This window comes from Chelonia mydas, chromosome 4 (assembly GCF_015237465.2).
Source record: "Chelonia mydas isolate rCheMyd1 chromosome 4, rCheMyd1.pri.v2, whole genome shotgun sequence".
Taxonomy (NCBI): Eukaryota; Metazoa; Chordata; order Testudines; family Cheloniidae; genus Chelonia; species Chelonia mydas.
Genome location: NC_057852.1, coordinates 21,037,389 through 21,518,509, shown reverse-complemented (window position 1 = coordinate 21,518,509; position 481,121 = coordinate 21,037,389). Strand labels below are relative to the sequence as shown.

At 41.9% G+C, this 481,121-nt stretch overlaps 10 protein-coding genes and 3 long non-coding RNA genes across 60 annotated transcripts; 5 read left to right on the top strand and 8 right to left on the bottom strand.

The window, feature by feature from the left end:
• The first annotated feature begins 37,393 nt into the window (after positions 1-37,393).
• Positions 37,394-102,803, top strand: LOC122465440. The gene is made up of 5 exons (XR_006290304.1): positions 37,394-37,474; positions 59,074-59,332; positions 69,811-69,845; positions 98,203-98,252; positions 102,727-102,803. It is a non-coding gene; the product is annotated as an uncharacterized LOC122465440 (long non-coding RNA).
• On the bottom strand, positions 41,895-46,792 carry LOC122465441. Its single transcript, XR_006290305.1, has 3 exons — positions 46,769-46,792; positions 43,631-43,684; positions 41,895-41,980 (listed from the first exon to the last, which is right to left on the bottom strand). It is a non-coding gene; the product is annotated as an uncharacterized LOC122465441 (long non-coding RNA).
• On the bottom strand, positions 53,679-68,122 carry LOC102934578 (integrin binding sialoprotein). Its single transcript, XM_037896425.2, has 7 exons — positions 68,042-68,122; positions 65,238-65,302; positions 65,055-65,105; positions 64,870-64,941; positions 60,948-61,010; positions 55,683-55,811; positions 53,679-54,616 (listed from the first exon to the last, which is right to left on the bottom strand). The coding sequence occupies exons 2-7, from the start codon at positions 65,289-65,291 to the stop codon at positions 54,035-54,037; spliced, it is 951 nt and encodes a 316-aa protein (XP_037752353.1). The 5' UTR covers positions 65,292-65,302; positions 68,042-68,122; the 3' UTR covers positions 53,679-54,034.
• Positions 77,252-89,370, bottom strand: LOC119566077. The gene is made up of 3 exons (XM_037896845.2): positions 89,218-89,370; positions 85,304-85,372; positions 77,252-83,933 (listed from the first exon to the last, which is right to left on the bottom strand). Exons 1-3 carry the CDS (start codon positions 89,332-89,334, stop codon positions 83,043-83,045), a joined length of 1,077 nt encoding a protein of 358 aa, XP_037752773.1. The 5' UTR covers positions 89,335-89,370; the 3' UTR covers positions 77,252-83,042.
• Positions 102,804-108,248: 5,445 nt separating the features above from the next.
• Positions 108,249-113,696, bottom strand: DMP1 (dentin matrix acidic phosphoprotein 1). The gene is made up of 4 exons (XM_007066650.3): positions 113,557-113,696; positions 113,398-113,445; positions 111,807-112,157; positions 108,249-110,416 (listed from the first exon to the last, which is right to left on the bottom strand). Exons 1-4 carry the CDS (start codon positions 113,608-113,610, stop codon positions 108,914-108,916), a joined length of 1,956 nt encoding a protein of 651 aa, XP_007066712.2. The 5' UTR covers positions 113,611-113,696; the 3' UTR covers positions 108,249-108,913.
• Positions 113,697-120,597: 6,901 nt separating this feature from the next.
• Positions 120,598-129,501, bottom strand: LOC114021066 (clumping factor A-like). Of its 3 annotated transcripts, none has more exons than XR_006290302.1 (3): positions 124,318-129,501; positions 123,156-124,173; positions 120,598-122,089 (listed from the first exon to the last, which is right to left on the bottom strand). XR_006290302.1 is itself a non-coding variant. In XM_027828941.3 (2 exons), the coding sequence occupies exon 2, from the start codon at positions 121,932-121,934 to the stop codon at positions 121,248-121,250; it is 687 nt and encodes a 228-aa protein (XP_027684742.2). In that variant the 5' UTR covers positions 121,935-122,089; positions 123,156-129,483; the 3' UTR covers positions 120,598-121,247. The 3 variants fall into 3 exon arrangements, 1 of the variants encoding a protein (XP_027684742.2); XR_006290303.1 differs by having other exon boundaries at positions 123,156-124,999; positions 125,115-129,501; XM_027828941.3 differs by having other exon boundaries at positions 123,156-129,483.
• A 26,805-nt stretch (positions 129,502-156,306) lies between these two features.
• On the top strand, positions 156,307-169,846 carry SPARCL1 (SPARC like 1). Its single transcript, XM_007066649.3, is given in 9 exon segments — positions 156,307-156,360; positions 156,495-156,548; positions 157,507-157,689; positions 163,986-164,675; positions 164,677-165,055; positions 165,058-165,260; positions 166,814-166,972; positions 168,851-168,999; positions 169,612-169,846. Coding segments are annotated over 9 exon segments (2,004 nt in total). The 3' UTR covers positions 169,745-169,846.
• A 23,255-nt stretch (positions 169,847-193,101) lies between these two features.
• On the bottom strand, positions 193,102-215,677 carry NUDT9 (nudix hydrolase 9). 27 transcript variants are annotated; one of them, XM_043545112.1, is made up of 10 exons: positions 215,504-215,610; positions 210,083-210,288; positions 208,660-208,899; positions 207,283-207,378; positions 203,961-204,047; positions 202,055-202,166; positions 201,458-201,604; positions 199,587-199,671; positions 198,249-198,455; positions 193,102-193,669 (listed from the first exon to the last, which is right to left on the bottom strand). In XM_043545112.1, the coding sequence occupies exons 1-9, from the start codon at positions 215,600-215,602 to the stop codon at positions 198,280-198,282; spliced, it is 1,248 nt and encodes a 415-aa protein (XP_043401047.1). In that variant the 5' UTR covers positions 215,603-215,610; the 3' UTR covers positions 193,102-193,669; positions 198,249-198,279. The 27 variants fall into 27 exon arrangements, with proteins under 27 accessions (XP_043401047.1, XP_043401046.1, XP_043401044.1 ...); XM_043545111.1 differs by having other exon boundaries at positions 193,102-197,137; positions 198,263-198,455; XM_043545109.1 differs by having other exon boundaries at positions 198,263-198,455.
• Positions 215,678-217,773: 2,096 nt separating this feature from the next.
• LOC102934134 (estradiol 17-beta-dehydrogenase 11) lies at positions 217,774-228,991 on the top strand. 2 transcript variants are annotated; one of them, XR_005225071.2, is made up of 8 exons: positions 217,774-219,409; positions 221,214-221,321; positions 222,721-222,852; positions 223,496-223,602; positions 224,321-224,458; positions 224,751-224,867; positions 224,952-225,081; positions 227,279-228,975. XR_005225071.2 is itself a non-coding variant. In XM_007066636.4 (7 exons), exons 1-7 carry the CDS (start codon positions 219,200-219,202, stop codon positions 227,373-227,375), a joined length of 909 nt encoding a protein of 302 aa, XP_007066698.2. In that variant the 5' UTR covers positions 217,774-219,199; the 3' UTR covers positions 227,376-228,991. The 2 variants fall into 2 exon arrangements, 1 of the variants encoding a protein (XP_007066698.2); XM_007066636.4 differs by lacking the exon at positions 224,952-225,081 and having other exon boundaries at positions 227,279-228,991.
• LOC119566076 lies at positions 219,963-268,347 on the bottom strand. Of its 2 annotated transcripts, none has more exons than XR_005225069.2 (5): positions 268,140-268,347; positions 267,336-267,403; positions 259,573-259,692; positions 226,900-226,993; positions 219,963-221,741 (listed from the first exon to the last, which is right to left on the bottom strand). It is a non-coding gene; the product is annotated as an uncharacterized LOC119566076 (long non-coding RNA). The 2 variants fall into 2 exon arrangements; XR_006290301.1 differs by having other exon boundaries at positions 219,963-221,744; positions 268,140-268,344.
• LOC102933901 (uncharacterized protein At2g34460, chloroplastic) lies at positions 248,968-262,545 on the top strand. The gene is made up of 5 exons (XM_007066635.4): positions 248,968-249,410; positions 251,897-252,038; positions 253,135-253,336; positions 254,752-254,919; positions 260,437-262,545. Exons 2-5 carry the CDS (start codon positions 251,904-251,906, stop codon positions 260,592-260,594), a joined length of 663 nt encoding a protein of 220 aa, XP_007066697.1. The 5' UTR covers positions 248,968-249,410; positions 251,897-251,903; the 3' UTR covers positions 260,595-262,545.
• KLHL8 (kelch like family member 8) lies at positions 267,924-303,762 on the top strand. 8 transcript variants are annotated; one of them, XM_043545108.1, is made up of 10 exons: positions 267,924-268,049; positions 278,168-278,494; positions 289,951-290,349; positions 292,718-292,904; positions 293,649-293,792; positions 294,680-294,791; positions 297,515-297,683; positions 299,058-299,217; positions 301,628-301,829; positions 303,228-303,762. In XM_043545108.1, exons 2-10 carry the CDS (start codon positions 278,288-278,290, stop codon positions 303,349-303,351), a joined length of 1,704 nt encoding a protein of 567 aa, XP_043401043.1. In that variant the 5' UTR covers positions 267,924-268,049; positions 278,168-278,287; the 3' UTR covers positions 303,352-303,762. The 8 variants fall into 8 exon arrangements, with proteins under 8 accessions (XP_043401043.1, XP_043401040.1, XP_043401041.1 ...); XM_043545105.1 differs by having other exon boundaries at positions 289,951-290,499; XM_043545106.1 differs by lacking the exon at positions 267,924-268,049 and adding an exon at positions 268,302-268,352 and having other exon boundaries at positions 289,951-290,499.
• An 11,690-nt stretch (positions 303,763-315,452) lies between these two features.
• On the bottom strand, positions 315,453-480,070 carry AFF1 (AF4/FMR2 family member 1). 11 transcript variants are annotated; one of them, XM_007066648.4, is made up of 22 exons: positions 479,783-480,070; positions 468,552-468,614; positions 406,895-407,015; positions 405,415-406,314; positions 368,258-368,302; positions 364,199-364,285; positions 362,818-362,854; positions 362,387-362,438; positions 353,214-353,268; positions 353,047-353,084; positions 350,222-350,378; positions 346,643-347,560; positions 342,904-342,998; positions 338,816-339,080; positions 337,093-337,184; positions 335,771-335,834; positions 330,635-330,771; positions 328,985-329,056; positions 328,300-328,393; positions 328,138-328,181; positions 326,297-326,526; positions 315,453-323,117 (listed from the first exon to the last, which is right to left on the bottom strand). In XM_007066648.4, the coding sequence occupies exons 2-22, from the start codon at positions 468,584-468,586 to the stop codon at positions 322,996-322,998; spliced, it is 3,660 nt and encodes a 1,219-aa protein (XP_007066710.2). In that variant the 5' UTR covers positions 468,587-468,614; positions 479,783-480,070; the 3' UTR covers positions 315,453-322,995. The 11 variants fall into 11 exon arrangements, with proteins under 11 accessions (XP_007066710.2, XP_043401037.1, XP_043401036.1 ...); XM_043545102.1 differs by having other exon boundaries at positions 326,297-326,523; XM_043545101.1 differs by lacking the exon at positions 479,783-480,070 and adding an exon at positions 479,208-479,347.
• Between the last annotated feature and the right edge of the window lie 1,051 nt (positions 480,071-481,121).

The window sequence follows — 481,121 nt, the reverse complement described above, 5'->3', positions numbered from 1 at the left end:
GCCATGAGACCCTCAAGGTGTCAGGGAACTAGCAGGTGTCTCTCCATGCTACCTCATTCCCCAGAGACCAGTCTGCTTAGGGAAATCCAGCAACCCAGGACATTGAGGAACTGGCTTCTCAAGGAGCTGCCTCCCCCACATGCAGCCCAGCTCTCCAGGGAGCAGGGAGCCCAGGGATATATGTTTGGGGAGCCAGAGGTGCCTGGGCTGACTGGAAACTTGGTAAAGTTTTGATAGAATCAACACATTCCCAAGGGCTATTTCAATTCCATCAAGTAAGTATTTTCTGATGGCCAATCAGCTCTACTGAGATGTTGCAGGAAACATCTGGATTCAGAAGCACAATGCCTCTAGCATTCCCTCTAGTGTGGTGCAGCTGTGCTCTGCCCCTTCTTACATGCTATCAGCACACTTGAGCCATAGATCTTTAGCAATATTTGGCTTATTGCTGCTGCCGCCAATGGCTTTCTAGGAAATGTGTTTCTCCTCCATCCCCCACTGCCCTGGCTGAATTCTGAGATCCACGAAGAACTTTTTTCTTTGCCTCTCTTTTAAAAAACCAGAATAAAAATTAGAGCTGGAAAAGACCTGTTAAATCATCAAGTCTGTATCTGTGCTGATGCAACAGGATTATACACTAGAAATTTGAATGCAGTGTTATTCTCTTCAGATTTTTCTTTCTTTCCATGAATCGAGAGGATAAATGTCCAGAATCCCTCTAGTAAAAAAAAAGAATTAGAATTAAAAGAAAAGACCCTCTATGTGTTGGTCAGCCATGAATGTAATTCACATAGCACCATATATACACACAAATTAAGAGTCCAGTTGCAAAAGTAACTCCACATGGGTGGACCCCTATCATCATGCAGAGCCCTACTGAAGTCAATGGGGCTTTGCACAATTCTAGGAGTCTGCTTTCAGGATAATAAAGAATAAATGGACACAAATCAGATGTCAAGAATTATAACATTCATAAACCAGTCGGAGAACACTTCAATCTCTCTGGTCACGCGATTACAGACATGAAAGTTGCAATTCTTCAACAAAAAAAACTTCAAATCCAGACTCCAGCGAGAAACTGTTGAATTGGAATTCATTTGCAAATTGGATACAATTAACTTAGGCTTGAATAGAGACTGGGAGTGGCTAAGTCATTATGCAAGGTAACCTATTTCCCCTTAAAAAGAAAAGGAGTACTTGTGGCACCTTAGAGACTAACCAATTTATTTGAGCGTAAGCTTTCGTGAGCTACAGCTCACTTCATCGGATGCATCCGATGAAGTGAGCTGTAGCTCACGAAAGCTTACGCTCAAATAAATGAGCTGTAGCTCACGAAAGCTTACGCTCAAATAAATTGGTTAGTCTCTAAGGTGCGACAAGTACTCCTTTTCTTTTTGCGAATACAGACTAACACAGCTGTTACTCTGAAACCTGCTTTCAGGGAGTAACTCACAGGATTGGTATCTGAGGCATCAGTCCTGGAAACACTTTATACCTGGGCCTAACGTTGCTCATGTGAGTAACTGTATACAGGGGTGGTACCTGACACCCCAAACCTTTGAGCCTTTACTCATGCATTTAGATTGCTACTAAATATTGGGTCTACCCAAGCGTGTAAGGACTCTTCATTGGAGTACAAATGGCAAGATTGGGCTCCCCGATGAAAATGGATATCCTATGATCTTTTAAACAGCGGTAGGAATCTTTATTTTTTTTCCTTTACACAATGTTTAGGAAAGCACAATAAGACGTGTGTTTCTTTAGTAAAATGTAATTAACAGTTTTCTTCCTGTTATGAGGTATAATTGTGAAAGTAAATTGAAGCATAAGAATGAAGTTATTTTGGGTTATGGTTTATGCATTTCAACATAAGTTGTAAAGTTAGATTTGTTAAGAAAAAGAGTAAACGTCTCTTTTACTTCCTGTTTAAGTCAACAGTCTGGGAAGGGCTGCCATAACCTATAATGACAGTTTGCTCACTGGAAGAAACTTGTTTCCCCTCTGTCTATAAACGTAGTTTCAGGAAGATTAAACAGACACCACCACAGGCACATATTGTGCTGTGATCCTTGAGTCGACATGAACTGGGTAACCCAAACTTTGATCTTGAGTAATTGCAAAAAGTTGTACAAAAACATTACCCACTGAGAAATATGAGGTTTCTTATGCAGAGATAGACAAATCCCCAAAGTATTAGTGTTGGGCAAACATAGAAATGAATCAGATTTTAGGAAAAATCATCACAGTAAGAGTTTGCAAAAACTAAAAGGTAGGTGGCCAAGATATTTGCAATGAAATTTGGAGGACTCAAAATGGGAACATTTTCCCATTCCCTTACATATTTGAAATTGATCCTGTTTTCCCAAGAAGTTTTCACACTTAGCCCCAACACGAACAAAGCATGTAAGCAGATGCATAACTTAAGCCACTGCATTTTCCCATTAAAGCCAATGGGCTATTCACATGTAAGTAAATGTGTGTTTGCAAGACTAGGACCTAAGAATCTGATCCTGAAAAAAACAAAAACCAAAAACAAATTACTGCACAAGTCATTTTAGTGAGAGGTGTAGTTCCATTATAGTCTTGCATATAACGGAGCCAGAGCTAATCAAGGCAGATATTAAAATAACCAGATAAGCCATTTTCTATCTGAATTATTTCTCAGCGTTCTTCAAATATGCCAATAATGGGACAAGAATGATACTATAGGGCAGATACTCAGCTAGAGTTAATATTCATGGCTCCATTGACTTCAGTATGCCAACGAATCATATGTCCAGTCTCATTTTGGTTACAAATCTTTCTAAGCAGCTGCAGTTTTAAGGAAGGACACTACTGATATTGTTTATTTCTTTAGGTCAGGATAGCTGGCTTTCATTTCACTTCTGGCTTTCATTCAGCAGAGACGGCAGTATGTCCCTAACATCACATACACCGGGTGGCTGCATAAGTAGCCCTGTCATAAAGCTGAGAGGAATTTGCTTATGGGAGTCCCCATGTTTGGTTTTGTTCTACTCAATCTATACATGTTGGTGTGAAGAAGTGGGATTGTTCTTAATGTTTCCTCTGAATACTGTAGGGGTGCCTCAGTTTCCCCTATGCATTTCTTAGGACTCTAGGTGGTGGGATAAGGGGGTGTAATTGTTGCAGAGCAAAGGGCCTGTGTACATAAGTGGCCAACACGGTCTCCTGGCAACTGATGGCCTGGGCCCTTCCCCCCCTGCAAGGGGGTAGCTAAAGGTGTTGGAGAACAAAGGAATCAGGTGACCTCCTGGCCCAGGAAAGGGACAAAGCCCAGAGGAGGGGCTGGAGGGTAAGCCAGTTGGGAGCTGGCTGGGGATGTGGAGTGAAGTGCAGATGTGGTCGTCTGGCTCACTGCCCCCCAAAAGGGACCCGGCTGAGGGTGCATGTTCTCTGTACCTACAAGCTCTGTTTTAGACCGTGTTCCTGTCATCTAATAAACCCCTGTTTTACTGGCTGGTTAAGAGTCACATCTGACTGCGAAGTTGGAGTGCAGGACCCTCTGGCTCCCCAGGACCACCCCTGGGCGGACTCGCTGTGGGAAGCGCACGGAGGGGCAGAGGATGCTGAACGCTCCAAGGTCAGTTCCAGGAAGCTGTGTGAGCTTCTTGTCCTGAAGACAGTCTCCTCTCTGTGAGCAGACTTCGCCAGAGTCCTGACTGGCTTCATAGGGAGCAGTTCCAGAGCATCACCTGGGGACTCCGTGACAGTTGGATTCACAGAGAGTCCCTTTGAGACACTCCTCAGCTGGGAGCCTAGTTTTCCCAGGGAATTTGTAGCACCATGGGAAGACATTTTCTGTTGTTGTTATGCTCTCTCTCCTCTCACCATGGAAGCCTGCCCAACTCTTCCTGTGTTTGTCATATGTTTTTATGTCAGACCCAAGTGTGGCTGGGCAACCTTTCAAACTTGAGCAGGAAGTGTGTTGAATGCAGGCCAGTAGCAGCAGGAAGATAGCAAGACATCTTTTAAACCTGTGTAGGCTCCAGTAGGGACAGGAGATGTACATGACTTCCTGTCAGCCAACCTCTCCCTGCCCTTCTACCTACAAAGCATTCTTTAAGTAACAGCAAGAAGATATATAATCACTCTTTTCAATTGTGCTAGACTGTGGGTGAGTGAAACAGTCTGGAACAGGCCCGAACCTCAGACTCGTCCTCAAACTGAGCTCCACTTTTTCCCCCTCAAGTGTTGTTTGGCTAAGCATCCTTTTCTTGGTTTCTCCCCCAGAGTCCTCCTTTCTCTACACCTTCTGCCCACCTCAAGAGCTCCCCACAAATGTTTGAATATCCCTTCCTTCTCCATGAAGGAAGTCTTCCCCTCTATTTAAAAAAAAAAAAAAAATCCCCTCCCAGGGTCTTGCAAATTTCTATCATCTGTGTTGTGTTCTGGGGCTGGCTTATCCTTTCAGATCTTTCTTGCTCATTAGCTCTCTTCTCAGAGGTGTGTAGAACACACTAGCTGGTCTCTGACACGGAAACCCCAGAAAACATGAACACTGAATAGAACTCCTCTTATCATAATGCATCAACAGCAGGGTGTGTGTATGCAGGATAAGCTCTTTGGAGCAGGGACTGTCTTTTTCTATATTTGTACAGTGCCTGACACAATGGGGGCACAACCTATGACAGAGTTCCTAGGTGCTACAGCAATACAAATAGTAATAAATAGTAAGAATAGTAGTAATAAATGCAGAGGGCAGGGAGGCAGATTCATGAGACTGTGGAGAGAAAGGATAAGAGACAGCAAGAGGTCACAGGCATGTTAGAGGTTGCAGGGAGAGGGTTGTCAGGCCTGGAGTTCATCAAGGGGTTGTCCCCCCCCCGAAGTGGTGAAGAAGAGTCTGTTAGGTAAAAAGAAGCCTTTTCAAAGCAAGTTAGCTAGAATGGTTTCACATAACACTTGGCCCCTTGTGCGGGATATAGTTTAACACCTTTAAAATCACGTAAGCTGGGCTCCCACAGTGACTGGCGATATGTAAATACCCCAGAGAGAGTGAAGGTTAGCCCCCCCAAGATCAGACCATATCTAGGAATTCACTTTCCAGGGACAGGCATAGTTGAAATTCATACATTTTGTTTATATTGTGGTAGCACCTAGAAGCTTTGTTGTGCTAGGCACTGTACACACAAACAGACAGACCGTTTCTGCTCCAAAGAGCTTACAGTCTATGTGATGATATTGGCTTAACAGGAGGATGTCCCCTCTTTTATGAGGGCATGAAACAATGCTAGAATGTTTCACCTTTCATGAGAACTCAAGTGAAACGCACCGAAACAAGGAAGAAAAAGGAATATGGCAATAATAACTTCCCACTGGGCTACCCAGAATACTGGGGGCACCTGTCAGCCAATTCTGTTTGAGGGTTATGCAAAGAGATCTGTGCGGTCACTGGGAAATGGAAAGCTTTTACCATTCAGAGCCATGTATATAGATCTTAGACCTCTGATCTTCAGAGATACCATTTCCAGAGATTCACATTTCTTTTTATGTATTAGCTTCTTCAAGATGGAATGCAAGGCTGTAAACCTCTTTCCCCCTTTTTAAGCCAACAGTCTCACCTTTGGATGCCCATTTTTTCAATCCCTCAAACCAGCACTTGGTGCCTTCTTTCATGCATGTTTCAATCTCCCTGAACTCATCTGAAAGGGTCCTACCCTCTCGATCTTTTAAGCCCCTCTTAAAACCTACTTCTGTAGTGCTACCTATCAAGATTCTTGAGTTCCATTAAAAAAAAATTCCTTTGAGTTTTCTCTTCCATGACCTCTGTGTACTAACCTGCCTCTGTCCATCCCTGGACAGACACCAATACCCTTGATGCATTGGCCACCCTTACCTGAAGGTCTGGAAAGTGCCTCATGCATCATGAGTGCTACCATTAGCAAATAACTTCTTTCAGCAATACAATGCACATTATAGCATGTGAGGAAATGTGATGGGGGAATTCACTCACCACCAGTCTAGCACCTCCTCCTGGCCACTCCAGAATAAATTAACTCATCAGGTCAACACCCATTTCTGCAGTTGCATGCCATCACTCCATCTCTCTCTCTGATCTGCAGCCCCTCTCTCACTCCAGAAACCACAGCAGCCTCTTCATGACTCAGCTCTCCAGGTCACTCAGTGATCCTTCCCCCTTTTCCTTCAACAGTCCTAGGCAGTCTTTCCACTCACTGCCTCAGGTGCCACTCCCACAGTGGCTAGCAGGGGAAGCCAGGCCCACGCTCTACTCCGGTTGCCAGCTCAGGGACTCTCTACACAGTAGTCAAGGTCTATTTCCTAAGCCACTTCCATACCTCCTGGCCTTCCCCACTCCTCTGGGTTTTCCAGTCTCTTCACTCCCTCCTCCCAAAAGAGGAAACTTTTGGCAGCTTGTCTCTGCAGCCCCTCAGACACATCTCCCTTCTCCTAGGAAGTATCTGCATACTTCTCCCTACTACTCCTTCTGTTCCCAGCCTCCTGGCTTTTGTAGAAGCCCTGCCTGTCCCTCACAGGTGAGCTTCTCTGTAATTAACTACCTCCAGCCTAAAGCTCCCAGTTTGTAGCCTAATTAGCTGATTAGGCCCTAATTCAGCAGGCTTAATTCAGCTCTTCCAGGGCTAGTGTGGTGAGCTCATACCATCACAGAAAAACCTCTGTCCAGATGAAAACAATGAAAAGGACAATACCCCACTAGTAAGCATAATGATACTATACACTCTAGTAATGTTAAAATAAAAACCCAGTAATCATCTTTCCCCTTTTTTGTGGAGAAAAGACTTACTCAGATAGCTCATCAGTGGCCTTCATCAAATAGCAAATCCACAGGTACCTACAAAATACAAAAGCAAGATTATTGCAGAAAAGAGAAAAGAACAAAGATGAACAAGAATACTTTGGCTTATAATGCATTATGCAAGTTGGACTGGCTTAAGGGGGAGATTTTCAAAAGTCTGAGGGATTTAGGAGCACAAGTTCCATTGAAAGTCAAACACTGAAAGTCAATATGCTCCTGAATCTCATAATCATTTCTAAAAATCTTTCTCCTCCCCATGACTTTTAAGTGTTTGTCCCCTAATTAGGTGATCCTCATTATATTAGTGAACTGATATCAGGATGAATACAGTGCTTTTACAAGGTGCAGCTTGATAAGATATGTGTTTTCATGGAGATCTGATCATTATGTGTAAAATTTAGGGCAGTATTAGTCTCTGTAACACAGTTTGAAGGAACTAGAATATGTGTCTAGTCTTCTTCTGCCATGATGGGTAGTAAGGGATAAGACTGCTCCTTTTATGAACAGATATACACTTGCATTTCTGAACACAGTCACTGTGTGAGCACTAAATGCCCTCAGAACTGGCCTTCTGCCTGTGAAAAACTTGATCATCCCACTGTAAAACAAATCCTAGGCAGTGCTGGGCTGAGCCTGGTGTGGCAGGCCTGCTGTCTTCCTAACAGGAAACATAGAAGGAAAATCAAATCACAAGCACATAAGTCACTTCCTTCCTAAAACCATGGACCTTAGAGGCTGAGTTCTAGACAGCATCCTGGAGGGCTTGCTCTGTTTGTCATTGACTGAGGCAGATCAGGGCAAGGTTGCCGTGGTAACATGAGGGCTAGAATTGCCCCATTTAGGCATAGCCCCCAGTAAGGGCTGGGGCAGAGCCACATTGCCCTACGGGGAGGCAAAATAGCTACTGGAGCTCCTAGGCACACAGAAGGTGTATATTTACTACTGCACACCGTTCAGAGATTCAGCATATTCCCTGTTGCACAGATGGCCAGTTCAATTGGCTGGTGTGAAGTGCCAGAGTGGCAATTCTGCCTGGTCCCTACATAAGCCGCTCAAGGGAGAGGGATCTTCTTGCACTTTTCCTCATTGCACGCCCACTAAAAGGCCAAACAGAATATGGCCCAGAATAAGGTCCTTGGGATCTGGTATGTTATTGCTCCTATCCTGAGAGGGGAGAATTGGGCCCTGGGAACTTTCTTTTCTCTGTCATTAGCAGTTTTATAGAGTCTAGCCCCATCAGGATATATTGTTGAGTTGTCCTGTTGTCAGATGTAATTGCTGTTGAGTCATATTAATGGTGCATCTTGCTGACGTAAAATTTAAGAGAACTTTGTGTGTGTTTGTGAGTGCACGTATACACACACACACAATTTTGTTTTATGAATGTAACCAGAGTCTAGGACTGGCCTAGGGTGGTGGCTGTTTATAAGTGGCTATTGGTTGCCTGAATTTTATTAAATTACTTGCTGCCAGAACGGTACCTGATGCTGTCTGTGTTTTTAAACCGTCCACTGTAAATGTATAATGACTTCTGAAAGCAGGCCAGAAGTCTACGTTAGAGAGAGAAAACTGTTTATGAATGGTGCTGTGGGCTATTAAACCATGCTAGTCCTTGAGACTGAGTGAGGTAGCTGGACAGGAGGAAATGGGAAAGCAGCCAGCAGGGTAACAGAAGCCCTGAATTGGTCAGATCCCTGGGTGGCCTGCTAGAGTATCTCCAGTCCTGCAAGGTCCAGACTAACCACATATAAATAGCGATAAAATAGTCTGTATATTACTGCTGTGTGTGTGTCACCATAAAATATTGCTCACCGGTGTTTGCATCTTGCACTTCTGCATACTTTGTAAATAAACTGCCTTAAGTTTAAAGACCTCAAAGACTGAATTTGGGAGCCTCATTCTCTTTCAGCCTGTCGCAATACCACACTCTGCACACTGCAGTTCTTTGTTTGTTTGAGAGCGTTACAGATATTACCCTCCAGCTATTGCAGCTGGTACCACATTCTCCAGCTAGATGTCTACAGGGTGTGATTAATCCCTAATTCTACCTGAAACAAGTTTTATCAACTTCTAGTAAACAATTAGGGAGCTATGAAGGCCTAGGAAGTCACTGTATGATTTGGCTCTATTGGATTTGTGAGATCATTTTATTCTTTGTTCATTATCTCTCTTCACATACTAGTTAGATGGCTTTTGCTTGTTCTAAGAACTATAGCCCAGATTCCCAGCAGCGTTGCCACTGAGTTTCTGCTGGGCAGAGTGTAAGTTGGGCTGGGGGGAGCTGTCAGAATGCTGTTTGCAGCTCCACGATTTTCAGGGTACATCTGCACTGGCCCCAACGTAAGTCAGAGCAGCTTCCAGACTGCTGTAACCTACTTCTGCTGGCAATAGTGCCCAAGGGGGTGTACATCAGCTGGAGCATGGCACGGTCCAGCCGTGTCCCTAGCACCAACTTCCTTGGCACTCCCCATACCTAGGGTGGTGATGGAGGTGGCCAGAGCAGGGGATGTCAGTGCCACACCTCCAGGTCAGGCAAGTTCTTAGCTGGACAGATTTGGCAGCCTTCTGTCCCTCTTGCGCTGCTAGACAATGCACAAGTGGCATCCCCTATGTACAGAAACTCAGCATGGACAAGAACCAATATCTCACACCTGAATGCTTAGAATTCCAGTTTAGGGGGGCCTTTTTTTTGGATTTGAATCCCTGGATCTGACACTGGGTTTGGTTCTAGGTCAGATGTAAAGATGAACTGGGGCTTTTTCCCAGTTCCTGTACAAATGTGGCCAAAATCTTGCAAAAACAGCTGCTCTTGCCAGACTTTCAGTTTAGGGATGCTTAAATGAGGTTGCCTTTGCTGCAGTTAGGCTTGGATGGATTCTGTTTTTATTGATTAAATGAAAGTAAACGTTGATTTCACTGTCCAAACACAAACAGAAAAAAATCTTTCCAATTGATAACCGTAGAAATTTACAGGTAGGCAAAGTAAGAAAAATGCTGCTTGAGAACTTATGAGAGTTTGATTTAAGGATATTTGCTTTGTATATTTTACATGTGATGTTGACAATTTGTGTTTTAACAAAAGCGTTAACTTTTTGAATCTCTGGGCTACTGATATTAATTATTGTGTGACACCTCCCATAATTTCCTGCAACGGTGAAAATTTAAATAGATAAAAATCTAAAACAATGATTACAAATAAACATTGGTAGAATCCATCAAAATTATAAAAAATGAAAACCATATTCTGTGAAGCCTTAGTACGATGGCGAGCTGAGTCCCTTCTTTGGCAACGGACACAGCAGAGCAACTTCGTGAGATTTCAGCACCTTCAGGTACAGTGAACCTTGAATCCCAGCGCCAGACTTAATTCAAAGTGAAAGCCTGGAATCAGTCTAAATCTAATCTAAATATGGATCACCTCTCCAGCTCACCTCTCCATACACTCCATGTATATACCAAATGGTCCATCATCCTTAGTACACTTCAGTGAAGGCTTCAGGCATAGCCATATTCCTCCTTTCCCCAAAACGTTCATGTTAAGACCTTTCATATGTCAATAGTCGTGGCCCATCGTATCATTTCCTAGGGATGGGTCTGAACAAAAATTCCATATTGGAACATTCCCAACTGTTCTGGGTGAAAGTTCAGATCCAGTTTGGATTCTGAATTTCACAAATGGCCTGTATTTCTGTAATGGACCAAAGTTAAACTCTGAATCAAACTGCTCTCAAATTCCAGATCCAGGTCTGACTTTTGTAGGTTGGGCCCATCTCGTGAGTGGGTGGGAGCTGAGTTTGCCACCCATATCCCTGGAGAAGGTGATCGAGTGGCTGAAGGGAATACATTTCTCTGCTCCTTAGCTGTGGAATTTCATTCTTTGTATACTGAAAGAACAGAGTCATTGCTCAGATCTTTTTGTTAGGTTGATCTTTTAAAAATATTTTGCTGCAATTGTTTACAGTTTAACTCTGGCCAGTCCCCTGGGAAACTCACTCTGGGGCACTTTGACCTTGCTCCTTGTCTGGTGTAGATTATATTCTACCATTGATTTTAGTGGAACTATGCTGATTAACAGGATTTGCCCTTTGAATTAAAAATACTGTAGGGTGATGTATGGCTAATTAAAAGTGATAGCACAAAGTCTCTTACTTAGTGCACTAAGTGGTAACAGTTAGCTCTTTATTGCAGTAAGAGGAAGTGAAAAATTAACTGCCTCCTTCCCTACACCCTCAATAGAATTCTACAAAATCTACTTTGCAGACAGATCAAAGAGAGTAAAGTGCTTTGTTTGTGGACACGTGATGATGCCAGTCTGACTACACAGGAAATACAGCTGAGTGAAGCAATCGGCTCTAAATAGTGGCGTCTCTGTTTACAGGCAGGCTTGGCACAGTGTGTGCCTTGTAAACAGCTGTGTCTATCTGGGATTTTGTACAGTGCTCTGGGAAACAGAAAGTGACAAGGACCTCATCCTGCGGGCTGCTGAGTGCCATCGGCTCCTGTTGATATCACTGAAAGTTGAGAGCAGTCACCGGCTTTCAGGCTCAGGCTCAAAGTGCAGTTAGTCTGAGAAGATAGAGGGGACCGAAGTACTAATGAATATTCAGCATTGCTCTGCTTTTTTCATTTACGATGCAATAGGGTGGTCCCTTATGAATGACCTGAGAGTGCTCCTGTTGTGGGAGCAGGATGCAGCCTAAGCATCTCTAAAATGCTAGAGAGTCTTTATAGGAGAAAATCTCCATGAAGATACTCTATCTAGCCAAAGAAAGCTATCGCATGAGAAACATTTTCTATAGGAAACACATTACAGAAACAGAATATATATACCTGAGATAGAAACTACTTTTTTCCCCTTGAAGGATATGCTTTTATTGCTGTGTTTGGTATATTCCTCTCTGATAAATATGGATAGGGTCCAATGAAGGGCTGCCATTGATATCAAAGAGCATTGGATCTGTCCCTAAGTGACAAATCTTGCAGTTCTTGTGTTGCATCTGCCAGTTTGGCCAAAATGATGGATTGAACTGGGGTCTTTCTAAAAGCATGAGACACTATAGTTGGGCTAAAGAGCCAAGCTGCCAAGCAGAAAGCTGTAATGGAATTTCATCCTCTGTGGATAGACACAGAACGGGATATGCAATACACACTGACGAGTTCCACTTTCTTAGGCAAAACTCCTGCTATGAGCAATGGAAGTCTTATATGAGTAAGGAAAGCAGGATTTGACTTTGATTACTATAGGCCATATTTTGAAAACCCTCCATGTGCAGAACTCCATTGACTTGGAAGAGCTTTCTGTATACAGAAGACAGTCAGGATCAGGGTCTGAAGCAGGACAGTGACTTGACACTTTATTGCTCTTTTCATCTTCCAAATGCTTTACAAACATTAACTCGTTAACTGTTCAGAAAAATGACGTGGGAGCTATGGAAATTCCTTGAAATTCTCAATAGGGAGACTGGATGCTGGACTATTGATGTTCCTGTGACCCGATAAGCCTGGAATAATTTAAATCAAAAGGTTAGACATTGTTATCCATAGAATATTTGTTGGGATATTATGTAAAATACAAGTATCCCTATCATACAAAGGATATTTTTGGCCTAGTGAATGTGCAGCTTTTAGTGTGGCTAAGACAGTGCCACAAGAATCCATGATTTTAAGAAAGGTTAAGGAAGTTTCTCCCCGGAACACACTTTGAGAGCTTACAACTGTCTTCAAAATAGTGAAGAGGGTTATCAAGTTGGATCTGGAGATGACACTTGCATTTCTACACAACTGTTCAGTTACACTCTGTAGCAACAGAATGTCTATGGAGAGAATTGCCTGCACCCTGAACAGAAGAATGTTCCTCTTTTTGATGTAGTGTAGTTGTAATTGTGTCAGTCCCAGGATACTAGAGAGACAATGTGGGTGGGGTAATATCTGTTTCTTGGACCAACTTCTGCTGATGAGGAAGACAAAGCAAGCTTCCCTCAGACCAGGACACACCAACTCAAAGCTGCACCGGACTCTGCCAGAACATCAGATGCAAAACCTGCAGACGTATCTCCACTGATGAAATGATCAACACCCCCCACAACACACATTTCAAGATCCAGGGGTCTTACACATGCCTATCACAACACGTTGTGTACCTCACCCAGTGCACTAAATCCCCAGTAACGACAACGTGGGTGCAACCAAGCAATCACTGGGCTCTCGAATGAACTCACACATGAAAATCATACAAAACAAAAACACCGTATCACCTGTGGGTGAACACTTTTCACCGAGTGATCACTCTATATCTGACCTATCAGTCCTCATCCTCAAAGGAAACCCACACAACACTTTCAAAAGATGAGCCTGGGAGCTTAAATTCATAACTTAGCTAGACACTAAAAATCATGGTCTTAATAAAGGCACTGGATTTATGGCTTATTACAACAATCTGTAACCCCCTAAGCCCTCCCGTTTCCTTTTGTTGTATGACAACAGGGGTGTTAACGGGCCATTTCACCTTGAATTCTCCCTTAGAATACGTGCTAACTACTTACACTAAACAATCTGTTCCAGCTTGTGTTTAGCTGTGACACTCTGATTACCTTTCCCAGACCTGAAGAAGAGCTCTGTGTAGCTCAGAAGCTTGTCTCTCTCACCAACAGAAGTTGGTCCAATAAAAGATGTCACCTCACTCACCTTGACCTTTTTTCTGTGGCATTTCTATAGATGACTTTTATAGCTGTTCCCTCACTGGAAATATCGTGGGACACTTTTATATGAAACCCTTTTATTAAGGCCTGTATGGGCACCAGAGAGAAATTGTTAACCAGCTTTGTTGTTGAGGGTTCACTCTACGCAGTGCCTACTCCGCACCGGCTGTGGAGAAAGTGTTAATGAACACCAGTGTGTTGCACACTAAATGGCACACGTGGACCCTGCTGGCATGTACTAAAAGTTTCCTAATGAGTGTTAATGCAGTCCTGTTTGAAACAGGACTATATTAATGCACACTAGGGAACTTTTAGTGCATCCCAGCAGGGTCTGCATGGACTAGTTAGTGTGCAACACGCTGGTGCTTAATAGAATTTACTCAGCAGCCAATGAGGACTAAGGTGCCACGTAGACAAGACCTGCATCTCTTTTTCGCATGGGGAGGTGAGGGGCATAAATGCATACTTGAAAGCTTTCACTTACATTCCCCAAATGCACTGGCGTTTATGATAAGTTGACAAGTGAGGCTGTGGCGTTTGATACCAAATCTGTTGCAATCTAACCTTATCTAGTGATAGATTTTGCTACAATGTCATGGGTGAACTTGCTGTTTGTGAAAGCAGGTGAAAGTCTGTATATGAGTGTGAGGCAGCACAGGAAGATACTCTGCAACCTTCCATACTGATCTCTGTTGAGACCTCTGGGGAATGGATCTACAATTTATGTACCCTTCCCAGTCCCGAGACCACCAATGAGGATAAGGAAACTGACAATGAACAGCTGACTTCTACTTTCCAGTTGTGCTGTCTCCTGCCTCCTTTGAATGAGTACAGTATGTGTTTCAGAACGGTGGAGTTAGGCAGGTGAGTGTGGGAAGATGTCTAATGGAGATAGCTGTCAGCCACTGAAAAGGAAAGAGCAGGGCAAATAAATGTATTTCTCCAAACCATAGTTGTGCATAGCATCTTACAGATAAAGGCACAACCTTGAGGAGCTTCTAGTCTGAATCAATCATAAGAGGAGGATGGGATGGATCAGAAATATTGTGTGATGTGGTTTGTTTAGCGGGCATCTTATTAGCTCCAAATGTGTGTTGTATTTTTGTATTTATAATTTTCATTGTTAATGTGAGTTAAAATTTAGGAGTATGGGGGCTAAATAAGAGGCCAAATCCTGCAGAACATACTCCATTCTTACTTGGACCAAACTTTCATTGACTTCAGTTCTGCTTGGGTACGGACAGGGGACTTGCCATGAGAGCAGGAGTAGGTGGTATGGGTGGAAGTCTAGCTGAAAGAAGGGAATTATGAAGACAGAGTGAGTTTTCTTGGCACAATGGAGCTGGGGGAACTTTACAGATGTAGGAGGAAGCATGGGAAAGTCACAGTCAAGAGTAAGAGAAGGCAGAGCTGTAATAAGGAAAGTTGCCAGAGCTTAGATGTAGGGATATCAGTGAGGATAGTGTTTCTTTACTTCTGTAGTAGGAATCCAGACAAGAGGGAGCTGAGAAAGGTTTAAGGCAGGAGTTCTACAGTGTATCAAAGGAAAAGGATAGTTTATGGGCACAGTATTGTCAACTCTCAATATCTGGTGTTTTACTTGATACCCCTGCTCCTGGAGCCATCTGACTGAGAATCTCAGTTTTCATTTTTTTCTAAAAGTAAGTCTCTACCCTCCCTTTTGGTTATAAAAAGAAGTGCACAAATATGACCACAATGTGTCCTATAGGCTCAAAAACCAAATGGCAAATAAAAATGAACTCAAATATATTATTATTAATTATTATTTTTAATCTCACAGATAATACTGTTTTCCTTACTCTATTAAAGTTCCTAGCTCACTTTTAGAAGAAAGTGACCTTTTCTGTGATTCTTCACTGTTGTCACATGATAGTGATTACCAGATATAAACTATTACAATGAAAATACGACACACGCGTAAGGTGGGCAGATACACCATTCAGTGCTCATGAGGTACTGAATTTCTATCCACATGGAGGAGTCAGTACTGAAGATTTGTAACCATTTATTTGCTAAAATATGAAAGTAAAGACTATCTCATCCTTTCAGTTTGGTAGATCCCCATTACAATATGTGTGAGAATTAATTAAACTTCAGATCAGAAAATATTAGCTTTGGCACACTGGCCTGTGGGATTTGTCACACTGGATCCGTCCACCACAGTAATTCATTGTTATTAATCATTTCCAGCCAAATAGCAATACCATTACTCACCCTGAATAATGGCTTTCACCATAAGTAATTACTCGCTTTTGGACAAAATCACTACTGAATGTGAGTAAGGGTATACAGTCCGGCATATACGTTACCAAAGGCTCCAATCTGGATTGGGGCCCTGTTATGCTAGGCACTACACAAACACCAAAGAAGAAATGCTGGAGAGCTTGCAGTCCTAAAGCAATCATGATGGCTGCTCTTGTGTTATGTCCTTATGCTTCCTTCACACCTCCTCCCCCCACACTCCAGCCTCTGTATCCAGTAGACAGACTTGTTGGCAAATCAAAGTGGGCGTGTTTGCTGGGATAGGTGAATTAGCTTAAAACCCTCTGCCTGGATTCAAGTAAACAGATCAGATTCCATTGAGGTGGGGCTTCTGTGTATGTGGTAAACTAGTGACTGCCTTGGCTTTCCTTTCACATGTTTTTCTAATGACCCAAAGAGTTGGGGGAGGAAAAAAAGTTGTCTGGTTTCAAAACCAAAGAAGTCTGAAAATGCTACAGCAGTGAGCGGTGACATGTGCACCCTTCAGAATGTTCCCCTGTATAGGAAACATCAGAACATGTCAAACTGTAGTTACACAAGTATCTCCATTTAGCACCAGGGTGGCTGTTCTCAAATGATGACGTTTTAGTTTCCTGCCCCATATGTATCAGTCATTATGTAACTACAGACGGGGACTCACTGAGTCCAGCTGGAGGTCCCCAATTCACCGCTGTGTTCTCTCCGCCCATTTTCTATAAATGGAGCCCAACCCCAAGCAAGAATGAATGGTTGTTCCTCTTTTAGTGTCTCAGGCTGCTCCCCACCTCCTAAGCAGTCTGTGGCTGACATTATGGAACTATCAAATCTACTGTCTCTTAACAGGAGAAAAGTTTAAAAATGAGCCACTCCCATGGAATTAGTGTAGGACTGGCTGGCAGGCACCATTAGAGAAGTCACGGCACCCATTCCCATCTTGCCTTCTACATCCATCAAGTGCACTGGTCCCACCACGCAGCTGATCTCTGCTAGCTCAGACAGGGGTCAGAATGGAGTTGTATAGTTTGTAATAAAGGGCTGATACATAGGAGTGCTGGCAAGAAACTTTGTTTCCTGGTCACAATCCCATGACCAGGGTTACAGTTCCAAAGTTTAATAGTCTTGCAACAATATTCAGTAACTCCAGTGTTTAATAGTATATGGTTGAGCCTGTTGCCCAGTTTTTCAGGTCTGAGGTTTTCAGTATTCAGGCTAATGTGTGATATTTTCAGCCTCACTTAGAGATGCTCCTTTGGAATGCCTTTGGGTTTTCCTACACTCCACCTGATGTGCAATACTAGAAGAATCCAAATGCTGGTTGTAAGCACTTTACTTAAAACCCAGACACTACCTCAGTGCACAGACTTGTCCATCATGATCTCTCCATTGCCATTTTCTTTCAAAGGCTCCATTCTCTTTCTACACACCCGGTAGGAAGCACCAGAGCACCCCTTGTTCACGGATTAAACTTATGAGAAGAGCAGTCCTGAAGGTTATAGAAGCCTGCACTGAAGTGGGTGCTGCTAACATGAAGTAGTTAGACACACAAGGTTTATCACACTGTCATTGGTTACTGAAACCCTCATCGGCACCAGGAATAGCTGGCAAAGCTCAGGTGTCTCTTTATCCTCCAGGAAGCTTTGCCTGTTATCATGCTTTTCCTGTACGATTTAATCATTTCCAGAAAGAGCAGAGGGGAGAGAATTCGCTTAGGTTGTTGCACGGAGATTTTGACTTATCTTTCCGTTTCTCTTTCTTATCCGAAATTTGCCCACTTTCAATTTTGACATTCTTTGCTGATAGATTTAAACCTACGTTATCTCAGACTGGTCTATGATCAGTTGATCCAGTGAGTCTAAAGAAAGAGATGACTACATAATCAGCAGCTCATGTGATAGCTGGAGAATGTCTCTTCCATTGCAATGGTTTCCCTTCATGTGGGGGTGATTAATCGTTTCAGCTTCTTTCCTTTAGTTTGTTTTTTAGCAGATCTGTTAATGTTTTTCATTCCTAACTATTTGAACTTGATGCCCCTGGCCAAATGTATCCCTGATATAACTGCACTGAATTCATTAGTTATACCAGGGATAAATTACATCAAGACAGCTGCTCAGGCAGCTCCTAACATATAGCAAATATTGTACAGGGCATTTTTAAAAGATGTTGATTTAGTGCTATGTCCAGTACTGTGTGTGGTATTGGAGTGTAGTGGGCCAGTTCTAAGTACCTCTTGTAATAAAATGGACCAAATCTCAAGGTATTCACTGAATTCTTATTCAGGCAAGCTTCTATTAAGGACAATAGAAAGAGTTTAGCTAAATAAGCCCCTCAGAATTCAGACCAGTACTAATGCCGTACTCTTACAGTGCCTGTCTGCCTGGAACATTTAGCAAAGTGTGTATGGATTGGAATCATACAACCACCTCTTGGGAGGAAAGTGCACCCGGATGGAACACTAGTGCACAGAACCTTCTATAACCGTGTGGGGAAGGAACTCCCTGGACATTAGAGCCAACACCATGTCTGACAAAAATTAGTAAGGTCTCATTAAAGTTAATAGAAAAAAGAATAGACCCTTGGTTTTTAAAACCTAATTTGAAAGACTGTAGGGTAAGAAAGATAGATCTTGACTTATCTACTGTGGAAATGAGACTGGTTAGGTGGATCCTGCTGGGATTAAAACTGTGGGTTCTATAAAGCCTACATTCACCTGATGCTTAGACATCCAAGCTGTTCCCTACCAGTGTAGTATTTGAACAAACGTTACATGGAGATGTAGGACCCTGAAATGCTAATTCAGAATTCAGCTGAGAAATAGCCACTCCAGTTGTTTATGTTTGGAGGCTGAAACAGCAAGCAAATTTTTCTTTCTTTTCCTCTTGGGACTGACCTGCATCCTGCAGCTTTTAACTCACGTGTAAGGAAGTTATAGCTTTTTCTTGAAGTTATAACTAACAAGAATGTAATTTACTTAGCAATCAATTTTAGGTGCAAGTGAAGAGGACTGTGATTCAATATTGTCTTATAGTCACTGCCTGGAGAGGAGCAGCACCGAAAAAGGGACACTTAGTTCATGAAATTTTGGATTGCTTAAATACTGTAAATAGAAAATGCAAATATAATCCAGATGAGACTGATCCCTTAAAATGCCTTTGTTCCTGCAGTATGAATGAGTCCTCCTAGTTAGGAGAACTCTGAGAGCAATGAACTGCCAGCCCAGTAAGCTCTCTGACGTGTTTCTGCTCTCACTCTTTATTTTGTCATTATTTGTTATTTGTATTGCAGTATCACCTAGATGCCCCATCTGAGGAGAGCCCTATTTTGCTAGATCAGGGGTCGGCAACCTTTCAGAAGTGATGTGCCGAGTCTTCATTTAGTCACTCTAATTTAAGGTTTCACGTGCCACTTTTTAACATTTTTAGAAGGTCTCTTTCTATAAGTCTATAATATATAACTAAACTATTGTTGTATGTAAAGTAAATCAGCTTTTTAACATGTTTAAGAAGCTTCATTTAAAATTAAATTAAAATGCAGAGCCCCCCGGACCGGTGGCCAGGACCCGGGCAGTGTGAGTGCCCCTGAAAATCAGCTTGCATGCCATAGGTTGCCTATCGCTGTGCTAGATGTTGTACGTCTGCTGAGCAGGAGATGGGCCCTGCCCTGGAGATCTTACAGTCTAAATAGACAAGACAGACAAAAGGTGGGAGAAAAGTTCTATCACCCCATTTTATAGTTGGAAATGAGGCAAATAGAGATTAAATAGCTTGCTCAAAATCACAGTCTGTGGCAGAGCCAGGTATTGAACCCCCGTCTCCTGAGTCCCAGTCCAGGGTCGGAGTCACAAAATCATCCTTCCTCTCTTTTGGTTTGTTTCTGTTTTAAAAAGCGGATCCCCAATCCCATAAATGTAGGGAGAGCCTGATATAAATAAATATAGAAAGAAGAGAAGATTGCTGCTTACTAGTGACAACTGATGTTTATTAAACATCTTTCATTAAATGATCCCCAAGCTTTCAACAAACTCTAAGTAATAATCTGCTGTTCTTTTCTGTAATATATTAGCAAAACATTAGCCCCCATTTATCTGAGTGAAGGTGGGTGGGGCAGAAAGAGACCATGGGGGAGATGGCCAGTGGGAGGGGAAAGGGGAGGAAAGGACTAATAGGGTGCATGGATGTGAACAGGATCGTAACTAGGACAGGGCGAGCGGGGCAGCCACACAGGATGCAAAGCCACAGAGCCAGAAAAATGGGGCAGAGAAATGAAGGAGAAAAATGGAAGGGAGTACAAATATGCAGTTGGGGAAACAGGAGTGAAGAGCACCATCATGGATGAAATGGACAGCAGAGAGGACCAAGGGTGAGGAGAAAGGAGCAGGGAGAGGGAGTACTGCAGAAAGGGGGGCGAGGGAAAACTTAGAATGAGGGTTGGTAGGAAGGTGGGAGGGAGAGAAAAAAATGAAGGTAAAAGTAAGTAGGGAAGAAGCTGAATCAGAGAAGGGGAGAGAAAGAGAGAGAGAAAACCTTTTAAAAGGGGATTAAAAATCAGTGATAATTAGCCAGAGGGAAAACTCAGACAACATAAAAGAATGAAGAAGAGACTCATCAAGATCTTGGATGGGGAAAGGAGTAACCACAGGGAGACTTTAAATGACTGCTGTTTCCCTGTACAGAATGCTTACTTTAGTCTGTGTTTTGAATCTGATTTCATTGTGGTTTTGCTGTTTCCAGGAAAACAAAATCGAAAACTTTTCCCAGCTTGTGGCTATGGAGGGGTGACACTCCTTTACTGGATCCAGTTCCCTTTGAACGCTATCTATCAACCTCATTTTCCTTCTGCTGTTCCCCTCACTCCAGTTCTCCAGCTCGCAATACCCAGGCCCTTTGCTAAACATTAGCCTCCTGCCCAATAGACTTTTATCCTTAAATCCAGTCCTGAAAAGCCTTTCAAAAGATCTGTGCAGTCCAGACATCCCGACTGCTGCTTGCTGACGCATCACTGACTAGTGACTGTTACTGCCTCATTGATTCTTTTCTGGCAGGTTCCCCTGATCTTCTGGTTGCGTTGCTCATAATTAAGCCTTTCTTTTCCCCCCATCCTCTCTCTCGTGGGTTTGATTTAATGATTAAGCACAACACAAGAATAGCCGCAGGCTGTTCACTTTTAATTTTTGTACAGGTTTGTGAGGAAAGGATGTAGGTGGGAGTGAAACTATGAGCAGTTAAATCATCTGAACAATGGCAGCAGCTAAACACAAACCAGGATAAAAGTTCAGCCTTTGTCACTGGGAAGCCTGGAAACAATCAGAGAGGGGAAGGTCACAGCTAGAGAGTCACAGAATTCAGTGGTTTCAGTTGGCAGGGGTCTGGACAAACCTGTTTTATGGCTTTGATTTACGTAGGTTGGCACTAAGGTTGTGCAAATCCTTTGCATCAAACCCAGAATCCACGTGCAATTGGGATGAGTTTCAGGTTCCCTAATATGCCTGGACACCAGCCCAAGTTCAGAAATGTTGTCAAACATCTGCTGATACTGTTCGTAGCACCTGACTCAATCTTCCTCCTCCTCCTCAGCACCCCTTGACCCACAGATCTCCCACTTACCATGTATTTCAGTGTCTTAAGCCCAATGGCCTGCCATCTGTTTCTGCCCTGGGTTCCATCTATCACCTCCCTCAAATCTCCAGAAAGACACCATGTGGCTACCTCCTCCACCTGGAAAGAGCTTCAGGAGGAACACCTGAGATGGTCCACAGAAGACCCCTCTCTGAGACCAAAAAAAAGAGAGAGTGCAGGAAAATTAATTCCATTACTGATTTTAGTTACTTCTCTAGTGAACTGCTGGGCAGATATGCCTTGTAACATGTAGACCTCTAAACCCATATTCTCTAGATTGAGATTAGATGGAGGGGACCACCAGCTGGGGCATACAGGGGGACTGGGAAAGGCAGTTTGAAATCCATGTTAACAACATTCTAGATATAGATTTTCTAGATACAATAAAACATTTCAAGTCCTTAAAGTTTTCTGTATGGATAAAAGCGCCCCCCCCCTTCTTTTCCTCCCCCACATCTTTCCCATGTATAATTTTCTTCACCACAGATACTTTCTATGAACTTCCTAAAGTCTGCAGAAGAGAAGCCTTGACTTGGTGGACATAAGAAGATATGTGGGAGCAGGGATCCTCTCCTGCAAACCTTATATATCAACCTGACAAACATTTTGCATTCTGTCAAAAAACATGGAAATTACTAAACAAAAAACTCAGTTAATAATAAGGCTGAGAGTGTGTTCAGCTGAGTCCCTCTGATCCCACCCCCCAAAAATATTACAACATCCACCCAACCTTAAGTTAACCCTCTAAAACTTGCAAGAATATGTGCAAAAGTCAAAATTACAAATTGTTAGGAGATTATGAAATCTCATTTCCTATTCAAGGGATCCATTCCCAACTGACTCTTAGTAATTTGTTGTTTTGATCTTTTGAACAAACTTCTGCAAATTTTAGGGGGCAAACTTAAATGTGGGTGGATGATGTAAATCAGGAGGGGGGAGAATGACATTATTATTATGAAGCTTCCAAATATTCTAAACTTGGGTGGTTTTTTGTTTTGGTTTTTAAAGGTATAGCTTGTGGGTTCGGGTGTTAGCTGGACTCCACTTAAACATAGTTGCAACTGCACCTTTTTGCAACACTGTTTTGTTTAGGAATTTTACAGAAGTTCACTGCCACTGGTACTGAGAGCCTCCATCGTTGTCATAGTGCTGTGAGGATTTGAGCTTAGTCAGTTGGAGTGTCCCACGCATGTTGGATCAAGTCCCAACTGGGCACTTCCAAACCTGGAATCAGCCATTCAGTCCATTTGAGGAAATACTGCCTTTGGAAGGGTCAACACAATAGCGATGGATATGTGGACTAGTGGTAGTGTGCCTCACTTTAGCCAGGCGAGTAGTTGCATTCATTTCAAGTTTGTAGGACAGAGGCCCAAGTTAGGAAAGAGAGAGTAGACTGCAGTAAAGTCCTTCTCGGAGGATATCACAAAATTGGACAGAAAGCAGTGGTTACTAGATAGTAACATTAAATACTGGGTGACTGGCATGTACTGTATGGTTAAATCTTTCTCAAGTTTGCTCATTCTTTAACTAATATTTTTTCCCCTGGTTTGACATAGACTGGAGTTCTGGGGGCACTACAAATAACATAGCAACTTTCAGCCAGAAGGATAATAAGGGATACTTTGCCATCACACCTTACTGACTGACTGACTTACAAAGTCTATATGCATAGGAATTCATTTTACCTAGTGCTCTAACCCCTGGCTGGGGGAAAGGGTGGCGACTGTTTAACAATACAGAGCAACCATTTACAGAAAAACTTTTCAGTTGAAAGTGAAGATGGAGTTGAATGTTTAAGTGGGCAGAATGCAGTTACCAATACCCTGATGGAATTTGGCCAGACAGTGGCATAACACCTCCACTCTCCTGAAAAGTGCAAAGGGGTTTTTAACCACTAGATACGGTCATGACCTTGTTTTGCATCGCCTTCAGTGACACGTTGCCTTCCCAACACCACGCTGGATCATTGTTTCTGTAGACTCAGAGAGCCACCTAATGAATCCCCAGTACCACTTCCTGTGGATACTTTGTATTTGCTTTCCAGGTCACCTCACCTCAGAGTACTGACCTGGCACAACCCTGTTTAGTTGATGACTGGGGATGAGATGACAGCCTGAATTAGTAGGGCTGCAACAGCCCATTTAGGGAATATTTCCATGCGACAAAAAAGATTTCCCCATACATTTCACTCAGTGTGCTGGTGTTAAAGTGGAAAGAGGCAGTGTTGGTTTCCACTAGTTTCCACCCCCACACCCTTAATGCATTTGTTCAGTTGTCCTGCTGAAAAAAGAAATAAGCTTAAAATTCCAACCAAGGATCTTAAAAGGCATAATTTTATTTTAAAATAAATCGTGGAGAATCAAATTTCTTTGGCCCTTCCTGTGGAAACTGTGTGAGCGCAGCTCCACTGTCTGACTGCAACAAACCAACCAAATGGGCTCTTCTCCTTGAGCAATTCTTAAGCATCCTGAAAACAGGTACAGAGACCCATAACTGGCTGGAAAGATGCTGTTTTTATTGCCTTACTATTAAAAGGCATGCATTGTATCTTTGCTTGAGCTTGAAAAAATCAAAGCTAAGTCAGCTCCATCTCTCCTTTTAATACATTTTTACTTTTAAGTGACTGTTAGCCAGTATTCATGGAAAGAGGGCTTTGAACTCAAAATAGGAGAATTTGCACCATAAATTTGATTGTAAGAGTTATGCTTGTCCAATCAGGGAACAGAAACAACACTGTGTGACTGTGTCTATTGAAAACTGACTAACATCTCTCAAATATAGAATATTTGCAGCAAACTGCTCACAAACATTCAATGGGCATTTTTGTGGCACTCATATTTAAGAAATTATTTGAAATTATCAATAGTTTGACAAAATTGCAAGCTGCTGGACAACAACGTGAAATCAGAAAGGAAAAAGACAAAATTAATCAATTAAGATGTTGGCTTTGAATCGTTGTTACTTCACATTCATCTATGATTTGGTAGTTCTGCCAGGGATCTTTGCACAGTCTGTTCTCAGAGCCCAAAAGGTCACTCTGGGAGTTATTTTTGACTGAATGGGGGGAAGCATTAGCTGGTAATGCTACCTAGTGGTTTGAGTATGAACTTTTGTGTCGGGACAACTGGGTCCCCTTCCTGACTCAACCACTGGATTGCTATGTGAATTTAGAGAAGTCACTTAATCTTTCTGTGCTTCAGTTTGCCCGGGTGAAAAATGGTGTAATACTTACCTCATCAGAATGTTGTGAGAATTAATGTTCATAAAGAGTTTCAAAGACTCATAGAAAAAACAGTGTAGAGATTAAGTTGTATTTATATTGTAATAACCTATTCCAAATGAATTCGGAGAAAGAACATAGAACTGAAGGTGTCATATTCCACTGCATTGTGACTGGGCTGGTAGAAAAAGTTTGGGATGATCTTGTGGCAAATGCACCAGACTGAAATTCAGGAGATTAGTTCCAATTCCTGGCTTTGCCACAGACTTCCTGTGTGACCTTGGGCAAGATGCTTTCTCCACCTGTAAGGAACGAGGAAAACAGCATTCCTTTGCCTCACTTGTCGGCTTACATTGTAAACTCTTTGGGCAGGGGCCTGTCTCTTATTATATGTTTGTGCAGTGCCCAGCACAGTGGAGTCCTGATCTTGGCTGGGGCCACTAGGTGCCACTGTAATACAAATAAATAATATGATTAAGTTGAAAAATCTATGCAAAAATATTTGAACAGGAAAAATATATACAAGCAACATGGAAAGTTTACTTTCCCTCCAGAAGTTGGGGGGAAGAGGGATGAGGCAGACAATGGGAATAGAAAGAGAAAGCCCCAACAAGGATGTGGTATAATGATCTGACGAAAACAAACTGTGTCCAACATGTGACGGATATGACAGATTCCACATTGGCAAAGGCAAATGGATGCCACTGTGGACAGTGACAAAGAATCATTACATGTTTTTGTTAGGGATCTATATATGCTCCTTTCTGTAAGTTTAAAGAGGACCTTCTCTTCCAGTAAATTACAGTTTACTTTTGGTTTTTTGAGCACGTCGGCAACCCATGTTTTCATACAGTCTGGCATTCTTGTTCTCAGCTCTGATTAAACATGAACATACAGAAGATTAAACAGCATAGTGGTTGAATTGCTAGTATAAAAACAAACCTACAGATTTCTGATTCAAAATACCCACAAGCAACAACATATCAGATGCAATGTGGAGGTGTTGAAAATAACCCAGCTGAAACAAAATATCACTGACATAATATTTCATCTCCTTTTGTTGATTTAACATAAACACATGTTCAGAGGTGAGATAGGAGTCCCTTAAAACTTAAATAAAAATCTTCACTGGATTTGTTTAGAAGAAAAGAAGAGAGAAAACCAATTATGAATGTCACAATTTGTATGATATCAACTAATAAAAACAACACAAAGACCCATTGAAATCAATGGAAAACACTCCAATGTCTTGAATGGGCATTGGATCAGACCCCCCTCCCAAAGGGGGGGGGAAAGCATACACTATTGAAATGCTCATCAAAGGAATAATCATTTCACCCATATTTTCTAATGCAGCTTTAACTTTTCTATCTGAACAATAATAGTGATTGTCAGACACCTATTTAGCATCTCTGGGTTGAGCCTTATTTTTCCAGTGTCAGTACAATTTCCCTAGCTGTTACTTTGGTAGTGAAAAGCCACCTCCTATCTGAAACCAAAATAAATGTAACATATATGACATACAAGTCAGTATATGTTGTTTGTAATGAGCTTATATGACCTATGTAAGGAAGGGGATAGTCTCATATATTATAGTTCACATATAATAAACATATATATATATATATATATAAAAACGTGACAGACCTACTACCACACATGTCCTTTTTCACAAGGGTTGGTTTAGCAAGAAAAAGCAAACCATCCTGTATGGTATCCAGTGTACCAAGATTAGTAGAAAGTGTAAATTCTACAGCTGCATGAACTACATATATCACGGGTGGTCCAAGGAGTCCTAAAATGCAGATAAATGCAGCTGAGGCTCATTTGTAGGATTTTATTGCGGGGAACTCAAATGGCAAGCAGTTTCTGATCATCTTTCATGGAAGACTCGAGTGCAAGCAAATACTTGGCTTGACTCACTGCTCCATTTAATTGATGTCAGTGGAATTACCCTGGCAGAATACCACTGTGACAAAATGGCAATTAGGTCAACTATTTGTGTGCATTGCTTTCTCATGAAATCATTATATCTGAAAATTTAGGGTGGCCCTTGGGCTCCTGGCAAGTTGCCCTCCTGTCACAAACCCTGGACAATCTTGTTGGCCAATATTGTGCTTTTATGACCAAGCAGGACCAAAAAATGTACCAGAGAGGGACCAGTTCTGTGAGGTATTGAACATCCGTAACTCTCCTTAATTTCAAGTGAAGTTAGAGATGCTCACCGCCTGACAGGAGGCACTCAGCAATGACAGAATCAGAAACTTAGTTGGCAACACTTTCTTGGCTGTACCTTCATCATCCTGGGGGAATTCTTAAAGCCAGTTTTGAATGTCTTATAGGTGGCTGGTTTGGGGTGGAGTTGGGCAGAATAAAGAATTGAGAAAATCTGGTTGTAAATTTTTGAATATTAAAAATGTTCACCCTTTTTTTAATCTGACATAGTTTATTTTATAAGGCATGGAAAGAGAGAGAGAAGGAACTAATGTGAATTCTAACCCATGTGAGGGACTTGCTAGACTATTTACTACATTCTGGTTAGGATAGAAAAGGTGTATCAGATAATGTACAATTTGTAAAGCACCCTGCAATCCCTAGAGATAGAGACGGGTTTAGAAATGTAAGAGATTAATAATATCTCTTATTCAAAATAATACAGTTTGCCCATTCTGGTATTCATTGAAAGAGTCATTCATATATATAAATAAATAAAACTAGTGAATCAGAATAATAGTTCTCCAAGCAGCACTGTCACTATTGTTCACAGCAGCAGTCACGGATGTCATTAGACTAACCATGGCAGGATATGAATGAAACTATTTTACTGGCAGTGAAGGTGAAGAGAAATAATTGCTGCATTGTAATTAAAGATGGTATTTGGATAGTGAACGGGTCACTGCACAAGTCTCAAGGTGCCCAGTGACAGAACGGTGCCAGTTAAGGTTTGGCTAACCGGTCTGGGAAAATTGCATATGACCACAGTTGCACAAGTTCCTGCTCCATTTTAATAATTGACAGGGTACTCTACTGGTTTAGAAGACAAAATAAGCCCTAGAGAAGCCCCAAGGGTTTTAAAGTGGCTGAGAAATGATTACAAAGGTTATTTATATTGAAAACATGGAGTTCTCCATCAGAAAAGAGCAGTCCAGCACACCACTCTAGCAGCTGCTCAGCACTGAAGTGTATACACAGAGGTGTCCTGATCAAGCTAGACCACACACAGTCAGGGCTTGTGCAATGTGAGACATTAGCCAGAACCCCTCTCTTAATGCTCGGAACAGTCCAAGGATAGCTTTGGTGCTGAGCAGGTGTGTTGGGTGGAGGAATCTCTGTACGCTCTCTTCTTACCCTCCCAGTATCACCCTAGCACATCCCTATGGCACAGGACAGGATTTTGATCTGTGTTTGTAAGAACATTAGATATTGTTTAATAGTCAGTAACTGTGAAGAGATCTCAGGGCATGCTGGCAGTATCCAGAAACAGTTTGGAAATATTTGCACAGCAGGACAGAAATAAAAATGCTGTGGTAAACAGGTTTTCTACAAATGTGATGTGTACGTGTGATGCCATCTTGACCTTGTCAGCAGAAGGCTATTTCCAGTGCTACTGGAAAACCTCTCTGGTCATGCAAGCTTCAAGGAAATGTAATTTTCACAGCTGTGACCCACGCCTTAACCAGTTTGCCTGCTTTTTTCTTAGGTAACTTCCACTTTTTGGATCATCATGGAAAACATAGGTCACATTGCCCAAGTCTGATTCACATGACAAGTCATTATCAAACTTAATTTTCCTGTTTCCCTAGGACTTTAATGTCTGCTTTTTGCATTACAACTTTAGTGTGTGTTAGAAATGAGCCCAAATTAAAACCCTGGATCCAAACATGCCCAAACTTTGGATCCTGCTGCTGTGAGCAGCTCTTTCAAAACAGGGGAGGTCCTCAACTCCCATTGCTTTTGATAGGCACTGAGGACATTCAGCTTTTAGAAGGCACTCAGCTTTCCACAGGATAGAGCACTTAGTGAGGGATCACTGATTTCTAGTATCTAACAAAGATATTTCACTTTTCGGGCAAATTCCTTGCTTAATGAGTAACCAAGTGTCTTTGTTTAACTGCATCCTTTTAATTGTTTAAAACTTAGGAATGTCCTGGAAAAAAAGTTTAAAATCACTGGTAATGCACGTTGGGATTTGGGGTCTGTGAGCTATCAATCTGAACTGTTATAAGTTATTACAATCTGCGTATCATTCAGTTGCCTTGGTTTCCCCATTTGTAAAATGGAGCTCGAAAGGCTTTTGCAGTTTTGTAAGGTACGTAGAATTTGGTAGATGAAGAGCGGAAAGAAGGCTGGCAGAACAGTAGGGTATCCTGTTCAGAGGGTGTGATGAGAGTTCCCGGTTTGTTACTTTCAGTAGCACTGCCACTGATGTCAGTTTAATGAAATAATTGTATAGTCAGCAAAAGGAAATGAGTGCTGCATGCTAATTTAAAAATTTCGTTTGGTTGGGTACAAATGCCAAGGTCCTCAGTGAAAGAACAGGGCCAGGTAATTTGGGGTTACTGGGCTAATTGTTGTACCCCCACTAGCTTTTTCTCTCTTACTGCAGATCGTTGCTATGGCAGTGGGCTGGAGTTGTGCAGTACGGAGCAAGGGACGTGCCCTAGACTGTTCAATTGTTGGCCTCTCTCCTGAGGCTGCCAAGAAGAGTCCACCCAGGGTATGTCTAAATTGCAACTGGGAAGCATGACTGCATGGGGAGACACTTCTGAGTTAGTGTTATAGACCAGGATATAGACCTGGTCTAGTAGTCCGAGCAGGAGTCAGGTCTAGTGGGCGGAGCAGGGTGTCCCAGGATGGGGAACGAAGCCAAGAATCAGCCCCAGTTACCAGAGCCAGGCATCCAGCCAGAGCCAGAACCAAGGATCGAAGCTGAGGGTCAGAGCCGAGGTCAGATACCAAGTGCCAGAGCTAAGGGTCAAGCCAGAGCCAGGGTCAGAAGTCAGAGGCTGGGATCAGAGCCAGGACTGGTAACTGATGATTGGAGGCAAGATGTAAGGGCAGGAACTGGAGGAGAGGCAAGGATTTAGCCTGGAGCAGGAGCGAAGGCAGGGATGAAGCAGAAGCAGAGCAGGAAGCAGGAATAGGGTTGAGTGCAGGAGGTAGGCACAACAGGAAACCACTTTGTTGCTCAGACAAACTTCCTGTGCCACCTTCTGGCTTAAATAGTGTGGTTGGACCAATCAGTGGAGCCGGGTGATTCTCCAGTCAGGGCTCCCAATGGGTGGTGCCTTGGCTGAGGCTATAGTCCTACTGGCTTCTCAGCCCTCCAGGTTTCAGAAGACATTGGGTGAAGGCCAGGAGGCGGCAGCTGTCTGGGGACTCCCAGGCCTGGGTTCAAGGCCCGAGATGTCACAGTAAGCTTTGGTCTAGCTTTTGATTTGGATCAAAGCTAGCTTGAATAACAATAGTAGTGAAGCTGCTGCATCATGGGTGGTGGCATGGGCAAGCCCCACTCACCTGGGACCCTAGGTATGCTCTCAAGCGGGGATTGGCTGGAAGGGACAGGCATGGGGCCACACACCAAACAATGAGGCTAAAACAAAAAAATGAATAGCTGCTCAATCAGTCAGCACTGTCCATCCTGTGCACTGAATGAGGAAGAAGATCCTGTGGAAAATGTATTGTGATCTTGTAGTTAAAGACTGTATCTTAATGCACATGATCAAAGGGTGCAAATGAAGGTTGCACAGGCAACCTTAATGCTGACATTTACTAACTTTTGAGTGCTTGAATTTGCAACTTTAATGTCCTTTTAGCACAGTATGGAGGATGTAATATGAATACAGCTTCTAGGTCACCAAAAGGTGAGATCTGAGCACGACTGAAATACTGGACAGTTCATTATGGTTCAAAGGGGAGTAGAGCTCTTCTGAAAATCATGTGTTTATGCTCTTTTGATGATACTGTGCCACATTCCACAAAGCTCCCAGGTCTCATAGAGACTACTGGAGTTTTCAGAAAAACAGAATTCCTCCTACACATGAGGGTGTTGGAGGGGCAAATTATTCTGGGAGTGTCCAAAGGCTCCAATGAGGATTGGGGCTGCATTGTATGGCCGTTGTACAAAGACAGATAAGGATGGGATGAGGAGCTTTCAGGAGTGAAATATATACCATAGGTGATGACAAAACACAACATGCAGGGAATATAAATGTACAAAAGCCAACATTGGAATGGCTGTCCTGTATATTAAGACTTAGACATGGCAGCTGCTAGTGGCAAAGGAAATGAAATAAGAAAAACAGAGTGAAAAATGTAAGAAAAGTACATGAAGAAGTGGGTGGAGCTGTTGTGAGAATAAGCCAGATTTGTTTTGGTGGAGCTCTGACTCATGGCATGTTTGTTGAGACATACTTGTCATATTAGTGTTGTTGTTTTGATTTGAACTTGGTGTAGCGGATTATAGTCTGATCTGCTTGACCTGCCAATCGTTAGCTAGCAAGTACAGCAGCAGACCCACAAGATGCTCTACACTGTGTAAGTCAGAAACAGGCAGAAGGTCTTGAACCAGTTCATTCCCTCTCTATAATAAACCAAAAGGAAACACAAAACGGAAATCCTTGTTTGGTTTTGACGTGTGTATATATAGTTTTACAGCTCCAGGAATAAAACTTGCCAAGGAACACAGAGTATTGGTCAGTATTTACCAATGGGTGAACCTCAAAAAACTTAGAGTTTGTGTTTGGGCCTGATAAACATCAACACTTTAAATGGTCATCAGAAACTCTTGGATCTTTAAACCTGGACTCTCTTGAGGAAAGGCTTCCCTATGAGATTGCAGACCCAGACACATCCCCAGAGTGCGGAGATGACTACAAACATAAAATAATGGGAAGTAGTTAACTGAACTGTTTTTTAATCACATAAAAGGCTCACTTCAAGCTTTGTCTGAAAGTTCCTCGGTAGGGCTTATTTTATCCATAAGCCCTTTATTTCAAAAAGCCTACAGAATTCTATAATAATGGTCAAAAACACTAGCGTGCTAGTATTGTATTCTAGTCTGTTAAGGGTCTCCTGCTGCTGCAAGCTGTCGATGGCAGCAAGACTGTGCTTGGCCCTTATGTGGGTGCGTAAGGGGTTGAGAGCATGCCACCACCTCCCTACTTTTCCCATGCAGAAGCCAGGTACAGCGGCCTTCCTTCTGCTCAGTAACTGCATGAGTACAGTGCTATCTGCAGGACTAGCCTCCCAAAAGGAGATGGCGAGGAGGCCCCACCCTTTATGCATCGGTGAGCAGAGAAAGGACGTGGGCACAGCCCCCTTTGAGAGGGGTCTGGAGCAGCTGTGTGTTTCCTACACGCCCCTACGGGCTCCTGCCTTGTGTAGTCAGTTGCGCCCATACAAAGAGGATGTGAAGTGCAACCAGAGCAGAACTCTTCATTTTCTCAGGTGAGTGGCAGGGTTTTTACCCCCCTTTGCTCAGGTGCAAATGCAGTGAAGAATCAGGTTGGTTGTGCCTTTGTGAGGCACAGTGCTCAGCAGGGCTTCTGGGGAAGTGGTATGTCTTGACCTCCAATGCAGGGTTGTGCCTTAGAAGTGCCAGTAAGCCCCAAATCCAGAGGCCTAAACCCTGAGCTACGCACCATTCCCTCTGTACTGCGCCTATAATGGAAAGGGACCAAAAAGCAGATGCGTCTCCTTAGGTGGGGACTTCTCTGCCACCCCCTAGTAGCCCTTGCATATGTCTTAGGGAAGGGAAGGGCCGGCAGGATCCATGATCAGAGTTCACTGCACTGTGGCCGTCCCTGACTGGTGGAGTACTCCTCGGGGGAGCCATCACCAGCCGTGCATAGATTAGAGGCTGCTATAATATAGGTTGGGGCCAATACTGTTGTGGAATGAGTCTCAGGAACAAGGCATTACAATCAGGTGCCCTCCACCCCTTCAGCTGTGACCACAGTCTCCTGGGCATGACAGGAAATCCGCGCTTTAATATTTAACAAGAATATTTTTAATTTAGTTATTCCTATTAATAGTATACAAGATGTATACATAGGTCTAAAAATACAGTACAGAATTTCCCTACTGGAAATTCGAGCTACAATTAATCATCTGTCTTCGAGGTGTTCCATATGGCAACTAGATTTTGGAAGAGAGCAAAAGGATTTTTTGAACTTTTGGTTTCTCCAGAGACAAGCAGAAGTATTGTAATGGACCCTATTGGAATTTCCACTAAGAAACGTACTGAGTGTGCCGCATTAGAGATGGGCTGAACTGGTTCAGAAAACTGAAATGCTGCTGAACCTGGCAGTGCTAGAGGCCAGTGGGTATTAGATGTCATTTTAGGGCTTTAAATCTCTCTGCCATGCGAAAGCATGCAGATATAATCACTATGGACCAGAACTTCAAGGTGCTGCCAGTGGGAGCTGCAGGACCTTGGTAATAGATACAGTTAAGTAGCACCGAACGAAAGGTAGATTCAAGTTTTCAAAAATACCCTAGAAACTAATGAGAGAACATTATTTTTCATTTTCTTTTTAAGGAAAATATCCTTTAACTTTCCTTCCAAGATAGACTGTTGTGCCTCGAGAATCTGTGATAAAAGCTTATATAAAATGAAAGTAAATTGTCAGACCTTGATTCGAGCACGAAAAATCCAAATTTGACAGGAGTTTCAAATGCAGTTTGAATGTAGGTGTACTATATTAGGAACTGCTTACTATTCCCCCCCTGTGTGTTGCGGGAGCATAGACAGCCTTTCGTAGAACATTACAGAAAGAGGTCTTTTATGTGAATAGAGATTTAAATAAAACCCTTTGCTTTGAATATTTCATAGTTTCCCCACGAGATGGCGCCATGGTATTTCATATAATTGTCAACTAGCAGACTTTAGTTTTGATAGATCTGTATAATAATCTTGATTTGACAGGATTAGATTCACAGTGGCAATTGGGTACACAGAAAGGTCACATTTCTTTCTTTATAATACTCCATTTATTTTACAACATGCCTGTCAAGCTTTTACTGACAAGACATGATGGGAAATAAGTGAGATATATAAACTGTATCGAAAGAAAGGGGGGGGGACCAGGAAGGAGCTAGGATGGTCTGATAGTCTCTCCTGGAAGGTGTGAACACATAACCTTGTTCTCTTTATCTTTCATTGTTGTAACCTTTGTCTTACAGCTATTTGTGCAAGGGCATCCCCCATGACTATATATAACAGTCAGTGAAGCTGAATGCATCCTTTGCTTCCTTTGGAGCAGGTTGGGAAAGTTAAAAAAAAACACACACATAGAGGAATTTTGTGTACAAATTCCAAATATGTCTTTTTGTTGTATGGCCTATCTGAGGTACTTCTACAGCTCCCATCACCCTAAGAATTGAAGCTGGGTCTCCCAAACTAACACCTGACCACTGAATCACTTAATTTCATAAGAACTAGGGGCCACCAAATGAAATTAATGGGCAGCAGGTTTAAAACAAATAAAAGGAAGTTCTTCTTCACTCAGCGCACAGTCAACCTGTGGAATTCCTTGCGTGAGGAGCTTGTGAAGGCTAGGACTATAACAGGGTTTAAAAGAGAACGGGATAAATTCATGGAGGTTAAGTCCATTAATGGCTATTAGCCAGGATGGGTAAGGAATGCTGTCCCTAGCTTCTGTTTGTCAGAGGGTGAAGATGGATGGCAGGAGAGAGATCACTGGATCATTGCCTGTTAGGTTCACTTCCTCTGGGGCACCTGGCATTGGCCACTGTCGGTAGACAGGATACTGGGCTGGATGGACCTTTGGTCTGACCCAGTATGGCCACTCTTATGTTCTTATGTTCTTAACCATTCTTCCTGTCTTCCATGGCTAAACTCCATTTCCAAATTATCAGTCTGAGACGGGCATTTCTGGCACTTGGCCTTTTTGAAAAACACCTTCCCTGACTGCCTCAAACCAATGAGCACGAAAAGAATCCTCTGCTCCCTCACTGCCTCCCTGCTCCACATGTGCCCCAGCATTACTGGCAACCACACAGGTCTGGATTGCAGACTCTGCCCCAGGGAAATTAGTGTTGCCAACTCTTGTGAGTGACGGGATTTTGGCCCCTATTGGAACCAGTTCCGGAATGATGTGAGACGCTCCAGCCCTCATGGGAATTTCAGCCCTGGCAGGAGGGAATAACCCCATCTGATTGGCTGCCTTGCCCACTTGCCCACCTCCTGGGGAAGAGCAGCTAATCAGGGCTGCTGGAGGAAACAGGCAGAACTCTTCCCCTTCCCCTTAGGAGCCCAGAGGACTTTTGTGGGGGAAGGGAAGGGAAAAGGGAGCAGCAAGATTCCAGTGGCTCCGCTCCCTCTTCCTCCTTCCTTCCAGTGAACAATGGCTCAGTCTGACCCTCCCCATCCATGCAACACCAGGGCTGGGATAGGGAATGTGTGTGTGGCGGGTGTAGAATGCTGGGAGCTGGGAAGGGGAGAAGGGCACCCCTCTGCAGCTCACCCCCCAGACCTGGGTGTGGATGGTCAAGAACCTGAGGAGCTGCAGCAGAAGAGGAGGTGCACTGAGGGGCAAGGGCAGCTGCCAAGTGGCGGGAGGGGGTACAAAATTCATTAGAAGTTTAGGGAGACACTGGAAGATCTGCACCATCAGGCAGCCAGCAAGGTCTCGGGGCCAGCATCACCTCACTGTACACATCCGGGACAGTGGGTGACACTGTAGCTGTCACACACACACACTGGGGGTAGGGGGTTCAAAAATCAAAAGACGGACCAAAAAACAAGACAACTTTTTAAAAAAAGATCAGGGGTTTGGGGTTGGCAGTACTGGGAAAGAGACAGGCGTAGGCAGGTTAAGTTACCAGTTATTTCCCCTACGGAATAGGGATGGCTGCAGAGCTAAGGAGGCTGACAGAACCATTAGCAGTTTTGAGGCATCTTGGGAAACCATTTTGTTTGCTGCTCCCCACCCCACAATGTAACCGACTCGTGGTCATTTATCACACTGGGTGTGTGCAGAGCCAGCCTGCAGATTTTGGGGAGCGCTAGTGAAATGATTCGGTGAGGTACACACTCCAAATTCAACTGCCTTACTTTACACACAAAGTTTGTGTACGTTGGGGGCCGGGGCGAATTCTTGGATACTCTTCTCCTCCCCCCACCCTCCACGCCCGCTCCCCCAACATTCTGTTGCAGAACTGGACCCAGCTGTATGTGTGACAGGTGTGGCAATTGCCTGCACTGTCCTGGACAAACCTTACTGAATTATATGTAAGTATCTTAAGAGCTCGTCGTATTAGAAGTGCAAGTGTTTGTGTTGTTTTGCGTAAGGAGACGTGACTAATGTAAGCCTTGGGAAGTGTCACGAGCATCAAGGGACTCTTTTCAACGATAGGCTGAGACAAGAATGAGCTGTTAGTTGAGCAGGTTTCCTAGGAAATACTTGGGAGGAGGGAACTGTAAATGCCTATCTCCAGACCTGATGTTTTGAAGGTCCATTCTGGGGAGGGGACCTTTGTCTAGGAATTAGCTGGTCCCAAAATCAAAGGGCCCAAAGGGCATAGAGGAGGGACGCTCAAGTCCTGGGTGTGCTTGTTCTGAGCTAACAGCTGTTATGAACCTGTGATTACTGAAAAACCCCTTGGTGGGGTGTGAAGGACTGTTTGCCAGCCGGAGCCCTGTGGAGTTAGAGTGATCTCTGGTAAGCTTATTGGCATGCGTGTAGGTTCTTTTTATTGTTTTTATATGTTTTCTCTGTAATGCTTTTACCATAAGAATACATGGGCTGATTTGGAAAGAGCTGTGTGATAACTTCACCGTGGCAATTACACCGTTATACGTCTTTGAGGAGAAAAGGAGAGCAGGCTGGCTTACTTTCCCCTTTGTTGGGGAATTCACAGTGTAGACAGGGAGCTGTGCATCCTGGAAATACCCTGGTCAGGAGGGAGAGAGACGTGTGTCTCCACCCAGGCAAGGTGACCACTGGGGAGCCAGAAGCCTCAGTGTGTCTGGTGTCTGCCCTTGCTGGACCATGAAGGGGAAAGACAGATGCAGTTGCCCTGAACTGTGACAGTATGTTCCGTACAACCCCAGGAATGGTTTTACATTTTCAAATCTATTTTTGCAAGGAAAAGACACTTACTTACTTTTCAATGAAAGCTGAGTTTTTTCTTTACCTTTCTGGTTTTCTCCAAATCAGAAGGGCACATGCCCATGAACAGCCCAGGGCCTGAAGTCTGGCTATGAACGTGGCCCATGGATGGTAATAAACAGCTGCAGAGCTGTCTTTGGGCTATATTACAGTGATAACTCAGGCTAAAAAATACAAAAAACTCACAGATTTTCTGTGGACAGGGAAGGCCAGAGCCAGCTCTGAAAATGGCCTTAACCAGACTTTCCTGGATAGACCTCCAAAGTGAAGAGCAGACTCCACAATGTTTTGCATGTGCTGAGTTAGTGCTTCCTGTGCTACTGAAAAGGACTGAAAATGCATTCCCAGGTTGAAGCATAGAGGAATCTATCCATGGTCAAAGTTGTGCTTTAACTTGCAATGTATTTGGATCCCTCTCAGCAGCACAAGGGTATACACCGTCCCCTTATGCTCACCTGAAGCATTAACTGAGACATTTCTAAATGTTCTGGAGTCAACGGTACTGCTCCAGGTTCTAAGCACTGCGTGTCAGGAATCAAGGCCTGCAGTAAAGCCAGTCTCCAGGCAACCTAACAAGTGCAGCTAGCCTGGAGTAGGCTACCTGACTGGCTACACTTCCTGATTGGCTGGAAGAGTCAGCAGACTGGCTCTTAAACCCAGCAGCAGCAGTTCGGTGGATGCTCAGAACATTTGCCCATGGCTCTGATAGAGCCTGTTCCTGCCTGGGACCCAGCCTTGCCTTACTTCAGGTAACCTGGTTCTGACCCTTGGTTCTGATTCCTAACTTTGGCTCTGACATCTGGCCTCTGATTCTGGCTTGGACCCTTGTCTCCAATCCCTAACTATTGACTCCTGCTCTAACCACTAAACCTGACTCCTGCTCTAACCACTGGTTACTGACACTGTGGAGCTGATCCTGGGCCCTGCTGTAGGCCTCATTCTGGTGTCTGAAAAGGAGTCGCAAAGGAGCAGGGGGAGAACCCCGACACGTGGGCAGCATGGGGCCAATGCAAGCAGCCTTAGTTACACTCTCGGGTAGATGCCTAGTGGGTAGAACACTAGGTGGGATGCAGGAGATGTGAGTTCTATTAATGGCTGTGCCCCTGACCTGCTGGGTAACCTTGGGGAAGTCATTGCAACTTGAAGCCTCAGTTTCCCCATCTATAAAATGGGGATAATGGTATTTTCCTCTCTTGTGAAAGGCTTTGAGATCTACTGATGAAAGCACTGCTATACAAAAGCTAGGTATTATTTTTATATTATTATTAAATAACTTAGTCTCACAGACTCTGGTGTCCAGGGTGTGCCAGGGTAAGATCTATTGGCCACCACAGCAGGCCAGAATCCAGATGACACAAATGTAGCATAAAGCCATCAATGCCCTCTCCTATTCCTGGGGCTGCATTCTCTGTGTTTTTTCTCTCAGAAGACACAGCACAGGATCTACCACTATGTTTCGTAGTAAATGTTTGCAGGATTAGGGTTCTTATATTATTCATCTTTTCAATCAATGGTGTTGTCTGGAATGGCTTCAGAGGTTTCACTCGCTATTAGCTCCTAAACTAATGAGGCGATTCTTCTGTAAATTTTCAGAAAACTCCTTCTGTGCCCAAAGAGTGACATACATGGTATTATTCAGGCATAAGAAGCAAAATTAATTTACATTTCAAATGCAAATGTCAGTTCAGCCTAAGCTAATTGTTTCTCCATAATATGTGCACATAATGTTTTCATTTTAAAAGAAATAAGTCAGATAGGAGACTTTCTTATTGCTTATTTAATTGCAACATCTTATGCCAAAATATGGTGTATTTTAAGATTTTGCTCGATTACTTCATAACATATTTGAGCTACAGCAAATTTATAAACTGCTTTCAAAATATGAAGTGTAATCAACCCTCAACCTATATATTCTATTTTGGCCATACTATTATAGTTTATGGTAGTGGCTCCCAGACTTTAAAACTTACCCTGCCTAAAAACTCACAAGTAGTTGGTGTGCCATGTTTAATATTAATCAGTGTGGTTATAATGGCTTCTTATTCCAATACTATAGTCTAAAGCTACTCTCATGTCAGGTGATCGCAGCCCATGTCCTACTAGTACTATGTATCCCACTTTGACATTCCAGTATCACTTTCAGTGTGAGACCTGCTGACTATGGAACTTGGTTCTCAGAAATGATACTTCAGTAAATGAAACTGTTCCTGTTGGCTAGTGCTCGTGAGAATAATCAGTCTCTTCCTCTGCCATCTAGCTATGGTTGTCACTCTGATTATTCTCAGCTGAGAGACCATATTCCTCATCCTGAATACCCTGAGCTGATTGGTAACTGCCAGGCTGATCATTCTGGTAAACCTCAGAGGACTGGTGACTATCACTCCTGCTTGAATTTTGACTGTCAGACGATTGGCTTCTGTCGTCATTGTTGCCACGGAAGCTCTTAGCTGACTGGTCCTTTTTATCATGACAAATGCCCTTTCTCCTTAGGACTCTGTCACTCCCTTGATGTGTCTTGGCTGAGTATTGTCGATCAGTTCCAGCATTGTTCTTCTTGCTCTTGTCATTTGTTTTTATAACATTTCCATCATTACCAAGGACATAAAAAGTATGAATTTCATCAGTTTTCTTAATTTTATTAATATGCTTGCTGTGGTCTTGAGATGCATGGAGTCGAGTATCATCTTTGCCCCTAATATACTTGTGACTAATGTTTTCTGTCCTTGTGGTGGGAACTCTAGTGCTGGTCTTAACATTGGCACCATTTCCAAGGGCTTTACTGTAACTGGTACCTCTTTCTGTCAAACCATTTTGGCCATCTCTAAATCTAATTCCAGTAATGGTTCTCCCCTTTTCTGGAGCTTCTGTGTAACTAATTCCCAATTTACCATCATGGGCATTTCCATTACTCTTGTTAACATCACCTCTGTCTTTGTTGTGTGTCTCGGTGAAACCAGGTTGCTCCACATGACTACTACCACTCACATTCATACTGCTCCCTTCACCTTTATCTTTCTTAAGTGATTTGTTGACATCGAGTTCCTGTATGTGACTGCTAACCTTCCTGCTTGGGATATTACTTTCACCTTTATCTTTTTTATGTTTCTTGGTGGAACCAAGTCTCTCTCTCTGGCTACTAGCTCTCCCATTAATGTTACCTTTCCCTTCCTCTTTCTTATGTGAGTCAGTGACAGCTGGTTCTTCTCCACAACTACTAGCCCTCACGCTAAGGATATTAACTTCACCTTTTTTATGTTCTTTGGTGAAACCAGGCCCTTCCACATGACTGCCAGACTTCCCCTTAATTGTCTTAACTTCATCTATGGCTGGAAGATATGTGTAATCCTCTGTGCCTTCTGCATCAACTCTAGTATCTTCCATTTTTTCTGGAATATCTGTAGAGCTATTGCCTCTTATATCATGGTGGGCATTCCCATTGCTGGTGGCAACATCCTCTTCCTCTTTGTCTAGAAAGCCTGTGTAACCACTTCCCTCATTGCCAGGCTCTCTATCTTTGGTGCCATCTTGGTCTGAATAGCCAGTGCTTTCTGGGTCCTGACTCATGTCTTTGTCTTTCTTAGAGATATCTCTAGCACTATCACTGTCCTTGGCTTCATCTTTTTCTCCAGTGACATTAGAATCAGTACTCTCTGGTTCATTAGTACTGGTTATTCCAGCTCCATCTTTGTGACCAGTGCCCCTTGTATCCTTATGGCCACTACCTCTGGCATGGTGGGCGTTACCAGAAATGTGGTCTAGAAAATCTAGGTCACCACTGCCCTCTATATCAGCAATAATATTCCCAGTAGTAATATCAGTGTCATCTTTGTGTATAATGACCTCTAAGTGATGATGGGTGTCCCAGCTGCTGGTGTTTCCATTAGCTCCAATAAATTTCTGTCTGCTATCAGAAATGCTTCTGTTCTCAGATGTTCTGTCAATTCCATTTTCACCAATGTATTTCTGGTCTTTACCTCTCTCTCGGAACCTGGAGTCTTCTTCTGTCAGCTTTGTTAATTCATCTCCCTTGTTAAACCGGTGAGTAGAAACATTGCTTTTATTATTTTCCTCTTCTTTCTAAATTGTGGTATAAAAGTGAGGTGGTTGATTTGAGAATATTCTTATGCAATATTAGATATATATATACACACATTATATGTATATGTTTTGTATCTATTGTTTATCTGTATATACGAACCCACACACAAATTTGTGTTGTGAATTTATTATCTGGGTAGTACTGGAAACTGAAATACTGTATTTATTCCCAGAACACATTCAGCACTGACAGTGGCAGTAGACTCTTCTCCATTGTGCCCTATTACCCTTCTCCAGTGTGCCCTCCATTGTGCATCCAGTCTGATCTGGAGGCAAGGAAGGTAGTTCAATCTCCATGCCCATTCACTCCTTCACCATAAAGGGGGTGACAAAGGGTGGATGGCATAGTCCTTTAAGAAAGTTGGTTCTAGCCCCCAGCTGTGACTAACCTTCAAATGATTTGAGCAATATACTGCGAGAATAGTAGGTTTGCTATATTAATGGGTGAGCTTCAGTACAAATTAACCTCATAGTTAGTCATGACTAGTCAGTCATTATATCAATGAGGCATCTATCTATGTGCAATGACTTCAGTACAATTACTCATGTGCTTAAAGTACAACATGGGGACTTAGTTTTTTGTAGTCTAACGTTGACTTCTGCATTTTTAACTTTATAATATGTTTTGCACAGGATTATTTTATATAAAATAAATAATAATGCCATATGCTAGTCCTTGCATCCTGGCATTAATCAGTCAATTTTAAAATAAACAGGCACAGTACACTTCCATTCTTTGTGACCAATCTTACTTTCCACAAGAAGCAGGTGTGATGTCACAAATCGAGGATTCCCTAATTCTTCAGAGGGCTATGGGCACTTTAAGGACAAAAATGGCAATAATAAATCATGAACAATCAAAATATAACAAGAGAAATCAGAAAATATATCAGAATCTATTTAGAAAGAATTTTACTTAGATAGTTGCCCATGAAGTGTTGGCTACTCTTCAACCACTGGACTCCTAAGGACAAAGTGAAAAAATTGTGGTTTCTTCAGTTGCAATTCTCCTATTCTGTTGCCTACACACACACTAAAGAAATATCAATTTAGAGTCCTCTTACCTTTATCTGGGTCTGATTTTTTCGGATTGAAGGTGCATACACATACTTAAATATATAATACCCATGCTTGAGATTGTGGCCTCTCACCAGTATCTAGGACAACAGAATATGACTTTAAAAACTTAAATATTATTGAGGAAGTTTTCTGCTTTAATTACACTTCACTGCCTTCTATTTATTTCAATCAAGTCTGTTCCTGTCACTTTGAATGATGTAAGTGGCTCATGATGATGACAGCCATATGACCACCAGGGGGCATATTTTGTCTTCTGCAGAACATCAATGCAGGGTGGATAATTGCCATGTTCATCTGAATAGGGAATTATTTAGTTTGTCTTCTTCTTTTTTTTTTTAAAATGGATCTGTTTTCAGCGCTCATCTTTTGCTTTCATTTAGAATGTGGACTTTCTCTGTTAGGCAAAATAACAGTTCAGTCACTGGTGGTAAACAAATGAGTTAAATTTGTCTAAGATCCAAATTGATTGAAATAACAGGAGGAAATTACATTATTTTTAATATAAATAATTTAGTTCCTGTGAGGGTAATAGGTTTTTTTCTTCCATTAATATTTATTTGTTTCTGGTAGTGCTCACAATGAGTTGTGACAAACACAAACCCTGTACAAACACAAAAGAAGACACATGAGCCTATTACAGAAGTGAGTGGGTGAGGTTCTGTGGCCTGCAATGTGCAGGAAGTCAGACTAGATGATCATGATGGTACCTTTTGACCTTAAAGTTTATGAGTCTGAGTCCTTGCCTAGACAATTTCACTCTTTCAAAACAAACAATTCAAGCCATATATTCAGCTGAATGCAATTAATAATGCAGCCTCTACCATCCTAAGTACATCTCCTTATCAACAACTGGGCCTGAAACCTCTAAAACCTTTGTCAATCTACTCATCTATGGTTCAAGAAACTAGTGCCTATCGAAACAAGGTTCAGGGTGAACACTCCCTGCAAAACATTTAAACATGTGCTTAAGTCCATCTCTGTTCAACAAAAAGCTTAAGCATTAGTGCTTTGCTGAATAGTGATGGACTGCTGAATTGGGGCCTGTATTTTTAGTGAAAATGGAGCAGGTCCACTCCTTTTGCTTAGGGACAAAATACAATAGAATTCAGTGTAGCGAAAATTTAAAGATTTCAGATTTGTCCTGTCCAGGGAGGTGATAGAGACACTGGTGTCAGAACCAGGAGAGCCAGGGAGCCATGTCCCAAGAAACATAAGCGCAGAATTCATGTCCTCTGCAGATTCCCCCTCTTCCACCCCCTCCTCCCCCTGCAGAATAATAGATTCTGCCAGGGAGGCACTGCAACTACACCTTTCACCCACCAGGGGGCTGTTGCGGCACCAGAAGAGAGGGCAGCTGGCTCACTGCCAGAGCAGCCAGCCACAGAGAGGGAGGGGGCACTTTGGTCTTGGCCCCCCCACTTCTACAAAGGTTCCAGCGCCCTTTGATAGAGACAGTTCTTGACTCTCTCTTGTCTGGATTCACCATAACTTTTTCCCTTCCACCATAGATCTTTCTGAACTGATCCTCCAATGTTCCTGTACAACACAACAGTCTAAGAACCTTGTGAAATTTCAGTCTCCTTTCCCAGTGCTCTCTTGGCTAACTTGAAAAACAATATGTTTTTTCTAGGTACGCTTCCCCACCTTACTCCCTGCCCCATATCCACACACGTATTAACAACACTTTAGGGAAATTAGATTTCTGTTAGGATAATAACTGAGTTTACCTTGTGGCGTTCACCGCAGTTCTCTTTAGCTTTCCCAGAGTGTGACTGAAACACCTGAGAGGAACAAAAGAGCAAAGCTATCAAGTGATGGGTTCTGTACTACAACTGAAGGATTCTCTACAGATGTTCTGAAAATAGTAATTCGCTGTAGTTAGACTTTCATAATACTATCATGCCCACGCCATAACTTACAGCCATGATTTTGTTCCTGGCTTGAGGGTTGGTCCCATTAATCAGTTACAAGTAACAACATTTGGTTTGTATCCACACAACAACTTTTGTGCCATAATTGTGTGCTTGCATTCACAATAAACAACCTGCCTCACCATGTTTTTGAATGCACTCTGGGTGGCGAATCACACAGTACCTTGGGAACAGTTACATATGCTAAGGAAAACGGGCAATTTATGAGTATGTGGACCAAGCACAAGAAACATACGCATGCAAATGACTGCTCTTCTGGATAAGAGACTTGCCATAGCATTGTGGAGACTGGCCAGTAGCACTGATGGCTGCTCCCTCTCTGAGAGTTTGGGAGAGATTATACTGGAAGTGAGAGTTTCAGTAAAGAGAGCCCTATTGACTACTACTAGTAGTTCTGTATTTATTTTTGTGTTCCCATAGTGCTTAGGAGCCGAGTCATGGACCAGGACCCCATTGAGGAAGGTGCTGTACTAGGTAGGCAAGACTTAGATGAGATGCTCTGTGCCAGGTTACTCAGAATGTTAATTGGGCAAGGGAGGAAAAAGAGGAGTGAATTCTTGGGAGCAAGGATATGTGCTTATGTCAGATACCTTTTGTTAGTTTGCCTGTTCTCCTTGACTAATCTGATGTCAGACAATAATTTCTTTGGGTGTAATGATAAATTAATTCTTATTTAACAGCATTCCTTGGTCTGTATTAGGCATCTGACAGGATTTGATACAAGAAACTCAGACCAGTGTTAGGGGTGATCATATACTTTACTGGAGTGTGACAGGTGCTAACTTGTTTTTCTAACACTGCAGGCTGCTGCAAAAAGATGCTTGTAAAGTGCCGTGGTGATGCTTCTTTTTTCTAATAACTGAGGGATAGCTGGTGAAAGTTCTACATCTCTTGAAAGTCTGAGGTGACTCAGCTGGTGTAAACTGGTGTAGCACCATTCACGTCAGTGAAGCAATGCTGATTTACATTAGCTGAGGCTCTGGCCCATGGTTTCCATGTGGGAGGGAAGGTAGTGGAAACCATTTTCATTATATATCGAATTTCACAATAGGTGTCAGCAACTGGTGAAACTCCCTGGTGCTGAAAACTGTGTAAGTGTAGCTAGGACCCTCCCATGTTTAGGACCATCACAGAAACATGACTGAGCTTTGTACAACCGGCTTATGATAGATTATGCATCAGGGATAGTGTTCCTATAGGGCAGGCAAAGAGTAGTGGCCTCATCACATGGGAAATGGCACCCTGAGGTGTCTAGCCACACAGAATTATGGGAGGAGGGAGGACTAGTCTAACCAGCTACAGAGGTATAGTGAGGTGTGCCTATCCCCCACAGCAAAATAGCCATGTGCCTAAATTGGCTACAGTAAATTTTACAGTAAATTTCATATTGGGTGGAATTTTCAAAAGCACTCAGTGTCAACCTAACTGTGCTCCCATCAGAATCTATGGTAAAATTCCCCTTAACTTCAGTGAGAGCAGGGTTAGACCATTGCCCGAAGCGTTTGAAAATCTTTCCCATGCCGTTTAAGTACTTTAGTGACTACCGTGTGCCATTTAAACTAGAAAACAAGGAACCTCCTTGAGCATCAACACTGCGATTTTAACAAGAGGTAGAAAACAAACTTACCAGAATAGTATGAAAGCTGGTGTGAAAGTACTGTAAAAAGGCAGTGGGTAAAACAATTGTCTAACTACTTTCCTTTGTGTCATTGTAGCCCTCTACATGGCAATTTCAAATTAAATACCCTCAAAATAGGCCCATTTTTGAGTAAGTGAAAGTTACCTAGAAAAATGTTCCAAAAAATTTAATATTTTGAATTATTCAATTACTAGTGAATATATACAAATGGAAAAATGCCATAGATGTTTGAAAAATATAATGGAATGCATTAAATAAATTATTTCACAAATATTATTTAACCAGCTCTATTTGGTAATGGTAACCACTGTAACTACATTGTCAAAATTCTGCTGTGACTTACATCCATCCCTCCATGCAATCCTATTGAAGATGATTGGCTTGTACAGGGTGTAAATCAGACAGTAATTTATACATATTATGGGCCTTAATTCTAGCCTAATGGATTAGTTCCTATCCTGCTCAACCCCATTAGGAATTGCAACCGTGTATTTGAGGGCAGAATTTGACCATGTATTTAAGATGTTGCCATTATATTCCAAATATATTGTTGTTGAGAATAGTTCCTGGCAAAAAATTACAAAACATTTTAAACATAGAAGATTAATAAACACTTTTATCTTAGTTCATCTTTTGTTTTAGCAATATTTCATGTTCATAACATGAAAAGGACATAGGAATTCACTGTAAAGATATTTGTTCCATCCATCCCATTGTGATTAATATCTTGGGCGTACTTCCTGAGCAGCTTGCCTTTTTATTACTCCTCCCAGTGCCTATATAAAAAGCAAATGAGCCTGATCCAAAACCCATGGAAGTTCATGGAGAGATTCCTACTGATTTCAGTGGGCTTTGGATGAAGACCTGCAAAAAATCTTGATCTGCAAAAAATGATATTAAAAGGATCTATTAGACAACAATATTATGAAGTACATTGTATTGCTTGGTTCACTTTAGTTACTGTGCCTATAAAAAGCTGTGGCACTTATCAGAGGTAGAGACTTGTCATAAGAAAACTGGAAAAAAATCATTTCCACCAGTGGCATTGAAACGATCCTAATATCTGACAGGATATGGTCAATGTAGGGTGTTCGCTTTGCTTCACAAAATGACCGAACGAGCATTTGGAATGTAAAAGACACCTTCAGGTTCTTTGCTGTTTTTTAATTTAGGAGCCCTAAGAATGCAGAAATGGTGATGTTGGCAATTCTGATCTCTTCTGACTGTGCTGTGACAGGTTACTGTCTCATGCCATGCTAAATATACATCCAGAAGCCAGAAAAAGAAATACTCACTGGTTCAGCACAGGCTACACTAACGAGGCACAGGCACAAAAGGGAAACTTTCATCTTCAGAGATTCCTAAGGACACAGAGCAATAAATTATTTGACACGTGGTTTTACCTCAAATATAAATTGTAGTATTCCATGACAATTAAAGTGTTCCATACTGGAGGGAAGAACTTGCTGAAACCTCAAAATGCAGCCTGTTTGAATTTCTTCTTGAGTAATTAAAGTTTTCTTCCAACTGGCTTCACCTAGTTTCATTTTTCTAGAGATGTGCAGTGACTCATCAAAAGCACTATAAGAAGTGTCTGCAGGTGACTTACAGTAACTTCCTCAGAAGTAAAACACTTGCTCTGAAGAGACTGGATGTCTGAGAGGGACCAGAACATGGAGTCATTCTCCTCTGAATCTCTGGTTCTCATACACTCCAGAGCAGTAGTGACCAAAGGCAGTTCCATGGTGATTAACTTACCTAGGTGTCCCTTGTGTGCTCTGACCTTTGGTACCTGACCCTGTAGTGGCTCTGTCTCTCTCAGAGAAGCCTATAATGGCAGGGATTGTTGTTGTTTAAGAACAAAGTAATATGATGTGTGGGTGTGTGTCTTACAATGTGTAGTACATGTATATGTCAGCTCAGTGTTATAGTGATATAGTTTTGTGTCTGACAAAGTTATTTTAAGTATTGTTATACACTCCTTGTTAAAGATCAGTTTTTATGAAAGAGGTTCTGGGGAATGTTGTAAACAAATGAGTACATTAACATGCGTAAGGAAAGAAATACAATCATAACTGAAGTAATTAATTTAGCATGTGCTTCATTATCATTCTAAATTAATCTATTGTAAAAAGCTTTCACTAATATAATCTCTTCTGAGTTCTGCTAGTTGCTGGACCAAAACTAATAAAAGCAAGGTGCCATGTGTCTGTGATATATGTAAATAAACTCAAATAATTTGTTTATTAATGCTTGTTAGCATATTCCCTTTGTCCTGCTTGGTCATTGGTGGATTACACAGGTGTAGTCCATGAATTATTCTTGTTACGTTAATGCTTATATAAAAAACACCTGCAGAAAAACCATACTTTATCACTTGTATACAGACATTTCTATATATTCTATTCTATTTGGCATGCATTAAGCAAATTATGCACTGCCTAGACTAAATTCAGCTACAGTTTATCAGCTTCATTTCACTAATCAATAGATTTGTGCTTGCAGAGAAAGATGGAGCAAATCTACTAGGGGAAAAATTAAATGTTAAAAGGCAATAGGGCAAGAGAAATTACCTTTTTATCTTCAGACTGCAAGATTTCTTCAGCCGACTTTGTAGGCTTTGTGCACTTTGCTGAAATGTAAAGTTTGTTATAATTTCCAGTAGCCAATCAGCTCTTGCTACCTTAGCACCAGCAAACAATTTGTCAGAACTAGAAGTGCCCACAGATAACTATGGGGGGTAATTTTACTCTAAAAATGTTTTTGTGGTAAAAGGCAGCTATCAAATGTTCCGTCTAGCTGAATAAACAGAAAGCACAGTATATAAATATCTATTTTGAAGTTTAAACTGTTCAATAATTAGAATAGATTTTAGGACTTGTGCTTCCACTTATGTGATTAATAAGAGGCTGGTGGCAACTTTCAGCATGTTTACCACAGAAGATACATGGAAGGGAATTAAGTTAAAGACAAGGGAGTGTTGTCAAGTGGCCAGAGCAGAAGACTGTGGGTCAGGCCTCCATTCTAATCTATTTACAGCGCTGCTATGAGCATGCAATGTTTGATATTGGTGATATCACTTTACATACGAGGCCTCACTTTCCCCATCTGTAAAATGTATCTAATATCCACCTACTTTAGAGGGGTGTTTTAATCACCTCTTCAGCCCTTTTAGCTCCTCAGACAAAAACACTATATATAAGATAGATGAAGTTGTGCAAAAGTTAACATTTTGTTTTCATCTGAAAAATGCTCTCCATGCCCAGTGATTTCACCTCTCCTCCAATTTTGCTTTATCTGCTATTTGGGCAAAATGGCTATTTTCACAATGAAAGTATGTTAAAAGCATATATTTATATATCTTTTTGATGCAGCTGCTCTGTTTATTTGATAAGCAGGCTCATTTTTGCCCCTTTTAGCTTGGAAAAAGACCTATGTTTGCTTGAAAATTGGGTCATTATCAGTGAAAAATGGCCATGTTTTGCTTGTAAACAAAAATGTTCAAACCTTTGCACAATGTTTCACAAAACTTCTCATTGTCAAATTTGTAACAAAAAGCAAGAATTTTGTGTCATTTAGTTTTTTTATTACATATAGTTCATCCATACAACTTAACCTTTTTTGTATATTGTTTTCATGTTTTGTTTTCTTGATTCCTCCTCTAGTTGTTGAGCCTCTTCTTTCCAAAATTTATGCTTGTCCCAATATTGGTGATTTCTTCACTACTTTGCAGGATGCTTTTACTTCTTCCACTTTTCCAGAGGTCTTGGCTTGTTTGCACTGTTCCTGTAACGTTCTTGTTTTGTTGCTTTTCCAACTTTTCCCTGTTTGCTTATGCCTTCCAGTATCACTGTGTTTTGTATCACTGCTTTGAATATTCCCCGTCTGATCTGTAATGAGACTTCTTCATTAGCACAAATGAATGGCCTGAAATACTTTCCAAGCATCACCTTGTATGCCGCTTTCACAGACCTAATCTTTAATTTATCACGAGCAAATCTAGTTCCATTTGCACCCATCTTTTTATTCATCTTTAAGTTAATCTTTCCATTTGTAGTTCATGATCACTACCACACTCGGCACTTGTATAAATTCTGACATCCAACAATGACCGTCTGTACATCTTACTGATAATGTGCTCTGTTTTGGTTTTTGGTTTGGCCACCTAATGAGTTCCAGGTAACCTTCTGCATGTCTTTCTGAGGAAACCAAGCATTGCCAATAACCAGATTGTGCATCTCACAGCACAAGGTAGACTCAACAAGGCACACATTAAAAGCATTAAAACCTGCTGATAGGTCTCAAAATGTGAAGTCAAGGTATGGGATTGGTTACAATCAAAAAGTTTACAGTGGTGTGAGCGCCGCAGAAGACAGGTGATAGAATGCCAAAGAAAATAATGCAAATGCAACCAAGGTCAGTCAGACCTAGAGACAACCACTGACTAGATGGCAGGACATCGTATGTGGGTACATGACTTGACTTTAGTAATCTTATATCTTGACTTTAGTAAAGCTTCAGATACTGTCTCGCATGATCTTCTCATAAACAAACTAGGGAAATGCAACCTAGATGGAGCTACTTATAAGGTGGGTGCAAAACTGGTTGGAAAACCATTCCCACAGAGTAGTTATCAGTGGTTCCAATCATGCTGGAAGGGCATAATAAGTGGGGTCCGACAGGGATCAGTTCTGGGTCCGGTTCTGTTCAATATCGTCATCAGTGATTTAGTTAATGGCATAAAGAGGACACGTATAAAGTTTGAGAATGATACTAAGATGGGAGGGGTTGCAAGTGCTTTGGAGGATAGGATTAAAATTCAAAATGATCTGGACAAACTGGAGAAATGGTCTGAAGTAAATAGGATGAAATTCAATTAGGACAAATGCAAAATACTCCATTTAGGAAGGAACAATCAGTTGCACACATGCAAAATGGGAAATGACTGCCTAGGAAGGAGTACTGCAGAAAGGGATCTGGGGGATCATAGTGGATCACAAGCTAAATATGAGTCAACAGTGTAAAACTGTTGCAAAAAAAAGCGAACATCACTGTGGGATGTATTAGCAGGAGTGTTATAAGCAAGATACAAGAAGTAATTCTTCTGTTCTGCTCCATGCTGGTTAGGCCTCAACTGATGTATTGTGTCCAGTTCTGGGAGCCACATTTTAGGAAAGATGTGGACAAATTGGAGAAAGTCCAGAGAAGAGCAACAAAAATGATTAAAGGTCTAGAAAACATGACCTATGAGGGAAGATTGAGAAAATTGGGTTTGTTTAGTCTGGAAAAGAGAAGATTTGAGAGGGGACATAACAGTTTTCAGGTGCATAAAAGGTTGTTACAAGGAGGAGGGAGAAACATTGTTCTTCTTAACCCTTGAGGATAGGACAAGAAGCAATGGATTTAAATTGCATCAAGGGTGTTTTAGGCTGGACATTAGGAAAAACTTCCTAACTGTCAGAGTGGTTAAGCACTGGAGTGAATTGCCTAGGCAGATTGTGAAATCTCCATCATTGGGGATTTTTAAGAGCAGGTTAGACAAACGCCTGTCAGGGATAGTCTAGATAATTCTTAATCCTGCCATGAGCGCAGGGGACTGGACTAGATGACCTCTCTCTCGAGGTCCCTTCCAGTCCTATGATTCTATGACCAAGTTGGGCTCAGTGGAGGAACAAGCCATGGACAACACTGAATGGCAACATTGTAACTGCTCCGTGTCTTCAAAGATGGTCTGGGATGAAAGAGAGAGTTCATCCATATCTAATGTAAACTCAAAATAATGATCTCTGACCTTCCTTACAGACTCTCTTTAATATCGCTCCTAACTTCCTTTTTCTTCTCTCCATTCACAGCTATGCATCTCACTTCCTTTCTCTGCCTTTTGGTTGGTTGGTTGTTGGATTTTATTGTAATAATACCTAGGACCCTGAGTCATGGATCAGGGCACCAATATGCTAGACACTGTGCAAACACAGAATCAAAAGATGGTCTCTGCCTGAAGAGGTTACAGTGCAAATATAACAAATAGTGACTGGGGAGCCCAAAGTAACGATGACACAATATTGGTCAGCAAGAAAAGCAGTGGTCATGGCACAGAAGCTGCCTGATCACTGTCAACCACTGGGTTGCTTATGTTTGCCTCTCCCCTTCACTCAGCCCTTTGGAGTAACCCCAACCCTACCAGGCTTATTCACATCCTCCTGGGCTTTCCTGGTTTTTCAAAATTGCAAAGTTAAACAAAGAACTAGCCACTTCTAGTTCTTGGGGGGAGGGATAGCTCAGTGGGGGGGAGGGATAGCTCAGTGGTTTGAGTGTTGGCCTGCTAAACCCAGGGTTGTGAGCTCAATCCTTGAGGAGGCCATTTAAGGATCTGGGGCAAAAATTGGGGATTGGTCCTGCTTTGAGCAGGGGGTTGGACTAGATGACCTCCTGAGGTCCCTTCCAACCCTGATATTCTATGATTCACTTGGGTGTGAACGATGTATCTGTGTGCAAAACTGCAGAAGTTGAGCGTGCCGTTGGGACACATGGTTTTTGAAAATCAGAACTGTGTCACAAAGGCTCATTGGTAGTTCACTACTGTGTCAGCAACTCTTGTCAGGCCTGACATACTCATTACACCTCACATGCTGATCATTAATGTCACTGTGAAATGTTTGTAACAACTCAGTCGGTGAAATTATGGACACTCTCTGGGAATATGTCCTGGAGACTGTACACAAGGGTGACAAAACAGGTTTCTTCTATTAAAAGGGGAAATAAAGTGTGATGGCAGATGCTCCGTCCAGGAAAGAGGGCTCTGACCTGCTGCCTCTAAGTCAGCCAGTGGCTAACTCTCCTAAAACTTTGTAAGGGAGGGGAGTGACCCTGGACACTCCTGTATTCACAGCCTATTCACTATTGTGGTAATCTTTGTACAAAATATGCCTTGAAAGGTATCATCTGAAAACTAATAACTCACTGATTTATGCCCAGATAAATTTGTTAGTCTCTACGGTGCCACAAGGACTCCTCGTTGTTTTTGCTGATACAGACTAACACGGCTACCACTCTGAAACCTGTCACTGATCACTAACGTTCTGGTGTGGGGTATGTACCACGTGTACATTAAGAGTGATGGATATATGCTGGAATTATGACTTAAGTGTGTTTAAAGCAGGCATGTCAGGAGGTGTTGGTAACAGGTTTGCCCTAGACAAAGGACTATGTATTCGATTCTCTGACCAGCCTCGTGTTCGGAGAAAGACAATGAAAGTCCATTTTCACATATTAGGCAAACAAAACTATCAGGCTAACAGGATGGGGTACAGAGTGGGGCTGTAGACAGGCTGCTAGGGTCAGAGCTGCTGAACCAGGGCTGTCCAGCACAAAGGCACTTCAGGCTTGTAGGTTGGTTGTGAGCGTCCCTGGCTGGCAGCTACGGCAGCGAAGTGTTGTAGAGCGCCCATATTGCAGGGGCAAGTGGTGACGCAAACCTTTACTGGTCTGGATTGCACCCTGAACCTCGTAAGAAGGTCCTATGTGCCTTAGCCAAAAGTCCTTTCTTTGCCTTAACCACAGTACCATCCTTATCACACAGAGACTGTCAGGATGCAGTTATGATTTTACGGTCAAACTCTTTTCTTTACTACACCGGTATGTAAATCTGGAGTAACTATTAAAGACAAGAGGGTTATTCTGGATTTGCATCAGCATAACATAAAGAAGAATTTAGCCCACTGGTTGCTTATTGATATGATATGGCCTTGATGTATGGTCATTTAAAGTAGCAATGAAAGATAATGTAAGATTTTCACTGACTCCAAATTTTACAGGTTCATCTCAGTTGCACCAGGTCAGTGCCATATCTTATTATAATGCCAGCAGGAAAACTGTGAATCTGTTGATAAAGTATTCCCTAAAAGAGGGCCCTTCATTTATTCTGAGGTTAGACTAGAGAAGTTTTTCTATTTTTAATCAATCATTTCCTCTTGCCAGGGTGTCTTGTGTGCATTTTGGCATGGGGTCAGATAGGAATAAGTCAGTCTCAAAACACAGCGAGGCAGATCCTCAGCTGGTAAAAACCTATGTAGCTCCTTTGCCTCCAGTGCAGCTATGCAGATTTACACCAGCTGAGCATTTGCTCCCATTCGTGGAAAACTAGCAAGTGACGTGGTATTCTGGGCAGATAATTAAAAAGTTGTTTCTTCTTCATTACAACATGTTGGTCATTTTGGTTGCTTTAAAATTCATTTTGACTTTAATATAAACAATGGATAGACACACTGCAAATATATAGGATACAACAAAACTCACTGGATAATTCCACCTGACATACAATATTCCTCAGCACCAGGATTAAAAATCTACAAACCTCAGGAGCATATATAATGTCCAAAAGCATGTCTTTAACAAAGAGCACATTTTAGTAGTTAGCAGTAATGCCACTCATTAAAGGTGGATCCCCCCCTTCCCCTTTTTTACCGGCATCGAGTTACATTTTGCTGCACCTTCCTGAGAACATTGAAAACAATTGCCATGCAGAGTATGAGCATTAACAATATCAATCACGGTCTTGCTGTTCATTGATTGTAATAGTAATCATGGCCGTATACATCATACCCATGCCCCTTGTAGTAGCCATATTCATCCTCGTATGTTCTGTAGCTGTCCCCTCGGGGATACCCATTCTCCCGGCCGTCGTTATAATCTGTTTGGCTTTCGTAGCCATTTTCATAGACCGGGGTGGTGGTTTCTCCATTTTCATAACCCCACAGATCCCCAGGGGTGGTGGTGTCATAAACACCCTCATCCTCAGTTGGCGTGGTGTCACCTCGCCCCGGATCTGTCGGGGTGGTGATGACGATGGTTGTGGCTTCGGTTTCATTCTCTTCCTCCTCCTCCTCTTCAGCCTCTCCATTGCCACCATTCCCATTCTCTGTATCTGTACCATTGGTGCTCGTGCCGTTACCGCCGGTGCCGTTCTCGTCCACTTTTTCAGTTTCTTCCTCCTCTTCTTCATTTTCCTCCTCCTCATTTTCATCGCTGTCCTCTTCGCCTTCAGAGCCTTCGCTCTTCCCGCCTTTTCCGGGAGCTTTGCATCCCCCCCCCTTCTTAGAGCTTTCACCCGTTTCAGCATTCTCAGGACTTTGGCTGTCTTGCTCCTGTGTCACATATGGCAAAAGGGTTTGGATTTACAAAGGGATAAATAGACAAGAGAAAGACGCAGTCATTCGAAAACTTTTAACATGGGGCCAGATCCTGAGCTCTGAGAACTTCAGGCGAAGTGTGTCTTGCCCTAATGGACCACAGATGGGTAGAAGGAAGGAAAGATTCCCTCCCGGCTTCTTGCATGGCCCATATAAGGGATGGTTAGTTGCAACTCAGTCCCTTGGGGGCGGGGGTGGTGCAGGGACTGCATTCCAAAAGCTTCCCACACTCTAGGGGGAAATGGCAGGGAAGTAAGCAGCGGTATGGCTCTCTACCCACACCCACCCACAGTGGCTGGCCCACTGGGCAGCAATATGACAGAGCTTTCAAAATGGTGCAATAAATTACTCCCAGTGCAATTGGGAACATGCAAAAAGCATTGTGCCCGTCTGAAAGGCACATGGTGACTCAACTGACTTACACAAGCTGAGGAGCTGGTAATACATGGCTGCAGACAGAGACTCCTTTCAGCATGTTTACCTCCCAGCAGATATAGCGAGAAATATCATCCACTGGCTCCTAAGCCCATGCCAAAAAGCGGAACGTGCTCCAGACTAAGAAGCATTGAAAACATACTGTATTTTATAGCACTGGTATTTCCCCCTGGTTTGAGGGAACAGAAAGACATTAAGGCACTGTAAAGCCTGCCTTCAAATTGTAAGCTGTCACTATATATGTGTTTTGTATGGTGCCTACCATAGTGAGGGCCCTTACCTGGTCTAGACCTGTAGGAACTCTTGGAAACATAAATACTACTATTAATGGTTATGACACAAATTGAGGTTTAACAATGGGAACCATGTAATAAAGGAGCTGAACTGTATTTAGTGTGCCTGTTCTCCAGAGTAAATCAGGAGTCCATTGAGTTACACCGGTGTAAAATGGGTGAGCAGAGAATCAAGCTCAATGTATTTTGGGATTCCTTGAGCCAGTCTATTGGGCCAGGAGGTGGGGCGGGTGGCAGCCTTTTGTACTGGCTTCATTGTATTTATAAACTTACTGGAGGGCTGCAAATATTACCTTCTTAGGGATTTTGGTTATTCCGTTACCAAGGCCTTTCTTGCCTACAGCCTTCTTTCCAGTGGGAGTCTCAGTAGTAGTTTCTTCACCTTCATTCTCTCCATTGTTTCCTTCATTTGACTGCTCCTGCTGAGATATTACATGACACTGGTCACAGAGGCTGTTTTAGTTTCGACAGAGATGTAAAAATAATCTCATCATGTGAGCAGTAAACATTTCAATAGAGGGAATTGTCTTTCCCTTCTGTCCTTGCTCTGTCTGCCTTAAATACTGAAGGAAAGCATTCTTTCTTAGGAGCTTGCGATGCCAATCCTTGCAGGGAGAACAAAGAATCCTGAATTTGTGTCTTGGCTGTGGAGTTCGAGAACAAATAATTTTAGACTTCTGTTTTCAAAAGCAACCTCAAAATTGAGTGTGCACAGTCATCTGCAAATCTAAACAAACAGGCTGCATGAATATCCCATTATCTGCAAGACGAAATGATTGTGTGAACAAAATTACAAGCACACACTTAGTAATGAGGTAGAGGATGTGTTGATAATTTCACCTTAAGGGGCACATTTTTTCTAGAAGCCTGAGTTGGTGTGTTCAGCTACCATGATTATTGATATACATTAGTATTATGCACATATAATACACAACTGGCCATTTAGTAGTCACAGTTGCATGTAAAATTTTGTATCTCTATGCATAGGTGCTGGAACTAGGGGTGCTGGGGGTGCTGACACGCCCCCTGACTTGAAATGGTTTCCATTATATACAGGGTTTACAGTTTGGTTAAATGGCTCTCAGCACCCCCACTATAAAAATTGATCCAGCCCCACTGTCTCTATGGTAAAATGTAAGCTCTATGGCTAAACTGTTAAATCTGCATATATGCAGGTAGTTGCTCGAGCAAAAAAGCACATGCATTTGCAACCCTAATGTTCAAGCAGTTACAGCTATAGCGCATGTAGTAATTGTAATTACATAATGAGCAGTTCAAGTAAGACTCTGGGTTTGTGTGTATTTAAATATGCTACTTTAACATTGGACAACTGGGACCACTTTTGGTTTTGTGTTTCTAGAGCTGAGGTTTGTCCAACTTTTTTCCCAGTGCAGACCATATCTTAATATAGCTATCCTCGAACTGACCACTAAAGTCCCATTCACAATCACACAACATCCCAAAGACCTGTTCAGAAAACTGGGACTACTTTGGGTTTTGTATTTTCCCAGGAATTTTTGCTTTGAGACTTCAATGAAAACCAAAACGGGTCCATCCTTCCTTTGTAATTACACATCAGGGACTGAAGCTGAATGGTTTTGTTTTGGTCTCTGTTTAACAAAGTATATCATTTGAAAGAACCAAATTAAGCTTTGAAGTAGGGATGGATGAACTCGTTTTGCTTCAAATGCACCCAGACATAGTGGGTTTGAAAGTTTTGATTTGAACTCAGATATCAATGGGTTTGCTTTCTGCTTTGGAGTATCTCTGGAAAAGGAAGCAGATGAAAAAACACCACTGAAGAAATAGAGTGCAAAGTGGATCAGATTGTTGGGGAGGCTGGAAAAAATATAGAGACACAATTGCAAAGCAGCAGAGAGGGAAGAGTGAAAAATTGTAATCAACAAATAAAAATGATATAGGAGGCCCACTTCTGCCAGACTGACTTTTAAGGTTTGTTTTCTATCTCTAACACATCACAATAAAACAGCCGTGTATTGATCTATTCTGGATACCAAGAGGGCTGGGGAGGAAAAAAAATATGAAAGGTCTGGTGATGGATCCTATCCTTGGGGTGGAAGTGAAGTCCCTGGCTTCCCTGGGAAGTGGACTGAAGAGCTGAGTATATAGTTTTAGTGCTCAATTGAATGGGAGGGACATTTGACTTCTGAGGCTACTGATGGCTAGCTTCACCTGTTCTCAAGGCTCAGATTGGGGAAGAGAGAAACCTATTTCTCAAATTGTAGATAGATACCTGTACATGGTGCTTGTGCTGGTTCTTTTAGTAATTCCTCTTGTTCCTCTGGCAAGCCTGGCTCAATTTTTCTTTCTTATTTTTGCACACAGCCAATTGCTAGTGTTAGAATTTGTAAAAATTCCATAGACTTTCCCCCTGTCTTCTGAGGACTGCCTTGTTTACATGACCAGTAGTAAGATACTAAAGAGAGGAACAGTCTAATGTGATCACCTTCAACACAAACTGCTCAGTATCTAAAGAGGAATCAAGGAAGGTAAACCGAAAATCTTGGGTTAATTTAGTGCCAGTTAAAACGTAAGTTATTTTCTACTCTCTTGAAAGAGCCACCAAATTGCATGGTGTGGTTGTCTGTGCGGATAGGTATCAGAACTTGTCATGTGCCCAATAAAATAATTATCATAGTTATGCTGTTTATATAGCCATTGCTGAGGTTCTGCCTCTTCATTATAAATTATCTTTCTTTCCACTGCCTTTAAGGCTAAAGCCTGCCACAGAATTGTCTTAGCCTGAAAACCACTTTTTAAAAAAACAAAAACAATAGAGAATAAAGTCAATGTTTCTTCAAGCCACTTTGGTTCACTTCACAAATTTACTATCTGAAACCTCAAGTCATGTAAACGAAATTCATATGGAGATTTAAGAGTTACAAGTAGAAGCACTTTCAAGGAGAAGTTAAAGGGTTATTTTTTTTTGTTTTTTTTTAATCCAGCCCGGACCTGGTTTTATGCTTTCAGGGGTCAGGGTTTTTCCTGCGAGAGTTGTTTATATCACCAACACCTAAACAGTTTCAGGATGCAGATTCTGGCTCTTCTCCAGGTTGGCTGCATGTCATCAACACTTCGCAAAGGAAAGGCAGAAACCTGACCCTAGTCTTGGCAGGTAGATAATAGAGGGATTGTTTTTAGATGACAGTATTCTGCCTACAGATGAATACAGACACAATATACATGGTAATGCTCTGCCTTTTAAAATGTGGCCTCTGTTTTTTTTGGATACCATTTTTATCCTTGTGAATAACTGTAAACTCAAAGTTAGAGATTAAATGCTCACCTACCTGATGGCAACTGCAATGCACACATAATTAATACTGTGCCCACCAGAACAGAGACGATGTTGAAGCCCTTTCCAGGTAAGACCCATCTTTAAATATAGGCGTACATATTCCATACACACTAATGGTCCTGGATGTCTCAGTTTGTGAGTACTCAAATTGAGAGACTTTCAAGGGGTGGGTGCTCAGCATGTTCTGAAAATCAGGTCCCTTTAAAATCACTCATATTGGGCACCCAAAAAAATCACTCCTCACTTTGGAAAATCTTAGCTGTGCTGGTCTATAAATGTTTAAGCTATTTGCACGTTACACAGGGGCATGTTCTTTGCAGGGGGTATTTTGAAATATATTTTCCTCTTTTCTCTCAAACTGATAGGGCAATTTATTCGCCATCAGATCGAGTTTCTTCTTCTCTGCCAACAAAAATACCAATTGGGAAATAAATTTCAAATGAGTTACTCTGTTTAAAATCCTGGTTTCCTGACTATGTATGAAAGGCCAAATTCATGGAAACAGAGCAAAGAAGATACACCTTGCTCCACATGAAAGCCCCACAGGATTGAGGAGTGGACTCAGTCTCAACTACTCAGGATATCTGGTTAGCTGGGCCACAGCTACTAATACATGCCAAGGAGGTGAGTCGGGGGGTAAGGTCCACTGTTTGTTCTCCTGCTTGTGGTGTTTCAATCCTGTAGATTTATGCTTTGTATGGAAACACTGGTGCCCTGTCTTGCTTATACTTCCCCCATTGCCCCTGTACTGAGTTGCAGAGATCTCCACAGTACATAGGTTGCAGAATCTCTATGCACCAGGCTCTCAGATAATTATTGCCTCCCGTGAACCTGACATATTGATTTTTCAACTGCCGTTGGGCATTATGCATCCATGTAGCATGCCCCAGGATTTAACCCTAAGTATTTGCAAATGAAATTGCACGATTATTTTCAGTATGTAGATTTAGGAGTGTAATATATTCCTTTCCCTGGGTACCTGTATAATTAACACCAATGGTTGATGTATAAGTGTGTGGAAAGCCAGGTAAGCACAATATATATATAATGGCATCTTTGTAACCCATAACAGTCATTCAAGCCAAAAATTCGGTGTTATAAATACAGTAGTGTCTAAGCACACATTGACTCAAGAGACCATAATGGTAGCAAAGAAGCTATTACTGCTTATCCAGGTCAAACTATACATTTCCAAAAATAGCATTACACCAAAATACATATTTACACAAAAGATTATATCAGTTTTGAAGGAGACAACACAATTTAGAAGGTAAATAGTAATAGGAGAGGATGCTTAACTCCCAGTACTGCAAATACACCCCATGGTTATATGATGGAAGTACTCTCTGTAGTTAGTGTTCCCTTTTCTGTGTTGATGGGCTTGTTTTATGAGTTAACACTGGGGCCACTCTTGTTTCTGGGTCACTTTATTCCCCTAAGGATTATGTTGCAGAATTCTGTGGTATGCCAACAGGGAGAACAACTTCTGTGTCGGTAAAATAAGGACTGGTGAATCACCAAACTCAAGAACAGTGCAGAAGATTGCATGCTGCTCTACATAACGTCCCACACAAACACATACAGCTGAAAGAACTGGACATAGGGCCAGATCCTCAGTTAGTGTGAATCAGCAAAGTTACATTACTGTCAATGGAGCTTTTCAGATTTATATCAGCTGAGGATCTGGCCCACAGACTCTCTAAGGAAAGAAGAGTTTAGTTCCATAATTCTCCACAGTCAATTTGCTTTGCTATTATCCTGATCTAAATTTAGTAAACCTAGTTCTATGGTCTAATAGTTAAGCAGGGCTTTCCACTGTTAGTGCCTCAGTTTACCCATCTGTAAAAAAGCTAGTAACAATACTTACCTGTCTCACAATGTTGTTTTTAAAGAGGTTCTTAGATGAAGGGCACTATTGAAGTGCTGAACATTATTAACACTTCATCTTCTTAGGCCTGAAGCTGGTCTGTTTCTGCAATTTTATCAAGCCCTGCCCATTTCTAAACTGTTGGAACCAGAAAGGCTGGACTGTATCTCAAAGACTACTCCCCCATTTTTAAAAAAAAATGACTCAGGGCTTAAAAAACATAGCAGCAGTCCAGAATGGAAACCTGTGGGTAGTTAGCAATCCTGACAATGACCATTCACAGAGTTCAGACTATTAAAAAATCCCCATTTTTTGTTTGATTTTTTTTGTGCTACTTGGTTTGTTTTGACAATGGCCACTCAAGTTACTTACCCCTTCTTCTTCTTCCTCCTCCTCCGAGCTGTCGCCATCCCCCTCTTCTTCTGAGTCACTGCTCTAAACAGAGGGAAAATTGTGAGTATTTCCTTTCCTGTGCTTCCAGTTAATGGGGGAGGGAGAGAGAGAGAGAGAGTGTTTCTGAGAATTGCATATAAAGCACAGAAAAGATTCTACATGGATAATTGATCTACAAGGTTAGCCAGACAGTTAAAGGATTCTGGTGACCTTATGATGGCGAACATGAAACTTGTGATGCAGAGAGTGGTGGAGAGTCAGGTGCAGAAGGGTTTGTAATGTCAATGGACCCTTGAGACGTGTGTATACCACAGTTATACTGATGTTTCCACCAGCTTCTCAGGGGAGCATGTTGTACAAAAAATGGCTGATGTGGACAATGCCTTTCATCCCAATTATATTATGCCTTTCAGCACTGATTGTATACTTGCACCTTACTGAATGAGATTGACCTGCTGGGGGGAGCACAGCCACCAGCCAGCACACCAGAGCTGCACAATGATTCTGTGCACTGATAAACCCTGAGCCTTTCAAAAGGCCTCATAGGTCCTTCAAAGTTCACACACAGTAGACAAAAAGAAAAGGAGTACTTGTGGCACCTTAGAGACTAACCAATTTATTTGAGCCTAAGCTTTCGTGAGCGACAGCTCACTTCATCGGATGCAGCTCACGAAAGCTTATGCTCAGATAAATTGGTTAGTCTCTAAGATGCCACAAGTCTTCCTTTTCTTTTTGCGAATACAGACTAACACGGCTGCTGCTCTGACACAGTAGACAGATTTTTATGGTCTTGTCTGAAAACTTTGTGGGACTCGGAGTATGTACATTGAGGATGGAGGGCAGGATCAACCTGGCCTAGAGCTGATTGAATCTGTCCTCCTGGGAGACTAAACACTTCAGCTGTGGGGTGTAGCCCACTAAGCCATCCCACTCGCTGGACTGAAAGGCTCCCTTGCTGGTATGTGTGCGCTTTCCCTCTCCTTTTCACAGTAAATCTGCTTCCCTGTCTACAGAACATCTTCTGCCAAATATCTTGCCTCTCCAACAACTTATCCACCATCAGACTTTCCCAGGAACCACAGAGCTTTATGGAAAAGAATAGCGGCCTCGGACAATAAGCTATAGGGGGACAGAAGCTTTCCCTTTCCCCTGCCACCATTCAGTGCTACGCTGTGGTTTTCCGCCCTGGTTCACCCAGTTACTTACGCAGCACTTAACACTTTCAAAGTGCTGCTCAGCCATTAAATTGATTTATGCCATTTGTTACTAAGCAGGCAGAAAGGGTACCAGAATCTGGCCTTAACTAATTTAGACTTCAGAGTAGCAGCCGTGTTAGTCTGTATTCGCAAAAAGAAAAGGAGTACTTGTGGCACCTTAGAGACTAACCAATTTATTTGAGCATAAGCTTTCGTGAGCCACAGCTCACTGTCTCTAAGGTGCCACAAGTACTCCTTTTAATTTAAACTTGCAGCTCACCATGAGATACGTATGTAAACATCGATTTCTGGAGAGAATGGATGTGCTTTGAAATAGATGTAGTTCTCATCATTCAATTTTTCACCGAAGGTATAAGTAATGTTTTGCCTGGATATGTTAATAATTCCTATAAAGGCAGTAAACATTTCTACTCACATTATCTGGGAACCAAATCATTAGCTTTCCATACAGGGCTTTATTATGACTATTATTTCTGGAGGTGGGGAGAGGAAAGGTGTAGGGAAACCCAGGAATTCCACAAGCCTTTTTGGCCTTGGAGCTTGTATCTTCTGTACGTTGACATTTGCGTTCAGCATAATTAGGGACTAGATAAGAGATGGGTTCACAGGATTCTTTTCTGACATTGTGAGTGATAGCTAAAGATGGGCCCGCACAAAAATATATTTGTACCCGAGGGACACACCAAACCACTGTGCTGCTGGGGCATCATTCCCAGACACAGGACTGTTTTTAGCTTCAGAGGAGATCTATGACCGTGCCTCTGCATCTAACTGCATGCCAGTCAAAAGATACAGATATTGAGTCCATGAAAAATAATTCCAAACTGCTGTCTTTTTTTTTAAAGCATACAGTAAATTCTGCCATTTCTCCTATTTTTTTCAGTTGTAAGCAAAATTACTTCTTCCAGTGGAGTCTCCTTTGCATAATTTGTAATTATGCAATTACACATCCTGCTTTCCTGTAACTCTGAGCCATGCCAGTCTGTGCCATTTCCAGAGGCCATACTGAGGTAAATGATGTCATATTCTTGGCAGTACCGTCAGGCAGGATGCAATCCATACGGCTATACTGGCCACAGTTCTGGACAGGTCTGGGAATTAAGTGGCCTTTGTTTACTGCTTTAAAATGAGTGTAATTATTTTATCTTATGTAACAGTGAGTCTCTTTTAAATGACATGTTTTGTGTCAGTGCCCCTGTGAGTCACACCAAATGTCTTTGGAACATGAACCTCGTGGGCTAGATGTTCAAAAGATCCCACCTTATTGAGGTGCTGAGCTCTTCTTTGTAAATCTGGTCATAAGTGTTACAACGGGGGCAGCTGGGTGCCAGGCCCTTTTCAAAACCTGGCCCTTTTTATGACTGTCCTCCAGCTCCTTTCCACTGGCTCTGACAGCATAAAAGGCTGTAAAGATACTGTGGGGAATTCCTGGGGAATTCACTGGCTCTCCTCTGTTACCTGCAGCAGCCCCCAGTTCAGGGGTCACACTGGGGGATGTTCCCAGGGAGAAAGAGGTGTGCCTGGGGCATTCCCACATCAGACTATTTCTGAATGTCAGCCAACCCCACAGTCAACTGCACATAAGCAGGGCCAGCCCTATGGGTGGGCAGCCAGGGTGGGGGCTCTGGATGGCAACTTTCAGGGGCACCACATTCCTCATCTCTTTTTTTGTTGCTGTTGCTTGAATGGTTGATGCAGCCATTTGGGATTTTTGGGGGGGGGGAGGGGTTTGTTTTAAACTCGGCCATTTGGGTGGTGCCAAAAATATTTTTTGCTCTGGCAGCAAAACACCAAAGGCCAGACCTGGGCGTAAGTTAGGGTGGCTGAAAAAATGGATATAATGAGCCTGATTCTCCTTTCACTTACCCCAGACTTACTATAGTATAAATTTGCTGACTTCAGTGGAGTTAATCCTAATTTACACCACTACAGATGGATCAGAATCAGGCCCAGTGCATGTACACCAGCCAGAAGGCCAGATCATCATCCGTTGTGAATTTCTGTAGCTCCACTGAGCTACAATATTTAAATTAGCTGAGAATCTGCCCACCCCCAACTCCCCGACACACACCATAGGACCCACACTTGTGCCAGTTCAGCTTTTGGAGGTTTCTTTCTCTAAAGCATAGCTGGTATTGTTTCGTTTTGGCTAGAGAAACATTTGGGGTGAAATCTTGACCCCGTTGAAGTCCAGGGGATTTTTGCATGAGGTAAGGATTGAGTTGCATGAGGTAAGGATTTCACCCACAGGCTTTTGTTTGTAAAAACTGAATCGGTTATATATATAAATCAATATGAATGGTTCATTTTGCTCCATTTTAAACTATATAGAGAAAATTTCACAGACCCAAAAAAGAATTTAGAGATTTGCAGGATCTTGAAGCAGATTAGGTTCACCCATCTGAATAAGAATAAATTAACATCCCTAACTGTCTTTGGAACATCCCAGGCCAAATTCAGTCCTGGTGCAAATGAGTTTAACTCCTCTACTTTCAGGTGATGCTGATGGAATTATTCCTCCTTATGCCAAAGCTGAGTTCAAATATATGTGAATTGTTCCAAATAACTTTAAGTTATCTAAAATTGGCAATTATTTTTGTTCAAGAGGTATCTAATTATGTTAAGTGTGTGGATCATAATGCAACAGGCAATGTTTATAACTCCTTTTAAAAAGCTGCATTTACCTGAATTCTTCTGTGTGGTGGATACGCATAGGCATATCTGTAAAAATAATATCGATGTCTGTTCTTGAAAACCTAGCAAAAAAGTAAAAAAACTAAATCAATTTTGGTTTCTGGTATTGGAGCTTAAGAAACAAGAGAATGTAATTCTAATACACAAAAATAATCCAACAATGCTAATATCATACCGCGTTTTCTTCCGAGTCATCTGATTTTGCTCTTCTATAGAAGCTTTTTGCCTGTTGGAAAAGGTTATGTTAATGAATGGTTCTCCTACTTAAAAACACCAGCAAGGCAAAGTCACTGGCAAGTGGTATTCTAGCGCCTCATAAATGATCTAGAAGAGTTAGTCAGTTGTTGAAGCCACTTACTGAGAAAGCACAGGCTATTCCCAAAAGGCACATAAAGATAAGTGCAGTCCTCATTGTTGTATTTTCTGGAAGTAACAAGAAGGGTAATGTCAGTATATTTACTTCATATTTATGAAACATCAGCAGAGCAAGGGAGCTCCTGGGATAATGACTTATGCAGTATTTTCATGCAGAAATACCCCAGTGACATTTAGACAGACAGACAGAAGTGTGTGCACACGCACACCCACACCCACACCCAAATATATATGTATGGAGATAGACAAACATAGGGGAATCACTTCTCCCATCAATGGAATACTGCCATTTCTGGGGTTGAATGTCACTTAGGGTATGTCTACACTGCAGCTGGAGGCGTGCCTCCCAGCCTAGGTAGACAGATTTGCACTAATACTGCTTGAACTTGTGTGCCAGAAAGAGCAGCATGGATCTAGAGCTCAGGCAATGGAATGGGCTAGCCATCCAAGCTTGAGTTGGGAGGGCATAGACTCAGGCCGCTAGCCCAAGCTGCTGTCCAAGCTACAATATCCATGCTGCTATTTTTAGCATGCTAGCTAGAGCAGAGCTAGTACAAATCTGTCTACCCAGGCTGGGAGGCACGTTTCCCGCTGCCGAGTAAATATGCCCCTAGAGCGTGTCAACTTCATTGCAGTTAAATTATCTGATTAATTTAGCCTTCTTTCTCTGTTGATGGATCATTCATTAACAAATCCTGATCTGTGAATGTAGTTGTCCTTTGCAAGTACTCACCAAATAGTTTGTGAACAATGTTGAGTCGGTGTTTTTCTTTGCAAACTAATCCTTCATTTGCATTGCATGACTGGGTTTCTAAGTCACATGGCAATGTTTCTGCTCCCTGATTGGACAACTTGGTTTTTAAAACAGGAGACTAGTGAGTGATGAATAGTGAGCAATTACAATGAATAATGTACATCTAGTTTGAGTTCTTGGCCAAATAATCCTTCATATAAGAATTCACAAAACCTCTGGGAATTGCACTCATTTTCACAAATAAACTGGCCGTTGTCTGAATCCTCATGAATAATTCATAGGGTGACATTATGCAGCACAAGCTTGTCACATTAATTCATGAAAATATTAATGAGTCACTTTCTGTATTATTCAACAATACACAGTAACGTGTTAGTGCAGGAAGTCAAGAATGTTGAAATTTCAGGAGGAAACATTTAGATTGGTAGCATGTAATTACCCACCCTGGAGTTTGGCCAGTTCCTTCGGGTTAATTCCTCCATCCTTCTGAAAGGAAACTTTAATGATCTCGAGTAGATTTTTATGTTTGAAGGCACTTCCTGTATCACCATTTTCCTAACTTCAAGCTGAGGTTTTGCTATAGTAAGAATGCTAATGTCACCATGATCAGGGCTGCCAAACATGGGTTTTCCTCATAGGTGTCCCTTCCAAGTAATCAACTGCTCTAACCCTGGTAATCAGCTGATTAGCAATGAGAGTATAGGTCACAATGTGGGCTTACATAATATTTATGTTTAGAACACCTGATATTTGTATGATATTTATACCCCTGAATCACCTGATCTGAATAATGGTCTATTGCACCTTTCCTCAAACTTGCTTGAGACCTCAGGACTTTGACAGGCTCTGGACATCACTCTCTTAACTTTTAGTTGTCTCCAGGGGGAAATAGTGGCCTGCTGTAGGGTTTCTGAGGAACAGCTGACTCCATTATTTACTGTCTTTGAGATAAGTGGCTAGCAGGTCTACTACCTCCTCAGCCCTGCCAGATCCACCCAATTATGTCTTGAAGTGAAGAAGTGTCTTCTTCCTTGTTCTATAGAACAGGACCAGGAAACACATCTCTAGTTCTCATTCAATTTTCTCTCTAAGTCCTCTAAAGCTGGGTGGGCTCTGAGACCTGGTGGGAAATTACCTTTTAGTGCTAAGGTGATTAGGAATCTTACCAGACTCCTACTCCTACCCACCCGCCTCCCCAGTAAAAGTAAATCAGAGAGATCTAAACACTAGGAACCAAATTCAGACATGTGCAAGTGGGTGCAACTGCACTGTAGTTCGTGACGTTTCAGAACTTGCAGTGGTCTGACTTTGGTTCTAATGTGGTTGTCGTGGTTCCTCACTGAACTACAGATTTCTCTGTGGAAGAAGTAATAAACACAGATCCTGAAAGCAAAAATATCCATAACTCGCACAACTGTTTATTTCATTAAGACACTGAGCCATAAGGAGTCAGAGTTTGAGCTGATGTACATCAGTGTAGCTCTGTAGACTTCAGTGGAGTTATGTTGATTTATACCAACTGAGGATCTGGTCCCAAACTTGGAAATTACACCTGTCTGTAATATAATACCTAAAAACTCTGCTTTTGGGATCATTTCTATATTTAAGTTTGTAACAAGGTTAGTTGTATTAATTTTTTTAAGCTGTGGGAAAATCTGTTTCTTCCATCCTGCAAATTTTCCCCATGCTGTATTAAACACAGGTTAGAAAAGAGTCAGGAAAAATTGTTTTCTTAGGTTGTTCAGTAGGGATTTTGATTATATTTCACTCATGAAATTTTTTTGTTCACATTTTCTGTCTCATATTGGAGTGGTTGACAAGTTATAATTAGGTATGGCACGACTTAGTTACCTTTTTCATTCAACTTTATCACAACGATCATGCTGTAAATTCATACCTTTTTTTACAAAGTATACAAAGCATAATTTTGCAATCCAGTTAGAAATAGAGAATCAACAGATTAGAAAAACAGGTGGAAAAAGTTGATCTCAATTTATACAACATATAAAGAAACTAAACATAAGAAATCTTACCAGTTTGCAGTCCTGAAGTGTACAGCCTAGTTAAAAGAAGTCAGTGGACACAGATTTAATAGTTTTGCTTGCTCACTGTCATCCTACTGGAATATAAACTCTCTTTTTACCCTCCAGTAGCCAATCATCACCTTGCCTGTGTGATGTCAGCAAGTGGACTCTCACCATAAAACCCCCCAGTTTCAACATTTTTCTAGACACAGATTTAGTTTATAAACATAAAACTCTGTTCTAGTGCCAAGAGGGTTGTATCGTTTCATTTAATTAAAGGTCTCGTGTAAGATGAAGGGTTTGGATGCTGAGATGTATAATAATGTTCTGAATATAAATTAAAACAAATATTGGGAATTCTGTTTTAAGGGCTTTTTCTCTTTCTTTTTTGGAAAATGTTATATACAAAAGAAGTGGAAACACAACAGTCCTGATTCTCTTCTCACTTAACACCAGCATCAATCTGGTTTAAGGCTAGTGTGAGAGGACTATTCGGTCACAAATAGTGTCATTTGTGCTGATATAGCTCATGAATATGAATTAAACACAGCATATATATTATACGAAGCCAGATGCTCACCATAGTTCTGCTACTTTACACCTTTGGAGAACCTGGCCCATTTTACTGTTTTATAGAAAGAAAGGAAGAAAACCGTTACTATTAACCATTGGATACCATACAATGTACATAGAAAGAAAAAGGAGTACTTGTGGCACCTTAGAGACTAACAAATTTATTTATCAACTCAAAGAATCCCAAAGCACTTTACAGACTATACACAGAGATCACTTGACCCACTGCTGAAAAGCAGTCACTTCTCAGGTGAAACGTGGCAATTGTTTGATGGCGTACTGCAAAGCTAAACAACTGTTTAGAACCTAAAGTGAAGAACAGTTTGTGCAACGGAAAGTACAGGGGGAAGCTAAATAGGCAGAATGTAGTTATTCAAGTTAGAATTTGGTCAGGACACCAGAGTTAGCAACCCTACTCTTGAAGAAATGTATTCAGATCTATGACCACAAGTGGTCAGGACCTTAGTTTTATGGCTCATGTGAAAGATGCCACCTACTGCAGCGGTGTCCATTAACACCATGCTAGGGTACTGGTTCATTACTGACTCAGAGGGTAAATGACCACCTACTGAATTACTAGCACCACTTCCAACAGCCGCTAAGTGTTCGTTGGTGGTCTTCCATCAAAGCACTGTCCAGGCTGGATTTTACACTCATGAAGCACTTCAGTGTGTAGGCATGAGTGTTGGCTTGTCTCTGACCAAAGGCTAACCTTACAATAAACAGTGAGGAGAACTTAAGAGCTGACTGCCCTAACAGATGCTGATATCCCAATGTGGTGGTCACACGGTATGGGCTGAGGTATCTGGAAAAGGGGTTACATTCATCTGTTTTAGTGCTAAGACTTCAGTAGCAAAATATGGAGGGCTGGATTCTACAATTGGCTCTGAGGAGCCAAACCTGGTGGTTATTATTGATACCAGGAAGGACAAAGAGGCAAAGAATGAGAGTGTAACTATATGTACAGGATAGCATTCAGTTATTTATTAGTGATGCAGTGCAGTCCAATTGGGTGACTTTTAGGGGAATTAGAGGGGTCAGGTATCTGCAGTCAGGAGGGTATTGCACACCACCAAAGAGAGAGGAAATCCTTGAACAATGGACTGGACTCAGACTGGAATCAAGTGGCAGAAAGGTCTAGCTGACATTGCTTGAAGGAGGGGGTTTTACTAACTGAATAATTAAGACAGATCTTTTTCTCTCAGGAAGTCAAGATGCTGACAAGGAGAGGCAATTACAGGTATGTTTGTTATCCCTAATTCTCCAGGGCATAGCTGATTTTATACTTTTTTGGATGTTGGGGCTTGCAATGTGCCCATTACCCTACCCAAAGTAGACTAGCAATATTTGAAATGGACATCTGATATCGAATGAATTGTCCGGCCCAACCCTGGGTGTGTCTGATACCAGTTATCTAATACAATGGCAATGTATATTATATGTGCACAAAGTGTGGGTGTGTATGTGCTTTTGTTTGCTCTTTAGGGCCTTATTCCGGCAAAAGTCACATTCATTTAAATAATCATAAATACCAATTTTAAAAATTAAACTCTATATTTCTTGGTGGGTTATGGGGGGGGTTGAGTAAGGCAAGGGGGCTGGTGGTTTTCCTTCACCCCTTGGGCTAAATCCAGGACTGGTGTAAATTAGCACCTCTCCATTGTCTTCAATGGAACTCCACTAATTCTTATCAGCTGAGGATCTGGCTTCTTTTTCTTTCTTTCTTTCTTTTTCTTTCTCTACCCTTCCCTTTTTCTAAATCTTTTTCAACACCAGTTTCTCTTCAAACTGATTCTTTAATACGTCTTTGAATCTTCAAAGTTTTTACCTTCTAAATCCATTCTCTTTTTTTATCTCCGCAAAATATATTTATTTATTTTGGGTCTTTTATTCTCTGACTTATTTTTCCTGTTGGCATTTTCTCTTTTACAGTGTGTCCACCCTGGGGCTGGGAGGAGTGATGCCCAGAGTGGGCAGACAGACTTGTGCTAGCTCTGTTCGAGCTAGTGTCTTAAAAATAGCCACGTGGCTGTGGCAGCTCAGGCTAGTGCAATGTTCACACTGCAATTTTGTCTGCCTACCCTCGCTGGGAGTCATACCACCCAGCTGCAGTGTAGACATACCCTTGGGGTGAAATCCTGAGAGGTGCTGAGCACCTGCAATGCCTATCAATTTGAGAATCAAGGCTCTCAGATTTGAGGTTTAATAGGACTTGCCATTCTGGATCAGATCCCAAGTCCATGTAGTATACATTTGTTTCTAATCACCTCTCTCTTCCCTCATGTTAACCACTCCTGTCTCTGTTAGATGTCCTTTCACTCCTCCTTTCTGGATAAATTATGTGCAATTGTATAATGGGGTTGCTTGTGATGGTAGGGTGCTCAACAGCTGGCAGGGAGGCTCACTTCTGGTTTTTCTTATGTTCCTAAGCTCATGCTTCAGGTTTCAGCTGGCCACCTGCAGGGGTCAGGAAGGGATTCCCCTCCACACCATGTATTCTTGGTGTGTTTTTAATCTCCTTTTTCTGAAGCATCCTGGGGGCCACAACTAGACACTGGACATTAGCTGGGAAGAGTCTGGGCTCTGAGGTAGCATCAAGTATCCTCTCTCTCAGGTGCTTGGTTGCTTGGTTCTTGCTGCCATGCTCAGGGTCTAACTGATCACCACATGTAGGGTCAGGAAGGAATTTTTCCCAGGTCACATTGGCACTGACCTTGGAGGTTGTTCGCCTTCCTCTGCAGCATGTGGCAGAATTAACTGGGTATATGTCACTTAATCATTTCCGTGCCATTGTGGGGGTCTGGTGCACCTGGGTCACTCCTGTTCTCTGTCTATGGCACATAATGGTCTAGTTGCTGTAAGCTGGAATACTTTGGTTTAATTTCAATTTCAGTTGTTCCATGTAGTGTGCTGGTGCTGATGGTGGCCTGTGATATGCAGATCAGACTAGATGATCTGTGGGTACCTTCTGGACTTCAACTCTGACTCTCTGGGTATGTTGGTAGTGTAGATGCTCAAGTCCTAGGTTAGCAAACCCAGCATCTGCTAACATGAGTAGTGCTATCGCAGGGCTTATGCTGCAATATAGTTACAACTCCCTTCTTTATCTGGGCCTGATCCAAAGCTTACTGAAGTCAGTGGAAGCCATTGATTGCAGGGCTTTGAATCAGGCTTCTTCTCCTCTGTTGCTCTCTCTCTCCCCCTTTCTACTTTCTCACACTCTCTTTCCCCATCCTTCTCTTCCATTCCCTGCCTCCCTCATTTTTCCCCTTTCTTTCCTTTCCTCACTCTCGTGATTGGGCCAAAGGTGCTCCAAGACCCAGTCTAGCCAAAGAATGAATCCTTGTTCCAAGCTGATTTGGGGCAGACAGGCCCCTCATCTCTTGCTGACATAGAAGTTCAATTCCGTCATGCAGTCTCCTTTGTGCTTCACATTTGCTTCCAGACAGTGTTCGGTGCCCAGTTGAGAGCAGGGGCCATGAGTAGGAAAGAGTTGCATGATCTGCCGCTGAAAACATTTATAAGCATCAGTGAAGTGTAGCAATTTGGGTAACTAGGCCATTTCTCATATGGCCACAGACATCTTCCCCCACCCCACCCGCAGAACATTGATAAGGGAGCTAGACATTTGAGGAACTACTTGGCAGAGCTGGCCACATTCAGAGGGGTAAACCAATTCATCTACAGTAAGGATCAATTTGAACAGCTGCCTCTCTCTCAAACTTGAACCCAAACTGTGCTCAGATCTGGGGGTTTAGATCAGGACCAAAGTTTCCAACTTTTGCCCTGACATACTTTGAAAACGTAATGCACTAGCTACTGACTGTAACTATTATTTATTTTTATTTCAGCTGTGATAGCTGTAAGGTGGCTAGCACTGAATATGAACCTCTGGCTGACTAGGCACAGAGTGGGAGCACTAGTATAGAAGCCACGGTGATGACACTGTGATGGATACTCTCCAAACCAGCAAAGCAAACACCAGTGTGACTGCCACCTAATGAAAAAGAGCCAAAGAAAAGAATCAAATGTTCTGAATTCATGGCAAACTGGAAAGCTCCTTCTGGCAGGAAAACCTAGATTATGTCACTTAAAATTCCTAAGGACTGGCTGTTTCCCCTGGGCTACGTTGTAAACACCTGGGTCGGACATTAGGAAGCTAAAGTTTAGTTTTTAAATTGGTTTTGTTTATTTTGAGTAGGAACATTCCTGTGAGGAGTTTGCTGGTGCTGGTGTTATTGTACTGAGTCTGTTAGGTGAGTTAAGGTACCACAGAAACCCTATGGGAGTAGGGATTGTGACTTTGTAGGTGCCTTTTGAAAGAAGCAATTATACTACCCTGTTAATCTATCATTCCTTAAGAGTAATTGTCTTGCTAAACTTTTCCCTATATATTTTTACTATCTCTTGAAGTGCCAGTGTGACTATTGTTGTAGCTCTTACATTACTTTAACTTTCTATGGAATATTTTACCTGCTTTTCCAGATTTTTGTACGTATACAGTTAAGGGGTTCTTGTATAAACCAGATCTCATTAGCATGCTCTGTACCAGCCTGAAGCAAGAAGGTGAAAGGGACTTTGGATCACAGACTAAAGACTAAGCTTTTCAGTTCCTTTCCAAGGACAGCTTATGAAATCCTAGAACATCAAGAAAACATCTCAGTAGTTTTAATTTTAACTCCTTATTTTCTGGAAGCAGGATATTCAAAGTATGGCTACATTTTAAACAAAACCTTTATAATCGATGAATGCAGGAGTCCCAGGCAAATTATCGGACAAGGACTGGAAGGCTTGTAAATATTTGATATTAGTGAATTGCAGGGATATTAGTTAAATTGTGATTTGTTTTCCCTATTTCTGTTTTTTGACAAAATAGTGGAAAACTAAGCAGAGGTGGCCTGGCCAGTACGAGCACAGACTATTGCCACGTTGTTGTAGTTTAATCATCAAGCAAAATTGGATGGGTTTTAAAGTAAATGTCTGTAAATCTCCTAAGTATGTACACTCATTACAGGTCCCCTGGATATTGTTAAAGGAGCATCTGGTGAGGCTGAGGGGAAAATTTTCTTCAAATGATCTGATCATTAGTGAAGATTGGAATGGTTAGGTGGTATTAAAGAATCAGGAGGGGCCACATTACAAAATGAAATTTGGGATATTCCAATATTCTCCTGGATAAGGGACTGAACTTTATCTAATATTTAAACCCATTTCAAGGAAACAGGGATTAACTGAGGGAAGAAACCCCAGTGATATTCTAGGTTGTCTTTCCTCAGAAAGGGTCAACACGACTGATTTCATTATAGAACTGAACTTCTAGCCATGACTAAAGTACTTTTGCATAATTGGTAGAGCAAAAGATGGGTCAGTTTCCATTTGGTACTTAAAGTGTTAATTCATTCCTTAAAAACTGACAGATTCTACTGCAGAGCAACTCCACTAAAGGCAAGAAATCTTTGATGCATTAATAAGAAGAAAATTAAATGGAATGTAGACGATGAGGAAAAAATTGGAGCTGCCAAAGTTTGAATTAACAGAGTAAGAGAAAAGCTCTTTAAGGTTTTAAATGAGGCAACTTCATTTTAATCAGTTGATTTGCAAATTCCCTGAGAAACAGGCTAATCTTCCATTTATTTTTAGTAGGAATTTTGCTACAGTAATTATAGGACTATAGTATACAGCAACCCCAAGCATTTACAAAACATGAATCGGGCCCCCAGAAGATCATGAGATCGGCTTAAAAATCACAGTTGTTTTTTTTTATAATAAATTTTAGGTTCTTTTAATTTGCCTTCTTGGTTTTGAGTTTCTAAGTATTTGGATCAAGTTTTCAAGCTTTTCTCTGGAACCATGAAGACTAGAAGGTTTTTTAAATGAAAGCTGAGATTGTCACCTAATCACATGCCTCTAGGAGCTGGAGCTTTAAGAAACACAGCAAATATCACAAAACTGGTGCTAAAATTGTGCATTTTGGCAACACTGGGACTAAAGAATCAGTTCTTTGGTGATGATTACTAATGTATAGAAGGAGTGTAAGTTACCAAGTTATGAAAACTGGTATGAGTTATTTCTGATATAAAAACAGGCCTTAGTGCAGGATAGTTAGGGCCTGCATCTCAGAGGCCAACTCCATTTGAAGTCAATGGGAACTGTGGTTACTTGGTAGCTCTGAAAGTCAAGGTCAGGGTGTGTCAAACTGGGCACCTAAAACCAGAGACCCAGTTTGATAATATGGCTTCAAAACATAATACTAGTATCCAGGAGAAGAAGAAATTTTATTTATTCTTCACCATCACTAAACTCTTGAGAATTTACACCAGGATTTTCAGAGGAGCCTAAACTAATAAGTTCGGCACCTAACTTGAAATTTCATGGGAGTTGGACACCTAACTTTGAAAATGTCAGCTTTTGGGTCTTTCTCTGGGTTACAACCTTTCCTCCAGATCTAAATGTTCATTATTATTCAAAAATGAACTTTCTTAGTCATTCTGGTGTCCAAGATTGTTTCACCATGTAAACCAGTGCATTTATACATATTCTGCTCCCAAGTGGACTGTCAATGTAAACTTTAGCCATTCATCTTAATGAAGTATGAATTTCAAAGCCTAGCGGAGACCCAGTGTGCTACTGTAATGAACTTTAATTACAAAGCAGAGCTAGAGCTGGTTTGGGTTTTGATGGAAGCCTCAGACCAGAAAAACCCACAAAATCAAAAGCAGACCCTGTTATCTGATGCCAGCTCAGCAGACTTAAGTAGGGAAAAAGCCAGGCATGGCAGCTGTTTTTCACCTTTTATGAAACACTCGTTCAAGAGATGTGCCATTTAGCCTCTGAGTGCCAATCAATGTGTCGTTGCTGTGGTTTCCAGATGGTAGAACTGTATGAACATCTGAACATTCCCCACCCTTTGTTAAAAATGGAAAATTCTCAGAGACAAATTTTTATTTTCCACATAATTGGTCTCAGCACATAGTGTAGCAAGACCATTCGTTTCTCATTCAGTACCACGAGGTTGGCTTAATGGAACTGGTCCTCCACAGTCTACTCTAACAGTATCTTCTAGGAGTAGATAGGCAGAAATCTTCCCATTTCAGTTCAGCAGCTTCTCCACTGCGGGCTTGCCTACACAGTGCCTACAATGCACGCTAGAGGGGTGTGAATTCTAAAGCTCACCAACATGTTGCGTGCAAACTGGCCCATGTGGACCCTGCTGGCACAGATAGTAGTGCACTCCATTATCATGCACTATTAGTGTGCATCATCAGGGTCTACATAGACCAGTTAGTGCACAGTGCATTGGTGTGCTTTAGCAATCACACCCTTCTAGTGCGCACTGCTGCATCGTGTAGACAAGTCCATAGTCCCACTTTTTGGCCTCTAGTCTTCTTATTTATAGTATAAAATGCTGCATTAGATTGATAAAAGCCATATAAATATGTTGCCTCTTTATTTCTCTACCAAGAATTGATTAGCAGAATAACCCTCTCTAAGGTCTTGATTCAGCAAAGCACTTAGGAACATGCTTAACATTTGAGCACAGGTTTTGGGGTTTTGCTGAATTGCGGACTAAACTGCATATTCCTAATTCTTTTAAAAAATTATATCTTAGCTCATTAATTTACATGTAAAAGCAAACAACTTCCTGCAAAAATATTTGGCAGATAATGGAGATCAAGCTAATAATAAGATTTCAGTCTACATTATGTGGCTTTCTAATAGTTTGGGAGCATTGTGTCAAATGACATTTGTATTGGGTTTCCCAGTTTTAACTTAAAAACAAAACGAACAAAAAAACCCACATAGAAGCAAAAATTTGAGACTGGATTTGTATGAAATCTGCTCCCCAAATACCAAAATGTACAATACTAGCAATGTTAAAAAGTAGTTTTTGGTGGTGGGGATTGGTTGGCCCTGAAGGCATCTCACCGACCCAGGTAGCTCATCTCATGGGTACCTATTCAGCAAAGCATTTTAGCACATGGTTAAATTGAATTGGAGCCAGGGAATGTTGGGATAATGGAGGGAAACAATTTTTGTATATAAATAAAGGAGCCTATTAAAAAAAGACTAAGAAAAGATTTCTGGTGTCAAAAGATGAATCAGAATTTTTCTACAAGTAAACATCTACTTTTCGGCCATGATCCAGCAAAGCACGTAAATAGTCAGCATGCTGGATTAGCATCTATGTTCATGTTTTCGTCAAGAGGGCAGGAGAAGATGAGTGCCCGTAGAAGGGTATCCAATAAAAACAAGGTTTTTTACTGTAATAGATAGTGTACAGAATGGCCTAGCTATGATGGATTTAGCAGCCATAACGGAGAGTTTCAGAACCAAAGTGTAAATAATTACAGACATGAAAGAAGCTGTTTGAACTGGCGGCACCTGGGCTTTAGTACTAGCAGTACCTGAAATAATAGCAAAAAAAGAAATCTACTAAACAGGAGCACTGTGCTGAAAAATAAATATAATTTACCATCATTGTACATATTTTAATGGTATAGGAAATATACATAGCCCAGTTCCAAGTAATACTTTGAACATACACATTAAATACTCAATTTATAGATGTCTATAGGTTGGGGGAGAACATCATTAATCAACAAAATCATTCATTTTAATACAATGATTTATTCGGAAAGAGAATTTTTCTTTGGAAGTGGGGAAGTAAAGATGACCCATTAAAACAGAAAAATGTATGGCCTTTGTGTTTATACGTACTCTATATTGACAGATTCAGTTAGCAGTGTAAGAAAATAGGTTAGAGAAACTCATAATGTCATAGAAGAATGTTTTTCATGTGAGAGCTAGAGATGAGCCAGCACAAAAATATCCATGTACCCAAGGGACGCGCCAAACCACTGTGCTGCTGGGGCATCATTCCCAGAACCAAGACCATTTTTAACTTGTGAGGAGCCCTCCTTTAAGCCTACAGCTAGTGCTCCTGCAACACACAGCATTGCAGTTAAAAGATGCATGACCCTGGGTAGAGCTGGTTGAATAGAGAAAAAATAATCTGTGAATATTTTTGGAAATGAATGGCAATATTGTACCATCTTAAGCAGATCTCCTTACTGATTTCAGTGCAAGTTCTGAATGAAAATCAGTGACACAGTATGGTTCCAAAACACCAGGTTCTGCGTACTGTGACTAGTGGCCTCATGTTTAACGTTGCTCTAACTATTTGTCATGAAGCATATTTGTTACAAACCTGGTCTTTTTATTTTGGTTACTCAATTGTTTGTGCACTCATCCTAATTTTCCTTTAAATGTATTAATTGTTCATACCTATTTGCTAAATAGTTTGGAAGAAAATGTATTACTTTTGGGATGTTGGTAAGATTATTTGCTGTTCAATAGTCATTAGTTGGGGTTGGTCACTTAAGTTGCATAGGATTGTTTCTGCTCCCTACGTAGGTGGCTGAAACCTTGAAACAGGGAAATAACGAATAAAGCACTTGCAGTACAAATAAGCAGTTCTAATTCTGTATCTGTCCCCCTCAATTTAATACTAAGCACCTCACAACCATTAATGACTTTATCCTTACAGTACCCATCAGCACTTTTAGTTTGTGAAAATATTCTTCAGTGGGTTTTGGGGTGCTGTTTTCCCCCCCCCACTATCACACCAGCTCTGGCCATAAATGTTATTTGCGTGGATTCAGCTAGCCACTGGGTGTTTGGGAAAATTTTCATGAATCGTGAAAGTTTCAAAAATTTTAGCACAATTGATTATTTGATCCAAACTTGGATGGGTTTGGAATCTGAATCTGGATGTTTGAGTTGACAGTCCCATTGCTATGCAAAATCTTATATATGAGCAATGCAGAATGAAATATAAAATCTTATACATGAGCAACACAGAATGGAAACGTAGAAGAGCATAAACTTCTTTCTGAGACTGTGTATAGCTGATATGAAGAGTTTCTTCTTAGTCCTCCCAGATATGATTTTGTATCTCCTCCTTGCACTGTAGCATTTGAACGTCTCCCCTTAAATCCTCCAGGTCAGAAATAATGCCCTGTTGCTCAGTTATTTCCTTATCATCGGAGGCATTCTCCTTTAAGCATGGCTAAGACACTGATGAAGCGATCATTAGAAAGAGCAGACTTCCCACAGTATGCAATGATCCATGGCCACAAACATGCATGCACCATAGACAGCTGCCAGCTGTATATTGGTGGCATCAGCAGCATTCAAAATTAGTATCCTCAGCTCCATCACTACAAGTTTCTATGGGTTATGCGTTAGTGTATCAGTTATAGACCAGCAGAGAGCGCTGATATATGTAAAATAAAAACTAATAGCTTAAATACCCTCTTCCATTTTAGATACAGTTTATCTGGGCTCAGAGCAAATTGTATGGAGATTCTAAACTCACACTAACAACTGAGTAATTGTCTTTAATAATTCACGCCAGGGGTAAATGCCAACCAAGCGCCTATTGTACATTCCACATCACTAAGAGGCAGCGGGAGTCACACTTAACACCTTTGGCTCCATAAGTGTGTCTCTTTGGCTAGGAAATGAAAGAGGAACCACCCCTAGTAAAGTTAGTATAGTGAAGTGTAATGCATCATTCTACTTCTCCAGTTTTCCCTGCAGGTTTCATTTTTAGAACTGACCAAATACTGCAAAACAGGTTTCACAAATACTTTGAATTCTGCACTGTTGTTAGTGTCCCTTGTTGTTCACAATTTGCAAACCTTTATATGATGTGGTATTTTTCTTCACACCCATGTTTGGGGATTGGCTGCCCTTATTATGAATAGTATTATTATATTTGCATGCAGACAAGAGTATTCATATGTGAACAAGAATAGTATTTGTTCTCCTGTTTAAAATGTTTGTCAATCAGTCAGGGAGCAGAAACAATACTATGTCATTTAGGTGATCTATCATGAATAACAAATAGTTAAATTGAATAGTTTGTGGAAAAACTTTTAAGTGAACAATTGTTTATCTAAACTATCTGGGTGAATATTTATAAATAACATATCAGCGGAATATCAGAATCGGTTTGTAAAGAATTTATAAACAGTAAAGAGGTCTAAATTTGTTAGTGCATGTTATTAACAATGATTAACTTCATCAGATCTAACAGTAATTTACTGATGAAATATTAGGTATACTGCAGAAGCCTGGGTAGTATAAAAGATCATCAGTAACAATGGGATAATTCATGTGAAGTATTATAGATCAGAAGGGGATCCCTAATAAAAATTGGTACCATATCCTTGCCCATCATTAGTCAACAGACATCGTAAAAACACAGAATGGGATTTTTGAGTGCTCGGTGATGGCCTAACTTTGTTCCCATTGAAGTAAAAAAACAATACCTTACATTGACTTTAATGGGAGCAGAGTTAGACCAGTGTTGAGTGGTTCTAAAAATCCAAACCCTGCTCCCTCCTTTGTGTGTGCAGTACATAGGTACCACAAGATTCAAATTAGAAGTGATTCTCCCCTATTAATAGTGAGAGTTCATTTTCTCTTCTCCAAACACTTGCCCACCTTTGAAACCCCATTTGGTGATTTACTAAGGTGAATGATCCTAGCAATAGGAAATATAAATGTAAAACTAGAAAAACGTTTACGGGAGTAAGAAAGTATAAAGGTATATTTTAAAATAATATCCGGGCATGTTCATGCTACAGTATATATGAATTTAAACGGTATTTTTCCTTTTCTGTTTTCTTATCTATAAATACATTGTCTTTTTGCTGATGAAACATTTTAGTGAGAAAATTAGGGAGGGAAGTGGGAAAAAAAATACCCAAGAACATGAAGCTTGCTGGATTACTGCTATATGAAACCAAACCATAGTCAATCATTGCTTTCCAAAACCAACCCTGTTAGTTTTCTGGGGAGAGCGGAGGGGTCACGCCTCTCAGAGGTTGCTGCTACTCTGAAACTGGAGTCAGCAACACCCAAAGGGCACCAGGCTTTATTTAGTGGCAGCTGATCTCTCCAGTAATCTCAATGTTTGGTGCCTGAACAGTGGCTGAAAATTATTGCCAGCGCTATAAATGGGCTGGTTAGTGTCTGGAATTGATAAACTTGGCAGAGAAGTGGCCTGCTATTTTTTTAATTGCCAAAGCTTTCGAAAGCTAGATCTAGGGTATCCCACTGGGGACACAGTTTGTATGTAGAGTTTTAATTATTATTTTTTGTAGCATGGTGAAAGAAGAATGAATTTTTGTTCTCTCTGTCTCATGGCAGGTGAAGGCAGTGATTGTCATTTTGACAGCCTTAATCCACTGGCTCTGTTATATGGTTGTGTTTCCACACCCGAGAGCTATTCTGAAAGGAAACCGCAATTCCAAAAATAAGAAAAGAAAACAAAAACAAACAAGCATTCATGAAAGTGAGAGAGGGTGGTTTGTTTATTATAATCATTTTTTTTTAATATATGCTACGGGTCTTTCACCTTTTTCATGATGGGCTGTACAAATATAGGGGCAGATTGTGAACCCCTTACTCAAATTCATAAGGGGCTGATCCTGAGCTGTTATATATTGTCACAGCCTCATGCATTTTAAGGTTGTGATTATCTAAGTCTGACATCCTACATAGCATAGGCCATAGAATTAAATCCAGTTCAATAATGTAACAAGTAGTTACTCATATGAGTAGTTTCACTGAAGTCCCATGAAAAACTGCTCACCTGTGTGAATAAGACAATCACAATCTCCCCCATCATTTATAGAAATGACTACAGGAAATGAGTTAATTTACCATAATCAAATTAACTTTAATGGACCTGCCAAGGAGTACATGTACAATAGCTGAGTAACCATGTGATCCTGTTCCTTTCACTCTTTTCTTTCCCTCCTGCCTTTTACCTCTGTTGTTTGTTACTGTCACAAATTGTCTGTCAGTCACTGTCTGCCTGATGTCTAATTAGATTGTAAGACTTTTGGGGCAGGAACCACTGGCCTGATTTCCAGAGGTGCTGAGCATCCTCAATTCGCACTGATGTCAGTGGTAGCTGTTTGTAAAGATGCCAGATTGATAGCCTTGGATGTGAGGTTTTCCTGACCTTGTAATGATTTCCGTTTCTTTGTGGGGGTATATCCTGAAGACTGCATCTGTGCACTAAGTAACTGTCTAGTCAGCAAGAGTCCATTGGAGGAAACCAATTTTACTGGTAATACTCACAACTTCTAAAAAAGAATGGCAAGACAATGTAAGAACACACCTTTCTCCAAGATCTAACTGCCTATACATTTAGTTAAACATCATTTGTAAGACTATCTGTAATAGGACTATGCAGAACGATTATGTTGGAGACCAAACTTCCTCAGCCACCTCAGCAGTACAGTCCCGCCAACGTTGCTCTGCTAATATGACTCAATTATGACCTATAGGGGCCAACTACAGCAGAGAAAGTTGTGGTCTTTATGCCAACAAGGGTATCACTTAGTGCCACATGTGCTTTCTGTGATGTGATGGACTCAGTAGAGACTGGACTGGTGCTACCAGCTAAATTCACATATTCCGCCAAACCACCCCTTTCTTTCTAATGCACATCACCCCGGGAAGTTACAGTATTGCAGTAAATAGATGAGGCTGAAAATAGCTGGAGAGAATGAACAGATTACAGATAACAGTGATACAAGGCAGCAGTAGGAAATGTCTTTGACACAGCATGGTAAACAACAATCTTTCTTGTAGCTCTGATTAAGAAATTACAAATGTGTAAAGAAAATTTGAAATATTAAATTACGCTAAGATTCTGCAGTGCTAGGCTACAAGGCACAGTTACACAATGTCATTGAAACATTCTGGAACGATCTGAATGTGAAACAAATTCATCTCCGAGTGACACCCAAGTCACTGGGATTGCACAGGTGTCAGTGAAAAGAGAATTTGAACTACAAGCTGCAAATGGGGAAGGCAAATATGCTTGTTCATGCAACATAATATTCTCTTTTATTATGAAAAGCTTTAACACGAATGAAATTATGCAACCACCAAAGCAAATTAAGTAGAGTCCTTTAGAGATCTACAGTACTTATTTGACAGGTTTCAGAGTAGCAGCCGTGTTAGTCTGTATTCGCAAAAAGAACAGGAGTACTTGTGGCACCTTAGCGACTAACCAATTTATTTGAGCATAAGCTTTCGTGAGCTACAGCTCACTTCATCGGATGCATTCCTATGAACGTAGCTCACAAAAGCTTATGCTCAAATAAATTGGTTAGTCTCTAAGGTGCCCCTAGTCCTCCTTTTCTTTTGGCGAGTACTTATTTGGGGATACTATTGGAGGGGTGTCTTTTCAGTTGTGGTTGTTTACCATTTACCAATTTAGTTTTAGTTACTTGAATCATCGGAATTATTTTCACTGATACCTGTTTGTAGGCTGTTTGTTGCCTTTTTCTCTGTTTTGCGGCGACTGGTATCTGATGCCTTTGGAATGTCACTATTGACTTCTTGAACTCTACTTTCTTGTTTCATTGGATTCACTGGAGCTGCTGGACTCACTGGAATGACTGGAGTCACTTGAGGCACTGGGGTCGCTGAAGGCACTACTGGCACTATGGCTGACGGAATCATTGGAGGCACTAGTATTCTCGTGACCAGATTTACTCGAACTCTTCGATTCACTGGGAATACTCTCGCAGTGTTTTGGAGTGGGTTGCTCAGAGTCACTGTTGCTTTCTTCCTGCTGACTAGAGTTAGAGTCACCACTATCGCCAGCATTACCTGGATCAACCCTTTGCATGCCTTCATCGTTAAAAGAACAGCTGTCAGAATGATGGTGGCTACTATCCATATCCTCATCCTTTCCCCCTACGTTAAAGCCACTGTCAGTGTGGGCTTCTATGACATCTTGTTTGTCAGTGGAGAGCTCTGCATCCTCGGGTGCAAAACCCTCTTCTGCCCATGCTGAACCATAAACGCTGTTTTTCCCTGGCAAATGTTCAGATGGATTCTGTTCACTGGTGTGGTTTGTGTTCACATGTAGGTCTAAATGAGGATGGTTAATTCCTTTCCCTGTGAGAAGCTCAGCATTTTGATCAATGTTTTGTGTTCCCTGGGTATTATCAGGGTCCTCAGGGGCTGGCTGATTATTGGATTTGTCCTTATAAGCTCCCTGGGGATTGTTAATATCAATTGCAGACACCTCTCCAGTTTGATTGGGTCCTCTTGTATAATTACTGAATTTTGCTCCTTCTGGGTGCCCATTGTTTTCATTCTCGTCATTCTGTTGGTTCCTCCCAGCATTCCCAGAGCCATTGCTTAAGATTTCTTTGTTTGCATTAATGGCATTGACATTGGCAACATTTTCCGCATAGCCACTTCCAAGCAAATTTACACTTCTTTTGATCTGTCAAGAGGACACAATCCAAACTATATTATGTTTCTAAAGCACAATGAAGGAATAGGATATCTTACCTAATGTACTGAAGTACTAAAGAAAAAATCCACTTAAAAATACAAATTAATTACCATTTCCTCTGTTGGAAATGTAACAGTCACCTGCCAAATTACCAGTGTTTGGTGACAATCTATATCTTCTCTTTAGCCCTGATTCAGCAAGTCCATCCCTGTTCAACAAAATACTGAAACGTCTTTAAATCCAACTGACTTTAATGGGACTTAAGCACACATTTGAGTGTTTTGTAGCATCTTGCTGAACTGGAGCCTGTGTGACTTCAATTTACTTGCAGTAGCCAGCATTAAGCTATGGGCAAACTGGACTTCTCTTACAGCTGAGCAAAACATCTAATCCTGTTGACAACAACTGAAATAATTTGCAATTTCACTAATACATTAGGCACACTGAAAGCACCAACTATTTATTTTTGCTTCAAATCAAAGTGAAAATAGATTTACAGCGGTGTAGCGGAGATCAGCATCTGGCCTCATAAGCCTGACCCTGTTGTCCTTTTCCAGCTTTCCCTGGGTAAGGACTGCAGGATTGAGTCTCATTTTCTGAAGGCTGAGGAAATGCAGTGCAATTTGCACAATACCTAAGACTCTCAAAAGAAATAGTTTAACTAAAAGGTTATGACACCTGCCCCTTTTAAAAGACAGGTAGAACACTCGGATATTGTAACAAGGCCAGGTAAGCCTTTGACCAGATTTGTAACACAGTCTCTTCCCTCCAGCAGACTCTACTATTGCTTCCAGGGGAACAGCTTGATTACGGGCTTATGTTTCAAAATTGGAAAGTTAAATTGATGTAGAGTTAGAGATGGGGAAAAGCATCAATTGATTTGCTATGCACATATTTTTGCAAAGAGACGATGTTAGTAAAACAAAGCATCAAAAGACATTATGAATGCAAATTTTAAATGTGCGCCAGTCAGATAAAAATGAAAAATTCAGATCATTTTAAACTGTCTCTTTGATGCAGTAGGATCAGATCAAGAAAAAAAGTTGCTCCGTTTATATTTTGCAAGCTGCACCAGATTTGTTACGGTATTTAAGAGTATTAGGCAGAATCATAAATAATAATTTTGCTACAGTGTACAAAAGGGAAGCATAATCCGGTCAATTAAGTAATGAATGTATGACCATTTGTCACTAGATCATGAAGTCCTTGTAATCGCTGACTCTCATTGATTTCAGTGGCAGCTAGGTTAATATAAGGGCCAATGGAGCACCTGTCATACACAAAGATGCAAATCACTGGATGATACTGGTAACTCTGATAGTGTTTGTTGCTTGCAGGGGCGGGGGGGTCATACTTACTGGAGAAGCAAAGGATATACCTAGAACACTCATAAACAGAAGCAGAGTATTCATGCTTGGAACTACTTCCTGCAAGAAATGGAAAGTATGTTATTTCTTACCAATGCCCATGAATATTTCACAATATAATAGAGCAATAATATTTGATCAGCACAGATGGGCACTTTGTCAACCATGTGTTTTAATAGAGCTGGCTGAATTATTCATTGCTGTAACAGAGTGGCAGAGCTCTCCTTTTCACTCCCCCTATAAGCACATGTTGGGACCTTACAGGGAGAGGCTGACCGAGTCCCGCTGGCTTATTGGACCAGCTGTGGCTTGTTGACGTCGGCCTCTATTTAGTGGAAGTGGTTCTCTTGGTGGAAGATAATGGGACCTAGGACTGAGAGACTGAAGCTAGGCTGAGATTTATGTTTGTTATTATCAGAATGTTTGGACTAAGTAAAGTGCATTTAGATTCTGATTGGAACAAGGAGGAAGCTCCACATATCTACCCCACTGCCAGTTTGAACTGTCTTCCAATGTGCAGCTTAGGTCTCAGTTATAATGGCTGTGTCTAATTTCAGTTGATGCAGAACAGTGTTTTCTTCATCATGCAGGCTAGTGGCGTCTGAAAGTGAGTATTATTATTTTCTGTGGGTTAGGTTCTTTTCCCACTGTTGCTTTCTTCTTTTTGTCTTACTACACCAGGTTTGCACAGGGATGCTGACAAAAGTGGCAAACAATGCCCAGCTGGCCTGCCTTCTTTTTTATGAGTTTGGTCTCAGTTTTGAGATCAGGACCAGTCTGTACTGGTAAAAAGAAGAAGCGAAGCAGAAGTTTCACTTGTCATCCTGCAGCAATGTTGTCACAGTTGCAGGGCTAGCTGCACTTCTGACCCCCTTTCTTTGGTCTCTCTGTCTCAGGTCTCATTCCTTCACCTCTCTCAAGGTGGAATTCGACAGTTCTCCCACTCTTGAATCAGACCAAAAGGTTCCTTATTCTGTGTATTTACTGTGCTTACTCGGCAGGTCTGACTGGGGTCAGTCCTGAAAATCTTCCCTTTCACAGCTTGTGACCAGCAGTGAATCCAGTAACCCAAAACAGGCTTCTTAAAACAAAGATTCATCTTAACAGTAAGAACAAAGCGTAACATTAAAGAAATGGATTTTTAAAACAACAAAATGTCTGTTTATGCATGTCAGTTTTACCTGGAGTCCTAGCCAGATCAGTTTTATCCCAGACCCTTAATCTCTGGGGATCTGGCCTATCTGTTCCCTAAAAATAACTACACCAGAAAGAGAAAGAGTCGCTTTTTTTTAATCCATCCAAGTTTCAGTTCTCTCTTCCTAGGCTTCGATTTACAAACCAGTTTGGTGAGCTCCGCAGGTGTTCAAGCCAGGGCATCAAAGTGAATAGCTCTTGTCTTTTCTCTAGTGTTTGTAGAGAAGTGTATATCAGGACCCAGCACCCCACCTCAGCCCATGTGCATTTCCCGACAATCCTGCCATTGGATTAACTCAAACTAGACTGACAGTCTAGGTAAGGTTACACATTACCGTAACCCAGTCAAGATATAGTATTCATAAATTATTACAGGCAGCTCCAAATCTGTCACATATGTAACTTGTGGTTTTCCATGTTTTCCCACAGACCAGTTATATACTTTCAGTCTCAATTATTTTGTTTTCCTTAATCTAAAATAACAATAAAGAGGAACAAAAGTAATGTCTGTGTGGGAGAGAACTGTGTGTGTGTGTGAGAGAGAGAGAGAGAGAGTGTGATGTCTGAAGAGGCTGCAGCAACTCTGAGATCTAAATGGCTGTTGTCGCTACACACAAAGTTCCTAGAAATTTAAAGGTGCAGTGCACACAAAACAAGGCATCACAGTTACATAGACACATCCACCACATAATTCATAGGTGGAGCTGAAGTATAGTTAAAAATGGACTCTGCATGTGAGGACTGCTATTCTGTTATGTCTTTTTTTTTTTGTGAGGCATTAGTGGGATTAGTGTGAGAGCTCTGTTTGGCAAGTAGCAGGCTGTTTACAAGAAGTCTCATGCAAATCCTCTTTGTTTCTCATGTGCTAGTCTCACTAAGCCTTTTGAGAAGAAAATGCATTTAAAAAAAATATCTTTGGGAAGCACCAGCCTCCTTATGATATGTATAATTCTCCTCTTTAACTACAATGTCTGGGGTCTGTGTGACCTCTCTTACCTTTAACGTTGACAGGATGTTAATCTCACATGAGTTTTACAATCTCAGAAGGACAGCCAGTCTGCCGAATTAACGTATATTGTCAACAGGCTTTATTTGCAGTGGGAGCATCTGGCATCTACTACTGTAATACTATAGTCAACTGATTTTGTTCTCTGTGGATACAGCACTAAGTATACAAATGTAGGCTTCAATTATCAAGACAAGGTCTTAGGCCTTATGTGCCACCTGAGAACAAAAAAGCCGCATCAGTTTGCCGATCTTCGTTTTGTGGCTGGCCAAGCGATTCAGCACTGAAATGGGCCAGACCATAGTCTATATTTTCTCATTAACACAGGGTCCAAGTTGTGGAAAACCACAGGGAGATAGAAAACTCATAATAATGGAGACTCCTCCCCTCACAGGTATTACTGCCCAATTCAGGAGAGAGAGAAACTTTCCTTATGTGGCTGAAAAAAGTACTCCTTGCTCTAACAAAAGAGCTAAACCAACAACGTATACATCACATGGTCTTGGCCTGGCTGTCTACGAGATTACCAGGGTTGAGTGAATGTCCTCCTCCACTTGGTAAAGGCCATTATGGCTCTGTGGGTTGCCACTGAGTGAAGCATGATAATGTTAATATCCTACTGTAGGTGCCAATCAAGCCAGCCCTCTCTTATCAGTATTGTTGAGGAATTTATGAAAGGGGTGCTGGGAGCATCTAGAGGAGATCTGAACTGGCCCAGAGGGAGCTGGTTCCAATCACCTTCTGCAAGAAACCAAGATCAGAATATTTGAGTTGGAAATGTAATTACCTCTGGATCAGATTCTCACTTCAAGTGTCAAAGGACCTGTATCAGTGGTTTGTATGGAGCAGGGGTGTAATTTAGGAAAATCAAGCACCTCCGAATTTTTTTGCACCCAGGGTCATCCAGCTCAAATCATTTCTAAAATGTGTGTCCCTTGTAATGGATCTCCAAGTGCTGAAGGGAGAGCCACAGAATCAGATGATGTGGCTAAAGCCTAAAGTAATACAAGCCCACAGAACCCAGCGTTTTCCTGCTCGAACTCTGTGTGGGTGCTGAGGTGAGGGGAAAAATGGAAGAGTCCACAGCCAGCAACTGCTGATCCTGCAGGCTGAGCCGTCAGTGTTTTTAACTCTTGCAGAAGTTAGTGAAAAGAGCATCCCTAAAAATACTCGCCATTGTGGACCAGACTGTGATCAGCCCTTATGCCAGTGCACAGAGGGAACCATGCAAGGGGTCAATCACCTGCTTCTTCTGGGAAGCAAATTAAACAGGGAGGGCTAGGTCATGGCTGCCTTCTCCCCATGCACTGAGCCATTATTGTGGGTAATTCAGACTGCTCAGCCACTATGAAGTCTAAGCAGTCCCAGGAAAGACTGTGCAATCTGAGGTACAATTTGTCAGTGCTCCTCCCACTGTGGTGTGGCTTCACCCTGCCTCCTACACAGGGCACTGTGCAGATTGCATAGCTTAACCCTATATGTCTGATGAATGAGCAAAGGGATTGTATCACCAAAAAGAGCTGCTTTCTCCAGTGGCAATATCATTTTAGGTGTGACCATCATACACATATACAAATAACACACTATAAGCTTAAACGAGATTTAAACAAAACATCCTAGATACATTTCTTGGCATTTATATTTCATGAAATGAAAACTCAACTTGAATTTTACCAGAAAACCTGTTTTAAAGCTACCCACATACCTTGTTGGAGCACTGCAGTAAAGGATCTAGCAGAAAGTAACACTTTTTAGGGATATTTTCTAAAGAACTTCTGAAAAAGAATCTGCCAATATTACAGCATTTATGTTCTTTGTGCATCAGCCCCTAGGCATATGAGCCTAACCTGATACCTCGAAGTAATTTAAACTCTGTTCAAGCTTCCAAACAACCAATTGTAACACAGTAACTTAAGTATGTCTTCACAAAGTCTTAAACTAAACCCCACTAATCTCCCACAATAGAATCTGAGATGTATTTACTTGCCCTTTTGTTCTTGAAATTTTTAGGCTACTTTCCAGTTAATTAAAATTTCCATTATAGAAAGACCTATGTGAAATACAAGTTAAGTGTATTTTTTCTTGAAGATATATACACACACGCGCGCACACACACAAACACACACACACACATTATTTCCTGGCATTATGATTATGTGACACTTTTTTATCTATATTTTTCTGTGAACTATCCAGGCTTGTAAATGAAAGATAAAATTTTTCTGACACTCTTAATCCTGCTGAGTTATCTTTTAATCTTCCCCTTAATAGCCACTTTCTGAGTGCTAGTGATGTGATCCTTCCTGCATCTCTGCCTCCTTCATTGTCTCTTTTATTTTCAAAAATCCTCTGAAAACACACCTCCTTTTCCTTATTTATACCTTCTGCTGCTATGTCTAACTTTCTACGTAATTTTGGAATAAAGTTTGTATGAAAGATGCTATGCAAAAAATAGTTTCACTATATGACTTTATTTTAGTGCAAGCAACCAGCAAGCTGTAACAATTTGGGAAATTTACTGATACATATGTGCCATTTCTTCATATTATAGTGGCACTTTGGGGCCCCAGTCAAGGGTTAGGACCTCACTGCACTAGGCATTGTACAGAAAGAAATTCCTTGTCCCAAACAACTCATAATCTATATAACCGGATCCAACTGGTGCAAGAAACAAAGAAGGCGGCATGAGTTGGAAGGAGGAAGTAACAATAAGGAGGTACGTGTGTACATGATGATCTATATGATCAAGAGCACATGACGAGATCTCTTGAAGCCAAGAGGATGCATACAGGTTACAGGGATCTCCTGTATGTACATTATAGTTCACCAAAAAGTGCCATGGGGGGCCTCAGATAAAAGCCAATGTCATTGTAGCAAAACGTATGGACGGAGGTGATGCAAGGAGTTATGTATCTATACTGAACATTATGTTCTTTAGGTCTGCAACGAGAGACTGGTCACCAGCAAAAGTGAAAAACTGGTTTTCTGTCAGACAAGAACTGTTTAGCTATCTGGCTGTTTGCAAGTAAGTTAAGTACTGCATGGTGCAAATGGGTCTCCTCTCACCAGTCTAAACCGGATGCTACTGAAGGATTGTAAATACGTCAGAGAGAGAGAAAGGTAACTGGAAGAAGCAACCTGCATGGGGGGACCCTAACTTAAGGTGCACATCAAGGGTTTGCTCTGTTATATTTGGGGGGGACAAAGCAGGCATCCTGCCATCCTTCACCTAGGAAGTAAACAGAGTGTGTTTGCTTCATGAAAGAAGGGGTCTCAACCAGGCTTGGCTGGAGAGAACTTTGGGTGAGACAACCTCCTGTCTAAAGAAGCTTAACTTGTTAGTTAAGTTTAGTCTCTAGAAAGCGTGGTATGATTTTGTTCAATATTCTTACTCACTATCTCTTGATTCTCTGTTCTTTGACAATAAACTTATCCTTGTTTCACTATAAGTATAGCTCAGTGCTGTGGCGTTAAGCTAAGTGCTGGTCCTGAGCTGAATCTTACAAGCTGGTGTTTGCTGTTCCTTTGGGAACAGTGGGCCTGGTAATTCTGTGAACGTCTAGTGGATAAGGGGCTGGACACCGAGGACTCGGGGGGTTGGTGTGTGCCTGAGAGCAAGCCCTGTGGAGGCCTAGAGGGACTGCTTGTGCTGCCAGAGGCTGTTGGTGTCAGGGAGTTGATCCACAGTGGGCACAGACAAGACTGCCTCATGCTAAGGGCAACCCTGGGACCTCTCAACGTTGGGTCCTCCTGGGGACTGTCACGCTGTGGTTACACTGCATACCTGGTTGCCTCTGCACGCATTGTGAGTGCTTTCAATCTCCCCAGTAACAGGGGTGTCTGGTATAACTGCTCTTACAGGATTTGTGCCATTGACATCCGTATGGGCAGGATCAGGCCCTTGAAGGGCACAGAATGGATTTTTATCCACATTGGTAAAGGAGGCCTACAAAATTGCCCAGATTTTTTTAAATGCTTTTGAGGCAAATATAGTTCACATCCGTGCATTGATTTCAATGTGGGTAGCGTTAGCGTAAAGGAGAGCAGAATATGGGGCAGAATGCTGGCCTCATCGATAAAACTGCCATTGATGTCCATAGGGTGAGAATTTCAGCCTTGGTGTTTTGTTCTGTATTAGGACAGGATTCATTTTAAAATAGAATATTAGGGGCTTTTTAAGGGTTTTATTGACCTGAGTGTAGCTGAAAGATCAAGCTTCCACAGAGGCATTGTCTCCGTATTCCTTACGGGAGTGAAAAACATGTTTGACAATTATTGTAAGAAGCTACGCCTTGGGGATACACAAGGAGAACATGTGTTGAGTAAGAATTATTATTTATATTACAGTAATGCCTTCAGGCCTCCAGCTGCTAAGTGTAGTACAGATAGTAAGAGAGAGTCCCTGAGTCTACAATCTAAATAGACAAGACAGACAATGGGTCAGAGAAAGGAAATATTATCCCCATTTTACTGATGGAGAACAAAGCTCATTAAAGCCAATGGAAAGACACCCATTGACTTCAATGGACTGTGGATCAGGCTCAGAGAGATTAAGCAACCTGTCCAAGGTCACAAGAAAATCTGTGGCAGAGCCAGAAATGGAACCCAGCTGTTTTGATTCCGAGCCCAGTGCTGTAGGCATAAAACTCTCCTTTTTCTGTACTTCCAATGTACTGTTTTAATAGTGTCACATTTCTGACTAAACTGCATTTTGATTTACACAACCCAGATTTTCTGAACAGACAAGGAGACTGGCTTATGCCATTTTCCTGGTAAATTTATCCCTGGTGCCTAGTTCAGACATAAAATTGCTAAGCTGACATTAACCTTGGAAAAAATAGTTTTGCACATTATGCATATACATGTACACATATAATGAGCACCCTAAAATTAAAGTAGTGATTATGCTATTGAAAAATGAAGGTTTGGAAAGAATTCAGGCCATAATAAAATTAACGAGTGCTTTCCAGACAGAGGCAGAGCAGGGTTTCAAATGGGAGAGGATTGTTGTCACCATTCAGTTATAAACTTTGCTTGTTTGTAGAGATTTAATCACTTATGCTAAAAAAAACCTGTGGTTCTCTTCTACCTTGTATTTTAGGGTGTCACAGTATAATAATATGGATGGCCAACCACTTAGTAACTCTGCTGTTGTGGAAAGCAGGAAATTTACCGTACATTCTCTGCAAGTTTATGTTTTAAAACTGCAAAGAACAAAATTCACTCACAGATTAAACCCGCTGCCGGTTTGCATCAGGCATAAATTTGGCCCAGCAATCGTCATTATACTTAGTGTTGGGGAAATTCATTCTTGTACAAAGAATAATCACAAGGTCTATGCATCACTGAGTGGAATGTAGGCCTGGTGTTGGATTAAAGCACGTAAGCCAAAATTTTCAAAAATAAGGAGCCTAAAGATAGACTCCTAAATCCATATTTGGATATCTAAGTGTGGGATTTTTCCAAAGCACCCAACTGACTTAAGAAAAAAGGATTTTTAATTTGTTTTTTGAAATGTTGATTTTTTTTTGTTTGTTTTTCATAAAATGTTTGTCTTTAAGGGGTTTTTTTTCTTCTCAATTTGTTTGTTTGTTTTTGTTTTAGAGAAGGGAGAAAGCCAAGAACTCCCCCCCCACACACACACAAAACAACCCCAAACACTTATTGAAACATTTTTAAAATAAATAGTCTGGGTTTTGAAAATAATTTTGTTATTGTCAAACAAACAAAAAATCTCGGAAGGAAACTAAAATTTTCTATAAGAATTTTCATTTCTTTCAGAAAGGTCTTTTTGGTCAAAAAGAAAGGTTTTTATGAGGCAGCCCAAGGCAAACCTACATTTCTGAGTGCACAGCTGTCAATTGCTTGCGTTAAGTACCACTTTTAATGTGCAGTTCTTCATTTGTACAAGCAAATTCAGGATTTGCTAGTGCAACTGATGCACGTACAAAGTTTACAGGGGAATGTTAGATGCCACCCTTTGAATATTTGACTGTATCTTGCAGGCTACATGACGGGGTCTTTGGAAATACGGGAAATAATAAGTCTGTTGTTTTTCAAATAATCAGTTCTGTTGACTTTTTATTTGGGACATAGTGCAACTGTTTCTCTACTATGAGGAAAACAGAGATGTATTTAAAGTTAAGTAAGAACCAGACCTCTCTGATGAAAAGCAGGCCTCTTTTACCTGAAGTCAGAAAAGGTCCAGCTAGGTGTAAAATGCTTACTGCAATGGGACTCTTTGACTATGTCACTGTCTATGACTATACTCAAGTGACTTTTGTTCAGCGGTTCGTTGATTATATTCTATTATAGTCAATGCCTATGTTAAGAACTCATAACTTATCTGCTTCAGCAAAGAAAATGCATTTAGTCTACGTAGTATTTTGCAGAGCAAGGCAAAAAAAAAAGTCCCTCCTATTCTTAACATCTCTTCTCAACCCCTCCCCCCCTCCGGCCCCCGCAAGCACTTAGCAGAAACAAATACTAGACCACACACGTGTCTGGGGGTGCACAGTTTTAGAAAGCAGGAAGACAGCATCGGCAGTGTGATAAAAGATGACAGGGCTCAGTACTGTGTTTCCTGGGCTCTTACAGGATACTTACACACACACACACAACTTGGTAGGGGGATTACACTGTGTTACGCAAATAAACATAAATCAATGAAATGCACAGGATAAGCTCTTCGGGTTTGCAACCTCTCATTATTTTTTAGCTTAAAGGCACACTCACAAGTTAAAAATCCTGGAGCCTGATTCTCCTTGCGCTGACTCCATTTTTACACCAGTAGGATTTTGTTGATTTCCGTGGAATCACTCCTGATTTATACCAGTGTAAATGTGCAAAGAATCAGTGGTGATGAGCTCAATAGAGATGCCTAAAATAAATCAGTGGTTGCATGCAGTGTTGTCGTAGCTGTGTTGGTCCCAGGATATGAGAGAGACAAGGTAGGTGAGGTTATCTTTTTTTAGTGGACCAACTTCTGTAAGTGAAAGCTTGTCCCTTCCACCAACAGAAGATGGTCCAATGCAAGATATTACCTCAGCTACCTTGTCTCGCTAAAATAAATCAATATTTTTTAAAAAACAAATGTATTTACCTTTGTTATTAATAAAGCAGATAGTAAATTAAAATGGCACCTTTCATGCTATTGGGTCTCTCCCCTCAGCTTAGGCAGTGAAAATAAACTAGTCAGTTTCACCTCTATTTCTGGTCAGGTTTCACTTTCTGGCTGTCATAGGTTTGCACAGTGCTGTAATGATTGAGTTGCAAACATGTCAAAGGAGTGGTTATTTGTTTAAAGTAGCTTTCCCCATTAGAACTGACAAAAAAGTAATGGAAATATTTCTCTTGGTTTAAGCTTTTGTAAACTCTTGTTTTTTTAAAACCAACCTCGACCAGCGTCCCTTTAAATTCCCAGATACTATTTCTGGCTAAATCACTGTATTCAGTTATATTTACCAAAATAAAAATCCACATGAAAAGTCAGAAAAATATTGAAAAATATATATGCATCCTGCATTCTGGCCTCAAGCATCAGGTACTATGTTTGATAGATAAATTAATAACAAAATTAGTCCTGAAACTTAACGGACAAACACAAACTTTTAACAAAAATAGAGCTGTCTGCAAATATTTCAAGCTGTTTTTCCCATATGTCAAATACTGTGGGAACAGATGTCCCACCAATATTCGCTCAAGGGTGCGGATGTGGTGGCTTAGAGGAAATAACACCACGAAAACAAATTGATGGCCTCCCTCTAAAATTATTTATGAACATTGAAGTGGTTTGTGATGAAGAACTTGATGCTATTGTTGCCTATTTAACACCTTTAAATCTGTTAACATTACATCCTCGTGACATAAGGGAATGGTAAAGAACTGAGTCCTTACTAATATGAGGGTAATTGCTGATGATAGGGTAGGGAAGTTGTCTTTACACCTGCACTTTTACATACCTAACAGCGTAGAATACTGTTTAGGAAAGCATTCCTAAAAGCAATGCCACTACACTGAGGTTAAAGGGACAGAAATCCACATTCACCAGTGGACAACCAGTGACCACTCTCCTGTCGTGATGATCTGTGACTCATTAAGCAAAATCTCCAGTAATCGTTAGCCCCAGAAGCCAGACCTTGCAGAGTCCATTCGCAGCAGTTGGCAGTAAATCAGTCCCTGCAGATTCCCAGCCACCACACACTAGGGATTATGGGGCAGGTTTTCAGGAGTTCAGCACATTGTGACACTTACGGCCAGATTTACAGAAGAACTCAGTCTCCCAATGTGCTGAGCTCATTTGGAAAATCTGCCCACTTGCTCCACTTCCTAAGTGGGTGCTGAGCTTTTTTGAAAAATCTAGCCCTGATTGTGAGTGCCAACCCGATGGGGCTTCATTTCCCCAGGACGTGGTGCTGCAATCTGCAGTCAGCTCATCTTCCTTTGTCTGTCTCAGAAACTGGACTGAGCTTTAAGGCGTGGGTGGGAATAGAGCAGAGCTGGATCAGAGCTGACCCCCAAGTTTCATACTTTGCAGCTTCTCATCTGACCCCTGTTGAATCAAAAGTTGCAAAGGCACAATCTGCCACTTCCGAACAGGAAAGACAGCCACTGTTTCAACCCCCCCATTTAATTAAAAATATGCTGCTATCAAAAACAGCAGGCAGAAAAAAACCAACCCACTTAGGCAGTGCAAAGGCACAGAGGGTATGTCTGCGCTGTGATAGAACACCTGCAGCTGGCCTGGGTCAGCTGCCTTGGGCTCGTGAGGCTCAGGCTGAGAGGCTATAAAATTGCAGTGTCGGCATTTGGGCTCAGGCTCCGTTTCCCAGAGCCCAGGCTCCAGCCCAAGCTTAAATGTTTACTCTGCAATTTTCTAGCTTTGCAGCCCGAGCCCCGCAAGCCCAAGTCAGCTAACCCAGGCCAGCCGCGGGTATCTCATTGCAGGGTAGACATACCCTGAGTGGCCACAGCATGACAGAGCTGCACTACACTCATACAATTGTGTCTTCATTTAGGGCCATTTTCTGCCATTGATTATTCCTTTTTCGCTTAATGCAGAACTCCCACTGACATCAGTGGAAGTTGTTGTCTGCCTGGCCTGATCAGAGAGACAGTCCTGAGAATGAAATAGAAAATACATATTGCGAAGGAAATGCCTGAAATGTGTTATGAATATTATACACTCCATCTGACTGATTGTTATTGTGGTGTTGGCTATAGGGCTCGAAAGGCTTAATTCCAACAGCAGCTGCTTGTAGGCAGGAAAGCAGATGGTCACTTCAGATCATTCCATTTACCGATACTTAAAAAAGACAATGCAGGTGTCATTCCCTTTGAAGTTTGCCTCTGACCACACTGAGTTCAGCACCTGAACTTGGGGAGGGGGAAGCTCTGGAAACTAAAACTTTAGGGTGGACAAAACTGAGCCCCAAAAAGCACTGTGGGGGAGAGAGAGAAGCAAAAACTGCTGCAAAGCAGGCCAAATTCCACTTCCCAGAGGTGGGGGTATCCAACGCCTACCTAAACTTTAGTTAAAACAAATATGCATGTAGACTCTTTATTGTGTTAAAAGCCTTTTTTGTTGTTATACTGGGATTCTGCTATTAAGATTAAACAATACTTTGTTTTGAACAGGCTGGTTTGAGTTGCTTTATTCACCACTGGTCAAAGCTCCCAAAGAGAAGACTTGCAGATGCCAAAGCCAGTCAGGCCTGCTGAGTAATCACGATTGGTACAGAGGTAGCCCAGGACCCAGTCTAAGAGTGGGAAAATTCCACCTTGAGGGAAGATGCAGGGCCTGTCGCTCTGAAGACCAGAGAGAGAGGTCAAAAGTGCAGCTAGCCATATCACTGCAATTATTAGAGAGCTTTATTAGCACTTATTTGTGATTTGTGCTTAAAGGGCCTGATTCAGTAAAGCACTGAAGTCCATGCGTAATGTAACGACAAGTGAGCAGGTGGCCTTCAGCAGCAGTTTTTCTGAGGGGAAGAACAGGGGGCTGCCTATTTTGGGCTTGATCCTGCAATCTTTACTTGGGTGAATAGTCCTACTGGAGACAATGGGGCTTTTTCTGTGGGCAAAGCTTACTCACGTGTTGTGTTGCCAACTCTCTCAACTTTATCATGAGTCTTGCAATGCTTGGTGTTTTTCTTGAAGCCCCAACTGCTTGAATCAGGAGATTACATCAATATGAGACTCTCAGCTTTCATTTAAAATGAAAAAAGTATGGTAGTAGTAGTTTCTACTCCCTCATAACTGAGGCGAAAAGCTTGAAAACATGAAGTGAGTTCACCTTAAAAGCTCAGTAACAAGAAAGCAAAGTGAAAGAACCTCAGATTTTCTTTCAAAAAATCATGATTTTTAAGCCATTCTTATTTTTGAACTTTTTGGGTTGCCTAAAGTGTGTGCAAGTCATGGATAGAGAATGAGGCTCTTGGTGAATATCTGGCAAGGGTTAGAGAGATTAGCAGAGCAACGAAGGAGGAAGATCTCTTTGTGTTTCATTTACAGCCTGGTCAGAAGTCTGCTCTTTTAGCAATATTAAAATAGATTTTAATAACACTAAAATAAATACCAACTTTGGAAGAGCTTATTACACCTTCTTATAGTGGAGAGAAAAGAAGGTAGAGGGTGAAATAGTCTTGAATATTTCCTATATAAATAACTTCATTTTACTTTTTATTTACAGGGTGGGGAAATGGTCCATGGACATAGACTGAGGAGCGTCATGTGACAATGGTAAGAAATCATAAAAAGAGTCACTTTCTTCCAATACTGTACAAGTAGCTTTATTATAATAAGGAGAAGAGTGTTGCTCATGAAGGTCCTGTATCTTTTGCTGCTTCACTGTGGAGCTTCTGCCTAGATCTCTTTTTCAGGCCCTCCTGCCTGACTTCTTGCTGAAGATTTAAAGGCACAGTCAACATAACCTCACAAGGTGTAATAGGGAGAGTTCCTTAAAAAAAAATTGAAATAAAGTTGTTTTTTTTTTAACTGCATTCCTGTGGTATTCCGAAAATATAGCTCTGAGTTACAGAAAATAAGAGAAAGTGACCATGTTTTTAAAAATAAAAAAAGTTCAAAAACCCTTTTCCTATTTTTATGATGACCACAAGCCTGTGCTATTATATAAGAAAAAAAACAGAGCCCCCAGTGGGGGAATGGGGCGTATGTGACAGTCTCGGTGTGTGCTAAATCAGTTTGAAAGTTACTCATCCCCATTTAATTTTATCTGGCCACATTCCTGGCTCCTAAAAATACAGTTCCCAGTTATGGTGGGGAGGGAGAAAGGTGACCAAGCGCTCAGTTTGAAAACTGGCATTTTGATTTGACCACAGTATTGTGGTACTTGGACCATATTTAGAACCCAGTGCACCAGAAAGGAGGGGAAAGTTTCCGGAGCTGCTTAGTGCTCTCCATTTCAGAAGTAATCTGGAAAAAAAAAGTCAGACTGTCAGATGAGAGGCAAAGACACAGGTGGGAAAGCTGGTTACGGTGCGCCCTGCCATTTTGGTGTGGCTTCGTTACGGTGGTATAGTCACCTCAGAGAGTCGCTGCATCTCCTGCTCCAGTCCCTGAGATCAATATGCCACAGTAATAATGGTATTTAGCTCTTGGGGGGGAAAGAAAATCTTAGAGCAGGGTCCAATCCTGTTCCCATTGCAGTCCATGGAGCTTTTGCTATGGACCCTGTGTTGGTTATCCTGGATGGATTCAATTAATGGGTTCGTGATATCCATTAAAAAAAAAGCTGGTCAAAAAAATTCAAAATTATTCAGTGGAAAAAAAGTGATCCACTCTTTTTTCACAAAACCAGCATCCTACATTCTGACCAGCTATGGAGCTGGTGGAACATTTTTTCATTTCCACAAAAAAAAAGACCAAATTTTCTCAAAAAATGTTCCCATTATTCAGCTATCTGAAGTAAAAAATGTATAGTTTAATGGAATCACTGAAGTCTATCAAACTTCTGAAATGTTTTAACTATCTTGCCAAACTTGTTGTTTTCTGTCATTTTAATCATTACACAGTTACTTCCTCTTTGATTGAAACCTGCATCTGAAAATTGGTGCAAACCAAAGGGTTAATCTTTGATTCTTCTTCAGAGAAGAAGAAATGACATAGAATTGTGGTGGGCCATTTGCTTTGAAAGAGGTGGTGGCAGAGCTATTTTAATATTCCCAAATCTGAATATACTGCGGAGCAATTAAGCCCCCAGTCCCACAACGGGATCCAGCTGGACGGTTGAGTTTAATTATTCTGCACAGCACAGGTGTTTGCCCAGAGAGGTCTGATTAGATCATGAGAGTGTGGCATATATTTGCTATCTGTAAATAAGGGGCCAAATCCTCGTTCAAGCAAGGTGGTGGTAAAGGGCATTACCTGCAGAAAGACTAGTCAGGACTATAGGATTTGACCTACAGGACTTGAGTCTCCTCTCCCACTGGTGCAAATGAGCAGTAACTTTGTGGAAACCAATGGAGTTACACCAGTGTATATGAGAGGAGAACCAGGCCCAAAAGATGGAAACTCCTTTAGATTTTGGGAGCAGTAGGAGAGAAATGACCTTTTTATCAAATTGCATGATCTCATTTGTAAAGCACATGGCTGAGCTGTTCTGCTAGCTTTGGGCTTGCAGGCAAGGTATACAACTCACCTTTACCTCAGTCCTCCGGGATCGAGGAATCAGGGAGGTGTGAGGGTATAAAGAGTCCAGACCGATGTTTTATCCTTAGTGCCCCACAGTGTCCAAATGTGTTTCTGTTCCCAAGATCCCTAGGACAGGTGTCATACAAAGCATACTTCTTATATCCCTTTGTAAACGTTCTTTTTTTTTTTTTACATTAATAGTTATAACTTGTCGCATGACTATTGACACAGAGTGATCTGACTGGCTGCCACAGCCCTTTGCCAATGTCAAAGGATGTAACTTTTTTTCAAATACAGTGAACGTCTTCACGAAGGACTTTTGTACTGGATTCTGCAAGCACTTACTGCCAGGTATGGACTACTTGGAGTAGTGCTGACTAGTCTGAGTAGTTCCAATGAAGTCAAAAGTAGCTTTTAAGCAAGGAAATAAAAAGTAAACTGCAGTGGGACACTCCTAGCAATTAGTGCTATGCTAAGTAGTACTAAGGCTGGTAATAATAATAGCTTTTAAATATAATTTTTCATCAGTATATCTCAAAGCGCTTTCCTAAGAAGGTGAGTATCATTATCCCTATGTTACAGATGCAGCATTGTCCCCTTGGTTATCAAAAAAGAACAGTAGCACGGTGAGGTGTGTATTTTGCTACCATCCTGTAATCTTCTTAACAAAATCTTTAACAAATCTTTCCAACAGTCATGGTGGGGTTCTTTTCAGCATTCCTTCAGTAGTTTTGCAAAAATGGCTATTTTCCTTCTTCTTCTCATTCTTCTGGATTAAAGCATGTTGGTTTCATGAAATTGCTCACAAATTCATGAAGTGTGAAGGTTTCAAAAAGACAGCAGCACTTCAGTGGTTTTTTTTGAACTGTCTTTTTATGTCATGCATGAAACAGATAATGTTATTCTCAGAATTTAGGTGGATATGGATGAAAAAGAAGCATGACTTTAGCACAGTTCTCATTGTTAGGTATTCTGCATAGGCTCTGCTATCTTCAGTTGAAGGCTGCAGATCCTCAAAGCTGTATACTTGTGTATAAAAACAGATTGCAAGACATTGTGGAAATCCAAATAAAGCAGCAGTTCAGAGTTACATTAGTGCTCTTTCAACAGTGTCTTGAAATAATTTATGGTGTACTTACCACTTTTCTTATTCAAAGCAATGTGCAAACAATCTAGTTTTCCCATTGTGCCCTGGAGAGGCAAATATTATCCCTGTTTTAGAGATGGGGAGCTTTGCCATTATTATCCCCATTTTAGATGGGAGACTGAGATTTAGGGCTTGGTTCTGTTGTCACACTGATATAACTCCACTCAGTGGGAATTCAGTGGGAATTATTCCCTATGTACAAGTGTATAAATGAGAACAGAGTCAACTCCGGAGATTTTGTTTGATTTGCTTGGAGACACTATGCCCTAAAGGCAAAGGACTGGGAGTCAAGAGACTTGGGGTGAAACTCCCACTGACTTGAACAGAACCAGGATTCCACCCCAGGTTCTAGTCATGGTTCTGTTCTGAAACTAAATTGCTATGTGACTGTAGGCACGACACTTAGCCTCTCTGGTTCTCATTTTCTCCATGTATAAAATGAAGAAATTCTGTTTATCTATTTCCAAGGGCCATTGTAAGTCCTAGATAAATGCTATTTGTAAGTGTTCTGTCCACTAAATCTCATTCTACCTTAGAGTTTTATACTGTCACCCATTACTGTATTAGCTGGGCTCCTTGGAGGAATAGAGGGAAAAGATGAGGCAGAGGACAGAAACTTACTACTTTTTCTCAAACATCCGAGAATCCAGATACTTTGGGCCCGATTTTGAGGTCCAGTTCATGAGTGCTGAGTGGTAGTTATGTATGTGTGTGTTTGAAACAGTAGTTTTAATCAACTTTCGCAATCCCCCAGTCGTATGGTTGCTTTGTGTCAGGTTGGGCTTTTTAATTAGGAAACTGAATAGGTCCTGCATACCCTGTTGCTGATTTAGAATTCCTGGGAAGTTAGACTCATTTCTTTATTAAAGAAATTATTGCATACATTTGGGAGGAATTCAGAATCTGATTCCTATGCCATTCCTTTCATTGTATTATTTTGCCCAGGCTTGTTGGAGGTGTTTACACAGTAGGCCTATAAACTCAATTCAGTGTGCTAGCTGGGGCTGCATCATTTGATCTGAACAGCAGTGCCACTTGCTGGGTATCTGAGAAATCACAATGCAACTTCCTACACTGACATATTTCTAAATAACAATGCTAAAAAATGGGCTGAATTAAATGGTTTCACCAAATCAGTATTTTTTCACTTTTCAAGGTTTCTAAACATTTTGTGGCTTTTAATACAGTTACACAGCCTGTATCGTGAGCTAGATGCTTAATTACTTTCCACCACTTATCTATGAGTCTCTTTTGATTAGTTCGTAAATAAAAAGGCAGATCCTCTAAAACCAGAAGGTCAATTAAGAGCTTTTTCAGTGCTCGAGAGAGTATTTGAGTTCACAAATTAAGTATCGTTTTTCTTGCTATAAATAGTTAAAATTTAATTAACTTCCTTTCTGGGTCTTTAATTTGGAGATCTATTCCAACTCCCCGCAGACATATCACTGGCTCCAGAGGAATTTAAATGCAATTGCATCAGCAGGCATCTGTGTAAGTACATCTCTCCACTAATAATTCCACATTGCCAAAACATGAGTAAGTCAAGGTCTGTCTACTGTGCATCTAATACAAACCGCTAATGTTATGTATTTTTTTTATATAAAGAAGAATAAACAAACAGTCTGTATGCTAGGTAAAACAGCTAGGGCTAGAGTCACGAAGAAAGTTAGGCATGGTGACGTTCAATATCCCCATGATGCCTAACTTTTAGGCGCCTGGAAAATCATTGTGACTCACAGAGCCTGGGCTCCCTACACAATGAACTGGAAGAGATTGGTGCCTCAGAATGGGATACACAAAAGCCAGCACACTAAGCAGCTCCTATCCTAAGGTAGCCAATGGGATGTGTGCTAAGGCCCACCTCTCCCTTGGAGAGGGGCACCTAAGGCCATAGAGGCACCTTCCTGTGCTTGGCCGTCTCAGCTGCAATCCTTCCCTTTTGTGGGGCAGGGAAAGAGGACCACCTCCCTTGTAACTTTTACTAGTGGTTAGGCTACTCACATGAGATGGGTTCAAGTGCCTGAGGGGAGAAGGGTTTGAACAGGGAACTAGCCCCCCTCAGGTGAGTGCTCTAACCGCTGGGCTATGGGATGTTCCGAGGGGAGGTGGCCCTCAGTCTCTCCTGGGTAAACTGTTCCACTGTGAATCACTAAGGAAAAAAATCATTGGACCATAGAGAAAGCAGCCATGGGAATGACTGTGTATAGCCTGGTGCTTAGAGCACTCACTTGGGAGGTAGGAGACGGAGCAGCCAGTCCCCCTGCACCAATGTATTTTGAAAATGATATATCCACAGTGGAACAGCTTTCATAGAATCATAGAATATCAGGGTTGGAAGGGACCCCAGAAGGTCATCTAGTCCAACCCCCTGCTCGAAGCAGGACCAAGTCCCAGTTAAATCATCCCAGCCAGGGCTGTGTCAAGCCTGACCTTAAAAACCTCTAAGGAAGGAGATTCTACCACCTCCCTAGGTAACGCATTCCAGCGTTTCACCACCCTCTTAGTGAAAAAGTTTTTCCTAATATCCAATCTAAACCTCCCCCATTGCAACTTGAGACCATTACTCCTCGTTCTGTCATCTGCTACCATTGAGAACAGTCTAGAGCCATCCTCTTTGGAACCCCCTTTCAGGTAGTTGAAAGCAGCTATCAAATCCCCGCTCATTCTTCTCTTCTGCAGACTAAACAATCCCAGCTCCCTCAGCCTCTCCTCATAAGTCATGTGCTCTAGACCCCTAATCATTTTTGTTGCCCTTCGCTGGACTCTCTCCAATTTATCCACATCCTTCTTGTAGTGTGGGGCCCAAAACTGGACACAGTACTCCAGATGAGGCCTCACCAGTGTCGAATAGAGGGGAACGATCACGTCCCTCGATCTGCTGGCAATGCCCCTACTTATACATCCCAAAATGCCATTGGCCTTCTTGGCAACAAGGGCACACTGCTGACTCATATCCAGCTTCTCGTCCACTGTCACCCCTAGGTCCTTTTCCGCAGAACTGCTGCCTAGCCATTCGGTCCCTAGTCTGTAGCGGTGCATTGGATTCTTCCATCCTAAGTGCAGGACCCTGCACTTATCCTTATTAAACCTCATCAGATTTCTTTTGGCCCAATCCTCCAAATCTCTTTAACAGGAGAGACTGAGGGAACACCATTGCAGAACATCCCAGCACCCAGGGATTATGGCGCTCACCCAGATCCCAGTTCAAATCCCTTTCCCCCTCAGGCAGAGGAGAATCTGAATGAGAGGGAGGGCCCCTCCTATCCCCGGTGAGCACCCTCACCTCTGGGCTAAAAGTTATGAGGGAGGTCCACTGCCTCCCTTCCTCCTCTTCTCCTGGCTGTTTTGTGTAAGATCGCCTATAGGGGCCCAATCTGGCAGGTGAGCTTTGAGCACACTTACTAGACTCGGCCTGCAGGCAAGTTAGGCAGAGGAACATGCATCCTCCCCCGGGTTCGTGCATCACTCTGGGGCTTAGGCATCTGGTGTGGGGCTGTAGTTCATTTACTCAGAAGCAGAAACTCAGGGTCCTAGGGAACATTTATTGACAAATTTTTGGGGTTCGGTGGCAGGTGAGTGGGGGTTTTGTTCATCCTCGTGGGGCCTGATTCTGGGATTTAAACACCTAAAGTAGCGGGTAGGTGCCTAAGTCCATTTGTGAATGTAGCCCACACGGTCTTACTTGCTGGTAGAAAAAAATAATTTATAAGGTAAAAGGCCTTAGCCATTGATCTGATTAATCTCTTGTTGAAAGTCCTTATTCGTTGCTATGTTGCCATTTGGGGCTTCTTACATTAAGTTGTTCTAAGAAATTCATAAAGCCTAGGTATCACTTTAATGTTAGAATGCTGTGCTCCCCCTAGAAATCTTTCCAGCATGTTAGGGCCTGAGCCAAAATCAAAGGAAAGACTCCCATTAACTTCAGCAGGCCCCAGGTACATAGTCTGCTGCATGAATTCCAACATTTACCAGGCATATGTTTGATTTGTGTATACCTAATCATTCCCCCACTATTTTACATCACTTCCCCTAGACATGGGACTTCCACTGACTTCAATAGAGCCAGGATTACACCTTCTATCTCTTTCTTTAAACAAACAAACAAACAAAACCACATCTCAGTTTTTCAAACCTCCTCTGGATTAAATTGAAGACGGATTTTGATTCAACCTGAGAAGGAAAGACCAACATCCACACACAATGTGGAGATAAACAAAACACTCTTAGTATCAGCGGGGTAGCCGTGTTCATCTGTATCGGTTAGTGTTCTCCATACACAGGCCCAAATACTTAGGGGATTCTGAAGCAAAGAATGTGCTTTCAATGAGTCAAAGGCTATAGAACTTAGGATTGTATCAAAATTACTCTTAAAATGTATTTTGCATTTATCAAATCACTAGATTCATAGAATCAATTTTTGAGCCATCCTACAGAATTCTATAATAGGGATATAATTCTCTATTACATTTTATGGGTGAAATCCTGCCTCCCGTGAAGTCAATAGCAAAACACCCATTGACGGAAGTGGAGCATGAATTTCACACGGTATGGTCGTTTAAAAAGGTTATGCAAATTTTTTAACATTTGGTTAAATTCCATGGGACTTGTTCACAAAAGACTAAATGGGGAAACCATTGATCTTTATACAGCACAAATCAGATCTCGCTGAGCTCTACACACAGTCCTGCACAGAGAAACGTTGGCACACCAGGGGCATGGCCAGTGGATCTGTTGTTCAGGGGAGCTCCAATATTTCACACTTCCAAACTTTCCCCCATACATTCCGGTGACGTTTCTGTGAATTTTCAGTCTTTTTCAGAATTTGGCCCTTGTTGCTTAATCATTTTACATCAGGAGACAAAAGTAGTGGGAGAGGCATCCATAAAACTCTGTTTGTAGTCCCGTAACCCAGATTCCATACCCCAATTCAGCAAAGCACATCAGCACATGCTTGGTTTTAAGTATATGTATAGTCCCACTGATACATGGGACTTTGCATGAACTTAAAGCAAATTACACAGCGAAAATGCTCTGCTGAATAAGCAAATACTGACCCCATATCAAGGGGTCAGTACTCCACCCATAATGTGAGGTCATTGTTAACAAAATAAGAGCTACTTTATTTGACATTGCCTTTTCATAATTCAAACTGCATTTGCAAATTGATTTGCGTTACTGGTCTGTAATTTTACAGATTCTGACCGTAGATAATGTTTCACCAAGAGGTAAAATTCATGCAGTTTCATCTACTGGTATTTTACATAGATTCCTGTTTCCAGATCTCAAGCAGGATTGACTCAGGATTTCTCAGAACTGGAGCAATTACTGAATTTGAATATCATGTAAGCACGATACGTCATCTGCTCTGTGATCAACTCAGAGTCTTAAGTCTAATTACAAAAATTAACTCACTTGATGTGCTTTCATTTAGGAAATTTGTCCATCCTGCAGGTCCTTGTATTTAATTGCTTGCTGTGGATCAGCGTCATCAAAGCTGCTTAACTTTCCATGTTCTTTGGTACCACAACAAGTATTTGCAGGGGACCCCCTCCCACAAACACTTGAACATGATGCTGGGATTGAACAAGAGCATTCCTTGCCCTTCGTGAAGAATTTGATGTTGGGAGTACAGCTATGCCAACATAGGTTTAAAGCAAGTAGGGAGGGACTGCCCGAACCTGCCCTCAGCCAGGATGCTGCAGCTGGGGAGCAGCTCTAGAGTTAAGTTCCCGACATATTGAAGGTGGAAGAACTTCTCAGCCTCCTTGCCCTACTCCCTTCCACCATCACCTGCTCCAAGTCCAGCTCAGCCCACAATCCTCCTCCCATGCTACTCCCTGCAACCCCAGTACCAGCACCCAGATAGACTCCCATTCCAACTCCCCTCCAGCTTCAGCACCCTTTGTTTGTTCTCCCTTCCCACCTCCTGCACCATCACTAAAACCCAGGCGCATTCTCAACTCTCCTTTGTGTTGCTCATTAACCTCCCTTTCCCTTATCTCTCTCCATTTTCTTCTTCCATCACCAATGTGTGGCCACGCTTCTGATTGCGCCCTTCCTCCCAGCTTCCCCATACCACCTTCCCTCCACTGCCCTAGCCTTCAGAACGCTTCTGTCGTCCTCCTTCTCCTAATCAACACCAGAGGATTGGAGCAGGATCCAGAAGGACTGTCACCTTCTGTGCACAGGTTCGTCTTGTTACTAGCACGGCCATGTAGGTGCATGCCGAGAAAACTCCACATCCTCAGTCATGTTCAGAGTTGTGCTCCTCTGCGTCTTTCTACCGTCCAGTACCGGCAATAGGAGATTTCAGCCCTATGTGATTGCTAAGCTTTTAAATGATAATGATTGCATTCTGAACAGAGGGGGGTCAGTCAGGGTCAATGCTATGTGTATGTGTGTTCACCTCTGAACACAGGACTATCCTTGGTTTGGTCTAGCATAGAGACAGCTTCACTCCCAGTGCATTTAGTAGAGGCTGCACTTCTGGGAATGGTAATAGAGCATCAGAGAAAGACGATTAGCTGATGTTGCAATAATATTCCACCTAGGATCTCTTTTTGAAAGTGGCATTTTGAAGAGGGATGCTTCAAAATGCTGGCCTCCTGCTGCAAAATCAGCACAAGTACAGGGTTTGCATCTGATCTCATTGGTGTGAGAGCAAGTCAAAAATGACTCCACTGTCTTACACTGGTATAAAAACAGTGTGAGATCAGAATTAGGCGCTATTTTTCCTTAAGTGGTTCGTCCATCTGAGTCGGCCATGCTGCATATGTTAAAGTTACCAGTTCAGAAAACTCTTTGTTTCTGCTCACAGCAGTTAGACTCCAAATAATGTTTCATTTTAATATAACCTAATAGTAAAAACTCAAACCATGTGACTATTTAGTCTGGTGTTTTTAATATTAATTAGGGAAGTCAAATAGGATTATTGTTAACACTGAAATAGTGATGCCATCAATGCAAAAGGATACAACACATTTTCTGTGCATTTATTACAAAATATTACGTACGTCCCATACTGAGGTGATACTGTACGTGCAGTGACTAGCCGCTCTCCTTGTTATGTGCAGTAGTGGCAATTAATTTAAAGTTCATTTGGACTGTAGAGAAATGAATTTAAAGAAGTTGTAGATGCAAATATTTGTGTAATAAATCTAAGCATCCATTCTCTCCTTAATGCTCAACCATCGCTCCTAACAATGTTCATGGACATAATGCAATGAATTATAGGAGAACATAAAGCTAGCACAGTGGTGGGTCTATCTTCCCTGAAAAATACATTTATTTTATTTGCAAACACTTCTCCTAACTAATATTTAGCTTTTCCTTTTTTTGTACTAATTCAGTTCTAGGATCATAAATCAGCTTCTCACTTAGATTTATCCTTTTCATATTTAAAGCATCATTTTTCATTTAATTTCACATTGGGCAAACACCAGCTGAAATAGTGAAATCCTACAAAATCATCATGCCCTTATTGTTCACAGAATATTTCTCAGAAGGAACTGCTGACCTTAATACTGTCTATAGGGTAAATAAATTAAAAGATTTTTCCCTCCCCCCCACAAGTCATATATAGTTTGGATTTTTAATGTATATTTTAATACCCATCCTGGCAGTCATTGTCATCATAATCACCAATGGGTTTGTTGTGATAAACATCAAGCACTAACTTTCTGCTTTCAATGTCCATGCTCCTTGATACACTATCATCTTCCTGGCTGCTTGATTGACTTGCAGTGTGCTCTCTGGATTCACTATCTTCCTCTTCGTTCGATTCACTATCACTGGTTTCTGCAGACTTGCTGTCTTGGCCTTGCTGCTCTTCAGAACTGATGTCCTCTTCATTCGAATCACTGGCATTGCTCTCTTCACTGCTACTGCTCTCTTCTGAAGTACTTCTGCTCTCAACCGATTTACTGTGAGATGGTCCATCCTTATCTTCTTCTGATTCCAAGTTGTCCTCTGTAGATTTACTCTTCTCCTCTGATTTGCTACGGTCCCTCGTGTCTTCTGTGGATTCACTGTCACTTTCTGATGTATTGCTGTCATCCTCAGGGGAGTCTCTGTCTTCCTGACCTTCTTTAGATTTGCTACCGCTGTGTTCATCTGATTTGCTATCCACGTCTTTGGAGTTTTCCTCATTTTCTTCCTGGGATTCACTACTCTCTTCACTTGATTGACTGGAGACATCCTCCCTGGAGTGGCTGGTGACATTTTCCTTTGACTGGCTGGTGACATCCTCTCTGGAGTGGCTGGCAACGTGTTCTTCAGAACAACTGTTGTCTTCTGTGGACTTGCTGTCCTCTTTGGATTTACTGTCACTGTGCTCTGCGCTATCATCCTCTTCTGAAGTATCATCACCATTTCGGAACACGTGGCTCTGGGAAGGTTTCTGTGATTTATTGGTGCTTTTCCGCTTGCCGTAGAGGTGCTCCCTACTGGTTTCTTGGCTGCTCTCTTTGGAATGAATGGCACCATGAACCATGTTGGAATTGCCAGCTTCGCTGTCAAAGAAGGATGGGTCATCACCTTGCATTCCTTCATCATCAGAATCATCTCTCTCCTCTTGGCTACTGCTGGCACTGTCACTGTCGCCTCGATTTCCTTTGCTGGGGACATGCCTGCCACGACTGGCATCCTCCCCATGACCAAAGCCTCTGCTCTCGCTGCTCTCGCTGCTGCTGCTGCTCTCGCTGCTGCTGCTGCTCTCGCTGCTCTCGCTGCTGCTGCTGCTGCTCTCGCTGCTCTCGCTGCTGCTGCTATCTTTTTTCCCCATAGCGGTAGCTCTATGGTCACCATCTAGATCTCCATCAGCAACTGCACTGTGCTCATCTGTTCCAGTGGGACGAGCAGGGTATCGAGGGTCTGCCCCGTTAATTTCTTCCTCGTTATTTTCATCAAAGGTATCATCTCCGCTCTCATCTTCCTCATCTGTCAGATAATTTCTTTCCTCGTCCCCCTTGCTAGAGTCGAAGCCGTTGGATAGATAAAGAAATCCATCATTTTCAATGTCACCGTTGTCTTCTGATTCTCTGCTGTCCCTGGCGTGGTGATCTCCATGGTCACTGCAGTCAATAGCAAGAGTCTCGTTTACATCCTCCTAGAGATGTGGCAAAGAGAAATCATTGTAAACACTTCCTTGCTGTATTTTACAAATGCGACTTGTTCACTAAATTGTGTAGGCCAAATACTACTATCATTTATACTCGTGCTACTGCATCAAAACTCGTAATGCTACATGGGTGTAACTGAGAGCAGAATTTGGCCCAGTATGCCTTAAAATGTATATCTAACAAATTAGATTTCAAACCACCAAATAAAATAATAATGTTACTTCAGTTAACATTTTAGGAGTCTTAAAAATAAGTCCCCCTAGAAATTGCTGCTCTGCTAGGATTCAATTTAGATACTGTAAACAAGTAATCCACTCGTTTAAAATGTGTGTCCTCACTGGATTTATGGCAGGAGAGGGGTGAATTTTAGTTTATGGCATTACTTGGTTTGGGATGACATGGCTTCATCACACTCACTATAAATAGAGCATGATGTGATATAACATGTCTCAAGCCACAAAATTCTGATCCATCTTTTGAAGTTCTGGGTGTTTGGATAGAGGGATTTGGTTTGTTCCATTTCTACATGTAATTGTATATGCCTTAATATAACTCCTAAAATATTCTACAGTAATGGTCCACAACACTAAAAGCAGTGATCTGGCCCATTGCACCATTCTGAAAAAAGCCAGAACTTCCACATGGACTCCATGGTGCTGTGCTCTTTGGAAAATCTTGACCAGTGTTGTTTTCAAATTTATAGTAATTGATTTCAGGCCCATTTGTGCAATAAAAAATGGGAGCTGCTGATATTGAGCTCTTTTGAAAATCTGACCCATGGATGAATATTGAGTTTTTATGCTTTTGACCATAAAGATATAAGAAAATAATGCTTTCCATATGTCCACAAGTCTGTTAGGTATCTGAACAACGTTTTTCATGTGAAGGACTATAATCTAGTGGTGAAAAAAAATGGGGGATAGGACTTCATTTCAGATATAATTTTACACAATTGTATATTTTTGGTTATGTTTTTCCATGTAGACAAATTTTGTCCTATAACAATTTTGCATATATGTGAATTTCAAATACATCCAATTTGTTTGTCTTTAATTGACACACTGCTCCCATTACAAAGCCAGAGGAGTGATACTCTATTTCCCATGCACTTACCCAAATCCAAATTTGTTCTCCAAAACTCAGCTCAGTTAGCACAGTCCTCTGTCTCTTGAAAACAGAGCCTGATCTGATTACAGCAAATTATCTGGGATGTGTTAATTTACAGCAAATTATCTGGGATGTGTTATGTTGTAGCCCTATGTTTACGGCAGATTGAATTAAGACTGCTAACCACTTTTTCTGCTCAGACAACTGGCAGAAGAAGAATGTTACCTGCTAGGAAACTGAGCCTTATACAGGAGAGCTATGTACACTTACCAGAGAGTTTTTCTCAGTTGATTGATCACCATGACTGTTTTCATCTACTTCTTCCACATCATCAAGGTCACCAGAATCCTCATGATCAGCCCAATTTTTACGATGAGCCTGCTGAATTCGGAAACTGTCATCCTCGTCATAGTCTTGAGTGCTCCTTGCATCGACATCATCTGGATGACTTTCAGAGCTCCTGCTAGAAGCCACGGATGGGTCGTGGTTTTCTTCATCAGTGCCATCATGCTCATCAGCATTGGAGTCCTCTCCTCCAGTTTCTGCACTGCTTTTAGGACTGCTGTAAGCATCGCCAGCCCAATCTGCTTCCTCATTCAGACTTTCTTCGCTTGCTGTGTCCTGCACAAAAAGGCGAAATTAAGGTACTTTGATTAAGCAAATGTTATTGCGGTTTTACTGATGCCATGGTAAGGGCCACATTGTGTCCATTGGTGTAAAGTAAACTGCTTATTACCATTTGGCTTTGGGTCAGGCAAGCAGTGCGAAGACTCTTAATTACCAGTTCCTCTGCACGGGTTTTATTTGTTTCTAATGAGAACCACAGCTTGCCTTATGCAAGAAACCCCAAACATTTGGTTATGCTTCATCTTGTGGTTTTTATTGAGTAAAAGAGATGGGTATATATATATATGATGGCTCTGTCTTAGTAACAGCTCATGCATTTTGAAGTGCTCTGAATCTTTTTATACTCAAGTAATTTCAGTTTGAGTAAAATAAAAGGAGTGTTTTTATTATAGTTGCCATGGATGCAGCTGGCGTTTCAAATGAACTAATTGGGTTTTTTGTAAAGGGATCATTCAAAATTATATCCAGAAATTATTTGGTGTTGTCACTTAAATTTCATTGATAGAGATTTGCGAAACCATGGGAGGCTTTTGGGCTCAGGAAAACCAAAACCACAAGTGGTTTGGAGTCTACCAGTTCCATTTTTTTTAGAACCAACAAAGTATAAGCTTTCAGAGTCAGGAACAAATTATTTGTCCCCCACTGGGAAGATGGGACTTTCTTCTTTCCAGTGGTATAAAGTTCCCATTTCTAGCATTATGGGTTTGGAAGATACCAAACTTGAAAGCTGTGATACTATTACATTTAAAGAGTAGCTATTGGTCCATGGCTGAACCATGCCTGTCTCGTGCCTCGCATTGTGGGAAGGTCAGGAAGAAATTCCATATTTGGTGGTGAAGGAGGAAACATTGCTCTGGCAGCATTCCTATTTCAAATGGCAGCTCTCTGAAGCTGTTCAGATCTTTGGATTGTTACAGTAAGTCCTGTGGGGATGGATTAGTGGGCAACACGTAGATGAGGTGGCCGAAAGCATGTAATGCAATTTGTCACCTAGTTATCATCTCCACATATGGGGGTGGGGGGGAGAGGGTGTATGTAGAAATGGCTGAAACCATTATCAATTAAAATGACCTTGAAAAATGGATATAACTCAAAGCCTAGAAGTGTAGCAACTATTTTAATCTAGTAGTGTTTCGAGCGCTATTAACCAGAGACCAGTTCCGCTTTACAATACTGTTTCATAAGCTATTTGCTGAAATAGAGTCTTCTGAAAAACTCTTGATGGTCAACTTACCCCCTGTTCTTCAGAGCTCTCAGAATGGGCATTTTGATGGCTGGGCACCTAAACACATTGAAAAGACAACTTATGAATGAACAGAAGTGGTACAGAAGGTCTTGGGCATGCTTGAAATGCTGAGACTAGGGATTTTAATGATTTATAATAAGTACTTACAGGATGAGCACAGGATAAAGCCCAGAGAGAGATTACCAGGAGTACTGTCTTCATATTGATTATAGTGTCTGCAGCTGCAATGAAGTAGGGGTGTTACAAAAGAGTATTTTCACATGCTCTTAATTGAAATTCAGCATGACTGATTATAACAGCATATAAGATTTTCAAAAGCACCTAGTGATTTTGGATGCCTCGATTTTTGGTGCCCAACCTGAGACACGTTAAAAGATCCTGATTTGTAAAGAGTGCTGAGCCCATGCTCTTGTCTAGCACCCAAAATCTCTATTGGCTTTTGAAGCTGGGCCATGAAGATTAAGTTAAATTTCATATTTTGGTTTGGAATAGGGGATACCTGGGGAAATGCAGATTTTTCTTGATTAAACTTTAATGACAGGGTGCAAAACAGTTTATGATTCGCTAGTTCCTTAATAAGAAAAGGAGTACTTGTGGCACCTTAGAGACTAACTAATTTATTTGAGCATAAACTTTCGTGAGCTACAGCTAGCTCACGAAAGCTTATGCTCAAATAAATTGGTTAGTCTCTAAGGTGCCACAAGTACTCCTTTTCTTTTTGCGAATACAGACTAACACGGCTGTTACTCTGAAATCTAGTTCCTTAATGACTGTGTCACCCAGGGCTGCTTATCAACCTGTTAAAAAGTTTAGTACCACAGATCACGGTTACAGTACCAAATGTTGTCTATTGCTATTGGTACTTTGTTTTAATATTTACATTTTTATCCTAAATTAGTAGTGGAGAAAAATCACATGGAGCCTTGCACACAATCTGTCCATCCCAAACAAAATTCTGGAATAGGCTAACTGGGGGGCAAATTCAGTCTCACTGAATCAGTCTAATGCTTCACAAAGAACAGATTTTAGGAGTGGGTTTAAGTAATCTTTTTCTTTGAGAATTAAACCCTTTTGTGTAACATCAACCATAAACATTGCAATGGGTAAGTCAACACATTTTCACTCTTTCAGACTAACAGGGGGCCTGATTCTGCCACCCCGACTCACACGAAGTAGCATCTAACTACACAATAATTGTGGAGCAAGGCGCGCTGCAAGAAGGGTAAAGGTGGCAGAATCCGTTCCACGGTGTCTTTGTGCAAAAGGATATGTCTGAGACTGAGTCTATTGCACGGGATACTCTAACACCATAGCTGTCTGTCACAAATTTGCTGCATTTCCCCCTCCCCCCCCAAGGCAAAGAAAATCAGAATTATAAGGCCTTACATATAAACATCTTTACTCACAGATTTATACACTGGGTAAATCAGATAAACATGTGACACAGAAACAAAAGATAAATGTGCTTTAGGAAGGAAACACTACATCATTTTACTTGCTTAAATAAGCGCACACAGATCTCAAAATGAGAGATGAGCTTTTGCTTTTTCCTTAGAAAACAAACAAACAATCTGCCCCCTACCCCTCCTCTCTCTCTTTCCCACAGATGTTCTGTTGTGCTTTTCTATAAATCACAGCTCAAGAACTGTTAACATGTACATGCTGTTTCATTTTTGAGAATAAACCAAAGAAATTAAAATAGTTACTTCTGTATGCACGTCACACAGGCTTTCTTCAGGACTTCTTAGCTTTGGCACGTCAGATGTCACAAAGGCATAGGACCAGTTAAATACCTGTATCGCCCTGTTGCTTTGGTAGCTGGAGCCTCCTCCACGAGTGCATGAATTTAAACTCTGCTGCAGATATGGTGGCCAATCTGCACTCTCACAGGGTGAATGATGTCATAAGGTGTCACTGGGAATCCAGCACCCCCACACTTCCTTCAGCCTCCGGAGAGAGATTTTCCCTAAAAAAAGCTTTTTGCGGTTTCAAAATTACTAGCCTAGTTTTCATATAATGAAAGATCTTGCTAAGGCTTTATTTTCATTTCTAAATTTATGCCATTCACATACATACAGGGTTACGAGCACAAACAATTAGAGTGTCACCCACACACATGGCCAGATCCCGGTCATACTCAGGCAGGGGTTGTTTCCTGTTAATGTATATTTTCAGGTCATACAAGCAGACAGTTTGTACACTTACGCTCCAGGAATTGTATGTTTTTAACCACCTTGTGAGAACACGCTGAAAAGGATCAGGATGAAATCTCCTTGTTCCGCAGGTGCTATCTTCACACAGTAAATCTGGAAACGGAGGGCCTGGTCCCACTTTTCTCAAACTCAGTGGGCATTCTCCCATCAGCCTCTGTTGATCAGGCCCTAGATCTGTTTATGGAAAGGAAAAGCTAAATAGGACTTGAGCCGAATAGATGCATGTGCTAGAGGAAGCCATACAGCAGTTTGGGTGGTGAGGTTTTTCTTGCCTTCTTTTATCATCCTCTAGAGGTCTGAATTTGGGGCTGGGAGCCAGGAATTCCTGAGTTCTAATCCTGGGTAGGACATAGACTTCATATATGACTTTTGTCAAGTCACCTAATCCTCTCTGTTTCAATTTCCCCATCATTAAAATGAGGATAATAATACCTATCTGCATTGCTGTGTTGTCATGAGGATTAAATACTTTGAAAAGCACTATGTATGTGTTACACATAATTAGTACTGTTATTTTATTAGTCTCTCATATATATGTAAATAATATATATAAATAGAGAGAAAATTTTAGGCAATGTTAGTAAATACCAAACACACATTCCCTTTGGTTCTTTACCCCGGTTTATTCCAAGGAAGTGGATTTAAGGTCTAACGGGAAAAGTAGTGATGTGTTGCGAGGGAGTCTCTTCAAATGCTGCCACCAAACTGAAGGGAAGGTTGGAATAGTTTCCATGTCCTCATTTGGACATTGCTAAGTCATCCCTGCTGGAGATGACTTAGTTCTTCAGCTCATAAAAATATGCCTGAAGTGCAAATATTTTGCCTTTGAAATGGACCAGCTTCCACTAAATTTCAAGGGTTTTCTTAAGTGATATCCTAATGAAGGGTAACTCCAGACTTCCCTAAAGAGTTCTTACCTTTCTCCCCAACTTCAGACTACACAACGTTGTGTTATGCTCTCACTATACTCAGTAGACTAAATTCAACTCTCAGGTTTAACATCAATAGTCCAAAGTATCTCTGCTGACTTCAGCAGCTTTACTCTGTAGTTACACTGATGTAACCGAGAATGGAATTTGGCTTGGTTTCTTTTTCAGTAAAAAGTATAAACAATTCCAGCGAAGGGCACTTTACGAGTTTTCTTTGCCAAGTGGTGTCACTTCCCTCCTGGGTTATGAGAAGGCATTTTTGTTTAACTGGGTAAAGGAATGAGTAGATTTCTCCCATCCCTCAGTCCCTCTCTCTGTAACGCATTTCCCCAGGAGATGTCGTGTTTAGTACAGGCCATACGGAAAGAAATGGTGGGAGTCCTATGTTAAGACATTGACCGCACATCACTGAGGGAAAGCACTTGAAATAACTTTTCCAGTCATTTAGCTGCATGTCTCTCAGAAGCTGCATATCGTGAGGTAAGACCACAAAAAGTGTGGCAAATAAAAACAAACTGCAATTAGCACAATATCCTGCTCCTGTGGAAGTCAGTGGGAACAGGGTCAGAACCAAAGTAAATTTTGAGATTTATTTTCCTTGCTTTTCTGTTGTGTGTGGGCACACAAAACTTCACAGTTCAGTCATCTGCAATGAGTTTTCCAGTCTTGAATGGAAATACGCTTTATAAAATATTACTATGGGGTGGAATTGTTCTTGCCAGGGAAAAAAGCATGAAAGGGGGCATTTACAACCCTCTTTGAACTGCCCTTCCATTTGTGCAATAATCCGCTTTTGGGAGGAACAGAGAATTGAGCCCTTAGTTTCCACAAAATTATAGTACAATGATAACACTACTGAAACAAGGAGAGTGCGGAGTTCATGCCATTTTTTTTAAAAAAAGTGTACTCCTAATGCAGTAAAAGACACAGTTTTCGAAGCAGAAATATGGGGAAACCCACACTATCAGTAATTTGCCAAAAATGTAATGTAGTTGTAAATTGCATTGACTTTTGTGCAGCTTCCCCTCAGTGTTATGAAAACCCTGCTTTGGGTGCAGGAGTCCCTCTGAGTAAGCTGTCATACAACAGCTTTGGAGGGAGGGGATTTCTTCCAGTCTTTTACTCTTAGCTGGCCTAGGGCTGGACATCAGAAATTCCTTATTTCTGGATTTTAATCCCACCGCTGGTACCATCATCCTTTGTCAAGTGGATGAGTCATTAAGAGTAACATTTTTAAATGGGGCTTTCAGTGAGGCTTGGGCTCCTAAATGCATAAGGCCTGAAGCCACAAAGACCCAGATTTCAATGGCAGCTAGGAGCCTAAGTACCTTTGAGCATCTGGGCCACAATTACTTTGAAAAATGAGACTTAGGCGCTTTTGAAAATTTTACCCTAAATTGTGTCTGCTTCAATTTCCCCATCGCTAAAAGGAGTATATTTACCTACATCATGAAGTTTTCATGAGGATTAATAAATTAATGAATGTCAGATGTTTTGAACATAGGTGCTGAATAACTGTTAATTATGTGATTAGTCATATTTATTATTCTCTGTTCATAGTCTTTAATTGTTGACACAAACATAGATATATTTGTGAATTTTAAAACAATGTTGTAAAACAAATCTTGTTTTCCCCTATAGTCTGGATCAAGACGCCTTCCCTTGTGGGCTATCACTGCAGAGATACCCTGCTTTCTTCTCAGTATGGGTACTAGGTCTTTGAATTAAGCAAAAAAGTGTGTGTGTGTGTGTGTGTGTGTGTGTGTGTGTGTGTGTGTGTGTGTGTGTGTGTGTGTGAGAGAGAAATGGTGCATAATGTATTAGATACGTCTCAACACTGAGGTAAATTTACTATCATGATGTTTATACTCCAGTAGCACCTAAAGCCCTCACTAAGGATTGGGACTCAGGTACGTTAGGCACTGTGCAAACACATAGCAAAAAACAGTACCTGTCCCCAAAACTTTGCAATCTAATAAGACAAGACAGACAAAGACTAGGAGAAACAGAGTCCCAAGCTCATACAGCTGGTCAGTGGCAGTACCAGGAATAAACCCTAGGTCTCCAGTAGCCTGTCGCCTAGACCAGTTTCTCTGGCTCCCTTTTCTCAAGTGTTAATTTTCGCCCCCATCATTTTTCAGTTTCTTTAACTCTCTCCATTGAATCTGCCCACAGCAGCCATTTAGCTTCATGGTCTCTTCTATTTCCTTGTGCTTTCTTTGATTCTCGTCCCTTTTCTTACAGTGTGCCTTTAGTTTAATTCTCTTTGTACATTCCTTTTATAACTATCCTCTTCCCTTCATTTCTATTGCAGCTGTAATTCTCTTTCCTCTTTCCCTTTATTTCTCTCCTTTTTCGATTGTACATTCAGCTTTCCTTTCTGTTAGCTCCATCTGGGTCTTATCCAAAGCCCAGTGAAGTCAGTGGAAAGACCGGTGTTGACTTCCATAGGTACTGGGTCAAATCTTTTGTGTTTTTACTCCCTTCTTCCATAAATGGCTTTCTTCCTTTCTCGTTGATTTTTGTTTGTTTGTGGTTTCGTTGTCTGTCACGCTCAATAACCTGGGATGTGCTTTCCTCTGAACTTCAAACAAAATTACACTCTTAGGCTTCACATCACAAACCATTTTTTGGTGCCTTAAACAATTATAGTGTTGGTTTTTTAGGTTGAACCTGCATTTAACTCAAGCTCCAAACACCTGATGTTGTGTTCTGTCAAAATGTCGCTGTCTGGGTAAGTGATAAACATGAGCATTGCACATCCTGATAATACTCCTTGCAGCCTTCCTCTTTATTCCGACAAGCCCTGGATATCTTTATACCATGATTAGCTATAGGCATTATGGGCTCACACCAGCCATTGCCTACAGTTTGGCCTTGTGACTCACTCAGCACCATCAACTTCCACTGAGATCAACAAGAGTTGAGTGTGGTTAGCACCTCACAGAATGGCCTGTAACTTTCATGTGAATGGGCTGCAAAGTAAATCATATATTAAAGGTCCTCTTCTGGTCCCATTTAAGTCAATAGCTACATTTTAATAGGAGCAGGAACAAACCCTAAATGCAGGGCTCGTCAAAGGATGAGATGATCTTTCAAATAAATTTGGTTTGGATATTCCAAACCCCTCTAATGTTGCATGAAGGTGCAGCAGGTGCTTTTGGGGAAGGCAGCCAAAATCCTGTCCACTGTATTCTCTGAATTAGTGTGGGACAGTAATAGCATTGAACTTAAGGGGACTACTTATGTTAAGGGCAGGGATTGTCTCTTCTGTGTTTGTACAGTGCCCAGCAGAATGGGGCAAAGGCAACCACTAGGCGAACTAGGCGGTCACCTAGGGCGCCAAGTGGTTGGGGGCGCCCAAAAGTGCACTCTGGGGAGGCAGTGGAGCGGTGATGAGCTGGGGCAGGTGGGTGTGGGGAGGGCCGCCTGCAGCAAGTAATGGGGGGGGAGGCGGTGCACAGGAGAACCGCTCCCCGCCCCAGCTCACCTCTGCTCCGCCTCTCCCCTAAGCACGCCGCCCCGCTCTGCTTCTCTCCTCCCAGGCTTGCGCGCTGAACAGCTGATTGGCGCCGCAAGCCTGGGAGGCGGGAGAAGCAGCGGCGTGCTCGGGGAGGAGGCGGAGCAGAGGTGAGCTGGGGTGGGGAGTTGCCACACGCGGCTCCCCGGGCGGAGGGAGGGAGCAGCGGGGAGCTGCCGCACGGCTCCCCAGGCCTAGGGGAGGGAGGGAGAGAGGGGGCGGTGGGGAGCTGCTGCAGGGGGTCACCTCAGGGCGGGGGGTGGAAGTTTCGCCTAGGGCGCAAAACATCCTTGCACCGGCCCTGTATCTGGGCTCTGTAAATACATAGATCTTTACATTTTAAGCTGGGACTATGTGTTCTTAACTGCATTCTGAGGTGCCTAGTGCACTTTCAGGTGTTGTAAAATGATTCATATTAACTAGAAGAATTTTGGATTTTACTGCAAACTTTCTATGCCATTCTTTTAACACCGCCGGTAAGACCAAGACTCCTTCCCAATAAGAAGGCAAATAGACTACATTTTAAAAAAATCTTTATTTTACAGATTACATATTTCATCTTCTAAAAATACAATTTTGAAATGATTGGATTAAAAGAGAGGGAAAGTTACATACAACTGTCATTAAATGGAGAACGTGGGTTTACCAGCAGCATATAGGAATATCACATGGCAAGGGGTGTGTGTAAGAGACAGTGTGTGAGAGAAAGAGAGAGAGAGAGAGAGAGAGATCTATATATTAGCAATACACATGTTGAATAATAATGTTACCCACAATGTGTGGTTTGTCCTAGATTGAGGGACAACTTACAAATCTTCAAGTATTATAACTTACTGATACATTCTGATGCTAAATCATCCCACAGTTTCAAACACTCACTAGTTTTCATTTGAACATGATGTACAATTTAATAAAATTATAGCAACCGAAAATGTTACTTTGACATATGCATTCAGTATTTATTTTCATTTATTGACTGGAATTGGACAGCACTGAGGGAATACATTTTTCTTCTAGCCTTGCTCTAATGTTGCTTAGTATCTTTGATTACAGTTCAGATAATGTCTAGGTACTACTGGTGTTTTTGTTTAAGTCCTTTTTCTCTTCCTACTTACAGCAAATGGAATTTGCTGTAAATTAGTGTCAGTGTCACTACGGATTTTCATTTCCCCAGTTCTAATCATCACTCGCTGAGTCCTTGCTATTACTGCCTTCACTTTCGCTCTTACCGTCTTTGTCTTCTGCCTTTGCGCTACCGTCACTGTCATTTTCCTCAGATTCACGGTCCGTTGGGAGTTCTGTATGGGGTGAATTGCCACTGTTGTCACCACTACTGTCATTACTATTAGGTGCACGCTCACTCCTCGCTGACTTGCTGTCACCTTCACTGCCACCTGATTCACTGTCACTAGTGCTATCAGTGCTGTCTGATTTGCCGTCATCATCACTCGTGCGATCACAGTGGCTGCCATCTGATTTGTTGTCACTACAGGCATCGCTGTCGCTATCACGACTGTCTGATTTGGGGTCACCGTCACTGCTGCTGCCGCTGTCCCTCTCGCTGCGGTCATTGTCACTGTCTGTATCCTCGGTATCGCTGAACAATGTGCTTTCATGGTCCTCGCCGCCTGATTCCTTGGACTCGCTGGTATCATCTTGCTGGCCACTGCACTTGTTCTCACTATCAGGGTTTGAATCATCATCCTTTCTCAGGACTGACAGAGCCATCAGATTCATTGCTGTCAGTGGGGCCATCCCCTTGTATGAGTTCATTAGAATCATGCATTTCATCACTGTCTTCACTGCTGATGTTGCCAGACTTCTCATCGGTACCTCTGGGTTCACTCTTCTGGCTGTTTGCATTTGGATTGCCAGTCACATGACTAATTCCACCTTTAGCGCTGCCATTTCCACTTCCAGTGTCACCACCTTCACTTTACCATTCCACCACTGGTGTTGCCTCCATTTACAGTAACTTCATTCCTGTTGCTGTCATCGGTGCTTTCATTATCGGGCTCCTATATGATTGGAAATGAAAGAAAGGATAGATCGATCCCAGGAAATAATTATTTGTAAACACCTGTCAAAGAAATGCATTCTTCAAGGTAGAGGCTTAAATATGGTGAACAAGAAAATGAAAAATAGGCCTATCCCCTAAGTCTAGGATCACAAGCTCTATCAACAAGTCCAAGTCTAGCAAGCTGCTGCTGCCTCTTCATAGAGTGAATTTCCTCCAGGTCAGCTTTTCCATTTCCTTTTTAAGCATCATATTTTCAAACCTATATATTCAAATGGCGCCCTCAAACTTTCCACATCCATTTGTGGATCACAAACAGTCCTGTGGGCAGTAGCAGAAATGTTGCATATATTTACTCATTTGCCTGCACATTGCAATTAGAGATCAACCCAAGCCAAAGACCCAGATCTGACTGAGATTTTCAATGGGAAATTCAATAGGAGCTGTGCACCTAATTACCTTAAGATTCTTTGAAAATCCCAGACTATGCTTAGGAAGTCTGATGGTAAATACCATTTTTTAATCTCTCGGTCATAGCAACTAAAACACCTGTTATGTTACAGTGTAGATCCAAGATCTGGGGAATTGCAGAGACGACTTAAAGCCATCTATGCAACCCCCTCCTCAGCCATTGCTCCCAACTCTGGCAGCATATTACAAAATGTAATCCAAAGCCCAGAAATCAGATATTAATTCATTGTTATTTATTTATGTAGACTATGGTCATAACCAAAATGTGCTGGATGCTTTTGAAACAAAGAGAAAGATACAGTTCCTACCCCAAAGAGCATATAGTCTAAATATGAATGGTGGGGGAAAGTCTTACAAGACTGAAGCAAAGTGATGAGTTTGTTGTTAGGCTCACCCGTGCCTATTTAGGTGTTTGCTTTTTTAAAAGTTAAACACACTAAATTCCTCTCTCCTGCCCTCCCACCATAATTCAGCCCTCTTGCCAGTCTCACACACCAGTTTTTCATTGCCAGTGTCCTTGCACTCCTCCCTCCATGAAAAGAAGTTCACGCCTGAGATTAGACAAATACAGCATCAATTTTTTTCCAAAAATGCACCTGTTGTGTCACTTTTAGCTTTTCTGGAGAATGCAAATACCCATGTATGTCAACAGCATCTCCGCCCTGGGTGTGGAGTTGAGCCACCTGTCAGATGAGAGACGAACAATTAACTACCAAAAATACCCATGACCACTGTTCCCTCTAAGCTGTGCGCGTGCGTGCACACACACAGATCCTAAACCCTGTGCACCCGGCGAAACCGCACACACAACGATTAGCACAGAAGCACAACAATTCGCACACAGCCTGTCAAAAATTTGCACAGAAGACAATTTTGGGCACACGGCCTGTCAAAAATTAGAGGGAACGTTGCCCATGACTGGTATAGTCAGTCCTCCAAATTTCATCTGTAAAACAAGCAGTAGCAAATCACGCTTCCGGGATTAAGGGCCAGACCATCCCCTGTGTAGTCTTTTTCTACAGAGTGAAGCAGGAAACAATGTGGGGAACTTGTATAGTTTCCTTGGTCCACATTGCTCACCTACAATGCCACTTTTTAAAGTTATCTTTAGAGATGGGGTGAATCAAAACCTCAGATGCAGTCATCAAACCCATGGAAATTCAGAGAAGCATGGATGAGAGACCAAACACAAACCCAAAGGCTCAGCTCATGTCCTAGCTACTCTCCTCACAATCTACTTATTTGTGTGAGAGCACAAGGTCCGCAAGTATGTCTGCAGTAGTGGCGGGGGTGGCTTTTGTACACTCCCCACGAACTGAGCACTCACGTAACAGCCAAGCAGAATCTGGCTGTGATTGCAGGACTGAGCCCTGAGCCATATTTGGCTGCAGTGACCTTTCTAAAACTGCACAGGGGCTTTATTTCTTTCTTTGGCTTTCATCCGGTAGATCACTTTATAAAAATGATGGGAGGACGTAAAGACCGGGTGGCATTTTCAAAGTGGGGAAGGAGGAAGGTAGGAGAATTGAAGCTTATGGGGAAGGCGGGGGGAATCGCATAGCTCGCTTGGTGTTCTCCAGCAATGCTGTCATTCTCCTTTTCACCTCGATGTATCTTTTAAAAAGAAGACTTCTTATGTGAATCAAAGGGAATAAAAATAAAAGTGATCAATAAGAGGTAAAGAGGAAGTTTGTTTGATTTTCCAACTTTTGGGGCCAGATATGGAACCCTTACCTACAATAGCAACCAGTTACTTACTCAGACGGTCCCCTGTGGCTTCAGTGGGACTATTCATGGGAGTAATTGCTCACCAGTATGGGTAAGGGATTGATTATGTAGTCCCCACTAAGGAAGGTTTTAGGAGACTTAATGGAGTAGCCCAGGCTACTGCATTAGCCTGCAAAGACTGCAAAGAAGTATAATGATATTCTTCATCTTCTTTAGTGTTCTCAGTCTGGAACAATATAAATGGACTGGGAAGAAACAGATTATAAATGAATCAGAAATCTTAACACATGTATCAAATGTAAATGCTATAAAATTAGTATACAATCAGAGGATGTATACACGCTTAAGACGTGTACATCATATTATTGTATAAAGTATCTCTGGTCCTTAGTGCAAATATGTGAATGCTCTTAAAGCCAATACCACACTAATCACTTTATTTTACAAGTTTTATAAGTAGATGCAAACAAACAAACTACACATTTTGTGGACCAGGTCCTCAATCAGCAACGCTCTGCTGGTGACAATGGACAACACTGATTTACATCAGCTGATGATCTGGCTGCTGTCTCTTTCACTTTCTCAATCACAATCATTTCAGCCACCTATTTGCAAAACTCTGCAGTGATGGGCAGGAGACCTTGGGTTTGATTTCTGGTGCAGTATCCAATCCTAAAACCAGCATGGGCTGTGGATGCATAGCCTCTAATCTCTGAAATAATACAAAAATACAGCGTTCTTTCCTGAATAAATCTGTGTAGTCTTTATTCATGCAAGTACCCCTATGCAAGTTAATGGGAATGTTCACTGGAGAAAGGATTACCTACCTGTTGACTTCAATGAAACTATTCATCTTGCATGGTGCACAGGTCTTTGCAGGATGAGGTCCTAGATCCTTGTAACATAGTTATTGCATCCTCTCACTATAATGTTGTATAGTCCCATTGCACACATGGGACTATACATGTCTGTTGTAAATTTAATCTGTTCAAAAGATGTGCAAAAAAATAATTCCATTCCACTCCTCTGTTATCAAACACTTGACCATTTAATAAATGTGCCCAAACTCAGACAGGGTAGTTGGTATTCTACCTGATGGATTTTTGTTTTATGCTTTATGTTTATGAGAGCTGTGTAATTTATTTCATGAAGCCATAAACTACAGTATTCTCTGGAGAAGCTTAATTAAAAAAAGCAATGTGGCTGAACCTCAGGTATAAAACATGTGTTTGTTGACCAGTCTAGGGACTCAGCTGACTTGGGGTAGTATGTGTACAATTACTGGACCACACAATGCTTGTGCTGGAAATTGTACTGTAGAGCATAAGCAAAGCATCTAAGACAAACAGCCTCCTTGCTTTTCTCTTGTTACTGTTTCACTTCTTCCAGACGAATATTTTCGCATTATCGGCCTTTTTCTTAACATGATTGGAACATTCCTGTCGACACTGGGGGACAATTACAACATCAGCCTGGCATTATTTCAATGCAAATTTGTAAATAGTCCTGTACTGGCTCAAAACTGGGCCTAGACTTCACCATGGAGGTACATGCAACTTAGTTACTATTTTGATTAACCTAGTCTGAGTTTCAAGTTTGAAATAAAGCCAAGTGAGTTTTTCCTGGGTTTAAGTTTTCTCATGAAGATTTCACACCACTCTGGTTTGTAAAGCTCAGAAAAGTAGAGTGAGACAGAAGCAAAGTCCAACTATTTAAACTGTAAAAGGACAGTAAGAAATGGAAAAGACATGGGCAAAATTAAGTGAGATCAATGCCTATTAGATTAGAGTTGCTCGTAAAGATAGAAATTTGGTTGTCTAGTGGAGGAGAGGGAAAGTCTATATGGGACACATGAATACTCTGTCATAAACAGAAATCTATATCCTTTTTGGTTTGTATATTATTATAATTAAGTTTTCATTTTGTTTAAATTTATGACTGCTGTGTGTAACTGGGAAGGAAACAATACCACAACCTTTTTGAAAGCTTGAAAACCCCCCCACAAGATTATAGGATCTTAGAAAAATGTTTGGTACAAGCAGGGCTTAAATTCTCACAGAGTATTTCATGGAGCCCCAGGCCTCTGCCCCGTGGGTTTGAAAATACTGTCTGGCACTCCACTCCACACAGCTCCAGCTGAATTTAAACCTGGGCTGCAAATTTCATTTAGGACGAAGTCCTGTATTAGATGTGTAGCTCAGCTGTTCTTTCAGCTGAGGCAAAGCTGTAATTCTTTTAGAAAAATATTTGTCATGTAAGGAAGGAGGAGAAAAGGCTGGGGTTGGTTTACAAAATTACCTTTCTGACATCTCCTCCCCACCAGGGGCAAAGAGGGAGTCTAGTCCAAAGGATAATGCAAAACTGATCATTATCTGTCTGGGAAAACAGTAGACTTCTGGGATGAGTTCACAAGTGAATCTATCTTTAAATATATAAACTAGAGTGTATTAAACATGAGAGAAAACTTTGTCCTACAGGCCATTTGGGATTTTAGATATGACATAGCTCAACCACAATGAAACAAAGCTTTTGAGACTTTTTAATTCTTATTTTAGTCCTTTTTCTTTTTAAGAATTTGCTTATATAGAATGTCTGGTGTAGTTTTTCTCCAAGCTGCCTTCTGTGATCCCAGTCCTGAGAAGAGATATGCACATGCTTAACTTCATCCACTGTGAGTAGTCCTGTTGACTTCAGTGAAACTATTCATCTTGCATGGTGCACAGGTCTTTGCAGGATGAGGTCCTAGATCCTTGTAATATAGTTATTGCATCCTCTCACTATAATGTTGTGTAATCCCACCGCACACATGGGAGTCTGTTGTAAATTTAATCTGTTCAAAAGATGTGCAAAAAAATAATTCCATTCCACTCCTCTGTTATCAAACACTTGACCATTTAATAAATGCGCCCAAACTCAGACAGGGTAGCTGGTATTCTACCTGATGGATTTTTGTTTTATGTTACATCTTGCTTTGTCACATTGTTACCTTGCATGATAACCGCGGATTGCAATGTTGTCCTGCATAAAACAATAGAGTGGAAGAAATCTTGCCTGCCGTTTTAATATGAGCAGCCTACTGCTGAGTTTGAGGGATCATTCCTGTGAATAAAGTGAGCAGAATGAGACATAGGCTATCAGAAAACTACTCAAAGCCTAGTTTTATATTTAATATTTTATTTATGGGTTGATTTATAGAATTGGATACAAGTGTGTGTTTGTTTTAAACGTCTCCTTAAGGTGTTTCAACAATAGAGAGAGACTCCCATTGATTTCACTGGGCTTTAGATCAGCTGATTGTGGCTATGTTTCCATTCAGAGCTAGGGGTGTGAGTCCCAGCCCGCACAGACATACTGGCACTAGCTCTCATCAAGCTAGAGTGCTAAAAATAGCAGTGCAGCTGGGGTAGGGCGGCAGCGGTGAGCAGCAGCACAGGCTAGCTGCCCGAGGTACAAACCCTCCCAGACCCCCTGCGGGTGGCTATCCCGTGCTGCTGCGCACTACTCCCCGGGCCACTGCAGCTACACTGCTGCTTTTAGTGCACTAGTGCAAAGAGAGCTAGCACGAATCGGTCTGCTCCCGCTGGGAATCACTCCCCTCGCTCCAAGCGTAGACAGGCCTCAGAGGCAGTGGGTTTGTGTTAACTGAAATGCAGAATAAATGGTTGTAAGTTTCCCACTTCCTGAGCACCTGTATATTTTTCTCACTTAGCCACTGACCATATCTGCCAATTATTACCCACAATATTCTGGCCAGCTCTGAAGCCTAAACAAAGTGGGAGAGTTCGATACTGGGAGACTTTTCTGTTGTTCCTTTACTCTCGCTCAGGACTAGAGCTAGTTAAAGTGTTAATTAAGAATAAGATGCATTATAGACCCATCCCACAAACACTTACAATTGTTTCCACGAGGAGACTCAACAAAATGGGACTCCCCACCGACATAAAGTTAAGCACCTGTGTAAATGTTTGCAGAATCAGTCACAAACTGTTGACTTCAATTATTTGCTAATTACTTTTCATAGGTATGATGGGACATCACCAACTATTATTTCTGCATGGCTGAAACTCTTTGAATAAAAGCGAGACAAATAATGAGTGAATACCAGCTAATCTTGTTCCCTCTTCTTACATAGGGTAGCCATTTGCCAAGAAATTGTGCATTTGTAAATAGCAAGCAACAAGAGGCACCAAGATGAAGAGCTGTTCTGTATTCAAATGATTGTTTGTGACCACTGTTTTGCAGTTTTCCACCAGCTCTTTTAAAGTGTAATTCCCTTTTGAGTGTATCAGCCTTGTACAAGAATCTCTTCTGCTTCAGCTTTTACAATAACTTGGGAACCCAAACCATTGTAGGAAACTTTCCTAAGGGTCTCCACCACATGCACCTTTCAAACATTCCTAGGCCACTGAAAATACATTTTTTGCAGCCTTCCTCCTGCCTGTAGCAAATACCTCACACCTTTTCAAGCCAGGTACGTTTATACTAAAGTCTGTGAATTACTGGAGCTGTCTTTGCTGTTCCTGCAAGTAATTATACAGTATGCTTTGTGGTCGTCTTTAAGGAAATTGCGCACACACCACTTTCTGAAGCAAGACATCACTCAAGAGACAACAACGGGAAATTCCATATAAGGACTTCCTTCTCTAGCCTGAATTCCCCTGAAAAAGAATCCCAAAAATCAGAGAGCCAGAAAAACTTTGGAAGCTCTTAACAATATTTACCACTCTAAGATGTGCCTTTGCCCTAGCTACTTTGAACATATATCAAAGCCCAAATAGATTCAAGCACATCTATTGGGTTCCCTTTCTGGGAGGAAGGTGCAAGGCCTAATAGTTAGAGCATAAGGACTGAGTTGGGACTCCTGGGATCTACATTTGGCTCTGCTCACTCACGGTGTGATCTTCATCATTCTGTCCCTCAGGTTTCTCCATCTGTAAGATAGGTTTAATAGCAATACCTGTCTCACAAGGGTGTTTCAGGCATAGTTAACATTTGTAAAATGCTTTGAGATCCTGAGATGAAAGGTGCTACACAAAAGGTAAATTATTATTATTACACTTGTATCTGACACTGTCAATTTTCATATCAAGATAATACACAGGGATGGAGGGAAAAAACTGTGTACAGGGAATTGTCAGGTACACTTTGCATAACTGAGTCTCTTGGAAACCTCCACGTATAGCATCCAGATTTTGTTCTTTGAATGCAAATGTGAAAAGCTACATAGAATCATAGAATCATAGAATATCAGGGTTGGAAGGGACCCCAGAAGGTCATCTAGTCCAACCCCCTGCTCGAAGCAGGACCAAGTCCCAGTTAAATCATCCCAGCCAGGGCTTTGTCAAGCCTGACCTTAAAAACCTCTAAGGAAGGAGATTCTACCACCTCCCTAGGTAACGCATTCCAGTGTTTCACCACCCTCTTAGTGAAAAAGTTTTTCCTAATATCCAATCTAAACCTCCCCCATTGCAACTTGAGACCATTACTCCTCGTTCTGTCATCTGCTACCATTGAGAACAGTCTAGAGCCATCCTCTCTGGAACCCCCTTTCAGGTAGTTGAAAGCAGCTATCAAATCCCCCCTCATTCTTCTCTTCTGCAGACTAAACAATCCCAGCTCCCTCAGCCTCTCCTCATAAGTCATGTGCTCTAGACCCCTAATCATTTTTGTTGCCCTTCGCTGGACTCTCTCCAATTTATCCACATCCTTCTTGTAGTGTGGGGCCCAAAACTGGACACAGTACTCCAGATGAGGCCTCACCAATGTCGAATAGAGGGGAACGATCACGTCCCTCGATCTGCTCGCTATGCCCCTACTTATACATCCCAAAATGCCATTGGCCTTCTTGGCAACAAGGGCACACTGCTGACTCATATCCAGCTTCTCGTCCACTGTCACCCCTAGGTCCTTTTCCGCAGAACTGCTGCCTAGCCATTCGGTCCCTAGTCTGTAGCGGTGCATTGGATTCTTCCGTCCTAAGTGCAGGACCCTGCACTTATCCTTGTTGAACCTCATCAGATTTCTTTTGGCCCAATCCTCCAATTTGTCTAGGTCCTTCTGTATCCTATCCCTCCCCTCCAGCGTATCTACCACTCCTCCCAGTTTAGTATCATCCGCAAATTTGCTGAGAGTGCAATCCACACCATCCTCCAGATCATTTATGAAGATATTGAACAAAACCGGCCCCAGGACCGACCCCTGGGGCACTCCACTTGACACCGGCTGCCAACTAGACATGGAGCCATTGATCACTACTCGTTGAGCCCGACAATCTAGCCAGCTTTCTACCCACCTTATAGTGCATTCATCCAGCCCATACTTCCTTAACTTGCTGACAAGAATACTGTGGGAGACCGTGTCAAAAGCTTTGCTAAAGTCAAGAAACAATACATCCACTGCTTTCCCTTCATCCACAGAACCAGTAATCTCATCATAAAAGGCGATTAGATTAGTCAGGCATGACCTTCCCTTGGTGAATCCATGCTGACTGTTCCTGATCACTTTCCTCTCATGTAAGTGCTTCAGGATTGATTCTTTGAGGACCTGCTCCATGATTTTTCCAGCGACTGAGGTGAGGCTGACTGGCCTGTAGTTCCCAGGATCCTCCTTCTTCCCTTTTTTAAAGATTGGCACTACATTAGCCTTTTTCCAGTCATCCGGGACTTCCCCCGTTCGCCACGAGTTTTCAAAGATAATGGCCAAGGGCTCTGCAATCACAGCAGCCAATTCCTTCAGCACTCTCGGATGCAACTCGTCCGGCCCCATGGACTTGTGCACGTCCAGCTTTTCTAAATAGTCCCTAACCACCTCTATCTCCACAGAGGGCTGGCCATCCTTCCTGGGATCCTGGAAATACATGTGGTGCTTTTAGAACTGGTTGCATAAATAGAGTCACAGGGATCCAGGCATGGTTGCAAAATTAGGGCTGGGAGAGGAGCGCACAATGTCTCTGTGCTACTTGGCCATAAGGAGTTATGTGAGAACATACCCAGTGTTATAAAATGTATGCTGTGGGTTAGGCTGGAATGTACACAGCCAGCAACTAAAGCTGTGTGAAACTCGGTGGTTTGGATTCACAGGAATCATTTACCCCATTTTCATGGTTATGAATCTCCTGAGTTTTACAATGAGATTGGTCAGATTCGGTTTAGCCAAGAGTTTGGAACTGGGGGTCTGAGGCCAAATCTCATCTGAAATATAAGATTAGGTTTGGGTAAACTGATGCTGGAATCTCACAAGCTGTTCTTAAAGAGCTAGAACCAAAACACGGAATCTCATCTGGGCTCCTGAGATTCCCACTTTCGTGAATGATGGAAATCTTGTGAATGAGTTTTTCCCCTCAAGAGATTTCCACCAGGTTTAATACTCAGGAGAGCAGCCATTCTCTCCATATTTCAGTCATATCAAACTCATTATCTGAAAATAGGCCCCTTCCAATTTTGGACTCAACCCACAATCAAAGCTCTCATATCTATATATGTGTTCCAATCCTAGAATTTAAATTCAGACCCTATCAACCTGCCCAACCCCTCATCCTATACACACAAAACTGAATAATTTGTGATTTTGGCCTGTCTGTATTTTCAGATTAGAATGAAGCCAAGAACTCAAAGCAAAACTCAGTTGAATCTGTCGAGTTTCACCTCTTAACACATTCAAACCACAGAGCCCTCATTGTGCATGATTTTAATCCAAATCATAAATTAGCCCAGGTGTCCTCAAAAAATGTGCAAGCATTCATGGAGTTTTCGACAAACCTCATCTCTAAATTTAGATCTGTTAGCAAAACCAAATAACAAGTGGGTGAGTTTTGTACGGCTTCTTATTTGGTTGCAGTTGTTACACGGATCTACTGCTAACATGAAGGATTTAGCGAGATCCTGACTGTAAATGCACGATTTGATGATAGGTTGGCTTTTCTAGGCAGCAGACCCTAAATATCTAATTTCCAGGAAAAGGAAGGTAGCAGTCATACCTTCCTGCAACATGATGTCTTTATACTTTATTCTTTTTTGGCTCTTACTTCCTTCTAAAGTACACAGAAGCATAAAACTTTGCTTGCACAGGGAAAAGCTGTGTTTCCATCATATGGTTCTTTTTCGCACCACCACATTCCATAGTAAAACTATAATTTGACCCAAGTTCTTTCCTCTCCCTACAACTATTTTTGGGTTTTCAGCTCTGAAAGAAAATCTGAAGTTACTACAAGTCATTTGGCACAGGACTAATAGGGTTTTTTTAAACAAATATTATTCTTTGATAACAACTTAGTAAAAGCCTATTAAAAAGACATAAGGTTTGTTTGAAGCAGGAAGGCCAAAGCAGTGGACTGAATTTCAGATAGCCCAGAAGATGACAGTGTTTTGAGGCCAAGTCCAGGGTACTAAATGATCCCAGGGATTTTGCTTACCCAACAATTTCCAAATTGGTGGGCGCTTCTATGGTGGTTGTTTGTTCTTGTTAGTTTCGGATGTATCCATCCAAGATATAATTTAATTTCCAAAATTATAAGACACATGAACATTTTATGGTTAAAATGTCTTAGGATGAAAATGGATTGGTGGCAGGGTGCGGGGGATGAAGGAACATGGACATCCACATTTTTCCCTATTAAGTGGAAATGGCTCTCTTATTTTTAATTTCATAGGACTGTTTACCGATAATCTTCAAAATGTTGTGGGGTCTGTATAAAAGGAATAGGTTTCAAAACTCTTTTTTCTCCATTCATCTTTAAAATATAGTTTACCTCACAAGTACAATTCTCAGCATTAGCTCTGATGAGCATTTGAAGCAGAAAATCTCCAGGAAAAAAGTTGAAAAGCATAACAGAAATCAGTCTGCATATGGGAAATAAGGATGAAGGAAAAGAAGAGTGGAATAATGGAAAAGGCTAAAATACTCCAGAATTTATCAAAAAGCTCCTGTAATGAAGCTAAAATAGTGAAATGATCTGAATACAGAAAAAAATGTTAATGACTGCAAATCTTGTGCCTCAAAAATAAACACAAAACAATACTTCAAATTTAGAGCCCTTTTATATCTGCATACTAAGTACATGAGAAGGTTACTCACCTTGTGCAGTAACTGAGGTTCTTCGAGATGGTTGTCCCTGGGGGTGCTCCACGGCAGGTGTCTTGGCGCCCTGCACTTCTAATTGGAGATGTGTAGTAGCAGTGCCCCGGTTGGCCAGGTATTAGCTGGGAAAGAACTAAAGCAATGAGGGCTCTGCTGTCGTTCCGACCGAAGCCAAAAGGCGGTAGAGGAGGAACTGGGGGACGGTTGGCTGCGCATGTGGTGTAACTGCTCGGAGCGGTGCGAGAGGGCTGCGGTGCATGCGTGGCCAACCAGGGCACTGCAACTACAAATCTCTGATTAGAAGCTCAGGGCACCAAGACACCTGAAGTGGAGCGCCCCCGGGGACAGTCCTCAAAGAACAAAAAGCTACAGTCTGAAGCAGTCTTTACATTCTGCTGTCAATCATATCCTACCTACTGTACAAAAAAAGAGCTAAGAATAATTTAATTAAAGCTTCCTTCACTAGGCCATGACTTTACTCATGTCTACACATCCATGATACTACATGATTGAAACATGCTAGATGGATGCAAATCCATGATGGTATTCTCAGCCATTATACATGTGTTAAAGGAGGTATTTTTGTGTGTGTCATTGTAATACTATGTGAAATAGTTTTCTTAAGTACATCTCTGTATGTTAGAGCATGACAACTCAAAAAAGTGAAATTCACCCCAATGCACTGGGCTATAATGCTCTGTGAGCAATTTAAGCCTTTAATATGATGCTTGAAATGTGGCTCTGCTTTGAAAAGTGGCTCTGCAAAGATGGCATCATGTTGCTCCATGTTCATTCTCTCCCCCATATTCAAATGGGCTCACTACATGTTTTTTAAACTGACAGCCCTTCATACTCAGTCTGCAATCTAAGTGTCACGCTGGATTCTTTCCTTCTCCTTCCCTCACCATTAATAAAGATTCTGCTAGCCAAATTAGGCCTTCAGCAAAGCCTCTGCTACCCCATGGTCTTCAAAAAGTGCAGCCCTCCATGATCATGTTCTTCTGCTCTGATCATTGCCTTAGTCATTTCTTTCTCCTTCCACCTTTCCTGTATCTCTCTCTCTCTGTCTGCTGTGTTCAGTTCTTTTCTCTTTCTCTCCCCTCTGAAATCAGTGTTCTGTTGCTAATCCAGACCCATCACTTTCCATCCCTTCCTGTTAACTGTCTGTTGCTCTCATATGACTGTTCCAATAAAGTATCTTCGGCACACACTGCTGAGATACTGCCACACTCTCCATCCCCTGACCCCAGGCTCTTTACATCTTCACCATGCTCCATCCTTCCCTCAAGAACAGGTTAGCCAGTTAGTTAAAGTGGAGGGAGGGAGGAATTGTCAGACTTGGGCTTACACTTGCTGTCAAATCTTAAATTTAAATTAGGAGATCTTGACTGATTCCTAGAACAGAGAAACATTGTGACAGTCTAAGGGGCAAGCTTAGGGCAGTCCAAACAGAGGAAGTCTTAGCTTAGCTAAACAACCCAAATCTTTGCCTACATCTTAGTTTGGACCCAATCAGACACCGTCTGAGGTTTCAAAAAAAAAAAAAATGCATCACCTCTTCTCCCACTTTGACATGCTTCTGCATTTCTGGAGGAGTTGGAAGGGGTAAGAGGCTTGGGAGAAGGGCTCTAGCCACCCCATACCTTTCCGTTGGCAAGATCTTGTGACAGGGAGAGCGAGAAAACTACTGTGACGCTTTCTCCATCCTGTCTCTGTTGTTTCTGTGCCCGTCCACCCTGGGCCAGGAACATTCCTCAGTGGTTATTGGGCAGCTAACGGAGTTCGAGCTCATCCTGCTATACAACTCCTCTGCTCCAGGAGTCAGCAAGAGCCAAGAGGTCTATTCTATGCCACCCCCACACAGCCCTTGTCAATGGAGCCAATGATAGGGGAAAACAGTTGAGTGAATATGAGCCCCTGCTTCTAGTTTTGCTAAGGGAGCAGAGGAGCTTCTGCTGCGATTCCTTCCCAGGCCATGAGAGAAGATGAAGGGTTATTGCCATGGGGGATGATGGCAATGATTGTACGGATAGAATCCACTGCCACAACCACACACCCGAGTTCACAGGAGAGAAAGAATAGGATTTACTGCCCATGGTGTTGACTGAAGGGTCTTGCACTGACGTCAGAACGTGGAAGGCCTTGGGAGGAAAGCTTTGAGGAGAAGGAAGCAGGAGCTGCTAGGGGTGAGCCCAGTCTAAAATATCAAGGCCACATAATATTTCAACTTATTTCTGCCCTTTGATTCAATTTAGGACTGGGAACAGAAATGCTAATACACTGCAATAAAGACTGATCAGACACAGAGCTGATCAGAACATTTTTGACTAAACATTTTTCCATTGAAAAATGCTCTTTCATCTACACTGCAATGTTTTGCAGAGACATATCGATTTCTATGAAGTTTTTGATGAGACAATGTCTCCAGTCCTGGGTGGACTTTCTTTCTCTCAATGACCAGAAAGAGACATGGAAAAAATAGACATTTCAATACAATTCCACTTGGTAAACATGTTCACAAGGTTTGGTTTGGTTCCCTTGTGAACCAAAAACAAAATTTCAAAACTTCAAAAGTTATTGCAAAGCGGAATTATCAGGCTCCAGACAGCTCTAACCAGAAGCATGGGACTGGAAATCTGAGAAAAAAGCCTGTACTGGTAAGTTTTCAGTCTTGATTTGGTAGAAAAAGGAGTTTGGAAGATCTCTGGATAAGCAGCAATTGTTTTCTGAATCAGACTTCTGAACCTTTCAAATTCCGCCCATCAGTACCCCTAACTGGCTTGCAAGGAGCCACCAGGCTTGCAAGGAACTTGACTCATGCAAGGCAACAGTCAGGATAACAGATGAAATTCAGACATCGCTGGACATAGCACTATGTTTGTCATGTCTCAGTGTGCTCCAACTCCTTCCTGTTTGTGTTTACTTGATTGTGTTTTTAAATAGAAATTTCATCCAAAATTATTTTTGTTCTCCTAAGAAATTGAAATATTTTGGGCGTAAAATGCCTTCTAAAACTGTTCTCATTAGGCATTTCATAAGTCATATTTTTAAACCCACAGATTCATGAATGACAAGTATCATACCTCCCACACGAGTGCTCGCTCTCTGTCTTGAGAGAGAAGGTCATAAAAAGTCATCTGAAACATGCTTCATAGAGGCAAAAAAATTAACAGGAGCTTGATGTTCAGGAGGCCTATTGTCTGCAACAACCCAAACAAACAAGATCCACATGCGGTATTCACTAATCTGTGGGAAAAGAAACAACTGTCCAAGCTCCAAGCACATGTGGCAGAGAAAAGAATGAGATGAAGAAAGAACATTAATATGTGTCCTGTAGAAGATATCTGCAGCCTTCTAGGCCCTGCAAACCCCAAGTGGCCGACTTATCCAGGGAGTGGTTGACTTCTGCAGAAAAGCGAAAAAGTCCCAAATGCTTCAGCTCCGTTCCAGGGAGTTGTGGAGCTACTTGTGGGAGACAAGAACTCATATAGATGCTTCTTCTGAGTCAGCACTGAAGTGATACAGAAGCAGAGAGTTAGGGAGCACTGTACTGCTTGAAATACTTCAGAGTGAGAAGGATAACAGAGGCCTCAACCACTTGTGATCATTGTGCTGTATGCAGTTATGGAATTGTAATAACCTGCTCCTGTGTATGGCACCTTCCAGATTCTAAGGAGTCTGCCTACTTGTAGCTATGAGGCACTCATTTATAGAGCGTAGTTTAAAGTTCAAGATGCAGCGTGTGATAGAAGAGACACATTTGCACAGTGCTCTCTCTCATGGAGACTTCAGTTCTCTCTCCTTTTTTGTCTCTCAATCTAAAATAAAAATCAATGAGACTGAAAATAGAGGGTTGCTGCTCTCGGGCATGAAAAAACAAACAATCATTAAAACTTCAGTCAGCCTTTTCATATGAATCGGAATATTATAACGAGGGACCTGGGATAAAATTTTCAAAAGCTTGTAAATGGGACTTAGGCGCCTAAGTCCCAATGATTTTACCCCTGATAAATTCAAACCCAGTTTATTACATTCTACGCCCTGAGTACCCTCTGCAGTTTCAGCTGGATGTGGTGTGATGAAAGTAGAATGCCAAGGCATATTGTGAAGGCCAAAAGTATAACTGGGTTCCAAAAAGAATTAGATACATTCACGAAGGATAGGTCCATCAGTGGCTCTTCGCCAAGATGGTCAGGGAGGCAACCCCATGCTCTGGGTGTCCCTAAACCTCTGACTGCCAGAAAGTAGGCCTGGATAACAGGGGATGGATCACTTTTAATTGCCCAGTTCTGTCCATTCCCTCTGAAGCATTTGGTACTGGGCATTGTCAGAAGACAGGATACTGGGCTAGATGGACCACAGGTCTAACCTAGTATGGTTGTTCTTAATTTGGGCTTTAGTTCATTCATCAATTTGTTACCCTTATGAAGCATTTTGGGATCATTCAGGCCAAAAGTCCCTGGATAAAATGTTTGCTATTTTTGTATTAAAATCTAAAGAGTTAGTACAGGATTTTGCTTTCCCATCGCAGCTCACAACAAAATCCTTTTGTTTGAAATCCTGAGCAATGTGCTTTCATGAGCTGGCACAACCCTAAGAAGGCTGACTGACACAGGTGTCTGTGGAGATGGAGGCATGTTATGTCTCATGAATCATCTTGTATCCTGTGCCTACTAAAGCTGAAGTTGTTTTGTCTCATGGCAGACATGAGAGGTATTTAAAGCTTTATTCAGAGAGGTCTTGGTTAGTTTGTGTTTATATGAGATAAAAAAACCAGCATCCTGTATGTTTGCAGCAAAGAAGAAAAACAATTGATCCACCTGTTGAAAGATACTATAGTTAGAGTGTACAAAGCCTCCTTTTTATGCCATCATTGTGTATAGTTCTATAGTAATTACCAAATAGTCCAAAGCTTTCAGTGGAACTTCTCCAAAACCATCGTCCTGAGGTCTGTGAAACACGTTTTAGTACTGAGCGTTTATGAGTTATGGATCATCACCGGTTTCCTGTTTCTCTAGTTTCCAGGATCCATAACTATGTGATTATAAAGACTGTTATCCGTTGTATTCATCAAGTAGAGGTTTACTGGGGAAGATGTTTTCCAGTTACAATCACCTGTTTGTAATATAATTTATAAAAATACTATGCCCTATAACATGACTTATACAAGGATGTCAGATCACTTTATGAACATTGGAATTCAGCCTCACAATACCTTCTATAAGGTATGTAAAGATTATTATCCCCAATTTACTGATGGAGTAACAAAGGTACAGAGAGAAATTAAGTGACTTGACAAAAGTTACTTGAAGGATGTCTGTTGCAGAGCAGGGAAATAAACCCATCTATTTCAACTCCCAGTCCTGTGCTTTAATCTCCATGCCATCCACCCACTCATAATATGCCCTTTGCATATTGGATTGCATATTATCAATCAACAATAAATAGTGATATGATGCCTGTGATGAAGTGTACTTTCACTTTAAGGGACTACCAGGTCCTCACAACCAGAACAGCCTGGGTGTAATCAAAGAGGCTCCCTGCTCTGTCTCGGGGCTGGCCTGTTGAAACAGAAACAGAAGCTGAGTCGGGCAGAGGCGGGTAAGAAGTTACCAAGGCTGCTGTGAGTGTGGGACACTTTCTCTCAGGCCCCAGGGGACTAGCCTGACTTGGCCCACAGAATTTATTAGACTTTAAGGGTTTGTCTATGTAAGGAAGTTAGTGAGCAGCAAGCTAGGGTGTGAATTTACCACACACGAGCTACTCCACACAAACTCCCAGCATGAACACACTTCCTGTGCACTTCAGCTTAGTTAACTTTCAAGCATACTAAACTAAACCACCTGAGGGCATTCTTAGGGCGGAGTAGTGTGTCCACACAGGGAGTTAGTGTGGAGTAGCTAGTGAGCTGAAAATTCACACCCTAGCTTGCTGCTCACTAATTCCCTCATGTAGACAAGCCCTTAGCTGGGACGCTCTAAACCAGCATCAACTACTCCTTCTCTGAGACTTTATTAAAGGGCATGTACTTATGTTAGTTTGTTTTTGACTTCCCTTTACTTGGATTATTTACTTTGCACTTTCTGAAAATGCTGCGTTTGGAAGGGGCAGGTCAGAGGATGGTTTAATCCCAAAGGCTAGCTACTATCTGTTTGGAATCAATCAGAATGACTTAAAACGACTTCCTACTTTGGCAAAACTCCTCCATAAACCCCTAAAAGACAGCATGCAGATTTTTTTTCCTACCAGGTGTGTCCCACCACTGTTACATAGAGAATATAGAGACTAAGGCAGAGCTGATAAACAATACAAAACCTAGAATAAAACCTGCCCTAGATCCAGCTGTTTAACTCCCACTGACATCAATGGGAAATGCACAAACAAATCTGCGGCAGCGAGTGACTCTTACACTATGGTAGGGGTTTTCAAAAGCTCTCGGGATTGGCTTAACTCTGTTCCTATTGAAGTATAAGATAAAACTCCCTCAGACAGCAGTGGGAACAGAGCTGGGCCAGCACGGTGTGCCTAACTGTCATTCGTACCTTTCAAAGTCTTCCCCTATATCATCAGTGGGAGTGGTCTGATTTATGACAATAGATGACCCGAAATAAATTCATCATTTAGGTGGAATTATTGTTCTTTTCCCCCGAGGAGAGACTCGTGATTGCAGAAGATGATGAAGATGGACCACATGGATTATCTTACATACATGCTGGTAACAGAATAAATTCAGCCAGTATCTGACTCTGTGATCCTTACTCTATGAAGCAGCGTATAGATTTAATGGAACTACATGAGAAAAAACTAGTTGGTAAAATGTCGTGTACTACTCAGGATGATTAAGGGTGACAGAATCTGGCCCTTATTTCAGTCACTAGACAATAAAGATGTTTATTCTAGATTATTAGTATGTATTATTTGTGTCACAGTAGTGCTTAGAGGCCCCAACTGAGACTCTGAGCCCTTTATTCTATATAGTCTATGCTCTGAAGAACTTGCAGTCTAAATACATAAGACAAGCAAAGGGCTTGTCTACACACAGTTTTTGCACTGATTTAACTAATACTGATCTTGTTAAATCAGTACAATTCCCTTGCTGTGGGTGCACTCATGTCAATTTTAAGTTGTGTATATCAGTTCAGCTTAAATTGATGTGTGCGTCCAGGATGGGGAGTTCCACCAATTTAACTGACCTGGTTTTTAGAACCAGTTTAGCTATGTCAGTACTATGTGGAGATCAGCTCAAGGGCAAGAAGGGAAACAGAGGCACAAAGAAATGAAGTGACTTGTCTGAGGTCACAGAGCAGGTCAGAGACAGATCCAGAAATCAAACTCAGATCTCTTGACTCCCAGTCCAGAGCCCTATAGACTAGACTGTGGTGCCCCCCAATGAATGAAAAATGAATAGATTAAGCTAAAGTGAAATATTTTTCTTTATTTATGCCTGATTTTGCAATTAGACAAGCAGTAAGACTGACGGCTTGTAATCATTAAAGATCCCAGGACACTTTTCACAAAAGTTGAGCTATTAACCACTGTCTTGGCCAAATTCCCATTTGAGTATTGACACTCTTTTTACAGAAATCACCACTGTAGCTTCAACTAGATCTAGTATTTTTCTTTCCTTCCTGTCCTAAACTTTTTGTAAGTATCACTATTCATTGCTAACAGTGGTTGCAATTTCACCCTGCATGAAGCTGAATTTCCATGTTGGATGACATGATTCCCATATGTAAATTGCAAAGTCCCCTTATGACCCGTCAGGATGAAAAACACTGTATATGTTAAGCCTTACATTCACAAATATTGAAATGGAGCATCCGTATATAGTATACTTTCGACTCAATACTTTTAAACATCCACCACCACATGCATGGGGACTGCTGCTGGATAACTTTCTGCTGTGGATCTTTTTTTCATTTGCCTGTCAGAAAACTGCTGACTTCCTGTCAGATGGGTGTGTTTGATAATTCTAAAGCCAGTGGGCCAAATTGAGAGATTGTGTAAATAATGCAACTCCACTAATGTTAATGACGTTGCTCATATTGCTTCTCTGAATTTGCCCCACTATTTACTCCTATTCATTAAAACAGATCAGTATATTAATTTTTCCATATTTTCAAGTTTGCTAGGGGTGGATACTTGGGGATTTTTACGAAATGAACCCAAACTAAAACCTGCACATTCCAGTACTTTGGAAAAATTTCAGATCTGGATCTGAATTTGTAGCTGGCTCCCATATCTATAATAATGTGATAAAGCGCTTTATCTTGGCACCTCTGAACCCTGGAAAGATTCAGATACAGATAAGAACTTTGCAGCTCTGATGTACCTCGATTCCCTCTTTTTTTGCTTTCTAAAGATCTGGTCAACAAAACAATAGCTACAGTCCATTAGTTAAGTCTGTCTGGCTGAAGTGCAAAAATAGCCATTCCTGAGTCTGAACTTTAAAATAGTTTCTCCCTAACAAGAGCAAAATGTTTCCAAGCTGTGAACAATGTTTATTTCTCTCTTTCGTTTTTTAATGTTTAATTTTGGCTTGAGTAGGCGACGTGGTCAAAAGCAACCCAGGCAAGTGAAGGAGCTCAGCTCATATAGCTGTACTTGGAAAGGTTACAAATGCATATAGAAGTTGTAGTTATATTCTGTATATCCATTAACTGTGTGATTCCTCATTCTAATCAGCAGAAATATACAAGCAGATTAATAAGACTTCTACCACTTTGTCAGTCTTTTCCTTCTAGTGGCCTGGCAGTGCATTGGTGCAAGTCTTGTCTAGTTTTATTAGAAATGAGCCAAAGCCTGAACTCCAAAATTTTTATTTCTAGTCATGTCTGAAAACTGGAAATGAAAAAAACCCCACTTATTCAAGCATTTAATAAAGCATGATTAGTAAACAATCAAAGAAGGGTAACATAGTTAATGCCAGTCAACATGGGATTATGGAAAATAAATCTTGTCAAACTAACAATGTCTTTTTTTCATGCAATTGCAGATTTGGTTGATAAAGGTAAAGGTGTTGATGTCTAGACTTCCATAAAGTATTTTAGCTGATGCTGCATGATGTTTTGATCAAAGAAACTAAAACAATACAAAGTCAACATGGCCCACGTTAAGTAGATGAAAAACTGGCTCACTGATAGGTCTGAAAATGTGGTTATAAACACCAAGTGGGTGTGTTTCTAGTGAGGTCTTCGCCCTATGCTATTTAACACTTTTATCAATTACCTGAGTTATGGGGTGACTTGCCCCACTGGCTACAGAGTATTGGGGCTAAGCCAACCCTGATTACAAAATAAGCCCCACCAGAGAGGAATCAGGTAATTCCAGTACAAAAAAAAAAAAAAAGCAGAAAGTCGCAGTGAAGGGGGGGGGGAAGATTAGGAAACTGCTGTTATGCCCGTAGATAGTAGTAAGAAGGGTCCTCCAGGGCCCTAAGTCAACAGGGGAAAGGCAGCTGCTGAGAAAGCCTGAGGAGGGCAAACTCCAAGCAGGAAATGCTGAGAAACAGAAAGACAGTCCCTCAGGGAGGAGTGAATGTGCCCAGCTCAACTGGGATGAGGACTGTGAGAGTTTGTGTTTTATATGAAAGACTTATTTTGAACTATGATGACAGAGATTGAACTAGGCTTGGGATCGAGAGGGCCAGTAAGTACCAGAGGACCCAATAAATTGGACCCCCAAGAGGGATGGTTTGAACTACCTTTGAACTGAATGAGTGCCTGAAAAGTGACTGCTGGCCATGAGGAGGTGCTCAGTAAATGGCCACCCTGCTACAACTTGGAAGAAAACATAAAATCATTACTAATAAAGATGGCGGATGACCCAAAAAGGTTGGGGGAGTGGTCAATAACGAAGAGAACATGTCAGTGGATCTGGATTGCTTGGTAAACTGGGCACAAGCCAATAATATGCATTCTAATATGCTCCTAAAAGGTATACATCTAGGAACAAAGAAGGCAGGCCATATGTACAGGATGGTGACTATCATGGGCAGCAGTGACTCTGAAAAAGATTGGAGATCATGACGGATACTCATCTGAACATGAGCTCCCAGTGTGATGCTGTAGCCAAAAGGGTGGATGTAAAAACATGAGAATATCAAATAGGAGTGGAGAGGCTATATTACCTCGATTGGACACCAGAGAAACCATTACTGGGAAACGTGTGTCAATTGCTGGAGTTAGACAGGATCCAGATAAGACCCATCCAAATGACTAAAGGATTGGAGAATGTGCCTTATAGTGAAGGGCTCAAGGAGCTCAATTATTTAGTTTAACAAAGAGAAGCTTAAGGGGTGACTTAAAAATCTACATGGAAAACAGAAAACTGATAATAGAGGGCTCTTCAATCCAGCAGACAAAGGTACAACAAGATTGGTTGGATGCTGAAACTAGACAAATTTAGACTAGACATTTTTATCAGTGAGGACAGTTAACTATTGGAACCACCTACTAAGGGCTGCAGTGGATTCTGCATCACTGGAGGTTTTTAAATCAAAATTGGAGGTTTTTCCTGAATGATGCTCTGGTTCAAACAGGAATTAATCCGGGGTAGAGGGAGGGGTGTTATGGCTTGGGGGATGCAGGAGGTCAGACTACATGATTGCAATGGTCCCGTCTGGCCCTATAATCTATGTATTTATGAAAATGAATTTCAGAACCATGAAAAAGTTTAGCTCCAAGTCACAGTAGAGATGGGCTGAACTAAACCCTCGCATCTGAACACCTGCATCATACTAAAATTTGCATGTGATTAGTCTATATTTGCTGTAATTTATCTCAGATGCCAAGTTCTAAACAGCTGAATGAATAATTTGTAGCAAATAGTTTATATGATGAGTTCTCTTTCTCGGTTTGTAAAATTTTTTTAAGGAAATATCACTTTTTTCATTATTTGAAATTATTTACAGATTAACTTCTGCAAATAACTCGACTGGTCAATTATTCACACTGAGTTCATTGCCAGTATCTGAAATTTGGATTCAAGTGCTCTTTAATTTTAATTGGACACAGATCATATTGTACATTTTGGTTCCCTAGTTTGGTAAATATAATTCTTAGAAATGGGATCCTTGTGCGAAAACTCACATTTATAAATTCAAATTCATTTCTGTTAATTTTCCCCAACACTTACTTAAAGGTCCACTGCTTCTGTGAAAGATCACAGGATCAAACCACACATTTTCCAGCTATAATATATACTTCCTAAATCTGCCTGACCAAAACATAGTGTTTCGTGTGTTTTCTCTCTTTTTGATTTGTGTTCTGTTGAAATTCATTTTGAGCAAGCTGTGTGAGACACCAGCTAGAGGTGAGGTGGTGTCCAGGAGCAGTAGCTGGTGGTGTAGCTTATTCGTATGTTGCCAATAAAGGCTAACCAGTTCATTTACGTGTGTGTGTGTGTGTGTGTGTGTGTGTGTGTGCGCGCGCACACGCGTGTGTACACAATGTGACTCAGACATAATTCGCAGAGTGATCTGGGGGCGGGTTATATTAACATCCTATACTATTTATGGGAGTGTCTCCTCCAACAGACTGTGCACCTGCTATTTATTAAATACAGTTCCCTCTAAAAGAGTAAGTTCATCTAAAAGAATTAAGGCGCACTTGCTGAGTGAAGTACCTTGGCAATCAAATGCATTCTAGCTAGGTTTCAGACAAAGCACTTTTCCCAACAAGTTTTCCCTCTACCACAACCCCAGTTGTTTAAATACTTCGTTATTCCTTCAACATAATTAGTGCCAAGTGGTGGGAGTCAGCCATTGTGTATAATAAACCCAAATCACTGTCAGCTAAGAGTCCAGGGGAGGTTTCTAAATGCATAAATAGGACTTAGGGACCTAAATCTCATTGACTTTCAATGGGAGTTGGACTCTTAACAATGCTTTGACTATGAAAAAGTCTCCCCCTCTGCATTTTCTCCACAATACAGTGTGTTTGTGAGTAGTATTTGTAGTATTTTAAAAAGCTCCCAAATCACTTAGGTGCTTTTGAAAATCCAACGCATCTTTATTAGATTATCCATACATGTACACAGTATTATGGAGGTGTCCATTCCAATCAATGGTTAAGACTGGAGTGAGTGTTTGCAATTAAAGCCACATTAAAATCTCTCTCGTACTTTAATGATTAATGCCTATTTACCACAGTAACTCTTCAGAGGACAATGGAGTTTTCCATTTATTTATTTTTGGTAAAGTATTTACTAATGTTTGTGAAGGAAGCTTTTGGAGAATTTCCTCTTGAAAGTCTCTCTCATTAATTCAGGTCCAAGTGGCTAAAGAACCACAAACTTCAAACTGCATACATAAGACATTCTCATAACTCCTCAGGGATAAGGTACATAAGTACACAACCACTCTTATTCCTTTCATTCCTCATAATGTAACTGAACTTTCCAAAGAGAAACTGACAACTGGCCGGATGCACCAACTACTTCTGTTCTCCAGTGCTACCTCCCTGCCCACAATACATAGCCCATTACCTTAGACTGCATCCTTCTCTGACCCTCCCTCATCCTGGCCTACTCAAGCTAGGCAATTATTTCTAAATAGGGAAGAGAGGCCAGGATTCTCCACTGCTGTCAGGAGGAGCTGCTGAATGCTGAGCTCTTTTGAAAATCTTGCCCCAACTGTGGGTGCCGAGCAGTTGAAAATTTGGCCTCACCTTCATCCTCCACTCCACAAGCTATCAGTAACTGGGAGAGTTAATGAAGCTCTTACAGCTTACATTTACCTATACCTGTATATATACTTCTACAGAAGCCTGATGGGCAAAGTCTGAAATAACGTCTACATACTCTTCCAGAATAACAATGACAGGGGTACCATGAGGGATTGAATGAGTATGAACACTGACATTGCCATTAATGAACTAAGATTCACAAAGCCCCTGTGCTGTGAGGTAGATAAGTACTAGCATCCTGATAGGGAAATAAGACACAGGAAGTTTATTAACACGTATGAAAAATTCCTATATAGGATTAATAGAAAAATATTAACTTTCCATAAGTTTTGAAGCATCATATAGAAATATATTTTATACTGTAGTATGAATTCAGAATTTATTTATTTATTTCAATTCAGTCTGGATTTAGCTGTTTTAAAAAAATTGTAAACTCTGTGTCGGACTCTGAGTCATAATCAAATGTGAGTAGGAGCGGGGTTGCAACAAACGTTGCAAGTTTCATTCATAAAACTGGAAGTGAATTTCTGGGGTGTGGCTGTCCGAGTGAACTGGCTCACTACCACCCCTTGTGTGTGCATGAGCTGAATGAACATAGCAGTTCTATAAGTGCAAATGTACAGCTAACAACTGGGAAATGAAATTTTTTCTTCCGTCTCAATTCTTCATCCCCCTCACAAACAAATATCCCCTCATACTTTTCTGCCACAGACCACAATGAAATGAAAACAATCTATTTAATCAACATTTCTGTTCCTTTTCTTGTTTTTCCTCTATTCTCAGTGCCTATATACTATTGTGAGATGTGTTTTAGCAATGCTTATGGACAGATTGGATTTTTCATTCCTCTGTTCCCTTCTTTTTCTTTCCTACCATCTCCTATTTTGATTCGCTCCTATAATTTCCATACTGTTTCCTTTATTTTCTCTGTCCCACCTGTCTAGTTTCCTTGCTTCCTCCCATCTGCCCCCATCTCTCTTCTCTCACTGCAGCCTAAGTGTCAGGAATATGGTATTTATCAGCCAGCACTGAACTCCTCCACCCATTTTCCAAGACATGGCCAACTCTAAAGTCCAGTACCTTCAGGCTTCTTTCTGTCTTGGTGGACAGTCGCTGAGACAGTATGCATCTTCCTGTGTTGAACACAGACCTGCTACCACACCAAACATAATGTCATGTTGTCCTGGATCACTGCCATGCCCTGGGATTAGGGGATTGTCTAATTGTTAACATATTAAAGGAAAACAATAGTTTTGATGGGCATAGGATTAAGGACTTTGGATGAATTTCACTCCTGTGCACAGGGTTGGCACAAGGCACATGCGCCATATAAATCCCATTTCAGCCCCATTTTGAAAACTCATGCAAGACCCAAACACCACATAAATCCTCGAAATAGAGCTGAAATGGGACTTATTTGGTGCACGGGCCCTGTGCACAGGGATGAATTTCACCCTTTGTGATTAATGTAGAACCTCAAAGTAATTCCAAGGTAAATTCTGACAGTTAAATGGGACACCAGTGCAGACAAAGGCACTTTCGTTGTCCTGAGTTCATTAAAGACAGTTCACTCTAAACTGATTAAAATGCTATTATTTTCTCACAAACATGTGCATGTCAGTTCTATCCTCACTGGTCTCTACTACCACCCTTTTCCCCAAAGAACCCAATTCATGATTTACCTCTTTGTATTCAAATCCCTGTGTAACATCACCCCTCGCTTTCAACAAGTGATCTCTGTTCTTCTGACAGGCACAAATGCCAGTGCACTAATCAGATGGGAGGAGCTGCTGAAGAAGAGCAGTGTGTTGTTACTCCTTTCATCCTCCACTCTTCCTCTACATATGTGTCAAATGACCCATGTTCATAGTGACATATACATTATATATATGCCAACATGGTTCATTTAACAGAATCTTTTGTTTTAAACCTGTTCTCCTCCTTCACAACAGCCCCTGAGAATGCGGCAGTCTATGTTACCATTCCGAGCACAAATCTGCTGAATTGGACCATTCACTTTTTCTTTTAAAATAGCGACATGGTACACTCTGGAGACTGACAGCCCACAGCCAAAGAACCTTTGTTGGTTTTTCAAAGGACCAATTTTGGCCAAATGTGTCAGGGTTACCTCACCATGGAAACAAACTTCCCTCCCAGCAACAAGAGATACGCAGAAAGCATGACTTCCATTCCATCCAAGTGCATTTCAGAAGCATGGAGCAGTAAACTAAGCTGTGCTCAAACTGCTTCTGCTGCAGGACTCACAGACAAGCTGTGGATATGCCAAAGACTTTGGCCAGCGTTTTTGTCACACTCTGAATTGTCCTGAATGACAATAGAGAGAATCCTAGGATGGATATCAGTAAGTGCAGGAGGAGTAAGGGATTTATTGCTGAATGAGTAACACAATGATCCTGGTAAATGGGGGGAGAATTTCTTTAATGAATTACTCTTCAAAAAAACTGTAGGCACTGGATCTCTTCACTAGGATAAGAAAAAAGAAGAAGAAGAAGATCTTGCCTCACCCTGTGAAGACCGCCCTAACTGTCAGGCCAGGAGGAAAGGGCTTTGTGTATTAAGAGGCAAGCAGAAAACGTGCATGTCAGATGAGGGAAGCTGCATTTGACGCTCATGGAGTACAAGGAGTTGCACATCATGCCGATCAGAGAGGACTCTGAACTTGCTACGCTGAAGCTAAGGGATGGTCTTTTCTTAGCTTGCTTTTGCTACCTTGCTGAAAAGGGAATATTTTTCAACAGAGCTGGTCAAATACTTCTGTAAATATTCATTAGACTTTTTAAATGAATTTGTTTTGACTGGTAATAGCTCACCTCAACTGATCACTCTCGTTATAGTGTGTATGGTAAGACCCATTGTTTCATGTTCTGTGTATATAAAATCTCCCCACTGTATTTTCCACTGTATGCATCCGATGAAGTGCTTATGCTCAAACACATTTGTTAGTCTCTAAGGTGCCACAAGTACTCCTATTCTTTTTGTGGATGCAGACTAACACGGCTGCTACTCTGAAACCTGTTTTGACTATGTTCACAGCCTTTTTGTGTTTGCTTTCCCCAAATATTCTAGCAATGAGTTTACTAACAGAACATTCACAGCAACAGTGGATTTTAAGAGAATATCAGAAACAAGACATAACCACAGGTATCTGCACTGAAAACCTGATCCTCAGAGTTATGTACGTCCAATCATGGAACACAAATGCGTCCTATGTTCTTGAATTCAAATTGATTCAGTCACCAATTCTATGGACGACATTGGAAATGAAGAACTTGGGCTTGATCCAAAACGCACTGAAGTCAATGGAAAGACTTTAATAAAGATGAAAGGCTGCATGCACCATTACCAAGGCTTTGGCCAATCCAATCAACCTAAAAACATCTGTTTCGAGGCACACTCATGCAATGACGCATCTAAAATCACCAAGTCTTATTTTCCTACATTCTGATAACAAATATTTCTACAGATTTCAACTTTCAAATGTTTATAAAATAAAGAAATAAAAGTCCTTTTTATGAAAATTTGAACCATACTCGATTTCAGTGTAGTTCCATTGGCTGCAGCAGCATTACTGAACAGTGCCACTGCTATAACTGAGCCTCGCATCTGGCCTCTTGTTAGTCAAGTGTCAATCCAGGGTTACAGTCAAGATCCAAACAAAGTCAACAAAATCAGACTGAAAATACGACTTTTTTTTTTTTTTAAACGAGGGAGGGTAATTAAGTATTGGAACAGCTTGCCAGGGGTTGTGGTGGATTGTCCATCACTGGCAATTTTAAAATCAAGATTGGATGTTTTACTAAAAGGTATTCTCTAATTAAACAGAAAAATGTTTCAGGGAAGTCCTATGGTCTGTGTTATAGAGGTGGTCAGACTAGGTGATCACAGTGGTTCCTTTTGGCCTTAAAATCTACAAACTGAGAGTTAATTGGCCAGATTCTTAGCTAGTGTACATGGGCATAGCTGTGTTAACTTCAATGGAACGACACCAATTCAACTGGAGATCTGGCCCAATACTGGAAAACTTGACATGATCATATCCATAGGAGTACATATGAGGGGAGTCTTGCCTTGTTCTATTGAAACTAATTGCACATGAGGATGAGTGTCCCCTAAGTACTGCAAAAATTTGTAACAAAAACTATTATGGTTCATTGCTGAAAAAAAAAATTCATGTAATGCACTGAATTCTCATCTCACACTTCAGACATTGACTGGTTGACATAGCGGCAGAATTTCAACTCCAATAGGCTTGAATTAGTTTCCAGGCAAAGAGGCAGAGATAAAAGGGGAAGGGATTTATAGAGTTTCTCTGGGTTATTGTCAAAGTTTTTTCTCCTGACTGGTCCAGAGAGAAAGGGCTTAGCTGCAATTTCAACCTCGGTTATTTTCTAACTTGTTACTGAATAAATTCTGGACTTGGCTACATAAGTCAAGGTAAATTTTACTACATTTATGATTTAGATCTTCTCTGAATGTGTGTATTGGTCTGTAGCCTTTGGGTATACTCAGGGCAGATGCATGTGGGATAGCTGCTTTGTCAAAACCAATGCTAAATACATTTCTTTTCAGAATTTGCACAGGGGAACACACTGGTAATGCAACTTTTTTTTTTTCCTTCATCTTTCTTCCACTTCTGTCAGCACAATGTCCAAAATGCCCTGTCTAGTAAGAAGATTATTTTGGAAGAAGGTTAAATATACCAGGCCTGATTCTGATCCAATTTACTTTGGGTTTTGACAGTGGTATGATTTCACTGGAATTGCTCCCAGTTATATTGGTGCATGTGAGATCAGAATCAAGCTCAATAATTAGTTATGTTCTGAACGGAGAACTTTTGCAGGAGGCTTGAAATATATGATGTGTGTTTCATGGAACAGAAATAAAAAGGGATTAACAAATTACAGCTGAATCATTACAGGACCCAAACAGTTACAGAGGATGATCCATGTAGATCTTGTCTGTAAAGTTTTCCATGCATTAGCAACTTGTTCTGTTCTACAGTCCTATGACAGAGTCAATGCAGCCATGGCAACGACTTAGAAACTAGCAAACACTCTTTGCTCCTCCAGATTTATATAAGACTCTGCAATTGATTTTTTTCATCTTTTTTATATAGATCCAAACTCTCTCTCTCTCTCTCCCTCTCCTTCTCTTTCTTTCCATTTTCCTACCTATTCATAGACACACATACCCTATTCCCAGTGCACTCACAGAACACTGAGAAAGTTAGGAAGGGAAGACAGAGAGGTCAAAATTTAACCTTTATTGCTTTTCATACAACTATCAACCCTTGTTTGATGTGCTGGCATCAAGACTCCTCCACATTTTATTTCTTCTAAAGACAAAGACCAACCTGCACTGAGATATCACCAGTGATAATTTCTTGGGACAGCTTTTCTGCAGTCAATTACCAAGGGGTGTTGCAGAAAACATTGCATCCTTGCTACTCCCTCAGGAAGAGGCTAAATATGTCAGTGCTGCATCATGGCTGAGTTCCACTGGCCCAAAGCCCATGAACTCTGAATAGTCATAGTGATTCAGTGCAACTTAGCAGAATTAAACTAATTCTCTTCCCCCCTCCTATGGGTCTCTATTTATAGGAATTTCCTTTAGTTGTCCTTAGATAATTAGGGCTCGATTCCACTCCCATGGAAGTCAATGGCAAAACACCCAATCATGCAGAGTTGAGCTGTATTTTATATTATATAAAAAATGGAAGCATCTTTCTGCATGTATCAAAAGTTTCCAGTTCATCAGTGATTAACCCAGCAGGAGGATCCATTCCACTGCTGGTATAGTTACTTTGTTTAATTTACAGATTTCTTGATATCTCTTGCATCTGATTCTTTGGACATTTCATTACATGTCTTGGGAAATGCTTGGAATCTTTATGGACTGTTCAAATGATAAATGAAAATGTTCTGGAATCTCAACATTTGTGGCTGATACAGATATTTATAACTGTGTTCCACTGAATAAAGATCTTTATACCTCGAGATGATCCTCCAATTTACTATTAGAGCCCTGAGATTCCCACTTATGATCCTCTAACCTTGGGGCCCCATGTCATTTCTACTACATCAAGCAAATCTCACGCCTCCCTATAAATGCTATGGGGATTCATGAGACACAGCATTGCAGGAGACTTCACCTCTCACATCTCCCTCTGGTAGCCCACTCCCAGCTGGTCTCTTCCCCAGACTCCCTTGCTGGGTCTTCTTTAGCTCAGCTCTTAAGCCAACTCACACAATAGTTCAGTCCCTTTGTGGGCTTCAGCTGTAAGCTAATACAGGGTCCTTCACCCCCCCCAGAGCTTGACGAAACAAAAAGGTCCTACACCCCACTGAGATCAACTGCAATTCTTCCCACTTATTAGGGTGCTAATTCCCCCAGGCTCTGTCTTGCTCAGAGTCCAAGTATTACTTAAGTTGGCCTTACATACGCACACCTCTCTCTCTTTTTTTTTTTTGCTCATCACAGACCCTAGCTCAGAGATCCTCTCCACTCTAGGCCCCCCAGTTTTAACCCTGCTCCAGGAGCTTTGTTTTCTTGACCACAGCTAATTCCAAACTACTTCCTCTAAGCCCTTTTCAGAGAGTACAAATTCTGCTTCTCCCTCTTCTGAGGGCCCAGCTCTATTTAAGCAGTGCTCACCTTCCTCCACCACCACAGCTGGGGGTCAGTCTTTCCAATTAAGCCCCATTACACTCAGCTGGGGTCACTAATTAGCCTCATGTTGCCAGCTCATCAGTTAGGCTGACCGACAACTGCTTAGTCTCTTGGGCAAGGCTGTACCCAGGTTGTTTCAAAGGGCTGGCCAGTCAATGACAGTGCCCTGCAGCAGAGGGCAGATGGAATGAAGTTGCTATGTAATTCTTCTTCCCTTGCTTCTGTAAACTATGCTGAATAACAACAGCATTCCAGGGGCCCTACTGCAGATTCAGTTTTGATGATAGATAAGAGGTCTGTGTAATGATAATGCAGCTTGATATCCCAAGCTGCACTACCTCCCTCAAAGTAGGACCATGAGTGGAGAAATATATTGTTTTCCTTTACTGATTTTGGAGGACACTAACCTGAAGAATCTACCATGTTTGCCAGACTCAAACTTCAGATACTTTATCAGCTGGGGGGAAAAGGCAGTTTTTTGGGTTCTGCCACAGCAAAAGGTTTGAGGCTTGAAACACCATCAGAAATGTCAAGTACAAACTGAGTGTTACCTTATTATTATTTATTGTCATGTTTATTTGCCAGAGTGTTCTGGGCACTTTACAGAGATATTAAATGACAAGGATACTGCCCAAAGACCATAGGCCAAAATCCTCAAAGTATTTAGGTGGCTAACTCCCATTGAAATTGATGGTTGTTTGGTGCCTAAATACCTGAGAGGATCTGGGCCTTACAGTTTAATGTGCTGATCCTGCAAAGACTTATGCACTTGCTTACCTTTATATGCATTATTAGTCCCAATTAGACTTGCAGTATGTAAATTAAGCACCTGCATAAGACTTTATAGCATTAAGGTTTAAAGACCCAGTCCCAAAAACACTTACATACATGAATATACTCATGTGGCTAATCCCATTGGCCACTCACATGTGTAAAGTCACTAGTGTGCATAATAGTTTGCAGGATCAGGCCCTAATTTTTAGCTACGGTGGAATGATCAGGTGACAGATGGTAACTGGGGAAGAGGTGAGGTCAAACAAGAATTCAGATAGTAAGGTCATGCTGTGAGTCAGTTTGGTAGGCAGGTGGGGGGTTGTTTTTACATACATATTTATATGAACTCCTGCTCACAGGCCCTGCTTTCCTGGCCTGCTTTCACTTTGTTGGCGGTGTTCCTATTAACACAGCATTATGATTGTTTGTGTTATTGTAGGACCCGAAGGCCCCAGTCAGGATCAGAACCACATTTTGCTAGGCTCTGGACACACATATATATAATGGAAATGTTGTCCCTATCCCCAAAAAACTTCCTAAGATCCCAGTTCTGCAATGTCATCTGTGCTGGCAGACTGCTGCACCCACTGACTTTAATGCAGGTGTGGGACTAAGTGTCTGATGAGAGAAACAACAGACAGATACAGCCAACAGACAGGGGAGCACAAGGCAAAAGTGCAGTCATAATTATTACTGTAATCAGCACTGGTCACAGCACGCCAGCTGTCTAGTCATTGGTGTGTATTTTGTAGCTATCACGGCCAAGGTGAGAGTTACATTTTACATATACATTGTTTGTCCACATTAGAAAGGAGCTCAAGCTACAGAGTTTAGATATGAACTTTCCCAAAGTTTAGAGCAGCTCTGAGCTGCACTTTTGGTTCAGCCCATTTTAGGGATAGGGAACAAATGCAGAATTTGAAGTGTAGGGTGTGTGAGCATGCATATGTGTGTGTATGAATTCAGGGTTTGGGCCTATCTTGAGTATCTATCACACTCTTGAGCAGAGATTGTATCATTTATGCCATAGCCCTCCGTGGGGGATAGTCTGGCTCTATATCACCCAGGAACAAAGAAGAACCACTTAGATTGGGCCTCAAGCAGGCAGATGGTGCCCCAAGCAAATAGAAAGTATAGGGGCAGATTCTGTGCTGTGTGTCCACCCCCAGGGTAATGTAGAGCAGCCCCCCTGGCTGCTCTAACCTATAGCAGTCTTGTCTGGGCTGCCCAATGGCTGCTTTGTAGCCCAGAATCCTGTGTAATGCAAAGTGGTGCATATATGCCCCATCTTGCCCCGATCTGTCCCCTCCAACCCTGCCTAGGCATACCTCCTACACTGAAGATTGCAAGAAGAAATAACAGAGTTGCTTACGTCAGCAGTACCTAGCCTGTTCTGTGCCAGGGTAATTTTCTCACAGCCCTTAGCAGCACCTTTACAGCCCTTATATGCAAAAGGAATGATCCACAGGCGCTGTCGCAAAGCCAGAATCAGCTCCACAGTATCTGCTATTGTTGGAACCTCTTGCACTGCTGCGCAAGAGTGGAGAGGAGTCTTCTTGTCGGCCTCTGCCCTGTGAGGCCAAGGAAAAGTCATTCACAGTCAGGCCCCTGGCTGGCAATCCAGTTAGCTAATCCTCATTACAGGATAGAAAATGATATTGTTTGCACATTGAGCAACCAAAGTGGGCTGTAAACACCCAGCCAACGAGTGGTTTAAAAACTATTGATCAGTCAGTGATTTCACACATTCTTTCACCCACTTTCTCCACATAAAGACAAATGACTGATTACAGGCCAGGGTGGACACTAACTCAGGGTTCGGTATCACGTCCTCTCCCATCTTATGCTGCATCCCTCACTCACACCGGCCATCTTTATTCATGTCAGCAGTCCCACTGACGTCACTGTGAGTATTCATGTGAGTCAGGCCGACTCAGGTATGGAAGGGTTGCAGGATACAGCCTCGGCATAGTTTCATGTTGCCCAGTGTACCTGGTTCTGACTGGATGAAGTGCATGAAAGCATCATTGGCTTCATCTCAGCTCTTTAACTCCTCTATGTGGAGTACTTCACTGAGAAATGGCCATTACGGATTGATTGATCGATTGATTAATTAGCAGCACCATCATAGCAATGTCAAAAGAAGCCAAAAAGTATTTTTCCATTTTAAACTGAGCTGTATGATTACCACAAGAGCCCAGTGTTATATAATCCAGTCAAGCAGTGCCTGCTTTAGATTTAAGGAGAAAAGCCCAAAATGTCTTCCCTTTTCAGAAACAAGGAAAAGATTTTTTACTGGTGTTTCTTACTCTACCCCACAAGCAGAGATATTGTTACTATTTCATTTTGCTGGTCCAAAAATTTTAGCTGTTTATTCTGTTGTGCATAGCAGGGGCTCACTGTAGTCATAGCAATGGAAGAGTAGAGAGAGAGAGAGTTCCACTGGGCACTCAGAAGAGCTGGACTAACAATACAGCCCATGAGCCCCCCCCAGGACCCAACCCTGTATTCCTTCACACGCCGTATTGTAAAAGAACTGGGCCAAAGTGGCTACTGGCATAAGCAGGCACAACTCCATTAAAATCACACACTACTGGACTCTGTGGGCTTTGTGGCCTTTGATCTGTGTTCCCCTCCCCCAACTGCCCTCCACCCACCCAAATGTCCACTAAACTTTTTGCATCAGACAGCTTCAAATAGTTATAACCAAACCTTGACACACTTTTTCTGAAAGAAAACCTCCAAATTCCACCATTCTCGAGTTTATATTTGTCCTTTTAGAGACCTGGAAAACATGAAGACTCTGACTTTCTTCATTTGCCTTGTGGGATCAGCTTTTGCTATTCCGGTAAGTTCTCTTCAATCAATCACTTACCATGCATTTGAATTTTCATGTATTGAGATCATTGTGCTCTAGTGTCTCCCAGTGACTTGTTAAAGATTTTGTTAATATGCAGGTTTTAATCCCATTTTCTATTGTAGACCTATCCCTTAATGTACAAACTTGGAATCCGTGGGCAGAAAAATTCAGAAAAGGTATTTGTTTCTTCTTCTTTGAGTACCAGACTACAACATAATACTGAGTTCCAATACATGAAACACATTTCTGTATATGTATTTGTTTGCAGGTTCATTTAGGTCAAGTAGTTCCCTCACGTGAATTACTATGAAACTCCTCACCCTTCACATGTCAGTTAGCCAATGGCAGAAAAGCATGCTCAAAGATCCTGATAAGATCTCTTATGCATCCTAAAAGCTGTCCTCATAGCATTTGGAGAAATTCCCACAACTCATTAATAAATTTAAGCATTATATCTGTGTATTTATTGTAGAAAATAGTGGGTCAAACCAAGGGTCAAATCCTGGTTGCCTTACCCACGCACCCCGGTAAAGCTAGCAGGATTTCGGCCCAACTGAGAAACTATTATATGAACAATCATATAGTGGAGACTCTCAAAGGTATCATAACAGTTACTGTACATGAAAATGTCATTTTGATCTAACGTAGCTTTTACTGCTCATTGTTCGTACTTGAAACAGGTGAGTCTAATCGAAGACGGGCAGAATGCTGCTGTTGAGCTAGACCCTCCTCTGGTGTCAGTGGACACCGACTGAAGCTCAGTCTCATGTTTTCATATTTAGAGAGGGGCCCAAACCAGACCTCTGTCTCTTACTCCCCTACCCTCTGAACTTCGGTGGTTCAGAAAGAAATGGAGCCTGTAGCCTGTGATGTTTTGTAAAAAAAAAAAAAAAAAAAACACAAATTTTTCTAGAGCCAAATGCAAAATCCAGCCTCCCTCTGCCTACCTTTTGTTATGAGTTACGTCCTGCTCCTAACAGGTTTCCAGGTAAGTTACCTACCATTACACATGGTGCTCTGGATTGTTTTACAGGTTATAAAGGCGGGCGGGGGGGGGGGGGGGAGTGAGAAATGACTTTTACTATTTCATAATGTATCCATCAGAACAATTTACAGTATAACTAATTTTTTCAGATAAATTTCAGGTTCATGCCAGACAATTCCCAGGCTGTAACTGTCTCTGAGAAACAACATGTAGAGAAGATATTGACAGCAGGACAAAATATTGCAGTACCAATACTGGGTGATTCACTAGTTGCAAGCAAATACGCAACATTTATAGAAGGCCAGTTGCCCTCTGCTAATAGTTAATTGCAGGTACATTTCCTAAATCAGCTATTTGTTTTCACATAACCCAAAAGTTCCCATATGGTTCCTTTAGAAATTGTTAAGCTAAAAGCATATAGAGAGAGTGTTGTAACTAATGTTGTACAAAAAGGTGAAAAGATGTTAATGACATTCATGAAACATTGCCCTAATTTTGTCTTGACCATTTTGCAACATAGAAATTTTGCTTTTTATTCAACTTTTGCAAGATAACCAGTTTACAGTCAAAATATGCAAAAATGCATGTGCAAAGTTTTGCAGTTTAATACCAAAAGATTTTGACTCAAAAATAGTATGTTTGAGGAAAGATGTACTTATTCCTCACTTAAAAAATAGAATTGTGAATTTCATTTTGAATATTTCATACAGAAATATTGTATCTCAGAAGGTGCATTGGGTTAGAGGGAAATGCTAATGAAATATTTTTTATACCAGCTTGGCTTTACAAAATAGAATGCAGTTGACTCACACACAGTCCTATAGCATTAAGTGTTCATTATAAAATGGTCCCAATCCTGTACCCACAGAAGTCAATGGGAGTGTTTTGCCAGTAGCTTAGGCATTTGTAAATATAGTAATCCCATGCACATGAGTAATCCATTGAGGGCAATGAAGTCTGGGCTTTAAATAGGATCAGGGTCAAGCTCTATGGTTTTGATCAGCAAACCTCTGAAGATCTGGAGACTTGGTTCACAAAAACATAAAGAGTTCTACACCTTAATGTGAATGTTCTGCGACCTCCTTTACTTGTAATTCTTTAGCAGTCACTGACTCTTTAGCAGCCCTGCCAACAGAAGAAAGTTCCCTATTGCAGGGCTGTAGGGAAGATAATTGGGAGTGACCAACATCTTAAACTTCCCTCGTGGCCTTCTCTCAGCTCCTTCCTTTCCCTGTCTGGTAGGTAGATGGAAGGAGATGGGTGGGATCCTTAAACCATACTTTTTTCAACTTAAAAAGGTCCAGTGTTGGTTCAGTTCAATGTAGAGTAAAAAACTTTAGGTCAGTTCTGATATTCAACCATTCCTCCCATTCTTGGGTCCCACACTTACATGAGGCTTGATCCTCCAATTTTGCCATTGTCTTCATTGGTTGTAGGATCATCCCCTCAATGCACACATTGATGCTCACAGCTGGTTTTGGTAAGGTATTGCTGGTGCCATCAAATCAAATGGGACTCCTGCTTAAGTCAGCAAGGAAGCAGAGCTGTATCACCGTCATACAGGATAGATATGGTGATCCTTAAATGATAAGGCACAGTTACTACCCAGGAACTACACAGGAAGATACCTAGTCAAGTATTTTAATCTCCTCTCTTCCCATTACCCTCTCTTCCCAACCTGCCTGTTGAACATTTCTTCCAATGCTATTATTGCTAGCACAATATTTATCTTCTAGGATAACTGATCATTACTGCTGACAATGTTTGCAAATACAGGAGCCTAATGTTAGTCAATATTTAGGCACCTAAGCTGAGATTTCCAAAGGAGCCGAAATGAGTCAGAGATCTAACACCTCTATCAGGTCTCAGTAGGATTTAGGTGTCTAACTCCATTGGAAATCCCAGCCCCAAATAAAAATGGGTTGATTGTCAAACTTACTGAGCACCCACAAATCCACTGATGTCACAGGTTTCAGAGTAACAGCCATATTAGTCTGTATTCACAAAAAGAAAAGGAGGACTTGTGGCACCTTAGAGACTAACCAATTTATTTGAGCATAAGCTTTCGTGAGCTACAGCTCACTTCATCTGATGCATACTGTGGAAACTGCAGAAGACATTATATACACAGAGACCATGAAACAATACCTCCTCCCACCCCACTCTCCTGCTGGTAATAGCTTATCTAAAGTGATCATTCTCCTTACAATGTGTATGATAATCAAGGTGGGCCATTTCCAGCACAAATCCAGGTTTTCTCACCCCCCCCTCCAAAAACCACACACGCAAACTCACTCTCCTGCTGGTAATAGCTTATCCAAAGTGACCACTCTCCTTACAATGTGTATGATAATCAAGGGGGGCCATTTCCAGCACAAATCCAGGTTTTCTCACCCTCCCCCCACCCCCATACACACACAAACTCACTCTCCTGCTGGTAATAGCTCATCCAAAGTGACCACTCTCCCTACAATGTGCATGATAATCAAGGTGGGCCATTTCCAGCACAAATCCAGGTTTTCTCACCCCCCCCCCCCCACACACACAAACTCACTCTTCTGCTGGTAATAGCTCATCCAAACTGACCACTCTCCTTACAATGTGTATGATAATCAAGATGGACCATTTCCAGCATAAATCCAAGTTTAACCAGAACGTCTGGGGGGGGGGGGGGGGACGGTTAGGAAAAAACAAGGGGGAATAGGCTACCTTGCATAATGACTTAGCCACTCCCAGTCTCTATTTAAGCCTAAATTAATAGTATCCAATTTGCAAATGAATTCCAATTCAGCAGTTTCTCGCTGGAGTCTGGATTTGAAGTTTTTTTGTTGTAAGATAGCGACCTTCATGTCTGTAATTGCGTGACCAGAGAGATTGAAGTGTTCTCCGACTGATTTATGAATGTTATAACTCAGGCCCTACGCTACCAGCACTCCCAGCTACCTTCGAGACACCACTGACTTCCTGAGGAAACTACAATCCAGTAACACGGCTGTTACTCTGAAACCTGTCATTATGCAAGGCACTGCATTTAGCCGTATGGAGTGGAAATCAACTGCATGAAAAAACTTGTACAGATACAGACAGACATCATCTTCCTTTCCAAATGCAAACAGATGGACATCGTACCAAACGGACTGAAGGTAAAAAATCCATTACAATCTACATACCACACAGACTATGCTGACAGCTTGTGCCACACGCTCTCAAAGAAACTGCGGAATCACCTGATCAACATCCTCTACAGCAAACAGGGAAAGATTAAGAATGAGCTCTCAAAAATGGATACTCTCATAAAAAACCAACCTTCTACGCAAAGTTCCTCGTGGCTGGAATTTACTAAAACTAGACAAGCCATTTACAACGCACACTTTGCTTCTCTACAAAAGAAAAAGGACACTAAACTTTCTAAACTACTACATGCTACAAGGGGCCACAGCAATGGTTCCCTCAACCCACCCAGCAATATTGTTAACCTAGCCAACTATACTCTCAGCCCAGCAGAAGCAGCTGTCCTATCTCGGGGCCTCTCCTTCTGCCCCTCCACCCCCACGAACATGATACAGTTCTGTGGTGACCTAGAATCCTATTTTCGACGTCTCAGACTCAAGGAATATTTCCAAAATACCTCTGAACAACATACTAATCCACAGAGGCCTCCCTACCAACATTACAAAAAGAAGGATTCTAGGTGGACTCCTCCTGAAGGTCGAAACAGCAGACTGGACTTCTACATAGAGTGCTTCCGCCGATGTGCACGGGCTGAAATTGTGGAAAAGCAGCATCACTTGCCCTATAACCTCAGCCGTGCAGAACACAATGCCATCCACAGCCTCAGAAACAACTCTGACATTATAATCAAAAAGGCTGACAAAGGAGGTGCTGTTGTCATCATGAATAGATTGGAATATGAACAAGAGGCTGCTCGGCAGCTCTCCAACACCACTTTCTACAAGCCATTACCCTATGATCCCACTGAGAGTTACCAAAAGCAACTACAGCATTTGCTCAAGAAACTTCCTGAAAAAGCACAAGATCAAATCCGCAGAGACATACCCCTGGAACCCCGACCTGGGATATTCTATCTACTACCCAAGATCCATAAACCTGGAAATCCTGGGCACCCCATCATCTCAGGCATCGGCACCCTGACAGCAGGATTGTCTGGCTATGTAGACTCCCTCCTCAGGCCCTACGCTACCAGCACTCCCAGCTACCTTCGAGACACCACTGACTTCCTGGGGAGTCACTTCCATCGGTGATCTTCCTGATAACACCATCCTGGCCACTATGGATGTGGAAGCCCTCTACACCAACATTCCACACAAAGATGGACTACATGCCGTCAAGAACACTATCCCTGATAATGTCACGGCTAACCTGGTGGCTGAACTTTGTGACTTTGTCCTTACCCATAACTATTTTACATTTGGGGACAATGTATACCTTCAGATCAGCGGCACTGCTATGGGTACCAGCATGGCCCCACAGTATGCCAACATTTTTATGGCTGATTTAGAACAACGCTTCCTCAGCTCTCGTCCCCTAACGCCCCTACTCTACTTGCGCTATATTGATAACATTTTCATCATCTGGACCCATGGAAAAGAAGCCCTTGAGGAATTCCACCATGATTTCAACAATTTCCATCCCACCATCAACCTCAGCCTGGTCCAGTCCACACAAGAGATCCACTTCCTGGACACTACAGTGCTAATAAACAATGGTCACATAAACACCACCCTATACCGGAAACCTACTGACCGCTATTCCTACCTACATGCCTCCAGCTTTCACCCAGACCACACCACACGATCCATCGTCTACAGCCAAGCTCTGCGATACAACCGCATTTGCTCCAACCCCTCAGACAGAGACAAACACCTACAAGATCTCTATCAAGCATTCTTACAACTACAATACCCACCTGCGGAAGTGAAGAAACAGATTGATAGAGCCAGAAGAGTTCCCAGAAGTCACCTACTACAGGACAGGCCTAACAAAGAAAATAACAGAACGCCACTAGCCGTCACCTTCAGCCCCCAACTAAAACCCCTCCAACGCATTATTAAGGATCTACAACCTATCCTGAAGGATGACCCAACACTCTCACAAATCTTGGGAGACAGGCCAGTCCTTGCCTACAGACAGCCCCCCAACCTGAAGCAAATACTCACCAACAACCACATACCACACAACAGAACCACTAACCCAGGAACCTATCCTTGCAACAAAGCCCGTTGCCAACTGTGCCCACATATCTATTCAGGGGACACCATCACAGGGCCTAATAACATCAGCCACACTATCAGAGGCTCGTTCACCTGCACATCCACCAATGTGATACATACCATCATGTGCCAGCAATGCCCCTCTGCCATGTACATTGGTCAAACTGGACAGTCTCTACGTAAAAGAATAAATGGACACAAATCAGATGTCAAGAATTATAACATTCATAAACCAGTCGGGGAACACTTCAATCTCTCTGGTCACGCAATTACAAACATGAAGGTCGCTATCTTACAACAAAAAAACTTCAAATCCAGACTCCAGCGAGAAACTGCTGAATTGGAATTCATTTGCAAATTGGATACTATTAATTTAGGCTTAAATAGAGACTGGAAGTGGCTAAGTCATTATGCAAGGTAGCCTATTCCCCCTTGTTTTTTCCTAACCCTCCCCCCCCCACCCCAGACGTTCTGGTTAAACTTGGATTTATGCTGGAAATGGTCCACCTTGATTATCATACACATTGTAAGGAGAGTGGTCAGTTTGGATGAGCTATTACCAGCAGGAGAGTGAGTTTGTGTGGGGGGGGGGGGGTGAGAAAACCTGGATTTGTGCTGGAAATGGCCCACCTTGATTATCATGCACATTGTAGGGAGAGTGGTCACTTTGGATGAGCTATTACCAGCAGGAGAGTGAGTTTGTGTGTGTATGGGGATGGGGGGGGGTGAGAAAACCTGGATTTGTGCTGGAAATGGCCCACCTTGATTATCATACACATTGTAAGGAGAGTGGTCACTTTGGATAAGCTATTACCAGCAGGAGAGTGAGTTTGTGTGTGTGGTTTTTGGAGCGGGGGGGCGGTGAGAAAACCTGGATTTGTGCTGGAAATGGCCCACCTTGATTATCATACACATTGTAAGGAGAGTGGTCACTTTGGATGGGCTATTACCAGCAGGAGAGTGAGTTTGTGGGGGCAGGGGCGGAGGGTGAGAAAACCTGGATTTGTGCTGGAAATGGCCCAACTTGATTATCATACACATTGTAAGGAGAGTGATCACTTTAGATAAGCTATTACCAGCAGGAGAGTGGGGTGGGAGGAGGTATTGTTTCATGGTCTCTGTGTATATAATGTCTTCTGCAGTTTCCACAGTATGCATCAGATGAAGTGAGCTGTAGCTCACGAAAGCTTATGCTCAAATAAATTGGTTAGTCTCTAAGGTGCCACAAGTACTCCTTTTCTTGATGTCACAGGATGTTCCACTAATTTATGCACTGATACATTTTATCCTGTATATTAATTGAGTGAAAATAGCATATTAAATATTGACTTGGAAATACAGTTATAAAATGAAATCTTTATTATACTGTTCAATAAACATGCATTTTTCTTTGGAAGGTTCGAGATACTTCTGAATCTTCAAAGGAGAAAAACACAGAGTCTGAGCAGTATATGAACAGCAATGATGATTTATTCTCAATTCAGGGCAGCAGTGACAGGGAGGAGCACACATTGATGGTGGATGATGAAGACAAGGATGAGTGTAAGACAGCTAACAATCAGGACAGAAACAGTAGTGAGCATCAAGTGAAAAGTAGTCTAGGGCGTATTCACTTCCTTGCTCAGAACATGGGTGTAATGCTGGCTTCTGACAGTCAGGAGAGTGTCTTTGAGAGAAGCAGCAGCCATCAATCTAAACGTGAGCATTATCAGTTCAAGAATGATGTTCAGAAAAGCAATACGGCTAGCGATGATCAGGAAAACCCAGGGCAGGGTCTCACAGTTGGTCAGGAACAAGACACATGGAAATATAATAAAAATCCCATTGGACTATTTGAAAACAACAGTGAAGGTGGTGAAGAAATGGACGAGGAAGAGGAGGAGGAGACAGAGAAATGGGCTGAAACTGGCTACCGAGACAGGAGGCAAAAAGCCCATGTGAAAATTCAAGAGGATCTCTACAGGAGTGAGCAGAATAAAGATAGCAGCCAATCTGATGAAATGCTGAGAGATGCCAGTCAGCCTCTCCAGATAATTAAGAGGCAGGATGAGGAATTTGAAGAGACTGACCAAAAAGAAGAAGAGGAGGGATAATACCCCAGCACAGTCCCATAAATGAGAAGAGGTGACTATCTCACCAAAAAGTACTGAACAAGATCAGAATGCTAAATGGCAAAGCCAGGAGGATGAAGATAGGTTCCAAGATAGTACCCAGAGCATTAGTGACCACGAGGAAGTGGTGAAAAGACTGAATCCACAAAAAGCTGCTGCATGTATGGAGGCCAGCAATGTTGAGGACAACAGTGATGATAACAATGATGATGATTCTAATAATGATGCTGACAGTGATGAAGATGATTTCAACAAAAGCCAGAAGGAAGCAGCCTACCACAAGGGTGAATGAATTCAGAGTAATGATCACAGAAGCATCAGTTCTGAGGAGCCGGGGGAAGGAAAGGATGAAGATGAAGTGTGGTGACGAATGAGACAGAGGATGACCAAAATGTCAACATTAAACACCTCATTCACTTTGAACAAGATTATTATAGTCATGAGCCAGCCATTTCTGACAGTGAGGAACATGAGAAAATAACCAGCCTTGTGCAAAGGAGCATGAACACAATGGAACCCGAAGATAGTGTAAGCGTCTTTAAAAAGATGGGTGATAAAAAAGTAAAGCTGTAGCCAAACTTAAGTCCAAGAGAGTTCATAAATTACATAAACAGGGTTCTTTATCCAAATCTTCCTTTTCACATCAATGGGATATATTTCACCCTAGTTTACACAAGCAATCTTCAATCTGGACTAGTAGTACCAGAACACTATACATTTGTGTATTTCCAGTGTTTTTTGAGAGTCAGGTCTTCACTGTGAACATATATAGTGAATTTCAACCAGGATACCAATCTAACACCCGTCTGTAAAACGTCTGCTCTGTGCATTAGGCTTAAATCAATGTCCTAAAAAATAAGCCACTGCTGTTTACTAGATGTAAACACGTGGCTCAGAGAGAGAGAATGATTCGAAAAGGCATCTGCTGTCCCTCTCTAATTGCTCTGTGAATGCTTTGCAGTTTTTGTTGTTTACAATTTATTTTAAGATTAGACTGTCCTCATATTATATGTAACAATCCTTTATTTTCCCTGGTGTCTGCAGCATAAGAACATAGCTGATCCACTACAAGTTTTTATTATTGGTTAACTCTTGATACATTCGTATTCATCTATAAAGGAAGATATAGTCTAAGCACAAACAAATATTATACAATAGTTACACAGGTTTACTTTTCATTTTTAAGTATTATACTTGTATATAACTTAGATATAGCCCCTCAGCTCCTGACAAGTTGTATGAGGGCACTTGGTGTCACAAAGGTTGGGCACCTCTGGTATAGACTCTTAGAGCCCCCCTCTTAACTTGTAGCCCAGTGGTTAGGATACTCACTAAGAGGTGGGTGACCACTGGTTTATGATCCCCATCCATCAGAGCAGGAGAAGGAATTTTATCTGGAATCTGCCACCACGCAGGTGACACTGGGCTCTGAGATACTTTGATGTGGGGCACCCTCCATCTCTCCTGTGGAAGCTGTTCCACTTTGGAGCAGGGGGACTGGATCCTGGATCTCCCATGTGAGGGCTCTAACCACCAGGCTACACAGTCATTCCCATTGCTATTTTTAGCCATGCCAGCTAGATTAAAGCTAGTGCAGGTATGTCTACCCAAGCTGAAATCACACCTTCAACTGCAGTGTAGAAATTCCCTATGACCCCGATCGTGTAAATACTATGTATATGCTCAACTTTAGACATAGGAGTCATCCTCTGAATAGGTCCTATGAAGTCAATGGGACCTCTCATATGCTTAAAATTAAGCATAGGTTTAAGCATTTGCAGAATTAAGCCAAAGACAGAAGGGGCAAATTTTTCAGGCAAAAATACTTATTGGTGCAATTCTGTGCTCATAATTATATTTGATGGTAGTTTAATTCACACAGACACCTAAGCAACTGTCTTACATAGATAATCAGGGAACTGGGCATCCAAGTAACCTAAAGTGTGGTTGTAAATAGCTGCAAGCACAAAATTACAATGGCATTCCCAATTTTACATCACAAAAATAGATGCCAATTTAAGGTTGAGCTGAAAATTTGCTTGTAAGACTCAGACTTTGCTTGGAGATGCTTGAATCTCAGGACTTAATGCATCTCTTGAACCCTTTGTGACTAGAATCCTTTGTGGTTTGTAACAGACATTCCTCCTTGCACGGACTATGAAGTGGACCAGTTCCCTCTCCGGATGAGAGACTGGCTCAAGAACATCCTCATGCAGCTCTATGAGCGTGATCTGGACAGGTCTGGATTTCTATCTGACAAACAGAGGAGTAAAGTGAGTAATTAGTATCAAATAAAACACAGCTGCAGTCATGTCACTTGAGCTGGGCAAATCATGTGTGACACATAATTGACTTAATAAACATAGCCCCTTTTTTCTGTTAGCGAAATGTCTCCAGACAGTTTGGGATTTTTTGTGAATAATTCTTAGTCTGTGGATTGGTTGTGTGAAGTTCTTTGTGACTATTCAGTACATGAAATTCAGAATGTGAGCTGTATGTTTTCATTAGATACCCAGGTTACATGATACATTTCTCTTCCCCAGCTAAATAACTGTAACTCTTCCAAGTTTTTGGTGCAAAGTTCTTGATTTTTGGTGCAAATTCTCACTTTTACAGGTTCAAAATCTGCTTTCCATGAATAATCCCCAATATTTGCATCAATTTGTTCTTTCCAAAGAAATTCCTGCCATGATACTCAGAGCACATGACACAGAAGACTGGGCAAACACAATCAATGCAAAAGGTAATTTAAAATTGGATTGAATAATCATGGGAAATTGTTTGTGGAACTCATCCAGATCTATACACTAATAATTTACAATTAAACAAAACCAGTATTCATTAATGATACGTTTGAGAGCTATGACACTGCAAGGTGCTGTTGACATTCATTGTTCGTTAAAGAGGGAGAGAGCTATTTCAGCTATCCTGTATAATTGCATTGCTATTATTCTGGCATTGTCATACCACTGGAGGTTACAGAGGATTAGTATGGGGTAAGGATGTTATTCCAGTAGGTCTATTCCAGTTCTATTAATGATATCATTGCACCATCTTCTGGCCGGTTAATGATTTATGCGACAAGAGTTGGTGGCCACAGTCTAGTTCCTAGTGGATAGGGGTCATCATCACTAGAAGTGCCACCATAATTGGCAACCTTGCTGGCAGGCTCAACAGAGAAGCCAAGGACTAAACTGGTGCGAACACTGAGCTACTTTCTAGGTGTTTGCTCCTGCGAGATGCTGAACATCTCTTGCAATGAGTGAAAACTGGAGATACTCCGCACCTTGTAGGATTCAGCTCTAAAACCATGGAGACTGTGGCCAGATTCTCAAACGCACTACTGCCACTTTGTGTTGCTCAGAAGGTGCAAGGTGGAGAGACGCTGGCCTTAGCTAGCCAATGGATGATTCCTGTTGCATAGGGGATACAACTTCATTGGCATACACCTGACAAGACTGGCAGAGCCCTCTCCTGTGCCAGCTGCCCCTTTCCCCAACATAGTGGATGTGTCATGAGAGGAAAGTGAGTAGCCAGGGTTTAGCATTGCAGAACGCTGCTGTGCCTATTCACCACTAAGTTACAGACCTTATACAGGTGAGATAAGTTAGATCAAACTCCCAGTTGGGGCAGACTAGTGCGGGATTGAGGAGGCACAACCTGGTCCTTTCACTCTCTTCCCCCTCCACCCACTCAGCACATATATACAGACTCTATAAAGCTGCCATAAACGAGCAGTCAAAGATTCTCTGGGACAGGGGAATCTTATGCTGGAGGCTGAACTAGCACCCAGCAGACCCAGCATCCAGGTGACAGTAATGCGACATACAGCCACTTTACTTCCCAGCAACCCCTGTATCCTGCACTGAGCACACATCATTGCTGGACCTGAAGATCAGGGGCTAGGATTTCAGGTTCAGCTCAGATAAGTATCCAAAGCTTATCTGAAATACCCATATTGCTTAGGTCTGAAGAAATGTGCTGGTAAACATGTAACGACAGGTTCTTTAGTGCAATTTCCAGCCACAAATACTGCAAAAGCACCTCTCGTGATATTTCAAAGATACGGGGGTGGAGAATGAGGATATGTGAATGTTATTCAGACTAGTTCTTCTGTCAGAAAACAACAATCAACTCCTTTATTGGTGTAGGTCAAGAAAATTTATCAGAATGAAAAACGTCTGATGGCTGGAGATCATCCAGTTGAGCTTCTGTTACAGGACTTTGAGAAAAACTATCATATGTACGTGTACCCAGTGCACTGGCAGTTTAGCCAGCTTGATCGGCACCCTGGTGACAGGTAGAAACTGTTTCTATGCTCTGTTCTGATTCATTTTTTAAGTCATGATTGTTCTACTTTACTATGTATTTCAAAAAGTGCAACTATTCTCAATGGCATACATACTGGGCCAGATCCTCAGCTGGTGTAAATTGGCCTCTCTACCGTAACTTCTGTGGTGCATGTAAATGGGATCCTTCACCTCACAGACTTCCTCTGTATGATACTTGTCTGGTTTTACAAGGACACGGGATTTAGCCGCAAATACCCTCTACCCTCCCTAATTTCATAATAAATATATATATAGCACAATTATTGGATTACACAGAAAATATTAAGGGCCTAATCCTGGAACAAAAGCACCAAACTCACCTGGGCTGGATGTTAGTGAGGCTGTGAGAACAACGGAGTAATCCATAGTGGTTTAGGCACCAGTGACGTATTATTGGCTTATTTGTAGTTTCAAAGCTTATATGAACAGAATTATCACAATATTAAAGATATACCAGTTTATTAAGATAGCTAATATTGGATATGCTTTTTATTATCTCCTTGTAACCTTGACATTCTTCACTGACCCTGATTTCTTACCTCCAGAAACAGAGATCATATGCTACCTTTATTTCCTTTCAGGTTATTGACGCACACAGAGCTTGCTCCTTTGCGAGCTTCTCTAGTTCCCATGGAACACTGCATAACTCGTTTTTTCCAGGAGTGAGATGCTGTCAAGAATAAGCATGTCTCTTTGAAGGAGTGGTGCCACTGATTTGGAATTAAAGAAGGTAAAGCCATAAGGCTGAAAGACAGATGGGTAGGGAGAACTGCTCCCTTCACTCTGGCCAGAACATCAGGTTAGCTGTGTTCTGAGGTGAATGAAATGGCGTACAGGGATGATAGAACCTCAGAAGATACAGCATTCTGTGTTGGTTCCAAAATCATGCAAAAGTTTTACATTTGGAGTAATTTCCAACTTATTTTGCAGTGGGTGAAATATCTAATCACATACACAGCGACCTAGCTTGTGCCATGCATGCAAGATCAGAGCAGGAGCTCTATAGGTCTATATATAGACTATAGGTCAGAATCTTATTGATTTCCAATTTGTACCTATATAAACAAGAGAATTTGGCCTTTAAAGGCTGTTTAATGGTTGGCTGTTCAACCCCATGCCCCACTCTTTAGATTCCAGTCCAATAGCAGATGCCTGCAGAGGCACTCTTGCTTTGGTATCTGTATTTTGGGTATCTGCAGTTGGTCGCAGTCAGGCTAAATATTGGATGCTCACGGCCTGATTCTCCACTCACAATTCCTCTCCTGTTTTACCCTGGTCCATTAACTTCCTGATTCACACTGATTTAAGTGAAAGGAGAATCAGGCCTAGAATCAGAATCTGGTGCTCCGTAACACACACATTTACGGCATGGCTCACTTTGCATATAATGTCTTGTTGGTGTCTTCTTCATCTCCATATACCTCTCTAGGAAATCTATCAGTGTTCAGTCAAAAAAACCTGCTTATTTTGGACCCTGCCTATTTCCTGCTGCAATGGTACTGCACTCCATTCTTTTGAAACCATTGACAGTATGGTTACTGTTTCATGTCCCTTACCTACAGTTTGGTCTCACTCATCTTTTTTATAGAAGAGTTTTCCAAAACACTATGTGTTGTTTCTTTCTAAATAAGAATAAGGGGTTCATCTGAGTTATGAATAAATGTTTTCCATTTAGAAATGTTCAGAGACTGAGCCACCTGAGCTTCAGTATTAAAATACTGACAGGATATGAAACTCAAAGATCTTTTTGGCCAGATTCCACATTAGACAAAGATGGGCAGCAGGATGCAAAGATCAGAAATGAAAAGAAAGTGGATACGTTGCCACCTCCTGCCTCCCCCTCAAAATACGGAGAGTCATTTTTAAAAAAAAATACTAAAAGTAGCAGTGAGATGCACATGTAAAAAAAACCCCAAACCTCTTTTCAGCAATAGCACTTGATTTTCCATAGGAGAAGCATAGTCATCTTTTAAAACTTGTCACAAACAGGTCCACAAACTCTTTGGGCCAGGTTCTCAGTTCCTGTTCCATGTGCTGCTCCAGAAAGCTGAAGGTTCCCCTGACATAGGGGACTCCCCATGTGAAATAAAGCCAAAGTAGATGGTTCTATACTATCCCCCTTTCTATGAAGGGGACATTCCAGTCCATGTCCTGAAATGGTGAGGGGAATGACTGGGGTCCCTTGTACTCTGGCAGTCTCCAAGTGGTGGAATGGTCTCAGTCCTACAGGTGTAATTTACGGTAGCCCTGAGACTGCTGTAAGTAATGCAGTGGGCCATTTCAGTCCCACATCAGCCTGAGGACTAAGGAAAAAGAAAGCCAAGCCAACTTCCCCCCTTTCCTTGGTCCTGTATCAAGTGCAACTCGGCAAGACTCAGGGTCTTTTCTTCAGCACCTTCTAGACATGATCAATGCAGGTTGATTGTTTTGGTCAAGTCTCAGAAAAAGCCTTGTGTAGTATTAATGTCTTATCTCATATGACTTCATGTCCTTGCAGGGAGAGGGATCCATATAACAAGTCTTTTCTGCTGCTAACTACTATGATCACATTATACGAAGAAGCCACTTCTATCTGGAACAGTAACCAGTTAAGCAGGAATAGCAATGTTACAGACTATTCCCTCATTTACAATATGATAGTAGGATTTCTGCTACAAAGAAGAAAATACCTGGGATTGAACGAATTTGTTCATACCCCTTTTAGCACCTCCCTGTTTTAGAAAGACTTATTGAGAGCTGGTTTTGAACAGAGCTTTACTTATCAATACACAGAGCTTTTTCTGTTCCTAAACTATTAGCAGCTGTTCCAATGACACCATCTACCAACCACAGTTCTGAGCAACAGGGGTGGGGATGAAGGTACTAAAGGAGTAATAGTCAATGGCATGTGCTGTTCCTAATGGTTCTGTTTGTCCTTCGTGGGTTGGGGTGTCCTTAGTGATTTTGAAAAGGCAAGAGATGATTACTGAACCACAAACACATTGGGAATATATTACATAATGAGAAAGCAGCTTGATTAGAGAAGATATACGATGGATGACACCTCAATTTGATATGAGCATCTGTGTTTGTATAGAGGTGTGAATAAAATAGCCCAGCATCTGAGCCCTGTGAAACTTTAGAAAGAAAGTGCTGACTAGCTAATGATAACCCATTCATGATACAATCATGGGTCTTTCATATTAAAGGTTCAATCATGATGGTAACTTTTTTTCCTTCTTCTCTATTTCACAGAAGACATGGATGAAAACCTCCTGTTTTGAACCTAGCAAGACAGAGTTCCAACACCCTGTCCTCGTACCAGTCAAATCTGTGAAGCCATTATATTTCCATGATACTGATAGATTAACACTTTTGAACAGAGAGCTTACATAAAGATTTTTGTAGACTGACAGGGTTACTCCCAAAGAAAAGAAACAAATAAAAATTCTAAATCAATGAACAGTAGCAGAATTAAAGAACTTCTTGCGTGACATATCTAAACATTTGTTTCCTGCCTGGAGTTTAACAATCCATAATATCTCTCTGTACGCAATAGAAAGAATTGTGCACATGATAGAACTGTTCAGCATACCGTTCTTCAAGTCAACACATATAGTGTGAATTGTGTGGTATACTGCAGAAAACTAGAAATAAGACAACTTTATTTTATCGTCAATGTACTGTATTGCTAGTTTCTTAATATTCTAATAAAGAAAGCATGAAATAAAAGTGTGTTTGGATTTGTTCTTTTTTTAAAACCTTGTTTAAAAGAACAGGCATCAGCACAAATGTTTAATTTAAGTATTATTTTAAACTAATCATGAGGTGAGAAGACAAAATATAGCATGCATTATGTTTCAGGTGACCTCTTTAAAAGTGTCATCACCATCACTTTAACTTTCTTCCTCAGAAGTTCAGCACCCCCAGAGGTGATCTGCCAGTTTTGGTCTGTACTGTACATTAACTCATGATATATATTTCTTTGACCAAGGTTAATAAAGCAGCAATCCTTATTGGGTTTTTTACCCTCCCTCATAAATGTAATAACTATAAAAGCCATTAAAACATGGCCTGCCTATAAAACAAAAACACAACAAAGTGTGAGGGTAATTCCTCTGTTTTGCCTGCAATCAGCAAAAATATTTATTAAAAAAAAATTTAAGCAATAATCTGCCACCCCAAAAGTGTTCTTTTTGTCTTTCAAAACTTTAAAAAAAGTTGGTATCAGCTAACAAACAACCCAAAATACCATCTGTTGCACACAAAAAAAAAAGTGTTTTGTCTTTTATCTTGTGTTGTTTGTCTTATTGCTAGCATTGTTATATATTATGTTACAAAAAAAACCGACCTACTGCATTAACCAAAAAAAAAAAAAAAGCATTTTAACTATATTTACAAAAACAATATTGCAAGAAGGCAAAAATCAAAAAATTCTCATGTAGCAAACACCATATTAAAAAAAATTGGTTTTAAAGCAAAAATTATAAATACTATAAACCTAAAGGTAATTAAAAATAAATTAAGTTCCTTGTCACAACTTCAAAATAGTCTCATGCACAAGCAGGCAAATACCACTATAAACTTAATACAAATAAATCTAAAAAAATCTAAAGCATAAAATATGTGGCGTTGGCTAAACACCACCTCCTCGCTGCTATATAAACAAAAAATACAATTAAAAAATAAAACTGTCTTAGCCATAAAATGTACTAAAATGCAAATTCTTAATTTAGCATCACTTCATGCTAAAGTGACACACAAAATGTTTTGGGTAAATCTAAAAATGTTTAGGTATTAACGCATCTTTTAAAACAATAAAAAAAATCCTTATTTAACACCTACAAATATTAATAAATGCAATATGTTTCCAGCATAATTAAGGCTAATTTGTTATTAGGTAAAATTATTATTAAAATTACTCACCAAAAATCTATAAAAAGAAAAATATAAAACGTAAGCCCACTCCCAAAATTAACCATAAAATCCTTTTGGCTACCCCGGGTTATAAATCAATAAACTAAAAAAAAAAAAATTAAATACCCAAAAATGTACAAAATAAAGCCCTCAAAAATGGGTGTGCTTGAACCTACCTGTCACCACAAAACCATGTAGCAAAAATACCTCATTAAAAACATGTGCAAAACAAACTAAAAATGTAACGCGTTTTATACAACAAACAATGTGTATGCGTTATATCCTAAAAAACAGTATTTTTTAAAAAATACAAATATCAGTCAATAAATAAATGTAATGCCCGTGTATTATATACTAGCAATCACACATACTATTTACCAAAAATAAAAAAAGCACAAAGCACTATAACCACTGCCCCTGTTAATTTCGGTTACCCTTAGCCTAAATTAGAACAATCTAACTAAGCACTTGTTATCAAAAACAAAAATAACTCAATTTTTACAACATACACAAAAAAATATAAAAAAGCGTGTCGTTCAAATATTACATACAAATAAAAACTTGCTAAAAATTGCTAAATCTAAAAAAAAAAAAAAAAAAAAAACCCTAACAGCCTATCACTGGTACAACGTTTTTAAAGGCTGGTCCCCAACCTTTAAAAGCATATTATCTATTATGTTTCACCCATTATTAATTGTGTTAATATTGTCCTGTGTTTGCTTGGTAAAAATGTGTTGTATGTGCTATTAAACACAAAAAAAGTTTGTTAAATTCCAACCACAAGTTCAAATTGTCTCAATATATTGCTATAAAACAATAGTATAAAATATGACCCACTCAAAATTGTTCTTGAGGGGTCAAAAGGGGGACATATAGAAATAAAATTTTATGTTTGTATTTTGTATAATTTAAAATAAAAAATAATAATGTAGCATGTATTGGTATGTATTGGTGTATAATTTAATCACATCCTGCCAGCCACCCTTTTTAAATAGCAAAAAGGAACGGCCTAATGGGCCATTTGGTAAAAATGCATCAGCCAGAATCTGTGTCTGGCTGATTTTAAGGCAGTAGCAAATGTTTTAAGGTCATTACCTTATTGTAGCCATAGCAGTTTTAAAATAAATTTAAAAATGCCATAATTGTTTTCTTGTGCAATGCAACTTAATGTTCCTGTTTAAAATGTTCTGTGTAAATTAATTCTGTTTTATATGTAAATAAAAAATATATGGGTAAAAAAAAAAGTATAAAAGCTATCGCTAAACCAAATATGCACACACACACAAACACAAATGCAAGGGCACCATAAGGCTGCAACAAGCCCCTAATAAAATGTCCAAAAAAGGCAAATTAACAACTTTAAAAATAAAACAAGCACCTATCAATAAAAAACAAAATAGCTGTAATAAAAAATAAAAAAAAAACAATTTAAAAAAAACCAAGCACTCATCAAACAACAATTAATTACAGCATAACGGTGCAAAACTCATTGGTCCCAATAAAAAAAAAAAATCACTACATAAACAGGGTGCCTTGCCATAAAACTTTGGGTTCATCCTGCCAAGACTTCCTCAAAGCATCGTGTTGTAACTGACAAAACCCGGCTCCTTCCTACCCATGATCAACCTAGCTGGCCACTAGATTGATCCGAACTCTGAACTGGTAACTATAACACCGACTGGCAGAACAGAGAGTGAGTGAGTGTGTGTGTGTGTGTGTGTGTGGTGTAATTAAATGCATATGCTAATTGTTGTATCTTCAATAAACGTGGTGTATTGCCTTTCCCCTAAAAAAAAATCTCGTGTGCTTCTTATAAGCATATTACTTTTACAGAGCACATTGCCTATGCTATTCCCATGAAGGAGGATCCCTTCCATGGGACTCTTAGCTTGAAATCTCTTATAGAGGATATAATTTTCTGTCTGTATTTTTGTTTCTGTCTGACCACAGTATACCATTACTTGTCTGCTCTTTCCACTGCTATGAGTCACCTAACCAGCTTCAGTGAATTAGAGGCATAGTTTGTTGACACTTTTATGAAATAATTATACATAAAGGATCTATCCTGCTCTCTAAAGCAGCTAAATCCTCCTACCACCACCACTCCATCCCACACCAAACGCTGTAACCCACACCTGGTGGAAGGGGGAGTTTTATAGAGGTTATGAGGAAGGAATCCTCCTGTAACCTTCCAGGTCACAGAGAGGTAGTACAAATAGCTTCATGGCCCCTCTATAGCCCCAAAGGTGCAGAACATCTGAACACAAAGAGGGCACTGTGACACAAAAATTGGGAGAGTGGTAAACAATGAAGAGGACAGGTCACTGATACAGAGCGAGCTGGATCGCTCGGGAAGCTGGGCGCAAGCAAACAATGTGTGTTTTAATATGGCTAAATAGGCTAGGTAGGCGATACTTACAGGAGGGATGAGTCTATCCCAGGAAACTGAAAAAAGATTTCAGGGTTGTGGTGGATAATCAGCCGAACATGAGCTCCTAGTGTGACGACGTAGCCAAAAGGGCTAATGCAATCCTTGGATGCATAAAAAGGGGAATCCCGGGTAGGAACAGAAATGTTATTTTACTTCTGTATTTGGCACTGGTGCAACCACTGCTGGAACACTGTGTCGAGTTCTAATATCCACAATTCAAGAAGCATGTTGAAAAACTGGAAAGGGTTCAGAGAAGAGCCATAAGAATGATTAAAGGGTTACAGTGATAGCCTCATGCAGCTCAATCTATTTAGCTTAACAAAGAGAAGATCAAGGGGTGACTTGATTACCATCTATACGTAGCTACATGGGAAACAAATATTTGACAATGGGCTCAGAGAAAGGTATAATGCGCCAGTGGCTGGAAGTTGAAGCTAGACAAATTCAGACTGGAAATAAGATGGACGTTTTTAACAGTGAAGGTAATTAACCTGTAAAAACTTGCAGGGCTGGAACCTGGGAGGTTCTGTGATGCTGAGGGCGCAGCATTCCTGCAGCAGGCTAAGGCTGGGCTCCCACGGGAGGACTCTGTGAGGCTGGGCTTGGCAGGAAGTACAGCCCAGCAGGACCTGAGTGGCACCCTCTCGCAGCCCACTGATTGGCTGGTACCAGTACTTAAATCAGGAAGCCATGATAGGAAGATGTGTGTGTTCCTGCCTGTCTATGCTCCAGACCCGATATTTCGGCTTCTGACCCTAGTTTGTCCTTAGCTTTGCTCTTCAATTACTATCTGTAACCTGGTGCCTGACCCTGATCTCCTCGTAACCTGACCCTACCCGATGTCTGACTCTCAGTTTGCCCTCTGTCGTGACTTAGACTCTGACCTCCCAGTATCTGACTCAGCCTGACTCCCAACTCCTGCTCCAACCACGAGGTCTGAACACCCTTGTCCCAGGCATGACATAACCAACTTTACTGGATTGCCCAAACATTTAGTACAAACCCCTTTGGGGTTACTGAAACCAGTGTATGATAGAACAGCCCTGAGGCTACTCTAAGTTCTCAATGGGACCAGCCCAGCACCTGATTATGCCACCTTTGCAGTTTCCCTTGGCTCATCCCCTGACCAAACTGCACTGGGAAGAGATGGACCAGTCTTGAGAGGATCTGGTCCCACGACTCCAAAATGAGTGGGATGAGATTGTGCTACAACACTTGAGACCCTTTTTGACCCAAAACACCCAACCAACCCATAAATAAATATTAAAAACAAAACAAACTGAAATAAATCAGTCTAAAGGGGGAAAAAAGTAAATTAATGAAATCTAAAAAGAGTCAAAAACAAAATCTTGTCCTATGCAGAGATTTTAGCCCACCGGGGAGAAGAGCTAGAGACCCTGTGAAGTCTACAGAAGACTATACTATCGCTATCTACTTGACATGGAAGGCACTCAGATATTTTGGCAATAGACAACAGTTTAAAACTCAAGGATAGACAGACAGATTAAAGAGGCTTATCCACAGCACACTTGACTTTCTGATTGATTATAATCATTTCAACATTAATTCTTAACAGGCGGTGAGGTAAAAAATCCAACGTTTTGATCTGTACTGAGCCTACCAAATCATCTTTAATAAAAACTTTCTAAAATGGCTTTGTATAATTACTACGTTCCCCACTCTCAACTGTCTACTCAATTACAAGCTTCAAAATCACTTGCATTCCATTAAGCTCTATGTCCTTCACAGAAATGTCTAGTCATGATAAATGCAACTAAAAGTACATTTTTACATAGATGGGGTCTGATTCTGTTTCCACTCCACTTTTACACCAGTGTAACCCTGCTGACTTCAATATGGTAACTCCTGAGTTAGAATCAGGTCCTGATCTCTACACTACGCCTAATATCAGAATAATCATTAATTCTCATTATAATATTTTTAATATATTCCAGCATATATTTCACTTCCTGTCCTATCAGAGTTAGGATCTACTCCAATTAATCAAAAACTGGAAAGAGAGGGTGGGATTTTCAAATTGTTCAGTATTGGCCCAACTCTGCTCCTATTGGAATCAATTGCCTCACTCCACTCCAACTGAAGTCAATGTATGTTGGCCAGTGCTTAATTTGTGCCAGGGCTTGCCAAGGCTGAGCCCAGGAACTTCTGGGCTTGGCAGTTCATTGCCCTGGCACCTCTGGTCTTGCCACAACAGTTATGAAAGTAAAGAATTGCTTGAGCCCCAGCACCACTTTCATTACAATTAAGCACTGTGGTGTCACCTTCAGAGGAAAGCAAAGTTACTTTCATGCTGAGTGCTTTTGAAAATCCCACCCCGAGTGATAGTTCCCCTCCTCAGAATAGTTTTTGGTTTGTTCATTTATTTAAACTATTTATTTTTAACTATTGAATTCAACCAATACATAATTTCTCTTCATCTATCAAGAAAGATACAAGTCCAAGCAAATGCTAAGGTTGTGAGGATTTTTTAAAATATATGTACATTCATATGTAACCCTTCTGCCAGGTGAAGCCAGCAGCAACAAGGACCAGATTCAGTATCTAGGGATTCCTTTTCACCAATACAACACAAAACCAGCTCGAGCCCCCACCCACTGACCTGGGACAATTACATACCATCCCCTGGGCACCTCTAAGAGGCAATATTTCCCCTCTTGCAAGCACAGAGTCTGTGTGTAGCAAAAACTTTTAATAAAAGGAGGGAATTAACTCAGCATTAATTTGGGAAAACACCGCAACTAGAGCTCATAAACACAAACCATGAGCAAAAGACCCACCCCCAAGTAAGTTGGGCAGTGTCCTTTTCCCCTCAGGGTCTTAAGTCCAGCAACCTTGTTAAGTTCCTTTAACAAGCCCATCCTTTCTCTGTACCCCACTCACAGTTGCTGCCCTTGACCAGTGCAGCCCCAGAATTCAGAGGTTCATCCGCAGAGTTTACCTCCCACCCTGTGTGGAAGACCGGGGGGGGGGGGCGCGCCAAGGAGGCACCTTGCATGCTGCACTACTCAGGCACTTGCTCGTTGCCCCAATGGCCAATTGCTACGCCTCTGCAGGGACCTGCTAGCCACTTGCCACGCCTCTCCACCAGCCACCCTGCTGGTCACGCCTCTCCGCCAGCCACCCTGCTAGCCCCTCACCAAGATGTCTTCAGGGCCCCCCACCACTTAACACAGCTCTCAATGATTTCAGCTGTTAGTGGGGGAGCCTCACTGCTGGTGCACACTGGGCAGTCTCTTGCAATAGAGACACTGTCCCAAAGTAGGTCTAATACTTAGACCTAGGTATCAGTGATTTCAGCTCTGCAGGGTGTAACAAGACTCTAAATTCAGTCTAAATTAGCTCTTTTATTATACCATGGAGAGAAGAAGAGTCAAATGGTGTCTACGACCCTTAAACAGGGCCCACACCACCAGGTACAAGTACCTGTCCACACTCTCTCTCAACTCCTTGGGCTTTGGAGCCTATGTCCCCTGCCTAGCAGGTGCTGTTCAGTTGAGGGTGAGTCCCTCCATTGGGATATGCCAGATACAGTTCTGCTGCCCTCGGTTCGCACGAGGATAGCAACTCTTTATTACTCCTGCCCCAATAACAAGGAGACTGGGGAATCCAACACCAGCCACAAGTGATCACTTGGGCAAGCAGTCCCATCATGCTGAGCACCTAGGCAGGGTGGCTGTACCCATGCAAGCGAGATCAGCTTCTGAAGTCTTTTTCCATAAGTCAGAACAGCACCAATACTGAGAACAACATAAAACATGCTGTGCATGCAATAACCTCTGCATGCATTTCCTTTGCCAGCCCTTTAACATGCTCCAGTGTGAGTCTCTGGGATTTCTGTAATCTTAGCAGTTGACAAGAAATTAAACTAACTCTCCAACAGGTATTAAGAATTTGTGATTCATGGTGAACTGTGGTTTTCTGATTAAAGCCAAGGCATTAGAAACAGCATTTAAATACTAGCCAGGCACATGCAGACTTCACTGGGACAAGCTGATTTCTTGAGTGTTGCAGTGATCACCCTGCCAGGCCAAGGTAATGCAAGTATTATCGTCTAATTTGGGATGAGTTTAAATAATCATTAGACATTAATTTTATATGTAGGATCTCAATAGGCATTAGATGGGAGGAGGAAAGGATGGTAACATTAGAAAAAGCTTCAGAAGTAAAGAGAAGGAACAGAAATAATGAGAAACAAACAGCAGAAAATCTCAATGAAAATTAAGCATTCCCGCCCAAAATATAAATGATGCAATAGACAAAGAATGACCGGTTCTGGTGCACGAGGTGAGGAGGTTCAGAACCTCTGGATGAGCCTTAGCACATTTACAATAGCATACGGGAGACTGCCATCCCACAAATTAAATATGAGTAACCTGTAGTAAAGTTGACAAGTCAGCAAGCTTACAATCAGGACGGTTGGATTTAACTTAACTAGGAGCTCTTACCTCATTGACTCAGCTAATGTTTTCAAAAGTGACTAGCAATTCTGAGTACATAAATTTATGTGTTGAGGTGCCTTAAAGGGGCCTGATTTTCAAAAAGTGCTAAGAACTCACCCTCTGAAAATCAGGACTTAAGGTGTCTCACGCTGGGCATCCAAAATCACTAGTCACTTTTGAAAACCTTGGCTCCTGTTTCTTGCTAGTTTCCAGTTGTTCAGGGAAGTGATAAAACTGTGGCATTATTAGCCACACACATCACATCTCTGTCGCTCTAAAAGCAGACAAAGAAAGAGATCTATGTAACATTAATCTATGAGCATAAAGGAAGTAAGCAAGAAAATCAGCCAGTCCTTTTAGATTTGGGAGATATTCCAAAATGTTGGAAACTGGCAATTATCTATAACTCCAATATTCTGGATAGGAACCAACATGAACAAAGGAAAGTCAGAGAGTTTAACTAGATTCAGGGCCATTTGTGGAGAAAAGTTAAAGAACATCTGCAACAACACAGTTTGATTAACTTACACATCGGAGCTCTTTGAAGGTATTACTGCCACAATACCTGAGGGAAATTCAGGGGATGCAGTATGTGTGAATTTTCAGAAAGCACTGGACCAGATCTTAAATTAGTGATGATGATGAATATGTAAAAGGCCTAAATTTAGGGCGAGGTCCTGTGAGATGCTTTGTGCCAGCCACCAGAGGCTCTGTGTGCTCAAGTCTCAATTGAGGCGACGTTGACAGCACTCAGTGCCTTGCAGTGGATGACTTTCCAATTAATTTCCCTCAACTACTGTGGCAATAATATCCGCAGAGAACTCCCACATTTTACTAGTCACACTGTGCTTTTTCAGATGTTAGTGTGTCCTTTCTACATTTTCCACAGGCCCTGCTGGAGGCTCTAAAACGGTCAGTCAGGGTCAGGGCTTGAATATAGTGCAGTTACACAGGAGAAGCATGCCTTAAAAATTGCAAAGTGTGGACCAACGCCAAGTTACTCACTCTTATAAATTTTGCTAAGGAATTTAACATTGTAAGTAGTAGTCTGGGTAGGGTTTAAGTTAACTCTGCTCAAATAATTTAAAATAATGCTTAACCCTTAATATAGCTCTTTTCATTTTTTTTAAATTGCAGAGCATTTGTTATCATATGTTAGCCCCACTTTACAGATGGGGAAACCAAGGGACAGGGATTACGTGACTTGCTCAAGGTCACACAGCAAGACACAGGCAGAAATACGACAGAACTCACATTGCCTGATTCCATATTCTGGTGCCCTACTCACAGGACAGCATCCTCTTCTCCTTTCTCCAAAACTACTGAGTCACACTTATTTATTTCTAATCTCCATTTTCATTGGTTACTCCACCAGAATGAGATTTCTGTTTCTCTCCTGTGTTCTGAGCATGGCCATTGCTGTACCAGTCCCTGTCAGTAATGAACAAGCAGCTATACAAATATTGGAAGACTAGAAATGGAAACTATGTTGCTTCTCATTATTGGAAGAACTTCCTTAAAATACATTTTTTTCTAAACCTGATAGATGGTAAAGAAATAGTTTCTTATGTTATTCCTCTTCTACCTCAAAGCTTTATTGACAACAAGCAAATAGATCACAAGCACCAGCAAGGAATCCCCCCCATAGGTCATCAGCACTGCAGATTTCACCTTTCAGGAAGCAGGTTTCCTGATGTACAAGGGTGAATTCCACTGAAGTTCCAATGAGTTCCTCTCTTAAAATCTCTCCTTTGCTGTTGGACATGTGGAACTTTAATTAAAGCTAGAAGGGTGTACTTTGTAATTATTTTATAGGTATTGGGATGAAAGGTGCTCTACGTAAGGGTAAGATTTAATGATATCTTCTTTTGTTTTCCAAAGCTGGATGAGAGTGATAGAAGTGACAGTGGAGAGGTAAACCTCCTGCTTATTGTTAACATTCTGCATTTAATTTCTTAGCTTTAAAATGGACTCAAAACTATTTATAATCCTGAGTCTGAATTTACTGATATTGACAATGCTTTGTATTTTCCACTGTGGCGTAGGTTTCCACCGCAGTTTCCTCCACAAGCAGCTCCATTTCCTCCACAACAGTTTCCTTCATTTCAACTGCCTCCTCAGGTAATGTAATCATTAGAGGTGGATGAGGGGAAAAAGACTCACTAACTTCAGAGAGAAAAAAGCTCTAATTACAGAATATCAGAGCACTCTCTGATTGACAGGTTACCATCAAGATATTTTTTCAACATGTTTATTCTTATTTTTCAAGCTTTTGGAAGTTTGTAGAGAAATGTAATTCTACAACAACCCAAGCCCAAACCTAATCTGGATCCCAGTACCTTCTCCTTGTCCCATCTCAGCCTTATAATTAGGAGGCAAAATAATTACCATTACAGTTATACACGACTATGACATTATCTCAGGATCACAATCAAATGGAGCTCACACAGCAGTGGTGACAATTACTTTTTGAGTTGGGACAAGGGTGCCTCCTGGTTGTTTAGTAATAACTGTATCTGTGGATAATAATGTCAGAGGCCTTTCAAATAATTTCCATTGGTGTGAGAGTTCCTTTCCACAGTGCCTAAGATAATTCTAGGAGGTCCTTTCGTTAGTCCCAAAAGCGGTAACAGAAAGCAACTTCACGTTGTTATACTGAAATTTTACTTGCATATTTACATTTTAAATGAAAGAAAACACTAACGGCATGAGCTGTGAAACTCTTGAAAGGTAAGGTACTGGGGGAAGAGTCTGATCTCATATGCATCTGTAGAAATCCAGTGTTACTCTGGATTTAACCTGGTGAAACTGAGACCATGTCTACACTACACAGCTTTCAGTGACACGGCTGTGCCAGCGCAGCCGTGCTGCTAAAAGGCGCACAGTGTAGCCGGTATTTGTTGGCAGGAGAGGCTCTCCTGCCGACAAAAAACTTCCAACCCCACAAAGCACTGTTCACACTGGTGCTTGTCGTTGACAAAACTTTTGTCTTTTGGGAGTGGGAGGAGGGGTTTAACACCTCTGAATGACAAAAGTTGTGTCTTTCATTTGCCAGGGTAGACAAAGCCTTAGATACATACAGCACAGTAGTTTCTGATTTTGAAAAGCTTGAAAGCTTATGCCCAAATAAATTTGCTAGTCTCTAAAGTGCCACAAGGACTCCTTGTTGTTTTTGCTGATACAGACTAACATGGCTACCACTCTGAAACCTGCAATAATTATAATACTCATACCACTAGATGGCACTGCAGCTTCAAACAAGTCAACACAAGCCTGATCCAAGCACAAGTCCTCTGGACTACTGGAGAATCTAGTTGATGACACACACACCCCTGTAACTCAGCATAGATGAAGATAAATACATTAAAGACTGAGACACTCATATGCTTCAGGAATGGGGGCCATATAAGTACCCTAGACAACAGAGGCAGTGTTTCCTGATATCATCTCTGGCTGAACATTTAATGGATCAGCAATGTGGCTGTGAGTTTCAACTGCTATGAGGACCATAAATTTGAATTTCCTGACTTGTCAGTATTACATTAGCTATTCAATTTTTAATGAAAAGGAGGGAGGGGAGGCAAAGGTTCACAAATCCCACACTGAAAGAAAGGCAACTCTATATTATTACATATTTGTTTTATAACAGCAGTGAGGGGCCCCAGTCTTGGATCATACACGCCTATCTGCATGTTCATACAGCATGAGATATTCAAATATGCACCATATATTTGCGGAAATCTCATTAGGCAAAAATAGGTATCCTACTTTTGCCATAATAATCTAGTTAAACTATGCTGGAACCAAAGTTTAAGCAAAATGATCACTTAAACCGGAACCAAATGAAATCTTAAATCTCAATGAAGAAACAGTGATAAAAATATCATTAAACATTTTCAAATTATGATTATTAGTATTATTTAAAAACATTTTTTTTTAATAATTTTTCCCTCTGTCGGGCCCTATTTATATTCCTGTTCTATATGATCCAGCTCAGGTAACTTTTCTTTTTAATATCTTCACTTTAAAATGAACCTAAAACACTAGAAACATATAATAAACTAGAGCAAACAATTAAAAAGAAAATACTGTAGTTGAACTTAAGTACCAATTCACCCATTCATCTTTTTACTGTATTAAATGGCTCCACAGCAAATTTACATTATTTGCAGAACTAGGTTGACACTATACATTCAGAGGGCCTTAAATATCAAGTTGAAAGGCATTTCAACAATACTGAAAATGCATTAGCATAGGATTTTAAAAATGCCTAACAGACTTAGATACCCAAATGTCATCACAGTTCAGTGGTAGTTAGGCTCCTAATTTCCTTGGTTCCTATGAAAACTCCAGCCGAGATACAGAGGGATGAATTCAAGCCTGCTGTAAACCCACTGAAGCTAATGGAATTGTGTCCTCTCACACCAGGTCAGAATTTGACTTTGAGATAATAATAGCTTGAGTGTTCTATCAACAGCCACCAAGCCCAGAGAATGAATTCAGCTATGTTGCTCCTCTGGAGTCATCTATTCTTATTCAAAATATAGATTACTATAGCTTTTAAACATTTCCTTTAGAACTTTTACACTAAACCGTCATAAGAACATATGGAATTATCTGCCCACGGGGGAAGTTTCTCTATAACCCCAGGAGTATAGATTTGTTTAGACCTGAGACATGACAGTTTGTTCGCCTTGTACAATGTTTTACTCTCACATAACCATGAATGTGTTCCTTAGCCGTATAAATGTCCAATCCTTATATGTTTCAGAGTAACAGCCGTGTTAGTCTGTATTCACAAAAAGAAAAGGAGTACTTGTGGCACCTTAGAGACTAACCAATTTATTTGAGCATAAGCTTTCGTGAGCTACAGCTCACTTCATCCGATGTAGCTCACGAAAGCTTATGCTCAAATAAATTGGTTAGTCTCTAAGGTGCCACAAGTACTCCTTTTCTTTTTGCAATCCTTATATGAATCCTGTTAAGCTTTTTGTCTCAATTATATGTAGTAATGATGAGTCCTACCGGCTATTTCCTTTTATCTGATTTAAATTTGCTGCATTTCAGTTTTTCTTGTGAATGGGTACTCCTGCTTACCCTATCTATAACCTTCAGAAATTCATAAATATTAGGCCTGAAGGGACCATATTAACCATCTAGTCTGACTTCCTGCATAACACAAGCCAGAGAGGTTCCCCTCATGCTAGTTACACACAAAGGAGTTAACTTTACTTCTAATACTTCCGAATTTCTGAATGCTTGACTTTGCAACCTTAATGTTCCTTTAATGTAGGGTTTTTAACACATATTATATGAATTGTATAAAATAGCACACTTAAAATTTTGTATACAAGTATAATACAAACAACAGAGACATCATCTGCTTTTTCTTTAATGCTGAAGCATACCCTGCATATATATTGCTCATCCACAATCAAAGCAGATTAAACAGATACATTGTGTTAACATTGTACTTATTTATCCTGAAATGGAATTAACACAGGGGGAATTCTGCCGGCATGGATCTGATTGCAGGGTTAGGTCCATAGTATGTATGTAAAAGAAGGGAAGGTATTGAATTAGAACCAACTGACTTTTAGAATTCCTGCCTCCGCCCCACCGGCTTGCCTTTCCCTTTTAACCAGACAGGAGTGGTAAATTCAATCCGCTTTATATCTTACACCTACCACATTAGTGTTACATCTGTCTCACTAATGGTTTAATGGGGAGTAGCTACATATGGTTGGGCTGCTTTTTGTATTCTCCACGGCTAACATATGCAACAGAATGTAGTTGGCACATTCAGAAATAAAAATTGAATCAATTACCTCAGTGCCAGAAAGGAGAGAAAAGAATACAGCAATGCCAGTTCCACTGACCAAACAAAACGTCCCACATCAAAATATTGACACTGGAATTTAAATCAAGATCCTGCTGCTCTCCTTGAGCAGTGGTTCTCAACCAGGGTATGCTTACCCCTGAGGGTATGCACAGATTTTCCAGCAGATACATCAACTCATCTAGCTTTTGCCTAGTTTTAAAACAGGCTACATAAAAAGCACTAGTGAAGTCAGTACAAACTACAATTTCATACAATGCCTTGGTTTATACTGCTCTATATACTATACACTGAAATGTAAGTACAATATTTATATTCATATTGTTTTATGATATGATAAAAATTAGAAAGTAAGCAATTTTTCAGTAATAGTACGCTGTGACACTTTTGTATTTGTATGTCTGATTTTGTAAGCAAGTAATTTTTTAAGTGAGGTGAAACTTGAGATGTGCATGGCAAATAAGCCTCTGAAAGGGATACAGTAGTCTGGAAAGATTGAGAACCACGGATCTAGAGGTCCAAACTCAGGTCTGGAACATGCAGTCCCTACACTGGCAAATCTCCAATTGTTTGGGAAATTTTGACTGTGCACAAACTACAGCATCAGGGGCTTAATTTGATTCAGTTATAAAAGCAGCTGATTAAAAAAGCAAGGAAAAGTGAAGGGAAGAATGTCAAAGCTCAAGGCACCAAATCAGGTTAATAGAAGCAATAAAAATATTACAGAATAAAGCTAAGTCCTATTCATATAGATGTCAAGGCCATTCATTTCAAATAAGGCATTTATATTACACGTTTTTAGCCTTAGAATAGATTCTGTAGCAATTACAATAGCACACTGCTAACTTGTGGTCTGTTCCTGCACCATGGAATCAGTGGAAGCTTTGCCATTGACTTCAATGGGTACAGGACCAAGCATTTAGTGCACATAAAATGATGAATGTCATGGAGCAACTAAATTTGACACACCTGTTTATCCTCTCTGATATGCGAGAAGTTGAAAGATAACACATTTTTTAAAATAGTTTTAAAATCTGGATTGAGTGACATATCTAGTGTAGGAATTTGATTTTTGGATTGCTATCTTGATTTCACTGTTTTGTTTTTTTCAGCCATTTCCATCTCCCTTTATCCCAGTGGGGGTGAGGCCAGTCTTCTATATTATATTACAATTGCATCTGTATTACTGCACGACATCAGAGCCACATTTATTTGTGCATGAAAAGGCCCTCATTCTTAACTGCACAATGCACCTCCTGCTGAGACTCTCCCTTCCAGCATGAATCAGCATGTCAAGAGGAAATAGACAAATCAGAAGCAGTTAAACTCTTTGTGTGGAAAAGGACAGTGCTGCTCCTTAAGACTTTTGTGTATGTACTACTTTATGAGATGTTACAAAGATTGAGTGAAATATCTTGACCATTAAAGGGACAGTCAACTAAACTTATTTTAATTTTTTTCTAAATTCCAGTTTGAATCAGCAGCTTGGTTTTTTGCTGAATTCTTTAAAAAATATTTTTATAAGATTTTTTCTACTCCCCTGAAAATGTCTAAAGGGGTCTTTTTAGGAAGAGAAAACCTAAGGCTCTTCTTCTGTAAACAAATACACACATACCGAATTTTAACCATGCAAGAAGCTCCACTGACTTCATTTGGACTACAGGCAGGAATAAAGTTAGCTACGAGTTTAAGTGAGAGCTGGATTGGGCTCTGACTATGACACAGGAAAAGAGGGTGTGTTGCTATCACATGTTGGTAGATTTGTTACTAACTAACTAGATAATTGACTAATGTTAAAATCCAGCATACACAAGGCAGCTGTAGTTTTAAACATGTTAGCTAACTCAAGGTAATTCTTGAGTAGGGAGCCTGGAGGTTACCTCATCCACCTAGTAAATAATAAATAAATATACTGAAGTGTTTGCAGTACTTTATATCCATTCAGTACTTTATATCTAAAAAAAATATTGTAGAAGCATTAAGTAATGAATCCTCAGTACCCATATGAGGTAGACTAGTATTATCCCAAGTTAAAGATAGGGAAAGTGAGGTGATAAAGTTAAGAGACTTGCCCAAGGGCAGTAGAGCAAGTCAGTATCGGAACTCAGATTCAAAATCAGGAGTTCCTTGCTTGCAGGTCTGCACTTAATCAATTTTGTCTACATAATAGTCTATTTGTAAATCCTCTTTGTTCCTCAGAGACCTAATTTTAGATTGTAGGACTAAATGAAATTACAAGAACTTTAAGGTTATTAGCTCAAGCATAAAGCTATCAAGTCAGATGCTGAAGAGCCAGATTAGATTTTCAAAATATATCAAATGATTCTCTAGAATACAGTCTCACAATTATTATTGTATATCTGAACCCATATGGAGGTGTAGAGAAGAAAAGAAGCATAGTTTGTATTTAACACTCAAGTTTATAGAAATTTGTACATTAATAAGGGAATAAACATATTTTTAATTAATGCCACTGTGAGGTTAGAAAGTACTGGTATATTAAAAAGCCCTGCCCATGTTGCATACAACACTTCATATTATTAAAACAAATACATTTGAAAACTCATTTACTATTTGACTATTTCTGCTGTGTTTTTACTTCCTGAATTTCTCCTGGGCTGGACAATCCAAAGAAACTAGCCAGTTTTATTTTCAGATTTTTATGCATTTGCACGATGTTGTAATCTATCAATTTCAAAGAAACATTTCTATTTGTTTTAGGTTAATATAGCCGGGGGGTCACCCGCTCCTGCCTTAAAAGACTTAAAACAGCCTGGGGAGAGGGCTTTGACAGGGAATGAAAAGCAGGGCTGATTGGGAGAAGCAGCCTCAGCTAGGGGCCATGCCCCAATCAGGCCACAGCTGGCTTAATCAGGGCCCAGTTGGCCCTTATAAGAGGGCAGTGGGCCAGAAGCACAGAGACTCTCTTGCCCGTTGAGAGAGAGGGACAAACCTGGCTGCTAGGAGCATACCAAAGTACCTGAGGTGGAGCAGGGCTGTGGGAAGGCCAGAGGAGCTGGGGAGTTCTGGCCTGGAAACCCACCCCCTAGCTTCAGGCCTAGTAGAAGACCAAATAGGTACTGGGATTGCAACTGGGTGGCCCAAGGGTAGGTGGAGGCAGGAGGTCCAAACCCCCCTTGCCTATGATGACTGGCTTATACAGACTGCAGTTGGCCCCAGTGAAAGGGGGCTAGATGGTGACTGGCAGTAGCCCATAGGCTGAGGCAAGGTGGGGAGACCCAGATCTGTGGGGTATTGCCTGGAGGGTCTGGGACAGACACAGGGGGGCCAGCAATAGTGAGACACCAGCAGAAGGCACTCCGGAGCTGGTAAAAAGAGCTACCTCCTAGACAGCCAGCAGGAGGTGCCGCTGGGTGAGTCCTGCCCCATTAAAGTTTTTTTTTTTTTTTTTTTTTTCTTCAAAGCCTAAATTTTGGGCCAACACTCTTTGATCTGACAGTTTCTTGTTAAATTGAATAACTTATTGGATATTTGTCTTATTTTTAGCTTTCCCCCTCCTCTGGGGTAAGCCCATACTTTATATTTGTTATGATTACTATGGCTGTATAAGTATCTTGCACAGACTGGTTTTGTGGAAGACTATTTCTAGGGTTATTAAAATTAGTTACAGAAGAAATATCCACAAGTTTTCCTCTCTTCTTGAAAAGAGAGCTTATGAATGAGTCTAAATATTTGAGCCAATTGTTCCTCTATAGAGGAATAAACTATGTAAGGGAGTAGGGTTTTTTCCTAAATTGCAGTTTGATACAGCAGCTTGACTTTTTTCTGGATTCTTTTGAAAATATTTTATAAGGTTTTCCTGCTCCCCTGCTGACATCTACAAGGGTGTTTTTTAGCAAGAGAAACTAGGGCTCCACTTCTGTGAACACACAAGCACATGCCTAACTTTAGCCATAAAATAATGGAGCCTCTTACATGGCTTAATAGACTGCATTTGGAATACACCCAGGAATAAAGTTAGGCACATGTTTCAGTGATTGGACTCTGACTATGGCCATGTCTACATTAGGAAGAATGTGTGATGATAATACATTAAAAGTCTAGCATACACAAGGCAGTTGTAGTTTTAAATGTGTAGCAGCTCAAGGTAATTCCTAAGGAGAGAGTCTCGAGTTTACCTCAACCACCTAACAGGTGTTAAAACCACAACTGCCTTACCTACACTAGGATTTTAACATGTTAATTTACACTTGTTAACTAATGTTAACAATACCCATGTTTTTTCAAGTGAGGCCAAGGTCCAAAGGGGATAAAATGATGAAAATTGCATACACGGTATCTGGGAACTGGGCTCCAGCTTGAGTCTGAACACCTACACTGCAATTTAACAGCCCCTTAGCTTGGGCCCTGTGAACCTGAGAGTCAGCTGGTATGGGCCAGCCAGAGGTTTTTAATTGGAGCATAGGCCACTTCGAAGCATTAAGTAATGAATCCTCGGTACCCAGATAAGAGACTGGGAAAATTAGGCAAAGTTAAGTAACTTGCCCGAGGGCCACAGAGCAAGTCAGTATCAGAACTCTGATTAGCAATCAGGAGGTTCTGGCTTGCACTCCTGCACTTAAAAATAGATCATCGTGTAGACCTCTTTGTTCCAAAGACACCTTATTGTAGATTAAATCTGACAATCTGCCTTTAAACTAAACAAGTTTACTGTATTTTTAGTTTGACAATCAATGGGATAAATTATTGGTTTTGTATTTATAGCTATTATTGCTGTACAATTAAACAGTAAACATAGGTTGCACTTTGACTGGTTTGGTGGAGGATCATTTCTGGTGGTGGTAAAATTAGTAAAGTAAGAAATATCCACAAGTTCTCACACTCCTGTTGAAAAGAGAGCTTACAGAGGAGATTTTAAATATTTCAACCCATTGTTGTCCTGTGGAGAAATCGACCACATAAGGGAGTGGAAACTTCATGGGGCTCTTCTTCCATTGCCCTGTACTGGGCCATCATTTATATCGGTGCAAAGTGGGTGTTAAATCCTGCCATTCTGATCTGGCAGCATTTTATACCCACTTTGCTCTGGTGTTCATGATTGCACCAGGTGCAGAACAGAGAATTGGGGCCTCATGAATTTCAAATTACAAAGTTTCTTAGATTAGATGAGGATGGAGAGGTCAAAGACAGACGCACAAAGTAGACCAGGGGTTCCACCTCCCCAAACCTGCATATTTTGGTTGATTTCCCAGAGGACATTTTCCATGGGGGCTGGGGAGCAGGAAGTAGCATGGGCAGGGGGAGCACTACAAGCACTTTTGCAAAACTAATCTCTTGTGGGAGTTCCTTGGGTTTGGTGGAGGCATTTTAGTTATGTTCCATCCATTCTTAATCCACCACTGCATGGAAGTATCTGACATTCAGATAACACGCTAATAAGTGCAGTATAAAAACAGAGAACTGTAAGATATATGAAGGCAGCAGCAGGAGAAAGTATTCATTCCCCCTAGCCCACCGAAAGTTTTCCCAGCTTTAGCGTAAAGGCTACAGACTCTTCATTTGTAATTAAAAACTTACTGTATTTCAAGTGATTTGCATAGATTTACCAAAAAATCCTAAAGAGCTAAAAAATCCTAAGCCTTAAAGTTGACCTAATTTGTACACTAACTTTCAACAATACTATTAAATATTTGTAAGGCAATATTAGCTAGAGGCCTGGTCAGGACTTTAGTGGGCGAGGCAGTGTATCAAACACTCAAAATGGAAAAACCCTGTCTAACCCAAGGAGTTTATAATCTAAGATCAAGCATTGTGATCAAAGAGGAAGCTCAGCCTAACTGGAAAACTTCCTGGGGAAAAACATGGCAAATACATACTAAAATCCACTTAAGCTAACAGAATGGTGCATTAATAAATCTTAACTGAAGGAAACAACTAAATTTGATTCAAGGGATATTGTCACTTTCTTTGAGAGAAATAACAGGCTGTCTGTGGAACTGGTGCAGTTTTCTCCTCTCAGTAAATATTGTACTTTCAGTCACTGGTGCCAGAACAAGGGAAGCCAGGGCCCCCCACTTTTTAATGTGAGCGTAATTTGGAGGGTAGAGTGGGCATTGCCCCTTGTGACAGATGACACTGGGAATTTAATGATGTCCTCCATGCAACTTATCTACTTCTAAGTCATCAAGGTGTTTTTTTTTGCTTGTTTTGTTTGAATTTGTATTCTCTCACAGCTTTAATGTTACTGGTGCACTGAAAATTCTGGAGATACAGTATACCTATACATGCCTCTAACATTCATCTGTGTTCTTTGTCTAACCCCTTAACAGCAGATGATTCTACTCATCCAAACCATATGTTCCACACTTTATATTTTAATAAAGACTGAGCATTGACTGAACATTTTCTGACTGAGTCTGTTTAAAGGACTGCTCTTAAAGATGAGCCAAACTTACACCTACTCAATAAGAAATGTACACCTAGGTCTATTTATAAGCAATTTTTATTTGAAAGCTTAAATGACAGACAATTTGTGCCTTCTCATTTTTGTTTTTTAAATCAAAACATTTTCACTTCCTTATTGTCCTTGATTTTCTATTAACATAATTGTGGCATGACTACTTTCCACCGGAAATAAAATCCATCTCCCCTCCCATACAGAATTATTCTCTACTGTACTTGTAGTAAAGTTCAGATGAAAATAAAGAGCAAGATGATGAAATACTAAAAGAGCTAATTATATGAAGTGTGGAGATAAACAAGGGAACAAAGAATGTGCAGTGACACAGGACACCAATCTTTGAAGGATGTACATACCATGGAGGGAGAAATTATTTAGGATTGTACAAGGAAATAACATAATGAGATGTACCACATGCTTAAATAATGCTGTCAGTCTCCAGTAATTATAGTGGGATAAAGCACTGGATAGTAGCCATTCTCCCAGTCACATCTACTGCTCCTCCTGACCTGTAGAGTCCAAAAACCATGTGGTAACCACAGAGAAACTTCAGTAGAAACAGTACTTCTTTCTTATTCTCCAGATCTCCTCCCTGTATAGAAGTGAAAAGAGTGGCCCCATCAGATTTTAACCTCAAACACAAAAATGTATTTGAATGTTTCGTACAGGATTTGTAACACCCTGAAAATAGGTTTCTTTAACTATAGCGGCACAACTTCTATAGTTAGAACAACTTTATGCAAGTGAATTGGAGGGTGGTGGAGAAAGTGGGAGAAGACACTAAAATAAATCTCTAACTACGGACTGCTCTTAAATACAGAAAAATGAGACTACTAGCTTTTTGCCTATATATTAATAATTGAAACAAATTAGTTCTTCTGTTTCTGTAATGAAATTTAAATGATACATAGAGACTATCAATAAGAACAAATCAGAAAATTGTTTGTACACAAACCCCTAGTATTAGTCTTTCCTCTGTCCTCTCCCCCTCCTGGAAATTTAAATCTTTCACATACAACACAGAATGAAAAAGCTGCATAAAACATTCCTATATTTAATTTGATTTTAACTCAGTGATGCTTGATTAAACATAAATTCAATGACAATATGACTATGAAATTTTAATAAAAACAGCATTCATGGACCAGAACAATTAATGTTTCTTCAATATACAGATCTAAACTTTTGCAATATTCAGTAAGAACTATTTCTTTTGACTCTTAACACTTCCAGAAACATATGCACAGTTGTATAAAAATTTCTGATTGCAAAGTTTATCCAACAAGCATATAGATGGCATGTAAGTTGGGTTTTTAGTTTTAAGTCCTTCCTTTTCTGTTACAATATAGCCACAAGCAGACATAATTTGGCTAGATTAGTTTTACACTTTCCCAAAGCTACTTCCCACAAGAGCCTTTTTCTCATTTCCTACTCTTGCAACAAATGTACCACTATTTCTTCTTCACCACCAATTAAAAAAAAAAAAAATCCACATTCCCTATCTTGGGAATGGTTAAAAAAAAAAAGTGTAAAGTACTGAATAGTCTTTCAAATCAGTTGATCAACATGAAGGTCCATTCTTAGTTGTGATAGTATCACAGATAATGGGACCCTATTCCAAAATATTAGTCCTGTGTAGCAGCAGAAGCAAAAACAAAAAATCAAACTTAGAGCAGTGCTTAAAAATTTGTAAGCAATAGAGTTGGTAAAGGATATATATTATTTCTCCTCATATTTTAGATGGCAACTATTCAATTAGCCATTTTGCAGACTGGAGTGAACAGGTGGGCAAACTTCACAAACCTCTACAAGTGTCACAAATTAACTGCATTCCTAAATACTCCTCATGTGCTTTCTTTCCTGTGGCTCCCATTCGCTTACAACCAATGACAACTGAGGGATGAGAATAACTCCTAATGAACACTGAATTATACTATCAGCTCTTTAAACTTTTTACAGCATATAACTACCCATCCCTTCCATATGTTTTTGTAGCACAGTGAGGACTGGATAACCACACTTGCAACTGGCAGAATTTTGCCCTAGGGTTGAAGAGTGACCATTAAGTAAATGACTTGCAAAAGACCAGTCATACTAGGAGACATTGGGAAACTTAAGAAATAGCAGCTTAAATTGTTTGTGTGAAGTTAAAGGTGAAGAGTCTTTGAGAGACACTCAAATAGCAGGTAATTGTAAAGCATGTAGGTGTTCCATGGATTTGGAGAAACTCAATTGCCTTTAATAACACTTACTCATTTTCCTATGAAGGAGCCAACAATGATTTCATAGCAAGGCTGGGTCCTGGGCAACACCAGGACTGAAACAAGGTAGGAGCAAGGCTGGGAACCAGCAGGCACAGGAGCTACTGCAGCCAAGTCTGCAAATGCTTTGAGCAGACTCTTCCCACTAATAAGACAGTGGAGCCAATCAGGCGGCCTACTACAGGCTGTGCTCATTAGGTTGCCCAGAGACTGGCTCAGCTCCAGGCCCTGATTCCTGATAGGAGAGCATTGAAAAATGAGCCTTAACTCATTATCTGACTTTCCTCAACAGCCCTCTGGAGGTGAACATGTTTGACATATCACTCTCAGATATTATCAGTGATGCTGAGAGAGTAACGAACTGCAAAAGAATATAGTATGCAATGGAATTTTCTATTCATGTTGACAATTTCATCCTGCCCATTTGATTTGTGGGGGGAAGCAAGAAATCCGCACAAAAGCTTCAACCACCAAACACTGTCAACAACTCTGATAATACACATTGTGCTGGCATCAGTTACACTTTGATACAGTTTGAAGTTTCAGCATTGTTTGGTTTTGAAGAGCTTATTTGCAATTATGTAGCAGACAGTCACAGAAAAGACAAGTGCTATATTAAAGAGGTGCACCTCCTGTAAAACAAGCAAAAAAAAATGTTATTCTAACTATTGAGCACAACAGCCAAAAAATGCTGAATTCACTTTTGGGTGTCACATTATTTTAGAATTTGAAGGCAGAGAGCGTAAAGCATACCTGAAGGATAACATACTTAGAAGCAAGGTCTGTAAGGAAAGGTAAAGAGCTCAACTTATTAAATATAAAGGAGGGTGGGAGGAGACATACCAACCCTTCATGTGTTGCAGACAATTACTAGAGTAAGTGGACAGAAATAAGGTGAACTTAAGCAAAAGTAAGGACAACTCAAGCTAAACACTGGCAGAACATCATACATATGAACAGCTAAACATCGGAACACACAACAAAGGGGGGGAGGGATGCAGGGTATTCTTCTTATTAAAAGTGGAGTTTGCCAAGTCAATTTATGGCAGCAGCAAAGTTCAGTCCCTCAGACTACCATCAAATCTGGTCACAGGGCAGTCGCCAGTGATGCGTGGCATTGTCTGTTTTTGGCCACAGCTGCACATGGAATCCTTTTGTTGGCCCCAGATGTGAGGGTTGGCTGCATATTTACCCTGGCCCATTTGAAATTGGTTCAGAAGGACACATGAGCAGTGTGGGCAAATCACGGCTGGGTCCACACATGGCTGGGTCAGTTAGAAGAGAATGGTTTCCGACATCAGCTGCAGACCATTGCTCAAACCACATCGACATCACAAGTGGGCCCACAATAGGGGCCTTGACAACAAACGTACTGTTGGGTGGTCAAAGATGTCTGTGAATGGTGGTAGGCTCAGGTTTGCCCTGATCTTCTCAACCATTCGGACGAGAGCATCCTCACAATGGATGTGTGGAGGAGTGATGCTGCGTAACACGGGGAACCCATGGTACTGGGCTGGTCGAAACATCTCCGTAATGATGCTTATGGTTGAGTGTAGTTGTGTGTCCAATCAGCGGACCACATTCAAAGTCCTTTCTAGAGCTGAATCTTAGCACTTGCCAGCAGACATTTTTGATGTAATTTCGCCCCCCAATGTTGGAGTCATCAGGCTATCCCTGAGAGTACTGCAACATTGAGGGATTGTCAGCAACCAAATGCAGCATTATCAGGGTTAGCATTATTAGAGATATTCAATTAGCCAGGCACGATACACATCAATCAGGGATCTTCTACGGAGGATCTAAAAAAGAAAACAAAGATCTGCTCTAGCACGGTGCTAGGGGAAAGATGAGATGACTCAGAGCAAAGTTGCCTGAAGAGTAGCCCAAGAGTAAAATTCAGCCCACAGAGTCCTAATATATAGCCCAGAAAGCCATTTTCATGCTTTAACAGCAGGAAAATACAAACAGATCAGCTACAGGTTCTTAGTTGCTGGCAAATTCAACCAAACCTGTGTGTCTCTTATCAAGGAAGGCACAAGTACAAGCAAATATTCTGGTAATGTGCACTTATAAATGTGTCTTGGAATAAAATACATGCATACTGGATCATACCCTTGGCTTCCCTGGCAAATTAGCAGTTTGACCCTTTGTGTCACAATATTTGGGCAACCTTGTATTAGAGGTTCCTCACAACTCAAATTCATTACTGGATTTGTTCATGAGTGATTAACACAACAACAATTCAGTCTACCAAAATACTCATGATACTCAACATCAGGAGTACTCACTTCTCAGACAAGATTTTTTATTTTTTTGCCAGTGGTTTCCTAAAGCGAAAGTGAATTCATTTAGTTTTTGGTTTATTATATAACTTTCATATCACAATTAGTAAATCATCACTTAGCTCATCACACTGAACCTCATGCCTACCTGAAAAGTTTCTCTTCCTGAGATATCAGCAAACGCACACAAAGCTAAATTCCAAGCCAACAAATTAGTACAAAAATCAAGACAATTTAGAATCTCGGCACTGCCATGTCTGTCTGCAGTTGTTAAGAGCTGAATGGAAATCACTACGGAGAAGGCAATGGAGAACGTGATAGCAAAGTCTGTTTTTAGTCTGAGTTCATCCCAGTTTGGATTCTAGAGTTTTGTGAAGAGAAAAGTCTTATAGATGCTTTGGTTTAGGCCATGCCTAACTGCAGTCATAGAATATTCCAGCTATTTAACTGGAGCGCTTCTATATGCTTTTTGCCCTTCATGTCTGATGTATTTACCATTATGTACCACGTATAGCACTAGTTTCTGACCAAAAGGCAATTAATGTACCAATTTATACCCAGTACTGAACACTAACAAAACTGAAGATACAAAAGATGGCCTCTCTAAATAAAGTAACATGTTCTTTTCCTTTTTATACTTGCATCGGTTTCCAGTAGCATCACTTATGGCAGCCAGGAACAGGGTCTTCATTCCAGTGTGCTCCCCATTTCTCAGCTACAAGTTTGATGAAGTTGCCATGATTTGCATATAGCTTGAGTTTCTCACTGATGTCAACCCATTTCACTTTCCCAGCATCATCTCCTGCTTCCAGAAGCAAGTTATCCATCGTCTCACCTGATTGCCAAACAAAAGATTTAAGACAGTATTTTATCTTCTTTCCTGCCCTCTCACTGTCCTGCATGCTCCATTACTCTCAGCTGCAGGAGGCCTGTTCATGCCAGTTTCACTCCAACTACTGCCATGAAAATGCCATTCCAGTTTTTAAACAGCAGCTAGGACATTAAGCACATTCTTCCTCTGTGTTACAGTTACCTCTCTCATACTTACATGCATAACTGACATTATACTGTCGAGCTGGGAACGGAATAGGTAGCCTTAACCCTTGTGTCACCATTTTTGCAGTTTCACAAGTGCCATGGCTAGCTAGTAAAATGAATGTGATTACACGCACTGTCTTCCTGCTAAAATAAGTTTTAGGTTCAACTGATCTCTGCTCTCCTCTGCCCCTATTGCTGCAATGTTTTATACCCTTTATATAGCTAACGGTTGGAAACTTTCCATCCCGCATGCCATTCACCAAGATGTAAACCAGATTCTGATACTACTATTTCAGCAGGGTACCTGAAAATACCAATGGCCTAATCCCACACTATAATGAAGAGTGAAGACAACAATAATTGGGTGTCTTTATAGGTCTTCACCAAAAACAATGCCTCTAAACAAGCAACAAGTCCTTTGCATTGGCTAGTTACTGGAACAGTTCTGAAAAATTAAATCCCTCCTCCCAAGTTTCATGATGGGACAGAAGAGTAAACCAAATTTAAAGAGATACTGTAGCAAGAACAAGGCTTAGTTAAATGTCTGGTCTCTATCCAATAATTTATACTAAATATATATAAAATCTTAAAAATTAAGTTACATTTTCACGATTCTTCCAATATGTTCGATTGAAATAGATATCCTCCCAAAGCACCTATTTTTCTTAACATAATTTAGCCAACTAACCTTTAGGAATATTTATTGGAACCGGCTGAGCTGGAGAAAAAGATTACTGTGTGCCATGGGTGAACCCCTCTGGGGAAAAAACTCACCCACTGACTTTTGTTCCATAGATTAACATCTAATTTTCACACTTGATCTCAGTGCATCTCAGGCCCTGTACCACCTTTCTGTCATCTTCCTCCTAGTTTGTAACAGCATATTTAGGGAAGCAACTGCTAAAAAGGTAAAAATGTGGATACCCACCAGGTTCGTCATGGTAGTTCACAGCTTCTGTCTCTATCCAGGCATTATCTGTGTTACGAGGATCATCCACATATCCCTTATACACCTAAGAAGACAACAGACAATCTAAGCTGAGGGCACAACATTATAGGAGATGACACAGAATCTTAAAAAGCCTCACCGTTGGTTAAGGAATGACTGTAAATTGTACTAGTTTGCAATGTTCTGGAAGAGTACATGATCTGTTCCCCGAAATGAGTCAGCACATTCAAAAGCTTTTCCTGTTAAGTTTGAAAACAACCATTTTTGTGCTTTTTCCCATGCTGCCCCTCACACATGGGAGGAGCTCCTTATAACATTCACAAAGCACTTCATTGTCTTACTTCAAATCCCTCTTTAAAAAACACTCCTTTCCCATAATGCAGACAAAAAATCTTGACAGTTAAGCAACTGGTGTGCTGACACCATTGCCTATCACGCTGACCAATATTTTCTCATTGTTTCCTTATGCCCCCCTCTCACCCCCCCCCCCCGGGTCTGTATCCACAGTGTCTCTTGTCTTATGCTTCGATTGTAAGCGCCCTGGGGCAGGGGTTGTCTTTTTGTTCTGCATTTGTACAGTGCCTAGCATAGCGTGGGGCTTCTACATGCTACCACAATAATAAATGGTATTAATCATTTAATCACTAGAACCCACTGAGCTCAGACACATTAATTATTGTTCACAGAAAGGGAATTAATCCACAGGATAAAGATTGGAATACTCAATAGAATGGCATTCTAAACAAGTTTCACAGACTCGCTATGATTGCGGCAGTCTGCATCTATCCATTGATGAGGCACAAAAATTAATAGAACTGGTGAAAACATTTAAAAATCTGAGAAACCTAAATGAAATTTTCCTGAAAGCTCTGAACCATTTTTCACTGAAATTCAAAATGCCACAGAAAATTTGCAAAGAAGAGGGGGAAAAAGATTTAAAATTATTATAGACATTACAACCAGTTCCAGTTAACACTCTCAGTTCTTTTTCGATAGCTGCTTTGACGGCTGTCCTTTGAACTGAATGGTTTCTTGTGTGGTCCCTCTCCATTATTGAAGTTTTATAATCATGTAATGTCTCCTGAGGAAAATAATCCATGATCCTGGGCTTTCTTCCACGTCTAGAGCGATATTTATCTATTGAGAGACTAGTAGTTGGTGAGGCATAACAAATGCATCACTGTCCAAAGCTCTCTTTCCTATCAATTCCCCAACTCCATTCCCCAGCCTTGAGGTGCCAAGCAATGCAAAGCAGCCTTTACTGCAAAACGGAGGAGGATCAGTAATGATGACCCTTACACAATTTATTGACATGCACTTTCCATTAAGGGACTGGCACAGAATGCGGTGTAAGTGCACTGTAATCACCCACATTAGACAAGGATTTAAGGAAGCTGTAGCCAGAAGATTCATAGGGGCTCGTACCTCCAGTAACTCTACTTGGCCATCAAAACAATACATCAGTCTCTCTAAGAAAATGATACATAAAATGAGGATGTAATTGACCTTTTCCAGACTATGCCTTTTCCAGAGCGTAGATCCCAGATAAGCAGGGCTCTATCCAGTTCTCTCTCATGTTACGATTCTACACCCAAACGTGCAACTGGCTGATACCACAGCACAGTTCCCTGCTAGGAAACCACATATTAAAGTTCAGAAATCCTCAGTTGTAGGGATATTTTCAAGCGAGGAAGGACACAAGTAGAATCCACTCCCACAGTACAGCACAGTGGCGTCATGGATGAAACCATTCTGCTACAGTTTTTCTTTAGTCCCCTATAAATTCTATTGATGTTTGAGTATGTTTTTTAATGAGATACAAGGTTACCATAGAAGAAGAAAAGGTTTACCACAAAATGTTCCTGGTTGAAGAGTCTGTTCATTTGCTTCTCCATCTCTTCCTTCTCTGCTCTGGATTTCTGTAAGGAGTTTAAGGCCTCCTCACTAAATTCTCGTTTCAGTGTGGCACTAATCTTCTCTCCTGGATCTACCATACCCTAAACAAAAACACCGAATGCTGATATCTCTTTGACCCTGTCTGCTCTCCTTATTCCATCTGCTCTTTATTCAGTATGTTCTATTGGTCTGTGTTAGACTGTAAATCATTCAAGGAGCTATAACGGATTTTTGAAGAGTTATGAACACCAATAGTAATCAACAATAATAAAAGAAGCGTGAAATCTGTAAATAAATGAAGCCGGAAAGAATAGTCCTAGTTAGATGCAAATACTGTCTTGTACCATGGCAATAAAAAGAAAACAGTTTAATGGCTTTTTGATAAAACAATATTTTAATTCTCCTTGATGCTTTCTAAAGTGCCCTCATATGCCTCATAAGGGGAAGTCATTCAGAGGATATGCACACTAGCTGTCAAATCAATACCAATTACATTTTCATAGCCTTACTAGACAATAATTGTCATGTCTGCTTGGTGCTTTGGTTCTTACCCCTGGGATGGCCCATTCCCCACAGTCTTTCCTCTTGATTGCTACAAACTGTAAAATGTTCTTGCCAGAGATTGGGTGAGTTATTTTATTGCCACTGCTATCTCTCTTCCACCTGCAGGGAATGACAAACGAGGAAAATTATTTTCCATTCTTTGGAATTAAGCAAGGTCATCAAGTGAATGAGACTGTTTCTGTCCCTGCAGTATTTGCTCTTGAGGTTGGAAGGTATGGTGTGGTGAATGAGGCAGGACTGTAAAACAGAAATCATCATCTTGTAATAAGGCAGCTGAAAGCTGCCCTGAGAGAACTGGATTAAATCCCTGCCTTTGCCAGAGTTCCTAGGTGATGTTGGGCAAGTCACTTAAAACTTTTCACACAAATTGTGGATTCCTTATTTTCTACGTGCCCACTTTTAAATACCCGAGGCAAGAGTGCTGAGTGCTCGCAATTGCTACTAAAGTCAACATGAATTGTGTTTGCTCAGACACTCTGGCATCAAGAAAGCATGGTCTGGAGGAATGAGTAAAGGGCTTGAGAGTTAGCTACTGCTTATCTGGGAGTTCTTATCCTGGCTCTTCCACTGATTCACTGTGTGCCCTGATAAGTCTCTATGTCCTTGTTTTAGTTTCCTCATCTGTGAAATGGGGATAAAAATGCTCTCTTATCTCCACGGGAAGTTTAATGTTTCTGAAGTATTCGGATATTAGGTTTCAGAATAGCAGCCGTGTTAGTCTGTATCCACAAAAAGAAAAGGAGTACTTGTGGCCCCTTAGAGACTAACCAATTTATTTAAGCATATGCTTTCATGAGCTACAGCTCACTTCATTGGATGCTGTAGCTCACGAAAGCTTATGCTCAAATAAACTGGTCAGTCTCTAATGTGCCACAAGTACTCCTTTTCAGATATTAGGGTTATACTGTGGTGATGAGCAGCCTAAAAAGCCTATGAAGAAAGTAATAAATTTGTACTTAGAGCAGGGTTTGGATGGAATGTAATAAATAAGCTACAGGGCCTACACTGAACCATGATCATAAAAAGAAATACTGATCTGTTGCCTCACTTCCTGAGCACTACTCATCCTGTAAATTGGATTAGGCAATGGTGTGATGGAAAAAAATGGTATATGATCATGTTATTAAAGACTGTATCACAATGTATATGCCCATGGGGGCCAAATTAAGGTTGCACAGTCACCTTAATTCTGACATCTAATTTTTGAGTCCTTGACTTTGCCACCTAACAATTTTTATTTTAATGTGTTTTTGTATACAATGTTTATATATATATTGAATTTTAATGCAATAATATCATAAAACTGCTATGTGTTTTGACCTGAACAGCAGAGAGGACCTCCTCAGATAAGGCATTAAAACCAGACAGCATCTCAAACAGTGCAGTGGAGATACACATCTCATGATGTGCCGTGCTGAATTTCAGTTATTACCAGTTGCGAATTTCAAACTTACAATCTTTTAAAAAGGATAACTAGTAATTTTACATAGAGCATTGGAAAGGCCCATTGGCATATTATGATGAGAATCATGCAAGGTATTCTGCAACACCATTGTGCTTTCAGATGTTTTTACCACATGTCATCTTGTGAATACTTTCCTACAGTGGTTTATCAGCTGCATTATTCCTTTTTTTTTTTTTAAATCCGCTTCCCCAGTTAAAGTAATGGTCTGTCCTGATTACTTCCCATTCACCTCTCCAAAAATGAAAATAAAGCATTTGCCTAATATTTCATTAAACTAACTGCACATAAATATATCTATTACATGGATGTTACCTATCAAAATATAATCATAGTTTTTCATATACAGGTACCTGACATGTACACATGAATGCAAGTTCTACATTTTTCCATTCTGCTGGCCTATCATCCTCTGATCCTGTCTCCCTTACCTAGTTATAATAGGATCTGCAGCATGGTTTGGTCCCCAGCGCCCTAATAATCCTCGACCCACCAGTCCCGTCCTGCCTGACGGATTTCTGAAAGAGAAGGTGGTACATATGAAATCACCCATTGTCATAAACATACAGCTAAGAGTAGCATAAAATCCCTCCTTTACCTGTAAAGGATTAAGAAGCTCAGATAAACTGGTCGAAAGGACCAATAAGGGGAGAAGATACTTTCAAATCTGTGGGGGAAGGTTTTTGTTTTGTGCTTCTTTGTGTTCTCTCCGGGACAGCAAGGAACCAGGGCAGGGAAAATACAACTCCTAAAGCCATACCTCAACTGAGCATCTAAGATTACAAACTGTAAGTAATAGGAAGGAAATGTATTAGACTATTTTTCGTTTTAGCTTGTAAATTTTCCCTAGGCTAACAGTGAGATTTATTCCTGTTTTTTTTTTTTTTTTGTAACTTTAAAGTTTTGCCTAGAGGGGAATCCTTTGTGTTTTGAATCTGATTACCCTGTAAAATTACCTTCCATCCTGATTTTACAGAAGTGCTTCTTTTACTTTTTCTTTATAATAAAGTTCTGCTTTTAAGAACCTGATTGGTTTTTAGTGTCTTAAAGACCCAAGGGGCTGGTCTGTGCTCACCTTGTTTACTCTCAAGCTTCCCCAGGAAAAGGGGTGAAGGGGCTTGGGGGGATATTTTGGGGAAACAGGAACTCCAAGAGGTCCTTTTCCTAAATCTTTGTCTAACTCACTTGAGGGTGGCAGCAGTACCGTTCCAAGGACAAGAAAGTATTTGTGCCTTGAGGAAGTTTTAACCTAAGCTGGTAGAGATAAGCTATGGGGGCCTTTCATGCAGGTCCCCACATCTGTACCCCTAGAGTTCAGAGCGGGGAGGGAACCCTAACACCCATATGTACAAATATTCTGGGAAGTCAGCTTCATTCAAATAATAAGGAACTACAGAAGAAGGAAAGAGGAGGATAACAATGTACATTTGGTCAAGTTCTTAGTGTCGACATATACCTCAGCCTCTCTCTCTCTCTCAAGGTATGGACAGAAAATATTATTAAACATTTTAGTGAGATCAAGCTCCATTACATTTCCTAAATTTGACAATAAAATACGAAAGTTAAACCACAAAACTTTGTTTTGTAAACTCCTATAATGCTGTATTTTAAAATATGGCAAGGGATCCTGGAACTTTGGAGGGACATTCTTTGGTTTGTTCTTTTACCTTAGAATCTAAATACTGTAACCAAACACAGGAAAAAATGAAATGATGTTAAAGAACTAAAGTAGTCTCACCTCCAGATCACGACTACAACTCTCCTGAAGGGTCTAAATTGTTCCTACTCCAAGGTAAAGGGTAAAGAGGACGGAACACGTAGCTGCACCATCCCAGGAGCAGTCTAGGAAGGAATTGTGACTGGTTTGCAAGAGCAGTTCTACATGTCAGGGTATGGGGGTCAAGGTCCCAACCTCATTTTGCTGGGGGGAGTAGCAGCCCTTCACAGTCTTCTCTAGCCTCACACATGGGCTGGCTATGTGGGTAGTTCATCGAGAAGAGTAAGAAAACACTGTATACTAGCAGGTAGGGGAAGGTCACAATCTTGCCCTCAGCTTGCTAGTCAGCTTTCCAATCTCATCTCTGATGTGTGAAACACAAGAATGGAGATCTATTATAAACACTTACCTATAGAGAATAAACAGTTTAAATATAGTGTGCTAGATTCACCTCTGCTGCAGAGAGGTACAAACTGTACCTTGCTGTGTCAATGAGAACTGCTGCATTCAGTCTGAGAGACTTACACCTCAGGGAAGGAGGTGGTGTTTCCTTAGAAGTTCTGCCAGCAGAAGCTAAAGCAGGAATGCACTGATGCAACACATCCTACAGCACATTCTCCCACACATGTAGATCTACATCCAACCCATCCTCCAATCTTGGGAGCTGGGTTAGCTACAGGCCCACCACTTCATTGCTCCTTTACAGTTCTCTTCTAAGCAAACTTTCTGGTGTGGGACTTTGCACCAGTGAAGTCAGCACAGACAATGTGCTGTTCTGGTCTAGTATGTAAGACATGCTAAATTAGATACAAAAGACATTAAAAACACACTTTCTCAAATGACATTTGTGAGGAGTTCCCCTCAGGGTGCCACCAGGAACTGGGGTACACTGAGCCCTCTGACCCACCAGCCTGGGCCCCCTCTCACATTGCACTGTTGTGACAAGCTGCAGACATGCCCCCGGTCCTACACTTCCACCAGCATACACCCTAGGGACACACCCAGTTGCAGTTACATGCAAGCTCTCTGCCTAGCCACTGCACGAAACAATAGAAAGGCTACAGCCAAGGTAACTCTCAGCTCCCCAGGCACGCACCCCCTCTGGAGTATAAACCCAAAATTATATCGTCTTGAGCTGCACAGGGAACTGTACAGTGTAAGCTCATAGAGTTCACCCCCCCATCCCCTCAATGTGGAGAGGAATATGCAACAGCCTTTGCCCCTTGAGCTACAATTTCCCACGCACTTCACTCCAACTCACCGGTTTAGATAAAGCAAAAACAAGTTTATTAATTGAAGATAGATTTTAAGTGATAGCAAACAGATCAAAACAGATTACCTAATAAATAAACAAAAACACAAACTAAGTCTAAGATACTAGAAAGACAGGACATGAATTAGCAAATTCTCACCCTAGTTGATGATACAAGCAGGCTGCAGATTCTAAAGGGACAAGCTGCACTTGCCTGACAGCTTGGAATCCCCAGGTCTTTCATATACAGGCTAGAAATTCCTTTAGCCGGGGTCCAGCACTTCCCCCAGTTCAGTCTTTGTAATATTGATATTTCAAGATGGAATCCAGAATCATGTGGCTTGGGTCACATGTCCTTGTAGAGTCATAGCAGCCATTACTTACAGGCTATCTGGAGTGTTCTCAGAAAGGCTCACCAAGTGGGAGATAAGCTTCTCCTAAGGCTATTGTTTTCCCTAATGGCTCATTGCCCTGAACAGGCTCTTCCCAACCAGCCATCTAGACTGAAAGCATCTTGTCTAGGGGGCACTACACAGGTGTAACTACATTTGAAATACAGATACAGAGTCAATATTCATAACTTCAGCTACAAAAATGATACATGCATACAAATAGTTAACCACATTCAGCAAATCATAACTTTTTCAATGACATCTCACATGACTTATCTTGTACAAAATGCACCATAATTATGTCATAATCATATCATAATAATATTACCATGACAATATGTGGTGCAGTGTCACAACATTGTCACAGAAGATTAAGGAGTAAAAACACCTACCTGGGCCTCCCATTTTCAACCTCATACAAGCCACTCAGACTCCTTCTCTCCACTTGTCCATCCTTCTCATTGAATCTGGGAGAAAAGTTTTTGGCACTGTTTCAGGGAAGAATAGTATAGAGTAAGTTACTAAATAACCAACAGCTGTTATTTATAGAGGCTGTAATGCCATCCAAAGGATCTGAAACACCAAAAGTCTCAGGGCTGGCACTTGGTTCACCAAAATGTCTAAAACTGAATTGCAGCCCTATTTTTCTAAGCTTTTCCCCTGCCCCCATTAAAATGTCAGTATTTGCAAACTGCAGAATCTCTCAATACTTCTAACAGGTGATATATGGATTTGACATTTTAAGTTTCTAAAATATCCACCTTTTGGGATGATACTTTCCATGACTGATTCTGGCACAAAAGTGTGTGTTTGTTTTAAAGTTTGAACAAAATCCCTTTGTCCACTTTTGAATTTGGCAAACATTTATTTTTCCCATTTTATAAATTTTTAACCAATTTTTTTGGAGCCAGGTCTACAGGACAAAATAGCCAAGCTTTGAAACTTGACATAGATACAATCCCCGAGGAGACCTTTGATTGGCTGTGATTTATCAAAATTATGAGCATATGAAAAATACACACTAAACACTTTTCCAATTAAATCACTGACTTTCGGAGTTTGCATTTAATTCCCAACAGTGCCTTTGAAAATCACGCCACGAGTCTATAGAGGGGCATGCACACACAGACATATAGAATGTGCATATTTCAAAAGGTTTTTTCATCAAATATTCATAACTTTACAACCATTAACCCAGTTTTCGTCAAACCTGGCTTGCTTGGAAGATTACACTGACACACAACATCTGGATCAGCACTTTTAAGAATTATGAACATTTAGAGGGAGAATATACCCTGTGCTATGGCTACTTTGCACTAGCACAGTATAGTCATTTCTACCCTAAGTCTTACAAGAGTCCTTGGTATTAGATGCTGTGCAAATAATACTATAATAATAAATGTAATCAAATATTAACGCAAAGTCAGGAAACATGAAAATTATATCCGGCTGTGCCTGGTACACCCGTTCATTCTAGAAGAAAATGACTACCTATTCCATAGTCACAGGTGCAGTGCAGTAGAAGACGTTTGGACAGTTCATAGAGCCTATCCAAATTATACAGTACTCTAGCCAGGATTATTAAGTCCTTCACTTTCACAAGTACCAGGTGCACATGTAATTTTAGGAAAGATATTTAAAGCAGAAGTAGATCAAACTTCTCTCTATCAGCTGTATTTAAAACAAATTCCTTCCTTTCTCTACACTGGGTAGCAGAACCACATTCATCTAGAAGAACCCCCAATTTATTTTGGTCCGACACTGCTCACCTGATCTGCGGATCTGCCCACGTAGGTCCCGCCAAGACAGAGGCTGCAGTGTATTCCGCAGGTCTGTAATCCTCCCACTCAACTAGCCAGCCCACTTTATCAGTAGGTACTTTGCTGCGCTCAACCTTTGACCCTGGATATGGGGAGGTGTGAGCTTTGTTGTGGACATTTTCATTTGGATTGTAACAGCTCAACATGCTGACAGGGTAAGAATGGAACCAATGTACTGGAACTGAGCTACTGAGGGGGGGAAAAGAGTAAGTGTTACACTCCTGAAAATATATTAATGAAGTTATTTAATTCCAAGTTTTAGAATTCCAAATTGTAAAGAGAGAAAAAAAAGACATGGTGTTAAAATTGTTAAAGTCGTAGTAACATATTAAGCTTACAAATATACAGCCAGTTCCATCTGCCCAGTGATTAAGCTGTAGTTGAGTAAACCAGAGAAATTTCTTCCTCTGATCTATCTACTCACAGGCTCTGCATATTGAATACCTTTTCAGCCTTAGCCAAACAACGCACTTTTACTAAAACCAAAGAAACGCAAAAAACTGGATGATATGAGCAAAATTGCAGCATAATTCTTCAACAGATTATAACAACTCACTATATGACCAAAAATACTTTTTGAGTAAAGAAGTGGTGACATTCCAAAAATACAGCATAGTTCAGCTCATTGGAATTACATTATAGTGTTACGTAAGTATTATGAATACACACATCAGGAATTGTCATGTTGCTTCTTTTTATTTTATTTATAAAAAAGCGTACAAATCCAAATGAATAAATAGGCGATAATATTGCCCCATTCCTCAACTAGACCCACAACCTTTCCATCTGAGATCTCTTTTCCTAGCTATACTTCCTATAATTTGGTAAAATTAATTCCTCTCTACAAGAATGAAAAATTAATACATCAAGATTGTCATGACTTTCAGTAAAATTATATAATAGGCCCAAAACTCTAAACATATGCAAGTGAGTAACTTGTCTCCAATGGTAACTACTTGCGACAAACTTACTTAAAATCATCTGCTGCTTTTCGGGATTTTACCAAAACTATGTACCATACTAAGGGCCAAATTCACTCATTGGATATGCATGTGCAACTCACATATTTGCAACTCCAAGTTCAACAGATCTGATGGCAGAATTTTGATTTTAATATCTGAAATACCCTGCCACTCCATCGAAAGTGTAACAGGGGTAAATAAGTAAATAACAGGGATAAATAAGCCCTGATCATGCCAAAACAGACATAACTTTACACAAATAGTCCCACGAGACACTTCAGTGGGACTACTCATGTAAAGTTAAGCACGCACATACATATTTGCAGGATCAAGGCCTTAGACCTCAACCTAGCTTTATTGTTTATGGGAAGTAGCAGGGTTATGTCACTGCTGTGTTATAATTTAAATACCTGTAGGCCAGCTCTCTGAATGGATGGAGTAGTGGGTGGAGGAGTCGGCAGCTAGGGTACCTGACAGCAACAGCAGACAGAGTTACAGTGAGGGACACCACAGTAACAGTCCGGGCCAGACACCACCTTGCCATCACATGCAGGATGCTCACAGGAAACTTTGTCTCCCCAGAACACAGTGCCCAACAGCCATGCAGTGACCTGACCTGTCAGGAGATGAAGTAGGAAACATTTGATTGCAGGATGTGTCGTCTTGTCCACCTCACTCCCTACAAGGAAGAGCCGTATTAATTTATTGTATAACTTAAGTTGAATTCTTTGTGGGGTAGGGCAGGAGGGGGAATCCTAAACACAGAAATAGTAAACCAGATTGTACTGTCAGTTATTCCAGTTTTGCAGAGGTGCAACTCTACTGACTTCAGGGAAGTCACACTAGATTTAGACAAATGGTCCAACAATTTTAAAACTGTACGTTTTAAACCTTTTTAAACAAACAGAATTGTGCTAACAAACTACCAGGTGGCTGCTCATCATTTAACGATCAAAGTGACTTATTTTACCCCTTTCCACAGTTAAATCTCTTGAAAACATGTGCAGAAGGTTTAATTGAAGACTAAGCTATTAATTATTGTTTTATCTAATTGGAATGAGTTACGTGTCCTAATGCTGCAATGATTTACACTCGTGCTTAAATTTAACCATGCAATACTTACATGAAAAAAGTACATGCATGAAGTATTTGCAGGATCAGGGCGATAGCACTGTGTGCCCTGTCATTGCTGGCCAAAGCTTGAGACCTTGAGTAATCATTTATTCCTGTGCAAAGTGGTCATAAAATATGATTATTCTGATCTGGTAATATTTTACACATACTACGTACGTGTATACATGACTATGCAAGGTCCAAGACAGTGGAGAATCACGTCCAAGCGTCCATCTGTACTTCAACAATGTGACTGAGGTTTTATTTTAGCTGAAGGCATGTGTTTTGACAGGTGAAGGGCCACAGTTCTAGTCCCTGCTGTGCAGGTCTGTCAGGATTATCTAGTAATTATGTTTATAGAAGTGCCTTAATTGCAAAGTGGCTCCTGACTGCTGTTTCCAGTGCCCTGCAAAACCATAACATGAATAGATGGGATACTAGAAAAAAAAAACTGTTGTTTTTGAGTAGCAGATCATTAAGAATTAACCTGAACAGGGCCACTATGCACAAGCTCCATAATTAAGGTTAAAACTAGGGTTCCATTTTGAACAGTAGGTTCACTCCCATTATAACTATCCAAAGGAAAAGTGGTGGGGATTTTTTTGGTTTTGTTTGTTTGTTTGTTTAATATTAGTTCAGGGTATAAGCTAGAAGTTTTTGGTAGGTTTCAAAACAACTCACCTGTTGTTAAGGATGTCTTTAAAAAAAAAAAAGGCAGTTTTTAAGTTGTTTTTTGGCACAGGTAAACTATCACATTGTGTATGTTTATCCGAGACACCGTATGACCTGCAAGGGCAGGGCTGGCCTTACCATGAGGCGAACTGAGGCCGCCGCAGGTGCCAGACTGTGGGGGGCCCAGAATGTAGAAAATTGTGTCTGCTGCTGGTGCATATGTATTCTCTCTGCTCTAGATGCACAGAGATGGTGGAGTGCTGTGCTAGAGGAAGGAGGGCACAAGACACATAGCAGGCAGGCAGGAGAAAAAGTGAGAGGAAACAACAGAAAGCAGCAGGAACCACAGGGAGACAGAGGAGGAGGAGCCTCTTATGTTCCTCTCTAGCACCCCCAGGAGCCTGGACTGATTAACACCAGCTTCTCAGGAAGCTTCCTGTGTGGCTTCCCTGAACCCACTTGAGGAGAACAGGCAGTCAACTGAAGTAGTAGGAGCCAGTTAGGCCCTTAAAACGCTGATATCTTCCCTCACTCAGGCCCTGCGACCAGCCTGCTTATTTGTATAACCAACAATGAACTTGGAGATGCCAATCCACAGCTGGGCTTTCCCAGGAATATGCATTGGCTGGTAAGGAACTCAGTCATGCATGGACATGTGACTTGCCCAGGTGACTCCAAAACTCCATTTTGTCTTCAGCTGGCTAAAGAGAGAGCCTCTCCACCGCCAAAGATACCTCAAAGAAACTGGAACAAATGACAGTAACCACGCAGGGTGTGAGTGATTGCTGGACCCAGACCAGAAGGAGATTAGTCTGTAAAACAAAGCTTACTGGAACTGGTGAGGTTTTTATCTGTATTCTGTTTTATTACCGTACTAGACATAGACTTGCATGTTTTATTTTATTTTGCTCGGTAATTCACTTTGTTCTGTCTATTACTTCTTGGAACCACTTAAATCCTACTTTCTGTGTTTAATAAAAATCACTTTTTACTTATTAACCAACCCAGAGTATGTATTAATACCAGGGGGGAACAGATGTGCATATCTCTCTGTCAGTGTTTTAGAGGGCGAACAATTTATGCGTTTACCCTGTATCAGCTTTATACAGGGTAAAACGGATTTATTTATGGTTTGGAACCCATTGGGAGTTGGGCATCTGATTGTTAAAGACAGGAACACATCTGTAAGCTGCTTTCAGTTAAGCCTATCGCTGTTAGGGGACGTGGTTCACACCTGGATCTGGGTTTGCAGCAGGCTAGCGGGTCTGGCTCAAACCAGGCAGGGCAGTGAAGTCCAAAGTGACAGGGCAGGAAAGCAGGGGCAGAAGTAGTCTTGGCACATCAGGTGGCAGTCCCAAGGGCGTTTCTGTGATTCAACCTGTCACACCCTTCAACTGAGTATTGAGACCCACGATAGCTGGCACAGAACAGCAGTCATGAGGGAAAGAAGAAAACGCCCCTCGGGGGCAGCATTCAGAAAAAGAAAGAAAGCAAAGGAAGCTTTTCTATCTAAGCAGGAAGGAGCTCTCTGAGATACATAGACACAAATGTTCACGGTGAGCCTTCTGGCCCCAGTGAGGATGTGAGTGGTGAGGAGATGCCTGATCTTCCAGTTAGTCAGAGTGCAGGTGACCTGGCAGCTACTGCAGCATCCATATCTCCATTTCAAAAGCAGCTTCTCCAAGCTGAAGTTAATAAAAACACACCTACGCTCCACAATGGTCGGCCTTGCAAACATCTCAATAGAGCATGAACTGGCCCAGACTGTGGACCTTCAGCAGGAAGCAGTTCAAATCTTTGCAGCCAAGAAGGCACAGAAAGCACCACTTTGAGTATTCAAACTGATAAAAATGCCAGTGTTTAGTATAGGTTTCAGAGTAACAGCCGTGTTAGTCTGTATTCGCAAAAAGAAAAGGAGTACTTGTGGCACTTTAGAGACTAACCAATTTATTTGAGCATAAGCTTTCGTGAGCTACAGCTCACTTCATCGGATGCTTATGAAGCTCACAAAAGCTTATGCTCAAATAAATTGGTTAGTCTCTAAAGTGCCACAAATACTCCTTTTCTTTTTAGTGTTTAGTATGCAGACAAGAAAAGTTACATTTGCTGTTCAGGCGTTTGAAAGTAAATGTTACTTAAAATTTTTTGCACAAGGCATTTTAAGTTCTTAGTTGTCCTTTATTGGGGTAGGTAGCAGAGCAGTACCATCAGAGAAGAAGAACAGGAAGAAGGCAGAGTTAAGACCTTTCAAAGTTTTGGCCCAAGCGAGGTGGCAGGGGGGCGTCATTTGAGCCCTCCGTCTCAGGTGCCAAAATGTTGTAGGCCAGCCCTGTGCAAGTGTTTCCTTTAACTGCTTATTTTGAAAGTCTTAACAAATTCACAATCACCCAGGAACCTGGCAGCTGTCACTGTGTGGCAACCTTCTGTGGCCGCTTGGAATCCAGACACAGTGGGGACACAATTCGCATGCTCTTGCTCTAAAAGAGCAGGACCCCATCCCTAGAGCTAAAAGGAGTACTTGTGGCACCTTAGAGACTAACTAATTTATTTGAGCATAAGCTTTCATGAGCTACAGCTCACTTCATCGGATGCATTCAGTGGAAAATACAGTGGGGAGATTTATATACATAGAGAACATGAAACAATGGGCGTTACCATACACACTGTAAGGAGAGTGATCATTTAAGATGAGCTATTACCAGCAGGAGAGCGGGGGGGGGGGGGGACTTTTGTAGTGATAATCAAGGTGGGCCATTTCCAGCAGTTGACAAGAACATCTGAGGAACGCGGGGGGGGGGGGGGGGGGGGGGGGGGAATAAACATGGGGAAATAGTTTTACTTTTGTGTAATGACCCATCCACTCCCAGTCTCTATTCAAGCCTAAATTAATTGTATCCAGTTTGCAAATTAATTCCAATTCAGCAGTCACTGTTTTTGCAATTCTTTTGTTGAAGAATTGCCACTTTTAGGTCTGTAATCGAGTGACCAGAGAGATTGAAATGTTCTCCGACTGGTTTTTGAATGTTATAATTCTTGACGTCTGATTTGTGTCCATTTATTCTTTTATGTAGAGACTGTCCCGTTTGACCAATGTGCATGGCAGAGGGGCATTGCTGGCACATGATGGCATATATCACAGTGGTAGATGTGCAGGTGAACGAGCTAGCCTCCCTGTCAGCAATTCAGAAGCCATCCATCAAAGAACAGGGGCGCTAGCTAATTCCTTATACGCCACTGGGGGCGGGCGGAGGAGGGGAGCGTTACAAGAACCCCGCAGGTTGACACATGCAAGAGCCCCCAGAGGCCAGGTCTAAGTCAGCTGTGACAGACACCAAAGCAGCGTGATCGCGTCTGCCCGCCTGCACAGCACAGGCCACAGGCCTTCCCCACAGGCACTCCCAGGGCAGAGGGCCCGGTAACACAGCCAGCCCTGACCGCCCGTGACCGGGAGCCCACCGCGGCCCTGCTGCCGCCGTTCCGGGCCCAGGCTGCTCCACGGGGACCCGGCACCGCGTGGGGATGTTGCTGGCCCCCCAGGGCCGCCCGCACCAGGGCACCAGGCCGCCCCGCGGGACCCAGCGGGGGGTGGGTGCAGGCCAGGAAGCGGGAGCCCCGATGCGAAGACGGGAATCACCCCGCTCCCCGGCTGACACCCCCTGCTCGCCCAGCCCCCCCGCACCCCCAAGCGGCCTCCGCCTTGGCCGGGAGGGCCTCTTACCCCCTGGCGAGGCTGGCTGCCTCCTTCCGTTCCCACCCCCGGGCTCACAGGGGTACTAGCCTGGACCTCCCCCTCGCCCTGAAACTCCACTAGCGATAGGGCAATGCCCGCGTCAATCAAGCCTCATTCTGGCAGCCGATTGGGGCCACGCCAGCCGCCATGGAAACGAGCAAAGCGTCGCTCACCAGCCTCGCTCTGACTGGAGTAGAGCCGGAAGCGGGCAGGCCAGTACCGCGCCGACGAGGGCAGCGACCGGCTGCCGCTTCCCCTCGGAGCTCGCGTCTGCACCTATCGCGAGAGCCGCTGTGACGTGCTGCCTGCTTCCTACCTGACGGCGCTTGGACTCCTCCCAGTCCCACCGCCAGAGTAGCGAACGCCCCTTCCTATTGGCTGCGCTCTCGGCATCGGTAGGGTGCTGCGCACGCATTCACCCGCCTTCTGCGCGGCGGCTTCCTGGAGCCTCGCAGTAGAGATCCTTCCGCGAACTCGCGGCCTCGATTCGAGGCTGGAGGGGTGCCTCCGAGATTGAGGGAAATATAGTCCCAGCTGTGCAGTCACTGGGGGCGGAAGGGCTGTGCACCAGGGCCGGCCTGCACCGTCGTTGCCGTGGGGCATGTGTGCACACCTCCCCATGCCGCTGTGGGGCCACGGCGGCTCGGCAAGAGGGTTGCCAACTTTCTTATCCCACAAAACTGAACACCCCTGACTCACCCCCTCCATCCCCCGCCCTCGGCTGCTCGCTCTCCACCACGCTCGGAGGGGGGTGTGGGGCTGGGGATGAGGGGTTTGAGGTGCGGGAGGGGGCTCCAGGCTGGGGCGGGGGGTTAGGTGAGGGTTCTGGGTGGGGATGAGGGGTTTGAGGTGCCGGAGGGGGTGCGGGCTCTGGGGTGGGGCCGGGGATGAGGGCTTTGGGGTACAGGAGGGGGCTCAGGGCTGGGGCAGGGTGTTGGGGGGGTGCGGGCTCCAGGAGGGAGTTTGGGTGCAGGAGGGGACTCCGGGGTGACACAGGGGTTTGGGGGGGGGGGTGCAGGATTCCGGTGGCGCTTACCATGGCTCCAGGGAAGCAGCCACCAGGTCCCTGCCGTGCAGCCCCATGGCGCATGAGAGGCTCCACGCACTGCCCTCGTGGTTCCAGGCCGACGAGAGCTGCGGAGCCAGCACTAAGGGAGGAAGCAGCCTGTGGAGCCTCCCTGGCCGCCCCTGCGCCTAGGGGCCACAAGGAGCTTGCAGCTGCCTCTTGGAGCTGTGCGGAGCTAGGGCAGGTAGGGAGCCTGCCTTAGCCCCGGGTCCGTGCTGCACCACCCACGAGACTTCTCACAGCCAGGTCAAAAACTGAATGCCTGGCAAACTTACTCAGCAGGCCCCTCGGGGCAGGTGCGTCTGCATGGGTACCAGGGCTAGCGGGGCATGAGGGCAGCGAAGGCGTGGCAGCTTCACCATCCCTACTCCTGTCCCGTGGCCTTGCGCTGGACAGCGAGCCCACACTGAGCCCGCTGCCCCTTCACTGTCCTCGGTACCCGTGCAGGCTGGATTAAAACAAGTGTGAGCGCCTGACACAAATGCACCCCAAATCGCAGCATGGAGTATAGAAATGTAGGGCTGGAAGGGACCTTGAGTGGCCATCCAGTCCATCCTGAGGCAGAACCAAGTAACCTAGACCATCCCTGACACATATGTGTCTAACCTGTTCTTAAAAACTTTCCCAGATGGGGATCCACAATCTCCTTTGGAAGCCTGCATATCCCGGGGGAGAGTGATCAGGGGGTTCTCAACCTTTTTCATAAAGTGCTGCCAACTCTCCTGATTATATCACAATTTCACAGCATTTGGATTATTGCATTTTAGATTTGGCATTTTCTCTTAAAAGCCACATTTTCTGAAATCAAGAGGTTGCCTGAGAATCCCAGCTTGAATCTGAATATTGCCTAGCAAAGAGGTGCGAAAACTTCGGCCTGCGGGACCGTCCTACCCAGCCCCTGAGCTCCTGGCCGGGGAGGCTAGCCCCCAGCCCCTCCCCCTTTGCCCCCCCTCCCCCGCAGCCGCACCGCCGCTCAGGCTTGCGCCCGCCCACCTCCCAGGCTTTCAAATAAGCCTGTCCTGCCGCTCTGAGTGGCTTGGTAAGGGTAAGGGGGCGTGGGGAGGGGGGGTGGATAAGGGGCAGGAGGTCCCGGGGGGGCAATCAGGGGATAGGGGGCAGTTCGCGGTTGGATGGGGCAGAGGTTGGGGGGGGGGAGCGGTCAGGAGACAGGGAGTGGGGGGGGGGGTTTGGCTAGGGGGTGGGGTCCCGGGGGGTCAGAGGGTACAGGGAGCAGGGGGGGTTGGCTAGGGGGTGGGGTTCTGGGGGGGGCAGTTAGGGATGGGGGCCCAGAGGGCAGTTAGGGAGCAGGGGGGTTGGATAGGGGTTGGGGTCCTGGGCTGGCAGTTAGGGACGGGGGTCCCGGAGGGCAGTCAGGGGACAGGGAGCAGGGGGGTTGGATAGGATGTGGGGTCCTGGGGGGTGGTTAGGGGCAGAGGGGGTTGGATGGGTTGGGGGTTCTGAGGGGGGCAGTCAGGGCGGGAAGTGTGAGGGGGCAGATAGGGGGCAGGGGCCAGGCTGTTTGGGGAGGCACAGCCTTCCCTACCCGGCCCTCCATACCGTTTCACAACCCCGATGTGGCCCCAAAAGTTTGCCCACCCCTGGCCTAGCGCAAGAGTCCTGGTCGATGACTAGTCTTTGTAGCTGTAATGGTTAAACAAAAAGTAAATAATTTATGAAATAATAAGTTTCTAGCTCTCATGATTGCAGAGAAAAGCTTGAAAACATAGGTGAGTTGTAATCAAAAGGCAAAGAAAAAGGTGTATTATTTACAATTTCACAATTTTTAAGACCATCTCATGATTTTTGAACACTTGAGGTTGGTAATACCTGGCAATATCTGGGACTCCCCTAAATCAAGAGCATACACAGACTTCTACTTCCCCCTTTAACATTCCCTTATATTTGTATTTAGTCTGAAAACCTAAAAAAATCCCATTGCAAATTTTTTGCTTTCATGTTGAGCCATTGAATCATCACGTTACAATGCAATGTAATATCACCATCTACCCTGGAACTAAAAAATTAAAGATTCCTTAATTATCTGGGGAGTTAAAGGCCTATCAGCCAGTCATTGATCTCCAGCAAAATAGTGGAACAGTCATACCAGACTCAGAGTTGATTCCCCAATTCAAGAAAGATGTTGATAAATTAAAGAGGTTTCAGAGAATAGCCACAAGAATGATTAAAGGATTAAAAAACTGTGCCTCACAGAGAGAGGCTCAAGAAGAGCATGTTCTATTTCACTTAACAAAGAAAAGGTTACAGGTGACTTAATCATAGTCTGTAAATACCTAAATGGGGAACAGAAGTTTGGTAATAGATGGCTCTTCTAGCAGTCTAGCAGAGAAAGTTATAACAAGATCCAATGGCTGAAAGTTGAAGCTAGACAAATTCAAACTCAAAATCATATTTAACAATGAGGGAATTAACCACTTGAACATTTACAAAGGGCTGTAGTGGATTCTCCATCATTGGAAATTTTAAAATCAAGATTGGATGTTTTTGTAAAAGATATGCTCTGGGGTAAACGGTTAATTCTGAAATAGTTCTATGCCCTGTATTATACAAGAGGGAAGATTAGATGATCACAGTGGTCCTTTCGGGCTTTATAATCTATTAATCTGAATCCCACGAGGTCATATTTCAGCAGACAAATGAAAATAAAGACAATCTTATTTGTTAGACAGATTCCAAGCAGGTTTCAGCCCTGTCCTAATTATCTGTGTCTTGTTGAACAGGTTGAATGTAATTGATTTGGCAGTGAGGTAGTTAATTTTACAGACACAGCAGACAACTTTTCTCAGTGGCATGTGCACATCAACAACAGTTTTTCCAGCCACTGTCTCCAGTGGAGGAGCTCTTCCTGGTCTCTGAAAAATAAATAACCTACAGTGTTTTAAATAGTGACCATCAGGGTCAATCAAAGTACTGAAAGTCTGTAGAAAAATGAACCTTTTTATGGAGTTTTTGTTGCTTTTATCTATAATAATTTACTCCTACATAGAGGCTTTTGTGAAGCTTTTCGTTCCTGTGAAAAGAAAGTCTGTCAGTGGAGAGCTTGTTCTCATTACCGGTGCTGGTCATGGAATTGGGAGACTTACAGCTTATGAATTTGCTAATCGACAAAGCAGATTGGTTCTATGGGACATCAATAAGGTAATGTAGTAAACTTCATCTCCAGTATCACCCCACCCTGAAATTATTGTCTTTTATCAGAAAGAGGAGGTTAGATTAAAATGTACACATATACTGTACATATAACTCTTCTACCTGGTTGTGTTGGCAGCAATAAAGGATGGGTTCAGTATCTAGGGGCCCTCGTTAACAATACTAAACAGAAGCAGCTCAAGCCCCCACCCAGCCCTGGGGTAGCAGGGCTGGAGCTCTCAGCCGGTGGGGACCCTGGATCTCTGAGCCGCTCTAGGCGGTGGGAGCACCCAGAGCTCTGAGCTGCCATGGGTGGCAGGGGCACCCAGACCTCTCAGCCCCCATGGATAGCGATGGCACCTGGAGCTTTGAGACACCAGACCCAGAGTTCTCAACTGCTGGGGGTGGCAGGGACCCCAGAGCTCTGGGCCACCATGGGTGGTGGGGACCCAAGAGCTCTGAGCCACTGGGGCTGCAGCAGGGCCCCCAGAACTGTCAGCATGGCAGCGGCCGGTGCTGGACCCCCTCCCCTGTCCCACAGTGGGCCTTGGGATCTCTCCTCCCGACCCCCTGCAAGGCTCAGCCTTCAGTCATCCCCCGTTAGTAAAAATCACAGACAGGTCACGGGCTTCTAGGAATTGTTGTTTATTGCCCACGACCTGTCCGTGACTTTTAATAAAAATCACCGTGACAAAACCTTAACCTTAACCATAAACAAACATCTGCCACACAGTACATTGGGCAGCGTCCTTTGCCTCAGTTTCCCACCTTGCAGCGTGGAAGTCCCACAAATGAGTGTTCCTTTAACACACTTTAGTCCTTTCCGCCACTTGCATTTGTTGTCCGAGGTCCCTAACGTTCCCCAGAATCCAGGTTTGCATTTGGGCTGGTTTACCTCCTGCGCCAGAAAATGGATGAGCGGTGCCGCTGCCAGCACTTACTGCCATTGTTGGCCGCTCGCTGCTGCTTCTTCCACTGCTTGCTCTTGCTGCTGCTGCTGTATCTGCCACCACTCGCTGCTTGCTATTGCTGTTGTCATCTCTGCCACTGCTGGCACCTTTGTGATGCCCTGTTCTGAGGCTCTGCCAGTTGAATACTAAAGGGAATTTTAACCCAAAAAAGCCAAAATTGATGCCGTTGGCAAAGCAGTTCTGTCTGCGGAACACCTGGGCAGAGTAGGTGAGACGCACTGCTCCTGAAGTCTTTACCCTCGGTTCATCGCTAGATGGCAGGGGAGAGTTCACTCAGACCCTGGCTTACATCCACATTCACACAAGTGCTCGACATCCGCATTTGCCTCGAATGGCAGTCAGAGCACTGACTGGTATGCTGGGTGTAAGTAGAATGACGGGTTTGTGCCCCTTCAGAAGATTTTATGCTGTGGTTCACATAAATATTCACTTAAATGGAATTGCAGTCAACATACCGGTCTGTTCTGTTTTCTTTTAATGGGACACCATGATCTCAAAATCTAGTCAATTTGGGGGAAGGAGGGAATTTAAGCATTTTCAGGTTCTACACCTGCGCCTGAGTCTCTCAGACAATGTTGATGGTTCAGCCACCATATTTCCTGTTTTTAAAATGTTTTCCATTGCTGTATGGCATCAATGGAGAGAAAAAGCTATTTAACAAAAAACAGGAAAATATGCCCCCAGGCTGCAAACTTTTACGCCTGATCTGTACTTAAAACGTAGGTCTACATAGCTACAATGCTTAGGGGTCTGAAAAATTAGAGGACCGACTGGTGCCCTAATAATATGATCCAGTCCGGGCACCTCTGAGAATCTGTGATTTTCCCCTTTTTCATTTATAGCATGGCATTGAGGAAACAGCTGCAGAGTGCAGAAGGCTGGGGGCCGCAGCTCATGCTTTTGTGGTGGATTGCAGTAAAAGGGAAGAAATCTACAGTGCTGCAGAGAAGGTAAGACTGCAATGTGCATGTCCCAAAGATTACCCAAGCATGCTACAGCTTCAGTGAAGATTGGGGAAGAGAAGCTGGGGGTACCTGTGATGTTTTGGTGATCCCCCACACCAGTAAGGGGTTCCATCACTACCTTCCTTGTAACTTTGTGGGCCTTTGTGCTGTGCAGCTATGGTTCCAATCCCTGACAACAGTAGCCAGCGCACAAGCATAAGATCTCACGCTGGCTTCTGCCAGCCTAATTACTCCTACAGGGTGAAACCAACAGCCCTTTCAATCCCAAGTACCCCCAGATCCCTCCTCCCGAAGTTCTTCACTATCAGACACTCAAACTTTTCCCCTCTGGTTTGTCAGACTCCGGAGGCATGAAGCCAGATACCAGCTTACTTTGGAAGACTCCACAATTTACACACCAGGGACCTGCTTGGGATGAAAATAAACAAAATGTTTACTGAACAGAAAAAACACAGATTCAAAGATGAAATAGTAAGGGGGAGCGAATGTATACGAGTTACACAGAAACGAAACATACAGAGACAGCCTCAGGCTTTACACTTCCATAGTAGATAAAATCCCTTTCCTAATACAAGTTCCCAATTGCCTCTGAACAGTTTCCCAGCGTACCTCCTAATCTGGATATGTAGTCATAATGACCATCAAGATCAGAGCATCACCTGCTTTCATAAGACCTTACTCAATATGCTTGTATAGTACAATAATACAGTATGCATTCTACTGATCATTTGGGAGGTTTAAACCTTCTGTTCTCCCGTTGGGGTGTGTGACCCCTGATCATCACAGTACCACATTCACCTCATTCAGATAATTAGTAAAATCTCACTTTTCCCACCACCTTCTTCAGGAGGAGTTAACCAATAATTAAAAGGAAAAAAAATGTCCATTCTAATGCCCTTCTTTGTGTTTCCTCCTAGACATCATGCCTTTTCTGAATCTGCCCCTTGTAAGTTCTTTGGAGTAGGGACCGTCATTTTTTTTAATATCTAGTCCAGTACTAAGAACACCGTGGGCACTTAAACATAGAATTTTGTATTAAAAGTACTATAATTCTACAGATGAGTTAAACTAATGTGGGTAACTTTCAATATCTTTTGAATCTGGTTTTTTAGAGCTCTCTAAGTAGCTCCAATACTGGAGATTGCAGATTTGGGGCTTCAGTGTGAATCAATGAGCTCCTTAGGGGTGGACTTAGAATTTGCATAATTTCCTCTGATGAATCCTGATTCTTTTGGTGATTTTTCTCCTCTGCAAAAAGCAAAGTTCTACAATAGGCTGAAGTTCAAAAGTTAAAAACAACTAAACTAATTGGTATAACACTGTCAACTCTACAATTTCTAGCTCTGCATGTAACTACGTATTTAAATTCTTCAATTTTTAAAAGGTGAAAAAAGACATCGGAGATGTTAACATCTTGGTGAATAATGCAGGAGTGATTACAACTGCTGATCTGCTTTCAACTCAGGACGAGCAGATACAAAAAATGTTCGAGGTCAACACTCTCGCTCATTACTGGGTAAATGTCACTAGACCAGGGGTGGCCAACCTCTGGCTCCGGAGCCACATGGGCAGCTCTTCAGAAGTTACTATGCGGCTTCTTGTATAGGCACTGACTCGGGGGCTGGAGCTACGGGCACCAACTTTCCAGTGTGTCGGGAGGTGCTCACTGCTCAATCCCTGGCTCTGCCACAGGCCTGTCCCCACTCTACCTCTTCCCGCCCCCTCCTCACCCCTTCCCGCCCCCTCCCCTGAGCCTGCCGTGCCCTCACTTCTCCACCCCAGAGCCTCCTACACGCCACGAAAAAGGTGATTGGGGGGCGTGGGGAGGGAGGGGGAAGTGCTGATCGGCGGGGCTGCCAGAAGGTGGGAGGTGCTGGGAGCGGGGGAGCTTATGAGGGGCTGCTGACATATTACTGTGGCTCTTTGGCAATGTACATTGGTAAATTCTTGCTCCTTCTCAGGCTCAGGTTGGCCACTCCTGCACTAGAGTGTCAGTGTGTTAAGTTTAATAAAATATATTTTAAAACTATTTAAAGACAATAAATACTTTTGTTTTAAAATGTACTAAACAGTGACCCATATAGAAAATACATTTCTCTCTTGCTTGTTCTGTTGCTGTCTGTCACACACACTTTTTCTTTCTTTTAACTATTTTCAAGACTACAAAAGCATTTCTGCCAGCGATGATGAAGAACAATCATGGCCATATTGTCACTGTTGCTTCAGTAGGTGGTCACTTGGTAGCTTCTTTCATGGTGACTTACTGGTATGTGATTTCAAATTTCTATCTCCTTCGCCATTTTTAAAATTTTGTTTCCCACTGTCCTTACAACCAACACCAAAGATACTATTCGTTCTAAGAGATTCTTGTAGAAGTATGTGCTCATGTACAAAATGTGTACATATTACCATAACAGTGTGCCTGTACCAAAAGGTAAGGGACTCCCTGATATCTCGCAGTGAGTTTCAGCTGGCTTTTGACTAGCTCAGTGTACCCCAACTCCCTATTGCTATAATAATCTGTATATAAAGGTCTCGTGATATGTCATTAGAAAATTAGCAATTCACTGATCATTAATATTCTTACATAATGTATGTGCAGTCAACCCACAAAGGATTATGCAGATGTGCTGAAATTACTAAAATGCGTTTAAACCGGCCACGTCAAAGGGAGTTGATATACAGGTTTTCTCCAGCCAATGGGAAATTGAGACACAGAGAGGTGAAATGACTTGCCCAAGGTCCCCTAGCAGGCCAGTGGCAGCTCTGCATCCCAGTCCAGTGCTCTAGCCACTAGGCAACACAGCCTCTTGAGGAGGAAAACTTGGTAAGATGACGTTACTAAGCCAGCTGATCCTACTTGACAGCTTACTGATGGATTGTATATACAGTAGAGCTACATGACAGATAATTTTCTGCCTATGTCAAAAGTAACTGGGATTGGGAACTGTTTTCCAGCCAGATCATTTGTAATTCTCTTTCAGTTCAAGCAAGTTTGCTGCAGTTGGATTTCATAAAGCCCTAACACAAGAACTTTCTGCATTGGGAAAGGATGGAATAAAAACATCATGCCTTTGTCCTGTTTTTATAAATACTGGCTTTGTCAAAAATCCAAGTACAAGGTAAGATTTGAAGAGCATTGAACAGTGGGAATCTCAAGTCCCTTCCCTTAGCAGTGTCTTTTCTGACTATTACACTTTAGTCATTTGCAGATCTGGTGCTCTGTTCAATTATGTAAAAATGAAGATAATCAATACATAGTATCTCAGCTCCATAATGTCAGTTAACCCATTTAGCAGTTATATTTGTATTATCTTGGTTCATCAGTATTTAAAGCATCCTAGTTTGAATTGTATTGACCCTTTTAATTCCATGATATTCAGCACTACTTTTAACATGTTCCTTTCATTTCAGATTAATGAAAGTTTTGGAGCCAGAGAAGGTTGTAAATAAACTGCTAGAGGGGATATTGACCAACCAGAAAATTATTTTTGTTCCATCATTTCTGAAGATATCTCCAATAATGGAAAAGTAAGTACAGGAAATAATAGAAAACAAACTTTAGTTATAACTATTTCTGAATGTGCAAACATCAAGGGTTTTTTTATCTTAAAGTTTTGTTTCAGAAAAACACTCATTTTATTACAATGGAACCAAATCAGTAAAAGAAAGTATGGCAGGCTGGTAAGCCACTTGAATGATAAGTGATCAATAGAAAACGAAACCACCCCATCTTCATTGATAAGTATGTTGATGTCAGATAGTTGTTATTCTCCTGTGACAGCACATATCTGCACCAGAAAATGTTTTACAAAAAATATATAGTAAGATAGCAGTCTTCTGATATGCTAAGGGCTGTCTTAAAGAGGTGGGTGAGCAACTGTTCTCCATGTGCAACGAGGATAGGCAAAGAAATAGTCAACTTAATCTCCAGCAAGGGAGATTTAGGTTAGATATTATGGAAAGCTTTCAAACTATAAGGTTAGTCAAATACTAGAATAAGTTACAAAGGGAGGTTGTGAAATCCCCATCATTGGAGCAGGTTAGACAAACATATGTCATGATTGGTCTAAGTGTACGTGGTCCTACCTCAGCATGCGGAGATGGAAAAATGACCACTTAAGACCTCCTCGAGCACTACATTGCTATTATTCACTGTTTTAAAATATAACAATAGCACTGTCACAAAATAGTTTAAGTCAGGACATTGTCTCTCTCTGCGATGATACCAATAGCTCTTACACAAAAAAGGGTTAGCTGAGTCCCCGTCTCACTGGCTCAGAGGGGCCCCTTTTGCAGTGGAACCAATGTGATTATAAGTGCACAGAGGGACGGATTTGTGGTTAGAGGTGTTAGGGGATATGCAGGGGAAGATGCACTTTCTGCAGAGCATGGTGCCCCACTCGCTCAGTGAGCAGAGCGTGAGGCATGGGCATCTTGGGAGAAGGTCAGAAGTGGTGCCAAAGATCCTGCTGTGTCACAATCTTCCTGACCCACATTTCAACCTTCCAGGCCATCAGTCTCATAAAGGCTAAAGTAGCTTCTGCGGAATGGCTCCAAAACTGCTCCACAGCCTTGGAAGCAGGATTTCTCCCCTATACATCCCCTTGCACATCTGCCCAACATCCAGCCTGGTTACAGGATTTGCCCCAGAGAGCAGATCCAGCACCAGGTACTGCATGTCAAATTAGCTAATTCAGAATAACATTTCCAATTAACCATTTTGCTGTTTGATGAAACACCGCTGACAGTGGAGCATAGGATCCTTAACAAACTGATGTCACACCCCACAGAAAAAGTCTTTGGCTACGTCTACTTTTAAAATGCCACAGTAGCACCGCTGCCATTGTAGCACTTACGTGTAGACACTTATTACAGTGAGGGGAGAGGTTCTCCCATTGGCATAGATAATCCACCTCCCCAAGCGGTGATATCTAAGTTGATGGAAGAATTCTTCCATCAACTTAGTGCTGTCTACCCTCAAGGTTAGGTCAGCTTAACAGTGTGTCTCGGGTGCAGATTTTTCACACTTCTGAAAGACTTAGCTATGCTGATGTTATTTTTCAGTGTAGACCAGCCCTTAGTCTCAGGAGAATATGCTTTCTTTTGGCTAGATGTGTCCACAAACATTTGATCTGAGAAATCCTAACTTTTTGTTAGGGTGTGACACTACCCTGCTGCAGACTGTCTACGTGGACCCTGCTGAAGTGCATTAACGGTTCATTAATGTGCTGTGATTAGTACCGTTCCAAAAAGGACTAGAATGTTGGCTCATTTTTACCATTTTAGATTTATGAGCTAAAAGCCCTCATTATATTGAGTAATAAGAGCGCTAACATGGCTAAAATGTGCATGCAGCAGTGGGGACAGACAAAGTTACAAATTTTTGGCAACTGTACAGAAAAGGTTATTATTAGATAAGTTTCAAAGGTGCCTTATAAGATCAGTCACATAAGCTCAAAGCTTCTACAGGCTAGAGATTCAGGGTTTAGAGTCCCACCAAAGCCACTAACAGCCACTGAGAGAGCCTAAATCAAGAATTTTTAAAAATGAAATTACTTACCTTATTTTCTTGGGGCCCAATAGTAACCAGACATGCAAAAATCCACGGGAGGAACGCTAGAGGGAGGAAACTTCACCGGACAATCTTCACGGAGCTGCCACCAAAACATAACAACAGGGTGTGAGGGTTTGCTGCCCTGTGGGAGAAAGAGTGCATCCAGTATACAAATCCTTGAGCAGAAGCACAAGAGCATCCCTGAGCCTCCAGCAACGGAGCCATGTCACTATGGAATGCTGCACAGGCCCTTGGAATCCCCATGAAGGGAGGCAGATTGTGGTGGAATGGGGCTGCACTCTAGGAATAACATATCTTTGGGCTATTTAATTCTTTTAAAGTCTCTCATCATTATTTCAATTTAATGTTTCGATCTCTCTTCCAGCATTCTTCCAGAGCGTGCCCTGGCAGCAATGTACAAACTGCAGAATCCTCAATTTGATGCAGTTGTTGGATACAGAAACAGGGTCATAAGTGATTAGGTCATCGCCCTCCCCCTCAAACCGCACAGGCTGCAGATGGTTCATGTTTTGAGTTCAGATCAATTATTCAATGTTTTGATTCATTCAGAGAAAAAATGGAAGACCCATCACTTTCCAGCTGCCTTCCTACAACAGTGACACTTGATAAAGTCCCAGCAACACTGCTCTGAACATCAGTGAATTTCTGTAGGTGCCTGGCTGGCTGAGTTCCTGTTACAATGATTATTTTAATGCTTCTGGGATTTGCTAGTATTGTGTAATATGTTAGGGTGCCAAGAGCTTTAGGTAGAAATCTTTTTATCATTGTAAAGCTAAATAAATAAATAAAATAGACATATACACAAATCCATGTGTGCACGACACAGACTATGCGAGAGCAGTAGAAAATACAGTCCTTCAGACTGAATGTTGCTTAATTTTGTTGGCACCCAGATATCATGGTGATCCTATCTATTCTGTAAAGGTTCTTATACCACACTCATTACCATAGTATCTGAGCACCTAAGTCATGCATTAAGTAACATGACTGCCACATGTTGTTTGTTCTTTCATCCTGTCCCCTGGGGGAGAAGCGCGTGTACTAGAGTGTCTTGTTTTGAGAGAGGGTTGTGGGTTTTTTTAGCTGGAGGAAGGGGGAATTTTTTTTAAACTATGCACGTGGCTATATGTTTATGTTAGAGAAGGCAAGGTTAAAGAAATGTGCCTTGGTCTTGGAGCAAACAGCGGTGAGGTATGCAGTGGCATACTTCCTGGGGGGAGTTCACTTCACAGGCTCAGACCAGACCAGCCCAAAGAAAGTTCTGTCTCCTGGATGGACAAACTTTGCCCTTATTGTAGAGGGGTCCATTGTGCAGAAGAATGTAGTTGTTTACATATCCTGGGCTCAAGCGGTGAAGCACCTTGAAGATAAGAACTGAGACTTTGGACTTAGTTCAAAATTCTATGGGAGGTCAGTGTAGAGAGCAAAGGACAGGTTTGATGTGCTCACAGTAGCCTGTGTTGCTGAAGAGATGCAATGAAGTGTTTTGTATTAGTTGGAGTTTCCTAAGCACGGAAGGCTTCATGCCCAGGTTGGTATATCACATTGCTGTAGTCCAGTGGAGAAGTGACAAAGTTATGAATCACTGAGGCCATGCTGTACATGTACCTTGCCACTCCTTATCACTGTCTACTCCTCTTCCTCTCTGCTTCCATCCTCTCCCATCAAAAGAAGGAAGTATTGTCTCAGGAGTATTCCATGTTTCCTTGAGAACTGTAGAGAGACTCAAAGGAGCTCCTGGGGAAGAGGATGCTACTGTGAGGCCAGAATTCCTCTCTGCATCAGATGGAGCAGCTGTGAGATCATTGCTGATTGTTACATATCAGATTTCAGTAAGAATCGATTGTGTGCATGCAAACTAGGAAGTCAGCTGCAAACAGCCATTGAGTCCATGAATGATTTCAGCCACACACTCGTGTAGAGGGGAAAAATGAGAAATCTGGTACTGTACTGCCTCAGATCACACACATTTTGATGTTTCACTGTTAGCTTTTGTAGACAGAGACTCTTATCTTTGTTTCTTGTATAGAGCCGAACACTTGGCTAAAAAAAATAAATCATAATTCACATGTAACTCACACTGTCAAAGCATGACTCTTTGTCTCAGTCCAGTGGTTGGAGCAAAGAACTTTATAGACCTAATCCTTAAGCTTCAGAGGTTGAGGTTCATGGTTTTAGATTTAGATAGAAGTTAAGTCCAGACAGTTGATTTACTCAGGGGCTGACATACAAGCATGCCTCTGGGTTCCGTGGGACAAAACAATGGCTTCCCAGTTGAAACAGTTCCTCAGAAATCTAGACAGTACCAATGAACATGGGACAACAGGGCTGATATGAAGTAGCTCTGGCCTGTAGACGGAGTGGAATTCATGAAGAATCCATCCTCTAAAGTTTCTCACTAAAATGGGCATTGCTGTTTGTGTGTATGCTGGTAAGTATTAATGTTGTCTGTTTCTTCAGTGCTTCTGAATGAGGCATTCTGTAGCTACTCACAAAGAACTACTATTAATTAATAGTGCCACAGATATTCATAGTGCTAATGTATGTGACAAAGACAGGCTCTGAGTCTGGACTGTGGCCAAGGAGAGCTTAGCATAGGCTGAAAATGCAAAGGGACAGTTTACTCATCTGTTAAGCAGTCACTCACCTTTAAAATGGATGTTTACCTACCTCCAAGGAGCATGGAGAAACGTAATTAAGTAATGTCTTAAAGGGCTTTGAGAACCCTTGAGCAAAAGCGCTGTATTTTCCCCTCTCTGTTAGAAGGCTCCTTTAGAGTATGTCTACACTGCAGCTGGGAGCCAGCATCTCAGCACAGATAGACTCCCGTTAGCGCGGCTCAAGCCAGCACGCTAAAAATAGCAGTGTGGATGTTGCAGCTCACGGGCTCAAGCCAGCACGCTAAAAATAGCAGTGTGGATGTTGCAGCTCGGACTCTCAAGCCTAGGGAATCAGACTAGGCAAAGTGGTTTTATCATTCCTTCTAACCAAGGCAGTTCAGGGCCTACCTGCCCATAAGCCAAAGTCACCATTTCCTGATACCTTCCATCTACATTCCTCATCTTACTGTACTTCGGCTGCCTCATAAGTGACATCTGTCTTTGATTCCTGTGCATGAATTTGAAAGTGGCCAAACCGCCTCCTTCTGCGAAAGATACACACAAGTCAGACTGTCATCCTATCAGTTACCTGGAGTATATGCCATGGCAGATTTCCTTATACTGTCTCTTCCTCCTACATATGGGTTTCACATTTCCATTCTGATTCTCCACAGGGAATATTACTTCAAACACCTGCTAGAATGCACTGGCTTAGCTAAATAAGACCAAAGTCTCTCTATTCACTCATTCCAGCATTGGTACCTGCCTTTCTTGAAAGAGAGCCATCAACTCTCCCATAGATCAGTCCCCACCCCACATCTCCATCATATCCATCCACTGGCTCCCTCTTCTCGATTATACCAAACATAAGCCACTTGTGTTCACTTCACAGCCCTTCACGACCTATCTCCACTGTACCCGTCATCCCTCATTTGCTAACAAAGTGTCAACTCCCACCTCTGATCAACCCATGATGCCAGTCTCCATCGCCCACTTGTTAAATTTTCAAACAGGCACCTCCATGCTTTCTCCTGTGCTTTCCCTCACACTTGGCAGAAGCTCCCCATAAACATCCATAAAACTAATTCACTATCTTCCTGCAAAACTCTCATCTGTTGTTTAACCTACAAAAAACGTAATGGTTAGGCTGGTGGTACACTGAGACCACAATCAATCAAACTGACCAATATTGTCTCATTGCTTCCCTGTACTCCCCCATTGGTCTGTCTGTCTTAATCTGTAGTCTTATATTTAGATTGTAAGCTTTTTGGTGCACGGACTGTCTTTTCGTTCTGTGTTTACACAACTCCTAGAACAGTGGAGTGCTAGTGCACTGGTAACACAAATAATAAACAAACAGTAACCAGGATCATTCAAAGGAGCCAGTTCCAAGCAAGACACACGGTAAACGCCCTCTGGTCTGAGGCCAAGATTTGTTTTTCCAGTATGCTCATTTTGGAATCCTCAAGATGCACCAGAGTTTTGTGCACATAATGACCTTGTGATTACTGGCTTTAGGTAACAATTCTCTCTCTTATTCAAGCAAGCCACTCACAGTATTTTAGACTGCCAATTGGAGGACAATATTGCAAGGAGTCTGTAGCTGAAACAATGAATCTCCTGCTTGAGATTCTCTTGCTTTTTGTCACCATAATCTACTCCTTCATGGAGGTTTCTGTGAAGCTTTTTATTCCGGTGAAAAGAAAATTTGTCAGCAGAGAAATTGTTCTGATTACTGGAGCTGTGCATGGAATCGGGAGACTCAGCCTATGTATTTACCAAGCATCAAAGCAGATTATTGTGTTCATGTCCCACAGAAACAACAAGGCAAACTGCATATCTACCTTTACTACCCTTCTGCCCGCAGGCTGGAATCTTCTAAAGGAATCAGAATTAGAGCTGGATGATATTTTTAGGATGAACAGTTTAAATGGAAGAAAAAATGCAGTCTCAATAGACCCAAAACGATTTGTGAAGTTGCCAAATAGCACTACTTGGAACAGACTCTTCCCATATTGCCTAGCTTAGTTCATGCAGCCTGCATGAAAAACTGGAGAGTCATAACCAACCTCTTCCTCTTCTCTCAGCTGGCTAGGGCCAAAAGGTGTAAATAACTAGTTCTCTGCAGGATGAAGTGTGGAAGCAGAAATGCACCTTCTTCTTATGCTGCATATTTCATTAATGTACCTAACCCCAACCAAGTCTGATCCTCTTATTTCCTCTCTTTCCTCCTCTCTTTTATTATCAAAGCTAGTAAAAGTTGCATTTACATAGTCATAAAATGGAACCTGCATTAGCTTGTGGCTAGAACAACATACATTGAAATGAATGTGAGTCCATGACAGGACCAGCTGGAGAGAAAATTTTTGATAGGAAGCCCATGTCAATTGCAAAAAAACCTTTGGGGTTTCAGGTTTATTTTTCAAAGGGTTTTGTGCAATCACAACACCCTTCCCACAAAACAAACAAACAAACCTTTCTAGTTACATTCCTTGCCGGTGGCTTAAACATGGCCATTTATAAACACAAAACAGCATAAGCAGCACAGCAGAGCTTTCTGTCCAGGCTTCTAGAGACCAATAAATGGTGGAAACTTAGAAGGGCAGTAGCTAAGCTTGACAGGAGTCAGGGTGACCTGAATCACCATGGAGGGAACTGATGAATATGAGAGAATTTGGGGCGTTACCAGAGAGGTTGTTGGGTGTTAGACTGACTGCCTGGAGGTAAGAGATTGTTCAGGGTGGGTTAGGAAACAAGGGAGAGTTGTTTAGACTGGGTAAGATTGCTGGGCTATCACATCCCTGCTCCCCATTAGCCTCCTTCAGCTCAGCTACTTATGTGCTTGTGCCCACACAATTCAACTCCATCCCAGTCCTGTCCCACCATACAACCCTTGTCCCCTCTGTTAGTTTCTGTTCTCATGCCATTCCCCACATTGGGCCCTCACTGCCCCAGCCACCCTTGTAGAACAAAACCAGGGTGTGGTTACAGAGATCAAAGGTCATTCCCCCACTAGAAGCTGGGGAGCTCAGGCCAGCAGACAGATCAGGGAATGGCAGAATGCTGCGGACAGCAGGGCTCTGGCTACGGCATTATACCATGCGTAATTAAAAGTAGTGCAGTTGTTCAGGACATGCACTCAGTGCCTGGACAGGAAAAACACAGCCATCTGCTCCGTTGTTGCATTCTCCCAGCTGCCTGCAAACTGGCTTGGGGAACAGAGAGCAATCTGAGCAGGGTAGAGCAGCTACCTTCAAGTTTGGCACCAGAGCAGCGCTGATGGTTGGGAGGACTTTCTGCAGAGGAAACCCTGCTCAATGACTGCTGGACGCTGGAGACACCGGCAAGGCCTCAGGAATGCATATGGGTTGCGGTAGGCTGCAGATATGAGTGTCATGCCCAATGCATGACACTTGCATGGCTAGAAGCTCCATAGTGGTTCGAAATTCAAAGGTTTGCATCTAAAGCATTCCTTGCGTTGTTGTGAACACTTTTTGTAGGAAACAGATGATGTCTGATTAGTTTAAGGTTTTGTTACAAGGTTGAAACCTCAGATAGGGTTCACCTAAAGATTTGCTAAGGGACAATTTATAGTTCAAGTGAGCCTGGACTAGCATCATTTTGCATTAAAAAACCACAGAAACCATCAGTGCCCCTTTCTCCTGGGTACCAAGCATTGTCCCAGCATATCCGAGGGTTGGCTCAATTAAGTTTACACTACTGTAAGCAAGAAGAGAATCATGTCCCTCATCCTTTTCGTACATTGAACAGCTAAATATTGAACTATATGGTGCCATCAACATACTTTTCTGTTTAGAGTACAAGCAATTTTGTAACCTATAAGAGACCAATAGGAAAGCAGGATTTCAATTTCCATAATAGGTGTGTAATGCTCCCTTGCTCTCCAGTGGGGAGGTAGGCCACTCTCCCTCATTGTATTGGGTGGTCGTCCTTGGGCTCGGGTTGCACTGGCCAGGATGAGCTGGAGTCAGTCTATGGTTCTGGGCCTGTCTAACAGAGGCAAACAAACAATAGTCTGGGCTCTTGTCCCCACCTTTGGGCAGGGCAGCACCCTGTGTAGTCTCTAGCTCACAGCCCCTCAACTGGGGCTGACAGCAATTAATAGTCAGGGGCCCTAGCCCTTGGGGCAAGGCCAAGCTGATAGCAGCCTATGGCCTTAGCCTCTAGGCCAAGGCAGCCAGCAAACATGCAGTCTCATGGGTCAGATACGGATGAGCCCCCACACAGTCTAGGGGCTCGAGAAGGGTTGAGCAAGGGTTAGAACGCCTAGTTCCAGCGTGGTCTGGACTTCCTGCTCAACAATGGCCTTGTGGTCTCTTGCACGACTTCTCCTGGGTTCGTCAATATGCTATGCTGGACAAGTGCGGTCTGGCCTACCTGCGCCGTGAAGATTTTAGGGAATGCCTTCAACAGACTCTAGGCTTGCCTCAGTTGTGCCTCACTCTGGGGGTCCCCCAGCTGTGGTCCTTCCGAGTCGGTTGGGTCTGGGAGCTCGGGTCCGAGGTCTGGCTCCGGGTAGTATGGGGCAGTTAACAGTCCCTCACGCTCCCACCAGGCCTTTAACAAATTGACAAGGTAGACCAGTCGTTTTTTCTTCTGGTCAGGTTGGGGCCTTAGCCCTCGGGGCAGAGCCAAGCTGAGAGCAGGCTGTAGCCAAAGCCTCTGGGCCAAGGCAGCCAGCAAACACACAGAGTCTTTAGCTCTAGCCCTTGGGGCGGGTGTGACATTCCCCTCTGGTGTTACCTGGATCGGTGATCTGCTCGGCCTCTCCAATCCTTGACTCTGGGAGCCAGCCTTACCCTGCACTGCTGTGAGAACCCCCACTCCTGGGCTGTTCACACACAGCTAGGGTGACTAGATGTTGCGATTTTATAGGGACCGTCCCGATTTTGGGGTCTTTTTCTTATATAGGCTCCTATTACCCCCCACGCCCTGTCCTGATTTTTCACATTTGCTGTCTGGTCACCCTATGCACAGCCTCTGGCATATAAGCTGCTCCCAGCTACTTGCAAGTGAAGGACACTAGCCAATATCTCCGGTCCCAGAATCAGCCCTAAGAACCTCTGTCTTGCAGTGTCCAGTTATGCCCACTGGACGCTGCAAGCTTATATAAGTTCGTCAATTTAACAAAGAAATTGATATGTATCAGGCTTGATATCCCAAGGGGAGCCTCTCACACACTGCAAACCAAATGCACTGCTTCAGTTTTATTGACAGAACAGATTTATTAGCTTTAAAGACAGATTTTAAGTGATTATAAGTCAAATCATAACAAGTCAGATTTGGTCAAATGAAATAAAAGCAAAACGCATTGTAAGCTGATCTTAACACTTTCAGCGTCCTTAAAAACTTAGATGCTTCTCACCAGAGGCTGGCTGGTTACTTTTCAGTCAGGCTCTCCCCTTTGATCAGAGTTTCAGTTGCTTGGTGGTGGTGGTGTCTGTAGATGTAGGTGGAATAGAGAGAGCATGGCAAAATGTCTCTCCCTTTTATCATGTCCTTTCTTTCCTCTTGCCTTTGCCCCAACCCTCCGCCCTCCTGTATAGTCAGGTGAGCATTACCTCATCGCAGTCCCAAACTGCCCAAAGGAAGGGTGGTGACTCCCACAAGGGTCTAACGGATTCTTTTGTTGCTGCCTGAGCCAGTGTCCATTGTTCCTGTGAGGCTGGGCTGCGTTTGTCCCATCCATGCCCTGATGAGGTGTGAACTGCCTCTCTGCTCTTGGAGAGTTCTTGCATGGGCTTGCTTTAAGCCATGAGGATACATTTGCAGCCTCATAACTGTACACATGAAATTATAACCTTTAACCTTACTATAACATTACTGTAACAATAACTATAACAACCATGCCCAGTGCATTATGAGCCTTCCGAAGACACCCAACATGACAAACTTTGCATTGGATATCACACGATCATTTTATAAAGATGACCATGGAGGTGTAGGGTGTTCCCCTGAGGTACAGAGCACCACAGCGGGGCAGAGGAGGGAGCAGGCTTTAGCCTCAGCTTGTAGGCTAAGGCAGCCAGCAAACATGCACAGTCTATAGCTCTAGCCGTTGGGGTGGGGCAGAGCACGGAACAGGCTCTAGTCTTGGCTTGCAGGCTAAGGTGGCCAGCAAACATGCACAGTCAATAGCTCTAGCCCTTTGGCTCCGGGGGGTACGAGGCAATTAACAGCCCCTCACGCTCCCACCATGCCTTTAACAAGTTGACAAGCTAGACCGGTCGTTTTTTCTTCTGGTTGGGTTGGGACACTTCATAGGTGACAGGCCTGACCTGGCGAATAATTTCATAAGGCCTCTGCCAGCGTGCTAGGAGCTACAACTCCTCGGAGGGTAGTAGGAGCAACACCCTTTTGCTGGGATCAAAGGTCCTTCCGCGGATACCCTTGTTATATGTTCACTCTTGGGCTTTCTGAGTACTCTGCAGGTTCACTCTCTCCAGGTTTCCCACCATGGTTAACCACTCTTGAAGCTGCAGGACATACTGGAGGAGGCACTGTGATGGCGATGGTGCCCATTCCCAATTTTCCCGCATAAGGTCTAGCAGCCCCCTCGGCTACTGACCATGTAACAACTCAAAGGGGTAGAATCTGGTTGATGACAGAGGGACCTTCCTGGATGGCCAGTAACATGGGTGGGATAGGTTGGTCCTACTGGTGAAGATTTTTTGGAGGGAACTTTTGCAACATTTCCTTCAGTGTCCAGTTAAAATGCTCCACAAGCTCGTCCGCCAGGAGGGTGATACACAGAGGTCTTCAGTTTTTTTATTCCCAGGAGGCTACAGATTTGGCAAAGGAGCTTCGCTGTAAAGTTAGTCCCTTGATCTGTCAGAACCTCCCAGGGAAGGCCCACCTGGGCAAAGATTTTCAAGAGTTCCGTAGCGATTGTTCAGGCTGTGATGTTTCGGAGGGGGGAACGCTTCTGGAAATCATGTGGCATAATCTAGGATCACCAGGATGTACTGAAATCCCGTGACACTCTTTGGGAGGGGCCCCACGAGTCCACAGCGATCCTCTCAAATGGAGTGCCAACCGCTGGCAACGGAATGAGGGGCACCCTTGGTACTCCCCTCGGGGCTGCTCATTGGCACTAAGGACAGCAGTCATAAAAGTCTTTCACCTCCCTGTGCACTCCGGGCCAGAAGAATTGGGCCAGAACTTGTGCTAGGGTTTTCTCATGGCCTAGGTGTCCAGCTGCTGGGTTGTTGGGGCAAGCCACAATACTGCACATCAGAGGCACCGGGGTACCACAAGCTGGGCTCGGGCTTCGTGTGTCCGAGGCTCACAGATGATACAGTAGAGGCGGTCACCGGTGAATTCTGATGATGATGATGGGCCATCACTCGTTATCAAGTATGATCATCTTCCATGAGAGTTATGGATCCTCAGGTGGCTAATAAGGCCAATCCTTGAACCACACGTTCTATTACAATGAGGGCAGATGTTTTTAGGCTCAGCAGGAGGCTGTTGACCATGACTGGAAGCCAGTCTTTCCTTCCTCCTGCACCTCTTGAGCTCTTTGGCTTGTCGAGAGCAAGTTCAAAATGCAGGGGACCATCACATAGGACTTCACTCCATTTTAAGCGATCCTGGGCAAGTGTCTCCCAAGTGTTATGGTCAATATTACACTTTTTTAGGTTGTCTTTCAGCAAGTCCCTTTAACCCTTCCATTGTCCACCCATGTTATGGTGCCCTTCTTTCAGCTGAGAGAACAGGACCTGTTTTGGGAGGCGATGGTCTGGCATCCGGACAATGTGACCAGTCCAGCGGAATTGCTGATGGATGATCATTGTCTCGATACTGGTGGTCTTTGCCTCTTCCAGAACACTAATATTGGTACACCTGTCTTCCCATTTGATCTTCAGAATCTTACGAAGGCAGCATTGATGGTGCCTCTCAAGGACTTTCAAGTGGTGTCTATAGGTTGTCCAAGTTTTGGACCCACACAACAGTGTTGGGAGAATAACAGCTTGATAAACAAGAAGCTTGGTGTCTGTTTGAATGTCATGATCTTCAAAAACCCTGTGCTGCAAACAAGCAAAAGCTACACTGGCACAGCTCAGGCGATGTTGAATTTCTGCATCAATATCTGCCTTGGATGGAAGATGACTTCCAAGGTAGAGGAAATGATCAACATTCTCCAGTGCCACTCCATTGATTTTGATAGATGGGCATGTAATACCTCATTTGGAGAGGGCTGATAGAGCACTTTAGTCTTTTTGATAGTAAGAGTGAAACCAAGACATGTGTAAGCATTGGCAAACACATTCAAGATAGTTTGAAGATCTTTCTCAGAGTGGAAAAAGATTGAGTTGTCATCAGCATACTGAAATTCCACAATAAATGTTGTGGAGATCTTACTCTTGGCTTTAAGTCTGCTAAGTCTGAACAGCTTTCCATTTATTCTGTAAATGATTTCAAGGACAACTGTAAACTTCCCAGCAATTAGGTAAAGAATGACGGCAATACAAACCGCAAACATGGTTGAAGCGATGATACAGCCCTGTTTGACTCCTGTTTGTACTTTGAAAGGTTCACTCTGGGAGCCAGTGCTGCTCAGAACAGTCGCTTTCATGTTATCATGAAGCAATTTTAGGACATTGATGTATTTATCAGGATATCCAATCTTAGAAAGTACAGTCCAGAGGGCACAGCAATTCACTGAATCAAAGGCTTTAATTAGTACAATAAAAGCCTTGTATAGTGGTCGGTTGTTGCTCCCGAAACTTTTGTTACAGCTGCCATGCAGTAAAGTTCATATCCACAGTTCCACAACAGGCTCAGAAATCAATCTGTGACGCCAGTAAAATTTCTTCTGACGGGGCAAAAGGCAGGTTGCAAGGATCCGCGCCAGAACTTTGCCCGCAATGGCTAGGAGGGAGATACCATGATAATGTCCACAATCCATTTTATTCCCTTTCTTGAAGAGGGTGACAATCAGGGCATCCCTCATTTCACTGGGTATCTCCTCCTTTATCCAGAATGTAATGCTAAGCTGCCAAATTAGCTCTGGTCCACCGTCTTTAAAGGTTTCAGCAGGGATCCCATCTAGACCTGCTGCCTTGTTGTTCTCCATCTGCTTGGTGGCAGCGTACCTCATACAAATCGGGACGGTCTCCGAGCTCATCCCTAAATGGTCATTGAGGGATTTGCTCAAAGACTTCATCTGCACCATAGAATTACAGTTAAGGAGATCTTCAAAATGTTCTTTCCATATCAGAAAGAGAATTGATGGCTTTGTTGTCCTTCAGAAGTGTGGTTCTGTCCTTAGAGTGAAGAGGATTCATACCATGGCAAATTGGCTGATAAACAGCCTTGGTGGCACTAAAGAAACTACATGTACTGTGGATCTCCACGAGATGCTGGAGTTCTTGTGCTTTCTCAGTCCACCATTTGTTCTCCAGTTCTCTGGTTTTATGTTGGCCTTCCGCCCTCGCCTTGGCATGAGCTTCTCTCTTTATATTATAATTTATGACAGGTTTCAGAATAACAGCCGTGTTAGTCTGTATTCGCAAAAAGAAAAGGAGTACTTGTGGCACCTTAGAGACTAACCAATTTATTTGAGCATGAGCTTTCGTGAGCTACAGCTCACTGTAGCTCACGAAAGCTCATGCTCAAATAAATTGGTTAGTCTCTAAGGTGCCACAAGTACTCCTTTTCTTATTATAATTTATGTCATTCAACCAAGCACAAAATGCCATCCTCTTGTCATGGATGAGTTGCTCAATTTCAGCATCATTCTCATCAAACCAGTTCTGATGTTTTATGTTTTGGTAGCCTATGGTTTCCTCACAGGCATTGATGATTACTGCTTTCAACTGGCTCCAATGTTCCTCAATTTCTTCTGGAAACTCTGATGGGAGCTTTTCTTCTAAAACTCCTTGGAACTGGTCATGCTTAATTGGGTCCTTCAAAACTTGAACTTTCAACTTGTGCCTGACCTGCTTCTTTTGCAGCCTCCATTTGGGAGCGATCTTAATTTTCATCTTGGATTGAATAAGGCGATGATCAGTCCAACTGTCATCAGCACTTGTCATTGCTCTTGTGAGAAGTCTGTCACTATGATCTCAGGCACGAACTATGACGTAGTCGAGGAGATGCCAGTGCTTTGACTGTGGGCGTTTCCAAGATGTTTTGAACTTTTCTTTTTGTCGGAAAAGAGTGTTCGTAATAATAAGTTCATGTTCAGCACACTTGGTCAGGAGCAGAATTCCATTTGAATTGCTTTTGCCAACTCCTTCTTTCCCGATTGTTCCTTTCCACAGGTCCAAGTCTCGTCAAACACATGCATTGAAATCCCCCAGAAGGATGATCTTGTCTTCTGTAGGGGTCTCCGATAAAATGGTTTCCAACTGAGAATAAAAATCTTCCTTTACTTTCTCATCGGCATTCAGTGTTCGTGCATAGGCGCTCACAATAGTTGCCTGTTGATTTCTGGTGAGCCTCAATCAGACTGTCATAAACCGCTCATTAATGCCAAACAGTACCTCAGAGAGGCACCTTATGAGCTTGTTCTTTAGAGCAAAGCCCACTCCATGCAATCGGGGTTCATCTATAGATTTTCCCTTCCAGAAATAGGTGTATCCTCCTTTCTCCTCCCTCACCTGTCCTTCATCAGCTCTTCTAGTTTTGGACAAAGCAGCAATATCGATATTAAACCGACTCAGTTCATGAGCAATAATGGCTGTACGTCACTCTGGTCGGTCGCTGTTTGAGTTGTCCATCAGGGTACGTATGTTCCAAGTTCCAAAGCTGAAAAGTTTCTTACCTTTTTGACCGCTGTGGTGGTGATCTTGCTGGACGCAGCTATTCAGCCAGGAAGAACAGAGGCAAGACTATTTTTAGGGTACCTTTTCTAACCCCCTCCCCATGTGGGGTGAGCAGAGTAAATCCTAAAAAGGACCGCTCAGTCGTGGGTGCAGCTGCCGAGATGCCCGACCCGCCTCAATCCTCGAGCAAGATGACTGTATCACACACTCGCTGCCTGCGTGTCGGTCTGTGACTAGGAACTTACGGATTTCACTGTCCTGTTCCTGTCGCCACTCGCCACCGGACTTTTGACTTGTGCAGATGTTATTTTCCCAAAAACTGGAAGATGCCTGTATGAGACTTCTTTTAAAGTGGGGAGACTGGTGCACAACAGTCACCACACTATCCTTGACAGATAGAGGACCAATGGTACGGACACCATGACGATTGGAGATCCTCTATCTGCTGCAGCCTTCATCCACCTTCACAGCTGTTGTAACATTACACAACAGTTTCACCTCCATTGTGCAGTTATCCTCTGTCTGCTCTGCCATTAGGGACTTCTTGGATCACACATTTGAATTCTAAATGCGGGTTCACTATTGCCCGGTGGGTTCCATGATGGTCCCATTAATGCAAGTCAGCTGTTCGTAGGCCCGACTACATGAGGGACTCTTCCATTGGTCCCGGCTGAAGTCAGCCCCCAAATTTGGGATTTCTTCCTGAGTGGGTTACCGGCGGTCAATCTCTTCCGCTGTGGGGTCAGGGTCGCTAGCCCTTCGGCCCTCAGAGATTCCATCGGCTTCCTCGACAGGTTCCCCCTTGAGGACTACTTCAGGTGGTGGGGCCCCTGCAGTTGTCACGCACAGGACCTCCACGAACCCCTTCCAATCACAGCCCACGATGATGGGGTATGCCAGCCTTAGTGCCATGCCAATCATCATAGTCCACATCTCCCCTCTCACAGTCAAGGCAACCTGGGCCTTGGGGTAGGGCTTCACATCCCCGTGGATGCACTGTAGTGGAAAGACACCCAGCAGCAGGTCGGGAGACGGGGTAAGATTCTGGTGGACGAGAGTCTCCCCGCACTCCGAATCAATGAGACCGGAGAGTTGGACTCTGTTCACATCAAGGGGGATTGTCAGTTTACCCGAGGGCCGATTACAGGCCCGAGCCTCCCAGGAACAGACCTGGCCAAAACTGCAGTCCGTCAAGGGACACTCAAAGGTGCCCGAATTGGCCACAAGGTGTAACAAGGGCTGATTTCGGGATGTCGGGGATGGTCTGTAGAGTTGGGCAGGGGTACTGGCACACCTGCCACCCAGGGCTTCCCCATGCTGGCTACATCCTTTGGTAGTCCCTGCACTGTAGAGGGTGGCCATTGGGGCCTGCCGACCTCCCGTCCATCAGGGTGTTTTGGGCCGGTTCGGGGTTTGCTCCCTTGGCTCCAGGACTTCTCTTCCTGGGGTTGGAGCCCCTGCCTCTGCCACCAAAAATGAGGGTGGGGCCACACCCTGCATAGTCTTTTACTCCCAGCCCCTCGGCTGGGGCTGACAGCTATTAACAGTCTGGGGCCCTAGCCAAAGCAACCAGTAAACACACAGAGTCTATAGCTCTAGCCCTTTGGGTGGGGCAGAGCAGGGATCAGGCTTTAGTCTTGGCTTGCAGACTAAGGCAGCCAGCAAACATGCACAGTCAGTAGCTCTAGCCCTGGGGGTGGGGCAGAGCAGGGAACAGGCTAAGCAAACATGCACAGTCAATAGCTCTTGCCCTTTGGCTCCAGGGTGTATGAGGCAATGAACAGCCCCTCACGCTCCCGCCATGCCTTTAACAAGGTGCCCAAATCGGCCGCAGGTGAAACAAGGGCCAATTTCGATGCGTCGGGGAGGGTCTGTAGAGCTGGGTACAGGTACTGGCACACCTGTAACCTGGGGCTTCCCCACGACTCCTACATCCCCAGGTAGTCCCCATGCTCTAGGGGGCGGTCATCGGCGCTACCGACCTCCCATCCACCAGGGTGTTTTGGGCCGAGTCGGGGTTCTTTCCTTTGGCTCTGGGTCTTCTCTTCCTGGGGTTGGACCATTATCGGGGTCACGGGCTGAGCCCCAGGCCCTACGATAGCCTCTGCCCCCAAAAAGTCCTCCAAAGGGCCACAGCTGTGCTCAGGATCGCTGGCCGGTTGTGAAAGAACCAAGTTCTTCCTCACGCTGGAAGGATATGTATGAACTGCTCAAACACAACTTGTTTGGCAACTTCGGCCCCCATACGCCATTTGAGCTGTAACCAGTGCCAGCATGCATCCTTCAGCTGCTGGGCTACTGTTAGCCGATGGCCAGGGATGTTTGGTGAGGTGCCAGCTATGCCCGTTTATACCATCCGTGACTTTAACCGCTAGGACGCACTGTCCCTTCGCGGCGGGCAGCCCGGGCTAGGCTGACGGATGCCCCAAGGTCCTAACCACCCGTGACTTTAACTGCTAGAGCTCAGAGCTCCTTCGCAGCGGGCAGTCAACACTGACTGACAGGTGCCCCAATGGCAGCACTAAGAGCCTCTCCACACCCGTGACTTTAACTGCTAGAGCTCAGAGCTCCTTCGCAGCGGGCAGCCAGGATTGACTGACAGGTGCCCCAAGAGTTTGCCCCGTGGAGGCGGCACAACTCAACGCTAGGCTCTTAGTACTCTCACCTAATGGCCAGGCTTTATAGCCAAAACGGCTGAGGTTCTTTAATTGTGTTGGCTGCTTTACAGTAAACCAGAGAAACAAGTCAGGCTTATGCACAATGGTCACCAAAATTTATTAAACTAGATTCTAATCATGTGGTTACAAAATTGCTAGTGCCTACTTATTTAAATGTAGAGATGTTACACACACAAACAAGTTACAAAACTGAAGCCACAATCCCAAAGAAAGAAAACAAAGTATAGAGCTCTATTTCAAAATATGTGTACACTAAAGATAGGAGATCAGGTGTGGGTGCTTCTTACCCTCCTTGCATCTCTCGATTCCAGCGGTGCCAAGCCAGGATCGGTCACTCAATTCCGCGGAAAGACGAATAAGGGACAAGGCTTAGGGACCCTCTTAGCTGCAGAAGCCTTGGGAGGCTGTCACTTATCTGACCAGCAGATAGATAGTGAAAAGCACTCAAAAATCATGGTGCTGTAGGTCCCCTACTTATACCTCTGTACTCCTTTATTCTCTTTCTCCTTTCTATGCTAAATTGGGGCTGGTCTGTCGGGGTGACGCCAGCTCTCGCAAGAGTAGTTCACACTTGCAAGGGAGAAACAATAAGTTTCGACTACTGGACATTTCTTTTATCAGGGTAAATATTTTCCCACCTAGGATGTTGGTGTGTGTGCATCATGCTGTTTTAGTAAGGGCTAAGAGCCATGTCTGTCACAGGGCCTCTGCCTGCTGTGAGCCTAATCGTTGTATATGTTCCCAGAGGCACATTGTCACAGCACACCTGTGCTTCTCACAGCTTCAAAGGCTGTGCTGGAATTTATGTTGAGTGCCCTGTTGTTTTGGCTCCCGTGTGTTTCCAGCAATGCTGGTCTGGGGGGGGGGCTGGCTGTCTGGCTACAGCTACCGCCCTCAGTTGAGCCCCGGGAGGGTAGCTCTTCTCCTGGAGTCACTGCCCGAATGTCTCTGGTGTGATCTCAAGTGCATTGAGGATTGTGGCCTTCAACTGCCCATAGTCCTAGGCTTCCCTTACTGGGAGCCCCCCCATCAAGTACAGAGCCAATAGGGTGGCCCATTGCTCCAGGGACCACTTAGCAGCGGAGGCGACCCTCTCAAATGTGATAAGGAAGGCTTTGGGATCATCCTTGGGGCCCATTTTTCCCAAGCATACTGGCACCATGGGGTCAGCCAGGGCCGCTGCACCCCTGGGGTTGGAGCCCCTTGGGGTCAACAGAAGTGCCACAAGCTGCTGCAAGCACTGTTGTTGCTGCTCACGGTTTTGGGCCCCCAGTTCTCAAATCAGTTACTGTTGCTGGTTCCTGAGCTGTTTCAGCAGTTGCTGCTGCTGTTGGCTCTCAGCGAGCCATTTAATCAATTTCTTGACCTCCATCCTTCCTAAACTGGAGAAGGGTGAAGGGGGTCCGTCTAACGCTGTCGTTGGCTCGTCCCCTTATCCATGATATCTGCCTCATTATACTGGGTGGTAGTCCTCGGGCTTGGGTTGCTAACTGCAGAACCCTCCCTTCCTGCCCCATCCTGGTACTTATGGCAAGGGGGGTGGAGCAGGTTTGGCTCTGCCCACCAGGGGGCATGTAGAGCTCTCTTGCTCTCCAGTCCGGTGGGAGGGCACTCTGCCTGACTACCAGGTGTCATTGTAAATCTTCATAGAATCATAGAATATCAGGATTGGAAGGGACCTCAGGAGATCATCTCATCCAACCCACTGCTCAAAGCAAGACCAATCCCCAATTTTTGCCCCAGATGCCTAAATGACCCCCTCAAGGATTGAACTCACAACCCTGGGTTCAAACCACTGAGCTATCCCTCCCTGCGAGTATTGTAAAATGCTGAGTATGTTTATAACTATTTCAAGTACATCCAAGTTTTAAAATTGGAGTCTGTCAAAACTTCACAGAGTATTATTAATCAGTTGTATTAAAGTAATGCATAGAGACCACAACACAAACTGCGGTCCTATTGCACTAGGCTTTCTACATAGAGTAGGACAACCCTATCCCATAACAATCTAAATTGATGAGACAAAGTATGTAACATTAAACAAGGTAGGCAGCAGACTAGAAGACAGGAACTCCTGACTTCACCAGTGACTTTCAGGAAGTCACGGGTTAACCTCTTTGTGTCTCAGACTCCACCATCTGTAAAATGGGGATACAGCAGAAGCCTCCGATGAAGGCATTTCATTATATAATAGGGCAGGACCAACCTAACACGAGATCCCATTATTCTCACACCAGAAGTGGTGGCAGGGCATCAGAGCCAGCCTTTCGGATGGCCCTTGGAAACTATTTTTGCTGCCTTCACAGACGAAATAGACTCCTGATCACAGAGCTGGCCTGTGAATTTGTAAGATGATTGTTTGAATACACCACAAATGTAACTGACTCGTAAATACAGTGCTTTGAGATGTTTAGGCCAACTCCAGTCTCCTCCAGCCAAAGTAGAGTCCAGCAGCTTTTTTCTTTGACCCTAGTCATTCACCTATACCAGTTTACTGTAATAGGTGAGGAAATGTGACTGAATTGAGATGAGGACATTTGGGACTTTCAATTCCCTTTACTACAGAGCAAATCTTCTCTCTACCATGCTGCCCAGGGACCTGGACATTGTGGAAAGGGAAAGAGCAGGGGTTTTGTGGGTTGCAGTGCTGCCTAAAACCAGGACTGATGTACCTAAAGCCAGGGTGTAGGTGCCTAAGTCCCTCTGGATCTGGCCCTAAGAGGCTTCCTTACGTGAATGCTTGGGGCCAGTTCTCCACATTCTGACCTGTTTGCATTCTGTACCCACCTAGCACCAGGGTAGATGACCGTACTAGTTGCAGAGTAGTGGAAAAATTAGGTTCTAAGCCAGGGGTGGCCAACCTGAGCCTGAGAAGGAGCCAGAATTTACCAACATACATTGCCAAAGAGCCACAGTAATACGTCAGCAGCCCCCCATCCGCTCCCCAGCCCCCACCAATCAGTGCCTATTCCCCCCTCACCCTGCAATCAGCTGTTTCATGTGTGCAGGAGGCTATGGGGGGGAGGAGCGAGGCCCTGGCAGGCTCAGAGGAAAGGGTTTGGGGGAAGGGGCTTGGGAGAAGGGGTGGAGTGGGGGCAGGGCTTGGGGCACAGCAGGGGGTTGAGCAGTGAGCACCCCCCAGCACATTGGAAAGTTAGCATCTGTAGCTCCAGCCCCAGAATCAGTGCCTAGGTAAGGAGCTACATATTAACGTCTGAAGAGCCGCATATGTCTCTGGAGCCACAGGTTGGCCACCCCGTTCTAAGCTATTTGAAAAGAGCAAGAAGGAGCAGCTGCACCCTCACAAAGCAGAAAACATGCATCTCCTGGAGTTCTAAGCCACCTTCTTTATATCTATTGACCAACCAAGCTCATCTAAAACTCCTCAGGTAATAAGAGCAGATGAGATGAGACATATTTAAGTTTGTATTGACATAAGAGGGCACTGCTGCTTCTTTTTCATGTGAGACTGGGTCTTAGATTAAGATTTTTAAGCCCTCCAAATTCTCTGGCTTTATTTGACTGTACTTTATTTTTTCCTGTTTGTGTTTTCCCCCGTCCCATGCCTTAACTCTTAAGCCACTGTTTTGTTTTTTTTTAATTTAAGATGAATTCAGTGTAGAAATGTTTCTAGCTTTTGTCATACACAGCCAATGTCTTTCCCTACTCTGCAAGTGCAACCTCTGGAGGCATCAGCACCGATGTCTTCGAACCTAAACATTGTTTTAAGTTCACAGGTTGGATTCACAGCAATGAACAAGAGACTCCATCCGCCAGCCACACCCACCTGGTCCAGTCAGTCCTCCTACATCTCCCCTAAATTTGTGTCCAGAGTGGAGAGACTGGGATTTATCATTAAATTCCAATCCAAAGTTAATTGAACTAGCACTTTCATGAGCCCAGTGCATCTCAAGGTGCTTTAAAATCAATACACAAAATACAAAGTGCAAGAAGGGCTCAGGAGCATGAGATTTACATGGAACTGTATCTTTTTATCCAGTTTATGTTACATTTAAGACTATTAACTCAGAATCAATAAATCTGGTGGGCAAAGATTTCCAGATTCAAAAGCCCAAAAAGCAAAGGAATATGATTTTTAAGGTGTTTATCCTAATTTTTGAAACATCCAGTAAACGGATATTGGATGATCTCAAGCAACAACTAAATGTTTCCTTGATAATGACTCAGATGAATTCACCAAAGTCCTTGTGTGTACCTCCCACAAGTCGTCAAAGCAGTTTTACTGTATACATTTAAAAAAAAAATCAATGAAGTATTTCACTGAAAACCTGTCCTAGAAATGCATGTGGCTATAAAAGTTAATAAATAATTACTCCCTCCTGACAACAGCACCATGGAGAGTTTGTGGCTTCCAGTTCTAATTCCACCAGCAGCATTTCACACAAGTTGGAATGAAGAATGTGGCTTAGTTTCCAGGAATGCAATGAGGTTTGGGCTTCTAAGTCACTTAGATGCTTTTGAAATATTTACCCTCAGTATCGTAATGTAAATAATTAACTTATGTGTGGTCATGCCTTGGCTTCAAAGAGGTTAATCTACAGAGGAGGTACCATCCCTTGTGCAAGATATCTACTACAGTAAACATACAGTAGAACCTCGGAGTTACAAACACCTTGGGAATGGCGGTTGTCTGTAACTCTGAAACGTTCAGACCTCTGAACAAAACATTCTGGTTGTTCTTTCAAAAGTCTACAACGAAACATTGACTTAATACAGCCTTGAAACTTTACTATGCAGAAGAAAAAATACTGCTTTCCCTTTATTTTTTTAGTAGTTTACATTTAACATAGTGCTGTACTGTATTTGCATGAGTGTGGAAGGAGAATAGAGAGAAAATAAACAGGTTAACCCTCAAGATGCATCAGCAACTACATTGTTTCATGCCTCTAGCCTCCATCTTCCCAGCCCCCTTTTCCCCAGATGGTGTTTGTCCTCTTCCTCCAAGCATCTCAACATTATATTGTAATCACCTCAGGGCAGCAACACTGCTATCTTTAATTTGTCACGCATGTAGGTGGAGCAACAGAAATAGCTGTTGATAATGGCATAGGTGCAGCTAAAGGAGCATTAGTTTTATGAGCTTTGATAGGCCTATCCTCCTCAGTGCTATTTTAGCAAGTTAACACAGGTTTATCTACATGAACTGCAAATCACACCCCTGCCTGTAGTGTTGACATACCTACCCCTCCCAGGTAGACAATGTCCAAAGACAGAGGAACAACAACTCTTCCACCCTGCCTAGGCTTAGTTCCCTGCAGACTCATTTTTACCCTACTCTCAGGCTCTGCAGAGTTCTGTCTCCCTATCTTACTGAGCCCTGCAGCTGTCTCCTTGAACGCCTAGCTTTGCCTGAGCTGCTGACTAACAGGGCTTCTTTCTTCCCTACCTGCTTTAGGAGTCTCTTTTTTGCACCAGCTATCCGGATGCTTCAGGAACAGTCCCACACTACAAACTCTTTCCTACAGGCCTCATCACAGTTCCTTTCCCAGCAGGTAAATCTAAACCCACCCCAACCTTTCTTCTTCTTTTACATCTCCTTCCCCCTATTACCCTGCAATCCTTCCCTTATAGGAAGCCTGGCCTGGCTCTCCCCAGCTGGGTCTAATCCTTCATTGCCTCTCCACTCCAGGTGCCACAGAATGTTCTAACTGAGCTCTCTGGCTCCCCCCCCTTCCGCTGTCACTGCCACTGTGGTGTTTATACACCCCATCCCAGGTCCCCACTTGACTGAGGCTTCTAGGCACTACCCCAAACAGTAATCAATGTGCTCAGGCAGGAGCAGACCCCACGGTTCTACAAATTTGTTCCGCAAAATCAGGATCTCTTGAAAAATGGAGACCCCACGTCAGAGAAGTCCCAGAAACAGTGTCTAGATGCAATCAGTATCAGTGGCAATTTGTATTGCTGACAGCCTAGCTAATGTGGTTAATGGGTTTCTTTCCCCCTTGCATAACTTGTGTGTAACAAGACACTGGAGGCGTGGCAACATCCCAGCACTACAGGCTCCCTGCCCGTGACTTTCTGCTGCGTTAGCAGGATTGTTCATGTTGTAATAGATAAAAGGGAATGGGGCTGGACTGTGGGAAACTACTGATAAGCCTCAAAATGCGTAAAAAACAAACCAAAAGTAATTAAGACATTATTTTTAGGCAAGTAAAACGATCAGGGAGGCGGAGCCTGTAGGAGGTAGGAAGAGGAGGGGTCAATGCATACATGCTCAGAGGATTTTGTTTGGAGAACTTAGTGTGAACATGACAGAAAAGGAAACCTGAATCCAGTTCCTGCCTCCCATACACAAATGCAGTAAGACTCTCTGGAGAGTTTGGTGCAGAGCTACTTCTAGCTACTACTCTAACCAAGGGGCATAGCCATCTCCCATCACTCGTCTCCAACAAGTGATTTTGGTAAGTATTTGTTTTAGTTTGTATTAAAGAATGGGCTGGGGAAAAGTCACTTCTATGCTCTTATCTGTCTCCTTGTTGCTGAGAAGTGGTGCTGGGTGGGGCAAGGAGAACTTGGCCTGTTTAAATTCCTACTGAATAGTCTTATAGAATATCCTGGACTGATCATATGATACAGTAAATAAGCAAAAAGAAAAGGAGTACTTGTGGCACCTTAGAGACTAACCAATTTATTTGAGCATAAGCTTTCGTGAGCTACAGCTCACTTCATCGGAGCGAGCTGTAGCTCACGAAAGCTTATGCTCAAATAAATTGGTTAGTCTCTAAGGTGCCACAAGTACTCCTTTTCTTTTTATGAATACAGACTAACACGGCTGCTACTCTGAAACCAGGAAATAAGCAGCCCTCTCTTTCTCACTGATCCCTTGCCCCACTGCTGCTGCTACTCGATGTGACACCTAAGGAGTGTATAGAACAAATTGGTAGTGGCAGGGGATGGACTAGGTGATCTAATAGTCTTTTCTCATTGCAGTATCTCTGAATGTAATGTATGTGGTGATAGGGGAAAGAGGGAGTTTCTGGTGGGGGGAGCATGAAGCAGATGGGGAATAGCTGTTCCAAAAAATTCCCAGAAGGGAACAGGGCAGCACAGGGGTGAACTCCAGAGAGAGCCTTGCAAAGAAATAAGATAAATAGTATATGCAGGTACACTCACAAGCACAGAATTTAGTCTCAATCTGAAAATATAGCAATGGCAGCTAGCAGAAATCCCTGGCTCCAGAGGATGATTCTGCATTCTGGAATGATACAAGCAGCTGTCTGGTCCTTGATCACTCAGCAGGCCTGATATCTAGGAAACAGCACAGGACAGAGAGGCACTGGGCGAATGAGGTGTGGTTCCTCGCATCACAGAAGAAGTGGCTACAATCTCCTGCTCCACCTCTTCCTTAGAAAAAAGTCTCGCCCTCCTGCTGAGTAGGTACAAAAGGAAAGGAATTTAAATCATCAAAAACACAAATCTGAGCCAATTGAGTTGCTGAAAACTATGTACCTCAATGTTACAGTTTGTCAGGCTGGTTTATAGGGCACTGTACTAAGAGTCAGGAGGCCTGGGTTCTATTCCCAGTTTGTTCTGTGGGTTTGGGTGGATCACCCCATCTCTCAATGCCTCATCTTTCCAATCTGTAAAATGAACCACCCTTATAAAATACATTGAGACCTATAATGCAAAGTATATAGGAGCTAAGTATTCCTTAGGCATTCTTATGTTGATCTCACATCCAGGATCAGGGACCCATTGTGCTAGGCACTATATGGCCATACAGGAAGACAGTCCTAGACTGAAGAGCTTACAATTTAATAAAAGACAAGACCAAAGCAGGGAATGGGGGTGGGAGAACTCGGGTAACTGGGATAGGAACATGTGGTTGTGTAGAATAGTTATGTGCACCTCTGGATGGCCTTGGGTCTTTTTTAATTATAAAGTAAATGTAAGTAAATTCATTGATACTGTAGCAGCAATCTGCCCAATATGCCCCGAAGTATGAGGCACCACACTAACAATGGCAATGGGGAGCAAAGTCTGGGAGGAGCTAGAAAGAATGATGAGCAGCAGCAGTTGTTCTAGGACAGATTCCCACCTGCCCCTTGATCCTGCTGGAAACGTACAGTGTGTGTAAATATTTCTACACACTTTACCCATCATAATTTCCACGACAGATAGTTGCCTCAAAACAAAACAAATGAATAGCCATATTAACTAGAAATGCTTCTGATGCCTAGAGAGGGGAGTGAGCTTCAGAGTCCGAGCTCCAGCCCTATCTGCAACTTCAAAGGGCTGTCTAGACAGCTATTTATTTAGAGTGCTAGCACGAGCCCCACTGGACCAAGTCTGTCAACCTAGGTTCTCGCTCGCTCTGGAATGCCAATGTCTGCTGTGTAGACATACTCTTAGAGGTTGATTGTCCCTCGCCTTTGAACAGGTGATGGCGAGGGAATCAGATGAGCGTGGGTCACACCAAGAAGCTTTTCTGCATCCTGTACAAGAGCCAGGGACAATTGCAGTCCGTGCCTTTGGTGGACTACAGTGACTGATTCCTTCATGTCCTGCCGCAGCATCCTTACTAGCCTACAGAACTTGCCAGCAGTGAAGATGGGAGCAGGCTGAATAGTGCTAAAACATAGTACAGGCTGTTCATTCCCATCACTTGCACCGGGGAGTGGGTGAAGGGCTGTACTTCCCAAGGAGCAGTCTCTCCTAGAGCTTTCCCTGCAGTCCTGTGACTCCATACCGCAACATTGTAACGTACACATTCTGGTCCCTAGAGAGCTCCTGTGCCGAAATCAAAGTTAAACAAGATACTTGAGTTGGACCTTAAAAGTTACTGTCTTCCTAAACATCTAGAGACCTTTTTTTTTTCCTTTTAAATTTAAATACCAGGCAGCTATTCACAACCAAAACCATTCTCAACCTTGCCTTTTCTTGGCAGATAAGTTATGAAGCTGTCGGTTCTTGGTGCCACAGGTCAATCTGGTCAGTTTCTGGTCTCACAAGCACTACAGCAAGGCCATGAAGTGACAGCACTTGTGCGGAATGTCACCAAACTGACTATTCAACATAAAAATCTGAAGGTATTTCATTTTTTAAATACTAAGCAGATAATAGTTTTCTATATGAGGTCGTTTGCTGAAGTGACTAGTGATTTTGGGTACCTCAACTTGACACTTTAGAGGGGCCTGATTTTCAGAGGGTGGGCGCTCAGCACTTTCTAAAAATTGTGGTCATTTTAATGTGTCTCAAGTCAGGCAACCAATAATGCAAGCAATGAGGACCACTAATTTCTTTTTTTTAATCTTGGCCTAAATATATTCCATATTTATCTACTGGTACTTATACTGCCTATGGATCTGATCCAAAGCCTGTTGAATTCAATTGAAGTCTCTCCATTGGACTCTCTAGGCTTTGGATCAGCTTTCTAGATAGCTATTGTAACTCAGGTTGGGCAAATGATTCTACAAAAACATGTCAGCCTGCCCAATGACATCGAAATTATTTGTGTGGCATGTGATCTCCGAAAACCAGATACAGCACCTGCAGGTTCCCGCCCTATTAGAAATTCCCACCTTACTTTCTGAGCCAATATCTCTACAATCCCAGGAGATTTTATGTTATACCACGTTTCCTGCTCTTTTCTTCTTTAATTTTAACGATGAGCGCTCCAGCAGCAGTTTGGGTCTGGGAATTGAAAGGGTGGAATTGCCAAAGGCTCTGTTCCTGCAGAGTGCTGATTTCAGTGGGATTTGAGAGCAGTCAGCAGTTCTCAAGAGATGCTTGCAGGAATGGGGTCTAACTGCCTCAGAGAACAGCTTCACCAGACACCTTGACTGGACTTCTTGTGACCTTGGAGAAGAGAGCATTGACTTTGGACCAGGCAAACAAAGAAGTGAACACGCCCTTGAAGACTGGGTCCTCTCTAGAGCCTGATCCTCTAGGTCAGTATCATTAGTCTGTCGAGCTGGGAGGCACTGAACTCCAGTGCCGTCCAGTGTATTAGGCAGTGGGCCAGGAGTTAGGCTCTCTCAATTCTATTCTCAGCTCTGCCACTGAGGTTCTGAGTAAACCTGGGCAAGTCCCTTAATCACACTGTGCCTCAGGAGAAGGAAATGTTGATGGGTATGGTGGGGAGAGAAGTATTGACAAGATTATGATATTATTACATCTTTTTAGGTGGTGGAAGCAAACATCTTTTCAGCAGAACTGTTGTCGGGACATTTTCAAGGTCAAGATGCTGTCATTTCCTGCTTGGGCTTCCCCTACAAGATCTTCTCAGCAATTTCAGGATACACAGATTCAATGGAAGCTATAGTGGCTGCCATGCGGCTAGCCAGAGTGAACCGTGTAATAACCATGACATCATGGTACACTTCCCGTGAGTACAGTAACCAGCGGATTGTTCAAGTGCATCTTTCTAGACATTGGCTCCAGAGAGAATGAGTAAGGAGGAGGGGTTACTATTGTCTACCGGGTAAAGGGGATTTTAGCATCTGAGATTCCTGAGAACCTTGAACTGAAAATTAAGAGTCTCAGTACTGAAGGAAAGAAGAGGCCCTGGAGGTTTTTCGCCTTCCTCTGTAGCATGGGGCACGGGTCACTTGCTGGAGGATTCTCTTCTACTTGAAGTCTTTAAATCACGATTTGAGGACTTCAATAGCTCAGACATAGGTTAGGGGTTTTTCGCAGGAGTGGGTGGGTGAAATTCTGTGGCCTGCATTGTGCAGGAGGTCAGACTAGATGATCATAATGGTCCCTTCTGACCTTAGTATCTATGAACAAGCAGTTCTGTTGTTGTTGACCAGGGATAAAATTTTCAGAAGCCGTAATTGACCTAACCTTCTACATTGTCTTACAAGTCAATAGGACTTAGGCTCTTAAGTCACTTTATTATTTGTATTACTGTACTGCTTAGGAGCCTTAGTCACAGACCAGGAGCACATTGTGTTAAGTATTGTACACGCACAGAACAAAAAGACAGTCCCTTTCTGAAGGGGCTTACAATCTAAATAAGGTGCCTTTGAAAATTTTTCCCCATATCCCTTCTTGTTGGATTTCTAAGCGGAACCCACTAAAATTCCCCAAAGTCCTGCATACAGCCTGGGATAGCTTCTTTAGAGGCTGTCTTGGCTTCATTTTTCCCAAAAACCTCATATCCTATCCAGAATATTACAAGGATCACGATAAATTACATTGTATTTCATGTGACTGGACAATATATCCTGTCTGGTGCATTTACAAATAGAGCTGAAAATTTGGTGAACCACTTTTACAGTATTACAGACCAGCCTCATTTGACAAAAGATGCTGATACAGTAGGTGTTATAGTGCCTAGGCCAAGGTGTTTACCATGCTTATCTAGAATTCCTTCTTTTATTGGCTAGTTAAATAGCTAAACACTGGAAAACACCCTTCTTTGACTTTCATTAAAAAAGTGTTTTTTAAATCTGTAGGACAACAGACTGAGGTCTGCTGGAAATTCTCTCTAAGCTTCCTGGTTCCCTCCTGCAGTCTCTTTCTCTACAGACTTCCCTCACCTTATTAATGCGTACCTCTGCCCTTACTATAGTGAATCAAACTCCCAAAGATGGTAAAGGGGCCCTCTCTCAACTTTCCTATGCTTCACAAGCAACTCCTCTGGGTTTACCTTCCCTGTCTGGATCCGTTCTGTCCCAATACCTAGACTGATGCCATATCTCTTGAGGATGCATGAGTGCTGTGATAGCCAATATAGCCAAACTCATGTTCAGGAATTCTGTGAGAAGAGTGAAAAGAATGTCTCTTTCCTTACAGCTGAGTCTGGACAGAATGCTCCACTCATGGTGCGTTTTCTCCTCCTGCCACTCATCAGAAGTGTGCTTTCCAACATGAAACAAATGGAAAACTACTTAGAGAAGGAGTGCAGTGACCTCAGCTGGACTGTAGTGAGGCCACCAGGACTTCAAAATGTTCCAGCCACAGGTAAAGGAACTATGGTAGCAGCATCAACTATGGGAAAGCTTTGATGACTGTATAACCAGTGAGTAATATTGATGGCCTTATGGGTGATGAAGATATCCACTCATTGCCTACTGTCCTTATTTTGAATAGATGTGAAGTACCTCCTGCAGCAGGTGCTGATTGGCCTTAATTTTGACTACGTTTTTGTTTGTATTATGGTAGCACTTCAGAGCCCCAGTCATGGCCAAGACCCTATTGTGCAAAGTACTGTTCAAACGCAGAACAAAAAGACACTCTCTGCCCCAAAGAGCTTTCCTTTGGAGTTGAGGCCACTCAGTATTTTGCAAGTTCTGTTAGTTAGGCTTGAGGAGCATTGGTAGAGCTATCTGGAAAAGAGTGCAGAGCGACATCTAGCTAGTACCGTTAATTACTTTCGGGTGGCCCGAAATATTTTAAACTGAAAGAGGGAAAAGAAAGTATTAAATGGATTTGAGAATAAATGTTTCCAGTGTAGGGGTATCAATTATATGTTACCTACATCATTTAGCCAATGTTTCCAGGGACTGATATATCAAAGCTTTACTAACCAAGGACCTGATCCAGTGCCCACTGAAGTTAGTGGAAAAACTTCAAGGGGCATTGGACCAGGGTCAAGGATAATAAGTGGAAAACAACTGAATTGAAGGAACAGTATCAAAGAATAGACAGGCCCCAAATTTATCTTACCTGTTACTTACTTCATGCCATGCATGCAGGAAAATCAAGCCCTGTTGTGTTCAGTTTTCCATTCTAGTGTGAAGGTAGAGCTCTTGTTAATTTCATTTTGCCATGACTGCGGCAGATAAAGCACTAGACTCGAGCTGTGTGAAACCCAGGGTGTTCAGCAGAGTTCAGACAAATCTCTTTTAGACTTCATTTCATGTAAGGTAGTAGTAGTACCCTCTCTGTGTTTGTTTGAATTTTGTGAACCCAACATTCCAAAGCAAAGCTCACCTCTAATTAACAATTTGGGGCTGATTTGACTCAGGCCTTGGCTACTCTTGCAAGTTAGAGCGCATTAAATCAGCCCCGGGTGCCCTAATTCTTGAGGTGTCCACACTGGCAAGGCACTTAGAGCGCCTGGACTCTGCAGCTGGAGTGCTCCTGGTAATCCACCACCATGAAAAGCATAGAGCTTGCTGTGCCCCATCTGAAAACACCAGGGTTTCAGTGTGGATGACGTGTTGCATTACTGCATTGTGATTGGCCTCCGGAAACATTCCGTAATCCCTTGACGTCAAGTGGCCACTCTGATCATTGTTTTGAATTCAGCTGCAGGCATGCAGATATCCCCTTTCAAAGCTCCCTTTCCTGCCAGCTAGCTGCTTATCTGCTCCAGGACAAAGCAACCATTACTGTGGAATGCTCCTGCTGCTGAGGAGGGGTGTGTGTGTGTGTGTGTGTGTGTGTGGGCTGATGTCTGCTGTCTGAACTTGCAAGACAGCATGCTGACACACTCTCTGCCCTCCCCCAACACAGTCTCTCCCCCCACATACACCCTCCACCCCCCCATTTGAAAAGCATCCTGCAGCCACTTGCACACTGGGATAGCTACCAATATACTGCTCTCTGTGGCGTTGCAAGAGCTGCTAATGTGGCCATGCCACTGCTTGCAGCTGACGGTTTGAACACACGGCAGTGCTTTCCCTGCTGCGGTCTCCAAGGGCTGGTTTAACTCCCAGCACTCTACATCTGCAAGTGTAGCCATGCTGTCATATGATCACTTTTCCCAGGGCTTTTCCCTATGCCCAGGTTTGTCCATACTCAAACCAGGGACCCGGGAAGATTGACAAACCTCAGTGAATGTTTTAGTCATTCTCACCTGAGTTTGTAAGTAACAGTTTTGCCTTGATTCATTTTTGTTAAGAATGTGTTTGCACTGCTATGTAAATCACATTTTGTAATTGTACTCACACATAAAAATCACACTCAGCCCAGTCAGAATCATACAAGTGATAATGTTGTGTGTATAGTCACACTAGTGTCCATATATGTCACAATCACACTGAGGTATCTGAACACACAGTCTATCACTTACATGTCTAACTGCTCTGGTGTGTACTGTAGGCTTACGATTGTTTGTGAATTTTTGCACACATAACTGGGCTTTAAAAAAAAAAAAAAACGGTCCTAAACGTCTTTCAGTATAGCAGTAAAGCTCCTCAAGGCCCTACATTCTTCAGATCCTGTGAAGGATACAGACCCCAGATTAGCAAACCTTTGTGTTTTTTAATTGAAAACCCTATTTATCATATTAATAAAACACCTGTAAACCCCAACCTTCAACACTTACACATTTTACACCCATGAGTAATCCTATTGCAGTCACTAGAATTAATCCCATGAGTAAAGTTCCACATGTACTTAAGTGTTTGCAGGATCAAGGGCTTAGATCCCAATCCTGTGAGTTACTGAGCTACTCCTAGGAGATGCTGAGCACCCTGGATTCTTAAAGTCATCAGGACCTAAGAGTGCTCAGCACTTTGTGGGAGTAGTTACCACCTTAGAGGATCAGGCCTCCAGTTATTAACAGAACACATGTGGTTAATTTTATAAGACTAGCAGCAGCAATTAATGCTTAGAGAAAAACAGGATATTCGAGGACTGATAGTATGTCAACAAGCAAAGCTGTTTTGCTGGGGATAATCCCGGTGGTTTATTTGATCATGGAGCAGTTTAATCTTTGTAAAGTGTACCCTCCAGAAATTCATGGAATTAATGGTTTTCCTGTGATCATTGTAAATGAGTTAGAAAAATAATGTCAGCCTTATCGGTGAGGCTTCATAGTAGCTTAATAAACTAACAAAAAGACCTTTGTTGCAAATGGGGGGCAGGGGGAAATGCTGGGGTAATAGATCTCACTGCATTCTTGCAGTATAGTAAAATCCACAGCAAACTGTTATTAAGAATGAGTTATTTTAATTAAGTCCTCCCCACTGATCCCCAGAGCTGGAGCCTGTCAGCAGCTTGTTAAGTCACTAATTGGTTAGTACTCCTTTTCTTTTTGCGAATACAGACTAACACGGCTGCTACTCTGAAATCTATACACGGTAGTTCTATACAGGCCTTTTTGAGCACAATGGGAAACAAGAGGGGGATAGTGCAAGGTATCTCACCATGTGGACTTTATTGCTGGGGTGCACCCTCATTTTAAGTAAAGATTGTTATCAAAACAATGGAGTTTACTCTACCTAAATGTAAAATCTAATTTCACTTGAACCTGTCACAGAGCTGGGATCTTGGGCTAATCAGCACTAAAGGCAAAAGCTCTTGACCCTCTAGCTCAGGTGTGGGCAAACTACAGCCTGGGAGTTGCATCTGGCCCTTCAGACATTTTAATCTGGGCCTTGAGCTCCTGTCGGGGAGCGGAGTCTGGGGCTTGCCCCATTCCACGTGTGCTGTGGCTCTGCGCAGCTCCTGGAAACAGGAGCATGTCCCCACTCCAGCTCCTATGTGTAGGGGCAGCCAGGTGGCTCCACACACTGCCCCAGCCCCAAGCACTGCCCCAGGAGCTCCCATTGGCTGAGAACCATGGCCAATGGGAGCTGCAGGGGCGGTGCCTGCGGACAGGGCAGCGTGCAGAGCCGCCTGGCTGCTCCTCCACGTAGGAGCTGGAGGAGGGACATGCTGCTGCTTCCGGGAGCTTCTACTTGGATCTGAGCTCATTTCTCCCAGGACCTCAGCCGCAACAATTCCCCATTTAAAAATGAACATGTTTATGTTTACCCATCAAGCCAAATGCTATCAGGAAACAAGTTTTTTATGCTATTACATTTCCCTTGAGGAGAAGCTCTTTGTCCTGTCATAGCTATGACTCTCTCTGTCTGGGAGAGATGGTAAAACCAGATGGTAACTTTTTACATCATATCAGTTTATAAACCTGCTACAATTGATGCATCCAGAGAATGTCAACTGGCCTCAGTGTTGTGACTCTGGATTTACACTGGCATAGCTGTGAGCAGAATTTGGCTTCCATTTTCTCAATAAAAATGAGACAGAAAAATAAATGAGTTGGAGTCTTAACCAAAACTCCCTTGCAGGGTAGACACTTGTCAAAAACACTGTTTACCTGCTGTACGCTGTTTCTTAGCCAAAACCAGCTAATACAGTCTCTCCGCAATGTTGAACAATGTTTCATAAGTGGGAAATGTTGCCGCTTCCACCTTCCTTGCTCCACCATAAAACAGTAACAGGACCCATTTTAAACATTTGTCTAACTTCCAAAGAGATTTTAATAGGCTTTTCTGGAGGGAGGTTAGGTAATGATGTGCTGCAGGCAAATAATATTATGTGTGGAATAGTCTTTGATCCAAGGGTAAGGTGAGGCAGATCCTGCTTCAGGGTGGCTCATTACTTTATAAATAATATAGACTGGTTGTTATAGAATAGACCTCCAGACAAATAAATAAGATAGTGATATAGAGACTACTACTAATATGGCAAATACTAAGGTAATGTTATTTAGAAGTTGTTGTTTCAGACTTTATTTTAAGAAATTTAAATGAGTACAAGTGCAGTAAGGAAGTAAACTGAAAATGAGCAAAATTCCCTCTTAATGTACTACAAGGATAAAAAATGCTGTGTAGAAGCAAAAAATAGCTTGACAGTAACACACTAGACCAGGTGATTACTTACCACACTTGGTGCGTTCATTATTGCCATGTAATAGATCTCTTCAGCTGGTGGAAGTTGGTAGTGCTCCTGTGACTTCAATCAGTGTTCATTAGCTAAGGATCTGTCCTCTTAGGTGGCTACCTGAAGGTTAAGCAGGAGTTGTAATAGGAAGAAAAGGAGAGCGAGAAGATAGACAAGAAGACATAAATCGAGTGATGGAAGTCTTCGGGGGGAGGGAGGGAGGTGATGTCGCTAGACCTAGCCTATCGCACATCTTGTGGAAGTCCTTGAAGTTATTTAGTTACCTAAAGCAGGGGGTCTCAACCTTTTTCTTTCTGAGGCCCCCTCAACAGGCTATAAAAACTCCATTGTCCATCTCAGCCACAACCAACTATTTTTCTGCATATAAAAGGCAGGGCCAGCATAAAGGGGTGGCAGGCAGGGAAATTGCCCGGGGTCCCACGCCACTGGGGGCCTTGTGAAGCTAAGTTGCTCAAGCTTCGGCTTCAGCCCTGGATGGCAGTGATTGGAACCCCAGGCTTCAGCCCCATGCGGTGTGGCTTCGGCCTTCTGCCCTGGGCCACAGCATCTCTAACGTTGGCCCTGCTTGGTGGACCCCCTGAAACCTGCTTGGGAGCCCCGGGCCTCTGGTTGAGAACCACTGACCTAAAGCAACTGGCAATACTTAAGAGTGGCCACTGTATTTCCTGATTTGTCAACGATACAGACTAGTACCTTTCTATAGCTATTGCTAAAAATTAACTTGATATTTCGTACTTACATTGGGGTTGGACAGGTGAGAATCAATTGAAATGTAATGTTTTGACTCTACAATTCTGTTTTTTCCACCTACAGTTCATATCCATTTATATTTTTCTCCTACAGACAAAGAAATCCTGACTCATGAAGGCTATTTCGTTCCTGATCCAAATGGTTACCCGGTAACCAACTCAGTGGCAAGAGGGGATGTAGCTCGCTTCATGCTGTCTCTCCTCAACAGTAATGAATGGATAAAAAAAGGAGTGGCAATGTGTACCAACTAGAGGCTGTATTTTTATTTGGCAGGATAACGTAAGTACCAACCCCAGAGCAGCGGCAAAGAACGATCAAGCACTTATGACACAAGATAAACTTTTTGAAAAGAAAATTTTATTAAGGCAAAATTTCAATAAAATATTAAAATACTATATCATACATTACATATTCAGGATCAAGTTAATATTCAAGGAACCTGGCTAAAGAAGTTAGTTTGTTTGAATCTTCGCTTGTCTTGTCACAAAAGAATAATTTTCACTCAGTCCTCAGAGGTGATAAGCACCAGTAATTGCCTCGGAAGTCAGTGAGAGCTTTGGGTGTTCCACATCTCCATTAATTTCAGCCCTAAATGTTCTCTATAGTTATCAAATGCCTCAGCTTTACTTTACCATATAACTACTCACAAAAGACATTTACTGCTTCAGATACTCCATCACCACAAATGTTAGACCTGATTCTCTTCTCACTGTGGCTTGACAGCAGTGTAACTGCACTGGAGTTGCTCGAGATTTACACTAGTGTAAGTGAGAGGAGAATCCAGCCCATAGTCACTTTTTGTACCTAGACTGTTAGCCTCCTAATTATGTTGTTTATTCTACTCTTCAGCTAAAAGACAGTGTCCTAGAATTTAGGAAATCTAAATATATGAACTGTGAGCTACAAACTTCCTGTAGATTTAGGAGTTGAAGGTCATGTCAGTAATTCACATTAGCACACAACCATTTGTCAGGTCTGGTTAAATTGCTGCTTGGCGGTCTCCCTCAGCTCTTTTTAAGGGAAGCCATTCTAGGATATATATAATCAAGGCAGCATTGTATCTTCAAATATGGGGCAACAGATTTGATAAGTTCATACTGAATCTTACAGGGTTTTTAAACCAGTTAATTGTACTTAGTGACACTCTGTGCCTTGCTGTATTGTTTTTTTAAAGTTGAAAGTCTTTTTATATTATTACTTAAAATGTTGCAAATTTTACTAGTTGTCATCCTCTTATCTTTGATATTGTTAGAACCAGCACTGTCTTCAATGTCAAAATACCAGTGACTGGACTATGGATAAGAATTGCTATTCACAACTGAGTATACCCTGCCATCAGGGCAGATGTGCTTGATAACGATATGCCCAAACAACCGAGCATGGACGTGCTGCTGCCTCCTCAGTGCAGGTTCCGTAAACCTTTCTGTCCAGATTCCCAACCACCTTCTTTCTGAGTGCAAGCTCCCTTTTCCACCCTTCTCTCTGCAAGTTTCCCCCAATATCACCACCCAAACCTCCAGCCTTCATCCTCCTTCCACACCCAGTGCAAGCTGATAATTATCCTCATTACCTCTAATCACACTGGCCCTTATTGCTGGGAACCTTTGTCAACAGTAGACTCATCCTCAACTCTCTGGTCTATACTGCTGGCAGCTGTTCACTTCCTCTTTAAAGACCTGATCTTCTGGGTGCTTTGGAGTGGATGGTACTCAGTTTTTCTTTTCCCAGGAGCTGCACAGTATCTCAAAGGATCAAATCCTTAACAGGGCATCAGAGAATTTATACCTTTTTATAGTCACTTTGGGTAACTGCACCTTCTGTGACAGTATAAGGACAGCCATGAATGCTGTGAAAACCAAAAGAACATGAGGTCTATCTTACAAAAAAACATATGAGGTCAAAGGAAAGTGATTGGTTTACTTCAGTTTTTATCCAGATGTCTGGTTTTGAATTATTTCTGGTGCCTACTTTCCGAGTAGTATTGTGAATATCAGTGTTTTTTCTTATTCCTATTTCAGTTAGCTGTACATGTTCTCAAAGCACCCCAGCCAGCCTGGGCACAGTTAAAAACAGCTTTGCAACATTCATCACTGATACAAATAGGTTTTTAAAGATGCACATTACAAAGATAAATGATGATAAATCCTATTTTAAAGTATAATAAGTAATTATTTCTCTTACCAATAAAATACATCTCATTTATTTTGATGTCTCATTTCATTTTGAAATAGTTCACTTTTACAGGACAGAAATGTGGAAAAAGAAATAATCCATAGCTGTCTGGAAAAATTTAGGAATCATAGCTTTAATCTTGTGTTACAGGCTCACCCTGGGAATTGGATCAAGGCCATACATACATAACATGCAGTATTACCAATGCTCTAATAACTAGAATTAAGAACACAAAGGCATTACTTTATTATCTGAGACGATAGACTGCCAACTGCTTCCTGCCTGCTCCTTCTAGAACAGGGCAAGCAGCTGGCACCAACCACCGTCTCATTAGGGCATTGTGCGGAAAGGGTACTTAAATCGGAATCTATTAAACCACCACCATCTAATTGCAACCTCTAGTACAGAACCAAGCTGTTGCAATTCAATGATGATGATTCATGTGGGGTTCTGCTCCATTAACCTGCACGGGATCAATGTCAGCTTAACAAGCCTATAATTACCCAGGTTATCCCATTTATCCTTTTTAAAAATTGGCACAACATTAGCTTTCTTCCAGTTTTCTGGAACTTCCCCTGAGCTCCAAGACTTATTGAATACCAAACTTAACAGTCTGGGTCTTAAGTCTGCAGCATGTAACTGGAATAGAACATACAAATATTGAGCCACGGCTTTTTGGCTTGTTGGTAAATATGGGATTTTATTATTGTTTACTGTTTTGCAATAAGTAATTATCATTATGATTCCAAAACCAGGAACTTGTATCAGGGTAGTTACCAAAGTAGATTTCTCTTTAGAAATGTCAGAGAACTTTTGCTCTGTTTGAGCCAGTCTGTAACTTCCTTCCCCTCCACATGCCATCTCAGCTAACAATTCAGATTTGCAAGTCAAGTCTGAATCAAGAGTTATCAAATCCTTGCCATGCCACTCCAAATGCATAGAGTCTGACTACAGCTCAGAGGTCTGGACAGACTCTAAATCCAGACAGACAAACAAACCCTGAAGGAGGAGGAACCTATGAGCAGCAGCCTCTTCAAAATTCTAAAACCAAACCTGTGAATACTAGTACGATCACAGTGGACAGAAGTCAGTGACATCTGGGATGGGATAGGACAGACCTAAAAAAATATTTTGCAAGCCCACCCAAAACTGCCAAGGCTGTCTTTGCTTCCAACTAGAGTGAGGAAGAAAAAACTCTTTAAAACTTTGGGAGAAAGGAAACATACTACAATATGTGCCAGCCTACCACTATGAGAAATGGCCAGTAAAGCCAGGACTTCTGTATTACTACTGTGAAATTGTCCTTTACACAGATACTTAACATATATATCTGGACACTGCTGTCATGCCAATGAAGTTACTGAAATTGAACAATATTTTTGCACAAGAATCAGGAGACTGGTCTGTTCCTAGTGAAAAGACAATCTTTGAACTAATATAGACTAATTACAACAACCTTCCTCACGTGGTGCTTGATAAAAAACTGGAAGTGGAGTAAAGGATTAGTCTCTTTCATGTAGAACTGTCAGTCCTTACCAACTCTTGTTTTTCTCCTCTGTCTGGCAAGACAAAGCAAACTACAGCCAGAGCAGCTGATGTCAGCAATGCTATGTGAGAACCCACAGTTTCCAGCAGCAGCAGCAGCATACAACACACATGCTTTTGTATAGTCATCTTAAAAGTGGGAGAGCAAAAATAATCTGTTTGCCTATTGTTTAATGGCAACAGAGTAAAGTGCAGATTTCTGCTTTTCCTGTAAAGCATAAATTCTCAAACTTTTTAATTCAGCAGATTATTTCATACAAGGAAAAACTTGAGGGGCAACCACTTCCCCTCCTGACATTTCATTCTTCTATTGCTTGGTTCTCAAAGTGTTTTATTATCTGGACCATCCCCAAGACCACAATAAGAACCACTGCTATAAAGTAGCATGATCATTTTCTGTCCTTTACGATTTCCAAATAACCTCTAAAAGAGAAAAAAAGAGGCAAGAACAGTCCTTCTACTGTGCTATCCTGTAACATAAAATATAAAGTCTGAATTAAATGAAGAAAAGCAAGGAAATCCAAAGGTAAGGCTGATGCTTTGTTACAAACTAATTTTTTTTTTTTTACATTTAACTTTCAAAAACCTGGTGCCATATTTTTATAGGATCATAGTAACGAGGGAGGGAAAAGACTTTTGCTGTATAATCAAGTCTATTCACCTGCAATAGTTAGATACAGTATGAAGACTGAGAAGGTTATCTGATATTAAATGTATCATGGCCATAATCGTCATTGAGGATTAGTGCCTTTAATGTAGATGATGAAATGTGGTTTCAAAAGAACCAGGCTGAGTGTTTTAAAAACCTGGACTATAAAAATGTACCCAGGTATGACTTAGGGTATGCACAGTATACTATTTTCCATTAAGTTTTGAATGATGTACTGAAGTATGGAATTCATATATACTGGTGTGCATATACTTGGCGTGAGGCACATCATAGCTGTGTTAATTTCAATGATTATGTATTCAAACAGAGATGTCATGTAGTTATTTGACTGAACTATAAATCAAATTTCCTGTACTGGGGCTGCTTACGTGGCCTTCCTCTCCTCTGCTTTAGTAATATCATCCTTCTGACTCTAACTGGCTTCCTGTTTTTTCCCCCTACATAAAATCAGAGCTCGGGGTTTTCACCATTAAGACCCTACATAATTTTTGCCCCATCTACATTTCTAGTCTCCTTTCCTCTCTCTCTTACCCCCTATGTTCATGTCAATCCTTTTTTCTTACTGTTCCCTAAATCTTTCCTTGCCTCATGCCTTTTTTGTGCTGCCCCATTTGTTTCTTGTCCAGCAAGCACTTTCTTTTTCCTTCTTCGAATCCTGTTTTAAAATCCATTTCTTCCCTCAATTCTTCTTGTACTGGCCTCACCAGCAATGATTCCATTCATACCTGCATCTGATCTGTTGTCCTATGTCTATTTTGTCTATGACAGTTATAAGCTGTTTTGGGGAGAGACCATGTCTTCTGTTTTTTGACAGAAGACATGACTTACATATATGTACAATTTACATAAATATAAATAAAACAACAACAGTAGGAAAGATTCCTGTGGACTTTAATGGAAGTTGAATCAGGCCTTAGCCGCAATGAAGCCAAAATGTATACCCTCCTTCATCCCTTTCACATGAAAATATTTTGCACTGCATGTGGCTGCAGTTGTAAAGCTGCCTTGATGGCAAAGCATAATATTTTGTCACACATTTTATTTTTAATTTAGAGTCATATTTTCTCAAGTTTTTCTGGGATTCATCGATCTAGATTCCTTGATGATGGCTAAAAAAGGAGGCAGGTGAACAGACTTTCGACAGATTGTTCCAGACACAGACATCTTGGAGCAATGAATAATACCCTATTCCCATCCCCAACTTTGTTCCCAGAGCAAGGACAGAACAGCCATTCACAACTGCCGTGAGGGACAAAGAAGGAGAGGCAGTTTCTTAAGTACCCCACGGCTGGATTATTAACATTACATGCATTATGAAATAATTTTAACAATGTTAATAATGAGGTTTGCAATGTGGATGATAGCATCAAATGAATATCTAATTATCAACTACACCTATAAGAAAGAGGTGTTTCAATCACACTTTGCACATTGCATAGTTCACATTGCCTTTATTGTTAACTTATCCAACAATCAAACATATCAGCTTCAGCTTTCATCCCCATATTAGCTGTCCCTAAGGTTTCTCCCTGCAGGGCTGCTTCTGTCCCATCCTCTAATTCCCTCTGCACCAAAGACAAAAACTCAAACCCCTATTGTACTCCTAAAGTGGAACTATTTGAACATGCCTGATCCAACTTCATAGTAACCCATCAAAACTATTAGAATGGCCCCACAGAAGAGTTCACAGTCCCCATAGTGCAGGGGTGGGCAAACATTTTGGCTCCAGGGCCACATCAGGGTGCAAAACTGTATGGAGGGCCAGGTAGGGAAGGCTGTGCCCCCCCAAACAGCCTGGCCCCTGCCCCCTATCCACCCCCTCCCACTTCCCGCCCCCCTCAAAACCTCCCACCCATCCAACCCCCCCTGCTCCTTGTCTCCTGACCACCCCCTCCCGGGACCCCCGCCCCTAACCACCCCCTGGGACCGCACCCCCATCCAACCCCCCCTGCTCCCTGTCCCCTGACTGCCCCGACCCCTATCCACACCCCCGCCCCCTGACAGGCCCCCCGGGACCCCACCCCCATCCAATTCCCCCTGTTCCCCATCCCCTGCCCCCCCCCAAACCTCTGCCCTATCCAACCGCCCCCTGCTCCTTGTCTCCTGACTACCCCCTGCCCCATATCCAACCCCCTGGCCCAGGCCCCCTTACCATGCCGCTCAGAGCCAGACATGCTGCCCTGCGTGAGCGCGCAGCCCCGCCACCCAGAGTGCGGCCCGCGTGGCGGCATCGCTGTGGGGGAAGTGGAACAGCGGGGGAGGGGCCAGGGGCTAGCCTCCCTGGCCAGGAGCTCAGAGGCCGGGCAGGACGGTCCCCCGGGCCGGATATGGCCCTTGGGCCATAGTTTGCCCACCTCTGCCATAGTGGGTCCTAAACATCTACCATCCTACTACAATATCATAATAGGAAATCTGAGAAGTCCATCACCAGACATCATAAAGACTAAAGAACATCCAGGAGGAAGTTGTCACATGCACCCTGGAAAGACATCACAAAGTTTTCTTCGAAAGCATTGTTGTTTCAGAGGCTTAAACTAAATAGCCATAACAGAAATTCAGTAGAATACATTACAGTCTTCATCTGGTCTTTATGATTGCCACTGACCTTTGTTGGTTCCTACTGCAGTTCCAGTAGGTGTTCAGATACCTGAGTGATGAGAAAGGTGGAAATGTCTAGAGAGAAAGAGAGAAATAAACACAGGAATCAGTAACCCTGTAGCGGGGTATACTGCCCCTTTAAGCCCAGAAGGGGCGAGGTGACCCTGTGCCAGAAATACAGGCACAAATGAAAGCCGAGGACATGGCCAAAGCCAGAGCAAGAAGAGAGGAAGTAGCCCCAGGGAATTAGTGGTTGGTGGGTAAAACTCAGCCCACTGTCTTTTTAAGGGTTCAGGACCAGGAACCCTGTGGTGTAGGATAGGGCAAGGCTTCCCTCTTTCTCAATCAACCAGAACAAGCCCTCAGAAGGAGGGCAACATACACGCTGCCCCTTCCTTCTCCTTCAGGACGGGGAGATGCTAGGAGGAGGAGGAGAAGGAGGAAATCTATTTTTGTGCTGACCTCTCCAAGGGAAAGGGGCTGAGTGTGAAATAGGGACCAGCAGGAAAGAAACTGGTGGAGGCCTGTCGCTGGTCGGAATGGCAACCCAGACCCAGGAGAAAGGCTACGAACTCCCGGGAGAGGGAGAGAGGCTGTTTGTCTTCTAGTCTGCCTGTAGGAGGAGTGCTGTGAATTCCTGAGCCAAGGAAGGAAACAGCTTTTATCCTGCTCCCGGGAGAGCCCTGCGGCCCGCTGACGCCAAGGGGGAAAGGCTGTGCAGGTGAGGGCATGCAGAAGAACAGGGCTTCGCAGAGCTGGCCCGTGAGGACCTTTGGAGAGATGGAAAACCCCTGGCACGGAGGCCACGTACACTTCCTCGCCGGGCCCCCGTCAGCGGTCAGCAGGAGCCCTACCCCGACGTTTCCCAGGGGCCCCGCAAAAAGAAATTTTCCCCCGCCCCCGCCATGACGGCGGGTTGGCGCATGTGCAGGAGTCCGTGCCGCTTGCGTTTTGCGGCCCCCCCAACCATCCTGGCGCCTGGGAGGAATTGCACATGCGTAGCGGCCACCCCGCTCACAGTCCGGTACGCGCCAGAGAGCTTCCCGCACCCCTCCGCACGTCCCGGAGCTGGGATGCGCGCGCACAATCTTGCCCTTCCCCGCCCCTCCTCCTAGGGTGGTGGGGCGCGTGAGTCCGTGGCTGCCGGCTCTGGGCTTTGCTGCCTCGTGCAGCTGTATCGGCGCTGAGAGAGCGGCGGCGGCGGCGGCGGGTAGCGCAGCGCGCGAGAGGAAACGGCCGGGCGCAAAGGCCCCGTGTAGGTGCGCCCCTGGGCTCGCGAGCGGCGGGATGCGGGGGCGGGATTTTTTTTGGGGGGGGGGTCGTCTTCCGAAGGGACAAGGGGGGCGTGGGAGGTTAGGGAGGAACCTGTGGAGAGCTCCGGGGGGCTGGGAGGCCGGCTGGGAGAGGCGGGTGGCTGGGGAGCGAGGCGGAGGGCAGGAGATGGGTGGCTGGGGTGATGCGTCTTTGTAAAATTATTATTTCCTTATGCGGCTGCAGGTTATGCATTTGCGTACTGTGACCTAGCACCTTTGTGACATGGCAGACCCCCACATTTTGGCAGCAAGGGGGTACACACGTTATTTTCATGCATAACAACATTGGGCACTTTACAAGACGTCACATTTTTCACTTATCACTCAATTTGAATGTGCAAAGTATTTAACTAGTCAGCTCATTTTTCATAAACATGAAACTTCCTCTTCCTCGAAAGCATCTAGCGATAATGCAAATACTGCGATAATGCAAATACTCCAGTAATGTAACATGTTATGAATGCTCTAATTAGAGCTGTACTGCTGGCCTCAAATTGCTGCTGCCTCTTGGTTACAGGGCTAAATACAGTATTACCCCTGCTAGCACCCAACCAAGATCCAGGGCACAATTTTTCTAAGTATGGTAAAGGCACGCACAGTCTGCCTTGGAGAGTTTACAATCCAATTAGGGTCTCAAGTATTAAACAAAAAATACTCTCCTTTCCTCTCTCACTTGTGGGAATAAACAATAAGTTGTAGAAGCATTTTACTTGGTGGGTGTGGGGGGTATATGGTATATATGGGGGTGAGTATGTGTGTAATTTAGCGAGGAAAAGCTAAATCAGAAATAATACAAACTTTTCTTTCTACATGCTGAAGTTAGTAGTCATTTTTATATGTTTGAGTATTGAATTTCACAGTCCCGGTCTGCTTCCTGTGAACACTGTCTACTGCTGTCCTGGTCAACAGTTTTTAATACAGTATAGCAGTTGTGACAGGTCATGGTTATGAAGAGAGACAGTCTCATGTAGCTAGGGCCAATTGCATGATGGTCTTGGAATATGAAGACAAAGTTCTAATTGGATTCTGGATTTAACGTGGAGACAGTGCAGAGCATGCAGCACAGAGGTGACGTACCTATAGTGATCTGTATTAGTCAGCATTCTGTATTGGCAAAAGCTTTCTTGGAGGTATGTTGCATTCTTAGATCTGAATTGTAGTAACTGAGCGTTAGTCATGATTGCATGGATCATCATGTCTAAATCTAACAGGATGGTGTGCAGTTTTCTAGCTCACTGAAGATTTAGAACAGGTCTAATCACTCAGAAGCATAACAGAATCCCTACATTCCAAAACTAATGTATCCAGCCAGTCATTCAAATCACTACAAAATACCCCATCACATCAAAAATCTCAGCTCCCCCCAAAAGCCCAACTAATTAGATGGTTATTTGTAATGATAATTCTTCACAGCAAGAAATAGGTCTGGAGTTGAATGGAACACTTCATCCTATGTTATCTCACTACTCTGAAGACAGCACCCTGCCAGCAGCAGTGCAGAAGTAAGGGTGGCTGGCAACAGGCTCCACTCTCCAGCCACCCAGCTCTGAAGGCACTGCAGAAGTAAGGGTGGCAATACCACAAGCCCCCCTACAATAACCTTACGAACTCCCCCCCCCCCCCGCCGCCTCCTCTTAGGGGGCTTATTCCTTCACCCACTCACTTCCCTGGTCCTTCTCACATGAACAGAGAGCAACAATACCCGAAGTCCAAAGGTGCAAACAATTCAGTGTTTATTGGGGTGAACTTCCAGCAAGCATGATTCCAGTTTCCTTCCTTAGTATCCTCCTTCCCAGCTCTGACACCACAGAGCCTTACACCTGTGTCCCTGTTCCCATTCCTGCCCTTAGCCAAACATGATTCCAATTTCATTACCCCCATTCCCTGTTCCCATTTTCCCCCACCCCCCTACTTCCTGATTGACTACAGACTATATAGTAAAACTTGAGTTCTGCTTAGCTATACCTTAACCAATCATTTTCCTGAAATTTAACTAAGCAATCCTAACATATTGTAACATTATGTAACCAATTATATCCCACCACCTTAATTAGTTTACACCCAGCAAAATTAATTATATAGCAGACAGAAACAATCACAGAACCAGACAGAGATTATACAGACAAACAATAGCAAAGTGAGAAATATAATGACAAAACAATACAGAAGTGAGGATTTCACATCCCAGCTATTGGTAAGTGAGTTCTTGCCAGACAGGATGCTATCAAACTAAGTTTCCTTTTATATTTTCCAGGCACTTCCCTTTCTCTGGAGGTGACAGGCACTATCAGGACAGGATTGTATTCCTAACAGCCCAATAGCACCTTATTTCAATGTGACTAGTTTGGAATGTGAGGATGTGACCGTTCACTTCCCAGCTTATGGCTGCCTCTGTTGCTTAGCCAAATACCCCTACAATAACCTTACGAACCACCCCCCCCCAAAACTCCTTATTAGATCAGGACCCCTGCAATTACAACACTGTGAAGTTTCAGATTTAAATAGCTGAAATCATGAAATTTAAGATTTTAAAAATCCTATGACCATGAAATTGACCAAAATGGACCGTGAATCTGGTAGGGCCCTATCTATAGGGTGGGAGGCAGGATTCCCTGAAAGAAGGCATTGTCAGCTCTCCTCCCCCTTTTGTAGGGACCTTAGATTATCTGAACCTTTACCAGACAGGAAAGCAGATGCTGGCAGCAGCCCCAATTGCTGTTTGTCCTTGGATTGCTATTTTGTGAATGGCTTGAATTTTTGGAAGGTGGGATTTTCTGAATCTGTGCTCAGTTTGACTTTCCTGTTGTCCATGAGACTGTCCTCAATATTTGTGATCTTTGAAGTACATTATTTATTTCAATCTACAGGTATGAAAGACATGTCCACAGCTGTAGGGGCTCCGATTATGTATAATAAAAATCCAAACAGAATTAGCTACCCAGAAGCTTAGGTGAATACCGGTGCACTGGGGATTCTTACCGACTTGTTAGCTAATGAAATACTCTATCACAATCATATCCTCAGTTCTTCTCCAAAGCCCTAGCAAATAGAGGATAGAAGTAATTCCTCACAGCAAGAAAGATTCTGAGGTTGGGTGGAAGTTGTCTGTGTTTATGAAGAGGTTTTATGGCTGAATGAGTTTTGCAGGCATGTCTTTGTAGCTCCTAGGCCAGGCTAAAGAAGTAGGTTCCTTTTTGTGCCTTCACAGTTGTGGCACAGGATTGTAAAAATTCCTTGTGGAAAAACGAGTCTGTCTGATCATGCTTTTCACCACAGATGTCTAATTTTTCTTTCTTCCGTTCTTGCTTTTTCTGCCAGCAGTTGTCCAAGAACCAAGATATCTGTGTGGGCAGTGGCCTGAGAGAAGGTGTTTGTCTGCAGCAGTCATCTGGGTTTCATTGTATAAAGAGATTAAATGTCCTTGGGTTGTGGCAAATATATGGAGACCTTTTTCTTTTACATTGTCTTATTAACCATAAGGCACAAAACAGTATTTCACGAATTGTTATAAACACAGCTTCCTTTGTATTGATTGAATCCTAGCTTGTTTTCATGTTGAGGAGTCTTAATCTGTATTGTGCAAGAAAGTAAAGTGCTTCTCTTCTGTATATTTATTGTTAAAAGATTTAGTTGATTAATTCAGTGAGACGCTGAATTATTTTTTTGTTTAACTGTATGGGTTTCTTTGTATAAATCCAGCCACAAAATCTAATGCTTCTGGGGCTGGTAGAATGACACTTCTTTTCTCAGGATTAATTCACTTATTTCAAGCCCAGTATCAAGCAAAAATAATTATTAAAATATACATTTCATGTTTTCTTTACGTATAAATACTGTCACTTGTTCTGTCCACCTTCACACTCCCAATTAGCATGGTAATCCTAAGCAGTTTTGCGTGGGGCTTGTGTAAATTGGTTAACTGTTAATCTAATTTAGTAAAGAAGAGTTTTGAGGTTTACATTAACTTCTTTTTGTATAAGGTATACTTCCTCTTTTTTTGCTTCCTGACCTAGCTGTAATCAGAGGATGAATAGTGAACAGCTGCTTCTGCAGCCAATGCCAAGGCTGCTTCTTGGTTGCAGTCTGGACTAGAGAGCTGCATTCCCCTCCTCTTCCTTAATTTTCTCAGGGCATATCTACAGTACAAACTAAAATCGACCTGTGTTATGTTGACTTAGAGTCACCACAATAATTACTGCAGTAGTTTGTCCATGCTGCCCTCCTTCTGTCATTGGTGCATGTCCTCACCAGGAGTGCTTCCACCAACTTAAGAGGGGCAGTATAAAGGGTTGAGAGCCCATGCTCTCAGCTCTGCGCAGTTCCCCTCTGGGAGCCCAGGCAGCTGCCCCCCGGCAGGGAACCTTGGTGCAGCCTTAGCAGGGAGCTGGAAGCCCAGGCAGCAGCCCAGCTGGGGACCAGGAGCCCTGGTGACAGCTGGGCTCTAGCTGGAGCCCCTGCACCCTCCCCAGAGCAACAGCAGGAGCTGTGAGCAGTTTTCTTGTCAATTTCATGGCTCCATGTAGGGATCCTGTAGATAATAGCTTTCTGCTGTGTCCCTTTATCTAAGTCGCACTGCTGCTCTAATTCCCTGGGCTACTTCCCCATGGTCCAGGGCTGTCTTCACACTTACCTCAGAGCCTTGTCCTGATGGAGTCCCCACAACCAGCTCAGGGCTGCTCCTCACTCTCCCCAGTTTCTGGCAGTACTACCTCATCTGAGGTCCTGCAGTTCCCTCAGCCACACACCGTCCAAGCTCCTCCAGCTCTAGCAAGGAACTAGAACTTAAACCCTGCGGCTCTTCTTATACTGACCTGCTGGGCCCTGATTGGCTGTGTCCCACACAGCCACTCTAGGCAGCTTGGAATACCCTCTTCACTGCCCTTTTGTGTGGCAGGGCCACGAGGCCTCCAGCAGGGGGCCTCAGAGTTTCTGATATTCCCCGTCATAAAGACTATCTGTGCAATGTAGGCAATCATAATTTGGGGTGTATCATAAAACGCTGATTTTTTTTTAATGCAAATTCTATCAGTATGTATTTAATACTATTCAGTCTTATTTAATTCAGTAAAAACTTCCATTTTCCGTAAGAACCTCAACTTCAGTTTACCTGAAACAGCTGCAGAATTTTACTTGCTGCAGAATTCGGTGCTGTAATGTGGGCTTTATTGGTGCATGGGTTTCAGCCTTGCTTGTGGACAAGACAGAGCTAATCCTTGTAGTTCCAAAAATGGACGTTATTGTTTCAGATGGAGATTGAAAAGAGAGGAAGTTCCTAGTGGAATAATGCTGCATGTAGGGTGGATAGTTGTCCCTTAGGCTGTCATGGACAAAATTTGTTTCAGCTTTTGAAAAGGTTTTGGAAAACCCTGGAGCATGGGTCCAGCCTGGATTTTTGAGTTGGAGCCAGGCAGATGACAAAAAAGGCTGACTTAGCCAAGTTCTTCCCTCTTTAGGCTTAGCTACTTCTGTTTAAGTTGACATGTACGATGTAGCTGGAATACCAAAAAGAAGCTTGGTGAACATTGTAGTTCCGAACATTAACTGACCATGCCAACTGCCTCTAATTGTTCAAAAGATTTAATATATTAAAAAAAAACTTAGCAAAATTGCACCATTTTAACAAACATTACTTATTGGTTCTCCATCTATTAGGTTAACCATAGGGGAACCGCATAGTATCTGTGATGTCACAGTTAACTTAGAGCAAGTCAGACATTCTGACATGTGAGAAGGTAGTTTTGTAAATAGTCATCTTAGGTTGTAAGACTAGCTGTTTATGTAAATAGTATGTACCAATACTAGCTTAGATAAAATAAGGGCTATAAATGGTGCTTCAGGCAGGGTGGAATGATTTAAAACAAGAAGATGTAAATCACAGATTTGCATCAATAGTAAAGACTTGACTAGGTCACTGACTTAACTTTTTTTGTTTTCCTCCCCAAAACAGTTCTCATTAGTAGCAGGGCCAAAACCTACTTTGTTCAAGCAATGAGATGACTTAATTTAACACAGTACATCTATTTTTATAGATAAAGTGTTTTGTAGACACAGTTTATCAATATATCTAAACTTTATTGCTGTAGAATTAATTTGAGTATTGCTAGAAGAATCCTGTTAGAATCTATTTGTATTACATCAAAATAACACTAACATGACATACATGTCTGGGTGAACTAAATACTGTTTCCCATAACAACTCTCTAACCTTCTTGGTATCATCTTAAACCCTGACCACTCATCCTACTACTTGTGTCTACAGATCTACCTGTCACCACTTCTGCAATATTGTCTATGTATGCCTAGATGCTATTGCCTCAGTTTAATCTATGATGAATTCTCATCCATGTTTTGGTCCTTTTGGTTATTGCAGTGTATCCTTTCAAATGACCTCCCTAAGTCCAAACACTCAAAATTCCAGCATATGTAGAATGCTGCTGCCTGAAGCCTTCCATGGTTCAAAACATAACCACGTATTGCCCTATCATGAAGCAACTTTACTACCTCAGCAGTCAACTTACAATCCATTTCAAATTCATTCTACACTTTTTTAATGCTTTCATGTTGTTCCATTGGCTGACGCCAGCTGACCTCCTGAACGTTATCTATTTTCCACCTAGTGGAAGTATAGTACTTCCTACTTGTAGTCTTGCCAGTGTTGGTGGAAGAGTCTTCTCCTCTGTTCTAAATAAGGATATATCAGACTGTAGCTCATGCCAATCTCCTTTCACATTTCAGTTGAAAACAACCTTTATTCTTGTCTGTCTCAAAAGAATACCAGCTAGATTAAATCTAGTCAATTTTTAAAAAGCTTCAGTTATTTTAGATACCCAAGTTGCCCTGCCATATATGGCTTTACAGATTTATCCCTCTCATAGCTTCCCTGTTGCTGTGCGAGACCCACACAAACATGGGAAACTACCTATGCAGTGGAAATTGGGAAGGTGCCTAGAGCACTGGGTGGGTACCTATAGGTGTAATTTATTTTATTCTGATTTATTTAGTTTTTTTAAACTGACTAGACACAATTGTTTCAAATGCACAAAGTAGAATATTTTAGTTACTGGTATATATTTCAAATTACTGTAATTGGGGGGGAAAAAAGTAGGTAAAAATTTCAGTCAGATTGACAAGTTTACTGTCCTATTAATTTTTCTGTCTCTATAGATCTGTGGCTCAGATTGCTTCCACTAGTGGCAAGATTATGATTCCATGTTCCAGCTATTTTGTCCTCATATTTAGAAATTAAGATATTAACATATTGAAAGTTTTCTTGCTATTCCTGGTATAAAGCATGTTGTGCCCTTTCCTATTTGTTGGATATTTGTACTGTATACACTAGAAATTAGGGATGTTTGCCAACTTGTTTCCGTATTCCATCAAGTTTTAAATTGCTCCAAGAATTAAGAGAGTAAACGTAGCTATCAGAGAGGTGCATTGTAATAGCAAGATTCAGCATAGAAGTGAAAATTGCTTTCAGTACCACTGAAATACACACTGGATAGCCTTATGACTGATGGCTACAGAAACAATTTTATATTTGTCTTCCTGTATGGTTACTCCCTTTTTAACTGTTACTTAAAAATACTACTACCTTATTTCTCTTAATTTTGAGGATCTTTGATTCCCAGTGATTGTAGACAGTAGTAGCCTAACCTTAACAATTCAACTGTCACATTGTTTGATGAATTCTGTGTACTCCTACAACATATAAAAAGAAAAATCAAAGGAAGGCATCAATACTGTTATACACAGGAGCATGCAGTTCCTATACAATATTTGGATGTTTAAGCAACTCTGCAGTAAAAAAGGGCAAACCACTGCAAAATGCTCTAAGGAAGTTTCCATTCCATTAAGTCATTTCTTCACAAATATTACACTCTGTACATCTAAATTCTTGATCTTTCAGAATGCTGTAAGTAGAAGAGAAAAATTACTAATATCCTAAATATCCTGTGCATGTTGTTACTGTGCTGCATACTGTGCATTACCTGACATGCAGCAAAAAACTGGATTAAATTCCACCCCCCTCCACCTCCCCGCAAGCCCAGACAAGCCCCAACTTCAAAGGGAACAGCATTTATGTATAAACCTGGATCATCTTGCTAGAGCTTATTAATGTGTTTTCTAAGTTAGCTCTGAGGTACAGTGGCAGCTGCTAATGAGGGACTTCACTCCAACAATAATATCCCTTCTCCTTTTTTTAAACAAAGTTGTGACAGATACCTTTCTTCTCCCCTTTCTCTGCAGCCCTGTAAGCCTGTGGGGGGAAAAGGTATATTAACTTGAGCTAAAATCTTAAGGGGCTTATTTACACACAGGTGCTGCAGCAGTGCCGCTGTAGGGCTTCAGTGAAGACGCTACCCCATTGGGAGTGGTTCTCCCATTGGCACAGATAATCAACTTCCCTGAGAGGCGGCTGATGGGAAAATTCTCCTGTCAACCTAGTGCAGTCTACACTGGGGTTTAGGTCGGTTTAACATTGTGGATTTTTCACGCCTCTGAGCAATGTAGTTATACCAACCTAATTTCCTAGTGTAGACCAGGTTTTAATGTTTCATAGCAGACATAACAAGAACTTTGATTTTTGGACAGAATTTTCAAAACATTTAAATGACTTGGGAGCCCAGCCCCACGTCCCTTCCGTAAATGGATCTTAGGAACCTAAGTCAGGTAGACGCTTCCGAAAATTTTAGCCCTCACCATTTCCCTTAACTGAGTTTTCATTCACAAATTGAAGTTGGCGCCTAATATTGCTGTTATATATTTTTTTTAAAAAGTCAATTGTTATCCTCATGTACATACTTGAGAATGACACAGAAGTTCAAAACACAGTCCTTCCCCCTACTCTAAACAAACATTTTTTCATGATCCTGGATGAGATGTATTGACATCACATCTAAAATTTCTTTAGTTGTAGAGAACTACATAAACAATATTGGACACCCTCTCTCCTTAGAAGGTTTCAGTGTAGGTCTGAATGAAAAGGCAGTCATTCTTGATGAAGCAGGAACAAAGTTTTGTACAGCATTTTCATTTTAATGCCTCAAAGATCAAGAAAAATAATTTGGTATGCTGAGGTTGCTAGATAAGAGCATTAAAAATTGCTTCTTTCCTTTTATTTTCCACTTCACAGCTTCTAGGTACAAACAAATTTCTAAAATACTTTCAAATTACAATTCTTTTTATTTATGAAAAATTGTTAAATACAGAATGTCTTTGATATTTTCATTACACTTAATTTTGACTAAACATACAAAACACATTTTCAGATTGAAATATCTTACTAGGTTTAAATAAAGTCAAATCAATTTTCCCTAGAGAAGAAATCCTACATTTTTTAAAGATACTATCTGCACAGGATTCTGACTTGTGGGTCTGGTGCTTCCTGTGTGATGGTATCTTGAAAGGAACAGAACTACGGGTAAGAACTCTGAAAGTGCACATTGGATATTAGACATGATGTACGTTTGGAGAAGACTATCAGAAGAAAATGTCTAATCTGTTTTTGTTTTATCATTGCAAATAGGAAGATGGCGATTCTACTTGACTTTGGACGTTTGGCCTGAGTTCTGATGGAGCTGGATTTTTCTTGTTTTTTTTATGGGAAGCGTTTGAATATTCATGGTGTGAAAGAAGAAAACATCCAATGGCTTCAGAATCTATGACCCCAGAATCAGCAAAACACTATCAGATAAAAGGGAAAAGGCAGCAGCAACAGCAGCAGCAGGATAGATCTCTGAACAGTGATGGCGAAGAAGTCTTCGTATTTGAAGCAAATGAAGCTTGGAAGGATTTTCATAGCTCTCTTCTTCACTTCTATGAAGCTGGGGAACTCTGTGATGTTACATTGAAGGTGACAGATAAAACGATTCGCTCTCTTTTCCCATTACCCACATCTGTTATGTTAATAGTTTGTGAAGCACTCTCTAAAATGTGCTGCAGTTTTAATCATCTCTTGCAAATTATTACAATCCCCTGATTTTGGGGTATTGTTAAAGGCTGCTTGTGATTCTGTGAACACTACTGGCAGCTCAGGAAGTTCAGGCTGTGGTGCTGAAAATTAAAAAAAATCTTTTTCCAAGAATCCTAATATTCCTAATTCTCTCCTAAAGAACAAAACAAGTGACTGGGGGGAGAAGTGGGAATTTACTATGCGGGTGTTAAGCAACATTATTTATTCACTAGCTTTTGTTGCATTGCATCCCTTATTCTTCATCTATACATTATCTATAGTGTAAGTTTTGTGATTAGGACCCCTTTTTATATAGCACCAAAACAGCATTAAGTACTTTAGATAAATATTAAGCATGGAAGATTAAAAGAGATGGTGGGGTAGTTTCACTCCCCAGATAAGAGGCAATGCCCTAGTGAGAAGCTCATCCCCTATGCCACCCTCAGGTGCTCAGTTTTCTATCAGAATGGTGTTCCTGGATCCTATTTGGGGACTCCACATTTTCCATAAGCCTCTGCCTAATGGATATCTGATAGATTTTGAAACTCTCTCCTCCTATCCACTTAACTGATGGAAGAGAGAAGGTATAATTCATCCCCATCCAGAGCCTACTATGAAGAGGTGCAGAGGAAAGACATTTCTGCTACTCTGTTCTACTCCCACACTCCATTTTGGGGGGAAAAAGGGATCTGAGGCAGTCCTCTTCTTAATTAATATATTCATTGTCTATTGCCACTACTGGTAGAAAAGCTAAGCACAGCAGCAGAACAAAGAGACACAATTCTTGACGGTACTTGTGTTGAGCTCTCCAAAGAGTTTACAGTCTAAGACATTCTCCTATCCTGAGGATGCTGCCATATGAACAAGTCATTGTTGGAAGGCAGGATATTGGCAGATACATACCAACCCTAACTCTCTCCCCATTTTTTATTCTGCTATCTGAACAGCTCCTTCTGGAATAATCTCATTGTTCATTTCCAGTTACCCATCCTCATGTCTCTCCGTCCTTTCCCCCTTTCTCTTTCTCTCTTCCCCACCCCCCTTAATCTGCATACTGTAAATGTTATTTTAAATGTCTTATGCTTACCTCAATATACATTTGTTATCCAATTTTTTTGATAGCTTACACATCTACAAAAATGTGATTTGAATTATATTTTATTGCAGTGGATTGAGTCAATTAAAAAAAATCCAAACAATTAGCCTGTATCATTTAAGTAGGAGTTTCTTTTTTATCACAAGCTAGCTCACTTTAACTGATCTGCAGTGAAGTCATAATCATGTTGAATATCGGTCTGTTATGAAAATGATTTTGATATCACAAATTGAGCAATCTAGCTTCACTGCAGATTCAAGAAGGACTAAGGCTGTGAGGAAGTCCTGTTGAAATGCAAATAATTAGCCAACTTTGCTAGAACAGGTATTTAAAACAATCATACTACAAGTAATTGAAGTCTGAAATACTGAATTTGGAAGCTTTTTTTGCCCCAAGATAAACTCCTTAAAAATATCATTTCTGTCAGAAAATTTTGTAGCTATTAAGGTTGCAATTTTGTATCTATTAAGGTCACTAACTGACCAAGGATTAAAGAAAAAACTCTTAAATTTGTTTATTTTATGCATTTGGTAGCACTTCCTGTATAATCTGTTTCCCTCTGAATGGTGAAGGGGCCTGGCTTTTTCAGGCTCTGTAAGACGGTGTTATAATTAAGACCTACAGCTGCAGTTACCCACCACTAGGCAGATGTGTGCTCAGAGATGGAGGGGAAAGAAAGGCTGGGCCATTATATTTAATGTTGTTTTCAGGCCTGCCCAAAAGACGAGCTGGAGGGAAGAAAAAAGCCTTTTTTCCTCCAAATTTAAGTTGCCAATGGCCCTTTAATGACATATAGTCTGAGAGAATTCTCACTTTAATCTTACAGTTCCACATATGTTTCTTCCATAATGAGATATTTCAAGAACATAGGTAGACTTTTTCCTTTAAGGAAAATGTCCTTCGATTTCTCTTTAGCAGAAGGCCTGGGACGACATTGGGCATAGGACCACTTATGATGTTTTTGAAGTTTGTGTTGTGCTGTGACTCACTGGTGCATGGTTCTTGCACTGATCATAAATGTATAACCCAGGAGTGACAGACTAAGTCAAAGAAATAAGGGAATAGAGGCTTTTATGTTTAGTACTATAGATTCTAACAAAATAAACAATTTCAATTGATGTGGCCATTCAGTAGAATCTGTAAATATGTAAATCCTGAATCATAAGATTATATAACTGACCTCTGTTCAAGTCAGTGCATAGTACTGAGAGAAATCAAATGTCAAATCTGCTAAAACAGTAACAATGCGTTATTTCAACTAATGAAATACTATACCAGCTGATCAAATATCACACTAGGCCATAGTTCAGAGGAGCAATTTCTTGACATCATAAATGGTCACTTCTGGAAATAGCTAGACACTCATTATAGCGATGGGAGGGATTCCCCCATTGTTGTAGTTAATCCATCACCCCAGTAGGTAATAGCTAGGTTGATGGACTTAGCACCATTGACTTAGCACTGTCTAAAGTGGGGGTTAGTTTGACATAGCTGTGGAGCTCCGGGTATGTCTACACTGTAGTTAGACACCCGTGGCTGGCCTGTGCTAGCTGACTTGCGTTCCCAGGGCTCAGGGTGTGGGGCTGTTTAAGTGCAGTGTAGATGTCCAGGCTCTAGGACCCTGCGAAGTGGGAGGATCCCAGAGTTTAGGCTGCAGCTGGAGCTAGAACGTCTACACCGCAATTAAACAGCCCTGTGGGCACTGGCCAGCCATGAGTGTCTAATTGCAGTGGAGACATACTCTTAAGGGGTTGATTTTTCACACCCCTGAAGACATAGCTATGCCGATGTAAGTTCCTGATGTAGACCAGCCCTAATACAAAATCCCAGAAGGTATCCTTATCCATGGTTTGAAATCAGTTCAGCACCAAGTAGCCCAACTGTCCAGGGTAAAAAATACCTATGCTGTCACTCCTCTGTTGTCTAAAAGAGTAAAACAGTTGGATGCTGTGTTTACTGCATTTATTTAACATTGTGTCAATCAACTTTCTATTTAATATGTTTAAAAAAATGTAACTCACTGTCTGTCTTCGTTATATGTACTTACCGTTAGAGGATTTTTTTAATCACTTGTCAAGGATTTTTCAGAGAAGGTCACAAAAATGATACGGATATGGAACAACTTCCACATGAGGAGAGATTAAAAAGACTGCAGTTGTTCAGTTTAGAAGAGATATGACTAAGGGAGGATATAATAGACGTCTATAAAACCATGAATGGTATGGAGAAAGTAAATAGGGAAATATTATTTGCCCCTTCAAATAATGCAAAACTAGAGATTACTTGATGAAATTAATAAGCAGCAAGTTTAAAATAAACATAAGGAAGGACTGCTTCACACAACGTACAGTCTACCTGTTGAACTTTTTGCCAGGGGATATTGTGAAGGCCAAAAGTATAACTGGGTTAAAAAAAGAATTAAATAAATTCATGGAGGTTAGGTCCATCAGTGGCTATTAGCCAAGATGGTCAGAGAAGCAACAGATAGTTCCAGGTGTCCCTAAACTTCCAGCTGCCAGAAGCTGAGACTGCATGTCAGGGTCACTAAGTAGATTGCCCTGATCTGTTCATTACCTCTGAAGCATCTGGCACTAGTCAATGTCAGAAGACAGGATACTGGGTTAGATGGACCATTGATCTGACCCAGTATGGCCATCCGTATGTTCACTTCTGGCTTAACTCTGCTTTTTTTTTTTTTTTTTTTTTTTGCCTTTTTTTTTGTATAATAGATTTCCTCTTTCCTTCCCCTCAAATGCTGTCTTTTCTTCTCTAACCAAAATCTCTCTAATATCATTTCTAACAACACTTCATTCTCTCCTGACCATCCTCACACCTTCACACACTTGCACATCCATGCACACGTAGAGCTTGGAAACTTACTGAACACCTAATAGAGGACTAAACCTACGAGCCAAAAGCTGCTAAGAAAAAGTGGGGAGAAAGAAAGAGAGAAACACTCAGGAGCTTGGGGGCAGCAGGGTTAAGAGAAGGGTTCTGAAAATCTAAAGGTAATAGGTTTCTGTAGAAATTGCTCTAAAAACATAGAGAATGGAATTCTTTCTCTAGGCTTTTTGAACCATCCTATAGAATTTTATGGAATGGATATAAATCTGTATTCTATAGGATTTTTCTAAAAAGTAAAAACATAATTAAAATTTGAGAATTTCTGTAAGGATGCCGTACAAAGAACTTGCTTGCAGACTTCATGTTTCATACCAGCCTCTAGTTATTGGCTGTGATAAATTTGAAGCCCCTCTCCCAACACTCCACCTACTAGCTGGAGGGAAAAAAAGCATTCACTGTTTTCCCTCTAACACCAGAATTCATACCTGTTTTCAGGCGTGGGATGCCAGCTGCTCTTCACCCAGCTTAGTAGGAATTGTGATGGTGGGGTAGATGTCATCAGTACTGGGGAAGGGAAGGAAGAGGACTAAAAAACTTCTGTAAACAACTAATTGATGGGATTTGTCCACTGCTGGTTTTGATGGTTTGCCAGAGCCTTCTGATGACCATAGGATGTGCAAGACTTCATAAAGTTTCATTGTTCTAGATGTACATTCACTGCTTTGTTACTTCTAAAGTGGCTCTTGTTATAGGATCAAAATAGTACATATTGGATGTGTGTATTTGTGTCTGCATCAGAGGTTGTACTTGCTGACTAGACAGGTGTAAATGCTGAGATAGCCAGACTAACTGGTAGTGAAACTCAGTTCCCTTAAAATTTATCTGTGTTGAGGATATCCACTAAGACTGTATAGATTGATAATGCTGTAAAACTCTGTAGTTGAGGGCTTTTCCTATCCCTTCCTATAAAATCTGGTGCTTAGGATGTACTATTAAAAAATAGTGAAGATGGAGTGGATAAAGATAAAGCAGTAGACAGTAGAATCTCAGACTTACGAACACCTCGGGAATGGATGTAGTTCATAACTCTGAAGAAAACTTTATGGTTCTTTCAAAAGTTTACAGCTGAACATTGACTTAATACAGGTTTCAAACAGCACTATGCAGAAAAAATATGCTGCTTTCTCTCTTTTTTTAGTAGTTTACGCTTATCACAGTACTATACTGTATTTACTTTTTTGGGGGGGTCTCTGCTGCTGCCTAATTACATACTTTTGGTTCCAAATGAGGTGTGTAGTTGACTGGTCCTTTTTTAACCCTGGTGTTCATAGTTCTGAGGTTCTACTGTATATCCCTGTTCTATTCATCTGCTAAGCCTTTTCAAACATTGAGGCAAAACTTTCCTCATGACACCTCCGGGCAGCTCCATATTTGAGTTTATAGGTGATGCTAGAAACAACCCGTTTCCTCAGCACATGTAGAAATTTTTTTTTGCGGGGAGGGGTAGGGAGGGGTTGTAGCCAGTAGTATTTACAGCTACTCCTAGCTTGACATGAATCTTTAACTGTGGCCGTCCTAATTTTCTTCAGCCCTGTTGTAGATTAATTAAAAAATAATAAATATTCCTCCACGATTGTAATACAGAAAACGTGTCTCAAGATGAACACAGACCTCACTGATCAGTCATGGCATTATCCAAAACCTCGTTAATAGATAGCAGGTTAAAGCAAACAAGAGTATTTCTTCACACAACGCACAGTCAGCCTGTGGAACTCTTTGCCATAGGATGTTGTGAAGGCCAAGACTATAACAGGGTTCAAATAAGAACTAGATAAGTTCACAGAGGATAGGTCCATCAATGGTTATTAACCAGGATGGGCAGGAATGGTGCCCCAGCCTCTGTTTGCCAGACGCAAAGAATGGGCAACGGGATGGATCACTTGATGATCACCAGTTCTGTTTGTTCCCTCTGCGGCACCTGGCATTGCCAACTGATAGGATACTAGGCTAGATGGACCTTTGATCTGACTCAGTATGGCCACTCTTATGTAATCTCGTCCACCTTATATTTCTTGCTAGTAAACCTTTTTGGTTACATTAGATCTGGGTGGGCAAACTTTTTGGCCCTAGGGCCACATTGGGTACAGAAATTGTATGGAGGGCCAGGTAGGGAAGGCTGGGGGAGACTATGCCTCCCCAAACAGCAAGGCGTGGCCTGGCCCCTGCCCCCAATCCAGCCCCCCAGAACTCCCACCCCCATCCAAACCCCCTGTTCCCCACCCCTGACTGCCCTCTGGGACTCCTGCATCCTATCCAATCTCCCCTGCTCCCCTCCCCCTGACGGCCCCGCTGGGGCCCCCCTGCCCCCTATCCAACCCTCCCTGCTCTCCCCGCTCCACGTTACCTGTGGGGTGGGGGAAAGGGGGGCTCAGTCCTTTCCCTGTGTGTTTCCGCTGCTCATTTGGTGGCTGCTCTCCCTGGCAGTCGGGCGGGGCTCACTCCCTGTCTGGGCTTGCCTGCTGGGGACAGGGGCCAAGTATGCTGGAGGTGGAGAGGAGCCCTGGTTTGCTCTGCCCCTGCTCCTGGCAGCAGGGCCCAGACCCCTTGACACCCCCCCACCCCGAACTTCCCCTGACCATGTCGCCCTGGAGCACCAGGTCTGGCCGCGCTATAGCCGTGCCGCCCGGCCAGAGCTGCTGCCCAGGAGCTGGGGGAACTGAGACTGTGAAAGAGGCAGGGAGGGAGGGGAGCAGAAGGGGAGGGGCCAGGGGCTAGCCTCCGGACGTGGCCTGCGAGCCGTAATTTGCGCCACTCTGCATTAGACGGTTGAAGCTGGTAGACTATTAAAAGGCTAGCTAATTGAGCAGAAGGGACAAAAACATTTAGTGTTTGAATTGAATAGATAGAACTAGGCGAGTATGATTCACATTTTTACATTGGTCTTTGTGGAATAACTTATAAATTAAAGACTCGGTTAAAGTTGATAGTCAAATTTAAGATCTGTTTGGAAGTTGTATAGTAACTATATTATCTCTCTCTCTCTCTCTCTCTATCTAAGTGATTGCAATTCAGTTCCTCTAACATTACCTTGAAGTGTAGACTAATTCAAACTCATAACTTTAAACAAAATAATTCAGTGTCCCAAATATTTTTACTTTATGAAAATATTAAACCTTATTTTCCTTTTTAAAAATATGGTCTTCAGTTTTGTAGCTGCGTATAGAGGGTTATGAAGCAAAGGTTACCCAAAGTGAATGACCCCCCCCCCCCCCAATCATCAGGTTTTTTTTCATGCATAAATTTATTTTATAAAAAAAGGCAACACAAATATCTGAAACAGTCAGACTTCATTTTAAATGAACATGCTAATGGCCCTAGTCCTGCAGTTAGATCTGCATGGATGGATCCCTACTCCTGTGCTGGTCTAATTGTGGAGCTTTATATGGGCACAGAGCCTATTGGACATACATATCTCATTGCAAGATTTGGGGGGGGTCTATAATTAGGGCCTTACCAAATTCACTGCCATGAAAAATGCATCACAGACCATGAAATCTAGTCTCCCACCGTGAATTCTGGTCTTTTGTGTGCTTTTGCCTTAGACTATACAGATTTCATAGGGGAGACCAGCGTTTTTCAAACTGGGGTTTGTAACCCAAAAGGGAGTTGCAGAGGGGTTGCAAAGTTATTTTTGGGGGGCTGCCCTTCTGCACTGCCTTCAGAGCTAGAGAGTGGCAGCTGGTGGCCGGGTGCCCAGCTCTGAAGGTGGCGCCCCGCCAGCAGTAGCGCAGAAGTAAGGATGGCAATACCATACCATGCCACCCTTACTTCTGCGCCGCTGCCTTCAGAGCTGGGCTGCCGGAGAGTGATGGCTGCTGACTGAGGGCCCAGCTCTGCAGGCAGCACCGCAGAAGTAAGGGTGGCAATAACATACCGTGCCACCCTTACTTCTGTGCTCCTGCTGGCGGGGGCTCTGCCTTCAGAGCTGGGCTCCTGGCCAGCAGCTGCCACTCTCCAGCTGCCCAGCTCTGAAGGCAGCGCCGCTGCCAGCAGCAGTGCAGAAGGGTAGCAACCCACTCCCCACAATAACCTTGACCCCCCCCCCCCCCCAACTCCTTTTTGGGTCAGGACTCCCACAATTACAACACTGTGAAATTTCAGATTTAAATCGCTGAAATCATGAAATTTATGATTTTTTTAAAATCCTGTGAAATTGGCCAAAATGGACCCTGAATTTGGGAGGGCCCTATTTATAATGGTAACTGACTTCACTGTAATACATTTGTTTCCAGTGATTTCACAAATGCTGTTAATACTGAACAAGGAATAATTCAAGGGGCAACTTAGATTTTTTGTAAGTTTCTATATTAGTTCAAAAGTGCTTTATACCAGAGGCATTTTGCCATTTTAAATGGCCACTGAATTTGTGAAAGTCATTTGTAGAAACTTCTGTAACTTTGCTTTCAATTAAAGCAAAATATATGAAATCTACAATAATTTACAACAAAGTGGGCATTAGTTGGCTGATACACAAGAGAAAATAGACAAAAACTATGTATAGGGCGTGCCTTTTTAGAAATGTAGAATCAGCATGTTGTGTTTTTTAAAAACATGCAAATACTCCATGAATGTTTGAATGCATTCTATAAATCCAAATAGAGCGTATTTTATGGATATTGATGTAATAACAGCTTCATATTTACCTGGCATATTTTCAGTGAATTTATATAATAATTTAATGTTGTCATTGATCTGACATGAGGTAGCATAAATCACAAGCTATATTTCCTACAGGATGCTTCAAGTGTATTGGTAGTCTTTTAAAATATTGAATATGCAGCGTTCTGTGACAAAAGAACATATCCTTGCCAGTAATAAAGTATAAGCTTTAGACTTGGCCTGTTTTTATGCCAGGATGTGGTACTGAACACAAATGTTGGGTCTAGAATTAATAATTTAATACAGTTCTGAAAAGGAAATCGGCTAAACAATGATCAGTGATGAACTGAAGAGTAATACTTTAAAGACTGAATGATTTTGTGGAAATTAGTTTTAAATTGGCTTTTTTGATTACTAAATATAGTATAAAAATAAGGAAATCAATGTGTTTAAGAAAGGAGGGATGTCAGTTCAGAGGCTGAACCATGAACACTGACTAGAAGATTAACTGTTATTTTTGGTAAATCACATCTGACAGCTGTGAAAGGCTGGTGTAGCTCTCAAATGTAGTATTAGTGGTACTCCACATACAGGGGCATAGATTGGCTAAAATGTGCTATAAGGGAAGTGAACAATTTAAAAACCCATCTCGAGAATGAAATGTACATTATGGCTTGAGTTATAAGAGGGGCAACGGTACAGTACATTCTTTTTTTCACCCCAGTTCATTGATTTGAAAGGATGAAGAACCTTCATTCAAGAAAACAAACAGAACACCAATTTACAGTGCTGCAGTGCAACAGTTAAATACCATATCTTAAGTTTTCTCTAATTTGCACATTTGATGTCTCAATGAACCAAATGCTTGTGTTGAAACGAAGGTTTTGGTTTTCCAAACATGGAGAAACTTCTCTTAAAAAGGAGCCATTCTAGTGGTGGCTTAACAGGAAGATACTATGCCTATAACATGGAAAAACAAATATTTAAGGAATTTGAGCTATATTATTTTGAGACTGTGGTAGCTTTATAAACTACTTTACCTTTTCTTTCTTCATCTGTGGTGTAACTGGGACTCCTTGAATGGAATTGTAGCTCTGCACGTCAGAATTGCTCAAATACTTACTTTGCTTGTTTCATATATTTAACTCTTTTATATAGAACTGTTTGTGCTTGCCAGTGCCTGAGGACACTGAGCACAGTATCACCTCCCTTCTCCCTACAAAAAAAAACAGAGCAGATTTTTCACCTCCTATCTTGGTAAACAACTTTTTAGTTATTGACTTGGCTGTACAATAGAACAGTAGAGTCTGTTATGCTGTCAGTGTAATTTTTATACATTGTGGCTCCCCTAGGGTTTGTGTTGATGATGGACCACTTCCTGTTCAAAAATAAATCCTCCTTTCAAAACATGTGGAACATTACTCAGCCCCAAACTGCAGAAACAGAATATAGAATAAAATTTCTATTGTCATCTAATATAGGAGTTCGCAACCTTTTTCTTTCTGAGCCCTCCACCTCCCACATGCTATAAAAACTCCACTGCCCACCAGTGCTCCACGAGCTTTTTTTCTGCAAATAAAAGCCAGGGCCAGCATTAGAAGGCAGCAAGCCGGGCAGTTGCCTGAGGACCCATGCCACAAGGGGCCCCACAAAGCTAGGTTTGTCAGTCTTCAACTGCAGCCACAGATGGCAGAGCTCAGGGCTCCGAGCTTCAGCCCTGCACAGCATGGCTTTGGCTTTCTGCCCTGAGCCCCAGCAAGTCTAATATTGGCCCTGCTTGTGGCCCCCAGACCCCTGGTGGAGAACTGCTGATCTGATATTCCATTTACTTGAACTTAATTTCAAATTCAGCTCTCAGCAAAAAAGGTCAGCCTTATGCAGCAGGTTCAAACATGGCTGTGGTTGGAGGTTTGTCAGGAAGAAGGCTCCTGCTGTGTCTGAGGTTGGCATGGCACAGAAGAGGCAGCAGAGGCCTGGAGGGGACAGGCCTTTCCATTCCTGGGGACAGATCTTCCACTGATGTAAACTGTCATATTTCCATTGAAGTTAAAGGAGCTATGACAATTTGCACCAGTGAAGGATCTGCCCCCTGATATTTTTGGGAGGAGGAAGTAATCTATGCTCCGCTTCCCTATACCCCCACCACACACCTGCTTCTGGAGAAGAGTTGATACCTGCCTCTTTCCTCAATCTTGTAGTATCCCATGGGAGAGGGACAAGAAAGTTACTACCATTGCCAGCCTACAGTCTGTATATCTAGTTTTCCTTAGTGTGGCTGCCACTGACCCATACTAGCAAAGACTGTTTATTTCATATGCACTTTAAATTTGTGTGTAAGCTAAGATAAACCAGTGATCTCCTCTTTAATCCCCAGGCTTCTATTTGAATTGTGTTTCTTAAGGGAATTCCAGTTCTGCTTTATCTTTTTAAAAGGTCCTGTGTGGAGGGAGGTTTATATAAGAGGAATAATAAATTTTATTGGGGACTTGAACTAGGGATTGGCTGTTGCCTTGTCCTGCTCTTGTGAATTAAAAGGTCAGATGTCTAAACTGAAATCTGTCCTTTTGGTTTTTTATGCAGCTGGTTAAATGACAAAAATAAGCAACTAGAGGAATTCAGTTTTTTACCAAGTAAGCACCACAACATTACATGACAGTCCAGGATTCCAATCTCAGCTATAATTTGTATAATTTCTTTTCTTTAAAACCAACCCCCCCCCAAGTTTCCATTTAAACAGTCTTTTTTCTTTCCCTGACAGGTTGGTTCAAAGCTAATCTCCTGCCACAAGTTGGTTTTGGCTTGTGTTATCCCTTACTTCAGAGCTATGTTTCTTTCTGAAATGGCTGAGGCAAAACAGACATTGATTGAGATCAGGGACTTCGATGGAGATGCAATAGAAGATTTGGTGAAGTTTGTCTATTCCTCCAGACTTACATTGACTGTCGATAATGTCCAGCCTCTCTTATATGCAGCGTGCATTCTTCAGGTGGAGCTAGTAGCAAAAGCTTGCTGTGAATATATGAAACTACACTTTCATCCCTCAAACTGCCTGGCAGTGAGGGCCTTTGCAGAAAGTCACAACCGTATTGACTTGATGGACATGGCTGACCGATATGCTTGTGAACACTTTACTGAAGTGGTGGAATGTGAGGACTTTGTGAGTATGTCACCTCAGCACCTCCATAAACTCTTGTCTTCCAGTGATCTGAACATAGAGAATGAGAAGCAGGTTTATAGTGCTGCTATCAAGTGGCTTCTTGCTAATCCACAGCATCATACTTCATGGTTGGATGAAATACTTGCTCAGGTAGGGAAAAGGTTGGGGTGTATGCATAGATTGGAGCATATTTTCCTGTACCATGCAGAGATGAAGCCATCCCTTTTGTTTATAGTAGAAAATCTATATAGTAGAAAAAAAGAGCAAGAAAAACAAAGACAAACAAAAGATGCAAAGTATTTCTTTCCCTGTCAAAACTCATAATTGATTTAGTTTTGTGTTGAATAATCTTCAATTTAATATTCAGCCTTTACTAAGCAAGACATTTTCCCCTGGTACAACAGTCTGTCACAGATTTATGTTGTCTTCTGCTTAGAATAGAACCAATTCTGATCTATGCTTGGATATCAGAAAAGAAAATCACATTATTGACCAGTTTCTGAAAGGAAAATTTTTACCGTAGTGTTTGAATTTCATGCTAATTAGAAATAACAGAAAACAGTATCTGTTCTGGAAGCGAAACCTTTAAAAATGTATAGATAGTCAAATAGAGAACATATTTAATGCATTTGGCAATAGTAAATTCGGGGGCGGGGAATGGGAGAGGGGATGATTTCTTTGGTGATAAGTATTTGTCCTGACACAAAGCTGAGACTTTCAGAAGTTATATTAAAACATTGTATGCTTCCTGCATTTGGAGACAGGACTTGAAAAAACCTACCTACACCTACTCAGAAAACAGAAATCCATTTGCCGAATTAAATGTCACCAGGGTGCCCAAATTCAAATCTGTCAACCAATACTACCCCTCATCTCCACAGTCCAGCCTCTTCTGCTAGTTAGGCTAATAGTCTTGGATGTCCCCTGCTAATCTGGAACCAAAGATTTGGTCCATGCTTTGGCTAGTCTGTGTACTGCTATATTTCTAATCCTTTCTGTTGCCTTGTCTGCTCTGTACTGCCTCTGGGGTCTCTGCCATTTAGCTCTCAACATCCTTTAACCTATACTGTGAGGCGAGATGTACACTAGAAAAGGCTTGCTAGTGTTGCTAGCAAATTCTCCTAGTATAGACAAATTTATACCAGTAAAAAAGTGCCATATCTTATAGTGGTTCCCCAAATGAAGTAAGCTATACTAGCAAAAGCACTCTTACGATGGTATAAATGTCAACATTTAGGGCTTTTGAGGGCTTAGAAGTGTTGTAAAAACATCATATCCTTCTTTTACATTGGTATATCAGCAAAGGTATAGACATGGCCTCATTCACCTGGAGAAAGAAGGAAAGTATGCAGCAGTACTTGAGGCACTACCTGGTGTAACAACTATTATATTGCAAGCAGTTAAGGTGCCACTTAGCCCATTCACGCTGGAGCGAGCAAGTGGATTTTTTTTAAGCCCTGCCTAGAAGCAAACTACTTTTTTATATAAAGAATTTAATCAAGTGAGGGTACGTCTACACTTGCAGCAGCACAGAGTGGAGACGTTGCATGCCCAGCCAGCATGTGTATAAATAATAAACTGAGGCACAGCTTATGTGAATAGCATAGAGTGCCCTTCACACCTGAACCCTGGGGTATATACCCTACAGGGCTCTCTACGTGCCCAAGCAGTACCTCTCATATGTACACTGCTATTTTTAGCAGTGTAGTATCCTGCTGCCTCTCCCCTGCTAGGGCCTTTCTGTGCTGCTGGAGTCTTTGGGTATATCTACATTGCAAAAAATAAAACCTTGCAGCAGCAAGTCTGAGCCTAGGTCAGCTGACTCAGGCTCAGGAAGTGGGGCTAAAAATAGCACTGTAGACAGTTGAGCTCAGGCTGGAGCCTGGGATCTGAGATCCTCCTCCCTCAATGGATTTCAGAGTCCAGGCTCCATTCTGAACCCAAATGTTTATACTCTTATTTTTAGCCCTGTAGCACAAGCCCAGTGAGTCCAAGTCAATTGATACAAGCTCTGAGACTTGCTGTTGCAGGTCTTTTTGCAGTGTAGACATATCCTTTCATTGCAGCAGGGAAAGGCTCCAGCAGCTTCACCTGCTGGGCGTAACTACAAACCATGAGTGTGGACACAGCCTGCTTTTCACTGCTGCACGTAGCTACATGTACGCTGCAGCTGTAAACAAGGTCTGAAAGAAGTGTTCCTTTGTTCTCCCCAGAAAGAATAGTTATGTATTAATGGACTTGTATTCCTCCTTTCACTGAAGGGTGTGTTTTTAACTTAAAAGTTACACAATTATACTCCTGACTGGTGTATTAGTCATTGATGTTGAGCCCTGATCCGGAGTAGCTGAACTGTGTATATTTCCATCAGGTACGCCTGCCTTTGTTGCCCATTTGTTTCCTTATGGGCGTTGTGGCAAAAGAAGAGATCATCAAGCAGAATCTAAAATGTAGAGATTTACTGGATGAAGCAAGAAACTACCACCTTCACCTGAGCAGCAGGGCAGTGCCAGACTTCGAGTATTCCATCCGCACAACACCAAGGAATGAGACTGCTGGTAATTAAATGGGGATCTGATGTTCCCGTTCTGAGGAAGAGTGTAGGGGAATCTGTGTAGGGATAGGTAGTGCAGAGTAAATTGTTTATGATCTAATTAATGTTTCAAGAAGAAGTGAGTAGGTGCAGTGCATAGCTTTTAGCACCAATTTTACTTAAATTAGCTTAAAATACTAGTTTAACTAGATCAAATGTAAATATTCTAGGCAAGGCTTGCAGAAAGCATATTAATGTGCTAGGAACTGTACAGGAAACCAAAGATACTCAAGCCCTACAAAGTTTACTTCCTGGGGAGAAAAACATATTGCTCCTTTTGAACAGTTAATTGACCATAAAGCAATAGGTTGCCTTTTACAAAGTGCTCTGAGTTATGCAGATTAGACTGCAAATTCTGATCTAGAAATCCAATTAGATGTAATAGAAGAAATATGGCTGTCTCCCCAGTCAAATAACTAAAGTGACTAAAATCCCATTATGTTTTTGGAGTCTGATTAGCAGTCTCTGCAATAATGTTGACAGTCATTTTGCATGTTAAAATTGCATGGTTCTTGCCAGCTGAAAGGTCAGGTAATTGCCACAAATGAAGAAGTGTAGCTGTATTGAATGTGACCCAAGAGGGAGGAGAAAAAAGTGCTTGTCTTCAGTTAATTTTGTACACTAATCCATTCTCAGTAAAAATATTGCCCATGTTTTGTTGGCTAATCATGCAGAGCCCAGTATTTACTCTTTATATCTTCTCCTTCAGGTGTACTATTTTGTGTTGGTGGTCGAGGTGGATCAGGTGACCCATTTCGCAGCATTGAATGCTACTCTATAAACAAAAACAACTGGTTCTTTGGTCCTGAAATGAACAGCAGGAGAAGACATGTGGGTGTAATCTCTGTGGGAGGTTAGTAACAACATAACCTTGTACGAATATTTTTTTTCTTCTGCAGTAACTTAATTGTTCATACTGACAATAAGAAAAGCCTGTCCCATATCATAGCTAAATTACTTGACGTGTTTGTTTACTAAAGAGCTATTTTTCAGGTCTGAAAACATTCCTGTGTTGTTATAACACCAATCTGAGAACACATTTGTTCTAATGAGACTACTGCTCACTGTCTACAGCCCATGGCTCATTACTTACAGTCGTGTATAGTTTCATTTTTCTTTTTTCCTCAGAGAGGAATAGTGTGAGCACATAACTGTAAGCCAGTTTTTCTGAGTTCTGAAACTGACTTCCTTTCATTTGGTCAAATCATGTAGCCCATAATTTTCCAAGACTGCCATTAATTTTGGTAACTCAATTTTTGAGTGCCTCAACGTGATACTTAGAGCCAAGAAGCCACAACTGTTGAGTTGCTCTTCCCCAATATGTTACGTTCCTGCAACAGAACCAATGGAAAACAGCTTTTCAGATAGCATACGTTCCTTTGTGCCTCCAAATATTAAACTACTTTGTTTAAAAGAGTTTGGTATTTTGTTTAGAAGCTGAAAAATTCAGCCAGCCTGCGGCATGTTGTTTTTAATATGAAAAGGGAAGATCTCAGATTAAGATGTTAATATGTCCTATAAAAACAGCTGTTAATGCAAATCTCTGTTTTAGAGACTGTGTATATTCTTATACTACAGATTCTTAATCTTCAAATCTTATTCTTGCAACTGAAAAGTGTGCTGCTACTTTGGAAATAGCTTGCGCCTGTATATTTCCCACTGTTTGTGGTGATCTTGTGTGTCAGGCAACACTTGGGTTTCCAACCACCCATTAAATCAAAATGCTTCTCTTTTCTTCAGGTAAAGTCTATGCAGTAGGTGGGCATGATGGAAATGAACATTTAGGCAGCATGGAAATGTTTGATCCTGTCGCTAATAAGTGGATGATGAAAGCATCAATGAACACCAAGAGGTAAATCTCCCTTAAACAAAAAAGGAGCAAGTAATTCTTTTAGAAAATAATCCAGAAGTTATTGCAGTCTAGTTTTTGATCCACCCCTTTGTGCATACCATTTAAAAAAAAAAAATTCTTAGGGTTTCAACAGACCATTCTTCGGTTTTTGGTCGTTTTGGGTTTACGAATGCAAGCTGGTTGCTCTTGCAGTCAGCTGCTGCCTATTTTCTTTTGCTTGGGTGGGGGTTTGAAATTGACAAAAATCTTGTTTTGAAATTATTGCCAATCTTAATCTTTCGCCAGCTACAGAAAAGATACACTTTGATCACTACTTGCAGATACATTCTGTATTGTTTATGTCCTGTATAACAGTATACCAAGATTTCAGTGCAGGGTTGTGTTGTGGAGTATTCATAATGCTATTCCCGCCCCCAAAATCATTAATTTAAATGACACTTATTTGTATATTCCTACTGGACTAGTGTAACACTTTAAAGAGCAGACAGGCAAAAATAACGTCTGCCTCAGTGTGTAATGAAATGAATCTCATATGCACATTAGAGCATTCCTGGCGATGTAAAATGTATAATGTTCCTTTACATCAGCCTCCAGCTACGGTATTGTTTGTAAACTTAGGAAAATCCGGTCTTTTAATTACTTAGTAGTTGTAACATTGGATCAAAGGAAATATTATCAGACATACTACCCAAAAAGCAGTTTGGAAATAAACTGCATATAAAGATAAAATATTTAGTAATTTTTTTTTTTCAGATAAACCTCCCCCTGCTAGTTGTGACTAGCTTCCTTTCACTTCCTCAGCATACTACTTTTGGTTTTCTGAGTTAACTGTGGATAAAAATAACTAAATGTTCTGGTGTAGGAATCTAATGACTAAGAGTGCATATTGCTTTTTGAGAGAGACATGCAGAAGCCACAAGCTTAATTAGATCTAAAACTGCTATTTTACACTTATTTTGGTGAGAATTTTTTTAACTGCTTTAACTGAGGTTTCTGTTTTTCTTCTTACTGAATCTCTATTAAAAACCGCCACCCTTACTTTTTTACTTTAAACCTCCATAACTTGTTGAAGTCTAAGGAAAATATTTTTCTAAAAAAAAATTTAAGACTTCTATCAGAAGCTTACACTTAATGGGTGGAGTGAAGTACTGGGGCATGTCTGAATCCTGAAACGTTCGGCTACTGTGACTTAAACAGGAAAGCACAAAGCCACTTCGAAAGAACCAAGAATCTGGGTCATCAACTTGCTTCTCTGATACTGTTAGGGCTCAGATGAGCCCTTCAAGCTTTTATGGCACTTCTTGTGAAGCACTGTAGTAAGAGTGGTTACTGTACTGTGTCGTAGCCTCTGTGGTGTAACCTGAAGAAGCAGTTGCAAGATTGCAGGACCTTCTTTTGTGGGGGAAAAATAATCTTTTTCTTCTGTCTTGAGGTACTATCAGTTCCCTGCAGTCAGAGGGCAGAAAATGGGGGCAGTCACGAAGGAGAGGAGAGGTTGGATGGGGTAGCAGGGGGCAGTCAGGGGTGGGAGTCCTGGAGGGGCCGTCAGGGAACAGGGGGGATTGGAGGGGGCAGGAGTCCCGGAGCGGGAGGAAGGGCACAGCAGTATGGGAGGTCGGATAGGGGGCAGGGGCCAGGCCACACCTGGCTGTTTGGGGAGGCACAGCCTCCCCTAACCGTCCCTACCTATAATTTCCAAAACCCGATGCGGCCCTGAGGCCAAAAAGTCTGCCTGCCCCTGTTTTAAATAGATCACTTAGCTTTCATAGGTAACTGTTCTACATGCAACAATGTAGCTGTCAGACTAGACATGATTCAAAAGCCAAGGAAGGAAACTTTACCTAAAGAACTAAACTTCTGGATTTGATCTACTGCATAAGAAAGAAACTGAAAAAGAGTGAGGAACAGTGCTGAAACACTCTACAGCTACACCATAGCAACAGCTAACACATGATTCATGCAGTTATATACTAACTGCTAGCACGAACTCTTCTGTTCCTAGAATCCCATTGCTTTTTTTTAAACATTTGTTTTACATTGCAGTGGATTAAATCCTAAATAGGACCTTGTTCCAACATTGGTTTTTGGATTGTGTGATTAGATTGTAGCTGAAAGGGTAGCTGCCTGCCATAAATTAAGACCAGCTAGCTTTTCTAGTTAAAACAACACTAACTTACTTGTAGTGGGACTCTGGATGAGGGCAGGGCTTTGTTCTAGGGGATCCTGAGGCAGGTTTGGCGCCTTAGGGTAGGTACACCCTCTGAAAATGAAGTAGTCTACTTTATGAAGCTGCTACTGCACCAACAGTCAACTTGCTACAGTTATTGATCAAAGAAATTTTTAAGTTCCTTCATTTCCCTTTTGGTTTGCATTACACTTTATTTCCTGTTTCAGAGTAGCAGCCATGTTAGTCTGTATTCGCAAAACGAAAAGGAGTACCTGTGGCACCTTAGAGACTAACCAATTTATTTGAGCATAAGCTTTCGTGAGCTACAGCTCACTTCATCCACAGTATGCATCCGATGAAGTGAACTGTAGCTCACGAAAGCTTATGCTCAAATAAATTTGTTAGCCTCTAAGGCAACACAAGTGCTCCTTTTCTTTTTACTTTATTTCCTGTATTTTGAAACAGTTGCCAGTCAGAGAAAATTGCACTTGGTCTAACTGGCTTTGCCTAGTACCTTCAAGGATATACTCAAGTGTTGATGCTATGATTTTATTAGGAGAGGAATTGCTCTAGCCTCCCTTGGTGGACCCATTTATGCCATAGGAGGGTTAGATGACAACACTTGCTTCAGTGATGTGGAGAGATATGACATTGAATCTGATCGATGGAGTGGAGTAGCGTCAATGAATACGCCCAGAGGAGGAGTTGGCTCAGTGGCCCTTGTGGTAAGTTAATGCTTCCTTCTGAGTCAGTATTGAAACAATGCCTTGGCTTGGTATGAGGAGGCACTGGTCTAATGAAGGGGACTCTTTCAAAGAAGACTTAAAACTGAGGCACTGACCACTTATAACCTTAGAAATACTGTGCAGTTTCTGAAAAAGTTCAGTTCATAGAATATCAGGGTTGGAAGGGACCTCAGGAGGTCATCTAGTCCAACCCCCTGCTCAAAGCAGGACCAATCCCCAATTTTTGCCCCAGATTCCTAAATGGCCCCCTCAAGGATTGAACTCAAAACCCTGAGTTTAGCAGGCCAATGCTAGTTCAGGGTGTTAACATCAGTGTTCCAGCCAAACTCCAGTGTATGGATTTACATTGTCTAACATTCAAATAAGTACTGTACTGATCCTATGATCAGTAGGTTGGCACTCCCAAAACAACTCGTCAATTATGGCCAAAACGTGACATATTATGTAAAAGAGAGAAGAGAAAAGGTTATGGATATCATTTTAAGTGTCAGATTTGTCATAGCTGCTGTGTTAAGCATACTGTGCCTGATGCACCACTCACTTCCACCTTTGTTGCGTAATGGATGGAATAGTCTACCAAATAGGATTTCTTCATTCACTCAGCTGCAGGTAGCATTTTGCACCAACATAAATGACTACACAAGGTGCAAAACATTGGAAAAAGCAGGTCCACTACAATTTTGTAACAGTTCCAGAGCACTTCACACTTATATAAACACAAATAATTTCACTCACCAGTGAAATTTAGCCTGCAATATGGCATCTTTATTAACATTACATAACAGTTGAAGACAGGAAATAAATACTATTTCCAATTAAGACAGCAGATGGATTTAGGTAGGCAAAATGTAACATTAAATGAATGATACAATGTGACACTTGGTAGTAGTGCTAAAATGTAACTTACCTTTTTTCTACTGTTTTCAAAGTCCATGTATTTCAGATATTTCCCCCTCCCCCCCCCCCCTTTTTTTTTTTTTTTAAAAAACAGTGCTAGCACAAATCAGTCACTGTGTTTGCCCGTGGAAAAACAAATGTCTTTCAGGGGGTTGTTTACAGAAAAATTGTGGAGAGGTAAATTTTGAAATTAATTTACTTGGCTGTATTTTTAACTTCTTGGTCATGATTGTACTACAAGCATTCTTCACGGTACAAATATGTGATCCTTGGGATGGACAGCCATTCCAGGATCAGTGCATATTCCTAAACAATCACTGCTCATTTAAAAAAAAATCTCTGAAAAGGAACTGGGTGATGCAGTGTGATGTTGAATTTTACTACAAAAGTACTATTGACTTTTCATATGAAAGGCTAGTTCTATGCATGAAACGTCTCTGCTCAATCTTCTTTCAGAACTATGTGTATGCTGTTGGTGGCAATGATGGTGTAGCTTCTCTCTCCAGCGTAGAGAGATATAACCCCCATCTGGATAAGTGGATAGAAGTGAAAGAGATGGGTCAACGAAGAGCTGGCAATGGGGTTAGTGAACTCCATGGTTGCTTATACGTTGTAGGTAAGTAGGAGTGTTTCTTCCTAAGTGATAGAAGAGACACTTTGTCCTATAAAAATGTGGATTGTGACTGAGAATGAAGCTGTTTCAACATAAAAAATGCTGTTATAATGTATAGAAAGTTAAAAATCTAAGTACTTTATAAACTTTTAAGCACCTTCCAGGAGAATTAAAAAAAAAAACAAACACTCATGCATCTCGGTAAACCAAAAAAATGACCTGCTCTGTCCTGATTCTGGCTCTCTTATCCCTTGCCTTAAAATCAGGTCAGCACAGGCTGGAATGCTATTGCTATAAAGGAGAAGATTCTTTTGGCTGCCGGCAAGATACCCGCTCTAAGGGCTGGCAGCTTTGGGGTGAAAGTCTGAATCTGTCATTCAGAGCATACTGCAATGCTTATTCCTCCCCATCCCCCACCAGTATTTATAAATAGGCAGGGGAGGGGGAAAGTGTCAGGATGGAGAACTGGAGTGGAAGTGCGATATGAATAAGTTCCATGGGGGTTAAATTTATTCTACTACACTTAAGGTATTTGTGATTTATTTAGTTGGATCTGGGGCAGCTGGAGTCTGAGACTAGGTGGCCTTTGAACATTAAACGAATCTAAAAATTAAACCCTACTTAATTTTTTCAGTTCAGACAGTGTTTGTTCTGAGCCCCTTGACAATTCGTTAAAGCTAGTCAATGCTTCCCAGTGGTAGAGATGAGTGGTGCAATTAGCTGTGCATTTCACAATATACCATGGACAGTTACAGAACATGTGCTCACTTGGTTTTTTTGAAATTTAAAAGTGAAGCTTTCATGTAAGACACTAGTGTGATCTTAATTAATACCAGATTCATTGCACAGTGATTTTTACCCCTACTGTTTAGAAAATATAGAAGTACATCATAGTATAATTTCCTCTTTAAAAATAGACCCTGAGACATGTACATGTATCACATCTTTTCATTTGTTCACTGTGTGCCTGAGTTCAATAGTTTCTTTAGATTTATAGACTTTTAAAAACTTTTCTTTACTGCTTCACATTGAGTTCTGTTTTCCAAACTAAACTATACCTAATTTGTTTAATTGTGCATACATACCATAGAATTGCAATATGAATCACAAGATCACCAACTAAATGAAATTTTACATAATCTTAACAGGCCTGAGTTTTAATCTAACTTTGTCAGTGAGATTTAAAAAATAACCTTGCTAACAGATTCTTAATAGCGCCTTCTCTTTAAAACACAGAATCCCTTTCCCACCACCCCCACTTTTTTTTTTTTTTTGAAAGCCATTCCTTTGTAGTGTTTACTATTTAGAAGCGAGGTAGGAAGTGGTAGAAAAGGGTATGTGGTGTAGTTTTAGAGTTGAAGTGGCACTTACAGAAGCAATACAACTGTGGAAGAAACACAGCAGAGTAGTTCAGCACTGATGTTCAGAGCTGCATATGGGGTACAACTTCATGAGTGCTTTTAGTTAGTTGACAGTATGCTTGGATCTAAAGCAGATTGCAGCACTTACTGACACTTATTTTCTGGCATGTTATGAAATGTTGACTAGCTTGAGTAGTCTGCAAAAGAGAGACAGCCAGAACATTCCTTAAGTAGAAAGGACACGCATGACTACAAGCCTGTATGCATGTAAATCTACAGTTGAAGAAACCAAAACATCCAGAAGGTTCAGTAAGTCTTTATGGTATGGATTAACCGAAATAACATGGTGAAATTTGTAGTGCATAGAGATGAGTCTCTGGCCTTAATGAATCCTTTAAGAGAATCTCTGGGTAATTACAGCAGGTGCTGTTGGGAGTCCCTTATAGCTTAAATATCAATATGCAATGAAACTAACTCCTGATGATTTCCATTTGGTTATTAAGTACTTTCATGCACTCTTTTCTTCCTTTGTCTCTAGAAAAGCCAATGTACTTGTTCACTGCTTGCTCATTTTCATTGTACATATTGGTATCCTTTATAGAATAGGAAATATTCTCATCAAGAGTAAGTTTAGCCCCATTTTATTCTGAGAATTACTATATGCATGTGCTGAGGAAACAAGTACAAGGACTCTCAACAATCTTTGGGGAGAAGAGTTAAAAACAAACAGCAAGAGGTGGTCTTATGATCACTGTGCCACAGTGGCCAAAGTTTTCAAATGTAAGGACCTAAAATTAAAGCACCGCAAGCAGTCTGTCTATTCAGAGGTGGTGAGCACCTGCCACTTCCTTTAACTTTTACACCTCTGAAAACTTAAGGCACACACTGCTACCTAAATATTGATTTTAGGTACTTAACTTCAGGAACCCATGTTTGAAAAACGTGGCCATTGTACAGCCAACCAGTTGAATATTATGCAGTCTGAATACTGGACTCCAGCATTACTAAAATCTCCCTCCTAACAAACTGTAATGTAATGTCTTTCTTTGTAGGTGGCTTTGATGACAACTCTCCACTGAGCTCTGTTGAAAGGTTTGATCCTCGCAGTAACAAGTGGGAGTATGTAGCAGAACTTACAACCCCCAGGGGTGGAGTTGGCATAGCAACACTAATGGGTAAAATTTTTGCAGTTGGTGGTCATAATGGCAATGCATACCTGAACACAGTGGAAGCCTTTGATCCAGAGATGAACAGGTAATTCTGAGTTAGATGAAGACAGGTGATGATGGCTTCATGTATACAGTGTAGAATCACTGTGGCCCTTAAACTAGGAAAGTTATTTGAATAATTTTTCTCCTTTATCTCAGTATGCTACTCCAGATAGTGGGTAGCAAGAAATAACGGAGGTTTTTTATATCTTGTAAAGTAAGCTATCATGACTGAGCACGTGATTGTCCTCAACAGGTAACTGAGCAGTTTTACTCAGTGACAGCTGAAGGATATTTAATGCAAATCCTAGACTTGTCAAATTACCTGAAAGTGTATTTTTAAAAGTGCTGTCTTGTATGGACTAAGTGCATACATCCAACAACAAATACTCAATCTAGTTACATTAATGGATATAAAGAATTCAGTTTTCTCTAGGAACGTAGTTCAAATCTAGATTGAGGTTCTAATTATAATGTATTTAGTGATTTCACATTAGTCTCTACTAGAAAGGAGACTAACCTCAAACACCACAAATTGGCACTTTAGGCCCAGTCTTCAGTCTCTCCCATGGTGTTAGCAGTTGTGGCTTAAGCCATATGTCATTGAAAAGGTAACTCTTGTGCAGCCTTTCATTAGTCTCTGATTTGACCTATGACCTCAGTGATCATAGTTAGACAAAACTATTACTTCAAAAAAGTTTTTGACATGGTTTTATGAAAATTTATGGCCATGGATGGCTCCGATCTTCATGGAGGCTGCTGTCTTCCATATAAAGAATCCCATCTGTTTATCACCTTGAATAAGTAGGAAGGGCACTACTTAACTGCTCTTGTTTTTTGGGGGTAAAATTAATATATATTTAAGAGTAAATACATATTTTTTCTTGATATGCAGATGAATACACTTATTAATGTGCTCCCTCTATACCTTTGGCTTTTTTTCCTCACTTACAAGTTCATACCTCCCATCTCCTCACTGAGGCATAGGAAGCTTCTCTCGTCAGAGTACGATAAATAAGATCATTAGTGTAAGACAAAATTGGATTAATCCAATTAATTTATTAGCCTAGTTTCATTACTTCTCCGTGCCTGAGAGACTTTATTTTCAATAAGGAGCTAGCTGGTAAGGAAATTACACCTAACTCTCTCTGGCCTCAAAATGTGGTTGGGTGCAGAAAAGAGGAAAATAATTTATAAGTACAACATTTCAAGAGTAAGGTGGATGCAATTCTTCAAAGTTATGAGTAAATGTAGATTTGTTTTAAATTAAGTGGTAAAACATTCAAACTAATGCTTTCCCCTTAAATTAATACAATGGAGGCCTCATTTCTCCTAGAGAGAATGTACCAATTTTAATTAAGATATTGGGGGTAGAGAACTTTTCAAGGGAAAAAAACTAATACCCCCCCCCCCCTTGTCTTTCTTGCTTTACCATTTTCTCTAGGTGGGAGCTTGTTGGATCTGTTTCTCACTGCAGAGCTGGAGCAGGTGTAGCTGTGTGCTCTTGTCTGAGTAGTCAGATCCGTGATGTTGGTCAGGGATCCAACAATGTGGTTGATTGTATGTGAACTCAGATTCAAGCCCCGAGCAACTCTCCAGAATTTCAGAAGATCCTGATAAGACTCCAGGATGGAGGCACATGACAACAACAGCGTTGCTCTGGGGTTTTTAATTATTATCCTACATGGTAGATAAATACTGAATGACTCTTATGTGTGGTAACTATGAAAAGCTGAGTCCTAATTTTCAAGTTTTCTGAAGTTTATCTGATTCAGAAAAGTCTGGGTAAACATGAAATAAGGACCCTGTTTTTTATTTGAAAGCAGATATCCCTTTATAACTTTCTGAAGGTACAAAAAATATTTGAGGGGCATTAATTTGGAGCATTTATAATTACATAAAATATACATAGGCTGTGGTTAAAGAGTTGCACTTTGAATTGTTGAGCCTTAAAACTACTTCCCTCCCCCCCACTCCCCCAAAAAACAAGAAAACTTTGATTCTAGGATACACACTGGATGTGTTTTTAATATGTACATTCTGATAAATACAAGAGAGCCTTTAAAAAAAAAGCCTAGTTCTGTAGCACTTTAGACAGGAATAAAGCATCTCAACCCTTTGGAGGTTATTTTTCCTATTGTATACCTGAGGTTCAAGCTATAGAGGTTCATTACTTGACTGTCAGGGGGCTGAGAAGCAGGCACTGAGCATCTCTGAAAATCAAATTAGTTGCTCTTGTTACAAAGCTGAGAATAAAATCCAGAGTTCTGGCCTGTTTATGTGGGATTTAGCCACTGGAACATGTCTCCTCTCTCATGCCTCCAGTTAACCCTATATTAAGAACCACCTTAAGAGTGAAAGCATGCGTGAGGCTTCCTGTATAACTGTCTTATTTTAATAGAAGTGATTTGTCTAGATAGGCACCGTTTACTGGTCCTTTCTTACAAATTACTGTATTCCTGAAAACAGGAATGCACAATGGAGAAGAAATCCCTTTTTCTAAATGTTATTTTCGGCTGCTTACATGTTCAGTTTTAGTAATCCAGTGATATGGTGTGAGGTTAGCGTCACTTTCAGGAAGAGTACAGATGTGATGGTTTCAGACACAAACAGGCTTACTTATCTTGTGGATATTCTAGTCTGAGCCCCAGAATGAAACAAAACTTCAAATGAAGAATTGCATCTGTTGGAGTCTAAAGTCTCTTTAAACAAAAGGAAGTTAGTAGCAACACAAGTGATACATCAAGGGATTAACAGTCTTTCCTAGTTGCAGTTTGTCAGATGCAGTGATAAATTCTAATTCAAAAATAGACCTAAACTGTGCTGTCATTACAGACTGTTTCCCCACTGTAATACCTGGAACCTATATTTAAGCCATTAATCAGCTGTATTTAGTGTATAATTGTATATAAATATTTATTTAAAATTTGTTTAACTTTAAATGTGTTTGAGAACCTCTTTCAGGCTTTTCAAGATTACCACCTCAACCATTATTTATAACATGGTTCCTGCTGGTAAAACTGAGACGTTCATAGGAATCTTTTACATCTTGTGTAGGTGCTTGCCTTTGTCTCAGTAGCATGAAGTGGTACCCTCCTATTCAAACTGTCATCATTTTGTTGACTGATTTGCAGTTAAGGTTTAAGCAACTGCCTTTTTGGTAAGTCTGACCTTTTGATTTAACTTGACAGGACAGAATTGTTAAAACTTGAATTGCCTCAGTCTTAATGTTTAACAATTTTAAAGAGTGTTCTTCGTTGGGAGTTAATCTAGCTTCATTTTGGTGTGTAGCTTTATGTATTGGAATTGTATTTTTGATTATCCAGTGCTGACCATATAGTGGCCACCTCAGACATTAATCACTTATTTCCTCTTGGTTGATACTCTACATCAAATTAAAATACTGATGAGGTAGGTATATGGATACTCATAGAATTTCTTAGAGGGTGCCATAACCTCAGTTGACTTGGCAGAAAACCAAACCAATGGTGAAAGGCAGAAATGGCAACACTGCATTGTACAAAGACTTTTAATATACATGTGGAGAGCCTAAAATTCAAGAGCAGCTTGAGCAAAAGATTTTCACAGTCCTGAATTTTCTTGACAAGTTCAACGGTTAACTTAGGAAAACTGTACAGTGTTAGGTATTGAAACACTTGTAGAGACTATGACAACAGGGGGGGATTGGAGCAAAGTATGGGAATGAAAATCCTATATTTCTTAAAGAAATATTTATGTGGGTTATTCTGTATATTCCATGCCATACTAGGGAAGCTGTAGCTTTATCAGCAGTCCCAAAACACTGCTTTAGTATTGCACTACCATGTTTTAAAACTGTTTTGTATTTCAAATTGATTGTAGTCTGGATATTCAGTGGACAAAATGCAGAATGCACTGGTGTAATTATACTGAAATATATGGAGGTTGCAATAAAATATATTTGTACTTCAAGCTATTACTCTATTTAATTCCTAGCATAACTGGAACTCCCCCTAGGGATAGATATTAACAGCTACAAGTATTTATCGAGTTGTTTAGAGCCCTTTTTCCTCCTTCTCAAGCCTGCATCTTTGGGACCACACCCTTTCTGGCTAAGGAGAGCTAAATGGAGTGCAGCCTGCACCACCCCCCTAAACAGTTAGGTATCTGTACAACATGAAGTAGTGTTCTCTGCACCCAAGGTGACATCACAGCATGGGAGGCCTGGAGAGGAAGGGTGGCTTTACAGGTCACAGGTGTCAATGACAGCCCTGTGGGCCTGTCCACATTACAGCAGCCTTGCGTATGGACTGCAGCACTTCCACTGTGACGTACAAACCCTAGCGTGCAGGGTAAGTGGAACCTCAGAAGGTAGCTTTATAGCTGTCATCTGCTGTGCTTGCCTTGCCCTCCGCCACAGCCAATACAGGGCTTTTAGAAACCCTTTACATCAATCCAGCCCTCTTACTTGATGTCAGGAGCTGGAGTACCCTGAAATGCTGTCCAGAGAGCTTCCTGCAGCACAATACAGCCACTTTGCTACCGGATCAACCAGCATTGGTGCTTTTCAATTTACATCCAACTCCACTTAGTTTCTGGCTTTTAATAAGCATTAAAACAGGCAGCTACTGGTACTGTTAGCAGCCCTTACTTATTTGCAGCTTCACTATTCTCGAAGTATGCAGATGTCTTTCCATTTTAAATGCATATTTGATTCTGCTTGCTGAAAGGAAGCAGGGAAATAAAGGCAGCTTTTAGTGGAAATAGAAATGATATGGGAACACATTTCTTACCAATTATTGCCCTGACTGGGGAAGATTGAATTAAAGTCAAATGTGGCTAAATTTAAAACAGTTAAGTGACAACTAAATCTGTTGGTTTGATAAGAGAACCCTTTATTCCTTATTCTAGCTCATCCATACTTGATTAAGGAAGACATTTGGAGCATTTCTACTTAATCTACCAGAGGTGAGGATAGCAGAAAACTTTAAACAGAGCTGAATTAGTCTGGAGCAAGGGATGCTCTCTCCCTGCCCCCAAGCTTTTAAAACAAAACTATTTCTATATAGTGATCATCTGCAGCTTAAAATAATTCTGGATGTTTCATATGAAGTGTCCCTTCCTTTTTAATTCTCACCAAGTCTCATTTCACAATGCTGAGTGAACAACCACAGCTCTGTAGGAGAAGCATTTTCTTTAAAGAAAACTGCTGCTGTGTATATCCACATTGTGGGCTTAAATTTCAAAGTGAGGCAGACTTGGTAAGGTAGGTGTCTTAGGCCTGGGATATTACACATGTGAGTGGTGGGGGGTTGGTGACATTTTCATTCCAGCAGAAGTCAGTGTACATGTAGTGACACCAGCCAAAAAAAAGCATTTTTGGTAGTACAGCCTCTTTTGGGGAGGACGGGGGACACTGATGGAAATTATACTAGGAAAAAGTATGTCTACAGTAGAAAGATATGCCAGTGTAGGTATAGTGGCAAACTTTTTCTAATGTAGGCCTGGCCTTAAAAATACAGCAGTTGAAAATGTGATCGTGAAGTAAATGCCCTTTTTATAATTTTGGGGAGAACAAATATTTACTTGGGGCAATGAATGTGTGAGCTTAATGGAACTACTTACGTGCATGAAGGTATTCATGCATGTTTGCAGTAGCAGAGGGAGTGATGTAACTCAAATCTGGGAAATACTGTTCCACCTTTTTTGCTCTCACATGAGTAAGTTCAGAATCATGCTGCAAAACTGGCTTCTCAGACATCTAAACAAGGCAGAAGACAGTGCTGTTGGTTGCTTTACTGTGGTTTTTAAATCAGAAAGAAGATTGAGTAGCCTCTAGTGGCAGCAGTTGCCTATGACTATTAACTTACATTATTTGGGGCCTCAGCTCTTTGCAAAAACTAATGCATGGAGAGAAAATTGCCAGACTAACGAGAAAACAAAGTCAGTTTTAATTTAAGCAGAGAGTTACTATAAAAAGCTAAGAAGAGAAGCACTTACTGTTGTAGAACCAAATTGCCCCCTCTTTCACAATGTGCTGTTTCCAGGCCCCAGACTTATCCATTCCCAAGAAATATTTATATCTCTTGAATGCAAAAATAAGGAGTCAGTTTTCAGATGTCAGCCTGTTATAAGTGCTATGACACATGGAAACTACTAAGAGCAAAAAGCTAAACTGCAATTACTTTGCTGAAAAATCCTTTTCAAATCATCCGCGTAGGATCAAAAGCTAGCTGAATATTTACCTTAGATAATTGACTATAATGCATATGCTTTTTAATGGATACAGACAAATATGAGTGCCCAGCATAACAGCAGCCTTGCTGAATGTTTTAACAAGATGTACCAGGTAAGGGGGAAGAGAACATTTTAGTTGCATAAGTCATGGAGGGATCATAATAGACAAGTCAGAAACAAAGTCAGCGTTTTGCTCCTGTGTAGAGCAAAACGTGGAAGTTGGAATCATAGGGCCAGATTCTCAACTGAAGTCAGTGGAGCTACACCAGTTCGTGCCATCTGAGGATCTAGCCCCACGGTCTATAGGAACACTTCTATCTTCCATGTTTACCTTTTCATAACTCAAATTATTGTACCTGTTTAAATATTACTTCGTGCTGCTTCCAGGAAACCCAGTGAATCAAATAAGATACGGAACTCCTTTTAACTGCCCTCAGGAGAAAGAGCTCACCTTAACCAGTACACACCATCTACAAGAAGTAGTGAGGGAAAGCAGTAAAGCCAGAGCCATGAGTGGAGGAGAAATGACTTAACTGACTGGTCCTGGATGAAGTCGAGCCAGCATCTAACGCTTCCTGCTCAGAGGACAGCATGACTCATCTGTGCTGAATGCAGAGTTTATGCACAGGTTTTGGTCCTTTCGAGAGTCCAAAAGAGCTGTAGTCACAAATGGAAACAGATGCTGCATGGCCCTGAGTAGGCTTGGGGATAGATCCTGTAAATGGATCTGCACAGGTGGGACCCTACAGCCATGTGGAGCCCCACTGCTCACAGTGGGGCCCACTACAAGTCCAGTAGTGCACACACATGCAATAAATTACAGGAGTGGGCCTGGAGTCAGAAATTCCCATTTTATAGTAAAACCACACTTCAATGTAGTGTGGTTTTATTTATGAACACTTAGAAACACACTTTACAGTTGGCCAGCTAAATGGTATTCTACCAAGTCCTCCATATGAATGCACTGGTTGTGCTGAAACCCCGTTTAAGATATTTCAGCTCAAATATTAATGTCTTAGGTCTTAACTGTGGTGTGTAGAACAGCCACTTTTGCAGGAACTGTTGCTCCTTGGAACATCAGTGCAAACTTCCCAAAATAGTTCAATCGGAGTGATTTCATTTAGTTCTTCCCTTGCTGGAAGTTGATATGACGTAATAGTCCCACACAAGCTTGAATAACCTTAAGAAAATTGTCACAAAAATACCCACAACAACCTTGTAAAAGTCATTTCACATTGTAACGGGTTGCTTACCTTACCGGTTGCTGCCTCAGTTTTCCTCAGATAGAGTAGCAGGCAGTCTTCTCCTGGTGGATAAGTGATTGGGGTTTAGCCATCTGGGCAAACCTCAGAATTCTTCCACTTTCGGTGACTAACAAAACAACACAGCCAAACAAAACAGCCCTTCTCCCGGTTAATAATGCAAGGTTGCTCTCCATGGGCTCAATGGTCTTCACCCATCCCAAACCCAGCTTTTTATTTACCCTGTTGACTCAGGTGTACTCCATAGTGTGATCAGCTCTTCCCCAGGATTCAGAAGTTATAAATCCGACTTCCCCAGACCCAGTAAATAGTCCTTTGCCCTCATCAAGCTTAATGGATCCTTACCTTGATGCTACAGGGTTGAAAGAATTGCTCCTTCCCTTGCTAGAAGCCCCCAAATAAAGACTTGCCTTACCACTGAGCCTCCAGCCCACACCAGTCTTACATTGCTTCAGGCCTGTTCCTTCTTGACTCACCCCTCCCACAGGCTCCCTTTAAGTCCTGTCTCCTCGCAGGTTTTTTTCCACAGCCTTCCGTCAGGGCTCCCTGAACAAGAGCTCCTCTCTTGGATTCAGCACCTCCTGCAGCTCTCTCACTTGAGAGCTATAGAGAGCTCCTTATATAGTCTGGTAGTCACATGATGCTTCTTGATCACCTGATCTCTCCCAGGCTACATCTTCTGGGCTCCCTATAGACAACATTTCTCAGCATTCCATTGCTTTAAGGGCTGAGCCCTCTTAGCCCCCATTCTTAAAGGCACACACATTTTCAGATTTCCCTCAATCCTCTTGGTCCTGTGAACGTACAAAACTAGTCAAGTTTAACCAGGTGAAGTTTTCCTTTTTGAATAAAACTTTTGAAGCAACTTCTGTTAGGGGTCCTGCAACCCTTTCTAAATATACGGAAGATTAAATTTCTGCTCCAAGATATATTTGAAAATTAAATTCTTCACCTCTGCCAGTTCAGAGCACCTCAATGACAACTATTCAGTTAGATTCTTGAGCATTTCAGTTTTTCTGTGAATTATTTAAGTCCCTATCCTTGAGAAAGGGGCCCTGATAGAGCTACAGCAATCTGTTTCCATTTTCTCCATTTGATCCTTTCATACTGGATTACAGTGAACCAATTTTTGATGCAAGACTCACTATATAAAGTGAAAGAATCTGAGGTTCAAGGATTTGATTAGCTCTTAATCAAAAGAAATCCCTATGACAACGTACACTTTTATGTGTTTATGAAATACTGTTTGGACTAGCCAGCCTACTCACATACGAGGCACAAGAAGCAACAGCTCATAAGGTATTCAATGATATGGGATAGATGCATAGCTTTCAAAGCAGAGCAAGAAGTGAGCTGTAGCTCACGAAAGCTTATGCTCAAATAAATCGGTTAGTCTCTAAGGTGCCACAAGTCCTCCTTTTTGTGAATACAGACTAACATGGCTGCTACTCTGAAACTGGTAACTATAGTTCCCCTTCAAGATTTGCCTGACTAAATCCCCACTCTTGGGAAGCTGCTACCCCCAACATGCAAGCTCAGGATCTTCTATTCGGTGGGACTGTGGTAAGCAGTGATTGCAGACCTATCCCCAGTGGGCAACTGCTCCCCTTCAGTCCCTTATTACTGAGTCCACAGTTTATCTCATAGGACTCGGGCCTTGTTGTCAAAATGATCTGCTTCATGCCTTGTGCCTCACATAGTTGTGAATAACATGGCACCGACAACTGCACGTGTACCTTGCGGAGAGGCACAATCCTGACCAGTGCTGCATCTCTTTCAGCCTCAAGACCTAATGGGCTGGAATTCTTACTTATGGAAGCAGTTCCTCTTGTCCTGTCGATTGATGCCAGTCTGGACCATCCTGCAGCGATGATAAGGGGGTCTTTGATACTGAAGTCTCGTTTGCTTAATGTGCATGCCATACACCTGGTGAAGTCAGAGTTCCTCAGTTTCACAAGCTGGACAGCCAGGGTGGTACAGAGATCACCTCGGCACTTCATTGGGCTAAGAAGGCTGATGTCTGGACTCAGTGTTTAGCACTCTGTGCAGAGACTCCCTGCACAGAGTCTCCATCTGCCTGAGAAATGCAGGCCCCTGCTATGAGATCAGATATTTCTGAAAATGAGACAAACGCACTACAGAGCTGTAAAGCCATTTAATAGCTAGGAATGTATTTTATATGAACCCTTCCAGATTTACACTGAAGTGAAACCCTACAGAGAAAATGATAGGTAAAAAAATAATTTGAAACCCCCTTAATCTGTTTTCAATTAGCAGAGGACACTTTCCTTGGAAATGGATAGAGCAAACTGAAGCCTTCAACAGTGACTTGTCTGCGGTAGAAACTCTTAGGGGTAGAAACTAAGTAATGCCAATGCTGTTTTAAAATAGTTCCCACAGATTTAAATTTCTAAAGATGGAATTAAAGATTTCAACTGTAAAGAAAAAAAAATTATTATATACACTTATATAGATCCACAAAATAAGACTACCCCGAACACCCACTTTGCTATTATTTGGAAAGATATTTCAGGGCCCACTGTCATGCTGAGACACATAACAACCAGTAGAGGGGGCTGATAAGCCACAACTACAGTAGAACTTCAGCATTACAACCGAGTTACAAACTGACCAGTCAACCACACACCTCATTGGGGGCGGGAGGGAGGAAGAAAAGCAAATATAGCTTTTTACTGTTAATGAATTGCTAGCACAGAGAGGGGCTTTTTAAAAAGCCCCAACAAACCACAAGTATCATCACTGTTTAGAATAACTGGGGCTAAATTCTGACACCCTTACTTGAAGCCCTGACTTTTGCATAGCAGCTACTCCACACACAGTCCTATTAGATTGTGGACTCTGCAGAGTAAGGTACTGCATAAAGGGTCACAGAATCTGGCCATTGGTGAATTTTACAAACAGAGTTGAACTAAGTCTTGCTCAAGAACTGCTCATAACTAAAATTCAGTTGATTGTTGAAACTCAGAAGCCTCGGTATTCAAAGTTTTTGTGACTACACAGCTAAAATTACATGATATTGTTACTATTTCCTGATTGGATGACCTAACTTTTATAAATGATTATAAATTACTTCTGCTTCTACAAATTTTGTTTCTGGATTAAAGGAATCTCTGCTGTGAGCTTGAAATGTGCTATCTGGGAACAATTATACGAGTAGACAAATATTTGCAACAATGAACAACAAAGAGGAACAGGCCAAATCAAAACTCTGGTTTTAAACAGGACTTTTTTTAATTACAGGTAAAACAAGTTTTGAAAAGTCTCAGCAAACCACCAACATTTCCATAAAATTGGTTTTTCATAATACTGGGCTTTAACTAGTCATCCAGTTGGTGATTCTAAGTAGCAAGTTCAGTATCCGGCAAAGAAAGTATAGGCGTCAGCAATACAAACTTTCCCTGATCTGCTCTGTGATCTAGAAACATCACATTGGTAGGAAAGGGAGAGCAGTTTGGTTTTTCCTTGCCAGTCCGTTCTTTGCCCTCTGAGGCTGCTAACAAGAAAGCCCATTGTGCTAGAGGTTGGAGTGAGGTGATCACTGTTCCATTAGTGAGTGAGATTAATTTCAAATAGGCCAGTCAGTCAGTCATCAGATAATAATTCAGTCAATTAACCTGTTCGGCTTGGATTAGAACCAACAACTTGTAACTCCCTGTTGAATGCAGCTTAGTTTTAAAAGTGATTTCAGTTTACATTATTTTGTGCAGATGCTTTCTTCTGACACTTGGCATACAATTTTGCAAACCTAAGTCCTTTATTCTAGATGCTCCATTTTAGTTCTCTTCTGGCTGCTTTTGCCACATCTGTATTTGTTTTGTGTGTTCTCTTGGCTGGAACTGGAAAAAGATATAGCAATGCTAGCCAGGAGATTTAACTTTTATTTGTAGTGTTTTTTTGGCTCTCAACAAGTTCAGTGCTGCTGTCACTTCTTGACATTTTAAAGAGACTCTTGTTGGCTTCCTGGGTCAGTTTCATCTTCAATCTGTCCTAATAGAAAAAAGTATGCAGACAGCCACAGAATTTCCACCACAAGGGAAGGACTTGGCCTGCCAAAAGGGAGAGCAGAAGCTGTCATGCTTCATGATTTTAAAGTAACAAAAATAAAGTGGCTCTTTTTCCCCCTTCAACCTGTGTCCAGCAATTCGGTTTCATCTGAACTGGCTTAGACCAGTTTTAAAGATTTTCCACTGGAACCGTAACTTGATCTTTTTAATTGTTGTGCAGAGCCTACATGAAGGGTTGCCGAAGCCAGTGTTCACATATTGCTAGAGGCCCCCTGGAGATAATAAAGCATGCGTGCTATGGACCAGGGAAGCAAGCAAGCATGCATGCATACTTGTGGCTGGATGTCCTGCTTTCTGAGGTGCCCCCTACTAATCTGACTACGTACCAGAAGAATTTCTCCAATGGGTATTAAATTAATGGTCCCCAAAATTAATGCTCTAAGCAGGAAACTATGCGGTTATAACTGTGCCTGGGTGTAGCAGAGAGACTTGCTTACGATTACATAGCCAGCAAGAAAATGTTTCCATGTCTTCATTTGCTTGATGGATGATGGGTCACTCGGGCCAAGAACCATAAGTAAATTGTCTCCCCTCCCACACACATTTTGCAAGAGTGAAAAAAATGGAACCGTGCACATCAGCGCACCTAATCTAGCATGGGCCACTGGGATGTGCTGGTAAAGCCAGGCACTGTCCTGACACAACCTATGTCAGCGTGGTGACTGAACAGCAGCCAGCTGAATCAAACAGAGCAGATTACAGCCACCCAAGTCACTGCACTTAGGAGTTGACCAGAACATCACTCCAGAAAGCTGGCTTTCCCCTTTGACCCCTCCCACCATCACGTTCCGGAAGTGGTTGGCAAATCAGGGGCAGTGCAGGACTGAATTTCCAGAAAGGAGAGGGAAAAGGAGGTATTGCTGCCCAAACAAACTTCCTTTCTTGTAGCTGTGATGGGGCACCACGGCAGCTACCACTGTTCTTCTGTAATGTCTGCTTCCAGACAAAGACCTTCAGGGTAGGGCTCCACTAACATATGCCAAAGCTCCCTCCATCACAGCCTGTAAGAAGCTAACCTCTTGAGTAAGGATTTCACGTGTAAAGGCCACGCCCCATTCCGGGCACACACTTGCCATGTTTGGAAATGTCTGTATCAGTGCTTTTAAGCCTCTAAACCCTTTGAGATGGGGACCCATTCAAAGTCTGGCACTGATGTTCCATTGTACAGCTTTGTGTACACATACAGTGCTACGTAAAGTAACTAAAGAGACAGGTCTCTCAGCTTTAGAGCCCCCTTGTCTCCAAAGTACCCACAGGCTGGCTGACCTTCAGGGAATGCTGCCATGCCTAGGTTTTCATGCAGGCATTTTTGAGTAGGGGGCAGCCCAAGGAGTATTGATGTTTAGTTTTTGGTTGTTGCTAATTTAGTTGAGACTGTTTTGCTAAGGTAACTGCCAAACGTGCTTGAGTAAATGTAAACAGGTGCCTATTTTGCATCTTTTGCTATAAAAATAAATAGACAACAAACATAGCATTGGACCTATGAAGTCAGAGAGAGAGAGAGAGAGACAGACAGACAGACCCAAAAACACACCTTGTGGGTACGGATCCTTTGAGGCCCCGACTCAGCAAAACATTTAAGCTCCTGGGCCTAGATCCTCAAAGAAATGTAGATGCCTACCTCCCACATCCTTAACTTCCACTGAAAACAAGAGGGACCTAAGCATGTGCCTTAGTACTTTGCTGAAGTGAGGCCTAAGGGTCTAACCAAACTGAAATATCAAGGGGGAGGGTGAAAAGTAAACTGTAAATTAAGAAACAGCAATTTGATACCTGGTCTTGTTATTGGGCGAGATCAGATCACCCCAGTAAAACTCATCTCTCTGATTATTTTCATGAGTCCAATGCATGCAGCCAAAACGGGGGTTACACAGCACAATCCCATCAACAGGATACAATAATACTTTGCTCCTAGTGCATGAAGTCCAACCACAGAGCTCAGCCTCACAATATCCCTGTGAGGTAGGGAAGTATCACATGGGGAACTGGAGCACAAGAGGGTGAAAGTGACTTGCTCGTGAAAACCAATTCTTTTTTTCCTAAACACATTTTATCTTTACACGTTCCACCCTGACATCTCTCTCGTCAAAATAATTTCAACACAAATAAATCAAAATTTGCTTTAATATGCATATATATATATATAGATATATAGATATATAGACACACAGCAATTCATCCTTGATACAGAGAACAACAAACAGAAGATCCGTGGCACACTTCTTTGGAGAAATCTTTCACATATTTTTTCTCTTAACAGATCAGCTAAGTTTTTTCACAGATCTGGTTTTAGTCTCTTTAAAGGATTGTACAAGGCAGCTAAATCTTATTCACAGAAGCCCCAGAATGCAGTTTCATTGCTGGAAGCAGTTAAAATATATCAATTCCCCCTTCTGGTTTTCTTTACACATCCTCCCATAAGAGGCTTCATCTCGCAAGGTGCCGACCACCCTCAACTCCCAGTGAAGCTGACAGGAGTTGAAGGAGCTCAGCACCTTTCAGAATTGGGCTCCAAGACCATAGCTGTACCCCATTACACGTGAAGAACTGCTGATGAGAAGAGATGGTTAAGGACGATTCAACATGGTTATTTTTAAGACCAGTGTTCCCCATTCATAAACGAGACAATTTACTTTTAAAAACTAAACACATGCGCGCGCACACACGCACAAAACCACACTGGGGTGATACCAACACTTGATTTACCCACTAAAACAATGGGGGAGAGGAAGGAGCCCCCTTGCTTGAGCACATCCAAAACACAATCACACAGCAACAATCTGGAAAGAAAAAGACTGTGTACTTGTCAACCAACCCGATGTACAGTAGTTTTTTATCAATATGCCACGATTCATTCTCCGCCTGGACCGCTGGCAACATTAATACTGCCCGTGCTATCATCCTGTTAACAAAAATCACTTAACGAAAGAAAACCACTATTCTTAAGACCTTCACCCCACTGCCTTCATTCTGAAAATTACATTTCACTGCTATAGCTTGGCTGCTGAGCATCAAGGCTTTCTGAAAGAAAACTAGACCGTTCTCTATGTAATTCCAAATAGCTAGAAAAACTGTTGAAAAAGCTCAGTTCAGGGAGTTTACTGTGATTTCTGTGGCAAGCAAAAGGTTTACAAACTTGATCATCATCTTAGAAATACTTTTTGATTATGATAGACAGTGCATGGAATCTAAACATTGACAAGAACCAGACATTCCTCCGGTGGACAGACATGCACCTTCAATTTACAAACCAATAAATTTATAAAGAGACATCAGGTGGGTTACCTTTTCATTTTTGTTTGCTTATTTAACAAGGTCAAACAACATTGCTGCTCTGTTCTGAGGTGAAATACTGGCCCCAAAGAAAAAGTCAACCTCTGCTTTACTAAGTGGGAGAGGGAAAATAACCTGGTACTTTAACAAGACAGGTCCATGCAAAACAGGTGGCAATGTGGTGCAGTCAGTATTCACACAGTTCGTAGCTTCAGAAAAGCAGATAAAAACAAATTCAGAAATGCTGTTGCTGGCCCAGGACTCCTGTTGACTTGTGGTGGTGACGGTGGTTACTAAAAGTGCAATGGATACAAAGCAAAGATTGCCAAAAAGATAATGTAGTGTTTAGAGAAAGGTATGGGGCTCAGAGATTGCATTCAAACTTATTGCAGCTGTTTGGCTTCACAGCCAAAAAGTATTATTGGCCTCCAAAAAGGGAATGGGACAAGCAGAGTCAAAGGAGAGAAAAATACAAGTCGTTAAGATGAAGCAAATGCAAAATAGATTATACACCATTTCATAATTAGGTTTGGTCAATAAAAGGTCAATAAATACATCAAAGAACAAACATTTCTTTAAAATACCTTTATAATACATTACCAGGGAAACCCACCCTCATGAAAAGTCAGGCCAATTTGATTGGACCCACACTCTCTCTGCAAATAGACTTCTCTGCACTGTACATATTTATAGGCTTTGTCCAGTCTACACGTTTCATCTTTTGTTTTCAGTTTAGTATGATAATACTAAAGTGCAGTGGAGTTCTGGCACTAGCATTTTATCCTCCGCTCTGTTTAGTGTAAGTTCAAACTGGCGAGGGAAATAGAAGTGGAGAACCTGGGAATAAGAAATCTCACCACAAGTTAATGAAATAGCGTAGCATCCAATTCTCAGTTGGTGTAAATAGGTGCATTGATTTAATAGAGCTGTGCCTATGTACACCTGCGGAGGATCTGGTCCATTCAGCGGAAGGTTGTTTCTCAGAGACTGGTACCTAGTGCTGCCTTTCATGTTCCCATTTCTGGAGTATAAAAGGCTACAGGGAATCATAGTGATGAGCAAAAATTTGTTGTGTAAAGAATCAAAATTTCCCCACATTCATATTCAATATTCTTGGGGGGAAAATCCTTGTAACAAAAATGTACAAGTGATTTCTCTTGCTTTTTACTTAAAGTCTCAAAATGGCTGTTTCCTACCTCATTTACTATAGGTGATTTCAAAGTTGATCTGTACCCTTCTTAATCTTATACATTTCCTTTCCTTCACCCCTCCGTCCCCACCTTTTTTGCTTTTCTCCAGTGGAGTTTGATCAATACTTTGGAAAACAATTCACTTTATGAAACAGGGAGTTGGAGTGGGGCCTTTTTTTGGAGGTCATTTGGATAACCAGGTTCTAAATCATCCATTTCATTTGGTTTAAGTGTCTCCAGGAAGGACAGATAAGAACATAGCTATTGCTGAAACAGCATCCTAGCCCCTCACCAAAACCAAACCAAACCTACACCATACATCCTAGGAGTGCCAAAACCAAAAGCAATTTTTCACAGGGTCTTTTCTTCGACTACAGAAGTCTAAAACAATCTCTGGGCCCAATTTTAATGCCATACTGCTTGAAACATTAGCTTCAATGAATTCACTCCCAATTACTAACATGAATGAGTGTAGAATCAGGCTCATTGTGCCTGTGTTGTGATGAAAGTAGCACAAGCTGAAATTTTAGCTTTATGGTCCTTTTTTGTCTTCCTACTTCAATATAAGTCTTGCCTTTGGGATTTTAAATGTGCAGTGAAAAAATGCATTTGCTTAAAAAAATTCTTTATATTTCTATATACAGTATTTGTAACAGCAACAGATCTCATGAATATTAAACGGAGTTCAGCAAGCAGCCACTACATATTACAAACTACATAAAAAAGGGGTCCACCATTAGGAAATATTCTCTTAGGTGCAATGCATATTGCAAAAATGACCTGAATTATATCACAATAGTGCATACAGATATGCAAAAATCATCCTTCCAAGGAAAAATTACATTCTCAACACAAAACAGAGAGGAAAACAAAACCCAAACAAGCATACGGCCACTCAAAAGAAACAAACTCCCTGTCTCACTGATTCTGGAGATAATAGAAATTGAAAATGGAGGAAGCACTCAGACTGAGTGATGAGAATCACAACTTTGGGCATTAGGAGACCAAATCTGAGGTGGTCAGAACTCTCCTCCCCACGGTGTTTTATAAATATATTACTACATTACAGTGTGGGTGAGGATTACAGTGTCCTTTACTCACTGAGTGAGCACTGCTTTCTCCCATATCACGCCTTGAAACCTGTTCATGGCATGTGCATAGCACACCACAACCACAAATCTGGTCTTCCATTATTGCTCTCAACTAGTTTGTTAGACTATTTTGAAAAAGGCCCATAGCTTTGCCTCTGACAAACCATTCACAAACCAGCCAATATTGGACATTAAAGACCAGACTGCTCAGAGATCTCATGAAATATCCTGCATCTATTGCATTAGGACGCAGGGCTGATGTCTGCATGTTGTAATGCTCCCGTCTCACAGAACCACCTGTTCTTTATCCAACAGGAAAGGGCAATAACTGTTAGATACAGGAGAACTTCAAACAGCATCTTCAAGTACAGCAAATTACGCTTAAATAAAAATAATTTAGAGACAAAACACTGCCACGCAGAGTAAGAAGGCAGCTCGCGACTACCTCTACGACAGGCTGAGAACTTGCGGACTCTCACAGCAACTCAATGAACAGGTTACTTCATTTAATATTTATTTTATTTCCCCACTTGAATGAATCAATCAGTCTGGAAATTCCATCACACACAGGGCAGAAAAGTTATTTACAAGATGGAGACACACCCCAAAATAAATTTAAATGTACAGATTTATACCTGGAACCAAGGATGGGGGAAGGGATGGGGACAAGAACAAAAACAGACAGACAAACAAAGGACTTTGCCTTTTTAAACAATATTGCAGTCAAACTCTGACTCCGTCACAGAAGAGCTCCATGTCTCCAGTGTGAATGGGGCTTTCGAACTATTAAATAATGGCATCTTAGATATAGAATATTTGACAATTTAAATACATTAATTACTTCTCAATAAATATTGCATGGGAAGGCTACTGCCTTGCGACTGCCGCCCCCTTCACTCCTCACAGGACTCAATCTTATCTTCACTTTTTCTTTTTGCAATGGCAAATACTATTTCATTTTTTTCTTGCTCCTCCCTAAGAGCCTGGCCCAGGGCCAACTGAAGTCAATGGCCATCTTTCCCGCTACTTAAATGGGCCTCAAACCTGGCTCTAGGCTGAAGACAGGTAGCAATTCTTCCTAATTAATAATATCTATAGAGTCCCTTCAAAGGGAAAAAATAGAATATAGCTTCCTGATTTGTAGTTTGCTATAGTTGCTCCCTCCTGTCTACTCTCCACTTATGGAGCCTGTATTGACTATGGGCCTGATCTTACTCCCTCTGAAATAAATGGGAGGTTTGCTGCCCGGTTCACTGGGAGCAGGACTGGGCCCTACATATCAAATTTTACAAGAGGGTTTGGATTCTACATTATTTCTGAACAAACAATCCTGTAAGGCAGCAGCTGTCAGCAGCACCTCTGCATTAAGTGGATCTCCTCTTGACAAGGCCTTTGCCCTTCTACTCTCTTTAGCTCGCTTTCTTGTAGGAATAGCACTGTCCAACTATTAAAAGTGTTCACAGGTGGGCTTAGGCAGGTCCCATGGAATCTGGGGTCCATGATCAGAGGGCTTCCAGGTGGAGCAGTAAGTCAGAAGCAAAAGAACAGGCCTCAGCACAATGCACAACCGAAGTCCTGCTTCCAGTTGGGCTGGGCTATCTTGTTTAGGAGGGAGAGTCTGTGTTGGGATGGAAGTGGCTGGATGGAAGGAAGAGGCTGTCTGAAGGGTGGAGAGGGGGCTGCAGGAGGGATGTATGGAAGTCACACTGAATCTCGGTCTTCATTTATCCTTAAATCTATCCCTAAGCGTCTCCTCTGGCTCCTGCAGAGTCCCATACTGATTCCTAAGACAGGGTGGTAATAACCCTTCCTTTCCCCTCCTCCTCACCTGTGACATTAAGGCAAGCTGCACTGCAAGACAAAAAGAAGAGGAGGATTTCAATCCATCAGTCTGGAACTCCAGCTTGTTAGTTATACTTGTATCAGAACGCAGGCTCCGAAGCGTGCAGAAAGGCCTGACTTTTCTATGCCCTTCCCAGGCTTCCTGAGAACAAAATTTATGTTCATGAACACCTTGGACTGTGTGTTTTTATTTGGATCAGTTATTCCTTCCAAAAGGAATGTGCATGTGTATGTATTTTATTATATATAGACTGGGAGAGAAATACGGAACTTGCTCCCAGTTAGGTTAGAAGGGCTTATCCCTGAAATGAACTACGGCTTTAACCAAGTGGTAAGACACGAGGAGGTTTCTGAAGGTTCCGTGCAGCCAGAGGAGACGAGAGAATGGAATGTTCTTGTGCTTATTTCTCTCTTAATACAAGAGGTGGGGACTTGTTTTCTCATAAGGCTCTCCAAAGAGTCATGCTTCCCTTCCGCTAGCTACACGGGAGCTTTCTTGGGCCTCACGTTGCAAGGGACTGTCTCAGTCTTATATGGGTCAAGGACATGGCTTTAAAAAGGAACAGCTTTTTGAAATTCAGACCTCTTGCTTATAATTTATTGAACCCTAAAACCCTCAACAGGCACCTCGGAAAAGGAGTATTGCTTCATTACAGCACATGTATAGATCTGTTTCTATATGGATACATGGTATGTGCAAATGCTTCCTTTTACAATGGGGAAAAGGGGCTAATTCATTGCAAAGGTTTTCCTTTCTGTAAAATCAATATGCACAATTCATTTGGGCATCAGCATTCCCAGCAATCTAGCATAAGTCGAGTGCTGGTAGAGAGGACCGGAGAGCTAAGGCACACTATTAGATATGAGGATGGCAGAAAGCTTTACACAATAGGAATTCTTTGCCATCTGGCTGGATATAAAAATATTGTGAATGTAGTCTTCAGTGTTACTGTCATCTGCATAACTGTATCTTTAAAAACACAACTTATGGTAAAGAAGAGCTGCTTGCAAATCTAACAAGAATATCTGAATATTCTCATTTGTGTTCCTCTGAAGACAGATTTTGAGCTGCTGGGCAAAACCTATAGCTTTGCCATGAAATGGGAGTATCTCCCATATGAGGGTTACAAGACTTCAGTGCCAAGCCTGCTCTCAGATACTCACTGAAAAAATCAATGTGATTGTGTGTGAATATCCAAGGACAAAATCTGACCCTTCTTTTCCAGGTATCGTGAAAGCAGATACCTCCTTATGCAGAAGCAATTCCTCCTGATGTAAAGATCTGCAACTCAGCATAATGTTCGCACAATCACAATGAACCATTCTGACTGTCCCTTACCTTCCCTCCCCTTCATACCCAATCAGCAACAATCTGAGAGGATGCACAGTGACAACTCCCTGCCTTCCTTTCAGAGGAAAACAGCACAATCCTTACGTGCTCCTTACCTTCCCCACCCCAACTGTGTTTGACGTACGAGGCCCAAACTAAGAAATACCACAACTGAAACAGTTTGAGAGTTAATGGTTTGCATTGTGTGTGTGTGTGTGTGTGTGCGTGCGTAGAACGGAGAAAAAAATATCAAAGCAATGGTGATCTACTAAGTGAACTTGCAGTGCTAAAGGCAGTGCTTGCAATCAGTTCCAAGAGTATCAGTAGAACAGTTGGTTTATAAATGCAGTAGGGTATGGTTAGGAAGTGGGCAAGGCAGATTGCTTTGCTGTTTCTAGCTTAACATAATGCTGTTTGGTTCCGTTCAGGTCTTGTCCTCCCCCTGACATCCCAACTCCAAGGAATAAGAATATACATCATGGATTGCAGCTGTGGTATGCAAAAACACTTCTCTGAACTTTCCGATGGACATGTGACTGCTGTGGCTTTTGAGATGTTGCATAATAACTTTTGGAGGTGGACTTCCTTCTTGTCGGCACTTCTTCACATGTTATTTTTGCTGGTTATTCATTTATAGAAATGTTTATAGACCACCAACACACTGAACCTTTCAGACAGTACATTGCACTTTGTCCTTTTAAAGACAGGCATCATCAACCATGAGGCCTCCCTTCATCTCTTCAAGGTGGCCAAGTGCCACCCTAGAAACACAGTTTAAAAGTTCTCCAGTGTAGTCAGATCCCTTCCATCTTGCTTTATTTTCCCTTCCAGGCGCTTTGTATCCAACGATTCAGCCAGACAGACTGTTTCTGAGGCTTCCAAAGTGCAAAAGAGTTCAAGGTATTAACCACCTTGAGCACCAGTTAAGGCGTATTTGTTTCCAGCCTCAGCCACTGTAAACCCTGCCTAGTGTAGTGTACCAGTTCAGTCATACTACTGTTCAGTGCCAGAGTGCACACCGCTGTACTGAGTTCGGCAAAGAATTCTAGAAAGATGGGAGGGAAAAAGAAAAGTGATTAGTCAGTTTTTACACAGGAGACACATCTGAAGGGAAAAGAAATGCAACAAGAGAAATAACAGAAAATATTTTATAATAAGAAAGTAACATGATTAAACATAAAAAGAACAGGAGTACTTGTGGCACCTTAGAGACTAACAAATTTATTAGAGCATAAGCTTTCGTGGGCTACAGCCTACTTGACTGGATGCATAGAATGGAACATATAGTAAGACAACATAGATATGTATGTATATATATATATACACACATACATACAGAGAAGGTGGAAGTTGCTTGTGCAACTTAAATCTGCTCCCTTGTACGTATGCATTATGATACTGTCTTTCAGTTACATAATCACGTTATATTTTGCATAGGACTCCTGCCTTATTCAGTAAATGGGAAGTTATTCAGTATTTCCTTGTACCCTCTGTGTTCAATGTGTGGCCTCAGGCCTCATTTACCAGATACCATCCAAACTCTGCACTGAATAAAAAAATAATTTCTTCATAGCATTTCTATGGTGTTTTCGGTTTACTATCAGATTGCTTTATCAATGTATCTTTCCACACCCTCTGAAGTGAGGTGGTATTATCCCTATTTTACACATGGAGAACTGAGGCATACAGACTAAGGCCAAAATTGCAAAAAGTGTCCTCTAATTTTGGGTCCAACTTGATATGCCTCGGGCTCAGGTTTTCAGAGCCCTTAGCATTTTTATACACCTTAAGTTCAAAGCACCGCTCTCACTGATTTAAACTGCAACCATGAGTGCTCGGCACTTCTGAAAATCTGGCCCCAGGTCTCTCACGCTGGACATCCAGAAAATGAGGAACGCACAATGAGTGACCTATGAAAAGTTTGGTTTAAGTGATTCGACCAGCATCACCTAGGAACTCTGTGGCAGAGGCAAGGATAGAATCCAATTCTCCAGGGCAGCATTCAAATGCCTTAACCATTAAACCATCCTTTGTCCTTGTGCCTCATCTCCTGCCTTCTTCACCATACAGATAAAAAGCTTCATTCACTGCAGAACCCTGATTCGTTCCCTGCGTACTGTCCATTCTGTGCACTAAATGAGGCTAGGGTCCTGTGAGAAAATAGTATGGTATTACATAATTAAAGGCAATTGCAATGTATATGCACAAGGGACCTAAATTATGGTTGCAATTTAAAAAAATTTTTTTTTTTTAATGAAAAAAATTCCAACATGTGGAACCATGCTGACCCCCAATAAACATCATCAACAGGTTTCAGACCTTTACATGCATAGCACGGACCTCTATTTGAGTTAACTGAGTAACTGGTAGCAATAGCAGGCTGTTATCCCTTATGTGGGCCAATCACTAAATGGGGGTATGAGACACTTTGCCAGTGGGTTTCACACATATTTGCTGATACACAGCAATGTAGAGACTCAACTTCTGAGCTCAATTGTAGGTTCTGCAGGGGAGTGTATCTAGCGGTTATGAACCCTTACGCCCCTGTGCCCCTAGCTTGTCTCTGTCCCCCTCTGCTCCTACTCACTCTCTGGCTCCTGAAATGCCCTCACATCCTATTCTCTCCTTTTCCTGTGCCTATACCCCTGTTCCTCACCTCTCTGGATTCAAATCAGGCTCCCTCCTCCATCTCCGCACTGCCCAGGCACCAGCAAAGGAGACATTAATAACACAGGGGAGGACCGTTCCTGTGGCCCCCGGCAGACAGAAGGAACAACTGCAGTGTAAGTCCAGCTCAGCCCTTTCAGTTGAGGGGATGGCACACGCGCAGTCGGGTCAGCAGGTAGGAGCTGTCCGGGGTTTGAGCATGCTGAGTGCACATGGAATCTTCGGAGAATTTAGCTGCCAAACTCCGACAAGTCTCTGCTGAGCATGTGCAAATGGATTTTTTCCCCCCAAAAGGCTTGTAAGTCAGCCAAATACAGGTGAATTTTCATAGTGACACACACCCCTGAGATCAGAACAAATTCCAAGACTTTGCTCTATTTTTTACATGGCAGATCTTAATGGCTCAGTTCTGACACACTCCTATGGCATCATTATATCCTGAACAGACAACATGAATATTTATTGTCTTCCTTTACAGACATCAATTCCCTGGGAAATATTTACTCCATAGAACTATTTGTAATCTTTATTCCCCTTATGTTAAGAGACCACCATGAAATGAGTCCATGGCTCTTCTCTCATAATTATCTACCTTGAGTTATACACAGTGCCTACCTCGTGTCCTCGCTTATCACCAATAGAAATACACTGATTTTTACAGCGGAGGTCTTGTGAAGTTGCAGTCCATTAGATAGAAAAATTCTAATGCCGCGAAGCTTTTTCTAACACAGTGTGCTGCCTGATTGAGCATTTTAACTTATATGTTAAGTCCTCCCAGTATTCTAACAAGACACATGGAACTTTTTACTTTTATTCCTTCTTCAAGTTTGCCTTTTGAACACATCCCTTTGCCTTCAGCAGCTTGCATTTCTGTGAAAAAATTACCTTACAAGCTCCATGTTAATGGCTGACCATAATCTGAGCTTTTCTTCCTCTTTCACTATCTGTGCTGAGAGATGGCAAGGTCACAAACTTAACCATGATAATGTCTGAGTAAAGAGTGTGACAGAGATTGGGGAATCCTCTTTGCAACTGCTTGGCATGCAAACAGGAGTGATGTCAGGAGGGGCCAATGCTCAAGCCCCCTTCATGCAGGTTCTTCTATGAGGAGAGGTCAGAGCCACTGTTTTTAGTGTAAAAAATAATGACAACAAGGAGCTAAGACAAAAAATAAATAAATAAAGCAGAAGTGGCTCTTCATGGACCACGAATCCATAAGCTGAAAAAGTGCATGAATCTGAAAAAGTTTTGCTCGTCACCTTTAAATGGTGAGCTTGACTTTTACCACTTTAAATTCCTTTTTCACTTTATTTTAAGTGAATCAATCTTTCTAAGACAACCTTTTAATTAGAACAAACATCATACAGCAGAAGCAAACAGATTATACCAATAACCTGCTCACGTACTATAAACACCTTGATTTGTTTTAATCCTGATTTTGTTTGGATTAAAAAGTGCCTCTTTAAGGCAGAGTTTGCTGAGGTGTTAGGAATTTTTAAAAAGGGTCTGCAAACAAGCACAATATTAGAAGGAGAAGCCTAGGGAAATAAACCTTACCCTTATTCTTCCTGGCCAGAGCATCGGCCTGCTCCCAAATATCATAGGCATAGAGGATATAGGAAGTGATGTTGACATAGGAAAAGGTTATGCTTGGGATATTATGTAAGGCGTTGATTGAAGAACCAAGGCCTCCACTGCCACAGGTGCTCGCGTTTGATCCTGGCTGGGAACTCACAGAGCTGGCGGGAGAGGGCATCGGGGAAAGAGGAGAAGGTGTGCCTGTGCTTCTGAGGAAGAAGACGACATCATGAAGCCTTAAGGTAAGAGGTTAATGACTTGCCACAAAACACCCAGACTTCTCTTTTTATGAGCCCCCCACCATCAGACAGAGTTCTGGTGTCATATACGCATGCTCAGCAAGAGCACTGTGAAGTACAAGGCTGAGGACTAAGGTGTGGCAAGGCACCACCAAAGGCAGGCGAGATAAATAGCACCAACTGCATTACTGTACTTAAAAAGTGAGGCCAAGGTTTTCAAAAGTGACTTGGGATTTTGGGTGCTCAATTTAAGACACCTTCAAGGCACCTGATTTTCAGAACATGCTGAGCATCCACTCTGAGTCCCAAGTCGGGCACTCAATCTGTACTCACTTCTGAAAATCTTGGCCTAGTCATTTAAGTGTTTTGGCTAATGAATCCAATTCCATGAAGCCATGGTCTCCACATTAAAGAGTTTAGGCTTTTTTATGGCTATTCAAAATTTGTGTCTCAATCCAAATCACTTTGCAGATCTGCATTTGTGTTTATGGAAGCTTGAGACAGAACAGATTTATTTGGTCAGCTAGTCCATCCTCCAGAGACTGTGCAAGGTATACTCTCCACTGCTTTGCCTAGTCCCATTTTAAATTATCCAAATGATGGAGCTTCCATCACTTTCCTTGGGAGACTTTCAGTTTAATTAACCTCACTGTGCTAGGCCATGGTAGGGGTGATGGTGCTTTCAGAACCAATATTCTAATACATAAGCATTCTTTCAAAATATTTTCAGAGAGGTATGCATGGAATTGCATGCCTAGCTTGCACTCAAGACACTCAACTTCTACAACTGAGTATGCCCAAATGCCTGATTTGTTTACAAGCTGCCAACAGGATGTACACTTGGCCACGTGCGGGCACATATCCCTTATTTACACATGCAATTGCTTTAACGGCATGCCAGCCTGTTGAAAATCAGGTCCAGCATCAGTTTGTAGAACACAGCTTTTATGTTTCTTTTGCTGCCACATCCAAAGTAACTCTGATGCAGACACACAAAGGTAGCAAAAAGCATCAATAATCAGCAAGAAATTTTAAAAAAAGTTTCTGTTAGGGGAATCAACTCACAAGAAAGTGTCAAAACACCAGCTAAAAACTAATCTAAAATTCAAAATGTACTACTGTGAGCAGTACAGCATCTGTATGCGGGGACAGGAGAGATGACAGGAGAAGTGGATACATTTACAAGTCCTAAGAGGAGGAAAATCCAACATCTGTCCTCTACATCTATTAACCCAGGACAAGGATTAAAACAATGGGACCTCTACAAACAACAGTTTCTAATACATTCTCTGTTTCCCTAATTCTTTGATAGGACAATAATGTGTATGACACAGAGTGGGTTTATATTGTCTGTAAAATAAAACAAACAAACAAACCAACCAACCTCTCTCTGTAAGTTGAGGTGAGGGAAAGAAATAAGAAGCAGATAAATATTTTATGAATGTTATGCCAGCCCATAAAACAGGAAATGATTCAACGCACTCAACCCCCTTGCAAAAAGGTCTGCAATTCAAATGTGTAGGCAAACTGCTTCTGTTAACACATTACGAGAAAGATTTTAATATGTATTTTAAATAATACCTTGCAACACATGGAGAAGGTGCTTGCGTGACTCTGGAAGAATTCTGTAGCAAAAAGGAACGTCTAGTTAGATTTGGGTTTCACACTGACCTATACTGAACACTTGCAGCTTCTTCCATCTTTCTAATTTGAAACCTGTTCAATAATGCAATCAAACCCTACCTTGAAGTGTTCATTGAGGGTTCGGGAATACTTTACTGCAGTGTCTTTTTTGTAACGAAACATTGCCATGTGCAGAATAGACTGGCAGCGCATGCTGTGAACAAAAACCAGGAATCAGTGTCAGAACATTCAACGCCACTCCAGCAGCAATTCTTCTCGCCGAGCCTCAGGACATATACATCCATTTTACTGCAAATTAAAGAAAGTTTGTGCTTCCTTCCCCATATATCCCAAATATGATCTTCTCACAGTGGCTGTCAGAGAAAAATAGGAACAGTCAGGGAAGTAGATGCGCAACTCCTAACAGGTGTTATGGGCCTAATATACCCTGTGTCCAGAGCGGACTTCGGTATGTTCAACCATGGCTTCAATTACACAGTTCAGAAACCTCGTCAGTCAAATCACATTCCACCCTCATCTTAAGCCTCTACGGACTCTTAAATTACCAGCATACCAAGTGAGATTTAGAACCTTAACCTGACACACATGGTTCCCTACTGATATGCCAATTCATTTTAAAAGGAGATATTTTTAAGAATTCATTCTATTCAAATTTTTCTGCATAAACCTAACAATATCAGTTTAGCCCAACCCTCCACCCTTCAGAAAGAAAGGTCTTTCAATCTACCATGTTCGAGAATATAAAATGTCGTCACTGGGGGGGGCGAGGGAGATAGCCACATACCACAAAACAGCAAAGATTTTTTCATGTGCAGATGCCGAGGTATCGGAAAAGGATTTTAATGTCATTATAAATCTGTAAGAAAACAAACACAAAAAAATTAATGACGTTCATCAGCAGGGCTGGATTTCTCAATGACATAAATACAGCACACCATTTATGGAAAGCTAGCACGGTCCACTGGCTCAGATAGTGGATCAGGAGACCTGAGTTCTATTTCCAGCTCTGCCTATAACTCACTGTGCGATCCTGAACAAGCCACTTTACTATCTCTCTGTAACTTAGTTTCCCTACATGTAAAAAAGGAATGCTAATACTTACTCACTCATGTAAAGCACTAATTAAGGGACTGACACTGTAGTTGCACCACAGTTAGAAATCCCCTTAACTTTAGCAAGTGTTCTACATATGGAATAGCTTCAGGATTGGGCTATAGCACAGTTGTCCACCTTACTGAGCTTGGTTCCAGGTGGGCATTCTGAGGCTGATATACAGGAAAGCCAAAATGGGAATGTTAAATGCACAAGGGCAGTTTGGGGAGCGGGACAGAAGGATATAGTTTGTTGAAATTTTTCCATCTGAACATTTTAAACAAAAAATGGCTTTTTAATCAAAACATTTTAATGGGAACTTTTCACATGGTCAAAAATTTCCATATTTTCAAGGAAAAAACACAAAGCTTTTCAGCAATATATTTTGGGTTTGGGTTTTTTTTTGGGGGGGGGAGGGGGGGAGGGGGTCATCAAAAACCACAAACATTTAAACAAGAAAATTAGAAAAAAAAAATTGAATAAAAAAGTTCCCATGAAAATTTGGTCTTTTTCAACCAGCTATAGTGAAGGAAGTTAGATCATGTCTGGGAAACATTCACCAAACACTGACTGCGTACGGATTACATGATAGCCAATAGATTTCTGTCTGATTCATGCTTCCTTCAATTTGGGAGGTAATTTACATCCTTCATAAACGGAGTTTACTGTAACTGCAAAATCCCCTCTTGCAAAACAGCAGCAAACTAAAAAGGGAACTTGGCTAAAAGAGCCTCCTATAAATGGGCAGGAAAGTGTAGGCCCAAGAACCGATCCCTGCAGGACCCCACTAGAAACATACCCATTTGATGAGGAATCCCCACTGACAATTATATTTTGAGACATATCAGTTATCCAGCCTTTTAAATCCATTTAATGTGAGTCACGTTAATTTTATCTCTCTCTAGTTTCTTAATCAAAATGTCATATAGCACCTAGTCAAATGCCTTACATTACATCAACACTATTACCTTTATCAACCAAACCTGTAATCTCATCAAAAAAAGATATCAAGTTAGTTTGACAATCTATTTCCGTAAACCCATGGTGATTAGCATTAACTATATTACCCTCCCTTAATTCTTTATTAATTGAGTCCAGTATCAACTGCTCCACTATCTTGCCCAGGATCAGAGAGATCAAAACTGAAATATGAGTGAAATTCAGAGGTATACTTAGATGGTAAGCTCTCTGGACAGTCTTTTAATTCAGTGTTCATGCAGTGCCTAGCATAACGGGGTCCTCGATCGTGACAGGGGCCCCTACTACTAATGTAATGCAAATAATAAATGGGAAAAACTTTTTTAAAATCCATGCTGTGTCACTGAAATGGCGTTACACTTACTTAAGGAGATCTATGGTGTCTGTGAATATGGTGTATGCTGATTTTGGTGTTAGTGCATCAGATTCCATAGCAATTCCATACTCGATGAAGGAAAGGGCAGCCTCCAAGTACTGAAATGCCTTTGCAACCTTGTCTGTCTGTTGGGAAGAAGGTGCTCATGGTTAGCCAACAAGAAAAATTATGGTTCTTCATTCATTCTTTGCCATATCTGGTGCCTTCTCTTTGCTTAGGTATGCACGGTTTGGAGGGAGGGAGGGAGGGAGGGAGGGGAGAGAGAGAGAGAGAGAGAGAGAGAAAAAAAAAAAAAAAAAAAAAAATCTGGCCTCAGAACATTACCCAAAGAGTTCCAACTCTGACCCGAGAAAAAGTGTCTGTGACATCTAAGAGGTGACTGCACCTGTGTTCTCTCCCCCAAGTCTCCCCCGTGGGCTCTCTTTCCAACAACAGCCTCAACCTGCATTCTTCAGAGTGGAACTGTGCAGTTGACACCACTTAAAACTGGATCACCAGCTACAACAGCCCCCAGTCACACCATCCTGCCAGGGTTACAGGAAAACTTATACTCCCTTATATCCCCTCTGGTGACTGACGGCACCACTACCTTCACCTCTCCCCGAGGTTTCACCCTAACACTCTTGGACTGGATCTCTGGGTGGCAGCCCCCCAATTTCCAACTGTCTTAATATGACAGGCCCAACTGCAATTGGTACCCGCAAGACACTCTTCTCTGTATGCCTGTGACCAGCATCTGTTTAAAGTGACTCAGAACAGCTCCTTCCAAACAGGCGTATTGTCCATGTGCCCAAAGGTACAACAGCATGCAGGGAGAACGGGTTAACCCCACAAAAGGGCCCACATGTCTGGGACTTGCCTGTAACTCACCACCCCCCTCAAAGCTCAGGTGAGCCAGCTGTCTCAGGCACATCCTGCAGAGCCTCTGCCTTAGTTCCACAGCCATGGTGTATGTACTGCTTATGTCAGTCTCTCCCCCTAAGAAGCTGTGGCCTGCTCCCCCACTCTTCCTCTCAAGCCCAGAGCCTTTAAAACCCCTGGCCTAATCTACACTGCCAAGTTGTCGACAAAACTTTTGTCTTTCACGGGTACTTAACCCCCCCCCCCCCCGCAAGACAAAAGTTTTGCCGCTTGCGGGGCTGGAAGTATTTTGTCAACAAAAGTGCCGACAAAGAGCGTTGACACACGCTGACATTTAGCTGCCTGGTGTAGACAAGCCCTTAGTGTTCTTTTGATATTAGTCTCTGGCCTTGGAAAAATGGGTATATCACCCTAGGCAGGGAGGTATTTTCCAGTGTTTGGTTCACCCATTGTTCTTTTAAGGACTCTTGGTATTCTCCCTTCAGGTACCTTATCTCTGTCATTGTTTTGTTTCCTGCTTGTTGTCTCCCACCCTGCAGCCTCCTTTGATTTAACTTTGTGCAGTCAGCCAGAACAATATCCAGCAGCTAAACTGAAACACATATAATAGTCATACAAAATAATACAGCTATCACACTTCTTCTCCAGTGTCTTTTTAGCAAGACCACCCTGGGAAAAGAGAAGAACAATTCTAAATGAGGGAGAGCCCAGAAAATGCAACACCACTACACCACTTGAATTTGACATGCCTATTTAAAGAGAACATGTGTCAAACATATATTCATTCATATTTTAAGCAGTAAATAGGTACTTTGCTTGCTATTAACACTATTATATAATCTTTTGGAACATCATAACCTCATTTTATTCTCAAATTATGTATTTGGAAAAATACCCTACAAAATAGGTTTTTCATATGGTTTGAAGTTTGTCCTGCTATTGGAAGAAAATGCTGCCTTTATCTTTACTTGCAAGCACTTACGTTATGGCATTTTACACAAAAGTAGTTCCGTGGATTTTCTTAATCTGCAAAAACGTCTAATCCTTTATCATCCAAGAAGCTGGAATGCTAAGAACCAAATGTTTAAAACCAAATACTCAATTTCACATGAATTAATGTACCTGTATTTGCACATGCCGTTGTCATACCTGTCCTCTGCTGTGAAGGCACTTTTTGCAGCTATGTACACTTGTGATCAGCTTGGTCTGAGATAACTAACATCCCTGAAATGTATTTTATCCTAAATTACTGACATGCACTCTCAACTTTAACTTCATTTTAACAGATTTTTTTCCCCAAGGAATTGCCTTGGTTTCTTTTTCAATTAAAAATATCATACATGCACTGTAAGCAAGAAACCCAAAGAAAACGCTATTTTATGAAGTATTTTCTGGACTGTTATGGGCATAATCACTGGAGAAATCGGACTTATTTTTGCTACTCTGGAGCAGCACAAAGCAACTAGAGCATACTGGACAATTAAAATAGGTTTACAGCTGCTTTGCATCACTACCCCAGTTTCCTCCTATCTCCTGTCATCCTGTCACAGTTCCTATTCTAATGGGTCTCTTGGGGGCATCTCACTCAGGTCTCAGACATCACGCCATCATCTCTCTGAAGGCAGAATCATGAGATTCTCCCACTCTCAGACTGGGTCCTAGGTGCAGTTCCCTATGATCTACCTCAGCAGATCTAACTTCTGCCTAGACCCTGTGATTCTGCTCCCTTCAGAAGCAATGGTAGTGGTAACCAGGGACTAGGCAGTCTTCTCAATGCAAAGCATTATTTATTAGAACAAAAGTATTTCAGAAGGAAAAAAACATCTTATATAACAATAAACCAGTCTGTACACATACCGACTTTTCCCTAAGTCTTACCATCCCCTGGAACTGGGAAGGCCCGACTCCTTCAGAGAAACCCCTCTGCAGAATCTCTGTGTGTCAGCCTGTCTCCCTCAGCAGCTTCTGACAACTGACCTCCTTTCTCCCGAGAAGAGCTTTTCAACTGCTTAGACTTTTGATCTCCAGGCTCCCAGCTTTGGCAAAACAAGGCTTGCAACTTGTTGAAGACAGGGTACAGGATCCCTAAAGCTAACAGCATGCCCCATTCTCTCAAAGGTGTGCCTGGGTGTTCTTAAGTGAGAAGCCATTGTGTTGTCTTCCAGCATAGATCCCACTGGATTTGAGCATTATAGGCACGTAATAAACATTTCACTACCCCAATATAAGTTATACAGTCTCTCTCAGTAACTAGGTTACATATCAGTATTCTTAAATTTATTACATAGACCCATGTCTGTCAGACCTCCAACTCCCCTCTCCTTCTTGCTCTGCTAGTGCTACCAACTCTTGCTGTTCCATTGTGAGATTCAAGATATTTGGAATGGTCTTGATACCCCAAGCTGCTGGAATCAAGAGATTTTGAGAATCTCAGCTTTTAGTGTTTAAAAGCAAATTTCTAGCCCTCATGATTACAGAGAAAAGCTTGAAAATGTGTAGCGAGCACACCCTAAATGCTCGGAAACTAGGAGGAAATAAAGAGAAACCAAAAATATGACATTTTACAAAATACATTTAAATCCATCATTGTTTCTAAGTGCTAGCCTCATGATTTTAGAGCGCTTGATGTTGGCAATAACGTACCTTACACCAGAAGCAGTGCTTTCAACACACACACACACACAAAATGTGTTTCTGTGTCAAATATTTATTTCACCCTCTGTTACAGTGTGCAAGTATTTTCATGCATTTTACAGTACATCTTCAGCAGTGCATGGCACTTGCTAGAATATTCAGCAACTTTCCAGAATATGAAGGGAAACATGACATATAATATATAATTTTACTTGTTAAGAGACCATAGACCATACAACAGCAAATTTTAAGAGGACAGAGTAAAACTGAAAAGGGCAAGAGGATGTGTTATGCTATGTCAGACTGCATGCGTAACCAACCAATACATGGATACTTAACTCAATATGTACTGTTTAGTATGTGTGTTTTCTTCTTAATCCACTACGTTTTACCAGTTCATTTCTTATTCCCCCATCCTCCCTCCACCCCACTATTTAATTTTTAGGTGCAAAAGTTTTGTGGCTTGAATAAAATAATAAAAAGGCATAATTAATATATACACAAATCGAAATTGGTTCTGTGAAATTAAGGGACTAAGTGTCTAATCTTGCACCATTGAATTAAATGGGATTTTTTCCATTATTGTCAACAGGAGAAAAAAAAAACAGGCCTTAAAAGCATTAGCTAGAGCTAGGGCAAAAACCATCTAGAGGATTTGGATTGTCAGTTTCCATTTAATTTAAATGGTGAGAAATACTCTAGGGATCTTAAAAAATAATGCTGAGATTTTTTAAAGTAGGAAGAAATTAGAATTAGGATAGAACCTAGGTAATTTTCACTCGTGGTCTATGTAGTGTTTTTATAAAGGATTTCCAGAGATGAAAGATCCCTCCAGTCTATCTATTTTAGCAAAAGCGTCTAAAAGTTACAAAACAAATAAATCCCTGAATTTTGATTTTACAGATACATTACAGAGGACAAATGCTCCTGTTACTTGATTATACCATAACAACGAACAAAAAGTATGTTTAGTTATGCATGTTATTAAACAAACCACACCTCTGAGAAATCCAGGTAATCACAGTTAGAGTTCATTTCAATCTTGTTTACGAGAAGTATAATTATATTTTCAAACAGTAGACTGTCTTAAAACTGATTGTTCAATCTGCTCTCTGACAGTTTTGGGAAGCAAACAGATCTGTTAACCTTGTACAGTGTGTATGGGGTGAACATGGTCATATCAATTTTGAGTACCGCAAAACAGAATTCATTTTCTACATCTGGTCAAAGGACCTAAATCTGGACATAGCTCTGCCTTTAGTGGATACAAGCCATGTTCACTAAAAAAATGTGACAAGATCTTCATTTAACTGGGAATAATACGAACAAATCTTGTCCATACTCCCGTGTGTACTAGATCTGAACGTGACAGCTGGATTGAACACAGGATTAATCGATTTTGAACCCCCTGACCCTGCAAGATAGGATTTCCTGGCATGTGTCCCAAGAGCAGTAGGCTGTACCTTGACCAATAGATACAGAAGGCTAGGTGGGAAGGAAAGAACAAACACTGATATAAGCTCCTTTTATTTTGTGATCCAGGACATGTGCAAAAAGCCAACCTTCATAAGTAAGCAGGTTTATTTAGAAAACCTTTTAACACTTCCAGCACACAAGGCCCAGACTTACCATTGTGTCAGCTTTGTGCTTCAGTCTTTTGGCCTCCTCTATGTGATACTCCATCGGATGTTGTCTGAATTAGGAGTGAGGGAGAGGAGAGAGAGACAAAACAAAAAGATAGAGTAAGTATCAATTTTAATGTCACATCACAAGGACCCTGTAACTGCTGTATGGGCTGCTACGCTGATTACTTAAAAAATTACAATCAGCACCAACTGAATACTGTCAGGCTGTTTGGCAATGCTCAGAAGTCAAGTTCCTGCTTATTAAAGAGCTTACAGTCTAAATCTAATAGACAGGATGGCCCGTATTCCATCAAAAGAAAGCTACATTAGAAGAACGTTCAGGTTGCGCTCCTGGGTACTCTAAAGTCAGAAAATTCTAATTTATGTTGCAAGGGCAAGTTTAACTCTGCCTTCCTGCGCATATGCATTAGTTTAATTGCATTATCCTGTCTTGCTTCTCAAATATAATACAGCACACATATTCTTCTACAGTCTTCGGTTTACATGTGCAGCACTCCGTAGTACCGTTCACTATTCTAGGTATGCCAGACAAACAGGGTCCATTAAACTCCTTTGGATGCAAGATACACAGTGAATGAGGCCGGGGCTCTTACAGAACCCTGCCTTATTCAATGCACATTTTATAAAGCATGCTTCTGGCCACGTACACCTACATGCATTAGACTAATGTATTTGCTGTACAAAGTGTGTACAGCTCACTGTGTACTCATAAAACTAACAGAGAAATAAGAAGGGCTCTGCACAGACTACCCTCAGCCTGAACTAAAAAGCACACCAATCGCACTGCTCATGGGTAAAGTGCAGTTTTCAAAGTCTCATAATTCAGCCAAATAAAACAATGTTCACTGATGCACACAAAGGCACTTCTCAAGAAGGGTGATTTCCTTGCCAAATGATGTGTGATTTCTACACTGGCTGCCCTCCATACTAGAGCTGTAAGAAAATGGGAGCAAAAAAATATTTTTTAAAATAAAAAATAGGGCAAGTCTCTGCTGGGTTACCACACATGAAAGAAGTACGTTTTAAGGAGAGATCTGAATGAAAAGAGAGAGATCATGTGGATACAAGGAAAGTAAGCCCTAAACAAAAGGGGAAATATAAGAAGTGACTGAGAGATGTGACTAGGAGAAGGGTACAACTCAAGGAGGCAGTGAGAACTGAGATCTAAGCAGGAGTATCACTGTGCAGAGAGTCTTGAAATTGACAGGAAGAAGTTTATGTTTGGCACAAAGTTAAGATACTCAAAGGACAATGAAGATGACCCGATCAGTGTGAAGGAAAGGAGGATATAAAGAAAAACCTTACTTTTCAAACTTGATTTGAGGTCTCCTTGGCTTGGAGGTACCATTTGGCAAAGAAGGCACCGGGAAAGGGTTTTTGCCATCTCCTGAAGGTCCCTGGGAAGTCATCATGCAGAGAAGAACTGGTCAAGGAATTTGTAATCAAAAGCAGTTTTAAAAGCTTTGGGTTTCCAAATTAAAAAAGAAAATGATTATTTAGTCTCAGAATATATTCTCTTTTCTCTCTCTCTCTTTTTTGTAGAGGAGGAGGAAACTTGCCTTCTTATATTACTGCTTGTAATCTTCAACACAACGTGAATTTTTCCTGAGGGGAAGAAATTAAGTAACAGGTTTCCCTTGCTACTGAAACTAGAGCTGTATTTAGCAGGACAATGGCATAGTGAGCTAAGAGAGCACTAAGACTGATAACAACCCTGTTTTCTCAGCGAAGTCTGGTACAAATAAAATCTACCCCATGTTATCCACTCAGACCCACTGCTAGCTTAACCTTGGGGTATGAGGCAACAGTAGCTGATTTTAAGTTACTTGCTGAAATTCCAGAAAAGCAGAGTTACAAAAGACATTTGAAGCTGGCTAGAGCAACTTCCCACACACCCTCTAAAAACAAACAAATGAACAAAGCTCAGATTACATTTATCCATCCACATAAAAATGGCAACGTAACTGGGTTTTTTATAACCTGAAAACATCCAGTTCTAGCCACAAGGCTCACCAGCTCTACTGTAAAACAATTTTAGAAATAATACATAGTAGCACAAACCCAGGTCCTATTCAATAACAGGGGCCTGCTTTTTAAAGGGAGCTCAAGTAAAAAAAAAAATAATTTTTTTTTAAACCGACTGATTTTGCATATGCAACTATTGTGCCTGCAAATGTGCCTGGTCAAAAACAAGGCCCTGACTGAAAATGTGATCCTATCACCCAAGCACCATCTTTTACATTTGTTACTCCTCCTTATTATTTGCTTACTAGCAGGATGAAGGCCGATGGAAAACTTTATGGAAAGCATCAAGTTAACTGCCTTTAACCGCACAGGTCACCGAGGGCCTGTTACAAAGTCCAATGAAGCCAACAGAAAGACTCCGACTGACTTCACTGGGCTTTGGCTCAGGTCCCTGGAGTTGCTGGATAACTTAAGTCTCGACCAGCAGATGTCCTGCCTCAAAGGCATTTTTTTCTGGAACAGCAAAATCTTAGAAGGTCATATAAATAACTTGAAAACTTAGGCCAAAGTAGTGCATTTTGTAAATGAGCAAGTAAAATTAGCAAATGTACTGAGAAAGCAAAGACGCTACAGCACAATCTCTGCTTTATTTCGTTATCTGGGGTTTTAACATACAAATCATTGCAAACAACAAACAAGTAGAGTACTTTGTAATAAACAATGATGTCTTAAGAAGAAAAGGAGGACTTGTGGCATCTTAGAGACTAACCAATTTATTTGAGCATAAGCTTTCGTGAGTAATCAGAAACCTCACACCCTAGTCTCTGCTTTTCTACCAGGGGAAAGCATGCTGATTTTTGGTCAGCAAGATTTTGCTAGACAGACTCACAGGAACCAAGAAAAAACAAAACAAAACAAAACAAAACACTGTCTAAAAACCCGTAGCGTCACTCATTCACATGACTTGTCCTTTAAAAACATGAAGGAAAAGAGAATAATGTTGCAGAAGGAAATTGTAGAACACTCACTGCTAGAATGAAAAGCTCTGCCATTAACAACTTACACCTAGTTTGTTGCTTTTAGAATGTTCAGAATGCTTCCCCTCCGCTCTCCTGTGCTTGGAGGATGAAGAATCCTTGTGGTTGCTCTTGCTCTTGGCAGTGCGGTTATTTGTGGCAGGGAGCTGGCTGCAGGTGCTGCTCTCACCCTTGTGTCTCTTTTGTGCCATCTTGGCTGGCTTCTGGGCAGGCTGCGCAGTAGACATTGGTGGCAGAGGTGGTGGTAGCAGGAGCTCTTTCTTCAGTGTCTCGGATGGAAATCTGGATACTCTGGGGATGGAAAATGAACTTACCATTTAGGGCGTTCATGGTATATAATACAGTGCTTTAAAAAAATAGTGAATTACATGGTGTAATGATTCTGTTTATTCAGCTGATGACTCTGGAAATGTGAGATGACGAATTAAAAAAGAATCCATTAAAAGCAAGAGGAAACTTTAGGGACTTTCTGGAGATTTAGAAAACATGTCCTCAACTGTCAACAACATGCAGGAAAATCATATTTGAAGCAGCAATAAAGACAAAATTTCAGGTTTGTTATCAGAGGAAAATGTTACAGCTAAATGACTTGGGATTTAAGAAGAGCGAACATAAGAACATACGAATGGCCATACTGAGTCAGACCAAAGGTCCACCTAGCCCAGCATCCTGTCTTCCGACAGCGGCCAATGCCAGATGCCCCAGAGGGAATGAAGAGAACAGGTAATCATCAAGTGATTCATCTCATCGCCCATTCCCAGCTTCTGGCAAAGAGAGGCTAGCATCACCATCTCTGCCCATCCTGGCTAATAACCATTGATGGACCTATCCTCCATGAATTTATCTTGTTCTTTTTTGAACCCTGTTATAGTCTTGGCCTTCACAACACCCCGCAACATAGCCACCTTCTCATTTCTTCCTTCTTCGTGGATTTATGAGAGACTAGAATCTCTGAGAAAGGACATCGGGAATGGTGCAAGCTACCACAGCACGTTGTTTTTTCAAAGTGGCTTACCACAGCACTGGCCTTCTTCCTTATTTTGCAGAATGCATTCTCTGTCCCTAACGTCAGATAGAGTTCCTCATTACCTCAGATCATATCCTGTCATTAAATTAAGCGGAAGTGAAGACTAGCCAGTTAAATTAGCTTGCACAGAACTTCTGAAATAGAGACCACTGTTCAAGGGACAGGGACTTACCAGTTTTGTTCTGTAGTTAGAGAATGAGGTTACTACTAGTGCTAGTTTGGAACTTTTGGACAAAACATTTTTCCATTGCAAAATGCTACTTTATCAAAGCAAACATTCCTCCGATGGTATCTGAGGTTCAGGATGGAATTTGAGAGATAGAGAGAGAGAGAGAGGGAGGTTGACTCTGCACCCTGATGGTCAGAGCACTCACCTAGAATGTGACACCCTGGTTGAAGTCCCTGCCCTGAATCAGGCATTGGGTCTGATTATAGGCCATTCTGAGGTGTTGTGTTTTTGTTTTTCATGAGGTTTCATTTTCATCCCAATGTGAATGGACACAAATATCAGAGACTTTTTGGAAAACAGAATTCTTATCTTTGGGCCAGCCCTAGTTACCATCAGTTTGCAGCGTCTCCCATCATCGCAGGCCAGATTTAAAACCAGTGAACTTTGGAAGCTGTGCACCTCATCTGTAAACCTCACTTAACTGGCCACTACCTTTGCAGCTTCTTTGGATTGCCAAAATTGTATAAGGCATCTGGAGTGGAACAGGGAATCTGGCCCCATGATCTTTAATGACTGGAGTCCACAAGAAAACACGAAAATAAATGAAAAACCAACCCATTTGAGTCTATCTCCTTCAGGAGATGAGACAAGTTGTGGCCTTGTACCATGCCCTAAACCTCAAACTGTGGGTTGAGACCCCAAAGTGAGTCATGATCCCGTTTTAATGGGGTCGCCAGGGCTGGTATTAGACTTACTGGGGCCCGGAGCCGAAGCCTGAGCCCCATCGCCCAGGGCCCAATCCCAGGGTGGTAGGGCTCAGGTTGCAGGCCCCCAACCTGGGGCTGAAGCCCTTGGGCTTCGGTTTTGGGCCCCCCACCCTGGCTGGGACAGCAGGACTCAGGTGGGCTCAAGTTTTTGATTCCCCCTCCTGGGGTTGTGTAGTAATTTTTGTTGTCAGAAGGGGGTCGTGGTGCAATGAAGCTTGAGAATCTCTGCCCTAAAGAAACTCCAGCCCTTGTTGGGCCCAAGGCAGAAGCACATTCCAGAACCGAAGGCCTTCCACTAATAATGCCCTGCTGCGAACACCTAGACATTTAAATGTAGGGACTGTCAGCGCAAAGACCTCACCCAATATCAATTGCCTTAGTGTTTTCCCTGCAGAGAGGCTGTCTGCTCAGATAGCTAGACCCAAGCCATGAAGACATTTATAGACTGAAGTCAATTACTTTTGGTTCAATTCAAAGTAATAGGACACCACTTCAGCTGGTGCAGATCTGGTTTTATAGGCCCCCTCCAGCTGATGCAGCCAAGCAGATGGGTAGCTGCAGGCTGTATTAGTTGTAGCCTACAAGTCATCTACACTCATGCAAAGTGCATTGCAACCATTGCATTGAGGCGTTACAAAGGCATGGATAACTTTGGCAAATCTAAGAGAAACGTTGCAGCTATACTGCCAGATGCTGAGGAAAGACGACATTTTTGGATACTAATGCCAGCTGGAACTCTCAAGGTACAAGACACACCCCAGAATTGTGAACGTTTTGGATAAAAGATGGACCAACTGCCCTAATAATGGAAGTAGGAACAAATTCCAAACCAAAAAGCACATCTGTTCTCTGGATAAGGTTTTGGCTGGTCTACTCTCATCCAAGTCCCGATCTTGGCAATGCACTGAGAAAAGGAGGGACACTGTACTATCGAGGTGTGATTAAAGCCAGAAAGTTGCATGTCATCTGCGTACTGAAGACAGCACAGGCCACATCTTCCCACTCTCTCCTCAGCAGCCTCACATATGCAAAGGGTGACAGAACAGAGCCCTTCAGAACCCACAAGCCACTTAGAACACATGTTCAGTCATGCAACACCACCAACTGTGACCTCTCGGACTGGAAAGAGTAGGACTACTCAAAATAGACACGGTCTACCCAGCTAGGGTCTGTAGGCAAGTTGCCAAAACCACATGGTTAGCAGTATCAAAGACAGCTGACAGACCTAACTGTATCAGCAGTAACACCCGATTTTTATCCATCATTAGGTGATCACCACTAACAAGACAACTGTGGCCTCCATATCAGAACCAAGCCAAAAACCAGAGACATCAGGGAAATCCGAAGCTGCTAGATGACCAAGTTCTTTATCACAACCTTCACAATATTCTTCTAAGCAAGAAAAGTTAGACAAGGCAGCACAATTAGGTGAGCCACTTACACCCTGATCCAAAAAAGCACTGAAGCACAAACTTAACTTTAAACATGTTCGTAGTTCCATAGAAATCATGTGCTTAAAGTTAAGCGTGTGCTTAAGTGCTTTGCTTGACTGGAGTCTTAGAGTGCAAAGACAGTTCATAGCATGCCAGAAGCCTCTCCTCTTAGGACAGAGCTATTGGTCAATCAGGGGACTGGCAATCACAGCTTCTGGGTTCTCTGTCCTGCTGTACCTGCTAACTCCCATGTGCGATCTTGAGTAAGTTACTTCATTGCTTTCTGCCTCAGTAAAATGGGTTCCGTGCCATCCTACTTCCCAGAGGGTTTATGTGCCTTAATTGTTTGTAAAGCACTGCAATCCTGATTTTAAAAAACTGCTGAGTAGGAGTATAAATTCTGCATGCACAGCTTCCAAAAAATAAAAATGATTGCTGAGGCTGAAAGGTGATGGGAAGGAACCAGGAGAGCAAGGAAAAGAAACAAAACATCCCGAGATATCCCAAAGGGCTCAAATCCAGATTTTAAAGGTATGTGCATATGTTGTTGGCAGCAAGTTGTAAAGATAAATTTGCACCGTATTGTATTTCAGATAGCATACACATCACATTAAGCAATACCATCCTCGCAGGGAGACAAGGGGAAGCCACTCCTCACCAAAACCTTTTTTTAAAAAGAGCTCAAGTTCACGCTTTTTTCTGGCATCTCTATACTCACTTCATTTTACTGGCGTCTCTGTAACTTGAAGACAACGATTTGGTTTCTTTCTCCAACTTGATTTTCTTCTTATCAGTCTCTTTCTCCGCTTCTCCCTGTTGAAAGCAAATCACCACCACTTAGACTCTACATACACATGTAAAAGTGCAGGCCAACATAGCTAAATTTGATTTCCTAATGTTAAAAGAAAAATACTAAAAATCACAACATGCAAATCCAGATCACAGCTGATTAATCTAAACTTCAGCTTCCTTGAAAAGAATTCCCAATGACATGAGATTGATTCTGGTGGATGGAGTGGAAATACTTCCTCCCCCCACGTGCCGCAAAACAAAAAGGTAAAATATTTTCTGACTCATGCTTGTGACAGCAAGTATTTCTAAATCGGCTCTTGGTGTTTTGTTGCTAATGAATATGAATCATACAGAGCAATATAAAGCATATAAAAATTCCTTCCAGCTATGTCATCAATGGTAAGGGATTGTGTTTTGTGATATGCCTCACTTGCCAAAAAGGAAAATAAAGCACACGGAAGAGTTAAACCACACAGATTGTCCCAAGGTCATTTCAACAGGAATAAGATACAGGGAGAAATTGGGGGAAAAAAATGTTTGGAACAATTATCCATATGCTCTAAAAAAATACCAGCTTCTCAGGCAAAGAGATATACAGACAGAGCTGGTTAAATAAGATTTTAAAAATGTATTACAAGATCTGTGGTAATCATGTGTGTATATTTGTTGAATTATCAAGGGTGAAAAACTTAAAAACTATTTTAATATGGAAATACTGCAAAATTTGAATGAGTTAATCAATCTGCCCTGCCCACATAGCAGTTGGTACTAACCAAACGCATGTGAAGATTCTCACTAAAAAGATGAGGGCATCACCTCATAAAGGGCTCAATGCTGTGAGGTACCAATTGCCCTCAACTCTCATTGACTTCAAAAGGTATGCAATACCTCACAGGATTGGACATTTTATGAGTTGATGGCCCGTTTTTGTTTGTTTGTTTGTTTGTTTTTAAAGAGCATCTCTTTAAATCACCTAGCTCCCGGTCTGTCAAACTCCTTAACTGAGAAACTGGGGTAGCGCACAGAGCCACCTGGCCACACCTTGGAGCCGGAGTGGGGACATGTTTCCGGGCGCTGCTTGCAGTAAGCACCGCCCAGAGCCCTCACCCCTGAGCCTGCCCCACACCCCAATCCCCTGCCACAGCCCTGATCCCCCTCCCGCCCTCCGAACCCCTCATTCCCAGCCCCACCCCAGAGCCCTCACCTGCCTGTGCCCCAACAGCCTGCCCCATCTCTGATTCCCCTCCTGCCCTCTGAACCCATTGGTCCCAGCCCGGAGCACCTTCCTGCACCCAAAACCCCTCATCCCAGAGCTCTCCCCCCCCCCGGCCCCCCACTCTGAACTCCTCATTTCTGGCCTCACCACAGAGCCCACACCCCCAGCCGGAGCCCTCACCCCCTCCCACACCGCTACCCCCAATTTCATGAGCATTCATGGCCCGCCATACAATTTCCATACCCTGATGTGGCCCTCAGGCCAAAAAGTTTGCCCACCTCTTCTGAAGAGGCTTGTGCAATTCCCCCAGCAAGCCAGTGAAAGTTAATTTTTCAGCCTGGCCCCAATAAATCTGGCAAAAAATTGCAAAAAGCCATTTTTTTTTTCTTTACATAAATTAATTAGTCTCCTCTCCCTGAAGGTGTTCTTGAGAGTCAAGTCACTCATCTCTCTGCTCTCCTGGGGACAGAGCAGAAGAGACAGACTTACCTTTCAAAACTGGAGTTCTCTCTCACTTCCTCACAGTACAGACTTCTGGGTTCTCAAGTTTTTCCACCATTCCTTAGCAAAATAGGGGAAAGTGCCCTGTGTTCGATGGCCCCTTCCTCTCAAAAAAGAGTAGCTAATTCTCTTTCCAACAGCATAAAAATACTGCTATTCTCCCTCCAGTTGAGAGCAAATAATCTGGTGTTTCCTGAATAGTTAGGAAGAGTTGGGAATAGGCCCTGATGTAGCCATGATGAGTATACTCACCATGTGAACTCATTATGCACATTGTAATGTACTGACTGTGTATATATGAGCCAGTGCGTGACATTATCCTCTAGGAGCGGGCACTCAGAGGAGTTAAAGGACCTACTGCTACTTCAGCTGAAGGAGCCGTCCTTGAGCTCAAGTGACAGAAGCATTTCCTTTTGTACTGAAGGACCAGGTTTTCAGTCCCAGCTCTGCAGATTAACTGTGTATTTTATATATCAATTGTTTCTTTTATCCGCAGCACACAGATTCTTTCCAGTATTTCAGAGCAGGTTATGGAGCAGAAGTACCATACTAAGGGTTAACTTTCTCTGTGCTTTTTAGGCCCCTACAGCTGCGACTACAGTTGTCAGAGAACACTTCAATTCATTTAACAAAGAAAATAGGTCCCCTTTTGAACAGACCAGCCCAGAAGAAGTTGGGCCCGAGGCTGGGTCTACACTTTGTACTGGTATAATCATTTCAGTTAGAGGTATGATTTCTTTCCCCCAAATAATTATACAACTACAAATCCTAATATGGATGCAGTTATACCAGTATAAAGATTTGGTAAGGATGTAGCTATTCCTTTCCTATATAGAAATAAGCCACAGCAGTACTAGCATCTTTATACCAGTATAACTGCATCCTTGGGGGGGCTTTGCCAGGGGGAGGGTATTGTAGAGTAGAACCTCAGAGTTACGAACTGACCGATCAACCTCATTTGGAACCAGAAGTATGCAATCAGGCAGCAGGAGACCAAATAAAGCAAGTACAGTACAGTACTGTGTTAAACGGAAACTACTAAAAAAATAAAGGGAAAGATTTGACAAGATTTAAAAAAAAAAAAAAAGATTTGACAAGGTAAGGAAACTCTCTGTGCTTGTTTCATTTAAATTAAGATGGTTAAAATCAGACTTTTTCTTCTGCATAGTAAAATTTCAAATCTGTATTAAGTCAATGTTCAGTTGTAAACTTTTAAAAGAACCACCATAACATTTTGTTCAGCTTTATGAACATTTCAGAGTTACTAACAACCTCCATTCCTGAAGTCTTTGTAACTCTGAGGTTCTACTATACTGCTTTATACAACTTATGTGTGCAAACAAGGCCTAAGACACCCGTCTCTGCTGAAGTGGAAGAGTTCTCACTGAGGGCATCCCTACAAGCAGGAGACAGTGGTACTCTCCTGCAACTGATATTGAATGGGTTATACAGATGAATGCACAGCAAGGGAAGCATTTCAAATACCATGCTCCTTGTAGCAAAAAAGGCACCGTAGCCTCCTCCACTTACACGTGTTGCTTTGGCTAAATTCAATTAATTGAAAGAGGGAGAAATCCAGAGAAACATTAGCAAAACCTAATATTCCTAGAGCTGGTTGAAATTTTTTAACTAGAAAGATTTTATTTTCTGAAAAATGGCCTTTTTTGACAACACAAAATTTTGCTAAAAGCTTTCTGAATATTTTGTGACTTTTTGAAAAACAAGAACATTCCTGAACAGTTATTGATATTAATAATTTGCTGAACTGGTTTTTAATAAATAAAAATATTTAATAACTGTTTTGATAATAAAATTTTAATTTAAATTTGATTATTTGAGGGAGGAGATGAAAAACATGAAATGTTATTAAAATTTCTTCCTCACCTCCACATTCCCTGCCAATTGAATAACACTGCTACCATTGCAAGAATGCTCCTCTCCCTCTCACCTTTCTCTTTTTGAGAGACTTGTTAGGAGTTTCTGTGCTTTTCTTTTCCAAATCCTGCTTCCTCGCACTTGGGAGCTCTTTACCCTCAAGTTTCTTCTGGCGACTCCCTTTCCCAGGTGGCTGTGGAATTCTTGAAAGGAGACACAGCTCAATTTTAACCACAAGAGCATGAGGGACTGGGAAATCCCTCAGAGGCGATAACAACGTCTTATCCCTGATAGGCAAGAGAAGTTTGTCTCTATGGAAGTCCTCTCTGACCACAATGGCAGGCTTTTTGCCACTAGTCCTGGTGGGGGTGGCGGGCTTCTGGCTTTGAGCTACAGGGCTGAGAGGGAAATGTTCTGGGGCACCACCAACCACAATGTCTTTCACAGGCTTAGGGTCCAAAAATGCTTTCGTAATGGCTTGGTGTGAGCTCTTGTGCTTCTTCTTTTCCAAGGGCTCTTGCACTGTTGGTTTCAATTCTTTTTTATCTCTGGATTTTGGCCTCCCTTTCGTTTTTACTTTGGGCTTGTCTCTGGAAGACTGGTCTTTAATCCCATATGGACCAGGCTCACTTTCCACTTTCAGGCTTCCCCTGTGAGCCTCTTGTAGTGGGGCCTTGCTGGGCTTCTTGGTACCAACTGTGAGCCTCTGAGAGGGCTCCTCGGTGCGTGTGGGAGACTTCTGGCAGGTCCGTTTGCTAGGAAGATGTACCCCCTGAGGAGCCCTGGTTATTTTGCTTGAGTTTTTGGCGTGCAACTCATTTGATTCAGAACGTTCATGAGAGCTGCTGCTGCTGCTTTTCCCTTGACCCTTGCTCTCCTGATGACCAGGCCTATGGACAACTTCACTGAGATTCTCATTTGGTGCTGCTGGTTGGTTCACCTTGGTTAGCCAGTTGTCCAGCTGCCATTTATTTGATGTTGGTGGGTCAGGCTGTAAAGAAAAAAAAAGTTTTATGGGAGTTATCTCTGTGGATTATTCTGATGCCTGACATATTAGATGCTATCAAAACCCATTAAATTTTACCCCTACTATTAAAGATATAGGAAATATAAGAACTTAAGAGAGAGGACACACTGAGAAGCTTTTGAACAACATCAAAACAAAAAGTCCTCTCTTTTTGCATAGGGCTAATCTGACTATTCATATCAGACTCCTGGTCTCAGACAAGCTTCACCTTTGTATCAGTAAGAGACCTTTCATTCTCCATAGAAGTTTGGCCTTGGGTTGCCCTGTGCCAGAAGCAAACATTGTTGGCTGATTACCCAGTGCTGCTGACCCAATGTGAGTTAGGATAGTGACTGTGAAATGTAACTCGCTTGTGTCTTTAAAGCACTCTTCAGCTACAATGAAAGTTATTTCCCACCCCTCTTAGGGCACCTAGAGCTATTTTGTATCTATGGACTGGAATTGAGGTTAGAGTGAAAGATAGTGGGGGGGGGAAAAACTTTGACGTGGGAATGTATGTCAGAAACTGCAAATTAAGGGAATTATCGCTACAGGCCCACTCTAAACTCTTCTGCTGCCAAACGACCTTCAGGTGCATTCCAACAGCTGGGAATCCACAGAGCACAGAGATGGCACCAGCCATGTTCCTTTTTTTCCAGCCATGCCCTTACACCACCAGAGAATAGCAGTCCTGGAGGATTCCCCTAGACTAGGCAGTCCTCACTAGCCAGATTCCCTGGATTTAAGTCTGATTTGTACTGGGGAACACGTCTTCACTGCAAACACACACAAAAAGGTGAGTTTTCAACTCAAGTTAGCTAACTTGCAGATTTATTATGAGTTAGTAGATAGTATTAACCCCCCAGGCTCTGCTGTAGTGTTTGACTCAACCTGCTAACTATAACTGCCTTGTCCTCACTAACATTTTAGCTTGCGTAAATTTTTTTTTTTTTTTTTTTTTTTTGGCAGTGAAGACTTCACTTGATACTTGGATCTGTAAGTGTAAGAGTGTATGTACCCAGATTGCTGGGTTCTGTTTGATTCTTTATACGCTTCCCTGCTACTGCCAGCTGTTATTTGTGGTTTGTGCTTTCCTACATGTTTTCATTGCCTAACACAACCTTACTCAAGGTGGTAAGAGACCATAAAATAAAAAAGCAACAACTGTCAACAGGTCTTTAAGCAATCGCTTTTGTTTGTGATGAAGTTTTCTATATGTATTCAGTAAGTGAAATGTACTAACAGCCTTGCTCTCAGTTTACTTCAGGAGCTGCTGAAAGGATGAACTATAGCAAGAAAAGGACATAACATTCAATGGAAATTATCTGGTTAGTTCTTCTCCTTTCCCATCACCTAGTAATCTCAAGACAAGACAGCTAGGTTTATATATAGGAACAAAAGCATAACACTTATTTCCTTCAGATAGCACCTGAATTTTATCTGAACTTTACTCAAATGAAATCTGCAATCACACAAATTTGTGTATGTTGGGAATGGGGTGGAGAAGTATTTGTTTTTCAAGATTCCCGTGCCTTCTGTGCCAATAAACCTCAGTTTTGCCCAAATAATCTCCCTATATGTGTGCTCCTACACTTGTAATGGGCGAAAAAATTAGATTACAGGGTGCAAGAGGGCTGGGGAGAACAGAAGAAAATGTAAATTGTTATACCCTGACTGATGCATAAAGTGCTGCTGAATCTGCATGTATGATCAGAAATGTAGCCATGGGATACCATTTTACTCCATTCTGTTAATTTGGAAACATTTTGTAGGTTCCCTCTTTCCCCCACTACACCACTGACGGAGAGAGACAGTGTTTCAATGACATGTTGCACACAGCATAGCAACGCGCCTAACGCTTAACAGGGACTTGGAAAATATATTTTCATTTTGGAAGCAATCTGAAAAATGCCTCTGGTCTTGATTATGAAACTATGAAGCATTATCTTGAGTTCTGTTAGCTTACTTTCCCAACTAGGTCAATAAGGCCTCCAAAGCACCAGTAGGGCAGAAAAGCAAGCCAAACTCAACAGCAGTGAGTCCAGGCACATTCCAGTAGAGACTTCCTACAGGTCTGATCATTTCAAATGAAATCTAAGAGAGAGGTTTCACCTCATCATATGCAGCTGCCATTCGATTTCAGAAGGAAATGCACTGTTCTGAGAAAGAACAACCTTGCTTTAAATAGCAAAAAACCGGTTTCACAATAAAACAGCTCTCAAATAAAGGATCCATAATAATTACATACACAAAGATGAGCCTGAAACATTGAAGTCAAACACTGACCCAAACTACCAGAAAGTTTGGATGCTGGAGGTTTGGGTCTGGCCCATTTCTAGGGGGAACACTGCAGGCCATACTTGAAATGGGGAAGAGAGCACCAATCATGCAAGAATTTTGAAACATTCTTTCCGAAGCCCAATTATCCTGTGACCAAGGCCTATTTGACTTTCAAAGCTTATTAAACAGCAAGTGAGAAAGTTCACGGAAGTGGCGTGGGGATTAAAAGAACCTGCATATAGAAGAGGATGACATTTTATCCCAAGGCTGCTTCCCTGTAACTATTTTGGCATTCGGTGAGTGAGGAGTCAGAAGCGGTAAGCTTGGTTAAGCCTCGCTACCTCCCTTGCATTCACCACACAGTACCTCAGATGTAGAAGTTCTCGGTGGCTCGTTCGCTTCGCTGTCGCTCGAACTGCTCTCACTCTCTGAATCCGAAGAGCTGTCTGAGTCACTGGTGCTCCCTGACTCCGCACTGCTGGAATGTGCTGATGCCGCACTCTCGGGCTGCGATTGTGAGGCACTGCAAGGCCATCAGGAGATAAAATTAGAAAGCAGCATGGGTGAAAGTTTTATATTTTCATTGACATGACAACATTTGGAATTAAAACAACTTACATTTTGGCACTGGTGAGAAGGCAAAGAATTCATTACCATACCATAAAAGAAGGGTAATGGCTCAAAATAAACCCTCCCCTGAGCCAGATGAACTTGTGAGCAAAGTTTCACCTGGTACTATAACAGGTTGGGAAGCTCTATTTATATGGCAAAAGTAAAAATGGTCACTGAGATTTTTCAAGTCTAGGTTTTCGAAAGACCAATACTCAATGGGACTGACAGATGCCAGTTAAATAGCTAAAGAAGTATGAGAGAAAATTAGTTTTCCTGAAAAGGTTTTACACACACACACACACTCTTCACTGTATTTGCCTCCTTTGGTTTCCATTTCATCAGAAGCATTATTTAGTTAAACTGCCATGCTAAACTGGCATATTACCCCCAGAACACCCATCCCCTCAGAGCTCACTTCTGAAGTCTGCCTAAAACAGAAATGTACTAAGTTCAGTGGGAGTTGGGACTTACAAGCACAATGCATGTTTTGGAAAGGGGTTAAAAATAAAAATCACAGTATTAACCTAAGAAAACTCCCACGTCAACACCGATACATTTGCATGAGTTGCAGTCAGTTTTCTTGCTGATCCAGAGACTCATACTGACAGAAAGCTACATTTTAAGTGCTCTCCCAGAAGCAAATTGATTATCACTGCCCAAAATCGTCATGCCCTTCTGCAAGGCTGACTTTGTAGACCATTATTCTTTGCTTGAAGAATATAGTTAACAGGCCAAAAATGTGGTCTATATTTAAGCTGTCTCCATTTGGAAGGGTTCTGAGCTTTTTTCTTTTTTTTAAAAAAAATCATATGCCCATTCATTCCACCTTGAACACTGCTGCTGACTAGCTGCTTAAAAGATTGTATCAGCAATGCTCAGCTGTCATATCAGGAGGAGCTGAAGCAACTTGAGGTCTAGTTTACCCCTTTGCTGTACTTCGCATATGCAACTGTTTCTGGCTTCTTGTGACTTAAAATCAGACGTACACATTACTTGCCAATGTGGTATTGCCTATAATACCAGCTCAAGTAGGAACCTAAACATATTGGCCTATGGGGGCAGGAAGAGTTAGAGGTGTAAACTCTTGACCTATTTATCCAGCCTCAAGACAAAAGGAAATTTTGCTTTCAGTTTAAAAAAAAAAAAAAATTAAGGCCAATTTTCAGACCTGTATCAATGTTAGACACCCAAGTCCAAATTGAGGCACCTAAATAAGTAGACTGATTTTCAGTGGTGCTGAGCACCTCATCTCTCTCTGAGTCTATGACAGCTGCAGGTGCACACTTTTGAAAAAAAGTCAAATCAATTAATTAGGTGCTTTAACATTAGGCACTTGGGCCCAAGTTCTCAATCCTTACAGCTGCAAAGATGACCTTACTGGCATAGCTTCCTCTCCTCCTTCCCCCCTCATCACCTCCCCCCCAAACGCTGTATTAGCCTAAAACAGCAGTTTGAGAAGAGATTAGAAATGCCTCTATTCATCCCAGCTGAATGTTAATTCTGAAGCTCTTAATGATGAGTGTTGAGTTTCAAAAGCACAAATGGTAAAAAAAGAAAAAATCAAATGAGAGTTAGGCAGATGACTCATTTGTGCTTTTGGAAATCTCCCTAAAACCCCTCAAATAATATAAATGCATTACTGCATGTGTATTTATCATATGCAGTTACTGCAACTATGCACACAAACTGAGCAAAATGCACATGCAAGTGGTAAAGTAAAACAAATGACAAATAGTGGAGGTCCTGAAAATGCCATCTTTGCCCCATTGAAAACAGTAAAAACTCTAATAACTAAAAGGTCTGTTATTTCATAAGGACCATGCTTCTACTCTTGACCTCAGTGCAAACCTCCTATTATTATCCACAGGAGATCCATTGGGGACTGAGGGTACCATTTGGCTCTAACAACTTTATAGCTTTGGTCCACTGACCAAAATGAAAAATTTAATTCAGCTCTTTCCATAGTTTGAGCTTGATTCACTTGTATTATACATTGCATACATGCATATAGATACATACATCGATCTCAAAGAGCACACGAGGACAACACTCTACATTCTCATAACTTTCCGTATCAGATGAGTTTCTCCTCTGACTTGCATGATCACTTTAATTAGCTGTCTTTTGACCAATTACTTTTACACCACACTAGAACAAAAACAGCAACCAGATTAATTTACATTTATTAAAGGTTTCGAATATTTCTTGACTTCAGTGAAAGTTATCACAAGAGCGTGAGCAAACAGAAATGAACCTCGAAACATCAGCTAAACCTGGCTAAGCACCGCAACCAATGAATTAAACTTCCAGAATATGCTAGTCAGTCAGTACTTTTCCCTTTGCCTTCTAACTCGCTCGCTCATTCATCTGTACAAAGTGCTACGGGCCAGGTCCTCAGCTGGGGCATGTCGGCAAAGCTGCTTGTTTTAATTCCATGAAGCTGCTCCACTTCACACCAACTGAGGATCTTAAAAAAAATCCAAATAACCTCCATCCTCCCCCATTCACTGCTGTGTACAAAGTATCAGGCACATTCTTCTTCCTGTTGCTCTAGTTAGTAGTTCTGGAACAAACAGTACCTTGGAGGAGCAGATGAGGGAGGTGGCTTTTCAGAGACCTAAGTATTTGAACAAAGAAAGAGGGGAGGGAGGGAAGGTTAGGTTAAAGAGCTTAAAACAATAGTACAGATCACATCAATTTAAAGGGATTTCTGTGCGTGTAGTATAATATAAAATGTCATACTGACCCGATCATCATCACTGTCTTCACTATCGCTGAGCTGGAGGTCATCTCGTAGCATTCTGAAAGACAAAAAAAAAAAAAAAAAAAAAGAAGAAGAAAGAGGGACATATAGATGGATATGCTTTAAAAAGGCAGACTCTAAGAACAAAACCTGATTCTTCCGAAGTCGTGTGTCTCGTTCTGATCCCATACTTCAAAAAAACATCAGGATTTTGTTCCAAGATTTAAAACATTCTAGTATTAAATGCCATTATTACCTAAACAGACTATAATACATTACCTAGCTCTTCCACCTTACACATCTCAAAGTATTTACAAAGGAGGTCAGTAGCATTGTACCCATATCACAGATGAGGAAACTAAGGCACAGGGGAGAAGTGACTTGTCCAAGGTCAGCCAGCAAGCCATTGGCAGAGCTAGGCAAGTGCTCTATCCACTAGGCCATGATGCTTCCTGATAGAATAGTAAAGTGTTTTGCAGGCACTAGAAGCAATGTATGGGCATTCACATTGTTTTTCTTGGATTACGATTACTTCCATTATCACATAGGTTCTCTTTTTGCAGCTGAAGTCTAACTCAAGAATGCCTAAACCAATGCCAAGTTCAAGCTGAAACCCCCCCTCCACCCCAATCTTCTTCCTCCTCTACATAACAGGATGTCATGCTCCTGCACATCACACTAGGAAACATAATAGTTAGTGCAATAAAGAGAAATACTAACAGACAAATTCTGCTCTGATGTCTCTGGGAGCAGAGAATGTGCAAGAACAGAATTTGCTCATAACTTATTCACAAATATGTAGATGACTATCAGAGTAGGACTCTTCCAGTTGTCTCAGAGCATTAGGAAGAAAACAGTGCCTTGAAAAGGGGCGGCAAAAAGTAGCTTGAGTCCCACTGCGTTTTTTTCTTCTTCTTTCTGATGTATGAAGGCAGTCTGAGTCTACTGACCAAAAAAATCCTCCTAACTCAAAAAACTAGAAATGCAAGTCTTAGATACCCAGAGAACTAGTGACATGATATTTCAAAAGAGAAGAGACTCAAAGCTAAGGGACTGAGAGGGAAAGGAATTTTTATTCAGACAGTTTAAAAAGCATCCTTTGTTTTAAATCCCTGTTCGAACTAATGCTGAATGATCATTTGGGAAAAATGATTGCTCTGTTAACACATCAACACCCCCAGCTCTTTAAGGTGTGAGAACTCAGAGTAAATTTCTCTGGGACCCCCAGGAAGTCCTCCAGCAAAACCAGGGAAATATAGACTTGACATTCCTGATATTTTTCAACCAAGTTTTGAAAAATCCTGTCAGGCCTTCATTTTAGTTTGTACAGAGCCTAGCACAATGTGATCCTGGTCCATGACAATGTCTCTCCTAGGTGCTACATTGATACAAATTATAAATTAGAATAAAAGGGGGCAAACAAGTCCAACTTCTAAAAAAAATCTTTGTAGGTCACCTTTAAAGACTTTAAGCAGTTCGATATTAAGATGCTGCGAACACACTACAGTAAAAGCTTAAATAAGCTGAGCAATTTCTTTTCAGATACCATCCCCCACCTCATTTAGACAAATAAGCAAGATGTAATCTTACATTTACAAAGTGCCCTTCATACCAAAGCATTCAGGCAAGCACAGATACATACACACTTTCACAAATCATTTCTAAACCACTGAAATATGACCAACTGGGCTGTGGAACTTGGCTGCTGAAGTGGTGAATCCCAAATCCAAATGAAACTGCAGGAGAAATTGCCTTGTCAGCCAGATAAGATCTATTTTAACAGTGAAGCAGCAACTGGCAGTCATGGTGGAACAGTAAACCATGATTCCTCTCAGAGCGCATGAGGTTTTTCAAGCACCAAACTAAATTACCATAATTCTAATAGTAATGAGAAAAGCTACACCTTTCTCTTAAATGTATGAGCATGTTGCTGCCATTAACAGTAATGGGGAATTATGCATAGGGAATGAACAGGGAATAGACTCAAGTGATAGTTTTGAAGGTTTTGTTTATTTGTGTTGCTTGTTCTGCTTTTACAGTTTCCTTTAAAAAGGGTGCTAACAAATCACCCTTCTCCACTCTTTCGGCATAAAACACAAGCCCCTTCAGTTACACCACGGGAAAGTACAGTTAGTTTTCAGGAGTCAGGAAATAGGATTAAAGAAAACCCCTCCAAAACCATTTTTGCACTTCTGGAAGCTAAGCCACCTTTCTAGGACATCTCCCAGCCAAGTCAAGCAAGCTATCTGAGTACCTGAAAAGCTATTGTATTAAAGATTAAACTTCCTGCAATCCCCACAAAAAATACAGGACATACAGTAATACAGGAGTTCCTGTGTACCTGAGCATAGCTGTTGTCATTGAAATCAGCCACTTTTTAGGTCTTTGCTAATGAAAATAAATCCTAATGAAATCTGGCTGTTCAGCATTCATGTTGTACAACAAATACTACTCTGTGAAGGAGGAGATCTGTCAAGCGATGTCAATATAGCTGCAACCCCAGAGGGATACATACAGGGAGTTCAGAGAACCTGATTATTAATTATTTATTTTATTTCCTGATTCCATAAAATAAATAAATAAATATATTGTAGAACCCTCCAAAGAAGAAAGAATAGGCAAAATCTATTCCATAACTCTACAGAAGGACAACTTTAGACACTTCCAACTAAATGCTAAAATTTTGGAAATTGAATAGTAATGTCAGATGCCCAACATGTAGAACCTTAGAAACCTTATTTTCAGAAAGTCCTGAGAACCCACGCTCTAAAAATCCAGCCCCTTTAAGGTGCCCGAAACTAAGAGACCGCAAATTTCTAGCCTCTTTCAAAAAATCCCATTAAACTCTTAAATGGAGGAAGCCAACTGAATTACATATTGCAAGTCAAAAAATTTTTTACCTAAATTATTTCTACCACCTTTCATTATTAAAAGAATTTTAAAGAGCCAACTTGTTACTATTTATGTTGTTTGTTTACTTCTTGCATTTTACTGAGTTTGGACAGTTTCACTTTATATACATTCAGCTTAAGAGTCTCGAGCGTTGGGTTATAAACATCACGGTGAAATGTTTCCATTGCTTTTTTCTCCCCTCTGAAAGTTCTGAACTCCTGAAAACAAAGTGATACAAAGGACTGGCCATGCGAGCCTTAACCTTACCGCTGCAATGTTTGAATGACAGTGAGCCAAACAGAGGTTCTTTGTATCTCTGGATTGGGTAAGTACCCCATATGCTGTTGGTAGTAAAGTGTAATAAATCTTTACTAATTTCATTTTTAATGACAAATTCTTTTGTCTGAACATATTCTTGTAGCTGTTAAAGCAGAGTTAAAAGAAAAAAAATCTGCTTCCAAATGCATGTGTTCCTGTGGGATTCTCACATGAGTCATAGCTTACTGGAAGTTAAACTACTTCGGTCCATTGCTTTTTGCATATGCACTAAATTAACAGAAATATTTTTTCCCTCTTCTCACAAATTCATCCATCCTCCCTGCAAAGCCTGTGCTCCAAACCAAGGTTCTGATCCTACTAACTTTACTCACTGAGTAATCCTTACTCAAGCAAACAGTCTTGTTGCAGCTAACTTGCATGAGTAAGGGTTTGCATGATCGACCCCTAAGCAAAGCTACAAGAAGTCTGTTTTCCAGACAAAGACTAAGCTATTCAAGTATCTGAACAGTCTTTTCCCATTAACCTACATATTCCTGCTTTCTTGTTGGAGTCTAAAGCTGGAGTGTCCTTTTCTGAAATCAACGTATTGCTAAAAGGTGCTAGAATGACCATCTTGCAAAGCGAAGTCCTCCAATTAATTACAATATAGAAACAGCACAGGGTCAGCAGTAATGCAAGGATCTACATACACTATCCTGTCTTAAGTGACTTTTAGCTTATGGGGTGTTTAAATCTCCATGATTATTCAATCCTTCATCTTTCTGAAGAGACGGGCAATCAGAATGGCTGTTTTTTTCTGGAGGGCAATGCAGCCAACTGTTCTTTAGGAATTAGACAGACCTTTGGGGAATTAGTCATTAGAAGGTGATAACTACCACCTTGAGTAAACTCTGAGCCAGCCAGCCAGCCAGCGAATGTTTCATACTCCATTACCAATTTCAAACCACAAGTTTCAGGCTGCCCAGATGTTTAAAAAAACCCAAAACCCTACTAGGAACTTCTTTAAAGTCTGGGCTGCAGATGCATTTCCTTCCAAGGCAACAGGACGATGTAAGAGAGAGCACTAAGACTGTTAGGAAGTCTTCTTTAAATTGCATTATTTTAAGAAGTGCCTTCCACTTAAGCTATTAGTAAATGAAACTGGTTGGTTGGCTCAACAAATAATTCTTCAGATGAGTCATGCTTTCAAATAGATAAACAGATAGCCAGTTTCCTACATAACATTTCAACAAGTTGTTAAATAGCCTACTTAAAGAAAATAAACCCAGACTAATATTTTTAAGACTTTAATTAGCTCAGGAGTTGCCATATTTTTAAGTGCTGTCGCATTCTATTCTGTAGTCTGTAGAAACTGCAGCACATGTACACACTCATTCTCTCAGAAAACCTATTAAAAAAAAAGCTTTCTTAGGGAAGCAGTTCTAAAACTAATGTAGCATGCCAGAAAGGAACAGCTCCACTGAATGCACAAGCTGGTCTCTCTGCAGGCCTAGTTAGAGACACATTAGCAAGAATGAACTTGGCGTCTCCCCTTCTAAAAAGAAAGGCTACTTCCATTCGAATTAAGCCAGGTGCTAACTTAAGGGCCTTATTCAAGAATGAAAGCCATCTGGGAAATCCTTGTATGTTCTGTATAGCTGAATGCTTAATTTGGGCACACAGACGCATAGGGATTTCAACCTCTAATTAACCAGCACAAATGCTGTTTGTTTTCAGTCAACTACACTTCCTAACGTGAGCTACTCTAAGCGGCTGCATTTTCAGACAGTCACATGTATTTCGAAGAGCAAAGGAAGAATGTGCCATTGTATAAATGAAAACAAAAATCAGAGATGCATCAGTTCAAGAAGGCGGCGTAATTAAGTCTCTGGGCAAATCATGGCTTACACCATTAGATATGTTTCAGAGTAACAGCCGTGTTAGTCTGTATTCGTAAAAAGAAAAGGAGTACTTGTGGCACCTTAGAGACTAACCAGTTTATTTGAGCATGAGCTTTCTGTAGCTCACGAAAGCTCATGGTTAGTCTGGTTAGTCTCTAAGGTGCCACAAGTACTCCTTTTCTTTTTACCATTAGATATGCAAATCTAAGTCACTTCTCCTTCACACTGACTGGCTATGCATTTTGGTCAATTACACTTACAGACATTGCGGATCATCAACATCTGAGCAAAAACTAATTCTCATGTCCTGATAAAGCAGTCACCATTAAAAGACACATTTAAAATTAGATATTGCTGGGTGGCATCTGAGAGAATCAGCTTCTCTTTATATCTAAAATAAAATAATTCTGGGGGTAATGGCTTGTATTGGACCCAATCCTTCCTTGCGTTACACTTTGAGTAGTCATTCACACTTGTGCAAAGTGCATGAAGAACACTACTCGCTCAGAATTTACCTTTCACTGACACTGGTGGGAGCATTTTATACTCACTGTGCCCTCTGCACAGCTGTCAACATGCAAGACAGTGGAGAATGAGGCCCATTGACTTTTTAATGCTTTCTATTGTACATCAAGCAGCTATAATTTACTTTGTTCTGGTAGCCCTTGTCTATGCTAGGGAGTTTTATCAAGAAAGGCTCACCAGTGCTACCTCTGATTCAGCTGCATTGGTGAGAGCCCTGCCTTTCTTTAACTCACACGCAGTGCTAGAAACACTGGAAGCCATCACAGCTTAGGCTCTGCCATGTCTCCCACTGATTCAATATAGCTGGGATTTTTGTTTTTTTTAAATGGAATTCCCTAGTGTCCTTAATGATGGGAGAGAAGCTACAAAACTACTAGGCAGAACCTCAGAGTTGCTGTGTTCTGGAAAACTGACCCTCTTCTGACAAGAATGGTCAGGAAAGCGTCCCGCTGAACTGGTGTTGAAAATAGTTTAACGACTACCGTAGGGGAGATTAAGCACCACTACTGTAAGCCTGGCTAAAACTTCTATCCCTGCCTACACTAGGGAAATTCTGCAAAACTCTCCTACAGATATAGCAGCAATGTTGGGAGCCCCACGGTAGACAGGGTGTTGGCTACTGCCAGTATTTTATGCACCGTATCAATTAGCTGTTCCAAACAGAATTAGAAAACAGAGTGTCTACACTAAGGCTCCCAATGTTACTATTACCAGTGGAAGTGAACTTTGAAGTATCGAGCTCAAACTGCCATCACAGTGAAGCCCGAACAACACGCCCTGGGAACCTGAGTAGCTAGACTGTGTTGCCACAGCTTCACTGCTATAGTTATACGAGCTAGAGAGATCAAAGCTAGCTCTGGTATATCTACCGGTGCTGCAGTCACACCTGTGATTCCAGCAGAGAGACACCCCGAGGGCTGCTGACACTGGTACTTCTATCTAAAGGAGAGGAAAGGGAAGAAGTCATTGGGGGGGCGGGGGGGGGGGGGGGGCGGGAATCGTTGGTGGGAAACCAAAGGCAAAAGAGAGGGAAGAGAAGCTAGGTGGCCCAATCTATGGGATTCCAACCAGAAACCCTTAATATGGCATGAAAGGACAACTAATGGGCCCAGATGGCAGTTGGGTATGTTTAATAGATCTTACAGCACTCAGATACAAAATCCCTTCAGGCTCAGTTCAATTGAGCAGGAAAGCCAGAGCACAGGCCAGTTCTACTTTTCCCCCATCCCTGTTCTGAACAATGTTAAAATTTGCCTAATTTCATTGCTAGTGGTTAAAACAGAGTCCGGGTGGGGGAACCTCTCTCCAGTTTGTAACACTCAGGGCTAGTCTACACTGGCAACGTTAAAGCACCAGCGCTTTAACATGGCTTGGGTGGTCGCAGCAGAGCGCTGGGAGAGAGCTCCCCCAGGGCTCTAAAAACCCACCTCCATGAGGGGGCGTAGTGTTCTTTCACATCCCTGAGCAAGAAAGTTGCAGACCTGTAAATTGCCAGTGCAGACAAGCCCTCAGAGAACAACATTCCTATTAGTAACATTATGTGGCTTTAAATACTGCAACAATTGCTAAACATAAAACGATTCAGCAATTACCCTGCTATGTGAATTGCCCTTGAGTAATTTAGCACTCTTTACTTGAAACTTACTCTTATACAAGGCTCAGAATCTATCAATGCTGCCATCTGGGCTGGTTAACCTTACAGGACTAAATTTCATCACACAACAATACTTTTAAACAGTTAACCTAATTCACTGGTTACTGTTTTCACCTGCTACTAATGCTACAAAGTCACTGTGTTACAATTATTAACCTTCTCTACACACACTAAAGAGAAAAATGAATCACTTACTAGCTGGCATTCCCTAACACCCAGCAGCCCCCTAAACCTTTTCAAAATATAAACACTTAAATTCAGATTTTCAAAATGCTCAGCCATGGCCTAACATTGGAGTTTACTTCAATGGAAGCGGAGTTAGGCCAACACAGACCTTTTGAAAAATCTTACACTAAATCAACCTGGTCCCAATATTCCTGTATTAAAATTAGCAGAGAAAGTATCATTGCAATTCCTGATACCACTAGGAGGATTTCAGTGTTACATACAAAGGCCTTGACTCCTAATCCATACGGGTGGAACCCTCTGCCTTGAGGAACCACACTGATGTCCTTGGGGCCACACTGCACACCTGATTGGGACCATAGGGAGTAGAATGAAAGGATCGGTGTTTTATACAATCATATCTAGGCAAGGATTCCTAAACTTTTGAAAAACCTTATTCTCCAGTCTATAAACTAGTTCTTTATCAGTAGCACAATGTAACGCGTATGAAATCCAAACACCCACTTGGCTAAAAGCTCTGGAAGAATTAAGCAGTTCTAAAAAACCAAAGCTAAACGGATATGTAAATTTAGGAGAGCAATATTTTAATGGAAGAAAAATGTACTCATAAAAGTTCTCTTATAAAACAGGAAAGGATTTAGTGGAGAAAATTCTTATTTCACACACAGAAATGAGGTCACAAAGTCACCTCTACTTTTCCTTTCAACAAAAACCATTCATCAATTGTTTATGTGCGGTCATAGTAGTTTTCAGTGTTAATAAGACTATAACAGTTAAACCAAGTTATACCCAGTAAAAATGTTTTGTGGACTAGAAAATCTCTCTCATTCAGAACAAATTATAAATTTACTGATCTTAGAAAGCACAACTAACAAAGAGAACAGAGGCAAACAAATAAGTAGCCAAGCAAAGCAAATAAGTAGCCAATAAGAAACCCTCATACTATGCAGCTGGCTAACAGACTGTTTGCTACAAACACTGAATTTTTAATGTTTGGCTTAAGCACAAACTTACACCCTAATTTTCAGAAGCAGAAATAAAGACTCGCTCGTTATTTGAAGGATTAAAAGAATGATTCACCTTTAAAACAAATAGGAAACCAGCAATAAAGTCATTCATGAAACTTTTCTTTTAGATAACTGGAAAGAATAATCCAAGAGACCAATATTATCTCTATAATCATAGAAATATCATTATTGGTCTTTTAATAATTTTAATCTATAGTTTCCCAAAATCCAACAGCACACTAAGTGCTATAAAAATCTGAATTTGAGACTGAGGAGTAAGTGCTTGACTAGTAAATCAGAACTGCAAGTACTTCTGTCTAAGAGAAAGAATGGTACTGGGTACTTTACTAATCTTCATAGACTTTAAACTATATACATGAAAGGAAACAGAAGCACATTTGCATTTAAGACAAGAACTTCATGTGCTATTTGTAGTTCAAACAGTGTGAGGTATGGCTAGATATTAAGCAGTGATAGAGACAGAGCAAAAAACTTCAAAGCATATCATCAGTAATACTGAAAAAACCCAATTCATTAAGGGCCTGATCTAATGCGCACTGAAGTCTAATGTAGTCTTTCCACTGACTTCAATGTGTGTTGGATCAGACCCTACATTTATTGAAAGAGGATTGCTAAAACTTCCATCTCCACAAAAAATCCAGTAAACCAGGGTTTAAAACAGGTAACGCCCACCATAATTCCATAACTGCAGCTCACTGAACGTATCACCAAGAAGTGAATCTGTTTACTTACGATGTTCCTTGCTGTGAATTAGGCAATGTTTTTGAAGGTGCATCATACTGCTCTGTAAAACCAAAGAAACACAGTTGGTGTTGTACACCTCATTTGTGCCATATTTTATTGCACTGACTTTTTATTTGTCTTTTTAAATAACTTGATCTTTGGGTCAGGAATTTTCACAGACATATGACGCTGATCCAGCATATCACCCTGGCTATTGACCACTCAAGACACACAAAATAAAGATCAAGGCCCCAGTTCAACAAAGCCCTCCAGCATATGCTTAAATTTGAGTATGTGCTTAAGTTCATCCCTTCTAAATCACTTAAATCCTTTTGAAAATCTCTCCCCTATGTAACACACTCACTCTCCATCCCCCCCACCTCGCCCCGCTCCCTTTATAATATCAAGTCTGATTTGGATTTTTTTTTCCTTTTACTTACTCTGATTCTGTATTACAGATCCAACAAGCTGGGATTCCTAGAAAGAAAGAAAGAAAGAGTGAATGAATAAAAGCTAAAAAATAAAATGTTTATAAAAAGTTGAGAGAGACACAAGGTGGGTGAGGTAATATATTTTATAGGAACAACTTCTGTTGGTGAGAGAGACAAGCTTTCAAGCTTACACACAGCTCTTCTTCAGTTCTTTCAGAGAACTAGACCTAATATAGTATTAATTATAATAGCTGTCTGTTTGCAGTTATCTGCATTTTGTTTCTGGAGGCATAGGCCCGATTTTGTAGAGGTGTTGAGCACTCATTCACAGCTCTCAAGAACTTAAAATAGACTTGTGGATATTCAGCACTTCTGAAAAACCAGGCCCAACAGTTTCAACTGAGTTACCTGTTATTATATGAAAATCTGTTTTGTTGAAGTCTGACCTTCTGTCTTTGCGATGATGCAGAACCCTAAGATGTACTGAGATCGTTTATCATGGACATCGTGAGATGTACTAGTAATGTCAACAGTACATATATTAATAGTATACTGTATTAATTTTTGAATCATGAAATAAAGTGAAAAGAAGATTTGGTAAACATTTAGGAGGATACTTTTAAAGTGATAATAAAGAGTAGTAATTGTTTATGCTATAAACACAGATGAGACCTTGCAAATCTTTGTGAAAGTATGAATTATTTTTGAAGACCAAGATCCTGACAAATATACATTAGGGTTTTTCTTTTCCTGATTATTCATCCAAAGTTTTTCTATTGCTCAAGATGTGTTTTATAATGGACAACGAGACTTCAGTGTAAAATTAAAAAGGTAGGAGAGGATTACAGCTGGACACATACAAGAAGTTTGTAGCCCAAACAAACCTAATTACTCAGAAGCAAAAGCTAACCTAATTTTGATCCAAAAAGATGGGTTTAAAATAAGGTAGAGCGACTTTATATTTAAAATCCATCCTGCTTTCATTTCATATCTGCGTTTTCTAAATAAAAACAAAATCTAACAGCCAATTGCTGTACTGAAAGAGACGACCTCAGGTGAAAATGTATCCTAGTTGAAAGCTTATTCTTAGGTCATGTCTGCATAATGGGCACTATAGCAACATAGCTACAGCATTGTAACCCCAGACTGTAGACGCAAAGTAACCCAACAAAAGGAGTTTTTCCATCACTGTAGAAACTCCACCTCCCCAGATGAAGGTACCTAGGTCAACAGAAGCATTCTTCTATTGATCTAGTTACATCTACACTGGGGTAGATGGATTTTTCACACCCCCGAGCACCACAGTTATGTCAACCTAACTTTTAAGCGTAGACCAGGCCTTACACATTAAAAAGTATGTGGGGAGGAGGGGAGATGGTTAGTTTTTTACCTTTATTGGAAAAGGAAATTTTGAAGGCTCAGCTGTGCTAGGCGTATGGATAGCTGTCAAGGGAGGTGGCCATGAGTGGGTCATTTCCTAGAAAAGAATTAAAAGAAAAAGGATAGATATTAAATGTTTTGTTTTTTTTAAACTACTGATACCCAGGAGAAGTTCTACACCGTTCCTACTAATACACTGAAAAGTCCCTGATGGGCCTGCCTATAGCTAGAAAATTATTTAGAGAACATTTCCTGTGAAATTTACATTCTGGTCATTCTCAATACAAAGCTATGGCCCCTAACTTGCAAACACTTACACATGGGAGCAGTCCCACTGAAGTCTGTAAAGTTAAGTATATGTCTAAGTGTTTGCAGGATTGGGGCCTAATACATTCCAGCTATTAGAAGTAATAAAGGCAGATGCAAATAAAAACTTAATGCAAGCTCTTTGGCTTTCAAAGTGCAGGACTTGCCTATTATGGAAGTCATCACAGTCACTGATGGAGACACAATGGATAAATAACTTTTCATAATACCAGGGGGTCAACCAGCGAACTCTGGCTGCAACTAATCTTTTCTTTACTATCTGCTTTTAAGCAACCCACTCAGATTTGGAGCTGAAACTGCCTCCATTGGCACCATTAAAAACTGAGCATTCACTGCTCCGGGTACCTGTGGTATGACTTAATCCTTCAGAAGCCGGTTATCCTGAGATTAATACATTTTAATGCCAGAATGGAGCACTATGATCACCTTGTCTGATCTCCTGCATAACATGGGCCATAGAATTTCACCCAATAATTACTGTATTGGGCCCAACAACTTGTGGGTGAACTAGCACATCCCTTTTAGACAGGGGTAGTCAATAGGTGGACCGTGGGCAAAATCTAGACCACCAGACACTTTTTAATGAACCGCCAAATCTGTTTATTTACTTATCATCATCGCAGTGTGAAAACACACATCGCGGTGTGTTTCTCTAGAGTCTGGACCTTGACTATACTTTGACCAAGAAATCTGGACCTTGGAAAAAAAAAATTAAATTGACTACCCCTGCTTTTAGGAATAAAGGCAGTCTCAATTTAAAGACTGAGCGACAGAGCTATTCAAAACGCTTTAAAAACTGGCCAGTTTCAAGGATTTTCCTGTCACCACTGGGGACCAGTATAACTGACAGGCAAGCGGAACGCAGGAGGATTGGGTCCAGACTCAAGGAGGGAAACAATCCTGATGCAATTCTAGCTCTTCAGAAATCCCTCTTTCCTTCTCACCTGCATTCCAGATATTCCCCTCCTCCCACCATTGCTAGGTGCCATCTTCTGGTGCTTGTTCCTAGCCTGAGAAGCAGCAAGGTACAGAAGCAACTGGAATTGGTAGGGACTAGCACGTAAGGTAGAGAATGAATAATGCCTCTTGTGGCACTCAGGCCTTGTCTAACCTAGGATTTTAAAAGTGTGTTGTTAGAAAACGTTAGCTACTGTTCTAACTTATGTGTCTGAAAAAATCTAATGTAGACAAGGCTCTGCTTTTAACACATGCTCAGCTCACTGAGTTGCAGCATCATCTAGACAAGGCCTCAGGGAACATTGGGGTTCAAGAAGTTAGAAGACCCTGGTTACATTCAGGAAAAATGGCACTTACTTAGCTCCTGTCCCTTAGCTTTTAGAACCCTCTCGACCAGTGCTACTCAAAGTGGTGGTCCGCAGACCAGAGGCATCGACTGCCGGTCTGCGCGCATATTGGAAAAAAAAATGCCAGTCCCCCACATCAGATAGCTTGAGAAGCACTGCTCTAGACAGTACTCATTCCAAGGTCTAAACATAAATCCATAGGGCTGGTCATTTCCTCCTTCTCACCCCAGTAGTATTTCTTATCTCATGTTCCAACAGACACTTTTGCATTTAACGAACAAGAATTTCCCTTATTCCCCAGTCCATATTCTCCTCTTTACTCAGCCTTACGCTCATCGTTCTGAATTGGTGTCATCACAATTGTTCCTCACGGAAAAAAAGTATAACACCAGGCACTGACTTCATTGGAGGCAGAAATGACCGAATGAAATTAGCATGGCAGAAAGATCACTGCGAACAGAAACATCTGCAGTTTGACAAAGAGTTTACACAAATTAACAGGTAAATTATTTGTGCTTAAGTGTTCCTCTTTGTACCACAGTCTGACGCAATCTTCTCTACCAGGAGCAACACGAGGAAAGCTCTGAAAAGTCTCTAGCTTCCCAACCAAATCACATTTCAAAGAAGGATTTTAATGTGCAGAAGAGATTTACATTTAAAAAGCCCACATTGTTACATTTGACTCTACAAACATCCATTAAGGTGGTCAAGGGAGATTTCTAGGCATGAGCTGGGGGCGGAGTATTTTATAGACCTTATCTTTATGAGCCTCTTATCACAGCTACTCTAAGTAAATGTGTGATCATATCATCATTACCTTTGTCCTCTTTCTCTCTTCACTCCTATTGTTTCATAGAATCACCAGAGCGGAAGGGACCTGTCAAAAGCTCATCTAGTCCAATCCCCTGCACTCAAGGCAGGACTAAGTATTATCTAGACCATTCCTGACAGGTGTTTGTCTAACCTGCTCTTAAAAATCTCCAATGATGGAGACTCCACAACCTCCCGAGGCAATTTATTCCACCCTGACAGTTTATTCCACCCAATTTATTAATCACCCTGACAGTTAGGAAGTTTTTCCTAATGTCCAACCTAAACTGCCCTTGCTGCAATTTTAGCGCATTGCTTCTTGTCCTATCCTCAGAGGTTTGTTGCATTCACTTGCTGCAGCTTGTTTCAAAATTAGATTACAAGCTCTTTGGGGCATGGACCACGTCTCCATATATTTGTGCAATGCCTAACACTTTGGGTTCCTAATCATGATTGGTTCCTTTGGGCACTACAGTATTAATACTAATCAGAATCTGTTATCACACAGGAAAGCAGTGTATTTCCTAAAGTGTGAGGGGAAAGGGTAGCACTTACGCAATGGTAACAAATATTGCACCTGGTAGTAAGTTTTTGTAGGATCATGTCTCAAAATGAAACAGTGCCCTGATTACATATTCTGGTTATGACTGACCGGTCAGAATATTGACTCTTTGAAGCAACATTGAGGGAAATGAGTGGTAGAAATATGCATCCGTGATGAGATACAGAGCATTGGACCAGGGTTTAAAATCCTCGAAGTGCCTTTTCAAAATTAACTTGACTAGCTTCTGAAACAAATACATTTTCACACAATAGGCAGGAAGATGCTATCACTTAAGCCACCTACTGTTTGTATTTTCTACCACTTCTTATGAAACAGACCATCTTCTTATGTGATAACCCTACTAGAAGTTCGTGGAGCCAAATGCAGGAATGCCAGGCTTCTGGACTAGCTTTGCAAGAGCAGACCCTTAACTACCATGAATGTCAACTGGCTGAATGGCAGTGTTCTGCATTGATCTGCAGAGGTGAGATCTCCAGTCTCTAAGGCCTTGTGTACACTGTCACTTTACAGTACTGAAACTTTCTCGCTCAGGAGTGTGAAAAAAAAAAAACACAACCCTTGAGCACGGCAAGTTTCGGCGCTGTAACGTGGCAGTGTAGACAGTGCACCAGCACTGGTTGCTCCTTCCCGTGTGCTCTCTCCCAACGCTGGGGCCGTGACTACACAGGCCGGAGCAGCGCTTTAACGTTGCTAGTGAAGACATACCCTTCGTTTCATTCTCTCAGCCAGCAGGAACTGAAAGCACTGATGAGTTCAACATCTCTGGGAAAAACAGGCTTTGCATTCAAAAACAGCAACCATCTAATTAAGATGCAGACTGGGTTGGTTCCATAGTATTTATTCTATGTTGCTTGTAAGCCATCTTCTGTATTTTATCAGAGGCATTACTTTTAGATTCTGTAGGATGCACAACGAAACAATCCTGGTAATTGCATTGTGGTCTGACACAAAAGAAGCACAATACAATTTCTCCCAATTTTGCCTTTTAATAGGAAAGTGAAAAGAGACTCACTACACAAGTATCTGTCTTTAAGCAACTGAAGAGTTGCAGTGGTGCACTCACCTTCAAAATTTCTTCAACGCAATGGACTTCATTGGGGAAGGTTTGCTAAAATGTGAGAGAGAGAGACTTCCATTAATTCACATGAACACTTCATCTGAAATCAAAGATGAGCAAACGCATTTACTGATCAGATACTATAAATTTTGTGGAAGCTAGTAAATAAAACATTGATTAAATTAAAGATGTCCCCCAAAATAGAGGTTATTAATACTAGGAGTGCTCTTACAAAGCTGGGGCTTTCAGGTCCTTGCTGAAGGGAACGAGGATTGGGGTGGGGCGAAGAAAGGTGAGGCTTCTATCCATAAACAGAAACATCTGTTGGATCCTACCATGTGCTCATTCAACCTCAGCTGTGTTTCCGGCTCACGTTCATGTCTTCACTTCTGAGCATTAGCTTTGCATTAACCTTTTTTTTTTGTGATAAACTACATACAGAGAAGAAAACCAAGCTCATTTATTGGAGGCACTTGACTTATTTGACCAACAGGGTGTCCCTCTCCCCCCAGCTTCATGACCTGCTTCGTTACCTTTACCAAATCAAGTGCACCCAGACTTGCCAGGTAGTGTCAGAAAATTGCTAGAAGAAACACCAGACTGAGAAGTAGAGACAGAGCTGGGTTAATGCACAGACAATACAGGTCAATGCCGAAAGCCCCAGCTCCTTGAGTCATGTGATTACATCAGACTCTGAGCTTTCATGTAAAGACAGTTTCTAGCTCCTATAGTTGTGATGAAAAGCGTGACAATATTACCCAAGTGTAACTGATGTAGTGACGTCTGCCACAGTCTGCAGACAGCCTGAAACAGCAGCTCTGGAAGGAGAGGGAGATGGGGGACGGGCAGCCCCATGCATCTCAAGGTGTGTTAACTCCAAGTTCCACTGCTCTGGGGGGTGAGGGGGGTCCTCTCAAAACCACTCCAGCAGAGGACGCTGTGTGTGGCAGGAGGAGAGTGCAGTGGACCTGGCCCACCCAAGGAGCCAGGTCCCAGAAGCTGAGGTAAGTAACATGGGTCCCCCTGCCTCTCTGGAGGTGAGGGGGACTCCTGCTACTTCTGTGGGAAGGAAGGCCCCATGATGTTGCCTCTGCACACCTCAAGGAGTGGCGAGTGCCTCCTGCTGCTACAACGAAGTGGGGAACAGGGTTACAGCAGAAGGGCAGCGCCTCAGGCTCCCTGTGTTGCAGTGTGCCTAAAACCATGGACTGCCCACAGGTGTGAATGGAGATCTGGGGCAGAGTCACTAACATTTGCCAATGATATAGCACAGAGCAGACGTTATAGCTTGTGCAGAGAAATTAGTTTGTTTTAAATATCCCGTTGGATATACACAGAGCAGAGCGAGTAACAAAACCACCTAATAGTATCCACAACACTCAGGCCAGATCTACACTATGAACTTACATCAGTAGAACTATCTTATTCAGGGGTCTGAAAAATCCACCCCCCTGAGCAACGAATGCAGTTATACTGACCTAACTCCCAGTGTAGACAGCGCTATGTTGGTGGGAGAGCTTTGCCCGTCGATATAGCTACCGCTTCTCGCGGAGGTGGATTAACTGCGCTGATGGGAGAAGCTGTCCCATCCATGTAGTAATGTCTTCACTGAAGCACTACAGTGGCGCCACTGCACTGGGGCAGCATTTTAAGCGTAGACCTGCCCTAAATGTGGACACAGCCAGGGAGGCAAGAGGAAGACAATGCCTCATACCTCTCAAGCACACAGATATAGAAGGTACCAACTCAGCCAGCTGATGCACAGTGGCATATGGTTATGGTCTACTGCACAAGGGGATGCTCAGTGGCAAAAAGTTAATAGGAGGCCCTCACATTCCAGCACCAAGAACAGCAAAGACTGTGAAAAATGTCAATTAACAGGACAGAACACGGCTTCAAGTATCCACCTGATGTCTGGCCAGGGAGAACAAGCCTTCCTGATTTGTGTGTGTGTTTCTCATTCACTATTTTCTATCCTAGTAGCAAAAGGCATCTTTTATACATACCGCCTCATACCTGACTAGCATCAGCCTTAGCCCAAAAATAAATAAATAAATGAAATCAGGAAATAATTTAATAAGCTCCATTTGTCGAGCAGCTGCAATCACCAACTTGTGGTTAAAACCAACTTTTCATCCTTCATTGAGAGCATGGGGATCAAACCAAAACATCTCACTGTCAATGTAATTATGGAAGGGAGGAGGCTAGGGAGAAGGATTCTCTAGCATTAACTAAATGAGGTCAGAAAGCTGCAGCTCTTGACCAGACCTCCACAGTTACCTGCAATAAAAACAGCAAAGCTGGCAAACAAGGGTCCTCAGTGCTGTCACTGGTAGGTCACTCTAACCTGCCACAGGTGTTTTCCATGTGTGTGTCTGTTCACATGTGGAAGAGGCAAGAGCAGACACATTCCTTTCCCTCGCATGCTAAACAAATGAGCATATTTCCTCCTCATCCCTGTAAAAGCTAGCAATATGTCTACACTCATGTACTGGAAATTTTACTTTTTCTCCACAAAACGAATGTCATGGGTTTGATGCTGATCTTTCTTACACCAAAAGTCACTCCTCTGGGTTAAATGAGTTACCCAGATAAGACATCACTGAGAGAGAGAGAGTGTGTGTGTGTGTTCATTCGTTCAAGAGACAAAAAAAGAAGCAAAACTCTTGCATTACTGTGGTGGAGATATAAACATATCACAGCTCACATTGCACAAAGGAGCTCTTCCCTTCTTTTTAATGTCAGCAATTGTAATCCTGTAGTCCAACAGTCTAAGGTTTGGTCTACTCTAGCAACCTAGGTCGGTATAACTACATGGCTCGGGGGGGGGGGGGGTGTAGAAAATGCACACCCTTGAGCGATGCAGTGACACTGACATAACTCCCTGTGTAGACACTGCTATGTCGACAGGACAGCTTCTCCCGAAAACATAGCTACCACCTCTCAGGGAGGTGGAGTACCTATGTGGAAGGGAGAACCCCCCCTGCCAGTATAGGTAGCATCTCTGCCTCCGCTGCAGCATTTTAAGTGAGGACAAGCCCTTAGGTCCCAGTGTCACAACTGGCCAACGCCCCACAAGCTCTAATAACATGCATGTCCTCACACTGAAATGCAACAGTCTCACCTGAGACAAAGACTCTTCTGAAAACATTCTGGTACAGCAGGGGGTCTGACGTTTCATTGCGCCGTGACCCCCTTCTGACAACAAAAATTACTACACGACCCCAAGAGGGGGGACTGAAGCCTGAGCCTGCCCGAGCCCCGGGTGGGGTGGGGAGGCAAAGCCAAAGCCTGGGCCCCACTGCCCCAGGCGGGGGATGACCCAAAGCCGAAGCCCAAGGGCCTCAGCCCCAGGCAGGGGCCTGTAACCTGAGCTCTGCTGCTCAGGGCTTCAGCCCTCTGGCTTTGGCTTCGGCCCCAGGTGGTGGAGCTCGGGCTCCAACCCTGGACACGAGCAAGTCTAAGCCAGCCCTGGCGACCGCATTAAAATGGGATCGCGACCCACAGTTTGAGAACCGCTGCTGTACAGCATGCAGCACCTGAGAGGACCAGTTACAGAAGGGATTAAAAAGGTTCTCGAAATAGTGGATAGACAAGGAATTAGGTCCACAGCCTGGCTCAAGTATCAAAGTCCCTTGGCCTTTACAATATAGTAACTGAAAATCAAGTTCGCTTTTCTGATATAGGATCTCACTGTATTTAGGGGTTAATTGGTGGCAAAAGCGGAACACTGTTAACTGAGGCAGGAGGAAACCAACCAGGGTCAGTTCTCTTCTCTCCCTGTCTGTGAGTTCACACCCCTTGACTCACTCAGTGCAGACCTGCTGAAGTGGAGTTTCTGAGCTTGGTTCAGTTTTCTATACCGCAACTCCTTACTGTGAAATCATCAAGAGGATTCAGTGTGATTCTGTATGCTCATGACTGCTGGCTGACTGTACAGCACGGTGCTCACATGCTAGCAAGAGACAGGAGATACCTTCTCCCGGTACAGTAAAGAACATGCAGCTGAAACACCCATAGCCCCCCAAAAAACACTTCAGCACTGGGCAGTGACAGCACAGCACTGTTTTCTCTACTATACTTTATTGCAAGGGGATCTTACTTGTGTTTTCTAAGATATGTCACATTTGACTATAGCCATGACCGTAAGAGCACAAGCAATTCTGGGGATATCGATCTGCTTTTACTCTTACGCTAACAGATAAATTCAAATGTAAAATATCTACAGTAATGAGGAACTACATGCCACTACAGGAGAATCTCCCTTCCCTACCACCAACCCCCCCCGCCACCCTCCGTAAAGAGAAAAGTCAAACCTGTGTTCCTGAGAAATTTTTAGGTTAACATTTGTACTCTGATATGTTGCCCTGTGATAGAAAAAACTGAAGGACACATCACCACCAATAAATGTGCAGGTGGCAAAGAGAACTGTTGCCAATGAATGGACTGGCACCATCTGAATCAGATACACATCGAAATGTTTACTTTACAGGGTTCAGTCACAAACTGTCCCAAGTAAAAATGGATATTTATTTTCAGTGCCAAAAAAAAATTTATGACAGAGCCACTTGAAGTTACAATTTGGTTTTGAGAACCAGATTCTCCCCTGGTGCTGTGGGTCAGCACCAGGATTTCTGCATTATTTTCATGCTGATCCTCTGTGGGACGTAAGGGGTCAGCTAGCTAAATGACCATGTGGGAGCATCTTAATACCTCCTACACAGTGCAGAACCGGTCTCTCCGAATCAGCCTAGTCAGGGTCTGAACAGAAGATGAATTTGTGGGCCCAGGAAGGGGCAGTGGATCTGCACTTATTAGGACCCAGGGACCCCAGTGTCCTGTACAACCAGCACAGAGGGGCTACAAATGCTATTTCGCCCAGAAGCAATGGAATTGCAATGTCAAGGGGCTGTCAGGCCATGGGTTGGGGGGTGGGGGTGGGGAGGGAGAAGAGAGATGTACGTGTGTGAGAGTTTCATTTTTCTGGCTGTTCTCTTGCGCCCATCACTGTGGTATCTGAACAGCCATGAGTTCCCCTCCCTAACCTTTTCACACCCCAGCCATATAGAACTTGAATTTCTGGGCTTTATGTAGGTGGAGAGAATATTACTCAGAATGAAGAATGTAAATCTCTGCTTTGTTTCAACATGTTTCCTAACATTAAACCACCTTTATTACCCAGAAGCAAGCACGTTCCTTGCCAGTTCTGTAGAGAGGAGAGGAGTTGGGGGGAAAAAATAATTGTTGTCCAAAGAAGAGAGTTAAAAAACCCCAAACCCTGAAGTACAACAAAGAAAAAAAAATCATAAAGCAGCTCTATTGAACAATTGTGGGTTCAGAACATTAAATAGGATATGTTGTTTTCTATCCCTTTGAGCAGTTTTACAGCCTTTAGAGAGAACACTGTAAACATTTACTCTAAGGAAAACTAGATTTAACACCATGCATATTTTCTGGCTGACACTGCCATTTGTACACACTCCAGCTAGGATTTCTTCATGATACGTTCATACTAAATTTCAATTAGGGAATGATGCAGACTCCACGGAGAACTATATTAATCCCCCCACCCCTACCCATCTTAGTTACATTTACAAAACCATAGACATGGTGCCTACTGGCAGAGTATATTTAAAAGCATCCAGAAAGTATATGTGTGATGCTGGCAGACCAAGTCATCAGCTCATGATGAGAAGGAGTTCCCCAGAGTTATTCTGGGTAGCCCTCAGAGAATTTAGGGAAACTGGCAGATTACTACATCTCTGCTACCATTTGCAACTACAGACTGTGACTCACCTGTACATATATTTTATCTGCTTTAACATCTCAATAACTCTCGTTTCCTTTTCTTCGCTAATAAACCTTTATTTAGTTTACCATAGAATTGGCTACCAGTGTTGTCTTTAGTGTAAGACCTAGAGTACCAATTGATCTGTGTAAGTGACTGATTTCTGGGGACTGGAAGCAACCTGAATGTGATGTGATCTTTGGTGTAAAGGACCATTTATCACTAAGTCCAGTTTGTCTGGGTGACAAGATAGAACGTAGCATCTAAGGCAGCAGTTCTCAAACTTTTGTGCTGGTGATCTCTTTCACTTAGCAAGCCTCTGCGTGCGACTCCCCTTAGAAATTAAAAACCCTTTTTTATATATTTAACATTATAAATGCTGGAGGCAAAGCAGGGTTTGGGGTGGAGGCTGACCCCCCCCGAAATAACCTCGCAACCCTCTGAGCGGTCCTGACCCCCAGTTTGAGAACCCCTGATCTAAGGGGACTGTATGTGACTGCATGGTAAGACTGGTATAGTGATCCAGGAGTTCACATCTGGTACCTGCTGGGTGAAATCTAATGATAGAACACACCACCAGTTTGAGGTATCTTCCCTGTTTTCTGATCATCTGCCCTGAGGTAACCGTTCTCAGTTGTGAGCCACTCCAGACAATGTGACAATATTCATTTTCCATGAAACAAGGAGGGAAAAAAAGATACTACAGACTCGCATCATAAGATTTAAAAATGTGCATCTATGAAAGTGGTATCTGCAGTTACAGTAATTAGAATACTATTACTAGTTCTCATGCTTCATGGGGGCATAAGATAACCTTTAGGAGTAGGGACAAGAAAAAAATAATTATTGCACCACTATCTAGGTGCAGTATGGGCATTTTGCTTTTCTCTAAAGCACAAGGTGCTGGCTAATGGCAGAACCTGAAGGCTGGACTACATGGACTAATAAAATGCTCCTGTACAGCAGTCCCTTTATTCAGTCCTCTATTTGATGGTGGTTGTGGGTGCTTTTAGGGAAGTGTTTCTCTCTTCACAGGCAGAGAGAAATAACAAATACTGGAAAGAATTTGGCTTTGTGTGTTAAAAGCCAAACAAAATAATGGTACTGATGGGCTTAATCCAATGTACTTCAGCACACGAGTAATCGAAATCAATAGTAGCACTCACACACTTAAAAATGCTGAAATGCTTTGCTGGATCAGAAACAATGCTCAGTGGTTTGCACGATCAAGCCCAATATATCTTCAAGCATTTCCCCGTATGTAGAGTTAAAAAACCATCATAGACAAACAGGGAAGCAGAAGACAGATGTTTAATAGTCTTCCTCTAAAACAGACTTCACCAATCCAGGGCAGGAATACGTGTTGGGGGAGAGAGGGAGTTCCTAATTTAAGAAAGTATGTTAAAATAAATTCTGCACAGTCCTACTTGACAGAGGACAGTGATTATGTGGCAAAGGCCGCAGATTCAACTTGGTGACCAAGTCCATGTGCCTTAAATGACCATAAAGGTTGCTGGTGTCTCATACCTTGCACAACTCTGCTGGGCATTTTGAAGAGGGTCGAGAGGAGGCCAGAATGAGAAGGATCGAGGCACTGGTAGTCAGCTATGGCACAGTGCTATCTGGTGCACAAATGACGTGCTGTATCTGATCAAAAGTTCATCTGGCAACCAGTAACGGTTCAGTAACCAGCACAGGGAGTAATGAAGAGGAAGATACAACTTCAGTTCATCTGGCCTGAGGAGACCCTTTTGTGTTGACCTACCACAGCTGGAAGGTCATGGCAACAGGAATAGTGCTGCTGCTTTGGAGGCTGGTGAGGGAGAGAGAAAGACTTAACAGAATGACAACCCAAAGTCTGTCATATTATTCAATAAATGGAAGAGATGTCTGAGGTCCCATTCTCTCACATTCACTCAGCATTCCAAGAGCTTTTTAAACTGTAACAAAATGCAACCAAAATTTTCCAAGCTTCGGAACCTAAAGTTGGGCACCTCAATCCATATTTAGGGTCCAAAAAAAAAGAAAAAAAAGAAAAAAAAAGTGACTTGGTTTTGAGGGTTGGGGAATTCTTAATCCAAACCCCTCTGGTGTACATTTAAATGTTACATTTCTTATTTAACAGAAAGCACCACAATATTCTACAATTACGGTCCAAAACAGTATGATTACACTATTGTGAACTGTACTGGACCATTGCCGTGGAATACTGTTGTATTTTAATTCTTCCCATTAAAGCAGGTGTAGGCATAAAACAGGAAAATAGAAAACAATACATACTTTGCCAGGAGATATGAAATATATTTTAGAAAGATTAAATTTATATTGTGAGAAGTCTCCAGATCCAGGAAAGAAAGTATTACAATACTCAATCTGGAATTAAACTAATAAAATGAAACATATTCAGAAGGTGCAATGGCTAATACATAATTGGTGCCAAATTAGGAGGTATTCATTGTAAGCTTAATTTCTAATACTAATAATTTTTTTCATAGCTAGAAGATCTCTTACTATTAAATCATTAGCAGACAACTGGAAAATGTCTACACTTTTGTGAGATATGACACAGACTGTGGCATACACCTTGTCCTCCTCCATCTCCTGCACACCCTAAAACAAGACAGTTGCTACAATGAATTAAAAAAAAGCCCATATGCTTCACATATATGAAGAGGTTCCTTTCCTCCCCCTCTCCACGCACCCATACATCTTTTAACTGGATTCCTTGCAAGGTGTGCAACATACACAGTAGTTTAGAGCATTTGCTGTCAACAAAATTGTTCTCAAGACAAAATTGGCTGTACATGACTTCACCAGTCACAGGGTGTCGTTGATTAAGCAAATGAGCACTTTTAAATTGGCAGCAAGAACGGCATACCGATTGTGTAGAGATCTGTAAAGCAGATTCAGATGCGGATACTAACTGGAATGGAAGTGAACTGCCTTTCACGAAAGCATTAAGGTGTTACGGACCTTTCTGTTCATTCCTGCAGCACTGCTTTCCACACCACTGCTTATCTGCACGCCTACTACTGTCACATTCTGTTTAGAATTTCCTCTGCGATATCCTGTACAGAACAGACAGCCAGTTTCTCGATATTGATCGTACAGGGTAGAGCTGAATATTGGCTTGAGTCGTTGCAGGATTGTAGATTTATTTTTATAAGAATTTGATATTTGAGCAAATATTCTGACATTTTTCAATCAAAAGGACATTCGGATGTGTATGTGTATATCTTCTAAAAAGAAAATATATCAATGTAAGAACTAAGAATACTATAAGTAAGAACTATACCATGTTTAACTTCAGATGGATTTTTAACGTGAAGAGAGCATCCTGAAAAGTTCAAGGAATGCAAGCAGGCACTAGAGATTGAGCCTTCAACCCATGCATTCTAGCCCATTGGCTGCACTACTAATTTTGTTTGGTTACTGGTTATGATCTTTGTCACTAAAGAACTATTAAGATGCAAGGTAATCTATACGCACTAGAAGGTAGTGTTATTTTTAAAAAGTCAGATTAATCTCAGCTGTTTTCTATTGAATAAATTGGTGCTTTTTTAAAACACAAAAACAAACAAACAAAAAGGTTAAGTGCCCTGGCTTTTGCCACTTGAATGTTATGAAGCCAAATTGTAAATACAACAACAAAACTGTGTTTACATGCAGGACTTATTTGAAAACCACAAAACAAAGGAAAATTAAGCTCAAGGCTGCTGTACTGTCCTCAATTCACCTGAATGTGTCTAGTTACTACAGCAAAGGCTTCAGAGCTGGGGGAGACCATGCATATTATAGGAGTTTTATTATCCGCATACAGCAAGGCAAGCTGAGGACAGCACGGCATCCTATCCTCAACTACAATCTATTACCTGTATTCTGGGGGATTTAAACTCTTTCCTCTTAACATTACTAGAATGTATTTTTTCTGCATTTTGTTAAAATAAACTAGTCCACAGTTGAATCCAGAAATATACTGGGGTAAAACAAGATACATTCTAGGAACTCTGTTACTCTTGTTACTAGATGTGGTAATGTTCTGCAATGTATAGTAGAAGATTGTTAAAACATCTAACAGGAGTTGGCCTGGTTAGGCCCAAATTTTATATTCTGATTGATAGAGAGAGAGGCACTCTTATGGTGATGGGCACCAGTAATAAGAACCTGAACAGATGCTTTCTAAAAGGTTAAGATGTTTTTTCTTTTATATGAAATAGATCATGGATGTCTTTGGCCCACACAGGGCTAAAATATGGCTCATGGCCACCCTCTCTTTTCAGGGGTAAGACTAAGTTACTTTAGGTTTTTACTGCTACTACACTCAAACAGCGAGTAATTTCTATGCTTCCATTATGGATGATGTATGTAAAAGCGAACAGGAAGGTCACGTGAATTTATTTCTGGCAACAATAATTTATGTACATTTATAACCAAAGTACACACTGTCCTATCGGGAGGCTGTCAACACGGATGGCCTTTGTTGGCATATTTGAAAGAGGCTTAAATGTTGCTGCAGATAAAGTATGTTAATTTAACAGATCTATTTTTTCATCCAAATCAAATCTCTTTATAGTGGAGCTTTTGGTGCACTGGAAATTTATTATTTTATCAAGAGTTCATGGAAAAAAGGTCTTCCAGGTCTGGTCTCCAAGAATTTGTTTTATGCACAAAACATTTTCCTTTAACAATTCATGAAGCAGCATCCGTCTAATGCTAGGTGATTTTCTTCCTATGCAAAGTCCTGTTATTAATCTCAACAGTGCAGATTTGCTACCCATACAAAACAAGACCAATAGATAGAGAATAACTAATAACAATGTGATCATGTCAGATGTCCCCAGATTCACATGCGTTTTGTCTAGCATGTTCTTACTCAATATTACACATGACCGTTTATTGAACCCTAAGCAGCCTTGCCTGTCAACCCAAGGAGAGTCACATAAATGCAATCCCATTTGCAACAGTTCACCAGTGACCTTCTGAATGAATCAAAAGAAGTAAGGGACTTTCCTGCAGTCGGGAAAGGGAGTAAAAAAGAGTGACGAGGAGGAGGAGCAGCAGCACTGAAGTTTGGAGAATCGGACAGGAGCTCTACGGGGAACAGAAGGCTCAATCACTACTGTCAGCTTATCTTCTGCATGCTTCAGTCCCTACTGAGGATATGAACTTGCATGAAAGCCCAGAGGATCCTGGGGAAAGCTCTAGAGACCAGATACCAGAAACCAACAGCACTGTGTATATAGGGACACTCAGTAATGTTAAGGAGAGTCAACTGAAGGAGTGAAGTCAATGTGCATAAATGAAAGCATGTTTAAACCCTGGTGTGGATGCTTTTATTCAGGAGTATAGTGGCCTTAGATCGCAGTAGCTCCTCCGAAGAGGTTAAGTTATAGCAAACTAAAACTTTACTACTGAATGAGATTATCCACACAGGGATTTAATGCACTTTCATTTATGCACATTGACTTTACACCTTTAGTTGATTTGCCTTATCTTTCCTGCATGTCCCCACACAGACAAACCCCAAAAGAGGAGCAGCAGTCATAAAAAGTACATCTTCCTGCAGAGTTAGTCCAGGCTCTTACCTGAGTGTTGCCTATTCCAGATACTACCTCCAAAACAATGATCAAAGATTGTGGTGCTTTAAATCCAGGCTAGCTGGCATGGTTGCGTGTATAGGTTTGTGCCCAGGTTCTCCTTTAACCAGATTGGTAACCCTCCCACTTTGTCCTCCAATACCTTTCCACAATTCCTCCTAGGCCGTATTTTTGTCTCCTCTACCTACTCCCTTCTCCTGCAAAGGCACTGCTGCTGCTCCTGTATTTCCAACCAGGCCATAGGTTTACTGCATTGTTTGAATGAAGAAAAAAAAAAAGAAAAAAAAGACTGAAAACAAAAGAAGGTGATGACTCAAACACGCTGTGCATGAGGTGCTGGTGAAAGTGATTGCCCACAACAGCCCCCTGGAGCATAAAACCACATTTCTGTTTCCTGCCACAGGTTTCACCAGCACCTCCCCCTTCTAACAGGCACAAATAGATATTCTGTTTGATGTGTTATTTAAGGCACCACTAATCATTTTGGATAAACATAGTTTCAGCTGGCTGGGGAAGCCAGACAACTCTGGAAAGCCTACGCTCTAGGTTTCTCTACCCAGGAGCGCAGCAGCAGAGGCGAAGGCAGTCTCTGGTTTTAGGGACGGATCTTACTTCTCCTGAAGTCAATGCAAAGCTTTCTGTGGTGCAGAGTCATACTCTTACAGCGGCCGCAGATTAGGAGCACAAGCTTCGAAGCCAGCTGGCACCTCTTCACAGCGCTGCAGGGTTCCAGAATCCACAGCACAGTGAACAGTACAGTATAACCCTGGGGCACCTTACACAGTTTGATTAACCAAATTTCAGATTGCGCAGCTTCAGTCCTCAGCTTGCATCCAAGCCATGCACCCACCCGTCCGAGACAGTGTCCTGCAGAGATTTTTAAATGGCCATTTGAAAAGGAATAGCATTTTTTAATGCTTACACTTGTGTAAAGTATTCTTACACCATCTAACATACGGCCATTTCTTGGGGATTTGGGAGCAAATTAGAGTTTAATCTAAATGGACATGCACTCTTAACTTGAAATCTAGTCAATTGTTAAAAATGAGTTAAATACAGATATGACACTTACTCTTGATCATCCCCATAAACTCGAGGTTTTATCATCATATTTTCCTGTTTTTAAAATGCCTCTCCCACCTGTTCTTGTGTGAACGATTCCCACCAACCCCTGGAGAACTGACCACTACACAGGGGAAACAGTAACTTACTAAACACAAAGATCTGTCAAATGCACAAAATAAGCAAACGGGTGGAAAAAAAGATGACATTTCCCTCTGTAGTTTCTTTCAGTTACAGAAATCTTGTGTTTCTTGTAACAATACCAGGTTAAACAATATTCAAAAATAAGTGATTTTTTAAATAATGAAATAGGATTTGACCCAAAGCCAACTTAAGTCAATGGGAGTCTTTCTATAGGCTTTGGATCAGGACCCTAGGGAGTCAGGCTCAGACCTTGGAAAGACTTGCTTACCTTTAAGGAGGTGAACATTCCCATTGACTTCACAAGGACCAGGCTTCAATGGGACTACTTAAAGTTAAACACATGTGTAAGGCTTTACTTTTTAATTCTCTCTTCAACTATGTGATTTTTGCATTAACCCCAAACACACACACACTCGATTTAATTGATTTTAAGGTAAGACAGGACTGGTATGATCATTTAGTTTCCTCATTTCCTTGAGGAAGCCATTTACTTAAGTTTCAAACTCTGCAGTAACTGACAGCATCCCTAATAAATAGCTTGGGAAAATCATAAGATTTTGAAGGCCATTTTTTATTAAATATGTTGTTTTACTAGGGTTAACTCCCACTGAAACCAACAATCCACAGATCTTTATCTGACAACAGGACCCTTTATACCAGATGATGGATTCGTTATAGGAAATTCAGGAACCCATCATCAGTGAAGCTTAAATTTGTAAGAAAGGAGACTGAATTTTCTCAGGAAGTAGCCCAAGACTATGGAATTAACACCGGACTCATCGCTTTCAGAGCCAAGAATAAAACTCTCTTTGACTTATAGCTTTTCCCCAACACACAAAAAGGAAGATAGAAGAAAAGGGAGGGGAGTGAGAAGAGGAGGCAGCACAAAAAAAGCAAAACCAAAACACAAAACCAATTAAAAAAAAAAAAATCAACTCACTACCTTTGTGGAAAGAGGAAACGAAACCATATGTAGGACTCTGAGGCTCTGACAAAGGCTTTGTGAGGTGCTCAGAGATCACAGTGGTGATTTCAGCGTAAACAACTGGAAAGACGCTTTCTGGGGGCAAAATAATTTCTCCACCACAGAGACTGACCTGATTTCCGAGCACACTGGTGCAAGAATAAGAATTAAAAAAAATCTGTTTGTCACTGTACATGGTATTAGTTTCACTTTTGCGTTTCTAGAGGATGGGAAAATAAAAAGCTTTCACATTCTGGTTTACAGGCACTAAGCGCAATGCTGAGGCATCGAAGTAACAACACTGTAGAAAATGTTTAAACTTTTTTTCTCCCCATTAAAAAAGTTGACACCGAAATTTCAACAAAACATCAAAAACACATTATTTATAAAGTCATTTCTCTAAAAAATGAACATAAAACAATAATTTTTGGCCCTAAACTATGAGCCTGACCAGCTCCATCAAAGTCCACGTGAATTTTCTTTAAATATTTCACTTTTTTTTTTAAATTAAAAAAAAACATTGTAACTATTCTATGGAAGGTTTACCTATTTACTTCTGTTTACTTCCTCTGCTCTCAAATACTACAGTGCAGTGTCATTTGATGTTATTCCACTGATTAGCAACCGTACAATGCTAAAAGTTATCTTGTTCCTATTCAGTCTTATAGATGAGCTAACTGTAAACTCAGCAGTCCATCCCCACAAGAGAAGACAGAGCAATTCCTTGCTGCCACAGCAGTCATCATGGGCTTGAAAGCAAATCAAACTATTTCCATGGACTTCTACTCTTGCTTTCTTAAGCTGACATGAGATGACCCCGACAATTGAAGCATTTTACATCTAAATGTTCAGTAAACAATGGTTGCACTGTAGTGTTTATGCATGAATGCCCAGAGGAAATCAAACATTCGTTAAAGATTTTACACGCTTTTCTAGCCCTGAGATGGATTATTTTGCTCAATCTAAAAATAAACTGATTCTTTTAAAAAACAAAAGCTGATTAATATTCAAGTGAATCCTATGTCTCTAATTGGTCTTCACCCAATTATAACTGAAATCCAAATAAAACAGATTAATATGAAAATTAAGTGTATGACAACCTGTACTAAATACCGTACATCTGAGAATGCCAGTCAAGAATTCTTATTTCACAAATTAAGTTGCGGGTGGTGGTTTTGTTGGTTTGTTTTATTGTTTATTTTGTTTTAATAAGAAGTCTTGGTACTAAAATATCCCTTCGCTCTATGGATGCACATCCCCAACTTTCTATCCTAAGGAAGAAGTTTCCTTCTCTTAGAATCAAGCCGAAAGAGTCTTGTAACAATTAAAAAAACCCAGATTATAACCACTATTTAGATGTCACATTCTATGATCAAAACACTGTACAATCACATTAGCTACTTAATCCCCAATGCTTCCTGCCCTTCCCTTATAAATATGTCAGTGTTGCTCCTGACACAGACCACAGATTTCAAGCCATGATTTCACAGAGCAGAAGAACCTTATTCACCTGTGTACCACTTCATCTCTCCTATGTTTAAGACACTTCTTTGCAGTGACTCAAGTTAACTTTCCTCCCCTCCTCCCAAAAATCGCTGCTCCCAAAAACTTTTCAACTCCATGCAGAACAGCCCCCACGACCTAAAAGGACTATGAGCTGGAACCTCTGGATTCTTACATTCAGAAACCTTCACATTCCTCAGTGAAAATGGGACAGAAGTTGGGAAGAATAAAAAAGGGTTAAAAAAATTCCTCAGACTGAGGTAATGGGGATCTTCACTACCCCTTTATGACAGACCAACTTTTCATTTGACGTAGGCGTTGTCAGACCCAACGCTGTTTCCAAGAAAGCAGCAAACTCAGGCCTTGGCTACACTTGTGAGTTACAGCGAAATAAAGGAGCCCCGGGCGCACTACCTCACTATCCGTCCACACTGGCAAGGCACATAGAGCGCTCTGACTCCGCGGCTACAGTGCTGCTGGTACTCCACCTCGGCGAGTGGAATAACGTTTGCTGCACCCCCACTGGAGCGCTGCGGCGCCAGTGTGGACAAGGTGTTGCATTACTGCGCTCTGATCAGCCTTCGGAAACATCCCATAATCTCCTTAAGTCAAGTGGCCACTCTGGTCATTGTTTTGAACTCACTGTAGGACTGCAGATATGCCCTTTGAAAACTCCGTTTCTGACAGCCAGCTGCTTATCTGCTCCGAGACAAAGCAACCATTACTGTGGAATGCTGTGTGCGCACGAGAGAGAGAGAGAGAGAGAGAGAGAGAGAGAGAGAGAGAGAGAGAGAGAGGCTGGGGGGCGGGGAGGTCTGCTGCTGTCTGAACTTACAAGACAGAATGCTGACACACTTTCAGCTCCCCAAAAACCCACTCTCTCCCCCACATACACACAACACACTCCCTGTCACATTCCACCCCACATTTGAAAAGCACATTGCTGCCACTTGCATGCTGGGATAGTTACCACAATGCATTGCTCTCTGTGGCCGTTGCAAGAGCTGCTAATGTGGCCACGCCAGTGCGCTTGTAGCGGTCAGTGTGGACAGACTGCAGCCCTTTCCCTACTGCTCTCTACGATGGCGGGTTTAACTCAAAGTGCTCTACATTTGCAAGTGTAGCCATGCCCTAAGACCACTAGTTTCAGTACTGAAACTTCTGCTTTCCTTCTAGACTCTCTCATATCGGTCGTTCCCCTGCGGGAACGCTTCAAAGCACATCAAGGCCTCATCTAAAATAGAAAAAGTATGCCAGTGTTGTTATACAGGTGTAGCTATACCAGCCAACCTTCTCGCTATAGACGCAGCTTACACTGGGCAAAAGTGTGCTTTTGTTGATATAATTTATGCCAGTTCCCTGAATAAAAGCCTCATTTTAAGAAAAAAATTCACATCCGTAGCTGACATTACTATATCAAAAATTTTAAGTGGAGACCCTGCCATAAGGGCTGTTGCACCTTAATGAATTTCGAAGGAATGATTCTGTGGCTTGATACATTATACACATCACTTGGTCCTCCCAAATAGGATTTAACATATGGGTCTTTAACATGAATGGCTCTTTCAAAATGCACCCATATTTTACTTTAATTGGACAAATCAAGTATAACATTAAATTACCTAAAAAAAATTTTATTAGTGTAAAAATAGTATAATTGTAAATATAAATCCACAGGTCAGAAAATTCAAATTACGGAGTAAACATTTTCAACAATTTAAGAACTTCTGTTTTCAAAAGTGACTTAGGCCCAGATTTTTAAAGATATTTAAGCATTGCTCTGCTCAGGGTTGCAAAACATAAGAGTGACCTAGATGGCTAAATCCGATTTTCAGAAGTGACTCAGGCACTTGGGAGCCTAACTCTCATTGAAAGTTAATGGTAATTAGGCTCTTCAGTGACAAAAGTCACTTCTGAAAATAGGGGCTTTAGCTGTCAGAGGGCTTGTCTTCACTGCAGCAGTAGCTCAAGGTACAACCTGAGTACTTCTCTTCACCCAACTCTTGTGGCACAAAATCTCTAGCTTAAGTGAACTGGTGCTTTAAACTTGAGCTAGCTGTGTGAAATGCTTTTGAAAATGCTACTTAGGTACTTTTGAAACTTCATCATGCAGTAAGAGAAAGATGTAAAATAATAGCAGGGCTACAGGCCAATAGGTTCCTATTTTTCTACAGTTCCCAGAAGATGAAATGATCCTGATTGGATGGCGAGGTGATTTGGTTCCTTCCTTGTAGGAACAATAACTTTGCTAAAATAATGCCACACGACTGCATGATGTATAAGGGCCCTACCAAATTCACGGCTGTGAAAAACGCATCACAAACCGTGAAATCTGGTCTCCCCTGTGAAATCTGTATAGTATAGGGTAAAGGTACACAAAAGACCAGATTTCACAGGGGAAAACCAGCGTTTCTCAAACTGGGGGTCCTGACCCAAAACAGATTGGGGAGGTGGTGGTGGAGGGGTTTGCAATGCTAATGTAGCGCTGCCTTCAGAGCTGGGTGGCCGGAGAGCAGTAGCTGCTGTTGGCCAGGCGCCCAGCTCTGAAGGCAGCGCCCTGCCAGCAGCAGGGCAGAAGTAAGGGTGGCAATACCATACCATGCCATCCTTACTTCTGCCCTGCTGCTACGGCCTTCAGAGCTGGGCGGCCAGAGAGTGGCGGCTGCTGGCCAAGGGTCCAGCTCTGAAGGCAACACCATAGAAGTAAGGGTGGCAATACCACACCAGGCCACCCTCACTTCTGCGCTGCTGCTGCTGGTGGTGCTACCTTCAGAGCTGGGCTCCCGACCAGCAGCCGCTGCTCTCCGGCTAGCTAGCTCTAAAGGCAGCACCGCCGCCAGCAGCAGAGCAGAAGTAAGGGTGGCAATACTGTGACCCCACTACAATAACCTTGCAACCCCCCCACAACCGCCTTTTGGGTCAGGACCCCGAGTTACAACACAGGGAAATTTCAGATTTAAATATCTGAAATCATGAAATTTACAATTTAAAAAAATCTTACGACTGTGAAATTGACCAAAATGAACCGTGAATTTGGTAGGGCCCTATGAATAATTAAAACCCAGCAATGGGGCCAAAAGATGTTTTTTATGGTACAGGACTCGTGTCTTGTTTAGTGTGTGGGTTACCAGGGCATCTGACAACCTCTACCTAATAAGAAACTTTTCCATGTGTTATCCACAACTGCTTTCTTCAGGGTCTCTTTTACCTTTTTCTGAAGCAGCTGGTACTCCATTGGAGACAGGATACTGGACTAGGTGAACCATATGTCTGATCCATGGCACTTCCTATGTTTTCTATGTTACTGTTTTTAAGGGACATTTCATGGTTTTCCTCATACATACTGCTCACATGACAAAGACACTCGAGTGAGAAATTGCCACACTGCAGACAAAAATATCCTATCTAATTTATTCTTTACATTTTAAGGGATCTAAAGAGAGATATGAAAACTTGAAGGCTTTTTATGAACCAGGTTCAGAAAAAGCTAGTCATAGGAATATAATAAACCATTAATCCATTCTTTGTCTGAAAGGACATCAAGTCTCTGTACTGGATTTATTTCAGAGATAATCCCAGAGCAGTCTGCTGCATGGTAGGCAATAAACGTTTCCCACTGTTGGGAAAGGAAAAAAAAAAAAATGAAAGACTGCAAACTGGGGGTATATATACTCTGAGGAAATATAAAAGGAAGGCTGTGAAACACACAAGGGATCATTGCTCCTACGCCAAACACAGTGAACGTAAATACAATTCACCTTCAGTTTCTTTGTTAATATTTTGTTTCCATAAATAAGACATTTTTGCTAAAATTAACACCACCCTGTCATACAGAGAAATGGAGGGGAAACTAATCCTGCTTTGTAGTAAGGAAAGCCATGTAAGCAAGGAAACGAGGAAGACCTCGAGCATTGAGGCAGCACAGACGATATCCTTCCAATACTTCCAGACAGAACATACGTATTGCAAAACCCAGCCCCAACAGAGTAGGCCAGATACGTTATGGCAGATTCAGTAAACGTTCAACCGCAGAGTTTTTCTTTTGTAAAAATACTCATTTATTTAAGTCAAAGGTGTTGCACCCTTCACTTTCATCTGAATAGAAGTCAACATAGCAAGTCAACATTTATAATTTAAAGACTCTCCATAGCTCATAGCTTTAAGCACTTTTTCTTTGATATAAATATAATGAGCTGACAAGCTGAATATTCAAAATGAGCAACCCACATATTTTTAAAGGGAGAAAGACTGGTTGGCTATGAATTTGACTCAACATGGTATCCTCCTACTGTCACCTCACTCTCTAGCTTTACCTCTATTTGTAAAATCTATGCCATCTGCATAAACCACTGTTAGCTAGAACACAGCCCATAAGGAGCACTGTAACAAACCAGTATCTTGTGCAATGGAGGAAAACAAATCTTAACATAAGAAGTGATTTTGACTACAAGATTCCCAACTAGTACTAATGCAGCTTTCAGTTTTAGAAGTCAACCACTCTAAAGTCAGGAAATTCTAACGATTAACATTTCCCCCACAATCTTAAAGCCCCATTCCGCACATTCTGTACTTTATTATACAGATTGTAAAACAAGCAGCTAACACATCAAGGTTTGTATTTAACGAGGAATAGAGAGTACTTAATCTGTACAACATCTCAGGCATAGCATTACAAGGGAAGCCCTAACTTTGAATTTTCTGACTTTTCAGTGCTTTATTTGCAAACTTCAAAGCTCCATTAAAACAAGTTTCAGAGTAATGTCTTCTGCAATTTCCACAGTATGCATCCGATGAAGTGAGCTGTAGCTCACGAAAGCTCATGCTCAAATAAATTGGTTAGTCTCTAAGGTGCCACAAGTCCTCCTTTTCTTTTTATTAAAACAAGTGTTTGCATTTAGGTCCTTATTTCAGTGAACACTTAAGCACATGCATAAATGCTTTGTTGAACTGGGACCTTAATTTCCCTGAGGTTTTAAAAGCAATTTTATTTTTTAGTTATTTTGGAAAAGAATAAGTGCTGCTAAATCACCACAGTTCATCCTAAATGTAAGCAACTCGGGGGGAGGGGAAAGGAAATGTAATGTGCGTCTTTGCCAATTTTAAGTGAGCATACCTTTAGAAATAATGAATTGATTTATCATTTTTTTCCTTCTTTCTCAATAAAGGTTACTAAAAATAAACCAAAGTAGAAGTTTGTAGCTCTGCATTACGTAGCAAAAATTTCAATGGGAAAATACGGAGAGAAAATGGTTTTCTACATCCGTAAACAGCAAACAAACAGCTGAGTCAGCTTTGCACGCACAAAATGTTACAAATATCTGAGTGGAGGGCAAGCAAAGATGATGTTGTACCAAACAAATTTGCTGTGCAATGTTCTCCGCATTACACATTTGATCAAAATGAGGAAGCAGAGACTTCTGAATTAAGTAGCACTTCCCCTTACAAACTTTTTCCCCCAGCCTAGTCCAACACAATATTCCCCGAAATATATTGTGATACTAATTTCAATTTATAACAACACCCCCTCCATTTTCATTGTGTTGCAGGTTTTAGTATGACTCAATTACCAACATTGTAAAAACGAGGAGTCAAGGAGCCACCGGACTCCTCATTGTTTTTGTGGATACAGACTAACACGGCTACCCCGCTGATACTTGGCAACGTTGTAAAAGTTGTCAGAGTTGGGAGCAGTTTGGGCAGCTACATGGGTGGTGACAGCTGGGTTATTTGGAACACAGAAAAGCAAGTCTGCTTTGTTTTCTGACAACGAGGAGATAGTGAAGGTTTCCGGGATCTGAAAAATGCTGTGACTCTTCCCCTCCTGAGCAAGGGCAAAAGCAATTTTAAACCTAGGCCAAGGAAGGAGATTTGGATTCCTTGTTTCATACCCTGACAGTTATTACTTTTTCCACTCCATACTCTCCCACTGTTTGCCATCCCGTAGCAATGCTGGCATGTAACATGCTACCATGTTCAAGAGTTAACACTCTATTGGGACCAACAGGTCAGTTTTCACTTTTCTCAGAGCAATCTTTTCCAGCCGTCTTCCTTCATCTACCCACCTTTCACATATTGAAGGTTTTCTTTGCAACCACAAGGGCTAGAGACATGGTGATATGAAATTAAAGCTCTTAGATTCTGGAGCACAATGGCAAATTCCAAGAGAAGTAACACCCTTCCTTCAGATTGGAAGAAAGGTCACATGGTTAAGATACTGGCCTGGGACTCAGAAGAACCAGGAATCATTCCCAGATCTACTAAAGACTTTCTGTGGGTCCTTGGTCAAGTCATTTAATTTCTCTTTGCCTCAGTTCTCCATCGCCAATAACAAACATAATGCTTCCTGTCCCCCATTTTTGTCTGGTCTATTTAGACTGTAAGCTCTTTGCAGCAGTGACCCCCCCATACTGTGTATAGTGCCCAGCACAATGAAGACCAGATCTCAGATAGGACTTACAGGCACTACCATGATGCAAGCAAATCAATAATTATGTGACAACTGACACAGCTACACAATTGCATTAGACACAGGGCCCAAGCTATGAGCAATGAACAATGGGAAGTGAACAGAAGCTGTATCTTAAACTTCAGCTGTAGTGATCATCATCAATGAGAACTATGACAACTACATTTATCCTCTAGTTAAGCAAAACGCACATCTGAATAATTCCTCTTTAAACCACCTAAACTGGAGATTATATTGGCATTGCTGAATAACACTCCATGCCAGGGTGGAGTATCATTATCTACAATCATTACAGCTGGCAAATCATGTAAAAATTAGCTCCTAAACTGAGAATTATTGATCTACCTTCTCTTATCAGCCAAAGCAAACATAAGATTTTTCCTCCATCTCTGAGGGGCGGGGAGGAGAGACACGACACCACCTCATTGTAAGAGTAAGAGAAAGAAAAAAATATTGTTAAATGAAACACCTAGGTACTATTGTGCCCAGTCTGTTTTCTCTGTGCTTAGCTGTATGCAAAGGAACACAGGTATGACTTCGTTCAAAGTCTCTAGCCTCTCTGAACTGCTTAAACCACTAGAAAAATTCACCACTGCATTTTGTTTGGGGTGCAATATGTTCCCAGTACCAAAAATCATGTCATGATGTACTGCCAAGGTCACGCTTAGCAGCGCTTGCTACACCTGTATGCATGCAAAAAGAGCACCCAAGTCCCTAATGAAGGTTATAAAGATTTGTACTAGTTTCGCAGTAATACGAAGCACTGTTAATACAGCTAATGAAAGAAAAATATTGGTGCGCCAGAAATAAAGGGTAAAGGTTGTAAAAGGAAGAAAACCCTTCCAACATGGTAATTACAATACCCAGTTCCTAAAAAATGATTGTCATTCACAAATATCCAGTATTATTATAGAAATGAGCAAGCCAGAAAGCAGTGGTTACAAAAGAAAACATCCGGAGCTGTTAGTACTTGAATTTCACCGGTGACTTAAATGTAACACTGTGTAATTTAAAAGGTGTGGAATAATTAAATAATAAAAAATGTTATTTAACTTGTCTAAGAGAAATAAGTTGCATAACCAAATGGAAAAATAAATGAGTGAACAGAATGAAGCGATTCTAGGCAAGAATCTTTCCTATTGTGAATGCAAGTGTTCTGCACATTATTTCTCTGGGTACGTCCAAGTGACAAAACTACAGGGCAGCAGCAACCAGTGTAATGGGAAGCACAGAATTTGCTATAATACATTAGTTCACTGGACCTCCAACTCTGGAAATGGCCAACCTGTGAGACTCCAGAGGAGGACAAACCACCACGGTGCATCTGGCCAAACGTACAATGGGGTAACGTAAGAGGAAAAAATTCCTTTCCGACCCCTTGCAATGATCAGCTGATACATTGGAATAGGAGAATCTACCTATAATTTAGCAAGTATCACTATAAATATTATTACCAACACAGTCTTAATTTAGAATCTGCTTGTGGCATTTGACTGTGGCCTCTTGCAGAGTCTTGAGCCCCACAGGCAAACTACATGAATCAGCTCAATGGTCTGGGTATTTTACAACAGCAGTACACACATCCTGTCTTTCCCTCTTCACCACCTTAACATCCAGACAACTTTCACCAAAACCCAGGGCACCAACCATGTTTCCAGTGGCTTATGGCAGCAATGGTTTCCCTGTGCCTTGCCTTATACTATGGAGAACGGCATCAGAATCAGGATCACAGTCGATGTTTTAAACGAGAAAACCAAAAATTCCACAAAACAGTTACTACCTGCAGCACTATCTTTACATAGAATGTATTTATAGCATCTTTGATCCACAAAGTGTCACCTGAAATGTGGCTAACTGGCAGTCATTTACCACAAAAAACAGAATATAAAGCTTGTTAAGCATTTATCTTTTAATACATGAGGGTTGTTTTGGTTTTTTGCTGTTTTTTTTTAAAAATCTACACCCCCACAACCAGAAGTTCCATGAGTGCAGATGACAGTTCAATACAAGTTATCCAGGGAAAGTGCGATTTTGATGTACAAACAGAAAAAAAATTTCAATATTCAAACATTTTGCAGTTTTCCTGAAAATATGGAGCTGGATTTAGACACCAGACGTACCTTCTGCCACACAGTTACAAGCCTTGTCATACTCAACCTCTTAAGAAACATCTCCAATGGAATCCAAGACAATTAAAGAAAAGAAACACACACCACCTGCCAATTATCTATCAAGTGTGTGCAAGGGAGGGGTAAGGGGAGGGGCACAGCTATACCTATGCCATTAAAGCTTGTCTTGTTTACAAGCTCTTTTGTCCTTTGATAGCTCCAGAAGTTCACTTGAATCCCTTTTTCAATGAAAAAGCCTTTAAATCAAAGGCTGTAAAAAGCCCCTAACAAACCACAAGTCCTTCACTTGTCTATTTATAGACAAACGAAAAAAAAATTGCAGCCAAGGCCTCCCACACTGCAATCTGCCCTGGTTCCACCCCCCCCCACCCCCCCCAGCCCTCCACCGCCTAGTAAACACCTTAAGTTGCTCTAGAAGAGGCAGCTTAACACCAAATCATGTTTGTGTGGTGCACTTACCTCTGTGAACATGTCTTACTGCCTTCCTACATGACAGGAGAGATTTCCTGTTTTCATACATTCCCTTGTCAACCCTAATCAGTGTCAATAGGTTAGTGTCTTTTGTGCTGGCGGCTGCAGTGGTAACCCTGACAGGAAAGAACTTTTAATCTCTTCCCTTGCACTGAGCCATGAGAAGCCGAGAGCGCTCCCAGGCATAACTCCCTTGGCTCCTCTCCTAAAAACGCTCTCTCAAGTGCATGGTTGCTTAGCAATATTTGCCTTTCCCCTGTACATTTGAAATTGGCAACATCTGTCCCTTTGCACAAGTCAAAACTGCCAAAGGACCGTGTGGAGAGTTTTCAAACCTACGAACCAAGCTGGTTGAAGATGTATCATGTAAGACTTTATGGCTGCTCTGGTATTTTGTTATTATTTTATTTTCATCATGTATAAAACTTGTGGCTCTGTCTGGAGGAAAGGTACAGAGGAAAAAACCATCATGTCCAGTGGGAATCACCTGCTAAATCACATAACAAGTAGCTTTTTGTGTTTACATATTTATACTTGCTTGCTTTGGCTCCAGTCTTTTTTTTTAAATGATAATTCACTATTTCACTGGAACGGCATCAATTCTTCAGGATGAAATACGGGGAATATAACATCTGTTTATGTTTTTACAAGCAGTAGCTTCTGCATTTTTATATATATACTTGCCATTTAGCACATGAATTGACTTCATAGATGTTTGTCAAGCACTTGCAGCAACAAGGCACCAATCCTGATTGTGGCCTTTGAGCACTACTGCAAAATAAATGGCAAACCTGACCAAATATATAAAAAGGGATGGGATTTTACAGTGAAGGATAAAACGGTAACAGATGCTCTCATCACCTAGAAACAGAAGTGCCTGGGAAGATAGACATTACAAGGATACTTCCTTGTGTCTTGGTATTTTGGGGTGGAGGAGGGAGAATATATTATATCCTTGACTGAATTTTACTTTGGCCCATCCTTACCCAACCCCAGTCATCGCCTTATTGTTTGACAGGTTCTGAACTGCATTTCTTAATGTATGTGTGTGTGTTGGGGTGGGGGTGGGGGGTTGTTGGAGGTAGGTTCCCCTCCCCCAAGTGGGGGAAGATTTAATATTATTTAGAAGGGTCTGATTTAAATTTGAGGGGTGAGGGGGTGGTTTTTTTGTTTTTTTTTATTAACCAGATGGAGCCAGACTAATGAAATGTAGTTAATAGGACGGAATGCTGGCAAGAGGATGCCATTCCATGTGAAGTATGTACAGGAAATACTTGAAAAGAAACGAAAAATAACTACTAAAAGGATCTTTTTTGCAAAGTGGTTTTTTTTTTAAATCCACCACCAACCCCCTCTTCCGACACTCTCACACGAATTAATGGCATGATCCTACAAATCCTGTGGTAAGCAGTCTCAGTAACATCCAGGGGACCACACATGATAGTAAGCATAGCACCTGATAATAAGGTCTTGGAAGAATTTGGCCCTAAGTTTCTTTTTAACAAAGATTAGACAAACAATTAGTCCATATTATAATACATGCCAAGATGTTGTTTTTAAAATGAGCCATGTGTTAGCTACAAGAGTACCAGAAGTTTAGTATCAGAGAGAGGAACTAAATCATATATACACAACATATAACATAATAGTTGTAACTTTTTTCTTTTTAAAAAATAGTTTCATTCCAGTTTTAGACAATATAATGCCACAATATAAAACCCTGTAATAAAAATTCGATCTCCATTAATGGATGTTTATAATGGAAGTGCTGATGCATGGTTAGCAAATACTGTGTTGTAAAAATCTAACAGTTATTCTTTTACCAATGGAAAAATTACTTTTTGGGAGGGAACAGTAGTTTCTGTTACTTGGGAATGAACATGATGGACCTTCTCATAAGTCTGAGCTTGCTGTTTCCCTGCCAGTTGACAGTCACTCAATTGCATGGCCCACCTTGCGAAGTTGACATTTTCAACTGCCCCCTACTGGTTTGTTTTTTTAAAAAATCAGTTATGTATTTAAAAATAAATAATTTCAACTGAGTATATTTACCCTTCTTTTTTCAGTTTTACTTTAGATTAACATGGTGTAAGATACCACAGGCTTTGGGACTCAGATGGAGAATGAATCCTACAGGAACTTTTCAGAAAACCAAAGTAGATTAATACAAGCAGCTTGATCAATTAAGTTAGTGTTGCACAAAGGCAGAAAGTTTTCTCCCTCCCTTGCTGCCCTGAAGGAGTAGCCTTAGCTTTCTTTCAAACTAGCAGTATTTCAAAAACCTGATCCATATAAAAATTTGTAAATATTTTTGCCAGAAGGAAAAAAAAGTCTCATTTTGAAATACCAGCTTTTCACATAACAAACATATAGCTTCTTTGCCAAAGGTAATCTGGCAGTGGTCTGTCCAATACTGAGCTACAGCTCACTTCATCGGATGCATCCGATGAAGTGAGCTGTAGCTCACGAAAGCTTATGCTCAAATAAATTGGTTAGTCTCTAAGGTGCCACAAGTACTCCTTTTCTTTTTGGAAATACAGACTAACACGGCTGTTACTCTGAAACCTGTCCAATACTGAGTACCACATGGATGTTCGGGAGTGGGGCGGTAAATTTTGATAACTGGGTTACAAATTTACAAAAAAGGACCCATGTCTTCCTTGCAGTTAAAAGGCCCAGAATGAGAGGGCTTAGAGGTGAGGTGTAGACAAGCAGTTGGGGGCAACATTCACCTCCTCCTCTGAGAGAGATGTCTGTTTTTACTTTTGAAACTGGGATATGCTGTCGTGTTGCCGGGTATTGTTTTGAGCTCATTAACATGCATATCGTCTGTCACCTTTTGCTGCTTTCAGTGTTTGCTTTGAAGTTGCCTTGTTGGAACTCTTGGCTGTCATCTGTTTCTGGCCTTGCTCAGGCTTTCCTGCTGGTTTCTGTATTACATTTTTTCTTCTTCATATTAGTCATATTCCACATTAACGGTAATTACATGAGCAATCTGAAATGCTTTTAGTTAGATATTGTAATGTTTCTGCTTCAAACCAGGCTGTATAAAAATAACTGATCAAAACAGTTCTTATATTTCATCTCACTGTTTTCTTATTTGTGAGTACACATCACCAAGGATATAACTGGACACCGTTAACTTGGGCTTGAATAAAGACTGGGAGTGGATGTGTCATTACACAAAGTAAAACTATTTCCCCATGTTTATATCTCTCTCCCCCCCCCCCCCCCCCCCCCGCCTCCGCTACTGTTCCTCACACATTCTTGTCAACTGCTGGAAATGGCCCACCTTGATTATCACTACAAAAGGTTTTTTTTCCCTCCTACTGGTAATAGCTCACCTTACCTGATCACTCTTGCTACAGTGTGTATGGTAACACCCACTGTTTCAAGTTCTCTGTGTATATAAAATCTCCCCACTGTATTTTCCATTGCATGCATCCAATGAAGTGAGCTGTAGCTCACGAAAGCTTATGCTCAAATAAATTTGTTAGTCTCTAAGGTGCCATAAGTACTCCTTTTCTTTTTGCGGATACAGACTAACACGGCTGCTACTAATGTACTGTTTTTCTACACTGAGAAGGTCTGTCTGAACTTCTTTGAAGTACGTACGTGGCCTTTTATTTCTGTTTGGTGAATATTCCTCACACCAGCCACCATCACTTGATACAGACATGAATAGTAACAAAACCTGAAGACAATGTCCTACGTTCTCCACTGTTTGGAGAGAAGTCACCTACTACAGGCCTGGCCCAACAAAGAAAGTAACAGAACGCCACTAGCCGTCACCTACAGCCCCCAACTGAAACCTCTCCAGAGCATCATCAAGGATCTACAACCTATTCTGAAGGACAATCCCTCATTCTCACAGACCTTGGGAGATAGGCCAGTCCTCGCTTACAGACAGCCCCCCAACCTGAAGCAAATACTCACCAGCAACCACACACCACACAACAGAACCACTAACCCAAGAACCTATTCTTGCAACAAACCCTGGTGCCAACTCTGTCCGCATATCTATTCAAGGGACACCATCATTGGACCTAACCACATCAGCCACACCATCAGGGGCTCGTTCACCTACACATCTACCAATATGATATATGCCATCATGTGCCAGCAATGCCCCTCTGCCATGTACATTGGCCAAACTGGACAGTCTCTACACAAAAGAATAAATGGACACAAATCAGACATCAAAAATTGTAACATTCAAAAACCAGTAGGAGAGCACTTCAAATCTCCCTGGACACTCAACAACAGACTTAAAAGTGGCAATTCTTCAACAAAAAAAACTTCAAAAACAGACTTCAATGAGAAACTGCAGAACTGGAATTAATTTGCAAACTGGACACCATCAAATTTGGCCTGAATGGATCACTACAAATAGTATTTTTTCCTCTGCTGATACTCACAACTTCTTGTCAACTGTTGGAAATGGGCAACATCCACCTTGATTGCATTGGCCTCATTAGCACTACAAAAGTAATCAACTGTTGAGAATAGGCCACTTCCACCTTAATTGAATTGGCCTCGTTAGCACTGACCCCCCCACTTGGTAAGGCAACTCCCATCTTTTCATATATACATATATATATATGCACACACACATATACTGCTTACTGGATTTTTCACTCCATGCATCTGATGAAGTGGGTTTTAGCTCACAAAAGCTTATGCCCAAATAAATTTGTTCATCTCTAAGATGCCACAAGGACTCCTCGTTGTTTTTGCTGATACAGACTAACACAGTTACCACTCTGAAACCTGTTTGGAGAGAGTTTCCCCATGTCCCATACAAATCGTTCATGGGATTTTTAGGTAGTCACCAACATTATTAGTAACTGCACTCAATTTTCTGCAATGAAAGCCACTGCAGTTTATGACAAAGAAAAAAGTACATTATGCACATCTGTTTTTCAAAATTCTATAATGTAATTTAAACTGCAATACTGAACCAACGTGAAGGGTGAAAATTTCCATCAGACTTCCATTTCCAAAACATTTTGGAAATATGTTTTCATATTTATTGTAAAGCCCCAAAACAACCCATCATCTTCAAGTTTTTGAAAAGCTCTTTATTTTGGCTTGAAACTGATCATGCTTCATCTTAGGTAAGATGGATATTTATAAAGAAAGCTTCAATTTAATTGACAAACCATTTTTTCAGTTATTACGCTTCAGAACAATTGCTGGGTTTTTTGTTGTTGTTGTCCTCCCCAATTTGGAAAAAAAAAAAAGCAGTGTAAGCTTTCTCATCTACTCAATTAAAAATAAATGGCTTGTCGTAAAAGAAGGTCAGTCTGGTCCAGTGCACACATTTGGACAGGATCACTTTGACAAAGTTTAGTTTCCAAATTAAAATGTTATTCAAGGTCAAGTAGTTAATGCTGGAACCTCCTCCGGTCCCCCTGCTGGGATTATAACTTTCTTTAAGTAGCTTGGCCAACGGTCACGGAAGTTACCGCTCCAGAGGCATGCCAAAGGAGGTTATCTACTGCAAGGCTTAACAGCGTCACTAGAGTTTATAGCCACTGCTGGAATAGCCAGAGACCTCACAGAAATTAAAGCTTAAGAAGTTGTATGATTACATGAGAATCTTAGGGTATGCTGTGGAAGCACTTTCATGTGGCTGTGTAGTCGTGGCTCCAGCGCTGAGAGAGAGCTCTCCCAGTGCTGTAATAAAATCACCTCCACGAGGGGAGTAGCTCCCAGCGCTGTAGCACTGTCTACACTGCATCGCTCCGGGGTGTGTTCTTTCATACCCCTGAGCAAAGAAAGTTTCAGCGCTGTAAGCGGCAGTATAGACAAGGCCTTAGCTTTCATTTTAAAATTAAGTTTCTAGCCCTCAGAGTTGTGGAGAAAAATCTAGAAAACGTGACCTGTCAGAATGCAAATAAAAAAAAAATCCAATGTTTATTATATTCCAAAATCTTACGATTTGAACTCAACTGCCCTGCTAGCAAGGGTATGGTCACATGAATTGAACACCTATTGTGCAGTCAACCCCTCCACAGCAGGACAATCAAGTTCAACACAAGTTGAGGAGTTTCAGAGTAGCAGCCGTGTTAGTCTGTTGAGGAGCGTGAGGGACCTTATCCAACCCTCAGTATCGAACAGTTAAAATCCTAGCATAGATACAGTGCCATAGTCTGGAAATATTACTTTCCTGATTCACATCATTATGCCTCTCCTGTATGTGACCCAAAATTGCAGCAGCTCTTTTGTCACAATACTGCATTGCAACATTTGGAGAGGTTACTGCCTCTTCATCAGTTAAGACTGCATGCAGCTTCCTCATGCAAGCTGGAAGTCAGTTCAAACTGGTTTTGGGTTACAGGTCCTTAAAAAAATATATTACCCAGATTTGACTTATATCTAATATTTCTGTCTTCCTCTAGTTCAAAAATTACTTACTACCCCTGCAAATTTTCCATATCAAGTCACCTTACTATTTTTGAAGAACACACATTACAATTAAGCAAACTGAACAATTTTTCTTGTGCACAGTTGTGGGGCCACTCCTGCTCAGATCGATATCTGTGGGAGCTTTTTGCCATTGACTTCAGCGGAAGCAGGCCCGAGCACCAGTGAGCAGTTACTCTCTCGTGGCTGACTACAGCTTAGAATGAACAGAAAGTTCCGCCTGTAGCTAAGTGCTTACAGATATCTGCCATCAGTGCAACAGGGAAGTGCTCTTTGTTTCTGGACCTGGAGGATGGGGTTCTAATTGTATCTCTGCAGACATGTTATATATTAAGGAGAGGAGACTGCCTCTTCATAGTTTAGGTTCCAGCCTGGGTTCCATTAAAAAGGCTGATTCTGAAAACTCAAAAGAAAAAATTCTCATGTTTTCACATAATTTACGGCTTGGGTTTTGTAAGTGATGTGGTATATAGAGACACTAACTGTTAGAGCAACTTTAACTCGTTTTAGAAGAAAGATTTTTGGTTTTGGAATCCATTTTATTTACTATATACTGCCACAATAGGGGCTTGATTCTTCCACTCTCCCAAGATGAATAAAATCAATAATTTGAGGGAGGGGGCGGGGGGAATCTTTTTTTTTTTTAATTGAAATTAAATACAGGGTGGTTTTTTTGTTTGTTTTTTTTAAACCAAACATTTAAAATTAAATTTGAAATAAATAAAGACAATTTACGTTAAGGCCTAAACTTACTATAATTTATTAAAAGGTTTAAATTAAATAAAAAATGTTAAGCAATACATATTTGCGGCCAAATTTTAAAGGCAGTCAAACCACTGAACTGGTGGAAGTCATGGCTAAGAACCTGGGAACAGAGTTTGATGAAGTGCTCAATTAACTTTTGATGGCAACTGCCTCTTCTGCCAGTGCACGGAGAATATTTTCTTCATTTCAATTTATTCAACTAGTTCAGTTCAAGGAATAGTTCACTGAAAGTTAAGAAACCACTTGAGAACTGAAAAAGCAGGAAACCTTGCTTTCCTCTTCCACTCTAAGAATCAAAGCGAAGTGTGAATGGACAAGATCTACCAGTTCTAAAATCCTGAAGAACATGGTGACTAGAAACAAGCAGTTCAATTCACTAACCACAAATACTTCCTGTGTTTAATAAATCAGTTTTAAATCCAAAATACGTTTTGATAAACTTTCTTATGTATATACCACATTTCAGGTAGTTTTATTTAACTAATAAAAAAAATTCCACAATGCAGTTTTTGTGCATTTTTAATTGAATTTGAATTTCCATCCAAACAGAGCTGGACACAAATCACAAGAAAGAAACTAATCATCTTGTAAATAAGAAATGCATCTTCCACCATTTTCTTATAGTAAATATTAAGCATCTGAAAAAATATAAATTAAGCGATATAATTGCTTAAATAAATTAGTACAGATATAGCATACCCACCTGGTTAGCAAAAAGAAGCAGTCAATTTACTGTAAAGGCTATATTTAATTGTAAATCAACATGTTTTGATGGCTACTACCTAATAAGAATTAAACTCTATGTAGGAAAATAAAAAGTAAAAATGAAAAACAAGATTTGAATCCAAGTTTCCTGCTTGCTGATTTAAAGTCAATCCGCTCTGCACTGTCCTGCACCTTGTTCAGAGCACATTCTGATTTCTCAGTACATAACACCTACTTAGGGCTCTCTGATTACACAAGGTGCAAAGCAGTGGACATTCAGGGCAACAAATCTTTGCCTGTGCTAGTGCTTTCCAAGCACGCACTTCGCACTGGATACCTGAGTTTAGGATTCTCTCTTTAGACACTCCAACTCAAGACTTTCTTCTACATGTTTAGTCACTACCACTGAATATGTGATGATTGAGTTTTGAATAGGAACCCCCCGGAAAGTTTGCAGAGGTGAATATGACTAATGACTAATTTTCTGGTCTGAATAACGCCAACCTGAGTAATCCCAGCAGAGGCCATTTTGTTCACATTGTGCCTGCTGCTAGCACAGGGTTATCAGGAAAAGTAAACAACATATATCTGTTTTGGAAGCATGGTGGGAATGACAGCCCTGACAAGACTCCATTACAGCAGAGACACAGAAAGCCCCCTTACATTCAGAAAACTCAGGCTGGAAAAAGCAAAAATAAAACAAAACCCTGGAGACCAAAAGTGATATATTTTGCCAATCACTTTCTCCTTTACAGTCGTTTAAGATTCATAGTCTCTCTCACAACCCAGCTTCACTGCTGCTTGGGTCTGCAATAATGTCAATCCCATTTAAGACATTGCCGTCTGTTACTTTGGAAATTACTGTGATGGTGGTTCATGTTAGGCACTGGCTTCCTTGCAGGAATAAAACGTGAAGGGAAGATGGGCTATGAGGGATAGTGACCTTCGTCAACCAAAAATTATGATCTAAACAGAGAACGTGAAATACTTGTAGGTGGCAAATACATTTCAGTTTCATTTATGATCTATTTTTAAGAGTTCTCATGGTACAGTACGTAAGTGCCTCTTTAAAAAGGAAAAGGTAAATTTGAAAGGGGAGAATTGGGGGAAGAGTTGTGCAGTTTGTACTCACATACACTGTGGATTAACTCACTCTACAGAGAAGCTGCTTGTCTAATTCAAACTCAAAGGCTTAACTTGTCAGTGTTGCCATGAGCAGAAGCTGTCAACAATTAATTCGCAGCTGCAGGTGACATGCAGGCCTTGGAAATTCAATTAGCTGAGAGCCATTTGGTAGAGGCAACCTCTCTTAAACCATGGGGAAAAACTGGATTTGGACTGTGACTGTCAAGCATAATTGGGGCTGAACAATTTTTAAAAACCATAAAAACGTGCCGCAAATGGGCAGCAGACAGGAGGGGGAATAAATGAAATTCCACCAGGTCACATCCAATCAGTACTTCAGCATTGTGTGAAACAGCAGAAGCGGAGAGACCCAGCAGCTCCTAGATTTTCATTTCATTTCCCATTCTCTGCTTCACTAAAAACTAGGACATTTACGGTAGCTCTCCTGAAAAGGATACCTAACCTCTGTTTCCTGTCAAAAGCTTTTAACCTTACGCCACAGCATTTCAGGTAGAAGTTTTGTTTAAAAAGACCCTATGGCTGTACTACCTTGCTTTTAGCGACATGGCTGTGCAGTGTAGCTGCTGTTTGTCGGCAGGAGAGAGCTCTCCCGCCGACAAAAAACTTCCAGCCCCCACGAGCGCCAGCGGCTTTGTCGGCAGGAGAGCGCTCCTTCCAACAAAGCACTATTCACACCGGTGCTTTACATCGGTTAAACTTTTGTCGTTCGTGGGGGCAGGGGGGAGGCGAGGTGTTTTTTAACACCTCTAAACGACAAAAGTTTTGCCGACAAAGTGCCAGCGTAGACATACCCTAACCCCAACAATTAAAGGGTATATCTGGAGAGCTTCTAAGGAATGCCATCTCACTGTTTGTTTCCACTGCTCGAGTCTCTAGGCCTAACTAGTGAAAGGATATGGTTCCTTTTATGAAGGCCAAAATCATTCTAAAATTAAGTTCTAATAAGTAAGCTGGAACAACAAGATGTCTTCATGATCTAAAAGTCATGCTTCTTTTACTAGGCTGAACGAAACATTATCCCAAATGCACACATCCGCCAAAGCTTTTCACAGAGGTTACAAATTGAAGACAGCTATGCTATTTGATGGTCTGAGTCATTCAGCATATTCAGAAGCGACGTGTTTGACTATGTTATCAGATTATGAAATATGGCTAGAAACATAAATGGAGATGAGGTCTTGTTCTTACGGAGCCAATTTCTGGAATACATTCTAGTCCTCTTTCATTGTGCCTACACATTGCTATCACTCCAGCGTTACTTCCGAGCTAGCATATACAATAGTGCTGCTCTCTGGCAGGCCCGCTGTCGGAATGCGTATTTGGACTAGCAGAGTCTCTTTTTCTCCTCAGGTGCCCAGAGGAAGCCGAAAAGGAAGCAGAGTTTCATCTAACATATAATGTCATTGGCCCACCCCGTCTCAGACATGAGACATGTAAGAGGCTAGAAAGTAAAAAAGACTGGAGACAAAACTAAGAGAAAAGTAAACCAAGTAGAAAGGGACACGAAAAAACCCAACAACGAACGAAGGTTGGGAGGAGAAGAGATGTGCCATTTGAGAGAAATATAGGGAAAATAAGCACTTCCAAAATTCATGGCTACGTAAAGTGCGAACATTTAAAAACTGCTAGCAACCCACTGCTCCCCTAAAACCATGATGTGAAGAAAATGAAATTATGATAATACTCTGCTTTACTTCTCACCCTGCAGCAAGAAATTTGGTTAGATGAAACATGAAACCCTGACCATTTTGCATTGCTTATTTTAAGACCAGATTTGCAGTATGGGAAATTCATTGCTTAAAAGAAAACAAGCAATCTTGGACCTGAGTGTCTTTTCACTACTGCTCATTAGTATCTATCAGTTTCCTCTAATTTTCCCCACAAGAAATGGGCTTAGATCACACCATATACTCAACAAAACACCCTGTAACATCCCTTTCCATCAAAGCCAGGCCCCAATCATCCTTTTCCCCTCTTGCTACAACATGGCAAAATGCCATTTGAAAAATAACACTTCAGTTCTCTTTTGTCAAACTGCTCTTCAGACAATACTGTGGGATAATTACACTCTGGAGCACGTGTTAGGACACTCTCAGAGCTGACAGCTACTTACAGCAAAGCTATCAAACATCCACCAGACACCCAAAACCACCCAGCTCATCTTTCATGGGCTCCGGGTCAGGGAGTAAATATGCAAATCTTCCCAGCAGAAGATCATTGTCATGAAAAATAGTTTTACAAAGATATTATAAAACATATTGAACAGGACACACACAGGAGTTTCTTTTCATTTAGAAACCGCTGTTGCCAATGACAACTTCAAATACAACTTCATCCACAGCACCTTCAAGAAACCCAAGACTTCTGTGGCTCAGGCAAAGGAGCCAAAATATACATGGCATATCAACCACACTTTCATACAGTCAGCAAAAACAGATTCAGGGAACCAGGAATGAGACCACCTTTTCTGTGCAAGGCAAGAGTTAGAAAGACAAAGAGGAAAAAAAGAAAATCAAAATTCCCTCCTCCCTGTTTTTCAACTTCTGATTAAAAAAATTAAAATATAACATTGCCACTCCTCTGTTCTGAGCTTCCTTTCATGGGAAGCATACAAAATCCTCACTTGTTTCCTCATAAACCCTGTTGCCTGGGGCAAAGGAGACCAAGTACTTAGTATTGCGGCAACCTTAACTTATGAATTATTCTGTTTTGCAGGCATTTAGCCCATTATCAACATTGCTATATCTTATATGGTTGAAATGTATCATTCTGGAAAAGAGTTACTGGTTAAAAAGAGCAAGAAGGCCGCGTGAATGAAAACTGGCCAGTTTAAATATTGAGTCTAACTAAGAAAAGATGAGGAAGGGAGTGTTTGCATCAGAAGAGAACCACAAAAAAGGTTAGAAAAAAAGAGAGGCAAGCAGACAATCTGAAGAGCTTCTGGTTTACATTAATCCATCCCTGGTAATGTATGGCTGAGATTTTCAAAACTGGCTTAGAGGAACTGTGTATTCTAATCACTTAGATGGCTTTGGAAGCTTCAGCTTACACTTTAGTTAATAAAACACTGATAGTCAAATAGCTGGCTAGTCAGTTTTCTTTTCTGCAGTGGAGGAGGTAAACAACTCTTTCCCCTCCCCTCCAGCACCCACCTGGGACTCAGGCCATCTCCAACGTAGTGACTCAAGAAATGTGGTCATCACCTCATCTCCTGGGAGCATGATTTTTCACCAGCCTTTACCACAGAAAGTAACTGCAGCAGCATCACACCCAAACCTGAGGTTTAAGGAGCTGAAAACCTCCTCCAAAACAGGGAATACCTCTTAAAAACAAGTCACTGAGGCTATGGTTACATTACAGTTTAAGCTTTGTTGCTGAGGGATGTGAATTAGCCACCCCCCTTAGCGACATAACTTATGGCAATTTTAGCACCGGTGTGAACAGCGCCATGTCAGCGGGAGAGCTTCTCACCGCGACATAGCCGCTGCTGCTCAGGGGGTACTAGAGTAATTAGCAGACAGGAGAGCTCTCTCTTGTCGGCTTTGAGCATTGGTGCAGCTGTAAGTTCTCTAGAGTGGCCATAGCCTAAGGGGTGTATAAAAGCTATGTGCCATATTTTCCCCACCCAGCCACAGGGTGCTCTCAAACCTCAGATCTCACACCACATCACAAAAAGCGTGTAACAATCAACCCTTCCAGCAGCCCCTTTCCCTCCAGGCTCTGCTTCCTTAAGTGTTCAGTTTAACAGGTTTCAGAGTAGCAGCTGTTAGTCTGTATTCGCAAAAAGAAAAGGAGGATTTGTGGCACCTTAGAGACTAACCAATTTATTTGACCACTGAATGCATCCGATGAAGTGAACTGTAGCTCACGAAAGCTTATGCTCAAATAAACTGGTTAGTCTCTAAGGTGCCACAAGTAGTCGTCCTCTTTTTGTTCAATTTAAGGCATTCTATTGGCAGCTCCTGCTCAGAAAAACAACAGCAATTTCACTCACCTCAATGGGCTCAGAAGGTATTTTCAGTTTGGATAGTTTGGCCTTGGCATTTGCTTTTAAATCTGCTATTTTCCCATAGGGTTGTCCAGGGTACTCCTCCGGAAGCGGCTTGAGCTCTGGTGACTCATTTGGCGCCTGATCTTGGCCATCCATTGGTCTGACATATGCAGTAGGTTTCTGCTGCATTACACTGTTTTTTGGCGGCAAGGCTGGAGGAAATGTCTGAGAAGATGGTTGGGCCAGATTAATGGCTGAACTGTCCCGGATTTCGTTATCATGCAATCCCGCCACGAAGTCCTGAGGCGATTTAATTGGATGGTAAGTCTGCCCGTGACTTTTGCTGTGGCTCTGTGACCTGGAATGGATATGCTGACTGGAATGTAGAGGTGACAGGGGTGCCACTGGAGAAGACAAAGAGGACAGTAAGGGAGAAAGCTCTGAGAGGGTGTCTTGCAGTTCATCAGCACCATCTTCATCAACACGTCTATCATTTTTCTTTTGGCGACCACCGTGATGGCTTTCCTGACCACTGCGTCTCTGTTCTGGGCCTTGGCTCTGACCACTGGACAAGCTGTGGCTTTTGGTGTGCAAACTTGCAGCTGGTTCCATTCTTGCTTGTGTCTTTGGGTAGCGGATGGAGTTACTAGCAGAGGGGGGAGCCAAACCGGGGGGTCCCATGGCCTGGTGGCGGGTGCTGTGCTGGAATGAGGTTGGTAATGTACTGCTGGTCTTCTCAGGAAAGAATGGGCGATCAGGCTTTCCCTGATGGATCAGAGGAACAATGCTCTTGGGTATCCCTATGAGATTCTGATGGGACTTGGTGCTGATTAGCTCCTTCACCTCTTCGTAATTGCCCAGCATGTTCTGAATTCGACTGGACAATTCATCTTCTTTGTTAGTCTGAAACAGGAAAGTAGAGAGGTGAAAATACAAAAATTAGAAAAAGATAACCAAGATCCAGTTTCAAGAAAGGCATATTAATAAGTGGCTTACTTTCAGAAGAAACCGCTTTATCACAATTTTAGGGTACAGTTATACATGCTTTACTTTCCCTAGGTAGCACTTACTTATGTCTGCAGTCTCCCTGCCGTGAAAGAAGCTGCTTGAACGAATGCTAATCAACGTGAGTAAAGGGTGCAATCAGGACTTTAGCAGTTCCCCACATCACCAACCAACTACCTTGTTTCCTGTTGTACTTAGCGATGAATGGGTAGTCCTAATGAGTCACAAGTGCTCACTGGCTGGCTCATGGAGACCATGAGGTCTCAAATTGGCCCTCCCCACTACTTCATCAGCAGAGCTTTCCAGCTTAGCACTTTAGTAATATGCAAAGCGAAACACCTGGAGGTTGCATGTGCCTATTTCAGGGGCTGCAATGCTTATTGACAAGGTTCTACTGTACATGTAGACATGTTGTAGTGCACACGAAGGTCACATCTCCTTCCGCCTCCCTCTCTGCAACATGATACATTATCAATACCTTGTAAGGTTCTGCAAAGAGGGGGGTATTTTCCGGGTATGTCTCTCTCTCCTGAAGAGCTTCCTGATTCCGTCTCTCTCGCTCTCTGATCCGGAGCAAATTTCTATCCTCATTGTACAAGCTTTTGGAGAGAGAAGGAAAAAAGTTTCGTTAGCATTTTACTTCCATCTAGCGCTGTCGAAACAAGGGTCTGCGCTGGACAAAAGCCATTTCCTCAGCTAACACCACACTTCCAACAAGCCAACTGAGTTTAAAATCAGAAAATCTATTGGATAATTGGACCGATCTATCAGTCACATAAGGCAGTCAGCACATGGTGTGGAAAGAGCTCACACAGCAGATGTGTCAGCGTGTAGGCTATGCTGAAGAGTTTTATTCCTGACATCATACACCAAGGCGAGCAAATGGATTAATAACTTTATAAAGATGCTCAACTAGAGGAGATGTCAGCAAGGTTTCTGACTGCAGAGCTGTCATTCAAATTCAGAGGCAGCAGTCTACATGAAAATTGCCATTTTGCCCCCTTCCATAGCAATAATTCTCCAAACCTGATTTGTTAAAATCCCAAACCTCCATTTATAAGCCCCTGGTTTTAAGGGATTATATTTCTTCCAGGCTGAACGCTGCATACATCATCCTCTTGTAGAGGTGTAAATTTTAAATTAAATGCTTTATTTTCAATGAAATTTTTTTTCCAAGCTGTTTATTTGGGAGGTCACGTAGTCTGATGAAAGTATTCAAGCAAGAGGAGGGTTTAAGAATCAAGGGAACACTGACTAGAGCCACTCACAAACAGACAGAGAACAGGGAAGTCCCTTGACCTCTTTGTGCCTACTTCAATTCAGCTACAGAACCGTGACACATCCACAAAAGAAAGACTTCGTAGAAAACCAGATGCAGTAATTGAGCTGCCCTTGACAAATGTTACTGAAAAATAAAAGAATCCATTGCTCTAATATGTATGTACGTTTTGTAAGAGAAAGTCTGTGTGAGTTCCACCCTTCCTTTCTCACGGCCTACTGCACACGCACAGTGATTACATTCCTCTTGACATGATAGGCCACAATGGTGTCCCAATATTAAAATATCACTGATAACTTTCCCCCGAACCCCTCGCGTTGAAAAGTTTTAGACATACCCAAAAGAAAGGCAGAGGCCTGTCTTGGCACAGGAGTCAGTTCACTCAGGAAGGATTTCGGATATTTTCTCAATTCTGTGCTAGTTCATGACACATTTTATCATACAAATGTGATGATAAAACACTGTTTGATTGTAAAGATCATATTTTGCTCTAACAGTTCACCCAGCAGTCTGTCCACTGCTGGCAGGGTATCTGTGACTTTGTTCAATTTTTGGGATATGATGCTATCCAATGGCAAACTTCCAGATAAATGAGTACAGCCAGTACGTACTTATGACATTATGGAAAATTAATGTGCCATATGCAATTTATGTTAGCCATATGCAAATTTTAAAAATAATTTTCATCTTTATTATTCCTTATTTTTTCCAAATGTAGCAAAGCATGAATTCCCAATGAGTAGCACTGTACACATATGCCAGATTTGAAAGGCGCACAGTCGATTACAGAAAAAAAAAACCTCTTTACGAAACATGTTCATGTACTATTGTTACAGGTAAGATGTAGCTGAAACAGTAGGTTTTTTCAGTTTGTTTACTTTGTGTACTTAACAGCACCGTGTGTGTCGTGAGGTTCACTTATTCCTCTGTACAGTCAGTTAGCTAGTCAGTTTCTCCAAGTGATTTTGTTGTTGTTTTGGAAGGGGAGGGAGGAAGAGAGTTCACACAGCAAATAAGGTGGAGAGGTTTTGTTGTGGTGTTTCCCCGCCCCCCATCTTTTGTTTTTTAAATAGAAAAGTGTGATTGTAAAAGTCACAAATACTGAAACAGGGAATCTGGGCCAGATTTAGTACCTGAAACTAGTTTTGCCTCCGTTTAAAAAAAAAAAAATGTAATAGATTAAAGTTGACAATGAACCTTGAAGTTTTAAGGATACTGCTATTTGAATGATCTGGAAAGGGTTTTTTTAAAAACATGGAACAGCACTTTCCCCACATTCTAGTAACCAAAAATGGTTTAATACATTTCCTTTGAAAACTTTGCAAGAGTCACTTCACGATTGAGAACAAACATGGGAAAGGTCAGGCCAAAAGGTTTTTTCGGAAAAAGTTAATAGCATGAACATCAGATCTTAGAATGGATGGGCCCTCCCACTCTTCACCACAGAGTCTCTTTCACAACACTGTGCATCTGTATAATATGAGCAATGTCCTCTATTGGGGGCACCATATAATTCCTTGGCAGGAAAACAGAATCCAATATATCTTTTTGATCTCTGATTTAGGGTGACCAGGTGTCTGGAACACCCAGTCGAAAAGGGATCCTGCCAGGCCACCCCTCAACATAGGAGGTAGGAGCGGGAGGGGGGACAAGCCGCTGCTTCCGTCCCCCAGGCCCCAACCCCCCGTCCCAGCCCTGATCCCCCTCCCGCCCTCCGAATCCCTCAGTCCCAGCCCGGAGCACCCTCCTACACCCCAAACCCCTCATCCGAAGCCCTACCCTAGAGTCTACACCCCGAGCCAGAGCCCTCACACCCCCGGCATCACAACCCCAGCCCAGAGCCCCCTACTGCATTCTGAACTCCTTATTTCTGGCTGCAACCCCAGCCGGGGCCCTCACCCCTTCCTGCACCCCAGCTCCCTGAGCCAGCCCGGTGAAAATGAGTGAGTGAGTGAGGGTGGGGAAAGCGAGCGACAGAGGGAGTGGGGATGGTGTGAGCGGGGCGGGGTCTTGGATAAGGGGCGGGGCATGGGTGGGGCCTCAGAGGAGGGGCAGGGCAAGGGTGCTCGGTTTTGAGCAAGTAGAAAGTTTGCAATCCTACTCTGGTTACGCTATTCAAAAAACAGGAGCTTAAAGCTCCTAAACCCATACTCAGGCCCCATAATAAGTGGCCTTGTTTTAAAAAACACTGAGCATCCTGTATTTCCCGTTCAAGTCAGGATTAATGCTGGGCACTCAGTATTTTTAAAACCAGACCACCTACCCAGGTGTCTAAATATAGATTTAGGAGCCTAACTTTAGATGCCTATCTTTTTAAAAAAGAGTCTTTGCCTACAATCCTAAAGTAGAGAGGGTGCATGTATGTTTTTAGTCTAAAGTTTAACCTCTCAATCCCACCTTTCTCCTCTGCTGACCACAATATCGTTAACTACCATGACACCATACTGTATGCTGGTAATAAACTCTGGAGGAGGCTAGACAGCCTGGGGGAGCTGAAAACATTTTCTGTCACCTAGCCAGCCAAGCTATAAAACATCATGTGTAAGACAACTTGAGAACATACTGTTCTTTTTTTCATTTTAAGTGAGGAAACAGGGAGAAATATTTTCCAGCTAGAGCAAGTTATCTACATTTTGAACTTCAATTTCGATTACACGCTCTCTCTTCAGAGAGATATGCTTTAGAAACTATTTTGTGGAAGTTCTGTGGCCTGTGATATACTGGAGGTCAGACTAGATTATCATAATGCCTTCTGGATTTGGAATCTATAAGTGTAAACTGCAGTCACATCCTGAAGTGTTATTTACTTTTGTCCCAACTTCCATCATTACAAAGAGATGTAGGTAAAACTAAGGGTGTGGAACTTCTCTCATCTCACGCCAATATCACGTTTCCAAAGTATTTCCCTCACTGTTCCCGTAAGTATAAACTCACTTTCCCAGTCACGCTGTGCAAGAACTGATAGAAGACCCTTCATCATTCATTGGGCATTTGAGGAATGAGCATGAAATAGAAAATTCATCAGCTTCCTCACTTGGGACCAGATTTAGCTTCTTTGACTTTAAGTGGGGAAAGCGCTTCAAAAAGACCAAGATTTCCCCTCCCACTTTGCTGTGATCTGCATGCACTGACACCCAGACTGCCATTGTAGATGTACTGAATTCTGAGCATTTAAAAAAAAATTAACACCATAAAGATTGTAAAATAAAACAATTATGGCTGAACTAATTCTCATGAAGGCAATGACAGCATAGGCTAGAGCAGGGGCTCTCAAACTGGGAGTGTGGACCCCTAAGGGGGTCGCAAGGTTATTACATTGGGGAGTCACGAGCTGTCAACCTCCATCCCAAACCCCGCTTTCCAGCATTTATAATGGTGTTAAATATATTAAAGTGTTTTTAATGGATAAGGGGGGTTGCATTCAGAGGCTTGCTGTGCGAAAGGGGTCACCAGTACAAAAGTCTGAGAACTTCTGGGCTAGAGCAAAGTGTACGCAGGTGTTGTGCAAGCTTCCCCTACAAAAGAGGTTTGCCAATGTTAATTAGAGATACTGCAACATTTTTCCAGCTCCAGACCTAGGGCTCTCCTGAGAGCGGCCACTGAGCTGGTACAACTTTAGGTAGAAGGAATAGATCATGCCAAGCAAATACCGTTTAAAATATTAATCTAAACAACATGAGACAATCTGCCAAATCTTGATTTTTAAGGGTAACAGATATTTACTTGCTTGCTTGTTTCCAAGAGAATAAAGTATAAAAATACAGAGGCAAAACCCAAAACCATTTAAAGAATGCTGTCAACATTATTAGATTTAGAATAAACCACCCATTCCTCATACAAACCCCTCCCTAACATTTAAAAAAAAAACCTCGGTTACTCTTATTTTAAAGGGGGAATCATTTGAAAAATAAAAGGTATTATGCATCATTATTCAGGATGAGAACAAGCCTTTACTCAAAATGGAGCACGTGTAAGATATGCATTTGAAACATTTTGGGATATTTAGTTGATAAAAATAATTGCAAGAAGTAAGATAGTTTTAAAGACACATATATTGCCCTCTATCAACACATATACAGACAGGAATAGGATGGATATGAAACGTTAGGGAAGGATGGTGTTTTGTAAGATTTCTGATGATGTTTTACGGGATCCTCCATTTCTCTCCCAACCAACTCCTTCAACGAGTATATGCCAGCAATTAACACACTAACTGCTGGTAATCCATATTTTAATGCATGAAAATGTGTCTAACAAGAGATGAAGATTTAAGATGTGTATTCTTTATTGGACTAGCATATTGCAGGCGCTCTTCTGAAGGAGAAAGAACTCCTTTATTACGTCTCTCTCTCTCTCGTTATCTGCAGTAATTTGTTCTTTACTGCAAATGATATTGAGGGTTTTCCCCCCAAAAATATGGTTTCTGACTCAAGGATCTATCAACCCTTGGTTAACGAGAAGCTGGCATGATAGATGTAGCAATTTTCTGCAATATCCTTGACAAACCTTACTGAATTAAATTAAAGTATCTTTGGAGTCCATTGTATTAAATGCAAATGTATTATTGTGGGCCTGGACTCTATGTAACCTATTGTGGGAAGATGTGATCTAAACCCTGGAAGGTGTTACGAATTCCGAAGGACTGTATTGAACAATGTGCCGGATAAGAATGGACTTTTGGGACAAACAGTATCAAGTGGTTTGCCTGGGGAATGTCTAGGGGGAGGTGAAAGCAAATTCCCTACCTCTGGTTATGCAAAAACTGGCCTTCTGAAGCTACGCCCTGAGGAGAGAACCACTGGCTATTGATTACCCTGTTCCTTGAGTCTCAAGATCAAAGGCTCAAGCTGTATAAAGGAAAGACTGAACTATGAACAGGTGGGATAGTTCTGAGCTAAGGCAGTTATGAACTTGTGACCACAGAAAAACCCCTTTTTGTGGGGTATGAAGGATTGACTCCTACCAGAGCCCTTGTTGGAACTGGGGGTGATCTCTGGCAAGCTTATCATCATGCGTTTAGATTCCTTTATTATTTTAATATGTTTTCTCTGTAATGCTTTCACCTTAAGAATAAATCCACTTCTTAGAAAGAGCTATGTGGTAACCTGAAACTGCCAAGAGAAAGCAAAGCGCAGATGCTGACCTATTTCAGTGGTCTGGGTTGCTGGCAATATCACAGTATGGCAGGGCACGATGCAGCCTGGAAAATCCCCAGTCAGGAGGGAGAGAGACACAGGTCTCTACCCAAGACAGGCGACAGCTGAGGAGCGGGAAGCCTAGAGTGGGTGCCCTTGAGGGACCACAGAGGGAAAACACAGGTGCAACTGCCCTGAACTGTGAGAGCTGGCATCTTGCCATCCCTCCAGGCAGCTTTGACAGTTATCTGTAAAGACCCAAATAACTCCTTGCTTGCTTAGTTTTTAAAAGTAAACTAAACTCTCTGTCTTTTCAGTCTCTTTGCATTAGTTATGTTCTCAACTGCATGGTACAGATAAATGTCCTTTAAAATGTCTGCCAGTAATGTTTTGGATGGCTTCAGTTAACATCCTGGGTATTTTTTCCAAATGCAAAATGAGCCAGTTTTCCTTTAGGGAAAAAACGTGGTGAGACAACCTGATCACATTTTCATGGATTGCATCTTTGTGCAAACAGAGATGTCATGTACTGTCAGTGCAAACCTGGGTGGGCCTGGCTGGGGAGGACAACAGGCACACGTTATGGCTAGAGAGCCAGCAGGTTGTTCTGATTATTCTGCTATAAAAGAGAGTGTATATACACGTCTGAACACATGCTTACACACACACAAAACATCTTTAGCAATAAACTAAAGTTGAAGAGCATTAGTTATAATCTATGAACATTTAAAATTGTGATTTTATTGATATGAAAACCACTACTAGCCTGTAAATCTCTCCCTACTTGACTCAGCTGTGAAGGAAATAAAAATATATATTCTGCTTAAGATCACTGATCATTTTAAATTAAGAAATGAGGTCTAAGAAAAACGTGGAGCTTGTTTTTGTTGAATGATCACAGATCACACTTCTGTTGCTTCCCACAAACTGAACCAAAGAAAAGCAATAAAATGTTATGACGGTGCACGTAGCTCTTCTGATGTATTACGTATATGTAATTTTATCAAATCACTTCTGTTTCAGAGCACTAGACACTGGCTGATTCACTTCTTTGTTACTAGGAGCTTGACAAAAAGCCCAACGACGTCACTAAAAACATGTTTATCTGCTTCAGTGGGCTTTGGATCAGGCCCTAAGTGAGAATTCTTCAGACTTGCATTGTAGATATGATCTTAGGTACATGTAGATCCAGGTGGACAAACTACGGCTCGCAGGTCACATCCAGCCCGCCAGTCAATTTAATCCAGCCCTTGAGGTCCCACCAGGGAGCAGGGTTTGGGGCTTGCCCCACTCCCACACGCCAGCCGGGGAGCAGGGTCAGAGACCACTCCGCACGCACACGTGTGCCACAGCTCCCGGAAGCAGTGGCATGTCCCCACTCTGGGTCCTCCTATGCAGCTCCCAGCCAATGCGGGGCTGCACCTACGGACAGGGCAGGGTGCAGAGCCACCTGGCCATGCCTCCACATAAGAGACCAGGGGGTGTGGGGAGGAGAGAACATGCTGCTGCTTCCGGATTTGCTTGAGATAAGCTCTGCCCGAAGCCTGCAACCCTGAGCCCCTCCCACGCCCCAACCCCATTCCCTATCCCACCTTCCGAACCCCTCGATCCCAGCCCAGAGCTCCCTCCTACACCCCAAACCCCTCATCCCCAGCCCCACCCCAGAGCTGCACCTCCAGCCGGAGCGGCTCCTCCCCTTCCCACCACAGCCCAACCCCCTGCCCCAGCCCAGAGCCCCCTCCCGCACCCTGAATTCCTCATTTCTGGTCCCACCCCAGAGCCTGCATCCTCAACCAGAGCCCTCACCCCCTCCCACACCTCAACTCCAATTCCGTGGGCATTCATGGCCTGCCATACAATTTCCATACCCAGATGTGGCTCTCAGACCAAAAAGTTTGCCCACCCCGATGTAGAGGAACCCCAAGCAGACCACAGGAGAATCCTGGCTTGTATACTGTACGGCAATTCAGAGGGTCTGTGTTCTGATACATGTGCATTAAACATGAGTCTTTCAAAAATGTCTCAAATGAAATTAAGAGCATTTTGTAAATAAACATAAAGCCAAATAATGTACATTTCATCTCTACCACAGCCACCTCTTATTGGTAATATCATAAAATAAAGTAAAAATAAAAACATTAAAAAGCACACACCAGGACAAAAAAGTTTTCAGAAGGGATGTTGAAAATTCATAAGACTGACATTAAGATGGGGGGGGGGAGTTAGAGTTATTTTCATTTCCCCTCTTAAAATATAATCTACAGTCACCAGTGAGTTGTCAATGCTTAGCATTTAAAAATTTCAGACCTAGAATGTGATATTGTAAGATTAACAAATTACATACTTAGAAATTAATGGTTTAAAAAAAGAGCAGAAAGCAGAAACAATGAAAAGCTAACAAAATTCAGCATACAATTTATGATCCTGTAAATTGCGTTCTACTAAATATGTAGTATGACATCCAAGTGGATTTGGCATATATTTCTGTCATTCCCAGAAGGGAAAATAGAATTCCATATTCCAATAAAGTTGCTTTCCTCATACATTCAGGAGGTATTTAAATGAAGAAAAAACCTCCACTTTCTGCCTCCATTCACACTTGTTATAACCTCCTAATTAAAAAGAGCATCAATTCCTTCCCATCTGCATACTGATACTGAGTGTAAAACAGCATCTTAAATTCTGCTTGTTGTAAAAAAACCACCTGTAATGTGTCTAAAGACCTTTTCTGTCTCTGAACCTTCCCTGCCGCCCACCCATGAATCAAAAGAAAAAAGAAAAAAAAAGTCAAACACAAAGATACAGTGAGGAAGAAAGGAAAAAAACTCAAACTAAGTTTTTGTGATGACACCAGTTCCAGCAGAACACAAACATGTCTGCTCTGGAATAGTCTGGCTGATGCAAGTATTCTCACATGTACTTGTCTACCAGGATCTGCTAAATGAGGTTTCAGAGTAGCAGCCGTGTTAGTCTGTATTTGCAAAAAGAAAAGGAGTACTTGTGGCACTTTAGAGACTAGCAAATTTATTTGAGCATAAGCTTTCGTGAGCTACAGCTCAGCTCACGAAAGCTTATGCTCAAATACATTTGTTAGTCTCTAAGGTGCCACAAGTACTCCTTTTCTTTTTAAATGAGGTTAGTCATGCATTATTACTAAATGCCATTTAATGCTGTCATGGAAACTATTGGCCCAGACTGTTGACTAGGGACAGCTGACTACCCACTTTTTCCTGTGGACTCTGATTTGCTTTTTACTGAACCTGATCTACTCTGTTACTCACTTTTAAACCAATCCACCAACCCTCATTCAGGGTTAACAGAGGCGTATTTTCCTCTCATTTAAGTGCACAAAAGGAAATACATTTTTAAAAAAGAGGCTCGGTAAGTTGTATCCATTAGCTTCAAGTTTGGAATTTTCCAACTACATGGCCAATTAGAAGTAAGGTCTCCTCTATTCACAGACTAGAGGCAAAAACTAAGATTGATTATAATTAACACCTTTATCTATTTCTGTGCACATCTGTGGACATTATTTCAGACTAAGAACACCCTATTTCAAATTAAATTAAGTCTCTGTTGTACCAAATTCTGATAAAATCGAAAAAGAGAGCATACTCTAAATCCAAAATAAGAGCATTCACATTGATTTTCACAGAAATAATTAAAGGTGTGAATTAAAACATCAGTTATTTTGATTCCAGTTCATATGTAGAGAAGTAGTTAGGTCAAAATTTTCAAGAATGATTATTGGAGCCCAATTTGAGACCTTTTTAAATGGTGTTTGATTTTCATAAAGCACCAAGGACCTAGCCTTTGATAATCAAATCCTTTAAAAAAAGATATTTTGATTAGGGCATCTGAAAATTACTAATCAGTTTTGAAAATGTTGGCATTAAGACTGCATTGCAACCCCGGGTCTGCAAGACATGGGCTTGTAGACTCTGTTTTCTCAGCTTGCACTTGAGCGTCCACGCTGCGTTGTAAACCTAGGCTTACAATTGCTGCACCCCAGTCTCACAGCATACATCTAATGAAGTAGGCTGTAGCCCAAGAAAGCTTATGTTCAAATAAATTTGTTAGCCTCTAAGGTGCCACAAGGACACCTCGTTCTTTTAGCCATGCTAATGTGTCCATACGGCACTGTGCAGACCTTCTGACTCAAGCCTGCAGCTTGAGCTGTGCCCATAGTGTAAAATGACAGCACTTGGACCGAAGTCACAGCACAACTAGGTCCTAACCCACCCTCCAGAAAGGTCCTAGGACCTGGGTCCTGAGTGCTTACTGACCCGAGTCAAACTGACTTGTATGTGAACAGAGGGGGGGCTTGGGCTCCAAATTAAGTCAGAGCCTGGGCTTCATGTGCAGTGTGGATATACCCAGAGAGACCATAAATTCTACTACCATGAGACAACACTGGGAGCTGGTGACCCCACACACATTCCTAATTCTAGACAGAGGGACAAACCTGACACAGACAGTCACACAACATCTAGAGCCTTATATCCATTGCAATACAGACTACATCTGATGAAGTGAGCTGTAGCTCACGAAAGCTCATGCTCAAATAAATTTGTTAGTCTCTAAGGTGCCACAAGTACTCCTTTTCTTTTTGCGGATACAGACTAACATGGCTGCTACTCAAACTTCTTGGGCTATTCTCTCCTTCCTCCCTCCCCCCCCAATCCCCCGGGGGGGGGGGGGGGGGAGGGAGGATTAGGCCCCAGAAGCTTTCGAAGAGATCAAGCCACTTTACAGGGAAGCCTACCCCTGAAGCATGCACCTACTGAAGATAGCCACTCTTTTTCTGTGCTCTGGAGAAGGTGTGTCTAGCTTAGGCATTTCAAAAGCATCTACCACCTTGTTATCTAAGTAGAGCTGGCCGGAAACTAGAATTCCCCTTATACAGTAAAGTCCGAAATTTCAAAAGAATTCCAGAAGGAAAAGAAACTGAAATTTCAAGTTTTTCGTACACAAAGGGAATTCCAAAATTTTGTTTTGAAAAGACAAAAAGACATTTTATTTAAAAAAAACTTTTTTGAAATGTTTCCAAGGTTCCCTGACCCATCCAGCATCCCGGCATCTCAGACAATCATCACAGAAACCATCAGCATTGCCTCTGGATCAAAGTTAGTCCAAGGAAGGAAGAACCCCAAGGAGATGAAAGCCACATGTGATTTGGACATGGGGGAAGGAAGACATAGGGCTCCTACCTTCCCCCTCTCCCCAGCGGCATGTAGCTTCCAGGGTCCAGTGTGTGTGTGTTTAAACATGGGATAGTCCTGGGTCCATGGGTACAGACTGTATGGCTGATCTCAACAGTGCAGAGGATGCATCTCCAACTAGTGGCTTGTCATGACTGAAAGGGTTGGGAGAGGGAGATGGAAACTGTCATGAACTGCTAAACTCAGGTACATTTTTCAGGGTGGAAGAGGAATGACAATGGAATTTACTTGTAGTATTAACATGTGTGTTTGGAGCTGGATCCAGTTTACAGAATTTACCTGTTGCCTTTTTTAATAAATTTCTGTTGGTGAATGTATTGTACATAATGGGGGAGAGATGGGACCCAGCTTGTAGTGGGCATAGCACTGGGGTAATCCTTAACTGTTTACAATCATGTCACACACAAATCTTTCAGGGCAGGGCAACGGGGGAGATGATGGGAACTTTGCAACTTTCGATTCCCCCGCACCCTTCCTTCCAGTCCCCTAGAGCTAAGACATGACCCTGTAATTGATCACACGAACTGCTCAGGAGCAAAGCATAGCACTCTCCTCTTCCACCCAGCAGTTGAGTGCACTTCCAGCTCCTGCCACCATGAAGAACAAGGAACCCAGGACCAGGAACTGAAAGTCTCTCATCGCATTGTCCTCTAGGCATTTCTGTTATGAGTCATCTGGGTACCAACAAGTGGCTAATTATTCGTTTGTACCACTGGTGATCTTCCAGAAAACACCATCTTGGCCACTATGGATGTAGAAGCCCTCTACACCAACATTCCACACAAAGATGGACTACAAGCTGTCAGGAACAGTATCCCCGATAATGTCACGGCAAACCTGGTGGCTGACCTGTGTGACTTTGTCCTCAACCATAACTATTGCACATCTGGGGACAATGTACACCTTCAACTCAGTGGCACTGCTATGGGTACCCGCATGGTCCCACAGTGTGCCAACATTTTTATGGCCGACTTAGAACAACGCTTCCTTAGCTCTCGTCCCCTAATGCCCCTACTCTACTTGTGCTACATTGATGACATCTTCATCATTTGGACCCATGGAAAAGAAGCCCTTGAGGAATTCCACCATGATTTCAACAATTTCCATCTCACCATTAACCTCAGCCTAGACCAATCCACACAAGCGGTCCATTTCCTGGACACTACTGTGCTAATAAGCAATGGTCACATAAACACCACCCTATACCAGAAACCTACTGAACGCTATACTTACCTACTTGCCTCCAACTTCCATCCAGGACACACCACACGATCCATCGTCTACAGCCAAGCTCTACGATACAACCGCATTTGCTCCAACCCCTCAGACAGAGACAAACGCCTACAAGATCTCGATCAAGCATTCTTAAATCTACTATACCCACCTGCTGAAGTGAAAAAAGACATTGACAGAGCCAGAAGACTACCCAGAAATCACCTATTACAGGACATGCCCAACAAAAAAAATAACAGAACGTCACTATCTGTCACCTTCAGCCCCCAACTAAAACCTCTCCAGCACAACATCAAAGATCTACAACCTATCCTGAAAAATGATCCTTCACTCTCACAGATCTTGGGAGACAGACCAGTCCTCGCTTCCAGACAGCCCCCCAACCTGTCGTAAATACTCACCAGCAACCACATACCACACAACAAAAACACTAACCCAGGAACCTATCCTTGCAACAAAGCCCGTTGCCAACTGTGCCCACATATCTGTTCAGGGGACACCATCATAGGGCCTAATCACATCAGCCATACTATTAGAGGCTCATTCACCTGCACATCTACCAATCTGATATATGCCATCATGTGCCAGCAATGCCCCTCTGCCATGTACACTGGCCAAACCAGACAGTCTCTACGCAAAAGAATAAATGGACACAAATCTGACATCAGGAATCATAACCTTCAAAAACCGGTAGGAGAACACTTCAACCTCTCTGGCCACTCAGTAAAAGACTTAAGGGTGGCAATTGTGCAACAGAAAAGCTTCAAAAACAGACTCCAAAGAGAAACTGCTGAGCTTGAATTAATATACAAACTAGATCCATTAACTTGGGTTTGAATAGAGACTGGGAGCGGCTGGGTCATTACACATATTGAATCTATTTCCCTATGTTAAGTATCCTCACACCTTCTTGTCAACTGTCTAAATGGGCCATCTTGATTATCACTACAAAAAAGTTTTTTTTCCTCCTGCTGATCATAGCTTATCTTAATTAATTAGCCTCTTACAGTTTGTATGGCAAATTCCACCTTCTCTGTATGTATGTATGTATGTATATCTATCTTCTTACTATATGTTCCATTCAATGCATCCAATGAAGTGGGCTGTAGCTCACGAAAGCTTATGCTCTAATAAATTAATAAAGTCTCTAAGGTGCCACAAGTACTCCTGGTTTTTTTACGGATACAGACTAACACGGCTGCTATTCTGTCAACAGACAATACAGGAGCCAGAGCTCCCAAGGAGCTTGGAGCCTGGGAGTGCCAATTCCAGGACAGTCTGCAGGAGCCCAGGCTGCCAAAGAGCTACAAGCTGTCTAGGTTGCCAAGGAGCTGAGACTGAGCTCACCATGTCTCAGTTTCCTCATCTGTAAAATGGGGAAACTGATTTGAGAATGACCTCCTTTGTCAAGTACTTTGAGACCTACTGATGAAAAGGTCTAGGTATTAATAATTCATAATTATTTATTATTATTAAAGTCATAAAACCATCACTTCACTCCAGCCTTGTGTATGCTACGCTTTTCCACCCATAATTTCACAGTTGCCACCAATTCAGGCTTAAAAGTTTGCCACTTGAACTGTACCAGTATACTTAAGCAGCAAACCCCGCCTCCACTCAGGTAAAGGCACTTATTCCCCAGCATAGCTTATTTCAGTTCAGGAACCAAAATAAACTGTAATCAGTGTAAGGCACCTTGATACTGGTATAACTGTGTCTACACGAGGGCTTTTACCTGCACTGCTTGGCTGGCAAAAAACAAAAAACCATAGCACTTACAGACCTAGTTACGCAGGTAAAATGTAAGTGGAATCCTTACCTTTGTTTTCATGAGGGGAAGCACCAGTGCAGACAAGGGACCGGCTGCTCTTAGTCATTTAAGCACAGTATTTTATACTCCTACCCTGAAGCAGCTTTGATGATGGGGTGCTTTTAACACTGGCGGTTGCCTACAAGTCTTACTACACTAGCCTTCCTTCTGTTTCCACCATTGGTGGAGCTGAACTATTGGTAGCAATGGTGGTAAATTTGGGGCAAAAAGCCTCATGTAGACACCCTAACTTATATCACCCACGTTTCCGTTTAAAACGGAGCTTAAGCATGTATCACTTGTGGAGTCATTCTCAGTTAATATTATAATCCTCAGAGCACCATTTCAAAGGTTCATACTTGACTATTTAACCCGTAACAGTAACAGCTGAGAGCATCCCAGATTTATAAAAACAACAGGGAGTGGAGAGAAGTTACATCCGCACCTCTCTCCTGTGCATCCTGAACAAGGAAAAAGGAGACAAAAAACAATCTTTCCCACTTTTAACTGCGTTCAGGATCTGCTGCCGGCTGCTAAAAGGAATTACTCCAGCAGCAGGGAAGGGGATGGAGAAAGGCTACAAGAAAACACACAAATACAAAACACATAAACATGCAGTTTCCCTTCAGCACACGCAGCAACTCTTCCTCCAAAAGATTAGGAGGGAACGTTTCCTTTCAGTACAACTGCAGGAAATCACAAACTTATTGAAGCTTTTTTTCTCATTAAAGATTACTTTTTTTTTTCCCATGAGAAGCTGATTACTAATGTTTCTCAAGATCACGACATGCTTATTTTTAATTGAAGTCACAGTATGTTACAAAAAGGGAGCACATAAGAAGTGCACAGGACACATTAATCAGACATGACCCCCATCTCCACTCCCATGGAAGTCTTGACGCACAAATTCCCATTCATGTCTACAGGAACAGGATCAGAGCCATAGCTTTTTTTTTTTTTTTTTTGTTTAAAAAGCCGTCTTATTTATCATCCCACCATTAAAAAAATTAAGCTTGGTAAAATGTGCCACAGGAAGTTACCACTAAACACATACCATATACAGTGTGGGACTCAACAAAGCAAACTGCTTGGGTTATGCAGTGTGAAAGTGATGGCAAGCCAAGGATTTGAAAACAAGACACTTAACAGATACTCAGGTTTCAGAGTAACAGCCCTGTTAGTCTGTATTCGCAAAAAGAAAAGGAGTACTTGTGGCACCTTAGAGACTAACCAATTTATTTGAGCATAAGCTTTCGTGAGCTACAGCTCACTTCATCGGATGCATACTGTGGAAAGTATAGAAGATCTTTTTATACACACAAACCATGAAAAAATGGGTGTTTACCACTACAAAAAGTTTTCTCTCCCCCCACCCCACTCTCCTGCTGGTAATACCTTATCTAAAGTGATCACTTTAGTGGAGCAAATGCGGTTGTATCGCAGAGCTTGGCTGTAGACAATGGATCATGTGGTGTGGTCAGGGTGAAAGCTGGAGGCATGTAGGTAGGAATAGCGGTCAGTAGGTTTCCGGTATAGGGTGGTGTTTATGTGACCATCGTTTATTAGCACTGTAGTGTCCAGGAAGTGGATCTCTTGTGTGGACTGGACCAGGCTGAGGTTGATGGTGGGATGGAAATTGTTGAAATCATGGTGGAATTCCTCAAGTGCTTCTTTTCCATGGGTCCAGAGGATGAAGATGTCATCAATATAGCGCGAATAGAGTAGGGGCGTTAGAGGACGCATTTGCTCCTCAGACAGAGACAAACACCTACAAGGTCTCTATCAAGCATTCTTACAACTACAATACCCACCAGTGGAAGTGAAGAAACAGATTGATAGAAGTCAGAAGAGTTCCCAGAAGTCACCTACTACAGGACAGGCCTAACAAAGAAAATAACAGAACGCCACTAGCCGTCACCTTCAGCCCCCAACTAAAACCCCTAAAATGCATTATTAAGGATCTACAACCTATCCTGAAGGATGATCCAATACTCTCACAAATCTTGGGAGACAGGCCAGTCCTTGCCTACAGACAGCCCCCCAACCTGAAGCAAATACTCACCAGCAACCACATACCACACAACAGAACCACTAACCCAGGAACCTATCCTTGCAACAAAGCCCGTTGCCAACTGTGCCCACATATCTATTCAGGAGACACCATCACAGGGCCTAATAACATCAGCCACACTATCAGAGGCTCGTTCACCTGCACATCCACCAATGTGATATATGCCATCATGTGCCAGCAATGCCCCTCTGCCATGTACATTGGTCAAACTGGACAGTCTCTACGTAAAAGAGGACGCAAAATAAATGGACGCAAATCAGATGTCAAGAATTATAACATCCATAAACCAGTTGGAGAACACTTCAATCTCCCTGGTCACGCGATTACAGACATGAAAGTTGCGATATTACAACAGAGAAACTTCAAAACCAGACGCCAGCAAGAGACTGTTGAATTGGAATTCATTTGCAAATTGGATACTATTAACTTAGGCTTGAATAGAGACTTGGAGTGGCTAAGTCATTATGCAAGGTAACCTATTTCCCTTTGTTTTTTCCTACCCTCCTCCCTCCCCCCCAGACGTTCTTGTTAAACCCTGGATTTGTGCTGGAAATGGCCCAACTTGATTATCATACACATTGTAAAGAGAGTGACCACTGTAGATACGCAATTACCAACAGGAGAGTGGGGTGCGGGGAGAGAAAACTTTTTGTAGTGGTAAACACCCATTTTTTCATGGTTTGTGTGTATAAAAAGACCTTCTGTACTTTCCACAGTATGCATCCGATGAAGTGAGCTGTAGCTCACAAAAGCTTATGCTCAAATAAATTGGTTAGTCTCTAAGGTGCCACAAGTACTCCTTTTCTTTTAACAGATACTAAAAAACATCAACAGGTTGTCTCCACTCCTTCCCTCCCACACCCACCTACCCACCCACCCCTCCGTTTTCTTTCTTTCTTTTTTAATTATTAAAGACACCATAACCAAATCTAGACCTGTTGGATATTTTTATTTTTATTTCACTCCTTCAGGCCTTGCCAACATAGAGATTGGTATTACGGTCCCTTCTGACTTTAAAGTCTACGATTCTATGATTATTTCAATTGATATTTTGAACAGCTCCAAATCATTACTGATATTTCATTTCTGCAATGGGTATTTTGTACTGCTAGCAAAGTATTTTTGTTAGGAGAATGTTTTCAATTTAAGGAACTGTGTTATCAATAATATTTTCTAAATTTTGATTTTTTGACTGCAAAAAAAAAAGGCTGATTTTTCTCCCATTTTTAAACAGCTCTACTATTTGTAGTACAGCAGCTCTTAGAAACCCCACCCCGATCAAGGCCCTCTGTTGGGCAGTACCTCCGTGGTGCATGGAAGAATCCCTTTACAAACATTTATGGACTACGGCATCATATAACACAGTATCCAATACTGCGGCATCAGTCTCCTCACTAACAGAAAGCATGTGAAAAATTAACTGAGAAACATTTAGCCAATTTCAAATATACATTTCCTCAGGCTATGTTGTGATAAAAGAACATCGGGGGTTGGTGCAGGCAGCCGAGAGTAGCCATTTTTATAAGTAAAAAATTAGTTTGATTTGAAATCAGTTCTAATGCCAAATTAAATATCTACCCACCTTACTACTTTTTAGACTATATTTTGGAGGGGGGAGGGGGTGGAAAGAGAGAAACATACCACATTAACGTCCTGATGCTATCCCTGCACTTAAAATACGTTTATTACTGAATACTGGAGAGGTTTCAGTTTCCTTTTAGCACACGCTACTTTTTGTTTGTTATGGGCTTGATCCTGGGAGGCGCTGAGCGCCCTCAACACCCACTGACTTCAAATCGCAGTTGAGGACACTCAGGTCCTTATATAATTTGACCAGCACCCCCAGCAGGATTGGACCATATACCCTAGTGACCAGGCAGACAAGCTTCTAAAAAGCTACCCCATCGTGCTTTATCAAAAAGCAGAACATTGAACAAAAACCTCCCTTCACAATTAAAGAAACCCCCATACACCACCCAGCCACCCCACCCTCTAGCCAGTGCCCTTGGCAATGTGAAGCATAAGGAGGAGAAGTGATTATGAAAATCTAGAAAGTCCGTTACTGTAGATGCATAAAATCTAAGCACCACATACAAGCGAATTGCCCCACATCCTGAGGTCACTGACTGTAATGTGGACTCATTTAAAAACATACATGCACAGATGCATTTTAAAAACATTTAGAACCTGGATTAGCCTGGATGTTTGTTAGTGGTAGGGCACAAGTGCCAAAATCCAAGAGCTTGCACTCAGAGCCATCTTTGAATAAGAATTTTATACAAACATGGCTCAGAGCATTAAAAAGAAGCTTTAGCAATTTTTCATGTGTGTCTGTACTTGTCAGCTTAATTCTGTGCCTGCAATAACAGTACTTCCGCAATTATGTTACTGCTGTAAAGCTAAAAATAACCCAAACAAACCAAAAAAGAGAGACCTTTTCATTTATGATGCTATAGAAAACAAGACCCCAAAGAAATCTAAAAGTTCATTGTCTCTTCAACAATAGAACCAAGTCTGGGAAGGTGTTAATTAATAATTATGCAAGGAATGGGAATGCTGCCGTTCTGTGTGCAAAAGGAAATGCTCTCAGGAGAGCTTCTAAGAAGGCGTGGATATGTGAAGTGTAATTAAAGGAAAACAGACAAAGTTTTACTTCCTTCTGCATGTGAACAAGGATGAATTTAGGGTTGGGTTTGATAGGGACGGGACTAGGACAGGAGCAAACGTGAAAAAATGGCAAAATCATCAAGTGTATATATTCACACACACACCCATGTCTCTTGAGGACAAACAACCCTGGGGATGCAACAGAACCAGTGTCATTCAACTGCACAGCAGGGGATTCCTCATCCCATGCATGACTCGTAGCACAGCTTCATACAGGCTCCATGCCCAAGTGCACGTAAGCACTTTGAGGTGGGGAGAGGAAAGAAAAGTGGATCTGCAACTCAGCAGTATGCCATTTGTTCTGCATCTGTAGAAGGGCTCAAGCAAAGGAGAGGCTATTCAAACTTGAGACTGCAGTATCCACAGAAAAGCTCCTCTACGGCTCCACAGCCAAGTACACAGAAGACAGAGAATTGGTGAAGGAGTATTCCTTCTTGGGCTCCCCACTGTCTCCTTGCAGACCTCTGTGCATAGAGCAGCTACCAGGATTGGTTGGCTGGGGTATGAATTTCAGTTTCTGTGGTTAAATGTTAATGAATTTTATATGAAAGAGGAACTTGAGCCTCTTGTCACTTTGCCAACTTTGACCCCAATAAAATTAACCAGTATCTACCCTAGTCTCTGAGGGGAAATGATGGGGGTCATGCTGCTGTGCTGGAAGAGGTGGCAAAGAGCATTCGGAAGCAGCTCCACTGAAGTAATTGAACTTTCCCAAGTATGACAATTTCTACCAAAGTGCAACTACTTATAGAATTGGAGGACTTGTGGCACCTTAGAGACTAACCAATTTATTTGAGCATAAGCTTTCGTGAGCGACAGCTCACTTCATCGGATGCAATCCATCGTTAGGCAGTTGAGCTAATATTTTTCAACTCAAGTGCCTGAAGTTGCATTACACACACTCACTGAATCTAAAAACCTGGACTGAACCCAACTGGTATTTTAACCAAGATCATCTCTGGTGAGACATTGCAATCTTGCTTCATCTGTGAAGAACCTTTCCAGAGAAGCAGAATTCCCTGCTGAGTTCTTCTGCTCTAGCACTGAGGGGATACTGAATCAGCACTGACCACTCCAAGACTTGTCCATACAAAGACCTAAAAAGCTGATCCAGGAAAGGCAAAGACAGAGAGACATTTACCCTTCAAATACATTGACATCACTCTCTCCTAGATCAAAGGCTGTTAGATTAAACAGGAGGCCTTGACATTATCAACAAACATTATGGGTGGAACCCCTTCCACCACTATGTAAACTTTGAAAATGCTTGTAAATTAGGCTCTTGAGGAAAGAGTCTCTAATCAAAGCAAAAGAAAGACTAGAGATTTCACAATACATAAATGGCAAGTTTGCCAACCCTTTGCCTCTCACTTCACCCTACATCCCTCATCTGAGTGCCTAGTTCACACTTCTCCCACATACTCCTGATGTCTCCTTTCAAATGGTCCCTCTTCCAGGGAAACCCCTTCCTGAAGTCATTCACCAGACCACCACCTACTCTTCCAAGCCTCTTCTCAAAACCTACTCCTGCGGTCAAGTTTGTAAGCTAGTCATGGATATGTTGAGCTTTTTTTTAAACTCTGTAATCTTCAGGACATGCCATTCATCACCAAGTGACTGCAGGATCATAGTTTCACTCTCCCTGATTTGTCTCTCTCCTCTTCTTGCGTTAACTTAGGGCCCAATTCTGGAAAAACAGTTTAAAGCACCGCTTCACTCAAAAGATTTTTGAGAGTGAACAGGAGTCTGGTTAGGGGCAACACTCGAGTTATACCTTGTCCTGACTCTGCAGTGAAAACCAGCCTTAGTTAGGCATGTGTGCGCACCCACTAAATATAGCTTCACCCTTACATTTTTAACTGCTGTAAGCAAACTGGAACCACATTCCCTTTACAATAACTCACATTGCCCCTAATATTTTTCTGTCCTAAACACTTTTTTTTTTTTGCACTATTGTAGTAGATACACCACATGAGAACTAAAGTGGGGCATTTCTTTTTAAGGAGGTGCTGAAAAAAAAAGAGGGGTTGTTAGGAACTATGAAATTGTCCTTTAACTTGTCCGTAAAAAAAATTCAGGGTTGAAAGAATTTTGAAAGCTATTGGCTCATTCTTGATCTAATAAATACTTTTCACTATTTGTGTTAACTGAACTCATGTAAGGAACCCCATTTTACAGAAATGAGATAAAGGAATAAAAGGTATACAGCGCAGAAACTCCTCCAATATTTCTTATTTTAATGAAGGTTTTACTAACAGTCAGCAATCCGTCTCACAGGACATCTAAATTTAAAAAAAAAAAAACAGGTCACAGTTTCAGATGAGTTACCTAGTAATGATCATAATTAGCTGTCCCTGGTAAAACACAACTTGCTCTGTCTACATTGGGCACAAAGTCCTGTTTAAATCATGTCAATTAGAATTAAAGAGACAACCTCACGAGCACAAGATATTCACGTATATTTTTGCCAGGAGATCAAAAGTATGAGCTCTGAAGATCCCCGCAAAAAACTGTTAGAATTTGAAGAGTAGTTTGTTTATATAGCTACTCAACATGTTCCACTATATTCCCGTACAAGATCGGTATATGCATGTCCATGTACGCATTCACGGTGGTCCTAACACACAGGATTATTCTTAATGGTATGCAAAAATTATTCTTCTTTTCTACAAACCCACCTCCAAAGAGAGAGGACCTCCATTGTGAACTTCCAGAGGAATAGAATTAGGGTGACCAGACAGCAAGTATGAAAAATCAGGACACGGGATGGAGGGTAATAGAAGCCTATATAAGAAAAAGACCCAAAAATTGGGATTTATCCCTATAAAATTGGAACATCTGATCATCCTAAATAGAATGTGGATGAAAAATACAGCTAGAAATTTTGTTAACCCATCAGCCCTTCCACTACAAATAGTCTGAAACAGTTTTCATTAAACATTTTGCCATGCAGACAACCTGAAGAAAGCTGCAAGTCAGCAAGCAACAGGAAATAGGATCAGAAAAAAGAGAAGCATGCAGTGAGGGTGGCGATGGAGAATTAAGAACCTATCTATCAGTAAGCAAGCAAAACAGCCTTAGTGCCAATGACAACACTCACCATTTTATGATGAATCTCGTTATATTTGAGATTTTCCTCAAAGCCTCACCACCTCAAGCCATACAATTACAGGACAATCTCAAATTTCATTGGGAAAAAAATATTTTTAGGTCCCATGGTTACAGAGGAAAAATTTGAAAGCCTACACCTCAGTGATCAAAAATAGGAAGGCAAATAAAAGGAACCGAAACCTTATTATTTTTTAAAATGATGATTGTTAAGCCAATCTCATGATTCTTGAATGCTTAAGGTTGGGAACCCTGACAAAGAAATTGTAAACAAATTAAACAATCTTTTACACTCTACTTTCATTCCTCTTTCCTCAACCAACAAGAAAAGGAGTAAAGAAGGCAGGGGCTTCGGTGGAAACATGCTCTTTACATTAGCATAAAAATCTTTCAGAGTTGAAGCCGTGTTAGTCTGTATCAGCAAAAACAACGAGGAGTACTTGTGGCACCTTAGAGACTGACAAATTTATTTGGGCATAAGCTTTCGTGGTCTAGAACCCACTTCATCAGATGCATGGATTTTGGGTTCTAGCCCACGAAAGCTTATGCCCAAATAAATTTGTCAGTCTCTAAGGTGCCACAAGTACTCCTTGTTGTTGTTATAAAAATATTTATTAGTTTCATGGCTGAGTAAAGAATCTGCCACCTCAAAAGTACAACTTATTCCCTCTGTGAAAAAGCAACTCCAGCATTCAGATCTAAATATTGCAACATGAAATACATTCAAGACAACTTTGAGAGGAAGTGACCCCTGGGGTCGGGTTCATTTCAAGCCCAACGAGAGCAAATGAGCATGAGTAAACGCACGAGTACATAACATTGTGGTATTATATCACCGGTGTTGACAGAGTACACAGGTTGCTGAAAAATAGCTAACACCAGCATACCGTTGCCTTACAGTACAACCTGATTTTGTGAACTGCTCACTGCGGCTAGGAAAACTGTTAATTGTCTTCTAGCAACAACCACGTTTAAGTGAGAATCATACTAACAGCGTCAGTGCAAGTGTGGATAGACCCATACTGAAGAATGCCATCATATAAAGTACACTAGATGACTAGAACACTCCAGAGGCAATCTGATCTGAGGAACACTCAGTATTGCATTTGTTTCCCCCTGACATCACATAAACCACGCTATAGCAGAAAAATTGGACACCTACTATTAATCCAATTACATATTTGCATTCATTCCACCTCCCCAATTTGACACCTGATAAAAATTTCCCTCCTCCAAAGGACATATCACATTGCCACGTTGCCAGCTGTAGTATTTGCAGGTAGGTGGGAAGAGCAAAGTGAGGAGGAAGGGGGGGAGAGGAGGATTCCTTCACTCCCCTTGTCTCCACAGCTTTACATTTACTGATATTGAATGAGAGCAGCTATGATATAAAGCTACACCTGCCCAAGCCAATCTCCGAGACGGTACATTTCAAACGAAAAAAGGACTAGAAGGGGTTGGCAAACTGCCCCCCAAAAAATCACCGCCGGGTGTGGGGGGGACATGTAAGAGTTGAGACAAGAGTGTCAAAGAACCACAAACACAGTTTCACCAACTGCAGCGGATACCATGTCCCAACCCCAGTGTGACACTCTAGCGTGCTTACATCAACTGGCTCAAGCACATCACTGGCTGCCACATCTCTATAGTATTGCCTGGTCATTATTTCTGTTTGTTATTCACGGACAGATATAGCGGCTACTATTTGGTATTCAACTGTGTAGACTACACTGAAAGTTCTTTGGGGCAAGGGACAGTCTCATTACGCATGTGTTCTCTGCCTAGAACAATGGGGTCCTGAACCCGGACTGGGGCCTTTGGCACAGCCTTGCTATAATTAACACCGGTTATTTTAATATTAATATTTCTAATTGTAGACAAATCCAGACACTGCAGCAGCAAGATTATGTTTAAAAAGAGGTTAAAAAATTGCTCTCCCCTGTACTTTAAAGCATTTTTACAAGAAATGCTACCTGGTGTCCTTCACAAAGCCAAATTCTCTCACTTCCATCTCTTTCACAGTAGTTTAACCCCAGTGACGAACACCTGATTTGCACCACTGAGGATAAAAATAATGTCCATACTTTGCAACTGAGTAATAATCTGGGTTTTTCCATGAGGAGCAGAAACTTTTTATGTACATTTGTTGCAAATACACTCTTTTCCGCAACACAGTCTACTCAGTGCTCAGATAGCTGGAGCCAAAAGTAAAGGAATCAGGCTTTTGGAGATGCAACTCCAGAGAGCTACAACAAGAGATTGCATCTGTTGCACTATACCAAGATCTAATAGTGGTCTCGTTTCAGACGACATTTCCGGGCCCATGTTTCAAACAAGTTCGGTGTTTGAAAAGATTGAGTGGGTAACTGCATGTAACAATGGCTAATTACTGGAGACAGTTGAAAAAAGGAGGTCTGCAGAAAACATTTTCCATTTAAATTTTTCCAACCTGCCATACTGTTATATTCAATTGCTCGCACAATTTCTTCACTTGCATTCATACACACATTAAATATGCATTTTGGGTACCTAATTTGTTTAAAGGCCTGGTCCTTGATCTTATCTGTTGTAGAAAATGAAAATGTGACTACTCTGATATATCTGCTCTTTCAGACCAAGCCTCCCTACATTATAGTATCTGTATAGCACAGAAATGCTGTATCTCATGAGGCTCTCTCAGTAAGTACAATTTTACAAACAAAAGGAAGGGAATGCAGCTGGATAATACAATAAAATAAGGAAAGTAAGTATACAAGTAGCTTTGGAGGCATCAGATACATTTCAGAAAGAAACAATGTTTAATTTATAACTATTCATTGAAAAGCATTTCAGAGAGGTTAAGGAGGCATTTTATATAATCTATTAGTTTTAGTCTCCCAATTCTCTCAGTGTGCATAAAAGTTTACCACAGGTACAAGAAGTTATTGCTGCAGTCAATTTCTACCTTAAAAATACAGTAAAATTACTTAAGCCGACAATCATTTTGTTTACTAATTCTGTAGAATAATCGCATCTCTGCATAGCATTAAAAATAGGAACTCTACTATTGTTCTCTACTGTACCAAAGAAGAATTCTAATATATAGAGATAATAAAACCAAAAGCTGAAAATATTTACTGAGCAGCTGTTTTCTGTCTCTATTAAAAATCTCTTCCTCCTCCCCCACTAACACCTCTAACCACATAATTAACATCCCCTTAGACCTGTCTGAGTAAGTCATTGTTTTTCTGTAGGAGACTCTTTTCACTTGACCTGTTCTGAGCTCTGGTAAGCCTGTCAGCTGGATTGTCACACAGCCCACAGGTGCCATATCACATTCACACACACATGTTGTCCTCCTTTTACTCCCTGCTTCTGATAACACCTCTACTCCCCACACCCTTTCATATCAACACATGCACACAGTCTCTCCCTCTCACACACACAAACACGCACAAAACACAGACTTATTTTACTACAAATGTATATTTTACATTATGAACACATCCATGTTCCAGTATCAATCTTGTTCAGATTCTGTCTCCCAAACACTGGGAAGGAAACACACACGTTCTTTGTAACATATAAGCCCATTTAAAATAACTGATTATGTTAAACAAAACACTTGGCAACATTTGAAAGACTGATTTTCCAAACTAAGGTTGTGCATCACATATGAGACCCAACCCTTTAACCCTCACTCATGTGAATAATCCTCACCCACTCAATACACCCCACTGTTCTCAAACAAAAAGAAAAGGAGGACTTGTGGCACTTTAGAGACTAACAAATTTATTTGAGCATACGAGCTTATGCTCAAAATAAATTTGTTAGTCTCTAAGGTGCCACAAGTCCTCCTTTTCTTTTTGCAGATACAGACTAACACAGCTGCTACTCTGAAACCTGTTCTCAAGCAGAAGTACTCATAGGAGTAATAATTACTCCTACTAGTCAAGATTACAGTAGTGCCCCCCATCATGCACAATATTGTGCACAGATTATTTAATTTGTATGGGTGAATTTACTGCTCACAAAAGTGAACAGATTAACAATACTTGTTGGGCTGGGTATTTTGGAACACTCCTATACATCTTTGTCCATACACATCAGTTCAAACCTCATGCCTTTGCTATTGTGAGCCATGTGGATTGTTGAGACCTACGCCATCTGTAGCCACAAAAAGGCCCAAATTGAAAAAGAGCGGCAACTTCAATTCTGGATTTTATTGCTTCTGTTCATTTAAATCTAATCACGAAAATCAAATTCATTGCTGTTTGTGGTCTAATTGGCTCTGATGCAAAAAGCAAAACAAAAAACCTTTGAATTCTGAGTGTTTAACACAACAGACAAAACCATTTTCTTTGATGTTAATACACTGTTTAAGTCAAAGTATGTACACGACAATTTTACCACGACAGATGTACGGACACATAAAACCACTAATATGTTAATTAATGTAAAAATGCACTGTGTTTAAAAAGGATCACAGAGTTTAACCTATCAACCTATCTAATTGAGTCCAGTATTGGCAAATTTATATTAATGCGTCAGTCTGTGATATTAGGCAAAACATAGGCCACTTTTCAAACATTGGTCCAATAACTAACTTCAAATTAAATAATTTTCAATGTAGACTAAAGGCCTAAAAGGCTTTTTAAAATTAGCTATGGACAAACCACATAATGAACTAGTTGTCCTTTTCCCTGTGTTTTCCAGTTGTGTAACAGAGCATACCGCTTTAACAGGCTGGGCAAGTCCTTAATTTAGTCCTTGCTCTACAGATAAGTAGAAGCAGAAAAAGATTAAATATGTTTGCACAAGAAACCTGTTTATATGATGAAAACCATATTTAGAAGGTCTTTTCTAGTTAAAGATTATTTGGACATAATGTACAGATCTTCACCAGATTGCAATGACTCCATGTATATTTCTCTCTCTTTTTGCAAGCATATTGCAAATTTTTCTGTGGTTTGTAACATTTGAGGTTTAGTAAAAGGAGCACTAAAATCACTTGGGGCAAGCTTTCTGTGCTGGAGTTCTATTCTAAAATTGTCTCATCAGTCTGATATCTGTATGAAGAAACATCTAATTGTCAGATAATCTCCACTCAAGAGCACTTTGCGAGTGTTCAGATTATTCTATAGCAATAATCCATGACACGGTCCATAGGTTCTGGTGCATGCCTCTGGTGTATTGTGAAGCACAAGGCCCACTAACGCACAACCAGAGTGGCTTATGATTATATTATTTAAGGATGGTTCATTTCTTTTACCATTTTTATTTTTAAATTTAAAGGGGGATTATTCAATCTATCAAACATCAACCATTATGAAAGGCCATTACTTGTAAAAGAAAGAGAAATTAGTAGCAAAAAATGTTATAAAATACACGTCTCTACTATTTTCAATATATTTGATCAGTTTAGCTTTTACGTTGGAAAGCAAGTTAAAAGTGGTGCATAGGAATTGCACCACCCTCTGCAAGGTGCTTGGCTCAGCACTAGAGCAACGTGGGGACTGAAACTCTCCTCTGGACAGAACAGTGGCTACTGCTCTGTGGAGAACTGCAGAAATTGAGGCCTTCACTCCACAGTACTGTGCTCAGAGTGTGTGATGCCCCAAAGACAAACGAAAGGGCCTGAGCACTAATGGGGCTTCACTTGGGGAACTTACTTGTCTGTTCTCTAGCAACACAAGGAAGCAATGGAGAAAGTTAGAATAAGAAGGGGGAGGGGGAGGAAGGCTATTACTCCATTGTCATGTATGCCCAAGGGGACTAAGAAGGCAATTCCCTAAATGTTTACCTTGCCTTTCTGGGCAAAGTGCATGAGGCCCAGATTTTTAATAACCCTGGGCTGTTCAAGAGGGGGTACCCAAAGGTGCATTGCGCCCACAAAAAGCCACAGATATTAATTGGGTCGCTGCCTGAACTCTAATTCTGGGAATCCTTGTTTATTCCCTTCTTTCTCAGATTTTGTAATCTAGGTAAGATTTCAATACGGGGAGACATTGCTCCAGCGACTGCCTCAATAAGAGCTATTGTGCCTTTCGAAAGTTTAAGGCAAGGTGAAAATCCCAATGGGAATGCCTTTGAATAGACCCTCTCTGTTATTTTCTACATGCTGTATTTTGCACAACCTATCAGAAAGCAAAGGCACTATGTCCAGAGGAAGCAGAAAGAGAAAGCACAAGGGACACTGCATTTTACCAGCTTGACGCTCTTGGGGTGCAGAAATTACCATTCTTGCCAAGAATTGGTACAATAATTGACCATTTTAATATGTCTATATTCAGGTTGCCCCATGGTCAATACTTGACCAGTGTTGAAGAAGAGGAGTGCACTTACGAATATATTTCTACTAATAATTACTATCTATTATTTGTATCATGGTAGCATTTGGGAGCCCCAACTGAGATCAGAGTCCCATTGTGCTACATTCTCCATGAAGACATAGTGAGGGGCAGCCCCCACCTTGGAGAGATTACAATTTATGCAGACTTCTGGACTTTGTTTTTACAGCCTGATCGCATGTTAGGACCTGTAATAACTGCAGTTCTTAACGTGTAAATTATTGGTGTAGTCTCTTTCTGTTCGCTTAAGAGAACGCAATGTACACATGCTAGATAGCCATTTAATAGCACTGTGATTAAGAGTTTATTATGTTTTGTGTTTCCGTTGGGTTTTACCTTTCCATTAAAGCACTTAGTGAAATGACTCAGACATTTGTGTTCTGTAGTTGATCCATGAATACAGCCTCACCACACCATTCACAAACAGCAAATTTTTACCAAGCAGCAGCCAATTGAAAACTGCTCACGAGGAAGGGGGGTGAACTAAATGAAGGTCTATTGGTGGTATGCAGGGCTTAAAGTTCTGGAAGATGAAAGAGAGCATAAAAGAGGAGTTTACTAGAGTGACAGCTACCCAAATGAACCTAATGGAAGTCAACACCACACTCTGGAGAGATCTTAGGTGGGAGGTTCCTATAGACCAAAGGAAGCCTTCATTCATCTGGAGGGAGGAGTATGTCTAGAGCAGATCAAAAAATGATAACGAATGATTTCTCCCCCCCCCCCCCCGGTCAAAAAACCCTCCCAAGACCCCTTTTCCATTTTGCCACTACTTGCAAAAAAAAAAAAAAAAAAAATCTTGCATTTTTGACCATCGGACTTAATTTCCTGTTTTCACTTTCATAAAAGATTGGTTTTCAAACAAATTGGGAAAAAAAATTGACAAGCTAATCATGGCTTAATTTTTCTTTTCTACATGCCTCATTTGCTTCTCAGGCAACAGTCATCTGAAGACTTTGATTTCCCTCCTCCTTTTATAGCCTAGCTATAAAAAATTGGTTTTCTTTCCCAATCTCCTCTCCTCACTCTTTTCCATTTCTTATCAAGGTACACCTCTAGTCTCTTATCCTCCTTTTCCATCCTTCCCCTGTGACATCTGGAATTCAATGGTGAAGCCTCTCTTAACCCAGTGTTTCAGATTTCCTAATCACCACAGTTACAAGTTGTCCAATATATTTAGATTTAAACACACAGAACTGAGAATCATAACTGATGTCCTAGCACAGTGGAAACAGTACATCAAGTAAAGAGGAAGACACTTTGCTTTGAACCTCAGCCAGAAGCCAGAGCAGTAAAGAGCTGAGAGAGCTGCAGCTCTGACAGATGGAGAATGGAGAAGGATTGAATAAATCCAAGATAAATTTTAACTCTGCTAAATTATGTTTATTCCATCCACCAGTAGAGATGGTCAATGTCACACGGGCTTCCCCCCACTCCTGCCTCAAAGCTGGCAGGCCACTAGTACCAGCTAAACAGCCAACTCTGTTTATTGTATTATGTTATTTTTATTTTATTAGCTTCATTACTATTTACATCACTCTTTTAAAGTTTTAAACTTTCTAGGCGTTGGTATCTCTCCAAAACCATTTGCAACTGGCTGCAACACCCACTGAAAGAAGGGCTTCTGTCTAGTGTAACTACCACTCCCATGGAAGGGCACATCTACCAGGCTTGCAACAAAGGCTGGAAAACTGTTACACAACAATAGCACTGGGGATAAGGTAAGAGGTGCACCAGGCTTATGCAATATTTCATCTATTAAACAGGGAGCAAGGAGGGTTTCTGCAGGCCACTCCCCATTTCACTTTCTGCTTGGAACCAGAGAGGTTCTGCTCCCTCAGAAAGATGCATCTGCCCTTGCCATAGCAATCATGAGGCGTCCAGTGGAGCCATCCCCAATGTTCTGACACAGCCCAGTCCTCAAAAAAAAAAAAAAAAAAAAAAAAAAACCCCACACACTTGTTTCAGTGCCCCTCCTGAATGGGGATGCTTTCCTGAACTGGGGCCTACAAGTTTAAAGCCAATGGAAACAAGATAACGAAAATAAAACCGAAAAGTGATCTGTGTTTCTCCATCCCCCCTCAAGCGCATTTCAATGCCATACAGCACGCACAGTATAAACCTCTCACTATACGCTGAGTTTAAGGGACAGATCAATGGGAGTTGAGTGCATGCACCAAAGCCTAGAATTTGGCCTTTACTCAGATTTACATAGAAGAAAACACTGCAAACCATGAAATCCAGAGCAGAGGCTGAAACGACATCCTCCACTACCCCCTGCTGTGCCCTGGCACATTCTATCAGACTCTGGTCTGCAGTTCCAGCAGAGTGAAGTGTTACTAACCATTTCAGTTCTCTCCTCTATTTTCTTAGTTTCAGTCAAGACTTTACCATTTATCATGGGGATCTATTCATTAAGCTTTAACAAAAGCACAATAATGAAAGGGAAAAAAAGAAAAAATCTCAAGGACTTTCTAAGAAAATACATTACTTGTTTAGGGCCTTTTAAAAAACATCTTATTGACCCATTTCACTGGTACTGTTCTCTTGCAGCCATCATAATCTGTTTTACAAATACATGTTCAGGGATTTTTTTTAAACAAATCATTATTTGCCTGGCATAAATAGCAGTCCTTAGAGCTGTTACGCTCATGTTAATACAGTTTATTGTGCCAATACTCTCTATAAAATTCTCCTTTATTAATCTAAGGGGAGGCGGGAGGGAATTCTAGGTCCAGTTTTTAAGAAGCCATTTTAAAAAGGGATATCAACTTGAAATCTAGTCAATTAAGGGCTTGACTTCACTGCTAAAAATGCTGTGTTTTTTTTAATCTCAGGAACATGAGTCTAAGATGAAAAACAGAATAGGAACTATACCTGTCCATGAGTACCTCTGCCACTTTCCCATCTTAAACACTTTTGATCTACCGTGTAGCTGAGTGAAAGACTTAACAACCTGGAAACTGACCAATTTGGATAGACTTGAAAAAGACTAAATCCAAGTGGTGTCAAAAGCCCAAAGTCAAAGAACTGAAATAAAATAAAAAGGAGCAAAAAACAGACACCAGGGGGAAAATTTTTCTCTCTAATCCCCTTTTATTTATAGTAACCTTAGGTGCCACTTGTAAAAATACCAGATAAAAAAAATCATTGTGAAAAACGTAAGTTAGTGTCTATATTTTTGGTTAGCTTTTTTTTTTTAAATAAAGGAGAAGGTTTTTTCCCCAGTTATCAAATTCACTTCCCATTATCCAGTGCTTGAATAATTCTTTTTAAAAAAAGTCACAGAAAGGAGGTTCTGGTTGTGAAATGTACAGCAAGGAACGTGTAGCAGACCAGGCCCCGTGAAAAAAGAAAAGCAATACATTTCCTGCATATAAATTAAGCCCATCAGTGTAAAGACTATGAAAAGGGGATATAATTAGAGAAATGTAACAACTACTGTGGGTTATTTTATTCAGTTTATTTAATTAGCTTGAGCATAAATCACTCTTTTCACTTCATTAAGATGAATCAAACTGATTCACGTGCTTAGGAAACATTAGATGTGGTCTAAGAGCCAACTTTCAGTTTAATTTCTGCTCATTAATTCACACTCTTGTCTTTCTATTTTTTACTCATTGAGGTCTTGATTCCACAAAGTCATAGGCAACTGCATGACTTTAAGCAGGTGAGTAGTTCCATTGTGTTAAACTGAATAGATTAATTTATATGCTTAAATTAGGCACATGAATAGGTCTTCACAGAACTGAGGCCTGACTGAAGATCTGAGAGCTATTTTCAGAAACAAGAGAAAAGCTGGAAATTGTTGAAGAGGTCATGGTTACATTCCTCACCCTACCCCCTCACCCACACACCACTCCAAGCTGGCCTACAAATTAGGTCCCTGATCCAGCAGAGACGTGCATGGGACTATTTACAGGGGATAAACTTCAAGAGATGACTAAGTCTCTGCAGGATGAGAGCTCTTAAGTTTGACATTATTGCACACAGACTCTTGCAGCCTCACTATTATTCATAATCATACCACGAAGGATTCACTTTTTGTGGTCAGTTGAGCTTCCATAAACCCAATAACCTTCCTTTAGTTCTGATTGCTACTCGTTTCCTAACAGGCTATAAATGAACTAAACACCAAAACATTTTTCCTCTTAGAAAGGCCTAAGAACTGAAAATTTGTTTTGCACACACCCCTAGACTTTAGAAGAGGTAATGTTTCAGAAATGACTTGCCATAGGCAACATTTCACCCCAACACTTGCTCTTAATTAACACTTTTATTACTGTTACAGGAAGAAGTAATGTTAATAATATTCTTCCTTTCCTTCGTCTCTCTTGCTTGTTGAATGTGTCTTGACCAGGGCTGTCAATTAATTGCAGTTAACTCACGCACTTTTATCAATAGAATACCGATTGAAATTTATTAAATATTTTGGATGTTTTTTGACATTTTCAATAATGATTTCAATTACAACATAGAACACAAAGTGCGCAGTGCTCACTTTATATTTTTTATTACAAATATTTGCATGGTAAAATAGTATTTTTCAATTGATCTCATACAAGTGCACTCTCTTTATCATGAAAGTGTAACTTACAAATGCAGATTTTTTTTGGTTACATAACTGCACTCAAAAACAAAACAGTGTAAAACTTTAGAGCCTACAAGTCCACTCAGTCCTACTTCTTATTCTGCCAATCACTAAAACAAACAAGTTTGTTTACATTGATGGGAGATACTGCTGCCTGCTTCTTATTTACAATGTAACCTGAAAGTGAGAAAAGGCATTCGCATGGCACTTTTGTAGCCGGCATTACAAGGTATTTACGTGCCAAATATGCTCAACATTCATATGCTCCTTCATGCTTTGGCCATCATTCCAGAGGACATGCTTCCATGCTGATGGTGCTCGTTAAAAAAATAATGCATCAATTAAATTTGTGACTGAACTCCTTGCAGGAGAATTGTATGTCTCCTGCTCCGTTTTACCCGCATTCTGCCATATATTTCATGTTATAGCAGTCTCGGATGATGATCCAGCACATGTTCGTTTTAGAACACTTTCACAGCAGATTTGACAAAACACAAAGAAGGTACCAATGTGAGATTTCTAAAGATAGCTACAGCACTCGACCCAAGGTTTAAGAATCTGAAGTGCCTTCCAAAATCTGAGAGGGACGAGGTGTAGAGCATGCTTTCAGAAGTCTTAAAAGAGCAACACTCCCATGTGGAAACTACAAAACCTGAACCAAAATATCTTGCAACACCAGTTACAACAGTGCCAGGAGAATGCCTGTTCTCACTTTCAGGTGACATTGTAAACAAGAAGCAGGCAGCAGTATCTCCTGCAAATTGTAACCAACCTTGTTTGTCTGAGTGATTGGCTGACCAAGAAGTCGGACTGAGTGGACTTGTAGGCTCTAAAGTTTTACATTGTTTTATTTCTGAACGTAGTTTTCTTTGTACATAATTCTACATTTGTAAGTTCAACTTTCATGATAAAGAGATTGCACTACAGTACTTATATGAGGTGAATTGAAAAACAATTTTTTTTTGTTTTTCACACTGCAAATATTTGTAATCAAAAATAAATATAAAGTGAGCACCGTACACTTTGCATTCTGTGTTGTAATTGAAATTTATATATTTGAAAATGTAGTAAACATCCAAAAATATTTAAACTAAATGGTATTCTATTGTTGTTTAATCGCGCAATTAATTGCGATTAATTTTTTTAATCTCTTGACAGCCATAGTCTTGACTATACTGCACTTCTAATGTGTAAGGATTCTGCATTTTCATTGTAGGCACGGAATTTTAACTAGCTGCTTCCTCAGGCACAACGTGTTTATCTCTAACACTTGAGCTCTTTGGTGGGATTAAGATACAAAATTTTCTGCCACTGGCTTCTTTCATTTTATTCTGCAAGTACAATTGTTCCACAACTATTCCTATATATGGGGCATGCTTCACAAAACCGCGTTTGATTAACTGGTGCTGTTCTCATTACAACTAAGTAGAAAACAAAAGTTACTAAACAGAAGCTTTTTAGATAAACCTCATTACTTGCTCAAGATTACTGTTGAATAGTAAAATATGAAATTGCTATACTTTTTTTGCATGAGTCAGTTTTGGGCAGTTTATCCGTCTATTTTTAAAGCCTCACTGTGTGAGTCAATTGAATGTCATGAAACATTTAGTGGAAAACAAACATGTCTCTGATCATCATATCTATAATTGATTAGTGTCTCTCTAACAAAACATTAGAATTTAAAAAAAAGTGACTTCCTCTCTAGGGTTTTAGATAGTTACATAAAACTTTCTTACTGTTTCCAAATAGACATAAGAGCCTCAAGGGTCTAACCCCTTCCTTTTTAACTCTTTAGAGGAGTCAACATTTTTAATCACTGCATGTTTCATGCATTTAAAAACTTTAAATATAATTTTATGTTTATGTAAATACTTCAGAATGATATAAAAGCTCTAATCAAGAAAAAAAACTGATTAAAAAACCCCAAAACACAACAAACAGAAACACAACTCAAATTCCCTTTCTTCACGGCCCTCCACTAAAAACCCCTGGGTTTTCACAACCTTGTAGTCCACATACAACTGAAATAAAAGTAGTTGAAAGCTAACAAAATACAGATTCTCTGAAGCCAACTGAAAAGCTAAACAGGCAGGCATTATGTGGTAATTTCAGCAGTCTAACTCGTATAGAATAGGATTGTTGAGTAGAACAGATCCCTTCCTGAAGCTCTGTCAACCAAAAAAGACAGAAAAAAGAAAAAAATAGTAGTTCTGGTACTCTACCTGCCCTTGAGCTCCATGCGAGATTTTGTGATTTTACAATCTATATATTATTTTGTTTCCGCTTGTTGCTGTGTGAAAGCCCTCCACAAACAAGGGAAAACACCAAAGGGAAGAGCAAAACAAGGTATAAAAGTCCTTTCAAATTCACACAAAGCAAACATTTAAAAATAAGGGAAATAATATAACTTTTTTTTCAATCTTATCTTAAATTTACAGTAATCTTTGGGGTTACCTTTAACATTTGACAAAATGATTTTTTTACACTGATAGTGTTCCCTGTCTTCCTGCAAAACTGTAATCCTGGGTACATCTAAAACTGGGAGTTCCAATGAAAACTTGGGGGAAATATGAAGGAAAGAGGACAAGATGACAAAAACAAGGAAAACTTGATCTCATAAGAATGGCCATACTGGGTCAGATAGAAAAAAAAGGTCCATCTAGCCCAGTATCCTGTCTTCCAACAGTGGCCAATGCCAGTTGCTCCAGAGGGTATGAATGGGTTTGATTTTTTCCATACTCCTGACATAGCTATGCCAGCAAAACTTAGGATACTCTTCTACAAGTGACTCTTTCAGACTGACTGCTATATTCAAAATTATTTCTAAACAGAAAACTAGTGTTATTCTGACATCAAAATCCTTTTAACCACTAAAACATGAGATGGTAGGGATTGATATCATACTTGTAAACGCAGTGCCCTGAGCATCTCAGCTAGGGGGGAGGAAACGGGTATTTTGTAGTTAATATTATGCATGTATAATATGCACACACATCCCAGCTGCTAAGACAACTGCAACATGAAAGAGATATTCATACTGTGATAAATTAACACATCATCTGCTGCTTATTGCTCTCACTCCATACAATATTCCAAGCAAAAAAAAAATTACTAAAATTAAGAACTCTACCATATGACTTTTTTAAAATGAGGACTTCTGGTTACAAACTCAAAGAGTTCTTCCTGGTTGTGTGTGTTTTTTAATAAAAAGCAAAATGACGCCAGAATGCAGAAACAAGACTTTTTTATAGTTCTGAGAATTGACTCTTTTGTTGTCACTCAAGTTAAATATTAACGTATTGGTTGGAGAAAGGGAAAAATTAAAGCAGGAACATGTTTTCCATATAACCTGACATTTACTGCTGCAGAAACAACAAAAACATAAACCTAATCTTGTGAATTGTTATGTTCGTGTTTTAGTAAATGATTCTGTTTATTTAGTGCAACTAAAAAGGACCAAGCTCAAAACTACATTTAAACATCACCTAGATCTAAACCAACCCAGAGCACAAACATACTTTAAAGAATCATATGATAAAAGCCTGCCTATCTGAACTCTAAGAGCAATATCAGTTTGACCATGATTAGTTCAATGAATTCATATTAGAAGGCACTACAAAGATGTACTGTAGCCAGAATTAAAACGCTGCCTCTTGACTGGTAAATTGCCTCCCTAACCTCACGTCCCTGCTGCAGTACTCCTCACTTCCTCCCTCCCCATCTTGCCTGCCAAGAGCTGTTAAATAGTCAAGTGCACCTGGACTGCAGTATAAGGCAGTGAAATAAAAAAATGTCAGTATCTGCACAGCATAACAAGATACCCGCTTCTTAAACACTCTCTGTATCGAGAAATGCCCTGAAGGAAGAATAAAAAAGAAAGCTGTGTGCAAAAACCATCAAAACTGGAAGGGTGGCGGGAGGAGCCTGATCCTGAAGAGACTTACGCACATGCTTTAACCTTGAGCAGCCAAGTAGCCTCACTGAGTTCCATGACACTATTCACATGCTCAAAGTTAAGCATGGGTGTAAATCTTTCCGAGACTGGAGTCCAATACTGGGTGCATCGCCTTCAGTGGATCTACTTCTTCCTGTCAAAGCCCTTCCCAATCTAGCTGCATCCTATCCACTTTAGGCCTGGTCTACACCAGGGGGGGTGGATTGACCTAAGATACGCAACTTTAGCTACGAGAATAGCGTAGCTGAAGTTGACGTATCTTAGGTTGACTTACCTCACGTCCTCACAGCACGGGGTCAACTGCCGCCGCTCCCCCGTCGACTCCGCTTCTGCCTCTCGCCGTGGTGGAGTACAGGAGTTGACGGCAGAGCGATCAGGGACCGATTTATCACATCTACACTAGACACAATAAATCGATCCCTGATAGCTCAATCACTACCCACTGATCCAGCAGGTAGTGCTGACGTACCCTAGTAACTTATCTCACAGTTGACATCCACCATCATTCAGCCCAACTCTAGTCTTCACTGCCGAATTTCCCCTTTTCTTCCTCATGTTTAAATCATCACGGAAGGAAAATTGATTATACCTGCCCAAATTTAAAAGTATGGCATAAAAGGGGCCTTCTGCAGTAATTATATAAACATAACCTACAAAAAACTGTACATATATTCATTTTTAAAAAATGTTAACGCCTAAACAGAATGGATTTTTCTGTGGAGAGATTTCCTATACAACAACATTTTGTTTAACTAATATCTGAAAGGGTACAAAGTGAGGAGCAGCATCAGCATCTATTATAGGCTTATCTCTGGAGCAACCTCAGGTGGAAAGTGCAAGTTCCAGAGCGTGTGTAAAGAGAATTGTGGAATGAAGGCAAGATAGATAGATGGCATGAGTGTGTGGGGCAAGGAGAAAGCTAGCAGGGAATGAAACGCACACATTTGCGTCAGACAAGCAAGTTATGAAAGCATGTTTCAGACCTGGCCTTTAGAAGGCTGTAAAAATGCACAGGAACAAAACAAAAGCAGAAACCAGCTAAGCAGCATTCTCACCAGAATAGAAATAAACACCACATACAAATAAACCGTGGCCACCTTGTAAAGAAGTTTTTCAACTGCTCCCTGCATGGCTGACGCAGTAGAAACAACATCCTGAGATACAACAGAAAAGACAGACCTGTGGGATACCCAGAGTTCATGCCTACCAATTCTCCTTTTTTATGACAGTGCCATAATATTCAGTACTTACAAAGACTGAGAAATTGTTTTTACCAGTTTTCAAACATAGACTCGGTTTTGCAAATAATGATCTTGTTTGCAGTGGCACTTCCCACCACCATTTAGGAATTATGCAGTTCACCCCTGATCCCCCCCAAGCAGGCACACACACACAAAAGTTAGGAAGACAAACTGTTTCGCACTTCATAACTTGGTATTTTGGGAATATGGCTGTGCAAGACAAAAAGAAGAATGAATACAGAGTCCTCAGCAATTTATAGTTTCAATAAGCTGTTACATATAGGGCTTGAAATGTTTACAAGACACCTATTGGCCTGAGAAATCAGATCTAGTTTTTCAAAAGGTTTTGAAAGCCTCAACTTTCAGGCGGCCAACCTGAGCATCTTTTAAACAAAAAATAAAACTCAGAACCACACAGACCCAAGATGCCTCTAGCTGGAGGTCCAAAAACTGAGGCACCTAAAATTTTAAGCTACTTTCGAATATTTGGACCTAAATCTACTAGCCAGAAGCCCATATAAGCTATGAGGAGCCCAGACATTTAAGTGAAGAGCCAGCATCCTAGTGACAGCCCCAGTACAAGTGCTGGTAAGGAGCAGTAGAATGGTGGGATTCTTACCAGAGTATTATCCGTAGACCATACTTGGGGTCAGTAGCGCAGCTGGGGGGGAGTGGAGCAGCGGCCGCTCCCCCACCGAGCAGAAGTGGTGCCTTTTTAATTCTTTGGCGCCTTTTAAATTTTTACTCCCCCGGTGGCGCTCCGGGTCTTCGGCGGTGGGTCAGGTGGCGCTCCGGGTCTTCAGCAGCACTTCGGCGTCGGGTCCTTCACTCCCTCCGGTCTTCGGCGGCATTGCCATGGTGGTGGGGGGTCCTTCAGTGCCGAAGACCAGAGCGAGTGAAGGACCCGACGCTGAAGTGCTGCTGAAGACACGGCCTGCCGCCTGACCCGCTGCCGAAGACCCGGAGCGCCGCCAGGTGAGTACTAGCAGGTGGTGCCTTTTTTCCATCTCTGCGCCCCCTTTTTCCCACCTGGCTACGCCACTGCTTGGGGTCTTGCTGTATCGCTCACATCCGTCTCTGGCTACTAGGTGTCTGATGAATTTTTCAGCTTTACTAAGCAGAAGAGTGAACCTGACCTGGTCCTAATTAATTTTGTTCCTGGTAAGGGATTCTGAACAACAGCCATGAAACTGACCAGAGACTTGTCAGTTTTACTCTGCCCACACTTAAAGGATGAGCAGCAAAGGCATTGAAGCATCTAGGCTAGAAACTAGAAAAATAAAAAAGTTGGTTATACAGAAATCAATAGCTTAGTTTACTCTCATTCTTCAGGGAAAGTTACTGGCGGGCAATTCCCCTGCCCCGCTTAAATGTTAATGCCTAAACAGAATGGATTTTCCAGTAGAGAGATTTCCTATGCAACACTTACTACTGTATACACACATTTACTCATTACAGTGATTGTCATTAAAAAGTTCAGCATCCCCAAGTGTTAACACACTACGTTTACCTCTCAAGAAAGAGACTAGGAAATAACTGGAGCACCTCTTGGCACATGCTGACTTTTCACTGATGAGCATTGTCCTAATGCTCACAACACCCAGTAGATTTCTGACGAAGAAACAGTCAGAAGTTCAGTGAGCTGCCCAAGGCCACATACAAGCCAGTGCACAGCTGGATTAGAATTTAGGAGTTCTCTGGTTTCCAGTCCCATTTCTCTGTTCAACATCCTCCAAAATACGAAATCACTTGATTGCTGCACATATGGCCATGTGATATATTTAATTTCTTCAACTTGTGCACATGGGCAATAATAGCTTACATGAAAAACAGGTCACTTACTGAAGCACAAACTAAGAAAACCCACTCGTGATGTCAAGCCCTTCACTGCACCGTCACCACTCACATCTCCCATGAAATCTTCTCACCAAGGTAAAAGAAAAGAAAATCCAGGGTAATAGATACTGGTAAATCTAGGTAAAGTAATACTGACTGTGGTTCACGGTTACCCCTCCACACCAAAGAAAAAGCAGTCCGTGGCCTTCATTAACTCCCTCTCCTATTTAGAAAATAATCTGTTTTCTGTCCTTAAACGCCATCTAACTCAGGAAAGCCTTCAGCGATTTTCTCCCTCAAAACTAGCCTGTTTGAGAGCTCTCTCTTACCCCAGTGCAGCACACCAGAACTTAAACACAGGAAAAGGAAAGAGGAGGGTTATCAAAAGACCTTTTCCATGCAGGAGAGCACAAAATGTCTGCTTTGAGGACAGACATCACCGTTATCCAGTATCACTCAAACAGAAATAATATCACAACCACAATGCCATCAAGTAAAATGACATGCCTAACTCCTGCTGCCAAAACACAAGACACATCCCTTCTACTCCACAAAGCAAGTTCTAGCCATGATCCCCCTACACCCACCCAAGAGATGTCCATAATCACACACTACCACTTTTCTCCATGGTGTGTTGAGGTTACCTCCTTATAAGCTGTGTTGAAATGGCTTGATATAGCTTTATGGCAGGGAGCCTTGGAGCTCAGTACACGAGAAGAAAATTTGCACAACTCTGACATGGCAGACTTGGGAAGAGCCCAGTTCACTCATCTCATAGTACCCACCCTAAGACAATACCACATACCCTAGAGTTCACCATTTGAGTACTAACACAGCCCTGTTCCTTCAGCACGCCACATTAACTCCGGAAACCCAATGCCTCTCTTACAGGGCACCAGATATCCGTCAACAACTCCAATCCTGTCCTTATTCAGTCAGTCTGGTGGGGACGGGGGTTAGGCACAGATTTATTTCCCATATTACCTCTTATTCATTTCCCATATAATCACCCAAGAAAATTACAGTGTGACCACTGGGACTTCAAGCATGTTCTTGAACTTGGAATTAAACCATGCTTTAAGGCCAGCTAGAGGCCTTAAGTTTTATGCTAGATCCTCTCTCAGCACGTTGGAATATTAAAGCAATGAACTGATAATGCAGACCTGTAAGGCATATTGGTCAGTGATCGCACAGAGGAAAAAAACGTGGAAAGGAAGGCATCTGTATATTAGCAAAGTAATGCACTTTCTGAAGGATAGAACCCCGCCTTGTACAGAGACAGACCGACATGTTTAGCTACCAAAATAGTTCAACTCCTCATAAGGAACTCCCACCTCCATTGCCACCTCCCAAAGCCTCAGTGTTTTCCCCACCACGAAGTTGACAATTTCATCAGTTCCTGGTCTCAAATTGGGGGGGGGGGGGGAGGGGGGGGAAAAGAGTACAGCAGTCAGAAATGTTGCCAGTACCAAACTTCAATTTAGATATGCCACCACTGGTCGGCCGGCCCCGGGGGGAAGGGGGGAAGGAAGAGAGCTGTGCTGGGACAATCCCACTGTAAAAGTTTCTCACTTAGGTATTTCTAATATGCCCATTACTGCAGTCTATATGCTAGAAGGCAGGTAAAAGATACACTGAGTTGTGAGGTTTCCTCATAAAACCATTTTAGCATGTTAAGAAAAAGCAACACCCAAAACACCGACTTTCAAAATCTGCGGTAAATAACACTCATTTTCTCCCAACCACAAAATGTAAAATGGGTGCTCTGAGAGCTCCCTTTTTAAATAAACATACAAAAAAGCATTCCTACCTAAGGCTGGGAGGTCTGCCGGGGTTTCTTTCAACAGCATTCAAGTGACAGCAACTAGAGTTAATTACTCTTTTTCACACTCTCCCCTTCACAACCCCACAGCACATTCCCAGCCTTTGCCTACTCAGCAGATTCACATACAAAAACCTGCTACCATTTTAGTCTGATAATTTTTCAGATCGAGGAAAGAAACCAAGTGCAACTGTAATATAGATCCAGCTCAGCCACCTTTTACGTACTCTCACCCTAACTATAAGCTACCACAAGTGCCTTTTTTTGCACTTGGTAAGATGCAGTTAAAGAAAAAGCGAGTGCACAAAGAAGATAATGAAGGAAGTGATAAACTTGCTGCTTTGAAAAGGAGTTATTAACTCAACGTATTTCATGAAATTTTCCATTCACAAGTTTATCCTGAAAAGAGATACTACGTTTAACCTTAAAATGCAGGATTGTCATCCAAATACATTTTACCATAATCCGATTTTTAAACTGACTAGCAAGCTGTAACAGAGGAAAATGCAGCTCAGTAGGACAACTGGGGGACATGAAAAAACCCCTACAGTGGAAAAAGTTTATTTCCTTACCTTGATTGGGCAGCCATAGTGAAGTTTATAATGGCAAATGTCTTCTGTCCATGAGCCCCTTCCCCCAACTTCCCTCCCTACCCCCCAGCCAAAAATTTATTTGCCATTTGCTGATACTTTCGCTCCGTTTCCTGGTTTCTGTAAATTTACCCACTCCAAAATGTCACTGAACTCCCTACTCCCAAAGACACAGGTTCCTGAGTTAAGTCTCTCTAGTTCAGTATTGGATTACACTAATTTTGATAGACATCCGGGCATTCAGGGCCTCTTTTGGCTTGATGCATTCCAAATCTACAGGGAGTTTAACCAGCTCCCGAATTTTCAGCTTCCCAGATTCAGCAATTCCAGTTTAAAAGTTTAACACTTCCTAAAAAGCTCATCAGCATTACTGTAACACATCAATGTAAAATGTTGTTCTTATTCAGAAAAGAAGCCTTTTTTCCAGCTCTACTCCCAGATGCCTAAACAGCCCAGAGCAACCCCTTTTCAATAAAGTTTTCATGGTACAATCCACCTCCTTAAATGGACATGTTATTCTGTCAAGGCAAGAAAACTGGAGGATTGGATAAGAAGAGAACAAGCCCGGGTCACTAGCCTATCACGGATGAAACACCCATTTGTTTTCTTTGCCAGAGACTCCACCTGCATGCTCATAAATGGGTCGGTGCCAGATCCCCAACAAGACTTACAAACACAACAGCAAGAACACAGGGTTCCCTGCTGTTTAGCACTCTAGACATAATGAGTGTGTTTCATGGGATGAGGAGGAAGAGGGCAGAGCAAAGGAATATTTACTAAAGAGGAGGAGGAGGGGAAGGTACTGTATAACATGAATTCCTCACTGCCACTTAAGTTTTTTGAAAGCTAGCAACAAGAGAAAGGCTTTATTCTGAGCATGATATTGTTCATACAGTCAACTTTTTAAAGCAAAAATATAACCAGTCCAGAGAGACATTGTTAATGTAAGTTATTTAAAAACTGGATACATAATATAAGTTGCAGGTGCCCATACATGGGATCCCAGAATTAGAGAAAAATCGTTGTTTTCTCTTTCATATTAAGACAAAATATAGATTTTTCTTTTGTGCCTCAATGTTGCATGGAGCACATTGCTGTATTGGAGACCTTGATGCGTGTACTCGTTCATAAAAAAGTAGCACCTGCCCTTTGCTCTGGGTGCTTCTTGACATGTTTTAAAACAATTATAAAAATAGTCTACTCCAGTAATTCCCTTCAACCAATAATTAACACACATAATCCAGCAGTCACAAATATATTTAAGATCCTTACAATCTCCTACAGCAGAGCGTGCATACACAAACACTCCTCTCTAACATAACAAAACTATTGGTATTTATGTATTTCCAATATTAAACAACAACAAAAATAAAGAGAGCTTTGAAAGACTGAGCTGCTACTGAGAAAGTTTTATTTATACAGCATCTTAGAAAAACAGGAAATTCACCATTTGTAACAAAAACTATATATAAAAATATTTAGAACAGGACATAATTGGAAATGGATGACTTAAAATATTATAGCAGAAATATCAGCAATAGCTATTGTTAAAGGACACTTAGTAGTTTCCATTCTACCCCATTCTCGGCTGCATATAAAACTTTCAGGCAGAAATAATTTTCTACTCCTGGTTAAAAGTGAAATAATTTTTTTGGAAAGTCTGAGCCAAAAAAAAAAAATATTGCACATTGCAGAGGAGGTAGATGATATACATTATACATAAATAAGGGCCTAAATGTTAAAAAGTGAGCAGTGACTTCTGGGTGCCCAACTTGCAACACTTTAACAAGGTCTGTGCTGAACATTAAAAATGGACAGACAATGATTTTGGCTGTATATCACTGTCACTAGTCAGTTGGGCCAAGTATTGCAACTTTTACACAAAACAAATAACTACAGCTAAAACAGCTTGTCACAATTCAGGGCATCTGCACCTGCATCTTCCCCCTTATGGTCCACGGAGGGCACCTACTCAAGTTCCCAGCTCCTAAGCCATGATCTGTCTTGGGCTGAGACCCGCACCTCTCCCCCTGCTGACCGGGGGTTTTCCAGGCAGCACAGTTCCTTGCCTACACTGTAATACCCCCAGCAAGTCAGGATGCTAACAGGCCAATGTCTGCCCTTTGCTTTCTCTCTGAAGGCTCTGATCCGGGTAATGGCCCACAGTCATAACTTACCACACAGCTCTTTCTAAGCAAGCACATTTATTCTTAAGGCAAATAAATTCCAGAGAAAATGTATAAAAAAGAATAAAAGAACCTACAGACTTGCTAAAAAGTTTACAACAGAGGTCACCCCACCTCCAATCCTGGGTTCTGGTAAGTGTCAGTTCTTCCAAACCTTACCTAAGGATTGCACCCCTCCTTGGACAGAAGGTCCTGACTGTTTCTTGGATCAGAAAGAAAGCTCTGAGTCAGTTTAAACTCAGGCTATTTAACCAAAAGTCCTTTCTTTGTCTCTCAGTCTCTGGAGAATCCAGTTTGAACAAGCATATGGCAGTCTACCCAGGTGGTGGTACTTTTCTGGAGTATTGCAACATGAACGTATTAGCCTAATCACTCCACAGTAGCCTTAGTTCTGGGGGAGCTGTGGTACCCTCCCCCATGGAATTACGTACTATCACTGGCCCACAACGGTACAAAAACTTAATGCAGAAAGATCTCTGTCCGAGATACCGCAAGAAATTGCCACACAACCAAGAAGAAAGTTGACAATTGGTTACGAAATTAGCCTTCATTGAAGAGCTGCATTTAAGTTTTTCTGGGGAAGACTTAGTTTTGGTTTGACCAAAGTATTGCCCTTTGTGCATAGGCCCAGTACACACATTTACAGAGGAGATTTGTGTGGGGTTGTGTTTTTAAATTAAGCTTGTAAGAGGTATGGTTAAGAACGCTGTGTTGTATATTCAAGTATGGCTAACTTGCTTGACACCCCTGAGGGAATTCTGTACTAAAAAATAAAAATTCTGCAAGTTTTGTTCATAAATAAATGTGGGGGCTTCAGTATGGCAGAGGGGAGCACAGATCACTGGCTGCATGGAGAAGGGAGATCACCCTGCAGTCTCCCCAACCGCGGGACAAAGACTTGGCAGCGAGGCTGTACCTGCCTCTCCCCACAGAAGCACCAGGTATGGACAGGCAGGCTCAGCCCAGCAGGATCCAAATGTGGAAACACTTAGTGTGGGAGGATCCAGGTGCGGGGTGAGAGGGCTGTGCGGGGGACAATCTGGGTGCAGGCAGCTCAGTGTGGGGTTCCAGGTGCAGGGGCAATGGGAATCTGAAAGCAGGGTCCAGATGAAGATGGCTGAGGCTCAGCAGGGAGGGTCCAGATGTAGTGGGTGGGGCTCAGTAGACGGGGGTCCGCATGCAGGGGGGTGAGAGGGCTGGGTGGAGGTGGAGGGGGGGGGGAGGACTTGGTAGTAGTCCAGAGACGGGGGTGGGGTTTGGCAGGGTAGGGGTTCGGTGGGGCAGATGGACAAGGGTTGGGTTGACATTGGAGGAGCTCCCCATACAGTGATTCCTACCCCGACAGCTGAGGAATGATGGGGGCAGGAAGTGGGGTGGGCTGCAGAGCTGGGGAGGTGTCTGGGGGTAGGTCTAACCTGGCCCTGGCTGCTCCATGCAGAGGAAGTGCACTCTTCCCCCTAGCAGCTGAGCCTGGAACAGGGTAGGAGCCACTGGCCAGAGCATGGGGCTGGGGAGAGCTGGGTGAAGGGGGGCTCCAGATGCAGGGAGTGAGGCTTGGCAGAAGGGTCTGGGTATGGATGCACGGGGGTTGGGTGGATCTGACTGAGCACTGGCGGGGGAGTCCCCAGCCCCGTCCCTCCTCCCTGCAGCGATTTACCTCTCTGCCAGCTGCTTCGGGTGCCCAAACCGACACTTCCACATTGCTGGGGAGGGGCACATGGCTGTTCTTGTGGCTTCCCTTTGCTTCCCTGTTAGAAAGTCATTTTTCTGCAGGGAAGCAAAGAAATCTGCGGCAGACACGAATGCTGCACGCACACAGAGAGCATTACTTGCCCAATGAAACACATACTGAAGGTACAAAGAGGTTAGGCAGGACTGCTGCACGTGTTCTGAAGTGTACAGGCAATAATACTGCTTACCTCTTTACTCCACGGTAGATCTCAAAGCACTGTTCAAAGGAAGTCAGGATCATTTTACAAATGGAGAAAGTGAGGTACAGATGAAGTGACTTGCCCAAGATTATTCAACAGGCCAGTTCAAAGTCAGGAACAAAACCCAGGTCTCGTGAGTCCCCGCGCAAGGCTCTATCCGTGAGGCCACGCTGTTCACCAGTGAAATACTCCACCGAGCCTTGGCAGCTCTTCAGCTGGGAAAGAAATAAAATTTCTTCCCCAGCTTCAGAGCCATGAAGGCCAACAGCTAATGTGATGGTTAGGCACATGTTTCACCATACTTAGTCATTTACAGCACTTTATTTGCTCAAAGCATTGTAGACACATTAACTCCTTAACCCCACACAATTCCCCAGTGAGGTAAGTAGTATTAGGCTACATCTACACTACAGACCTTACAGCAGTACAGCTGCACTGCTATAATGTCTCCTGTGTAACTGGTCTATGCTAGCGGGAGAGAAATCTCCCGTCAGCAGAACTCAACCACCCCCAATGAGTGGCGGAAGCTATTTTGGCAGGAGAGGAGTAGGGAAACTAAGGCTATGTCTACACCGGAGCATTTGTCGGTGAAACTTCTGTCGGTCGGGGGGGAGTTCACACCCCGACTGACAAAAGTGCTAGTGTAGACATAGCCTTAGTTTTCCTATTTCTAAAATGGGGATGTGGTAGAAAGGCAAGGTACATTGCCCAAGGCCACACAATAAGTCAGTTAAGCAGAGCCAGCGTCAGGTCTCCAGACCCCTGTGCACAATCCTCCACATTGCCTTATTCAACTTCAAGACTTCCCAAATGCACCCAGCCTTGGCCGTCAATACAATTATTTCCATTAGGGCAACAAAAGAAACCCCACATCCACGTTCAAGTTTACCCATCGCTCCTCTCCCACCAATTCATCCATCTCCCTTGAGAAAAGATGTGGAGGACAAAAAAATTTGGAATTTGAAAACAGAAGTTGCTTAACCAGTGAAAGGAACTTTTGTTTTTAAATATAACCCAAAAATGCTGATAATCAAACACACCATTATCGTTATTTAGAACACAGTAATGCCCAAAGTATGGTAGGGTTTTTCCAAAGATATGCTCTGCCCTCAGGGCTTACAGTTACAAATAACACCTGAGATCTTCAACAGGAAAAGAAATTGGGGGTGGAAATCTATCATTTTCAGTTTACTTGCGCATTTGAAAGCTGTGTGTGTACGTTCAGTTTCATCTCTTTGCATGCATCTTTTTTGCAGAGAAAAGAATTTTTTTTAAAAGGAAATGTGATAGGCTGGGGTAGGTGTAGATTTCAAGTTGGTGGTTTACGTTTAATGATTTAGGATCTTTTGTATTTATTTTTATAGCATTTCAGTTCACGTTTAGGATTGTCACAATATCATTAAATAATAATGAACTGTTAGTATCAGTCAAAATTTACCAACCAGCTGGATTTTTCGTCCCTGCAGCCTGCAAATCTTTTGTTACAAAAATTTGAGAATTGTCTTGGGCTTTCTCACCCATGCTAAAAAAACCCAAATAATTTTCCAGTAGCCTAGTTGTAAGATATAGCCCTCAAATAATTATGAAATAGGACTTCTAATTGCAAGCAAAGGATTTCTGCTAATACCCATAGAAGCTATGCAAACCTTTGTTTTCTGGCTAATTAAAGGCTATAAGGAATCCTTTATTGCACTCTTTTGTAGTGGCTTCCATCCAAGGATTACTAAAAGCTTTACTCCTGAATTAAGTCCCACTACCTGCTTGGAAGTTAGTGAAGTATCCCCATTTTACAAATGGGTAAAACTGTGGCACAAAGTTGTTAAGCAAGTAGACTAACGTCTGTCACACAACTATTTTGTGGCAGTGTTGGGATTAGAACACGCCAGTTTACAACTCCAACTACTTTAAACACAAAACCATCCTTCTCCTCAAGGAAACAAGCAGTGGCTCGACATGACTTCTGAGACAAGCAGGAACAACCCAGCCAGCTTTAATTAAAAGCCAGATCTCCTAATTAAACAAAGGACCAGAGACCATTTATTTTCCAGTACATACGTGGGGGTGTGTACCAAACATTGGGGGGGGAGGGGAGATTTTGAGAGAATACCACTAAATTATGTGATCAGCTTTCTTTCCTTTGGATCTATTTCAAATCTGCTCAAAAGAGGCCCAGGACTGGAAAAACATGGGTGATTCAGGTCAGATTGAACAAATATGGGCAAAGCCATATAGGTCATTCTTCACAATACCCGGCAACTCTGCCCCTAGTTGAAACCAGCTCTATTATTTCCCCTTGTTTAACGAGCACTCACATTGACTCAAATATATATTTTTTAAAATTCTAGGCAAACCTGTAGGCTGACAAGCAGCACCCTTCTCCATAGACATGTGGCATCATAAAGAATTAAGATATAATTTTCTTCCAATCTTAAGTACTGTACGTGCCTTTTCTGTATATTGATATGCATACACTAACATTCTTTGATATCAAGGCATTTAAAGTTCTGTACAATGAAACATGCTATGTTGAGTTGTATTTATAGATTTGAAGGACAGCAACGCTGCATACTATATAAAATGCTTAAATATTTGAAAAGGAATTTATATTTTTCTAACTTGAATCAGGCATTGTATTTCATAGAATCATAGGGTTAGAAGGGACTGCAAGGGTCATATAGTCTAACCCCCTGCCAAGATGGTCATCTAGTCTAACCCCCTCTAGCAATCGATGGCCAAAATGTTAATATAACAAACGGACATATTGTGATCAATTTTAAACACTGTTAAATCCTTTTTATTATCAGTTAATTTCAAGAACACTCATAAGCAATTAAAAAAATACTACCAGATTTCTTTTATACTTCACTGAATTCTTCTCCTGGAAAGAAAATATAAATAAACATCTGACATACTGATGTAATTAGGTAAAGAAAATTTGTTGTTTATGTTTTCATTCTCCAGGCCACATGAGCACTTTCCATGTTGGAAGCAATTTGCATAATGGAAACAGAGCAGGGAAGAGACCAGTGGGAATCACCCTCTTTCCTGGCTATAAACATCCAATAACTTCCAACCAAGCAATGCACATTTCGTCTTAAAAATTATTTATTCTTTACCATCCCTGCACATAAAAGCTTACAGTCCAAAAAGTCAAGTGCCATACAAAAGGTATGGGAGAAGAATACATATATCGTAGGTGGGGCTGGTGACCAGCCACTTCCCATTATAAGACTCTCTTTTCAATTGCTTATAAAACTTGATCAAACTTTAGCTATGTCCCATGTTTGCCTCAGGCTTATTTTTTAAAAGTTTTTCAGCCCAAACAGTTCAGACATTCTTGGGAACAAACGTAGGAAAAAATAAGTTTTACCCATGTTAAAAATTCTGGTGACCTCTTTGTGAAGGTCTACTGCACCCATGCTCTGGACCAAGACATTAAAATTTGGCAGGGGGGTTGGCCTTTGCGTCAGGGATATGTCTTTTGCCATCCCTATGAAAATCCACCCAAATTTGGCCAAATTATATGCCTTGGAAAAATTGCCATCTGCTCAGTAGAGTCTTGCTGGATTTTTAGTAGCTAGGTTCTCTTTCGTAGCTAAATAGATTCTGTCTGCACTAGGCATGCTTTAGCCCATGACTGAGCTTTGGGCTGCTATGGGCTGTGCTAGGTTAAGGCACTGAAACCAAAAGCCGGGAGGCTCTCTCTCTTCTACTCTTGGCCCAGGCAGGAGGAAGCTTCCTGCTTCAAATGCAGAGGAGACAAGAACCAGACCTGGGAGACTGACTTAAGAATTTCTTGATGCCAACTGGCAAAACGGAGGGGGGGGGGGACGACTGCTACTGGAATCTCATGAGTTTGGTGTGTATATTCTAGTTCACCAAAGAATGGCATGTGGTCTCAAACAGAAGCAGGTGTCACACTGGACATCAATATCATTGTGAAATGTACATACAGATATCGAGTAAGGAGTTACATACATATTCTGAATACATGTTCTTAAGAGTCTTTGTATCAAGGTGCTGATCACCAGCAAAGGTGAAAAGCAGGTTTTGTGTCAGACAGATGTTTATTCATCTGTTTACATGTAAATTGTCTCCTTCACAATGGGCTTATCACAAGTCTGAGCTGAATGCAAATGAAGGATCCTCAGAACTTCACATGCAACCTAACAGGAAGAGAAAAACAGCAGGGGAGAGAACCTTATCTGGAAGTGCACTTCAAAGGGTTGGGAGGCAGACAAGACACCCAGGCACTCTTCACGGAGGAAGTAAAAGCACAGTGGTTTTGCTTCATGAAAAAAGCATCTCAGCCAGGCTTGGCTAAAAACACTGGGGAGAACTTCGGTGAGATGAAACTTCTTTAGACGGGAGGTTAACCTGTTAGTTAAGTTTAGTATCTAGAAAGCATGTTATGATTTTGTTTTGTATGTAACCATTTGTTTCCAATATTCTTTCTTACTATCACTTAAGGGACCTCTCGAGGTCCCTTCCAGTCCTACGATTCTATGAAATCTCTATTATTATTTGATAATAAACTTATCCTTGTTTCACTATAAATATAGCTCAGTGCAGAGGCATTAAGCTAAGTGCTGATCCTGAGCTGAATCTTACAAGCCGGTGTTTTCTGTTCCTTTGGGAACAGTGGGCCTGGTAATTCTGTGAGTGTCCAGTGGATAAGGGGCTGGACACTTCAGGGAAGGCTCTGAGGACTCGGGGGGTTGGTGTGTGCCTGAGAGTAAACCCTAGGGAGGCCTAGAGAGACTGCTTGTGCTGCCAGAGGCTGTTTTCAGGGAGTTGATCCACAGCGGGCACAGACGAGGGTGCCCCACACTCAGGGCAATTGGTGAAGTTCCTCGCAACCCTGGGGAGCGTCACAGGGCAGGGGAGGGTGTATATTAAAACAAGGGCCCTGGAGAGGGGGAAACTGGGACTGGGGAGCCAGAAACAGACACCTGACAGCAGCGCGTATGCCAAAGACTAAGAACCAAAGAGGAGGAAGGAAGGGGGTGGGAGAAGACAAACCTGACAAGGAGACAAGGTGCAACGGGAGAACCACAAGTAGCTGGTTGAAGAGACTGGGACAAGGAGCTGTGGGGTCAGAGGAAAGGAACTAGATGATGAGCCCAAGGAGGGAGACTGGGAGCCATTGGGAACAGAGAAGGTAAGTGTGAGGAGGGGGACAGAGAAACAAACTGGGCAAGAAGCAGGGGAAAGGAGAACTGGGACTGGGAGGAGAAGACTGAAAGGAATGCAGCAGAAGAGGTCAAGCTAAGGGGGGAGGAGGAATGGGCACAACAGCCTGAGCCCACCAGAGGACATTCCCCTCCAGAGTCTAGAATGGAACCAATGATTTCTGAGTTTGTCATTCCTCTACTGTCGGCAAGTATGCGAAAAATCCACTGACAAACAGTCTCTCTCATCCCCTCTGGTGCTGGGCCACACAGAGGATGACAACCTACTACTGCTATCAGTTACTCCAACAGCGCAAGTGACAGATGTCTGTGTGGTAGATCTTAAGATTCCAACTCTGATGAAGACCCATGTTGGTGTCAACATAAAGCCATATAATTTGATTTCTGTTTTTGCTTTCTCTTTATAAAAAGCTAGGAAATTATGCATAAAAACCGATGTTAAAAGAACACTATTCAGTACACAAGTCAAGCACTCAAAAGTTAGGAAACGCCCCAATGAAGGTTGGCTGTGCAACCTTAATTTAGCCTCTTTGTGCGTTTGCATTATGATACAGCCTTCAATTACATGATTACGCACTATTTTTCCACAGGATGTCTGCCTCATTCAGTGCACAAGATGGACCTGCTATAGGGATGAATCACAGCTGTTTAGGAAAGGAGACTATTATCTGTAAGACACCTACCTAATTTTTGCATAAGTTGGAAGGTGTGTGGTGAACAAGGCAGGGAATGGCAGGAAAAAAAAAAACTAGTGTCGTGTTGAACACTGCCCTTGAAAACTGGGTTCTATCCCTGCCTCTGCTACAGAAATCCTGTGAGATGCTGGGCAAGTCCCTTAAACTCAACTTTTTACAAGTGGTCCCTATTTGTATTCTCCACACTTTCTGGGTGCCTGATTTGATACACTAGGGTCTGATTTGCAAGAGTGCTGAACACTTACAGATGAAAAAGAAGTCAATAGGATCAGTGCTTTGAACATATAAACTGCTATACAATGCTAAGTACTCTGAAAAATCAGGTCCTAGTTGTCTCAAAATTGAGACATGGCATCCAAAATTAGTAGATACTTTTGACCTTCATCTCTCTGCCTCTGCTCTTCATCTGTAAAATAAGGATAATAGCACCACTCCTTCACCTCACAGGCGTATTGTGAAAATGAGTTATTGTTTGTGAAGTACTCAGATAGTATAACAATGAGCCGCACAGAAGAGCCCATGAAACAATTATTAATTCTGTCTTCAGAGCAGGGTTTGAATCACACGCAGTAAATAAGGCATGGGGCCACACACTGAACAATGAGGAGAACACAAAATATTGAACAGTTGCTCATTAAGTGAGCACCATCCACCCTGTGCACTGAATGAGGCAGTGTTCTGTGGAAAAGATATATGATCACATAGTTAAGAGACTGCGTCAGAGTGGATACAAATCATTTTTTAATTGAAATCAGACTTAAATATGTTTTTAAAATTTTATTTAAATGACTGTTTCTTTTTTAAAAATAAGCCAGTTTAAATTTAAATCTGAATCTAATACAAAATATTTTAAGCCCAAAATATAAAATTGTATTTAATATTTAATTATATAATTATAATTTAGTTGTAAATGTGCATGTTTTTATATAAGAAGTTTATGTATGCAAAACATTTCAGGTTCTTTTATTTAATACAAATGACTTTTATATGCTGTTGTGTATTTAATTAAATTCCAGTTACCATCAGGAAGGCCGAAGCATCACTGGCGCTGCAGCTAGCAGGGGATGTGAAGGGTAACAAGAAGGGTTTCTACAGGTATGTGAGCAACAAGAAGGAGGTCAGGAAAAGTGTGGGACTCTTACTGAACAGGGGAGGCAACCTACTGACAGACTATGTGGAAAAAGCTGAAGTCCTCAATGCTTTTTTTGCCTGGGTCTTCACTGACTTATAAGGAGAGGCTGAGGGAACTGGTCTTATTTAGTCTGCCGAAGAGAAGAGTGAGGGGGAATTTGATAGCAGCCTTCAACTACCTGAAGGGGGTTCCAAAGGGGATGGAGCTAGGCTGTTCTCAGTGGTGGAGGATGACAGAACAAGGAGCAATGGTCTCAAGTTGCAATGGGGGAGGTCTAGGTTGGATATCAGGAAAAACTATTTCACCAGGAGGGTGGTGAAGCACTGGAATGGGTTACCTAGGGAGGTCGTAGAATCTCCATCCTTAGAGGTTTTTAACGGCTTGACAAAGCCTTGGCTGGGATGATTTAGTTGGGGTTGGTCCTGCTTTGAGCAGGGGGTTGGACTAGATGGCCTCCTGAGGTCTCTTCCAACCCACGTCTTCTATGATCCTGAAGCAGCTTGACTCAAATCATGAGCAAAAAGTTAATTAGCTAGTAAAGAAGAAATACATCATTCACCATTTCCTGACATACTAAAAGTGTACAATTAATACAAATCTGAAATTATTATCCTATATAATTGCTTAAATAAATGTATATAGGTAGCAAAAAGATCTACCAAATTGTGTAAAGGCGCTATTTAGTTGTCCAACTGAGACAGACTCTTGGTCAGAGATTTCTACTCCCTTCAGGGACTAATGCACAGCACCCGGCATTTGCAGTGACGCTCAAGCGGTGTCTTCAAAACAGGAAGGTTTATTGATACTCAGTTGGAATATAGCACCGGAAGTCCTTCGGTTAGCATAGAGACAAAGGTTAAATCGTTTATTCTGGTCAAACCAGAGCAATTCACCAGCCAAGCTGGAGCGAACCTTTCATTTTCAGGGTCTGAGTTTTCTCCCCTTTCTTCGTCAGTTCCCAGGTGAGAGCTCCCGCTTCTTCCAGAGTCCACATTTATTCCCCCACTTTAAACCTCCCAGTCCCCTTCATTCTCGAGCGCTGCTGAGAGGTGGGGAAATCTTCCCCCTCTCTGGGTTGTTGGCAATGTTTCAATGTCCTTCCATCATCTTCTGAGATTTTCCACTCATACGGGTCCACCTTGGCCAGTCCTTTTTTAATGACCCATTTCATCCCCACAGACAGCTAGGTGAGACAAACCTATGTCTTCTTAGCCTGCCGTAAGAGCAAACAATCCTTTTCCTCCCTACCAGGTAGCCAAGCAAAGTATAGGGGAAACTGAGGCATACATATACATCACAAAAAATATTACGAAAAATTCCCACATAGTCACAGACACATGGAAGAGGCACAGAGGGTACTGCAGCACCCAGGCATGTGTGGGAGGCCCCAGAGACAGGAGACGCACCCCCTTCCCGAAGACTGAGTGCAAGGTAAAAGTATTGTCCACTTTGCATGGGGCAGGGGAGTGCTGGGGAACTAGATCAGAGCTGGGGTGAGGACTTGGAGCAGAATTGGGTGGAGCTGGGGAACTGGAGCAGAGCTAGGAAAATGGTGGGGCTGGATTGGAGATGTGTGGGAGAATCGTGAAAGGGGGCCCTAACTTTTTCTTGCACAGGGCCCTTTACACCTTGTTACACCACTGGTCAGATTATTTAAATTTAAAAGCATCCACTCATTTTAAGGAAAGAAGAGAGAAAGAGACTCCAACCCATGTCCCTAGTTAGATGAAGGAGTGTCATCCATTTTATTAAATACTCATGAGATAAAGTGCATAGGTAACCTTTTGATAACACATTCACAGTAAGAGAATATTTGTTTATACACAGAAAAAGTAGGTCAAAAACATGCACCTACCAATTTTTCCAAACATTGCATTATACTTAAGGATTAATAATGTAATGGGTTTCAAAAAAAAACACCACACACCACCATATACTCACACCCTCACTCTCACTTCTAAAGAGTCAGTGCTGTCTTAATTAAAAGGTCTTTTCCCAGCTCTGTTTACAAGAATTGCCACCGTTTACCACCACTGGCGATTCCTTTTCACTCTGAGGTGAAAAGGGTCAGACACATTATGTTTGTGTTTCCAAGTAGCTGAAGCAGACATGCAGTAGCCTTTTTCATTTGCCAAGGGGTTCTTGGCACCAGGTCAGTGAATGACCTTTTCAAAGGAAAGAGTGAGCCTTCCATATGCATCCAATATTATGCCAAGCTGCACTCCTTAAAACCACCAATAATTTCTCAGCAAAATGGGGTCTCACCCTGTATTTCCCTCAGTGGCATTGCCAAGCAACCCATCACACTGCCTCCTGCTTTCACTCAGAGGCCGATTCTTTCTTAACTGAATTAATATTTTTCTGATGCTGAAGCACAAACCCCACACAATTAGAATCCAAAGTACTGTCTGTGGCTTGCTGCTCCTGTGCACCCAGTCAGGGGACATGAAATTCAGGACTTAAGCAGTGATCCCCACATGCTGAAACGAAGGCCCATTTTATCATTTTACATCTTCTCTTTACAGTAGATTCAGCCCTTTAATCACAATACTGGGATCCTTCCAGAGTCCTCTCAGTGCTTCTCCTTCCAAACAACAAAGAGACAATTACACACTACTAAGTTGCTAGGTAAGTTCATATTCCCCACGCCACAGGTTTTACAGCTAGCAGGAGGCACACACCCTTACGTTGCTATTGTTAGTGTGGGAAGGAGGGTAGGAAGTCACAGAACCTTATACTAGATAGCATCCCAGGTACAGAAAATAAGGGCTTGTCTATACTGGCACTTTACAGTGCTGCAACTTTCTCGCTCAGGGGTGTGGAAAAACACCCCCCTGAGCGCTGCAAGTTCCAGCACTGTAAAGTGCCAGTGGAGAGAGAGCACCATTCCCCTCGTGGAGTAGGGTTTTTTATGGCGCTGTCTCGGCTCTCTCCCAGCGCTGTCTGATGCCGTGACTACACAGCCACGGTAAAGCGTTGCTGCGGCAGCACTGTAATGTTGCTAGTGAAGACATGCCCTCAGTCTGTAAATCCCACAGTCCTGCTTCCTCAAGGTAGAACTGCAAAGCCAGCAACGCACTGAAACCCAAGAGTGCAAGCAGACATGAAAAGCCAGTTTAACGAGGTAAATAAGGCTGTGGATTAGAGCGACAAGGTGGGTGAGGTAATATCTTTTATTGGATCAACTTCTATTGGAGAGAGAGAAGTTTTTGAGCTTTCAAAGAGTTATTCAGAGCTGGGAAACTAGAGGGATGTAGGTCTGTAGTGTGCCCAGCCTCAAAATGTCACAATGAAAAATACCAGGTGAAACAGATTGTTCATCTTAAGTAGTTAACATATATTTTAAGCCACCTTTCAATGTGAAGCGACCCCTCCCGTCACGGGGGTGGGGTGGAGTAAGAGGGGACAGCCGAGGGTGGGGGGGGGGAGGGAGTTGTTAGTGCGTTATAGATTGCTGTAATAAACCATAAATGCCATGTCTCTACTCAGTCCATTATTTTTAGCATCTAGCAAAATTATGAATTTAAGTCCCAGGCTTGTCTTTTGAAAGTATTGTGTGGGTTTCCTTGAAGATGAGGAAGGATAGGTCAGATACAGAGTGATCATTTTGTGAAAAGTGTTCACCCATAGGTGATAGGGTGTTTTTGTCTTTTATCATTTTCCTGTGGAAGTTCATTCATTCCTTCACAAACTCTGAAACATTAAAAACCTCCCTCAAAACACCATCCTTGCCACCATGGATGTCACTTCCCTATAAGGCATGGGTGGCCAAAGCCCTGGCTTGTGAGCCACATGTGGCTCGTTTTTACAGTTAAAGTGTGGCTCATAGAGCCCCCCATGCCCCCCCCCCCATTCTCTGCCTACCAGACTGGGTGGGGGGGAAGCTCGGGGCTTCTCCCAGCAGTTGGTGGTAGGGCTTCAGCCCCGTGAGGTGTGCATGCCAGGGCTTGGGGCTCCTGTGGAGCTGAAGCTCTGAGGATCCCCTTGCTGCGGGGCTGAAGTTCCAAGTGCCAGCAGGTGCTCCCGGCTCTCGAACTTCTGAAGATTATCATATGCGGCTCAGAGGGTCTGTAAGTTTGGCCACCCCTTCTGTACACCAACATCCCTCACAATGACAGCATAGCTGCCTGCCTCAAATATTTACAAGACAATGGACCACCCGCAGATATCCACCCCAAATACATCGCCAAACTCATCCATTTCATCCTCACATATAACAAATTTTACATTCAACAACAAAGACTTTGTCCAAACCATGGGAGCAGCCATGGGTAGTAGGACGGCTCCCAATAAGCCGATCTCTTCATGGGCCACAGTGAAGAATTTCTGGACAAATGCACCACAAAACCAATGATATACCTGAGATACATCCGTGATCTTTTCATCCTCTGCACAGATGACAAACTCCCTCAGATTTCCAGCGCAACTTCAACCACCACCACCCGTTGTCCATTAAACTCTCTCTCAAACACTCCCATACTAGTACCAACTGCCTGGACGCCATGATCAGCTAAAAGAATCAAAGTCTACAGACAGCCATGTATAAGAGAAATCTACGGTCCACCACAGCAACCTTCATAGATCCAGTAACCACCCAAATACACCAAGAAATCTGTTATCTACAGCCAGGCACTCAGATACCACAGAATGTGTTCAGAGGAGATACACCTTAACACACTCAAAACTGCCTTCAAAAAACAATGACACTCTACTTCTCTAGTGGATTGCATTATGAGAGAACCTGCTTCAATACAGAAATAAAACCCCCTCCGACCACACACCCTAAATTGTCACCTACCAGCCCACACTGGAACCCATAAAGAGTATCAAACAACCACAACCCATACTCAATGGGGACCCAGTCCTCAAAAAAAAAAAAAAATCTTTCCTGATCCCCCTCTTCCTTCAAACAACCCCCACAATCTCTCCAAACTCATCATCAGAAGCAAGCTCTGCCAGAACAGATGCAAAACCTGCAGACACATCTCTATTTGAACAATGATCAATACGCCCCCACAACACACCTTTCAAGATCCCGGGGTCCTACAAATCCCTGTTCCAACATGTGGCATATCTCAACCAGTGCACCAAATGCCCCGACAACTATGTAGGTGAAACCAGACAATCACTATGCTCTCGAGTGAACTCACTAAGGAAAATGATAAAAAGACAGAAACACCCTTTCACCTGTGCATGTACACTTTTCACAAAGCGATCGCTCTATATCTCACCTAGCCAGACTCATTCCCAAAGGAAACCTGCAGAATACTTTCAAAAGATGAGCCTGGGTGTTTAAGTTCATAACTTTGCTCGACACCAAGCATCATGGACTGAATAGAAACATAAGAACATAAGAGTGGCCAAACTGGGTCAGACCAAAGGTCCATCCAGCCCAGTGTCCTGTCTACCAACAGTGGCCAATGTCTGGTGTCCCAGAGGGAATGAACCTAACAGGTAATGATCAAGTGAGCTCTCTCCTGCCATCCATCTCCCCCTCTGACAAATAGAGGCTAGAGACATCATTCCTTACCCATCCTGGCTAATAGCCATTAATGGACTTAGCCTCCATGGATTTATCCAGTTCTCTTTTAAACCCTGTTAGAGTCCTAGCCTTCACAACCTCCTCAGGCAAGGAGTTCCACAGGTTGACTGTGCGCTGAGTGAAGAACTTCCTTTTATTTGTTTTAAACCTGCTACCCACTAATTTCATTTGGTGGCCCCTAGTTCCTATATTATGGGAACAAGTAAATAACTTTTCCTTATTCACTTTCTCCACACCACTCATGATTTTATATACCTCTATCATATCCCCCCTTAGTCTCCTTTTTTCCAAGCTGAAAAGTCCTAGCCTCTTTAATCTCTCCTTATATGGGACCCGTTCCAAACCCCTATTGTTTTAGTTGCCCTCTTCTGAACCTTTTCTAACGCCAGTATATCTTTTTTGAGATGAGGGGACCACACCTGTACTCAGCATTCAAGATGTGGGCGTACCATGGATTTATATAAGGGCAATAACATATTCTCCGTCTTATTCTGGAATGGTCACTTGAAATGTGTGTTAACTACTTATGCTAAACAATCTGTTGCAACTTCTAATTAGCTGTGACACACTGATTTCCCAAACCTGAAGAAGAGCTCTGTGAAGTTCTAAAGCTGGTCTCTCTTCCACCAATGGAAGTTGGTCCAATAAAAGATACTACCTCACCCACCTTGTCTCTCTTTCTCTCTCTCTAATATCCTGGAACCAACATGGCTACAACGAAGGCTGTGGATTGTGAGTGACAGCAATACTGCTGGCCAATGGTGGGAAGGAAGTTGGGTGAGGTGGAGAAGATATGTATGGCCCTGATTCAGCAAAGTACTTTGGAATGGGTTTAGCTTTAAGCACATACTTAAAAGTTCCACCACTTGGCTGAACTGGGGCCTATGACAACATCATCTCTGCCATAGCGCATGTCTGTGGGCTAATCCACGAGTAGCACTGTATAAACGTTAATCAGGTGTCCTTGCCTGCCCCACACAGGTGGAGGAAGACTCCAAACCTGGTAGTGGAAAATAGGAACATTGAGAATCGTCCTGAAAGGGGGAAAATATAAGTGAAGTACTATTTTGACTGTAGTAACAGCAGAGTTTATGAATGCACACAGTTGTTTAAAAGTGTTCTGCAGATGTTAAAAATAAAAGATATTCCTGAGCAAGAGGGACGTGGAGGGGTATAGCCAATCACTGGTTCAATATTTCAATGAAAAGAAACAGCTTTAAGAAAAGACCCATACCCGCCCATGAACCAGACTATCTTGCAGGCTGCACCCCACTGGCTCTTTGCAGCCATCATCAGGAATTCCTATCACATCGCTTGGCGTTACCTCACTGTCATTCATAGGGTCCTAATACTTTAAAGATGTTCCACAAGCAACATATGCACTTTCCTAAATGGTTACAATTAACTTAGAGAGGTTTAGATACCTTGTTGGCTTTGGCACCAGAGCTGTAAGAAACCACACTGTGAAGAGTGTTAAATGTCCTGATTTTTCCAATTGAATCAAGAGAACAACCATGTGCAGAACACAATGTACCCTGCAGACTCAACAGCTGTCAGATTCATTTTGCTGTGATTATCTGACCCCAGGATGAGGCAGAGATGTATGCAGGATAGTGATCGAATAAATCTCCATAATTTTTTTTATTTGTCCATGCTGTTATACATTGTATCCAGACATGGATATCTGAATACAAAGAGGACGTTTCTTGCATATCTATGCCATTTTAATGAAAAAAATTAATAAAGCTAGATTAATTTTAGATAAGAGGTTAGGGGAGGGCTTAGTAGTTCGGGAGCTGGCCTGGATTCAATTTCCTGCTCCACCACTAGCTTCCTGTGACACTTTGGGCTATGTGCCTGAGCTTGCCATCTGTAAAATGGGGATATCAGCACTTCTCTACCTCACAGAGGGGTTGGGAGGATAAATGTATGAAAGGTGATCAGATACTACCGTGATGGGGGCCATCTAAATACCTTAGACAAATGGATACATTTTGTTTGCTAAAGTGATCCTAAACACATTTTCCCCCTGCCTCCTGCACCTCCAAGGGATAAGCTCAGCACCTGCAGGATTCAGTCCTCAGGTCAGAACAGCCCTTGAGCTCTCCCTCCATATGCATGAGTGACACAGGGTAGAAGCAATGCATTTTAATGGCACAATCAACCTCATGCAGATAATTGTTTGAAAAAGGGTGCATCAAGTTCTCTCAGTTACCCTGGGGAAGGGATCAAACCACTGTACGTGTTTTAAGATAGGGCCCCACCCCACTTACCAAACCTGCAGAACTCGTGGCCACTGTTCTTTGGTGCTGCTGGATAAGTCTTTCCCCTCATTGAGAGTGGGTGTCAAATTCTTTATTTTACATTGCACTTATATGGCAGAAAGTTACAGAAATCTCTGGCTTTTACAAAGAACAGCAGATTGTTTTGTTTTGTTTTAAATCTGTTTCCCCCCTCACAACCAGTCTCAAAATGAATGAAGAGAGGTTAAATCTGAACCTATCTGAAAATTAGTTTAAAAAGTAAAAGAGAAGAGTGTGCCCAGTGTTACACTGGGTTAATTCCTACCCATTGGTGCTGCTTGGTGTGTCCGTGGACGCCATTACGACACTTCACTGTAGATCAGCTCATCTGGAAGAGAAAAGGGGACATGAATACACAAGTTAAAAATATCCAGGTATTTTCCCTTCTGTAAGACACAGCACATAATATTCAGCCTGATCTTAGGTGCCACCTAAGCTTTGCTTAAGCAATAATATGGACCAATGGGATCACTTTTCTCCCATATAGTTGCTCCCAGTAGATGGTCATATAGGGCAGGACAGGAGGCTGGGTGTGTAATCTCCAGAGAAAGGCTCTCCTTCTAGTACCATCCTGCCTGAAATCTCTTGTTAATTTGAAGCAGAAATTATCCAGGGAGGGAACAGACATTTACATTTGTGTGTATATCTGCCTTTCAGCTTTGGCTGTCAGAGGTGTCTGATCCATCAGACAGCTCCTTTGATAGCCTGTTTTCTAAAGCCATACTGTAACTGAGCAAAATGCAGGTACCCCTACAAAAATAATGCTCTGTGATTATCATCTATGAGTGAAGACAAAAAGCAAAACCAAAACACATGCACGGCATTTTTCAGGAGCTCTCCCCAAGATCAGCTTTCCCCCTCAAACCTGCAGGGCAGTCTGAGCTATCATCATCCTGAATGACATGTATTAGCAAGGCAAATACTCTACAGAATAGATGGTTTGCCTGAGGCAGCAAATCATTAGCAGTATTGCCAAGCCCAAAATGTTCAAAAATCATGAGTCAGGCTCACCAAAAATCATGATATTGGCTTTAAAACCATGATATTATGTAAAAATATTAGATTTGGGGTTCTTTTCATTTGACATCTGCTTTTGAAGCCTTTCGGGTGCATTCGGGTCACATTTTGGAGCTTTCTCCACAGCTACACAGGTTAGAAATTTACTTTTTCTGTAAGAATGAAGGCTGAAATGGTCATATACCCACTTGTCTCCATGAGCTGGGGCTTTAAGGAAAACAATAATTATGAGACTCATGACAAAATCAGGAGAGTTGGCTACACTGCATTAGGACTATAGCTATGCATTAGTAAAATTTTGACACTTTGCTCAGTGATTTACCCTACGCAGAGAAAGAAAAGTTCTCTGCCTCCAGAAGTTTACAATCTAAGAACCTGATAATGAACACAGAGCTTAGTCCTGTAAGTTGACCCATTGGTCTGAACTCCACTAGTTTGAACTGTTGGCTTCAAAGGGACTTCTCACAGTGGTAAGGTTTCAGAGTAGCAGCCGTGTTAGTCTGTATCCGCAAAAAGAAAAGGAGGACTTGTGGCACCTTAGAGATACTCCTTAGAGATCACTTGCAGAATTAGGTCCTAAATGTCTAGGAGCAACACAAAACATTCAGTAGTTGTTTGTGTTGTGTGGCACTGTGAGCAGATATTTGCCAAACAGAAATCCCTAGAACTAGCACCTAGTTTGCCATTATCGGACATCACTACTCATGCTGGGCTCTTAAGCATTTCAAGGCCCAGAGGCGTCTACATTGGAGTCACATGAGCACTTGCTTGAAGCATACAATGCTGTATTTTCCAGCTGGGGGTGTGACCCATGGAAGCACCAGATTGGTCCAGGGAGATAGACATAGGAAAAGAGCATCTGGGTGGTGAGGGGAGGGAGAGAAGCTGCATGACCCTTGATACTCCCACACCTTTACTGCAAATATGTCCTATAAATGTGGCTAAAGCAAAGGGAAGCTCTTTGAAAATTACCACGGTCTCCTCTCCCCCAGCTGTGGTACCTAACTGCACTGGATTACAGGCTCAAGCAGTAGCTTACCAGCCTGAACTTCTCTTTGTTCCCAGGACACTCAAGTTCAACCTCAAAAGCATGCACACCACAGCCACATGGGGCAAAGGAACAAAATGATACCAATGGACACTCCACTCAGAGTATCACGTAACCCTCTGGTGAATGGAAGAAACAAAAAAATATACAGCAAAATAGAATAAAATAAAAGGTACAGCAAAAAGGAAAGAAAGAAAGAAAGAAAGAAAGAAAGAGCAGTGAGGAGAACAGAGAAGACAGACAGAAAAGAGAACACAGATACCAAGTCCCATCACAGTTACAATGAGGGAGAGACGTGCATTGAAATGGGTGGCTGTAACAAAAGACTGCTATTCACAGCCAATTGGGTTTCAGGTACCAGGTATCGCTCCACCCTCTTGCTCATTATAAAAATGAGGTCAATTTAAAAAAAAAATTAGTTGGATCTGCCATCTCCAAAGTCTTCCCTGTGCTCAAGTCCATGCAAATGCATGGAGCCTATTTTATTACAAAGCTTGTGGCAACTACCACAGTAATCACCTTGATTCCTCCCTCAGATCTACTCCAGTTTCTCAGGGCAGGTCTATGCTTAAAATGCTGCACTGGGGCAGCTGCACCGCCGCTGTCGTGCTTAAGTGAAGATGCTCCCGCGCCAATGGGAGACCTTCTCCCGTCGGGGTAGTTAATCCACCTCTGCAAGAAGCCGTAGCTATGTCGACAGGTGAAGCTCTCTCGCCAACATATGCTGCCTACACCAGGGCTTAGGTTGGTATAACTATGCCGTTCACACCCCCTAAGCAACTTAGTTATACTGATGCAAGTGTTTAGCGTAGACCTGGCCCCAGTGGAATAGGTTCCACAAAAGTTTAACAACAGTAATTGGTTTAGAAGACGTTTCAGGTGGCTTTTTCACAAATGGCTTTCATTAAGAGCTGAGAAGTGCTCCCCAAGAAACTGCTTCTGAATAAGACCAAAGTGAAATTAAGGATAGAAAATAGGGTCTGGATTAGTGTAAGTACAAAACCCACAACAACCCAGGGGTACCAGGAGAAGGGAGAGAAAAAAACACGTTGGAAATAAATTCTGGCAGGAAAACAAGCACTGAAATGGTTAACACTCAGACCAGACCCTTTATCTGCAGCATCCCACCGTACTGAGAGCATAACACAGATTTATGGCCCGAGGACAGGCTGCAGGAGCATTATGCAAAACAGTGGGAGCTCAGCTCAGCCAACTGAAATTAAAAGAAGTGGATGAGTTGGTAACTGGATAAAGAGGCTGACCTCTAGGTCATCAGTTTCATTCCAGGCCAGTCCGCTACCATTAGAAAGTTTTTCAGTCTTCAGTGCACTATATCAAGCAAGTTTGGTGGGCTCAGATTAACCTATGACAGCATCTCTGTCAGATCACTGCCACCAAAACAAAAATTCCAGTTGAAAAGACTCAGGACTAGATATGCATGGAGAGAACACTATCAAAACATTGTTACATATAGACAGTAGGATGCAAACCAGGGATTCCACTTTGAGTATAACAATGTAGGAGAGCAGCAGCTCTTGAAGGTTTTGTTCCATTTATATTTGAGAATTTAAAGAGATCTAACATTTCCCACACTTCTCTGGGCTTTCCCATCTCTAGTCCCTGTGTAGCCTCAGAACCCCATCCCACCAAGTGCTGAACTCCTCCCACGAAGTGCTGCGCTCCATCGCCTCATGCTGCAGTCATTAGGTATGGAAGGAACGGAGCTCCACTCAGAGGTGCAAAGCAACTGTACCATGGCTTTGCATCCTTGGCTATCCAGAGCCCAGTTATCCAAAGCTCCCCACATCAGAAACAGGACTATGATCTCAACATTTGTTACTTTTGCTGAACTTTCAAGTATCAAATCTTTACTATATGAACATATTAACATCGCCCATGACACTTGGATAATAGAGGCTGGTAAAGTATATAATAGATTTTACTTGATTATAGCAGAGGAATTAATAGTGCTCAAATACTATGTAATAATGAAGAATGGATGGAACCCTTTGTGGTACATGCTCCCAGTCAGAGTTTAAGACATACCTGTGACATTCTATGATCAAGAGTACTTGTGGCACCTTAGAGACTAACCAATTTATTTGAGCATGAGCTTTCGTGAGCTACAGCTCACTTCATCGGATGCATCCGATGAAGTGAGCTGTAGCTCACAAAAGCTCATGCTCAAATAAATTGGTTAGTCTCTAAGGTGCCACAAGTACTCCTTTTCTTTTTGCGAATACAGACTAACACGGCTGTTACTCTGAATTCTATGATCAGTAATCTTGTTTTAAGAAAAGAAACCGAGATGACACAGTTGTAGAAAAGGCAGCTCAGCCTGACAGACAGTCAAGTTGGGTTTAAAATAAACTAATGTAGGTAAACAACCCAGGAAGGGTACTAAGTGGGTAAACTACTACTCAAATGGTCCTAACATTGGCTGCACATGATCAAAAAGGAGTTTGCCCCTCAGGAGAGGCTTGCGCCTCAAGAGGTACAGTACTATAGAGGAACACCAATTAATCACAGATTGACTGGGAAGCATGGGGAGAGATGCATGCACTGCCACTACTTATATCTGCTCTATGGATATAGGGCACATTAATCTCGGAGATAAAATTCTCATTCCATTGAAGCCAATGGGAGTTTTGCCACTGAGTTGATCACACAACCAGGTGTGTTAATCCAGCACTGCAATCATTTAAGAGAGTTATTAACATATATCACATTTTAGTAAGCCACCACTAGCTGCAATTGTCACCTGTTTCTGCCTCTCTCGCCTCAGTTTGCATTTGAAAGATATTTGTTTCTAAATAGAAGCTTTCCCCTCCAATGTCAATTAATATACTAAAGAATTCTAGCTAAAATTCCTGGGTTTGTTCTCAAAGTGAGCACACAACATACAAGTAATTTTTTCCCTTACAGATCTTTAACAGTTTCCTCCTTCACCAGTTCTGAATGATGTCTGTGACTTCCCCCTCCTACTACGTTTCAGAAATTCTAAGACGCCAGAGGTTTCCTCTAGAGCCAGAGTCAGGAAGTGAACTCTCTTTCAGATGGCTTACTGAAATGCTTTTTCTAAACATATTTTCAAAATAAAATCCAGTCGTTTGTGAATAAATGTTCCTCAACTCTTCAAACTTTTTTTGAAGAACAAAAACAAACATAATTGGGAACCATCCAAATTATAAATATTTATGTATGTTTATTCTTCTTCTTACAAGCCACTAAGTCGCTACTCAATAATACTGTCACTAATAGCCATACAATACCTAGCACTCATGACATAGGGCTCCAACACTGATTTTTTATAAATCCCATGGAGAAAGGCAAAACAGCATGGGCTACATGTTTTAATTGCTAGGGAGACTTTTACTGTGGAATGGGAGGGGAAAGATGATAAACCGCTATTTGGAAGAGACTTAAATTTTGACTGTTTGCTTTGTAACTCTACACTTAGCACCTACAGACTACAACTTTCAAACTCCTAGAAAGGAGAGTGAGAGTTTGAAAGTGGTTAAAGCAGTTTATAACTTTTATAATACAAGTTTCTAACACAGTTAGAAAGAGCTACGTTCAAACTCTGATGTTGGGAGACAGGTAGGTAGTGTTGAACACAACTGCAAAGTGGCACACGCTAAGCATTTTTGCCAACAAATTTCCCATCACTAATACCACCAGTTCTACTCCACCCCTGGGGAGTATAAATGTAGACAACACTCCAAGCAGCTGCTGCTATTTTAGCCATCATGTCATTTAACCCTGCAGAGTGGCTGGGGAATTTAGTCAGGACTGAAAATTTCCCTTGCAATGAGGCAGATTGGAAAATTCATTTCCCATATACATAGATACACCCTTTTAACATTTCTGTCTTGTATAACTTTATCTTACTGTAAGAAGTATGTCTTTTTCATACTATTTTGAACAGCAATGCAAACTTTTAACATAGTTTTTTAAGCAGTTGTATGTATGCGCACACACACAATTCTTATGAAATACCACTTCGGTTATTTCCTGGAGCTGTCAGGCACTCAGATACTACAGTAGTAGAAGACAAATACCTAAACAGGTTTTCAGAGGATATCATTAACCCATCAAACCTAATTTTTTAAGTGACTGTTATCAACATTTTAAAAGTGTCATACAAAGAAGTGGATGTATATAGAGAAACTACTGTCCATCTCAAAAAGAAGCTGTAAATAAATCTCTAGCGGCAGGATTCTATGGAAGGAAGTTTAGGTCATGGATCCTGGCACACTGGTAGTGAAGTCCTCAACCCTAGTTTACCAGGCTCCTGTGGCTGATATCATAATATGTCCTATATAAAAGTATTTAAGGACAACAGGAAGCCCGAACACAATTGGGAGCTTTCCTACAAACCACAACTTTTTGAATGTGTAAGATGCATCTAAGCGGTTTAAAAAACACAGATGACGCAGGCACCTGAAACAGCTGCATTAGGGCAGTTTTGATGTGACATTGTTGAAACAGATGTTACGCTATCCCTTGTCCACTTCCACTTAAAAATACTTTTAGCAAATCAATGCACAATTCAGAGGCTTCAGTGTAACTTTGTGTTCCCAGCTGCTGTTAGACTGGTGTAGAATTCATTGGCGGGGAAGAGGAAGGTGGGGCTCTCTCATTGTGGGAGGCACCATATAAACACACGGTAGTAAACAGTCCCTGCCCCCAAAGGGCGTAGGAGAGCTACAGGTTGGGGAAAAGGAGTAGAGCACCCAAGCAGAATTATGATTCGTAAATGTTATGTTAGTGCCGCTTTTTTTTTTTTTAAAAAGACATTTCATTTCTGTACTGGAGTTTTCAAAAACTTATGGGAGTTGTATGGTTTGAGGCAGATAAAGGCTGCACCCTGTAATCCAGAAACTAACCATCTGATAGAATTCAGAGTAGCAGCCGTGTTAGTCTGTATTCGCAAAAAGAAAAGGAGTACTTGTGGCACCTTAGAGACTAACCAATTTATTTGAGCATAAGCTTTCGTGAGCTACAGCTCACTTCATCGGACGCATTCAGTGGAAAATACAGTGATAAGATTTATATAGACACAGAACATGAAAAAATGGGTGTTATCATACACACTGTAAGGAGAGTGATCACTTAAGATAAGCTATTACCAGCAGGAAAGCCGGGGAGGGAGAGAGGGGGGAAGAAATGGTAGAACGTTTCAATGGGACATTGAAGTCTATGCTGAGGACATACGCTACCCAATGAGAGAATGACTGGAATGTATTTGTTGTTCACATAAAAGAGGACTGTCCCCTAAGAGTCTACAGGGCTTGCTTCCTTTGATCTCCTTTATGGGAAAGACGTGCAGGGACCCCTAGATTTAATACAAGGCCCTTGGAAGGGTAGTACAGAAGAGCCTGTAAGGGAGTATGCCACTTGTTTTAAAGAGAATTTAAAGGCTATGATGGACATAACGCATCAGAACCCTGGAAGGTTGGTACAACAGGCATGTTGGAGAAAGGTCTTTTGATGTGAGGTGACTTGGTATTAGGTTTGAATCTAGTTAGGAAAAACAAAAGTTCAAGATTTGTGGGCGGGACCTTTTGAGGTAACAGAGTGAAGGAGGCAACCAGTTCATGTCAATAGAGAAAACTTACCACAAAAGAGAGACGGGGGTGAATATGATTTATTGTGCGGATGAGGGAACGTTTACTGCCCCTTTAACTGATTTGGTCCTGAAGAGTGGGGAAGAGACTCCACTGGAGAGCACTGAAATTTGGGAGGGTGAACCCAACCCAAAAGTAGGATACGTTGGCCCTCTTGAAATACAACAGGCAGGTATTTTCCAACCAGCCAGGTTTAACGAACAAAATAATGCATTCCATGAAACTACAAGGTCCTGCCCTGCTCCTAGCAGAGGATACTGTGCTAAAGATGAAATACAAAAGACAAATTCAGGAGAAAGTGGAGAGCATGCTAGGCATGGGAGCAATCACTAAATCAAAAAGCCCCTGGGCATCTCCTACCGTGATGGTACCTAAAAGGGATAAAACCCTCAGATTGTGTGTGGATTTTAGAAGGGTAAATGCCATCACCCAACCTAATCCTTACCCTACACCCCAGACAGAGGACCTTCTGGATCTACTGGGCAGTGCAAAATTTATAATACTCTGGATTTGACTCATGGATACTGGCAAATTCCCTTAGATGCTGATGTCCAGGAAAAGTCAGCTTTCATAATGGAATGTGGCCTGAGTTTAAGATTATGCCTTTTGGATTAATTAAACTTCTGAAAGATAGCCTCCACATTGCCAATGAGGTGCTGCAGGGTTTACAGACCTTTGTCAAGGCCTATGTAGACAACTTGGCTGTTTTTAGTGACTCCTTGAAATCTAGATTACCTGAACCTTGTGGGAATTGTATTGCAGGGGCCTAGAGAAGCCAGCCTCACTGTCCAGGTGTCAAAATGCAAGATGGGGGCCACAGAGGTACCTTATCTAGGACACAGGGTGGGCAGTAAGTTTGTTCGTCCTGACCCTTTAAAAGTAGAAGCCATTCGGAATTGGCCTGTCCCACAAACCAAGAAGCAGGTCCAATCCTTTATCCATCTGGCCAATTAACACCAGAAGATTGTAAAGGAGTTCAGTGACATTGTGGCCCCCATAACAGACCTTACGAAAAAGGGGAAGCCACACCAGGTGAATACGGACTGAGGCCTGTGAGAAAGGCTTCAAGGACATAAAAGAGGCTTTGTCTAAAGAGTCAGTTTTTAGTCAGCTCTGATTTCAGCAACTCCTTTGTGCTGTGCTCTGATGCTTCTAATACTGGGTTAGGCGCACTGCTAACGCAGACTGGGGTGGGGGACAAGCAGCACTCCATTGCCTTCTTCAGTAAAAAACTGACCTCCACTGAAAAGAGCTATGCTGACACAGAGAAGGAATGTTATGCCCTTGTTTGGGCTATCACACAACTTAAGCCTCATCTGTATAACAGAACATTTAAGTGCTATTGGACCACTCCCCACTAACATAGCTGTGCGGAGCCAGGGGGACCAATTCGAGACTATTACACTAGAGCCTAGCTCTATAGGAATAGGACATGGAAACAGTCCATATCAAGGTTAAAAAAAAAAATGCAGTAGCAGATGCCTTGTCAGGAGCAGGGAGACCCTGATGCATATTCAGGAGCAACAGTGACATCCCTTCTGACACCATTTTTGCATTGGGGGTGATGCCAGCATACCAGGTGCCAGCTCAGGCCAAGGTCCCCATGCTTTAACTGAACACTGACAAATGCATAGCTGAAATCAGTCTGGCTCACCTGTGAGTTAGTATTGTTACATTAGTATAGGCATTCGAATTATATATTGACTTTATGGAATGCCTGTAGGTTGCTGCATGCATTAATCTCACTTATAACATCCGTATCCCATATTAGAAGGTAAAATTTGAGTGTTTGCATTGTAAGACCGCCATGTAAATGACCGGACAGGAGAGAGACATTAACTAGTGTCAAGTGCTGATCTCCAACAAAAGGTGTCACATCCTGGCCAACAAGGAAGGCCCATCAACACCAGAGAGATGAGAGTAGAATACTAAAAAGAGGACTAAAGACTTTGTTGTTTACTCTTCCTGCCCCCATGAAGAAGAGTCTTGCAGGGGAATTCCTCCCGTCAGCTGAGTTTTTAGCTCACAGCAGAAGAGGGTGGGGGAGAGAGAAGAGCAAGGAGGAACTGTATCTTTATGTTGCTTTGACTGTAAGGAACAAGGATTACTAGGCTTAAGCAAAAGATCCCCAGCATTTAGTCTGGGTTAGCCTTAAAGGATATATAGAGCTTGCTTGCTATAGAAGCATCTATTACTTTTTGAAATTTCAGACTGGAGCTCTTCTTCAGCTTAACCTACTGTTATTCAAGAGCAGAATTTGGATCCTTTATTAGTAATGCTATTTAAATAAAATGAGGTCTTCCATTGCTTTGAAGAGCCACAGGATTAGAGCAGTTCACATACATAGTCCTCTTTCTGGTTTGTTTTTAAATTATAAAAAATATAATTTTAAATGTGAGCCATTGCATTATGTTAAAGGTAGATGGATGCTTTAGGGGTTACCTACTGAGGCCATGTCTACACTAGCGAATTTACAGCGACACAGCTGTACCAATGCAGCTGCGCCACTGTAAGATCACTCGCGTACCCGTGCCATACTGACATAATAAAACCACCTCAATGAGCAGTGATAGCTATGTCAGCAGGAGAAGCTCTCCTCCCGACACAGCACTGTGCACACGAACACTTACACCGGTCAAACTTATGTCACTCAGGGAGTGTTTTTTTCATACCCCGAGCGACATAAATGGTAGTGTAGACATGGCTTTAAGACATTTCAATGGGCGAGTATCTCAGAGTGGAGCAGTTTGCAGGACTGGGGAAAGGACATGCCCGAGTAGAGCTGGAAGCTTGCCCCTTGGGTTGAAAGAGTGACCTCTGGTGGACCAACTTATTCTCAGGTTTCAGAATTGCTCACTGTTGACTTTTTGTTTACCTATAGTTAATGTTTTCATTATAATGTTTCCATTATAAACCAACAACAATATAAACGATCAGTTCAACAAATAAAATAATAAACACCAGTAATTATCTCATAATTAAAATTATTAGAGTGCATATTTATAGCATACGATTGTCATATGAGCAAGCCCTTTGTAAGTCTTACCAACCATACTAAATACAGATGACTTTTGAGCAAAACAGTAGTCTACTCCATCCAGTATAAGGGGAATAAATTAGATACTTAGCCCAGTGCTGCATTTTATGTGGAAACACAAAAGAGAAAAAAAAAATCACAGTTTGAAGAAAGAAAAAAAAGAGAGACAATTGCTGGAAAATGACTCACCACCCAGAAGCCAAGAGCTGAAATTATACAGATTTTTATAACCCTGTAGAGTTGAATTGCAAAACCCAATACTTGGTGGCTGTTAAGCTGTCTTTAAGAACGAACACAACATTTTATACAAATGGGACTGATGAATCCCGTGCAAAGCTAATTAAGACAATGAAGTTTTGCAGTTAACGTCAACAGACCCTTCTCACACCCCCATCAGGAGTTCAGTCCCTCCCCCAAACTCCGGACAATTTTTTTTTAAAGTCACAAGATCATTAAATACAGCGACTGGCAGCTGCTTGCTTTCACACTCACGCTCTTGCTGCATTTGTTTATAAAGCAAAGCAAAGCAAAGCCCCCCCCCCCCGGCCATGGGAAAGTGTGAGCGCTGATCCCTGAAGGCTGGAAAACCCAACGCAGGAAACAAGGGAGAAAAGTTTCCCAACAACCTCCCCTGATAACTGCCCGTTTCCTTCTCTCCCCTTGCACTGCTGCAAACGCCCCCTCTATCCCTTCAGGGCGGGGGGGAGCAGGAGAGCTCTAGGGGGGCTCTCCCTCTCCAACATCCCTCCTACATCCATCCTCACCTCTGCCAAATCGATGCAAGCTCCCTCAGGGGAAGGGCTGGGGCAGGGGCTTCTTCTGAGCCCTCCCTTCCTTGCAGGGGGAGGGGAGAACGAAGATGCTGCTTCGCCCCTCTCCTCCCTGACCTGTTGCAGCAGCAGACAGCCCGATTAGGCTCCCCCCGCCCCTGCCTCCAGCTGCTGCAGCCTGCGCGCACGTCGGGCAGCAGGAGGGAGGTGTCCGGGTGGTGGAACGCGTAGGGAGGCGCGCGCGCCGCAAGGTGGGTACGATGGGGGTGGTGGGGAGCGCCCAAGCCCCGCCTCCTTCGCTCGGGACACGCCCCCTTGAGCCGAGCGCGCGCGCAGGAATCCTCCCCCCGAAAGGCCGAGCGCGCAGCGGCTGCAGCAACCTGAGCAGCTGCTCAGGCTGCCCAGCCCTGCAGTCCCTGCAGAGGGGCGGGGCCTGGCTCCCTTGCCTGGCTGGGTTGGGGGGGGGAGAGAGCTGCGTCCCCAGCCCCTGCTGCAGAGCAGTGACCCAGGGCAGGCCCTTGAGAGCGAGGCACTCCTAAAGGGGGGTTCCCCGGGCACTAAATGGTCCAGCCCATAGGGGCACTGGGGCATGGCATGGCCCACCCAGTAGGATGTGGGGCATGCTGCATATGCCCAGTCCTTTGGGACGGGAGAAGTTTGCATGGCCCAGACCATGAGGGTGCTGTGACCCAGCCTTTGGGACACATGGTTGCTGGGGATGGATCTGAATCTTTGCAAGCCCAGAGCCCATTCCTCACCCTTCCCTGAGTCAGCTCAAGAATTGTTGCCACCAGTGTGACTTGCATGCCCAGTTACCGGTGGGTCTCAAGCCTCGTCTTGAAGTCATAGGCATGGGAACTAGGGGTGCTGGGGGGTGATGCTACTGCAGCACCCCTGAGGTCCCAGCTGCTGGCCCCATGTGCCTAGGGCTTTGCTCCTGGCCTCAGCTGGGGGTGGTGGTGGTAAGGGAGCTGGCTGGCTTTCTGCACCCCCACGATTAAAAATGTTCCAGTGCCACTGCTTGAAGTGCACTCAGTCACCTGGCCTCAGCATATTCCGTTTATTCAGATTGCAAGAGTGCCCAGGAGCCCCACTTATGGATCTGTTACGGATCTAGCCTCATTGTGCTAGGCACTGTGTAAACACAGAACAAAAAGATGGTCTCTGCCCTAGAGAGCTTACTCCAGGAGGAAGACCATAGTTGACAATATCACTCTTCTGGCACAGTGGAACTCTCTACAGTAAGGGTAAAACTCATCTGTTCAGGAGACGCTAGCCAAAAGGGCTAAGTCAACCCTTGGATGCATGAGCCGGGGAATCTCAAGTAGGTGTA

What these genes read in the sequence shown, in the direction of transcription:
- LOC119566077 (XM_037896845.2), bottom strand. Translation starts at nt 89,334, where the DNA reads ATGCACAAAGAACATAAATGCTGTAATATTGGCAGATTCTTTTTCAGA. An exon ending in TACTGCAGTGCTCCAACAAG is followed by an intron (nt 85,373 to 89,217) that starts GTATGTGGGTAG and finishes CATTTCTTGCAG; the next exon opens with GAAGTAGTTCCAAGCATGAA. An exon ending in GTATATCCTTTGCTTCTCCA is followed by an intron (nt 83,934 to 85,303) that starts GTAAGTATGACC and finishes TCCTCTTGACAG; the next exon opens with ATCAAAAGAAGTGTAAATTT.
- DMP1 (XM_007066650.3), bottom strand. Translation starts at nt 113,610, where the DNA reads ATGAAGACAGTACTCCTGGTAATCTCTCTCTGGGCTTTATCCTGTGCT. An exon ending in AGAGCTCTGAAGAACAGGGG is followed by an intron (nt 112,158 to 113,397) that starts GTAAGTTGACCA and finishes CTTTTTGTGCAG; the next exon opens with GACACAGCAAGCGAAGAAAG. An exon ending in CAACTGAGAAAAACTCTCTG is followed by an intron (nt 110,417 to 111,806) that starts GTAAGTGTACAT and finishes CCACATCTCTAG; the next exon opens with GAGGATGTAAACGAGACTCT.
- LOC114021066 (XM_027828941.3), bottom strand. Translation starts at nt 121,934, where the DNA reads ATGCAAACAGCCAGAAGAGTGAACCCAGAGGTACCGATGAGAAGTCTG.
- LOC102934578 (XM_037896425.2), bottom strand. Translation starts at nt 65,291, where the DNA reads ATGAGGACTGCACTTATCTTTATGTGCCTTTTGGGAATAGCCTGTGCT. An exon ending in GAATAGCCTGTGCTTTCTCA is followed by an intron (nt 65,106 to 65,237) that starts GTAAGTGGCTTC and finishes CTTTTCCAACAG; the next exon opens with GCAAAAAGCTTCTATAGAAG. An exon ending in TAACCAAAATCCCTAAGAAG is followed by an intron (nt 54,617 to 55,682) that starts GTAATATTTGCA and finishes TATGTGACACAG; the next exon opens with GAGCAAGACAGCCAAAGTCC.
- LOC102934134 (XM_007066636.4), top strand. Translation starts at nt 219,200, where the DNA reads ATGAACCTTTTTATGGAGTTTTTGTTGCTTTTATCTATAATAATTTAC. An exon ending in ACACTCTCGCTCATTACTGG is followed by an intron (nt 222,853 to 223,495) that starts GTAAATGTCACT and finishes ACTATTTTCAAG; the next exon opens with ACTACAAAAGCATTTCTGCC. An exon ending in ATATCTCCAATAATGGAAAA is followed by an intron (nt 224,868 to 227,278) that starts GTAAGTACAGGA and finishes TCTCTCTTCCAG; the next exon opens with CATTCTTCCAGAGCGTGCCC.
- NUDT9 (XM_043545110.1), bottom strand. Translation starts at nt 215,602, where the DNA reads ATGCGTGCGCAGCACCCTACCGATGCCGAGAGCGCAGCCAATAGGAAG. An exon ending in TGGGCAGATCCGCAGATCAG is followed by an intron (nt 207,379 to 208,659) that starts GTGAGCAGTGTC and finishes TCCCTGAAACAG; the next exon opens with TGCCAAAAACTTTTCTCCCA. An exon ending in GAACTACCATGACGAACCTG is followed by an intron (nt 198,456 to 199,586) that starts GTGGGTATCCAC and finishes TTTGGCAATCAG; the next exon opens with GTGAGACGATGGATAACTTG.
- KLHL8 (XM_043545105.1), top strand. Translation starts at nt 278,288, where the DNA reads ATGGCTTCAGAATCTATGACCCCAGAATCAGCAAAACACTATCAGATA. An exon ending in TCTGTGATGTTACATTGAAG is followed by an intron (nt 278,495 to 289,950) that starts GTGACAGATAAA and finishes TTTCCCTGACAG; the next exon opens with GTTGGTTCAAAGCTAATCTC. An exon ending in GGGTGTAATCTCTGTGGGAG is followed by an intron (nt 293,793 to 294,679) that starts GTTAGTAACAAC and finishes TCTTTTCTTCAG; the next exon opens with GTAAAGTCTATGCAGTAGGT.
- AFF1 (XM_037896825.2), bottom strand. Translation starts at nt 446,614, where the DNA reads ATGTGCCAAGAGGTGCTCCAGTTATTTCCTAGTCTCTTTCTTGAGAG. An exon ending in TCTTTGCAGAACCTTACAAG is followed by an intron (nt 406,315 to 406,894) that starts GTATTGATAATG and finishes TTCCTGTTTCAG; the next exon opens with ACTAACAAAGAAGATGAATT. An exon ending in GCGTTGAAGAAATTTTGAAG is followed by an intron (nt 364,286 to 368,257) that starts GTGAGTGCACCA and finishes ATTCTTTTCTAG; the next exon opens with GAAATGACCCACTCATGGCC.
- LOC102933901 (XM_007066635.4), top strand. Translation starts at nt 251,904, where the DNA reads ATGAAGCTGTCGGTTCTTGGTGCCACAGGTCAATCTGGTCAGTTTCTG. An exon ending in GACATCATGGTACACTTCCC is followed by an intron (nt 253,337 to 254,751) that starts GTGAGTACAGTA and finishes CTTTCCTTACAG; the next exon opens with CTGAGTCTGGACAGAATGCT. An exon ending in TCAAAATGTTCCAGCCACAG is followed by an intron (nt 254,920 to 260,436) that starts GTAAAGGAACTA and finishes TTTCTCCTACAG; the next exon opens with ACAAAGAAATCCTGACTCAT.